Source organism: Anser brachyrhynchus, assembly GCF_964034855.1.
Source record: "Anser brachyrhynchus genome assembly, chromosome: 4".
NCBI classification, from domain to species: Eukaryota; Metazoa; Chordata; class Aves; order Anseriformes; family Anatidae; genus Anser; species Anser brachyrhynchus.
This window is the reverse complement of record NC_137698.1, coordinates 14,576,236-15,151,280: the sequence shown is the minus strand read 5'-3', so window position 1 is coordinate 15,151,280 and position 575,045 is coordinate 14,576,236. Positions and strand designations below refer to the sequence as shown.

At 45.5% G+C, this 575,045-nt stretch overlaps 5 protein-coding genes and 5 long non-coding RNA genes across 46 annotated transcripts; 4 read left to right on the top strand and 6 right to left on the bottom strand.

Moving 5' to 3' along the window:
• The first annotated feature begins 11,310 nt into the window (after nucleotides 1–11,310).
• Nucleotides 11,311–68,545, top strand: LOC308193895. Of its 2 annotated transcripts, XR_013950038.1 has the most exons (11): nucleotides 11,311–11,754; nucleotides 11,909–12,118; nucleotides 12,257–12,381; nucleotides 22,978–23,277; nucleotides 38,256–38,363; nucleotides 39,058–39,220; nucleotides 42,643–42,715; nucleotides 51,961–52,087; nucleotides 63,540–63,684; nucleotides 65,222–65,425; nucleotides 66,943–68,545. It is a non-coding gene; the product is annotated as an uncharacterized lncRNA (long non-coding RNA). The 2 variants fall into 2 exon arrangements; XR_013950039.1 differs by lacking the exons at nucleotides 11,311–11,754; nucleotides 11,909–12,118; nucleotides 12,257–12,381; ... (3 more) ...; nucleotides 42,643–42,715; nucleotides 51,961–52,087 and adding an exon at nucleotides 56,163–57,364.
• A 33,053-nt stretch (nucleotides 68,546–101,598) lies between these two features.
• On the top strand, nucleotides 101,599–144,262 carry LOC308194128. 4 transcript variants are annotated; one of them, XR_013950307.1, is made up of 4 exons: nucleotides 101,599–101,903; nucleotides 108,313–108,450; nucleotides 132,152–132,230; nucleotides 134,623–144,262. It is a non-coding gene; the product is annotated as an uncharacterized lncRNA (long non-coding RNA). The 4 variants fall into 4 exon arrangements; XR_013950308.1 differs by having other exon boundaries at nucleotides 132,152–144,262; XR_013950309.1 differs by lacking the exons at nucleotides 101,599–101,903; nucleotides 108,313–108,450 and adding an exon at nucleotides 128,771–130,006.
• LOC308194127 lies at nucleotides 139,910–295,670 on the bottom strand. 15 transcript variants are annotated; one of them, XR_013950294.1, is made up of 10 exons: nucleotides 280,248–295,666; nucleotides 236,912–237,020; nucleotides 231,232–231,329; nucleotides 227,109–227,246; nucleotides 212,077–212,132; nucleotides 208,458–210,997; nucleotides 152,270–152,324; nucleotides 148,857–148,954; nucleotides 147,686–147,821; nucleotides 139,910–147,181 (listed from the first exon to the last, which is right to left on the bottom strand). It is a non-coding gene; the product is annotated as an uncharacterized lncRNA (long non-coding RNA). The 15 variants fall into 15 exon arrangements; XR_013950293.1 differs by having other exon boundaries at nucleotides 208,458–212,132; nucleotides 280,248–295,669; XR_013950296.1 differs by lacking the exons at nucleotides 208,458–210,997; nucleotides 212,077–212,132; nucleotides 227,109–227,246 and adding exons at nucleotides 156,264–156,374; nucleotides 157,295–157,396 and having other exon boundaries at nucleotides 280,248–292,246.
• A 6,406-nt stretch (nucleotides 295,671–302,076) lies between these two features.
• Nucleotides 302,077–312,473, top strand: LOC308194129. The gene is made up of 3 exons (XR_013950311.1): nucleotides 302,077–302,197; nucleotides 311,167–311,297; nucleotides 311,372–312,473. It is a non-coding gene; the product is annotated as an uncharacterized lncRNA (long non-coding RNA).
• Nucleotides 312,474–313,482: 1,009 nt separating this feature from the next.
• EPHA5 (EPH receptor A5) lies at nucleotides 313,483–513,540 on the top strand. Of its 17 annotated transcripts, none has more exons than XM_080589550.1 (18): nucleotides 313,483–313,769; nucleotides 328,376–328,440; nucleotides 353,567–354,230; nucleotides 418,084–418,239; nucleotides 424,414–424,749; nucleotides 457,947–458,071; nucleotides 461,614–461,773; nucleotides 465,994–466,096; nucleotides 475,362–475,427; nucleotides 481,933–482,000; nucleotides 483,683–483,808; nucleotides 484,962–485,147; nucleotides 490,688–490,749; nucleotides 491,559–491,768; nucleotides 493,625–493,774; nucleotides 498,517–498,710; nucleotides 501,764–501,919; nucleotides 510,544–513,540. In XM_080589550.1, the coding sequence occupies exons 1-18, from the start codon at nucleotides 313,652–313,654 to the stop codon at nucleotides 510,647–510,649; spliced, it is 3,051 nt and encodes a 1,016-aa protein (XP_080445676.1). In that variant the 5' UTR covers nucleotides 313,483–313,651; the 3' UTR covers nucleotides 510,650–513,540. The 17 variants fall into 17 exon arrangements, with proteins under 17 accessions (XP_080445676.1, XP_080445675.1, XP_080445672.1 ...); XM_080589549.1 differs by having other exon boundaries at nucleotides 465,991–466,096; XM_080589546.1 differs by lacking the exon at nucleotides 510,544–513,540 and adding an exon at nucleotides 505,840–506,837.
• Nucleotides 513,541–531,493: 17,953 nt separating this feature from the next.
• Nucleotides 531,494–534,679, bottom strand: LOC308195021 (protein maestro-like). The gene is made up of 8 exons (XM_080591734.1): nucleotides 534,506–534,679; nucleotides 534,220–534,331; nucleotides 533,942–534,088; nucleotides 533,451–533,633; nucleotides 532,917–533,072; nucleotides 532,690–532,812; nucleotides 532,425–532,518; nucleotides 531,494–532,275 (listed from the first exon to the last, which is right to left on the bottom strand). The coding sequence occupies exons 1-7, from the start codon at nucleotides 534,544–534,546 to the stop codon at nucleotides 532,456–532,458; spliced, it is 825 nt and encodes a 274-aa protein (XP_080447860.1). The 5' UTR covers nucleotides 534,547–534,679; the 3' UTR covers nucleotides 531,494–532,275; nucleotides 532,425–532,455.
• A 364-nt stretch (nucleotides 534,680–535,043) lies between these two features.
• Nucleotides 535,044–537,355, bottom strand: LOC308195020 (maestro heat-like repeat-containing protein family member 2B). Of its 2 annotated transcripts, XM_080591733.1 has the most exons (5): nucleotides 537,096–537,355; nucleotides 536,680–536,832; nucleotides 535,913–536,067; nucleotides 535,519–535,660; nucleotides 535,044–535,313 (listed from the first exon to the last, which is right to left on the bottom strand). In XM_080591733.1, the coding sequence occupies exons 1-5, from the start codon at nucleotides 537,207–537,209 to the stop codon at nucleotides 535,113–535,115; spliced, it is 765 nt and encodes a 254-aa protein (XP_080447859.1). In that variant the 5' UTR covers nucleotides 537,210–537,355; the 3' UTR covers nucleotides 535,044–535,112. The 2 variants fall into 2 exon arrangements, with proteins under 2 accessions (XP_080447859.1, XP_080447858.1); XM_080591732.1 differs by having other exon boundaries at nucleotides 535,088–535,313; nucleotides 536,680–537,128.
• A 16,540-nt stretch (nucleotides 537,356–553,895) lies between these two features.
• LOC308194241 (maestro heat-like repeat-containing protein family member 2B) lies at nucleotides 553,896–559,250 on the bottom strand. Its single transcript, XM_080589902.1, has 12 exons — nucleotides 558,859–559,250; nucleotides 558,443–558,595; nucleotides 557,676–557,830; nucleotides 557,281–557,422; nucleotides 556,879–557,075; nucleotides 556,268–556,405; nucleotides 555,982–556,093; nucleotides 555,704–555,850; nucleotides 555,213–555,395; nucleotides 554,679–554,834; nucleotides 554,187–554,574; nucleotides 553,896–554,037 (listed from the first exon to the last, which is right to left on the bottom strand). The coding sequence occupies exons 1-11, from the start codon at nucleotides 558,970–558,972 to the stop codon at nucleotides 554,218–554,220; spliced, it is 1,854 nt and encodes a 617-aa protein (XP_080446028.1). The 5' UTR covers nucleotides 558,973–559,250; the 3' UTR covers nucleotides 553,896–554,037; nucleotides 554,187–554,217.
• Nucleotides 559,251–562,321: 3,071 nt separating this feature from the next.
• On the bottom strand, nucleotides 562,322–567,893 carry LOC308194122 (maestro heat-like repeat-containing protein family member 2B). Of its 2 annotated transcripts, XM_080589536.1 has the most exons (14): nucleotides 567,822–567,893; nucleotides 567,319–567,473; nucleotides 566,869–567,012; nucleotides 566,126–566,579; nucleotides 565,903–566,016; nucleotides 565,568–565,641; nucleotides 565,225–565,344; nucleotides 564,865–564,957; nucleotides 564,529–564,682; nucleotides 564,286–564,326; nucleotides 563,888–564,026; nucleotides 563,147–563,199; nucleotides 562,913–563,023; nucleotides 562,323–562,645 (listed from the first exon to the last, which is right to left on the bottom strand). In XM_080589536.1, exons 1-14 carry the CDS (start codon nucleotides 567,868–567,870, stop codon nucleotides 562,403–562,405), a joined length of 1,944 nt encoding a protein of 647 aa, XP_080445662.1. In that variant the 5' UTR covers nucleotides 567,871–567,893; the 3' UTR covers nucleotides 562,323–562,402. The 2 variants fall into 2 exon arrangements, with proteins under 2 accessions (XP_080445661.1, XP_080445662.1); XM_080589535.1 differs by having other exon boundaries at nucleotides 562,322–562,645; nucleotides 564,865–565,344.
• A 5-nt stretch (nucleotides 567,894–567,898) lies between these two features.
• Nucleotides 567,899–570,023, bottom strand: LOC308194123. The gene is made up of 3 exons (XR_013950290.1): nucleotides 569,455–570,023; nucleotides 568,911–569,033; nucleotides 567,899–568,410 (listed from the first exon to the last, which is right to left on the bottom strand). It is a non-coding gene; the product is annotated as an uncharacterized lncRNA (long non-coding RNA).
• Nucleotides 570,024–575,045: the final 5,022 nt, after the last annotated feature.

Genomic DNA, 575,045 nt, shown 5'->3' with positions numbered 1-575,045 from the left:
ATGAAACAGGAGGCTTTTCCTTGGAGGAGCTGGATATTATATTGAAACCATTATTTTTTCCCTAGTAAAGAAAAGTCTCTGGGCCTGATGACTGGGGCTGGGAGCTGTGGGTTGCTTTGCATCTGCTTTCTCCCGTGGGTGCTGGTGGGTACAAGGGCAGCCAGCAGCTCATAGAGGGTTGGGATTGTGGTGCTGTAGTTTGCAGAGCAGAGAGAGATGATCTGTCCTGAGGACTCTGCTGAGGGTAATATCCAGGTCTGTGTGTATATCTGTGTGTATCTATTATATATATTTATGTATATCCACATATATAAGAAAAACATACCCATCAGCTCTCACAGGTGATGATGGATGGTGTTAATGATGATAACAGCTATGCATCATCTACTTTTTTTGTGTTTTTCCTCACTTATTGCAGTGAAATGGACATAAAACAGTTCCAGCCTGTAACTCTCTCCTTACCCACAGCTAGGAGGAAACACTCTATTTTAGTCACTTTTGAGCAAAATAGTAGTGAATTAGAGGGTTAAGATTTCAAAACAGAGATGAAATGAAGTGATGCTTTAAAGTGAGTGGAGCTTTTTGTATTGTGCATGTTAATGTTTTTAATTGTCTTTGGTCTCTTCTTCTTAGTGTTGCTATCTATTTGCCTACCAGCGTAGCAGGGAGGGGGCAATGTGGGCACACTGAGCATACCAGGAAGTTCTTGCTTGCTTTATCATTAAAAAGCACTTCAGCAGCCTTCAACAATTCTTGTTTCTCTAAGTACCTTAAAACCAGTGCAAGCCAGTCCTTGGCTGTGGAAAACTGCAGGAAGGCAAACACCTGGGGACAAAGGTTTTGCTTCATTTTTTTGGTGTTGACATGCTAGCTTTGTTTTTCCAAATATTGATGTGATGTTCTTTTTTCCTGTCTTCAACAGTTTTTCCTCTGTACACATACTGGGACACATACAGAGATAACCATTAAATTTTTTTGGTCTGTGTTAATCCCCTTCTTGTGTTTGCGTGAGCTGTCCTGACTTTGCAGGATGATTCAAGATGGAGAGCTGGGGAATAACTGGCATTTGTGGTGAAGGGAGAATGCCCAGCTTCTTGCTTTTAGTGTGATTAATCATCCTGTAAAAGATACTGCTGTGTAAATATGATGGCCTTTTTAAAGAGGTAGGGCCGGGAGGATAAGGTTTGTGTTGAGCCCCATGAAGCTGCCCCTGGAATAACATCTTGCATTTTCCATGATTGCCCTTCAAAATGAAAGATGTGGGAGCTGCCCAGAAGCTCTGCCCGTTTAGCTTTACAAAGAGCAAACTGAAAAGTGATTTGATCAAAGACTGAATATAGCCATGTTTTCTTTAGCTAAAGAGCTCTTCAGTGGAGCACACACGGGTGCAATGAGCTTTGAAGGCTGAAAGCTGAAGGCTACAAAACAAAGGGTCAGATTTTAACAACGAGGGAATTAACTGTTAAAAGAGTTCCTCGGGAGATGTGGTGCATCTCCTTTTGCCTTAAGACTTAAGAGCAAAACTGTATGCCTCTTTCTCAACTGTGTTATGACTCAGACAAAAAGTTTCTAGCGCAGCTGCAGCGTAGCTGGGTACTAAGTTCTCTACTTGCTGTTCATAGACTTCTGACCCTCAAATTTTTTCAAGCTGAGCTTCAGTTTAGAATACATATGAGGAGGAAATGCAAAATTGCCTTTCAAACAAATATCACAAAATACTTTCATAAGTCTTTTGCAGTCTATTTACTAATTATTTTCATGTAGTTTCTGATGGTTTCTCTCAATGATCTGAGTGGTCTCAAGCTGACTGAGGTCTGGTGCCCCATTTTTTTGGGCACCAGAGCCAAAACTGAGCTATGCTGAACTTAGCAACTCCTGTTCTGTCTCTGGATTTGCTTCCCCTTACATTTATTGATTGTCAGTTGATAGCAGATACCTGAAATATTCTTATTTTATTCACTTATAAATTAACCCTCCATTTTTTTTCTAACCAAGCTCATCAGACACATTTAACATCCAAGCTGAAATTTGCTTTTGATAGTGATGATGCTGTACAGCTAATTTTCATGTCACTTAGGTTTGCTTAGCTATCATAAACTTTTGATTTTTTTTTTTTACAAACTCTCAAAGATATTTACTGGTTAATTAAAGTTATTTGGAGGCTTGAGGACAGAAATACCTTGGCGTAGCTGAGACAGTCCAATGAGGAATAGCAACTGTGATGAAACTGCAGTTGGAGCACTTGGTAGGGTGGAGAGAGGACCAACAGTATCTGTGTGATGAGGCCTGGGAAGGGAGAGAACAAAAACTTCCCTGTTTCCATCTGGAATTGCATTGCCACAGGGGAAGCACCAAAATGAAGGGAAACTGGGCATGAAGTGCATTTACAGCAGGGGAGCACTTGACTTAATTTAGCAGGCAGCATAGGGATAAGATGAAATTGCAAGCTCCAGCAAGTGTCAGATTTTAAGATGTGTTTAGGTGCTTACAGACGCTTCCTTGGATGCCTATGGCACCTCCAGTTACAACATACCTTTCATAACCTATGGCCAACATGATTTAGGAACAAAAATTCATGTTCCTGTAAGAATTATCATGCTTGGCTGCTTGCAGAGGACAGGAGGGTTGAAATTTCTGCCAAGGCATCAAAGAGGGTGTCAGAGGCCACCCTTAATGAAACCAGCATCAACAGCTGCCTCTGGGCAATAGCAGCAAAGAGGTTGAGCCTTAGGGATCATAGCTTTGTGAGAAAGTTATTTGCAACTGTGATTTATAACACTGCTTGCTACAGGGGTCATAATGATGTCTCTTCTCACTCTGCGTTGGACTTGCAAGTCCAGGGTATCACCCAGAGAGAGGCTGGCAATTGGCAAATGATTTAATGCTGTTGTTTGATAGAAAGAGAGATTAAAATGTGCGTTGTGGCGAGCTGATGCTGAAGTCCAGAAAACATGTCTCTTCTTCCCATCCTTTTGACTGCCCAGCAATAAATCTATTGGCCTGAGATGCCCACCCAATAATAACAAAAATACATTCTTTGTCATCTGAACTATTTATTGCATTTATAGATCATAGAGCTGGGCAACGTCATGATTGATTGAGCAATTCTCCATCTCCCCTGATTGCCCAGGACTTGCAGCCTAAACAAGGTCACTGACCTGACCCCAATTACAGTGGATCAAAACAAAAAGGGGAATTTAGCACTGTCTTTTCCTGCTCATCTTAGATAGGAGGAGAGACAACTCCTGAACTGCTGAGAAGAGTAATGATTTATTTCGTAACTTCTATCTAACATCATGCTGTAGGATGCTGAGTGCCCAGCTGGTGTAAATCAAAGGGAGTCCTTTGGGAGCTGCTCAGTTTCTAGGGACCGTTCCCAGTTCGCACCAGTTGAGGCACTGGTATCACATATGGTCCCTTCTTCTGAGCGAGCCTACTCCCTGGTTGAGGAAAAAATGGTCCTGGTGGAAACCCTTACCTTCCTCAATAGAACAGGGGCAGAAAAGATGACAAAAAAGCTCATGGGTTGAGATAAAGACAGGGAGATCACTTACAAGTTACCATCACTGGCAAAACTGATAGGGGAAAATTAATTCATTGCCAATTAAATTAGACTTGGATAGTGAGAAACAACGAGAACATTCAAACACCTTTCCTCCACCATCTGCTCAGCTTCACTTCTTCATTTCTGACTCCTCTACCCCCTGACTGGAGTGGTGCAGAGGGATGGGGACTGGGGGTTGTGGTCATTCTGTAACCAACACCTCTCTGCCGCTCCTTCCTCTTCACACTTTATCCCTGATCCACTGTGGGTCTTCTCCACAGGTTGACATTGCTTCAGGAGATAAGCCTCAGCTCTGGTGTGGGGCCTTGGTGGGCTACAGGATGGATCTCTGCTCTGGCAGGAGCAGAGGATCTACAGGATCTCTGTTCTGGCACCAGGGGCACTTCCTCACCCTCCTCCTTACTGCATCACCTTGATGCTGGCAGGGCTTTATCTCCTTTTTTTAAAAAAATTTTTCCCCCCTCAGTGCTGCCAGTATGGCTGACAGGCTGTACTCTGTGGAGAGGCTGTTGAGGAACCTTCTGGAACCTTCCAGAACTGTCCTCTCCTCAAAGAGGCCACACATAGAATAGAATAATAGAATCATTAAGGCTGGAAAAGACCTCCAAGATCATCTGGTCCAACTATCACCCTACTACCAATGTCACCCACTAAACCATGTCCCTAAGCACCATGTCCAACCTTTGCTTAAACACCCTCAGGGACGGTGACTCCACCACCTCCCTGGGCAACCCGTCCCAACGCCTGACTGCTCTTCCTGAGAAGAAATGTCTCCTCATTTCCAACCTGAACCTCCCCCGGCGCAACTTGAGGCCATTCCCTCGTGTCCTATCACTGGTTCCCTGTGAGAAGAGGCCGACCCCCAGCTCCCCACACCTTCCTTTCACGCCTATAAGATGGCGGCACAAGAGTTGACGAGTTCAGCTCTCTCAGCAGTTTGGCCAAAGGCATCCTCCAGGTACTGAGCTTCTCTTCCAGGAGCTGAGCTTCTCCTTATTGTTCTGCCTTATTTCAGCTCACTTGACCCCAGTGCTGCGTGCAGCCATCTTGTGAAGGCTGCAGAGCAGGTTGGTGTGAGGCGGTGTCTGGCTTCAGAGGAGGGAAGTGTTTGCTGATCTCTCTTGCCAAAGTCAGACTTCAGACTCAAAGTTATTTTTAATTAATAATAATACAAAAATAATCTGCAGCTTTTTCAGCTGTTGATTTATTTTTAACTAAACTTTTCCTCACGAGGTCAAAAGGGTGGTTTAAAAATAAAGGATTCCAGTGTCCAATCCCCAAGGACAGATTGGGGTTTATTTAAGGTGTGTAACATTGGGCTGGCATGTCCCTTCAGCTCATTTTACTAGTTTTATAACTGCAGTTCAGGCATCCCCTACAAAAAGTATCACTAGAAGCAACATGCTGTTAGATTTTATTTTTATTTCTCTGATTGCTAGTTAGGCCCCCCTTAGCAGCTTGATGCTTCCGTACCTTCTCAGTTTGCTATTGAGGAAAAAAAATAAATGTACAGATACTGGAAAAAAAAGTCATATTATGATGTATTTTCCCCTGTGACAGAAGAATTAGCACCATGTCCTGTCCCTACTGGTGAGTGGGTCTTTTTTTTGTCTCTGGATGCTCTTCTGTATGAAGAACTGTAAGAAGGTAACTTCTGTTTTCCCTTTCTGTGTGCCTGTGTTTTCCATATGTTTCTATATGGGCCGGGAGAAATCTTACTAGACAAGGGGGAGTGATTCTACCCTGCAAAATTATTTGCTCAGTTAGAGGCTTTTAATAATGCATGGAAGAATTAGAATCGCCCTGCTGTTGCATGTGGCAGAAGGAAGGGAAGCTGCCCTGCGGGTACATTCAGTAGGCTATCAGAGCTGGGGACTGCTCAGAGATGTTGGAATAGCCATCTGACCAACAAAAACAAACAAAAACCCAAACAGTAATTGACTTGCCCTGCCTCTTTTTATCCAGTGAATGAACGGCAGCCACTGAAACAAATACTCAGTAGAAGCGCAGTGGGTGACTGTCTTTTTTCTGATCTGCGTTGTGAGGGGCCCAGGAACTGAGAGTTTTGCCACAAGCATGGGATTTCAGCTGAACAAAAGAAAGTTGCAGAGAAAGTAGGAAGTAGGGCGGTTGAAATCACTTTGTCACTCGCAAGGAGATGTTCACCCCATGTTTTGCCACCTGATGGCATGGTCTGTGTATGGGAGGGAGCCATACATGATCCACCCAGCCCCTTGTGTGTCTACCATTTATCGTGGTCCATGCATATGTGTTAAATACACACATTCCCCAAATGCATCTGGTTTGTATAGCTGCAATATGGCTTTGATTTCCCACAGGAATCCCTCATCTCTAATTTGTCTATGCATTTATGTTTTCATAGTAAGCATTTATGCCATGGCTTTACAGTAAGCTAAGTCCATATGTCCATGTATTGTGCCTGTGTAGCATCCAATACAGCAAGGCTATGTGAGAGTCATCCATTTAAAACTGTGCTTCCTAGCTTTGAGGTCTTTGAAGATTTTCAGCACTGAGAATCTCTCAAAGTTACCTTCATTTTCAGACAAAATTCTTACTGAAATTGGTGAAGAAAGCCAGGGTGGTTATTTAGGTGCCTGAATATGAAGTCAGTTTTAAGTACTGAGGTTTGCCACTGTTGGCTCTCATACACATTGAGCTGCACCCACTGCTAATTGCATAATAAATCAGTGCAAATTGCAGTGTTATGGTGCTCCGCAGTGGCCTTAGCAAACCTAAGTCCTCTGCTTGGCAAGCAGCAGCTGCCCTGGATGAACCCACCATTCTGCTGCTCCTGGGTGCACCAGCTAAAATCAGTTATAAGCAGATAGGAAGAAACTAGTAGAAAAAGTATGCAGTGTTGGACTGATGAAGCAAGGATCCCCAGGATTTAAGAGCATCAATCCTCTTGATATCAGTAACAATGATGCTTTTTAATTGTTTAATGATCTTTTAAATATCCCCCTAAGGAAAAAGCTAGTTTTCCACCATGTGAGGTTTGCTGTCTACCTTGGAATAGATGAAGCTTTTGGAAACTAGAGGTAAGGACTAGACTAGAGCTTAAGTAAAATTGTCCAGCATATTGCACCAGCACCTCTGCCTCTTACTGTGGTTGGCAAAACCTCTAGCAAGTGGTGAAATGCATTTGTACAAAAGTGGAAGCTGCAGCTCTTTACAGTTTCAGGGCAGTGTGTGCCAACGTCATCCTGTACCAAGAGCTGTTGCTGGGATGGGGGTGATGGTGTGTTGCAGTACGCACACAATTAGGTTTCATTTGTAAATAATTTAGCAAGGATATTTTGATTTTCCTAATTTATTCTGAAGGGTAGATCTTCCCTGCTGGGTTGTCAATCAGCAGGCATCTAGTGGCATCTCCATGTTTTGGTGGTGATCAGATGAAAAAAGGAAAGAAGGGTTGCAGCAACGGTTGTGTGTCAGTCCTTGGGGATACATCCTTGGTGTGTGAAGTACAGAGGCCTTTTTATATGATAAATCACTGCAGGGACTAAGCATGTCCATCACGGACAGATTTGTACTGCATGAGGTGCTGAACAAAGAGGAGGCAAAAACCTGGCTGTTGTCCCAGCCAGGTCACTGGGAGGGTGCATATGTAACCTGAAGTCCGTGCGTGATGCTCCTAGCACCGGAGCCCAACTCTGTAAGGTTTTCCCACACCATAAGGATTTTCAGCATTTCAAAGGATTTCCCAAACTGACCCAAGTTCTGTCCTGAGACTCTACAAAAGTAGAAAGGGAACTTTATTTTAAATCAAATCAATTTAAATACTTTTTTTTTGACAAACTTTCTGTTGAAAAGCTGTTTCAGTAGAAGATCTGCAGACAGCACTGGCAATAGTCAGTAGTGAAGACTCCTATCTTATGTAAGTTAAACACTGTTAGTGGATCAGGGACTTGAAGCTGCTCAGGTGCTCAGATTCATTTTATGATTCAAAATGATGAAAATCCCAAACTGTAAAAGGTATTTTAACTTTATCTGCACAAGACTCTGCATTGTTCATTCCTTCTATTAATGAATATTTATGTGTGTGTGTTTAGGGCTTCATATATGTGGACAAGAAACAAATATTTTTGAGGGTGAATTATAAGCAAGCATGCTGGAGAGATACTGTTTCTTCAATAGTTTCAAACCCAGGCATAACCTGATTTATTACAGTTTGTCCTTATTTGTAACAAATGTTTTTCTATTGCCCCTATTAGTTGGTGACACGGTTTCTGTGGTAAATGAATGACATGTGGAGGTAATGATGACAAGGGGCTGATATTGGATGGCAAGGGGAAAGGGGGGCTTGGTGCAACAACATGCCCTGCTGAGGTTGATCCAAGGACACTTATCAATCAAAATGGTGACAGCAGCCAGGGAAATTTAATTGGAGATTCATTGAACCCTTAATGATGTGACAAAGAAAAAATAAGGAGGCTAAAAAAGGCTTCTGGGCTTTTCTTCCCCCCTTGTTCTGCCAGTTCTTAGAAGGAGAAGGGGACCGTGGGATTGCCAAAGGCGCCTCTTGTCATTGCATCTGTAAGAGGTAATCATTGCGCTTTGAAAGGGAGCAAAGTGTTCGGAGAGGTGTGTGTATATATATTTCACTGCCTCAGTACAAAAAGGGGGTTGACAAAGACCTTTTCTTTTACTCATGTGGCGGGCCTACCTGCCTCTTGATCATAATTGGAAGTATTAAAAGAAATGCTAACAAGGTACACGTGCCTTGCATGAAAATGGGGTAAAGCTGTATAGTGGCTTGGGCAGTGTTCCCCACAGAAAGGTTTATTCAAACCCTTCTTTCTCCTAATCTTGTTTTATCACCAACAAACATGATGAGTTACATTTGGGAGCCTGCAATCTGTTGTAACTCAAGAGCTGAGCTACATGGCTTCTAAGTGACGGGATAGATAAAATGCTACCTTTTTATTTTTTTTTCCTGAGCTGCCTTTTAAAATCAGCACGGGTGCTTAGGGCATATGGATAGCTTCTGTTATTTAGTTTTTGCATACATTTCCATAAATAATACCTTAATAAAATGTTGTGGCAATGCCCACCATGTGGAGGGTGCTCTTTGCAGATGCAAGGAATCTGTTCGTTTTTGTCCACCTACAATTCTTTCTCTTTGAATGTGGCATGTAAGAGCTTGCTCTCTGGTTTGGGAGGACGCTGCTGGGAAAAACATTTACTGTGCTTGTGATCTTACTCATCTTTTCCATTGATTAGAAAATCCCCCCTCCTTGTTTTGCATCAGCTTGCTTATTTCACTGTTCAGACTGGGGAAAAAGGCAGCAAAATGGGACTAAGCCATGTACCGGTAAGATGACTTGTCTCTGTTAAATTCCTGAAGTACAGCAGCTCCATATCTATATATTTAGGTATTTAAAGAGTTGATAAATACGTTAATAAATATATATAAAGAGCTATATATCTAAATATTGTTGTGGCCACAAGCCAAGCCCTGTGCGTACGCATGCTTTAATGTGATAAGTTGCTTTGGCCAAATTTGTGAGGTTGGGGGCAAAATTAAAATGCAAAGGGGAGCCCACCCCCAGTTTGCCTCCCCCCTCCGTCCTCACTGCAATTTTCTGACAAAGGCTGATAGGAACTGATCTGGAGGTAGCACACACACCATGAGATGGGATTCAGTAATCCTCACCTTATCTCTTCTGATTTCTCAAGCTGGCGATGTGCGTCGATAATTAAAGTGAATGGCAAGCTGCAGTGCCACCCTGACCTCTGGGGTACCAATTGCCATTAATAATAATGCAGCCAGACAATACAAGGTTTTAGCACCACATTAATACAGACAGGGCGAGAAAAAGCGGATAAAGCCAAAGGGATAAGGCAAACCCCTCAGTGTCATCTGGGTATCCTTTCATGCTGATCTCTCCCTTCATGCTCTTTGATTCCAATTATTCTCTTCTTTTTACAGGCAGGAATATTTGTTTAATTATGCCGTGGGATGGGAGGGGAAAGGACGTAGGACAGATTTGGATCTAGTTACTTTTTTTTTTTTGACTCTTTGGTAGTTGTATCTGCTCAAAACTGTATTTGTATCAGTTCTCACAGTGACAAAAACTGCATTTGGAGACCTTGTATGTCTGACCAGACCCACACATCAGTTCCCTGTAGCTTTAGTCACAACCTGAAGAGCCTGTGCTGGAAAATGCAGGCACAATTGCTGTGTTGCCAGCTGAGAGAGCAGCTCACTGCACCTTTGAGGTTATGCCAAAGCTTGCAAGAAAGAGCAGTCCCCTGGTATGCTGCTACCTCTGTACTTGGGTAGCTGAAAAATTAGCCTGACTTTGTCACTGTGCAGGACTTTCCTGAGGTAAAGTGGGAGTATCTGCAATTCCTAGCCTTCCTTCTATTGTCCTAAAGCACACGGACACCTGTGAGGTGTAATACCAGGCAAATCTACGTTAGAGTTTAGATGTTATTCCTAGGCATAGAAATGATGGATGGAGGGATTTCCAAAAGCCTTTAATGTCACCCAAGCTCTGCTCTTAAGTCAAGTGAAGCTTTGCCACCAATTTTGGTGACTGCTTGGCTTAGTGAGATCCCAATGTCACTCTTATGCCTATATCCTCTGTTGTCCTTCTGTGTTCCCCAGTTCAACAAAAACCCATGAACCTCTCACATTGTGTGAGTAGAAATGGAAATTTTCTGTCAGGTAATAATGTGTGTGTATCAGAAACTGCTGTCAGGACTGGAGCTAGGGATTTCTTTGTCCTGCCCTGGAAAGGGTTTCGCAGCACTCCTTCATGAGCACAGCCCACTTGGAGAGGCCTTCCGTGGTGTTTCACTTTGCTAGGACCCCCTGTGCCTAACCAATGGGACTGAGCAAGCTGTCATCTTCTGGCTATCCAAATAGCCCTGCCATCCTTGCATTGCCTAACTGGCTTCTGGAAAATGTATTCATGGTCATTTTTACGTCATAAAGGTTTAGTCACGCTCCCCTTCTCTGTATTTTCATGAAGGTATAGCAGTGCCCCTTCCATTTGACTTCCAACCTATCTGTGCTCTTTTTGAAATTGTTTTCCTCCTCTCCTTGTGTTCCCAGTTTGGCAGGGCTTTCTGATTTTTTCCCTTTTTTTTTTCTTTTTTCTAAAGGACATTTGCCCTGGCTCCTTCAGTGTTCATGTAGCTTTGCCCTTTGAGGTGGCACAGTTTACACGGTATTTTTGTTCACGGTTGGTCTTAGTGCCATAGTCTAGTTGTTCACTGCTGGCACTGCAGCTGGTCTCGTGTGTTATTTACCCCCTGTATCCACACTGCAGGAAAAATGTGCACAAAGAAGGAGCAATTTTTGGAGATCACGTGGCTGGGAATGATAGCCCCAAGCACGTTTATTTCAGAAATGGCTTTGCCCCGAAGCTCCGTGTCCCAACAGTCCTGCAAACTTTGCAGGATCAGGGGTCCTCTTCCCTTCTTTGCCATTTCGCCCAATCTCTAGTTAATTTGATCTCTATCTGAGTGCACCAGGGAGAGAACATCTATTAAACAATAAAATAGACCGATTGTGATGTATTTTCAAACGCTTTGGGGGAATTCTACAAAATTAAGTATCAGAATTGTTTTTCTTATTGGCAACTATTGATCTCTGGCTGTGCCAGTTTCTCTCATTAACACTTTTATTACCTTGTCAATCACAGCACAACCTGCGCTAACCAGAGGCTAAAAGGATTTACCGTTATTAACAAAACTGTCTGGTGCCTCAGAGCAATAAAAACAGCTGAAACCACTGGGGAAGGGAGAAGTCTGCAGAGATTTTGGTAGCATTTTAGTCTGGAGACTGTGATTCAGAGGAAAAAAAAATCCATAAAATAGGAGCCAGTTTCTCAGCTGATGCAAATGGTCGAATCATGTTAGAAGCATCGGAGCCACAGGGACATCTGTCTGCAAGTAAATGTCCGGCCAGGAATTCAGGATCATATCTAAAAATACAGAGTTTGCGGGCCAGAAGCCCAGTAGGCAAGGCGGTCTGTGAACACTGAGTCACGCCTGCTCAAGCCAAGGTGGTCCAAGGGCTGCAACTGGCTTTTGTGACCCAAGAGCCCAGTTTAGGGAACTCTCTAACTTTGTAAATCAGTCCCTGGAGGTGAGCGTGTCCTTACAGGTTGAAAAAGGATCTTTTAGGCTTTTGCAAGTCTCGAAAACGGGTTGCTGTGAGTAACTGGGGGAATGACTGTCGACAGGGGTTGGCTGTGCATTGTAATGAAGTCAGGGGCATCTGGTGTGCGCATGATAACACTGTGATAGCAGGCTTACTGCATGTGCCTTTCAATAGGAAGAATAAAAAAATCCTTTTCTTTTCAAAAGCATCCTGAAGTTGGTGTTGTGACAGTGTGGCAGAAGCAGAATTCTTCTCCTTCAGGGCAGGGTGTCAGAACACCCTGGGAGCTGACCCTAAAAACGCAGCGGAACATGGTGACCCTGTCAGCTCTGACCTTCATCACAAGTGTAGGAAATGAACCTGAATTGGCCCTCCCGTGATAACCTCTGGGGCAGGGTACTCACTAACAGCTTCTGGTAAGAAAGGACATGTTCCTTTCAGTACCTAGGTCTTTCAGTCTTGAACACCTTTAAATTTGCTGTGGTTAAAAATCACTGTTTGTAGTCAGCTGTGCTGTAACATTTATAAACAGAAGTCTGCACCCTTATTCTCAGTTTCCAGGTGACAAAGTAGAAATGTTGAGTTCTGGCGTGACTTGGAGAGCTGACCCTCGAGCTTGACGCAAGAAGATGCTGTTTGTGCTGGCAGTGGGAGAGCTCTGTGTCACAGGAATGTGAAGGTGATTGGAACAGAGGGTCCCATCCCGATTATTTAGCATCCTTCAATATCTGAGTGCTCTGCTTGCTTGCTTGTTTACTTAGGGTAACATTTCTAGTGGCATTTATATTAAGGAGTCAAAGTGCTGGTACACCTATGAGCATTTGATTTCTCAGGATGTCCCTTCCTCTTGCTGTTGCTGCTAAACAGGCAAAGGTCCAAGGCATTATTATTTTTTAAAAATGGTAGATAAGGCCCTCTGTCACTATTTCCTTTTGACAGTGTCATTGGAACCTGGTTTTCAATGTTTGTTTTCTACCATAGTCCAGAATTTTTGTCACTCCTGCTAACCTCCAAGGTCACCTAGACGCTTCAGGGATGCAAGGCTGCTCACCGGAGTAAGGAAGCAATTGAAAAAAGGCACAAGATGGCTGAAGACAGCCATTAAAATCCTGCTCTGGCTCTAAATATAGCAACCTTTCCATGCCAGTCTCCTGTAATTTGCATGTTGAATTAGCATCTCATTAATATCTTATTAGGGACACTGGAAACCTAATGACAAAAACAAACGCAGCATGTGCAAAGAAGAATAATAGGAGGAATGAAGTGAATAAAAGAGCTTTTTTTTTTTTTAAGCTGCAGTCTGTCAGCTTACTTGTGGTTTCTGACCACCCTGGTGTCAGGAGGCTGGAGGTGCCCTCCTCACACAGACAAGGCCAAAGGATAAAACCCCAAAGGATGGCAGCAGACCCTTAGCGGGCTGGTGCACCTGACAGTTGGACTATTCACATGCAACATGCATTTTGGTGGAGGGTTCCCAGCCCCTGCCAGCTTCCCAGGGTTCTGAGAAGTAAGGCATTGGGATCAAAGGTCTTGAATTGTGGGTTTCAGAACCACATTTCCCCCAAAAGGTGAGGAATAAGGGGGGAAATTAATTGGGTCTTTCTGATTTTCCAAGCTTTGTTGAGGAATTTCTGCCTTTCTGAGCTTAGTTCTATCTAATTTTCGGAGTTCACAGCAATGAGCCCAGACACCACAGCTCATATCAACTCTCCCCAAATGACCGAGCACTTCAGCGTGCACATTCCTGTCACTGAGTTTGCTGTTAAAGTGCTCCAGTAATAAGGTACCAATTAGATTATCTCCCCCTTAGAAGCATAGTGCAGCTGCAAAATGGATATCATATCATTAGCACCTTTCCCTGGCATTGTCCCAGGGGATGGAAACACCAGACTGTGGGAGCAACTTAGAGCTGACAGCCCCTCGCAGTTTTGGTGGAGCAGAGTGGATAACAGAAGAGGAGTGGGGCTAAAAGGGTGCTGCTGGCCATGCTTTCTGCAGACTGCAGTAGGGCAGTTCTGCTGGTACCTAAAAGGCCAGCTCTGGCGAGCCTGAAATCAGAAACCTCCGATTTCCTAAAGAAAAAGGACTGTGGAAAATGCGAAACTCAAAAGCAGAAGCTAGGATATTTAAGGAGAGATGTGGTAGGAGAACTGAGTGTGCAGCAACATAAAGCATAGGGTTCCATGAACCTCAAGGGGGTTTTGCTCTAAAAAGGCAGGATCAGGCCCCAGAGCAGGCGAGGGAAGGGTGCTCACCCCCCCTGGTCAGTGCCAGCAGTGCCTGGCTCGTGGGCTGAAACTTGGGTGTGGGTAAGCTACAGTCAGAAATCCAGCACATGAAAGTGAAATTAGACACTCGTAAATCAGGGACCACATGAAAACAATCCTTTGGGGACTGTGGTGAGCTATTTCCTCATCAGATTTGGCTGTAATGTATTAGATTACATTAAAAAACAAAACAAAACAAAAATGGTAATGCAAGCCATGCAGAGCATGGAAATGCTTTTCAGTTCCTCTTTATAAGCATGTTACCAGAAATAATTTGGGTCTGCGTTTATCTGGCCTGTTGAGTTCCAGGGTGCTGGCGCTGTGCAACCAGGAATCGGTTAGTTTAGAGCTGTTTTGCTGAATGAAACACAAGAAATTGTGGTCCGCGCAGCCTCTGACCAGATGTCTGTCATGCATGGAGGCCCAGGTAGTGGTTATGCTCTCTTTGTGTCCCCCAGCCATCACGAAGGTCCAGTCACAGTCCTTGCTGTTCCGGAAAGCCTTCCAGTTGTTGTTTGACAGAGAAGAGCTGGCAAAAAAAGAGGTGTGTGGTAGAGTGCACAAGGGTTTGCCGCCCCGCTGTGTTGTGCTGCTTGGCAGCCTCCTTGCACGCCGGCTGGTGGAGCTAGGCATCAGCACTCGATCTCAACCTCTGCCTCCAAAGCACTGGACCAAGGATGATTTGGCAGTGGGTGATGCGCTGGTGCTGTGGAGGGGTTTTCACCTTCTCTGCACCTTGCCACCACTGCGGTAAGACCGATAGGGTGGCCACTCCTCACTGCTCCCACTGAGCAACCTTGCTAAAACAGGGCTGCTCCTAATTTTCAAGCATCTGACCTTGGAGAGGAAGCCCTCGCTGGCGCCTCTTACAAAGACAATGCAAATCTAATCGTACTACTCTAAACATCTTATTAATTTCTCCATACTGTGGCCTCTAGCTGTTGGGTCTTTAAGACGTGGCACGTGCAGGCCGTTCTGCTTCCTCGCTGCGGTGATACGATGATGAGCCAGGCTGAAGTAACAGGAAGTTCCGCTTCATTACAGCAGTATTTGTCACCATTAACGCTCAGCAGGGAAAAAAAACAATGTATGTGCCACCTAACTTTCAGAAGGGTGCATTCGTGTCTTCCTCTTGAGCAAAAACACGGTAGGGAGACGGAAGGAGCTTGCTAACCGGCACAGGGCCAGGCAGCGTGCAGAGGAAGAAGTGACCGTGTTCTTTTAGCCAGTGTGTCCCTGCCTCCTGCTGGGCAAAATGCTCGTTCTTCTTTTCTCCAAGCGCTTGAACCCTCGGTGAGCAGATGCGTGGCTGGAGCTGAGGAGTCTTTCCCAGGCATCAATATCAAGCTCCTTGGACTTGAAATGATAGCGGAGGTGTTGGCACGGGCTCCTGTCTGGCACTCGCTCCCACCAGCATTAAATCGACTGCTGAGAGAAAATGATTGCTCGGTTCCCAAGTAAATGTCAGTAAATCTTAGAAATGAAAAGGAGCATCATGATGGGAATAATTCTCTTTTTCCTCCGAAAGCCTGTGCATGAGAGGGGAAAAAGGAACAAAAACATTTCTCCAGCCACACTTGCTGCAGTTAATAGCAATGCCGTCTTGCCAGGAACATCAAATGGAGGAACAAAACTACTGGGTTTTGACAGCAAGAGAAAACACGTGGGCAGCTCTGGGCTTGTCCCAGGGCCAGGAGCCCAGAGGGAGCCTGAAGGAGCACAGCACTGCATTTTTGGCACTCTCCTGCTAGTTTAGCAGCTGCTAAAGAGACAGAAACAGGCACATGCCTCATTGAAAAGAGGTGCCTTGACAAAGAAAAAAGAGCTCTCGCCTGACCCAAAAACCTCTGACCCTGGCGATTAGTTCCCTGGGTTCTGGCACTGGAGCAGGCGAATGGAGAGGAGATGCTCTGCTCTTCCCTTAGATCAGTCTGTTTATGCCCAGCTAAGCACAGGTCAGAAGAGGCTTCAAATGTAGATGCCTGCATTTGCATTCCTCCTCATCATTCAGGTTTGTGTTGAGGGATGAAGACTAATGTGTTACGACATGCCTTTGGGGAAGGAGATGCTCCTGCTCGGTGAAAGCACAGCAAGTGCTTCTCTGCAATATATGGGAGAGCCTGAATCTTCTGAGGTGCTTAAAGAGCATCGTGAGAGGTGATCGTGCTTGTCTTTGGCAAAGAGGTCAGTTTAAGAAATTCCCTTTCCCACTCTTCCTCCCTGGTGCGCTGCTGTTTGCCAGCCCTTTGACCCAGGTGGTGCAACTGACCCTGCTACTGAAGCCAGCCACGTAATTACTTTCTTGAAGTCCAGAAAAGGTAGCAACGTTCAGTGGAAGTTCTTAAAAACCCTGGTATAATTGCATCAGCCTTTTCTGCAGGAAGCCTCCCCCTGGATGGCGTGCCCCGCTTACAGGCGGCGTGCTGTGGGCTGCCTGGGTTTGGAGCACAAAGCAGCCAGCCCCGGCACAGCACCCCAGGGTGCTTCTGGTGGGGGATATTTAGGTTCCTCGCTTCCTCTGGATCACCTTGTAGGCAAGGGCTCTCTGCAGAGGCTCTAAAGCCTAGAGAGACAAGGCTCCTCCACCGAAGGCTCACCCCTGTCTACCCACCCCAGCACTGGAAAGCCGCATGCTTAAAACTGTGACGCCCATGCAGTAGAAAAGCAGAACGCTGGAGGATGCTAGTGCCCCTTTGCTGTTCTTGAGCTGGGCAGCTCCATTATTTCATTTGATCAGTAATCCAGCCATAAATCTTGATCTCTTCTGTCCAGATTTTCAAGGCAGCATGACCCAAACCCCAAAGAGGTCCTGCTGTCACTCACAGCCCTGCCTGCCCCCATGCTGACAAACTCCAAAACACATCAGCAGGTTGGCTGCTGGCATATGTCTCTCCACGACTCGTCTTTCCAAAGGCAAAGTGATTGATCCTTTAAGCAGGGGTTCACTAATCAAATTCATTTATTCAGGCACTGCCCTGCTGCATGCTCTGAAAGAGCAGAGATGCCTTTCCAAACATATTTTTCAAAGCTCCTTAACAACTTAAGAGCAGCGGTCTGCAGGAGAGAGAGGGAAAGCATATCATTTAGAAACAGAGGGAAGAGGGTGCAGTGATTTTTTGTTGCTGATGTGGCATCGTATGGGGTCAGGGCTAGATGGATGAGCTCCAAATGCTATCTTGGTGCATTGAGTATGCAGCCACTTTGCCAGAGGTGACATAATGTTGGACATTTGGTCTCAGTCCAAAGTGATATTGACGTGCCACAATGACAGACAACTTGGTGAAATGTCCTCCACGCCAAGCGGGGCTGTGGTTTTCCAGTGCGCAGGGCGCTTATTGAAGGAAAAAGCCCCAACTAATGCACAGCACCTCTGCTTCACTGCAATCTCCCATGAGGCTGGCGTTGCTTATAGCAAGATGGATGAGCTTGAAGAACACGCATAGCTCCTTTCTCTACCGAAAAATGAAGACAGCCCCTCATTTATGCTCCATAGGATCTCTGTCAGTGTTGGGTACTGTGCCTCTGTCATCACCCTTACATTGAGCTGCAAGGACTGGCTGGAGCTGCTTGAATCACTCTTCCCAACTGCATTGTAAAGGCACCTTTAATAAGAAGGAGACTTGATCCTGAGGTGCTAGTTACTTATCTCGGCCTAGCTGAAAACCCTTTGGGCTGGTTTTTGCCATCAGCTGACCTTGGATGGCGACTAGCATTTAGTCTTTGAGTCTGTCTTTTCCTGCATGATAAGATAATCATAACAGAGCCAGAGCTGACAAGTGGTGTTTTGATGTAAGCAATGAGTAAACAGACAGATCAATAAGTGCTGAGCAAGGCACGCTTCACCTCATATCGTATCGACTTACTGCAAAAATAATGGGGCAACAAAATGAAAATGTGTTGTGTTCTATCTGAGTTATGGGCAGTGGTTATATATAATAAAACACAATATATTAACTCAGATGGGACTGGCTGTTGAAGAAAATACAAATGGGCAGACACGGAATGTACTGTCTCTAGATGTGCACAGCAACACATCGAGATTAATTACACAGAATAGGGGAGGAAACGAAAGCAACAATAATTCTATTATTATGGCCATAGAAAAAAACGTGAGAGAGATTTATGGCACTAAGAGCAAAATTTGTGTGTCCTGTTAGTCTGACTGTCTAATGTGTGAAAGATTTATGAGTCCAGTGAGTAATGATCAAAAGTATTTACAAAAGTTTACCATTTGTTAGCTTTTATTTTTGCTCTCATGGAGATTGTTTACAAGCAGCGGAAGGATGACATTGGGCTGACTGGCTGTCTGTGGGGCTTCTGCTGCAGGTTGCTTATAAACATTTTGATTTCAGCAGCTCTGATCCCCCAAAGCCAGGCGACAGCCCAGGCAGAAAGAGGCACAAGACTACGCTGAAGCAGTCTTGATGTGTTCAGAGGAAGCTTGGCTCGTGGAGGTGTAAGTTGAGGTGCACTGAGATGGGAGGCACTTTCGTGTCCTAGAGCTGCTTTTTATGCACCAGAAACTTCTGCTTTGCCTTCCCTTACCTCTGCTGATTGGTCATGATGGGGACCTGTGGGAGATTACATCTGGAAGCTGGTGCATGATGCCTATGCTTGGAGAAATGATGGACAGAGGAGGAAAGCAGAATGCCTGTGATAATCAGGTTGTAGAGAGAGAAAGGTTATAGAAAACAGCCGAATGGGTACGCTGTTGGCCATTTACCGCCTTCGAAATGGATCGAGGGTAGCTAAACAATAGGACATTTCTCACGGCTGCGTGGGCACCTATCTCATCTCCCAGCTGCAAACAGCAAACTGCCTACTCAGGGCCCCAGCGAGACGTAAGGTGATTATGGCTGCTTGGTTAATTGAGATGTGATATGACAGAGAATATAATTTACTTTGATAATAATTATCACTGACCCAGGTAGTTTTGCAAAGCTCAGGCAGAGTGCAGAGGTCTGCTCTGATGGATCATCTCCTTCCAGGAAAGACTTCTGCAGCTCTGCAGCTTCGCGGGCACTCCTGGGTGTGCTGGAGAATACATTAAAAAGAAAGCAAACCCAGGATAATATTCTCACAAATACCCTGAAAAATAAGTCTGTAAATCTGGAATGCATTTGCAGTGTGTTATGGGGCAGTAAATCCCACAGATACTCACAGAATCAAGTACGAATTTGGGTCACAATATCGAATCCCAGTGTTCACTCTTTAAGGACTTACTGGGGTCTCTGTCCTCTTGGCATCTTTTTCTCATGAAGCTGGGAAAATCTCATGTTTCGTTTTTGTTAAGTAGGTAACACAATAAGACTTATAAACATGGCCTGAGGAGGGAGGTATTTCAAAGCAGGGTATAGCATTTCAAGTAGTTAAGTAGATTGTCTCCAGTTGTGGTCCAAATTTTCCAGGAAATCGTGAGATTTTGAATAAGCTTTTTTTTTAATTATTATTATTTTTTTTCTGCTGATGTGCGCAATTGATTATTTTTATCACCAGGAGGGGTTATGAAAACACTTCTGAGCAGCCAAAAGCCCAAGACACTGCAAATATGGCAGCGATGCAGGCCATTAAAACAACAACAACAACAAACTCTACAGTTTTTTTTTTAAATTTAATTGCTGAAGACAAACCCAGTTTTACAGAATATATATGCTGAAAAATGCTTCAATAGCTCTTATTCAAAAAGATTAGCTGTACAACTCTAAACTTATCGAGATAAATGAGGTGAGTCCATTATTTCAAGTTACTCCGGGTAGAAATGAGAGCGGAATTTGGTATAGGGAATAGGTTCTGAGTATAAAAATGAGAATATTCAGGCAATTTATCATGATGGCTGAATTAAAAGAAAAACTGCAGAGCTCCCAGCAGCAACTGCTGCTGTTAAAAGGAAGGCCTTTTATTGAGACGTGCAACTTCTTTGAAGCTCCTATTACTGACAACTTTTGCCTTAAAAAGTGTTAAGTGTACGTGCGTTAGGGAAGTGTGACTGCACTTTTGGACTTTTCCATTGGTATTATTGTATTATGGTAGCAGGTCGTGGCCCAAAGGGGGAAGGGGACAGGGATTTGTCACTGGGGAAGGGAGCAGTGTCGCAGGGATGCGCTTTTCTTTTCCTGGGGTTCAAGGATGGGAGGCCTTCGACCTTCAGCTTTGCTTTGTCTCAAGTGCTTGCCCTGCCTAAACGTGCTGGAAACGAAAGAGAAAACAGAGGGAAGAGAGAAGGGAATGGGAGTAATTTGAAACGTGGAACATCTGCATGCTCATTATTAAAGGAAAAATAAAACAAATCCTTAAAAAGTCAAAGAGGTCCCTGGGGAGGCATTGCTCAGCAGGTGATGAGCTAGGCAGGCATCTCCAGGCAGAGATTTATTTTTCCTGGTTTCTCATCAGCCCTCACTGGCTGGAATCTCAGCCCGCAGCCGTCTGAGCCCTGGCTGAAGCTGCACCACTGTTTGCTGTCTACCAGGTCAGGGCTGGGGAGGAAAAGGAGCTCCAAAAGGAGCCAGGGAGTGAGCTCTGGTGATGATTAGGAGGTAGAAAAAGCATTTGAATAAATATTTGTTGGCACCTGCAATGGGTAGAATACACCTGACATCTGGGTTTTCTTCCCGGTGCTCTGATAAAAAATAAAAGCTAGCTGGGGAATAGGGCAAGGGGGTGGTCATGATTTAACTCCCCCGACTGCATACAACTCCACTGTACTTACCTCCTTTTGTGGCTGTCAAACTCCATCTTAAAACTCGTGGGCCAGTCACCGTGGGTCTCACACAAAGCTTAGAGGCACCCAGCTTTGCCAGCACCATTTGCCAGCATCCCTGTCCCTGCTGTCAAGGCTCTAATGTGAGCAATCTCCATCGCATGTAGCCGAAAAACACCAGAAGAAAATGTTTTTGTCCTCATCGTATCGAATCCAGACCTGATTAGAGACAGAATTTTCTAGAGGGACTATTGATTTTTGCCTCGCTGACTGTACCCAGCAATTTGCAAGTTGCTCAGCCATCGTTTATTTCTGGAGTTCGGCAGCAAGCCTCTGTAAATAGACTGATGCGTTAACCATTGGCTTGGTGATGGATCACATTAATAAGAGCCTCAAATTCACCCCAGCCAAATCCTGAGCATCTGTCCCAAGGATCCGTGCAAGTTGCTAGCACCTTCCTCAGTTCGGAAGAAAGCCAAGATAGGAGGTCTTGATTTCTTCTCCGGGATTCAAAATAAGGAAGGCTGCTTTCTTCTGAAGGAGTGCCTTTCCCAGGTTTCTTTGCCAATCTTACCGAAAATCTGTGAGTTTAATAGTCTTATGAATGTGTGTGTCCTTCAGCCTGGTGGTGTGTATCATCCATCGGGACAGAGATCTGCTTGCCTTAGGAGGAGAGGGGAGATGTGATGGGCTTGCAGTCTCCTGTCTAGCTCCTTTTCTTGTGGTTTTGTGACCTCAGTGAGCATTTATAAAGACCTAATCACACTGAGACATCTAGGTGGGCATCGTGGTTGCTTAAAAACATAGGACCCATTTTGGATGTGGAAAGCAGTCGTTTGGGAAAATGTGTTCTTTTTTTTAAACTTCGAGTGTTGTTTAGAAAGTGTTTATTTTTCAAGGAAAACAACCACTGAAACCCAAGCCCGTAACCCCTAAAGAATGGAAAAGATACAGATTGGGAAAATAAATAAATAAAAAGTCTGAACACGTGAGCACACGGCCATCTCCTATATTTTTAAAAGCCAAAGCACTGTCACACACCAAGCTCAGCAGCATCACCGCAGCTGGTAGCTACAAACCCAGCTGGCATTTCTCATCCAGTGGGGCACAAATGGGAGAGCGAGGAGGAGGTGGGCTCCCGACCTGAAGCTGGGTGGGTTTCTCATCCCCAGGGAGAGGTTGGTGGCTTTCTCCTAGAGCCGCCCTGTGAGACTGGAGGTTCAAGTGCTGTGCGTGGGGCTGTGAGGCACTTCAAAGTGATAAAACTTGCAGAAATGACATAAAAATTGTTTTCCGTCCTCCTCTGAGACTTGTGCAGGTGGCTTCTGCTGAATGATCTGAGAGTCTTGGGGACCGACCCGCTCTGATAATAACAGCAATAAATATATCAGACTTTTTCTCTATCAAAACAGCGTTGTTCCAAAGCCACACAGCCCTTCAAGCCACAAAAACCAGTGTCAGGAGGCTTTGAAATGTGCCTGGTGTGGGTTGGGTGAAAGCAGCCGGTGCTGAGGCACATCCCTGCTGCGTGCAGGGCTCCTGTGCCCCAGGGCAGTGCAAATGATTGAACCCTGCATGGATTCAACAGAGGGGACCCAAAAAACCTGCTTTTTCCCCGGCACGCGAGGCAGGAGAGGGGCATCTGGCGAGGCTTCTCCCAAAGTCTTCTAGCTCTCTGCTAGCTCTAACCCACTGCCGGCCTCCCATGGAGAAGCGCTGCAGCCCTCTTTGCATGCAAATTGTGAATGCATTGTACATGAGGGCCCTAATTAATACTCGGCTGCAGATAACGATTTTACATTATGGCTATTAACCTTGGCGTATCTGAAACCAAATGCCAGCGTGTCGGGGAGGATTTTGCGTACGTTGCGTAGTGAAAGAATGAATTTCGGTTTTGCATACTTTATAGATTGATTTTCTTTATAAGTTGTGAGACTAATATTGGGGAGGAGGCCGGCAGTAGCCTGTTGGCTACTCCAGTGTTTAGGGCATTAGCCAGGGATTTTGGAGCCTCGGGTTGAGTTTTTTGCTCTGTGCTGGCTGCCCACAGGCCATTTAACCACATGTGTGCAATGGAGATACGAGTGTTTCTGTCCACACAGGGATGGATTCATAACACTATTTCTGTGCCCAAATATTCCTTTTCCAAAGCTTTTGTGAGAAAAGCTCCTTGATTCCTAGCTCAGATGTGTGTCTACCTGCAGTGATCTGATTCCTGGGTTAAGTTTATGAACTGTGTATTGGAATTGACGTTTTTTTTTTTTTTTAAAGAGTTCTTTCTAAGATTCATTTCATTTATTCCTAATAACAGGCCAGAAGCGGCTACACGCAGAGATGATGTTGAAAGCCTGGCCTGGTGGGGTTTGTCTAAGGGACACGGTCTGATCTGCACGAAGATCTGCTTCAGCCTGGGGACAGCGACACTTGGAGGCCGCATGCCTTAGCTGCTGGGCACTGGCGCCCGTGGTGGGTTAAGGGGTTTGTGCCTCTGGTTCCCCATCCTGTCACCTTCCCAGGGATGCTAGAGGGAGCATCTCCCGTTGCTGCTTCTGCCAAAAGAGAAGAGCAGACTCGTGTCTGAGGTCCCCTGCATCCAGTCAGTGCTGCCAGGGTAAGTGCAATGCCGGGCTCATGGGTACAATCTGCATTTCCTGCTGTGGGGAGACTGTCCAAGGGATTTCCAGTCCTTTCCAGCTCACCCACTGTCCTACACGTGCTCCTCGAGCAGTGTTTGAAAGCAGAATACCCCAAAGTGCTGAACTCTGGAAACCTGGCCCTCATTTACCCAGCAGTTGCCGTGATGTGTAATGGAAAAAGGATGCTTACAAGGCCACTTTCTTTAGGAAGAATTTTGTTTCTGATCCAACTGGCAATAAGTCTAACTCTGTGTAAACTATTTTATGGATCTGTATAGTCAACAGATCAATTTTATTATACTTGGCCACTGCAGAAAAACTGTAAACTCCTGCTGTTAGCTGATGTCTGGGAAATATGTTTACAACTTTATTCCTTTCCTTTGGTGGCACCAAATTATTTATTTATTTGTTTTTAAAAAAAAAGCTGTGCTGTGCTCTCTCCCATGCTATTCTGTCATGCAGAACTTTTCCACATGGCCAGCTCCAGCACAACATATTGTGCTAATGAGAAAGCATTCGCAATTCTAATTAATGACAGGTCTTTTGATTTTCCTGAGCTGGTAAAGGCTCAATTCTCCTTTGTCTTTCCACCATTAGGTTTTACTGATTTTAAAGATATTTTATGTGGTGTTCTTGCTAACATCAGTTTTCAGTGAAGCCCCCAAAGTGACTAAGAAAGCGAGATTTGTCTCAAAACCCTTTTAAAATGATAGGGAGTGAAATAAAAGGAAGAGTAGTGGGTTGCTGGTATCTGCAGCCATGGCGGCTGGCACTCTAGAGTGACTCCCTTTGGTGACTGTGCTTCAACCCACGGCAGAGTTAGGTCTAGTAGCTCCCCCCAGACACATCCCTCCTGCTATTTAGCTGTACGAATCTTGGTTTAGCAACAGTTTTGGATTATGCAGGGAAGTGGGCTGTGGCAATGGGCTACGCAGGGACCTGAACGCTGCTTGGCTGAGAGCAAGGGCTTCTCTATGGGACATCAAACTGCTAGCTTTCTGCAAGCTGGCACTGCCTGTCTGGTAGCTTATATTTGAAGGGGATGCTGGATCAGTTTGCTTTAAAAGTCCCTTTAAAAATAAGCAAGTTTGGGAACATGTTTTTGTGTGATCTAAGCTTCATCTAACCCAGTATCCCATCTGTGACAAGCATCAGCGCCAGATGTTTCTAAATAAGATATGAAAATCCCACAGTAATAGATGGGGGATGATTTGCCCTAAGCAAAGGTCTCACCCCAACCTCGCATAGTTCCAGAGCAGTGTCGAAGCAGGTGTTTTACTATGAGTACCTGGGACAGGGGGGAAAGCTCATGAAACGCTCATTATTTACTGGATTATATTAAAATGTACAGCTTCCTCACACATCTCAGCTATGCTGTCTTTTGAGGCATGCTAACCTGGCATTTTCTTTTTCAGAAGAGCTGACCGCAGAGTCACGGGCTGGGTGTGGTGGGAAGGGACCTCTCGAGTGAGCTCCGGACATGGGCTGCCTTTGGGAGCTCTTAAATCAGCAATAGGGGAAAACCACAAAAATTCCTTCTTTCACTCAATCGGGAATCAGTGGAGAGCACTCCAGTGGGCCTCGGATTTGCAAAGTTGCTTTTTGGAGTGGATTTGCACCTCGGCTATTGCTATGAGGTCTAGGTAACTCTATTATTTCATATTTTCTCCCGGTTCCTATGCAATTTGCACATTCAGGGTCAAGCCTTCGCTAATGACAGCTCCTTGCGTTTCAAGGTGGCCGAATCAGCAGGATGTATGGCACGTATCCACAGAGCTTTAAAAATATCTCTCTGCATGACATATGCTGTTTGTCCCTGAACACTGGATAGGTTAATTGTTAAAGAAACATTAATAACATTAACTGATGGTATGGCTTCCCACTGCCTCTGCCCTGGCAATCTCACACTGGCAAATGGATTAATAATCCTATCGGAAATGAATGTCGTTGCTATGCGAGTAACTCTAAACTAGATAATTCAGGAATAGTTTGGATGATTACTAATTAGATCCACCGACACAGGGGAATTTGAATTATTCATGACTGGCTGAAAACAGCGGGTAATTCATTTGTGCACTTCTCTGCAACTAATGTGAAAGTTGTTTATTTCCCCTCCACCCCACCCCACCCAGATGATCTGCTAGAAACGATCCCACATTTCAGTGCTGATCATTTCACCACAGAGGAACATCAGGGTTGCAAAGGTAGGAGAAAAAGCCTTGAAAAGTTAGTTGGAGAAACGCGTGGACAAGGTGCACTTTGAGACAGGAACTTTATTCTTTATTCGCTGAGTTTCAGCAGACCAAGCCAACATCTGAACTTGCGAAGAAATACCCAAATTAAGATGCTGATGTGCTGCTGGGGCAGGTGAGGAAGTATCATGTGGTGGCACCTGCACCCCCACACGCATGCTTTTTTGCAGAGGTGCAAGGGGCTGGCTGGGAAAGGCTGGGTGCACCTTCACAGCCCTCTTGCTTCCCCCAGACTCACCCAGTGCCGCCCATCTCCCTGTGGCGGAGCCATCAAGTCTCACCTGGGGGAACACCCTGAGGAGCTTCCTCCTCCGTACAGACGCGCGCACCATTTTGAATCCAACTCCCCCAAATCCAAAGCATGCCATTTTTAATGAAAAAAGGCATCCTTAGCAGCTCTGCAGATACCTACTGCTGGACATAGCTAAAGTGATCTGGATAACTCAAGTTGAGGACACATAGGAGTTAGCAAAGAGGGTTCTTCACCTGGTCTCTGATTATGCTTAATGGCATGCAGATGACTTCAAAATAATGTGCAAAAGCTTTCTGGGCTGTCTGATAGCTCCTTCTGTCCCAGCACTGAGCTGAGAGCTGTAGCCAGCAGTGACGCCTGAGCAAACCCATTTTAGGGCTCCTTGTTTTTACTTCATTCCTTGAAATGGCTCTCAGTAGTTTGAATAGGAGAAAAAAAAGAGGTGACACTGGAACAGGAGGATAAATAACCTCACACATGAAATTAGCCAGCTCATTCAATACCAGGCTCTGCAGACACTATTGCCTTTATTCATTTATGAGCTTTATTATCTTGATTTTTCATTAAAATACAGTAGGTTGGTCTAACTCATAAAATAGATAAAGAGAAGCACATCAGTTCATTTACCATTTGTCCACGTATGTAACTCACACAAGAAGACAGCTACTGCTGTCACCCATGAAGCCCTACCGAACTCAAAAACGCTACAAAACTGGGAGTAGGTAAAGCAGGCAGCTGTGCCTAGGCTTTCCTCCCTGGCTCACCTGCACCTCACTTGCTCTTATTTTTGCTACCATTTTCCAGCACAGCAGCACTAGCTCGTTTTCAGTGTCTCAGATGTATCTGACCCTTCGCCGGATGGGTGGCAGAGACATGTACCTTGCCTGAGACCACAGGCTGGAGCTGAACTTGGTCTTGTCAATCAGGAAAAAAGAAATTGAAAAAAAAAAAAAAAGGCTTGAAAGCTGGTCTTGAGGGGATTAGAAGACACGTGAAGTGCGCCATGTGTTGGTGAACCCATTTGAAGTGGGTATTTGCGTCTTATTTTTGGTGAAATACCAGACTGAGGCATTTCTTCCATCCTAAACCAGCCAGTGCTTCAGCATGGGGATCTGTTTTCCTCCACCTGGGTGCGCACCACGTATATCCATGGCTGGATAGAAGTGAGAAAAATGCTTGCACGCAGATTCACGTATATATGCACTTCTTAGCGTTTGCCTTTAGAAAGCAGAGATGCTTCATCCACATGTAGCCCCTGGAGGAGCGATATTAGTAGTGCAGCAAAGCCACGCCTGAAATGCTGCTGTTTCTACAGTTCTTGCTCTCTTGCTGTGGTTTTCACCAGCTCCCCAGCCCTCGGCAGTCCCCAGAAGTCCCAGTGGCCCCACGTCCCCCTCCTGGCTTTACCCGCGTGGTGCCACAGCTCAACCCTGGCAGCCTGCAGCTTGGATAGGGCATCCTCAGCATGGGTGGCAATGGCACTTGGGGGCAACAGGCAGCAAGAAAACACAAGGAAAATATCACCGCGTGGCTTGTGCTTAATGCGTATTTTTATTTCCTTCTCCTGGCACGGTGGGGGAAGCTTAATTGGGTATTTCGTACTGCTGTCCCTTTCTCCTTGACCCCAGACCTCGGTTTCTGGCGTCTCTCCACAAATGACATTAAAATACCTGATGTGGCAAGTGGGTGCTTTATGAAGAGTGACGTGGCATCAATCATAATTAACCCACGTGTCGCTGTCACAGGCTGGGGCAGGCCCCATCACATCTGGTTTCCTGTTCGAAAATACTTGGGTTTATGTAGGTTTAGCTGAAAACAACCAAGAAAGTGATCTCTAGGCAATGGGAGCTGGTGAAAGATGAATTGTCTGTCACTCAGAAAGATGCCCTGGCTGTGGAAACCATCAAGCACGTTCGTGGGGTTTGATTAGTCCTGTTTTCCCCTCTCCCCGTGCTTAGCATGTTTGCTTTTCAGATCGGTTAGCAGCCCAGTATCTGCTCTCTGAGCCTTTTGGAAAACACTCAAGGATGCGAAGCACCTGAGTCCTGCAAGCGGATGATTTTAGAGCTGTCTGTAAAAGCGGGATCATTCTCTTTGTTTCTTGAGTTAAATGCCACACGTTGAGCATTTCAGACTCGGCATCTGCATATCTGTCTATCTGTAGGTGCACTGTAGACCGATGCACCTTGCCAAACAGCGCACCGTGCACTGACACACTGAGCTGGCACAAGAGGTGCCGTGGGTTTTGTATCACTGGGCTGTAAAGTGCTGGAGACTTGTGGTGCTGATTTTTCATCCCAAAGGCAGAAAGCGCCTTGCAGAGCCACTGGGCAACAGCAATTGAGACTGTCCTTCGTGCTACCTTGCCAGTGCTGGGTGCTTTTGGCTTCCCTTGCTCCCTCTTTCCTATTGCTCCCTCTTTCCCTTGCTCCCTCTTTCCTATTACAGCAGCTCCTACTGGTGAGGGAGCTCAGGATCCGTGGGCATTGCATTGTGCAAGCCATGCTATCAGACACAACTCTTCTGGTTAACTCTTGTGGCGAACAGCTGGTGACTGGTGGCAGCCAGGGAAACTTGGGTCTGTCGGTGTTGCGTTTTCCTGCTTTTGCTCCCTTAAGCATTAAATTGGCTCCTTCACCTCCTAATCTTCAGCTACAGCCTGTTGTTTAATTCTTTTTTTTTTTTTTTTACCAGCCTTGTCCCTTACAGAATCCCAGTGTTACTATGGTGATGCAAGGACCTGTCACAGCATTCACCGATGCTGTAAGGTATACTAAAAGGGTACCGTGGGACACTGTGCTTAAAAATGTGCAAACCAGCAAGGTATTATTGGAAACCCTTTGTTTCCTCCTCCCTAGCTCTCGAGATGGATGCGGTGGCAAGCTGTGATGGTGAGCAGAATGTGCTTCTGGATATTATGTGTTACTACACAAATGATAACAGTGAAATGTGTGGAAGTGGTGGAGTAAGGTACTGCTCAGCGAGAGTTATAGGTATTGGGCTCGGGACCTGCAGCATTTAAAACACAGCACAGCTAAGGAGATGCAGTGCACTTTAGGGATTTAAATCACATTAAATTCAGAGCCCAAGCAATTTTTGAAAACAGTGTGCATCTCCAAATCTCCAAATACGGGCCCCAAACAGTTTTGCTTGCTTTGAGGTGGGAGCTGTAACATTATTCTGTTCTCTGGATGTTAACCTCGCTATGCAAAATGGTATGCAGGTCTCTAACTGGAATGATATTTTCTAGTCTTGTATCTCCCTCCAAACCATCGAGATAATTGCATTCTCTTAATGTGCCTTACCAGCTTGGCTCAGTCAGAGTTGTTAACATATTTTAACAAAATTCCTGCCCACTTCAATTGTGTGCTCTCTCTCCTCCTCCCTCCGAACTGCGCCTTGGCTGCATTAAGAGTTAAACTGGTAGCTCTCCTGGACTTGACATGATAATAAATCTAATAACGTCCTGCTAACAGAGCTAAATACCTCATTTGAGGAAAAATGAAGCAACGTTTTTCCCTGAGCTGTAAAATATGTTGAGTGATTTCATTTCCTTCATACGGAACATTAGGGCTTGGCATAATCCTTGCTCGCTCCGAAAGAGCATGAAAGTTGTCTCCTGCGTGCTAGCTCCAGTTGCCTCGCTGCCAGTTACCTGCCGCACGCTTGGCGCCGCTTGGCCTCCTTCCAGCAAGAGCATGTGTGGTTTTCCCTCTTACTAAAGAGAAAAGAAAACAGGTCTGTTCTGGCATTCGGTCGCAGGCTGTAAAGCGGAAATTAGCATTCAAGACACAGCCACCTCTACCTACAAAGGCCACCTGCACCACTGGTGCTCCGCTTTCAGGCATGTCCCTCAGTCTGCCAGAGTCCGAGTGTGAGACGCGTTATCTGGCCGAGTCAAAAAAATGAGGGATGAATGAAATCTGAGTAGGGACTACAAGGTGCCAAAAGATCAGTTTTAAAAAATCTAGCTGGCTTTCCTTACGTCTCTGTCTGGGAGTCTTTGCTTTTGATGTAGATAAGCTTTCGGTGTGAAGAAGAGAGTCCGTATTTAGGAAGGTTCTCAGGTATTTCGCGACTGTTGTGTCTGAAGTCCCAGAAAAGGAAAGGTTTTTTATGAGCCGATGGGGAAGGACGCTAGTGGAATTTTGCGTGCCTCAAATATTGTCGCCTCTGTCATTTAATTTGTCATCTTCAAACAGCAGAGCAATTAGGAGAGTTTTAGGGTTTAGCTTTTTAGGATTCACTGCACAGAACAGCCCAAATGAAGTTTGGCACTCATTTCTGCTCCCCACAACTCTGTTAGTTACATTGAGTAAACTGACCATGAGCTTTTTACATTGTTTATATAGATACACAGATACAGAAATAGAGAATATAATGTGTTATAATATAGACATAAAAATATCTGTATTATTTCACCTTTCTGTTCGTGGTTTGAAGTCTTTCATTCGTGTAACAAACCCTCTTTATCTGTTTGCTGGCTGCTTTGCAGCATACGGAGACCCGTTTATGGTTCTAGTCCATAGTTTGGAAGCTTTTCATCTAATTCCTGCAAATCAATTACAGTTTCATGGGCTGGAGTGCATTCTTTTACTTCTATTGCAAATAAATACAAGCGTAAACATGCCCAGACCCTCACGTCTGTATGTACGCGTGCGCATCTGTCCAAGTTCTCCTGAACTGCCTTTTGCAGTCCATCCTACACACTCCAAATACAACTAAATCTTGGAGTCAAGCCACCTTTATTCTTCCTGGATGTAATTTACTCAGTTATTTGCTATATATCACAAGCTTCCTTTTCGTATTACCAAGATGAAAACAAATGCATAGCTCTTTGTGTATCTCTAAGTCTTTTATATTGATTATATACGGATCGTTTTGATGCGTTAGATCTGGAGGGACCTAAAATAACGATGCTTTAAGCCATGCTTGGCTTTGGCACTGAATACCTGCTACCTGGCCACGAGCAGGTGGACAGTAAGACGTGCCAAAGGAGGCAGGAGGTTACTTTTGGAGCCGTGTTACTGAGAGAGGTAGCATGCCTTGCAGGTTTCGGTAGAAAAGGTGGGGCTGAGTGGCAGGAAGGAAAGCTTCCAATTTGTGTTGATTATAGCAATTGATAATAATAATAAATTGGTTCTAATTAGCATGGATGCAATCATTTCCCACCTGTAATGACAGAAGATGCCTAGTTCCTCAGAAACACATACTGGAAGCCAAGTGGAGGAGCTGTTTGGTTTACAACTTCACGTCTCGCTGCCTGAAGCAAGGATGTCTGGAAGGTGCTGACTGGTGGCTGAATATGTTAGGAGCTCTTTGCAATCACTCTGCACCCAAATGTCTATGGAAAAATACATCCCTTTGAAGCACAGGGTTTCAAATTTATGGTTCCCCTAGAAAGAAAAATTAGTAACATTTTGCTTTTTAAAAATTGGAATAGTTTCCGTAATTGAGAAAGAAATCCACTATATTTTTCCTTATCTCTTAGCATTATTTACAGCTCTGTGATACCATTTTTATCACTTTACCATGATTAAACCATTTAATTCAGAGTAATTCCACAGAACGTGCTGCAGCAAATATAAAAGCATAGTTATGTAAAATTTTTGGAAGAAAAAGCATGTATGTCTCAAAAAGCTTTGTAGGTATTTTTAATTTCCCCAAAGCACAGGATAAATAATTATACACTTGATAGGTTTTTTTTGAAAGATGGATTTCAATAATACCCCCCCACTTAGTACTTGACAGAAATGCGTGTATTGGTACGATTATCCCAAATGCCCAGGATGCCTTATTTCCAGCAGGAATTAAAGTCAGAGAAACATATATTGAAATTTTGGAGTTTGCACAAGGCTTAGCTCCATACCAGCTCTCCAGCTTCCTGCTTCTCTTGATGGTCCTCCTTAGGGAGTAGGTCCTCTCCTGTCCCACGTGGGACACTCCATCCTCTCTTCCCCTGCTTGCCTTGCTGGGCCCTTTGTGGTTTCTCAGCACTGAGTTTGTCCCTTGCGCAGTGTGTGCCTTTGGGAAGGCAATGCCAAACTCCAACCCCCTGCTTTTCTCTAGGACGTGACTAGGGCTGTTGGGCTGTCCTGGGCGACGAGGGCAGCATGGCAATGGGTACAGGAGGGACCAGTCTGCTCGAAGGTGTTCCTCCAGTTAGTTCCCTGCTCCACTTGTGTTTGAGCCTCTCACTCTGCCATGTTTAGGGATCCCTAATTCCTGTTTGAAATTACTTGGGAGTTAGATCGAGGCCAAAGCAATTTTCCCCCCAAATGTGTGGCAAACCAGGGAGCTGTAAATTCCTATAATTCCACTAGAGGAGACTCTGGCCTTCCGTGAATATCGCCACTTGCTCCTCAGCTGCAGGCTTGAAGAGCAGGGGTCTGCAGATCCGAAGAGCCGGGAGGTCGCTCACTTTTGCATCTGGACGCAGAGTTGTGCTGAAGGGAGCAGGCTCCAATTTTCAGTGAGTTTTCATATTGTACAAAAAGAGTCTTGAATCATAGAATCAGGGAATGTCCTGAGTTGGAAGGGACCCACCAGGATCATCGAGTCCAGCTCCTGGATCCGCACAGGACCACCCAAAACCAAACCACATGTCTGAGAGTGTTGTCCAAATGCTTCTTGAGCTCTGACTGGCTCAGTGCTGGGACCACTTTCCTGGGGAGCCTGTCCCAGTGCCCAACCACCCTCTGGGTGAAGAACCTTTTCCTAACACCCAGCCTGACTCTCCCCTGTCCCAGCTCCACGCTGTTAAGGGATTCTTCTCTCAGAATGAGGAGCTGAGAAAGTATAGAAAAACCCTGCAACCACCAAACCGAGATCTTTTTTTTTTCTCTCCCTATTTCTAAACTCACAGGTGTCATTCATTTAACATTTTCAAATATGACTTTGCCATTATGAGCACTGGCAATTTAAAAGCAAACTGGCTCTCTGCTGTGAGTCCGTATTTTTATATAATTGCGTATCTCAGCGAGCAAAGAGTATAAGGCTTGTCGTGTGGCACTGCACAATCCTTTTCCCCTTGTGTCCCCTCCGAAGGCTGCAAAGCTCGGCTGGACTGAGTGTGCCTAAGTCCTGCCGTGATGCTAGCAGCATTCATTAGAAACCCCAGTGCTGATACACCTTATCATTTATGTTCTTTCTGGGCAGATCACTAAACTGAGGCCCATTGATTTTGACTCAAAGGGTGCAGTGCACCACCTACTTCCCGATATTAAACCATCTTGGCTATATCCCACTGCCGTAGGTTGCTACAATGTCTTTTCTTGTCTTAGGGTTTTTGCTTCTGTTGACAGGCTGTAATTTCTGTTGGCATGCCATAATTCCATTGCTGAGTCCTTTGGTGACAAAGTTATTTTTAAGAGTAGTAAGAGTCTTTACAAAATATCGCAGGAAAGGGATTTATAGAATTTTCATTGCTGTGTTCTCAAGATCTTGCCCCTTCCTGTCCATTCTGCTAAATTTGTTTGGACTTTAGCTTCTTGACCAACTGATGAACTTGGGAGGCACTGGGTTGCCTTCGTAACGATGTACTTGCAGTGCAGACCTCAAATGGTCAGAAGTAGACTGAAAAATGATAGGTTTGTCCTAACAACCTTGGTTTCTTTTTCAAAATAATGGTTCTCTATCTTTGGATCTTATTTTATTTTGTACTTGTGTTTGAATTTTGGTGATATTTGTTTTCACATTTTGTTCCAGAATCCTAAGAAACTTTTTTTTTTTTTTAACAATAGCTGAGATTCTGATATCTGTTTGCTGGGCCATTAAAGAAATCCACAACATTTGCTTGTAGGAAAATCAAAGGTTGACAGCATATCTGCTCCACTGATGTTTCCACAGCTCATATTCCAACGTTCTCTTTTAATGTAGCCCGTGGATGATACACTGCTTTAAATTATTTATATTGCACACTTCATTCCCCAACACTTTTTAGTTCACTTTGAGGTAGAGTCCAGTGAAAGGTCTGGAGAGCCTTTCTGAAAAATCAATAGCTCTGCGATCCAAGCCGTAATAATTAAGCAAGGGTAATTAAACGATCAAGCAGCTAACTTAGTCCGTCTTGACAAAGTGCCCTTTTGTCTTGTAAAGGTGAGGCTGTTAATGCATGCGGGGATGAAGAGTTGCAGCGAGGTGGCCCTTCCTGGAAAGCGTCCCTCCCAGCTGCCGGTGGTGGGGTACCTGCAGACATCCCCATGCAACACGTGGGCTTGCTTAATCTGGATTTGGGCCAGCGGGCAGGTTTGGGTAATGCATTGCCAGCTGAGACAGCGACAGCACTGCAAAATGTGTTTGCAGGCTGCGGTGCAGGATCCGGCCCTGGTGAGGGGCTTGTTGCCGGCTTCAGCTGCTCTCTCTAATTGGGATCACACTGATGGGTTGCAGAAATGATGCTCCCAATAGGCCGGAACGAGCTTTCCTAAGAAAAGCTGGAATCACGTCTCTCAGCATGGTAGTCTGGCTGATGCGAAATAAAAGGTATGTTTGTCAGTTTTGTGTCACGCTTCCTCCCTCGCCTCCCGCTGGGGAGCAGGGCTGATATGATTAGAAGCAGCTCAGGCATGCCTTTTGGATTACCTGCAGCAGTGCTAGCAGTTTTTTTGGTTTCCATTTTTAAAGCTGGGCTTGGTTCCTTCCAGTTCTCCACTTCCATCACTCTTCTGAAGGTTGCTCAGCCTGCTGAATGCACACAGCTCTTGGAGAAATGCTTAAAATAACCCCAGGTTTCTGACTCTGGTCACAAACCGAGGAGCGAAAATATTTAGCGAGAAGTATCTTGGATGTTTAAGCAGCAGACAGCAGTGTTTGCAAATAATCCTAAAAAAATATAAGCAAGGATTGATCTGGAAAGTCAGAATAAGGGTTTCTGTGGGTTGGGAGCCTGGAGAAGTGGAGGAATGGCTGTGATTATTATGATGGCCAGGAGGGGTGCAAGCTGGAGGGGTGAAAATCACAATGATGTTTGCAAATGTGACACAGCACCTTGGCGTTCGTGCACACCGTATATGCTGTGCATGCCTTCAGTATATGGCACGAGAAGTGGGAGAAACGACTCAACAAGTCCCAGGTAGGTGATGTTGCAGTCTGTGGGAAACATACAGGATCCCAAGGCAGGCAAAAGGCCAAATATCTCCATCCCCAAACGCCTCCTCAGGGCCTGGTGGAAGTGGGACTCGAGGGCTCTGCTTTTCTGGTTTCCTTCTGGGGATGTGTTTTCCATGAAGCACTGTGCTCTTTTCTTTTTGCTGCTTCTGAGATGAGAAATCAGAGCTTTTCACTGAAAACAGACCCGTGTGTGTGTGCATGTGAGCATCTGATTAGCTGCGAGGCTGATTTTTTCTCAAGTAAGAGCTTGTAAGGAAATTTTCAACCACCTCTCCACAGCCTAATTTGGGAAACCCGAGCTCTCAGCTCTACAATTTCTCCGACAGTGAGCGCTGCACTTACTCTTTTATGAAAGCCTTGGCTGGGAAACGCATCTTGGATCCAACTTCCCCCAAGTGTGTGTGATCGCCACTGGATGGTACCGCAAGCACTTTGCCAGGTGGCAGCCAAATTCTTTGTGTACCACCTGCCTTTGCCACCGGGGCCACATTCAGGCTTCCCCTTAATTTGTTAAAATGGCTTTGTTAGGGCTTTGTCCTTTGGAAATCCCAGCAGCGTCTGGACCTCCGTTAGCTTTCTTTAGCAGGGTTTGTGGCCCAGAGGGAGGTGTTGGGTGCCTTATTTCCCTTCACAAGCCCTCGTCTGTGCAGCGTGCCGGTTGTCTTTGGCCTGCAATAAAGGAGCTTGTGGTGCAGTGGGCATCTAGTTTAACGCTGCTGGGATTATGATAAATGTTGTGTGATGCTAAATTAGGTCTGCCAAGGATTGATACGACTTTTATCCCGTTTTTTAAATACATATTAAAGTGTCTCTGCTGTAGAGCTGCTTCCTTTGACAGATTTATGGGTGCATTTGGGAATAATGGTGCCGTATGATGATTATAAAACTATATAAAGCGTTCTTTATTGTTCATTACCATTGCTCTGTATTAACTCGTGATTATCTCCTGATGCATTGCAGTTGCAAAATCCAGGCCACGCCATACGAGAGCCTGAACAATCTGATCTCATTTGGAGATGAGGCGGTTTGGGGAGGAATACGCTATCGCTTGGTTTTATGCAGAGGCAACGGGCTGTCTTCTTCCAGCAGCTTCCACAAACACTAGGAACGAGTGCTGGGAGGTTTTTCTATGGGCTGTGGGCGACTCCCGTGCAATGCAAGTTGCAGATATGTGGAGGTGTCCCAGACTCGTTGACAGGGCAGTGGGATTCCTCAGCCTGCTTGGCTCAAAACCCCTTCAGGGACCTGAGCAGTTGTTATAGCCAAAGAAAATGCCCCTCCTACAAGGAGGTGGCGTCAGTGGCACTTCTAAACCTAGCAGGCTTCAGTGACAAACACAATTGCCTTTGTCAGCTCTTATCGTGCTGTATTTTGATATAAAGGTACTTGAAAAAATATGTTAGAACTGCGTTAGGTGGAGCTGAGCTCTTTTGGATGCCTAGCTTCACTGACGAGAATTAAACAGCCAAAACCTCTTGTCCTGAGCACCTCAAAACCTGCAGTTCCTGGCATGAGGCGAATCCCAGAGACGCACATGAAAATAACTTCCGTTGCCTTCAGAAGTCTTGGGATAATGCCATCAGCACCCCAGCTGCTCTTCCTCCCGCTGGTGAACACACATACGTGGAAATTGCCTCCTGATTTTCTGAACATCAAACTCGCATCAATTAAATACCACAGCGTGCTGGGATCACTCTTTCGCTGCTCATGGCTTTTGTTTTTGTGTCAGACATCTGGCTCTGAATGCAGCACCAGTTTGATTTTTTAGCTGCTCGTGTCTTTCTGAGTGACATAACCCCTGTCTCAGATGCCGTCCCCTGAAGTCAGGAGTGCACGTCTGATCCTCGTGGCCATGCGTGCAATGGCAGTCCGATTGCATTTCGTGTGGCTAGTCGATGATAACATTTTATTGAATTGGTGCATAGATTAAATCCCCTCAGCCATGACAATTAAATAGGAAAAAATGTGTATGCCATTTATAGGGATAATATTTAATCAGAAATAGACAAGAACATGAGTCACCAGCTCAGAAACAAACCCAGTCCTGATATAAATTCAATTGAACTTGTTCCAGCTGTTTGCAGCAAAAAAAAGTAGCATTTTTCACAGATGCGACAACAGCAAATGAGCCTGGTTTAATTTGTTCAAAAGCCGAACTTTTAGGGCATTTAAGGACCCCGTGTCACCATTTATTGAAGGTGGCTGGGGAAAACAAATAGGCAGCAGCAAAGGCCAGTCACTTGCTGGGAAGGTGCTGAGCAATGTAGGGCTTGTGGATATGGCACCCAGTGTCCGTGGAGCTGAAACCGCTGCCGGAGGCGTGTGCTTCATGCAGGTGGGGGCCAGGCTGAACTCATTGCACCAAAAGCAGGAGGGAGTTTCTCATTGCATCTTTGCTCCTGTCTTCAGGGTAGCTAAGAATTGCAAGTGAGCATGTGCTAGGACCCCACTAGCAGCATCCCCCAATCCCCAAGATGCCCCCCAAAATCACGGATCATCAATTAATTCCTTTTAAATCTGCTCACTGTGCTCTGCCGCTTCCAAACTTCAGTGATTAAAGTGCCTTGTGGTCCCAAGTACAAAAGTGTAAGTAGGAGCCAATCTTTGTGTCAGCGACCTTAGGACTTTTCCAAAATTAGTATTACGTTAACTTGACAGGGTCTTTTGCCCTCATAAACCCATGTTAAGTGAGGTTAATTATCCCGTCCTTTCATTCTTTACTAACCCATTTCCTCTCACCTGCCCGAACTGATTTTGGCTGACAGGCCTTTGTGTGTCATTCCACTTAACCACTTTAAGACTGGGTCCTGTATTCGTTTTACTCTGGCCCCATGAGACCTGGCTGTATTCCAGGCAGTGCTGAAAAATCAATGCTGATTTTGCTGAGTGCCCCTTGGCCACCTCTTTTTAAAATTCTTGGCTATAAAGTAAGTAAAATTCTGCTCTTAATATGTCTGGCTTGAGTAAATGAACTGGTCCGTCCTGGCTGGGAAAGAGAAACATTAGTTTCACCTGCCTAGACATTTACCTCAACGAATGGCTCAAGGAAGTTCCAGCGTGGATCAGCTAATGACACCAAAATCAGCCACTTTGCTAAAAAGACAGGAAAATGAATTTACGTCCTCAAGGAGACCTTGTGCATCCGCGTACGCCTCAGTAAAGAAGGTACACACACATTTACTCGAAGGAAACACTCAATCACCATGTTCTACAAGCCAGAGCATGAATGGCAATGTATAAAGAAGTGACACGTGGGAGCGCATTGGATACAGCATCACCGCTCCCGGGGCAGTGGCAGTGTGCTGTTATTTACCAGTCCTCTTGGTTTTCTCTGCAGAGATGCATTTCCAAAAAGTGCAAGACGAAAAGATCTAGAGCTATTTAATTTGCTGTTGCCTCAAAGATGGGGAATAAAAAGCCCTAAGTGTTCTTCTGCGAGGGGAAGGTAAGAAAAATCAGCATCCAGCAAGTGGGGAGGGATGTCAGCTGATTCCCTCTCCGGAGAGATATCTGCACCCCAAGATGGGAATGCAGTTTGGGTAGACATGCCTGAGATCCTTTTACACGTGTAGTTTGAGCACTGGTGGTCCCGATGCTGGAGCTGCATAGAGTGCAGTGCTAAGTAACCTGTTAAATAATAGTATTTAAGGCCGTGGGGTTTCTTAGCCTTGCTGCGAATATTATAGTTTGAAAGAATAAAACCTGGATATATGATTTATTTGCAACATTTAGCATGTGCGTCAAAAAAAGAAATGGTCCTTTTTCAGCTTGGGCTCTTTGCATGCCAGCTAAGCTTGTCTCCTGACCTTGAAACCCAAGGAAAATGGGTTTCTGTGGTCATCAATCATTCTTCTGCAAATGAACAGGCCCTCCCGAGTGCTAGGACAGCAGCAGGACGGGCAATATTCTCCGGGCTGTAAGACTGGCACGTTTATTGTGTGAGAGGGAAATAAAAGGTAGGCCGGCAGCCGAATGATGCCTGCAATAAGCGAAATAAAACAGAGAAGATTTTGGTGGGGCTGGCTCTGGCGAAGCCAGAGTTAGGAAGTGCCCTGGTAAGCAATTGTGCAGCAGTGAGCTGCCAGTGCTGTTCGTCTTCATTCAGTTCAGTTCATCCTGTTCCTTCACCTTTCCCACAGCACAATGCAGGTGTTTCAGTGATGAGATCTGCTCGGCATCGCCTTGCCTCCTCCGCATCCTCCCCACTGGACCACGGGGCGCTCAGAGTGACAGCAGGCTGGAAGGTGACGTGCAGGGGAAAGCCAACCACACTCATCTTTCTTGGCCAAGAAGTCCACTAAGGTGTGCCTTTTCCTAATGACTTTTCTTACGACTTTGTCGTTATCCCAAAAGTCAGCAGAGTCTCATCTAAACGTAATGCTAGGGGAAAACTGTAGCAAATCAGGTCCCTTCTACAGCAGTTTTGTGACGAGCTCAGTTATAGCCAAGCTACAGCTTTGCAGCAGGTGCTCAAAATACTATAGGTGTAGCTGTTGTGAAAGAACAGGCCTCAGCTGACGGTGAACAATACATTATTTTCTCCTGTAATGCTAGCAGCAGATTTCAGAGAGCGGGGCTGCTCTCTCTAGAAAAAAAAGGGAAAAGGCAACACAAAGCCAAGCAGCAGACAGGGCAATGTCGGTTCCCGGCTGAGGGCACGTAGGTCGCGTTTAAGACGTCAAGGGGAACTTGGGAGATTTATGTTCAAGCCTCTCCACAAGCCACTTTCTGCGTGTCCATGAACAGGTCCTTTAACCTTCCTGTGTTTCAGTGACCTGTTTGTAAACTGTGGATATTTTTGCTTAATTGGAGCTCGCTGATGCCAACAGATTTCTTTGCTGTGACCTCAGCAGGCATTGCTCATATCCTCAGGCTGTGGGCTCTTCAGGAAGGATTATATATATACATATATTTGACTTACATGTACCCTGTATGTTTTTGTACAGCATCTTGCACAGCACTGTCACAGTGCTACCACGTGGGCTCTTTATGTGCTACCAGAGAACACCTTCCAGTGTGTAAAATACAAAGATATCACTTTTCCTCTATTCTCTCTCTGTCGTTTACTTTTACTGGGAAACTGAAGAGTGAATTGGTTCGTAGCATGTGTGTCTGCACATGTGCATGCACATGGAGCATCACGGTCAGAAATTGGGGAGCCCTTAAGTTCCCTCTGTTAGCAGGACAGACATTAGGAGACACAGAAATGTTTGTGCTGGGCAGGCATTCCCTCACAGCCTGTGCTAAATCCCAGGCAAGGGAATGATAATGTGTGCTTGCTTGAAAAGTCCGTGCATGCTTATGAAATGAACTGTTAGAATGGTCTTTTATCCCTGTCTGGAAGATAAAAGCTTTGCTCTTGTTGTTGGAGAAGGCCTGATTGGAAATGAGGTAGGAGCTTTTCTTTTTTCTCTTCCTTCTGCCTCTGTGTGTGTGTGTGAGAGTTGCTATGGTGAACAAAGGGTAGGAAGAACTCTGATTTTCCCCCACAAAATTGTAATCTCTTTCCTCTCGACACTGCCTATTTTCTGAGATACATATATGCATGTATATATATTTATCTGAAATAAATATATGCATGCTGACACTCAGACACACGAGTGTTTCCAGTGTTTCCAATTTAAGCAAAGCAATCTTGGGAGGACTGAATGAATCAGAAAAGACTTTGGGCGTGTAGGCATTTTAATAGCAAAATGAAAATACATCCCCCCTCTGGCAGCAAGGTGCACGTGGAGGTGCAGCAGAAAGGTGTATGAAGGGGTGTAGGGAAGGTGTTGTAGGAAACATTGCATCTTCGGCCACTGCAAGCATAAAAATGAGCAGGGATGCCTCTTCTATTTACAAAGCCACATTCGTTTGCTTGCTGTTAAAATAGACACAGAACGGTATGATCTCAATGCAGGAGGTTATAGTAAGGACAAAAGCAGGTTTTGGCCTCAAGTAAACATTGCCACAGCCAAATTTCTTTTGGGGTTTAAGCCGTGGACTGTGGCACGTTCTTCCCTATGCGGTGAGCTTGGGGAAACATCTCACCCAGCAGCAGGGTTGGGGAGATGCTTCACAAACTAAACTCATAAATGGAGCTGCCGAGAAGTTTTTGCAGCTGCAGGTGGTTTCCACTGGAGGCTGAAAAGGGGAAGGTGAAGCATTGCAGTGGCATTTCAAAATTGCCTTTTGAAATGACTTTCTGGCTCAGTCTGCATCTTTTCAAACAGCATGATTTGACTGTATCGAGTCAGAGCTGACATAATGTCATTATGAATAAATTGCCACCAGATATACCAGATAAATATGGTTAATATAAGGAACCCCTGCACACTTCTCTCCAGTGCTTGGCTTATTCTCTTTCTGGATAGGGTACACGTCCAATCACCCCATTTCTTTTCAGGAGTCAAGACTTCAGGAAGCGTATTAAAAACCAAAACATTGGAGTGCCTGGCACTTTTGAGTGAAGTATTCAAACATGGGTATGTCTGGTTCAAAATATGTCAGGCACTTGCTAAAAAACTAATGTTCTCCAGCACTTTCAGACATAGTTGACCCTGCTCTGTATGGAGAGTCTGGTCGGCAAAGTCCTTTGGTCCGTATTATCCTAGTATGTCTTAATCATGAAACACAACAAGGGTAACTGCTCCCAGTGGTAGTTAAATGTTACTGCTATGATCTTTGTTCTATGGCTCTGTGGCTTTATTATTTTACAAAGGTCAGAGTTAGTTCAGCAATTTTCTTGCCTTTATTCCAGTAAAAACCTTACCATATCTGTTTGGTCCTTGCAGTTTATTATTTGGAGCCTGGTGTCTGCTGTTGAAAGCTTAATGGAAATCCTGAGAAATATTGTTTCCCACCTATCTGTCTGAGTTTACTACTTAAAACAGTTTTGAGTAATTTCTTAGCCTGCTCTGTCCCTAATTACAGCTTTACCCAAGTATAACTTGGAGTCAAACTAAACCCTGAGGAGCTCTGCTGGTGCCCAGCTTCCTTTTGCATTTAAAGTTAAGCACAACAGGGGTAGGAGCCTCCCTTGGTTCTGCAACCATCTCAAATCATATTTTCTCAAATCGTATTTGGTTCATTCAGCCCGGGGCTTTGGAAAGGTGCTGGGACTAATCTTGTCTCAGTCATAGCCTCAGCATCCTGGGAGCAAATGGCTGACTCTGCCAGGCGCTGAGGTCTGCACCTGGCAAGGACACAACCCTTTTGTAAAGGCTGCCGTGGGATAATTGCCGCTGTCGAATGCAGCCTACTGAAATCTGTGGTGACAGAGACCTGAGAAGTGCTCGGGTGCCGAAGCAGCTCTCTCTTCCCCTCTTCGCTATGCCAGGCTATGCTTTGCCACCCTGAGTCTTAGCAGCGTTTTCAAAATTAGCTTTCACCTTCTGGGTGCCTTGCTTCCATCTAATGAGCATGGCAGCTTCTTCATCGAACATCAGTGCCGGGTGCCTACTCAGCTAATTTGATTGCATTTTATGCATTAATCAAAACCCTCCATTATCTGACCTTGCCTAGGGCATAATGAAGTTGAGCGCTGGTCTCTGCTTCTCTTCTGACGACAAGGTGGGACGTTCCCATGAAGGTCACAGTCCCACATTCCCTGTGGCCCTGCCTGTGACCTATATTGCTTGGGATTCGTTTGCCCTCCATGCTATTCACAAAAGCACTGTGGCTTTTCCTTTTCACCCGCAGGGATCAGGCTCTGATATTTTGTTTCTCACCCCTTCTTTTAGGTCATCAGGTGAAACTCAAACCCTGTGGAAAGCAAACATCCGTTGGAAACTGAGAGAGTACATTTATTCAAAGGTAGGCTTGCTTCCTCATTTGTGAAATTAAAAATGCTGGAAAGTGGGCTGCAAGTTGTTATCTAGCTTCTAGTAAGGCAGCTAGATAACCTTTGTAAGATGCAAACTCCAGAAAGTACTTTGGAAAATGATGACAGACAGCAATTAATTGAACAATTAGTAAGGTATCGATTCACAATGTCTTAAAATTTCCGTTGCCATTGAACCAGCCAATTACTTCTCTTGGCAGAAGTAATGTTTGGTTCAACGTTTCCATTAAGCATACAGCCTTCACCCTGTTCTATCAATCACCCAAGCTTGGCCCTCAACCATCTCTTGCCTGACAAAAAATACACAAGCGCAGTCCTTCAGCCTTTCCACATTCATCCCTCTGCCATACAGGGTTTCGGTGGCTTTATCATGGCAGCAGTCAACATGGACAGAGGCGGTACCTTTATATAAGACCTCACCAAGGGCAGAGACCACCAGAAGCGTAAGGATGCTGTGTGGACAACTGTGTGTTAATCACATAAAAAATCCACCATTAAAAGTGCTGTTGTGAAAGAAGTTCCATATCCACATCTGCATCCACACATACACCTAGAAAATGCTTTTCTAACCTCTCCTTCTGCTTGTGCCTGGATGATCTTGCCTTAACCTAGGTGTCCAAAATAGTTGAGATGAATTATGTCCTGAAGGCAGCTGCTTTGGGTTCCTTGGCTATGAAAGGAGGTTCCTGTAGCACATCCATCGCTGCTGGCACCATGGATCTTTGAAGTTAGTTGAAATTCCCTCTGTGCCTGTCTGTTTGTCTCGTGTTTTCACCCATGACAGTCAACGGTAGGTTTTGGGGTCCCAAGATTCCCATAATTGTCCATTTTTGTAATTCCTAGCTGGGAGGGCAAGGGTAAGTTCAGTGACCTGCCTAAAGCCACGTCATGGCTGAAACCTGAACTGTGCCCACCTTCCCGGTCTGTGTAAATAAGGCTGGGCTTGGCAAAGGCTGGGGAAACCTCAGTGGACTTGGGGAAAGCTTTGACCTTGGGGAAAGCTTTGATCTTGGGCAGCTGGATTTGGAGTCCCAAAAGCTCCCCACTCAAGTCAGGGAAAACTGCTTCGTTCACACGTTTGGCTCTGAGCTGATGAATCACTGGGTGCAAATCCTTTCTGTAACCTGTTTGTGTCCCCCTCCTCTTGGTCTTAGTCTTTCTGTCTGACTAGAGAGGAGCAGATCCTTTTCACGCTAACACTATAGGGCCTTGTGTGTCTGTTGGAGCTGCTACTGAAATGTAAATATTAATTATGTAAAGAACGCATTAAAAATGCTATTAAAGCTGCAGATGGGGCAGAGTGAAGGACAAACAGTGCAGCTTTTGAACGTCTCTGGGATGGAGACAAAACTTTTGAATGCCTTTGAGAAAAGAGATTGTGTCAAAGTGTCCTTTCTCCTTTTTAAACAAAACAGATTCTTCTTTAATTCCCTTTGCTTTCTGTTTCTATTTCTGGAGCAGGCAGGTGGCCCTGCCCCCGGATAATTTCACCAAAAAGGAATCATTGTTTGTTGAGGTGGATGACATCTGATGCAATTCCAGCTTTGGCAAAATGTGGTATTTGGGGCTTTTCTTTTTTTTTCCCAAGGCAAAGTGAACCCTGGTGGTTTTGTCCAATCCCCTCCAATATGAAAGCTGTAAAAGCAAAGCCATGTCCCAGATCCCTCCTTCAGACAGCCCTGTCATACATCGTATGACATGTACAAGCTGTGGTAGCCTTACTGTGGCCATACCAATGTCTCATCTGCTGTGTCTGTCTGTCCTGGCTTTTGCCAAACACACCAACCTCCCTCTCTCTCTGCTGCCCCAATCTGTCCATTCCTACCTCCTAAATTTCCCAAGTGTTCAAGGCTCGCAGCTGTCCAGACAGCACATCATATTGTAAGGTCATGCTGCCTGGCTCCTTATACTCAGGCAAGGGCCCCACAATTTGCTTCTGGCCTTTGCTTCCATCCCATTTTCTCCTCATCCCGCAGGCAGAAGCCTTTGCTCCCTCCTCTGCTCCCAAAGGGGCCCTAACAGCTCAGGAACTATAGCAGAATAAGGGCAGCGGAAATTCCGCGGTGTGCAATGGCACAGCTGGCTTGATAGGCCGAGGACAGCTATTGATCTTTGAGAGCTCACCCTGTAGCACCGCCGAGATCGTCAGCACCTCTGCAATTAGCTGCTGATCGGGGTGAGCAAAGACTGGCAGAATGAAACCCGTGATTTCTTCTGTGCAGATAAGCCACAGGTGGTTTCTTTTTCTTTTCTTTTCTTTCTTTTTTTTTCTTTCAGTTCCATAATCTCCTTTCCAGCAGCGTAATTCTGTGCTGCCTTTGAAGGTCTGCGTGTTTTTCAGTCAGTTTTTTCTTTTCTGGTTCCTGGTTGGCACTTTGCAGTTGAGCAGTGTTCCCAGGGGACAAATTTTAAGAGGGTTTGTGAGAGGGAGAAATAGAGATGTCTGAAAACTGACAGCATCCTGGCACAGATGGAATTAAAATATTTCCCTTTCGTGGGAATGCAAGATGTCAATGCAAGACTGACATCCAAGCATAACCTGGAAATTGAGACCTTATTAGCACTTCTCTGAATAGGTGTGATGGGGTGTATCCCTCTCAAGCACAGACGTATTTATTCATCTGTGTGGCTCTAGGTGGTTTGTGTGTGCCACTGACTGGTTCAAATCCAGGTCCATCTCGTTACCTACACACAGGACCCCATGTGATGTCATATCGTGATTGCTACTTCACCAAGGAACATCTTCCCCACTGTTTTACACTTCCCTGCTTGAATTCAATCTCAGAATGGATTCCTATTTTGACCCCTTGAAGAAAGAAGTGAGATTTCTATACAATAATGAAAGCAAAAAAAAAAAAAAAAAAAAAAAAAAACAAACAACCCGGCCTGTTTGTTCACAGGAAAAGAAAAATTAAACATCCCCTTTCACTATTTGAATTTGTTTATTTTTCTGATAATTCTTTATGTTTCTTCTGACTTTAAAAAAATATTCCACAGGCTTAATGTATCTGGTCCAAGGCCTAGGCTAGGGGAAAGGCAAGCTGCAGGGCTGAAAACAGAGAGCAGTTAGTGATGCTTTTCGACGTAATAAGGACAAATAATGTGGGTATTTTGCACACAGACAAGTCGTGGAAAAATGGATTGAGGTTCCTCACATGAAAAGAGAAGAGTTGTCATGCCGAGGGACTGACGCATGCTACATCTGAGGCAGGATGCCCTCACTTTGCTGGTTTGTACAATTTTCTGCTGGGATCCTGCTTGTTGGCTCCCATCTACCTTGAGCTTCCTCCGCTGTTGCCTGTCTTGTCGAGCACAAAGCAGTTCCATCGTGTGCCCTTCAGCAAAAGGTGGATCCTCCTCTGAGGGATTTTAGCATCTTCAATCAGCAGAAGCTTGGAGGAGAAGAGGCACAGGGAGGCAGTGCCGTGTCAGCCAGCAGGTCAGCAATGCAGCCAGGCACGCCGTTCAGGTCTCATCTCCCCTCCCGTGCTGTCTTCACAGGGCAGCAGGGCCACTGATAAAACCAATTTGGGAAATTAAGCTGTTAAATATAAATGTGATTTGGCTTTAACGGCAGTGGGAAGCTGGGGAACGGGTCAGGTCTGAGAGGACTGTGTGCAGCTACGTTTGGAAATAAATTGTTTCTATGTAACGGAAATGATGGGAGATTGCAAATAGGAAAAAAAAAAACAAACACTAAACCCACCAAAAATATTACAGCAAAACTCTGTATGAGCGCACACAGAGCCTGCTGGTTTGCCTTTTCATGCAGACTGTGCTTTATGCAAATAAAATTTAAAAAAAAAAGCAGCAAATCACCTTGGAGAGAATGAGCAACTAATGCACATTGAATATAAAAATCCACATGAGTTTTTTTTCGGTTTCAGAAGTTAGCAAAGGTCATTGAATCCTTTTAAAATTAATTCCCTTTTTAAAAATCCCAATTCTCCTGGATGCCATCGAAGTGATTCTTCCCAATGACCACAGATACAATCTGGGAGCCAAATGCTGTACCGTGCATCTGTCTGAGCTGCAAGTCGCTGGCTGAGGAGCTTGTTCTTGCTCCCTCCCTGCACTTACTGCTTGTGTTTCGTGGGGCTGGCTCCTTCCCCATTATCTTTGGTAAGAACGGCTCTGAGTGAATAGCACAGGTCCCGTCCCCAGCTTAATTGCTGAGCAAAACGTATCTTTCTTAAATATGGGGTGGAAACTAGATTTTTGTTCCCCTTCCAAAGAAATGCCTGTAAATGCAACTTCTCCTCCCACTGACACTGTCTTTGGACTAAGTGGTTCGTTTGGCTGCAGGTTTCTCTGTACTGCAGGATGAGCCCTTTCTGCATAAAGCGAAGCCAGGGTCTCTTGCTATCGGCTGGCAATGCAGCCTGCCCCCTCCACACATCTCCGTCCCCTTGCTGGGCAAACTGCCCCACAGTTCTTCTCGTAACCCGGACAGGGGGTAGCGGCAAGGGCAGAGTATATCTGAGGGTTTAAAAGTACATCCCCCCCCCCCCCCCCCCCCCCCAAGTCAGGTGGTTTCTTTTTCTGCTGACTTTTGTTCCCTTTGAGTGCGCTGATTTTCAAGCTTCTCTGCATAGCCCAGAGGACTGATTGCATTTGGGATTCTTGTGTGATCAGGTGAGTCCAGGAGCTGGTGTTTTAAGGAAGACAACAAATATTGCGAGAGTCATGAGAGCAGGGGCAGGAGTTGGTTTAGATCTCTTCCCAGCAAAATTGATACAAATTTCCATATGAAAAGAGAGAAGCCACTGCTGAGAGCTTTGTGGGGTGTACGAGATACTGGATTATGCATCTTGTTTCATTTAGCATTGTCACTTACAGGGTAAGTAAATTCTGGTCCTGTTCTAGCCTTGATAAAACTAAATTTCTTCATTTATGTCTTTCACTCGGTGATAAGAAAGGATTCCTGTGGAGCAAAATCAACGGCCAAAAGAACGGAAAGGTCTGTGCATCAAAAAAAGCCACCATCCACTCTAAAAGAGGGTGAAGCCGCTATCACCATCTGCAGGTGTGCTCCAAAGGAGAGCCACCTCTCTGTTAAAAACACTGCATCTCTTATTTTATTCCAGAAACGGCCAGCTTCGGCTACCTCAGCCTCAACTTGGAGCATTTTACAAAGTGCTTGGCCTGTTTATAAGTCCCTCAAGTTCAGTCCACGAAGATGAAAAGACCTAAACATGCCAGTCACTTTGAAATATTAGGCCAATTTACACAGTCAGGAACTTAACAGTAAAATGAGGGAGTGTGTGCTCACTCTGTTTCTCTTCCTGCCAAATTTTATTTCTTCTTGGTTGTGGCTTTTAAAAATAATTCCATCACCCCTGTAAATTGTATTCATTCTGTGTCCTTAACCGTGTTCTCTAGCTTTTCCTCACTCTTAGATAGCAGGCTGATGATGTGACCTGCATATTTGACATAACATCAATGAAGAAATAATGAATTGAGACCTTCTTCAGTGATAAAGCCCATTTTTTAGGATGGACAATTGGAACGTGTCGGCTCTGATTGCTACATCAGGCAATAGCAGGTGCTTTGTCATCTCTCACTTTTATTTTCAGTAGCATTCTCCTCTGTCTTACGTGATTGTTTGTCTTGTGTTGGTAAATTCCCATCTGCACCCAAAATGAGTTTTCATCGCTGTATCGATGGATGGATACAGTCAGTCTCTGTCCACTTAGTCTTTGTCTATGTCTGCTCCCATGTTTTTTTGTGTTGCAAATTTAGGAAGGGCTCTGTTTACAAAAAATGCCTTTGTCATCATGTTCATGCATGTCATTTTGTCAATATTTTTTACTTCTAGAGTGATGTTACATTTACCAAAATAGAAAAGATTTTCATCAGAATAAGGAAGGTGTTCTTAAGTAATCTCAGGATTTCTACAGTGTCGTGGGTCTCTTCAGCCCATTTTATGTATTTTAAGAAAGATGTTAGTAAGAACATTTTGATGCAAAACCAATTGGATTTCCCTGAAAGTCAGTCTTTTCAAGTTGTTGTGTTAAAATGATGCAGCATCATTGGGCCTGATTCTTCACGTATAAAAGCAGTGAGATCCTCACAAGCTTTGTGGATGCTTTTGGTCCCTCGGTCCAAATCCATATAGCTACCTATGTAGTGTTTCATGATACCGAGCTCCCTGCGAGGAGACGGAATCAGCAGTTACCCATGTCTTTTCATTCCTTTTCAGGCAGAAAGAGCCCGTGAGAGTACTTAGCAGGGAACAGCCCTTGTGCACTCAAATGACTGTGCAAGGATGCAATTGCCGGAGGACGTCTGGCACAGCTCCCGGGCTTGTGCATGATTACATAGCTGTCCGTCATGGAGCCTGAGAGATCCCTGCCTGATGGTGGGTGTTCTGATCCTGCTAAGTTTTACTTATATAACCTCTTCCAAAATAGCTTTCACCTTGAAGACACTGCATAGCAGGGCTGAAATGCAAGAGGGGAGTATGAGAAAGAAAAATAAATGATATCTATCTCCCCAGGAAAAGCACAGTAGTTTAACTTTTAGTCTATAACACGCACCACAAGCAAATGCCATTTCAGTATATCAGAGGCAGATTTGCCTTTTGCTCAGTTTTATCACTTTTGGAAAACTTTGCTTTCCGCTAGCCTTTCAAAACACCATGTTTTAACAGCATTATTGTAGGGAGCACTACTAGTCGCAGAACTTGAGAGGTGCGTGTGTATATACCTCTTATCTCCATGCCACAAATCCAGACCCTTTATCCACAGGCTACTTTAAGCCACTGTCAGGACTAACTCCCCCAAACGTTTTCAAGTTCTTTGGCTTCACTGTGTGTAAGTGTCTTCCATGACCTCTGCTCCCCTAATACTGTTCATGTCTGTGCAACTCCTCTCTGCAAGGGTCCAATCCAGACTACCGTTCCCATTCACCTACCTTTCTAATGTAGGAAACTTTATTTTTTTTTTTCTAACCAGTTGATAATAAACCATAGAAAGAGTGATTTCTTCCCTCTGGTATCTGGTTACTAACTCTCTAGTAACTACTAAGTGCTGTGATATTAAGTGACCGTTCTTTAGGATGTTTAATTATCCCCCAAAAGGCCCCAAAGTGTTCCTAATGGATCCTCTGGCTCGTGACACACATTACTGTTAGTCCCCTTCGCTTCTGGTTTTCATTCCAGTAACATCAGAAAACGGCACAGGTCCTGCAAACAGGGGAGTTTCTCGCGGCATGTTCTCAGCCTTCTGTTCCCAATCCCAAAGATTTTTGTAGGTCACTGGCAGCGAGTCATTGTGAACAGGTCTCTTCTGGGGCTTGCTTTGCAGTACACTGAAACCGCAGGTGCCTTTCCCTTCTCCTGTGCCATGGGAAATTGGGTTATTGTTTCAAAGCCCTTTTTGCCTGTGTCTGTTTCAGGTGGTTTGACTATTTACCCAAGTCCATGCACATTTTACTGCCCTGCCTGCCTCTGCAGCGAAGGAGCAAGTCCATGTCAATGACACGCTACTGACAAAGACTTTTCTCCTTGGAGCAGCCCAGTCTCTTGAGCAGGCATGTCCTTTGGTCTCATAAAAAAAATACAGAGAAAAGACTGATTTAAATGCAGCAGCAAGCAGGTGTCAGGGAAAGTTGCTCACGAAAGCCACGTGCCTTTTCCGAACAGCCTTGGGTGAAGACGGTCGCTTGTCTTGAAGCTGTTTGATTTCAATTTCATTTTTACATCTGTATGAATTTTAATTGCTGTAGCTTGAAATACATCTATTCTGATTCCAGGTTACACATTGTGTCTGGTGAAAAATGGGGACGGTAACTTCCCAGGGAACGGCCAGTGTTTCAGACCAACTGCTCTGCTGAAGCCTTGGCTGCCAGCTGTATTTCAGAGCTGCACTGTTGCTTTTTATAAGCCATGGAATACAGTTTGTAAGAGCAATCATCATCCCAAATTGGTCATTACCAAAGTTAATGACCTGTTTATTAGAACATCAACCTTGGCTTTGCCTCATGCTGTTAATTAACAAATCTGTCATTAACTGCTGGTAGCCATGAAGTTGTGCATGTGTGTGTTGTGGGGGAAGAGGATGGGGATGCTTCACTAGCTGTGGCACATTTAAGGTGGTATCACTGCAAGTTCACATTCCTACATGGTTCTTGCGCCCTGCGTTATTCCACTATGGTTGTTTGTGAATTTGGTAGATCCCTTTTGGGACCTGCTTTGTTCTCTGGTTTAAACAGATTCTGCACCACTTTCTGCAGGTTCTCATGTACTCCCTAGTCTCCATATACTGAGCTCAGTGAATGGCAGCACTGAACCGAGTTTATCCCCATCTTAGGATCTTGCCACCTTTGCTCATATCCCTCTGAGCTTTCTCTTCTCCATGCTGAAGAAGTCCAGGGTTTTCGTTCCTCTGGCTAAAATCTTGCTCCGGTCCTGCTCCATCCCACTTACACCCTCATTGTCCTTACTTCGCGCCTCTCTGTTGCTTGTTCCTGCTCTTCCCTGGCAGCGACTGGGCTCTGCATGTGCCATTTCTACCCTCACTATTGAAATTGCTCCTCCTGAACCCAACCCAAACCCGATCCCTAATCTGCGTTCAGGGCCAGGGAGGAGGAATGGAGGAACCTGGGGGGGGGGGGGGGGGGGGGGGCGGGATGAGTGCATCCAGAGTGCAAATGAGCCTTGGTGGTTGTCCCTGATATACAGGTGTGGATGGCAGTGCCTCTTCCCCATACACAGTAGGCTTTCATGGAGCATGTCTCAGTAGTACACTCCTGAGAAGGATCAAAGGGTTTTGGTATTTTCTGGGTGTGATTTGTACTCAGCGTGTATTGGGAAGTGCGCTCGGAGGGGTGAAGGGCGAACCTCAGAACAAAGAAATTGTTTATGATCAAATCATCTCCCTGCAACAAATTGTCTGCTTTGTAGGAGGTGCCCATAACTAATTAGCTATTTGTTATTTTCAAGAAAAACGTGATCTATAATAGTGAGGTCTGGCATAACATCTGTCTCCTTAGATAGGGTTTTGAAAACCATAATTCAGGTGAGAATTACAGGTTTTATCTGGCTCTGTTGGGGATAAATGTATTTTGCCACTCCTCTCAGCCTCTAGTGCTAATTACGCTGTCATAAAATGCCCTGGATTGATGAGGTTTCAAAACATCCACACCCATTTTGAGCCCTTCCTTGGCTCTGCAGCAAGCTGTTCCTCCTCTGAGTGATCCTTGTTTGCACCACCAGGTATGTGGAGGCACCAGCCAGGAGCAACCTAACCATCAAGAGGCCCTTTGGGTCATGCTTGACACGAGTGGATAGAAGAAAGAAACCGTTCAAAGGCGTCGACAGTCCAGGGGCAATGTTCGGTGAGGTGAGTGAGCTGGTCTCATAAAACCATGTGCCCAACAGAGAGGTCATCACCCTCTTCCCTCTGTCCACCCCAGCTCCCCACCCATCCTGGCGCTGATTGCACCCTCCACTGATCCACCACACTGACCCACCACAAAAATAGCTGTATTTTCCGCTGTTGTTTTTTGCACAAAGATGCTAAATGGCATCGATTGACTGAGGGCATCTAGCAGATGACTGCTCTGGGTGGAAGGGGGGGTGGTGGTGGTGGTGGGTAGATGCCAGGGTGGCTCGAGCCTTTGGGCGACCCTACCTTGTCCCCCACGAAGGCATTTTGTGCATTAGCAGCAGCCTGTAGCAAATAACAAAGGACTCCCTGAAAAAAATAATGAACTCAGAAAAAGTAGCTTCTTGGGCAGCTGCCCAATTCTAAACCTGTGAGGGATCTGTTTGACTCTTAACAAGGCCATTTGCGTACCTCGGACTCAGCTTTCTGTAAGCAGCAAGGCGGTTTGGTGTCTAGATCCCTCTGCATTCATACGAAAATGGAGTGCTCCTGAGTACAATTAAGAATCCCCACCTCAGAGCTCTGCTGACTGAGGGTAGATGGCCTTTCCAAGGTCAGAGGGAAAGGCAGGAGATAAACTTTCCCCAGTGCTGCTCTGAGCAGGGCATCCCACCTGTCTGGAGGAGATGAAGGGAGGTGACACCGAGGTTACCACACAGGTTGCTGCTATTTACAGACTCTGCCTGTAAGGTTTGTCAGCATTTGGAGCATAACATTTTCTACCGAGAACCACCGAGCAGTCATTTTCCTTCATTAGGTCTTTTCACCTTGCGCTGGATTAGCCAGGAGTTAAACTGTTTGCTCCCTCACACCAATTCTCCCCCCAGGACCTGCAGACTTTCCTTTTCTTCTTTTTTTTTTTCTTGGGGTTTGGACTGTTTTAAAATACTTTGTCTATATTTGATCAGTGAACAAGGAAGGGAGAAGAGGAATGGCCTGCTGAGCCCAGGGTGTTTCTTCCTACATGGACTGATGCAAGGCACAATAAAATGTCAAGTTTAAGAGTCATGCAGGCGAAACCTTGATCCCAGAGCTCACTCAGGTGGCAAAAGATAGGCCCTTTGCTCTCCATCAACTCATGCCTCAGTCTCAGCTCATGTCTAAAAAAGCAAAATAAATGCGACATTTCAGAGCAGGTGCTTCAAAGCTATTTTTACCTTTGAAATGTACCACTGAAAAAAACATCTTTAAAATAAAAACAACAAAGCACAAAATACTCTATTCACCAAATCATCAAGGAAGAAACATTGTGAAAAACTCCAATTTTGGAAGGCAAGACCAGTTCTAGGGTAAAAAAAATAAAATCCATTTTTTTGGGGGTGATATTGGGCAGCAGTTGTCTTTGTGGGTGTGAAGTCAGGGGTACTTTGTAGGCTTCTGGCTGCTCTGCCACCTAACAGAGCCATGGTCTCCTTGGTACTCTCGTGTGACACCTCATATGACTAGCTACATTAGAGAAGCCATCAAAACTTTTGCCATCACAGCTTTTGCTGGCTGCTGGAGCCTCCATATAAATGGGAGGAAAATAAATGGCGAATAAGCAAATGATTCTTCCGTTTGTGGCAAAAATCCTACCTTTCACATTTGGTGTCTGATGTGTTGATTATAATCAGGTTGTGTACTGAACTCGCTCAGAGCAAGAAGGGGGGCAGAATGGAGCTGGAAGCGTCGTGTTTTCAGTAAATCATTTCTTTAAAACAGCAGTCTCCTCACTAGCTAAAGACCTTCTCATCTTAAGTGCATCTGGCATTGTCAACAAATCCTGCGTCTTTTCACCTGATTGATCATGGACTTTAAAGAAGTGGTTATTTTCCTGATAAATGAGATATCATATGCATTCATCTATTGCAGAACTGCTGCAGACAATTAATCACTGCCATCAGCTCATTACGGCTCTTAAGGGTACGTGTGAATATTCTCCACGTTAACAAAAACTCAGGTGAAGGTCAATAGTACTTTTGAGATCAAAGTGACATTGCGGAGCAGGTCGGCCACTGGCTTTTGGATTTGGTACCTGCATCGCTGGATTTCTTGTGAGATCCCATACTGACGGGCCAGGCATTACCCACCCAGCGGGATGTCAAGCAGTTGTCACTCTGCTAGATACCACCCACGTGTTCGCATGGTTTTCTCCCAAAGGGTTGGCTTTAAAATCAACAGCGTAAGATCAGCTCTGGCTTGCTGAGCTGTTGGTGAAGATTACGAAGAAATTTTCTCTCTAGCACAGGACCCCATTGGGTAAGCTGAAATCTCTCACCTGCATGTGTGCATCTCCCTGGGAAGTCACGGACCTCACACCTCACTAACTTGTGCCATTCATCTTGATATATTACCTCCTACTGAATTTCTCTCTTTCAAAGCCTTTGGGGGAAAAAAAAGCAGGTAAGTGGTGAAAGATTTGTTTTCTTTACCCACGCAGTTCACTTATTGGTTAGTGCAAGTGTCTGAAGGGTGTCTTGAGTCAGGTTAGGCTTCTGTTCACGCAGAAAACCAGGAGAAACAGACAAATATGTTTACAAAGAGAATTTTTCATAACCAACTTAAAAGTTTTAAGAGGCTTTGCTTGCAGGGTCCGTTCAAGATGTGATAGTAATAAATGCAATAGAAAAAGAAGCAGCGACATAAAACATTCAGGAAAGTGTTCTAGGAGGATCGCTTTCAAAAAAGGACTTGTTTTCCCTGTTTCCCTGGATGTGTGAGTAGGAGCAGCCCAGTGTGTGTGGACAGCAGGACTCTCTGGAGGGTAAAAGTTTTGGAGGTGAAGTAGATTTTTAGAATTGTACTCCCAAGTTGTAACAATGATCAAAACCATCACATGTTGAAGACAGAGTGCTCAAGTTTTTGGTTTCAGGTTGTCTCAGCAGAAGGAACAAAAATGTTCCAGGCTGGGGGAAAAAAGTCATTATCCCCCCAGTCTTTTCAGCAGAGACTTTGTTGAAATGTGTGGTTTTAGGAATAGGCAAGGTGAGTGATGGAAGAGGGCAGAAGATTACGGGAATAGCAAGGTGGTGACATCGGAACAAGCAGGACATTTGGGATAACTTCTCATTTAAATTACCAGACAAATTCTCTCCTCCTGGTTGTCTCTGTCAATGCTGATAACCCTTCTGCTGGTGAGATACAGGAGAGCTCTGCCAGGGACTTCCAGTTGTAGCTGCTCCTCAGGAGAGCCCAGTGCAGGCAGCTTAGGCCTCGACCAAGTGAAGGTCCTTAATTTGACAGTAATGAATAATCACATCTTCAAACAAGAGCACTTTGCTTAAGTCTACCCTGCGAGATGGTCTTAAAGTGCTGAATGTCCTTTCTTTGACCTTGTTAAAAAATTCAGACCCGTATATTGTCACCGAGAGCCTGTTCATGGAGCAGAGAGGGCACCTGGAAACCATGAGGGAACAAATAAGATTTTGGCATCGCTGCGGACAAAGCCAGAGGAGCACTGCTCAGCGCTAAGAGGAAGGAGAAGAAAGGTAGTCAGCTCTGCTGGCCGATGATGTGCTAAAAGCCCCGAAGACTCGGATTTGTCTGAAGGCTGCTGAAGAATATGAACCCGTACACTTGAAAGGAGCTGCCTTTCACACACAAAACAAAACCCAGCCAGCCCTGTGAAAGGAAGGAATAAAAGCAGCTGGATGTGTTCTGGTGGTGAAATTAAAAAGCAGACAAGTGTAGAAGCCAGTAAGCAAACTGTGCAAGTCAGAAAGATGATGTTCTCCGTGTTCTTTTAATAGTTTATTACTTAGCAGATTACACAATATTTGACACTGATGCTTGAAAAGCCTCCTGCCGTTTAACAGTGCTCTGCAATAAAACGCTATAATCTGGTAGAGCACCACACCGCCGCTATAACCCAGAATTTGTAGGGGAGTATTTCCCTTCCCTTCAGTCTGCCTGTCATTTTGTTTAAAGAAAGAGAAGAAACTGCAACTTCTCTCCACCCTCTCTTTCCTGATTACAATCCCCCGGCCCTGATTGCTGCTCCCTGAGAGCTTTCTTCCCGGCTGGGTGTTCCTCGCACTTAGCCTTCCCCGTGTCGCTCAGAGACTGCAGAGGGGATGGCAAGAACACGCAGAAAATTGCAGCAGAGGCACTAAGGCAGCGGTAGGCGGAGGAAAAGTTAATATTTTCTGCTGTCAGGGAGCGAAGCTGTGCTGCAGTAGTGGGTGAAGGGCCGTATGGGCAGGGGAAAGGCTCTTCTGTGTGGGATTAGGGGTCCAGCTGCAGGGGAAGCGGTGTACTTGGAACAACGGGTTGGAAAGCAGAGCCTTGGCGATGGGGTGAGTTGGCAAAAGGCATGCGGGGCAGCTCCAGGAAAAGTGTAAACGATGAACTTGCCAGGTAGAGGAGAAAGGTTGGATCTTAGACATGTTAGAGATCTTAGAGCCAGTAAAAGTCCAAGATCTGGACATGGCTTAGGCTGGAGAGAAGGCCACGTGAAAAAGTGAGGGTGAAACGAAGGTGGAAACTTCAGTGGCTTTTGCTAAACACATGACCTGGCACCCAAAGTGCAACCGTGGCAGCATGGATGCTTGGGCTCCGGTGCTCCAAGCAGCACGCTTGTTTTCCAGCACAGCAATGCTATAAGCAATCCCTGACAATGCATTTCTTTAATACTTCAATAGTTATACCAGTAGCTGTTGGAATTAATTATGATTAGTTTAATTATAGGTATAAACCAGGTCTTTTTCAAAGTGAATTATAGTTTCCTTCAATGGTATGTGGTGGTTAAGCGCTGGTAATTAAGGGTTTGAATGAGGGCTTGACAGTGCGTTTTCCCATAATTGAAATTCTACTGCAAAAACCATACTGCTTGCAATCCAGCACACAGCCATAAGCTTTCTCTGCTTTATTTATTTATTTATTTTATTTTTTAATTTAATTTTATTTTTTGGTGGCAATATAGATGTAAGGTCAGTTATCATGAAAGGCTGCTTTATATCAGCCTACTGCTGAATCTCTAAGGTGTCTGATCATTCATTAACGTGTTCATCTGGATAGTTCAGTGTTAATAAGGCACTTAGGGAGATGATGGTGCTGTGGGTCCAAAACCCAAGTGTCGGTCCCATTAACATGGGAAGGGCAGAGGATTCACATTTAGCCCTAAGTCTGTGGCTGAAAATATTGAGGAAGCACTGATCTTTCACGTTTCTGGCTGAAGTGAACCTCTACTTCCACAGCTTCTGAGACCTCAGGTGCCAATAATGCGGTATCAGCTGCGTCTTCAGAGTACAAGTGGTGAGTCCTGGGTGCTGTTTTTTGGGGTGAGGGCTTCTGCCCAACCGGGCTGCTCTGCCACTTTGGCCTGGCCACATGATGGCTTTAATGAGCTATTAGCTATTTAATCCCATTAAAAAAAAAAAAAAAAAAGTGCTGCAGTCAATCACTAGCACTCCCCGTGGTTTCCACTTGGAGAAATAATAATTTGTTGGAATGCTTTCAGAGTAAACAGAAATAATTTGTCCCACACCGCGGCAATTCGAAAGCACAAACCCATCTCGGGAATGTGATGGGGGAGTGCCAGGGGCTGGTGGTCACGGGCAGTGCCAGCTTCTGGGGAATACCTGTGCTTCTGGGGCTGGCTGTGGGTATGTGCATCCATCTGGATGGGCTTCTGTGGCTTTTAAATCCTATGGGATAATGAGCAGCCTAAGCCAGCTGTTTAAGGAGCCATTAGTTTGCTCAGCGTGAGGTTACCTACAAATTGCAGGTGTCTCCTGTTGCAGGCTTAAGGATAAACTTCCAAGCTAGGTTCAGGCTCTGTTTGCAGTAAAAGGAGCGTTTTGAGGGTTGTGACAGCAGCTGGGTATCAGTGGGAGCTTCAGGGGTTTGGTTTCCTCCCATTTCTGTGCAACAACTGGCTGAACACACCAGCAGCTCAGTAACCCACAAAACCAGGGGAGGTTTGTGCGCCCCACTCCTTTGGCTTGGTACCAGGCTGAGCAATCTGTTGTGTGAAAATACAAATACGCTCCCTGCTACGGGATGAAAGGACGCCGCTAGAAGTGGCTGCCAAGGAGGAGGGCTGCAGTTCAGCTCGGCACAGAGGTGGTGTCATCCAGGTAGGGACTGAAAGGTGGTGTGTGGTCGCAGGTGGGGCAGCAAATGCCGGTCCCTTCTCCGGTGTTCTCCAGGCTTTCCTCCCAGCCGCAGAGGGAAGCAAAGTTTTCACGTTGAATTTGCAGTCTTTTGTCAGGTTGTCACAACCTTAACATTATTTAAATGTAATTTTTTAGTCTATGAATTTGAATTATCCATGGATTCGATTCATTACCAACACATGCCTAGTAGCCAGTTTCTAAATTATGTTGCTGCTGACTTGAATTATTATAAATAAGACTGTGCCAAATGTCGATTGATTATTCAGGAGTAATCAATATAGAGAGAGAAAAGACAGCTTTGGTTGACTAACAGCAAAAGATTTTTATTCCACAGTCCTGGAATTTAGAGTAAGGCAGTAAGTCAGGCTGTACTCCAATCCCCCCAGAACAGATGCAAAAGAAAAGCAGTGCTGGCCTCCTTACAAATAAGAAGCAGCAAGCCTGCGGTGATCTCTCTGCCAGTGGGGGCACAAGCACAAATGTCCCTGGAAAAGTGTTGCAACTGGTAAATCTCCAGGTTTGCCTCTGACTTGTTCTTAGACTGGTCTAGAGGAGAGATTGTCCTTGCCACCTACACCCAAAAAACCTGGCCGTGAGCCTAGGAAGTAAAAGGATACACATGGGTGGAAAAGCCAAAGCCTTTGCTGCAAATCGGACGTGGTTGTGGCTGGAGGGACCCAAAGCCACGTGCAGCCTCCCCAGGCGGCGCCAGGCTTTGTCCTTTGGGTGACGGCAAAGCCCAGCTGTGGTTGCGCTGTGCTCCGTTGGAAGCTGTGACACATGGTGGTGGCAAACCGAAAGGAGCTGCAAGAGCTGGAGAAACTTACCGGTGCTGGACAAAAACGGGTGAAAAGTTTTGCTCGGGTGCTCACTCTTGCTCACTCTCCCCCTCCTTGCCATCCACTTTTGACCAGCGCCAGCATCGCTATGGCTGAGATTTAAACATCATGGTTGGAGAAGAAGATGTGAAAGAGAATGGGGGACCGTTAGCAAGACATCAACTGAATGGGGGAACAAAAGTCTGAGAAGTATGTCAGCATAATTCAAAGGAAGCTTTGCTGCCAGACTTTGCTCGTCTTTGCAGAAGGCTTCCTCCTCACCCACACAGAAGGCCACCCTCTTTCAACCTTCACAGCATGAAAATCTGAACCCCAAAGGGCAAGCAAGTAGGAATGTGTTTGGTGTAACTGGGAGGAAGGCTGCAGTAGTTGTCATGCCTTTTTCATGCAGTTGCCAGAGGGGTTGCATACCCATGTCCTAGGTGACACGTCGAGGTGAAGAGATGCATTTTCCAGTGCTGGAAGCAGAGATGGGGGCTTTCTGGTGGAGGATCGAGGCTCGGGAGCAGGTTTCACTCTGCTCCTGGAGGTACGTGGGGTTGTCTCCAGCACGGGCGTCTGTGGTGCTGGAGACAACCCAAACTCCCCAGAGGTAATCCCTCATGATCCCCAGCAATGCTCGAGGTTACGACCCAAATCAGGACAAATCAAGCAGCACTGTCCTGCTCCCTAATGGCTGTAGCTGTACTGAGCTCAAGGGGCTTCCTTGCTCCTAAAGCATGAGGAAAAGAGCAGCAGTCCTGCCCAAAGACATGGCCGTGTGTCTCCCGAGAGCTAAATCTGTAGGCTTATTTCTAACGAACAGATTAAAACACGATGAGTAGAAATTCATCCTTCGTGTAACTTCATGAATTTCATTTCAGTCACGGGGGAAAATCTGTTAGCACTGTGACAGATCTGCCGTGTTACCAGCTCTCAGTCTCACGGCATTTGCTGCTTTCCCGAAGGTCTGCTGGAGTCCTGCAGCTGCAGGGTTCCCTGTACTTGTACAGCACGCAAAGTAAGCAAATAAATGAAATACTCATTTCTAGATACTGTGGCTGCAAATGAAAGCTTAAAAAATGGAAATGAAAAGGGAAATTTAAGAGAAACCTTGATGAACTCTTAAAAAAAAAGATAATATTTTTTTATTTTTTAAAAAGCTTCCCTACTGGGGGAATGCTGGAGGTTTTTTAGATACTTAGCAGGACAACATGGAAATCACGGTCTGAAGAACCACTGCCAGTCCTGAGATTTTAACACCATATACATTGCCTGTCTTAAATCGTATCATTGCCTTGAAGTCACAGTTAAAAAGGTCAGTTTTGTGCTTTTTGGCTTGGGGGCTGGTTTGTAAGACTTCAGCCTGGGGCCACTTCAGGCTTCTCAGCCCAGTGCTGTGTGCAGAGGCTGTAAAATCGCAGTGTCAGGTGGAAGAGGTGCTGGGGCATCAGCTCTGTCTGCATGCCACCATGGCTTTCGGCTTTACCTCTGAGCACGAAATTGTGACTCAAGCAGTCCTGGGTGACTGGTGAGGTCTTTGTGCTGGTGGATTGGTGACTGGCGGTTTGGTTTCTTGCTGTGTTGCTGTTAACTAGGCACCTGGAGCATGGTAAATGGCCTTGGGGAAAGGCTGCCTGCTAAAAACTAACCTGTTTTTCTCTGGGTTACCTCCACATACAAAGCGCTTACGTGGCAGGTGAATAGGATGTGCCTCCTACCTGCTGACAGGCTCCTCACGCTAGGCATCCAGATGCCACCAGGGTGACAAAATGTTCCAGACATGTCCCGTGTACATGTCCTTGTGCTGGAAAGGCCGCCCATATCAGAGCAGGTCAACCTCTGAAATACATGGGAATAGGGGTGCTCATCATCTAAGAGACTCATTTCTGTAGTGCTGTATATAGCTCCAGAAACTTCCTATGCACTAGTAGGTTATTAAAAAAACAAGAATTAATTGCTCGGCTCAAAGTGTGATGGAATAACTCAAGAGAACCAGGCTTTTAAACGTGACATAAATCAATGGGAGCCCTAAGTTGGGATTTTCTGCAAGCAAGAAACAATCGATGCACTTGGGATGTTTGTTTTCAAATAGCCCCTTTCTTTAGACCCTTACAGTAGTACCCATGGGAAAACTAATAGTTTGGACTTGCTGTTGTTTTTCTTTTAAAAAACTATGTGTTGTTTTTTTTTTTTTAATCTTGCTCTTTCTCCCATGCTGTCACTGAAGGTCTGTGGTGTGGGTGTTTCCAGGATGACTACCTAGTGATTATTCTGTTTTGATGCTTTGGGTCACAGAGTGTAGGTTTGAAGCAGCAAATTGTTACCAAATTAACTCTGGCTCGCAGGGAAAAATGGCAGCTCTCTGTTCCTTGATTGCCAGTCCTGCAGCACGAGCGGTGATTTCATTTCAGATGGGTCAGCTGGCTGGGAACATGGTCCCGGAGGCTCCTGCAGCCATAAGGGATTCCCGGCCGCCACCCCAGCGCCCTACTGCTGGCAGTGCAGGTCTGCATTTCTGCAGCACGGCCTAGCAGAGCCTGAGGCAGCCTGGGGCATTGCTGAGGCTGGAGCTACGGTTACCAAACTCCGCAAGTGGTTGGTGAAATATAACTGTGTCAGGGAGTGCAGGGACCTCCACTGAGAGGATCGTTTTGAGGTGTATCTGGGTGCAGTTCGGCAGCACGAACCTCTTCTTGCACCTCGATGGCTGCTTGGGAAGGCTTGGGGTGACTGAGGCCTCTAAAGGCATCAGATCCCATCCCATATCTTACAGAGAGGCCACAAATACACTTCTCCTCTGCCTGCTCTGCTTTCCAGCTACAGCTTTTACCCTTCAAGGCATCTTGGTGTTGTAAGGGAGTGCTGTGTGTAAGCAAGGCTGGCAAGCCCCCATTTTCCCTGCATATGTGCAGCCTGGTTGAATGCTTCCTCCAGCAAGGAACTGAAGGTCTCCACTTCCAGGATGCTTTTCCCCCTTTGCCTCAACTTGTAGTGAATGTGGGGAGCACCGGCAATCAAAGTAGATGCCGTCTGCTTCGATCAGCCCAGGAAAATCCTATGTGCAAGGGATACAATTAAAACTCTGCTGTCCTGGCCGCTTGCTGGGCAGTAACAGTGGGGAATTTGCCACAGCATCCGTCCCGTGCAGTCTGCCAGTGTTTACAGGTCGTCATTACCCGTATCGGGAAGCTGGGCTGCCCGGCATTACAGCAATTTGTAAATGGCTTCATCGAGATGTCACCAGTGAACTAATTTATGGGAGCTGTAATTAGCGATGATGGGACTGCAGGTGGAAAGCAGTAAGTGGTGGCATTACTTAGTGACTTCAGGAGGGATTTTGAGTGTCCAGCAGCCGGCTGCTGTCTGTAAGGGGAGAACGACAGCAAATGAGGGGGAAAAACACAAACAAATGTAGCACAGGCATACACACAACCCCCTGCCCTGAAAAAAAAAAAAAAAAAAAAAAAGGAAACCCACAAAACTGGGAAGACAGATGGAAAACGAGGACCTTCTGAGCAACAGGTGACCTGATTTTAGGTTGCCGTTTTCTGAGCAGAGAGGAGTGACATCAGTTGCCCAAAGTGGCGTTCTGGGCTGCTTGTGGGATTTGGTTCATCGTGCCTGTTGTTGAGTAACAAGGTAAGTACCTGTGAGTTGGGCTGCTGCCCACGCATCGTGGGGCAGAAAAAAACAAAACGTGAACATAAAAGTAACTTTTTTGCAGCTCCAAAGTCTGAGAAGCACATCCACTGCCTCCCACCGCTGGGTTGGTCTGTTGGAATGTGATTCCTAAGCCAGCCCTGCAGTCGCAAGCTCGGTAATTTCCCTTTTCCTGCATGTTAATTCAGCAGTTTTTTTTTTTTTTTCACAAAGTTCCCCGTTCCCTGGACTCGTGTCATTAAGACAGAAATTGCTTTTTCTCTTCAATTAAAGAAATACCTTTTAAATAAAAATGGTAGGAAGAATGGAATGAAATGACTATGTCAGTCTTTTCAGGTTAATTAGGGGAAATTTCTGAGCTACCCCTGATGTTCAAAATCATATGAATGTGGGAAATTCTATTTCAGCACCTCTTTTGTCCTAATTGCAGAGGGAAAATAATTAAATATTTTTCAATTAAATATTGAAATGAAACTCTCTGATTCTTTAAATCGAATTTCATACTTAGTTTTCTTACACAAGTATGAAAAGCCACATCTTTGATCAGTTAAAAATGTAATCAGCATCTGCCTATAATGCAGCTTCACCACACAAGTCAAAGCAAGAAACCACATTTGTCTGCAGATTTTCCAGAGTAAAAGTCTTTTTCCTCTTATCTTTCAGAAATAGTTCAGTGATCTTAAGAGAAGTCCTCAGCCGGTCCTACTGTTGTTAGTACCTGTGATTCAAGGCTGGGTGTGGGCATCTAACGTTGCAAAAAGCCCCCAAACCTGATTTAAATCATGCTTAGCAAGGGGTTGATATATTTAATAACATGTTTACTGATAACAGGTCGCTACGTGTGGCTGTCCTCGTGGTCTACGAGCTGCAGTCTTAAAAATCAAGCAGTGCATGGAGCCACACAATGGAGCAAAGCCCGAAGCCCTTAGTGAAGAAGCAACACCGACCTCTTGCAAGAAGCCATCCTTGGAGGAAGGTGAGCGGGAGGGGGATTTGCAAACTGGCCTTGCTGTGTCTGCTTCCTGTCAGAGAGCGAGAGCGAGCACAGCACAGGCGTAATCGGTTTAGTATTCCCCTTGGGTTGTTATAAACAAAATCGATACGTACTAATGACTGCAGCAATAAATTTCGTCATACTTCATACGGTAACGCTCCGCACTTCCCCAGTTGTTGGCTTGACAGAGAGTAATAGAGTTTACCCTTTTAAAGTTGTAAATTACTATGAAAATGTTGAGCCTCATGGTAAAATACATTCGTGGATGATTTTAAGCTTGGGAAATATTGGTAATACTTTCGCTAAGCATACTATTAAAATAAATAAATAGTATTTATTGCTTGGTTTCCCAGCTATAGCTGGGCGAAGAAACGTAGCGAGCGTGTTTATCATGCTACTTGTGGTTTCATAATATTTATCTAAAATTGATTCTCAAAGAAGCTGTCTGAGAAGCTTATTTTTTCACATATCTGTTCACAAACAATCTTCCTCCAGAATAGATTTCTAGTGAGTAAAATCTTGATTTTTAGTGCTGGTTAGTTTAGGAGCTCCTCTTCTGTTCAGAGATTTCCTTTTACATTTTTTTTTTTTTGTTTTAGTTTGCTGGGAGATAAACATTTTGAAGGTGGATTAAGTTAGATTAAGATTTCAGTTAGCCCCAAATAAAACATTTGAGACTTTTTGGTCATACTGTATTCCAAACTTGAACATTCACCACTTCCGTCTGAATTGAAATGAAATGCTGGAATTACAGGAGTCTCCCAAAATGTGGAAATACACATTTTTCTACATCTTTGCTTCCCAGTCTTTTTCTCTCTTAAACTTTGGAGCCCACAAGGAGACAGAAAATGCAGGTGGTTTCAATTATACCCTTGTTATTACAGTCCATCCACTTGAGATAACCCCCTGAGGAGCCAGTTTTGGGTAGCTCTTCATTCTCTTGCAATCGTTTGCAGAAATTTCCCTAAGCTGTGCATACTGTGGGTCATCTAAAGGGGCTCTCAGGCCACAGGTGTGTAAAATGGCTCCAGAAAGGCTCTTGGTAATGCATGGGAGAACGAAAGAAAGTTGTGAAACTCGGCCCTTTTGCTCCTCGTACAGCCTGGAGAGAGTTGTCCACGTGTAAGTAATGTGGGCTTCCTGTGCCTGAGAGCAAAGGAGATCCGCTCCCCAGGTCTGCTTCTCTGCAATAATAATTTCCCATTGATCTGGAAGTAAAGCAAGCTGCCAGAAGCCACGGTCCGAGTGTGTATTATAGCTGGGAATAAATCAAACCTGTCATGGTATTGGCAAAGATCAAACCTGCCCTGCTGACTTGAGTTCTGTGCAGTATGGCAGCACAGCATTTGGTCAAGGAAGGCAAAACCAAGCACAGATAAATTTTTTGGCAGCTGCTTCATTGTATAGGGAAGGGGGAAGTCCTGACTTGTTGCTCTGCTTCCTGGCCAGCCCCGTGCTGGAGTTTGACTCTGCAAAGCCAGACCTGTGCTACCTGACCGCTGCTGGTTTGCTGTTGCAGAGGGGTCCTTTCTGCTCTTCCTCCCCGTACATGATAAAAGGAGAGATCCATCTGGCACCTCACACCACTCTGCTGATGTCCCACACAGCGAGGACCTCTGTGGTGCTCAGTGGTGGAGCCTTTTGGATTTGAGTCCGGCTCGTCCTCAAGGTGAGCAGTGACGAGGCTGCAGCAGAGTGGAGCCAGCAGCATCGTACCGAGCAGGTACTGTCAGCACTGCCAGCAGCTGAAGGCTGATGTTTGGGTTGTAGTACGTTGCTGTGAGTTTTTCAAGTTAGGTTCACTGGTATGGAGAAGACTAAATAGACACATGAGTTTAAAGCCATTTTGTCTTGTCTTGACTCTGAAATAATTCATAACTTAGGGGTTGTGCTCTGGGTATGCAGAAGAGAAGCAGTTGCCTGTACCACCCCTTCTGCCCTCCTCCTGCTCCTCATTTCTTTGTTGTGCTCTATACGTGGGACTGCTGGAGAGGAGCTGCTGCTCCTAGTCTGTTTCCAGCTACTAGCTGGTGGCACTTACGAGAAGGCATTGGTTTTTTTCCCCTTCCCTCTCTGCATCACTATGTCAGACAGCAGGTCCCACATCAGATGCATGCCCTGTGCTGAGGGCTGCACTGCAATGAGAAGTGTCTGCAAATGAGCTGAGGTGTACCAGTAATGATAGGCTAGGTCTTTTCTTTGAGCTAGAGCTGTAGGTCTGTTGTTTATTTTCTGGGGGTGGGAGGATTGTCGTACAGCAATGTATGCCATGTAACACACATGTAATGCATGCTGATACCTTGGCATTGCTGTGTCCGTGCCCATTAGCTGGGCTTTGCTGTGCCACACACGAATGCAAAAGCCTTGAGTGTAGCAAGACGGTGACTTTTCACTGCTGTCTACCGGCAAGTAGTTGCTTTTCACGTGAGCTGAGGCTTGGGCATATGTGGAGAGTCAAATGCTGCTCAGTGTGGTGGCAGGGAAACATCCCTTATGGGATCAGGCTGACTGTCCTGGTCAGACTGGCACAGCCAGGGTGCTTGGGCAGAGCATGATGATCCTTTGTGTTTGCTGGTCAGCAGCTGAGGGATTTCCAGAGCCACAGGTAGTGCTCCTGTCTTTCCTAATCCGGGAAGGATTTTTCTCCCATTAATTTTTCGAATTCCCACAAAGGTTTTGACATCCGTAGCATCCTGTAGCTCAGCCATGCATCTCATGAAGAAGCACCTCTTTTGGTCTCTTCTTGAACTTAGTGCTTTTTGGCGTCATTTGGTGGCCTTGAGTTTTTGCATTTGAAATTGATGATCTGTCATTCCCTACACTCTTTCTTCTCCATGCAGCTCACAATTTTACAGATCTCTACCGTACCGTACTTTCCAGACTGAAGCCCTTTTCTGTTTAAATCTCTCTACACAGAAGCCGTTTCACTTCTCTAATTATTCTTGCTGCTGTTTATACCTTCTCCAGCTCTGCTTTAATTTTTTGGCATGTGAGACCAGCTCTGCTTGTGTTATTCAAGGCACCACAGATTTGTATGGTAATACCAGGATGTTTGCTGTTATTTTCTCCAGTGCTGTCCAGCAGGGAGGACTGTGGGATTAAATAAAATGGTGCTTCTGCTCATCCCTATTTCTTTCCCATCCGAATTTGCCTAACAGCTGCAGGGTGTCACTGGGCTGGCCCTACCCCTAGGCTGCTGTTTCAGTGTCCCCTGCTCCAAGGTATGTTTTCTTGTCGCAGCATCCAGATGTTTTGGGGTACCCAGCCATGGGGTAGACTTGTCAGCGAGCCCAGCAGATTTCTTGACATCGTGCTTTGGGATCAGCAAAAACATTCTGCAACTTTTCACGTGGAAGGAGCCATTTCCTACTACACCAGTGGACTGAGTGGAGAAACGAGATGGTAACTGTGAGTGCAGCTGTACAAGTGTATAAGACTTGTGGTTTGTCCCGCCACTGTTTGTCCCTGCTGCAAGGACCGGAGCAGCGCTTCCCCAGACTCACTGCCCTGCAGTTGCATTGAAGAAAAAAAAGCAAATTCATTTTCCATCTACAGTTTCCTCAATGTAAAGGCAAGTTCCCATCTTCCACCCTGCTTTGTCAGCTAAAAATGTCCTCTGCTGGTCCTGTGTCAGTGCTGCTACACCTCATGCTGAGCAGCTGCACTGAGAAGAGACACGATCAGGCAGCACATTGCATTTCTAGTTTGTCAACTGTCTCAAGGCTGCCTGCAAAAATTAGTGTAATATCATAACTTGCCTGTATATGTGTATGGCATTACATCCCACAAAACAATAAATTGCATTTGCGTTAGGATATGAAGCTGCTAGCAATGCCTATGTTAATTTTCCACGGCTTATTAAGAAAATCATAACAATGCGTGCTATTTATGCAGGATGTATTCAGAGATTTATCTCCTTAGTAATGTATTAAATTAGAATGGTGACATTAGAGACATAGATTAATGTATTAGCATTTCTCCTGTAGCTTAGAGTCAGGATTATATCACAAAAGGAATTAGTTTTGTGGTCTCTTCATAGATCCATTTTCAGTGCTGTCCTTCACCAGCTCATTGTCAATCACAGTCACCCGGATAGATTCATGCCTGTGTCACTTTCCTTCTTCTTACGCTCTTCTCTATAAAAAATGAGATACTGGGAATTTGAATGCAGGGTCTGAAAAAGTAACTCGTTCTACTATTTTAGGCTTTGTTTCAAGGAGTTGCATTGGCAACAGTTCATGTTCCTTCCACATCTTCCATGGTAATTTGACAGTGAAACTGTAGGATATTGCAGAGGCCACATCCTCCAACTATGACCGGTTCACTGAATGCACGTGGGAGGAAAAGCCTTAGTTTTGGAATGAAGATTGGAGCAACTGACTCATATTTGAATGCTTACATTACCTGGGATATCAGCAATTCAGTAAATGAAGTGAACTTTCAAAGGGTGTCTGCTGGTGTAAAACGAAGCTGGGAGGAACTTGCCTCGTGTGCCTTTTGGACTAGTCAAAAGTGACTTTGCAATGTAAATAACTTGAGGTTTATTTTTATTTTTTTGATTTGTTGGTAGAAAACCCAGAGACGTTTCCCACAGCATCGGTCCCAATTCATTTTGCAGTTTTGATGTTAGGAATAAGGTGCTGGAAGCTTTTGGGATTGCTCCGTGTGGGTCCCGTTTCTGGGCGGAGGTTTCGGTCTGCCTTGACGTGCCGGGGCTGCAGGGGAAATTCAGTCCTCCTGTGAGCCCTCTCCAGTCCCCCTCTGAGAATAGGTAGCAGCCTCCAAAAATTAGTCAGAGATCAGAGAAACCTCTACAGCTGTGGTTCACTTGGTTAAGTACAAATTTTTCGTACTTTCAGATTTTTTTTGCCATTTCAGCCTCCTTTTTTTTTCTTTTTTTCTTCTTCACATAATAAAATGCTGCCAGTGTGAAAGGATCTGATGGGAGTAAGGAGATGAATGATTTGCCTTTAAAGCTCTGTGGCATTTTTTTTTCCTATTCTGTAATTTCAATGCAATTTTGAATGTTTAAATTACAGGAGAAATGAATGAATATCTAAGAGATGACCAGGATTTTTCTTTCCTCCATCTATTTTCTAGCCAAGTGCAATTAAACTCTGCTGATAGCACAGAAAATTTCAGAATCCCGTCTTCATAAATGGAAATGTCTACTAAGAAAAGGTCCTTGATCATCTGGTATATTGTGTTACAAGTCAATTAATATTCCAGCAATGTTTCACCCGCCACAAACTTTTACTTTCAGTGGAATTCTATAGGAATATGAACAATTAGCAAGTAATTAGCAGATATAACTGTGTGTACTGAAAATGATTAGTATGTGCCTTAGATTTCAAGATGGAGCTCCTCTCTGCTTTCTTTTTTTTTTAAGAAGGAAAACGAGGAGTTAAAAATGTTAATTCCCAGGTTGACTTTCTTCAGTTTTGCAAAGTATGTGTACAAATTGTTCATGTGTCTATATAATTTCAGCATCTGTCATTTCTAAAACAGCCACATTTAGAAAAAATCAACAAAAAAGTCCTCCAACAGCTCACGATTTCCTGGAATTTTTCAGTCTTGCAGAGCTGTCAGCCTCATTTCCATAGTAATGCAGTTTAGGGGTTGCAAAATAACAACGCAGAGAGCAAGTTGCGTGCTTGCTCATGCAAGCTCTTGTTCCCAGGTCTCAAGAAAGCCCCTCACTGCACCACCACGAGCTGCATCTCCTCCAGCAAATACACAAACCTGCTGCTGGTGGGGCTGTCAGCCTCGGGTGTCTGGGTATTGTGTGCTTTGGTCAGTCAAGTGAGACCTGTTCGCCACTTGCACAGGGGCAATCTGCGCCTGGCACAAGCAAAATATAGCAGCACGTGCTGGTTTTTAGGGTTTTGAGCTCCGTTTCCCTGAGGTCTCTGCCCCTGCAGTGCCCACAGAAGCTTCCAGGAGGCCTCTGGGCTCACCTGTGCTGCACTTTGTTCTCTGCTGCTGTGGAGAAGTGCCATTTTTCTGGATGTGGATGGGCACTGGTGGCACACAAAGAGATGGAGAGAAGAAAATGCAACCTTCAGACCTTCAGAGGGCTTGTCCCGGGTACCGGGGCTGTGGTGAGGAAGGGTACACATCGCTGCAGTAATTTTGGCAGTGCTGTAAGGCATTACTTATAATAGCATTTGGCATTGCAGGAGACTTTGAACTGGGAGCAGGTATTTAGAGCTTTCCTGTGGTGCTGCAGTGTTCAGCCTTTGCTCTCTGCCTCAGGCTAATGCTTTGGAAAAGTTGGAGCTGAAAATTATTCAACCATTTCTAGAAGCAAAGCAAAGGAAAATAGGAAATTTATTTTTTTCCCCTTTTATTTTTCCCTTTCTAGGTGAGCCCAACAATATCATGGGAATATTCTTTTTATTTTTCTTAAAGAATCAGAGAAAACTTTGAACTGTCACTTACGTGCCTGTCACATCGTCTCCCTTTGGTAAGATGAGATGGCCTTAAGGTGAGCGCAAATGTTCCTTATAGTCATCCTGTGTTTCTTCTCACAGTGAGCGGTGCCAGGCTCCGTGTAAGGGAGTTTTGAACTCAGGGCCTCCAGTTTCAAACGAAGATGCTGAAAATGAGCAGGTGGCAACGTGGAAGGACCCATCGTTGGTACAGCAATGGGCAGTGGCAGCAGTATGTGCCCAAGAAGTGGCAGCTGGGTGTAAGCTCTGTTCTTCTCCCCACGTATCAGTGCCGTGGGACCTTTCACACCTGGTTACTAACCTTTTGACATCACTCACCCTCATCTGCATGCTCCGTGATGTGTTTCTGAACACCCAGTGACCACCCAGGTGCTTTCTCCAGCCTCGGTAGGCAGCAAAGCTGCAGTCGGAAACACGCACAGAGCCATGTGCTTCACACCTGGAGTAAGCCAAGTAAGTACCTTGCCAGCTGCACAAGCTATTAGGTTTGTTCGTAGGTTAACTCGTGGCTTCAGAGGATCATTTCTTCTTGGGTTTGTCTGTAACCACACAACTTGCCAAGGAGGTGCCTCCTGCTGACCTACGGGCTGGGCTGCACCATGTCAGGCTGCGTCCTGCTGTCTCTGGGACAGCATGAGCATCCTGCCCAGGCTGTGCCCTTCCCTGTAATCGGATGAGATGACAGCCAGAAGCCAAGCAGCACATGTTTATTATCTTTTATTTTCCTTTTTTTTTTTTCATTGATGCTTTTCCTGTTTGCCTTGAGAAATACATGGCCCCATTCCCATATGCCTGGGAGTGCTCTAACATGATCGAGACGTTCTTTTGGAAGACTCATCAACCTTGCATCTCCACAAACTACTGCTGGTTTCGTTGCTTATCTATTTTGGCTAAGTTTCTCACATTTTTCAAAGGTACATGCTTGACTAGAGTCGGTTTGCAATTTAAATGGTACTTGCTTTAATTTAAATATCAGTAAGCTCATGTGGGTTTATTTAGTGCGTGTGAAATGATGATCAAGCTGACACATCAAGTGGCTCGATCCAGACAGTCAGTGCTCCCTGCTGAGGGTTTATCTGATCTGTGTCGGTTCAAGTTTGTGTTTTATTTCTTTTGTGTCTGAGAAGTTTGTTGATCAAAATCGCTGATTCATCTTTTTCCTCATTCCTCCTTATGCTTCAGGAAGGTTGAATGTAAATGGGGTTTTTATCTTAGCTGGAGAGAACCAGGGAAAACTATGGCTTGATTTATCCCTGGATAGTGCTGGTAACAAAAGCCTGGGTTTTTAATGTTAACTCCTGATCTTTGTAGTACATGCCCCCAGGTTGGAGGTCTGCGTTTGTATTGTGCTGCCTTATTCACCTCTTTCCCCAGCTGTCTGCTGTCCGTGAGGCTGCTGAGATTGTCCTTCTGAGCAGCGGGCCAGGGGCAACACACGACACCCCAGGAAAGAAAAGCCTTGCCCTAAGGAGCAGGGCTATTAAAGTCTGATGCCTAATAAGTTAATCACAGAATCAGGGAATATCCTGAGCTGGAAAGGACCCACAAGGATCACTGAGTCCAACTCCTGGATCTGCACAAAACTACCCCCAAGTCAGTCCATATGTCTGAGAGCATTGCCCAAATACTTTGTAAACTCTGACAGGCTCGGTGCCCTGATCACTGCCCTGGGGAGCTTGTCCCAGTGCCCAACCACCCTCTGGGTGCAGAACCTTCTTCTGACACCCAGTCTGAGCCTCCTGAACCACAATCTGGTTTAGGGAGCAATCTTTTGTTTTCTTGCCTATCCAGAAGTAGACTGAGCTTCCTATGCATTGTACGTCTTTATTTCTCTTCAGGTAACAAATGCTGACCTACGGTGCCACACAGTTTAAGGATGCAAGCATGGGTCTTGCTCATGAGGCAGGGCAAGGAGGCAAAGCAGATTGATTGACTCTGTTGGCTGCTTGTGTGATCTTCTGAATGTGAAGTTGTTGTCTCTCTGAACCCTTGGATGGCATAAGATCATAAAAACCTCAGCCGTAGAGTTTATTTAGAATGAGTCTCTGATACAGACATAAACAACCTGTGGATCACACAAGTCAAATACGTACAGGTTTGTCTTCCTGAAGAGACTGATGATGAGCTCAGATAATGTCAGGGCTCTTGTGTGTCATGTGCATGAGGGGTGTGATTAAAACAACAGAGAAGGCTGGGAGAGCTTAGATCTGAAGCGGCAGATCTGTAGCAGCAAGCAGGGGACCCGGTGCGAAATTCTCCAGCTTGGCAGCCACAAGATACATAGCAAGTTTACTGTGCCTAAGAGACCTATGAACATAATGTTTATTTTTGAGGCATCAGCAGTGCCTGGTGCTCATCAGTAGGAAAACTTCACTCTTAAAATGAGGAAACTCTTTCAGGCTGCTGGTTCTGACCTTTCGAGTTAGCATGAATAAAAGCCAGGTTAATGAAATGCGTTGCTCCGCTTGCAAGTCAGGAAACAACTTGTCTGCCGCTCGGAAAAAACAGCAAATGCCACCAAGATTTATGCAGAGCTCTGGGGTAACTCCAGTCGTGTGAGCCCTCGGTATGTAAGACACTGCATTTCTGTGGGAAAAGAAGTCATCTCCTAGCTTCAGCGATACCCCCAGCCCCCGATGTCTCTTGGTGACAGATAGCATTAGTCATAACGATTGTGACTTGCTTGCTAAGAGACACAGTCCGTTCAGCGTTCTTGCCCCTACTGCTTGCTGGCTTGAGAGCTGCAATCCTAAAGTGCAATCAGGAAAATTGCATTTGCCACAGCATGCTGAGGAACGGCATAAATCCTGCCATATGAGGCGCTCACACGTGTTTGGCTGGCCACTAGTCACCCAGCTGCTGGAGAGCACCCAGAAGAGTTGGCTGTTAATGAAAACACCTTGGAGCTGGCACGGAATCGATAAGACACTCGGGTGTCTCTTGGCATTTCCTAGGATCATGCAAGTGTTCATGCTTTAGCAGCCCAAACTCTTGCAAGCAGTGATTTTTAAACTCAAAATATTCATGTAAAGCGGGTATAAAATTTACGAGCATTTCGACACCAGCGACCACAGCCCTGTGCTAATCTGGGGGTTTGGGAGGGCTTTTATTTTTTTGCAACTTAAACCCCTTCGCTCTTCCTGTTGCTTGTAGGACTGAAATCCCTTGGAGGAGTTAATACCGTGGCAGTGGTGGGACACCAGCTACCTTCCAGGAGACGCAGTGGGCTCCTGCCCTCAGTGCCTTGCAAGGTGTCCCAGTACTTTAAGATCAGGTCGTTTGTGGCTGGGAGCTGGCAATGAAAAGATCTTCCTTGCCAAGCTTTAGGTCCAGAGAGGCACTCTCCAACCCAGAAATGAAAAGTGGCTCACAATCACTAAATGTGCCGCTATGTGGGATGGAAGGAAGAATTCATGAGGGAATTTAAGGCTTCTTTCAGTGTGTCAATTCCCATTGCCCTCCTAAACACAGGGAAAAGAAATGCCATGGTAAGACCCTTTATAAAGGCAAATCTGATTATTTTCTTTCTAACCTCACTTTCCCTGGAGTAAACCAAAAGACATTTCTTAGACTCAGTTCAGTTTAAAGCAGGCCTCTAGAGCCATTAGAGATGCCCTTGGGCATCCCTTCTGGTCCTCTAGCTGCCATCCAGAAAAACAAAGTTCTGCCACGGCTTCTTTGTTGCCTCTCTTGGCCCCACATGAAAGTCTCAGCACTGCTAACAGCGCCTTGAATGACACTGGGTGCCCAGGCAACCGCACTGAAGCTAACCCTGTGTCTCCATCCAGCTCCAGCTGCTTGAAAAAATCCCGGCAATGAATAAAACACTGGAGATAAAATTTCATACTGGATGACTCCTTCTCGGGGCCATTAGTGAGACTGAAAAATCAGACTTTATAATACAAAGCAATCTTCCACCTGAACTGCAGGACAGCTACTCTAGCTCCACAATATGTTATTTAAAGCCTGTTTTATAATAGAATTTGGTATTGCAGTATGTATAATTTATAATATATTAAAACCCATTTCATAATATATTTTAATCTCCAATGATGAATAGCTGGGACAGTTTTGCAGGTTCTGTAATATCACTATGGCAACATCCTTTAAAAAAAAAAAAGTAGGACAATTGAGAGATATCAAGGACTGGTCAAGAAAAGAATAATGACACTTGTCAATTTGCATTCTTTCTGATAGTTTATTTTCTTCTTGGAAATGGCATCTATTCTGATACTTTTGCATGTGTTTTCAGGGAATCACTTGCGACATTACTGAAATGTTGCATCTCCTTTAACCTTTGAGGCCTCAACTTTGAAAAGATTTGGTTTTCATTGCAGAGCTAAATGACTTAGCCTATCTGCAAAGACGATTAGAACTCAGCAGCTATTGGTGGACTGGAAATATAGCTTCCATCAGGTTTCCAATGTTTTCGAAAATAAAAATATTGTTTTAAGTGCCCAACCTAACATGCTTTATTTAGAAAAATGGGGCTTGTCTGTCGTACTAAATGTACATTTTTGAAAATAGGGATGCTTGTTTTGAAACCTACATTTAGACTAAGCCTCTAAATGGCAGTTATTCTTTTCCTAAATGGTAGGCAGCAAAACATCCTCATCATTCACAAAGAAGAAATCTCATTTTGCCATCCATTCCAAGTGGTGCCGGGGGGGTCTCTACAGTGGCACTACAGTAACTCTGAGTTGTTCTGATCATAAAGCCTCAAGGTCTGTTGATCACAGAATCACAGAATCGTCTAGGTTGGAAGAGACCTCCAAGATCACCTAGTCCAACCTCTGAGAAGGCTCCAGGTCTGAAGACCAAACACCAGCAGTACACCAGCTTCCCTGCTGAAATACATTCCTGTGCGTTATTCCCAGTCTCATGCTTTCAAGTGTTGGGAGAACAGTTTTTGAGGGTAAAAGTTTATGGCTGTAATGGTTTGTTTTCTAATGTATATTGCTCAGTCACTGAGGGACTCTTCTGTCAAATATATAGGAGCTCCAGTCATGAATTCCCAGTCAATGAGGAAGACAGTGCTAAAAACTGAGCTGTGTGGGAATTCGCTTACCTCTGTGCTTCCTGCTTGGTTTTCTTGAATACCTCCGGCCTCTGCCATTCCAGTCCATTCAACAAACAACCCTCTGCTCTCTTTTAGCATGGCTTCTGTTTTGTGATCCTCGGTGCAACTGATTCCCTTCAGTCTCGAGCTTCTTCAGTTCCGGCTGGTCCTACCCCTTGCCATCAGAGGTTTAATGCTCACTGCCCTGCTGTGCTTTTTATGGAGCAGACTCACTGTTTGTCAGCTCCTTCTCCTCTGTGAGCTAAAGCTTCTCCAGTGCATCAAGCTGTGCTTCAGCCAGTGGCAGGTCACACAAATGAAGATTGCTGGTAGATGTGGCAGCTGATATGAGGTAGGACTGAAGGTAAGAATACACCTGAAATGTCTGTAAGCTGGGGACACGTGGGCGTTTGGCTTTTTTTCCCTTGTTTGTCCCAAAGCAGAACACAGGTGTTGACCTTTACCTTATGAAACCCTCTGCTTACTCAGGCTTTTGCTTGAGGGGTGATGGCAACTGAATTTCTGCCTATAGGGTAAATTCCAGGATGTATCCATTACCGTGCCATTGACATTTGCCAGCTGATTCTTGTGTTTTCAAAGTAATTTTGTTCATGTGCCCAGGGAAATTAACAGTGAACTGTTAGCAGGGTTTAAAAAGCATTTCTGGAATAAAATTTCTTTTAACTCTTCCTATTTAAATCATTGCTTGCATGGAACTACTGATTACAGAAGAGCAGGAATCCTCCTGAGAAATAGGAGTGGTGAACTTGATGAGTTCCTATTATGTTTTTTTCATGTTCTCTGGTTATAGGAAGCCTAGTGCCATGGGCACCTCATCCATGACATCGGATCATGGTCTGCTAATAACGTTAGGATTTCATTTTCCAAATTACATTGTACTTGCAACATAGTTTTTTAAATGTGGAGCCCAAATCCCATTATCTGTGTAGAAGTGTAAACAGCAAGGAAACAGACATAGTCATCTTCCAGTGAAGGAAAAAGTCTTGCAGCAAAGGGAGTGGTGACGTATAAATCCAGCTGTACCGGGTCTGGTGCTCACACTGCAGCTGTAGGCCATTGTTTGTAAGAAAAGACAATTTTATCTTGAAAGTGTTTGAAAATGGACGTATCATGTCTCTTGGCCAGCAAGCTGATGCACGTCGGCATCTCTCTCTTTTGGATCCCAAAGTGTCGGAGCTGATGGGTTTTCTTAAATGGGTTTTCCCTCTTCTCACACATACCTACGTCTGAGAATTAAAACCAGCTGAGAGCAGCAGCACGTAAAGCTATTTTCATGTTCTTTATGGAAGACAAGTACTTTCTTATTCCAGGACCACTGGACCCATTCATAACTGCAACCTTTAAAGTTTATGAACTGTGAAATTGGGTGACTAATAGACAGGTGAATCATTAGGCAGAATGCCACAAAGGCCGCCTTCAAAGGCCTACTTCTTCCCATTTCTTGCATCTCCCTGTAGATAAACTCACTTATTTCAACACAGAGGAAGAAAAACAGCTTCAAAAATTGCATGGCGCTGAGATCCCACTTAATTGCAGGGGAATGGTATTTTGGTGTTTCCTGGGATGTGGTGGATGCCTACTGTGTCTGTCCAGTTACCTGCTCAGTGTGTTGTCCCTTGTGCCTCACTGAGGTTCATCCAGGGACATGAAGGAGTTTTTACTGTTTTTTTTGTTTGTTTTTTTTGGGGGGGAGAAAACCTCTGCAGCCTCCATCTCTATCTGCTGGAGATCTTTTTTGCTATTTCAGACTGTGTCCTGTGCAAAGGGGTCAAAGCAAGCGGCGAGCAAGGAACTGATAATTTTCAGATCTTCCTGCCACAGGGGTACTGCGATAATAAAATCCTCCTAGGTGTTTTGAAAAGATTGAGCATTTTCTTTCAGGGGGATTTGCTTTGAACAACACTGAGCACTATATGAACAACACTGTTGCCTGGCTTGCTTGTGTTTTGGCAATCCCATCAAAACATTGACTTCCTCCACCCCTATGTAGGATGGAAGGTCTGATACAGTCCTGGGGGAGAAAAAAAACAAACAACAAAAGACACTCAAGCCAGTCCAATTGATAGCACTTCATTTACTTACTGGAGTGAAAACTCCATGAGTGATTTTGGAATGAAGACCCAGGGGACTCCTCTTTCCAGTTCTGTACTGAAGTGGTCCTCATCTTTATCAGAACTCCTCTCCAGCTTATGGTTTCACCAGTTATTTATTGTCACGTGTGGAATAGGAGCTATGGCCAGGCTATATATCTTGGTTAATTAAAAGGAACATCTGCTTAGTGTAATATAAAGCATAGTATAAAGGGTATTTCCTTTGTATACTAGGCTGAATAAAATGATGTATTGTCTATTGACCTAAGTTCCTGTGTGCCTATCGAATAACCATCAAAGAGCAGGCTTCTTGACATCATACACATCCCCTTGAGGCAACATAAAAAATAAATATTGTAAGCTTGTATAGAGGCAGGTGAACCCGAAAGAGCAGAAGGGAATCTATACATTCCCGGAGTACAAACTCTGAATGGTAACAGATGAATCCAGAGCACGATTATGCAGTCCACAGCTGGTTCAAAAGCTGCTCAGGCCATAGGGTTTGGGTGCAAAACTGTCTCAGCTATGCTTGTTTTCCCATGCTTACAGTAAAGATAACTTCAGTTCTTCGTAGAGTTAAGGGTGGATGGGTGAATAAGTACTGATGTTGTCAAGTTGTCTAAATGCCTAATAGGACTAAAATCAAAAAACACACTCAACCAGTGAAACCACGAGTGAATTAGGTAGGTTCTTGCAGCTTCAGGCAGTCAGCACATTCTTGTCAGGCTGTCATATACTCTGTTAATCCTGTTTGCATAACAAATATTTTAGTTTTTTCTTACAGAGCCTCAATTTAATGTCGCAGCAAGGAGGGTTGGACTCCCAGCCAGTAATCCAGGGGATTCTGGCTGTTACGTTGCGCTCTTCTTGGTGGAGGTTACTGGTGGAGATGCTGCATGTCTGGGTAGACCCTGGGGGCAGGAGGTCTGCTGTACCTTGCTACCCTGATGCATGGCTTGCAAGCTGAGAAAAAAATGTTCTGCAGTGCTCCAGCTCCTGGTACTTTGACTCCAGTCTGTTAGGCGTGGAAACAAGATAGGATCCCACCTTATTATTATTATTCTTAAATTTGGCAGGGCTTGTTGATAGACTTGTTACTGAAGATGCGACAGAGCTTTATGTGGCATGTGCACACATGGAGGCCTGCACCAGACCTCCTGTTGCTGCATCTGACCCATTACCTTCATACAGACATTTGTGAGATTTTTAACCCTGCAGACTGCTGCAGCCACCTCACGATACCAAGTGGTGAGGTTTATTCAGTTAAAACCCTCCCTTCTCGGCCTCCGCCAGCTTTGAACTAGGACTCTGGTCTCCTGGAGCTCCCACGTGATGTTCTGGTGGTCTTGAAATTTTTTCAAGACTGTGAGGCAGTCTGTGGCCTTCTGGAGCAGGGAGAAGGGCCTGGGAGCTGCTGTTGTGTGTATGTAGAAGATCAGGGGTCAGAGGCTTAGCAGCAAAACAGAGAGAGGCCAGGGATAAGCAGGGAGCAGGGTCTTGAGCAAACCATGCTGACAGCGTAAAAACTTTTGGAGTGACCAGCAGAGGTCAGGACTACAGAGGAGTTTATTTGGAAGCCTCTATGTCTAGATGGTTCATAACGTTATTTTCTGCGCTTATCCTGCTTTACTCAGTGCATGGCTGAGAAGAATACCAAAACTGTTTTAGACAATTTGATGCCTGGAACATAGTAGTGCAGGGTGCTCCCCCGGTAGGCTGTGCTGTATTTGCTCTTCTGATGCTGGACACTATCATCTTTGCTCTCGAAACAAAACGTTTCTAACTGCCTGGCTTTGGGGTTCCACTTTAATCCTACGTGCTAATGTGCTGGTTTACCGTATTAATGCAGATTAGCTGAAAATAACTTGGCACATCAGGATTTTCCACTCTTCTTAGGCATTATAATCTCTTTGCTTTGGATGATGTTTATTACATACTGAGATAATAGGTTTAGTGCTTTTATGACCTCTGTAACATGTTCTTTTTGTGCTTCCACTCAGAACTGCTCTTGCTTAGCTAACCTTTCAGCCAGTAATCAGTACGGCACAATTACCCTGGGCACACTGGCAGCCATTTCAAGGACTCTCTTGGGTTGAGTCCCGCTTCAGATCTGCTACAAACAAAACAGACATTTGAGCTTATTAATTTTGGCTTATTCATTTCTTTCCTCACAACCGCAACAAACGCGAGAGCCTTTACCCCAGCTGCTTTGTTTAGGGTGCAGCACATCAGATATTTGGGTCTTTCTAGCTGATACTGACAGAGACCCTTCATGGCTTCTGACGTGCAGAAGGAACATTATGCCCCCATGGAGGGCTGCCGGAGGAACTCAGCCAACACGGGCCACATGTGGAGGATGGCCTGGCCTTATCTCAGTGGCTAATAAACTGTCTTTACAGCATCCGCACATGCGGCTGCTGAGTTCCGCGTAGCTCAGTAATCCCTTAAATCTGCTAGCCAGATGTCCCCAGGGGCACCGGAAGCTGGAGGTGGTAAACTTCAGAGGTCTACGCAGAGTCAGCTCATCTAAATGCAGCGCGTTCACAGATTCCTCGAGCCTTTCTTCTGGTCGCCGTCTGCAGCCTTTGCAGCCCAGTGAGTCTGTTAATGCTGCTGTTAGCTGTGGTGGTTGTTTTCCTCCCTCAGCTCCCACCATTCTGTACTTACCAAGGATGTTTCTTGCTGCATGTCTTGCCTCCTCCTCATCTGCACCGGGCACCTGAAGTCACACCGCCACAGCCAGCGCTTTTGTTGGGTTTTGGCAGGTTTGTCTGCCCTGTGCTGGGGGCGGCAGGCGCGTGGTGGAAGGCCTGCTAGGCAGCTGGGGATGGTGAGCAGTGCTGCTGTGCCCTGCACTGGGGCTGACTGTGCTTTAGGCCCCTTTTCCCTGAAGGGGAGATTCCCTCATCTCCTTGCAGAAGTGCTTTTGGATGGGAAGCTCGGCATGTGTCTTTGACACAGAGCAGGAGCGGAGAGGAGGGAATCAGTCTTTCTTAGGGCAATTAACTCTGCTGCTGACAGCGAGCCCGTGTGCTCCTTGTTCTAACTTTCTCTTCTCTGAAGATGACTTTTGCAAATGGATGGGGACTGTCAAAGCCTGTAACTCCAGATCCTGTGCCACCTTTAACATCACAGTGAGAGGAGTTTCCTCCAGCTGTCATCACTAGGAAAATGGCAGCATTACCATCACCTTGTCTTCACACGATCAAAACATGCATCAGATGCAGTCTACATCTTCCCTCTGGTATTAACGCAAGGATTTTTCCCCCATTGCAGTTTGCTTCTGTTTGGGAAATAATGAGGGCTTCTGTCTTCCACGTGCCTTTTATCAAGGAACAGCGCTCTTCAGCAGACTCATTAAACTAATGGATGGCCTCAGATGGTTAATTATGTCTGAAACTTTCTTGCTGTCCAGCAGGAAGAAAGCTTTCTGACATGAGACATGGATAGCAGCATAATCTTACAGTGACAGTCCTTTTGTATCCTTTAAGACGTCAGACAGAGAAAAGGCACGGTGATGCCACCAAACCCAGCTGAGCGATCTGTTTCGTTTATCTGGGTGGCACACTCGGTTTGGCTGATGGAAGTGGATGGGTTTTGGACTGGGAGGATGACAGCAATTCACTGGGAGCTCGGGAGTCACTACAGAGTTGATGAGGCACGTTGCCAATGGGCTGGATGTGAACATGGATAAGGGAGGAGAGAAGAAATCTCTCATGTAGGCCAGTGTGATTGAGGGGAAAAGAACTTGGGCTCATCAAGCCCTTCAAGCTATGCTGTCAAAGAAATGTATGTTCTGGTTAATCCATCACTTCTGATGACAGGTTGCATATGGTGAGCTGCTTGAAACGTGCTTCCTTTGTCCAAATTCTCATTCCTTAAAGGCTGGCTTTGAAAACTGTTTTATCAATAGGGGAGGCTGCTTCTGCTGTTGAAAAATGTATAAAACACAAGTATGTGAAATATGTGTGTCTAGCTTAATGGAGTTCAGCTTTCTTCATATAATCTGGGTTGGAAATGAGGACAAATCTGGTGGTTCTGATTGGGTCTGGCCTCATGGGAGCTCAGCTCTCAGTTAGGTGCAGACCAGATATTAGGAGCTGCCGCATACTCGATCCTTTGGACATCCCTGGGGCTTCACTGCTGCTGAGTGCCTGCAGAAGCACAGCTTTTGTGTTACCTTATCAAACAAATGCCCACTCAGGCAAGAAGTATGCTGTGGTTGGCACTCAGATACATTATGTGAGATCTGGTGAAATTAAAATCATTTGTTTTCAGAGAAGCATTAGTAGTAGAGAGCCACAGCCAGATGACACAGTAGGATGAGTGTGAACCCGGTGCTTTGGGAAATTCTACATAAGGCCTTGAAGGTGTCTTGAAGGCTCTTCAGTTCCCATGACTGTTTCAAGTAGCATTGGATATAAGGTCCTTTGAACTTGTTTAGGGTGGATGAGCCTGTGATATGTGAGACAAAGTCCATTTTGCTGTGGGAACTGAAGAGAAAACCTTAGAGCTCACAGCTCTTGGAGACCGATCCATTTTTCTGTGTGTGTGCAGGTGCCTCATGCATGCCTTAGTACTGCTGAGCCATGATCCCTGCCTGCAATCTGTGGATGCTGCTTGAATGCAAATAACAACAGGTGCTTCTTTACAGGTTTTATTTTAAGTAGCTGAAATTACTCACACGGGTAACGTTAGAGATGAAAGCTGTAAGCAAGAGTGTATATGACCAGGGACTTAATGTTAGACGGGTGCTTAAGAGCTGTAAGGAACATCTGCTCCTAGTGGGTAGCAATTTCTCTTCTATATCACATACTGAAGTGGGTTAGCATGCTGTGGAATGGTTTTCCTTCTTCCTTTCATCTCCTTGGCATTTTTCCTTCCTGTTCGCATTTCATATGGATTGAACAGTCGTGATGAAAGAGTGGTAGGCAAACGTGTGCAGAAACAGTTTAGTTTTGTATAGTGTCAGATGCCATTATGAGAAACAAAGTTGTGCAGCTTTCTACTTAAAATCATAACTAAAGAGCTCTGACGTGCCAAGTCTGGGCACGTGCTGACAAGGTGCCGTGTCAGGATGTCAGTCAGCTCTCCTACCAGCCACCCAGCTTGATGTACTGGCGTGGCCAGTGTGAAAAACTCAAATTCGTCAGAACCGAGCCTTGTCTCTTTGTTTATTGTCAAGACAAAAAAGTTCCTGGGCACGCTGTGCCTTTCAGACAGGGTCTGAGAGTAAAGGATGTCTCTCAGAGCAAGCCCCCTCCTCTGCTTGCTGGAGGGCCCACAGCTACTGACTGGACTTTAAACTGAATTTACAAATCAGCAATATTTGTATTCCTGACTCAGAGCAGCGTTAGTGCTAATTGTATATTTTTTGGTTAGGAAAGCTGGGTATGCTGGGGCCTTGGCGGCCCTGTGACCCCCATGCTGTCACCCCCGTGCAGCAGCCCCAGGGAAGCCAGGCCTTCTCCTCCCCTCGCCGCCAGGGCTCTGTGCAGAAGAGATACCAACTGCAGGCCCCGGGGTGAGGGGGAGGCTGGTGCATGACGGAGAAGGGCTCAGACAACACCTAAAGCTCCATAATTATTCTGCTCATGGCTGGAAAACATTCCGGCCTGCTGCGCTGACCCCCCCACTGTGTGTCCCACCACCTTTGGAGGAGCTGGAGTTGGGTCAGCCTCCACAGGTTCATCTTCTGGAGGGTCCACCTCCAGCAGCTCCTCATCTTCTGCATGCCAGCCAGCGAGGTGTGGCAAACCAATGAGTTTCTAGACATCCTCTTCATAACTTGCACCCCCTCCAGCCCCACACCACTGCATTTGACACATTCTTCTGAGCTGAGTGCACCACTTGCACCCTCCCTGTACCAGGCCTGCTCCAAGGCTCCTTGGCACGCCAAGACGTGGTTAGTTTGGGGCCAGCATGCAAAAAATGTGAGAGGAGATGAGGCAGATGACACACTCTTGGGTTTTGTGCAACTGGTTCTCTCTCTATCTAGTAATTAAGGATCAAGTGTAGGCAAAGCCTGCCTCTGTGGCCCTAACATTGTCCCCAGCAAAAGTGACTGCAAGACAGGGAGGACTGCAAAACACTGAAAGGATTTTCGGGGAAATACCCAACTGCTCTGCCAGAAGAGAGGGTGTGAGGGACAGAGCAAAGCAAGGAGCACGAAGCGCTTACTCTGACAACTGCATTTAGTTCCCATCCTGCACAGTCCCATGTGCAAAGCACTACAAACTGCCGTCTTTCGAGACATTACCGACAGCTCTTGCCAGGAAGAGCTGGATTGACTTTTTACTGGCACCTTAGCATTTTTGATCAATAGCTTCACAAATGGAAGGGAGTTAATATTCTGCCAACTACGTCTTTGTCTGTGTGTTTGTGTGTGCTTTATTTTAATCAATTATTTTTGTCGTATAAAAAAAGGTAGTATAAATGCGTGAGGATTAAAGTAACTTTCTCAGCCTAACAATGTGGATTTATGTCACTTCAAAAGCAGTTCCTTTTGAGGAACAGGAACACTGGATTAAAGCTTTATTCCAGACTGGTAATTAAAAAGCTAAATCCCATATATATACAGCATTACAACTCTAACATGACTGGAAGAGGATTGCTCGTTAGATCCCATCGGGATTTCTGCTGTGGCTTTGGGAACTGATAGCCACCCATCTCGTCATGAATCCTATTATAGCAGACACTGAACTGCACGGCATCGTGCCACAGCTCTCCACTGGCATGATTTTGAGTAGCCATTGCTTTGCACAGAGGAACTATGGACAAACAGTCGTGTGGATGGACCTGCATAAGCACAAAAGACATTCCCATCTGCTGCAGAGCCTTTACTCCTACCCGTAGATCAGGTTCATCACGTACATTTAGTGGAGGAAAACCATGCCACTGTTCATTATGGCTGGCCGAGCAGGGTTGGATTACCCATCTCCTTATTTTCCAGCACAAGCCAGCAAGGAAAGCAAACTACTGATGGGCTCTTGCCTGTGGCTAGTGCTTAGCAGGCAAGAAGCTGCTCCTCCTCCATTTGCTTGCTTAAGCATCTTGGGGGGTTTCACTGAGTGTAGTTGGTGAGGCTGGGTCTCCTGTTGGCTGTGTAAATAGGGCTTTGTCTTTGTTTTAGGTGGCAAGCTGGGTTTTTAATCTGAAGCTGGATTAGAAACAGCTTTCTGTTCCCAAGGGAGCTTTTCAAAAATGCTTAGGACAGAGTGCCCTAAAACTTGGAGCCAACCAAAATACAAGACCAAATCTAGTAAAAGATGTAATCTCCATATTTAAAGAATCTTAGTGTTTTTTGTTACTGTTTGTTTGTTTGTTTAAATCCAAAAGGAAAGGCATTAAAGATTGGAAAATTATATATTTTTTATTATTATTTTAAGGTGGAAGATGTCGGTTTCAGGAAGTCCTTTTTTCTTTTTCTTGCTTCTTTTTTAAAATCAATGGTTATTTATCAGTAACTCTCTTTTCTCAGAAAGGACTTTACTCCCAATAAACAACCTGACAAGGAAAGCAGACATTTGCACAAAATTTCCAGCCAAGAGCTGTCCAAGAGGAGTTTTTGACAGCAGCAGCCAGTAGGTACCAGAGGATCTTCCATCTCCAGCTTTTAATACCCAGAATAAAACAATAGAGGGATAAGCACATATTGTATTTGCCTCAATATTGATGAATCCACCAGCAACAACTCTTTTATCACGCAAGGTTTGCTTTCAGGGCACAGATACAACTTGGCCTCAAGTCTGGGACCAGCTGGGATGCTTTATAGCACATTCGCCTAAGCTGGAGAGGCACCTTTGCATCTAAGAAAAAAAAAATAAAAAATCAGGGAAACAGAAAAATAGACAGCAAAAGCGTTGCAAGCTTAGGTAAATGCATCCTACCACCACATCACCATCCCTTCGAGCACAGCAAACTGTTTTTATCTGTTCTCTTCTGAGCGGACTCGGGTCCTGACCCTTCCTACCTTGTCCTGCCAGAATAATTGCAGCTATTCCCCATCTGCCTCCCTGGGCTAATTGTCAGGAAAGGCCAACTGGCTTTCCCTCAGGGGCAGCAGGGCCAGGCTTTGCCTGTACTTCATTCTTATAAACAAAAGTAATTAGTTGCACAAAACACCGGAGCATGTCATCTACTGATCCAAAGCAACTTGTTAAAAATCAAAATGTGCTTTGACCGATGATGTTGGTGCTGTGTGTTGCACTCTGTGTGAGCGTGGCTGTTCTCAAATGGATTCTTCTGTTTAAAGCCTAGGTTCGTCAGCATCAGTGTTGAGAGCTCTGTGGTTTTGCTGTGTCCATAGGCATTAGATTTTCAAGGAAGCTTGACCTCAGTGATGGTATTTGACCATATTTTCAAAGAACGTGAATAATCTTTTTACAGCAGGTACAGTCACCTTGCTTGAACAGCTGTTTTGAATCCAATAAAATTGGTCATTTGAGAAAATCTCACCAGTTTTCATATTTTCCACAGTACTTAGAGTAATTAGGCATCCAGGCATTTTCTATAAGACCTTTAGACCCTCTCGAGTCAGGATTTCTCCATCGGAGAGCTGCTCTGCATCAGCTTGAACTGCTTCAGATTGGACTCTGTCCTGCAGAAGGACAGAGGGCTCCGGTCTGGCAAGGCTGAAAAGGGGTAGCATTGTGTGTCTGTGTGTCTGGATGCATCTGTGCAGGTTGTGAGTGGCCTCGGGATGCAGCTATTTGAGGCTATTCTGCTCTCTGCTTTTCATGTTTTTAGGCTGGCTAGTCGGTGAGCTTGTAATAAAAGCCAAACCTGAGCACTCTCATATATAAAAGTCCATCATATAAAAAAAAAAAAAGGCCCAATCTCCTCTCTATTTCAGTGTTATTTATTGCTCCTTGTGCCCTCAATTCCCTGAGATACTAAGTATAGCTCGTGCACAAAATGATAGCACTACATAAGCTTACAAAAATGGAAATGCACTGTATTGTAAGCAAGTACATTCCTGTGGCAGGTGAAGAGGAAGCTTAAGGAATGAAAGTCTGGGTCAAAGCTGCCTTAATGTACTGAGCTTATTGCTAATTTGAGATTTAATGGAGTAAATTGCTGAAATTTCGAAGTCGTAATGCTATGAAGGGTTTGAAATATTTGCAGCAATCAGGGCAGCTTCTGTCCCGAGCAATTACAGCTCTAGTCATGGTTGTCTTGCACGTGTTGTGCCGTGCAGGTGTCGCTAGGTGTGTGGTTCACCAGTGGCGAGGCAGAGGAGCTGCCTTCGGGCTTGCCACGTGTTGCCCCCAGCCGAGCAGCATGTGCCAGCAGGAGCCCCATGTCTGGCTTGGCTTTCGAACACGGAAAGTGACTTTTCAGCACCGGTCATCTCAGGTCTAAAAATGTCCTTGGTAACTCGCCACATGAAATGACTGTAGCAAAAGGTCACAACAGAATAACCAAGTGACTCACTCTCTTCCTCCTGTCTTCCTCCTGTGTTTATCAGGTCATTTGAAGCCATCTGTCTACTTAGTTGTCACTGTATTGACTCGTTGCTATTAAGGACCATTAATATTGTAAGAGCCATACGCTCTCTCTGTAGCCTAGATAATTATAAGAGACAAAACAGGTGCCTTGCAAAAGTCATACACTTTTGGGGGAATAAACCCCGATGGCTTGTGTTGATGCAGTAATTTAAAGTCAACCAGAGGAGGCTGAAGTAGCAAAGTGTAAGCATGACTGTTGTGGATACAATCTGCTAAATCACCCTTTTTACCAAAGTAAAACTACCACACGATCGGATTTGATTCTGATTCTCTTAAAACTTCTTTGTACCTTTTTGGAGGTAGAGATGGTCCTGGGAGTGAGGTCTGATTGCAGCTATACCCCTTCTTGCACCCCCAAAGAATTAAGAGGGACTGGGTCCCACTGAAGGTATGGGAACTTACTGGCTGCCAGCTCCTGCTGGGTACGCAGTCCCAGCCCAAAGGGATTCTCTGGGGTTGAAGTAACTCTGCGGTGTCCCGAAGGTGGCTGGCAGGAGTCACCATGGTCCATCTGGCTTCCAAGAAGCTGGATCTGCCCTTCAGGCGGGAAGTCAAGGACTGCGGGAAGTGTTGACTGTTTGGTCTGTAATTAAAAGAAAGGTACTTACAAGAACCTATTCATATCCTTTATGATCTCCCTTAGGATCATTTAACTGACTAATTTGGACAGCCCAGACAACAAATGAGGACTTGGTCTCCTCTCTCTCTACAGCTCTGTAAACATAATCCCTGATTGATTGGCCTCTAATACATCAGACCTAAATGAAAAATTAATTAGATTGGCTACAACCCCAAAGTGAGCACTTTACCACTTTGTTGTTTTGTCCATTTGATCCTTTCTTCTTTGATTTATGGGCAAAGGAGAAAGGGGAGAGGAAAAAAAGGAGGAAAAAGAGGTTTGTACTGGATGTCACATGAAGCCAGTCAGGTTTATTGGAAGCAGAATGAGTGGGCAGCAGCAACTCCCCAGAGCCTGCTGTAGAGGTGGGAAAGTTCAGAGGGGGCGGCTCCTTTCCCCCAAAAGTATGTCCAAAGTGAAGACCCCGTTTTGATTTTGGCAGTCTGGATTTCCCCTGTTCTTACTAAGCTTGCGACCTAGGGATAAGGTGGGGGTTTTCTGCCCTTGCTTGCAAGGAGGCCCCAGGGACGTGAGAGGAGGGCTTACATGTATCTGCCCTCCGCTGCGAGACCCAGGTGGGGGCTGAGAGAAAACAGAAAACGGGACCAAGATTTGTTTTTAACCACCCCCTAGTGCCGATGGGTAAATTAATTCATTTTCTGGGGGGCTCTCCTCATCTTCCTGCTCGGATTTTTCTGTTGCAGCCAAGCCACTGGTCAGGGAGCTCAGGGGGTCAGCTGCCCAACAGCACCGCAGCATCTTGGTGGTGCCCATGGCTTCAGTCTCCTGGCTTGCAAACCCCTTCCCTTTGATTCATTTTTCTCTGAAATTACAGGGCTGGTGATACTGATCTGCTTTTGAAAAAGGCCAATAAATATGTGTGGCAAGAAGTCACAAGAAAAGTTCGAGGCTGTGAGAGCAGGCCAATATGATTTCAGCTTGCCTTGGAAAAATCTTATGAGTTTGTTGAATTCTGTGTTGTTTGAACACTAGCCAAACGCACGATAGCCACCGTGCTTAATAATCTCAGAGGGTGAAGAGTACCTCAAGGTGAAAAATAAACGAAGTGCTTCCTAGGTTTGTAAAGTATTGTAGCATTCAGAGCAGAGTTAGATGATTTGAAAAAATAAAAAAGCTAACACAGTGAAGACTGGAAACAAAAAATCGGAGCTCGATACATCCAAGGGTGGAGGGCAAGTGAGCAGCACATTGTTAATCACAGCTGAATTTTGCCAAAGCCCGAGGCCCAGAAAGGCAGTTGAAAAGTAGCAGTATATTAAAAACAAAAGTCTTAAGGCCAAGAGGAAATAATGGGACTCTAAAGTGAGGCACAGTTGAAATGAGAAACTTCTTCTGTTATCTAAAGAGTTATTAAAAGCAAGGGCAGAAATTAAACTGAATTCCAGGGAGCAGTTATATGGGTGTGTATATAAGTGGATGCCACAGTGTGTTATCTTGAAAAAGAAAACGTTCAAGCCAGGTTAAAAAGATGTTTGTGGTTTGTTGTTGTTGTTTTTAAATCCAAGGGAAAATCCCCATCTGAAAGAAGTGACTTTGATATAAACAACGATGGCCTATTTCAGGAAAGCTTTTAATTGCAAAACTAAAATGCTTATGATGTTTTGAGGCTCTGCCCCTTCCAGAATGCAGTTCCTCAGCTGTGTGGACACAGGAGACTAGTAGCACACTTGGGCTGGATTCTTGGTTTCCTGCTCAGAAAATGCTTTCTTTACAAGCCATCCTTTCGTCTGTCTTCTCCTCTCTCTTTTCCATGTTCTTAAGTTAGATTTCAAAAATGGCTTGTTTATTCTGAGTTCACCTGACTTGAGAGGGATGAAATGGGGGGAAATTCAGATTTTTTTCCATTTCCAGGTCAAAACCTGCAGGGATAAACAAGGCAGAGCAAGGACTTGTGCCAAAATTTCCACCACCCTTACACTGATTAATTAGGAGGCTGCTGCCAGCTCAGGGAGCTCTACCTCGCATCTTGTAATGAAAGCTCTCAAAAAGACTCTCTCCTTTTATTTTTTCCTGCCACAAAAGCAAATTTCCCAACCGCGGTGTTTTTTCCCTAAGTAAAGCTGCAGGTTTTTCACCAGCTGGAGCACTGCACGTGCCAGCCTCACTCACAAGACAAGCTGGAAAATACTCAACAAACCTCAAGCGGCGCTAACGTGTGCAGGGCAGGTCTGTGTGCCCACGGGAAGGGGGGCTGCTTTAACATACCTAGGCTGAGCTGTGTGCATCCAGTAGCTTGCTTTCCATGTTTCCCTGTGAGTTCCCAATTTGATTGCTAGATTTGAATGGGAATGGCTCATGGTATGATTTGGAGGGTAAAGCGTGAGATTTCCAGCCCTAAGAGGTGATTTCCTGGCTTGGGTTCAGGCACGCGGGGCTGTGGTTCGTGACTCCACGGTAATCCCCCCAGGATGTAGGCTTACCTGTATTGCAGGCAGTTTCCTTATTGGATCTGTTCCTGTCACCCTCGTGCCTTCTTCCTCCTGCTTGTGATGGAAATGGCATGGCTCAGTCAGGCTCCTCGTGCAGCTTCTCACCTGGGAATTTCTGCCACACGATGACCAGGGAGAATTCTACTGGGACCATTAGAGGCTTCCTATGGGCTCCCCTATTTTGTTATCCTGATGGCAATGTTTGCGACACTGGAGTGGGGAAAGAGGGATGTTCTGCCAGAACTTATTAAACACCATTAAGGTATACGGCAAAGCCCTTTGTCCTCTCTGCAGTTAAGCTGAAATTTGCCTGGCTCACAAGCAAGCGTTTCTGTTTAAGAGGGTGTAAATAAGCCATTATGTTTTCCTCCCTTTGTATCTCTGATCACCTTTCCTCTTAAAATCCTCATCAGTTGGTGGGTGGCTTAACTAGTTATATCGTTTTATGTTTAACTCAGTCCTTTTTTTGTTTGTTTTGTTTTTTGTTTTTCTACAAAAATAGCATGGGTGATTCTATTTAGGAGCAGTACAGAGCCCAGCCAGCAGTGGGATAGTTCCTACTCACATAGGGCAGACATTTTTACAGCTGCATTGCTGTAAAAATAGCAAAAGCAAATAGTTGAACACTTTTAATTCTCAGTGAAAACCATCAACATCTTAATCTTCCTCAAATTCTTGCTTTCTTTAAACTTTCGTTTTCTGCAGATTGTTTTTTTGGGGGGAAATGTTTTTCATCATCTCTTTTCTTGGTTTTGGGTGCTTGAGCCTATCTCTGGAGCCAGGTATGGGTAGGGAGGAGAAATTGTGGTGCAACTCTTAAATGCCTTTAAGAATCTACCTCTGTGACTTCTTTTATAAGTTTTTGGATGTTATCAAATGAAGCCATTAGCTTCTGAAACAGATTAAAATGAAAAATCTTTGGAGTTAGAAAATTGTCTTGGCAAGATACCCTCATGAAAATGGAATTCTTTATTCTATTTTTTTTCCTTTTTACAAACAGGAAAACGACACATTGAAACTTTAACTTGATCAGATCAATATCTGAGAACTCAGGGTGAAATATTATCCCTCTTAAAGTCAATGGCAAAGTCCCCACTGATTTCAGCAGAGTTATGATAAATCCTTGTGGAGAATGACACATTGCATTAAAGTATTCTCAACTTTCTTTCTTTCTTTTTTTTAAAAAGTAATATATCTCATGAGCCACATATGCCGTGCTTCCTGTCTTCTCACAAAATAACACTTTTCTTGAGAAAACCAAATCTGGCAATCCTTTATGCGTTGTGTAGCTGCAGGCTTTGGAGGTATTGCACGGGGAGCCATAGGCCTAGTCAGATGCTGCAAAAGAAGTATATTTTGGGGTAACTTAAGGGGTGCCTGGGACCACACAGTTATATGAACCCCTCAGTCTTGCAAGTATTTCTGTAATTTTTAGTGCAACCACTAAACAGTACGAGATGCAGGAACAATTTCTTCACTGCCATCCCAGAAATAGGTTGGCGTCTGGAGTCCGTGTTCAAATAATACTAATAAAAGAGCTGGTTATTCAGCTGGTGTTCCTGTTAATGTTATTAAACCCATTTTTGAGCTGATGGCATGTTGCTCACTGGTTGGAGCGAATGAAGTGGCTGCGTCAGCCTTAGAAAGTCCAAAGCTTTGGGTTAGGAGCACAGACGAAGACAGGGTTGCGCTAGAGGGGACAACCTTCACCTGGAACATTTTTCTTTCCTATGAGCTCCAGTGCAGCCAAATATATATGGCTGCCTGCCTGCTGCGTGGGGCGATACTGTACCTGAGGGATGGAGGGGTGGTTTTTGCTGTGGAAAATGTTCACAGACTGCCATTTCAGGCCCCTTGGGGTCTTCAGAAGTGCTCAGTGTCGAGCAGCTGCCACGCCAAGCACCAGGAGCCACAAGGGCACAGTACCGAGCCCATAGGGTAATCTTGTCGTTTCATACGTTAGCCTCAAATGGGGACGGAGCTCATTTAGGAACCTCTTGCTGACTCTGGTGCGGAGCTGGTTTTGAAATCTGTGCCTTTAACTGGAAAACTTTCCGACTTACACGTTGATCTGATTATTGCAAGCCTGTAAATAGCTTTTACGGTGCAGCTCGGTCACATTACTGATTCCAGGTTTCCATCTCACTTCTATCTTAGTTTATTTTATTACAGGGAATGATACAGCCCAGAGGGTTTTTCTTCATATCAAAGTGGCCAATACTTTTCTCGTAAAATGTAGTCTATATCTGATGGAAATGGGTTCAGCCTACAAAGGAAATATTCCGAAGGCAGTATCAGCATTACGAATCTTTCATTGGCCTAGAATTGGGTAGGACCCAATCCTGCAAACATCCTCGTGAGTAGTTTACCTCAGGTTACAAAAATCCTCTCAATGTCAACGAAGCTGCTTTAATGTAGCGTGCCTGAGAGTTTTCAGGATGGGATTTAAGGCTTTAATTCAGCATAACACTTGAGCGTATGCTTAAAATTAGGAACAGGCTCCTGCTCAAAGGGAAGCACGTGCTTTTCGTTGCCAAACCAGGACGATTTTAGTCCCTGTCCTGTGTCAGGGGCCCTGTCCCCTGTTCAGGCCACGTGCCTGGGCCCTTCTTCCTGCCTGGAGCCTGCCTGAATTTAATGATGCTGCTTGCAAGTGGGTCTTTCAGCTCAAATCGCAAAAATCGGAGTCACAGCTCGTAATTTGCAATTAACAACTGATGACAGTTACGACAGCAGAGCAAATAATGAGTGCATTAACTTATTAATAGTTCATTTCATGAGTTTCAGGTCACTTTGTGCAGCAGTGCTGTGGGCTGGCTTTGGCGAGCCACGTTTCTGGTCAGTACTTGACCTATCTGCTGCTTTAAAATGGATCATGGCTTTCTGTTCCCTTGTTCCTCGCTCTGGTAGGAGATTTGGGAGTCTTGTACCATGCTGCTCGGGACAATTTCGTGAAAGCTCAAGGAATGGAAGACTTGAGTTGACAGGCTGGCATGCCAGTCAGATATCCCCCACTCTCAGGCCTGTGCACTCTTAGCTCTCGTTACCTTTACTTAAAAATAAGAAGTTGGGGGTGACAGTTTTGTAAAATGAAGCAATTTTGCCTTCTAAAGAAGCCAGTAATGAGGGGAGGTAAAGCAATCACCGAGGGTCTGTGAGGGTTTAATCTGCAAAACGTTCTACTTCATTTTGATATTTTTACCTGTTTTTAAGATGGTTAAATAATATCCCAAGTCAATTTCTGTCAGGACTTTTAAAGTTTTTCAAGAAGTCAATTGCCTTGACCTACCGTTCCTGTTGTTCATTGCGTGCAGTTCTTGCAGGAATCTCACCTGGACCATTTTTGAAATTGTTGCCAGCATGCCAACAAGTGAATACATTGCTGAGTTTTTTCATGTCCTCATCACTCGTTCTGGTAACTTCTGTTCCTGGTTCGGAGCAACTGTCTCGCATTACATTTGAAAAAATCTGATTTTTGTTTCTGGACAGGAAATGTCTTTGGGGTGTAAATCCGTTGCCCAGGGTTTGCAGCAGTAGGAGAGCAGACATGGGCAGCGCTTCCTTGAGGGAAGGCTGGTGGTGGTTTCTCTCCGTCTCTGCCTGTATGCAGAACCTCAAACCTGACAGAAATGTGATGCCATCAGTAATACTTGCCTCGTCCCGTCACCCATTTTGACTGCGACGTGCCCCAGGCTGCCATCATCAGATGATGCTCAGCGTGCCCCCAGCCTTGATCCTCACTTAAGCTTGGATTAAAGCACCGTAGCCACTTCACTCATTCTGGTCCCAGATCTTTGTCCCATGTGATGGCCAGCAAAAAGCATGTGGGGAGGGGATGGCAGCCCCTGCCCTGCTTGCTGAGCATGCTGGCACAGCAGGCAGGCTGGGGCCGCTTTTTGGCACGTCTCTGCTGAGACCTGCTGTCTGCTGAGCTCAGCCCATGCCTGCAGGAGGATGAGTCGGCACATCGGGGTGCTCAGACTGCAAGTGGGGGGAAAAGCAGCCAGTGTGAGCTGGGTGCCAGCTTACTGACTTACCTGGAAGGGCTAACATCAAGACAGATGCAAATCCTGACAGTGATCGCTGACCTAAGATGTAATGCTTGCTTAGTGAAAAGGAAGAAGAGAATATAGTACTAGCAACAACTGCGATACAGTCATTGAGTACTTCAGCTTGAGAGATTTTTCCAGTGGTAATTAACATATTTAACTTATTTCTAAAGATTTACAAACATGAAATGCCACTAAGCATTCCATGCCATGAATGTCAAAGAAGCTGATATAACTTTGGAAGCATATATTTCATCCATCATAACACTCTTGTCACTTAAATGGCACTCAATCCACTTAAAATTACAGCGATTATGGAAGGAACATCAAGTTTCATCAGCAGTGATTACGCTGTGATTATCACACACGCACTTCTCAGGGCTTCTTTTGCTCTTATGCAACTGCCAGTTTGCAAATATATGTTGGGGAATAGCATTTGGGGCTCAGTAGATAAACCTGGCGTTTCCATCCCATCAGAGTCGGTCTTTTCAGCATTTAATTTGTACTTTGGGCAGAGAAAGTTAACTCTTAAGAGTGATTTGGAGCGGGAAGGAAATTAAAATGACAGCAAAGACCTCCTCCGCATATGCAGAGGATCACGGGAGTTAAATGAAGAGGAGGGGGACTTTGGTCAGCCACTTTGGGGGCTTTTCCTGACTTTTCCTTGTCGATCCACTGAGACTGGCTAGCGGTAGTGAACCACCTTTTGTAGGCAAAGGGATGGAGATCTACCTAGGTCTCCTCCTGGTGGAAAAGAGAGAGGGGAAATCTGTTTGTTTCCTTGATAGCACCCTTGCTTATATGCCTGGCTGAACTGAAAATGTAAGGCTCTGTATTTCCCTGGGAAGGTAGTAGCAGAGAGCTGAAAATGGAAAGCCTCATCCTGACTCAAGTTGCCATCAAGGGAAAAATTCCTACCAGTGCCATAGACCTTTAGATGGCAAGAGAGAGTAGGAATTGGGAAAAAAATAAATTAAAAAGGTACAAAATTGGTCTAAATATGTTTCCCATGAAATGGTTAATAATACGGAAGCACACAAGAAAATGCACATATTTTTATTTTATTTTATTTTTATTATTGTGGCTTCATTAGACACATTTCCAAGAGGACTCTGCTCCCTGCAATTCCTCCTGAGAAGAGCAGCTGACCTCTTTTGGAAGTGTGAACTTCAATCAGTGCCCCCATTGGACAAATGTTACCTTGCCTTCATGTCCGTTCTCAGGCCCGTTGGGTTTGCTTGCTGAGCCCTCCTCATTTTTCCCTTTTTTTTTGGAAAGTAACTTCTCACTCAACTCTTTCCAGTCATGCAATCTGCATCATGGTTGCCCTAAGGGTTGTACTGGTGGCAGGGTGGGTGAGGGACTTGCTTTGCCACTCCATCCAGCTTTTCGGGGGGCAGGAGTCCATGTTATCTGTCCAATAAGAGAAGTTACAACATTGCAAACCGTGTTCAATAAGCACCGACTGCTTAGTTTGATGCTTGGTTATCCTTGCTTTGATTTTTCTCTCTTTTTTTTGCTATCCAATATCTCCAGCTGCTTGCAAACAACCTATGCTCCCAGACTGGACTAAGAAAAGTTTTTTGAAATTTAAATATATGTACATTTACATGATAAACGTAAGAAAAGCAGGCTAAATTTTCTAGAAAAAGCTACTTTGGGGGAAAATGTTTACTTCCTCGGTGGAAAGAAGAAAAACTCCACTCTGAGTGCCAGATTTTCCAATACACACTCTAATGACTGCAGATTTATGCACTGAGGCAGGTAGTAAATCCCTCTTAGTATTGATCCAGGTTTAACTGGTGGATGACTGAGTGGTTCTAACCTGGCAAAACAGCATGCCCAGAAATGTCGTGTCACAAAATTCCAGGCTGTGCCTTGGAGAAAAAACAGATTTCTTCAGGTCGTCCACAGGAACTAGCACTGGAAGGTCTCTCTGCCCTGTATATGGCCGTATCGTCCAGGTATGAACTTTGAGGATGCATGCCGGGTTGTAGTTAATAATTAAGCCAGGACATGGGGACTGTGTTGTAACTTCACAGCCACATCTTCTGTTGCACTCTTAGGTGCATCTCTTAAATGTGTGTGTGCAGAAGGGGAAGGAGAAGTAGAGGAGCTGGTGTTTTCCTTCTCCCCAGACATCCCGTTCTTGTTACCTTCTGTGTCCTTTCATTTTGGAGATGATCACCCTCCTAAATTTAGTGAAATTTTAGACGTCCGTATGTGACTTTGTTTTGCTGCTTTTTACCTTTTTCCAGCCTTTTCAATACTTACCCAATGTTGGAAAATGGATAGTGTAATAAGTGGGATCCATTTAATTAAGTGCCTTCATAAGGGTTGATAGTGGAAATTTCAGAGTGTTACAAGTTACTGATAATTATTTTTCCTCCTCTGACTTCTATCAAGATCAGCTTGAAACCCATTGTGAGAGAGGGAGGGGAGTTGGTCTGTGCTTCCCCTTCTCCTCTTGGCCTCCTGCGATTTGGTCCAGACACAGATGTGTAGAAGGAAAACAACCCCTATTTTCTATTCTTCAGTTTTCAAAGACAGAAAGTCCCCAGAATCTGTTTGCAAGCATTTTTGAGTTAATCAATCGAAAAACTGAACATCCTGTCAAAAGTGACATTTTCTTGGATGGAAATCGATTTATTTATTTTCTTTGAAACTTCACATTTCACGAGGATGACTTGAGTCAGAACATTTTTACCAGCTCCTCTGAAGACTTGGTCATGAGGAAACCATCAAAATGTATGGGAGGAAATTTCATAAATAACAAGAAATGAAGCAACGCCTATGCAACGAAGCAGGAAATGAATGCTGGCATCTGAAGCTTTGGTGGTGCTTTACACATCCAAGGAGGGTTATTACTCTGTTTTATTACTGCAGGTTGAAAGCAACCCAAACCTTTCCCGAGAGGTGAAGTTCAAACCACTACATTTGATTTTTTTTTTTAGCTGTCTCACTTTTTATTGGTTTATTTTAAACTCAGTGTATGCGTACAGCATTGGAGGATTTACTCTGTAATGGGAGGAAGCAGTTTTTGTTGTAAAAGCGTGTCTGAACTACTGGAAATCTGGTGGTTGGAACCTCAAAACATTTCCCCTGGGCATTTGGGCATTTTTTGATAAATGAGGAAACTCCAACCATCTTTGTCTGGAGGACTGTGGCTTTTTCAATTTGCACACCCCAAGTTATCGCCTTCTGCAGTCTGAAAGTCTTCTTGGAAATGCTGTCTGATGGCCAAAGGATGCTGGCAACTAAGGACACCTTTCGTTAAGCTGTCTAATGTATTTGAAAAAAAAAATTAGGATGGTTTTGGGTGCAAAAGCCCTTCTTGAAGTTAGATTTCGAAGCTGAGGACATTTGCTGACAGTTCAGTTGGATGTGTACCTGTTAGAGTATCTCTGAAAGAAAATAATATGCTATAAGCTGGTGCCTGTAGCATAGTGGGAGCGTTGGCAAAGGGAGAGCTGGTGATAAGCGTCTTGGCCTGTGAAGGAGAACAAGAGCCAGGTCCTTTATAGCTTGTGAAACACGGCAAGGTTAGTGAGGGGCTGAGATTATATTGTTCCATGAGACTAATATCTTTATTGAGTTTTATGTTTTCTGGTTCCCAGTACAGCTATCAGTCTTGTTCTCACGTTCGCTGTTGGACAGTGTTTTGCAGGGCTCCTGGAGTAGCTCAGGACCGAGAGATCAGCAAGGGAGCGACGGTTTTGTCAGAGTTTTTCCCCCTTTAGCAGCATGTTCTTCATCTTCGAGTAGTCGTTTGAGCAATTGCTGGTGCAAGTCTTAAATACAGGAGAAAAGCTTTCTCAGTCTTCAGAAGCGTGAGTTCAAAACAATCAATAATTTCTGTGTTTAAAAATGTTTGGAGAAAGTCATGATTTCACTGCGTTTCAGAATTCAGAGGCAGGTCGGGTTCCACAGCTTAAGAAGAATGATATGCTGCAGTGGGGAAGAGAAGTGCCGTCCTTGCTTTCCCCATCTGCATCTGTTCCATCCCCATTTATTCCTACTGCAGGGGTCTGAAGACATCAGCACCTTTCCTGTTAGAAACCATCATGCTTTCAGGTTAAATTTATTTATAGGGGAGATAGATCCAGCCATGCTTATGTGAATGCTGGTTTAATGAGCCACCTCTGGCTTTTTCTGTGAGGTAAGTATGTGGAGAAGCTGTGGACTCTCTCAACTGTTGTTTTGCTACACAAACACAGCAAGTTATTTCAGTTTCTTCTCCTCAGCTGGACTGGCCACTACTAGCCTTCAAGTAGCCCTAGTCCATACCGTTCCCCCCTGCCCTGGCTTTGTGCAGTGCCCACCCTATGGCAATCCCATCCGTCATTTGCCGTCAGCTGCACACATTTGGCTTTTTCACAACACCTTCAGACTGCTGCTTGGTAATTTCACAATCCTTCTATCCTCCAGAGCCTTCTTCAGCCATCGTTTCAAGCATCAAGTGATTTTTTTGTCAGCAGTTCCAAATTACCACCATGGACACTGCTCAGCTCCATCCCAAGGCATACCCCATTAATTTTGGCTGCAAAATGTTCCAGCTTTGCTATGGGATGGCAGTTCTTATCATCAGCAAATCGGATCGGCACGCTCCAAGAGTCACGCAGAGGCTATTAATTTAAATAATACAGAAAATGATTCCCCATACTGTTTTTTACCTTCCAGACTGGTTCATTCCTTTCCAGTGCAATCTGTTGCTGTCCCTCCTTTGAGCTGATTTCTTAGCTGCTTTCAATTCCTCTGTTAATCCCCATTCTCTCCATTTTCAGTATTTCCCTTGTGGCATTATAACCAACACTTTATTGAAGTTTGAATAGACTCCATTCTTGCATGTCCTTTATCTAAGAAATGAGTTATCTTTCTAGAGAAAGCTACCAACTAATTCTTGTATGATCTCTCTTTGGTAAGCTCATGCTACGCTTTTTCTTCTTTTTGTGTTTGTCAGCCTTTTATTGTTCTTTCCTTCAAAAGTTGTTCCTCTGCTGTCAAATTAACATTTTGTAATTGCCTCCAATTCACCCTTCTTCCTCACTTTCATGCTCTGTAGATTGATATTTTTCACACTTATGACACTACTGTGAGTTGCTAGATTTAATAAAAATCCTCTCTGTTAGCACAGTGATCTCCTGAGATTTGTATAAAAAAATAAAAAGGCTCGCAAAGCGAGCTCCTAGTGGCAAAGGAATTAGAGCCAAAAGAGATCAAGAAAGTGGATTTCCACTCCTAGAGCTTAGAAACAAATCTCTACCCTTTCCATCAACCACTGGATAATGTCCTTCTTGCTCTTTGCACTTGGAAGTCTGTAGGTGAGGCTCAGTTAATTCAAGCTCTTTACCTTTTGGGGTCTGGAAGGACTCAAGTGCACTGGGAATAGATACAAGGTTCTTGCTTTGGGAGGGAAAAAACAGGATTTCTCCTGGGAAAGACCAAGATGTCTTTGTGGCATGGTGGGCACAGCTCCCCATGGGAAGGTTCGGGGATGGCAGGCTTCTAAGTTGGCAGGTAGTTGTTGGTCTTGAGGAGTACACTGTGCTCGAAAACAGTGCTTTTACAAGCAATCCTGGGCTTTTTCTTCAGTTATTGATGCTTTTGGGAGGGGCTGTGGGACACCGCGCTGATTTTTTTTTTTTTTTTTACCATCGTTTATAATTATGTTCCACCATTGTCTAAAGCGGGCAGTATGCCACTGTGCTCAGTGCTGTACCAGCATGCTGATGATGCCTGCTCTGAGGGATTTCTGGTCTAAGGTGAGATGGGGTTTCTGGCTATTGCATGGCAATGGGGAGCAGAGAGTACCTTGTGTAAGGTGGCCCTGCAACCCTGCATGGGGCATGAGTGAAAACTGAGCCAGTAACCATGACTCCCAGTTCAGTACCTTCATTTAGCTATAGCAGAGCTTGTACTTTAATTCTGTATCCTTTTATCCTTTTTCTTTTTCCCGTTCATGATTTTATATCTCCATAAATTAACTTACGTCAGTAAAAATTAATGTGACTTAATTTTCTTCCCTGCTTTTGCAAATTGAGTTTGGCCCTTGTGAGCATCTTTAAATGATCACATACCGCCTCTCTGACTTGTTCTGGGAGAAACCAATGTCCAGTGATGCAGAGTCACGTCCAGAAATGATAATAGGCTCCTAATGCGGGGAAGGGTTTTGAAAATCCATCCTGCAGAAAATGAGTGCTTGGGAAGCAGCAAAATTCAAGTGTGTCTTGGTTAATGGCTTACTTATTCCAGTGTGTGAGAGATGAAAGTCTCAGAACGTGAGTTTGAGATACATTGGTAAAGACTGCCAAATCAGGTAATATTTCATGGGGATTCTAGTGCCTGATTCCCTAATGATTTTTAGGAAATCCCCGTATCAGTAGGTCATACAAGTACAGAAAAATTGCATTTGGGTTGATTATATTTACTGCAAATAGGAAACAAAATTTAGTCAAGATGTTGTGTGTCTGAGAGCCTGAGAGCACAAGGGGTGTGGACGAAAGAGAACTGTGAAAAGCAATGCTGTGCAGAAGTGCCAGGCTTAATGATGGACAGAGGTACTCATCAAATGCATGTGTTGTTCTGTTTCTTTTTTCCTGCAGGATTACCAGAATGCGATCTGGATTTCTTGGCTGGAGCTTGCAGAACAAGTGGGTATCACTAAGCTTCCAAATCCATGTTTGGACACCTTAATACATGGCATCCTGCACCATCCTAAAGGATTTGACAGCGCTTGTAGACATCGCTGCCCACTCATTAAAGCCCATAAATCAGACTATTGCAGACTGGAAAGCACAGAGGTGCTGAATTCTCCAGGCGATTTCTTGGTTTTCATTTTTCTTCTTTGGACAATGCCTAACACTCTGTCAGCTCTGTGATGATCGCTGCAAAACCACATTGCATCTTCTCCATCAGCTGATGAGCAATGCCCCTCAGACAACCCAGGAAACAGCATTAATTTGGCAATAAATAATTTCAGGATGTTTTTGTATTTCCTTCACCTTTTTTTCAAAAACAAAAACATGTCTTTGCCTTGGCAAATGTGAATTGTATACTAATATATGTAAAGGAATGTTTTTACCAGGCTTGATTGGAAGAGAAAAAGTATAATATCAAACTTTTTTTTTTTTTTAATTTAACTGTCTTTAAGTGTTGAGTAGCTGACTATTGCTAATCATGTTTAGATAAGAGCTGTTTGGGAAACTTTTCCGAATGGTGGTATTTTTTCACTGCAAAGTAGTGATTTGTCAAAACAACTTTTTTTTTGATGAAATGTATTGGTTTGATACAATGTTCACTGTAAAGATTCCTCCAGGATGGATGGATGTCAGATGAAATGAAAACCTGTGACCCCCATTACACCCCAGAGCAGTCAACAGCCCTGCGTTTGGAGCACGTGGAGTTCAGACTGCCTGACTGTGTGTGCTAAAAAAAGTCTTTCCTAGGTTTAGTCTGCCTCTCACTTTCTCCTCTCTACACTGACACTTTTTGGTTTTCTCTGTTTTGTCCCTTCCCCTAACCTTGTCCCCCACATCCCATAGCTCAGGGTGGGCTAGGACATTGGCCTGGGCTCTTCTCTGAAAAATCCCTTTTCCAAATCCTCCTGTGTCCTCTTCTCTTTTAAATGGAAGCATGGCTCCAAGACAAGCCATCTCTCCTGGTGGAGAAAGAAGGCAGCTGGCATCTGGTCATTCTTACTGGAAGGTCCTATTGGCAAAAGTCAGTAGTGCTCTTCATAAATCTCCTTTGGTGAGGTGCTCCAGGAGTGCCAGGGATTGAAGCCAGTCAAGAGAAAGCTGAAAGGCAGTATGATACTGGGGTGTATGTACTTTATATACACGTCACTGGAAGAGAAGCTACCAGATACTAAAAGTTTTTTTAATTGGCAGGAACTATGTAACACCAGCCAGCAGCTGCAAGCTGAAGCTAGAGGAGTTCAACATGGAGCCAAGGTATGCTTTTTTATTTATTTATTCTTTTTAACAAGGATACATTAATCATCAGAGCAGTTTCCCAGAAGATGCAACAGATCTTTATGGACTTCAAATGTTAAATACAGACAACCTGTTACTTTAAAAATAGTTGATCTAGGTCTGTACAAGCTTTTAGGCAAAATGGGAGAACTGCTGGTGTGTTCCTCTGCCTGTGATGGGAATGAAATGAAGAGTTTCTTAGTGACACAGTAGCCCTAAACTGTAAGTCCCTCAATCTATTGTTAGGTTTAACTACTACTAATGAAACTTTATGGATGTCTTTTTTACTTGATTGAGTGTACGTTTATTTTGTGTGCTGTGCTAAAGAGTCTAAGCTGGCCTTTCTGTCCATATCCATAAAATCTGCAAAATGCATTCCCACAAGTAAAGGTGTTTTGCCTGGTCAGTTTGCCTTTATTTGTTTTTTATTTATTTGTTTGTTTGCTTGCTTTTGTTTTGCTTGGATCCAGCGTAAGTGCCAGATGTTACAGCTGTGATTGGAACATTTTGTTCTCATGTTTAGACGTGTGTGCTGTAACACAGCCAGGCTCTGCTGTTGCCTGTATCTCCTTCTTACAGAGATGTAGTGCTCTTTCTCGTGTTGTGCCATGCGACACAAAACACACCTGTGCTGTGGTAACCCCTTGCCTTGACTATGGGAAGGGAACAGCCAGGGTCTCTCCCCCAACTCAAGGGAAACAGGTGCCCTTGTCTTTGCAAGACAAAGCCATTGAATTTTGACTGCCACACTGGGGCCCAGGTGGAAGATGCTATGAGCTGGATGTGAGCAGCTGGGAGTGCATGAGGGTCGAATTCCCTTGCTGGTTGCGGAGCTGTAACTTGGCACAGTGGTGCCACCAGTTCAGTCTCTTGCACCCTCCTTGCTGCATGGGAGATGCCCCTTTGGGGAAAGCAGAATCAGATCCCAAGCTTCCTGAAAGGCTGTCTTTTTATTACCTTTACTGCCCTGCAGATCAGCCTCTGACAAAACATCTTTCCCATTTGTCTGTTGTCCCCGTGAAGCTGCCTGCCCCTGTCATCCACCTTCCTCAGACAAGACAGCTATTTCTGACCAACCTGTCCCATGCTGCATATCCGTCCCGAATGCTTAGCTTTTCTCACCAGGGAAGGCTTTGCTCCATTCCTGATGAGTTAGCATTCATGTTCCCATGCAGCACCCAGTCTCCCTTTGCTTCCCCAGCACACGAACCATCATGCTAAGTCTCAGTTCATCCAGATGGCAGGTGGGCTTTAAAGATGAAGCTAAGCATAATTACTGGAGATATCTGCATAAAAGGGAGGAGGGCTTGCAAGGAGTTACACTTATCTTCCTTAAATAGGAGCTTGTGTTAGCAGCAGTAGGAAAGGATTTACAGATTTATTTTGTTTGGGTCCTCTTTGTATCTAGCAGGGAGCCATCCGTGCCATAAACGAGGAGAAAAGATAACTTTAAAAGACTGAGCAAAAATTGCATCTGTGAGCTGCTTAAGGGAACGCAAATTTGTGTGTCATGTACTTTTGTTGTTTTCCTGTCAAAAATGTAAGGTGAAGTTAGCATAATGATGCAGTCAGATTCGTGGAGGACTTGCAAGTTCCCCCCCTCTGCCCCCAGGGTTGAAAAGGAGTTTTATTTCTACCTCTGTTTAATGAGCAAACCAGCACCAGGGAGATGCAAAGAGACACCGTGGAGCTTTGCCCATAACTTATGTCGTGGCACCAAGTAACCTGATGTGAGCCCTGGCTCTCCCCTGAGCGTGGACTTTGTGCCTCATTCATTTGCGACGTGCCTCCTCCTCACTCAGGGCAACGTAGTCACCCAGGACAATGAGCTCCTCGGCCTGTGCATGCCTTATGGACTGTAAATCTCAGAAGGAGAGGCAGCTTGACTCAGCCCCAGCGGCGTTACAAAAGCTGGTGGTGAATGTCCTGCTGTCATGGGACAATAGCACCCCTGCTTCTTGGCACTCATCCAGCCTCCCTCTCCATCTCCCACTTGCTCTCCTGGCCTTGACCCGAGTGCAACAAATGCACGTCCCCAGCTGCTCTTTAAGTTGGTGACATCCTAAAAGAAAAGTGGGGCAAGAGCAGGCTCAGCACAAGCCCAGACCTAGTAATAGCAGTAGCAACCTTTGATGGTTGGACTAGATGATCTTGTAGGTCCTTTCCAACCTTGTGTTTCTACGATTTTCTGTGATTCAGTAGGTGTAGCAGGTGATCAGACGTGGCATTGTGCAGTTTCAACAGGGGTTTGGAGACCCTCAAGGTCATAGGAAATCACAGTTACAGGGGTCCATTCCAATAGTGGAAAGCAGCAAATGAGAGCAGTCAAAGGAGAGGAGATCGTGTATCTAAAACAGGAGGATCAGTGATGGCCACAGAGCAGTCTATGCAGCAAGTTCTCATAAATCTGAAATTCTGAGTTTCTTGAAAGGTCACAACTTTGGAAGAAATAGCTTTAAGTAATTACTATGAGATAATTAAGGCTGCCAACCATATGAATTCCCTTCTGCAGAAAGAAAATACTAGGTTTTGCTTGTTTGTATCCAAAATTAATTGGTGATGTCTGGGTTTTTAAATGGAGTTACTCGAAACTAACTTAAAACACTCTGCTGTAAGGGCTGCAGCTGAATTCAGTGAGAGCAATCTGGTAATCTGTGCCTTTGAATGTTAAACCAAACCATTGAGATGAGACAAATTGGGGATTAGGTGTGTAATATCAGTAAACTGACTTGAGTAGTTTGTCCTGTCTGCATGATGTATAGCTTGTTGTTAATTTTAATCACACAATTTATAAGAATTTATTATATGGTGGCGCAGCATGACTTGATACCATGGTCCAGATTAAGTGTTCGGCTGAGCTGTGTTAAGTATGTAAGATAGGGTTGGAACAAGATTTTTCCCTAGTACGTTTTTATTAATAACTTCTGATGGAAGGATAAGTTCAGACAATGCAGTTAAGAATAAAGAGGGAAAGAAGAGCAATAACAGTATTGTTTACACCAGCTATTGCAGGGCACCTTGCATCAGGGAAGCCAGGATAGAGAGGAACTGGTTGAAGAGAGGTCCAGTGGTACACTGGAGGGAACTTTTATCCATTGTGCTGAGTCAGTGGTCCTTTAGTTTCACTTGTATAGGTGTCAGAAACCTTTATTAGTTAAATGCAAAGAGAAAATACATTTTCTCATTTCTCTGTAGCTTGAACTGGTTATTTTGGTATTGCTTTTGATGCTTCTGACAGTGTGCTTCTTTGAATGGAATCAGTGCTTCTACTTACATTTTATTTTGGTCTAAAAATACCACAAGTTCTGAAGACAAGCCAGCTCTTTGCATCACAAGGAACCCAGTCTGCAAACTTCTCATTTATTCAATTTACGTGCTTCATGGTTCTGCCACGTACCCGCAAGGGTCTCAGTCACTACTAGTCTGTGCTCAGCCAAGCTTTACTTCAGCCTGCCTGCTTAGTATCTGCTTTCTTGAATTTTGTCCAGAATTTCTTTCAGAAGCAATCAAGTGATTGGATGAGAGATTGTTTGGAGGCCGTTGAATAACCAGAAATATTGACTGGGGCAGGAAATCCCTTTGGCTGAAGGTAGAGGCACAGAGGCTACTTGGGGAAGGGTTCTTCTATGCTTGTTTTATGACTCTTTCCTTACGGCCACCGTGAGAGACCGGGTACAGGGTCAGAAGGACCCTTAGTTAACGTTATGTTCCTAATAATTAAGCATGTACATCACAAGAGTCTTTGTAGGGCTGTCCTTTAGGCATATCTGCCTTCCACCAGCTGTAGCCATCCATTGCAGAACAGTGACATTTACTTGACTCGATGAGGTTGCTGGATGGTGAGGAGGAGACAGGTACCCTTGAGCATGGTGTGCATCATCCCCACAGACCTTGGGGCAGGATGGAGTGGGGCAGGATTTGATCCTGAAGGGACAGCCACTGTCAGCTTTGGGCACTGGTGACTGGGAGTGCTGGTTTAATGAGCATCTCCTGGACTCTGCTCAAGACATTTGGGTCTGAAATTTTATTTTCTGCATAGAAAAATAGGGATATTTGAATATTCAGATGGCACAATTTGCTGTATAAGACAGTTGGCAAGTGTATGTGCTAAACACCATTTAAATTTGATTTTAATATTAAAATGTCTGTTAAGTTACTGCTATTGTACAAAAAAGAGAACAGTTTTTGCTAACTGCAGTGTTCCTAAATGTCTGTGTTCAGAGAGGGAGAAACAGTTATTTTGTCCAGAAAATCAGGATTTAGAGAATGCATTTGTCACTTCTATGCTGCTACAGGTTGCTAGACTATTGCATTCTTTCCAATTATCTTTCAAAGCCCTCAGGTCTTTGAAAACAAATAAGATTTCAGAATTTGCTGTCTCCATCAGAAAAGTTTGGCCATTTACAGTTTTAACTATCAAATAAGCACCTTAATCTTAGATGGCATTTAAGCTGCAGTTGTTGTTTTGGAGTCAGTAGTGCCATTAAAATCATCTTTCTGATCTGCAGTGTTACTATCTAGATTACAGTTCATGATATTTCATTCTTCTAGTATTTGTACTTTGAACATATGTTTTGCACAAAGCTCCCCAGGCTTCTGCACAGGCTTCTGTTGTGTGAAACCCCAAATCTTCCCAATGAGTTGTTTTCTTTCTTGTGAAATGTATTTCGTTTTCTGTCTTTCTTTTCTTCCTATGTGAAAACTCACATGTTGTAAGGAGGTTTTAAATTAGAACCAGCCACTCCTAATTTTATCAGGAAATAAGAGAGAAATCAAATCAGAATGGCTGTTGTGAACAGGTCCAGGACAGAAATGGCCTTGGCACATCTGCGTTAGTACCATCACTGTGGTGCTCTATGTTGGCTCCAAAATTGTTTGCACTTTTTCATGGTTATTCACGGTAATTTTTTTATATTTCCTTATAATACCACGATTCTTTTTTTTTTTTTCTTTCTAAATCTTAGATGGACTTTTGGATTGTATGAGAGAGAGATTTTCACAAGGTATCTGATTTCCTCTGATTATGTGAGCCCAGTGTCATACCATACATTTTCCTTCCCAATCTATCAATGGCAAACATTGATTCCAACTGCGAGGGCATGTGCTGCTTATACAAATGTCTGACACTGGATGCAAGCCACCTTTTTACCATGTTAATTGAAGATGGATAGCGAGGACTTGAGATCAACAAATGGGTCTGTTTGTCATGTTGTTAAAACTCAATCTGTCTGATACTAGAAATGTTTTTCAGCTCCTTAAAATGAAAGGGAAACTGTCAGCTTGAAAATCGCATGTCTAACAGAGCTGTCGTCTTTTCCTTTTCACAATACTCCCCAAATAAGAGTTCAAACACTGTAGCTGAAAAAAGAAAAGGCTAGAAAATGCAATATCACCTTTTATGGATATGTGGAAAACGTCGTCCAGGTCAGAATGGTGGTGGGACACATCCATGAGTGCTGGCCACAGTGTCTCTACACCAGGGTAGGGAGGTCCCAATGTCATGACAGTGCCAGCACGGCACTTCCTTAGGGAAGGGCAAAGGCTGGATTTTGGGGGTGAGAGAGACAAGTGTGGACAGGGCAGCTTTCTCCGGCCATGGGCATTATACCTCCAGAAGTCTCAGAAAAACATCTCCACTTTGATTAGCGCCATTGGCTAATGTTTCATGCGTATCTTTCGTTAGTGATGGATGCTCCCAGGCATGACCACTTCTCAACCTGAAAACTTTTTTGTTTCAGATACTATATGAGCATCTAAGAAGCAAAAGCTCCTTTTCTTTACAGGGCAGCTGCTGCATTTACTGCTGAATTAAGACATGGTATCAGGGTTGTTGATCTCTTGTTTGTCTGCTCTAACAAGCAGCCCATTTTTTTGTGTGTCTGTGTGTTAATAAGTCACCACTAGGTTGCTTCTCCTCACAACGCTACAGAGAAATCTCTACCATGAGTAGCCCAAAGAGATGCAGGCTCATTGGTCACTTGTAGCCACCAGTGAGCTATGAAGATTCAGCAAATATTTGGAGAACAGTTTGGAAAACACTGACCTGTACTCCCCCCCCACCCCTATTTCCATGGGTGCCAGTGGTGGAAATTCCCCTGTGCGATAAATGCTGAGGAACAGATTTGTGCACTGTGTCTGTCTGCTCTCGGGTACTTTTGCTTGGTCATTATCTCCCTTGAGAGGGCATACGAGCCCTTCACAGGCACAACTCTGTGTGCCTCTTGGGGTAAGGGTTCGTTTATATTTTGATAGGCAAAAATAGGCTTATTTCTCCTAAGATTATCCATCCCTTTCAAGCAGTGTTTCTTTAAATCAAATGAACACATTTAGAAATATCTTGAGCTGTGGTATTTTAACGTGTGTATTCATTACTTTTAACACCACTCAGTAAACTTCGAAGGCGTTCCCAGTTCCCACCAGTGCTACCTTCCGCCTGTGTCACGCAGACATGAAGCCTGGAAGAGGAGACGCCAAGGGATGTGTCTGAGCCTGTGTGAGTTGCTGGAGGCCTGCTGACTTGGAGAAGGTACGCTGATTTACACCAGGCATTGGTCTGCCCTCGCCTCCCATTTAGGTTAATGGGATTTGTGCATCCGGCTTCCCCAATGTACCATGAGGAAAATTGGCTGTATAAAGATTAACACTAGCGCGATGATAATATCCACTGGTTGTTACAATAGATCTGTTTATCAATACACTCTAGACACATTCAATATTGTTGCGTTTCATAAAGAATTACTCTAAGTTGCCATTCTGTTTTATTCCCTTATTGCATTTTCACAGCGCATTATAAGAATGATAAAAATCCATGAGCCATAACTCCTGATGGCATAGATGATCAATTTGACTTCTAATTTGGAAGTAAAAGCACATACATGGTATACACTTTGCCCTAGTTTAGAAGAATAGTCCCGGTTGCCTTTGTGGCAACAATGGGACATTAGTGGTAATGATTAACAATAATGGCTTTTAACAATAATTTATTTCTAGGTATGTAAATGCATCTGATTCATTGGTCTCACAGCTGTTGCCAACAATGTCATATAGGCATGTAAGAATGTGCATCTTTCAATGCATCTACAATTCAGAGCATCCCTGAGATCTTTTTAAAACATAGGAAGTGAGTTGCAGACAAAAAGGTGAACTTGCTGTGGTCTGGTCTACTGCTATTGGGTGAACTGTGGCAGCCCATGTGATGGCTACCTGCAGAAAATTTGTGGACTTCAAGTTCAAAGTTGAGCTTCACTTTTTGTGAGGCTGCCTGCGCTGCTCATGGCATTGTCATAGCCTTGGATCAATGGGAGGGACTTTTGGTTTCTCCATCTTACTTAAAATTTTCATTGAAAAGCTGTTGGAAGGCTGACAGGCCACTGGTGTGCTGGAACCTCTCTGGAGCAAAAGAAGTAGGGTTTGTCTGGTTTCCTTTCCGCCGACAAACCGAGGCAGATGGTACAAAGCATGCTCAGGCCTTCTAGCAACTCCTCAATTGCACTTAAAAGTAAATCTACCATTTGCAATCTATTGTCTATTCAAATCTATTTAATTTACAATTAACAAGACACCTCTTGCTCTCTCAACTTAATTAAAGAGCTAGTGACTCTTAGAAGAATTGAAATGCAATAAATAAGATAACCTAGTTAGGGTATAATTAAGGGAATTTACATAACTAATAAACATGGTATTGCTGCCTTCTATTAAAAATACTCTGAACTTGTGCTCATTTTAAAAAAAAACTTATATTAAAATAAGTGTTCAGACATTTAATTAGCATAAAACAAGATAGCTATCATGAGTTAATTGTATGTAATTTCCTTTAAGTAACCACTGAAAGCATAACACACCAAATGGCTTTTGTCTGATCTGTCAGCAAGCCAGGTTTTAACCTCTGCGTCTTGGATTAACCTCTTTCTGGGCTGCTGCTGCTTTCAATTAAATCCTGCAGGTGCCTACTCGATGTTCTCCAGAGTTCTAAGGTGATTAAAATTATAAAATAAAAACAATCTCCTTGTTTAAGGATTTGCTTGACCTTGGGTCAAAAACAAAGTGTTAATTTTCACAGATTTTGCCTGGAGCAGGAAATAAGGGAAAAACAATTGCTCTGCGGTGATGGCAGGTGCTTATTTGGTCCTGAATTTTGTCCTGAAGTGTAGCTGCATGAGTTTATACTAAAATAGATTATATTCTTTTTTATTAATAGGATTTCATGCCAGCTGTAGCAGGTGTGACTTCCATTTGTGTTAATACATTGTCTACAGGGCACTGAATTTTTGTTGTTGTTGTTGTTGAAGAGGGAGAAAGAGTCCAGGCATCAACAGGGGAACGCTTGGTGTAGGGGTGAGTCTGCAAGGTGTCTGTCAGTGAGTCCTTATGGGCTTTTCGTTATGGCTCGTCAGGCACAAATCCCTAGTGCCCCATGGCTGGATTTCTTGTAGCTCAGCTTCTCTTCATGCTAGTGGGTTTCCAACTGGCTGCTTGGTCAGCAGTGTATGAAAGTATGCTCCTGAAGCTCCTTCACCACCACAAATGGTAATTCACTCCTAAATCGCATGCATGCTTTGCTGGTTGTAGAGTGTGCTCCATTTGTTGTGCATAGGGACAGCTGAGATAAAGATATTTCTGAGTGAAATAAGTGTTTCCGAAGGGCAGGCTGTTGGGGTACATCGCTGCTGTAAAGGACAGGATTGTATTGTCTGAGCTTAAAACATGCGTCTTTCTTGTGTGTACCTTAGGGACATACCTTGGAGATCTTTTCCTTTCTGGAAAAAGAAATGGGATCACTGTTAAACAACTTCTGAATACGCCTATAATATACAAGATGACTGTCAGGTCTGTCTAGTACCACCTTAGCAAACCAGACATTTTTTGGACACATGGGGCTTGATATTGCCCAAGTCGTGAGGCTGACCAAATGTATTGGTGCTTTCTCTTCAATTTTCCACCTTCAACAATAAAATTGTCCTTCCTGTATTTGTTTTCAAAGGAATGAATTTCTACCTGTCTAGCTGAGGAGTTTGAAGCAGTGGCAAGTGTATCCTAACGCCACTCCTGTGGTTCTCACACCGTTAGGTTGGGGATGGAGGTAGCCCAGCCACACATCTGAACAATGTGATCACAGCAGCTAGGGCTGCAGCATTAGTGACAGAACAGCAGACGCTTTCTGATGAAAAACAAAACAAAAAAGCCTCCCCCACAAATTGCATTAAGCCCTTCTTTGCATTTTGAAAGGCAATATGTGCTTTTTCACCTGCCACGACTGTCATCTGGTGTGTGCCGTCTCTAAGCAAGACGACATCTGCAAATTCATGATCTGTGCCTCTGCTTCCACACAGAACCTTGCAGCCTGCAAAACCTTTTCCTTTCTCCAAAAAGCTCCTGCCTTGGTTGCTGACCATATTGCACCTGGGTCCAGCCTTCAGGGGAAATCAATTCTTTCCCAGGAAGATTCTTACTCTGCGTTTACTAATAGTGATTTCAGAGATGCCCAGCGTTAGAGTTACTTCATTTTTAAAGGAAGCTGTTGTTGTTACTTAATTTTGAACTAAATGCCTAATGTTTCTATTTCTATTCTAAACTCCAGTCAGGTGATAATTCATCTGTTTTTGTGCATGTCACCTAAAAAACTGAAGAAAAATGCTTCATTGCTGTACTCAAGCTAATCACCTTGGCTGGCCATCCCGTTTTAACTGGAGGCTGAAGTGCCTTTGAATTGAAATAGATATTTAGAAACCATCAAAACCAAGGTGCCAAGGCTTCTGCCAGTGCTCTGACATTGTTTTGCTGGATGTGGGACTTGGAATATATTTACATGCCTCGTAGCGATGTAACGAAAGATGACAGATTAATTAAATATTGGAGTTAGGCCAAGCAGAGGACATGGTGGCCCAGCAGGTGCCCCGTTCCCCATGTGATAGATCGTGTTTGTTCATGCACTCACAAACTCATTAGGCTCAACCTGAGTTGTTTGGTACGAAGTGTTATCTGAGTTATTGCCTTCGAGTTGTTTGGGTGAGCTCGTGTACGGAAGACGTTTGCAGGGGGTGGTGTTGGGGGTCTGGCAGGCTGGAGGTGGCAAAAGTTGTTTGGCTGAAGGGGTTAATCCTACTGGGAGCATAACAGCGACAAAACCCAACGAGAGGTGTCCTTGGCTTGTGTGTCCCTGTAAAGCTGTTCCCCTTTGGTTCAGAGGTGCCACCTCCAAGGAGACATGAGGACTTTTCCTCCGTGCCCCAGCATGGTTTTTTTCAGAAACGTTTCAGACAAAAGTTTTGTTTCAGAAAAGGATAAGAGGTGCTGCTTGGATGCTCTTTCCCCTCTCTGCCATGCTCCTGGAGGATTTTGGTATCTCATACTTGGGCTCTTTTCTGCCTGCTCCAACTTTGTCATGGAGACCTCCCACTGTGATGGGTGGTGTCACCAGGAGACGTTCTCTGAGGGAAGGAGAATAATTTATTTATAAAAAATAATAAGAAGAGAGAACATTGTTCCTCCAGTCTTTGATGTTTATTTAGTGGCTGCGTATCAATTATCTGTTTGAACAGGTTTCATTACAGAAAGTGCAAAACCCCTGAGCACGTTTTAAAATATGCTAATCCTTACTTAGGCAGGAAATGGAAAAGGCTCATTTACAGTTTAATTTCTAATCCATGTGGCTTGACATGTTGTGTGCCGGGACATAAATAGAAAAGCTGAAGTGGAGAGGACAGCTTGCTCACAATAAACAGGTGCTGCAGCTTTGTGTTTCTGCTTACCCACTCCGATCATATGTCAAAGCACGAGCCGCAAAATGTCGAGCACAAACGCCGCCGAAATCGTTCATTCTGTGCTTTTCCATTTGAGGGATAACATACAGCCAAGAGCTTGTAAATCAACACTGATGAGGAGGGAATGAGAAAAGCAATGAGGAGCTGAACCGGTTATTTTCTGATGTGGTGAGCACCCTCACAAAGAGCTGTTGCAGCCCATTTTTTGGGCTGCAGATACCAGGGGAGGAAAGAGCAGCTGCTCTTGGGCCTAGGGTGGCTTTCGATACCCCTGTCCTCATTTTGGCACACATGGAAATCTGGGGATGTATCTGAGGCACTGAAGAGCTCAGCTCCCAGAAAAAGGAGATGCATTGCTCTTGCCCAAGGGCAGCACTAATTGAACTGGACCAGTGGGGAGGCCAACAAAACACCTGAAAAAAGGCAAATAACACATTCCCTACTCAGGTCCCTTCTGCAGCCGCAAACGTTTTGGGATTAAAAAAAAAGTTAAGTGTTGATTTGCACAAATCAGTCCTCCCACCCCCAACTTTTCCCCTTTAGTTTGTTATGTTTGTAGCTCTAATGGGACCAACTAATCCCTCTAATGAAACACTTACTGGGGAGAGATTACTAGTTTTGCTCTCAGGCCTCCTGTCTCAGTGTGTAATCGGTTGCCTGGTGCTGTTGTTTTCAGGATGAAACAAATAATGACCCCCACAGATTCAGACCTGGACTGCAGGCTCTTCCCCTTTGAGGTAGCTGGAAAGAAGGTGGAGTTGACAAATTTGGAAAACTTTACAAAACTGCAAGTATGGATTTCCCTTGAAATACCTGGCTCTGAAAACAGCTGCAAATCCAGAGGGGAAGATGTGTTGGGAGCCCAGGAGGGGAAGTCTGGCTGTGGCAGCGGCCACAGTGGTGGCTCTGGGTCCAAAGGATGCCCAAAAAGGAGCATTGTTTTTGCAGGACTGGTGGCAGCATATCCCTAGCTGGGTGGCAAGGATATTTGAGGGAGTGGGGACATGGTGTGTTTGATGTAGAGCAGCAGAGTTTAATTATGGACAGGAACCAAATTGATATTCATAGGGTGATAAATAAATAATGTGTATGCACTTGCAGGGGAAGAACGAGAACATTTTTCTGAAGCGAAAGAAATAAAATCAGCAAAACAGAAATTAAAAACGGATCTATTTAGCAGAGCTTCTGGTTACGTGACAAATGCATCAGTTGGTGGGCTCGATCCTTCCATTTCTCAAGGAATCATTTGTGTCTGGCCTGAAAGGGTGTGAAACAGGACAGGATCACTTTTCCCATTCTCTGATTTCTGCTCTGAGATTTCCAACTAAATTTGCTCTCCTCGGGGGGTGAATTGAGCCTTGGGAGGCTCAGCAGCAGCCAAGAGCTAAAAGGACAAGAGGGAAACCCCAGAAGCGGATTTGATGGTGATGGAGATAGAAAGTGGAGAGGGATTTTCCCTGGTCGGCTAAACGAGGGGGGAAAGCAAGCAGACAGCTATTCAGCAGGAGGCACTTTGATACGGGCTAGCTTTTAGTCAGACCTTCCCAAAGAAAGCCGTCTGAGAGCAGCTTACGTAGGAGGATCACTGCAGCTGTACAGTAACTGCTTTTTCACTTTCCTAATTTTGGCACATCTCCTAAGCAGTTGGTGCTTCCAACGAAGCTCCTCTCCGAAACGTGCATCTTTCTTCAGGAGAAGTGTCAACTTGCACGTGTAAACCGATGTTTCTTGTGCACACAGCTGCAGGCGTGAGCTTGAAAATGGGAAAGAAGTTATTCAAAATTGGAAAATAAACAAGAACACGTGCACGTCACACTTTCAGTGAAACACTTTTAAGTTTTACTTGTGGATTTGGGGGGTTTTCTCACAAATTTTTTAATGCATGGTGCTATCAATGTTGTGTTAAAATACAGAGAGAGCTGGCAAAGACTGACAGAAAACAGCAGCTGGGATGCGTCAGGGACTCAGGTGACTTGTTTTTGTCCCTTGTCTCAAAACTGCTTATTCTCAGCAGTGTCTGTGACAGTGCTCAAACCAGAACACGTGCCCAGGCAGCATATATTTCTAGAAATAAGACCTGAGGGAGGCTTCCCCAGAAACTCTACATATGTAAATAAATCCAAGGGAGTCTTATGACAGTGGTGGGTGGCAGGGGGTGACTGCAGGGCCAGGCTTGTTGTAGCTGCAGCCCAACAAGGCAAGGCAGCTCCTGGGTTTTCTTCCACTTCCCTTCGCCCCTGTGCTCAGCCGTGGGCTGCCCAGCGACTGGGGGAGGCCTGAAAAATGCTGCCTCGGCAGAGGAGAGCTTGACGAGCATGGAAAATATCACTTTCAATTAATTTTCTTCTTGTGTAGAGGAAACAGAGAATGTAGCGTGGAAGAACAAGATCTGAAACAAATTGCTAACTGTAGCACTAATATTTTTTCTCCTCATTATAAGCTTTTTTTTTAACCTTGGTTTCTGTATCTACACAAATGTCCTTTAGCAAGAATTGCAAGAACAGACAAAAGCTTGATAGAGGCATCTTTTTATTTTCAGGGATCTAGGAGGTTTCTCAGTTTTCCAGGAGGTGTCACCAGTACTTCCTTCATTTTCTGTGATGGAGATTTCCACAGAAGACATTCCTCTGATATAAATAAAAGGAAGACCACAATGCCAAGGTGATAGGAAACGCCGTGTCCTGTCTGCCTCCCTTGGGAGGTGGCTCATCACAGGCGGCTCGGGCTGGGTTTGCAAGCCTTTGGGCACTGCATGTTTTGGCAGGGTTTTGGCTGGTGGGCTACACTGGTGCTATTTCCCTCCCTGTACTGTTGGTGTTAGCCTTGTGGCTGGCTCTGGAGATCTTCTTTCAAGCCATGGGACTTAGCAAACTCCAAGCCCTCCAGAACCCCAGCTTCCGTGACCAAATTTTTGCCCAGGTCCTCAGAAAAAAAGCTTTAAAATTATGACACAGTGTGAATAAATCAAAAGACAATTTAAAAGGTTTGAAATATATATATATATATTTCATTAAAAATCTTCTGGTGGTGTGTTTTCAGGATTGGAAATTCTGCTTTATGGCTTAGGGCAGAAATAGCTCCATTTATACTTCTGTTTCATACCCCATACTTGGCTTTTTTGAGGAGCTGTAAGGATAATCTGGCCCAAGTCCTTGGCTGGCACAAGCTGGCAGAGCTCGGTGGGCTTTACAGAGGCTATGCCAAGTTACACTGCTGTAGAGGCCAGGGAAATAATCATACCCACATATAGAGCGCTTTCCACCTGGGGATCAAAAAGCAAACAGGGAAGCCCATTGAATCATCATGGAACATGTCTGCAAGGGAGAGCATCACTGAAGGTGGCAGTTAGTTTCGGTTTCATGTGTCTTCTTGCAATAACAAAAGGAAAAAGGGGGATGTGCAGGCCTAATATGGCACAACTGGGAGCAGAAAATGCTGTCCTTTACACCCTGCTGCTAGCGAAAGCAGCAGTGCTAGCGAAAGATGCAGGCGGCGGTACGGGTGACATTGCCAGTCCAGGGTATTTTCAGTCTGTTTTTACATGGCTAATTGGTAAAGATAGAGGATAATCGGTGGAATAAAAGCTTGAAAACATCTCATTTTGGAGCTCACTGTGAGAAGGCCATAAAGGCAGGCATAGGCATTGCAAGGAGATGAAGCTTTTCTCTTTCAAAATCCAGCAGAGTCCAATAACAATCAAGCAGACTGACAGGCACAAAGAATTAGTGTCAATTTACTTCTGAAAATGAGTACTATTGGGTTGTGATGGTGGGCAGATTGGCTCACTAATGTCTGCTTTGGGGCTCTTGGATCTAACTCTTCTATGTACTTGTAGATACCATCTTCAAGCACTGAAAATACTGGTGCATGATTTTTCACCTTGCTATAATTAAATGCTGGGACACTTGATAAGTGCTAGGGAGAGCCCAGAGTGATGCACAGCAAGTACTGAGCTGAGAAAGCCACGCCGCTCTAACATATGTTTTTTCAACCTTTTGTGCTTTGTTCTGGCAGGGCATTTTATTAAATGATATTTCAAGTAGGTCAGTAGGGTAAATATAATCAAGAAATCTGCTCTGAGTTAGATCAGCTTAAATAAAGCACAGCATATTCATGACTGGAGCGAGCTCGGAGATGGCAAAGAGGACAAATCTGTTACACAGGACTGTGTGGGACGCTGCAGCGTCTCTGTCCTGAGTCTTTCCCTATGCTCGCAGATTACTCAACTGTGGTTTAGAAGTCTGATCTTAACTGTTTTTTCCGTTTTCATTTTAAACACTACACACATATGTTGATATGATTATGTCTACTTAGGAAGCTGCTCTGCAGAGCGACTTGATCTTTTTGCTTGCCAGTATAACATCAGGCAGCATCATTTGCTGGACCAAGTTGTACTACTGAACTAAGAAACCCAGTGTAGGGGAGAAAGCTTGGTGTTTAAAAATGGTCCCTGGTGTAATGGATCTGGAGAAATAGGCACTGGGTTTGGACAAACAAGTTGTGTTGGCACCAAACTAGTGGAGCCCAGTAAAGTTGAGTCCAGCTCTCCCCACTGTTGTATCGAATAAGGGGTGAGTGCTTTTGACAGCTTTCCCTCAGCGCTGATAAGGGCTCTCTTTCCTTGCAACAGTGGTTTGCAGAAAACTTGTAGGATATGGAGAACAGAAGGGACAAACTGCTTGAAGTCAGGCAATGGGCTCAAAACTTCGTCACCACGCCTGCATGAGCTCTGTTTCCTAAAAATTCATGTTTGTGAGCTCTCAGCCTCTCAGCTAAGATGGTACCTGAAAGAAGGAGGAGAAGAAGGAGGATAAAACTCAGCATTAAGAGGTACATTAAAAGGTTCATAAGGGCAAGCAGAGTAGCTGTGAGAGCAGGGGAGCAACAGGGTTTTGGGGAGCATGGCAGGAGGAGATCCAGCTTCCTTTCTGGCGCCTACTGCTCATCCCTGGCAGGTTTAATCCTGCTTGGCAGCTGAGCCTTGCCCCTTGGCTGGGGAGTCAGAGAAGAAAAGGGGTGCTTTTTTTTCTTCTTTTATTTTTTTTTCTCCTTGATGAGTATCCTTTCTGGATACTTGGCTGCAGCACGCATGCGTGCCGCGATGCCCTGAGCCGTGCTTAATGCATCCCCGAGAAACCCGGCCCCGTGCCCTCTGGGACTGAATTTCAAGGCATATCCCTATTAGCTTATTTTGATGTTTTTATCTTTCCGTGATCGGGAACCATTCTCTGCAGCCAAAACAGACACTTTCCCAACGGCGTCAAGTGAATTTTTAGCTCTCCTCTGAGGAGCAGGCTTCAATAAAAGATGAGGCCGCTCGCCTCGATGACTGACTGCAGCGCTGTAACGTCTCCGGCAGCTCAGGCCTTTCGCTGCAAGTTTACACTCATATGAACATCAGCTTGGCCGCCCCGTGTTGCTGTAAGTGAAGGTTTGCACGCAAACATGGCCTCCACAAAAGCCACCTCAGGCAAAAGCACTTCCCACGCCAGCAAAACGCCGCCCTACACGGGGTCCCCGGTGGGTAACTGTGGCTGTGGCTCATGTTTTAGTCATGAGGGGTGGGGATCCCTTCCCTTCCGCCTCCCCCCTGGCCGGGGGTCTGCTGAAAGGCAGCGGCAGCAGATTGCTGGTTCGTTGGGGTTTTGATCCCTGCAAACCGTGCCCTTTGCAGAAATACCACAAAAAAGCAGAGGTAAAACAGCAAAATTGCATGAAGTTGATGGAACCACACTCCTGAGTTATTTCAGTACTGACGCATCCAAACCCCGAGTAATTAAATTTATGCATCTCTTGGTTTTTCTTTTTCTACATCTGCTTTCTGTGAGTTTCAGAAACGGGCTGAGGTTTTGACATGCTGGAGTAGGTCACCAAAGGAGAAACGCAGGAAGTTTTTGGAAGCTGAGACCTGGAGAGTTTTAGGAGGCTACAGGAGCCACAGGAGGGGAGGGAGATGCCCACAACAAAGAGGAAGAAACTATTTAGCTAAGAGGAGATGATTAGTTTTGCACTATATTTGCAGGAGGACTGACTTCTAAAGCATTTTCTCAGCCAAATATTTCATTTCTCTTTAGCGGCTTATCCTTTCGCGGCTGTCTGCACTGCAGCAAAGCACATGGGAAAATGCTGCCGCTGAAAATGGGAGTCAGTAGAGGGGAAACTTTTCAAAAGGCAGCAGCTCCTTGGGGTCCTGGGACCCACCGAGTTTCAGGGAAGCTCATTCAGTCACTCGGAAGCTTTTGAAAAAAATTATCGAAATTCTCTCCCCTCTCATTATGGCAGGCTCCCCAGCAGGTAGCTCAGACTTCTGTAATCCGTAAATCAAATATGACAGCTTCTCTCCTGTGTTGGGTTTCATTTTCACACTGACTTCGGGGTGGGTATTTCTTTTCCTCCTCGTTACCAGGGGACCGACGATAATCATTTTAAAAGGAACGGCAAATATTGTCCGTCGTTGTACGTTGGCGTGCCAGTTAACGCCGATCACTGCAGCTTTGGGTAATTCGGTTGATTAAAACGATAGTGCTTTGAGGGGAAAAGCCAGTAGTAGTAGGTACTAAATGCAGCGGTGTTATTTATTTTTGCTTTCTGTTTTCAAAAATGTTCTCCATAATGTCAACATTTGGCATTAAAAACCATCTTAAGATATCAGACTGAAGAGTGTAAGGAAAAAGAAGTAATTTCCAGCAGTGCATTTTCATTAACCTGGAACTAAAAATGTACACTGCAAAATAGTGGAGTGTTTCCTTGAAATTTTTTTTTTTTTAACCTTTCTGTAAACATTTTCTCGAGTGGTTTAATCAGGCAAAAGCTTACTTTATCATTTGACTTTTTTTTGATTCTTACTCTGATTCCTGACGTTTGGGGAAATAGCTCATTTAAAGTGTTGTAAAGAAAGTGGTGTCAGTTATTTGTCAGGTTTTATGCCGTGATTCGGGAAAACTGCCCTTGATTTACTTGTGCCATTAGAGACTTCATCAAAGGAATGAATGAGCATTTTTCGATAGAGCACCTGCGTGAAAAGAGCAAAGCCTTTCAGTCACTTTTCCCAGTAAGCATACTTGAAGAAGTAGGCAAAAATATTAATTGGATTGTTAATTATATTGATCCAGGGCTATTTTAAATGCCGTAGCCAGGTTAGTTAACATTTGCTCGTGAACACGGATGTTTAAAAAGAGTTTACGTGCACTACTTTTATCCCACATAGTGCCCTCCAAACCACGTAGCTGGCAATAGGAGCCGAGATGTCACGGGAGCCTGGTGCTCTGGCCAGAGGTGTGGCAGGGGAAAACATGAAAGGGCAATTATTTCGTTTTCAAACCTTTGTTTAAATAAACTGTCCCTATGGGAAGCTCTGCAGGACACGGTGAGAATCAGCATTTAGGGTCTGGGAGGGCGAGCACTGCCGCCAGATATTTCTTTGCACCGTTAATCCCTTTGGGAATTCTCCTGTGCTTAAAAAACTAGGTGCTTGCTTGAGTACCTTCCCCTGTCAGAGCCACAGTCAAGGCATAATAATGATGTTGATAGCAAATGCAGCAGGAAATAAGCCGAAGATCGGGAGTGTTTGGCACCCCGTGGCTACTCGTGTTACTGGCATTTGCACGTAATTTTTAAGACTTTCTCCTGCTCCCCACAACCCCCATCTCCATTAAAGCTTTGGGTTTGAATGTAGAGCCTTTCCTTTTTCATTCCAACATACGGAGTGATTTTTAAAAGGAGGAAAAAATGTTTAAATATATCTATCTAGCATCCACTTCTCCATCACGCTCGCTGATTAGGAACTGGAGAAACTCAAGAGGTGCTCACAAAGGGCTGATTAAAAAGTCAGGGAAAATGAACGATTCCTCAAACGGGGATTCTCGTCTGCTGCTGTTTGTGCTGCCATGGTTTTCCTGCAGCTCCTGACCTCGCCCATAATAGCTTTGCACATTTTTTTTTTTTTCTGAAGAACCTATTGAACTCACTTCTTATTCCGGGAAGCTCCTTTGAGAGGGTGGAGGCATTTTTTAAGAGTCGGTCCAGTTCCTCCATTTTTAATGCAAACAAATATTTTAGAGCTCTGCTTTGACAGCTGTAAATAAATACAACGCTGATGTCATTGCATAGAAAGGATCTGGATGTTGCAGCAGTAGAATAAAATAAGTTTTTTTTTTCTTATTTTTTTTTCCCCTAGATGTTTACAACCACTACCCTCTGTAAGCAAAACCTTTTTGTTTTTTTCTATTTTAAAGAGTTTACTTCTTACATTGTGTGTGGACTGAGGTAAAATGTATGCTTGCTGTAATCTGTGGGAATTTTAATGTAACTTTTTCTGAGAGTCCTGGCTGTGGACCATAAGCAAAGCAGAACAAAAGCAGCAAACACTTCAAACTCACGTACTTTCAACTTTCCTAAGGCTTTCCCTTTAGAATGAACACTTATCTGTATGGGCAGATGACTAGGCTGTGTTTTGCCATAGAAAAAGGTAACGAGGGCTGTTCTCATTCAGGCAAAAAGAGGTTAAAAAGTACCAGATTGTGGTGTAATTACCAAATTACGACATCTAATTTGTAGGTTTAACTTGCTAATTATGTGTGATACATGGGTGGCTAAGGGTGCATACCAAGCACTAGAAGCCTTCCTTTTGTCTTTGGAAATGTTTTGATTGGGGGGAGGAAGAGGGGAAAATCTGGCTTCGCCACATGCGACTGCGCCTCATTCTCTTGTGCCAGGCAGAATAAAAAGGAAATGCGCGGAGTAGTGAGCGATTTGTTCTTTTTAATAGAAACAGAGGGCGTGATAGGCTTGTGCACTTAGGGAGCCTTAGCTGCCTCTATCGTACATACATTCACTTTTTCAAAAAAATAGTCTGGCAGTGAAGACGAGCACCCTGAAGTTTTCATTTACGAGGGCTGTCAGGAGTGCTGGCATTGATATTTAAGATGAGTTTGTGTGTACGTGCCAGCCGTGTCTGCTCACAGTCGCTCTGCATTTTCTTCTCCCCTTTATAAATAACTGTCAGTATTCGATAGTCAATATTAAGCAAGATTATTTACCTTGTCAAAAAGGGATGCTTTTAAATTAATCTGGAAGTAGGGAATATACTGTTCTCCCTCGCCCATGATAGGCAGTGTTAATATTCTCGCAGCTGAAGATCTGGGGACTGGAGCAAAATGCAAATGGCCACAGAAGAGATGGCTTGGGGAAACGGCTGCCTGTGGACTTGACAGTAAGAGAAGCAAGGAGGAACAAAATGACCTATATTTTGCTAAAGCAAAGCTGGTCATTAATGAAAGACAAGAGCAAACTAATTTGTACCTTTGTACGTGTGCGTTCATTGTGTCTCTGCTTGTAGCAAAACCAATAATCTACCTTGAAATCATTCGGGGGTATTAAATAGCTTTATAGAAAATCTGCTTCACTCATACAGCAGATGTATTTGAGCTGAATTTTCTAGGATTGCAGCACTGGACATGAAAAATTCAGCCAATATTGGCAAAAAATGAGGCACTGTTTTTTCTGCTCAGGCAAATGTAAACATTTTAGCTTTTAAAGGAGATGTTTCTCTGCAGCTCGTAGCTGTGTTTTAGTTTCAAACAAAACCAAAACAAAACAAAAAAACAAACCAACCAAAATCTGGCAACTATTTTCGTTTGTATTTCAATTTTAAGAACTTGCAGCCATTCGAGGGGGGTTGCAACATATGCTGATTAATCATTAGCAATAATACAATGCACTCAGACAAAACCCTCTTCAAATCAATAGCAATCCTGATGCAAGACGGATTTAAAGGGCTGTACATTTCACCAGAGAACTGTATTTTACCATCCAGATAAGGGAAAGTGCTACACTAAGCTCAGTTGCATTAATAAGAATAATTACATATTGAGTTAAATACATCCTACCCCACATAAGATATATTGCAGCAGCAACGCATTCATTAATACCTAGAAAAGTGTTGTTTGGAAGAATGAAAACTGAATGGAGGTTGCAGAGTCAGTATTTTGTTTGTTGGGCTGATGGCACTCTTATTTTTCCTCCTGTAAATACAAACAATTAGGGGAAGCTGGTTAGGACTGTATTTATTGTTCTTGCGAAGAAGAGCTACTGGCCTTGTTGTTGTACCTTGGAAATTAAAGCAGCTCATGGTTTAGAGTACACGTGGGAGGACTGATATAGCAATTAAGGGACATTTCAGTCATTCAGGGCAATCTTTATTTCAGGGAACTGTATCTGTTCTCACAAGCTTGATAAATAAATATGTATAGTTTTAGAGAATGCGTGGCAAATGTGCGTTCTGAAACAGAGGAAAAGCTTAAATTAAAATGTCATAACTAGACAAGCAAATACAGGGTTTCTAGCATTCTCTTGTAATTGTAGATGTGCGCTCGTAATGGCAGATGTACATTTTTTTCAGTTTTGCTTATTTTCTGCTTGTTCTGGTGCTTGGAGTTTGAAATACCTTGGCTCACTTATATCCTCATTTTCGTAAGACCCCTCTGGCTGGCGACGCCTTGAAGGAGGTTTTCTTTCACAACACAGGGTATAGAACAAATATTTAAGAAAAAGGAGAAGCACAGAGCCCAGGAAGGCCATGCTGCAAGCAAATAGTCTGCTGCAATATCAGGGAGCAAGTCAGGTATCCCGCACAATTCCTGCCTCCCATTTTAGTTACAAGATGCAGATTTCGGTTGTGTGAATTGCCCTGGCTGTGCTCTTTCATTCGTTCACTTATGTGCAATATTATCACAGTAGGGAAAGTGGGCTGTAAATGCTCCCAATATCCTTATAATAATTATAAATAAAATAACAATAATAAAAAATTGCAGGGACAGGTTCCACCGCCCTGGCCCGCTGGCTGCCTTTGGGTATTTCAGTTTGTGGCCCTTTGTAGGTCAGACATTAAGAAACAGAGGGTTGTCAGGATTATTTTTCTTCTTTCTCTGTGCACACATGCCCAGAGCCTCTCAGGCCACCCTGGCATATATACCATTTCACTGTGGGTTTCATACAGGGCTTGCACCTATGGAAAATGCTGCCCAGGGTTTTTGTTTTCCCTGGGATTTTTCCGATACCTGTCACATAGGACCAGAATGAGAGATACGTGATGGTGTCTGAGTTGCATTTGTGTGTACTCCCAGTTTTCCCTGGCTAATGCTGATTTACCAGTGCAAGCCGTGGTTGCACGAGGTGTGAACACCTTTCAGAGACACCCCTTGTGTCCTGCAAGGAGCAATGAGATCGATCTCCCAAACATCGTTACTTAAGTAAAGGGAAAAGCTGCACTTTCAACATATGTCATCGTTTATTTTTTCCCCAAATTTACCTTGAATGGCTCAGCGTGAGTGGGACATGTTTGATTCGATCCTATTTTTTTTTTCTATTTTTTAAATCTCAGATGTTGAGGCAATTTACATTAATTAAACTTCAGTTGGCTTTAAAATTGTCATGTATCAATTTTAGCAGCGTTTATAGAGAACAAGATAGATGATTTAAATTATACGCCATATGGGGCAATGCTAGGGACATTTGCTATCGTGTTAATTGCTTAAAGCTACATTTTCTATCCCCCTTCAGAGCGAAAGACGCTCTCATGCTTACTGAATTAGGCAAAAGGATTTCCTGCTCAAACAGAGTATGTACAGATTTCCACCCGCTCCTGCTGGCTTTTGCTCTGCTGCAAGGGTTGGCATCGCAGGGGTGCTCTGCTGCCCCTGTCACCGGTGTCCCTGCTGCCTTGTGCAAGATGCAGAGGCAAAGGTGTATGAGGGATCCCCGGCCAAGACACCAGGATCTCCCCAAATCCTCTGGAGGACTAAGCCTGGGGGAAGCAGGGTGTGTTTTGTGCAAATAAGCAGCCGTCTTCATTGCCACGGTAGAGCAAGGCATGCTTTGTTGTGGCCCAAAATGAGTCTGGGTTTTCTAGAGCCCAGACCTGAGAGCTGTCACTTGGCATCAGGGTTGTGTCCTGAGTGTGTTGGCTCAACAGGGACCAGCCCCACGAGTGGTTCCCATCCTGCTGCTGCCACGAGTGCTTTGATTTTTGCAAACAGCAAGTTGCTAATTGGCAGTTCTGCACCGAGCATTGTGGCACACAAATGGGGAAAGGGATTGAGCAGAAACCAGCAGGCTCTTACAGGTGAATTCGTACAAAAAAGGGAGGTGGGTGCTCCAGCCGGTCTGGGCAGAGAGGGCTTTCCATGGTGAGCTGCAAGGCAACAGAGGGTCACCTAAAGTTTGTGAGCCGTGTTTTTCAGTGAGGCTGCTGATTTTGTGTGCAGTGGATTTGGGGGGAAATCAGATTTAAATGCATTACCAGCACAAGGAGCACGGACTGGTGAGTAGCATCGTCTAGAGAGATTTGGGAGTAGGGATGAAACATCTCACTTTTCCCTGTCTAAAAAGGTCCATCTACTTCTCAAGGTAAGAGGCAGAGAAGGGTCAGAGGCAGAGAGGGCAAATATTCAGCGTGGTCAGCAAAGCTTTCCTGCTTGGAGACCTCTACAAGCGAGCACTCAGAAATTGAAGAGGCTGAAACCAGAGGTCTCGGTCTCATTCTGAACCTATGCCAGGCAGAAGCTGTTGCAAAAAATCCCTTCAAATATCAGCACAAATCAATTTGCCTTGCCAGACTGGAAAGTGCTCGAAGATTTCCCCTCAGCTGGCTTCAGAAAAGTGGGGAAATAAAACCCAGAAAGATGTCAGCAAGGTGTTGCACAGCCACGTAGACCTGTTTGCAATAAATTTCTGCTCCTGTCTGGTGCTTCTCGCTTGGCAATATTGTGATGGGATTCTCCCATATTAATATTTTAAATGAATAAATAAATATCTGATGAGATACTGTGCATTTCTGCTATCTTTTCATAAATTCTGCAGAGGGTAAAAAGAGAATTAAAGATAAGATTAAAACTGCCTGGGTGATGTATTTCTGTGGCGTGTGGTAAACTCTCTAGGAGTTTATGCTGTGCTGTCTATGTTACAAGTTACATCTATTTTAAAAAGCACATGTATGTGTGTGTTTATGTCTGTGTAAATATAGACGTATCCATAAAGGCCACGCAGGCTCTCTGTCATCAGGGAGGGTCCTGATTTCTGCTGTATATCTGTTGTGATGCTAATAATGATAGGCTATAGCAGCACACTGTTTTTAAAGCATCCATGTGTCATACAAGCTATAGAAGCATGTTTTCTCTTCATTTTGCTCTGAATCTGCTTTAGGAAATAACCCAGATGTATGGGGGTTGGAAGTCTTCTTTTGTTATGTTTTGGGGGAAATTGAATGCTTTTTCTTTTTTTTCCCTCTGGCTCTGCATTGCAGAGCCCAGTTCTGGCAAGAGAGAATGCTGAGCCCTTGTTCACAGCTAGCGAGAAACACTGGGCAATGAGAGATTAGGGAGAGAAACTGCCTGATCTCCATTAATACAAGTGGAATCCCCAAGAGCCTGTCAGAAATGGTGCTGCACTCCAGTGCAAATATTAATATTACTCGCAGCATTACAACTACATTGTTCTGCTGTTAGTACGGATCATGCCTGCTGCACTGACTTTGTTCCTAGAATAAAGCCCCCAGCTTCTGCAGGACTGCACCGGGGTTCCCCCCACTGGCACAACTCCTCCTAAATCAGGGAAAAATCTCGCATCCTCCTTGCAGGTCCCCTTCCCTGCCCTCTGGGCACACTGGAAACAGAGGCTTTGGGCTTAAATTCTGTTCCATCCAGGCTGTGAATGTCTCTGGAGGACCAGGGCACTATGCCTGGTTCCTCTGAGGAGGCGAGGAGGATCCAGACTTTTGTGGGCAACCTCTGTGTGTCCAGGGTTTTCCCAAGTCAAGTCGGGTGTGAATGAATGAAACCTTGTTCCACGCGAAAATGAAACATAAAAAGTACGTGTTTTTCTGTTTTCTCTGCAGGAGAAATACATAGGTCGTTCCCAGTTTGTTCTGGTTTCAGTTATGATAGAGTTAATTTTCCTCCTAGTAGCTGGTAGGGTGCTATGTTTTGGAGTAGGATGAGAAGAGCGCTGATAACATGCTGATGCTTTAATTGTTGCAGAGCAGTGCTTACACCAAGCCAAGGACTTTTCAGCTTCCCGTTCTGTCCTGCCAGCAGGCAGGCTGGGGGTGCAGCAGGAGCTGGGAGGGGACAGACCCAGGACAGCTGACCCAAACTGGCCAAAGGGGTATTCCATACCATCTGGCGTCATGCTAAACAATATATAGGGGTGGCTGGCCGGGGTGGGGGGCCGGCTGCTCGGGGATTGGCAGGGCATCAGTCAGCGGGTGGTGAGCAATTGCATTGTGCATCACTTGTTCCGTACACATTATTATTATTGATACTATTATTATTATTAATAATTCCTGTGTTAATAAACTGTCTTTATGTCAACCCACAGGCTTAACTTTCCCGTTTCTCTCCCCCATCCCAGAGAGGGAGGGGGGAGGGTGAGCGAATGGCTGTGTGGTGCTTAGCTGCCGGCTGGATTAAACCACAACACACAGAATCACAGAATCAATCACAGAATCTACCACAGAATCACAGAATCTATCACAGAATCATAGAATCTATCATAGAATCATAGAATCATTCATAGAATCAGTCATAGAATCAATCATAGAATCTATCAAAGAATCAATCGTAGAATCATAGAATCAACCATAGAATCATAGAATCAATCATAGAATCATAGAATCTATCACAGAATCTGTCATAGATTCATAGAATCTATCACAGAATCTGTAATAAAATCATAGAACCAATCATAGCATCTATCATAGAATCATAGAAACAGTCATAGAATCTGTCATGGAATCTGTCATGGAATCATAGATTCTGTCATAAAATCTGTCACAGAATCATAGAATCTATCATAGAATCTGTCGTAGAATCATAGAATCTATCAGAATCTGTCACAGAATGATAGAATCTATCAATGAATCTATCACAGAATCTCTCCTAGTATCACAGAATCTATCATAGAATCTATTATAGAATTTGTCATAGAATCGGTCATGGAATCTTAGAATCTGTTGTAGAATCATAGACTCTGTCATAGACTCTGTCATAGAATTTCTCATAGAATCTTAGAATCTGTCATAGAATCGGTCTTAAAATCATAGAATCTATCACAGAATCTGTCACGGAATCATAAAATCTATCATGGAATCATAGAATCTATTATAGAATCTGTCATAGAATCGGTCATAGAATCTATCATAGAATCATAGAATCAGTCAAAGAATCAGTCATAGAATCTGTCATAGATTCATAGAATCTGTCATAGAAACTATCATGGAGTCATAGAATCTGTCATGGAATCTGCCGTGGAATCATAGATTCTGTCATAGAATCTATCATAGAATCATCGAATCTATCACAGAATCTGTCATAGAATTTGTCACAGAATCTGTCATAGAATCTCTCATAGAATCTCTCAAAGAATGTTAGAATCTGTCAGAGAACGTGTCATAGAATCATTTATAGAATCACAGTATCTGTCATAGAATAATAGAATCTGTCATAGAAGCTGTCATAGAATCTGTCATAGAATCATAGAATCTGTCATAGAATCTTAGAATCGATCATAGAATCTATCATAGAATCAATCATCGAATCATAGAATCTATCATAGAATCACAGAATCATATAATCTATCATAGAATCTACCACAGAATCTATCACAGAATCATGGAATCTATCATATAATCTATCACAGTGTCCTGGTTTCAGTTAGTATAATTTTCCTCCTGGTATCTGGTAGGGTGCTATGTTTTGGATTAGGATGAGAGGAGTGTTGATAACGTGCTGATGTTTTAATTGTTGCAGAGCAGTGTTTACACCAGGCCAAGGACTTTTCGGCTTCTCGCTCTGTCCTGCCAGCGAGCAGGCTGGGGGTGCAGCAGGAGCTGGGAGGGGACAGACCCAGGACAGCTGACCCAAACTGGCCAAAGGGGTATTCCATACCATCTGACGTCATGCTAAACAATATATAGGGGTGGCTGGCCGGGGTGGGGGGCCGGCTGCTCGGGGATAGGCTGGGCATCGGTCAGCGGGTGGTGAGCAATTGCATTGTGCATCACTTGTTTTCTTACACATTATTATTATTATTATTATTATTGTTATTATTATTATTATTATTATTATTGATACTATTATTATTGATACTATTATTATTAATAATAATTCCTGTGTTAATAAACTGTCTTTATCTCAACCCACAGGCTTAACTTTCCCGTTTCTCTCCCCCATCCCAGAGAGGGAGGGGGGAGGGTGAGCGAAGGGCTGTGTGGTGCTTAGCTGCCAGCCGGGTTAAACCACAACACAGTTGTAGTGCACCCCATGAGTTTGTGGAAGATTGTTGAGGATTGATAGCTGAAGACCACGTAACCCTCTTAAATTTGTATACTTAGAGGTATTTCTGTCATGTCAGCTGAGATTTCTTTTAGTAACTGTATTTACACATGTTATTTGTGACATGCATCTAGGATGGAGCTTTGTTCAATATTTCTGAATGGTGAACATTTTTCCTGATGGGTAACATACAGTCAGAAAACAAACTGCTATCAGGAACAGCAGCATTATTTTCACCTGGAAAGCTCTTATTAAGAATCAGCTGTGACATTTGATCATTTTTCAAAATGTTTCTCTCTGAAACTTTATTAACTTCTGCTGGGTATCGTAAGTCATTTCTCAGCACAAACCAAGAAGCTTCCTATCAGGTAGCTCTGTTTTACGGGCAGGTGGAAAATTCTCGCCATGTTTTGGCCAAGTTCTGCCCTTGACCTTCAGATTCATGCAACGGGAAGGCTCCTGGCTAAGCTGTGGAGTCACCCAGCCCCTGAAACCAGCAGCTCCCACACAGCAGTTGCAAAGCCACGGGAGGAGATAATTGCATTGTAGTTTCTGAAACATTTTTCTTCTGTCTGCTCCTGTATTTGTGCACCGTGTTCCTGGCTACCTGCATTCATCAACTTCACTGTTGTAATAGGCTATTGCCTGCACGCTAATAGCCCCCTGTTCTTTAATGTTCTCTTTCTATTTAATTAATCTATTTATGATAATAGTATGTCTCATTTTGTGCTTTCACTCTAGAGGGTGTGTTTGTATTATCCTTCTGTATAGTGTTGACTGGCCCTATTATCATTTATCATTAAAGGCAGCAGCAACACTCTGGCCTGGCCTGCCAATAATTTTTCAATTAATTGCTTAGTGGTTGCTTTTTCTTTGCTTTTGGTCTTTGCCAGTGACTATGAGGTCTTTAAGCTTTCTGATTTTTTTTTCTTTAACTTAGCATCTGTGCTTGCTGTACACCAGGGCATCTACAGCAACCTGCGGTGTTACGGGGGTAAGTGGACGGCTGTGAGCCAGCAGCGCTCTGGTCTGTGCCTGGGTTTGCTCCTTGTGGCAACTGGAGGCCACAAGGGTCAATGTGGTGTGGCGGGGCCAGGTCAAAGCAGCCTGAGCTGGCTCAGGCCTTGGGACAAGAGAAAGCATAAGTGCTGGGGGACGGCATTAGCCTTTAATAGTGTAATGTCTGAGAAAGGGACTGCTGAATTCGACTGAATTTATAGGCTCCTGATGCCCAAATGGGTCCCCCTTGCGATGGGGAAGCTGTTTGCACCTAGGGTTCCTGTAAACGTTGGCACCACAGAGGTTGTTTCCATTGCCTGCACCCATCGTGGATTATTGCAGTGTTAAACAAGGGCATGACACCCTAACCACAGCACGTAGCTCCCAACTTCCATTTTGCAACCACGGCACACGTGCTGGAAGGATGACAGCTCTCATCTCACGCATCTGTGCCCACTCTGGTCAGGCTGCTTGTGTTTGCCTACATTTCAGCCCTCCGGAGCAGGTGGATTTAGAAAACAGAATAGCAACAGACCACTAAGTGTGTATATTGAGGGGGTGAAACACCCAGAGCTGATGTTTTCTAGGAACGTTCAGGTTTTCTTTGTTTACAAATACTTCTGTATAGGCTTGACCTCCTTACCTTGAATTATTTTTTTTTCCAGCCACATGGCTACTTGTTTCCTTCCAGATTCTCCCAAGTGTTTTATTTTTAAGCAGATGCTCTTCTGGATCGTATTCATGCCAAGTTTTGTCTTATGTTCTTTATCAGTACAACAACATGAAATATTTAATAAGAAGTTATCGCTGTGGCCAATATGAAAGATTAAATAGGTCTGTCGGCCTCAGTCCTTGAGGAGGAAACCTGGTATTCAGAAAGTCAGAATAAACAGCATCAAATACACAGATGCAAAAGCAGATCAAAACACAAGAAGATCTGCTTCGTGCTCAGCAGCTTCTCCATTCTTCATGCCAAATGCAGGGGAAAGGAAGGGAGCTGCATTTGGATCTAAATTTGCTGTGTTTTAATTTAAATCAGCGTTCCCCTGCAAAAGAGGGAGCAGACAGCGAGTGCTTGGGTGTAGGAGCCCTGTTTGTAGGACCGGCTTGCCACCCAGTTGGCCTTTCTCTGCTTTTATCCTGCCTCCTGCATGCCCTCGGCCTTTCCTTCTGCCCGTGAAACCAGCCTGCTTTTACCCCACGCTCCCGTGGGTCATTGCACGTGTGATTTAAATCTTCTTGGTTTCCTGCAGCAAGGACTTGCTGAAGCCACCTCCTTGCTGAAAGCAGCGTGCGCAGCGGCTCCCGGCACGTCTGCTGGAAGCCCCTCGGGGCTGGTGGGCAGGAGATGGCTGGGGCAGCCTCGCACAGGCACAGCGATGGCTTGTCTAGACAGGAGACATGCTGAAATAACCTTCCCGGCAGCAGTGCTGGTGCCAGGTACCGGCGTGCCTGACCCCGCCAGATGCCAAAGCCCATTTTCCTGGGGGTCACGCTCTCTGGGGCACACGTCTGCCTTTCCCGGTGGCTCATTTCAGCCAGGAAGGGGCTTCTGTGCTGGCCGCCCCACTCAGGAGAGCTGTTTCTTCCCAATATAGCTGAAGACGATGCACTTGGCGTGTACTGGTAACAGCGGTCATTTCCAGCATGTGAAACAAGCAGATAAAGGATGGGACGGCTGTAAGAAGCTACCAAACAGTATCAGTGCTCTGTGGCTATAATAGTGTTTTAATTCCTGTAAAAATGTGTACGTGACAGGCAGAGGTGGTCTCAGAGGGGACTGATAATCCCTGCAGTGTGATAAGGCATGTGTATTTTTCTTCTCATTTTGCTATCCGTATGATTCATAGAAAGACCAAAAAAACATATTTCATTTCTCATACACGCACTTCAGCGTACAGTTTTTACTGTGAAGACACTTTGATCATCCACTTAGCTGCTACTTGCTTGCTAACATCTTCATAGTTTTCCTTTGTGTGCTAATAAAAGCTGAAATTTACTATTGACATCATTACATTAAAAAAAAAAAGCATTAAACAAGCAAGCAGTGCTATAAAGCTACAACGATTTAAAATTGCTGTCGTGCAAATTGATCTTGTATGTGCACGAAATTAATTTAACGTGCTTTTGTTTTATTTAGGTCAGTGTGTCGTTGTGAAAGTGTGTCCATGTCAGATCGCTGAAGGATGCCCCAGTGTATGGAGTGCCCTGTATATGAGGTGTGTATAGGACATAGAGTGGATAGGGTATGTGGTGAGCCCAGCTGGTACGTGCCGGACATGCAGGGTTATCTCGTGTCTTCTGTTAGCCGGTATTTGGAAAGAAGTGGCCGTGCTTATGGGCACAGACAGCTGCTGTTGTGTGCTCTAGAGCAGGTGGAGCAGACTCCAAAGCTAAGTGAAAGTTGGGCTCTGCAAGCCATGAAGCATCTCTGAAATAAAAATGAGCTGCTACCAACAGTGCAGAGGAGACATGAGCAAAGCAAAGACATAACGAAGTATTCTGGAAGCATGGTGGCGTTGTCAAACACAAAACAGGCTTCTCACAGCCTGCGACAGGCAGTCTCCTGCATTTAGCAGTGGCTGAGAGCAGACTTCTGAAACCGGAGGCAGCACAAAGACACAGCGGTGACGCTTGCCTCCCCTCTGTGGTTACGTAGGAAGGCACACAGGTCTCACCTGTTTCCAAGAGGAAGGTTTTTCCTTCGCAGCAATTCCAGGCTGGAGCAGGGGGTGTTGGTAGTTAGAAATAGGAGCAAGAGAGTATCCATACAGTTTATACCAGGTACCAGAGCCTGATGAAAAAAATTATCTGAAAATGGCAAGAATGGATGTTGCTGCATATTCTTTCTGGTTTTACCTCCTTCTAGTGGTACGTGCAGCATTGTCTGCCTTCCTGTCACCCCATCTGCTTGCAGAGAAGGAGCAGGAGATAATGAAGGTTTGTCCCTGCTAGTTGGAGGTTTATGGAGTGAAGGATGGGGAGGAAACATTACTGCCAACGTGGCTTTTTGCAACAAGAAACTGAGGCTAAAGCAAGGCTGCTCCAAGTCTACAGGGGACAGGTGCCAAGAAACAAGGCAGCTGAGCCCAGGCCTACTGCCCCCTCCCAGTGCAGGCATTTTGGGTTTCTTCAGCTCCTTTTGGTCAGGAAATTACAGTTCCTGCCGGTGAGCAAAGGCCCTGGCACTAATCAGCAGTGGCCAGCCCTGCCTGAAGTTCTGTCATTGCCCTGAAATACTGCGAGCAATAGAGACCCCGCAATTATGTCTTCTGCCTTCCAGAGCTGCGAAGTCTCTCAGCAGATAAGAAGCTAAATTCATTGAGTAAATTATTCCACTGTAAATTATTCTCTCAACTCTACTGATTAGTTCTTACCTTGGAGCCCACTTCCTGCCTGCCTGCCTGAAGAAAAGATAAAATATTGAATTATACAGTTCACTTCACAGCACTATGCATTCCTAATCTTATAGGGATATACGGGCAGATCTTCAGATGATGCAAATCAATATGAATAGACAAAATCAAGTCCTCTCCTGAGCAAAGCTTCACTTCTAAACTCCTTGGACCTGAGTTGCTTTATGCTAGCTCAGGGGCTAGCCCATTATTCTCATAGCGGAGACTCGGTTTGCTTTTTCTTTTTCTGCTGTTGTAGAATTTTCGGTAATTACATTGATTTTACAAAGCAAAAGTACACCGTCCTCTCTAGTGACCTCCAGGTAGAGTTTATTTATTTTCAAAGGGTGAATAAACATTAACTCCTTTTAAAAAGTTTTGTCTGTCCCTAGGAATATCAGATCCTGCTAAAGGTGATACTCTGCTGGGTTTGATCTGATTTAATAATGCAAAACTTGAATAGCAGCAACAAATGTTATTAGATCCTAGCTCGTGCTATCTGTCCATCAAAATATTATGAAGTCCTGAAATTATTAATAATGTTATTATAATACCCAGGAAGCCACGGCTGTGAGCAGCTGCTGTTTCTGGATGGTTATTTAACTCTCCGTGACCACGCTGCCAGTGTTGTTTTTTCATTTGCCCGTAGTGGTTGCATCCTGCAAGCTCTCTTCCCATTCTCCGACCGCAGCTTTTTCTCCCTGTCTGAACTCATGGTCGCGTGCGTCTATCAAAAATACGCGCTCCCCACTTCCTTACATGTGGATGCAAAGTGGTGGCCCTCCAGTGGATCCATCCCCCAGGGAACACTGGCAGCACAAAATGCTCTGGCTTTTACTCTCGTGGGGCATCGTAGTGGGACTGCAGGACTGAAATACTACTGGTTTGGGCTGCAATGCCTCAGTGTTTCCAGTTTTGCTGAATAAGCAGGTTTCCATTAGGAGAAACGTTGTGAATCAGCCATATTTCAGGTGCATTTTCACGTGCAGTCATCTTCAATGGAGGCTAATAAATCCCAGGGAGAGCATTTGCAGTAATTGCAGTTGGTGGCTTCATTGCTTGGCTTGTCCCTCTGCTTCCCTCTGTGTGGAGGGATGGGTGCCACAAACTTGCTGCCAGCGACATGCAGGCACAGAGCAAGCTTTTGCATTTCTGTGGGGAAAGGCTGCCATGAGTAGCTTCAATGATGAGTTGTTTTCTTTCTTTTTTCCCCAAGTGCTGTTTTTACAGTCAGACAAGTGACCTTGGCCGGAGCAGTGTGTGTGCATCACAAATGGGAGGCTGGCAGCTTTTGTCTGGTAAGCAAATACTGATGGAAAACGGCAGTGGTCAACAGCTTGCACCGGTGGGCAAATCCAATAGGCTTTTTGAGGGGGCAGGAAAAAGATTACTGGAATTGACCCCAGCACTGCACTTCATCAAAGCTCAATATCTGCCTCATTCTGCAGAGGCCTTTGGGCTCTTTCAATAAAAGGTCCCACTTCCCCCACACTCATGGTAATAGAGTCCTCTCGGACTAAAACCCAGGAGAAAATTAGAAGGTCTTTTGGAGTCAGTCCCAACCTTTTTTTTCCTTTTTTCCTCTGTATGATGAGCATTTGGTTTGAGGGGGGGACACTGGATGAGACAAATACTGCTGCTACTACAGTCTCAAAGATGATTCTGTATGCGACGTGCTAAAGCCTCTCATCTACTGGCTGTGAGTGTGCAGCAGCTGAAGCACCACGAATAACCTCAGAAACAGGACGACAGTGGCAGATAGAGAAGCATTTTTCATTATTTGAACACTTTTCTTTGTTTCCCAGGACTGCTGCTTCTACCCTGTGCACCAGGCTTAGTTTCAGGTGTTCTCAAGTCAGGGCCCATGAGCGCAGGAAGCAGAGTGAGCCAATTTTTGCAGTGCATACACACGGGCGCGCAGGTTCAGAAACTGTTTTCAGCATTCGCATGTCCCTCAGGACTTTGCACACTTGGACCTGGTGGGCCCAGGGCTTTTCAGCCACATGACCCCTGTCTGGTGTAGCTGTTGTACGCTGCTCTTCTAACAGGCCCGCCTTCCATAGCCATTTTTCCTGAAACAAGGTGGTTTGCTGTTTTTTTTTTTAAATCATCTGGCTTTCTTCAGCACACACAGCTGCAGTGCTTAGTATTTGTATGGGCCGTGTGGGCTGCAGTCATGCCACAAAGTCCCACTCTAGACCAGGACCCTGAGCATTTGGTAATCCTCTTAACAAAGTTAATATCCCCTGTGCTTCTATGATAAGCAAGAGTGAATAGAAATTCTCAGTCTGTTCTATATCTTAAAGTTCAGGAGAGAAATTAACATACGTGTATAATGAGCTATATTTAAATAACAGCATTGTTTTTAACTAGAGAAATTTTTGTGCTATTTTTCTTCCATAATGGTATCTCCATTTACCTCCGCTTTTCAAACTTTCCATGGAGTCAGACATCCTTTGATGCTAATTCACAAACGCTCTGTAAATTCCCATCGCTCCTAATCCCTTCGCCTCTCATTCTTTATAAAATGTCTTAATGCCTTCAGCTAGGCCCATTAATGCTGGAAACATGGGTCTCATTGGCCCCTGGCTGTATTAAAAGGAAGCAAGCGAGGGCCTATTTATAGGATAATCTCGCCAGCCATCTAATCCTCTTTCATTTGGGTTTATTTCCTGTTGGTTTTGTTTTACCTCTTAAATCAGTGCATTCTGGCACTAGCCATTCAGAGCACATTTCCATGACTTGGCCCCGACACCTGTGATGCTGACCCCATTACACAGCTCAGGCTTTCTGATCAGACGTCCCTCACCGCTGCTGTTCTTCACGGGGGCAGAAGCAGCGCGTCTCCGAAGCGAGCGGGAAGGCTGCTCATCCAAAGAGCTTGCCTCCAACGTAAACGCAGCCTTTCTTTCCACTTCTTTCTGTGCTTTCTGATTGCTTTACATTTGTACAGTGGATTTTTAATTGTCAAGGGTTTGCATTATGTGTGGTTTATGAGCAGCTCTTGTTCTGGAAGGTGCAATAAAATGATGCAGTGTAAACGTTTCTCATCTGAACAAATGAAAAATCAGCGTTGACACCAATTTAGACGCCACCGGTTGAAAATGAGTGGTTTCAAATTAACTTTAAGAAGTCAAAGCTGTTCTATAAAAATCAGCCTTCCCTTCCAGATGTAAAGCAAACAACAACAACAAAAAACCAGACTTCTACACTATGTGCTAAGCACATAGTTTTTATTTTTGTAAAATATCATTATGCTCAGTCAAGACAGCAATTTGTAAGTGCTTACAGGTTGCAGTTATGGACCCTCTTAAACGTCTAGCCTGGTGCTGATTAGTTAGCACTGATTGCTTCTTCTTCTTCTAAGGAAAACAACCCTCCCCTGCACACCGAAACGCCTTGATTTCAGGAGCAGAACAGACAATTGACTTGCTTTTCCTGTTCTGTAAATGGACTGTTGTTTTTTTCTGATTTGTTACTTCTGTGAAGTGGTTAATTTTTCTTAATTAAAAAAGATCTCTATTTTCTAAACAGATATTCTGTGACTTCAGCATCCAGATGTTTCATATCATGTATTTCTTTACTGGTACTGAGTTCTCTTGGAGATTCTTATGAAGCAAAGACACAGTCCTCTTCCCGTTCCTGTTTCAGAAGACTCTGCAGGACATCCATTGTACCATAATAATGTGACAGTCATTATAAACGCAGCTGGTATCATGTAAGTTTTATTGGGTTTCTCCTGTTAGAAAAGCTTTGCTTTAGCACAAGTTAGAATAAGCACAACAAAGCTGGCAGTTTAAAGGACTAATTGTGGTCAATAACCCACTGGCTGGTCATTGCTGAATCCCAGTGTCATGCAGCCACACTCTGCTTCATTAGTGATCATGTTTACATTGTATATGGTGGCTGTGGGGTGGAGGAGAATGGCATGAATCTGGTAATAAGACCATGAATTTAACACCCTCGTAGGGTTTTCAGCCTGGATTCATCCTCCTTTAAGTGAGCATGAGCTACATTCTTCCTGCACCACAAAATGGGACTAGGTGCCTTTGGAGCGGCTTATCCAGCACCCTGGGGAGGCAGCGCTCCCTCTCCATGCCCGTCTTCTGAAACCTTGGCCTCTAAAGTTGGTAGAAGAAATCCTGGTCCCAAGGCTGTGTCTTGTGGCAGTGGGATTTATGATCCAACTGGATTTTTAATCTGTGCATCTAATTCCAGGAGTTTTAGTTGATCACAAAGTCAGAAGGCTGCCAGGCTTGCTGAAACAGCAGCAATGCTCTGTTTTGATGTGTTTGAATGGAATATGGAGGGGTTTGTGTCTGGACACCTCCAGAAGGACACCTCCAGAAGGACAATTTAGCCTGCTCAGGTAAAATGGATTAGGGCAAGATTCAACTTGTGCTGAATTCCTTTGAACATCTAAAGCTCCTGTTGACAGTGGTGTGCTTTGTACATGAATTTGGCTCAGCAAGATGGGGATTCTGTGCTGCCATTTCCAGATCTCGTGCTGCCCGAAGGATGAAATGAAGCTGTCACTGAAGGAGCCCACCAGGTTAGGTGAGCACATATCCTCTCTCCTGAAGTGTGACACAATTTTTAATCAAAGCTGATACTTTTGTAGGGTTCTGAATTTTGCCAACTCTGTAAGGCTGCAGACAGCTAACATTTTCACCTTTGTCAAACTAGATTTAATGTGTCTGGGAAAACAGGCAATCTGATAATGCATTGCTACTATTGACTTAGAGGATGGAGCAGGAGGCTTGCTCCGCTCACGTGGATCTCCCAGGGAACTCAATATTTGACTACAAAAGCTGTGAGCTCTTTCATCCAGGCACACTTGATTTTAGAGGTGATATGCAGAGCACCAGCCTTGCTTTGCAGCTCGACTTCAGTGAATTGTATATGGCTGTTGCTCATTTCTTTGCTCTGCCATGTGAGACTGGTCACTGCTTGAACTAGGCATCAGTAGCTGTGGACTAAACCACCAGGACACCAAATTTCTGTCCTGTCCGCAGAAGCGTCCCCTCTGCACTATCACAAAGGTACACATGTTCCTGCCAGTGCCTTGAACAACAGCTCCCAGGCTGCCGGGGCTTCCTTGTACGACAGACACTTAAATACCAAGGGGTGGCAACTTCTTTGGCTTCCTCTGGGGCTCAGGAATCACCCATAAGATTCAGAAAATAAATAGTGGGCTGACATGAAATTCAATGACAAAAAGTATTAGGCTAAAACTGAAGTGATCTGAGCCTGCAAGCGTTCTCTGGGTATCTTTTTTTTTTTTTTTTTAACCAGAATACAATGCTGCTGCTCCTTGTCATGAAGCACTAACATGCATCAAGGGCTCTGTCAGTACACTGCAAGGCCTTTGTAAAGCGTTTCCCTGAGAGCTGTTTTCTGAGGAAAAAGTCTGAGCCTGCATGAATAAATGATGCGCTGCTAAGTTTGTCCAGCAATACCTGCTCTGCAGTACAGCAACCCTCGGTGATCAGCTGGAAGCCAGCGGTCCCTCCAGAGGCTGTTGATGCCCAGGGCAGAGTAGCAATTGTTTCTTCCCCTCTGCTCCTGGAGGTGCACGATGCTAAAAGCAACGCTAAGAATGAGATGCAGGCTGAAGAGCAGAAACGTGTCAGGTGTGCCCGTTCCTCTTTCAGATCCTACCACCCACCTGTAGTGGTGGTAGTATCCCATCACTCCAGGACAATTCCCTGGACCTTGAGGCTCATAGCAAAGCTACTAATAAAGCACAAGTCCATCAGACTGCTTTGGACATCAGCTTTGCTTCTTCTTTCTGAAGTGCAGCCAGGGGATCCCATTGGCTGATTCTTCCAAATTACTTCCTAACACAATGCAGTAGTGGAGCACATTTCCAATTAAATGCAGCTACTTTATAAAACAACGTTCAAGTTGCTGGCCTAAATTACTCCTTAATTAGGTCATTTTTTCCTAATTGATTAAAAATAGGATTTCAAATTAAAACAGAAAGATTGAGTAACATCACACAAATGATATTATTCAAATTTAAAGGAAAAAAAATCATCAAAAAGAAAGAATCATTATATTGAATTGCAGATCAGCTGTAGATAAGACATTTGGGATTGTTCTCCAGAAAATCTATTATTTTCCAGCTTTGAAATTAGGGCAAGGATGCAATCAAATAAAAAAAGTTTAAAGCCCAGAAGAAAAAAAGCCATTAGAATGCAGCTGATCACATACAAAATTATTATTACATATCATTTGTAGTATGGTAGTATCTAGAGACCCAGACTAAGACTGTGGCCCAACAGTCACTGTACAAATGAGCCCTGCCCCGGAGAACTTGCAATTAAAGTCAACAAACCAGATGATGGGACAAAAATTAGAGAGCAAGAGTTAACTTTCAAAGCCTGCAGGAAAGCTGAAGGTAGCTCTAAAAATAAGGCCAACAGGTCCATTGGCCTCTTCTGTTTCTGAAAAGCCACAGCTGCATGCTGTTGTGGCTGCCAAAGGCAGCTCTAGCACAGAAATTTGGTGATGGAAACACTCTGAAATGAAATGTGTAAAAAAAAAAATACATTTTACTCTCGTCTCCACTAACTTTTAATTCCTGCCAGGATCATAAACTAGAGCAACAAAGCTCAAATTTCTCAAATTTCTATTTAGAGACCATTTGCAGGGTAGATTGTTTTTGTGTGTTTGGTTTTTTTTGGGGGGGTAGTAGTGGAATTTTTGAAAGACAACAAACCTAGGCAGACTGACTGCAACACCTAAAACCAAACACAGGTAAAATGATGTCTGTAACACTAGACAATTTAGGGACATCAGTGTTAAAGGATATTGACTTCAGTGAAGGTCTGTCAAATACCTGATTCTCTGGCTTTACGACTGCCACCCTGATTATCTGAGTTGGGAAACTAGTCCTGGGTTGAAGTCCAGTTCTATCTGTAGATAATGTTTCACTGAATATTTTCTTTAGGAGAGAAGTGCAGACTATGTGCTCCTGTTTTCCTTCTCTTCCAAACAGTTCTCTCTCCCAGCTCTGTCTTCGGTTTGTATCCAACACAGCACCTGTGTAGGTGTTTGTTTTCATGTCCGGATTAACACTGCATCTCTGCTGTACTTGTGCTTTGCCTGCATTCTCAAACTGTATCAAAAACGGGTGTCCATCTGTTCCTGTCCCCTTCAACATACTATTTTTTCTGTTAGGCTTGGCTTCTTAGTCTCCTTTTTCACCCGAAATGATGTGTGGCACCATACTGCACAGCTTTCTGCCACCGATCTTGTTATGTCTCTCTCTTAAGAAAGTTTAACCTATTTAGAGTGTGCAGCTACTGTTATTTAATTCTATGTGATTGACTTCTCATTTGTTGAATTTAAACTTCATCTTCCATTTTATCTGTCAGTTTCTGGCAGATCCAACTATTTACAATCAACTTTTAGCTTTAAAACCTTGAATAATTTAGGAACGTAGGCAAACTGTGTTACCTTGTTATGCACAACCTCCTACCACAAGCTGAACAGGTTGGACCCAAAACAGCTCTGGAAGAAGACTAGCACTAGCCTGCCTCTATTCATTCCTGCTTCTTCTCTCTATCAATTACTTTAATCAGTGATCTATGAGAAGACCTTTTGTTTATTACCATGCCTGCTCAATTTTCTGAGCTGTCAGTGAAAAGCTTTGTCAGTAACCCTTTGCCTACCCAAGGAGAATGCACCAATGACCGCTCCTACCCACATGCTCACCGATGCCTTCAAATTGTGAGGCATGAGAGTCCTTCTCACTTCCAGGTCTGGGCACACAGACCAGCTTCCCCCGAGGCTCAGAGCTGGATATACTGCCTTTCCCATAACCAGGCCTGAGGTCAGAAATGAGCGATGTTGTTCAGTAGCCGCTTGATGCTAGCTGGGCATGTGCCAGGGAGAGGACTTCTGCTGCTGGGACATAGCTCGATCTGTCCGAGTGTCCTGACTTCCTTCAGCAAAAACGGTGTCACCACTTCCTTCCTTCCGTGGATCATTGACTTATATTTCCATAGCCTCTCATAGTTTTCTCAAAGCTTGCAAGTCTTAAATATCTGCATTCCCTTTGTCTCGCAGGCAGCAACTGAACATTGATCAGACAGAGGGAGTACAAAGTTCTTGTACTGCAAACTGTTCCATAATCCTTCAACAATAATGTTAACATCTTAAGATCTTTGATTATTGCAAGTGTCTCTGTCAATTTCTATTTTCTTTTGAATTTAACTCTCCCTGTAAGCTGTCTTTGCTGACAATTTCTAGTCCAGCTATGAAATGTGAGGAAGAACATTGTAATAGGAAAGGCTGTGGATGTGGTCTGCCTAGACTTCAGTAAGGCTTTTGACACCGTTTCCCACAGCATTCTCTTAAAGAAACTGGCTGCTCTTGGCTTGGACTGACATACACTTTGTTGGGTTAGAAACTGGTTGGATAGCCGGGCCCAAAGAGTCGTGGTGAATGGAGTTAAATCCAGATGGACGCCAGTCACTAGTGGAGTCCCCCAGGGCTGAGTACTGGGGCCAGTTCCCTTCAATATCTTTATCGATGATCTGGATGAGGGGATTGAGTGCACCCTCAGTAAGTTTGCAGGCGACACCAAGTTGGGTGCATGTGTTGATCTGCTCGAGGGCAGGAAGGCTCTGCAGGAGGATCTGAATAGGCTGAACCGATGGGCTGAGGCCAACCGTATGAAGTTCAACAAGGCCAAGTGCCGGGTCCTGCACCTGGGGCACAACAACCCCAAGCAGCGCTACAGGCTGGGAGATGAGTGGTTGGAAAGCTGCCTGGCAGGGAAGGACCTGGGAGTATTGGTTGATGGTTGGCTGAATATGAACCAGCAGTGCGCTCAGGTAGCCAAGAAGGCCAACAGCATCCTGGCTTGTATCAGAGATAGCGTGGCCAGCAGGGCCAGGGAGGTGATTGTCCCCCTGTACTCGGCTTGGTGAGGCGGCACCTCGAGCACAGTGTTCAGGTTTGGGCCCCTCACTACAAGAAAGACATCGAGGTGCTTGAGCATGTCCAGAGAAGGGCAATGAAGCTGGTGAAGGGCCTGGAACACAAGTCCTGTGAGGAGCAGCTGAGGGAGCTGGGGTTGTTTAGTCTGGAGAAGAGAATGCTCAGGGGAGACCTTATTGCTCTCTACAACAATCTCAAAGGATTCTGTAGCAAGGTGGGGATTGGGCTCTTCTCCCAAGCACCACATGATAAGACAAGGAGAAATGGCCTCGAGTTGCAGCAGGGGAGGTTTACGTTAGATATTAGGCAGAAATTTCTTTACTGAAGGGGTTGTGCAGCATTGGAATAGGCTGCCCAGGGAAGTGGTTGAGTCACCATCCCTGGAGGTCTTCAAGAAATGCATAGATATAGAATTTAGTAGCATGGTTTATTGGTGGACTTCAGTACTACGGTAAAGGTTGGACTAGATGATCTTACAGATCTCTTCCAACCCGAATCATTCTATGATTCTATGGTAATAATTTGGGGTGCCTCATAGTCTGTTAACAGCCAAGAAGGGAGAGGATGGAGAATAGAAATGTGAATTTGCTTGCTGCTGGAGGGGTAAAAAAATAGTTTAATTCGGAAACGCAGAGGATCACCCGACTCCTGTTATCTTTTCATTTTTTCTCTATGGCAGTTCATGACTTCTGGGAGCACATCCGTGCAGCCTGAAAGTATGTGCAGAAAGTTGCCAGTTTCCCAGGCAGGAATTTGCTAGGACTATAACTCAGTGAATGTGGTATCTCAAAAGGAGAAAAGCACACCTCTTGTGCTGCAGTTTTGAACACGAACTCCCATATGCTGAGTTCTACAAACTTTGTTATGTATTTACAGTGCTATCATCTATGTGTTTGCTGTAAAGCTGTTACAGAAGCTGTTTTATAGCAGGATGATACCCTTTTCTTAGTCATTTCTGTTCAGCATGAATCACACTCTTGTACCAGCAACCGGCCCTCCTTTTCTGCTGCTGCCCAGACTTCTTTCATCGACACCTTTCATTTATTTCCACTGCTCCATCCTACGGTAAATGTGTGTCATTGCTTTCTCTTTTGGTAGGTGGGTATCATGCTCTACAGCACTGACCCCTTCCCTGGCAAAACCATATCTGCTACCTGGTCCCAGCTGGCTGATACAACAGTAGACTGAAAAAAATCCAAGGACGTGGATTGGACTGGATCTTCTCTGCCTTTTTTCCAGAGATAAAATTAATTCTGCAGAACATTTTGACTAGCCCCAAAAATCATGCCGTTTAGAAAACTGTTTGAATAAGACTGTCATGATTTAATTTTTCAAGCCACTCCAAAAATAATTGATTTATATTTTCAACACAAAGGATTTCATGTGCTTTTTAGAAGATATTTCCATTCAAGCCACTGCTGAAATGCAACCTCTGTTTAACAGCTATATTAGTTTACAGTATGAGGCAGGAAAAAAAGCTTCCCTGAAATGCAGCCATTTTCACTCAAAATTATCCCTTTTAGGAATCAAAAAAAACAAAACAAAACAAAAACCATGAAAATCTGCATGATTCTGGTGCATGAAATTGGGCCAATTATATGACATTTAGGGGGAATATTAACATTTCTCATCCAGAGCTATAAGTACTGTTCAAATGTCTCCTGTGACATCTTTAATTCATCCTCTCGTCCTGAGATTTCTGTCACCTGAAATGTATTTTTACTGTATTTGTTGTAGCTATTCAGGAAGTTTTACGCTGACTTATAAGGAGCTTTCTTTATAGCATCAGAAGCCTCTGGGCTGTGGGTAAATGTGAACTTAGTAGTACAGATCAGGCTTTGTTAAATTCTCTAGTGCTGAATACTGTGTCTGGATCCAAGTATGTTTAATAAAATTGAGTTTCAGTAGAGTTGAAGTATTCCTATCTGATTGTCATTTTCTTATGGGGTGGACTGGGAATGAAATTATTAGTAACAATTAGGATTATTCATTGTATGTATAGGTCTTTATGTCCACTCATGCTCAAAGTAAACTCAAAGCATGCACGACTTTTGCTGCTCGTGCAAAATATTGTCACAAAAACATTTATGACAGTGATTCTGAGGGTGCTGACTTACATGATGTCCTCATTTCTATTTTAACAACCTGATGGGACTGCAAATGAGGGCAGAATCTGGCCTACTGAATCATGTACATTGGCTTTTATTTAGCGCTGGCTATCCCTCCAAATCTTTTCCTACCTGCTTGATAATTGGATTTAAATTATCTTTAATTACATTGTCTGGGGCTTTGTTAATATCAGCCTCTAACTAATTGTACTGTATTTTTGGGTGCCCACTTAAGATTCCATGAGGTGAGCAGGGCTGAAGGGCAAACTCCAGAAAGCTGCATCACTGCAGTCTCAGAGTCATTAATTTTGTGCAATGATAACTTTGTACTCAGAGAGCAATATTCATTATAGGCAAGAGGGGAAGCATGCGAGTCCTTAATTAACAGTAGGATATCATCAGCATAAAGTAATAGTTTAATGTTCTACAGAATCAGTGTTATAGCCTTTTAGACTGTTGGTTTTTCCATTTCAGACAAGGCCAACATAAGATTGTAATTGTCTGGATGCCATTACCCAGCTCTCATTACTCTCCAGGCACTGGCACATCACCCCATTTCTTGTGAGTGACCCACACCTTCCATTCAAGCGCCCAGATAACTGCCCAGGTTTCCAAGAGACCTCCATTTCCAACAGGTACATCAACAGCAACAGTTTTTTTCCCCAAATCCAACCCAACCTGCTGCCTGGCCTCTGTTGCTGACTGGGGGAATATCTATGCCAATGGATAGATTGCAACAGGGTTTGTGAAATGAATGTGTGTATTTTATTTTCTTTGTAGGACTTGCGGCACCATGGAAGCATTATCAGAAAGCTCTCTGGAGAGCTTGGACTTGCATCCAGCCCCGGTTTCCGCCCAGGAGCACGCAGCAGCTGCAAAAGAGCAGCCTCCTCTCCACTGCCACTGCACGGCTAAGAAGCTGAATTTCTGTCCCTGCCTGTCCCCAAGGAAAAGAAGGTAAAGCAGCAGCTGTTGTCATGGCTCCTTTGGGGGGATGTAGCTTCCAGAGACCACAGTCCTGCTACAGTTTGATGGCTGAGTTCTTCCCGACAGCAAAAAGGTTCTGCCTGGACCAGGCAGCAAGGATGGGTTTTGACCTGTGTTATGTTGACGCCTATGTTAGTCAGGAGCAGCATCTCTAGAAGGACACAGCTTCCTCACTGAGGCCAACCCTGGTGGTGGCCTCCAATACCCAGCAGGCAAGGAGTCTCTTTGCCAGCACTGAAAATAGCTAAAGGATTCACTTTTGGGGAGACTTCTCAGGGAGACTGACCACTCTGGATGTTCCTGTGCAGCTGAGGCTGTGCATTAGTCAGCCTTGGTGGAATTACTCTATGAAAGCAAGACGCTATCACCACTGTCTCCTCAGCCTCACAGATGAGGGCTAGAACTCCAAGGCTAATTTTCACCGAGGCATAGGAAAGACAAAAAGATGTTTCAAGGTTAAAATATTTGCTGTGCGTGCCAGTGAGGAAGGGAGGAAAATAATTCCCAGAAGACTAATTCTGTGTGAAGGGAAGCACTAATTTTGGAAATGGCATACCTTTGCTCCGTGGGGGGTAACTAGTACTCACAGTTCTTCAGGTGAGCTCCATACTGTGCTTCAGGAAGAGAAATGACATTGAATCCTTCCTTCCCCTTCAGTCTCAAGAAACTAGTGCCTTCAACAGAGCACTTCATTTTCACTAATGCCAAAGCTCCTGTGAGCACAAGTTATCAGTATTAAATCATATATTTCTTCTTGCATTTGGGGAGGATTTAGAGTAGGGAAAGCAAATGTCTCAGACAAGACTAAACATGCCTCTTCTGCTTCTATGGATGCCTCTTCAGGTAAACTAAATGAGTCTTTTTTTTTTTTTCCTAGGCTGCGAGGTCTCTTAAGGAATCTGCTCCTATGTATTTAGCCAACGTGTGGCACTTATCTCTTCACTGAGGCAGACTTAAGGTAACACTTGCTCTGAAAACACATGCTCTTTAATAACAAAAGCCAGACACTAAAGAAATTAGAACAGGTAGTCTCTCTGTGTCATTTATTAGACTAGACCATTGGGAATTGCATAAATAGAGCTTTTGTTCCTCATTTAAGTCGATTTAGTCTATTATCAAGCCACTGTAGTTCATACATGCATTTGTGAATGCTTTGATTCAGGTACTTTTTTCTGAGACTACTCTTTCTTAAGTAAATCCTGTTCATTTTTTTTTCTGAAACAAACCACCAGAGCATATTGACATAATGCAGTATTGCTTTCACTCCTCCATGAGCTCTGCTATAAAGAAAGCATGTTAGGATTAGAAAGCATATTTATACTTGACTCTGCCCAAATGGTTTCCTTACACACTTGTGTAATGAGAAGAGGACAGAAAAACTAAACATCTGACCTAAAATTAAAATTCTAGGTAGCATTTATCCCAGCTCTTCGAAAGGACAACTTCAAATAAATTGCGAGTTAAATAAAATTGCTGGGGCAGTATGGAGCAACTTACACCTAGCACCTCCGGCAGTGAAGCAGAATACCCTTGTGGGGAAGGCTCTTCTGAAAATGCAGTTACCTGAGTACAGAACCAAACATGAGCCAACAAGTAGAACTGCTTTTACCTGTGACAGGCTTCCTGGAGATCCCTCATAGATAACTGGATGGAGTAGCAGTGACAAGTGTTCTGTGTCCAGCAGTAATTAATCTGTTTAGTGATGTGCTCTGGGTCAATGGCTTTGTCCTGCAAGAAAAGGTAAGGGCTAACTTATGCAGGAATAACCGCAAAACTTAATGAAATGATGAAAAAAAAAAATCCATTTTCTCCAGCAGAGTCTGGTTAGGCCTGTAGTGAACTTGCATCTCACACAGAGCTCACACTGCAGGGTGCAGTTAGCTTTGTCCAAGACTTCACTGCCAACTTGGCTCACTTATTTTTGTTTTCAAACCAGACTAGAATTCTTATGAAGCTTTGACTGCAGTACTGCTTCTTCAGTTCTTTCACCACCTCGTTCTAAGCCCATTCTGTTTTTCTGGATTGTTTTGAAATGTTTCATCTGCCTAACCCCAGATAGCTGGTAAGCACTTTGCTCAAGTTCACTTTAACCTGAGGAGTTTATGACACTCAACTGACTTGGCATTTATGCTGTGCTCACTGCAGTTCAGTGTGCACTGAAAGTGAAACCAGCGACAAAATCCCTGAACTGCGGCTTGACAATTCATTTTAAAAATTTCTCTTTAAACCTACCTTACAGCAGTCCCTATTGCAGAACAGGTTCACCACCATCAGAGGGTTGTTTTATTTTTTCATATTCTGGACAGTTAATGAATACATCTGTTTTTTAGAATTCAGATGTTCACAGATATGGGAGATGGATTTACATCTGCAAAAAAGAACCAGCTTTAGAAAACACTGAAACCACCTTGCATGATTCTTGCTGTTTGTAAACACCCAAACATACACCACTTATTTGAACAAAGGCAATATCCAAATGCAAATTGAATGAATTGTACTGTTTCTTTTTAGGAAAAGAATGTATTTATTCCCCATGTGAAATGGAGTTTTTCTCTCTGTCTAGTCATGAAACATCAATTTAAATTTGTATAATGCATTCTAACATTCACATATTTACATACAGAGCCTCAGACTTCTTTCAGACACCTGTGTTGTTTGAATAAACGTGCCTCCTTGCTGACATGGCTGTTTGTGGGCTGCAATGCAGGCCAGAGGAGACAGGTTAAGAATGCTGCTAAGAAAAGCAGTAGAGGCAGAAGGAGCTGCAGCACTGGCAAACTATAGTCCCAAGCTGAGAATCTGACAACTTTACAAACAATGCTGCATCTAAGCCACGTGGGGGATGACAGACCACTTATGCCATCCCACAGTCACTCTATCAGCCTAGAGGAATATTCGTTCTTTCAAAAATTCACTGGGAAAGAATCCAAGAGTCTGAACCTTGTGACCACTTCCTACAAACGGTCCTGGATGATGGCAGCATCCCTACAGCCACCCAAACACAGGCTGTACAACATGCCCGTTCACAGTGGACACGTGCAGTGGGTGGTAAGCTGTGTTCTGAAAGGTCTCCATCCACAGCTCACAGCTACCTAGCTTCATAAGTCACTGGCACAACATATTCATGTTCAAAATGCTCCGAGGTATCAGTGAATGAGTGAATTAAAAGACGTTCTCAGGAAAAGCAGTAAGTATACACACACAGTCATAGTGGAAGTTTGATCATGGCCAGTACAGCAGTGTATCTGAATCAAAGGGGAGATATTTTCTTTTTGAAAGGGCTCCATTTCTTAACAAAGCAACAACATCACAGGTGTTTTGTGAATATTCTTACAACAACTGTGATTAATATATCCTGCTGGATGTTAGCGGGGTACTAGGTTAGAAATCAGGGGGCTCTCACCTGGGTTCCTCTGACATGGCCCTGAGACATATCCAGGATTTTCCAAGAGCAACTAACACTGGATAGCCAGCTTGCAAAATAGTGCCTGATCCTGAGTTCTGGCAGGAAGAGAAAACAGCTCTGTGTGAGATGAGATGCCAAGCTACAGCTACCCCAAACCATGGGTCAGTTTGGCATACTTAAGGTTTACCAGCTTATATCCTGATTTCCTGAACTGTAACAACAATTCCTTGTAAAGAATTCTGAGGCTGCAACATGGAAATAGCTATTAAAGAGGCTTTTTTCTTTCTTTTTTTTTTTTTTTTGACATTTTCTATTTCTGCTGCTCTGGTGTTTGATTACATTTGAGACATGGGAATATACAAAAGCACATGCTTATTGTGGTGCGTTGTTTACAAGGTCATTCTCATGCATGCCTGCTCCCTCGCTCCCACATAGAGCCACGCTCCCATTACTGTTAACATTTCTAAGGCAAGGAGATGTGCTGGTTTATGGACCATCTGTCAAGCAGTGCTGGGGCACCGTATATTGATGCCATGTTTGTAGCTATCTCTTATTTGAAACAAAGTTCAGTTCAAAGCATTTCCAAGTACAGAAAGGGGAGAAAAAAGATGTTAATGTGTTTAGATTACATTAAAGTTTTAAGATTAACTAAAAGAAAGGGAGAAAAAAAGTCTGCTAATGGGTAGAGCTCAGTGGAGAGGCATTATTATATTACTTCTAATGCACATAAAGCATCTCCTATTAAAAAGGGATGGCAGTTTTACATCCTATTAAATATATCAAAGCTGTACTTCAATTACAAATCCTTTCATATGCATGTTTTAACAAATATGTCTTTGATAATAGAGTGCAGCAGTAGCTTTTTAAATGCTAAACAAGATCCTTACAATACAGCTCAAAGATAGAAAAGTACCAGAAGAAGGAAGGCCTATTTGGCAGGGAAGGGAAGGGATGTATTTCAATATTTTCATTTCCTTTGTAGCTCACAAGACAGAGTTTACAAACCATTCCAGTGTGTGTAGTAGGACGCAGATAATATAGCACAACCTGCAGACTGTATACTGAAGGAGTTTGGCAGGATGCTATTGTTTTTTCCACATCATTATCTTTGAAAACAAGCTGTGTGCTAATAATGCTAGGAACAACAGAAATAAAAGCAAGCTATGCTTGGTTGAGACCTGCCTCGGAAAACGTGCAATCTCAACCAGGCTCCCCCAAAAGTAACTTCCCTAAAGAGAGGAGAATCTGTGTGCCCAGAAGAGGCCACGAGGTGATGATGCACATGGTCCTGGCCAACGAACAACTCTTCTGCAAGCCACCAAATCCTGATGCTGCCCTAAGAAAACCCAGCAAGTGAAACAGTGCTCTGCTTGAGGCAGCATGGCATTGTCTGACCCAGGGGGAATCGCAGCATTAGAAGGATCAAAGCAAACCAAAGAGGGACCTAACATGACCCTGAATTCAAGTGAACAAGCCCCTTCTGTCCCTACAAACAGTTACGAGGGCTGGGCAGTGCACTCCAGAGCTCCTCCTAGGTTTTCTTTTTTTAAGCAGCCTGCCTCTGTCATCACTTTCCTATATCTGGACCCCTGGTAGCAGAGGGTTAGCACTGCAGAACTGAGCCTTCAAGACACTGGAGTTCAGCTCCCTGTTTCTAATCCTGCCTACCCCCAGTCTTACAATTATGCAAAACCCAAGCTCCCTTCTTGCTCAGGGTGGACCGGAGTCACAACATTAATTAGATCAGGCAGCAGGCTGCCACAAGCCAAGCTCCATTTGCACGGATCAGATATTATTGACATCTGGTAAGGGAATGAGCCCCTGCCTATGGAAATGCATATGAACCCACAATTAGCTTTTTCAGTTTCCTGATGAATTAATTAAATAGAGGTTCATAAATCTTAAAAAGAAGGCAAAAGATTTGATAATAATAAAGAGCAATAATAAATTCTGCTTAGCCTTTTGTCCCCATGCTGGTTTTTTTTGGTTTTTTTTTTTTGGTTATGGAGATATGGAAAGCTGTAGGGATTTAGTAAATTAAGTCACTTAGCTAGGAAATAATGATGAGCAGTACCACTGTAGTGCCGTAACTCTGATGTTGGCAGTCCCAAGCACCAGGGCTGTCACAGCACTCAACGCTGCCAGGCCTTGCTTTGCCTGTCCCCCGCTGCCCTTGCTGGGCAGGAGCTGTAGTGTCCAGCTCTGCTGGGGCTCTGAAGAGCGAGGGAGGTATCATGCATGGTCTGGTTCCTCTTCAGCAGAAGGGAAAGCTGGGTCCAGCCTCCTTCCTTCCCTTTCCCAGAGTAGCACTAAAGCATCCACAGGGAGCATGACAAAACCCACTGGCACTGCACGTGCCCTACACACCGCTTCTCGGGCAAGCAAGGTTCACAGGACAGCTACCGTCCACCTCGGCCTGCAGGAAAGATGTCACCCAAAGGAAATGCTGCCTCCCTTTGTCTCTGGGCCAAATCCTCTGGGTGCTATAGATCAGTATCACACCATGGAAGTCAATATTACAGATTCCAGCTGGTTAAATTGGCTTCAATCCACTCAGTCAATGAATCAGATGCTCAGCAGGTGATATACAGTGTTTGACTTGCCTAAGCAATCATTATGTCCGGAGACTCAGAGATCTATTCTGGAGTCTAAGCAAACAAGATAAAATGTGTTCCTCTCTTGGCCTCATATATATCATTTCACATTACAAAGATTTCTTGGGTTGGACGCATCAGCATTACTTCCAGCAGCTCCTGGTGCTGAAAACTGACAGTACTTAATAGTTGTGTTTATTTGTGCTGATTTTTTTTTCCAGCTGCCTCTATTAGCACAATGGCTAAATGAAAATTCAAATCACTATGGTGATTAGCTACAAATATTGCTTTTTGCAATGGGTTTGGTGTCCCAAGCAAACAAAGGACCATTCTTCAGTGCACTGCAGACAGCACGACTGTGTACCTCACAGATGTTTTAGTTCAATCAGCTTTTCATTACTGGACTAAACATAACTTGTGCTACAGCTGAGAGAAACGAGTGACCTGGGACAGGAAACAAAGGTTTCCTTACCTGGCACACCGTATTTCCTCTCCTGCAGACATTGATTACCGAGGGGCTGGTTACTGAATGAGGTCCTGCTTAGCATGAGTGTGGCTGGAACAAGTCCCGTATAATTAAAGAAAGGAACAAATGATCTGTCCAAAAATTTAGTTACTATCCCATAACATTGTAATTCACAGCCAGGTGCTCCTTCTGCAGCTTTTGTGCAAAGATAGGGAAAAAAAAACCAGCTGAAAGCTTTCAAATTATGCACAAAAGGAAGGAGTTGTTTCTAGAGCTAAGGAGACACTGGGAAAACACTGCTGTCTCCTGAAGCAGGAGCTAAGGCATCTTCCATCAGGTGTGAAACCTACCTCTAGGACAACAGCAGCTGGGGAAGGCACAGGCTCCTCAAGAACTGGAACACGTCTGCGGAAGAGAAGACGCAGAGCTGACCACGTAACAGTTTGCAGGTTTGCAAAAGGTTCTTGTGGAGAGGAACGGCAGAGCCCATTCCCTGTGTGCACAATGAGCAGGGCAAGTAGTCATGGCTGAGGGAAATTTGGATTAGACACATTCTAAACATCAGAGAATAATTGCTGCAGTTCTTCTATAGCTTATTTCTGAGGCTTGACAAATGCATCGGACAAGGCAAAGGTGGAGCTGATGTTGCTTTGAGGACCAAGACATCAGGTGAACTCTTAAAGGTACCCTCCTGTCCAATTTTCTATGTTAGCTTTGATTGTAATCTAGTAATTCATTGGTAGGGCCTTGGCCCTAGGAAATCCCAAACCTTGCATCCAGAAAGAATGGAAATCACTAGTAAGCAAGCATCTGGACCACTTCTCTGTTGGTTTTCTCATGAAGCACAGTATTTGTTCAAAGTACGGAAGAAAGGGGCAAAAAGCAAGCACTTAAGAGCATCCTTAATTGTATCAATTGAAATCTGTGGTGCTCGAGCACATCCTTATGTGCTTTGCTAGGCTGGAGATGTAATTTTTAAGGCATGAAGCTGGAATACTGGAAGTAGAGAGGCAACCCTGCACGGAGAACAGGACCATTGCAGGGCTTCGAGATAACCCAAGAAGAAGAACAGCAAATTAAAAGCAACGAAGTATTTTAAAAACCAAACTAATAGTAAGGAGAGTTTTAAATACATAGCCCTTGACTGCAACACTATGGGAGAGGAGAAAAGGACTTTCCCAGGATTATTTCCCATGAAAAACCAAGAAAGATACGGTCTATTCCCAGTTTTGTCAGTAGCTTGCTGTGATGCTGTGCAAATCATTGCCTCTTTTTTTGCCTGTTTCCCCACTGTCTGTCTATATTGACTGTGCAAAGAAGAGCATGATCAAATCAATAAATGAAGTATCTGAACTACCTGGGAGGGCACAGCACAGGGCAGCAGCCCAGCCTAGACCTGGTCCACGGGAGTATTATGAGGGTCCCACCCATAATAAGATTTCTTAATAAAAATTCTGGCAACACAACCGATGTTTCAGTATCAAGAGAAAACCGTGGCTACAGTAAAGACCTTCTCAATGCTTCAAGGTCTAAGCAGTCTCAAATACCTTTTTCTAACTCCCCCTTGTCTCATAGCCCGTAACAGTAAGGAAGTGAAAAGGAAAAGACATGATCAATAATTAAAAGGCTGGAAATGAACAAATGGAATGAATTGCTCCAAAAAGGGTGAGGAAAGAAACCTGAGAAATATCATCTATCTTTATCTCTCAGTCTGGCAGAAGATTTGCAAACCATCTTTAAAAAGAGAGATTCTGAGGTTACATATTCACTGGTTCAGGTTTCTGAGAAATGCAGGGTTTTTTGTTGTTGTTTTTTTTTTTTCTTTTTACATTATGCTTTCTCATTTTATGACACTTCTCAGACTTGAATCACTCACAGCAGATGGCTCCATGAATACTGGATATTTCCATAAATAATGACAGATTTCCCTTCAGTCTCCCCACCCTCCTCCACTCCACATGCCCAAGTCTTTTGTGTGCTATCTACAGATCCACATTCAAATTCCGGTCAGCAAACAAGCCCATCTAGTACCATTGTCATTCCTGCAAGCCCAGTAGAATCGGTAAAACAATGAACTCATCATCACATCTGATTCAAGAGCGTTTTTTCCAAGCAGTCCTTAGATAGAAGGGAAAAGCTACATGGCATTTAATGGAATTGAATGCTTTGACGAATAACACTGGAGAGCCACTGCAGACAGCATCCTGGTGCTGTGCGGCACTGGGGGATAACAGGAGATCACCGGTGAGCCAGGTTACCTGCGCACTGACTTTCTGCTCGGTGGTGGCAAGGACACATACTCCAGTCGTCTCAATAGCTTTGCCACCAAGGAAGCTCTGAGAGGTCACAGCAGGTGAGGAACTGGCCCTGCATTTAGCTCTCTTTGCACAGGAGGGATGGCCAACAAAACAAGGAGCCTCAGGAGTAAAAAAGGAGTGTGAAAATCCTCGATGCTGGGGCATGGTTTTTGTTTGATCTACCTGCGATAAATGATGTGCGGTGCTACTGTCTTCCAGAGATAAAAGCAAGGTGGCTTTTAATTCAGGACATGAAGAGGAAAATATTAAAAGATTCTTATCAGAGCAATAATTTATGGTTAACTTATTGCTTCAAGTGCTCATAATCTGCCATCTATATACATTTCTATCAAATGACCCTGTAAATAATTGATAGATCTAATTCTGCCAGTGTTGCCAGGGCAGGTTTCCCTGTAGAAGGTTAATGCTATGATTTAATTCTTTATTTATGTGATTAGCAGCCCCAATCAGGCTGTTTTAATGAGGTCGCAGGCAGCGGATCGTCTCAGCTGCCTTGCCTGGCAGGAGCCCCTGAGCCCCCCATGCCTGAAGGATCCTCAGCTCCGCCGTGCTGCCTGTGCAGGTGCCTCATGCCTCATGCTGGCTGGTACGGGGGAGCAGATTTGGGCCCCCAGCAGAGCGATGAAGGCGCTCTGTCCCTTTCCCGGTGGTCTAACCCGTATTGGACAGCTGCAGCAGTCCGGGTGAAACACGGAGACATAGGAACTGCTGCAGCACATCAGCCCCGAGGTGCATCTCTGCCACTGTCTTTTTTCAGAGCATCCAGAAAAGGCGAGACAGGAATAGTGCTATAAGGAGACGCAGGATAATATGTCACTACAGCAGTGCCTTAGGCTCATCTGTAATACTTAGAGGTTGGATCAAATCCAAGTGACGATCCTCCCCGCGTCAACAGGAGAACCTAGTGGTTATTAGATTCTTCGTGCTCAACGCCAGGGAAGGAATTGATACAAGTGCTGCATTTTCAAGATCTCATAAATCTGCATTTCTATGTACACAAAAGCTCGAAGCTCACAAAGAAAGCAGAACCGGAGTGCATTTCTTTCATTCCCTCGGTCATTTTTTTTTCCATGTTTATCCCAAACCCAGAGAAAAGAAGGCCTATCTCTGTGCTGCTTAAGGATTTAAGGGCCAAATTCCAACACTCATTTTCGGAAGGACACCTGAGGCCAGAGCATTCACCCTGCCCTCTAACCTCCCACCTAACCAGTGGCCTCGCTCCTGGCGAGGAGGGCTGTCAACTGACCCGCTGCCATGGGCCGCTCTGACTGTAGTGGGGTGGGCAGTAATAAGGGAGCACGGAAAAAGCATGACCCACCTGTGTAGGACATGGCAAGATCTCTAGTTTGTTATTCACAACCTCCGTTCACGCTGGTTGAGAAGAGCTTGGACATTACTTTTCCTTCTTTTCCTTTTCCTCTCACAAAGGTGTCTTTCTCTCTCTCTGCTGACCTGCTTTTTTGTTGTTTTTCTGCATATTTTTGTTGTTGTTGATTTTGTTTTTAATTATTGTGTCTTGTTTCCCCAGCCAAACTGCCTTCAGCTTCCTGTTCTGTTTATTATACTCGGCACAGAAAGGGATGAAAAGGAACGAATCTTGGAAGAGAAACAAAAGCCTGCAATAAGCTGTATTCTCGATTACCCTGTAGCATGCTGACTGGGAACAAGAAGAGTTGCCATGCTGACATATACGGCTGAAAATTGGGTTTGCCACGTACAGCGATGTTAAAGGAAGCTTTTCACTGCTTCCCTCGCAGGCTGCCACTGTGCTGTGCCCTTCGTGAGCAGTCTGCCACTTATCGGCACAGGTATAAAAATGTCCTTTGGACAAGAGACAGCGCAGGTAAGCTCTGGAGAAATCAAAGCAGGAAAAGCAGATAAAAGGCTAGCAATATTTCTGTCGCTAACTCACAGACAGGTTTATTCTAACAATTTCCACCTTGGCAAGCTCCAGGTCGCTAAAACAGCATCCAGAACAACAAGCTAAAGTTAGTGAAAAAGATGACACAAAATTCGGTGTTCTCACAGAAATTCACAAACTTCCTCCGCTTCCGTGCATTGGTTAACCCCAGGCCTCCATCAGGCCGAGCGCTCTTTTGCTTCACTAACACTTGCTCAGTTTCAGTGTTAAATCCTGCTGGAAAAAAAAAAAATAAATGGAAATGCACAGTGTGTAAGATAAAGCAATCTGGGTAACGCAAGGCTGCTCTTTCGATGCGTGACTGTTCCCCCTTACCCTGGCAGGGAACATTTGCCATTTGTTTCAATACATTCCTGCTTGCCATCATTTTAAAAGGAGCCGTGGAGGTAAGTGCAATGTTCTCCCCGAAGAGGCAAATAAAAGCGAGGGACGTGCTGAGCCCACCAGCACTGCCCGCCCAGGCTGTGCGTTATCGCGGGGCTCGGGGGAATAGCTGGGGAGAGCTCTCCTAAAGACCCCGCTGAGGCGGTGTCACATCCAGAGGAACATCCTCGTTATTCTCCTGCAGCAGCAGCAGCTGCGGGGGACCCGGGGGACGGACAGGGAGGGAGGGAGCAGAGCATCCAGCAGCCTCCCGTACATCTTCACCTACGGCAGCGGGCAGGAGGCCGACGTTACCTGCTCCGTTTGTGCCGGGTGGTTTGCTGGGGGATGTTTTTTTTTTCATTTATTTTTATTTTTTTTTCAGGAAATGTGTATCTTCTGACACTTTTCTCCTTGTTTTATTTACAAACAAAACCTCTCTGCTGAAGATTTCTTGCCCCCAGGAGATCTCTTTGTGTTTTTTTGCTAGGAGAAAAATTAATGCAGAAAGTGGAGACGGATGAGACTTCCTTTTCCCATATCTGCCACTAATTCATAGGGCACATTCCCCTTACCCTGTCATATTTTTACAAGCATTGTTTGCAAAGTGCTGTTCTCTCTGATAATACGTCTTAAAACATCTGTTTTTATCCCCTGAAGTTTCCCCCTTCAATTTTGCATCCCGATTCTCTTAAAAAACACAGCCTTGTCTGCAGCCAGCTCCAACTGCCAACTCTTCACACTTCTGCATCTCCTTTCGGTAAGGTGCTCACCTTTGTGCCTGCCTTCAGATTGGGAGAGAGACGTCTCTGTGCAGCGCAGGACACTCTGGAGGACAAAGCAAACCCAGCTCTTGGATCTGTGCCCGGGCTAACCTGCAGCACAAGGTGGGAGAGCTGCATTTTATTTAGGGGAAACCCTGCTTCTCACACGACCCTGGGTTCTGTGGCACTACAAACATTTCACAGAGGAGCCACCAGAAAAAGGGAGACCACAGAAAGGTTGGTTTACCAGTGCTGGGCACACGAGTCGTGCTTTGACCTGTAAGTGATTTGGTTTTAACACAATACCAGGCAACCAAAGGCTCGTGATGAACCAAAGGTTCAGGTTCAGCAGCTCGTGGGGCTGAGCTGGACAGAGCAACCAGCACCTTCCTGGCCTGGGAGCCGAATGAGCTCCAAGTCACGGGGAGAAGATGGGCAAAGGCAGGGCAGGACTCTGGTCACAGTGCCCAAAGGGACGGGGCCAGACCAGCGGGAAGCTCTCTAGGCACCCTCTCACCTCTCTAAATGTCGTTCTAGCATGCAGTCCCTCCTCCCACGTGAAGCAACATGCTTTTCTTAGCTATAGCCCAGATTTTAGGAGCTAGGGAGGAGAAAAAAGGCTCACACTGCACTTTTTTTCTTCTATATCCATCTGATTTACCCATCCTTTAGGGCAGTAGTGATGGCTTGCTGTCTTAGGGAACGCACAGCCCACATACTTTACATAAATAATGGATGGTGCGTTATTAGTACTTAATATTTAAGTACATAAAGAAGTAAAAGAAAATTGAATCAAAATATCATTATGGGACTGACTTGTTTAAATACTGCAGAAGGTAAGGACTACTTCAGCTTTCTTCTACTTCCAATTTGTCCACAGATCCCAAACGAAAACCCCGAGGTGTTTTCCCAGCCACACTTCTACTGCTGCGTAGAACAAGAGCTCTGCCTACTCCAGCACTCTGCCTCCCTCTGCACAGCGAGCAGCCCAGCTGCCTGGGGGACAGGACAAGCTTGTGGAAGGATATTCTTCCAGGCTGTTTTTCAGCCTGGGAACTTACAGACCTAAAGGTGACATCTTTGTATTTTAATCATCTTTAACGGATTCTTTTTTTCATCCTTGAATTTTCCAGCTACTTTTGGAAGCTAACTACTGCTATAACGTAACGTACCATGCTTCCTGTGACAAGGAAGTCCCCATCTTGGTTATATTTCATTTATTTATTTATTTAGTTGCTTTTGATGCCTCTTGGATTTTGACTGCAGAGCAGTCTGCAGAAGTTTTTTTTTTGTTTTTTTTTCAGAGTTGCTTTCTCCAGGTTGCATATGATTTTATAGACTTCTATCAAACCTCTTCCTTTCAGTTATCTCTTTTCCGGGGTGACAAGTCCTAATCTACACAGGTGTTCTTATCACAAAAGCCACCGCACACCCTAGATCATCCTGGTCATCCTTCTCTGTGTCCTTCCTGAGATGAGGAGGGCAGGGCACCACGTGCTATTCAAGATGAACATGCTGCACAGCTTTAGGAAGTAGCATAATTACGGTTTCCATTTACTCTATCCTGTTCCTGGCATTCAATTGGAGTTTTTTTGACCACTGCTGAAAACACTGAGCTGACAGTTTCATGGAATTCTGTATCACTACCCCCAAAATCCTGTTCCTGAGTGATAAAAATATGTGATAGTTTCTTCCTATTTACATTGTTTTACATTTATCTATACTGAATTTCACCTGCACTTTCCTTACCCGGCTCTCAATTTGAGATCACTTTCTAGCTGCCCCTCACTCTCACTTCCCTGAAAATCTGAGGTCACCAGAGTTTACCATCTGACTGCACTCCCCGTTCTCCACACTGTTTATGAGCATATTGAACCCTGTGGGCCTGAGCACCGATCCCTACAGAACCAGACTTGTGACCCTCTTCCACTGTGAAAACTTCAGTCTTTCATTTCTACCTTCTGCTTCCCAATTTTAATCATTTTTTTTGAAGCACTTCATTGCTATTGCATGGCACATGCACTTCTTAACTGCCTTTGATGCTTTTTATCTCACCATGTATGTTATATCATAGGTCTGGCCCATCCACTCCTCCAGGGCTACCCGACAGATTAGTATGCCATGATTTTCACTGCAAAACCCTGGCTGGCTCTTTGTCACTGATATTTATCGATGCTCCCACACATTCTTTATTATTACAGATTTTGTCAATTTATTTATTGTAGATAACAGGTTTACCACTTTTGAGCTCTGGGAGTCTTTCAGGAAACACTTTAAAATGCTGTTACACTGGCCCTTTTCCTCTGGTACCAGTGCATAATCTGGGGGATGCACACTGGAGTCACCACTTCACCGAGTTCATCCTTAATCTGCCAGGAGAGGCATTCCACTGTGGGAACCTCCCCATGTTCTCCCATGGCAAGCGTCATGAAACATTTCATTTTTCTGAACACTCCTTCTGCATATTTATTGTTTATTGGTCCTACAGACTCTGGCAAGCTTCCTGCTTCTCATGTATCTGAAATGGGATTTAATAGGGATTTTTTTTTCTTTCTGTAGGTTTCTCCAGTTCTTCTGAACTTCCTTATTGCATTTTTCTGTATAACCTGCCTGGGTTTATGAGACTTTCTACTTTTCTCATTCATCAGACCCAAGCTATTTGAAGGATGCCTTCCTGCTTTTAGTAATATGTTTTTCCTGCTGCTTAGCTATCTAACTTCCTTCTGTGTTTTTGTTTTGTTTTGTTTTGTTTTTCCTCAAGGTGATCTTTTTCGATAAATGGGGTGCATTTGCTCTGGGATTCCATCACTGTCTTTAAATAGTCTTTATGTTACCTCTTAGGACTTAACTCTTCTAGCCTCTTCTAACTTCTCCTTTTTGGAATTAAGTGTGACAGCAGTGGATGTTAGCTTTTCTTGCATCTGCAAGAATGCTTAGTCTAAACGGGTTGTGGTCCCTGTGGCAGAGCAGGCCTTTGACAAGAACATGATGAACTATGCACACTCTGCTGGCCCGAATTTCGGGGGCTGCTTCAGCTCTGTGGCTTCCATGCACCGTTCCATGACGTGGTCACTGATGGTCTCAAAGGACAGACTTGGCATTGTACCCTGGCAGGACGCTTACCCAAGCTACAAAGGGGTCATGGAAACTGTTCATCTTGACTGTGTTTTCTGCCCTCCAAAGCACTCAGAATGTCACAGTCACCATCACCATCATGGTCAGTCCATGGATAATTTGGGCCTAGTGCAGTATTTTTCCTATTTAAGCCTAAAACTTAAATTTGAGTTGCTGGCAGGGCTATTCTATTGATCTGATTTGATACCAAGCTTTCTTTAGCACAAAGCACCACTATCCCAGCACTTCTTGACTCTGTCTTTCATGAACTTTGTGTTCCTCAGTCTTACAGTGCTCCATGACTCTCCCTCTTCCCTCTCTGAAGCTTTCAGTAGGCTTGGCAATTCAATACTGTGGCTTATAGCTATTTCTCAGGCATTTATACAGAAACACACGATCTATCACTCTGGTTCCATACTTCTCTGTGGCTTGCTTAAACAACGTATTATTGGTGCCAACTGTTGATTACCTGTCTTGATTGATTGTTGCCTATTTCTTCCCTGACCTTTAATTTAAGGACACAGAATTGTTACGATTTCATCTCTAGGCAAATGTAACATCTCAGAGTTCACCTATGTTCTAGAAGGAACGAGTTTTGACTTAGCTCCCCATGCTACTGTGATGTTTTCTGTATTCTGTAGGCTCAAATTCTGACAAAACTCTGTGTAATAATTCCTGGGGACATCAGCGATAGTTGCATCTTGTACATGCATTACGAGTACAGATCACATCTTAAAATCTTCCCTTATCTCCTCTTCAACAAGAAAAGGGCAAAGAGAAGAGCTCTAACCAAACCACTTTGTTCCTATCAAAGACCACTATATACACATATATTCTCACGCGCCCACTGATAATAAACTTGTATCACACAGCCAGCTCTAAAAGAGCGCTATGAAGTGACATTTAGGCTGGGAAGCCTTAATTTAGGCACCACAATGATTAGAGTGTTTTAATATCATAATAACTGATAAATAGACTATGTGTCAGACATTTCATTCCCTTTTAATCAAAACTCCTAGTCTGCTAAATTAATCACCCCCTTGGGGTACAGTAGCAGATTTCCAATTTAGTCATAGAGCATCATTAATAATGAAAAGTTCTGGAGGCAAATTCTTCTATTCATGCTCTTTTGTATGATCCAGCAGGTTTAAAGAGACAAGATGGAGAACACAGAAGACATCAACACCTTCCAGCGATCCAAATAAATAAACATCATTTTTGATGTCAATCCTGTAACGACTCTCTTCCTTGAATATTAAGAATATCACAAAACCTAGCAAGACAGTGAGAAGAGTTTTGATTTTACTAAATGGTATTTACAAAATTAAAGCTAAAAATGCATGAGAAATGGAGAGTAATGTTGCATTTTGAATAGCTCCTCTATTGTGGCACTGTAAATTTGGTTTCATTAGGCTGACTAATTTCAGAATAAAACTGCATGTGCACAAGCATTCCTTATCTGGTAAGTATTCTTTTTTTTTTCACTAAAAAAATTGTAAAAACATTTTTTTCTGTTCTGCTGAATTTTAAACAAACTTCTGCGTGAAGAAGAAATTATGCCGCACCCACTAGCGGATGTGTTTCGTTTTCTGCTCAAGTGATCTCTAACTACATATATAAGTTCTTGACTTGTTTGATGATTATGGTATTTGGGGAGAGTGAGTGGCATCAACTATATGCAGAGCTAAGGGCAACACTAATTTTGCTTCATTTTAGGGAAGCTTGTTCCCTTACCATCTCCATTTGCATCTTCTTATGTATGCAGAACGGCGGGCTGACACTGAGACAGTGAGATCTCCTATGGACACGGGTCAAACTACATTTTTAACTGTGCATGCAGTTCTCCCTGTCTACTCTGGTACAAGCCGCAGTGGCACAGGGACTTAGGAGTAAGTCCAAGTAGCCCTCTTTTGCCACTCCCACAGTTCCCCACACCGTTATCTTTCGGCACTCTTGCCAGAATCAACACAGTGAAGGCACTTCTAGGTAGCCACCAGCTGCCTAGGATTTACGAGCTGACAATCTGCAAACACTCCATTGTTTGCAGCGTATATTGGGCTATCACGCTCAGTATGCCAAAAAAGCAACACACATTCACCTCGCTTGTGCTGGGATGACGACCAAAGTAAATACATTGCTTATGCAGACAGACAGAGCTACAACTGTTAACACAGCAAGTTTCCCCTTATATCTGTCTCTGCATCTCTGTTCAGAGATCATCTCTTCCTAATGCACTGCTTAACTTTACGCCCCACGAGCCATAGGCAGGCCTGTGCTCCCTGAGCAGGAGAGCTCTAGCTCGGAGCAAAGAGCTGATCAGAAGATTTCTCTCTGTTCCTGGGGCTTGGAGGAGTTTCTCCAGGTGCGTGAAGCTATCAAGTAAAACCCTTCGGCAAATCACTCTGGTGCGCTGACAGCCCACACCACTCCTATCCCTCCTCCACTGGAAGAGCCGTAAACGTCCAAGGCCAGAGAGTGCTGCTGAAGCAACAAGCAGGAAGGATTTACGGCCGACAGTAACACCTGACCTCATCAAACTCCACTCCGGGCCATTTATCACTCCTCTGTAGGAAAGCCAAAGCATTAGAACTGGGGAGGGATCAGGAGAGAAAGAAGGAAGGGAGAGGGAATCACGGACACTTTAGCTCCGCTAAAAGGTACAGAAAAAAAACCACCAGCAATTCAGACAAGTGCCTAAATGCCCTTGAAAGCCAGTGTCTGAGGAAAAATAAAACAAACCTGGGCATTAAGTGAAATGGATTTAAAACAAAAAGCTGAAATTTATCAAATAGCCGAGTAACCCCTTGTCTCTAAAGCTCTATGGCAAAGAAAAAGGATCTGTCTGGGACAAGAAGCCGGAATATCACCCATAACAGGCGAGAGAACGCAGAAGAGATGTTAAAAAGCCCTTCTGTTGAGTGGCAGTCCCAGGGAAGTTGTCAAACATGCCTTTGTCCCGGGGGACAGAGCCAGCAGAGCCTTGCGCAGGGAGTCATATGGGACGGAGTCTCACAGCTGCCAGGCTTTGCCGCCTTGCCACGGTGGTGTAAAAACCCAGCAGACACACAGGTGAGGGGACAGCTGGAACTATATGGTTCCACGTGGAACAGAAGGATCTTGAAATGACAGCTTGGGGGAACTTGAGCACTCTGATCACCCGGGCCTTTTGCTCGAACAAATGTTGCTCCAGAGGAACATTTTTTTCTTCACATTTGGCTCACCACTGATATGCACCCTGGTTTCTCTCCCTCCGCTCTGTATTTCTGAAAAACATACACAAAGGTAGGTGATGAAAGGTTCCTTCAGAGCAGGAGCAGAAAATCTCTGAGTACAGGGAGTAATGACGGAGAATGAAGACTTCATAGGAAACGTGTGTGATTTGTTTCAGTCTGCCCTTCCAAATCTCAGGCCACCCAGGGATGCATTTCAACAGGTGCCTAAGAAGAAAAGTATTCCAAACCCTTCTGAAAAGCCCGACTTCATCAAAACAACCTGAAGCTGAGATGCACCTTCGTTTTCCCTGGCAGGAACAGTGCTGAGAAGAGAATCGCAAGAGCACTTATCAGCCTTCCAAACCACGCACATCTGCCTAATTAAGGCAGCTGGGACTACCGCGGCCAGTGACACTACCAGGAGATAGAGGGCTGTTCTGCATCGTAGCCCCTGTCTCTTCATACCGGTGATTTCTGGTGAACCAACGTCTGATGTCACAGCACGAACATGGAAATCTCCACTGAAAACAGGCTCAAGGATGGGTACTCTACTCAAGGTACTGGATGCCTCTTCTATTGTCTTACATTTTATATTGCTACAGATTTATTTTTTTTATGAACAGTCTTATAAAAGCTATTTCTGCTGACTTTCTGCCTCTGGAAAACCTAACACATTTCTTGCACTCCCAGTATTTTTTGCTCTGTTACTTCTGCTTGACTTAACAAACTCAGCTGACTCATCTTCATCAAGCTACTACTTACTATTTCTACCTATTCTGTTGCTGACAGATGCTGTACACCATCTCCTGTCTTATCCTCGGCATTACTTTGAAGCTGTTTCTCTAAAATCAAAGAGCATATATGAGTGGAAAGAAAAAAAAAAAAGGGGGGTTATTTTTCTGTGAGAGAAGTTTGTCTGGGGTATGAAAAGCAAGTGGTAAAGAATTGGGCCCTAGAACTGAAAGCTGCCCGGTTGGAAACAGCCCCTTGGGAAATGCAGTTTGTCTCTGTCACTTGCTGATTCTTGCCCGTGGATTTGGTGAGACCACGTCCTCCGTGCCCAACACAGCCCTGACTTGAAGGGAGAAAAACACAGAGCAAGGCAGGGTCTGGGGGTGCAGCACAGCAGGCACAGCCCCACTTCTCGGCTAGTACTTAGACTGTAAGGAAGAATGAGATTAAGGCTACAGAGCTGCGGCTTCCAGCAAGCACCCTCATTAACCAAAATTTCTGAAAAGCGCACTCTCCTCCTGAAATGTGTTATTTATTAAAAAACCAACAAGATATTTTCCATCAAAAGACAGCATTGGCTGACTTTTCAGTAATCCTAGCACCAGACAAATTACAACATTCCTCAACCACAGCTTTCCAACCCAGTAATCCTACAAAGAACTGCACAATCAGAATTTTAAATGCCCTGGGAACTGAGTTAATACCAGATGGTATCCAGCTATATTCATCATTATAATTTCCTAATATTATATTAACATTTACTAGTTTAGCACTTGAATCATCCAGCACGACACTGCTAAAATGTATGTCCTGAACTCCATACTGAGCAGAACAGTTTTGACTCTCTCTCCTTGGCTGTCATGTCTTCAAGTTTTTAATAATCTTGATCTTTTAACATTTTATGTCCTTATGAAAAGTGCAGGCTTCCACATATAATATTATTTTGTCCTTTCAGTTACAATCACAGCATTAGATCAATCTATAGGCACTTCTGCCTTTTTAATAGCTTCTAGGTTTTTAATAATATCAGGATGAAAATGTTACTTTCTTTTAGATTGAGTAAAATATGGTTCATGAACAGACCAGGCAATTTCTACATGGGTGAATGATCAGAGCTGCCAATTTGCTTACGTTGTTATCCTTCCTGACAGCACAATTGCAAACAATGTTGGAAATTTCTTCTTATCCAACTTCACAATAAGGCTGTTTTCTAGTACCAATGCAGTAAAAGTTATACTTGGTTGCAGAGATCTACAATGGTTATTTTTATGGTGTTGTTTTTTTAATGCATAACATATGTTTTCAAACTTTGTTGGTGCACATTTACCTTGGAAGAATTCTGCATTTTGTTTAGTGTTCGGCAGTAAAAAGCAGTTTCCTCTCCCAGTCTTCCCACTTTGTGCCTCTCGTGTGGGAAATATAATTGACTGACCAGCTGACCTAATCCCTGCTCTCCCAAGAAATGAGCCCTTTTCCAAAGAAGAAAAGAAACAGCTCACCAAGCAGCGTTTTCTTGGCTTTCCAGTGAGTATTTTGAACAGTGAAACTCTTTCTCTTTTCACTATGATATTAAATAAATAACTCATGAAGAAACATTATCTTGGTGGCCTGTCTTTGCCTTCACACTTTATTCTGGGCACTCTATTCTTATACGGCAACCTCCCCAGTCAGTGGAATTGAAGGTATATCACATAAGTCTGTCCCTAACATGATTCCTCATAAGATGAGACATTTACCTGCATACCAAAGCTATCCAAAACCAACATCTCCATCAGAAAACACTTTGGAACAGCTATTAAACCTTGTGCTCTAGGGCGTAAGTTGTTCCTAATAGAGGTCAGCAAGTCTTACCTGGGGATGGATGATCACCATTAGCATCTGTTTACAGCACAGGTCTTAATCCCACCACTGGTACTGCTGGTTCTGCCCATTGCTGGAAACTAGCTGGGCTTTGGGTCCATCCAGTCTGACGGTTACTGGGAGGCTATGTATTTAGGTAAACTGTGAGCCAGCTCTGTCAGCCCCAGTCAGGCCTTAACAGGCCTTCTTTTCCTGTCAGAAACACCGTTGTTCTTTCTCCGGTTATCCTTCTGCCTTCCTTTTTGCCTTTCTTCGCTCCCTGCACCAAGTGAAGAGGAATACATGGCCCCTCTGTGGCAAAAACTGGCACATAAAGAAACGGTGGTCTCTGCCAGTCTGATAACCCACAGGTCAGATCCCTGCTAGCGATGCTGGATGACCTAGTGGATGGCATCCCTCCATAACGCTATCTAAAAGGAGACGCACACTTTAACCCCACCAAGGTGACATTAAGGCTGGAAGATACTTCTGTGATCACCCAGTCCTATGTCTTATGGATAGAATTTCACTCTCTGGTTCTTAGATCACGAGGAAGCAATGTACAGAAGATGGCTTTGAAAGCATGCAGCAGTTTCTAAAACACCATTCTCAAAAACACCATTAATTAAAAAGAAAATTGACAAAAGTGCATGACATCAAATTTTTTTTTTTTCTCTGAAATGGGTTTATCAATAATGTATCATTTGTTTTAAAGGAATGGATGCAAAAGTACACAGGTAAATGGCTACAGTAATTTACTGTGGTTCCTTATTGCAAGGCAGGCTAAATATACTTCTCGAGATGTTTTTTTTCTGCAAGCAAGCATCTTTGTTATTGTGCCTACTATCCATCATATCAGCGAGTTTGGCTCCATCCCCCATGACACAAACAAGTGACCAACCTGCAGTAAGCACCCTGCAATATTCAGGAGGACTTTTGCTGTTCTCTGTTGTAGTCATGAAACGTGAATGGCAACGTTCTCGGTGTGCCCATGCAACTTAGGAGCTTAGCTACCATTTTCAAAGTGGAACTGGGTATTTGGGTGTCAAAAAATCAAAAGGATTCAATTGCAAGAGTGCTGTCTAGTTCAATTCTCACTGGAAACAGCAACATTTAGACATTCAATAATGTCTAAAGGATCCTAATGCCTCAGTGTGTGCCGAGTCCCATGCAAATGAGGTGTCTATAACGATCTAAACCCACAGTAACTCTAAAATATCACACCTAGGGTGCAAAACTACTTGGTAATTGCAGAAAATATATTTCAGAAACTGTTACAATTCAGGACTAAAACCATTTCAGTCTCTAGCCTCCCTACCATGGACAGCAAGTGGCAGCAGCTGGGGCCTGATGCCTTGTCAGTATTTTACTTCCTTTTTCCACGCAATATATTTTTGGTGTGGTAGAATGAACAAAGAATTCACCAATACAAAAGGGCAGCATTATGAAGACAAACTGTTTACATTAACCATAATAACCGTGATCTTAGTTTGCCTACCCAATGCCTTCTGCATCTACAATTTAACGTCCAAGAGCCTCCTGAAATTCTCTACTTCTGTACTGGGTGGGCATCCTCTGCATGGTGGTGGAAGATGACCACCGCTACTCAGTCAGACACATGCAGGCTTTCTTTTGGACAACATTTGGCCATGTTCACTGTTATTCTAGGTCCCCAGATTCTGCCTGGTCAAATGTAAAATGTTATGGTTTGCTAAACATCAGAAGAATAAAAGGAAACGTTGTGGAAGCTGGTAGCAGATTTGCCCTGACAGGGGTAATAAAAAATTTCAAATCAAGTCCCTGCACTGTGAGTCTGTCCTGGGCTTCCCCTGCGTGGCAGGTACCAGCTACTACAGAGAAAGTTCCTTCCCATTTTTCCTGCAGTCATCCGCTAACATAAAAATATATATTAAAAAAAAAAATCACAACACAAGCACCAATTTATCTGGAGGGCAACAGAAAATCTGACTGGATAACCCACTCTTGATGATGTTCATTGATACATGAGACCAAGGCTTCAGTCCCTATTCTCCCCCACACCTGGTGAGTAACTTGAAGAGATCAGATAAGAATAGAGGGGTTAATTAAGAAGCAGCAATTTGTATTATATGCCAGCATGATCAACAGTCCACTGAAATCAATGGAAAGGATCCCTGTAGTTAATTCAAATTAATTAACCCAACTAAGATTGACTCTTGAGTGCGGTATGCAGCAAGCTAGAAATCAGAGGCAGAATTATATTGTGTATAACTTTATGTAAGAGATTAAAAGCAAATATATAGTCAGGATAAATGAAAAATTATTTTCTACATATCCTTAGAGTCACATGTATCCCTTTGCACGTTGAATTTCAGCTGAAATACCCCAAAGAATTACTATAAGCCATTGTGTTTTGCAAATGAAACAATAATAATAATTTTTAAAAATCAAAACACACGCTTCCTTTCTTTTAGACATGAAGAAAAGAATAATCATTAAAAACAAAATTCTCGTCAAAGAAAATCTCGTGCAACAGGAATAGGAAAGCAGAAGTGGAACTTGCCATTCTGAAAAATATTTTTTTCAGAAAAAATGGGCTGAAAAAATAGGCTGCTCCTGGCCCCTGGCCTCGCACAGCACAGGTGCTTCTGGTGACAGCTACTCATTGCCCATTTTAACCCCTAGGTCCTTCCCTCCTAGGCAACCCAAACATTATTCTCCCAAGAAAAATCAGTGCTGAAGAGAACACAAAATATACCTTTGCATCCAATGAGTTGGTGTATGAAATCAGATGTTCTAGTTCAGAACAGCCGAGAACATTTCCTTAAGCTTGGGCACTGGTCAGAATTATCCCCTGGATTATCCAGCTGGTCAGAGGCTCGATGCGTGCCAGGCTGGGGACAAGCCACGCTCATGCTGTAACTGTCAACGCCAGCAGTCCCACACCCAACTTCTTACCCTATGTTAAGGTTTGCAGATTGGCAAGTGGATTTTCCAAAGTGTCAAATGACCAGCAACTTAAAGAGGCTTATCTTTAAGCATCCAGACTGTGCAACTGAAGTTAACTTTTAAGGGGAAGACAGACAACAATCCGTATTAGCTGGGTATTTCCCCAAATCATATCTTTTAACAGAAAGACAGTTTTCATGTACTCAGCCTAACAAACAAAGTTCCACGCAAACTGCCTCAATGCTCTGCAACTTGTCAGGCTGTCTACTACTGAAATCAGTACTGCAGGGTGCACAGCTCACGAGTCTTTCTCTCCCAGGAAGCTCCCCACAATAAGGAAATTCAAAGGCTCTGGGAGTTTCCAAAGGGCTATGCAACCAATAAACATTTTGCATCTCTATAAAACCCCTTATGTCTTTTGGATGAGATCGTGGAACAGGTTCATTTTTCTATTTTTCCCTTTAACAAATATCACACAATGGGTAAAACAATATGGAAGCTTTAAATCCAAATCAATGAGCCGTTATTACCTCCCCAAGGTCACTCCGACAGTTTTATTATCAAAGACACAGGAGCAAATGTTGCAGAAGCAATGTGGCAAAAGCACCTATGTATTACACCTCTGTGCATAGTCTGAAGCTAAATTACTTCAGATATTGCATTGGTGATAGTTCTGGTAATATGTTTTCAGACCAGGTCATGTCATGTCCACGGATTATGTATGGAACTGTCAAAATTTCCAGAAAACCTTCACTGCTTTGTCATGCATCTGTGCACTGGTAGCCAATTCTGCAATATCACTTATAAAGTGCCAACAAGTGTAAACGTGGGAAAGCAGCTAGGATTTAGTCTTGCACGTAATGAATAGCAACACACATTGACTTCTAACTGATCGTGACCAAAAAAGTATCTATGTTACATCTTCAAAAACACTAGAAAATTGAAGGAAAAAATACAAGAATATGAATATAATCCAATTCATAGAGAAGTGATGCAAAGATCCTCCCATCTTTCCAGTGAACAACACCATGAAGGCCTGAGAAGTTTTCTCACTGCAGATCACAAAATCCATCACTAGTCGGAGGGAGACAGCCGGCCCCCCGCCACCACCTGGTATTCCTGCTGGCGATGGCGTGTGTTTCGCTGTCTGACTTAGATGCATGCACACATATACACACGTGCACACACAGCACCTACACTTGCAAACACACCAACACCGAGCAAAAAAGCTTTACACGGTTTTCTTTTGAGAGACGTGCCCAAGCCAGATGGAAATATGCCCAAATGCACGGAAGGAGCTCAATGGAAACATGCTGGTGGAGCTCAGCTGGGTTTATCTACGCTGTTGAAGGCAGTATCGGACAGTTTTTCTCCTCCTAGCAAGTCCCAGGGAGGCCTGAAGCACAGGTGGGAAATCCTGGTCTGGGAGCAACTGAAAAACACAGACTTTCCTCCGTTTCTTGCCTGTGTAAAACTTCCTCCGCTCTCCGGTTTCTCCAAGGAACTTCTTATGTTATGATTCTCCAGCTATTCTCTAATGCCAAAGAGGGCAGCAAGCAACTAGGTGGTTGCTTTTAGCACACAGAAAAACATAAGCTTTGACAACTCTAGTCTTGGAAAACAATAGCTCCCTTCCTCTCCAAATTAATTTTAATAACTGTGGCTAGTTTGCTGTGAGTTGTTTTGCATGAACACACACAATTAAATTAATATGCAAATGTTCCCGTTCCTCTGAGAGTACTAAGAGGCATTCTTTGCAGCATGTGAGACAAGGAGGAGGGAGAAGAAAAAAATCCAGCAGCTCCCAAAAGAGGCTTGTTTAGCAGGGTGGGACTTGTCTGTGTTTGGCTAAGCCACTGAAAGGGGATTCGAGCCTCACTGAAACAATGCTTGCTGATGAAGCAGAAATAAAGGAGGAAGAGGAGCCTTTGGAGATAAAGGAAAGAGGAAAAGACCGAAGCATCCCAAGTTGTTAAAAACTGACCCCAGCAAGTCTAAATCTTCACAAAGGTGGCATTTACTGTGTCAGGCCTCACAAAGGTTCCCATTCTTCCCTTGCCTGCGGGGACTCCCTCTTTCTCCATCCATGTTTGAGCAAGGGCCTCAGACAATTAGCACAGCCTCTGGCCCTTCACCCTCCACCTGTCAATCAGCTTCCCAAGCAGATAGGCCGCAGGACAAGAAAAGACGGTTTCCAAGCCGCTTCGCCCTTCGGCTCATATCTATGCGCCGGGGGGGGCCGGGAATGGCGGCCTGGCTGGGAAGGCGTCGGAGGGCCTGGCGGCAGACACCTCCACTGCCCGGGGCACCGCGGCACGCAGGCAGGGCCCTTTGTAGGGCTGGGGCATGAGAGCGGGAGCATGGATGGGCTTCCCAGGAGCCTCCGTCCTCAGCCACAAAGGAGCCTGTGGGAGCTGAGAGGCAGGAATGACTTAGCAGCCGCCAAAAGTTATTGTGGAAAGAGCGACCCTTTCACTTGGGCCCTTGCTTGCTGGCTTTGTGGGCTTAGACAAAAACAGCCGCTTCCCAGACAGCAGATATATCACAGGAGAGAGCGTCTGTGTGACAGAAAGATTAGAAAAGAGCGGGTGCATGGAGGCAAACAGACGTAGATGTGGGTCTCCAGGGAGGGGAGAGGAGGAGACGGGACACAAAGGTGCTCCTGTACTGCTGCTGTTCTCAGCACGGTGCCTTTCTCTGACCACCTGCACCAGACTGAGGGGAACCAAGAGCACCGACTGCAGCAGGAAGGCATGCAAAGAGGGGCCAGGGGGGCAGGAGGGAGGGCACAGCTCCCCATTCCTCTCACAGAATCACAGAATATTAGGGATTGGAAGGGACCTTGAAAGATCATCTGACTAGATGACACCTAAATCGCCTCTCCTGCTATAGCCTGCTCCAGCCTGGGAGCAAGGAGTGTGGGGCTCTGTGGAGTGAGCAGAACCACACAAGCAGCAGCACAAATGCAGCCCAGAGGGCAGGAAAACACGCAGCCCTCGTCTGACCAGCCATGGAGAAGCAGGTGAAGGAAGAAAAGCCTATTCAGAGCTAGGATGAGCCAGTGCAGGTCTGACCGCGGAACAGCTCTGATCTGAAACAATAAACCCGCTACAGATGAGTGGTCAGTGGGTCCCAGAAGACAATTAGGATAATTCTGCTCACCTGCCTTTACTGGGGAGGGAGATAAAGAGGCTGGAAAGCACCCATCACCAACTGCCAGGCATACAGGCATCCTCAGTTTTTTGTAAGATGAGTGCCCTGCGACCAGTGCATGCATGTGGTGAGAAGGAACCAGTGGGGCTACGTGTCCTTCACCCACCCAGCACAGCTTAGGCAGCACGACACAGCAAGGATGTTATGCTGTTCCAGCGACAGCTGTGACATCTAACAAGTTTTCGCTCTCCTTTACTTCTTACACTGTCCTTACTTCAGTCATGAGAGTGCTGTGAAGGAAAGGAACTGAAATTCATCCAGAAGAATCTGAAGGTCCTATTATTAGTTACACAAGCATGTGTTTTGCTAGAAACTGTGCCCATTGCTTAAATTCTCATAAACACAACTGTAGGGAGAGGATGCAAGTTATTAACGCCGTCTTCTGTTGTTGATGTGAGCCTGCCATCCCTCAGTCAGAGAAGCCCAGCGCTTCTGAGAATGAAAATAAACAACTTCTCTCTCCCCCTAAATTCCAAATACTGATTAAAATCTCCATGAGATTTTAATAAAAAGGATCCAGTTTGGTTTTTGTTTACCTTCTGGTTTCAAGTCTTTAAGAAACAATTTGCTGTGCAGCTTTGATGGCTAAAATAAATAAATCATTAAACAAATCAATCAATCAATAAAGTGAACAAAAAATAAATAAATCATACCTAAAAAAAAATAATACAACTGACATTTTCACAGTCCCCAGTTCCCAGGAGCTGGCATAGTAAGGAGTGCACCAGATTGTGCCATGCTCTGAGAAACACTAGAAAATTTTATTAATAGTTTTATGCATTATTGTTGCCTTCCTGCTATTATTACTGAGCCTATGCTGTGTTTCTCTTTCCTTTCCCTGCATGCAACGTCTGCTACTGAGTCTCTGAAAAAGGAAAACAGGGAAAGGGCATTAGTATTTGTAGTCACAGGCTAAGACTGCAGCATGTGATCTACTGTACAAACTGGAAAGGTAAAGACTGTCTGTGCCCTAAAAGGATCAGCCATCAGATAAGTGGTGGGTGGGAGAACACGCAGAAGCAGCAAAACCATCGCTGGGCCTCGGGGGTCTAGGCCTTGATGGCAGAGGTGATGCCCTTAATTTTAATCTCCTTGAGGAGCACAAAGAGAAGAAGGATTTATGATACAAATAAAGAAATTACTATGAATAAAATGTCTGTCTGGGCTACAGTGAAAAATGTTTGGGCCAGAGTTTTATTGTGTTTTTGTTTAACCTCCTCACACAAGGCAAAAGAAGGAACTGAAGAGAACTGGCTCGCGGCACAGGGGAAACCTCAGCCAACACCTTTGTACAGACAGCAGAAGGCAAACACAGGCCACAAACGTTAGCTCGGTTCTCATTTTGAGTGGGCTTTGGAGTCCCAAAGGGATCTGCAGACACAAATACAAGTTTTTTAATATGAATTTGCAGGTACTAACAATATTACTTCATGGGCACCAAGGTCCCTTCTGCCCTAAACCAAATACTCCACCAAGCCACTGAGACTGAAGTAAATTGCTAGGAAATACTCTATTTTCTTCCTCATCTCAAACTCTAGTTTCTGGGGAGCTCTAGGCCAAGAGCTGAAAAACAGGAATCTAATTTAAGTATAACTCCCCTTTCTTGAAGAGAAACTGCCTGGGGATGCAACAGAGGTGCAACTGCAAGCTCGGGCTGCTCACACAGGCAGAGCATGCAGGCTGTGCGCTGTGCCCTGCTCTCCAGCCACTATCCAGACAGCATTTCTCTGCAGCATGTGCCTACAGCTAGCCCCACACTTCAGTGCTGAACGACCTAAAGTGGGAGCTCCTGCTATCATTTAAATAAGCTTTACAGTTCAGCCCCCATTCGCTTCCTTTTATGACCGTTGCCTGTTTCTCCCTGGATACCCTCTCGTTTTAGATGGCTGTGTCTATATATTGATCACCTGCTGAGGAGCAGTTAGTCAATTTTGAAACTTCAGACCTTTGTAGTTCAGCCTGTTACTGAGCAGCATTTTTTTTTTTTACTCTGAAAATGTGAGTATCTTAGAAATTAAAAGGTGTGACCTGAGTCAGGTAAACTAGCAGAGAAATAAAACCTGTAATAGCAGACAGACTGCGAGATCCCCTAGAATGGCTTTCTGAAAGCAAATTCTTCCTGCGAGGGCACAGGTAACAGACTGTGGTGGATAAAAGCACTTCATTATTAGACAAAGCGTGTCTACTTATGAAAAATCACAAAGAGCAGATGAGGAGGAAGCCAGTCAATTCAGAACCGTTTGCATTTATACAACCTACAGGTAGGTAAATCTTGACTTCGCACTGGCCTGAGGTGGCTGCTCATTCACCTCTGCAAAGGAGATGAACAATCAGACCGTGATAAAATGAGAGGACAGAAGGGTAATGTATTCTCGTGACCACGTGGGATAGCAGAGAACGTAATAAAGATACTACGTAGAGAATAACCAAGGTAAGTTAATTCAACAATATGGGGGAATTAGACCTGAATTTTCAGCAGCCTGAGGGAAATTAAACACACAGCTTCTAATGTGTTGGCAGGGGAAGTGGGCTGTGCTTGATACCTCATTCTCCTGTGTTTGTTACAAAATCATGTCCTTTCATGGTGGGTAGAGGCACTGAAAAGACAGATACATTCCAGATCTGCCAGGAGCTCCATATTCTCATTTCCTGACACCCAGAAAACGGAAAACACCAAAAACCTCGTAATACTTGAGACAACAACCTTTGTAAGAGGAGACAGAGTCACTGTGCTTGGAGCTTGCATGGCAAAGGGCACAAACACAAGAGTACAGAAGCATGACAGACACTGTATGGTCTTGGCCAACGCACACAAGGCAGGTGACTAGAGAGAGGAAGAAATCTTTCCTCTTACCTTTCCTTGCCAATGCTGGCTATGGCTGTACCAACGAAGGTAGGAGCCAGCTTCCAGGCCTCTCATTCCCATCCCAACAGCTTGGCCAGCTCTTGGACAGCATGGTTTCTTCCCCATGCAGCAATGATGTCTGTGACTCGGATAGGAAAGGCATATTTGGATCTTTATAGTAAGGCAACCTTGTTGATGGCTTAGCCTGTGATCAGGGACAACCACACAACAGTAACATTTCAGGTTGTGTTGGTCTGTTGCTTCCCCCAACCCACAAAGCTAGAAACAGTTGTTGGAATTAAAAACCTTCTGTGATGACTGTGTAGAAATCATGAAGTTCCACAGTGAGCAACTTGAAAAAGAAACATGACAAACTGTGGAAAGTCCTCTTTGAACATGCGTTTTGGCTCTTTTTTTTTTTTTTTTTTTAAGAAAAAAGACAGTTCTGTTGTTCTACAGAACAGACTATGGTTTGCTACAGAATGGTTGCATTAATTAAAGGCAGTTTTGAACTTCACAGATCAGACATGAAAAGCAAGCCAACTCGAGATGTACCTTAAAGGCAGTGCTGTCTACAGAAACAAAATCATGGTCCTCAGAAAACAACTTCCAATGTATTTGCAAATATCTAAGCCAGGCTCTTTCCAACCTCCCCCTGAGGGACCACTGATGTCCAGCTGTGGTACCACATACATCCAGGGCTGCCCTCCCAACACCAAATCTAGGCCTCCTCATTTCTGTCCTTCCCTCAACCAGTCACTCCAGCAGCATCCAGGAAGAGGAGGCAGTGGAGACCACCTTGCTGCCTACGCATCCTCACACTCTTCCAACCAGAAGCAAACCCTGCCCGGAGTGCCTGGACCCCCACGCATACCCAATACTTTCGGTCAAGGTCGCAGCATCCAACTTCCCCCCAGCCCTGCTGCCAGAGGGACACAGATGCTCCAGAAGACCAGGAGTTTTTGATGGAAGGAGATTTTGTCCTAGATGTGTTAGTACTGCAGGATATCACACATAGCAGAGTGAAGCAGAACACAGGCCAAAAGGAGGAAGATTGATTTATTGATTATTATGCAAAAGAGCAGTCAGGCATTGGGACGGGTTGCCCAGGGAGGTGGTGGAGTCACCATCCCTGGGGGTGTTTAGGGAAAGGTTGGACGTGGTGCTTAGGGGCACGGTTTAGTGGTGACATTGGTGGTAGGGTGATGGCTGGACCAGATGATCTTGGAGGTCTTTCCAACATTTATGATTCTATGACTCTGTGAAATACATATTTGTGACCATCCCTTCTCACCCATATAGGATCAAAGTTGGATCCTTAATTCTATGATAATGACCTGGCAGAGCAGAAACCCTCAAAGCAGAAAATGCACTGATCCCTTCTTCCTGAGCAGAGATCCTGAGCATGACGATCTTGAAAGTCTTTTCCAATCTAGATGATCCTACATGTGGCATTTAATCTGGATGGAATTCCTACCTAGATTTCAGCTGAATTCACATGCTTTATCTTTTTGTCCCATATTTTGTACAGAATCAAAGGGAAACATGAGACAGAAAGAGCAGCTGTAAATAAAATAACTCTTTGTCCACGTGGTGAAGTGCTAACATTACTGAAACAGGAATAGGTACCTTTCAAGCAATTTAAATAGAGTAGTTCTAAAAACAGGTGTTTATGTAATAGCAAAATAATGTTTTTCCAAAGCAAGTTTCAACTCAAAGTGCCCCTTATTAGATTTGATTGGCTGCTACGTAAGAAATCACCATGATCAATCTTTTAGTTAATCTCCCTCGTCCTTCAAGCGTCACAGTGACATGGCTGGGACGTGCCAGCAGTCGCAGATGCTTCATTAAGTAGTTAATCGGCAATAGCTGTAGGGGTAATTCAACATTTTCTGAAGAGTTCAAATAGCACTTTAGGGTAAAATGTGCACCTCCACTGATATCTTTCTGGGTTGTTGTGATTACACATAATTAGGGTTCACCATCTCTCTTCCGAATAATAACAACACATTGGAGACTTGTGAATGCCAGGGAGTATCTAGCACATCGAAGCCATATTTTTAACAATAGATGTACGGGGGTGTGTAGTCTCCACCAGAGGAATTTAGCAAGAGTGCTCTGGTGGTGTATGAGAAAATTTTCCGTACTGAAGAGCCCCACAGTGAATATGGTCTGTGTAAATTTCAGTTGTAGGATGTGAAAGCAAATAGTGATTTACTGAGCAAACTAAAAGTTGCCATGCAGTAATGTTCTTGGCTCAGATCAAATGCTTGTCTAGGTGAGGATCCCTTTATTAACAGCAACATAAACTTCTAGCAGCTAGTGAACATTTGGATGGTTAGGCCTGCAAAAAGCATAGTTAAAGGCTATTAGAAGCAGTGAGCTTCCAGCAAACTACATATATACAATTGTCTGAGTATTATTAACATCCCCACCAGCTACCACACTCTCCTCTCCCTCAAGCTGTCAGTAGGGCCTGTCAACCATCTATCACACATCCAGCCATGAAACAGCAGAGTTTGCAAAACAATCCTCGGCTCTTGGACCATGCTTATCCAGCACAAGCCCATTTTTCAAAACCAAGTTTCAGACCATGACGTGCGTTCCCACTCTTTGATGTTCAAGAAACACAAATGTTCACTAGTGTAAATAATTACATGATTAATATTAGAGTAATGGTGTCTCCGAGCTGTGTTCTTGGACCACCCCGTGGTCAGTGCACAGAAAGATGGCCTGCATCCCCACCATGCAGGTAACATTAGCATCACACTCATTTCTGAACCTCACTTAAAATTGCTGGGAAGGCTCAGTTAAAGAAACAGCAAGTTTCAAACATCTTTGGGTGAATATCCTTCAGTGTGATGTTTTTTTGCTCTCGATTCAAGCAGCTTTTGGCCTTGACAACTGGTTTCATTAAAGTGGTACCCACTGCCTCTCAGAACATTTGAAAATGAGAGAGCTCTGCAGAGACATCCAAACAAACCCAGCATTTCCATTTGTCAGAGACTTCAGTCAACACGAATTATGTGCCAAAGATGTCGTGCTGACCAAGTTGAGTGGCACTTAAGGGCTGCTGGAGATGCCAGCACTGGTGTGTGCGTTTACAGCCATGCAGAAAGAGGACAGCATTCAGCCCTCTTGGAAGATGCAGCTAGTGGAAAATATAGCACTGTTCCATCACTCCTGTGCTTTCCTGCTAAATCGAGCCGCTGCCATTACTAGCAATGCTCTCTTTGCACTTTTCCCTCCACAGAACGAACAGCTTGATACACACATTCATTAAATAAATAAAAAATGCTGGTGATGGCACTGGGCTGTGTTTAAGAGGAGAGAAGAAGAGTTCACCCTAACATAATGATCAATGAGGCTGGAGGCTGGTGAGAAAAACATGCACATTAAAATAATTATGACCAAAGCACAAAGGAGAATAGGCTTTTGTGTTGTAAATCTTCCAAGAAGATAAACTACAAAGAAAAAACAAAGCTATGAAATAGAAAACTTGTGTGTAAAACTACCTACACATATTTGAATGCTTTCTGTGAGAAGGCTTTTTGCTCGTTACAGTCATCACAACTTGCACAGCTTACTTTTCCAAAGGAGGAGGGAATGCCTATGCCTCTTCCTGTACTGTAACCATCTGAGTGCAAGCACAGATCTGCCATTAGCAGCATAACGTTCATGGTTTTGTACCAACACTTCCATTCCTAGGCATAAATGCAGAGGTTCAAACAGGAGTGCTTGCAAAGGGAAAGCTCAGGCCTGTGACACTTTTGCTCATGTTGTGCACTGGGATTCCCCTGCAAAAGTTCCTCCTGGACTTACAAAGCACCTGTGCAGCAGTAGGCAACATACACTTTCGAAACATGCTTGTAAGCAAGAACGCATCCTGTGAATCTTTCAGAAAAGTACTCTAAACTAGACTTGGTCTGGACTCCCAGAGCACCTTCCCAATGCACCCGTTCTCAGTCTACCTACATTTTCTTAGGTGTTTTTCTCAGCCCAGTTATAAGGCTGTGGGGCACAACAATACGAGGTTGCTCACAACTGAGCTGACTTCTGTTCACATATACTGCTCTATCCTCTCTGAAAGTACAGGTCATCAATTTCAGCTGGATTTTGTGGCCACTTAAAGCTAAGCATGCACTTAAATATTTGGTGATTCAGATCGTTAGTGTACAATTGCCTGCTCTCTGCATGTAAAAAGAACATAAATCTGTTACTGTGGATCAGAAAACAGCACTCTAGCTCAGTAACTGCATCTAATAAACATCTTGACCATAATAAAGTTTGTTCATTTGAGTGATCTCTGCATGTACATATATCCTGGCTTGATGATCCAACCTGACACTTCCAACTTTGGGTGCTGTTTTCAGAATATAGACCAACCCTTGTTCCCTCCAAGGTATTTGGCAAGACTTTACTGCAAGCGCTGAATTCATCCTTTACATTTAATTAAAGCTTGAAGCACTCTCTGTTTTCCAAATACTAGAATCGTGAGAGAGTTTTCCTGTTTTCTGTTTGCTTGCACTTTAAGCAGGTCTTTAGAGTTTCCCATATTTTTATTCAAGCACAGATGCTTTCCTATTGACAGAATTATGGGGAATATATTTGTCCTGGTTCCAGTTAGGACAGAGTTAATTTTTCCTCATAGTAGCTGGTAGGGTGCTATGTTTTGGATTAGGATGAGAAGAGCGCTGATAACATGCTGATGTTTTAATTGTTGCAGAGCAGTGTTTACACCAGGCCAAGGACTTTTCGGCTTCTCGCTCTGTCCTGCCAGCGAGCAGGCTGGGGGTGCAGCAGGAGCTGGGAGGGGACAGACCCAGGACAGCTGACCCGAACTGGCCCAAGGGGTATTCCATACCATCTGGCGTCATGCTAAACAATATATAGGGGTGGCTGGCCGGGGTGGGGGGCCGGCTGCTCGGGGATAGGCTGGGCATCGGTCAGCGGGTGGTGAGCAATTGCATTGTGCATCACTTGTTTTCTTACACATTATTATTATTAATACTATTATCATTATCACTATTATTATTATTATTGTTATTATTATATTCCTGTCTTAATAAACTGTCTTTATCTCAACTCACCGGCTTCACTTTCCCGTTTCTCTCCCCCATCCCAGAGAGGGAGGGGGGAGGGTGAGCGAACGGCTGTGTGGTGTTTAGCTGCCAGCCGGGTTAAACCACAACAGTCCTTTTGGCGCCCAACGTGGTGCTCAAAGGGTTGAGATATCGACAAATTTGACCAGAGTGTGTTAAACTAAAATTGGTATAAGTATTGGACCTGCTTAATAGTTGCTAGTCACGATGTTGATTGCCTTAATCTCCAGTCTGCTGTGCCTGTATTCCAAATTGAGTTTTATAGCGCGTTACTTTCTGTATGTGCTCCCTGTTGCACTGTTTATCCTTTCCGGGCCCTGCTTTAAGATTGTTATGGTACTGTGCGGTGTAACAATGGCTTATGAAATGATGAAATATCTGGTCACGACTTTAACCTGGTATTTGTACTCAGCACTGACGTCGACTCTATACTTTGGAACCCATATCTCGGAAACTATTAGCAATTACACCTATTGCCTGTTTTCGTTAGGGAGCCAATCTGTGAAGGGGACAGGGGAAGACATGTTTCCCTACCTGTTCACTCTCCCTTTCTCCTTCACCACCCTCTTATCCCCCGAGCTAGTTACGGTGGTTCTCCGAGATGTTGAATATCCTTGGGATACTCAGACCAGCCTGCTCTTGTTGTTATGTCTCCTGAATGCGCTTCAGGTTTTGTTGAGGGTTAAACAACTACTTAGGAATCTCATCCGGAGATCTGTCTTGAGGCGGGATAGTTGCGAGTGGCAGGGAGTGTGGGAGGATATGGGCAGGTTTCTAGAGCAGTGGTCACCTCCAGTGTTTTGGACATTCACCCCTGAACAACTGCAAAATCCTAAAAAGCTGGCGGAATGCTTGAAAAAAAGGTGTCATGACTCTGGCAGTTCCAAAGTGACACAAATCACTGTAGCGTGCTGGGGTCTGGCTTGTGCCTATCGAGCTGCAATTGATGCTACTAGCAACCTAGCTCCAGCTCCTGCAGCCGCTCCAGCTCCAGCTCCCGCAGCCACTCCAGCCCCTGCAGCAGCTCCAGCTCCTGCAGCTGCTCCCACTCCTGTGTCTGGGTCAGAGAAACGAGCTGTAGCAGTGCAAGTTGACCCCGCAGAGGGTATTCCAACCCCTGTGGCAGACCCTGTGTCTGGGTCAGAGAAACGAGCTGTAGCAGTGCAAGTTGACCCCGCAGAGGGTATTCCAACCCCTGTGGCAGACCCTGTGTCTGGGTCAGCGAAACGAGCTGTAGCAGTGCAAGTTGACCCCGCAGAGGGTATTCCAACCCCTGTGGCAGACCCTGTGGCTGGGTCAGAGAAACGAGCTGTAGCAGTGCAAGTTGCCCCTGTAGACAAGGTGAAAAAATGGTATAGAGGCTCAGGTCGTTTAGAACGCAGACAGTCTTCTGCTAAGTCTGGGCATAGTGAAGACGAGGCTGGGCCATCAAAGGTGCAGGAGACTGAAGATGAGGATGGGGATGTCGAAAAATCAACAGTAACTACCCGGACTCTATACCAGCATAAGCTACGAGATGTGCGAAAAGATTTTGGTCGCTGTATAGGTGAGCAGCTTGTCACCTGGCTGCTCCGGTGCTGGGACACCGGAGCCAATTATGTGGAATTAGAGGGCAAGGAAGCCAGGCGGCTGGGATCCCTTGCTACGGACGCATGCATTGACAAAGCAATTGGAGATGGAGCACGATCTCGCAGCCTCTGGAGGCGTCTCCTGTCAGCTGTGCAGGAAAGGTATCCCTTCAAGGAAGAACTTGTATGTCTACCAGGCAAATGGACCACCATGGAGAAGGGAATTCAGTATCTGAGGGAACTGGCCTTACGGGAAGTAATTTATAAGGACCTAGACGACGCACAAACATCCGCAGATCCAGATGCAGTCCGGTGTACACCACCCATGTGGCGGAAGTTTGTACGGAGTGCACCATCATCATATGCCAGCTCATTGGCAATACTAACCTGGAAAGCGGAGGAGAATCCCCCAGTGAATGAAGTGACTAAATTACTCCGGCAGTACGAAGGAAATCTCTCCTCTTCCCTACAGGCCTGTGTCTCGGCTGTGGAGAAACTCTCTGAAGAGGTCCACCAACTTAAAGAGAATTTATCTTCCCCTCCACCTGAACGAACCAGTGTCCACCAGCTAAAAGAGAATGCTTTGGAGAAACTTTCTGAAAAGATCCACCAACTTGAACAAAGATTATCTTCCCCTCCACCTGAACGAACCAGTGTCCACCAGCTAAAAGAGAATACTTTGGAGAAACTTTCTGAAAAGATCCACCAACTTGAAGAGAGATTATTTTCCTCCCCACCTGTACAAACCACTGTCTCAGCTATTAGGGGTAAACGTTCATCTATGCAAGGAAGACAATATGGTGGGCACACACACTGCGCCACCCTGTGGTTTTACCTACGTGACCATGGAGAGGACATGAAAAAATGGGATGGAAAATCTACTGCGACCCTAGAGGCATGGGTACGTGAATTGCAAAAGAAAACAATTGGGAAAAAGGGGTTCTCTGAAAAGTTTGCTGCTCCAACTTCCAGCAGGCAGTCCTTTAAACACAGAAACGAAGATTCTGACCAGGACTATAGGGGCCCTGCCTCCAGCCAGGGGGAGGAAAGGGACAATTGAGTTTATTGGACTGTGTGGATTCGATGGCCTGGCACATCAGACGCACAGAAGTATAAGGCTTTGGTAGACACCGGTGCACAATGTACTCTAATGCCATCAAGCTATAAAGGGCCAGAGCCCATCTGTATTTATGGTGTGACGGGGGGATCCCAGCAGTTAACTGTATTGGAGGCTGAAGTGAGTCTAACCGGTAATGAGTGGCAAAAGCATCGTATTGTGACTGGCCCAGATGCTCCATGCATCCTTGGCATAGACTATCTTAGAAGAGGATATTTCAAGGACCCAAAAGGCTTCCGCTGGGCTTTTGGCATAGCTGCCTTGGAGACAGAGGACATTAAACAGTTGTCTACCTTGCCTGGTCTCTCAGAGGACCCTTCTGTTGTGGGGTTGCTGAGGGTTGAAGAACAGCAAGTGCCGATCGCTACCACAACTGTGCACCGGCGGCAATATCGCACCAACCGAGACTCCCTGAGTCCCATCCATAAGCTAATTCGTCAACTGGAGAGCCAAGGAGTGATCAGCAAGACTCATTCACCTTTTAATAGTCCCATATGGCCAGTGCGAAAGTCTAATGGTGAGTGGAGACTAACAGTGGACTATCGTGGCCTGAACGAAGTCACGCCACCACTGAGTGCTGCAGTGCCGGACATGCTAGAACTCCAGTATGAACTGGAATCAAAGGCAGCCAAGTGGTATGCCACAATTGATATCGCTAATGCATTTTTCTCCATCCCTCTAGCAGCACAGTGCAGGCCACAGTTTGCTTTCACTTGGAGGGGAGTCCAATATACTTGGAATCGGCTGCCCCAGGGGTGGAAACACAGCCCTACCATTTGCCATGGACTGATCCAGTCTGCGCTGGAGCAGGGGGAAGCTCCGGAACATCTGCAGTACATCGATGACATCATTGTGTGGGGTGACACTGCAGAAGAAGTTTTCGAGAAAGGGAAGAAAATAGTCCAAATCCTTCTGAAGGCCGGTTTTTCCATAAAACAGAATAAAGTTAAAGGACCTGCACGAGAGATCCAGTTTTTAGGAATAAAATGGCAAGATGGACGTCGTCAAATCCCAATGGATGTGATCAACAAAATAACAGCTACGTCTCCACCGACTAGCAAAACAGAAACACAAACTTTCCTAGGTGTCGTGGGGTTTTGGAGAATGCATATTCCAAATTACAGTCTGATTGTAAACCCGCTCTACCAAGTAACCCGCAAGAAGAATGCTTTTGAATGGGGCCCTGAGCAACGACAAGCCTTTGAACAAATTAAGCAGGAAATAGTTCATGCAGTAGCCCTCGGGCCAGTCCGAACAGGACCAGATGTAAAGAATGTGCTCTACACCGCAGCCGGGGAGAATGGTCCCACCTGGAGCCTCTGGCAGAAAGAACCTGGGGAAACTCGAGGTCGACCCCTGGGGTTTTGGAGTCGGGGATACAGAGGATCTGAAGCCCGCTATACTCCAACTGAAAAGGAGATATTGGCAGCATACGAAGGAGTTCGATCTGCTTCGGAAGTGGTCGGTACTGAAGCACAGCTCCTCCTGGCACCCCGACTGCCGGTACTAGGCTGGATGTTCAAAGGAAGGGTCCCCTCTACACATCATGCAACTGATGCTACATGGAGCAAGTGGGTTGCACTGATTACTCAGCGGGCTCGAATAGGAAACCCCAGTCGCCCAGGAATCTTGGAGGTGATTATGGACTGGCCAGAAGGCAAATACTTTGGGATATCATCAGAGGAGGAGGTGGTTCGTGCTGAAGAAGCCCCACTGTACAACAAGCTACCGGAAAATGAGAAGAAATATGCCTTGTTCACTGACGGGTCCTGTCGTATTGTGGGAAAGCATCGGAGATGGAAAGCTGCTGTATGGAGTCCTACATGACGAGTTGCAGAAGCTGCTGAGGGAGAAGGTGAATCGAGTCAGTTTGCAGAAGTGAAAGCCATTCAGCTGGCTTTAGATATTGCTGAACGAGAAAAGTGGCCAGTTCTCTATCTCTATACTGATTCATGGATGGTAGCAAATGCCCTGTGGGGGTGGTTACAGCAATGGAAGCAGAACAACTGGCAGCGCAGGGGCAAGCCCATCTGGGCTGCGGCATTGTGGTAAGATATTGCTGCCCGGGTAGAGAACCTGGTTGTAAAGGTACGCCATGTAGATGCTCATGTGCCCAAGAATCGGGCTACTGAAGAACATCAAAACAACCAGCAGGTGGATCAGGCTGCTAAGATTGAAGTGGCTCAGGTGGACCTGGACTGGCAACATAAAGGTGAATTATTTATAGCCCGATGGGCCCATGACACCTCAGGCCATCAAGGTAGAGATGCAACATACAGATGGGCTCGTGATCGAGGGGTGGATCTGACCATGGACACTATAGCACAGGCTATTCATGACTGTGAAACATGTGCTGCAATCAAGCACGCCAAACAGTCAAAACCTCTTTGGTATGGAGGACGATGGCTGAAATATAAATATGGAGAGGCCTGGCAGATTGATTACATCACACTCCCTCAAACCCGCAACGGCAAGCGCCACGTACTTACAATGGTGGAAGCAACCACCGGATGGCTGGAAACATATCCTGTGCCCCATGCCACCGCCCGGAATACTATCCTGGGCCTTGAAAAGCAAGTCTTATGGCGACATGGCACCCCAGAGAGAATTGAGTCAGACAACGGGACTCATTTCCGAAACAACCTTATAGACACTTGGGCCAAAGAACATGGTATTGAGTGGGTGTATCACATCCCCTATCATGCACCAGCCTCTGGAAAAGTTGAACGATACAATGGACTGTTGAAGACTACACTGAAAGCAATGGGTGCTGGAACATTCAAAAACTGGGATGCACATTTGGCAAAGGCCACCTGGTTAGTCAATACTAGGGGATCTGCCAACCGAGCTGGACCTGCCCAATCAAACCTGTTACGCACTGTAGAAGGGGATAAAGTTCCTGTAGTGCACGTAAGAAACATGCTGGGTAAAACAGTCTGGGCTACTCCTGTCTCAGGAAAAGGCAAACCCGTTCGTGGAATTGCTTTTGCTCAGGGACCTGGATGCACTTGGTGGGTAATGCAAAAGAATGGGGAGGTCCGGTGTGTACCTCAAGGGGATTTGATACTGGGTGAGAATAGCCCATGAGTTGAATTGTAGTATGTTAATTATTATATAATACTGTATGTCATCACTACCATGATTGCTATATATCATAGATGAAAATGGTGATTAATTAGAATGTACTGGAAAGAGTGTAACCTGAGCATGACATAAATGGTATGGAATAAGGGGTGGATATCTGTCCTGGTTCCAGTTAGGACAGAGTTAATTTTCCCTCCTAGTAGCTGGTAGGGTGCTATGTTTTGGATTAGGATGAGAAGAGCGCTGATAACATGCTGATGTTTTAATTGTTGCAGAGCAGTGTTTACACCAGGCCAAGGACTTTTCGGCTTCTTGCTCTGTCCTGCCAGCGAGCAGGCTGGGGGTGCAGCAGGAGCTGGGAGGGGACAGACCCAGGACAGCTGACCCAAACTGGCCAAAGGGGTATTCCATACCATCTGACGTCATGCTAAACAATATATAGGGGTGGCTGGCCGGGGTGGGGGGCCGGCTGCTCGGGGATAGGCTGGGCATCGGTCAGCGGGTGGTGAGCAATTGCATTGTGCATCACTTGTTTTCTTACACATTATTATTATTAATACTATTATCATTATCACTATTATTATTATTATTGTTATTATTATATTCCTGTCTTAATAAACTGCCTTTATCTCAACTCACCGGCTTCACTTTCCCGTTTCTCTCCCCCATCCCAGAGAGGGAGGGTGAGCAAACGGCTGTGTGGTGTTTAGCTGCCAGCCGGGTTAAACCACAACAATATTTTTCCTCATCTTCCTTTACAGCTTTTTCCCCTCCTACCACTTTGAGAATATACTCCAAGATTGCTGATGTATAACTCTAATTTCACGTTACATCAACATCATTTTCTATGTTACAGAACACATACACCACATTATTTACATTGAACTACTACTGGAATCAAATGAAATGAAGATTAGCATTGTATGAAGTATTGTACAAGTATTACCTCTGTAAAGATCCTGCTCTGTCCACCAAAATCTGACACAAGTGGCATCTTATTTCATAAGCAGATGCTAGTAAAGAAAGACATTACTGAGAAAAAGGAAGGCTCTCACTCTCTAAAATTTGGTAATAGTTTCACTGGGGTCAATGAGTTCTCACAGATGTGGGCCCTTCACACTCTTTGCCACTGACAGACACCCAAAAGGACACCAGAAAGAAATATATCCCAACTACACACCCACTAAATACTGCAAAATACATGCAAATTACCTTAAATGATGATACGACAGAGGGTTTTCAGTGAGATTGATTACTAAGAGCTGCACCATAATATTCTTCCACTGTGCTTTGCTCCTTATACAGTCATGTCCACAGTGATCAGGCAAGTCACCATCTTGCTGTCCTGGAAGGATGCTGGCAGTATCAGTCAAAACACGTATGGAAAGCAAGGCTTTCACATCACCTGCTGGCTTTGCAACCAGTTACACCAGCTTAGCCTACTGCAACTGGAAGATCTTACTGCAAAATTCAGCAAAACTACTGAAAATGCTAAAATAACATCAAGCATGCTGTGAACCTGCTGTAATTACTCTGGTACCTTCTGAAGTGTGGATGCAGCTTTACTGGTGTCTCATGTTACCAGAACACCCTCTGTGCCCGTTCAACTAACAGGCTTGCACCAATCAAACCATCTTTAACTTCTGTTTCACTCTCCCCAGCCTCTGATTTTGTCTGTCTTGCCTGCAGTGCGCCCACGGAGAGAAGAGCAATACAGGAGACAATTCAAAGGGGACTGCTGAATTGAACATGTTGCCTCTAAGGAGAGGCTTTGAAAACAAGTTTACTTCTGAAGCTAGGAGAGAAAAGCATAAAACTTGATGCAATAATCACAGGATAAAATTCAATAGTCTGTACCACCTGAGAGGTCAGGCCCAATGATCGCAATGCCTTGAAAGGATAAAAACGGAGAGCTGCTTTAAGATTCGTGGACAGGTCAATAAAATTTACACCGTTTATGAAGTGCTCCTGGTAGACATAAAATTAACTCTCTGTAGCTTCTTGCTCATTTCTGCCCTTTGTCATCTCTTTCCCAATCCACTATCCCTCTGCTAGTGGTTTGTTGCCACGCCTGCCAACCACGCCTCCATTTCTTCTCAAGATGCCCTTCACCCTGCTCTGCTCCCTCACCCATTTGTTTACTCTCCCATCACCCCACATAACAGCAAACATATATCTCACTCTGACATCCAGCTGTTCCATGAAAACATACTCTCTACGTTTCATCATTGTCAGCCTCCTCTTTATTTTCTGCCCCGAGGGAGACACATCTGAGCAAAGGTCTCTGGAGGACTGGTGGGGATGGATTGACAGGGACTGTGGCACACAGCCACTGGATACCAGCGCATTCAAAACGTGGGCTAAATAGCTTCTGAAGCTTTGTTCTCATTTTTGATTATTGGATGTTTCCAAATTGGTGAATATAGGCAGGAAAGCCTTATCAGACCTTGAGCATCGTATTACTCAGTCAGGTAGTTTTCATTTGAATTGCAGTTTCTGAAATAAATTTGACAAAAAGTTTGTCAAATATTGGCAATTTGGGAATGAAAACAAAATTTTGGGAACATTATACTAGAGATACTTCTGAGGTCATCTCGCAGTCATCCCACATTTGGAAGAAACTGTGAAAAGATGCTAAACCCCAAACACCCCATGCTACATTTGCCTCCCATACACAGCAGCAACCACAAAACACTCCGCTAACGCACAGCAAACCGAACACACACAGCACAGGAGACCAAAATCTACAGCACTATAAACAAAACAAATATGAGCACAGCACGATAATTCCTAACTCCAGCTGAGGAATGCATTAGGTGATAACTTGTCACACAGCCTCTCCTCAAGCATGTGTATTCCAGCACAGAAAAAGCGTGGTATTATTTTCATGAGCCAGAGGCTCCAAAAGATGTTATTTCACAGTCAAACGATTATGTCCTGGGAGCACTCAGGAAACCACAAAGGGCAGGAACTCCCCTGGGGAACACACTTACGGGGGGACAGCTGTGAGACTTCTGGTGTGTAAGCCAGGACTACTCAGGATTCCCCCTCGGTGACAGGACGAGGGGGAATGGGCTAAAGTTGCGCCAGGGGAGGTTTGGGTTGGATATTAGGAAGAATTTCTTTACAGAAAGGATTGTTAGGCATTGGAATGGGCTGCCCAGGGAAGTGGTTGAGTCACCATCCCTGGAGGTCTTTAAAAGATGTTTAGATGTAGAGTTTAGTGATATGGTTTAGTGGAGGACTGGTTAGTGTTAGGTCAGAGGTTGGACTAGGTGATCTTGGAGGTCTCTTCCAACCTAGATGATTCTGTGATTCTAAAAGGATCTGGCCCTATAGACTACCTTACCGTGCTACTCTGCTGGTTGAAGAAAAGCCAGTTTTTCAGCTTGTTAACTCCGTCCACCACCAGCCAGACACATCTAGCCAGCTTGCCCAGAAGTTTTGGGTACTCTAGACTTGAGGAAACGCAAAGAGATGCAAACAAAAGAAGAGTGGGATGTGGTCCAGCCCTTTCAGCAAGTTGTGAACACTTACAAGCTGGAGATCCTGGGGTGGTGGCTCTATAATACAAGCAGTGAAGCTATGGCTTCAGCAAAGGGACTGCAGTAGACCAGCATGTTCTGGACCTGTAAAACATCTCCAGCCCCGTAGAGGTGACACCATTCCAGGCATGATGCTTGGGTTGACACCAGAAGCATTCTAGGGCCACATTTTACATTAGGCATGGATCTGGGATGGTTTTCTAAGGACCATGAAACACCCAAAGGGTGCTCATGGCATGTCATGTCCTCTGTGACACTGAAAACTTCCCCTGATGTGTTTTAGTTCAGAGAGGAACTGAACGGGAATTGGAGCAAGACAGTGGACTGCTCTGATCAATCCAGAGTGACGGATTTTAGTTGGAAGCCATCGCTTATTTATTTTTTCTTGAACTGTTTGCTTGTGATAAGACTTTTCAAGGCTCCCAACAGAAACTGCATCAAATTACTGTATAATTTAGTGTTTCAAACACTTTTCCTGTGGCTTTATACGTCTGGTCCACTCCTGCAGTAAGTATTAAATTGAGAGAATTAGTTCTCTGGCTGACAAGAACAAAACCGAAACACCCGTGGTCAACAGAAACCAATTCCCTTTCCCTCTGGTTCTCCTCCTCTCACTTTGAGGGAAGTATAATGCACTCTTGATTTGTCAAAGTATTTCAGTCCGATGAAAACAAAAGCCTGTCATCTATGGGAGATCTTTTTTTTCCCTTTAAAAATTAGAAATTAACTTAAGTGAAATGTTATTTAGATAAGAGAAGCTGAAATATTTCAAGCTTTCCCAAATTCTAATCAACCTTATCCTCTTTCAGCTAAAAGATTTGACTCAAATTCATAAATGCTCTTGCTAACACGAACAGGTTCTTACTGTCAGGGAAAAAAAGAAAAAGAAAAAAAAGATAAAAAAGAAGTTTTGTTTGAATGCTTCCCTAATTTTAGCCAGAGGCAAAACTGCCACCGTGTTCACTGGGAGGAAGGCTGGATTCCTTTGTCCTCTAACTCTCTTCTGAGGTTAGTAATTCACACTCATTTTTCCTCCTGTGCTGGGGAACAAAATGCTTAGTTTTATTTCATTCTTGTTTTTTCTCCACTAAAGGCGGAGGTGGACAATTTTAAACATTCATCCTCAAAACACATGAAAAGCTTTTCTAATACAAGTATTTTGGATAGGGATGCTGAGAATTCACAAACCAGCAAGCAGATAAATACATGGACAGTGCCGTGCACTGTCACACGTCTGTGTTAGGACACACGTCTGTGTTAGAGAGAGAAAGGAAGGGAATAAACCCGCTAAAGGTAGCACTTGCATTAATGACATTCAGGGAGGAAGCTGCTGTATGCAATACTACAGTGCTCAAATCAACAAAGACATAAAAGGAAGTTGGTGAAAACAGGTAAGAAGCTTCTTCAACATTTCACTTCGGAAAAGTGAAAAATTACTTTTTTTTTGTTTTTTAAATCTGATCCTTTGTTTCAGTAACACTGCTTTGTGGAACACGCGGAAGGAAAGACAGTGTCCTCAACACATTTTCAGGGGACAATATCAATGGGGTGAGAAAGTCCTACCGTAAGGGGGCAATCAAGCTCCGACCCATTTTCTGGTTGCCCAAAAGGGCAACTGATTTCCCTTCAAGTTCAATAGACAGACAAGGGCCCAAAAAGAGAGCAAGTCTTTTGGGTTAAGCATTCCCATTAGAAATGCACTGTTAAGCTTTTGCAAGCTAGTCCTCTGGGGGATGCTGTTAGGAAAGACAAGTTGCTAAAAAATGATGTGTCCAGGAAAACATTCATGTCCAGGTTCCTCCAAGTGCCTTCACCTGCAACAAGAATGTAAGAGTTGCTGTTTCTCCTCATCAGGTCTTGATTCTATAAAAATTCCTCCATTTTCAGTGACTACAAATCTAAAAGTGATTCAAATTTCCTATGGGAAATAACAAATGCCTTTCATTTAAGGAAATTCATAACTTTTATTTAGAAATTATCATTTTGATTTGTACCTTTAATAGAATGGAATACTGTAAATGGATTTGCATATTAGATTGTAATTATGAAAGTAAAATTAATTACATTTAATACTGTCTGTGTAGACACTTAATGAAGGAACTAGAAATTCAAATTTGTCAGTTGGAGCCCAGCATTTTTTCAAAGATACGAGCTGTACCTGGGAGTGCATTTGGTAGCAATTGTGTTTTGAAAATCTGGCTCCTCACTGCTTCCTGTGCCTCCGTGTTTGGTTTCTAAATGACTGTATTTTGGGAAGTTCGGGGGTCCTAACACTGCCACGACCACCCTTCTCCGTTTAGCTGCCACGCTGTGTAACTGCCAGATTTTCCTGTACCCAAAGCTAGTTCTCAGAGATGCAACAATTTACACGTTTCTGACAAAAGGAAAGGATCTTCAAAGCACAAAGAACTTGGAAATCTGTCCCCAGCTGAAGAAGGAATTGGAGCTCAATTCTGTTAACAATCCAGCCATATAAATCCTGGCTCATGCACATGTTGGATTTAGTTTTTGTTTTACCATTGTAACTGAAAAACTGCAATACAATTCCCTGCGGGATGTTTAAAGCCTGGGTAGTATAGGCCCTTCAGAAAATTCAAATGCCTGATTCTCACCCAGGAGCAAACTTTTATGACAGTTTTTAAAGCTTCTGAAAAACAGTTGGTTGCAATGATTGAAGCTGAAGTGAGATTCACATCCATTTTCAAATGCCTTAAAAATAACAACAGGAATAATGGCCCTTGCACAATAGAGTTGTAAAAAATTAGAGGTTTCACCAAAAGAGTTATTTAGATGAGAAAATTATAGCTGCACGTTTGCACATCTGCACCTTGACAATCATATCCATGAGAATGTTGTAATTGCCATGAATTATGCAAAATGCTAATTAAGAAGTCTAATTCACTAATCATCTCACGGGGTCATAACTGGAGCTGAATTTTACTAAGGACATACAATTCTGTGAAGTGAATTTCTGCACTATACATCTATTTCCAGAGGAAAGAAGGGAGGGCATGCAGTCTTTGTGGTTTATTTGGAAGGAAGGGATTCAGCAGGAAGCCTTCAGGGCAGCCCAGCCACTGTCATCCATTATGTCTTATGAACAGTTTTGTGGCTCAGTTTCCCTCTGAATAAGACCAGGAGACTACTTTCTTGGACTCCCCAGGGATGCGTGAGGCTTACTGTGCTCATGTTCGTAGCCCATCACCTGTGTGATGTTGCATAGCCTTTCAGAAAGCTACTTACTTTTCTGAGCTTGCTGATGCCTCTGTCAAAAAAAAGAACAGTAAAGAAGAATTTCCTACTAATATGCAACTGGTGTATCTTATGAAAGTCCAAGGCAGAGGGAAAAAAAAAAAAAAAAAAGCAGTGATTATCCTGAAGCCAGGAAAGAAGAAACACACTTTGGCTCAGGTTACTATTTTGCTACGAAACAGGGATCATCACATGGAAAGACCACTCTAATTTGATACGGTGTATTTGCAAAATGTCACTGACCCAGAAATGACAGAGCTAACCTTCAGAGATTCTCCTGAGGCAACGTTTAACACTATAAAACTACACGACTCCATCAGCTTAAGGAAATTGCACCCATGTGTACAGACACAGCGAGGCGAATCCTCAGAGGGAAACGCTGACGTTAGATGAAACCCGCAGGAATTCTAAAAAAGATCTTGGTACCCCTTTCCCATTAAAGTTGCTGGCGATGGAGGCTTTTGGATCCATTAGCTGGTGGTAAAGATCTCGGTTACAGAGGCTGGATATCACATCTTGGAAATACAGCAGGCAGGCAGGCAGATGATAGATACAGACAAAGGCAATAAAGCCAGCTCCCCTCTCCAGTCCTTGGGCTATCAAGTTTCTCAGCTGTCCTCCAGTTACACACGGTGCATGCGTGCTGAGAAGCATGGGACTGCTAATACGATTATATCAATGTCTGCACCAACCTTACTAGCAGAGACAGATCTTTCCCTGCCACACTGATCAAGGCTTCCAAACATACATTTGACCTAACGAGAAATTCACACCAAAGTGTTTTGGCAGACTACAGAAACACACCTCCGATTGAAGATGGCATAAAACATTCGCTGCAAAGCAAGCTGCTTTATGTCATCCATCTCATGGATAAAGCAGACATGGAGATCTACCTTTGCCGAGGGAACACATCAGCCCTGTTACACCAGTAACAGGAGCTGACACCAATTTCACAGCTACCAGGGGAGATTTCAAAATTGGTGACAGTCAAACATCCATTCCTCTCTTTTCGAGGTCTGTCTGCTTCTGCAATGTCTATTCAAAATCATGACAAATTTACAGCCAGAATGCAAAAGGATTAAAAAAAGTCTCAGGACTCGTCACAACTTTGTCCACCGGCAGCATGCAGGCTCCAAGGGAGACCCTGCTGGATGCTGCAGGAGATACCAATAGGGCAAATACAGCAACCAGGGCTGACTCTCACCCGCTCAGCATCTTCCTCCCCCTAACCAGGAGAAAATAAGAGGAAAAAGATCTCACAAAGGAAGATCAGGCCACCAGAAGAAAAGGAAAATGTGAACAGGCAACCCTTGCCGGAAGACTTGCAGGGAAAGTGTTTTCTCAGCAGGATCCAGCCACCAGGGCTCGCTAGCTACAGCCTGGCAGGCCTTTCTGGAGAATTAGAGGCTTGCAGAAACACACCACTATTAGTGGGGACAGAGGGAGTTATGTGGTTATAGGCCAAATCCTGACCTGGTGTAAAGCAAAATCCACTAGATAGAGAGGATCTAGCATGATATTTTCTGGGATGAACGTATCCACTTTTCAGCACTGGACAAAGAGGAAGGAAATAAATGATAAGTGCAAAAAGTAAATCCAATTAAGAAAAAAATAGCTAATGTTTTCTTTTCATCTTTTCTAATTTGCATCTCTTTGTTTAATAAATTAAATTAAATTAAACTAATTTCAAAATATAATCAAATACTAAGGGCAGTCTTGCAGCATCTACCAACAAAATAGCTGGAGGATGCTCCATGAAGAGAGCAGAACAAGTAATTTTTCTCGAACTGACTGCTCCAGTATTACTGTCAATTAGCAGGAGGACGACCAGGGAACTCAACGCTGGCAGTGTTGTAAACACAACTCATAACATTTTGCAATTCTGCTGGCTTGGCTAAAATTATTAGTCTTCATTCTCATGCTCCTGTGCTGACAGGAGCGGCCAGGTGAGCCTGTGGGTCATAGGATGAAACTGACAACCAAGAAATGCAGATTCATTGCATGGATCTGCCCATGGACCTGCTGCAGGAGCCAAGGGAAAGTTATTTAATCATCAGGCTGTGAATCTAGGATATCATCTGTGTTTTTTCCACCCTTGTGCTCCAGTTTGTTGAGCTGCAAGCAGACTGACAAGCTCCCACTGTGTGTCTGTATTCCACGTAGCGTAAAGCATCTCCAGCTTAGGAAAAAGCCTCTAGGATAGCACGAGCCCTTCAGATGATAAAGACTCATTAACCACTTGGTTTTACATCCAAAAGATGAGCTTCTGGTATTCTCAGAAAGGTGTCATGACTGTCAATTGCTAAATACTTCTACTGTGCATTCAGTTTAGTTCATGATCATTGTCAGCCATAGGAGGAGTGTGGATATATGATAACACATAGCAGAGAGACACCATATAGATGCAAGCTGGAAAATGAGCAGCGCAGGTTGCAGACAGGGCACGTGCTGCTTTTGCACAGTGTCTCATTCCAGGGCAACTGCTTTCTAAAAGGGAGAAAGAGGAGAGGGAGTCAAAGCTATCTAAAGGAACTGGACCGTAAATTACCACCACGTTGTCCCTGCAACAGCTGTCCCATAGCTGTTACCGCTGGGGCTCTGACAGTGCTGAGAACTGATCAGCGTGAAAGGAAGCTGAGAATGAAACACATCCCTGTCCAGTGCTCAACTTGGTGATGTATTAAAAACACAAACAAAAAAAAACCCACATTTTTCCTTAGAGAAGCAGATGGGCATCCCACCAGTGGAGAAACTTCAGAAAATATCGGCTTTGTCCTATTCCAGAGCAAGCACTGTCCTAACAAGATGTGCTGCACGGCACCTTCTTCAGGTGAAAAATCCAGTCCTTGCAAAAAGGCCCAGAGAAGATTTCTAAAACATTAGATACTTAGCTCTCTGCTCCTTTTGTTTGTCCTACCCCATCGGATTCTTCTCAGACTCTTACCTGTAATCTATGCCCATGATGTCTGGCTAAATATGACCTAAAATATTCTTCAGGATACGTCGCCATCGCTGGGGGCTGCCTAAAGCCAATACCCACTCAGGGTCTCCTGCTCTGTGGCAGGAGTTCCCCAGGCAGCCCTGGCCCCGTGCCATGCACACACTGATAATTCAGGGATGAGAAGGTTGAACACATCAAGAACTGCCAGGTAACACCTGGGGATTCTCCTTGTCCTAATCAAAGGAAAAGGGAACGGCTTCTATTTCTTAAAATAAAAGTGGCGAACAGCACAAAAAAAGGGATGGGGAAAAGGGAGGAGACGTGCCTGCTGACCCTTGGTGTGACCACTGGTACCTTCGGGTGCCCATCGGTTCGAGAAACCGTGCCCTGATCTTTAGGTGTGGGCACTGCTGAGCTAAGGCTTCCCCTGGTGGGAAAATGCAATATTGAAAGTGCTACACTCCTGCAGCATTTGCAGCGGAGCTGAATGAAGGAAGCAATCAGTTTGTTCTTTAGGAGGAATAATCACAAAGCAGCAAATGGCTAGAAGTCAATATTTATTAAACTGCAAGCCAGTTGCATTTTACGAGCGCCAAAAGTGAGAACATTATTATAAGATCTGATAAATCAAAGCACTGAGAGTAAACACACTGTGTAAGCTACAATTATATGCCTCTGCAAGATCAATAATTCAAGAGGTTTCATCCACATTATGCATGATGGCCTATGGGAAGTTGGCCTCTTGAGAGTGCTTGCTTGGACTGAGAACAGATGCAGGGGCTTTTGAAGAATTCCTGTCTCCAAATTTCAAGCGGTCGGCTATTATACTTGCAGAGACGCGGGAGCAATACAATTAACTGCAGTGGGTAGGAGGGCAGCTACTTCTCCTGTGCTCACACGAGGAGCAGAAGGCTCCACAGGGGACGTGGCGCGCACACACACACACAGGCCTTACAGGCAGCACCTACCTCCTTGGGGAATGCTATGCCTTTAGGATCTGCTTCGTGCTAATTAAAAACCAACACGGTGTGCTAAGGACCCCCTCTCTGTACTGAAGTATCCACTCCAGCAAAAGGAGCTCAGGAGAAGTGCTCCCTTCGCTCCTCCTATGGCCTATTCTCAGCACAGCCTCTGGTGAATGTATACATTAAGCAAACAAGCACGCTGTTGTTTCTGTCACTGAATATGAGCAGAGCCAGCGTACTAAGCATGGAGCAGAGCAGGAAGAAGGAAAACTGCCCTGCTTTCCCTTCTGGTCCCACCACCCGCAGGGGTAATGGCGCTCCTACAAGGCCCCAGCCCGCCAGCCCCAGAGCAGGCCGCAGAGAAACAACACTGTGACGAACCCCAGAGACCGCTCCTCAGTTCTCCCGCTGTTCAGCCAAATTGTTCCCCTCTTCACATCAGCAGCAAAACTCCAGGATTTTAAGTGAGTTACTCTGCTGCCTGTATGTTTTTGGATAGTCCCCCAAAAGCCCTACAAACTGCTCTCTTGCGCTGGGTGTAATCAATACCATTCCTCCTTGCCCTCCCTGAAATACCACTCGCATTTCTCCAAAGAATGCTCTCAAATACAAAGACTGCTTGACCTTTACTGCATATCCAGGGCCTGTTTATTTCTTAGTCTTCTTGTTTAGGAGGGTACCTGCCTTGCTGTGACTCACTTACAGACTGCTGGAGTAGCCTCCATGCTGAGTCTACTGATTAGCCAAAGATTCATTTATCAGCAGATGAGGTTATGAGGTTGTCTTAGCTACACTCCCCAGCAACCTGCTTGATACTGATTTCATTTGCAGTAATAGTACCATAAAGTAAACAGCCTTGCCTCTGTTATTTGCTTTAAAGTAATCAATGCAGTGTGCAACTCATTCACTCTGTGGCTTAATCAAATTAACTATATTTGTTCCTCACTTATTGCTATGGATTTCAGTCCTAATTAAGCTCCTAATCCATGAAGTTGTTTTCTTCCTGGGATACTATGGGAAAGGCTGTTCCCACCTCCTCCTCCCTCCCTCTCACAAGGTTATGTCAATTGGAAAGCTGTTTCCTTAAAGAAGATGCACTTACTTCTGCTATCAAGTTGCCAAAACTCAATGCCATCGAGCTTCTAATTAAAAATCTAAATAATTTGAAAAGGGCTAAATAAATAACTCCAGAAGGGTAGACAGTTAGGCGAGCTCATCAAAAATACATTGGCATATGCCAACGCAGAATCTCGTTTTCTAAGGATGGCTTAGTTTTTAGGCGAACTTCACGTGGTGTAGTTCTAAAACCAGACTGCTTTAGGAATATCGTGCTTTCCTAACAAAACCGGAGGAGTGCTGTCCTTGCTTCCTCCCAGTGTCCCAACTTCTGGTACTTCCTGGGGCCTCAGCCCTGCAGGGAGCTGGTCTCCTTCAGGGACGGTCGAAAGCTTTCTCTGCTGAAGTTGTTTTAATGTTGGATTCTCAAAACAGTAAAATAGAGTTCTATGGATTTTCCTCTGGTTCCTCTGGATCAAACAGTTTGACTTGCTGTGACTTAAAAATTTTGGTGATCTGCATGTTTTATCTGAAAGAAACTGCCTACAATAGGTAGGTAAGTTAAGTTTGTTCTAAGGGCAGTAATTAATGTTTAAAACAATGCCAACTACCGCCCATGACCACAGCTACGAGACAAGCCAGGGACAGCAGCAGTGACAACAGCTTGTGAAAACCCATTGCTCCTGAGAAACCGTAGCCCTCAACACCTCACAAAATCTCATCATGCCAAACCTGCCCACGTAACTGCAAAAGCCCACATTTTTCAGGTTAATCTCTCAGGGTTGTTCAGCTAAGTGTAACCCTTATTAGCCGTGTTTTGGCATTTAGCCTAGGAAAAGTATATTATGATGCTTTAAATAAAATAACAGAAAATTAGGAGGAATACTAACTGGGGATTTTTTTCTCTAATCTCTTTTTTTTTTTTCCTGGCCATGTTTTTTGAAAACCAAAATAACAGCAACGCAAGGACATTGTTCACTGTCACTTGCAAAATACAAAAAACAAAAAACTAAAAATTATTTAGGTATTTTGACTCCTACCCAGGAAATTCCAGTTAACATATATTATGTGTTTCTATATTAGACTACATTTTATATAGTAATTCTGGCCAATTACAAATGCTAGAGGAGGAGGTCTGAATGCATTTGCAGTCACTGAAGCATCAAGAGTGTAACTAAGAACTTGGTAGCCGTGCTACTTGGAGGCTTTTCGGCTTGCAATTTAAATAGGATTAAAATATAATGGACTGTTGTTCTCAAAACTCATGCAAGCAAATACATACATCCATGCTTTCATTTTTATGAGAACTGTGGAGCTGATGAGAGAAACTCCAGAGTGCACTCACTGAATATGTCTGGTTAAGCCTATGTCTAAAAGCTTTCCCATATAGTGATGGCACTGCACAAAGCTGGCCATGTATTGAAGAGCAGGACGATGGCTGTGACTCAACAACCCTACTCGCCATAAAAGTAATTGCAACTGCTTTTCCCCAGATGTAGTGGCATTGCAGAGGCATCTGTGATTTCCATGTACAAACACACCAGTCAGAACAGCCAGCTACATTGCTGTCACAGCTCAAGCTATGGTTATTACTTTCTGTTCTGATTACAGCTGAATAACATATGCACTCTTTGTATGCAGATGGACAATGCTGTCTTCTAGCTGGCAGCTACCATCCTGCCTGCAGAGCAGAGGGATGGATCCTGATTGATTTTAAGCACTTCTGAGTATCCGTACGAAACATTACTACCCCAAGTCTAATGTTTTAAAACTTGGATGCTTTAAATTAAGCCATTAAATCCATACTTACTCAATGCATAAGTGTCCTGAATTCCTGAATAGCTCTCTAAATCAAATCTACCCAGATCAATCAATCATATCAGGACTTTTCTTTCTTTTTTTTTTTTTTTTTTTTTAACCTCTCAGCAGGTGCCATGTTGGGGAAACCTGTGGAGCCACAGGGCTTAAATTGCCACTGGGTTTATGGAGAACCCCTCCTCAGTGACCCCAGGGTGAACAGTGCTGCTGTGTTCCCACTTGCAAAGCCCCTGGCAGCAGAGCACTCCCCGGGCACCCCATGCAGCCTTCACTTCATGGCAGACACAGCGCTCTGCTGCTTTGCGATGAACGTCATAAAGAAAGAGTTACGATATTTTCCTCTTCTGTGCCCTGATCATCACACGCAGCCTGACAGCATTTCACAGTGGTTCAGGAACGAAATGGAGCGTATTTCTGTGAAATGCTCCATTAAGCAACAGCAGAAAATTAACAGGTGCCACAAAGTGATCAGAAGTGACTCGCTGTCTCCTCTTGGCTAGAAAAAAACTAGGTTTGGAGGGAAAAAAGAGGAGAGGAATCATGATGCAGGAACAATAACCGTGGAAGACCCCAGACAAAGAAAAGACTGCAAGGAATTCCTCAGGCTCCATACAAAACCAGGCAATGTGATGGCAAATCTTGTTAGGAAAGACAGAAAATACATTTTGTCTTGAAGTAAAAAAATCCCCCCTGTTCATTTGTCCCAACCTAAGTTTATCTCCCCAAAGGCCTGAATATTGCCTCTTGCACCTTGTTACCCATGTTCTCCTTCTCCCCCTCGGCATCAGAGGTGACACCCCAGTGAAGCCATCTCCAGTTCATCCACAGTCCCCCCACCCCAGCTGCAAATACCCACTGTTATATTCCTTTCAGTGAAGGCAATCAGAGGGCTACTGACAGAGTAGGGTTGGCATCAGCATAGCCAGATTTCCTCTTAGAAGTGGGCAGCCCTGGACATACTCCACATGCTGCGAATGAGAAGGCACAGTAACGGACAGCACAACATCATCAGGATCAAAGAAACCTCTCCAAACCACTGCAGCAACACTTCCCAAACCTGACCAGGGTAAATATGGCCCAGAAGGGGAGAGACAAAGATCAGCTCTGTAAAACCAGCCGGAAAAGAGCTTTCAGATGCGAGCATCCCTCTAAGCCAGCCTTGCTCTGTCACAGCCCTGCTCGGAGAGTCCCAGCCCCGCTACGCAGACAGCAGTCAGAAAGCTGTTGACTAAAGCAGCACGCAGCTTATCGGCAAGGCACAGCCAGGGCACCCGCTCTGGGTTGCCACTGCCCCAAATACTCCGCGTCAAGGTTTCATAGCACCTGCCTGGAAACTATTAATTTCTACCCAGGAAACGTTCTCAGTAATACCAGCTCCACGCGTTTTCAGGCACTCCAGGCACAAAACTACAGCCTGCTCCAGCACAACAGCGACTTGCCACGCCAACACTCACCTACTGCGATGGGCCTGCTAGCATTAAAGCCATACCAATCTTTGCCACCTCCTGAAGCTCATCCCTGCCCCCATGGCTCTGTCACAGCGTCGGAGGGAACGTGGAGCAGGAGCACGACGGGACGGGTTTGAGTTGAAATTGCTGCTGTCTATCACCGCTCAGCATCTGCACGCGCACAATTGCATGGACTCGCTGCCTTCCTGCACTTTTTTCTCCCTTTTTTTCGTATCTGTCAGCTAAACCAAAGATCCGAATGCAAAATGCAGCACTTGGGAAAATTATGTGGGTTTGTGGCACTCCCTGGAGGACTCTGGGTCCATGAAGCAATGAATGGATTATAATGAGACATAAATATAGTACTTTCATCTGTGACAGGATCCTATTCTGCTATTCATATAATGTAAAGGCAAACTGCCCATTTTCTCTGGACCAGTAATCTGAAATCTCAAAGAGGGAAAGAAAAATAAAGAGAAAGCATCTCCAGGCACAAATTAAGCAGACAAATATGCAAGACAACATATTTAGCAGCAGCTTTGGGAACTCTGAATGAGAAAAATAGGTGCAATTGTCTTTTAATTATTATGAAACATAATACTGGAACAGCTAGATCAGAACAGAAATACCATATTCAGGGGAGGAAATGGGCATGCAGTTGTACGTATGATTACACTTCATTTTTGTGACCCCTTTGAACCTCTTTTGCTTTAAGGCACTCAAACTCCATTGCAGGTTTTACAAATTAGAGGTATTTACCAAAATCACTGTCCGTCTAGAAGAGGTGATGCTTTCTTCTTGCATGTATCACCTCACATTACAAACAGTTTGCTGAAATCTGGCTTACCTGCTCAGCTACAACATTCCCACTGCCTACTTGCCTGCCGCTGCTAGCACTACCAGCTACTCTTACTTTGATAGCATGCTTAATATTGATATTTTTTGTATCCAGGCTGGGAAGTAACCAGCTTCCAGGCAGCCTGCTGCATGCCGGGTTTGAAAAACCTGTCAATCATCCTCCTTCAAAGCAGCATTTGGATGAACCAGATGGACTACCCCTGCTCTGCAATCACACCCGCTGAAAGGATCCATTGCACATGGCAAGTTTGCATGGGTTAAACTGAGTGACAGCAGACAGATTGCTGATTGCCAGTAATTACAGGGGGCATCTTCCTGAGCTTTTCTGCTTGAAACGGGAACACCCTTTTCGTACTTGAGGCTGAGAAAAATCCCAACGTGGTTGCCCTCACTGTAGCCCTACTTCAGTGGTAACTCCCCAATACCTGCACACCCAGCTGATGTTAAAAGCAAATAAAGAGCAGGGTATCCCATGCTTGCTTGCCTATCTGTTTGCAAAATACTGTTTGCAACAGCTCCCCAAAAAGGCCAGAAGACTTCTTCCCTGCCTAGACCACATGCAGGCAGCAGGCATTCGCAATAAAAGCACAAAGACATTCTGGACCAGTTCGATTCCTCTACAAGAGGCACACAGCACAGGGATTTGGGGACTGTGAAGGAAGAGAGTGTAAGTAACAACATGCAGAGGTCAGCAAGGACTAAATCTCCTGAACTTTGGATCAGTACTGCAGCATGCACCTCTGGAGACTTCTGCCTAAAATAACAACAAAACATGCATATATATTGAACCGGTGCGGTTTGCCTGCTCCAAGAGCCCTAATAAGCACACAGCTCAAGCAGAGTGCTGAGCAGAGATGCGAATGCCAACATGTTTCCAAGGCTGACAAAAAAAAAAGATTCCTTCTTGATGTTCTTCCCAGCTGTTGCTAAGAAGCTTTTCTTTTTCTTTTTTTTTTTTTTCTTTTTTTTTCCCCCCTGCATTTGCCAAGAGACCTTTCTAGAGAATTTGCATATGGATATTACCCACTTAAAATGGAAGAGAAATCATGGCTCAAGTAAGATGATTCTCTGGTATTGACATAACTGGAAGAAAACAAGTGGCATCAATGAAAAGCAATGGCTGAGGTTTTCAAAAGCAGGAGGCTGCAGTAGCTTGTTTTCACTGTAATGGGGACTGCTTAGAGCAGCGTTGAAAATCAGGCTACTTATTTTGCTATTTCAGTCCATCCAAATAGAAACTTAGCACTGACCCAATTAAGAAATAAAAAAGTTTTCATATGCACTTTGTACTTCAGAATCCCCCCTACGCAGCACTGTCCATTATAAAATGTTTACACTCACATTAGAATAGCAAAACTAGAATTTATATTCAGCTGTATTGTCTTCGTTCCCCATTAAAGAAAGTTTCCCTTTCCAAACTAGCTTAGGACTCTTTCCTCCCCGTTCTACAATTTCCGCTTTTTTTTTTTTTTTAATAAATAAATGCTCGTTTGCAATTTTAGACTGCAATTTCAACAATAACCCCCTGCTTTCTTAGCAATGACTTTCAAAAGAACCTAAAAGGAATTAGGGAGCCAACTCCCCGGCATATAACTTGTTAAAGCATCATTTGAAAGTCCCAGCCCATATGGAGAGCAAAAACAGCTCTGCAGAAGCAGACTTTTGATCAATGAGGAAGACAGTTTTCCATTATTCGCGGCCATCAGTGGCTCCCGGTACTGTAACTAACCCCACATGCGAGCAGTCCCATCGACTCCAAGGGGATTGCTCATAGCTGAAATTTCACAATAATTATGCAGATCCTACGGAGCATTTGCTCTCTCTCAATCTTGGAGAGATTTTATTAAGGTCAGTACTTTTATTCCCATTGTATAGATGAGGAAATGGAGGTGATGTGACTGGCCGACCTGAATGTCAGAGCCAGGACAAATACCATGATGAATAAAGGGTACCAGTTATTACCACACTTCCAAAGTATTTAATTACTAGAGTCTCACAAGAAAATTTATGAAATAGAATCCATTTCCCTGTTCTCCCTCTTTCCTGAGCACTGATTCCAGCTAATCATCATTCAGCCTTTGTGCTATCACATGAAAGGTAACTACAGAGAGAATAAAAACAGTATTTATATGGCTAAGGAAGGATTTACATAGCTGGTTCCTTAGGAGCTTTTACCATGTACTGGATCAAAAATCAATTTTTTAAAATTGCCTAAATAAATATGTATTTGCCTTACAGACTGTGATAGCTCATTCAGAGCCCTGATAGTGCAGTGAGAAAACAAACTTCACTCTCGGACGTTAATACAGGGAATTCCTACTTCTCTGGAGGTGCACAGGACCACTCGCCTACACCACCACTACACATTTCCCAGTGCAGAGGCTTTGCTTCTCATCCAAGGGTGAGTTTCTTGCGGCCTGCCCTGCAAGTATGTCCAACATTCAGAATCCAGCTTTCTTTTCTGTGGCAGAATGGCAATATTTATCTTAAATTTAGCTCATCTTCCACTTTCACATGACAAGATTTAGTGTAACATTAAACATGATGTTGTTTCAGGCCTTCATGCCTCTGGGCACTGAGAAGCAAGTAGGTAGAGCTGTGAATATGTAATCTTGGCAAGACTTTCACTTTCCATTTCCTTTACTGGCCACTAGTGGGATATTAAAAATATAGTCCTGGCAGAACCAATTCTGTAAGACATTTCTATCTCCTTTTGCCTAATTATTGCTTGGCCGGGACTTTTTGCTTATTATCTTTAAATTAATTGGGGGGGGGGGGGGGGGGGGGCAGATTTCTTTGGGTCCTTTGGTCTCCTAAGTATTGGAAATACTTTTTTTTAATTTGTCTCCGGCAAACATATCCAAAATGCCCGTGAGACATTTTACTAAAGTTTCCAACAAAATCTTCTGTTCTTTGATGGTTTATGGACCTCCATGTCTTCGTTCTCCTCTGGTTCCCACACCAGAGTCAAGACTTTTTGTCACTCTACACAAAGCATAGTGTTTCTTCCAAAGCCCACATCAGATACATATACCAGAAAGACAATAACCTTCAGGTTCAGGTACCAGCACAACGCTCAGCACTCTGCGGTAATGCTTCCCAGCGTTATGAATTCATGTAACCCAGCCTTTGTTTTCTCCTTTAAGTAAACTACCAGCTACCCTGGGGTGGCTGTTTTCTGCAGCCATTCCCCGATGGTTTTCATTTAAACCAACTATAAATGGAGTCACTTTTCACTTCTAGCTTTTATTTGCTTGCCTGAGGTGAGAGTGTTTTTTTTGCTCTTGGTTTGTTTTGTTCAACAGCTTTTTTTCATGGACAACTTTCTGATACCTTATAGCCTCCAATGGTCTGTGACTACCTTTTGGTAAATGCTGCTTGTGGAGAATCGGAGAATCTGGCACCTAATTTCCTAAACCTAGGCAATCTGTGTGTAAAAATGACTCCAAAACTCATTTAGCTATTACATCAGTCAGAGTATTGCACAGCCTCTTTTTGTTCTCTGTTGACTACAGATGGTGCTGGATAACCCGAATTAAGGGTTTATGCAATCTAAAATATGAGGTATGCATTAAAACATTTACAGTAACAAATACAGACACCAAATGCAAATAAACAGGGTTCTCCACAGGTCTCTCCTCTCTTGCTGCCCAGTATTTCCTAACTAAAACATTATTTTTAGTATTGTATCTGTGTGATGCAATAAGCCTTGCACAAATTGCCACAGAAAGTCGTGGAAACACACATTCAGGCTATAATATGCAGTTACACAACTGGTGTTTTGGGAACCATCTCATAAAAATGTAGTTAGCACTCTTGGGGCTTAGTTTATAGTGGGATTCAAGCTGCATTTTATCTGGTTAGAATCAAGTTTCTGCCCTGGTTTTTAAGCTTGCTGTCTTGGCTTGGGTGTCTCTCACTAAGCAGTTTGCACAGATCAATATTTAGTAGGGCAGCTTTCTCTCTATGAAACAGTTGCACTTCCAAACAGCTTAAGAAGGCTTAATAAGCAATTAGCAGATTGTAACACTGTAAAACCACTAGTAATTTGTTGTACAAGAAAAACATGAAAAGAAAACATCCTAAGCAGTGACTTCATAAGATCTTTCCTTCATGTTTTACCACACGTTTTTCCCAAGTTATGACTAACTTTGTTCATCTTTCTCCCTTGTGAATTTCTTTTCTTTCCTATTCTTTTTTCCTAGAGGCACTAAAATTTTCACAGATGATTCATGACAACATAGAGATTTTACATCAGCAGGATTCCAATAACTATTACAGGGGCCTCAATACATCCAAACCAGAACGCCTCTCATGTTAGAAAGGCCTTTTGATGCTCCATGTTCCGCTGCAACGTCAGGAAGGACTAACAGCTTCTATATACAGACATGGAGGTAAAGTCTGGCCACCCAGGCACACACAAGCCCAATTCGCCTCCTTTGTTCAAGTTAAATCATTTATAACAATTTAAAAGGTGGAGGTGAAGGGCAGGCAGCTTTGGGAATTACAGGAACGTAAATACAGCAAGACACGTCACCTGGCCCGCCACCTCCAGAATGCCCTTGTCATGCTCCTCTCACTATAAGTCTGGTCCCCAAAACCTCTAATGGCCATGCTGCCTAGCGCTTATGACTTTCAGCCTAGGGACACCCTCCACTGGTCTGTGCTATTTGTGCAGTTAGCATGCATGCCAGCATTTGCTCAGGTAGAGAGAGAGAAGGAAATAAGCTAAGAGCAGCAAGCTAGGCTTGCTATTGATTTAGTTGGCATTAATCCTTGGAAAATGCTTGCATAAAGTTCATTACTTAGTTTCTCTGACAAAAGATCTGTCTACTAAAGAACAGTGTCACGGTTCCAGGAGTGCTGCAGTAAATGCAGATTATCAAAGGACGCTCTCAGCGCACTGAGACCACCCCTGCAGTCCCAGGAATGGCCCCTGCAGGAGAGGAAACCCCGGCAGTACTAACCCAAAGCTTTGATTTGGATGTTCACCTGCAGCATGAGGGCAGATGTCTCAACTAGTGATAGGACTAGAGGGAATGGCCTCAAGTTGTGTCAGGGGAGGTTCAGGTTGGAAATGAGGAGACATTTCTTCTCAGAAAGAGCAGTCAGGCATTGGGACGGGTTGCCCAGGGAGGTGGTGGCATCACCGTCCCTGGGGGTGCTGAAGGAAAGGTTGGACGTGGTGCTTAGGGACATGGGTTAGTGGTGGCATTGGTGGTAGGGTGATGGTTGGACCAGATGATCTTGGAGGTCTCTTCCAACCTTAACAATTCTATGATTCTGTGAAAAACAAAGCCTCTGAGCCACTCATTGGCTGCATTCAGATACCAAGGCCATTCAATGGGATTTTACAATAATTCCACCCATTAAGCAGAATATTCGTGCACAGCAGATGAGCACTCTTTTGAGGTTTATCATCTGGTGTCCTATCTGTTAAGTAGTTCTCTATGAGCAAAACTTCGGAAACCACAGGCTCAGCGGATCTGTATGATATGAGACAAGTAGTTGGTAGGAAAATGGTTTAAGTGAACACTGCAAGCAATTAAGGACCTTAGGTCTGAGACCTTTTTCCTCATTTCTTTTCTGCCCTTCTCCTACCTCACTGTTTTTGTAGTAGGTTCACACAAAACTGAGTAGAAGAACACTTGAACAAGTTTTGATGTCAGTGCTCAGTCACAGCAATTTTTCAGCAAATTATTCCATATTCCCTCTCAAAGGTACTTCCTGCAAACCACAATCAATCTACATTGCCCTGAATGCTTATAGAAGCAACATCATTTTAAATGCCTGCATGACAGACCCACGCGATCACCTGTCCAAGGAGAAGCTGCTGGACTACGTAACACTGTTGAGCAAGGTCCCAAACTGAGCTTGTCCCAGCTCCAAGAGAAGGGATAGGGGGAAAAGAAAAAAGAGAATCAGCACAAAAAAAATTATCACACACATTTGAGTAAGTAATCCAAGAGTGGAGATTTTTTGCAAGCAGAAAAAGACTTGATTCCCTGAATAAATAATTAATTGCAAATTATTCACTCAAATCCAATAAGGAGAAATAGCCTCTCTCTGCATTTTCTGGGAAAAAGAAAATAATCCATAATATTACACAAAAGCAAAAAGGGGAAATATTAGAGGTATTATTTACACTCAAGCAGAATGGATTATTCACAGGGTGCTGAAAGCAATCTTTTCCACCAAGTGATGAATCGCACTGTCAAGAAGCCAAATTCAGAAGGGCTCAGCACCCAGCAACTCCTGCTGAAAGCAGTACTGTAGAGAAAACCCAGCCACTTCATGGCCGTGCCTAAGTAAGAGCTGGCAGTTTTGGAAACCTGCCCCTGGCTTCCCTACTTGCATACTGTGCACCGTACCTTACACACACCAGGCCAGGCAGCTGCACGCTCTCCCTTGAATGTCATTTATCTGCAGAGTGACAAAGACAACCTGTGGCACCTCCAGATGCAGCTGCGGAGAGTATAAAGAGAAATCCCTGTATCCATCCTTCCTCCCCTTCCATTTTTTTCCCCAAACTCACCGGATGGGGCAATGCAGCTCTCTCTAGACAGGCTGAATGCTGGCAAGGTGGAAGCAGTAAGACCAGAAGAACTCACTGTAGTTTTAATAAAGCTGTCAGGGCTGACATATAGTATCTGCTGCTTTTCAGTTCTCCTCCATCTCAAGCAGGATGGAGGGATTATGCAGATGAGCCACTGCATTGTGCCTGGCTCAGAAACATTGTCCTGTATGCTTGGCATAGCCTGAATTCATTTCTATACCCCTGAATGCCCACAGCTATGAACTGTCTTGGTGGGATAAACACCTTAACAAAGCTGTTTAGCGGATTCACTAAATGGCTCTGGCAGGCAAAAATGTTTCTAGTGGATAGCAGAATGTGCTCTCATCCCCTTCCCTCACTCTCAAACCTTTGAAGTTTTATTTATGATGTATGTAAAAAAAATAAGGCTCTTAATCAGGGTGTATGGGCTGTTAAAGCCACACCGATGCTTTCACTCAAGTGCAGAGACATCATCCCAGCCGTAAAACCTTTTCCACTTTCCCAGCCACAAGGCAAGTCGTCACAAGTCTTTTGCTGCTCGTTCAGCTCTGTGTATGTTCACACTTCAGGAGGGGCAAAAAAAAAAGGAGGGAAGCTTTCGACAAAGCAATTCAGCAGCACACAAGGTGCAGCCCTTCGTTCTCCTCTCACGTGCTATATGCTCAGGAAAGACAGCTTTGTTCGACTGTCATTACGGCAGGTGAACACAAACCCTCAGCCTCCTCAAGAGGTGGAGTCCTGAAACCATGGAGTTTGTATGGGCAGTGCAAGACTTGAATCCTAGTATCATCACTACAGCTGGGAGCAAGTCCTGTCACTGTTTGCACTGTGATTTCCCCTTCTGCAAAACTTCAGGCCCCAGAAGGTATTTTTCTTGGATAGATTTCTAAGCAGTCCCAGTCCTCCAGCCACCTACAGCCACTGCAGCTTTCTCACCCAGCCTTTCCATCTGGGTTTCTTTTCCGCTATCACAACGTGTGGTCAGGACAAACACTGTGCATGGTCTGACCTTACCCAAGGCTCCTCTGCAGACACACACAATCAACAATAATGCGGAAGGCCATAATTACATGTTCTCTATCATTTATTCCTTTGCTGATTATGCTGATATATTCTTCCTAAGTCTCTGAAATTACATGCATAATAACAAATCCGTAACTTAACTGACCGTCTCTCTGAGGAAAAGCTGCACTAAAAAAGATTACACAAATTAACCCACTATAGCACCACTATGAAACCGAACGACTATGAAATTGCAGCCGTGAGAATGCATCCCCAGCTGATCTTTATGTCTTTATAAAAGTTACATACTACTGCAACCTGAAGTATTTATGAAGCAAAAGCTTGGGCCAGATCAAGCTTTGATACAGCAGACTTCCTTTATCTCAAGTTATCTCAATTCCTGTCCCGCACTGGGAGTACCTGGGTTGATTACAACAAATCATGACTGCACGGACTGCTAAAAAGTAGTCATTGTCATTTGATTGTTGATCTGGTAGCTATTCTTTCTCTTTTGTGTGTCTCACAGGGAGAAGAATAAGGAGTAATAACACATCAAAACAAAGAAAGCTTAAGTACCAGGCTAAACACATCACCTTGTCTTCCATGTTTTGTCAGTATTTTAAGACTGAATTGGCAAATTTGACAAGACAGGTATTGAAAGAATTAGAAAAAAAAAACGCCAACACTATAGGATCTAATCAAGACAGACTGTACAGCCAGTTTCTGCAGATAAAAGGGCTATGTGTAGGTGGGCTGCATACTAAAACTCAGAAGGGCAGGCAGTCACTTGAGGCTTTTTCCCTGATTTTAGGGAAACAGATCGATGTTGCGAATCTCCATTTAAAAAAATGTGGAAAAAAAGCTGCAGCTCCCATCTTACCTTTCCATGCTAGACAACCCGCCCGGTTTTTCTCTCTGCTACAACTTGATTAGCGCCATTTTGGTTGGCAAAAAATGGCAGTTTCTTCACAGCACATTGCCTCGAGAGGCTAGGTCCACACAGAGTCTCATCCACGATCACTTTTAATTTAACTGCTATTTCTGACTACTTGGCTTAATAAATTAATTAAGTTTACCGTGCAAACAAAACCACCAGTCTAGGAAGATGAACAGATTCCTAATCCATAAGATGGTTTCCAGAGAGGATGCCTTCGACCACAAGCCGAACAAGAAACTCTAGTGATTTGGCCTACCACAATTTCACTATCTCCTTGCTTCTGCTGAAGTCTAGGCTTTTTCTTTACTCCTTTATTTGCTGAGTGAGAGAAAGGTGACAAATAAACAGTAAATAGACTTAATAGTAGACAGAGTTAGCAAATAGAGATAGATTAATGGTAAATAGAGAGAGATTAATAGTAAATAGTGATAAATCCAGTTGTCTTACTCTTTCACAGCAGCAGAACTCTGAATCAAGAAGGCATTTGGGCACATTTAAGTACTCTCTCTTCATATTTCCGTATTTTATTAGCTGGTTTCCTTACAGGCTCTGTAACAATATGGTCCTACACGCTGCCCATCTGGGGAAAAGGAGGTTGTCTCAGGCTATTTTACCCTCAGCAAGAGAGGTTCAGCACCTCTCCTCTTCCCTGGGACACTCTCTCTACAACAGCCACACATTCAGATTCACCTCTTCCTCTTCAGTATCTCTGCCCAGGCCACCCTTTTCCAACCAACCTTCCTGGTCTGAAACCCCTCTCACAGCTTTCTCCCCAGCTTTTTTAGAGCCTGCTGGCTCTTTTTAGAGCCCTGCGCCTGCTAACCAGGAGAAGACTTCACAGTAGCCCCTTTCATTGGATGCTCAACGTGTAGAGACAGCAGAAGAGCTGAGGAGGGCAATCAGGGTTTTTGGATGAAACCACCAGGAGAACTGGGCAACAGCAGGGTCACACATATCAGATGCACTCCCCTCCCATAACTGTGCCTGAGCAAAGACTATGAGTGAAATATCTCCTGTGTTGTGCTCCAGAAGGAGCCCAGCCAAAGACCCTTGTACCCATGACATTAAGAGCAAGTCACAGAAGTGGAGAAGCTAAAGAAAATACTAAACTCTTTGGTCTCCTACCACACATCTGAGCATCGGTCAAAAGCAGAGTTTTAACCCATCTCCCCCTCACTCTCCCACTAATAAAACCATTTTTAACCGTTCACATAAAACTGGCCACATCACTGCTCAAACTCCCTTCCCTGGAGCCCTCCATTTCACCTGCACTTAGGTGCAACAAGATCAAGTCCAACAGGGCATACACACTGTTGGGTTTTGGTGTTCCTGTTTGTTTTGTTTCTTTTTTTTTTAGTTTTATTTATTTATTTATTTTATTTCTTTTAAGTGTTACTTTATTTCTCCCCAAAGAGAATTAAAATTCAATATGATTCCTCTGAAATTGTATGTCTGTTAGTTTAACTGATATATACTTCAGTATAACCTTGAAGAAGTAGGGGACTTTATTTCAGTGTCTTTGCTGTATGAGGGACCGAAGCAGTTCCTAAAGCTTTTCAACTCTTCATCTGCTTCAGAAGAATCCACTGTTTACCATACAATCAACATTGCTTCCATGCTGGAAGACCTCTCCATGCATTCTTCTAGGGACAGACTTACACACATTCCCTTGGCTTTCCACTTCTCTCCCCAACATGCTTCGGTTATTTCTGCACCTGTAGCATGGGAATTCAAAGCGAAGTCAGAAGTACTTCTCCCAGAGTCCCCATTGCTCTATCTGAGTTACTTCCCTGATCTCCACACAAATGTTGCATCCCTCTCTTTGATTTCAATAAAATCCCTTAGGAACCTTCTTTTGTGCAATCACCTCTTCAGACACTCTACGTTCACACTGTCCAGGAAAGAGTCTAAACACCAGAGGCTGAAGAGAGCAGATCCCCTTTTGTCTATAAGCAATTGTATTTAAACAGTTTTCAAGCGCTCTCAGCAATTTGCATTCCTTTTTGCAAAACAGGACAAATCCACCTGACATGTGCTATGTTCCAAAGAGTAGTGAGTTTTCCAAAATCAAAAGGAAAAAAGAAAAACTGAACGGAGGGATTTGGAGAAGCAGAAGAAAACACTATTACATTTCAAAACCTCTATACGCAGGAATCTATAGTAGCAAGTGAGAACTTTCATCTCATTTCTTCTTTGAAGAACTGATAAATGTTTCTATTTATTGTTGGCACCCACTTCATTTTAGCACCTTTAGTACTGCTTAGTGGGGACATGTCTATAATAAATTAACTACAATAGCTTTATACATCAGAGACACAAGCCATGGCTGATGAAATTTTGCTCAGCCTGCCAAAATTGAAAAGTTTAGCGGAGTTTCTTCAGGCTTGATACTACTATAATCAAAACCTGGTGTGAGAACAATTTCTTACTGCACCCCCGCATTCAGCTGTAGTATTTTTGTACCAGTATCCATTTGCCATGTAGAAATCCAGATACTGATCCTCACTTCTCTGTTTTACATCTGCCATACTAATTTATGCCTGTGCAATGCCAGGTTTATCGCACTAACAAATCAAAGTAGTTATTTTATCCTGGTTTAAACGAACCGAAGAAGCTTGTGGTAATGAAATATTAGGCTTCCTGCATTTCAGTATGAGTGCCTAAGCTGTAACCTCTAAATTTGACCTTACAGCAGCTGAGGAGAGAGAATTAGCATAGCTCACTTTCCATCCATATTCCAAAGAAATCATCCTTTTCAACCAACATAAGAAATTAGGATTGCAGCTGCAATTCAGAAGAGTCATTTGCAAAAGTAAATTTGTATATTTTATTATTTGTTTTATCTGCATAGCTAACATTTGTATACTATGACTGACTGTAGCAATATTTGTTGAAACACTGGCACTGAAACCTGAGTGACGTATACAGACCACATCTTTTCTGAAATGATTTCAGGATCTGACCCTAGAGTTGATGGGTCCTGAGGAAAGCTGCCTCAAATATTTTTGGCTAAAGAAAACAGTTTTCCAGAAACTCATTTCAAAAATCACGTTGTGCTCAAGAGACCCCCACAGAAGTATTTCTTTCAACTAGAAAGACTATTGATGTCCAGGGCATCGCTTTCTCTTCTTATTAGGAATAAATCTCTCTAAGTTTAAGGCACAGGTGTTGGTACTATGTAATGCCACAAAAACATTCAAACATACCAGTTTTCAAAACAAGCACAATTCTGGGCCATGTTTCAAAGCTCTGAAAGTTGTTGTGAAACCACTCTGCTCAACTGCAGAGATCTTTTCAAAATCTTGAGCAAGTCTTCTATTTTCATGTACATTCACAATTGTAAAGGGGATGGAGGACAGAAACGTACAACAGTACCTCAACGTTCTCCTACCCAGAACTAAGAACCAAATTAATTTAATTCTGAATTTTTCTACTAAAAAAATTAAATGTTGCTCCTACTCCCCCTCAGAATATCGCTGGCAAATCTGTGTTCTCAAGATTTTTTTTTAAACTATCACTGACGTATAAAGTAGTTTTACAATGTTGGGTGCTAAATGCAGGAAAGAGTCTGAGTACCTGTTCCAGGAATATCTCTCAATTCAATAATTTAATTCAATATTTAATGTCTGCGAACTTTGAGAGTCCTTTGCGGCGAATTAGAGAAACTTTCATCCCTCAGTGGTAAAGCATACAGCCAAAACTCAGACTGAGGTTGATAATTGCTCTGTCCCCCCTTATACTCTTTTATTGTCCAACAGAGATACCGGAACGTGCAGTAGTTTTTTATTTTCCATATTAAGCCATTTCTGGTCTGAGGCTAGTCCAGAAATCTGGCAAATAAATTCATTGAGCATTTGCAGAATATAAAGCAAGCCTGGCAATTGGAGCTGGCAGAGTGAAAGCACAGACCCACTGAGAGCATGTGGCAAAGCTCCCACTGGTGCAAGCAGGGGCAGAGCACACCCACACTACCTGCAGAATCGATGTGATGCAGAAAGCAACTTTTAAGACGGGATTTTTGACAGGATGCAAGGTGTCAGGCACCCTGCTACCACTGTAATTCAGCTCGTTGGAAAGTTCCAGCTGTTTCCCAACAGCTTGGTCCCAAAGTTTCCGTTACGGCTTTATGATTTGTTCCAGCAGAGCTCTAAACTTTCTTCAACACTGGCTGGAGCTCACGTTGCACTGTATAACTGCAGCGGTACTAACAAATATTTGCTCATACTTGCCAATATTTGCTCCTACTGCTTTGTTAGCCTCCTTACTCTAAGCATCCATTTTCGATTATTGCTGCCACGCTTCCCTGATCCCATTGGGCTCATGATTGAAATTAACAATCTGCCCGTCATCACCAAGCTTCACGTAGATCTTGCAGAAAGCGCAGAGGCAAAGGCGAAGTTGTTCCAAGCTTATCTGGAAAAAATTGCGGGCATTATCACTTAGTTTAAAGAGACCTGTCACTGCAAAATGCCAGCTACAAACTGCCACCTTTAATTTCCACGTCCTTTCTTTCTGATGAATAGGCAGTGATTTGGGTTTGTTCCATTTGTTTGTCCCTCAAACCAGCAAATAACATTTCTCCTTGCCAGTCAGTGTCCTTTTTCCCACTTGGCAAACACGGATTTGCTCCCTGCTGCATCGCCTTCTGCGCAAGAAGCTGGCTCTGCAACTGTTTGTTTTTGATTACTTCCTTATTACTATTAGCATAGCCTACAGCAGCTCAGTTTTGGGAGCCTGGCTAAAGTCCTTCCAGTAGCCTTGTCCTTCTGACAGCTCACTTGTCCAGCAGTAGAATAAATATTTTCCCGTACACAGGGTATTTTTAAAATGCCCATTTGTTGGAAGGTGGGTGTAACTGCGCATGGGCCAAACATCCTGGTGGTAATCCAAGGCAGTAACATTTTGGTTCAGAGGAAGCAACCTAGCAATCGAGAAGTCCATTTTTGGCTACCATACCACAACACCCTACAGCAGCGCAGGTGTTCCCTTGTGATGCTCTCGCCCGCAGCCCCAGCAGCATGCTGACTGGGCTATAGCTTCCATGGAGGAATGAGTTTGGTAGGTGGAAGTAAATCACATCTGCTCCAGTACAATCAGGGACTGAACCCCAGTCCTTAGCTTCCAAGAGCAGCCTTTGCTGTTGAATGCAACAAAGAAGAGAAATAGACTCTACTCTCATATCTTCTTCAAATCCCAAAGGATTATGTCAGAAACAGCAGGTGATCTCTTCCAGTCCTGCTCTATCCTCTGCACAGAAAGAACAGTACTTCAAAGAAACTGAAATTTCCTCCTTATCCTTTTTTTTTTTTTTTACTTTCCACTGTTTTTCAGTTCTTAAAAAATGTGAATTGAAATAAGATGGAAACGTGTATCCACCAAGTTACAAAAACATGAAAATAGGGAGAGGGTTTGGCTTTAAAAGAAAACAAAAAAAGAAAGCAGAATTTGCGATCGAGAAACAATTTTTGGGTCTCAGCTATTTTCTGATTGCGTTCATGAGATAAAATCACCGGAACAGCTTGCCCATAGCAGTCAGGAATATGTCCTTGGGCTGACAAAAGCCCTGAGCCACCTAGGCTGTATGTGCTGTGCCAGGGCAGGCAGCTAGACTGAATGACCTCCTGAGTACATCTGGTACCTCTGTAACATGGCCACTGCCGTTGCACATTGCATCATCTATTTAGGCAAGCTACTTACCACATTCATTCATTTTTTTTTCAACCCTTTTTAAGCAAGCATATCGCTAATGTAAAGTAGCATCTCAAAGCAAATCCTGAACTTCTCCAGGTTTGACCTCCACATCATTCCGAGCTGATGAGGGGCCTCCGCAGGGAGCTGCATTACAGATATGCCCATAGCACTTTAGCCACAGCATCTTATCTGGGTTGGACAACTCTTAATTCCTCACAGTGTAAATCACTCACCAAGCTAACAGGCTAGACAAATTATAGTGGGAGAATGCTATTACCTTGCAGGTTCTAAGATATTACCCGTTAAGATATCCAAGCAACAGAAGCCTCTGATTTATCTATTCAGAAACTGCCTGCACAAATGCTTAGCTAAAAGAAGTGTTTATTCATATGAATTTCGGGCTTCATGTTTACACTAGGGAGGAAAAACACTGAGATGCCTTGCAAAGAGACGTCAATATATCACTCCAGACAACAAGTAAACCTAGACTGCAGTCTCCATCTCTCTGCCTCACATTCAGTCAATGAATAGGATAGCCAGACACTGCAGACAGACCGTGCCAGTAAAGCAGCTGACAAATCCTCCAAAAGCCATACAAATCTCCTTTGTTAAGCCAGAACATTACGTTGCTACTAAATCCAGCACCAGACAGGGTGTTCTGCCCCCTCTGCATGCATATGGGTCTCTGCACCCTTGCATTTGGAGAAACATCACCCTTTCCACGGGCCAGGTTCCCAGGTCTATGTCCACCATCCCACTTCAGGTCATGGGCAATTTCCTTTCTACCTTTGCCTGAAGTCCTTAATTCAAAGAACATTCCCATCCATCAGCTTGTCTGCTACAGTCTTTTTTCCCTTTTCTTAAGTGCAGGAGGAAGAGCCCTGAGAACTACCTCTCCAGCCATCACCAGATCTCTGTTCTGCTCTCAGGCCTATGTAAAATGCCATCAGAGAAAAGCAACCATGAATTCAGGAAATTGCTGTTTGCCATGCAAGTCTCTTTTAGTTCCCCGTTACCTTATACTTTACCTCTATTTAATCACTACACTGCTACCTGTGTTCCCATGTTAAAATTAACTTTCTCGAGCCTTCTTATTCCTGGCTTCTGAAAATCTCTCAGCAATCACAGCCAGGATTTCAAAAAAAGTGTATTTCTCCTTTAACCGTATATATGAAAAGATGAAGTTTTTGGACATGCCCAGAATAGCAAACAGATCTCAGCAGAAGATATTAGAGGCAGAAATATATTTCAGCATCAGTGGCTAACCAGGAACTGCAGGAGCAGACCTCTGAAAAAAAGATTTCTTTTATACACCATCCATGTTTAAATGGCAATATTGACACAAGTGTCTTGCTCTCCACTGTAATTGAGCGTTCCATTTATGGTCCTTTATTACCAGTTTCAAGAATAATCTTCTGCCTCATGGGGCAGAGGGAAGAGGGCAGGCAGAAATCAACATTTCTATTGAATGGGAAATTCTAGTAATTCAATTTTTTTTCCTTCTGTGTAGGAGAAGATAGAAGTGCTTACAAGAAAGCATTAACTCTTTTTCTAGAATGAAAGAGTTCAGAAAAAAAGCTGCTTCATTTTTATTGAACAGTTTCTCAATTGAAATGATTTATTCTGCCTTCCTTCATGAAGAAGTCACACTCCATTTTGTTGAGCCAAGCGAACAGGTTGTGTTAATCCTGCTACCTGTTCCACCAGGCCTGCCCAAGGTACAGCCGTCTCACTTGGAAATGTCACATGCCGCTTGAGATCCTGCAGCACTGGGATGATGTCGCATCCCCTCATATGCTGCTCAGCTCTTGCTACAGAAAATTCTAACTGACAAGGGAGGAAACAGCTCCACAAGTGCATTAGTCTTCTTAGTAAGCACCAGAATCCCTTCATTTAAACAAAATTGAATATTGCAACTTCCATTTAACTCAGTCTCCCAATTTATTTAATCTGATTAATACGTCACAACATTAACTGTTGGAAAATTACTCGTGTCCTAGCTTTGTTGTAAAAGCAGATATGATATCAAACTTAGGTCCACATCTCATATATGTTGGATGTCAACTGGGATTACCACACGGCCGACACAAGCAGGTCCAGGAGGTTCCTAAAGCACCTCAATGATAACTTCTTGGTGCAGCTGCTAAGGGAGCCAACTAGGAAAGGTGCTCTCCTAGATCTGTTGCTGGAGAAGAGAGAGGGTCTTGTGGAGGATGTGGCAGTTGGCGGCCGTCTTGGTCATAGTGACCATGAAACAGTAGAGAAAACATAGGTCTGCTACTTGATGGGGAAGGTCACCTCACTGGCATGGACATAGGCAAAGCAGAGAAGTTTAATGCCTTCTTTGCCTCTGTCTTCAGTGCTGATGATGGGCTTCGGGATCGTGGGTGCCCTGAGCTGGAAGACCGTGACGGTAGGAATGATAAACTCCCAACCGATCCTGAACGTGTGCAGGATTTGCTGCTCCACCTAGATCCATACAAGTCCATGGGTCCAGATGGGATTCATCCCAGGGTGCTCAGAGAGCTGGCTGATGTCATCATGGGACCTCTCTCAATTATTTTTCAACGGTCTTGAGAATCTGGAGAGGTCCCAGTAGGCTGGAAGCAGGTAAATGTTGTACCAATTTTCAAGAAGGGCAAGAAAGAAGATCCTGGCAGTGACAGGCCTGTCAGTCTCACATCAGTGCCTGGTATAATTATGGAGAAGGTTATCCTTGAAGTTATTGAATTGGTCCCAGCCAACATGGGTTCACAAGGGGAAGGTCCTGTTTGACAAAAAGGACGTGAAACTGTTGGAAAGTGTCCAGAGAAGGGCTACAAAGATGGTGAAGGGCCTAGAGGGGAAGACGTACGAGGAGTGGCTGAGGTCACTTGGCCTGTTCAGCCTGGAAAAGAGGAGGCTGAGGGGAGACCTCATGGCGGCCTACAGCTTCCTCACGAGGGGCAGTGGAGGGGCAGGCACCGATCTGTCCTCTTTAGTGACCAGTGACAGGACCCGAGGGAATGGTGTCAGGCTGTGACAGGGGAGGTTCAGGCTGGATATCAGGAAGAGGTTCTTCACTGAGAGGGCTGTCGCGCACTGGAACAGGCTCCCCAGGGACGCAGTCACGGCACCAAGCCTGTCAGAGTTTAAGAAGCGTTTGGACTGTGTTCTTAGTCATAGGTCTGAATTTTTGTGTAGACCTGTGTGGAGCCAGGCGTTGGACTCAATGATCCTTGTGGGTCCCTTCCAACTCGGGATATTCTATGATTTTATGATCTCCAAACCACAGTTAGACCTGATTCCCCAAATAGTGAGTCTCAGTAGAGCTGAACCTTAGCTGACATTCCCTTGGGAGTCCACAATCCCAAGCCCATCTTCTGCCTTGCCACACAGTAAAAATGTCAAATCACTCAGGTCCTTGTAAAGCACTACATCACACAGCTCCCAGCACCCTGAATTGGATTTACTTTCCTTCTCAGGGTTGTAAGCCTCCCCACTCCATCAGTTTATAGTGGAAGCATCTCCCACTGCAAAACAAAACAAGTGGCCATTTCTGTGGAAACGTGCCCCCTAAGGAAAAAAAAAAAAGCCAAAATACATCTGTTTTCTTTATGTTTAATTTCCTGTTACCAAACATTTTAGACAAAACCTGAGAGTGCATTGCATCTTCCGCAGTTTAACAAAAACAATCTATTTTTGTTACCAGAATACCCAGCTGTTGTGGCATTGTTTTGCTTTTTGTTGAGAAATTAGTTTTGCTGTGAAAGAAGCAATGCAATTGCTTCCTACGTTCATCATGCTATGCCATGAAGCAGCTGCCAGCATTACCAACCCACAGGTCTGCAGAGTAGCCATTCCCCCACTGAGGCAGACACAAAGGAAGGTGTTGCTCTTTCTCTTCGCATCACCAGGACTGCAGAGCTGATTTAGAAAAGGATGCAGCCTCCCAGTCTGGAGAAACCCTCAAGCTTCTGAAAGCTGAGATGGGAAATGAGAAAGAAATAAGGAGGAATTTGTTCTTCTCAGAGTCATGACACTTGCTCAATACTTCTCTGTTTAGGGCTGGAGATAACAGAATGAACAGAGTCCCATGAGAAGGGTGTTCTATTTTGCACTCCTGTCCACTAGCTTTTCTGTGAGCACACATAGCAAGAAACCCAGAAAGCTTTTTTTCCTTTCCTGAGATGAACATTTTTTGGCATAGCATTCCATCTCTTCAAACGCTTTTCAAGACCCATCTCCAGCCTGACTTCACAATTAGTGTTGTTAGTACTATAATATTGCCAAAACACAAAATTTGCAGCACTTTAATCATAGATATTGTGTTTTGCATCACCTTACAACTTCTATTAAATCTTTCCCAGGATTCATTTCCCTGACTCTGGGTAACCACAAACTACACTATTTAAGTTGCAAATTACAGCCTTTTACAGTATTTGAAAGCCCAAATCCTGCACACACCACATTATTTCCACCTAATTGCTAAAGAGATTAAGTATTTAAAAATAAATTTTCTCTCAAACCTTTCCCATTAGGATTAGCTGGAAATGAGCTAGCGTCAAGTGAAAAGGTTTCCTCTATCATTAAAATGTGAGATCAATAAATGGAAATGAATATCACTAATGTTGAGTCACCTTTTTTGTGTCTCCCTGTTAAGCTATTCTGAACACAAAATGCAAACGTTTTCATTGCTTGCTACGTAGGCCTCAACAACGAGAAGTCTCCCTGAATGCAGTATGCAAAATTCATGTGAATATAGTACCACTTCCTACCTCTGTAAGACAGACTTTGTAATCTCCCTTACCTGTGTAAGACAGACTGACCCAGGAAAGGTGAATAAATTGGGCAAAATAGGAAAAAAGTTATAACACCAGATAAGACTATGCTTAAGAGTAAGGAAATAAAACTCATTTTCTCCTTTCCTTTTTGGCAAACTAGGAATTCTTATTGCACTTTTTAAATTAACAAAAACAACAACAACGAAAAAAGTATAGGGAGCAAGGAACAGGAAGCTGACAGACCAAGAAAGATAGCATGTATTTTTCTCCTTTTGCATTCTGAAGTTTGGGGAGTAAAACAAAAGTTTAATTTTTTTTCCAGCTCTTGCTTGTTAGAAATTAGCCTATGACTTGACTTATTTTCACATGCTCTCTGACAAACATAGCAAGAAGAAATTGTCAAACAATTGCAGAAGGTTTACTGAAGCCACAGAGACAGGCACTGTTCAAAAAAGGAGACACAGTCCCATGAAAACGCGTGCAGGAGGCAAGCACAACAGCACATGGCCAAAGGCTGAGTTCCAGGATTTTCCCAGATGTCCTAGACATCCTGGCTAGAGATGAGCTGGTGCAAAGGAAGGAGTTACCTGGTTTTGGAACACACGGCAGAAAGTGTTTTCCTGCAGAGTGCAAGAGCATGGTTGCCTCACAAGCCCTGAAGCAGTCCAGCTCTGCCTACCACTTGAGACTGGGGGGAGCACAGCTAAGCACTATCTGGGGTATCTACCACCGCACACGTCCAGAGGAAAAGACTTCAGACATACTACTCAGACCCCATCTGCCCTGAAGCAAGCATAAGTCTTTGATCTCTTTTCCTATTTTGAAATCATTCATTACCAGAGAGCGGTATGGAAAAAGTCAGTGGTTCCCCAAATAAAACAGCTGATTGCTTTGCTTTTTGGAAATTTGTAGCAGGTTCTTAAAAGATAAACCATGGGAGGCAAGACAGGAGCAAACAGTTTCTTCTATAAAAGCTTATTAAAAACAGGGAACACATAAAGAAAATTCACTCTCTAAATACCAACTGTGCACTTCCAAATTGATTTCATGAATCTATCACCTTTTCTCACCTTTCTCTCCACTCGCATGAGGTCACAACTGTGAATTTCCAGCTGAGATCCCAACACATGGTGAAAAATCTAAGGGAAATCCATTCAAGTAGCTGTAGTTTGGCACAAAGGCCTTCTATTAATGAATCGACACTAGAAACATAGAGCTTTCATCTCCTGCGGGGTCACTGCTAGAAAATACTTATGTGTTCTCAAAATGCTTTTTTTTTTTTTTTTTCTTTTTTAAGAAATGTGGTCTTAACTGAGCTGCCAGACCACTGGGAAAACAGATTTCTGAGGAACTCAAATGGAATGAGTAACAAGTGAATCCCAGGAACTCAAAAGCCAGGTTGGTGGGTTCCTTCTGATCATAATGCCTAGGTCAGCAGAGTTCAAGCTGTGCCTACCATGCTCACCTATGCTGGGATGACAGCTAACTTCAGCAGCTTATACCATGGATATATGACAACACCTCATGCTTATACAACCCTTTGTAGGCAGGAAGATCAGCTTGCTTTCTAGAACAGATCACACACATGGAAGCAAGACTAGCAAAGAGGAACCTAAGGCACAACAGATGTATGTTATTCATGGCAAGCTTATAGCAGTGATGAGAAAACACAAGGGGCTGCCCTCTCACTCTGAATGTTGAAAAAAATAGGATATGTCCTCTCGCATTTTTTCACTGTTGGTCTGATAATTAGGTCTAACCTATTCAGACTCAAGACAGAAAGTACTAGCACTAAATGGACATCCAGTAAAGGTTTTCTCCAGACCACACTTTTCTCTGCATTGATGTTTGCTGCTGAGTTTTAACTACCTGTGAGGAAAACCCACCTTCCTGTATGGCACTACTGCAAACTTGAACCCCAAATACTTGCTAACATGAGTCAAGCCAGTGCATGCCCTTCTTCATAGCAGCACAAGTTGCAGGTATATTACCTTTGATCAGGATTGGAATAATTAATCACACTGATGTAAATTTCTTATGTCTAATCAAGCTTGACAGGTCCATGATGTGGCAGTCCTGATGTTTGGACCATTATCTCTTTTACCATGTAAATGAAATGAAATTCTTTGCTGTTGCCATGGGCCATGAAATCAAATTAGACTTGTATCTATATCCCAGCCCCAACCTAAAAATAAAAAATCAGCACTCAGCTTACACTACCAGCGTGATGTGTGCCAGTGATTTTTGCTTGCAGAAATCATGCAGTAACAAGCTGATGTGGAAGCTAAAGGTCTGGCCTCACCCAAGTTTCTCCACAGTCTCACCCAGCTCCTTCCTTATTCTAGGTCTAACTGTTTAATCACAACCTCAAGCACTATCTCTAGGGAAATCAGAGGGACCTCAGACAAAAATGATTCCCTGGAGCACTAACTGCAATAACTGGTTACAATGGCCCAAAGGACTAATTGCCTCTAGCTCCAAACTTTCATGTTAACAATGGTCCTTTGGGGGTTTTCCACTTGCTTTAGTGTGTGGGCTGGGTAGGAGGTGGGATCGGGGATTGCTTGTTTAAATGCAGGCAATTGCAACAACATGAGACTTCCAGTCACACGGTTTTTATGTAATAGAACTGTGCTATGAAATTCAGTACAACGTGCTCCATAACCAAAGTTAACTAGAATATAATACATGTTATTTGCACGAGGGAATGCTTTTCATCTCTCTTACTGCCATCTGCCCCTATGTTCTATCAAGGTTTTTTCAAAAACATTCTGCTTTCTTTTTTCATAACATCTCAGATTTCAGTGATTGTACCATCATTTTAAAAGCACCCACCTTGGGAGAAACGCTACCAGCATTAGAAACGCAGAGAGGAGGTTCAGCAGATACGATTTCTAATTCCTTGCCACTGCTTTACAGTACAAGCAAGTCATTGAGACATGCTTGAAAAATTATTTCCCCACTGAACACTGATAAAAATTTAAAAGAAATATTCTCTCTCCTCGGTTGGAGGTCTTCAAAAGCATTTTTTTTCCAACTGACACATTGGTTCCATATTTAAAAACACAGTAGTCTGGGGGGTGCCACACGAAATAAAGCAGGACCACAATTTTAATCCAGAGTTTCCAAATGGAAAAGTGTGAAAATTTCATCAAAACTACTCTTTGAGGTAAAGAGGAAAAAATAAAAATGAAAATAAAATAAACTTTTGCTTCTAAAAATTCTATTTTCCATCTGAAAAAGGTTCTTCAATACCCCATATAGGTGATTGAGAAGATACGACTAAAAGTTGCTGCAGTAAGTACCATCTTCATGCTGTAACAAACTTCTATTTGTTGAGCTTGTTGATAAATGAAGAAAAGGAGGTAAGGCTGTGGCTGAACACTTCACACTGAGCACTTGATATTAAGTTGATAGATTATTATGATCTAAATATATTAAAGTCCCATTACTTAATGCTAATGACAATGTGAGGGCAAGTTTGCTAAACAGTCTTTCTGTCTTCTTAGACATCAGTACTTATGAGATTACAAGAATGACATTTCAACAATCACTCATATTTTTCTGCTAGGTTTCAGTAACATGCTATGCTTATGCAACAAAAAAAGGCAACAACAGTTCGATTCAGCCAGGTCTCAATACTCTCCTAACAGCTGTGCAATAGGCTTATCTGGGCTCACAAAGTGGGCCTTTTTCATGTCTGTTCAATTAGAGATAATAGTTGGAGGCATTAATCACATATTTCCAACAAAATTTTCCTCTGCTAAAGCCAACATGCAAATGATGTGGTGCAATGCACACCCACCTATTTATGTTGCTATGGCTTTGCTAATCCTTGCTCTGAAAGAAAGATACAATCAGAACTTAAACAATAAATTGATTTTGACATTTAATGGGGTGGGCTTTCAGCCTGGCACAGCAATTCAGTGGCAATGACACTCTCCCGACTTCCATTTTTCCTTACTGCTGGAGGGGTGTGGGGAGATCAGCTTCACAAAGCCTTGGAGCATGCCCACTGCTAAAATTAAAAATGTAATCACCACAAATTGCAGTAAGTTGTTTTAAGTGACGTTGTATTCTCTCATCCTAACAATTTAACCCCAACACCAGGGAACATATATTGTCATTATATCAGAAACTTAAAGTTGAGGTAGTCAGCAATGCCTAAATGACTACCACTGCCCAACATTGTTGAGTGAAGGTCAAGGAAAGTTTTAGCTTGAAGGTCTACCTCTAGACAACAGAACTGGGGCACAAGAACCTCACGTCATTTCAAAAGCAGTCTAAGAAGGTGAGACAACAGAATTTAAATGGCTTCAAGAAATGTCCAACTCCCTTGAGTTTCTTGTAAATAAGGGCTGGAACACAAGAACTGTTGTGTTCCCAGTGGTCTAATGATGGAAGAACAACACTTTCAGGAAGGGCCCTTACAAATAATCTTTTCCTTAGTTCTCTCTCTTTTTTCTTTTTTTTTTCTTTTGAACCACCATTGTTAAAATAGACTCCAAGTTTTCCCCATGTTGCAGAACCTCACACTGAGAGCAGACAAATTCAGATCTGAGGTTCTCCACTGCTTCCATTTATCTGCTGTACAAATGACACCGGTGTGATACCACTTTACTTTTCAGCCCTCTAAGAGCAGCAAGTCACAGGTGCAGGGCAGAAGGCCAAGTCAGAGTCACTGCAACTGAAGGTGAATAAATATTTTGATTTCAATAAGCCTTTGCTCTCCGCCTTTATCTGCAGAGGAACTGACAAACAATGTGCTCTCAAACACTGCTATTGTCACAGCACTGCTCTTAATATTTGTACTTCTCTCTAGGAACAACATAATACCTCCAGCTAGAGCAAGTGAGAAGGCCTTCTTCAATGGACGAGGAGTAAAAGGAGGGCAATTCATCATATTAAGAACATTCCATGGAAATTGCTGGTGTTAGGAGAGATGAAATACAGTCAGAGCTTGCATAGGGCCTCACTGATCTCCAGCAGGCTGCTTGCTCAGACGCTAAGGAACCTGAAAGGCCATATAGAGAGCTGCAAAACACTGAGACTATTTGGGTCCTTGTCTCTAGGCCACTGGCCTCCTGAAGTGGCTGCCAAAGGATTGGCATGGAGGGTGAGCCTTGCCACTGTTTGTGGGTGGAGAGGAAACAGGAGACCCAATGACCAAAGCACCAATGGCCCTGTGTTTCTTGCCACATATATGGGAGCCATCATAGAATCATAGAATTGTTAAGGTTGGAAAAGACCTCCAAGATCATCTGGTCCAACCATCACCCTACTACCAATGTCACCCACTAAACCATGTCCCTAAGCACCATGTCCAACCTTTCCTTAAACACCCCCAGAGACAGTGACTCCACCACTTCCCTGGGCAACCCGTCCCAATGCCTGACTGCTCTTTCTGAGAAGAAATGTCTCCTAACTTCCAACCTGAACCTCCCCTGACACAACTTGAGGCCATTCCCTCTAGTCCTATCACTAGTTATCTGGGAGAAGAGGCCGATCCCCAGCTCCCCACACCTTCCTTTCAGGTAGCTGTAGAGAGCAATGAGGTCTCCCCTGAGCTTCCTCTTCTCCAGACTAAACACCCTCAGCCGCTCCTCACACGACTTGTGTTCCAGGCCCTTCACCAGCTTTGTAGCCCTTCTCTGGACACACTCATCATGCCCACAGTGTATGGCCCATGTTTTTACCCTCACCCAATGCCCTATGTTCCTGATCTCCTCCTCATTTCCAAAACCAGATTTTACTATGAAGCACAGGAAAAGTAGCCAGCTCTCCCCAACCCCATGATTTCATAGAACCCTACAGGAAATAAAGTTATTTATTACTGCACGAGATGCTCAGAATGCATAGTGCAGACTCAGTAGGAGAAAGGGGGCATGCAAAGATGGCAGGTTTTTTTCCTTCGTTACCTCTGCACATGCTACACCAAGCTTCGTATCAAGGAGTGGCTGTACCCCTTCCACAACCACACCACACTGCCCGGAGCTCTGCACTGTCAGATACACCAAGCAGACAGGAGAGAGCCTCATCTGCTGCTGGTAGGCTGCACGAAAGACACCTGTTAGCAACAGGGGGCTCTCACAGCACAACATATATTAGCCCCCAGCTCTGCCTTGTGAAAGGTTCTCTGAAACTGTTTTTAACTGCTGCGGAGATAATCAGTTATGTCTCTGGTAATAACGTATTTTACAGCTCCATTTACCACAGAATAGAAAGAAAAGGTCTTACGCATAAGCTCTTTCTTCAGAGGCTAGGGAAAGTCAGTGGAATCTCTCCTTTGTGCTGTTTTTTCAGGACAAAGCTGTTTTGTTTAGTGCTGAACAGCAGCCAAGGTGAGTTCATGTTAGGTAATGAGCGGAAATCATCCTGAGGAAAAAGCAGCAAAAAGAAGCAGGTGGGAGAGAAGCCCATGCAACTTGGGTTGAAAACGTTGGTAACATCCTGAAGTTTCTCAGCAGGGAGATGAGATCTGACAGAGCCTCAGAGAAACTGACCTTTATTCAGATCTGTCACAAGCTGTCACCTATTACAAAGAAGTTATATGCACTGTACCAAACAGAAACATTGGCCGGGTTCACAACAAGTGCGCATCACAGAATCACAGCATTGTAGGGGTTAGAAGGGACCTCCACAGATCATTGGGTCCAACCCCCCTGCCAAAGCAGGTTCCCTAGAGCAGGTTGCCCAGGTAGGCATCCAGACGGGCCTTGAATATCTCCAGAGAAGGAAACTCCACAACCTCCCTGGGCAGCCTGTTCCAGTGCTCCGTCACCCTCACCATGAAGAGGTTCTTTCGCATGTTGGTGTGGGACTTCCTGTGCTCCATTTTGTGGCCATTGCCCCTTGTCCTGTCCCCACAGATCACTGAAAAGAGGTTGGCCAAATCCCTCTGTCTCCCACACTTAAGATATTTGTAAACACTAGTTAGATCCCCTCTCAGTCTTCTCTTCTCAAGAGTGAACAGACCCAGGTCTCTCAGTCTTTCCTCATAGGGAAGATGCTCAAGGCCCCGTATCATCTTTGTAGCTCTCCGCTGGACTCTTTCCAGGAGATCCCCGTCTTTTTTTGTACCGGGGAGCCTAGAACTGGACACAGCACTCCAGGTGAGGCCTGACCAGGGCAGACTAGAGGGGGAGAATCACGTCCCTCGACCGGCTGGCCACGCTCCTTTTAATGCACGCCAGGATCCTGTTGGCCTTCTTGGCCACCAGGGCACACTGCTGGCTCATGGCCAACCGGTCATCCACCAGGAATGTGCACAGCATGTGCAGTTGTGACCCATACACCATCCCCATCACTAGGTGAGAGACTTGTGAGTTACAGGAAAGTCTCCCTTTCCCCTGTGGCAGGTCCACACTGAAGTATGTCCATGTGGCAAAAACATGTTCTATTATCACATATTTTGAAAAATTATTACAAGTTTGATTGAGATTCTTACAATGCTTTGTGTTTTTCTTAAATCACCCAAACCTGGACTCCTGTGATTCTGTGAAAAACATTCCATTTTGTGCAGCTTTAAAAAATGGGACTCGGGGACAGTGAAAACATACTTCTCCTATTAATAAAAAATCCACGCTCTTGCAGCTTCCTCCTGAATATGTATAGACAGGGAACAGCTGAGGTGTGAACACTGCCATGTGGCAAGGGAAAAGAACCCAGCTCTGAGACAGCACCATCACAAATGGCTTATGTAGACAAAGGTAAGTAAACTCTTTACTGTGAAGCCAGTTTCACAGCTGAGGTACACAGGAAGATAAAAGATCTCTCCCCCCTAGATTACAAGGCATGCAATGAAATCATCTAGGAATTTTTGAAAATCGTTACATCTAAGTCTGACTAAGGAAACCCGAGAGAAAAATCAAGCTAATGAGCATAACATACATCCAAAATCATTCTAAGCACTGCTTTACTTGCAACCTGGTGAATAATATTTGCTACTTGTTTTTCCTGTCTCTTTCCTCATCTTTTGTTGATTTGATATTTGCTAGTTCTCATCCCGTGCAGATATGTCTTTGTGGATGGCACAAAAGTAGAACTACTTCTTGTCTGTGCTGTGACTCAGGATGGCTACAGCTACGAGGAAGGCTGCTTCCCAAGCAGACGCAGCCACACAGCTTGGGAGTGCAGTCTGGCTAGCTTTGGCCAGAAAGGAACATCCATTGTGACTTCCATGAGCTTAACAACCTAAAAGGAAGGTTTGCCTGGATGGCTAGGCTCTTTCCCTAGGACCAGGTTAGTTCTGAACTGATACTTTCTCTTCACATCTTCTTAGCAATACCAGTCACAGGATTCAGCTAAAAAGAAGCAGGGTCCCTGGACGGACTTCCAGTATGGCAATTTCCATTCCCCTAAAGCACAGTGACTTTGTAGGCTTGTGGAAGGTGCAGAAATAGATTCAATATTGTCTCCAGTACTACTGGCAACAGAGATAGCTAGATAAAGCTGAGCTTCACATATGTTTTATGGACAGCAAGTGCAATGCAGAGAACAGGTTTTAATTGGCTCCAACTTATGGCAAAGCCATAGAGGGACTGGAATCAAGATAGAGGATAAGAAAAAAAATGTCTTCTAACTACTTTTCAGCAGACTCTTCCACCAGAGCCCTTTTAGTCCTAACTGACTGAGTTTAATGTAGGTTTTGGCACACTAAGAGGTGTAGCATAAAGTTGTTAGAAGATAGATCTGTCAGAATGGAGGCAATTTATCTATGGACTTTCTTGTATTCGCAACAGCTAGACAGAAAGCAGAAATCACAAGGACTAAGAACTGAATAATAGAGTTGAGTTAAAATAAAAAAAAAGTTTTCTTCCAGACTTAGGGCAAGTGTTGACATTTTTCTCAGGAGAACTGAACAAAATTTTATTTTGGTGGTGGCAAAATATTAAAGCCACTTTGACATTAAACTACATTTGCCTGTAAACTAAGTCACATCTTGATCTCAGTCTTTTCTAGATCAGAGTCTCAGGGAAAACAAGACTCAGCACACTCCTAGAGATGGTTTTCCTCAAACACAGTTCAGTGTTACTGAAGGCAATGCAGTGTTCAGCAGAAAAAAAAAACGGACTTCTGCAGAAGAGAGAACACACATGGCCCTTGAGGCACTATAACCCCATTAAACATATGAAGTCACTGAAAAAATAAGCCAAGATAACAGCATTAGGTTATGTGATAAAAGCTTGCCCGCACATACACAAAGAAACACAGATGCACAATGGCAGGGTGGGTGGGAGCCCCAGTAACATGCTGGGAACCCCAGTAACACACTGCCCACCCATCACAGGAGCCGTCAGCCCATCAGGGGCCCATCTCCTAGCAGAGAGGAAGAGAGGCACAAAGGCAGGAGGGGGACCCAACAGACAGGAAGTGATAGTCTGTCCCCACGGGAGCTGTCAGCCCCAAGGTGCAGGGGGAGTCAACGGAGCTGCTCTCCGCAGCACCTTTTGGACTGAGATGGGTGTTACTGCCTCCGGGTAGGAGATGTATTGCAGGATGCAGGGGAAGAGCATTTGGGGATTGCACAGCAGTCCGAGCATTTGGGGACTTACTGTGGATGTTCAGGGAAAGAACCAAAAGAAGAGCAATGGGTAGACCTAGGTTATTTGGGGAAGAACAACTTTGGGAAAATACAGGGATAAGGGGATATAAAGGATCCATCACCTGTTAACAGGGCTGGTCTGTACATTTATCTGGCGATACCCTGCACCAGATCAGCAATCTGCTCTATTTTCTTACAAGATTTCATTTCTACCTTGTTTGCTGCGTGAGGGATCCTCTTGCTGTGTGCATGTGTATGTATGGAGGTTTGCGGTGCCAGCAACTGGAAAGACTGGAGTGAGTGAACCGCCTTTTGCTTTTATTGAAAAATAACTGAAATGGAGTGGCACCTTGAGTCACGGAGCTCATGAGTCTGGAGTCCGAGGACCTCGAGTGACTGAGGGTCTGACTTTCTGCTAATTTCAACAGGCACCTTAATACTGTCTGAAGACAAACACTACCTTTGATTTCACAGTATTGTCATAAGATTATTTGGACCTACCTACAGGATATGCAAGGGAGTTGTACTTCTTCATTTGTGTTTTGTTTTATTAGAGGCTTGAACTACTTTATTACTTTAAGGGAAACTGAAGATTCAGATCCTGAAGGCAGCTTTCACATCACAGTCTTTCTCACAGAGATACACTATGAATCTTAGAACTTGAAATCGTATGTTGTCAGTTACTCAATGTGTCTCCATTGAAAAGAATATATACAGCTTCCAAAATTTGACCCTTTGTGTGGGAAAAAAAATATATATAGCTAACTGATATTATGAAATAGTCAAACTTAATATGAAATATTGAAATTTCCCTACCTTCTTCACATCAGGAGAGAATCCAATCTGGATAGTGGAAGTCTCCTGAATAAGAGCTCCTTCATTTCAGAGAGATGCATTGACCTCTGACACACCAACTAGAAAAGGAAAACCAATTAACACACCTATATGGAGAATATAGCAATTTGCTTTTTCACTTTAATTAAAGAATAACTGAAATGTAATATCTTATTCACACAAAATGAAACCGGTTTTCTATTTGGATAGGGAAGGGGGAGAAAACTCTACACGTGATCCATTCTAAGCCATTTTTTATTATTATTGTTACTGTTAGTTTGGCAGCTGAACCTAAAAATCAATTATTTGTATAGCCTTGGACGACAGTTGAAAAAGCAGTTTCTAATCTAGTGTCAGTAAAGGCTGTTGCCATGAGCAGCAAGATCCTTTGACTGACATGTAAACCAGTGGCTTTCAGAATAATTTGACAGCTATTTCTCATTAGGGTTTTTGTTTTTTTGTTTTTCCCTTTTTTTGTTTTTTAAACAGGGAAGTCTCTTATTATCATTTACACACAGCAGTTCCTCTCTGCAGTACATTAGCTGAAAATCCACTTGTTTAATTAAGCTTTAGGCTGTGAGCCTTCTGTTCTTTCACTTTAATAGACTTAAACATGGAAGCATGGTCTCTGCTGGTTTTACCTTGTGTATCATCAGGTTGCTGACTTCTTAACCAGATTATTAGATAGAAGGCATTTTAGCAAGGCCTTGCTAATTCAAGTCAAGGGGGAGAAGTCACAGCCAGCCTGCCTCTGGATAATACAGTTGACAACATTATTCTGCTAATAAGTGAAAGAAAGCTCGGCACAGTGCTTTTACGTTCTGGAATGCACACACCACCAGCTATGCAAACACATAGCAAAAATCACTCATGACCTCAAGAAGAAGTTGACAAGACAGACAATGTAGGGCTAGATACCCTTGCCTACAGCTAGCCAGCAGGTCAGTGAGCCCAAATTAGAGCCAACACACCACTCACTGGGCTCACACCACCTTTCCAGAGAACATATCTCACATACCACTATCCTTCTGCCCTTCCCAGTTACATGATGGCAGAGCTACAGTGAAGATTTGGGATTACCCTAGTTAGTGCGATCAAATAAATCGAGGCAAGGTGCTGAGAATATTGTTGGGGAGGGCTTGTTTTGTGTGAATGTGTGCAATTTTTTTTTTATTTATTTTTTTAAGGTTAGGACTCTTCAAAAAAGCCAGGAATCTGCCAGCAGGGGAGGAAAAGCAGAGGGTAAGAGAGGACTGTAGCACAGCCTCTCCTCATTAGCACTGCCCAGTTAGAATCATAGAGTCATCAAGGTTGGAAAAGACCTCCAAGATCATCTGGTCCAACCATCACCCTACCACCAATGTCACCCGCTAAACCATGTATCATGACGTTAGCGCAGTTGCATTCCTCTCCTCAAAGCCCCTTTCTCTACCTGACGAGCAGGAGCAGCTGCCTATGGCTGGAAGCAGGAGCATGCTAAATTGTTCTCTGTTCAAGGCTTAGTTCTCAGGAGTTTGTCTAATATCTGAAGCAGTTCTCTTGACAAAGGGCAATGGTGCAGAAGAAACCCCATAAATACTGTGCAGCTTGCAGTTTTGAGAGAAATAAGGCAAAGGAAAGGAAAACCTTCTCCATCCCTTCATAATTTGAATCCTTTCCCCTTTTTAGCAGTTTTCCTTCCTTAATTCAAACTCTTTGTTTTCTTTTACCAACTCAGATTTAAAACAAACACAATTATTATGAGTGCATTTTCATTCAGTACACTGCACATTATAAGTGTACTTCCTTCACCCTCAATAAATCTCATTTTGAGTGAGCAGACATGTTAGGAATTTTCGTTGAAATCTGAGCTATAACAAAATTATATTCAACAAATCATAATGGACAAGATAGTCAAACAGATAAGAGCACACAGCAGACCAGTCAACATTGATTGTAAGGTTTGCCAAATACGTTTGCAGAAGATGGCAAAATAGAGCACAAGAATAAGTTGTCTTAGCTGAAGCATTTTATGCTCTTTCATAATCTTAAAAATAGGTAATGTGGGAGCAATATGTTAGCATGCCACGCATGCCTGCATCTGAACATACAGAATATATATTTGGTGTGCTGGAAATGCACGGCTGGAGACCAAGGCACTGATATGCCTTAAAAACACAATCCAGCATAGAGATGGCAGAAATGTAAAGTGCTGCTTGCACAGCACTGGAGCACTGGGAATCTCAATCCCAGTCTGTAAAGAAAAGTGACCCTTGGCACCTTGGCATCCTTGGCACCAATGGCATCCTTGAGGCCAACAGCCAAAGGCTGCTGCAAGAGCCTGTCGTAAAGCAATTATTTACCTTCCCTTTTTGGAAGGGAAGAGATGGAGCCTTGGGAAGCAGCAAGAATACGCTCTTGCAACGATCTCCTTGATCTCACCTGCCCTCATTTCTTACTATCCAGACTACATTTTGCACCTCATGGCCAAAGAAGCATTAGGGTACTCAGCTTGCAGGATATGGCAATTGACCATCCCTGCTCTAATCTTTTCTCCAGGCAATTTTAAGAAACCTGAAATTGAAACGATAGGAAGTGGTAAATAAATATCTGGTGGCAATTAAGAGAAAAAAAACTCTATTCCTTTTCCTTCAATAACTTCCTAAGTATTCATATGCTAATTAAAAAAGCCAAGAAAGGTAATCAAAGGTTACAGAATAGCTTCTATGCAAGGAATGCTCTATTAGAGTAGGCGTCTTCAGGCTGGCAAAGGGGATGGGAGAGTGGAGGAGAACAATAAGAGGTTTAAAGAAAGCCATCAAAAATAAATAAGGAACAAAAGTTTGTTCCATCTCTCCCAATGAAGACACTAGGGGGCGTCAAGGGAAACCCAGAGGTGCCAAATGAAAAACAAATAATGACGCAGCTATACAGCTGTGCATAGCACAGCCATGGAACTTGCCATTACCTTGTATTTGCACTCCACGAAGCAGCTGCTGTCCACAGTCAGAGACTTGGTGCTACGCTAGACAAGCTGCCCATACTTTTGGTCTCAAATACTTCTTATGATGGGAAAAGCAATCCAAATACAAGCCTAACAAGTCACCCACTGTTGTCTCCAAAGTTCCCCTGGTATGAAACCCTGCTAACAAGGGCTTTAGGGAATCTGTAGAGGGCAGATCAACTGTTAGCTGATGCTGGAAAGTTGATTTTCACATCACTGAGGTTACTGGCCAGATGCTTGACAGCAGAAAAGCAGTGTCCTACGGTGGCAGGCAGAAACTGAGACAATCTCACCTCCTTGTCACACAGAACAGACCTGATGATTAAGAATAACCTGTCCCCGTGGCAAGTTCTTTTACAAATGACTTGGAAACACACACACACACCATCAGTCGCTGTGTATGTAATGATGCTTCTACATGTCCAAATAACAGCACAATCATGTTACCATGGCTGGCCATATCACACTCCAGCTCCCTACTCTGCTTTGGTCAGAGGACAGACATTTCCTCAAACATTTCTGCTACTTACATTTTTCCTCCAACAAAGTCTATGTTCGTGACAAACTCATCATGCTTTTCACGTTATGTCTTTCCCCCTAGACACAGACTAGATTTTTAGGCTCAGTTTTCTCTCTTCATTTCTAATCCCACTCATTCACCTCTGCATTGTTTTGTACTCATTCTCAGTCCTTCAGAACAGAGCAGCATCTGGGAAACAGTCATGTTTTGTTTACTTCCTCTCATGGGTCATTAATGAAAGCTGAGCAACACCTCTCCCCTCAGCAACCTCTATTTCTCCTCCCTTCATCAGACATTAAAAATACATTGCTCTTTATCATTTATGGTCTTTCTGACAGTCTTCAGTCTGCCTGACCCCGGTCCAAATTTATCTGAATTCATTTATCTTGTAGCATTTGGGAGAAACTCAGTAACAAATGCTTCAGTCACTTCTACATGTATGACAGCATAGCTGGCACCATTGCTAAAAAGGTAAAACGAAGAAAATTAGAACAATTTCAACTATCTTTTCCTCTTCTACTGGCATCTTCCTTTAAAACAAACAAAGAAAAACAAATCATGCACATATGAAAGACCATACTCATCCTCATCATATTGTCCCTGTTCACTGTTCTAAGTAGGTTTTTGTTTGGATTTTTGGGGGGTAGAGGGGAAGGAAGACAGGGGAGTCCTTTCTGTTCTTTTTATTTATTTGTGGCATCCTTTCATTGGATGGGATGGGTTAGAATAACAGGTCCATAAGGAGGAAGATAGGCATTAACACATTTGAGCGTATCAGTTGTGCGGATAGCCTGCCTTCATTCAATGTGTGTTAGTAATGCCTTCCTAAATGCTTCGCACCTCCCTATAAAAATCCAGGCAATATCCTGGCAACTCCTAGGCTGATAAGCTTGACATTGATTTAAACGTAGAAGAAACTGGTATGAAAAAGTCAGTGAGATAAAGATACAGTCATACTGGTGATATTTTTCTACAGACAGCAAGGAGTCGAAAATATTTGATTAAGACTCACATGACAATACAGAAAAATACATACTTTTGCAACTCACTCTCAGAAAGCTGGTAACTACTTCAGCAGAAGAGCACAGAAAATTTTAAAGTGGAAAACATTCAACAACACAGGATCGTTTTCCTTCAGGTCATTATTAAATCCTTGCAAGTAAGTTTCAAATGGTACCAAAACTGGAAGACTCATTAATAATAATGACAACAGGTCTGTTACACAGACGAACTTGATCTTAGTGTAAGACAATTCATTTGAGCGGTAGGGATTTTGAGCGACAAAATATCTTGGATGTAAAGCTCTGCTTGTAAGATAGGGGAAGAACGTGAAATCCTGAAATACAGTGCCACTGAGTGACTGACTAAGGGCTAAGACAGAAAAGGGAACACAAATTCCCCATAGTTAAGGCTGAGGACCAATATAACCCTTGGATCTTCAAGCAGAAGAACACGAGGCAGGATCAGGAAAGCATGAGAGCTGCCTGAAATGCTCTAGGTAGTCCAGGTGTTCTCAGTCAAGGAGAAGGGAGAGACAAAGAGCACCAAATCAGAAATATATATATATACATTTAATATTCACAAATATACTGAGATTGACAAAAAAGCAGGAAGGAAATAAGAAAGTCTCTCATAAATGTGTGTAAGAAGATAATTCTGATTAGAGAAATACTTAATGAAGGAACAAAGATCTAGTGGACAAATTCTGAAGTTGCACCTTAGCCCAAAAGAGAAAGCACAAGCAGGATTAAGAGCTCCATAATGACACATAAAACACTTGGTTCCACAAAAGGACGGCAGAATTTTTAGGACCCATTTTCAGTAAAATTAGGTTTAAAAAAGGAAATTACTCCATCCCTCATAAACCTGAAACTAAGACAATGTACTGTTTTCATTTATGTTAATTCATTTCATTTAAGCCTAGCCCCTCCCTGCTGGCAGCCTTGCACAACAGAGCTGTCACCATAGCCATCGATCACGACGTTTAAAACAGAGGTCTCTGCTAAGTTGGCACTCCAGTGAAAGCTACAATGTGGGCATTGAAGGCTCTCCAAGTTAGATGCTGGAAGGAATCTACTGTGGAAGGGAAAGTCCCATATATCACTACTGAAGCCAAGTGATCAAGATAAATGGTCAAAAAATTATAAAGATGATCTCACTTTTTATTGTGCTCAGTTGCAGCTGAGGCAACCCAACCTTGAAAGGCTCAGCAGGGGTATTAAAGATGGGAATCTGAAGTCCCTGAAGGCTCTTCTGAGTCAATCCACCCTATGATAAAAAACAGAAAATAAAAATTGTATTTAAGCTTCCCAAGCTTCTCAAAACCATATTTTTTCCTTTTGCCTCAGGTGAACGCAGTGAAACCCATCAGCTTCAATGCCCAAACCCTCTCCATGTCAGGCCCTCACTGCAGTCTCTGAGTTTCGGCTCCCCTGGCTCCTCCTTGCTGGGAGAGCCAAGTCCACTACCACAGTTGCCAAAGAAAGTATCTGATAGAAGGGGACGCCATCCCTCAAACAGGGGAAAATAAAAATGACATGAAAATACTACTGCCCTTCTAGCTTTACTTCACTGACTGATTTTGATCTTTCAAGTTAAATATGTGCTTGCTTTGCCTCTGAGAGACTGCATCCATGTGCGAAGAACACTAGCTGTGGAAAACCAGGCTAAAATAATCCCATGGCAGGGATTTTCACTGGCACTGTATACATTGGGTAGAGTTACATAGACGTTTTGAACATGACCACATGAAAAGATCCACATTTGCAGAAATGGGAAACTAGAGTTTCTCAAAAGAAAACCGCTTGGAATTTATTTATATTGCAACCTATCCCAAACATCTCCTTTGGATCTGCTTCTCCCCTAAGGAGGGAACACTCTTCATTCTTCAAAAACATTCTTCAAAAACACAACAACTACAGAAAAGATTGTTCAGTTATCTTGACTACATTTCAACACCAAATGTTCCCTCTGAGTGTTTTATTTTCACCTCTGTTGCATTACACATTAATGTCTGATATTGAAAAATATGATGAGCAAACTACACCATGCTGCCAATTTTTATTTTGCATTCCCATTTTTGAAGACTGTTTTTGAAGTTTTATCTTCATACCTCAACTGAAGACATATTTCTTAACTGGGAACATACAAATTCAATCCTAAATTTAGTTGAATTAAGAAAAAAACGCGACCGTGCATTTCTTAAGCATTCTCACTCATACAAATGTGAACCATAAGACTTATTTCCTGGCACTGTTAAAGTCTCCATGCAACACTGAACACTGATTATACACCAAGGTAAGAAGGAGCAAATGGGTTTAGCAATCAATCCTCTTTAGGAAAAGGTGTAGTGAAGTTTTGAAAAATCTTCATTGAATGAAGATTTCCCAACTTTGAAAGTTGGGAAGTCTGACTCAGAAAATTCAGAACCTACTTTTAATATATTAGCTGTACCTGAGAACATGCAGAAGCCTTATTTATTTTTCAAATATTCCAAGAGTTTGGGGTCTAATTCCCACAGAGCTCCCTTTGGTAATTTTGCAATTGTCAGGCAGATCATAAGATTCTGAAGCAGGAATTGTTTGTGGCAGGTGCTATTGCAAAACAAAGTCGCAGTCCTGTGATATATCCCGTAACAGTGATAGCGAATGGGAAACCACGCTTGTGTTTAGCTAGCTCAACAATCTGTCTTACAAAGGATGCTAATGCTGCTTATGCATGTTCGCATTTCCCAGCAAGAACAAAATTCAAGGTTCCCGATGTGGCAGGCTAGCTCAGCAACAAAAGAATTGGTGTAAATCCCATGGAGAGGCCTTTCAGTCATTTTAACAGAAGCTCTCAGGGATCTAGAAAGTAGCATCAGGGGCATTCACCATAAGCTAGTTACAGTGGGCTCAGTAAGAGCTTTCAAAATAGCTCCTCAGAAATCACAAAAAGAATATCGTCTTTCCCCACCCAGCCGCAGAACAGTCATTCTCTTCACATTCACCACCGAAAGACTGTTCAACACAGTTACCTTGGCTTTGGACATCCCAGTCCAACCAACACAGTCCTTCCTAGAGCTCCCCATTCAACAGAATCAGGACACGGCTGAGGCACAACCTGCCAAAACTCGAAGCAAACCAGCGCCGCTTTCTTTAGGGCATCAGAAATGTTGGCAAATAACTCATTTTTTGTTACCTCCTGCACTGTTTTACACAACATTTCTTAGAAGGGGAGTGCCCAGGAAGACTGCTGCAGCATCTCAGTAGCAAAATCCCATCCCTGCAGCTCAGCACCTGACTGCAGCTTCCACAACAGGCTTGGGAATATCATGAGAAATGCCCTCTTCCAGTGCAACAACCAAGGTGCAATGTCCTTTTTTTAGCTTGTGTATGCCGCTGGGGATTGGCAAGTTCTTGTGACTTCGCATGCTAAATGGGCACGGCACAGAGCAGCACGACACAGGGCAGACCTGCAGACCCAAGGCAGAGCTGTGTCACCTTGCCTGAGCCCAGCACCTGGCTTGGGAGTCAACTCTCGTACTGCCAGCGGACGCCAACAGGGATCAGAGTTAGCTCCGGAGCTGGGAGTCACAGTTAAAGTACCACAGCTCTACTTAAAGCTGCAATTTAACCTCTTAGCCTGTCCAAAAGAAATCACACGGTGCTAGGTGTCAACTACAGGCAGTTTTTAAAATGTTCTTGTTACCAGTTTCCATTGAAAGTGTCCTGTCACCCATACTGAAGAGAACTAAATGAACATTTCAGTTTCCTTTAGCTCTGTAGGGTGGAAAAAACCAATGGTCTGAAAGTTGTTTTTGACTTTAAAACAATTGTAAAAAGGAAGCAAGTATCACCTTCCAAATCACAGGCAGAGGCCACTATTTCAGCTGCAGGCATCGGATCAAATTCCTAGGGTGTACTTGGCTTAGCAAAGGGCGTATATAAACAATAATGTATGGGAGGTCTAATTGCACACAGCAAGGAAATTAAAACATTCCCTTGAATGAGGCTCCGAAAACATGCATAGATGTATACATAAAACACGCAAACAGCTAGAGGAATTAGAAAATCTTTTGTGTGGAACTAAACGCAACAGTTTTTCAAAAGAGGTACACGGTAATCTAAGGAGTTAGGATTTATCTCACTGTTTATAGCTTATTTTGCTGCAGAAATATTGGCATTTTTTGCTTCCCTGAAGGCTGTCTTGCTCACTTTTCCAATACAGACTGAAGAGGATCACTTCCGCACCATGCTTCATCCTGCTTCCCTCCTATCTGAACCTCTGCCGTCACCTCCATACAACAAATTGGATTACAGGTTTCCTCTCTCTCTCAGGGATATGGTACTTACACTTTTTGATTTGTGCGAGCACAGCATGGGTCTGTTCCACTCTAGTAGCTGACCCATGCAAACTCGTTTAGAAGACAGGTACTGCCACTCCACGGTGCCTTTGTTGAAAAAGAAGAAGTTGTGTCTCTCAGTGCAGCAGGGATGCAAGCCTGGGATGTGATGCAGCCCACTAAGCAGTTTGTGAGCTCTGCTCACGCTCTCCCGTAGGCAAGCCAGTTCAAGGTAAGTGCACGACTGCATTTAGACAGGCCTCTCTAATTACAATCGGATCACCTCTGCGGTGAGAACAAGTGCTGGGAAGGTATCAGAACCGAGCTGAGGACACGCTCCAGTACCTCAGGGGGGAACTCTGTGGTGGAGTTAGCATCTCAGGGAACAGAAATGAGAACTATTTCTGGTAAGTTTTTATGAGCACAAGGTCCCCATCCTGCTTTTCTACTCGCCAGAAGAGAGGTTGTTTGCAGTCCCCTCTTCTCCTGCAACTGTACCTGCACGAGACATGTTTTGTAAGCAGCAATTTATTTATCGTGCTTAACAGATTCTCTTAACTGCAACGTGAATTTTTAGGCTCGTCAGTGATATTGAAGATATGGAGGAAAACACGTTTCCCTTTTCTGAGGGAAACAGCAGTATGTAGGTAGAAAACTTGAAGGGAAGCACTGTTGCACTACTATTGATTAGCTATGCAGCACCAGGGTTAACAGTCTGCCCTCCGGCTCCAGAGGAGAGCATGAACTATTAGTGTCCTGCTCTAACACAGCCTTCTGGTGAAACACTTTGATAGATGAATTATGTGGGAAGCTGTATAAGATATGAGTACCATGTTTTCTGAAAGGTTTAAAGCCCCAGCAGTACCCTCCGTAACTCCGGCAGAGGTATTTAAAGCAATCATGAAAGAAGGGCAGCAGCTGCCAAGTTCACACTTCCTTCTGTTTTCTGGGCTGAGGTCATGGTTTTGATTTTGAAAGTTTTGCTTTACACACGTTCTTTGCTGTGTTGGACCCATGACAACTACCCCTTTCTCTACCCATAGCAATTAGCACCGCTAACGCCAGTGGGGCATTGTTGCCCATGGTATGGTGGAACCAATTATCTTCAGCTATGAAACGGGTTTGCACAAACATACCATTGTATGTCCTCTGTCACCTGCCCAAAACGGGATGTCAGTTGCTTTTTAAGACATCCCAGTCCTTTTTTTTTTCAGAGCTATCAAGCACCGCATGGACACATTTGATTTTGTTCAACCCTTTGTTAGCCCTTGCACGCTCAGAAAGCTTAGTTTCACACCTTCCTGTTCATTGATATCGCCTGAAGTGATGCATCACAAGGGTTTTCATGCAAGAGAAGCAGTTTTATGCTGAAGAGGTCTATTTTAATCACGCAGCAGTGTCTTTTATAAATTAAAAAAATCCCCACACATTCTAATTTAAACCATTAGCATGGCCTGTGGTTAGATGACATTATGTTGCTAATGGACCCACTGTGGAATATGACACCAGTCGTGCTGTCCACTGGGACATACAGGCATATAATACACATGTTTATTTCAACTCTAAAAGGCTGTACTAATGGCTTCAGCACTTTTGTGTTAAGTAATCGACATTCTCCCCCCTTGGCAGGGAATGCATATGTAATGCAATCCGTGTTTTCCTGGGTTAATTGGTCTTTCTTTCCTCAATCAGAGGTACGATGAAATTCCAGACTAGATGTGTGTTAGAGACAAGTTAGGTTTGCCTGTAGGCCATCCCACGCTTTCTTTGGTTTTCTATCTTTTAAAAGTCTTCTAGGCATTTTCAAAGTGGTTGCACTTTCTACCGTGCCTCTCTTCCCTTCCTACTGTTTCACTTCAGGCTTGCGTTTATCTGGGCTGAAATGGAAACTACTGCACTATGATTTTTGTGACAATGCCTCTGCATTAATTAATTAACTAGACAGAGGGTGCTTGTCACCAAACCAGATCCTATCACATCAAAAAGAGCTAACACACAAGGGAAAGCAAGAGGAGGGAGACTTCCAGACCACGTTCAGTCTTAGGCAGACTGATGAATAGCACACACCATGGTCAGAGTTTGAGTGTGCAACAATTGATCAGTTTGAGATACGTGAGAGAAAATCACGTATTTTCTTACTGGTTATATTTACTGCATTAAAGGTATGCAATGCTGTGATTGCTGGAGTGGCTTCCACGTGGTTTTGGCCCTGCTGTGTAGAACCATGGCACATTCCCACCTCATCTGCAAAGCTACCTGAATGATAGAACCCCAAAGGATACATCTGAGTCTGAAACAGACCCATGGAGAGCTATAGGCTTACTCCAAGCAGCCGGCTAAAACAAGTGGGTCATTAACCAAACCTCTAACATGTAGCAGCCAACGAAAGGGGCAGGTTCCAGAGAAAAACTCCTCTTTGCTCTTCACTTTTTCCTTTGTAAACTCTTCCAGGTGGATCATGGTTCTGTCTGAATCACATGCAACACTGAGATGATAAAGAACTTTGCTGTGCTGTGCTGTTACCCTTCATTAATACCCCAAATCTACACACTCCTGAAATCTACCCATGGATTTGGGCACCAGATTTGCAGTGAAATCCAAACACATCACAGTTTGTCTGATTGGATGGAGAAGATCTTTACAAAAACGTTCAGTCACCTGTGTTGAAAACAGTCTGGAAGGTCTGAAGCTTTGTAAGAGGGCTCCAGTTATCAGAAAACTAAGTCAAATGCTCACCTTCCCATTTCTTTCCCTATACCCCATGAGTTTAGGTTGACCAGCTCTTTGGTAAAGAGCTTGATGGCCAGTGTGCACCATTTCAGACATATGCTAAAATTCAGAGGGAGAGAGAGTGAAATTCTGACCTTCAATTAAATAGTTGTTTTATTACAGCTGACTGTGAAAAAAAAAAACTGACTGACTTCCACTGTGTTTCTGAAACAAATCATCAACAGAGCTAAACTCAGGAAGAAAATATCTAGCTTCAGCTGAGCAATAATAGATGCTATACTAAAGGAAAACCATTCCTTATTCTGCCTAAGGAACGTAAGATGACGTAGCAAAGCATAATCCTGCAAACATATGGAGCGGCATATATTTCAGAAGGATCTGGAAAAAAATAAAAAGGGGGAAAAATAAATCAGCTGTCTCCAGCTTACATGCATGCCACATGCAGGGAGTTAAAGCAAAGACTGAAATTGTAGAGGAGCACTCTTCCCCAGGGCACACAGATATTCCACTGGGGGGAAGGAAAAAAGAAAAAAAAAAAAGGAAAGGAAAATGCTCTTTCAAATGCTTCTTTGTGCAAGAGGAACTTACAGCAAAGAGCTGAACGTCACATTAAACAACATATTGCTGGGATTTGCATATTCCTAGGTCTGTCACGGTAGCATGTATGCCTACCAGGCAGCTAGTGTCTGAAAATCACCAAGTGACTATTAAATTTCACAAAGGAGGTAAGACTGCAATGCTATACTACTATTAATTAGATTTCAACCAAGATAACGATTACCAGGGATTTGTCAGATTTGTAAAATTGTAACTAGTATAATTTCAGTGTTATCGAGGGACCAGAGAGAGACATCTCACTTTACATTCAAGTTAACTAAACATAATTTATAAAAAGGTAAATCCTCAGTCAAAAAAAAAAAAAGAAAGAATTTCAATCAAAACGAGACAATCTGATCAAATACATGGGGAGGTTGCTTCTTCTATCCTGCATTTAATGAGAGAGTTCTCATTTGCATAGCTTTTTAGTAGGGGATGATGTGTCCAATTTATAGTTCTCACATTTTATTTTCTCCTTCAAGTACAAAGACACTGCCACCTGCTTTGGAAACATCCAGCTGGCCAATCTGTGTGGACAGCATCATTATTAAATTGTCTTCTGTCTCTCGTTGGCACTGGACCTTACCCACTACAGCGCGCATTACTCCCTCAAAGAGGCTCAGCAAGCAGAGCACCCACGCTGGACAGACAAGTGTAAAATGGCATCACTTCACAGACTTAAGCTACAGCCATTCGTTAGCTAGCCCAACAGCTGGAAACAATATTCCCAGTCCTCTTTGGATCAGGTACATGCTGACAAGGAGACATTATAAAAATACAACACCTATAATCCACAACCTTGCCACAAAAACCTGTCTGATGTCCAGAGTTGTCCAGCAATTCACAAGAGCAATGAAAGCAGAATGTAAATGATTCTCAACTTTTGCTTGAATTAAGATGTATCTATGAATGTACGTGTGCTTTTCGAGATTTCACCGACTGGGAATGGTGATGCAAGACCAAAAAAAGTACCATCAACTTGACAGCACAACTATTTTAATGGTATAGTTAATAGAAGCCTGAGATCTTTATATTTTCTACTTAGCTGTTAGCACAGCAGCAACAAAACATGATTTATCCTTAGACATCTCAACAGTAGCTCCCACACCATGCAATTTATACTATTGTCTACTATCCATACATACATGCACCTATTATAACACACATTGCTTCTAAGCCCACACATGCGTGTCGCTTTCCTAACACATTTCAGTTGCTATATACAAGAATCATGGTGAGAGAAAGCTAGTATGCAGGATTTTTTGCTGTTTTTACTATTGTTACTGCTATTATTATTTCAGTTTTCAAAGCAAGGGAAATAACCAGCATTACAGGATTACATAGTTTTAATCAAAGCCATTCAAGAAAAAGGTGAAAGATTCTAATACTGAGAAGCATGTGCCAGCTGTTGGAAAGGCACATGGAAAAAAATGCAGACTACATTCATAATGAGGATGGAGAAAATAAATCTGTTGAGGGTTATTTGCTGCATATTCATGCTCTAATAAATTGATGTAATGGGCTAAAAGAATGAGGAGGCAACCAAGAATGAATATGTTGTGCTGAGTATGCACGGTTTAAGAATAGCAATAAAAACTCTATTCTGGTAGAAATCCACACCTACCCAAACAACTTTTTTTTCCCCACTCTGTGTATTCAAACAGAATCACAGCAGACAGGACTAAGGAACTGTGTCTGAAAGACAAAATTATTTTGCAACATGGTTGTCTATTAAGATGTCCATGACAATTTTTCCCCTTTACATCATTCTTTCTCATTAATATCCACCCTTAAAACAAATAAATAAAAGACCCAAATCCCATTTTCTCCTAGAGGCATGCCTATGTAGGCTGCTGTGGAAACAGACAAGGGATGTTTGCAAATACAAGTATAAGTATCAAAAAAAAAAAAAAAGTCCAAGGAAGTGATTCATTATCGCACAAAGCCCTACCAATGGAGAGGGCCTTGGGCCACCTAAAAATGTAAGAACCCAAGTATTATATGTACACCTACAAATTGGATACATTACTTTGCAGCTTTTCTTATAAAGGTTGCCAGGAGGAGAGTCAATGCTCTCTGCAAATGCATAAAAAGGGAGATGAGGATCTTGGAGACGCAAGGACATTTGATGTTCCCACTTTTAGGTGTCCATCTGCTTCCATGACGTAAGAGCTAAATATCTAGCAAATTTACATTCCCTTAATGGTTTTAGGTTAAACTGTAGCCCTTACCCTTCCACGCTGCTGGTTAGGAACATCCACTTAAGGGAATAACAACCTCATTATTTGAGCATGATGCATCCACATATTACTTTAGAGAACTGTATTTGCTTCTTGACTTGATAGAAATTAGAACTAGTTTTCTTAGCCTGATCAGATTATAGTTCTCAATTTGCCCTTCTACTTCATGGGCAAACAATACTTGCAATGAGAGCAGCAGTCCTGAGTTAAGAGTAGACCATGAGGCACATGGAAGGAGGGGATAAGGAACAACAAGAGAGAAAGCTGATCCTTTATTCAGGTCCTAGTCCAGGGGATTTCCCTTCCTCCTTTTAATTACAGACTTCACTAACAAGTCACGTGCATCTCTGAGCACTTGTTGATGAATTCAGATTAGACAGGGACATGGCCATTTCCCTTTGGTGTTGTAGTGAATAGTGAAGTAACAAGCTAGCCCAAGAATCAATTTTCACCCAAACTTCCTTCTAATTACCATTCTCATTTAAAAACAATAAAAGGTGATTTCCCCTGATAAATGAAACAGTTTGTTGATATCCCTTTGAAGATCAATTCAAATTAAATTCACCATATAATTCTAAATAACCCATCTACACACACACACATAATTTACTTAACCATCAGAGTCAAGAAGCTTGCACTCTGTCTCCTTATTATTGCAGTTCAAAGTAGTGCTTTCATTCGTTCCCCAGGAGGACACACAGCTACTAGCAGCCAGAAGTTCTCCCTTCCCTTCACTCTTCCTCCTACTAATTTTGCAGATACCTGGAAAGCAGTCCTGACCCCACTGGAAGAAAAGAAATAAACAAACAAAAAAAAACCCTACCCATTACCATGGCTTTACATGTTTTTACACCCCAGGCTCTCCACAGGCTGCTACATGCTCCTCTGGAAGGATGGGCTGTGAACAGGAGAGGTCATATGGTGATCAAAACACTCCATGGGGACAGAACAGACCCGGCTCTTCCATCACCAGCAGGATCACTGACAAAAATAATCTGCAAATATTATCTGTTTGTTTTCTCTGCCAGCTAAACTTCTAGATCTAGCTTGCTTTAGTTCTGTCAGTCAGTTATACTGATGCCACAAACTAGCTCTCAGACTGCATCAGGGTTCCCCACTAGGACCTCATTTAACATTTGGATTAAAAATCTGGAGAAGGCTTCTGGAAAGGAAGAGACCAACTCTGCAAAAGCTGTGAACTTTCTTTGAGTGTAATCAGAACCAAGAAAAAGCTGCAAACAGCCTAAGAGAACAGCACTTGTAATACAAACAGAATTATGCACAAGGCAGAGATCGTAGGCCTCATAGGCACCCAGGCTTTGAAAACACTCTACTGATTCCCACTAAAGACTGCAATAGGATGGATTTGAAACTGTCCAGCCTGGCCTTGAGCACCTCCAGGGATGGGGCATCCGCAGCTTCTCTGGGCAGCCTGTGCCGGTGCCTCACCGCCCTCAGAGTAAAGAAATTTTTCCCTATACCTAACCTAAATCTACCCTTTTTTAGTTTAATGCCATTCCCCTTTGTCCTATCACTACACTCCCTGACAGAGTCCAGAGGTTTGCTTGTAATACCTCATTTCAGCAAGCCAAGCACTCTTGCCAATGCCTTTGCCTCCCCATTTCCCTTTAACCAAGCACTATCAGGTAACCATTTCTATAGGTGTTGGGATAGAATTTGAAAAATAAAATATAAATCCATAGCTCAGACAAGCAAAGTAAACACTACATTCACTCAGAGATTTTAATCTACTGACATCACTGGAAACCCAGAAATAGCAATTCTGAACTCACATGGTTTGGGTCATCATCTACCAAACACACTGTACAGCGCAATGCTCCTCTAAACAAAGAAACTGAATCTTCCTTGAAATCTGTTACAAGGAGCAAATAACAGTGTATCTGAAATTATGACCTAAATAGGCATGTTATATTTAAAGAAAGAAAAAGTTACCGTCCCTAGAGTCTCAATATTACATCTGGAAATAATTTCAGTATTTTACAATATAATTAAATTCATCGCTTGCGTAGGTTTTAAATGCTGGCCTGGGAAAAAGTGTGAACATGGATAATGAAATGTGTGTAGTTGTTATTGAACTTGGAGGATTTCTGGTCCTAGCCAAATTTGCAGAACTCACAGTCAAATAAAAGGGAATGAAAACAGGCAGTCTGAATATTAAAGAGGATATGTACAATGTCCTTGAAAACACGAGAAGAGCCAGGAACCTGGCTCTGAACATTGTACCACATCAATCAGTATTACCCTGGCAGAGAAGAGCCTATCACATTTCCTTGTGCCACAACTCCCTTTGTGCCTTCGGTGACAGGGAACTACAGAACACCAGCAACCAGTTCTGCTATTACACCTGAATCACCACAGAGAAAAAAATTATCTTTAATGGAAGAATCAACAGGCATTGAATTTCCCACATGCACACCCCAGTGAAAAAGTCCAAAGAATGAGAATTCACAAATTTGCATTTTCATAGAAGGCTCGTCTTTAGTTTGCAAGATATGTACGTGTGTTTTGGCTACCAAACCTTAGTGGATAGGAAGACATAAAAGAGGTAGCCCTATAATGCAGCCTCAGCAATAAAACTGACTTTAAATCATACAATTTTTCTTTATTTTAAATAAATTTGAAGTTGAAAATCCAATAAACTGTCACAGCATAGTTTTAATCTGTCCTATTATTATATCCTCCCTGAAAAAGTGAGATTTTCTCCCTTCAGACTTAAAAATCAGCAGAACTTGCAGGGTGCCCCCTCATCCTCTTTCAAGGCAAAACAAACAAACCCAGACCTTTGAATTTCTCTGTGCTACCTGGAAGAAACCTGTTGGAGAAGGTAGACATACAAAGATGTGTGCCAGGCAGCAGACGGGAACTGAAACACCTCTCTCAAACCCAGTGTCTCAGTTTCTCACCTACCAGAGAGAGCTTTGAGGGACTCCAGAGCACAGAAGCTTTAAAAGAGCTCAGCTCCCAGCCAGCCATCACTATGCAGTGCAGCACAGACCACCTAACAGGCTGGCCCACCCCATGGAGGTGTCCATTATAAGGAGAATCAGATGCCCTTCAGCCGTGAGGTAGGCAATGTGTTGAGGAGCACTCTCTGCAAGCCAAAGATCTTGCTTCAGAGCCCTTTCTTGCGTTCGTACACTGCTTTTTGCAGAGGTGGCCCAGGGTAACCTCTTAGGGAGTAGAGAAAAAAAAAAAATAATCCAAAAATTTAATTAGGAGCCAGCTGACTACGTCCCAATGGACACACAAATTTGGATGCAATTATTTCTTCACAGGGCACAATCAGTTTTGGCTAAAATGCTGGTTGAGACCAGAGAGCCAAAGACATGAGCGCCTGGCCTTATGGAGTCAAAAGGGTACAGATGCTGACCAGATGCTTGTATTTTTACACCCTGAAATCAACAGCTAAAGGTTGCAAAGTCTCTTACGAGTTATCTCAACGCTCTGCTTTTGTACTCCACACCAGGCAGTGAACAGGCTCCCGCTGAAGACAAATCTTTGCTCTCACTGGGTCTGGCTGTTTCTCAATTAATGGTCTCTTCACCACTGTCCAAGCTCTTAAGAAAGCCATTAATGTGCCCAGAGATTTGCTAACAGTCAAATTCACAGAAAAAAAAGAAAAGGCTTGAGAACTTGACACCATCCTGTTCAAAAACCTAGCAGTTGTCACTAATTCTACAGGTTTCTTGAAGTGACTTTTGATTCTGAGTAAAACCAGTAGGACACAGAGCTTTTGAGCCCAGAAATAAGAAAAAGTAAGAGTAAATTTACACTCCCCTCTTTCTCCTCACTTGGATGTGTCTCAAAGGACGTTAATTACACTCTCCAAATATTCACAAGATTGGAGAGTTTGCTGGCAAGGCGTATTTTCCCAGCACCTCACTGCTATAGATTAAAGCAAAGCATGAAGAGAAGTACAAACACAGGATACTGAATCTCTGATGTTTTACAGTTGGTAATGTATGATATAACCTTCTCATCCTGCCCAACACACAAATGCTGAAAACACTTAGAAATGGTACCATGCAGCTGTCAGTGTTTCACATACACAAATTCAACATTTGCCATAACATAACATGCAGTTACCATGGATATTTCCCTGTCTTTAGCAGACTAGGAAGAGAGAAGGAAAAAGAAAAGAAAAAAAAAAGAAAAAAAATGAAAAAAAAAAGAGAAAAAATCTCCTTTGTGCTTACATAGTAACCCTGAGCAAATGTTGACTCTGTGGTGACAGCCACCATACTGCCTAACACGAAGGCACACATTAGTTTGCCCAGATTATCGCAAATGAATAATCTACGCTCTGTTTAAGACCAAGATTGCTTTGCTATGTGCCATGCAAGAACCGCCACAGGACAGTCAATATCCAGAGGACCTTGTGAGCCACTAATATGCAGTGCAGAGTGAAAGTTGGCTCGCGACCAAGACCCTTCCTGACAGCAGAAATTCAGCATCAGTGTTCGGTGTAGAGTATGTTAACGAAAAGAAGAGGTGCAAAGCAGGACTGCTGACATAAAGGAAGGAGCTATGGGAGGAGGGGTGGTTAAAATGAAGAATCTCTCTGCAAAGACAGAACCAAACATGTCACGGCTTCCTTAGCTTGCCATCACGAGAACATCCTGGGGAGAGAAAGGATATTAAATCCAAACAAATGATGGTCCAAAACCAAGCACGTACTAGATCAGATGTGAATTAGCAGATACTGGAGATGACAAAAAGTTCCTAAAAGACAAGCAGGGAAGTTGTGGAGCATTCCAGTTGGACCAGTGGATAAAAGAGGGAGCTAACATTTCTTATGTCAGACAGCCTGGCAAATTTGCATCTGGGCTTGTACAAAATTGCTTTTGATTATTGTAAGAGATATACTCCGTGCTCTGGTTAAGCAAAGACGGCTCTAGGCACTAATGTCTTCTCGTAAACTGAGCCAGAAGACTTCAAGCTAGATTACTGTTCAAAGACTTCATTGCTTTTTATTCAAACAAACAAACAAACAAAAAAAAAAAACCAACCACCCTTTCCAAAAACTAATTTGCATCGAATTCGCTTAGTAGAAGAGAGTTTCTGGTCAACTGAAACCACATTTTCAAATGAGCAAGCTATTAACCAAAAAAAATAAATAGATCAGAAAATGTACCATGTGTGTGTGTTTTGGACTGAAGATGGGGTTAGCAGAGAATAAAATAAACCCAGTTTAACTCATTTGGCTGGAGGTAAATGCAATGGCCCAGCATTTCTCAATTTCTCACCTGCCTTTCTATCCCTAAGGATTCAAACTACAACTGCAGAGCACATTTTCCACCACAGCCACCCACCCACAGCTCTACCTAGAAGACAGCCAAGTTCTCCAGAGAATCTTAAGTGGGTTTTGCATTTACATATGAGCAAATGCCAGTTAAGTCGTGTAACGTAACCCTGCAGTGGTCACCCTGAGTGTCACTGCTCTGCATTATGCTGCAATGCTCTGCCCTGCTGAAATGCTTTGAGTCCACAGGCGATTCTCCATGGGATAGAGACCTCCTGTGGCCTGCCAAAGGTGTCGAAGTAACACTCAAAATCTCTCTGTTTTTAAATTAAAGTGAAAACTTGACATCAGAATATGATATTAAAACAAAACCAGATCTATATTTAACCAAAAACAATTCTGAAAGAAGTTCTTGGTGGCACTTTTCTTCTACACTATTAAACAAAAAATAGGCAAAAATGGTGTTGAATCATTAGAATGGCTGTTGCTTTGGAAACACAAACTGTGAACCAGTTGTACTCGTGACTTGGTGGAAAAATTACATGTTGTTTAAAATATTTTTCTCACACTGTCTGTTCTGAAAAAGATACAGTCTGAGTTTTCTGTTGCTTTCCAGTCTTGGCCAAATCAGACATCTCTGAAATGAAATACCATTTTTTTGGAGAAAGACTCCCACTGGTGACAGACTCTGCCTTTGTGATATCAAAGCTAACAATAGCTTCATAATGGAAATGCCCTAGCAGCAAGCTCTGGACTTATTCTAAAATACATAGAGCATATCCACCCACACAGTCTCCTGCTGTAATTACTCCTATCAGGCTAGATAAGTATCGAGTGAACTATAGGACAGAAAAATTTGGGGACATGATCCATCTCACAGAAGCCTACGGTAGAAGAGGAAATCATCTCTTGCCTTCTGAGCTAACACTCTAGCACTGCACCACCCTTCCCCTTCCCTCTCCCTGGCCGTTTTCAAAACAGAGTTTTATTAAAAAAAAAAAAAAGGAAAAAAAAAAAAAGAAAGATGAAATTTGAGGGCATCTATATACATCTTTCACACCAAGCAGCAGATAAACATAACTTTTAACACGAATCCAAACTGCTGCCTTGGCGGTGCTTGCCGTAACACCAAGCAGAATTAAGCAATGCAAATCCCTGAGACAGCGGCGTGGCAGGACCAAGACCCCGTGCGGAACAGGACACCCTGCCTTCCCTAGTTTTCTCTCCAAATTCATCAGGGTCTCTGGGGTGTACTGATTGCTACTCATCCACATCCTGCGTATTCCACAAGCATAATTATTCCCACTAGATCCAGCCTGTTTCTCAAACAAAGCCTCAACGCTAAATTCTGTAAGGAAGTTCCACGTTACTACTCTTTTTTACCCTCGTGAGACGTACTACTAAGGTATATTCACTAGTTCATCACAATGACACGTTGTCATAAATTATTTAAACAATAATTGTCAAAGTAAATGAGCAAGGTACTGCTTATTTCTGAATGTACATTTGCTTGTTTTCTAATTGGTAATAATTAGTCTCACACAGAAAGAATCACGTGAGCTAGTGTACATTATATATTGGTTTGTTTTACCACGTCCCTGATAAATACAATAAACACATAAAATACATTAGGGAAAAAAAGAAAGGAAAAGAAAAAAAAATGGTTTGGAGGTTTGGTCAGCAGCCCCTGCCATTAGAGGGTGAAAAGAATCAATTCCCTGGAGCTGTGAACAACTAGTCAAAGCAGGGGCTTTCGTGGACTAATTGGGAAAGTGCATTAAAGGTACTAATGGTCAGAGCCGCCTGGAGTTCATGAGAGCTTTCCGAATACAAAATGTGTGATATTACATTGTATTGCTCAGACATTATTGTGTAATATTAGACAAGCCTGTACCCACACCCTTCAGGCGATACCATTCAGAAGTTGCCAGCTGCTGCAGAATTACTGAAAGCCTCTTACACACCAGCAAAGATGAAATGCCTTCGAGAACACAAGGGTGTTACATTCACGAAGACAGCAGTGTTGGTATGCCCCAACTGTTCCCTCATTTTTTGTTTATTAAGCATAACAACTCGTAAGAATAAACAGTGATGTAAATCCAGTTTTCCCACATCCCAGGAGACTGTATCATCATTAAACCTCAGTGTACCTCAAGGCATATGAGGATGTGAGAGAAAGCTCTCATTCTTTGTTCCCGAAGCTGTGCTGTTTCACATGGCATAATATACACCCAATTATCAACTAAAACAAACAGTATACCTGCATTCCTGGTAGCAATTCCTGGAGCAAAGTGCATTCCAGATCCTGTCCCCAAAGAATCTTGAAATATGAAAAAATATAAATAATCCATGCAGCAGCACAGCTAAAAAGCCAAGTTTCACCTGTCTTAGGTGGTATTCTGAAAGACAATCCTGTGCTTACTTGCCCCCCAGTGAATACTGACTCATTCACAAGCGGAAGAGCTTCAGCAAAAACTAGCAAGACCATCCTAGAATACCCTATAAACAGCCAAGTAGCTGTAATTGTGGGAAATAGTTGCTTTCAAAATCTCTCAGACAGATGTGGGATTTGGATGTGTCTCACATGCTGGAGAAACAGAAAGACAAAAGATGCTAACCACCGAGCTAGTAAACAAACACTTAGCCACAGCATCATACAGGAACCTTACCTATCTAGCAGTCAAAAGTTAGTTACCTTAGCACTCAGTGTCATAACTAACATGGAAACATTCTGCGTCCAGCTGAGGTGACAAAAAAAATAAATGTTTTTAATAAAAAAATAAAAATCCAGTTCCTCATGCATAACTTTAAAGAACACCTCATGTATACCTATAAAGATAATTAAGTCCCATTTTAAGCAGCATCTTGGACAGTGAAAGCCACATTTGGAACCTAAGTTTAATACTGAATTTGTTGGGTTTTCCAAAGATAACTACAGTAGCCTCTGCAATGTACTTGTTTTTGAAACACCTGCCCCTATTTCCCAACCTCTGCCTCTTGTCTATTTATACTTTTAAGTCTAAAGCAAGGGACTGCAGCTGACTGGAGTGGGGTCCTGAATTTGGCCGGGCCCGCAGGCATTCCTTTGATGTAGCTCGTAATATGCTTATACAAAGGAAAAAGGCTATTTTCTTTAGTAGCTAGACTAAGTTTGAATAAGTAGCCACCTATTTCTGGCAGTTAATACACAAGAGGACAAACAACCCTGTCTTTGATCTGCACTCACCTAACAAAGAGGGACTGTTTTGACAGGTAATTCTTAATCAAGAGGATAATCTGGACAGTGCATTGTAGATAACTCTGGTGAACAACATTTTATTAAATTCATATACTGGTGAATTGTCAGCACTTATTTTAGCCTGTGTGTAGTGCAGCTTTCAGCACTATTGATCATTAAATTTTAATATAATGCTTGGAAACGTTCACTGGTATTTCAAGAACACCATCAGATTGATTTAGAACTTAGCTGCTCCCCAGAGACAAGTCCTCATTGTCTGGTACCCTCCTCTCCCTTTGTAGCTCAGCAGGTTACTGAAAGCAAAAAAAGAAAAAAAAAGTTGCTTGAAATTGAGGTTTACTCAGAATCCATAGGACATGCTGGCCTTTATACTATTGCCCATTACCAAAATTCTGCATTTTTCAACAGCTTGCTATTGCTCTGTAGATTTATTTCACTTTTACTTCATTTGATGTTGTTATGCTGGGCTCCCTTTTCCCCAGCTCCATCCGACGGTGAAAACTCAAATGTAATCAAGTTTTCTTACAAGTAAATGCACTCAAACCTGAAATTATGATACCCTGTCACCCCACTGCCCTTATAATAGCTGACTTCCATTTGCTTTCAACAGAGACAACTTTGGGATAAAACCTTGCCTTTTCAAGATCAGTTTGGACTGCAACTCACCCTGCGAATTAAATTCAGAACTTGAAGGATATTAAAAACAAACAAACAAACAAACAAACAAAAAAGAAAGAAAACCACAATTTCTCCCCCCAACCCTTCCCCCAGCCCATTCTCCATCTCCTGCGTATTGTCTGACTTTGCTGACATTTGTTTCCCAAGACCGAAGTTCTGTCTTGCCCATTGATTTCCCCCCAACCCCCAGCCACTCGATTATTGCAATTCCTGTTAGTTTGCCTCCCTCCAGCTAGTACATCAAACCGCAGCGGGGACAGAGCCCGCTTGCACAGCCTGGCAGGAGACACCCAGCTGCATCTGGCATTGCTCACTTGGTGCCAAGCCAACAGACAGCCTGAAATCACCCCAAAATAAATGCAAGCCCAATCCCAGTTACTTGAAATAAGATGCAACTCTGGAGGCTCTGGGGGCCAGTTTCATCCTAGGAAATTTGAGACATTTAACTCCTACACCTTAGGAAACCTGAAGACAGCACGAAAACGAGGCACATTCTCAGGGCAGCACAACACTACCAGAGCCATAGTCTTCCTAGGAGCTCCAAAGATTCTAAATGACTAAGCACAGCCATTATTTAATAAAAATATAATCCCCTTTTTACATGGCTTAACTTAAAAAAAAAAAGTTTACAAAGCTTAGGGGATGGGTAGGTACCCCCCTAGCAGGTGGGTGCCTTGATCTCTGAAGAGGAAGAGCTCCTCAGAGAGGGCTTCTGTTGACTCGTTCCTTGAAAACTTGTTCCCACGTGGCTAGCAGAGCCGTGACATGTTTATCTGCAGTGTGGCTGCCTAAGCCAGGAGCAGGCAAGCCCCTCTGCCAGGGATAGCAGCCTCTGGATTTCAGGGGAGATAACTGCACCCTGCTGTGTCAGATGCAAAAAAAAACCCTGAGTGATGCTCGTGCTTGGCATGTGCCCTCACCCTTGCTCTGGAGGACTAGAAGGGAGAGCCAAGAGGCAAGGAGAGGCTGTTTTCCCAGCGAAGCAGGGGGATGTGCAGAAATAGCTGTGGTTTGCAGAACACCAGATCTCGTTTATTGTCCCTCTGTCTCCTTCCAAAACATTATATTATTCAGCAGTGATTTCTCAACTGTGATGATTATCAGCAATCATGGGCTATTATGGGCTTAAATCTAAGAGAAGCAATACAAATAAGATCTAAGCACAAGATAGACTGTATTCAGAATTAATGGTTATTCTCATAGCCCTGTCATTACCTTGATTTCCCGCTGTCCATGCTATCATAGATACTCTAGGATCACATACAGCTGGAGATGAAGCAAAAATGTAGACTCGATGGGGTAGTAGAGAAATCAAGCAAGAGACATGAGCAGGCAATATCTACCGACCCCAGATCAAGCTTCCTGCCTTGCAAAACAGGGCAGGGGCTGCTCTCAGCAATCCCCCTTTTGCCATAAAGATTTCTGGGACTGAAAACACCAGCAGTGCTAAGTCCCAGTAGCGAGATCACGTTTCCTCTGGTCACTCCATCTGAGGAAACACATCCGTACAGTACTGATAGCTCCAGTCTGGGCCACTGTGAAATCCCTCGGGGGAAATTCAAATATACATGCATATACCTCTCTTGACACGTCAGTTTTATAGGCCTTAAACGTAGGCTTGGATTCCGAGCTCATCTTTCACTCAGAAATTTGGGAAGCATGCTAGCAAATAAACTTGATGGAAACCAATTGCTCTTGCTTCCAGTCAACAATTCATGGAATGTAATTACTTTGTGTATGGGCTTGTTATTTCTCCTGCACCAAGACAGGACAAAACTTTGGGTTAAAATGTAGAATATACAACAATAAATTCCACTCTACACAAAAGAAAGTAGGCAGAGCCCCATGCATTTCCGTGGAGCTCAGTCAGTATCAGCTGAGTTACTGGGCTCAGTACTGAAGTATATTGCCTGTAAGCAGAGGGACGTATGTCCCCAAAGCTCACTTCTTCATAAAAGGGTTGCAGGTGCACCCTCCTAGGAGGACAGACCTCTTGACTGCCAAGTGAGAATGTCAGCCAACTAACGGTAGTCTTCATCCTCCCCCTAAAGTTATGACATTACTGTAAAAAGTATAAAATTAAAGGGGGACAAGTCAGAGGCTTATAAAACTGTAAGACATAAAACTATAGGACAACTGGGAAGGTTGCCAGATACCTAGTGAGACTTCTACAGGAGCTGGTGAGCACTGGTTTATGGCTCCAAGCTGGCAGCACTACTTCTGCAGACGTAGCATGGGCTGAAATACCAGCCACAACGACCAGAGTTGACACAGGGCCTGATCTTTAAAAGTGTGTTTGGAGCAGAAGTTCCTCTCGGAGCTGCTAGGAATGCCTCGCCATCTTCCCTGCGCAGAAGCTTCTCCAGAAGAATTAATTCCGTTGTCATTCCACTTGCACAAACCCACATGGTCATTATGGAAGTGGAATTGAAGTGTCATTCCCAAAGATTCTCAGGTGACTAAGCTAGCATGGCTAATGACTTTTTAATATCTTTTTTTTACGCCTTCAAGAAAAGTGATACAAGTAATGCAGTATTTTGTTTTCTAGTTCTATAAATCCATTTGTTTTTGTCTCATTTCAGAGTCCCTCTGGAGTAGCTCTCCAATTGGGCTTATTTTGTATTTGTTGAAATTTATATCCATCTATTGTCCTAGTAACAGGGTTGAAAGCCAGGAAGCATAATATTCATTCACTATTTCTGAGAAGTTATTTCTTTCTGGCTAACCTGGTCTCTCTGACCCAGAAGAAATTGTATCATCATTGAATTAATTTTCCTCCAAAAAAAAGAGCCTAAAATGAAATAAGCTACAGGGAACTGTGTGGAATAGGAATAAAAGCAGACTGATATGTTCATTTTATGTAACTACTTCTGCTCTTTTATGGGCCAAGTAAATTATTCTATTCTTCCAGTTCTTGTGGCTTGTTAAACATTAGTGGTGTTATTATAGCTGCAGCTAGAAGAATCTTATTCCAGGACTATTTAAACCTGCTTGTTTTCTTTCTTTTTTTTTTTTTTTTTTAAGGAACATATCTGTGCTTAGATAGAGTTACTGTTAAGTATAAAATAAAACCAGCCAAATATAAACTACAAAAGAATTAGAGTTAAATGAATTGCAGGAGGTAAATGTGTCTCATAGAAAGTCATACAAGCCCTGTCGTTCAGGCTAGTGACTACTTTAGAGGAATTAGAGACAGATTACTGCTCATTAGGATTTTATACCTAGACTTTTATAAACATTTAAGCAGGTCTGTCCACAGCATTAAAATATCCTCCTTAGACCAGTTCAGAAAGTAAATACTAGGACACTCAATTATCCAAAAGGCTTTATTTTCAAGCCTACGTTACAGCTGCCTTGCAACTTACTTCTGAAGGAATCAAGATGAAAATTAGTACGGTATTAGCTAACATTGACTGCTAAGAATTTTCATAATTTATGTCTGAATATTTTACCATCTAATCAGAACAAATTTGTGGCTGAATTTTCCACAACTGGACAGGATGTGTTTTCCTTACCCCTGTGATACAGCAGACCAACCTTCCTCAGGCACGGTGATAACGCACCCTGGTGTGAGACAGCACAACGCCGCGCATGCACCTGGAGGATGCTGAATTTCTGATTTCTCTTTGAAGAGAAATCTTCTACCCACTGCCACAAATTGGCACCAGCATATCCCTCTCTGGCACAGCCACAAGGATAATCCATCGGGCTGCTGACATTCTCCATGCTGGGAGTTTCCCACATAATTAATAACCTTTAGTCGTAAAAACGTCAGGCCCACTCTCTATTCTTAGACTTTGTGCTGCCATATACCAAATCACCTCTCCCTGTCTTTTCAAATACACGCCTTTTTTTTTTTTCTTTTGTGGGAGGGTGACTTTTCCCAGCTTAGACTCCAGCTGCTGATCTGCCCTTCTTTCCGAGAAGCGGAGGCGAGCCTGGCTCCACGAGGTTCCCATCAAGCGTTTCCGCACTGCACATGGCCCACCCAGAGCCCAGGTCGTGCCAGCTGAAGGAACAGAAAATAGCTCCTGTCTCGGCTCCGTTTTTCAAGCAGCCTGTTCCTTCCTCTGTGTGAACATGCCCTGACAGCCTGTCTCTCTCTCTGTCTCAGCCTCAGCATCCCAAAGAGGGGTGTTGGACTGCCAGCAGCGACTGCCTGCTGATAGCTCAGGCTTTTAGTGACGATGTGGATGAGGTGGCATTACTGATACCCGGACAGTGATAGTTCACACATCTCCTCCATCAGTTTCACATCTACAGTAGCATCCTCCGTCCCACTCCTCTTCCAAAAAATTACCTGCCAGGCTGCGGACAGCAAATCTCAAAATCCAGCTGACTGCTATTTGAACAAAATAGATTACCCCTGTTTCAAGTCTCACCCTCAAGAAGTGAATGCTTACAGCTCTCCTACAACCTTAGAGTTTCTCAGTGGTCATTCACACCAGGAGGAAACGATGGCCTTCCCCTCTCCCTGCTGTGCTAACTGGTCCTCTCAAGCTGAAAATGGTCTGCTAAATGCCCTTCAAGAACCATCCAAAGTGGAATAATCCAATTCCTCCTGCTTGCTCTCTACGCACTTCTGGTTATTGGGAGCTTGATGATGGGACAGCAGGGGGTCACATATGTCACACAGGAAAGTCCATTCAGCCCTCCCCTTCTTTTAAGATCCTGTATGAGAATTGGTGTAGTTTGCAGGCTAAATTTTTATCTGCCATTTTTTTGTTGGAAAAACTCAGCTTGTGTACAACGCTGCTTGCCAGCCATCCTGCCAAAGCAGCTTTCTATTCCACTGCAGGCTTTCCGGACAGCCAAAGCAGCATTCCCATGAATTCCTGGCAGAGGCCAGGAATATTTTTTTTTCTTATTGTGACAAGTCAGAAAGCTTTATACCAGAGGATTTATAAGGCAGGTGAGCCTTAATTGGCCCCGTATCTTTCACTGGCTTTAACGCTCATGCTAAATAGGTGTAAAAGCTGTTGCATCAGCAGTTCTTTGTTATATTCCCTTTGTAAACCATCAGACGCAGGAGACAAATTAAGGCAATGTCAGATTCATGTTCCGGAAACTTGTACTTCCCATTGTAAAGTTGGAAGGCAACAACACCCTTGATTGTTGTAGAAAATAACGTCAAATGTAAGCAATATTAAATTGTTTTGCATTTAAGATGTTTCACTTCAAGTGCACAGAAGATAGTTATCGGTTCCATTTGCTTCAATGAATTTTCTGAGTAAGTACCCACGCTGTGGTTGTGCCACAGCTCTCTCCCATTTGACTCCAGACCTTGTTTTTATGATGTGGTTGGCTCCTAAGTACACTTACGCTTAAACATGTTAGAGAAGGAAAGATCGATATGAATTAGATCGTTCTTTATTAAGATAACCCCTCCCCAAACAATCCCATATATTCTGATTTTGTGATTCAGTGTAATTATGTAATGCTTGTTCAAGGAAGAATACGCTGATAGGTTGACATTAAGGACACGTTTGAGCTATTCTAGTCTGTAGAGTAATGGTCACAGACCCAGTAATAAAATTAACATGGCCTCTTGGAGCTCTGCCCTCAAACTCCTAGAGCTCCTCAGACCACCATCCTCAAGAAATGCCTGAAGAGGAGGAGAAGAGGCTCTGGCGTTCCCACAAAAGTTGTGTTTTGCTCTCGTATGCCCTTTCTTCTTTCAGAATACTTCCATCTGCCTCCTGCAGAGCTTGCTACAGCATCTCTGTGTGTAAATAGCATGCTCCTCTATAATTAGCTTCCTCCTCTGTGACTTAATCAGTGATATTGTAAACCAGACACTGTGATAATTTGATCAGCTCAGTGGTGGTGAATTGTAGCATGACTAAAAAGTCCAGGCTGGGTGTAACTATAGGAGAAGCATCTGCTTGAGGGCAACGGTGATCCAGTGGTTAGGGTCAGAGCATGTGATTACATTGAAATCCTATAGCTAATCTCAGTTCCTACTCCTCGGGGAACGTCCCACTCCTTAGAGTGTAGAGGCATGCTCACTGCAGTCACGTGAGCTTTCTTTCCCTGTGATATCCAGGGAATCTCAGCTATTAAATGCACTGCTTATGCAGAGGGGCAGGGATTGCTCCATCTTCTCCATGAGAGATCATAGCGCCAAGATTGCATTCCCTCCAATGAGGCGACAATTTGGGTTTCGGGGCTCTCAGGAGAGGAGGAGACAAAGTCCCACATCTCCCCACTGAGTGGATGAGAAGGTATCAAGAGAAGTATTTCTCCACCTGGCCTAGAAAATCAGAAAAAAGAAAAAAAAAAAGTAGAGTAGTAGTGCCACTGGATTTTGTGCAGTGCAAGAGCTGCAAGTTGCACCCACACATGGCACTCGGGTCAAGGTAGGCAAAGGGGTGCCTTAGCTGTAAGCCCAGCAGCCAGCAGCACAGCCTGCAAGTGTCATTGGGAACATACGTGGTGAAGTGGATTTGTTTGGTCCTCCTCCCTTCTGAAAAGCTCCGGCAGGTTTCTGTGTCACATTAGGTGGCTGTGTGCTTTCTGGCTCGGAGCCATCCATGGTAAGATATCACCGAACCTCAAAGTTTCCTTCTGCAGTGTCGTTTTCTCTAGGCTGCTTGGGTAGCTGTCGGCTGCATCAGTGCATTTAAATTGCACTCTACGATCTGCTAATGAGTTCTCAAGCTGGATTGTGCACTTAAATAGCTGAAAGTTGCTTACATAATTTGCCCTTTTTTTTTTCAGTAAGCCTGGTTTCAGAAGCACACAGATTGTGCATGCCATTTGGAGCAATTTGCTCTGCATCAACAAGGTGCCATTGTTTCTATGTGTGTGTTAACTCTGGATTTGCAGGTGTACGCTTGCATGGAGGTAGCATGAGAAAGCTTGCTTGCCTCATGCTGGTAATTACTTCACAGCATGCGGTGCCAAAACTCTCAATCAATGCTCTCACTCAATAGCAGAGATCACTCTTTCCCGTATGTCACCTGGGTGTGAATTTCAGAGTATATGATATGAGTGAAGAAGAAAAATCTGTGCATTTCTTTCCAAGGAATTTTGCAGAGTATATTCAGCAGCAAAGTACCTGGACAGTTCTGGGAGCAGCAAAGGATGAGATGGGCAAGAGGAAATGACCACACCCTGCAAAGAAAATGCACGAACAGATAAGGAGCCAAGCCATGAGGGGAAGTCAGTGCAGATTCCCTGGATGCAGTCAGGGAAGAAATAGCCATAGATTCCTAATGTGAGTGACACAGTGCTTTCCCAGCACAGAGGAGAGGCATTCTGGGCTGTGTTCACTGATCACCTAGTAGAAGGGAGTGGTGGGTGTGTGAAACACTTCCCCTTCGGAGGTCAAACTCTGCCTCCCGTGAGCCTATATGATGCAGCTTCTGGCTTGTCCTATCAACCATCTGAACTGAAAACGCATCGTGCCCATTCCCAAAGGGGACCATTTTGTTCAGTGATTTGTCTTTTCCACCCGGCATGAAAACAAACAACACAGGTTCGATTCAGGCCATGGGATCTGCCATTGACAAAGTAATGGGGTAAACAGACTGCTCCCAGTGGACTAGGACCAGCAGAGGTGTTCACAACCTGCTTTAGAGGCTTGGAAGAACAAAACGAGTGGCAGTAAACATTGTTTGCCTGTGTATGCGTAAGCATGCAGGGACATGAATGCAGAAACGTGCAGAGACCTTAAATGATGATGTAAGATGCTGTTACAAGGATGCAGGGCCGGTCTGTTTCTCCCAGAAGGGGCTCTTCCCAGGGATCCCATTCTGTGGCTCTGATGCACAACCCAAACCTGGCTCCCAGAGATGCTGCCAAACAGACAGCAGCAGCGGAAAGTTGTGGAGGCTCAGTCTCAGCAAGCAGTGCTGCAGCATGACACGCAGTCCCCTGGGGCTTGCAAAGCAGGCTAGGGAAATCAGAAGCTTTTCAAAACCCAGAGCATCTCCAGGAACAGGCACCTTGCCCAGTGTGACAGAAGTATTTGTCTTTACTTGATACTGTCCTGAAAACCTCTCCTAATTTCTGTGCTTGTTTTGTACAATGACAAGATGGTCAATTCCGTCTTCCTTTCAGTGGAGTCAGTTCGCTCCTGTGCCACGATGGGAGTGTGCTGCTGCAAAGCTCTGAAAAAGCACTGAAAGAAGTTAGAAGCACAAGTGCCCCTGAAAAATGGTCTGTCTGGCACTTCTAAATCCTTTGGCGGCCACTGGGAAAACTGCCCAGCATTAATACAGACCTTAAATGCTCAAAAGACTGTGTCACTTGGAGAAGCGTATCTGCAGTGGGAAGTCACGTCGGTGCATCCCTGATGTATAAATTATTAGCCAACATGACAGCCTAGCCCAGCCCACTGAGGGAAAGGAAGGGATTCTTGCCAAACTTCAAAAGAACTAAATGAGGCCTGAAAGTTACAATACAATTCTGATACAGGGATGAATCTTGGAAGGGTATGAAGCAAGAGCACACCTTCAGAGCAGTTGTGTCTTTTTGTCTGTTGTTAACTTCCCTTGGAAGACACTCCGAGTTAGATCTTACATTCATCTGCATCCCTTGCTTCTCACCCACTTCCTAAGAAACCTCTCCAAATCTCTCCAATGCACCCACATTTTAGAGCCTTTAACAACGTATAAAACTCAGCCTGAGCAAAATGGTCTCTTCCCGGCCTCTCTCATTTTAGCAACCAAATGAGAGCCTATGTGGCACAGTCTGTGTGTTGGCATTTTATCCTGGTAAGTCGGTCGCAACCACAGCACCCAAACAGTGAGCTTGCAGATGGGCCAAGTGCTGCTCCAAGCAAGTACTTCTACTTAAGGGATGTTTTGTGGGAGCACTTAGGAGCTGTCACCAGTGGGAGGATCCAATTTTGGGTCCTTAAAGGATTCTTGAAATGTGTTTTACATATGCTATGCCTTAAACTACTTGCCATAAAGCTGTCGCATGGCTCTGCCTCTTGCTGTTTAAGAACAGTGTTTGCTAGGACATGTCTGACACCATGGCTAAGACGGCACACATGTCCAGTTTGTCCTTGTCTGAGAAGATGCTGGAAAGTTGGAGAGGAGGCAGAATTTTGCCGCGAATGTAGTTTGAAGAAGGAGAAAAAGCCCTTGCATCAACAGGTTTAATTAGTGCACTCTGCTTAAATTACCAAAACAAAGATTAAAAGGTGACTTAGGAATGGAATACGAAGAGCTTAATGCAAAGTTCAAAGGTGCGTTTTCCTTTTATCTAATGGAGAAAGATGTAACGAGGCAGCAACCAAGAGCGGAAGAGGGACAGATTCAAATGGCAGAGGGCGCAGCTTTTAACACTGAAGAAGCTTAATTATTGCAATCAAGTATCGGGACAGAGGTAGGGTCTCATCAGTAAATAAGATCTAAACAAACCTGCGCGTCTTTCTGAAGAAATGCTGCTGTTACCTAGGGATTGCTGTTCCCATATGGGAGGACTACATGTTGGTTTAACGCCGTGACACTGGGGGGCAGACCACACGATCTCTCCACGTGTTCTGACACCAAAACGTCTGCACTGGGGATCCTTGCTAGACTCAAGACCTCCAGATCCCATGACCTAAGTATCCCTCAAATATTTCTTTTTTATTGACTAACAGCTCATACCTCTCCTTCCATCACGCAGCCAGCGTGAGTGCCCCTTAGAAAGGGCTGAGTTTCTCTAAGAGGATGCTTCCAACCCACCTAAATGAAAATAACCCAGCTCTGGCAGTACGCTTACTGCAGTCACACCTCTACAAGGTAGGTGGCTGGTGTTCTGCTGAAATGATTGCTTTGTTTCTCTTGGGACAATACCTTATATCATGGCTTTGCTAAAGGCGTCGAGGACTGCAAGTAAGAACCCTTCTTGAATTTAGAGACGCATGTTTTGGTATCTGACTCAAACACCAGCCTGAATGACAGGAGCCCATTGACCAGGCAGGTCCCACAGCAAGCCCTTACCCTGAAACTGGTCCTCCTGGCAGGCAGGTTACCCTTTGGTGTCACCTCATTCTGTACTGCCAACCATCTGCTGCGTGCGGGACCTTAAAGTGCTTAAAGACAGTTAATTTTGGCAGGCATCCATTGCTGTAGTCTCGTATCCTCTCTAAATTCCAACGTGGGATGGCTTAAATGTGAGACGAACATAATTGCACCACATTATCAATTCACCACGTTCAGTTAAGTAATACATTCATACAGTGTGGGATGCAAGCACGTTACGTATTACAACAGATTTTTATCACACACCGCTCAGTCTAATCCAGTATCAGCAAAACAAACCATTTGCAATATTTTCCCCTGTATCCAGTGTTTAGATGTTGAATTCGGACAAATGGTAGGGTTTCCATAAAGATGATCTCTAAATGATTGCAGCAGAAAGCATAATTAGATTCCTCTTTTGGAATAGCATAAAATCATCTGCATGTGCTTAAGAGTTCAGCAAGGCTTAAATACTTTGCTGAATGAAGATTGATGGATATGTCAGATCTGCAAGGAATTTTTATTTTTTATTTTTTGGGTTGCTGCATTCTCAGCACACCAGCACTCTGATCCCAGTCTGAGCATTACTGGCTGTGTTCAAGTGCTAGATTCCTTTTCCCACTGCCTGGATGGATTTCAGTAAAATGGGAGCTGCTGTGTAGTTTTACCACGAACTGAAATGCCTGAAAGGAGTTTGGCACCGAGGTTTTCTAAAAAATTCTCCTGGAGGCTGATTTGCAGCAGCCTGATAGGTATCCAAGACGTTTCCTAATAATGAGTAGCATAAGAAGAAGACTCGTGCATCAGCCCAATTAATGGATTATGCAGACGTGAATGAAGTGTGTCTCTATTAAACATATCAAGAAAAAGCAAAACAGCCACCCCACAGCCAAGCCACGTGAAAAATATTAACCTTCCTCCGTGCTGCCTGCTCTGAAAGATACAGCAAATGTGTTCTATCTTACTTTCTCCCCTACAGGCTTGCTACAATAAAGCAAAGCAAACCTTATCCTATGATCATAGAAAAGCTCAGTTTGGATGGGACCTCAGGAGACCATTTATTCCTCTAATTTTCTTGCTCTAATGCGATTCCCCTGTTACTGGAATTTCATCAGAGTAGCACAGATGCATGGTCTATTTGCAAGAGCAAACCTAGGCTCAAATCTTGGTTTTACTGTGAGCTCCAAGAACAGCCTTGAGTTGGGTACCAGGAGACTGATGCTTTGAGATTCAACACTGCTACTGTGCAGCTTTGTGCAACCCTGTCTTATCCCTTTTGTTGCTTAAATGCAGAGGAAGAGACTCCTTCTTCCAGGATATTTGTATTGTGTGTCGCATGATGTAACCCTGATTTCAGTCGGGGGTTGGAGGCAGAATGATGATAAAACTTAGTGTGACAGTGAAGTGACAGAAGCATTTCACAGAACCTACAGCTACTGGAAGCTGAAATCTGATTCCCCTAAATTTAGTCTACTCTTAATTTCATCTTGTCCTGTGAAATTTGCCCACTTCTATCAAAATACTAAGATTCCCACAAGAGTTCATTCATTACTCAAGCTCTCTTTATGAGACCTCATAGCACTCACAGCAGGTGCCTGAGGTGACTGAATTATTTAAACATCCTGGTTATTATTTTTCCTAATTCTTCATTTCTTCTTGGCTTTATCACAAAGTTGAAAGGCATCTATTTAAGTCTCTGCGATGAACCACTCCAGATTATATCTTTGAAGCACCATCTCACAACAGGACTCGTCTGACTGTGTTTTTTAGATATATATTTAAGATGCTGCAGCAGATGAATGATTTACTGAGTTATTTAGCAAAAGCCCCATTGATTTGACAAGGCAGTGAGCTCTCCAGCTTTTGCTGGCTTTTCTACCGAGTGTGTCATCCGAACATGTAAAGCTGTGAGCCAGAGCCTGTGTATGTCCTCTGACACCTTGGATCAGATATTCACCTGGTTCACAACACGACAGGTCCCAGAGAACTCCACCCAGAGCAGCTTTTAGTGGAGTCAGATTAGCTGTCTTGCAAAAAAATCTTTTTATTATGCTAATGGCCAGCCTGTCTCATCCCAGGGAGAACATTGGTTACTTAGCCCAGAGAAATGAGTATCAGATTAAATGACAATTATTGTGCAGTTCATTATAAATCCTGGGACATATGATTTCACTTACTTTGAAATTTAAAAAAAAGTGTAGTTTATTGTGCGGACACAAGCCAGGTCTCTCCTCAAACAGAAAGGAAATTTAGACTACCATACTGTGGTATAATTTAGTGGCTTAAATTGCTATGTATTTTTCCACTTATTCTGTTAGTCGTACTCAGGACAGGTGTGGGGGAAGACAGCTAAATACAGTAATTATGCTATTACTCCAAAAGTAACTGCATTTTTTTTCCCAATACATTTGGACGTTCAGTTTGAAAAGTTGTTTCAGTCGCCAGTAAACCCAAGAAAAACTACGGGAGCAAACCGTCATGGTCTGCTAATATACTACATATTTCTGCTAACCATCTGGCTGCTTTCAGTGCTTTTGCCACTGAGGAAGAATGTCATTCACTATCAATTTCAACAAATATCATATGCATTATATTGGGAAACAAATTATAGTTCCACGTTGTATGTTGTAAAGGAGTTTCAAGTTCACCTGGCTTCTCAAGAGCTGTTTTCTACCTACTGAAGGTTCATTGATAAAGGCAACGACCCCTTAACACTATACACATTAAGGTTCGTCCCACAAGTATTCAGAGATTTAGGTGTGAGGGGAGGATCTTTATAGCTACTCAGGATTTTAAGGAACAAGTATTTAGGTTTTGGTAAGCATTTACGGGTTTATTTCGGTTAGCTAAGTAGAGATCTTTCTAATGAAAACCTGAAGGAGAAAGCTTTGGAAAAAAAAAAAAAAGAATTTCATTAATCTTTTCGTGTGTTTGAAATAGTTCAGATAGTAAATATTTTAACAGTGCTTCTAATTAGTGAACATACAGTCATCTAGTCTTGAAAATAGAATGTACGGAAAATTTCTACTGAAGTTGAGTGTTAACAGATGGGACTTTACAAGCAGTCAGCATTTATCTAATCCTTCTTCTATTTGACTAAATTGGAGTTTTACTACTTGCTTCGGGAGGAACAGGCTTGGGCCAATTTTAAAATTCCCATGTTATTAAATACATAACTAGCAGCTTTGGACACAGTTTTAGTCTCATTTTCAAGACAGCAAGACAAGCATTGGTAATTTTTAACATAAATTGCATTCATTCCGTCCCAGTATTTTATAAACAGACATTAATCAGGACTGAATTGCTATTCAAGACACTAAGAGGTCTCACAATGTGATCTTTTGAACTCCAGCTCAACAGCAACGTGAATGATACAGAAGGAATACACAGAATGAGTTAGAATACTTAGATATCCGGCTTAACTCTTAAGCTGCCCTGGAACCAGGAGCTAGACTTGATGATCCTCGTGGGTCCCTTCCAGCTCTGGATACTCCGTGATTTTGATTCCACCTAATCTGACTGCTCATCCTTTAGAACACAAATGCAGATTCCCTTGTGAAAGCATACTGCCTTTGCAAGTAAACAGCAAAACACTATTAGCTTGGCTTCAGGTATGGTAGCAATCCCATTCTTTCGGCATGTTTTGGAGCCTTATACGTTGGCAAAATGTGTCGTAGCAACTGAAAAAGCATTTTCTGACAAGACATACAAATCACTTTCACAATCAAAAGACCTTGTACGCAGGAACTCCCATAACCTGATATTCCTCAGCATTCAGAAAAAGAGATGTACACTAATTTATACTAACTAGGGAATTGATTCCCCTGCCCTGCTCATGAGCAACGGAGTTGGCAAGTTACAAATGGCACATTATCTGTGAATTTAATTTTTCATGGAGGGCTGTAATCAGGACTCCCCTTACCGTGCTGTTATTTCAATGGAAAGTGCTCCAGCACGGTTAGGAATTTTGTCTCCAGACAGCACTACAGGAGGGATAAGCCTGATACTGCTCCTACAGTGCCCTCAGATTAACTATTAGCTGCATCTCACACATGCTGCCAGCCAGAAATATAAATTCATTACAAAAATAAAGCAGTCCAAAAGAGCCATACATTTATTCGACCAATGTTTCATATGCTGTGCCCTAGACAGGGTAGTCGGGGCTAGATGCAGTTCTTTTCAGTGAAATATGTAAAGCATCAGGAACTTCTGCAGGACAAAAGTGACCTTTCTACAGAGGAAGTAGCCTCCGCAGAAGCCTGTCCTGGAACATTTAGCACCAATCTGAAAAAGCTCTGGACAAAACATGGGAACAATAGCTGTCCCCTCCACACGGAGCACACAGATATTTTCAGAGATTAAGCAAAACCTGGGTACCAGCTTTAGTTCTGGTTCCCAAGACCCTTACAGAGACTTGTTCTTTCTAGTGCTTCTTCTGAAAGCAAAGTCCCATTTCACAAGGCTTGTGACTGCTGCCAGCACTTCAGTGGGCTAAGTGTCTTTTCCAGAAATCAGCCTTGTGACTGCTTCAGCTTTCTCCTCAGCTTCCCGGAGAGACGTGGCCAGCACCCCACAAAACTGACTGCAGAGCTTCCAGCAACTGCTCAGTGCCTTGGATGGCAGAAATGTGCAGCTGCAGGTTAGATGAGCCTACTTCGAGTGTGTCTCCTTCCAGATTCATAGATCTCAGCCATTATTTGGGTCAGACCTTCCAGGAGCCCAGGACTCTCCAATCCCTGCACCTTCCCTTCCTCATTAAAGCTTTTATCAATTCTTTCCTCTTGTAAGCCACTTGCCCTCTCCCTAACTTAGGTGCATTAAGACATGGGTCTATTTTTTCACCCTCTAGGAATGCATACACCATTTGATTTTTTTTGTGTGTGTCCTATTGACTGTCAAACGCAAACCAGTCTTACGGATTTCCTAGTCTATTCTCCACGTGAAGCCCAGATGACCTTTTCCTGAGGAATGCTTTTTGGCCTTGATGTGCATTTCATCCTTATGTTGCCACGTGGATCCATCCACCTTCCATCCCAAACATGCCTGCCAGCCAACAGGCAGCTGTTACAAGAACACCCCTTGCCTGCACACGTACAAGTTTGCAGTTTGTGGACAGGACTCCAGGATAGACAGCATCGCCTGGGAGTCCTGGTTGCTGCCACCAGCTTCCTTTGTACAATTCCTTAGCATAGTGCCTTATTTCGTAGCATTTTCACTAGAAAAGCTTCTTATTGCACAACACTCAATAAGCTATGGTTGCTTATCCATATCACCTACTGGCAGAAATGCTCAATTCTTTTCTAACTAATTCAGTGATTTCTAATGAAAACAAAAATAAGGGCCAGTTTAGTGGAAGCACAATAATAAATTAAGCTCTGTTGGTAAATAGATATCACACTGAAATATGTGGGGCATAGAAATGAAAACTAACACGACCCATACCATCTATCAGCAGTGTAGCCTGCAGAGAGTCTTCGCAGTTTTCAGACACCTTGGAAGTAGGTTCTACTGAACAGGTAAATGCCAGGCATGCAGAGAAAATACTGCCGTTGCACAGCCACAGGTTGGCTCATAGAGCATGCTGCTGTTGATGCTTTGTGTTTCACAGTGCTGAGTCCATAGTGGAACTTTTCATAGGTTGCTTACCACCACTTCATACGAGCCACCCAGTAAATACAAGTTCAGAAGTCTACAGCTGCATCTCAACTCCTGTAACCTCATTACAGCCCCCGAAGGTGGGTCACTGCAGCATTCAACTTCTCTTTATGACCAGAAGTATCAGTAACAACTTAATAGTGGAGCACTTATAAGGTATTTTCAGTTTAAAGCCAGTTTTGTGGGAGGTTTTGGTAGTCCGAATGATGAACTGCAATATCAGTAATCTCATCCACCTGTGAATGGCAGCTGCTAAGCTGGAACAAGAGCTGCCTTCCATTCTCTGCAGAGGAAATTAAGAACAGTGAGGGCCCGCACGGAGCACCTACGGTACTGCATGGTTTCTGAAATTAAAGACTATCTTCCGTCTTTGGAGTCTGAACTGAGTGCAGTTTCCAGAGTTCTTGGCTGTACTACATAGTTTTAAAAGATAATGTCATTTCCAAATAAGTGTTCGTACAAAACCCCAACAAAAACCCCAGAGATTTGATAAACACGAAGTTAAAAAATACACCCAAGAAAGATTAGAAATAACATTAGAAATGTTATTTGTTATGAGAAATTTCAACTATACAAAATCGTGATATCTGTAAACAGCTAGAGAATAATTCTGTAAACCAGCTGCTCCAAGATTTATTGTTCACGTTCTGAATAAGATTTGGGACATGTGTGAAAGTAAAAAAATGCTAGATAAAGAAGCGATAAAGTGCTCTCTCCACCACTAATCTGCAGAACTCTACCACAAGATGCCAGTGGAAGATACCTTAGAAGCATTCAAAACAGCAGTATTTGTTTCAACATACAGAAAGAATACTATCGGTGTTAAGAAAAAAGATTCAGTAAAGTTACTTTGGGAGTTGGATCAACCTCTAACTATTTAGACGTGGAAGGAAACTTTATTCTTAGACAATCTGTCGCACTGCAGGATGCTTACAGCTGCCCGATGCATTTGGTACAGGCCACCATGTTAGACAGACATCAGTGGTATGTGGATTTGATGCAGTCCAGCAAAGCTGATGTTCCTGGAATTGTATGCAGCTTCTGGATTCAGGAAAATGGTCAGAATTCGTTAGATGCCTCACTTGTAGCAAATAATTCAAGAACCAAATTCAGGCATTTAAAATAAACCATCTCAGAGTCACTATTTATAAACATCACCTTTGTTTTATGCATCTATGCCTGTCCTTGATTGATAGCTTTATGTACAAAGCTCTCAAGATTAGACATCTTCTTTTTGCCCTTCTTCACAAAAGCAGCACGTAGTAACCAACTGGGTCTCATACAAAACACATATTGAGACAGATTTAATTAAAAAAAAAAATCATGTAGCTGCTGCTCAAGATGACACAAAGCAGCAGCCCAAATTTTGAGTGAGAAGCAGACACCAGAGTTGAACAATTTTTGAAAACACACCATGCTTGAAATCCAGAAAGCTTCCTGCTTGTGGCTGTGTTTCCAGCTGCAAAAGCCCTGGCAGGGAGACCCAGCTAGAGCTGAGCTTCAAGCAACTTGGCAGGGGATGCTGGACACATTAAATAGGGCAGACACAAGGCATGCAAGCAGGTGGCCCTGGCCTGAATTCCAGTTTTCAAGACCCACACACAAGTGAAGGGGATGGGGGACAGCCCCTACAATGAGACACCAGGGGCAAGCCCTGCCACCTCTTGGGGTACCAGACACGCATTTGCAGCCCTCAGGAGACTCCCCATAGGACCACTGCAACAATCAAAACAGCATGGTCCGATTGCTCCTCATTCCCAGGGCAGCACCAGTGCTCCTGACCTCAGGAGGATGCTGCTCATCCTCTAATCCACTCCTCCACAACCAATGGAAGGAATAGAGTCTCCCTTGAAGATACAAGACAACTGGATGAAAGCAAACCATTTTGTCCATTTGCACAAAATCTGTGTTCCTGACTCTGAAGAAGCTTCCCCTCCTACCACGTTTCAAATTCTGAAAAAAAACACAGATATGGTCTTTTTTTTTCAGCTGTTAAATAGGGGCTCGAAATACCAAGCTGAATTACAGACGCAAGCTTTCTTCTGAGGAAGGAACTGCTGCAGGTTGTTCTTTGTGCTGTACTTCCTTCACTATACTGGACCTATCAGCACCCTCTTTCACTCCCATTCCTTCTTTCACCTGGTCTCAGTGCTTCTGCTTTGCTACTTGTCTGAGAATGAAAAAAGCAAATAGAGTCAAAAAAAAAAAAACAAAAAAAAAGAAAAAAAAACTTTTCTCCTTGGTCCTTCTGTGTCATGCCTACAAGTTAGCTGACTCCTTTGCCCTCCTCCCTCACTAGTTTATCAGAAAAGCAGACTCCGCTTTCTGTAGCCTTTAGAAAAGATGAAGAAATATTTCACACAACCCCAGTTCAACGTGTTGAAGAGTTTCAGTGAGCAAAGACAAAGCCCTTAAGAGGAAGTCCTTTCAAGAAGTTAAAACTCCTCTCCCAAGTTTGCAGAGTGGAAGGATGTCACTTACCAGGGTTTGCTAATGAGTAAACAAAAAAGGGGAGAAAAAAGCAGAAGAAAGCAAAAAGGACCTTCTGCAGAATTTAACAGCCAAATGTCTAGTTTGCAGCTATCATCTTCCCCACTCTCTACAAGATCATCCTGGCTCGGAATCAAGCTAACCAGTTTGCAAACCTCATTTGAATTCTTAAACACAAGCCTAATTTATCATGTTCCTTTCTAAGGTCAAATCTATTCTGCATTCTTTTTTCAAAGTTTTCCGGCATAAGTACTGTAGCTGCATAATAAAGGGAAATGGTTATTTTATGGAAAACTTCATTGAAAAAGAAAATAACTCCGCATTGCTGTAGCTATTATGAGCTGCAGCTTTTATAATGCACATTGGTACGCTCACAGGTTTTCACAGGAGCCTTGTACTCCTTGCAACTGTCATTGTCTTATATGTATATATACACTTACACATATATATGCACCTAATGCTCAGAAAAGATGAATCAAATCAAAAGATGTCAGAGTGCAGCAAGCTTGGGAATTGTGTCTTCTCAATACCAGCGCTTTGCTAAACCTTGGGGCTGAGTAGAACAGTCGTTGACAGACTTCGTAGGACCAGCGAATAGCTTAGGCATCTTAATTGCTAAATATCTGTATTAGCTTGAAGTATGGCTGCTACACGGGTAAATGACAAATTGGAAGGCCCCCAAAATGCGAGAAATAATGCAAGATGAGCATAATACATTTGGCTACACAAAGGAAGCACAAATTTCAAAGCACATCTCTGGTTCTTTTCTCTTAGGATGATCTAAGCTCACAAGGGATACAAAAGATTCCCCACAAAGATCTCCTATGCTGTGCAACAGTGTCATGTCTCAGAATTCGGCTGTAATTTTCAGAAAAGCCTGAGTGAGTCAGTGCTAAATACTGCTGAAATTAAATGCATACAGATAATTTGATTTTCTTGAATAAGCACTTGTGCAGAGCTACTAATAATTCAGATCACCAGTTCGGTACTGCTAAAACCTTGACACCATATTGCTCCACTGCAGAATAAACACTTGTTTTTATTGAGAAGTTACTTCTATTCTTTTCATTTGTCCTTTTTTAAAACAACTTTTGACATAACATAGGGCTCTCAGGACCATCAAACCAGCCTTACAAGGACTCAAAAAAGGGATGCTGGAGGAGTAACAACTGTGGTTGGTTTTAGTGGAACGTGACAGGAGTTGCTTCCCAGTGGCAGAGGGTTTCTACTGCTATCTCTAAGCATTTGGGATATCACCATAGTTCCTGCACCAGGACTCTACTTTGCCCACTCAAAGTCTTAGACCAGAGATGATTTCCAGTGAAATTACAGATTAGAGCTTGGTGACTGGATGTAAGTAGCACGGCAAGACGTATCAGGCAAAGGGTTACTCTTCGAATTGCTTTTATCTTGCAGTATTTAAAGCTGTTTGCAATGCTAGACTGAATCCTGAGGGAGGCAGGCTAATAGGGAGAGCACAGGAGAAATGTTTAAATGTATAGAATACTGAAGCTCACCACATAAACAGTCTCAGCTGTATCCAATATATCACAAGCATTGACAGAGCTGGGTCCATGACAGATGGGTATACAGCATGCATTTGTAGTTTAAAAAATAGGGTGCAACCATCTAGCTCAGATAAGTATAGACTAAGAAGTCTGTACGTGTTCACAAACCTGGACAGTTTCAGTCAAAGATCTGACCACGGAAGTCCCAATTTGATGGGCTGACAACTGACTTCAAAATTTCTATCTCTAGGTGCTTCTGAAAATCTGAAGTTGATTATTCTGAGGTGTTGGGCAACTTCAGAGCAGGCAAGCTGAGAGTCTGTGTCAAATGCACAACTAGACTTTTGCTTTCTGTGGTGCCCCACGGACAATTCAGTCCAGAGGTCCCAACAATTTCCTGTCTCCATGGTCATTTCCCATCCCCATGAATTCTAACTGCAGCAATGATTTTCAGGGGAAAGTGATTTCTGACGGGGAAGGGATGAGCCAGTGCCACTGGCACCTTCAAGGAGGCCCTCAGTTCACGGCCAAGATCCCAGGCTGCCAAGTCCCAGCCTGGCTTTCCAGGCTGAGCTCCCAGGCTGGCAGGCGTTTTCTCCTGTCAGGGTGGAGCAGCCGTGGAATGTCAGCCAGGTTACCTGAAGAACGATGCCATCACCATCCCAACAATTTCCTATCCCAATGATGGTTTCCCATCCCAATACAGTACCTGGAGTGCTGAGATCTCCAGCACAAGGCCATGGACCTGATGGAGTGAGTCCAGAGGAGGCCACGAGGATGCTCAGAGGGCTGGAGCACCTCTCCTATGAAGACAGGCTGAGGGAGCTGGGGTTGTTCAGCCTGGAGAAGAGAAGGCTCCGGGGAGACCTTACAGTGGCCTTCCAGTGCCTAAAGGGGGCCTGCAGGAAAGCTGGGGAGGGACTCTTTGTCAGGGGGTGCAGTGATAGGAGAAGGGGTAACAGCTTTAAACTAAAAGAGGGTAGGTTTTGATTAGATATAACAAGAAATTCTTTACTCTGAGGGTGGCGAGGCACTGGAACAGGTTGTCCGGGGAAGCTGTGGGTGCCCCATCCCTGGAAATGCTCGAGGCCAGGCTGGACGGGGCTTTGAGCAACCTGGTCTGGTGGAAGGATTGGAACTGGATGATCTTCAAGGTCGCTTCCAACCCAAACCATTCAATGATTCCATGATGCACAGCTTTAAAGAAGCCTGTGCCAGTTTTTATACCAGCTCTCAGGCTCTTAAATTCAGTAAGCCTTTATAGTTATGATTTTTCCCCACCTTTAAAAGTTGGGAGTATTTCAAAATTCTTCTGCAGTGAAATGTAGTGCTCAAGGAAAACAAATCCAGCTGCAGTTCTCTAACAGCGTGCAAGGGACATGCTGAAAGCCCTCCAGGCATTGTACCCACACTAACTCCCAGAGCTCAACCGCTGAAATTCAGGCTAGCTCACAAAAACAGGTTTCCCAGTTGGCAAACAAAAAGCCAAGCAAAGGGGAACAGTTTCCTAGCCAACAGTGTTCACTAAGCCAATGTTTACCTGGAGTCTTTTCTGACTCTTTAGGACAGTGCCATGCTCCGATCCAAATGCAATCAAGCTCTATTCTCTTCAGGATTTTGCCCAGTTTATTCATTATTCCCAAGCCAACATACTTTAACAAGATGGAAACAGACCCAAACTGACCCACCCAGGAGAAACTACCAGGGAGGCCTTGAGTTAGGAAAGCATTTCTGTTAGCACTTACATTGCTCCTTGCTCAGGGGAGTATGGACATTCAAATGCTTTCCTGAAGAGTGATTTCTCTGAGTCTTACCCTGCTTCTCTCCTCATTAGTATCTCACTTTTTAGTTTTGTCCTATTCCCAAACATTGACTGCTTGAACAGCAGAAGAGACAGCAGAAGAGACAATCCCCCCCCCAGCTGGATAAAGTCAGGGTTTCCTTACAACAAGGCTCCAACCTCACTGCAAAAAAGCATACAAATGACTGAAATTCAGAACAGAGTCTCAGACCATTTTGGAGATGACATTGAACAAGAGATTCTTGTTCCCTCCCCCCGTATCAAAATTGATGATTTATCTAAGCAAATTGTGAATCCCTGAAATCTTTGTTATACCAGCATATAATTTCCCCAAGCAGCTCCCTGCATCTGTTCTTGGACATTTGGACACATTTTGACACTTCTGAAGGCAAGTAGACACGGAGAGGTGACATAAGCCTGCCCAATAACATACTGCCTTTCACAATAGTCACGACAAGGGAATTACAGGCTGTTATTCTATTCTTGTCGGCTGGAATGTCTTTTAACTACTTATTGTTTATTTAAAAACAATAATTCTCCATTTTAAAGATTCACAGAGCAAATAAGATGACTTGTTTTTCTGAAAAGAAAATTGCCCTGCAGACGTGGATGGTCATGCAACCAGTCTGGGGTGACAGCTGGTATTTAAATGGAAAATTAATTCTTCTCAGTCTGTCAAAGCAGGGACCTCATCTTCCAAAAGAAGTGTGAGATTGCTTAAGCCCCTGCATATCATAAAGCCACTGACAGGAAGAAACGAGTAAGGTGAAACTAGAAATCATCTTTTCCCAAAGAAAGCTGCAGCTCCCTTGCAAACCCTGCTCCCACATCCCACGGGGGTTTCAGTAGGGTAGCAGAGGCTAACAATCATCGAACAATGGTGGCAATCCAACAAATCCTAGGGAGATAGTGTGCAACTATGATAAAGGCTCACACTTAGCTCCTGCTCACGCTCACCCCGGAGTGTATTTTTATAGTCTGCTTTTAAGTGCCGAGACACATCAGCAAAGACGAAAGAATGGGGCTGCTCAGAGCCACAATTGCTCCTCACTGTGGGATGCCACCAGTAACTTATTTCACTCTACAGAGCTGCTTATCCTCTGCCGTATGCCTCCAACCTGCTTTCAGGACAGGCTGCCCCAGTGAGTGCTCCCTGTTGGGTGCCTAGGAAAATCTTTGTGTGCACTGTGCTGTGCACGCTATTTTCAGCTTCACTGCCTTTCCCTGCCTGCTCCCTCCCAGCAAGGACTACCTTATGCACAGCCACTGCACAGCACAGCAGTGGAGCCCAGGAATAAAATCCTCAGCAGCTTTCAGGGAGGTCCTTCATGCTGTACGTACAAAAGATACTCTAAATTGAATTTTTGAAATTCTTGGCCTGTGTGCATTTGTGATACTATATTCAGATCCTCTTTGATGAGTGTCTTGATGGCTGAAGCAAAACAAAGACTGGTAATGTAGATATTATACAGTTTCTTTTCAGAAAAAAACTCAAAGCAGAAGTATTCTAAAAGATGTATTGCGACAGCCTTTAGCTGAAGTACATCCATTTAGTTCCAGGTACTTCCAGGCAGTGACTCCTATGTATTTGAAGATCTGCCTGAATATGATTATAATTATCTTCAAATCATAGCTTTTATGTTTCTATTGTACAGTTAAACCTCTACTGCTATTGTAGTTGCTGTTGTCTCCATCCTCCCACAGCCCTGTAGCATAGCGAAGTGCTACCAAATTGGAGATGAACATGAAGCCCAGAGAAAATTAGGGCAAGCTCACAGACTAGTCTTCAGGAAGAGCTTGACAGAAGTGGCACGAGACACCTAGCAGAGCTGGGAACCAAGTCAGCAGTAGGCATGCATAAGCTGAGGCTTATGTATGCTAGCTCACAGAAGCCTTCATTCAGTAAAACGCTCGGCTCAGTTTATCTTGAGGCTGTGATGTTTTGCCATTGTGGGTCCTTCCACCAGGAAAGGAGACTACATGCGTCCATACACACACGTAGGCTGCAAGTGAACACCCTTGATTTTACAAACCCCCATGGTCAGCACATGGCTTGAGCTTGTGAAAGACCTGCCACGTACCGTGTCACATGCTCCTGCCAAACTGATGATCTGGATGCAGATCATTGGTTCTGACTGCAGATGTTAGGAGTGCACCATTCCTAACAGATGCATAATCTGATTAAATATGAAATGCAATGATATTGTCAAAACCCATTAATCACTTTCAAGACACATTAATGTAGGCTTTACTGACAGCTGTGATGATTACACTGTCTCTGCAGGTAACATTGCTCAAAGTTACCCATTGGGTCTCAAAGAGGAAAAGGTGTACAGTATGCAGAATATACTTAAGTGCACTGTACAGATACTTCTGTCATGGAAAGTTTGTATTACTTATATTCCTGCAGCTTTCTTTAGGTAATTTAATACCTGGTTAACTTTACGTGTCAGTGCATTGTTCAAAGACAAAGTGATGACTTGCCAAAACTACATGGATTCAGAAAACAACTGCATGCATGACAGGTCTATGTATTAAAACAACTCCGAAGAGGTATTCTATAGGTGAAACCTATGGGCATCTGAAACAGAAGAATGCTTGCAAATTGCTTGATTTAGCACACCAGAACCCTGCACCCACAGAATATATTGCACAGGAAGGCCTCCCCACGATTAGGGCATAAATATCATAGGCCAAGAAATCAATGTTTACGTCCAAGCCCCATGGTTTAGGTAACCAAGACCTGATTTTCCAAGATCGTGCAAGCATTTGTTGACCTCCATGGCAAATGCTGCTACCTGGATCTTCTCAAAAATCACTCAATGCAGAACATGAGCTACATTCTTACCACGGCAGAGCACTGGCTTCTTGTGCTTTAGTCTACCCATGTTGCTCTAGGACAATGAGCTTTCCACAGGTCCTATCCTCTTCTCCTACCACATCCGCTATTTTCAAAGCCACCCCTTTGCCTCAGTGCAAACAGCTACAATTCTTGCATGGAAATACTAGGATAGCAACTTAGTAAACACCATCTGCTTGCATCCCTTTCCTACTCTACCACTGTTTGGGATTGACCCAGGTACCTCTGTTAGCAGGGCACAGCTCCCCAAGCTGTGGTTGCTCATGTCTGGGATGCAGGGAAGAGGAGCACAGCAGGCAGAAGAATTCACAGGACTGCTATGTCAATTGAAATGGCCTCTCCTTTAACAGACACCCAAACACCTGGCTTCTTGCCCTGCGAATTAAGTTCGCACGCACTCCCTTGAGCTATGGCAGTGGGTCTGAAGGAGCCACACTATTAATCAGTCTTACACAGTCATGCAAGCCTCCTTTGTTCTGCGGCCTCCTGTGCTCTTAATGAATCTATTACGTTTAACCATCCCTTCCCAATGTTATCTCCACATTTGTACATAACTGGAATTTATTTCAACATCTACTTGTAGCCTTTTCTGAGCTTCATTATTTGACTCCAGCCTCATATGACCTCCAAGACTTTTGAATTAGTTAACTATTTTGGCCTGAGTTTAAGACAAACAGCTGCTCCTAAGGCCAGTAGACATTAAGGAGACCAACAAGAGGCAGTCATTGGTAATATTTGGGAGTGAATAAATTCAATTGTTTGACACAACAGGGACATGCCTGTTTTATTAGTCAAGACTTTGACCATGACAGGCTACCCAAGAAAAAACAATGACTTGTCTATAGAAATGACCAACCACAGTGTTGGGGAATGGTAAAGGCCAGTGCATATTCACCAGGGAAAAAACAAAACAAAACTATCTTGTCAAGGTGTACAGTAATGAAGTCTAGTGGCTACCAGTAAGCTACCATACCAGACTTTCTCCAGGAAGATGCTAAATAAAAAAGCATAAATAAAAGTCCACTCACACTTTCAGCACATATAAGTTTTTAGCGTCTGCAGTATCCTACCACAAGCACATCAGCAGCATAATTTCCTGTTACGTGCCAGATCACCTCCTTTCATTTGTTCTGAACACTTAGCCACCTACCACGTTTCCATGATGTCTCCCAGCTCTTGTGTTTGAAGAGGCAACATCCTACCCCTGTTTCCATTCACTCGCTGAGGCGATCGGCTCCGCGGTAGGGGCGTTTTGCAGCGGAGCGGGGGATGGCGGCGGGCAGGGCTTTTTTTTTTTTTTCTTTTTCTTCTTTTTTAGGACTTTTTTCCTGCCCCGAGGCCCCTCGCGAGGGCGGCTGAGGAGGCGCGGGCGGAGCCAGCAGCACCCTCTGCCCGGGCCTACACAGCCGGGCCCTGGGGAGGCGGGGATCTCACCGCTGGTTTCCGCCGGTGTTTGTAACCTGCTCGTGAGGAGCCCAGGATGTAGGATGCCATGATTCCTCCCTAGGTGCAGGACCCTGCATTTGCCTCTGTTGAGCTTCGTGAGGTTCCTCTCTGCCCTGCTCTCCAGCCTGTCCAGGTCTCTCTGAACGGCAGCACAGCCTTGCGGTGGATCAGCCGCTCCTCCCAGTTTTGTGCCACCAGCAGCCTTGCTGCAGGACTGGAAGCAGGGCACGTGTGTGCAGAGTTAAGAAGCCAGTAGTGCCAGCACGCTGCTATGCCACCGCTGCTCAGGGCGCTCGGCTGGTATCTCTGCGTGGCACGTGGCTACACTGCGCACGCACAGCAGGTTGTTCCAAACCAGCCATCATCAAGCAGGTGCACCAAGCACGGCATTGCTAGTCGGTCGAGGGAAGGGATTGTCACGCTCTGCTCTGCGCTGGTGCAGTCTCACCTCGAGCACTGTGTGCAGTTCTGGGCACCGCAGTACAAAAAGGACGTGAAACTGCTGCAGAGTGTCCAGAGAAGGGCTGCAAAGATGGTGAAGGGCCTAGAGGGGAAGACGTATGAGGAGTGGCTGAGGTCACTGGGCCTGTTCAGCCTGGAAAAGAGGAGGCTGAGGGGAGACCTCATGGCGGCCTACAGCTTCCTCATGAGGGACAGCGGAGGGGCAGGCGCCGATCTGTTCTCTGTAGTGACCAGTGACAGGACCCGAGGGAATGGTGTCAGGCTGTGACAGGGGAGGTTCAGCCTGGATATCAGGAAGAGGTTCTTCACTGAGAGGGCTGTCGCGCACTGGAACAGGCTCCCCAGGGATGCAGTCACGGCACCAAGCCTGTCAGAGTTTAAGAAGCATTTGGACTGTGTTCTTAGTCATAGGTCTGAATTTGTGTGTAGATCTGTGTGGAGCCAGGAGTTGGACTCGAAGATCCTCATGGGTCCCTTCCAACTCGGAATATTCTATGATTCTATGACCATATCACTCATGACCATAAACTGGATCTTTACAGCCACTTTTCCATGATTTACTCATTATTTAGAAATTACATCATTTTTGTTGCCTTTATTTCCACAGTGTTTTAATTCTTCCTCCCACCTCAGCCATCTTGTCAATCTAAGGACTTCATTCTGCAATTTACAGGATCAAATAGAGGATAAATGAGAAACCTGACAGCTTCAGAACAGACCAAGATTAGCACAGCAGTCCAGTGTGTATTGTTGATCAAAGGAACAGGGTTTGTATTGTAAACTCATCAAAGCAGGGACTTTTACTATGCATTTGCACAGTATTTGCCTCAGTGGGGCTTCATCTTATCTATGTCTCTTGGGTGTTACTTAAATTAATAAATAGCAAAACGATGTTAGAAACAGGCATTTACAGAGAAGAATAAGAAACACTTGTAGTTGCAGGTCTATGAAGGTGCTAAAATGAGCATTAGAAGCATTAAGATGAGGTCTGGTGAAGGGAGGGGAAAAATTTATTTTGTAAAGTGACATGGAGAGGGTTTTTGGCATTGAGAGATGTCTCAGGTCAAAAACAACAGTACCTGCACATAAATACATATGCATATAACTGCCATACAACTATATCAGCACATAGTTGCCTATGAAGAGTAGCATTTTGTATCATGTAGTTGGGAGAAAGTTATTACAAGGAAACTACCTTTCTTCACTGCCTCTTGACATGAGACCTTGAAAGCTTGAAGGGTGCAGCATTGCACAGTAGTGTCAGAAGCAGACATAGGCCTTTCTTAGCTGGACACTGATGCATAGACAAGTTAATAGGACAAATGTTAGCCCCGTTAGCCCTATGGATTCATGAGATAATCACTGATGTGAAAACTAGAAACCTTGCTGCACAAAAAGCTAGCAGTGTTCATGTTGTACTGAACTTTTATTTTACTCAGCCTCTGATTGCCTTCGTGATCAGAAGGCATTCACGACTGTGGTTCAAAATCTCTATAGTAACTGTTACCTGACACTACAGCCTGAGGAATTCCTAACGTGATCTCCTTGGTAAATGTCTCTAATGGTGCCCCATAAAAGCAGACAAATCCATTGCAACAGAGCAACTAGAGGTATAATAAAATCATTGGGTATGAAGAAATTGTAACTGAAACATAGCATGTTAGAAAAAAATGGAGATCTGTTTTCTCTCAGATAGGATCAATTTTTCCTTTGGGGAATATTGATAGATATCTTCCACTCTAGGCCAGAATCTGAGCTATGACCAGACTTCATGGGAACTATATTTGTAGGTTTTTCATGGTCCCTTCCCTGTCTTGCTTCATCACCAGACATCTCTCCTATTAGGTTTGCTGCTGCATCACCTACATGCTCAGTTGTTAGTAACGCAGAGGAATTAGGTGAAGCCAGGCTCTAGCTTCCACACCAAATTTATTATACATAAAATGCAGAACATCCCATATCACTGGAAAGGGAGTCTCGTCATCTTCCCAGCAGCATGCAAAGTGAAATGGGCTCTACAGCCTAGACTTCTGTTAAGAAAAACATGTTATGAATAATTTTGCAAAGGCAAAGCCTGTGGAAAAAAAGCTTGCACAATAAAAAAGACAGTAGAAAGTAGAGCTTCAGAATCAATAAAGCAGATCCTAAAAGCTGAAATACCTCAAACAAAAAAGTCAGTGGATAGGCTCAAATAAGTATTTCTTATCAACGTTTTTAAATGGCTGGGAATTTAAGCAAAGGTGTCAGCATCTTGCAGCAAAAATAGTAATGGCACAGTTCTTTATAGGGAGGTGTAGAGCTGACCAACAGTGCATACAGTTTTCACAGGCACCCATCAGCAAGGGGAAACCATCCCCCTTGAAATTCAGGTCTTCCTCCTTGTTTAGTGCCAGAGAGGATTTCTGCTCCCTGTAGCATTTGGATGGTGCTGCCTCTGTGTGAAATACCTCCTGCTGTATTTTCAGCATTGCTCTGGAGCAACATCGGCAGCTCATAGCATCACTCAAGACAGAGCTCAAACCCAGGCTCTCTAAAGGCATTCACTGAAAGCCCCCTTTCAGCAAATGGCTGGCCCCGGAACAGGGGGGCTAGTCTAGAAGTTATCTGCTTTTAGCTATCCATCCAGAAAGCCCAAGAGTACTGGAAGAGAAAAACATGTATTCCATATTGACCTACTGGAAATTATTATTATTTTTTTTTTGTAAAAATCATATTCGTCAGCATCCAAGCACTTGAACTCCTCCATATGTACCACACAGACAATCTGAAATAAACCTAAGCAATCACAACTACAGTCAGTTCTACATGTTAAAAATTTTTAGACCAAATCCCCATTTATACTAAGGCTGTCATTTAGCACAGTTGCAGTATGAGACAACCACTCTCCCATGCGAGCACCCGGGAATCAGTGACTCACTGCTGCATAGGGAGTCATACTCGTGTTTTCAAACACATTCTTGTCTTCTAATAAAAACATGAATTTCATAAATCTTTATTACACCAGCATGAAAAATACAAGCTTCCCTGCCAACTGTCACTCACCTATTTATTGCCACAAGTCTACACCCAAATCCCTTTTGCTCATATCAGCTGATTGCCACTCCTAAATGGTGCTGCAGAGACAGTTCAGTCCCTTCTTGCTTGAGGAGCTACTGGCTGTTAGAAAACACATGCAGGGCTGGTTAGGCAAGCAGTGAGCTCTCCCCTGCTTCTCCAGGGGAGAAGGAAGGAACAGCAGACACGTGCAACCCTGGAGACTGCAGGACTAACAACCAAGACTGATTCATAATGTACCGCACAAACCAGTAATGCTCAGAGAGGCGTAAGGGCTTCTCATCATGACCACACACTTTCTGCTTGGATTTCTCCCTTCAAAGTTTACTTCCACTGCCACCATCAGAAGCAGCCACAAAATAGCTCACCTGGAAGCAGCACCCTCTGAGCATGGAACAGGTCTCCCAAAATATTGCTCTGGTGCCTCGAATTTGGCCAAAGGAGTGCCTACTGGGGGCAGTGGAAGACAGGTTTAGACTTGCAGTGAGCCTACCTGGATCAATCTGGTCAAGCAAACCACTTCAGAGCAATATCCATACCCCAAGACAATGCAGGAGAGTAAATGGAAAATCATCTTTCCAAAGGAAGAAAGAGAATTTGCTGTCTTTAGCTAGAAGAGACAGAGTACTGAACTGTGCGTGTATACTGTTTCATACCAGGAAACTATTCAAGTTTATTAAACAAAACAAATAGCACATTATAGTGGGCAATTAGCAGCACAAATGCATGTCACCCTGCAGAGACATGAGATTGTTTTCAATATATTGATATCTAATGGTACATTTTACCTTTTTCTAAGAAACAAAAGAGCAGTTGTCCTGGAGTTGGCTCCTTTCAGGCACATACATAGCCTAGTTTAAGCCCTCAACAGTCACCTGGAGGAATTCAATATTGAAATGTCTGTGTAGACAGTTGGCTAGATAGGAAATTTTAGTACAGTTCTGCATTTCACATAGAAACAATATAAAAATGTAAGCAAGTACCAGCCATTTGTTGCACTCTGAAAAGTTAGAGGAATTTGTTCTCTGAACCAAGCCCAAAGTCAATAAAAATTGTAATGGTAGAAGACCAGCCCTCAGACCAAACAATTTACATGGTCATTTATAAGGCATTTTTGGTGAATGCTTTAATATCAAAAAACCTCAAGTGCATGTATGCTCCCTCTTTATTCTCACCTTTCAAAGAGCACAAAGCCCCTCCCAGTACAGAAGGTAGAGACACATCCCTGTGATACTGGAATATTTCCTTTCTCCTCCATCAGGCCACCACTGTCTTGCAAGACAGAAGATACATCTATACCCATGAGCCCTCTTGGCTTGCTGCTACCTCTGTGCAGAGATCACCAAAAATATTATTTTACTGCAAAATGAAGTGTAACGCTAACATGGCTCAAGATAACGCATTTGAATAGCAAGCACAGCTTGAGTAAGCCAAAGCAGACTCAGGGCTTACCAGCCTTTTCTCAAGCACCCTTAGCAGCTCAGATATCTGAAATAAGGTCATGGTAAAGAATATAGGGAAAAACAGTGATAACACTTTCCTATTCTTCCTTATGTGATGGAAGTTTTATGAAATTTGCATCTTCTGAGTTCTCTAAAAAAGAGCACTTCTCCCCATGTCTTCAGTTTCCATGCCAGACATTTCATGTACTTAAGAGGCACCCAGTTGCGCACGCTGGCATATAACCATACCTTTTTCCACATGGAGATAATAAGTCTGATAACGGATAATATTCCCAGTGTCTTTTGGGAAAACACCCAAAAAGTTCAGCCTATGAAATGCAACAGAAGTGCTCTGGGCAAGGTCCATTTCCTTGTGGACCGATAGCCAGCACCCTGCTGAGGGATGACTCAAGGATGCTCTGGGGGTGACTCACCTGGATACGAGGTGACTCGTTCCAGGAGGGCAGAGCAATACAGCTCCCCCACGGATCTCAGACTACAAAGCGAGCATTAGCAGCTGCATCCAGTGTGAGCAAATCTCAAGCTAAAAAAAATAATCAGCTCAGAGCTTGCCAGCCACTACTCAAACAAAGGTCAAGGAATCCAAAGCATACAGCAATTACCCTGATCATTTCTTATGAAGATAGCAAGTTTCCATATAAAAACAGAAACCTCATGGAGGTGAAAATTTCTTTGCGCTTACTAACATTTATTGTGCCCTAGCACAGGATAAAAGGCTGGCAGAGGAGCAGACAGCAGTGTTACAGCTAACAGATCTATTCTGGCTTGCACCCCTGCAAAAAGCCTCCTCCACAGCAGGAGGGTGCTGCAACCTCCAGCAAGTTCAGAGAGCTACGAGAGCAAGGTGATATTTTCTTCCCACCCAAAGAAATGATGACAGAATCAAGCAAAGAATTCTGCAAATCCCTGCATCTCAGAGGGGAGAACAAGAAAATCCAGAAATAGTTTAAGCTAACCTGCTTAAATAGCAAATCCCACTGGAAACATTCTTCTGATCATTTTAAATAAGATCTGCCCTTGGAACAACTTGCAACAAGCTGAGGAGGAAGAAAGGTGCTGCCATAATGGTCTGGGCACAGAACAGCAGAGAACTGCTATTTCTCCATCATACCTTACCCAACCATGTATGGGATTCCACTTTCAGGCTGTGATTTAGACTGGCTTTTATGAAGGCATTTTACTGGCTGGATTTGCACATATTTAAATAAAACATTTCAGGGAGCCTGTGTAAACCATACTGATGCACAGCACAAGAAAATCATTCCGTTATTATTCACCCCATATCAAGATGAATGCAAGTAAGGTTTATAACAGGAGCTATCTTTCAAATATCAAAGTCAACACAGACCTGTCACAGAAAAACAAATATCCCACACACCATAATCTCCCATGTGTGATAGTTAAAATCTGCTTAAAAGCAGGGCAAGAGTTGGAGCAAAACCTGTGCCAAGTGTTGGCATTGGCAGAGTACAGTTCCTGGAATAACATCACATAAGCAGGAGAATTACTCATAGAAGATAACATGGTCTGAATTTTTATTATTCTGGAATTTGCCGAAACACAGCTTGGAGAGGAGAAGCCAGGCTGTTGATGTGTGTGACAATAGTGGTGAATGTTGTCTGTATTTCACAGACAACACGCTGTCCCTTTCAATAGCATCACCTCTGTATCTCCGTGTAATCAGTTCGGTTTAAATTTAGAACAGGAGCCCGTGGCCAGAGAGCATTAACACTTCTGCAGCACTTAAACAGTCAACATTTGGGGGGGAAAAATGATCAGGTGGTCCATAGTGCATGCACTTTGCTAGCTGTCAGGAGGTTAATGGTGTGCCTCAAGCACAAGGCTAAATTAGGATGTGAACACCTTAATCTACAGTTGCAAATGCTGACAGCAATGGCACTTCATCAACTATTTTTGCAGTCTTATTTGCTGCATATCTCCCTGATTTCTCAAGCCCGTGCCACCAGCCCTCCCTCATCTCCACATAAATTAGCTAAATGACCTCTTGTAGCCTGCTTGAAATGAAAATTGTCATCTGAAGGAGAAAATAGCTGTTCTAAATGTTTGCAGGGAATGGAGAGGGTGTTGAGGATTGCAAGCTTTTCTGCAATACAAAAACCTCAAATCCATGTGTCAGAAATTAGTCTTATCTGATATTCAGAGCCAAGAAATGAATAATCTTCCCTAGAAAAAGCAGATCCCTTCTTCATATTTGCATTTAACATTTTTAGGCCTGTAACGCATTAACAATCTATGGATCTTGTTCACGAAAAACGTCGCTGTAGCAGAGCTGGAATTTGTCCCTTTGTTATGTGCGTTGTATAACACAGGTCCTCTGCCACGCTTCTCAGGAAAACTGATGGATGGAGGTGTCTGAGCGGCCACCACAGATTCACTGATATTATGCTGTTGAAAGCTTTATTGCAAGGATTCATTAAAGCTGAGCAGTAGAGACAGCTTTAACCTTACACTGGCGGTGTTTGAGGGAACAGGAGATACCCAAATTAGGAAACAGAAATTAAAATATTGGCCACAAGTGCAATAAACCAGCAGTTCTCCAGTTTGTTACATGCACCCCTGAAAGGATTAATCTCAGGACTGCAACAGAAATAAGTCAGTGGATTGACCCAGGAGTGAATTACTTCCTCCAGGGTAAGTACCTTCAAAAACACATCTCACAGCCATCACGAAGCAGTTTTAATGGAAGCTCCTGATAACTTCATCACAGGTTCCATGGTCCATCCTGTGGGGAAGAAGGGCCATCACCTCTTCTACCTGCTGCCTGCACTTTTATTCAGGATGCCGGTGGTCTCCCCCATGGCCAGGGCACAGGAGTGGCTCACTCCTAGTTCCTTGAGGCCGGGGACCTGAGGCTGTTTCTGTCTGAGTTGCCCTGAGTGGTCAGTAACAGCCCGTGTCACTGCCAGGGACTTGTCCTCCACTGGGCAGGACTTGGCATCTGTCCTTGTTGAATTACAGAAGGTCCCACCGCACCCTGCCTAAGCCTTCAAGTCTCTGGTAGACAAGCTGTTTGGAAATGGAGGAAATGCCACTTCTCCCACCTCTGACAGCTGCTGAGAATACGCCAGCGATGCTGAGAACCCTGTTACTCATTGCAGTAGTAGACTGACATTTCACCTTCACCTGTGCGGACCAAAACTCAGTAAACACGTCTTATGATCTTACTAATACCAACACAAAGTGTCCATATGTGTGGAAAACTAAAAAGAGACAGAAAAGGGATAGTGGCAAAGTGCCTAGCTGTGCATTCATCCCCACAACTAAGATACCTATCACCCACACACAAAACCTGTGACCATGTTATCAAGAGGTCTAATAATACTATCCCCAACTTACATGGAAACTCAAGAAATTTTAAGATGCTTTAGCCAATACGTCTTTTAAGATGGCAGAAATGCATCTTCAGGCAATAGCATGATGTGGGGGGATTTTCTCCAGAAAAATGTCCTCACGAAGAACACAGAAGAGTTGGAGAATCTAACATGCCCATTATTTCAGGACAAACCACTTCGGCATTCTCCAGGCTCTGGGAGCTAAATAAGCCTCTGAGTCTAAGATCTGACCCTTTAAAGGGGTGCGTGACAGAATTAAGGCAGAATAGCTAGACTGCAGTTTGTTCATTTGTGAGAAAGCCTAATGAGAAGGCTAGGACAGCAAGGTATTTGCACATCCCAGTGTAAAAGGACACTTCTAGCACACACCATGCACCTGAGCAGCACGACGAAGGCCCAGCTGCCACACCTGTGCCTTTGATGCTCACTTTGCCAGTTGACTTACAAGCAAGATTACTGGATGCATTACTGCAGCAGCGGAAACTCATCTAAGGAGCACCCTGGGTGAACACCATGGAGAAACGCCATGTTAGATGCATAAGAATTACTCAGAGAAGAAAGTGGACTAAGAGGTGAGTGAGGACACCCACAGGTTCCTCAATAACCACCAAATTTTTGGAAATCAAGTAAATTGCAAAAAACATTTGCTTCAGCAAGTCACAGCTCTGCCTGCTTATTTATTTCTGCTTTCTCAAGAGTAAGGGAAGCTACAAAGCAGGCTGCATGGACACTGGGTTTCTCTCCATACAAAAAGATGGAGATCATCTCTATATAGAAATAAATGAGCATGATTAGCTTGAATATCCTGGGAGAAGACACCCTACACACTGGCAAACCATGCAAATTGTCCAGGCTGATCCCAAAGCCTGTTCTCCGTCCTCTTCGGCAGAGAGGCTTCTGCAGCCATTACACAGGGATAAAGACACAGCCTCAAAATTACCACACCAGTAAATCCTGAAGAAAGGAGCTGCAGCATTTATGGGGCTTGGAGAATTCTCTGCTATATTACACACAGCATATAACCATCCACATATTTTGTGTTTGTTGTCAAGTTCCCCTGAATCCCTTTATACAATATTACCAAGCTGTATTAAGAAAGCTTCATCACTAGCTGAGAATCAGAGACACTGTAAAAAGGAAAATACACATGTGTTTGTGGCCACCTTTCTTCAGAAAGGCCATTAATACAAGGCTGTTAAACAAGTACGTAAAATCATGCCTGAAGTTTCTCTACAAAAACCAACACTTTTCTAGGTTGGGATGAAATCAAGTGAAATCAGTATTCTTCTTGCCTTGAGATCCTAAGCATAGCGTTGCCCACCAAAGATTAAAAACTCTTACGAGGAATAGCTTCTAGAGCAAATATAGAGGACTTGTGCAAATATAGAGAACTTTTTCCCCAAATAATCCAGTGTTAAGATGCTCTTCCTTTGCACACACTTGCCACAGGGCTATTGCTAAGGGCCTTTTTCAGCACTGAGATATTCTGACTCACAGCAACTCTGTTCAGATGTCCCTGGCTTCAGCTTTCGTTTGTTTTCAGCAAGGCTTCCCAAGTCCCATATTCCTTGGTGGCTTCTGAAGGGAAGGTTTTGCATGCCCAATTCTGTCCTCTAATTACAGCCCATGCTTCAGAGGGACCCGTGTCCTGTGAAAGGCTACAGACAATGAATCTGACAATCCCATCATCGCCCTAGAGTGCCTCAAAGTCTGACCAAAACCTCATTAGTCTCACACAGGTACAGCAAAAGGGTAGAGTTTCAGAGAAGTAAAAGACTGAAGTCTGACTAAGCAGCAAGGAGTGCTATATGCATTACTTCCCAATGTAATGGTGAAAGGTTTATTTACATTTGCTATTCAGAGTGCAAACTCCTGGCAAACACCCCACAGCAGGTTTGCTGAGTGTTTTAACTGCAGGAGAAATTCTTATCTCTTTGGTGATTCCAGACCAGCAAGCAGAAGATGTAAAAAGATAACTTTCATTACCACAACAGAATGTTTTTTTCATAGCAGTTGTTACCCCATTTGGAAAATACTGCTTGATATCCTGTAATCCCTATGCATCTGTCATTTCAGTTTATTAGTTCCCTGAGTATATTCAAAGCTGTAAATGGAGAAACTGAGCTGTCTGGGTTTCAAATTGAAGATGGGAGCCAACTGACAAAATACCATGTAGCTGTTTCAGTTTAATAATCCCACGTGGACAGATGATGCATCTACTGTTCCTTCAGAAGCTGATTTCCCAAACTCAGTTATCATGCAGATGGTAAAACCTATTCTTTGAGGGTCAGGATTAAAGCCAATGGAAAGTGCCATGTAATTCATTGAGGCTAAATAGCTATTACTGCTACCTGGAAGGTAAAACCTATTTCCAATAGGAAATGCTACTTTTTATGACAGCTAACATTTTCCAAAACCTTTCTAAGCACCCAAACTTTAAAAATAATCTCATGTCAGACACTGCACAGAAGCAGGCACAGTTCAATATAACAACAGATGCTTTCCTGGCCATGTAATCCAAGCCAGTAAATGCCCCACGGGAAAAGCATTCTCTCTCCTTCAAATCCCAAGCGGCTTAGGCACCCAGTCTGCCAAAGCCCAAAAGGGATTGAGCTGCTTCTACAGATGCCAAAGCATCCCCAGCACTAGAAACCAAACACCTTTCCCTTGCAGCCTTAAGAAGGATGCAGCATAGGTGGAGTAATGCCTTGGTCCTGTGAAGGGTCCTGGCATCCTTGCTATAGCCTGAGAGGTGGACACATCCCCCAGGGCTTGCTGATGTGCAGTATAAATCAAGTGATGACATTGATTTAACAGCTGTACTGGAAAAAACATAGGCACCTCTATGCCATCTCTAGCACACCAAATACAGCATATGTAAAACTTGGCTAATGGTCCAAAACCAGAAAAATATTATCCCAGTGTCTTAGAATAAGTTGATAATATTTATTACTTTGGGAATTACTAATTCATGCAGCTCGTGCACTTTATTTTTACTGGAAAGAAAAGGAGTTTAATTTAACCCTGGCATTAAAATATACTTGCTAAATGTAGTAGTGCATTGTTGAAGACAAATTAATTTAAACGTGAGGCTGACTCTATAAAACATCAGAATCACCCTTCCAAGGCAAAACCACTTTAAGAACATTTAGGTCTTTAAAAACAAAATTGGTCAGTGACTTAAAACATCTTCTCTTGGTCACAATGAAATGCAGTTCTCCAGCTCAGCTGCATTTCACTCTTTTTATGCCTGCAAAACAGGCACTGGCCAAAGTTCCACTTTTTTGTATTCTAAGATCTTCCCCTCATCTACAGAACTGACTAACTGACTAACACTCAGTTTTACCTGGAGGCATTTGCAGTCTTATTAAGGGGCATAGTGAGCTAAAAAAGGTATGACCTGCTCGTGGAAACAAACTGTGATTATCAAAGAGAAAGCCACAGGGCATTCATCATTAAAAACTGAATTAACAAGGCATTCTGTATTTCCTCTGTAGAATTTTCTTTGACAGAGGATTTAAAGGATGCTCTGGATTCAGGAGCTCAATAAATATATAAAATGTCATGGCAAGCCTTCTAACGTACCTCCTGACCCACGCTGGCATGGTACCACACCAAGGCTGGCACATCATGTTTGCCAACAAGGAACAGTAGAATGCAAGACCAGACTTTTAAGTCTTCCTCAAAACTTGGACCTTGGTCAGGGAATCCAGATAGACTAAATCCAGGAGCTCCTCCGTAGCAGCTACCAAAAGGCATACTTGTTTTCTACATCGCTGCAAGGACCTCTGTTTGGCCAGTACTTAGCCAGGTCCCAGCAGACAGAGGTGGAAGGCATTAATGGGGGTTTTTCCTTGTATTACAGCATCCATCTGAACACTTTCTCTGCCAGGGGTTGTTTAGAGTCTGCCTGCTTTTTTTTGTGGATTCTCATACAATTCTTTTCCTCAAGTTAATGCACTCCACACAGACCTTTTTGACTAGAAGGTATTGTGTTTTTAATCTAAGTTCTCTGTAGAGGGACACATGCTATCAATATCTTTGAGCAACTCCCCACTGCAGTCAGCAGGGAATTCTGCTCAAAAAAATCGATGGCACAACAAAGCCTACGGTTGTTGGGGTTCTTTTATATATTGTGTTATAGCTTTCAAATGAATCCTGGCATTGATCCTTTAAAAAATATTAATGAAGAATTAAATGAAAAGGGGAAAATTGACAAAATACTCGCTGCAGTCAAAAGGCTAGTAAGGGCAAAGACAGTAACATGCTGCTAGAATATTAGATGGAGAATCCTGATAATGTCATACAATAACTTTGCTGTAAGCCCAGCAGGTATTTGTGGGGATGTCTGTATCATTTGATTATTTATTACAGAAGTAGCCAAAAAAAGCAGAGTAGAGCTACCACTATCAGAAGTGAAGGACTACAAAAAACTGGCCCAAAGGAGGATGTTCAACAGTATGTGAAAACCTTCAAGCACATCTTTACCACTAAAAGGAAAAGGATGAGCTCTCCTAAATCCTTTAGGCTGACAACCATAACTATTAGGTGCAAAAAACTAGCCTAGTGCAGCAGCTTTGCCAACATGTACCAGCCCCTGTAACTACAAGAGATTCATTTTTACTAGCTAAGGAGCCTCCTCCATCCCTCTGAGCTTTAATGGAGTTGTGATTAATTGCACCAAAGTGGATCTGGCCCAGTCTTTTCAATGCAACACTATTGATTTACTCCCATAGCACAAGTAGTCCACCAGATTTTGACATTGAAATATGATCTTCTTTAATGACACCCTCTCTTAGTAATATCTCCCAGCTTTCTCTGTTATTCATTCTGGGATTTAGATTTAATTTGGGTGTTGTTATGTTGCATATACTTTTATTGTGCTCTGTTTACAAAATGATTCTTGCAATTAATTACAGTAATGAGATTATGGCTAAAAGACTTAGAGAATGCTGATTAGATAATTAATGATTGGTTGTTGTTTGTAGCATTTTATTGGAAATACACTGTGGGTTGGTCTCTCCCCTCTCCTTTTTTGGTCTTCCTTGCCCGAGTTCTAATAGGTAATTGAATAAATGATTAGTGAGAAAGTAGATTACATGAATCATATTTAACCCCTCAGCACTTAGACAGGAATCCAGAGTAATATAATGTGAGGAATATAAGAAATCAATTTCTTTGGTATTTTCATTGTAGTAATTACAGGCTGAAAATAGTTTTAAATCAGACATTAGTACAAAATTGGCAAATAGGCTGGACCTGAAATAAGGAGACTCTGTGCAGGAGCAAGTGATGTTGGAGTAGCTGCCTGCCAGCAAGTCCAGGACCGATCAACATGCAGAGGGGCTTACTAGGACAAAGAAGAGCTTGACCACGTGTGGCCACATCTAGAGTCAAACGGTTGACCTGGAGAAAACATCTCCTTTCAATGCCTGGAGCTGAAATGAGATATCAGGTCAGCCTTCCTCTGCTGTCAGCAAGCTCCTGGGCAACCCTTCAGCCAAGCTGAAGCCCCATCTCTCTTCAGGGCCAGGCTGTACCACAGGTTACAGCATACGACCACCAAGAGCTAGATGAGAAACTGGTGCAGCCACAAGAAATTCCTCCAGCTTAACCAAAGGCCACACACATCAAAACGCCATTAAGGCCATCTGGTGCGCTTTCGGAAAACTTGAAAAATATATAGAACCACAAAGGCAAACATATATGCACATATAACAGTCGGATTAAGAGAACTCCTGTTGACTTCAGTCTCAGCTCCAAAAATTCAGCGCTTCTGAGAGCCAGACTCCTCAGGTCTCCAGCAGACATTCATTAAATGAGGAAGCTGTGTTCAGGCCACTGAATACAGGTCCTGAAGCAAAGGCCCTTCCAGCTGTCTTCACTTGACAGAGCCCTCACAGAAAGTCCATTCTGTATCATAACACAGGTAGGGACCTCGTGGCAAAAACCAGCCAGTATTTAAATAAGTGATCATACTCCATGTGCAGAACTGGCCAAATGAAAGTTGCTGGGCAGCCTTAACTTCTGCCTTCCTGGAAAAGCAGAGCACTTCCCCAGGTATTTGGCTTGTTTTTTTTTTTCCTAAGTCTGACAGGTCTTGTTCAAAATTTTAATTAATTAATTTATTTTGAGCTTGCTGAAGTGTTTGGGTGTTCTTAATTAGCAGAAAAGAATCAGCAAGGAAAGCTAGAAGTCTACTTTCAGCTTCTTATGTTGCTCACCGGGTGCTGATCTCTTCTCTGGTGACCAGCAGTAGGACCTGAGAGAAGGGCATGAAGCTGTGTTGGGGAAGTTCAAGTTGGATATTAGGAGAAGGTTCTTCACTGGGAGGGTGGTTGGGCACTGGGACAGGCTCTCCAGGGAAGTGGTCACAGCACCGAGCCTGCCGGAGTTCAAGACGCATTTAGACAACACTCAGAAATGCAGTTAATTTTTCACTCAGATACAAAGTTACATTGTCAGAGAAGGAATTATGGTCATTTCCTACCATTCTGTAGAAAAATCAACCCATGAACAATTTAGAACTGGCCTGAAATGACTCCTCCATACGATTTTTGCCAAGATAACTGAGAATCCCCAGTAAAACAATGCCCAGGACCAGATGCAACATTTGAGTCTGGTTCTACAAGACAACTTTGAGGCAGTTTCAACATTGTCATGTGTCATGTTGAAGAGGCATCTTGTCCTGTGAAGAGATGTGATTTTCCTGTCCCTAAGCCTGGAATAGGTCCATCTCAGACCTGAAAATGCAGGATTTCCTCCCAGGGTTTTGGCCTAAAAACAGCCATGTCACCATCCAGCAAATGAAGAGAACAAGACATCACTGTCACCCTTCTTTCCAACCTTAAACAGTCCTTATATCTGTTTTTCTATAATAAGCTAGAGTTCAAGTATTTAAAAAAAATATTTCCTCCCTTATGACCTGTGCAATTGGGTCCAAAGGCTTTCCTAAATCCCTCTAAAGGGTAGAGAACATGCTCGTATTGAGCCTTTTGGGAAAATCCAGGCTTCACATACCTTAGCAGGCAAAAGCTTTTGAAAGACACCTCAGGCACAGGCGCTGGGTAGTAGACCATCTTGCTCACAGTAGTTCAAACGTCAGTCTCCACAAGTAAGGTGGAAACAAGGATAAGCTTCAAAAGGATGTAAAAACAGACTTCAGTGTGCCTTTGACACAAGTCACTATTTTACCACTCCTGTGACAGATTGCCAAATTCACTGAGTTAAATTGCACACGCTAACATCAGAGCCTGGCTGCACTGTGATCAACATTATTCCACCATGAGACAAACCACCCCGAGTACAACAGATGACATGCCAGCCTATTCTGAATACATTCTCACATTGATTTAATGAATGAAGATGAATTATCTTGCCTCAATCTACTACCAAAGATAGTAGATAAATATAAAATCCTGCAAGACAGACCTATTCACTCATGAAAGAGCAAATTAAGCTATTATATGCCCAAGGCACATAACTTTCTCATCCACCTGTATTTCTTCAACTGTCAGTTCAGTATTTTTTCTAATGAAACAGACATGTCAAGATCCATTTTTAGGAGATAAAGGAAACTAGTGGGGAGATGCATAGGCAAGATTTCTCTCCACCGACAAACAACAACAAAAAACATTGCCATCCAACTACAGTGTAGCCATACACTTGAGGGAAATTACATATTGGGTGTAATTTTCCTCTACACAGCATGATCACAGATAATTAATATACATGATTGCGAAGAACACAATTAAAAGCCCCTGGCTAGAACCTGACTTTGCAAGAATCACATTCAAATTGGGAGGGTCACAATCTGTTCTGATTATATCATATGTTATCCATACCACCAATATGTTTAAGACAAGGAACAGCATTGCTACTAACGCAACACGAGCTTTTTCATAAGCTTCAGAAGCCAGTTGTCTTGGAGTAAGACCAAGTATAGCAGTGCTGCTTGTTTGTGTGATCGCAGTTAACAAGGAAGTTGCTTAAAATGCATTTTTTTTCCACGCATGTACAGCACCAAACACCTGATCAGTTATTGCCTTAAGATCTTAAGCACCTCATTTTATTAACAAGCGTGTCCTGCAGTTGCACTCGCACACCAGGCTGTGGCAGCCCTCATGCTGCTGGCAGCTTGCCTGCGCTGTTAACAGCCATTCATCTTGTACTACTTGCAAAACAGTTTTTTTTTTTTCCGAAGGAAAGAAGAACTTCTACAGTCCTCCACCAAGAGCTAGACCCCTGAAGCTTACATCACCTCCTATGACCGAGGTCTGTATGAACTGCACAGCAAGACAGGAAGTCAGTTTAAGTTTAATTTTGGAGTTTCTAGCTATTCCTCATCTTCTGCAGTATCTGCTTGCAGGCTACAAGGGAAATAACTGCTGCTTTGCAAAAGAGAGCACAAAGATTGAGTGTTGTAGCGCACTATCTCTGGCCTCTCATCCATACAACCAAGAGAGCCTTTCTGAAAAATACATCTTCCTTAAATTTCACAGCATGGACACCACATTCATAAATACACCGGTGCCATAAAGCATACTTGAGCTGCAGGTAGCCCAAGTGCTGTTGTACCCTCCCAATGGAACCAAGGAGCTCAGCATCTCCAAAAAGCAGTGCTTTCAATCCACACTCCTTCCCAAACACTGAACAGGTCAACTCAGCAGGTACCACCAGTTATTTTCCATCAAGTCCATAACTCACAAAATAAAGTTCAAGCACCGATAGTTTGAGGCAACCATTAGAACTTACTACATTAACAGTGCAGAGACAATAGGATTTTGTATATTTTAAACACATTATGATACTTCAGAATAGTAAGGAAACAAACCATCAGTTTTCTGTTAGCATTAACCACCATGCGAGAGGACGCACATCCTTCATTGCTCCAGGGAGCAAACAAGATGGGTCAGAAGAGAAACTGACAGCTGAGCTCTTGCTGAAGGTCCCAGAGGAAAAGGTGGAACTCAAGGTGCTGCACTTGACTCCCTCCCTAGCCTTAACTTTGCAAAGTAAGCACTTTGGAAAATCTGAAACTTGTCCAAATAGAGGTACAGACAGGTTAGGAATGCTGGACAGCACAAGCAAGTGGAATATATCAAATAATTGCACCTTCTACATCAACCTTCAGTCCGCTCCCACTTCTTGGGGTCAAGAACCCCAGATAATGTTCATTCAGTAGTTGCCAGAGTCAAGCTTGTCATACTAATTCACAGCACAGTCCAATATGAATGAGAACGTCTAACTTCTGAGCTGGAGTTATTTTTCTGTACTCCATGGGAAGCCAGCAACCCTTGAATAGTATCATGATGTTTCACTCAAGTGTTGTCAGACGTGTAGTCACTTGTTGTAGATATGAACCCAGTTCCTTCACACTCTGGATAAGTCCCTGGACTGCTGGCAACAGCACACGTATGGTCCACATTTGCTGTTGCAGGTGAGGCTCAAAATATGTTTTAACATATATCCAGAATTCCCTAAAGACAAAACCAAGTGAATTTAAATTCATCTGGAGAAGACAACTTAACTGCTGGGTAAGTCAAATATTTCACTCCAAGCTGTTTCATTCTACCTCCATTTTGGAGAAGAGCATGGATGTTTTGGTTAGCCACTGAACAATTAGATTAAGAGTGTCAGTCCAATAAAATCAACATTTCCCTCAGGCAAACCTCTTAAGCCAAGGCCAACCTCTTCTCACTTTGCAGAGAAGTATACTATGCAGTTACACCAAGCTCAACAATTTACTTCAGGTTGGAGAATCTAGTTTTGGGAAAACCCACGAGCATCCGCGCCATCTGAAATGCAAGTTACCAAATATTTTGCCCTGAAGCCAGACCGCAAAGTGCTGTAAAAGCAAGAGGAAATCAGAGGCTTAATTTGAGGAAATACTTACTAGTTCTTTTATAAAGGACCCTGTACAGCACAAGCAACATGAGAGCAACTTCTGTTTTTCTTGGTTTCAAAGCAAGGAACCCAGTACTACCCAAATACCAATCCCACTTCCAGAAAGCTGGGAAAACACCTTTGTCATATATACATATATATATATATATATCAATATCAATCATACCATGACTCAACTACCTAATCTCTTCTGAGTTGGCCCCATGCTAGTTTGGTCTTTTGATGGACATTTAAATATAATATTGACAGGTAAGTAGAGCCAGACAGTTACATTAAACAGAGAAGCAGGACTTCAGCTAGAGGAAACATTCTCTGTCTACATGTTGCACAGTTTACTTAAAAATAAAAATCAGGTGATAATTGTCATTGCTGGTCATCTGGAGAGACAGGAATAATACTCTTTTCTCATGTCTCTTATGTGCCCAGGTCTAAATAGAGGTGTTGAAGGAAGGAGTTGGTGGCTATCTGCTACAAGCCTGAGACTTCACACTCATATGCAACAAGCCATTTTTCTGAGTCTGTGCCATGTATGGTATGTGAGAAGCTAACTCCGTATTTCTTATTTTAAAAATGATATAAGTCAGATCTTAACAGTGTGCTACAAGAATTAAATGCATATTTTTAATAATTTGCCTGTTGGTAGAACACAGTTACTATCAGATACAGCACAACTACGTGGAAGAAAAATGTCTAAGATGGTGAGACCATAAAAATCAACTGGCCATTACAGTTTGTTAAAGGAAAATTAGCCAGTCAATAGCTTTTTCCCATTAGAGTAGCTTCCATAAATTAGCGTGTGAAATAATTGTTTTGAAAGAAAAACTGGAAATAATACCAGCAAAGAATGTGACATTGCCAAAGACAGAAGTTACTTTAGTTTCTTGAAGTTAAACCTGTGAAGATGTTCAGTTTTCCAGCATGAACAAGCACTTACAGTGAAATGAAGATTTCCTCAGATGCTGCACACTACATGGCTAAAGGTACCAAAAATCACGTTTGGTCAGTCTTTCATAGCTCTTACATGTTGTCTTTTTAAATCCTTCAGATATACATCTGTAGTACAGAATTTTGCAAGCTTCACACTAATTCCCATTTGGATAGTTTCATCTCTAAGCTCAACAGTTAACAAGAAATTAACTTTTCATAAAAGGTGCTTTTTGTGCCCATCACTTCCATTGAACGTTGACATAGTTAAGGAGACAAGTCCATCCCTACTGTAGTACCACCCCCGTACATCCTACTGTACCACCAAGAGAGATGAGTAGCTTCGGAAAATCTGTGTTTTGTCAAGAAAGATTTTTCCATAATGGGGAACTATGAGCACTCAAGAAATAGGAAGACTATGAGTAAAGATGGACTGCCCCATCATTCCCATGTATATACCCCTCAGCCTTCTCCCAGGAGCGTACAACTCATGGAGCAGTAAAAGCACCTTACAACTATTGTTAGTATGGTACATGTCCTCAGGGAACCCAGTAAGGAAGTACCTTATATTGCATAAAAAGAGTAAGGAATCAATCTCTAGAGGCTTCAGAAGCCAAACACCACCATGCACACCTAGATGGAGAACTTGACATACGCGGATTAAGAAGAAAATGTGGAATGAAAGGGTTAAGCATTATTTCAAAATATTTCAGATTTCAAAAATAGCATACTAGCACCAAGAGTAAAGCTGCTCAGTTCTATGCAACTGTGGTAGAAGTGGTTTACACTCTTATTTAGGAAAGACCATATATGAAGACTGGTTGGCAGTCCTTGTTTAATACATGAGAATCTTCACCAGGAAAGGGATAGTTAACACGAAGCCCATCAAGGATGTAAATAATGCATTCAGGCTCCTAAGTATAAGCACAAGCACCTTGAGAGACTCCTTGGTACTGCACTCAAGCACCAGTTCACAGGTGGAGCATGACTGAGGTCCCTGGGCCCATACCAGAGTATGGGGAAACAGGCTGAATCACTGCCCTGTTAAGTTCATAGCAGTAAGACTGCACATCATGTAGATTCATCACATCAGGTGTTGCAGAGACCATTTTTCTGCACTTGCTGTAAAAGTAAGTCGTTTTTCTGCAGTTCCTTGCACATGCCTAACTTTAGGCACCTGAAGCAGCTTCAAACACATCAGCAAAATTAGCCAGAGCATAAAGCTCAGCATATGCTTAAGCAGAGAAACAAAACTTGTCCAGTACATTCGCAGCTGTGCACAGAAGCAGCCTGCACTGAACCAGGCAGATAACTTTCACCTGTACCCAGCAGGCAAATCTTAACTAAGCCAGCTGAGACGATCAGGTTTTGGTCTCCCTAGGGAAGACCTCAAGTTATAACTAATTTTAGCTACTTCTCTGAAACAGAAGTTATCACAGGGAGAAACATCAAAAGTCCACCTCTTTACAAGTCCCAGTTCCCTGTTTATATACCTGGAGCCTGCTGGAGTTCAAGAAGCATTTGTACAACACTCAGAAATAGGGTTCATTTTTAGGGTGGTGCTGTGTGGAACCAGGAGTAGCACTCGGTGACCCTTGTGGGTCCCTTCCAACTCGGGATGATCTGTGATTCTACGCCAAGCCCAGTAGCCTTCCTCTACCTGCTCAATGTCCCAGAGAAAGAAAACTATTATTCATAAGAAATATATAAGTAGGTTAAAGAGTGGCTCAGAAAGAAAAAGTTACAATATTATTTCTCAAGGATAAACAGAGAAAATAGAAAAGACAAGTTCTTACTATAGAAGGAAAAAAGCTTTCTTAGCTCCTGAAGCCTAGAACCATTGTTCTCCACATCCTGTATTAAACATGCTCTAGTAACAGAGAATCAGAGCTCTCCTGCATACCCAAGAAGCCCCAAGCTAACTCTGAATAAGAGCTCATTAGGAAAAAAACATAAATAGAATCATACATAGTTTACAAGAAAAGAAACTCAAGAGCTTACTAACACAACTGCCACAAAGCAAAGACCTTTCATAAAGGTTTCCACACAGCTGAAAACTTCCACTTTAACAATAAAATACAGTCACAACTCAAAGATGTCTTCGTGGGCTTTCAGACCCGGAGCTCACCATAACTTCACCCTTTATCATTAATGATATATATATAAATTTCTTAGCAAAAGCCTTGAACTAATGAGAACACACCTCCATTTTCCAGAAGAAATGACAGCTCCTACAACACAACTCTCTCTCACCCCCACCAAACCAGCAAAAGATTCTTCCACATGCAACCTTTCCAGCACTAGTGTCTGATGACTGCTTGGACACAGCTGGGGAAAGTCTCAGAAACTATTTATTGCTTGGGTGCCAAGCTGAACCTTTTGCTTGTTCCTTGTAAGAAAAGCGTGAAGGAGAAGACAGTTTGTTGCTATTTTTACATTGGCGGTTGGCATAGGTTATGTTTATTAGCTTTTTCAGCGTATTGAGGAAAACGGTAGTTTCTTTTAAAGTCTCTAAAATTTGCTTCATTAAGTTCACTGGCAACATGTTTTCAGTCCTCTAATTCTGTTCGTTTTGTTTCGTTTATTATAGGTTGCTTTATAATACAAAAGACCAAAGCTATTTGGCATTTAAGGAAAAAGTGTTGTGGTTTCATAGATACATTGCAATGGTGTAATATGTTATTAGTTTATAATAGTCTCTAACTATAGAGGGCAGCAGGTTATTTTTAATTATAACATTTGTGATGCTTCAATTGTTTTACTTATGTTCATTTTTAACTTGTTGCCTCTAAGAAGCTTACAGAAGCTATTGATAGCTTATTAACATTTATAAAATGAGTGTTTTGTTAGAGGGTTGAACTATGGTTGTGTGTTTCCTTAGAATAAAAGTAATAATTGATCATTTGGTTCTGGAACTTAATCTTTGAAACTTATCAATTTCTGTAATGCTTCACTTTCTAATTCTAGTTTCCCAGTTGAGAATGCTATAGAAATTGTTAACTGAGATTTAAATGGAGGGTGATATTTTCCAACCAAGGGAAATCAAGAGATGGGCAAATATGTTTCAAAACCTTTGCTCAGCTGGCACAATGCAAGTGGATTGTATTGACTATAGCTGTAGTTATGCTTAAACATACATTTTTTGATCCTTTTGTTGAAGGATTTCAATTCCTTTAGACCAGTTGCTGGTACTAATGATATCCTGAACAATTCACTCCTAATGATAATTAACGGGGGAAATTTCAATGCTATTTTAGCCTTCTTAAATAACCCCTTCTGAACATTTCCACATCTATGTAGGCAAGCTGCATACAGCAACTTGCTACAAAATCAGAATTTTTTTATTACATTTGTGATTGAAAAAAGTAATGGACGTGGTTTAAGTTGAAGTGACAGCTTCCTGCTTTGTAGAAACATGGCTCAATTTCTAGTTTGATCAGAGCAGTACAACAAAAAATGTTTTAAGTAGTTAATGACATGGTTTCATACTTACATTACTTCTGGTTCTTTGTCTTCGTTATTCTATATTTTAACACTGGAGTCCTTTTGGAAGGTAAAGCAAGAAGGGCTGAGACTGTTGAGCAGCTCTTGGTTGATTCTCTTCTACTCAGCTGTGTATCCCACTTCTTATAGCCTAAAAATTACGATCCTCTGCCAAATGCTGTATCTCTAACCTGGCATGTCAGTGCAATGTGATTTCCAGTTTGCTGGCAGCCCATCTTGCTCAGAGTAGTTGTAAACAGTGATGCTGGTATTTTTATTGGCTAATTTTACAAGCTGGCATCTGCTGTCAGCGGCTTCATGTAAACACACTCCTGCCACAGCATCTGTTCTGCTGCATATTGCCCTTACCCTAGTGTTCAAATGGAGCTGGGGAGGGAGTGATCAAGCTCTCTACATTGAAAACTGGGAGCTGAAGATGGGGCTCAGACCTCCTGGAACTAGATCTTTGGAAATACACTATCTGAGTCAATTCAAGAACACTTTTCTGAATGGCTTTGAATTCTCCACTACTCAGTGTCCAACCCTGCTCACTGCTTGAGCAAACATTTTCTTAATGTGAACTCAGGAAATGTGTGAAGGTGGCCAGAACAGCAGACTTCTATATCAATGGAAGATGAATGTTTTTGTGAACAAAATTTGAGATGACAGGACTGAGTTGTTAGCCAGATGCAATGAAGTTAGACTGATCTTGTGGAAGCCACATACAAAATAGATGGATACGAGCACCAGGAAAGAACAGCCCCCAGTCAAAGTGGAGACAGCTGTGCAAAGAGGTTGGTATATATGTAGAGACAAAATTTTGGTCTCAGTGGAGAAATTAAAAGGCAATTATGATATGCAGTTTGACAATGGATTATCAAGCTATGTAAATACAGGGGACTTGACTAATACCAGAGCAAGTCAGTGGCAGTGCAGCAAAGTCCAGCTTGCCTTGATGTCAGACCAAAGAAAGAACAGACCTAGTCAAAAAATTAATAATTGTATTAAATGTAGTATGTTATGAGCTAGTATCACATTTAAGTGACCCTATGCATCTCCTAACACATGTATCATAAGCATAGTTGCTTTGTTTCAGCACCTAGTGTATGCAGGATTTTATCCTGTGCTTGTCACCACTAGATTTCCTTCCAGAAGAGAGGTGGAAGACAAAGCAATGACAGAAGTTTGCCTTGTAGTTTTACTGAGGGGTGTTCATATTTCTTGCTTCTAGAAGTTCATGTAAATTCTTGGATTAATCCTAAAGAAAAAAAAAGTTGATTGCAGACTGGGGAGAGCTGCATAGTTTTATAAATATGGTCTAGGAAGCAGCAGTGTTGCACGTTCAGCAGTGCTTGAGTGAGACTTCATGGCTGGTGTAGCTCTCCTGTCAAAATTAGGATTTTTTTTTTTCCCTGCTCAGTATGTTTCTCTGCCTCCATTGGAAGGGAAAATATTGAGAAAGTTCCTAATATAAAAATTAAGCATGTTCTGCTTTCCTGGAGACATAGGCAGACCTGCACCAGCCTCTTCTCTATCTCTAAAATGATTGTGAATGTCTTCCCATCTTCCAAATTAGGGCCTAACTCATACCCAGAGGAGCCACCTAATTTGTAGGTGCCCAGATCCAAGCGTGGTGATTGTGAAGAGTGTTGATAGGCCAATTTGCTGCAAATGAAATAGGGAGAGCTTGATGCGGAAGAAATGGATTCACAACACCTGCCAGCAACAAGCAGCAGAAAAATACCAACCAAACAAAACCCAGAAGTGTTCACTGCTACCCTGTGCAATGATCAGCCCATTTGCTCAGAATTTTAGTAAACATTTATCCTTGGTGCAGATATTTATGCTGGACAGGTATACCTGGTGTGAATCCAGGTCTTTCCTGGACACTGATCTGCATCTCTGAGATGAGCTCTGCTTATTTTCTGTATAATCCCCTTTTGCTTAGGGGACTTGTCCAGAAAGGAGGGATTGTGGATTCAATGCTTCCCTCAAAGCACACAGGGCTTGGCTTGGAATAGTTGCATCTTAGTTGGGCCAGAAAGAATGTGCAAATGTGCAAATGGCTGGTCAACTATCTGGGTGATTTTCGGCAAGACAGAGGTAGGTTTGCATCTCCTTCTGACCTGATTCTTCCTTCCTTTGCAAAAGCCTTTTTAAATCTTTTATTACTATGTGGTCAGAGCCATGTTTGTCACTTTCAATACAACAAGTAAGTTGGCTTGTTGTGTTGGAATGATTCTGAGCATGTGCAGAAATGATGTGTAGCCCCACAAAAATGTTGTTTGAGAAGGGTTTGGATATTGTGAACAAGAAATGGGAGAGGAAAGATGCTTGATTTAAACATACTGCTTGGCGTAGTATGATGCATGTCTAAGATGGGGTGTGTTTTGAGATGGTTATTGTCCGGTGACTAGTTTCTGGACCCCAACAATACGTTGACCAGAAGCTGTACTGAGGTTGAACATTGAGTTAAACTTTATGTAAATGGCCTGATAATGACTTCAGTCCACTTTGCTCATTTCATTATTTGCTGCTGTGTGTAGTTTCACTGTATAAAGGAGCTACGCAATCAGTGCATCTGTAATGGTTTTATTAAAGTTTAAATGTTTATACCAGGCTCAGTATTTCCTGCAGTAAATGTCTTAGGGTGGCTATTGCACTCTGGGTAAAATGTCTATTATGTGCCCTAGACCAGAGACCCATTACAAGTTCACATTACAAAGTATTCTGCTCTAGGCTACAGCTGTAATCTGATTGCCACTCCTTTTTCTACTTGCTGTGCATGTGCCCCCATCTCTTTCACCTCCTGATTGAATGAAATTGTAATCACCTACTCTTCTGTTTAGCTGGGGGCAGAATTAAAGGCAGAAAACAGAGGCAGCCAGAAGTGTCTGGGAGTGTGCACGTGGGAAGGCAGAATCTACAGGAGGATGAATTAAGTGGGGATTAAGCAAAGGTGCCAGAGCCAAGATGATCTCAGAAAAGACAGAAAGGGGAATGAAGTTTAGAGAATGAGGAGAAGCTATAAAAGGAGAACTAATAGGTAATGAGCTGCCAGGTCTTATTCATAGCCAACTCACGATGCAGATGGTGTGCTTACACTCCAGTACTGTCCAGTATACTGCTAATATTTCAGTGGAAACTGGGAGGAACACGGAGACACTGCCTCCTTGTACAGGGATGAGGTTAGAAAAGCCAAAGTCCAACTAGAATTCAATCTGTCAAGGGATGTCAAAGACAACAAGAATGACTTTTATAAGGAGACAGGTGACAAAAGGAAGACTAGGGAAAATGTGGACCTGCTGCTGAATGAGTGGTGACATGGAGAAGGCTGAGGTTCTGCATGCCTTCTTTGCCTCTCTCTTTACTACTAAGACTGGTTTTCAGGAATCCCAGGTCCTAGAGACTGGGGGAAAGTATGGGACAAGGAGGATGTGCCCTTGGTGGAAAAGGATCAGGTCAGGGAATACTTAAACTGGACTTATGTAAATTCATGAGATGTACCCATGAGTGCTGAGGGAACTGGTAGATGTCAGTGCAAGGCCACTCAAATTTTGGTTTCATTCATTAATGACTTAGATGATGGGGCAGGGTGTACCCTCAATGAGTTTCAGCCTCATCCAGGCATAATGCTGACCCTTTAAAGCACATCTTTGTTAGCAGGATTTTACTTGCACCTGAAGGGGATATTGTCAGCTAAGAAAATAGCTTCCTGGGGATCACTCAGGGTACCTGTGTCAGAAGTAAGACATTATCAATGCACCTGAGTCCTGTAGCTTGGTTGCAAAGCTACTTTAAGTGTTCCACCTGTTCTGGTATGGAAGGAGTAGCTTTTCCTAGTAACAAACAGAAGTGTCTGAAAGGCTTGTGTCTTTATGGCAGCTGGACCTTCAAATTGCATAGAAGTTGCATATTAAAGGCTGATGCTTAGGGTTTTTTTAACCTTTTCTTCCTTTTTTTTTTTTCTAAAATAGAAGAACTAACACAGTTAAGCTTTTCAGTAAGGTATTTTGTTTGCAACTTTTGGATGGGGTAAGGGAATAAATTAACAGAAAGTTGAGTGGCAATGCATATGTATGCATTCTATGTCACCAGGTGATATTTGTGCCAGAATTTGTCACGTGAGGCAGTCTGTTGCAAAAAGCTGGTCCCAATTCCACCTTGTTCCTCTGTTATTCAAAACTATTAAATAATGCACGTGAAGATATACATATATATTTACACTCGATAAAGCGTTTCTCCATGAGGAGATGCTAGAGTTCTGCAAGCTAAGTATTTATGAGTTTGGAACACAGGGTTTACCTAATGGCACAACTTGACACTGCAAAGAAAGGAGAGAAATAAATATGCTCCTGCGTTTTAAAAACAGTTGCAATTAGCTGATGGAAGGGACTCAAAGACTATAGCTGTGATCCAGATGCCATCTCACAAGAACTTAAATGAATGTGTTGGCAGCTGAAATTGCTAAGCATTTCCAAGTGTTTGAGATATGAAGTGACTGACAATGATGTGATTTATTTAGGGAATCATTAGGAGTAGGTTGAAATAGAGAAGTTAGTATCAAATGGCTCTGCTTGGAGGAGGGAGTGAGGTGAGATGAAATGGATTTGCTTTCCTCAAATGACTGAAGAATAGATGCAGTTAGTTGGCCTTAGTGTGGAATACAGGGCAGTAGCTTGAGTTAACAAAACTGGTCTGCCTATGATCAAAGGAATTCAGGGTAGCCATCCAGATTACCCTTAGAGATTAAAGAAGGTATTAATGACCTTATGAAACATAGTTCAGAAAGGAACCAAGTTCTGGATAGCACTGTATGTAGGAGATTAATGTACTGAACTATTAAATGATACATTAATATAGTGACTTTCATCATTATATCCATTATTGTGTTTGTACCTTGAACAAATGTGCATTTAATGAGTGAAGTGCTGAATGTGAACCCTTGAACTACAGTAATGTCCGTATTTGCTAGCATAGATCCTGATCCAAAATGACATGCTGGAAAAGGAAAAGTGAGAATGAAGAGCAAATGGATGCTTTAATGGCTTTTGAGCTCAGTTCAGGTCTGCCACACACCTTCTGTGTGACCTTGAGTGAGTTACTCAAGGGCTGGGTATTCACAAAGCACTCTAGTGCTTGAAGATGTATCCAAGTCACTTGCCCAAGTTTATGCAGTGCCTACTAAAGCTCCTGTCTGTCTTGAGGAGATAAGCCAGTTCCTCTTCAGATCTGCTGATTCTTATTGATACAAGACTAAGATCATTTCATTAATATTTTAAGGACATTGTCCCTGATCTAGAAGAGGCATAATCAATTCAGTAATCTTTATCTGCATCTTTAACATCTCTTCTGCTTCTGCCTATCTGTACAGGAGTGGTAACACTGCTTTTCCTCACAGGGGTGGGTTGGAAAGACGGATTCAAGAGCATGAGGTGCTGAGCTATTGCAGTTAGTGGATGCACACAAATAGCTTACGATGAGAAATGTTGAAGTGAGTCCGTTATTAAATTTATACTGGGCTAACAATGTAATCATATTAGCCTTTGCACTTTCTCCTGTGCTCCACTTTCTACATTAGAATATCTCCATAAATCTATTCAAAGCCATTTCATTTATTCCCTTTAATGTGTGATGCAAAGAAACACCTCAATGCTTGATAAGTAGTGGGTGGGCTGCAAGTGCTGCCAGCTCTATCTGCTGCTATGCTCGGTCCTCACGAGCGTGTGCTTCTGTGTCTGGCATGGATTATTTTGCTGATCAATCTAATCTAGATTATTAGCCTGTGGAATGATATATGTTGAGCACCCTGGGCATTTGCTCACCGATGGACAGTGATTTTAACACCTAGGATCTGGCTCTGTGGGGTCACCACAGTGCAGCGATAGAAGGGAGTAGTGACACAGGATTTGCAAACAGCAGTGTGTGCTGCCAGGTCGAGGGCATTTTATCAGGACCAAAGGCTGCTGCTGAAGCGCTCCGAAATAAAATGCCAGGCTGAAATGTCAGGCTTTCTCTAAGCCTTTTATGTCTGAGACAAATATTCACATGTTTTTCCCATGGATTTTCACGGCTTTGGATGTAATTTCAGGCTGTAAATGAAATGAACAGATTTTCCTAAGTGCTCAGTTGCCAGTAGCTCCTGTATTTTGTGGGGGTGGGAAGAGAGAAACTGGTGCTGACACCATACAAGTGACTGAGTTTTGAACTTGCACAGCCAATTCTTTATTTACCACTTGTTCATTTTCCTTCACACAACACTGGCGTGCTGGTTAACATCTTTCTCTGCACCAAGGTATGAAGATTACAGCAGTGACCAAGGGGCACAATCACTGAGATACCTCATCTGGCCAAGGGGTGGCCCACCTGCACTTGATGTTCAACTTCACTGTCCCCACTACAGATTTTTCGATTGTCTGCTGGGGCTAACTATTGCTTTCTGCAGTCCAACGTAGGCTGCTGTGGTGTTTCTTGAACACAGCCATTTTGTGTTAAAACTGTAGTTGCAGTCGTGGTACAAATCCAAATATATCTGTCTGCTATGCAAAGCTGCTTTCTGCTCCCAGATTGCTTTTGCTTTTAACAAGCATTTATTTTTTTGAAGAGAAGGTAGGTCTTCTGTTTCAAGGGGCTTGTGGGGGGAAAAAAATGTGATGACTGAATTTCATGAGGGTATTCCTGAAAGGTGTCATCTTCTTTGATTTGTTTAGAAAAAAGACTTTTCAAAGGAATACGAAAATGATTATATTACAGACTAATTAAACAATTTGTTGCAATAGACTGGGGCTTCTATTCTATTAATGCAATGAAGACATGGCTTCAGTGGGACTGTTTATACTGAAAGTATGAAATTGAGTCTTTTCTCAGACAATGGCTCTACTGAATATGTAAGTATTTTACCACTACACTTTAGCAAAGGATAATGATACAGGGAACGTATTTGGTTGGCAGATGTGGGTTCCTGAAATAATCTGAAGGATAAACTTGTTTATTGTTTCAGAGTATCCTGTTGATGATAGGATAAACGGTACACCAATGAAACGAATTGGCAATGCAGAATTAGAAGCTGGTCAGAACACAGAGAAGATGCGAAAGCAACTACATATGTGGTAGAGAAATGAAATTGAACATGGAAAAACGAGCTTTAGCATATCTGAGGGAAACAATCAGAAATGCACTAATGCAAAAGATGTCTGGCTTAAAAAAATAGTTTAAAATATGTGTAATAGCTGACAGGAAATTAGGTATGAAGTGGCAAGGTACGTGGGGCAAAGCTGTCATTTTCAGACATCATACACAAAACCATTTTAGAGCTAGTTGCTTATTATGGCTTTAATATGATTGCACTTTTGGGCAAACTGTTATGAGAGATGTTGGGAAAACTGGAGGGAATTTGGAGTATAACAGTATTACTAACACTCTATAGAAATGACTCATGAGAAAAATATAAAGGATGAAATACAGACCTTAGCTAAGCAATGATTAAGAGGGTACGCTGTTTTCAAAAGTGAAAAGGCAGAAATGTTGGGGGCAGAAATGGATTAATGAGATGTAGGAAGAGCAACTTGAAATTAATACAAAATATAGGCTGGATGTGGGGAGAAATGGCATGAGCCTGAAATGGATTAGTTTTGGGAATAGTTTGAGATCCATACCTTGTGATTCTTATAGTGATTTTATTCAAAGAAATAAAAGGTGTACCCTTTGGTGGAAGATAGTGAGGGATCCTATGCCCAGCTCCTTTCTGATTACCTATCTCTTCTGATGCATGAACTCCGAGGAACACTGGACCACTTCCCTCTGGTGGGGAACTGCTGAGGAAGATGCTTAGAAACTAGAAACATGCAGCATTTCAGCCTCTCACCACTTGGCTGTTGTGGCTGAGCTAGTAGGATGGAGTGTGCACTCAGTGTAGGATGCTGACAGAAGGCTACCAGGAATGCTGCAGTGCTTTGCTAAAATCTGTCCTCTCTTTCAGGACCTACTGATGCATTGAAAGGGCAAAAGGCAGGAGAGGATTGCCTGCTGCAGATGACAAAGAAGATTCATGGAAAAAATGAAAGGACGTTTGTGGAAGACTGAGCCCCACCAAACACGATCCACTAGATAGTATGTAAAGTTGCAAAAGACTCCACTAGGGGATGAGACAATCACTTTATAATGCTGTATTTTTTTTTTTTTAGCAGTACTCAATGACAACCTGGGAAATGAGGCTGAGACACTCTTCCTGTGCCACTGGAAGGATGGAAAACAAACCAAATATCTTGGAATAAGAGCTGGTTTCCTGCAGAATAATAATAAAAAAAGGCAGCTATGCTGAAACCTAGAACATGGTGGCTGTTCTTAAATAGGTTATGAATCATATGAAGCTCATCTCAGTGCTTCCTAGAAAATTAAAATGTCACATATAATCTGAAATGCCCCCGAATTATAAGCCTGCTAGTCCAAACAGCAGATAACAACTGTCAAACAGCAGCTGAAAATGGGGAGCAAACGAGTTTGCCACCTGAGATTGTGATAAAAAACTTGTCTTGCCCCTCAACTGGCAGAAGCTCCCATCAAGCTTGGCTTTTTTTTTTTTCTTTGCCATCTGATTCTTTTGAATATGCTAGCAAGATGCTGTTTCTGAGGACGTTTTCCTCCTTTTTCTTGATTTCTGGGTGTGGTGTGAGGGTAAAACTTACCAGTGCTTCTTCATGCCCTAGACATGAGTATTCCACACAGAGCTATTCCCATCCTAAATCTGATGCAGGGCTGGGGTCAGATGTTCCCTGTCATGGCAATTTATCCCAGCTGAGGATCTGGCCATGCAGCTTTTGCCATCAGACCATTCCCAGCATTACCTTCATCCCTTTTGAACTACAGATTAGTGGAATATTTGAATAGTGAAGATCTGATTCACTGCTGTAAACAGATGCATGCCATGCGTTTTCGTTTGGCTGGCAACTTCAGCTACGCACTTTATGTTGTAAAGCAAAGCCCCTTCCTTGTCCTCCTGGTGGCAGTAAAAATGTTGAATAACTTGTGATGTACAGAATCCTCTTGCATCAGGTGCAAATGCTGTAGAAAATAACATGCATGATACAGTCCAGGACTATGTTTATATTTTGGCAATAGCTGAGGTTTGTATATGGTGCTAGGGCCAAGAGGAAAAAGTGAGCATTGCCAACGTAGAGAGCTCTGTGTGACTGGAAGTTCCTGGTTAAAGACAGTACATGGAAAACTGGGCATTTAGGTCTCCTTTTAATGCTGCCTTTGTTTAGAGGTTTCATAATGTAATTTGCATTTTTTTTTTCCTTCAGTCCTGAACCTGAAACTTGCTTTGTGGGGGGAAGCCTTGCTCAGAATACCTTTGCAGGTACTCAGTCTTCACTTACCGCCTTTCTAATATGAACAAAATCTTGGTGCTGGGGAAATGAAAGAGAAAAGTCTCTAACTTTGATAGGGCCAGCATGGACTTTTAAATGCTGCGATTTGGACAACGCTGGCCTAGTTGAAATGTGGGAGCTGAGACAGGGCAGTGGTGGAGGTATTTTGACAAGCTTACCTACCCACAGCACAGTGAAATGGAGGAGGTGCTGCAAAGTCACCCCTTAACTTTGCTGCTTGTGTAGCTACCAGGCTCAATTTTGTCTTTATTCACTTACCTGGAGGCAGTCTCCTCGAGGGCTCTTGGCTCCAGTGAGGAACTGAATATACCTCCAGCAATTAATTTCTGATTTTTTTTTTAAATTTTTTTCAGGAAGATGAAGTGAGAGTGACAACTAGGGCTCTGCTGAGCAAAACTCAGTGACCACTTTCCCAAAAACACCTGTCAACGCGGGATTCAAAGCTGTGCTCTGGTGGCAGCCTCCCAAAGGCAGAATACACCTGCGCATCACCTTTTGCCTGTCAGATACGTACCGGTTTCACTACAAAGTTTGCGGTGTTTGTGTTTTCCTGGATGGGGACAACCACGCGCTGGGGACTGGTACAGATGGGGACAACGTTGTGTCTGCCCTTAAATCGCAGGTTCCCCGGTTTGCGACCCCCCGGTGTGACTGGGGCCGGCTGCACCCCCCGAGGCTGCGGGGGGGGAACACAACAACCCCACGGCCCCCTCGGGCAGCCCGGGAAGGGGGTACGGGAGAGGCGTGCGGGTGCCCCCGCGGGGCCGCCATTTCAGGGCCCCCCTCAGGCCGGCGGGCTCCGGTCCCGCGCGGGGAAGGCGGCGGCGGGTCCGCCCCGTCAGGGGCGTCTCCATGGCGGCGGCTCGGGGCCGCCTCCCCCGTCCCCGCCCCCGGTTCCCCAGTCGCGCCGGCGGCTGGACGGCAGCGGAGCGGAGGCGAGCCGCGCTGCCAGCCCGCCCCGTCCCATCCCGTCCCGAGCCCGCCCGACCCGAGCGGGGCAGCGCCGGGGAGGGAGGGGAAGGGGTCGGGGGGGGGGAAAAACATCCGCGGCCCCATGCGCTGAGGGGCGGCGGGATGGGGCTGCGGGGCGGTGGCGGCTGGGCCGGCCGTGCCGGGGCGCCGGCTCCCGCCTGGACGTGCCTGCTGCTGTGCGCAGCGCTCCGGAGCCTGCTGGCCAGCCCCGGCAGCGAGGGTGAGCGGGGCCGGGCCGTCGGGGGTGGGGGGCGATGGTGGTGCCGAGCCGGGGGAAGGGCTGGCACGGGCGGCTTCGCACAGGTGCATGGAGCCGGGGGGCGTTTTGTAGGGTTGCAGCTGCTGGTTTTTTTTTTTTTATGTGGGGGGGGGGCTTGCACGGATGTCTCGGCGTGGCTCCGTGGGCTGGGGTGGGAGGGAGTGCGCTCCCTCGGTGCCTTCAAACCAGGTGCCGGTGGTGGGGACCCAGCGCCGTGGCGGTGCTGAGCCACCAGCCAAAAACGTGTGTTCAGCTTTCTTGCCTGGCGCGGGCTCTTCCAGGCTTTCAAATCGGACTTTTCTTTTTACCCCCTCTACCTGTTTTGGGCACTGCCTGAATCTTTGTAATGTATATATTTTGCATTTATGGCAGGCCGTAAGGTGGAAGCAGTGGATGGGGAAGTTGAGCATCCTGAAGGGATGCTGCTTGCTCGTAGCAGGCTGTGGTTTTTTTTTTTTTTTTGCGATACACTGTAATTATTTGTGAAACTCCTTCAGAGGGAGGACGTACGCAGGAAAACGGTAGCCAGAATCTCAGAGATGTGGCCTGAGGTGACCAGCGAGCTGCAATTTGTTTCGGAGAGCGCAAATGATGCGGGTCGTGGCTTAAAAAAAGTAAAGGGAGGGGAAAATGCTGCTCTTCTGGGTGCGGAGATGCCGAGCGTTCGGGAAACGCACTGATTCGGGCAGGAATGGGAATGGCTTTGGCTTCGCCTCGGGGTGAGATAGAGGTGGGCCCAATCCTTCTGCCCCCGTGCGGTTTCGGGTGATTTCACCCGTGGGAGCGATGGCCGGGGAGGCTGCTTGTGGCAGGCTCTTCCCATCGCTCACCTGCCTCTTCGCCGTCCTGCACCTTCTTCTGCTCCCCGACACCGTGCCGAGAGGCTGAGGGATGCTCGGAGCCCCGTCTCGGGCACCCTTTCCAGTTTTTTTGGAAAATCCGGATGATACTGCCCAAGTCAACGGGACCGTTCCCCGAGTGTAGAGGTGCCTCTGCGCTAGCGGGCAGGCGGCATACATAGGAAGCAAGGCTGGAAACAATTAATGAAACTGCTGAGCAAACTGGTTTAGTGGCATCTTTACAGGGAGGTTGCAGGGGAATATTACAGTGATGATTAGCAGCGTGAGCGTTTGCTTCACGGTCTCTCTCCTCCTGTTTTTCTGACTGCCGCTCTCTAATTTCTGTCTCTTCAGTAAATGCAAAGCTAAAAACCCTGCTGGTGTGGGGGGGGTCTGACTGTGGACCTGAACTTGCTCGATAACTGCTGTCCTTTGCTGCTAGGAGATTTATTTGTAAACAAGCATTATTTGACAAGTGCTTCTCGCAGCATGTCTCCTTTGCCAATTACTACCGAGCGGCTCTGCTTCTGGGAACGGCTCACCCTGCAGTATGTGAATACGACTGCATGAGAAAGAAACCTCAGACGCTGAAGTCAGCCCGCCTCGCCGTATGCCACTGATGCTTGTCACTGATTTGGGTTTGAAAAGTTCAAACCCAGGCTGCTTTTAGGTCCATAGAGAGAGATCCTCCCCTGGGGTCAGTTGTCACATTCAGCTGGTCGGAAACTTTACTTGTGCTTGGATGGAGGTAGCCATCTCAAAACTGTGAATATTTTTAAAAGTTGTTTGTCTTGGTTTTCCTGGGTCTTGTTGTGAGCCCTCATCTTATTCGCCATGGTTAGAAAACACCTAGCTGATAACTTGTGCTGTATTGGTACGTAACACATATAGTTGCATAGAGGATGGTAAATTCTTATAATTACTATTTTCTTATGCTCTGTGTCACATTTATTTCTCTAAATCTTACTGTAATACACAGTGACATTGTAGGATAAGATATGTACAGTTAACAATTCACAGTGCCTGAATTTCTGTTTTACCCTCTAGTGGAGAGAGACTTAGGGGAAAGCACTCTAAAAAATCTAGGTTAAGATTTGGAGGGGAGAAAAGTAGATTTGGAGGGGAGAAAAGTAAATTCAGTGTTTGGGTTCCGTAGCATGGAAATAGCTTTTGGAAAGCACAGCTGAGTTTCAGAAGCTTCTGCCATTTTTATGGGGAAGTATCGAATTCCTAGCCTATATTGTAAATGGTAGATATCTCCAGTTATAGATTTTAGAATATACATTGGGGAAACTGAATTGAATTTCTGCCACGTTTCTCTATGAAAGGGAAATAAAAGCAATTTTTATTTCAGTTGCCGTTTCTCAGACTATGTATCAAAAGCAAAATGTGCCTTGAAGGATGAATGCTCAGTGCTGTTTCATGTTCCAGGTATTGTTTAGCCATTATTTGTAACTCTTCAGCAGAGTTCATTCATTAGAATGAGAGTTTTCCTTCTTCCCTTTGACTGTTTTTTTTTTTTTTTTACAAATTCAGAAATTTGTCACCGTGAAAATATTCCAAAATGTGCTATGAAAATATTGCAGAATTTTGAAATGCCAGAATTTCACGAGGGGTTTATTACTTTCAAATGCATCACCTATGAAAATGTGCAGGGAACTGCTGCCCTCCAGTTACCATCGCGTTTGATCAAACATTTCCTTGAGCAGAAATAAATTGCGTTTGGGTGTTGTGATAACAATGAGAAATACATTGCTTCAGACGGGGAGGGGGGAAACACTGTTGATACTGCAATTACCTAAGCTGTATATTTATGGGAGCTTTGTAATTTTGAAGTGACAGCATGTAAACCCAAATAGATTTCCTGTGTGGGCTGTATCTCTTTTTTTTTTTTTTTTTTTTCTCCTGCTGGCAGCAACTTCTGACCTGTCACAGGCACAAGAGACAGCCCTGGAGTATCCGAATGGGTTTCCTACACCTCCTTTGGTTTAAAAATGCATGTTTTAAATCATTCTGTTGGAAGTGCCAGGGCTTGGGAAGTGGCTTTTGTAAATTATTTAGGTAAAACACAGAATGAACGAAGGACTTGTCTAAAGACCCCTAGCACCAGCCCCAACTTCAGCATGATTTGTTACACGTCACCCGTGGGTTTGGATTGGTTTGCAGCTCCTGTTTGGAAATCACCCAGATGACCTTAGAAAGTGTCATGTGGGCAAATTTTTAAAACAAATGGAGTACATTTTTAAAAGAATGGGGGACATTACATCTTCTGATTTCTTGTAACAGAGTAACTCAACAACATGCGAGCATAATTGTCATTAAATAAAAAGGAATATTTAATTTCAGGGCTTTTGAGGAGGCAGCGCTGTTACAACAGGGTATGTTATGAAAGCAGATGAAAAGAAATACAGTTTCAAATAATGGCTGTGACTTAGACAAAGGTGAGGAAGGCAAAGCAAATGTGACTTTGTAATATGTGTTGCATTTGTTTCAGGGACTTGAGCTGAAGAATAGCCTTCTGCTCTTAAGCTCCTGCATTCAATCCTCCTCCTATGAATTCTTGTGGGAATTTTTGAAGCTTGGTTTGTCTTAATGTATCATTTTAAATTTGAATAAATGAATACAATTAAAGGGGTGGGTCTGGTACAGGGAAACACAGAGGAAGGTTATAATTTGCAGATTATTCATGGCAGAGCATGGAACGAGCCTACATGTTTTAAGTATGTTGACTCAAGCGTGTTTTGTTTTGTGGCAATGTATCATTTCTGTCATGGAACACCACACATGCCTATTTAGGTACAACAATGTTTATTGTTAGTCAGCGAATGAAGTCCCTTTTCAAGGAGTATTTCACGTGTTTAGTAGATGTAGGTGTGAAGATACTCCTCATTTTCCTGTCAGTCTATTTCAATTAGCCTAATGCTTTGGGTAGAAATAAATATGAGACATTTTCAGTGTTTCTCCTACTGGCTTGACTTCATGTGCTTCAACTATTGTATTTTTTGTGATTCTGTAGGTCCTGAGTACTGCTAGCATGCAGTTGAGTATGCAGAATTGTTCATCTTGGACGCATTTCAGCCCGTCAGCAGTGTTTTATAAGGACTTTTTGAGGAGGGATTTGTTCTTTTTGTGTATTGGAACCATCCCTTATACACTTACCGTAACGTTAGTGTGTAGCCTTGGTGCTGTACACCTATTTTACTCATAGGAGTAATCCCATTAACTTTTAAATTTACTGCAGTGGAATTACTGGAATGAGGAGGGACAGCTCATGTCTAATGGTCTTTTTGGGATCAGGATGATGTGATGTATGGCTTTTCAAGAGGTTCAGAATGGCTCTGTCATGATTTTATAATGGAAACTGCTATCATTTTGACAGTAAAAACAGCATTTGAAACGCAGCACTTTCTAGTACATGACTAAAAGCATTGCTGCCTAATGACACATGTTGAAAAAAAGGGAAATAAACAATAGCAAAAATTGACTTCAATATAGTACCTATTTCTTTTTGAGGCATATTTTAAAAATTGTAATAAATAGTGGAAAACAAGCAAGCTGTCTTAAACGGAGCCACTGACAGAGCGTCAGCTTATAGCATGGCAAATGTTTGACACCATAATTTGATGTATAAAGCAGCTATTTGCAAATCAATTTACAGATGGATAAACTGACAGGTACCATGGGGGAAGGAGAACAGCTAGTGGGCTTGTCTGACAGCTTCTTCCCCCTCCTCTGTGATCTCTCCCACAGTTACCTAACGTTTTTGGCTCCAACGCGCCGTCCATCTCCACGTCTGCTCTTCTGTTGCTGTGAAATAAGAAAGCAAAACCTCACCCGTAACAAAACGTTTGTTTGCAGTAAATACACAGTGCTTTTTGTAGCAAGCCATGAGAGGGAAGGTAGGAGCAGGATTTCGTAAAATCTTCCAGAAATTGCAAAGCCAGGACAGTTCGTTATATGGTGCCTTGCTCTCTGATCTAGCTGCTTTTACGCTTTATTGTCCTGAGGATTTCCATGTTGCTTCTGCAGAAATCCTTGTTTCCATCATGTGCTGAGCTATGGCGGAGTCCCCAGCCTGAGAAAGAGCAGCAGGAATCACTCAGCTGAGCAGTGGTGCTGGGCGCTGTTGTATTTGGGGTCTGGAATGGAAGCGGGGCTGTTGGACCCCCAGGCTTCCTGGCTTGGAGTTGAAAGCAAGCTTTTAGTGAGTGCTCCATTGTTTTGGTGAATAGAGGTGAGCTTTAGCCATGGCTGAGGGATGTCAGAGAACTAAGACTCTGCCTCGAAAGAAGAAAGCAATTTTTTTTTCAAGGGCAGAATGGCATGTTAAAAAAAAAAAAAAGGTACAAACTTCATTTTTGTGGAAGTAGTGAATTTCTGTTACCAAGTGCTCACTTCTGTGGAAGAAAACATTTCATGCAGCTTTTCAGTGGGTGCTCAGACTGCTATCCGTTAAAAAGGCTTAAAAAAGAAGTAGAAAAAACCTTTGTGCTTATAGTAAAACATCTTTTTCTGTCATAAGGATGCCTTCCTCACAGACCATAAGGATTAGTGAGCTGTGGGGCCTGATTTCAGCCTGGGTGAGCTGGCACTGGGAATATTTCTTTACTCAGTATTGATAAATATAGAAAAAAATAATGTTAAAAAGTTAATGACTGGGCTGGAATGAGCAATTTTTACTAACTATTTTTTGCAAAACTCATTTTCTTTGATCGCTTTAGTAAAATTGCTGTGTATTTTAAATTAGCATTCTTTTTTCCTTTGAAAATGTTTTGTACTTGAGATGTCTCTTTTTTTTTTTTTTTGGCACAAACAGAGCTGAGAGATGAATTGCCCTCTGCTCTCGTCGTGCATGTCCCTCACCTCCTCTCTGGCTGGCAGGACACGGAGGTGACAGGTTTTGTTGAAGTGCAGTCCTTTGGTGCCCCAGTAGCTTTTCCAGCCAGCTGTATCGGCAGACTCGAGCACCGGCTCTCAGCAGCTTAGGTCCGTAGGGATTTGTTACCCTTTTAGTTGTCTTTTTGACCTATTATTCTCTTTTACAGTCTCAGCTCTGGTATTTGCTGTGGCTTTGGCTGGTGCAGTATCTGAGTCTCTCCGAAGGCTTAATGCGCTTATCCTGGTGGAGGTAGGAAGCAATTATCCCTCTCTCCTGCAAGGAAGCTGGTCAGGAGGGGACAGGAGCATGGCCTTGCAGCACTCGACTTCTGGGTTCAGGAGGGGTCATGGGGTGGCTGCTTGCAGAGGTCTGATGGCATGTTGCCTGCTGTGGGTGAGGGTGCTGTGCTGCGCGTGTGAGCACAGCCGTCCTGCCTCTGCTCTTTGGAAATAGGACTAAATGTGCTTTGGGACAGAAAAAGCATGCTGGGGCTTCAGCACATCCTGTGGCAGTCTTGCTGGGGATGCAGTAACGGTATTTGAGTTGTGCAGGAGGTCTGCGAGGAGGACTTTGGCCAGGCAGAGCTGCTCAGGTGGCCATGAGCTGGATGGATGGGAGAGCTCTCCTGGAGGAGGTGAGGTAGCACGTAGTGTCATGGGGAACACCTCTGTGAGCAGGTCTGGCAGCTCTGAGGGTTACGGGGTAATTCCTGTCCCTTTTCTTCCCTCCCTCAAGCTCCTGAGCATCATCAGGGTTGAGGTTGCGTGCTCCTGGGCAGAGCAAGCTGTGCCTGGGGGTGTGCGTGGAGAGGAAACAGGCTTACTCAGGGAGGTTAAGAGCTAGGTTTAGGAGGCCAAGCAGGTATTTTCAGATGTGCAGTGTGAAATTCAGGCATGTAAATCCCTTGGGATTTACCCTAGGTCACCCAGGGAGCCTGTAAAAGAGAAAGCAGGACCCTGGGGTTGCAGGCTTTTGTGCCAGCTACTACATTGAGGTGTGATGGGCAGCACCAAAGTGTTTTGTGAAATGTTAACTCCTAGGTTCTCTAATTCAGATCCCTTATTGTAAGGAGGAATTCAGAACAACAAGTTTGAACTTCATAGCTCCCTGAGGGGGTAGAGAAACATTTGGGAGTAAATTAATTATTCAGGATCAGTAGTGTGCATTTCATGATGTTTCTGGGTGGACTTCTGTCAGTTTCTGACTGCTTTGCACTTGCCAAAACAGTGAAACTACTTGAAATTATCTGCATATTTGCCTTTAAGTTAATTTCTCCAGAATCTAGTCATTTTGGTTAACCCATCTTTGCTCTGCTAATGTTCAAACGCAATTTCTTCCTAAAATGTGTTGGCAGTGTGCTCTTCCCACTAGCAGCCTCTACCCTTTTCTGAAACAGAAGGGATAAACTGTCAGCCCCCTGAAAAGCCAATAGATCATCTTAAACATTTTTTTGCTCCCGAATGCTATCTAAGCGTTATGTCAGTTCCTTTTTTTCTACTTGAGCGAACTCAGTGGCAGCAGAGTAGTCATTATTGTCAACAGGAAGGCTTTATTGGTGCCGGACAGTGAGGTCTTGCAAGTCCACTGGTAGTGAAAGCTGACAGCCTTGACAACTCTGGATGTGCCTGGTGAGTTTCTTTCCCTTTGCTGAGTTTAGTTATAAGTGTAACAGGATTGATGCCCGTGCCTTGGAGGACCCCTTTTGAGGACAGAGCTCAGATTGCCTTTAGCTGGTGGTGTGCTGATTTAGGGAAGAACACGAGGGCGCGTTTCAGCGCTGCCAGCAGGTGGTTTGACTGCATTGGGAATCTGTTGGGATTTTAGGCCTTCATTTGTGTGCTTAATAAGGTGCTTGCTTTAAAAGGAGGGTCTCAGGGAAACAGGTTGTGTCCTTCAGCCACTTACAGATACCTTGGTAGTGGCTGGAGACCCGGGGTCTGCAGGCAGCACTGGTATTTTCTTGCTCCAGAGAGCTACCAGTGTGTCTGTACAGTGTTGTTTCCAGGGGATTTCACGAGTGGGGCTAGGAAAACTTCACTGACTCTCTCTTTCTTCACACTGAATAATTCCTTTTCAATTAAAAATAGGTGGGAATAGAAGAGTTTGCCATTTAAAAAAAGGCAAACCATACTGGAAGTTTCCAGGTGCTTTGGAGTCAAATAAATAATCTTTCTGACCACTTCTGTTAAGTATGGTGGGAGGAATAAATGACTGCCTCTTGTCTTGAGAGCAAATCCTCATAAGGGGAAAAAAATGGTACTTTTCTGTTTGTTTTACTGGGTCCAGTTATGAAGTGAGCCTCTGGTCCCACACCCAGGTGCTATGGCCACTGTTGAGCCTGTGGAAAAAATGCAGCCAACCCAAAGAGCTTTGACCAAGGGCAATATTGCCCCCCTTCTAAACAGTATGCACAAACAGAAATTACAGACGTGATGCAAAAAACACTGGGTAAAATTTCCTGGCCAGTGTTGTGATTGCAGTTGTCCATCTGGCCTTAAAAACCTATGAATCTGCGATGCAGATTCTAGCATTTTGGCACTTGCTATAAAAGGGAATCATGAGAAAACTAAAAGCAGAACGAAGCCAACATAATAAAATATAAATCTGCAGTTAATATTAGTTTGCGAGTTCATTAAGTAGTGTATTTTTTCTTCCTCCAGTGGGCTATAAATAATAGGTACTGCTACAGCTTGCACTCCACTCTAGCTTGGTTTCCACTGATGGAAATGTTTCCGAGGCTCTTGCCTGCTTATTTTTTGTCTCAACTCAGTGTAGCTAATTAATACAAAACATCTGCTTCCTGATAGCTTTGATTTCTTTCAGGAGTTTTATTTCTTCATTTGTTTTTGCTTTCTTGGATTATTTTTGACTGTCACTTGTTGGAGTGCCTTGGATTTATACTTTTTGAAGAAATACTTGGCACAACAGGGAAAACAGTTGGGAAACGAACGGCAACAATACCGCGATAAAAGCGGCGAAGATTGATGAAGCAGAAAAACTTTGACTCATGATGATGGAGAGTCCTTTGCAGTTGGTGTGTCTTGGTAGTGCTGTGAACTCCAGGAGCACGGGAGGAAGGACGGGGAGGTACGCAGCAGCAGGAGAAAGCAGCTCAGGTAGAGGTGACGTTTGGCAGCTGTGCCCCTGCCTTGGGCCCAGGGAGACGAGAGAGCAGAGGCAGCAGGCTGGGTGAGAAGGCTGCGATGCCTGGAGGGCTGTGCAGAGGAGGCCAGGAGCTGCAGGATGTAGGAGCCTTGAGGATGCAGGAGCACTCACTCGATTCGCACCTTTTTTCATGCAGGAGTTCAGACCCAGGTTACTGAAAACAGTGCTTGGATTCCTGTTGAATTAATAACAAATGTATTAAAGCGGTGTTTTGTTTCAGTTTCTTATAACCAAAACATTTTCATTCAAGTGTTTTTCTTTAAGAATGTGCTAGTTATGAAATCATGTGATGTTTTGAAATATTTATTCAAGCTCTAAGTGAAGGTTTCTTTACTCCCGTTCATGTTGTGATAGGGTATCGATTTGGTCAAAGATACTTTTTTCTTCTTACTTTAGTTTTATTTCAGTGAAATAATAATAATAATAAAATTCATATGACTTTATGGCTTCAAGATGTAAAATCTATCAGTTCATGCTATCTTGACCATTCTGCCTGTTCTAGGATGATTTGGCATGAATAACTTCACTAGGGTATGCCTCGTGGATAACTTTTGCTTGCAAGTGGTGCTGATGTATAAGGATTTATTGGAAATCAGCTCAAAGACTGTTGCAGCCCAGAAGGATTGAGTCTTTGGTATGCCTGCGGAGACTTTTCCCCAGGTTGAGCCACGAACGCTTTCCTGGTGGATCCTTGGATGCCAACACGGCATGAGGATGTGTGGCTGGCAGGATCGCGAGCACTCAGTGTTTTATCCTGGCGGTTGGGGGATTTTTCTTTTTCAGGTTGTTTTCTTTCCCTGCTTGAAACTGGAGCAGAGGAATTGAAGCTGCTTCGGCTGATCCAGAGCCAGAGGAGCCCTTCCACTTAGGTGCTGTGACCAGAAGTCCATGAACTGGTGGCTTCAACTCCAGCCGCGGTGCTGTCGTGGTAGACCTGCCCTGCTTTCAGCTGTGCAATCTGGTGCTGCCACGTGGCTCCGTGTCTTAGGTGGCAGCATCAGCTGGGATGCTGCGCCGTGTGGGCAGATGCGTTGGCTTAGGTCAGCGTTGAATGCTGTCGGCTCTGGCATTTCTTGTGCTTCCTTCCAGACACAACCCTAGTGTCGTCATGGTGAAGCTGCTAAATGCCTGTGGTATGAGTGCGACGAGGACATGTGAGTAAAAAGTCAGATCCAATCGCCTGTTAGGGATCCATGAGTGAAAAAAACACTGTTAATTCACCAGCTACAGTTCAGGGCAAAGGTTTAGCTCACTTCTGGTTTTATTCCAAGTTGATTGCTCACCCGTAGTAAGCAGCCTGTCTGAGAACAAGAGTGTATGCAAATTCCCCTGGCTATTATTCTGTATTAAAAAAAAAAAAAAAAAAAAAAAGGAAGAAGAAAAAAAGGCTGTGGTATGACTTTAGACTTAATCATCATTTATCCTACCCTGAAGGCATGGAAGTTAATGATGATATAGATCTGTGCGGTTTTGTGTTCCCCTTGACTGAGCATTAGAAATAATTAGGGCTTGTGGGATGGATGCACTGCCGGTAGAGATGAGCAAAAAACATTTTTTGAATGTATGCATGTGGCTTCTGCAAGCGCTCTGGCAGAGATACAGGTGCTAAGTGTGCTTATGGGCTCTGAGGTTTCTCGCTCGTTGAGACACGTCTAGCTGATGCCAAGGAGAAAGGAAGTGGGAATAAATGAGTTCTGTTATTCTGGAGGTTTTTAAGGTTATGGGGCAGACAGAGTCACTAGCAGTTTCTGGAGAGACTTCTTCAGTGGGATGAGCTTGCCTGCATCCCCAGGGCTGCTGAGAACAGGTTTGGGTTATGCTTGTGGGGTATCTGTAGCACTGGGGCTGGCCCAGGGCTCCTGAGCTGTGCAGGAGCTGGCGTTGGACCTCCTAAAATAAGTAAACCTTAAGCATGTAGCTGGAGGTTTTCCTGAGCTACCACCTCCTGTGGTCAGCTATTAGACAGCCGTGGCCAAGTGTGTGCTGCTAGTTGTCTCGGGTTTGATGGGGAAGAACTGCTTCCGCTGCTCCTGAGACCCCTAGTCTTTTTTTTCCCCTTTTTGTGGGTAAAACTGGAGAGATTCAGCTTTTTTATTCCAGTGCAGAACAGCTTCCCGGGCAGCCATATGGTAAGCGGTGCAAGCATCTCGTGGTGATGGCAGCAGCTCTTCTATAAATCCTCTGCTAAAACAGTGCCTTCCACGTGGTAGCTATGTGCTTAGCTACCATTTGCCTGCTGTTTCTCTCCCAGCCTGGCCAATCTGCAGTTTTTAAAGGAAAACCAGTCCAGCAGCAGCAAGGTTTCCAGCAGCGCTGTACCCCTGTGCGCGGAGCTGCCGCAGCATCGCAGCAGGGTCACCAGGGCTCCGGCCTGGTGCCCCTCCGAATTAGGGTGGATTTGGGAGGTGGCAGTACTGCGAGTGAATCGAGGATTTGCCAGAGATGGCTGGGTGGGGTGCTGATGGGGAAAAGGCAGCTGCCTCGTACCTGGATGGAGCAGTGGTGATTTCTGTTTGTTCATACGGGAATTTGGGGGATTCTGAAAGCAAAACGTTTCCATCTTTGCTGACGATTTTGCATAACTACTAGCTAAATAAGCTCCTCAGCAGATCGATACGGTGCAGTATTTTAGAAGATATGCTGTGAAGGCAACTCTGGGCAGAAGCCTATGGGGCAGCGAGGGAGTCTGCTGTGACTGCAACAGCCCCTCGGAGCCATCTGAATTATCCTGGGAGCCTTGCAGGTCTCCAGACACAGGGAGAGCTCCAAGTCACTGGCGGCTTTTGTTTTCCTGGCATGTGAATTTGGGCTCCTGTGCTGTGCCCGTCAAAAGGTGTATCTCATCCCTTCCTATTTGTCTTGCTCTATTTAGGATCCTATTGGGAAAAAAAGAGAGGAAATGCCTCTTTCCTAACTGGAGATTTAGTATTCAGCGCCGTCGGCTGACTCACCGACAGAAGAATTTCCACTGACTGGAGTTAGAGCTGAATGGGTTGTGTTATCTTTTCATATGCAGAAAATTATTTTGAAATTGAAGTTAATAACAGCGATTTAAAAATTGTCATTGATAGAAAGATAATTCAATATTTAGTTTTCTCATGTTCTTTTTATGATCTGATGTTTGAATAAAAGCACTTTTTCTGCTGCTTTTCTTAATTAGCATGTCATGAAGAACTTTGTGGCGTCAAACGTACCATCTAATTACATTCATTAGCAGCATCTTCGGGACAAGTTTTAATTAAGTTGTACAATGTAGATCAATACTTGTTTTGCATCCATTGCAACTTAGGACAGGAATATACTGCTCTGCATGGTTTAATTACAGTGACTGTAATAGAAGGAATTTGGGTATCCTGCCATTTTGTTGGCAGCAGCAGTCCTTCCCCCTCCTTTTTGAAATGGTATACATGTATATTATGGGACATGTTGTTTGTGTCCTGCTTTAAAGAATATTTTAAGATCGCCCCTGTTATCCCATTAAAAAGGAGAAAGCACAGTATGATTTAGGAGCAGCTGGGTATTGATGTTTGACTTCAGCTGGAGCAGGAGAAATTAATGAACCTGAACCTTCAGGAGGGGAAGAGCTGGCTGTTACGGGGTGACATCTGTAATGGGAGATGATAGCAATACTTCTACATCGCTTAGACTGCGGGGTGGAAAGCCACCTGATTTTGTTTCCTTATTTTGAACAGACTTCAGTAAAATCCCCGAGTGTTGTTTCAACTGGATGTCCTCTAATTTGGTAGCATTGTGAGCCCCCAGCTGTGTTTTCTGTTTTAGAAGCAGTACCAGACATGGCAGAACATCTACATGCCCTGTGATAGCATGATGTATTCATAATTGCATCCACTGCAAATATCTAGATAAACAAATATTTTACAAGTGTTTGATGCCAGGGCTGAGGACTAATTTTTCTGCCTCAGTGCTGCCTTCTGGGCTGGTTTTGCATACAATGGGCACAGAGTTGTCAGCTTTCTGTGTAATACAGTGATTAAGACCAACTTGATTCTGATAACTTTGTTTTTTCAGGCTAGATCTGTTGTCCAATCATTTTTTTTATCTTTTTTTTTAATTCTCCTTAACATTTGAAAGGAGCATGCTTTTTATTTTGGTATAATGTACTTCATGTTTTATTACTCTTGCCCCTACGTATATAATATGGTTTGCTATTAAATCCTTATGCTTCTGTACATTTAGGTCTTTGACTCATCAGGGGAAAAAGGCACTTTGAAGCAGAATGCTAATTACAGGAACTCAATCGGTGTGTTTGTATTATAGCGAGCAGGTACCCCGCAAATAGTGTAATTATGATGTCTGAAGAACTCAGTGGGCAACATTTTAATGTTGTCTATGGTGATTGCAGCAGGATGACCTGGGCTGGTGTGAGGGTCTGTATGCCTGGCGTTTGCACCGGTGTGTGTTTGGCTGTGCAGAGACAGCCAGTAAACCTTGTAAGAGTTCCAGGGAAGAGGATTGATATTCCCATTCTTTATAGCTGTACAGACATACCGTTTCTCTACCAATTTTCTAGTACCTACATAAATGGTTTAATTTCTAAAGGAGCGTGTGACATCCTCTACTCATTTCAAGCTTATTCTCGGGCTAGCTCATCACAGGCTTGAAGGTCTTGAAAGTCTGATTTTGAAAACCTCTGGTGGGATTTTTAAAGAATACGTACAGTGGAGACCATGAACTGAAGAGTTGGGGAAATTGGTTCCTTTTCAGGAGGGACATGGGTTCAAAATGTGAGTTTGTGTTATGCAGACAACTATGCTGTTGGAAGCATGTGTTGTAGTTCAGAGAAGGAATTTGTGTGCTTTTATAGTAGAAAGTTCCTCCTAGATTGAGGTTCTGTGTAACAGCTGTGGATTCAGTCTGTTTTTTAACTTGGAGATTTAAAGCCCTGGGTACAAGAGATGACGCTGGGAAGTTCATCACCAAAAGCTGCTATAGTTTTCCTAAGCTGAATTGTGTATGGATTTATTTTTTAATTATTTGACACTTTGTACTCAAGTACTGAGTATTTCAGGCAATATGAGGGAAAATATTGTAAACTCGGGAATAATTTATTGCTCTTTAATGTAACTTGTTTGCTGATTGCTTACCTGACTTAACAGAGCCACACTGCATTTTTGGGTGGAAAAGATGGTGATCCCTTGGATATGTTATAATGAAGTTGTCAAGACTTAGAAAAATTTGCAAGGGAACGAAAATAGTGTACTATTGCCACAGAAAATACTCTGAAAGTTGAATCCACAATAGCTAGGATGCCCTGCACATTGTTTCTCGTTTTGTTTTTGTCTTAAAGGCCTCGTTATGTTAAAGACTCTACCGCCTTAAAAGAAGAAATGTGTGTGTATAAGCCTTGATGTATGAATTTGTGTGTACCTGTATACTGTAGGTCTTGTATATAGTTGTTCCCCTCCCCAAAAGACCAGATCACAAGAACTTAAATCTGGATCTTGCAGAAGTTCAGAGCGTGTGCAGCTTTGTTTCACGGGTAGATCTCAAAGGGTATGACTTCATTGTTAGAGGAGTTATTGTCTTGTTGTTCTGCTTCACAAAAAATCCAACTTCCGTGGTTAATTATAAACAGCCTGTTTACCATAGCCACCCAAATCTTGAAATGTTTACTGAAATTCGTAACCCATACATCTTCCTTAACATTTTTTTCTTATTTACAGTGAATTTACTGGACTCACGCACAGTGATGGGGGATCTAGGATGGATAGCCTACCCAAAAAATGGGGTAAGTCTGTTGTTTACTTTTTCACCCAAATTATACTAATCGTTTCCATTCGGAAAGTATACTACTGGGCTTCAAAATTCCCTGGAGTGATTTGTTGGCAATGGAAAGAAAAAAAAAACAACAAAACACATATGACAACACACTGTGACTGGAAAAATGGAGCTGTGTGGCTGGGGGATTGATATATTTATGCAGTAGAGCCAGTCACAAGTATTAAAATAAATCATGAGTGAGCGCCCTCGCTCCTCCCCTCACCAAAAAAGCCATGAGGTTATTTACATTTTTTTAAGTGATAAATTCTGATTCTTGAGCTTTCGGGGTGCAACAGTTTTCTGCAAGTTTTCTTCTGAAACAGAGTCTGGAGCATTACTGTTCTCTTCAAACAAAGAGAGCTGTTCAGAAATACTTCTAAGGCTCCGGATAAAGTTCTGGCAGCTGACAGCACTGGAACAGGAGGTGAGCTTTAAGCGCCTTGAAGAGCCTGTGTCCCTTCCTTTAATTGTACTGCAGGCTGAAGGAACCTGGCGTCCTAATTTGATACCTGAAATAAATACAGAGCTCAGGTGTGTTAATACTCTTGGCCTGACTGAATCGTGTGAGCAGTTGCTGCTGTGAATTTTGGCCTTGGTTTGACTGGGGCATCCTTGAGGCTCTGATGTATCGGAGAGCTTTGATAGCCTTGCAAGGTTGGTTTCTGCAAAATGTGGAGTGTTCCTGTCAATTTCTAGGAGCCATGAGCACTGTGATGTGAGAAAGCATCCTGAGATAGAAATGCTGCACAGCTGTGCCCTCCAACAAAGCAGCTTTCAGGAATGTGGTATTGTAAGATTTTAGACACCGGCTGAAATGGGCTGCAGAATTGTCTTGCACTCCACTTTGGTTGTCATAAAAATGGTGGCAGTGTTTATATAAAGCACAGTCAACCCCATGCATTTATACTACAGAGCAAATTCAAATCTGGCTTTGATTTTTTTTATCTACAAATAAAATAAGTAGATAAGTGTAGATAAGAGTAGAAATGGCAGCCTCACTCAGACAAGCTGCATGCTTGCAGGCCCTGGTTATGCCAGGAATGTAAAAGCACGTGGGGAGCTTAGTTCATCCTGAACTCGGTTCAAGATGTAAGCCTGTTGCGGTTGGAGTCTTTAGCGATATTTTTTTCTCTTGATTTAAAGATGAGAACTAAACTTGCTCCCCTTGCATGTGTGAGCATCGGAATAACCAGCTCCAGATGTGCTGGCAGAGCAGTATGTTGGCATCTTATCACGCTGCAAAGATCCTGATGTCCACTTCTTAATGTCTGCGTTCTCCCTTTTGAATACTTACCTCAGTATTTTTCCTAGGGTGTAAAGCAGTTGCTGCCTCCAAGTGTCCTTACAGGGATATCAGTAGAGAAATATCTTCTGAACACTTCAGGACTGGTTATCTGGGTCTGTGTGTGTAGATGAGTAAATGAAAAGCTAAATATCTTATCTACAAGCCTCAGTTGTTTTTTCATTATTTAGAGAAACTTTTCTTTATTTACAAGCTCAGTTTCCAAACAGCACCTGGAAGTATACTCATGAATGCCAAATTAATGGTTACTGACTCAATAGGGAGGATTTTTTTCCTTAATTTAACTTCCACAAATACAAAGTGAATCAGGCAGTTGGTTTTTGAGTTTCCAGAAATCTCCTCTTAATCTTCCTTGTTTTCATGGGACGTCATAAAAATCCATGAGCTTAGCCCAGTTGTTTCTTTTGGCCTAATATATTTGCAGTATTTTACAAGTACTGAAAAAGACTTTCCAGGCCTAATTCTTTAACCCCCTTATCTGCTCTGCAGTCAGCTGTTCTGCAGCCATACTGTTGTGCGCTTGATAATTTTAAGATCTACCTTGTGTAAATACTTAACTGTTACTTCACTATTTGAATTAGGAAAGGAGAGGGGAGCTTTGGGATTAGAGATAATGTAGGCTGTTTTTCGAAGTATTCTCAAACAAACTTATCTCAGGACATCTTACAGAAATGTTGGAAGGTCTGTCTGTCTGCACTGTTCCCTATGAAGGAACGGAGCAGAAATCTTGTAGTGTGTAATGCTTTGCAGTACTCCTAGGTGTGGAAACACAGACCACGTACAGATGTGTGGTATTTTGTATTTCCTGTAGAGTCTATTCACATATATTCAAATAGTATTTGGTAGCAATTTCAATAATAATATCGCTCCAGCTGGAGATACATTAGCTTTTGAAGCAGCTTTCACCTCTGTTGCTACTTTTCCACTTGTTTTTTATTATGAATATTGAGGAAATTTAGTCTTTGTCCTAGAACCACATCTGTTAGGAGATTGCATGAGGAGCTCAGCTTCATTAGCTGAGTAAGCTTAGTAAGCTTAGTAAGCATTTAGACTTGGTAGTTTTGTGGAAATGCCTGGGAGAGATTTTCAGTACATCACAGAGGCTCAAGGGGGAAAGTTTTGAGAATAATTTCCCTATTTATTCTTAAAAAAAAAAAAAAAAGGTAAACAGTTGGGTGAGGAGGTCCAGCCATACCAAATGAAGTTGTTTTTGGCAGATCCTTTGTAGTAGGTGTCATATTCTAAATTTGTTGTAGCTGTATGCCATGGTAGTTCATGTGTAGTGAAGCTGTAAGTCATTCCATGCTCCAGAGAGATCCAGCTGCACTCATTTAGCCCGTTGTTCACCTCGTATTTGCTGAACACAAGGAGAAAAATGCGCTCTCTACCTTAGGAAATGAAAGTAGTGGTAGGAGAAGGAGACCAATGCTCCAGCCTGGATACAAATTAGGCTTTAGAGGTATGCCTGTTTCATAGCTCTAATTCCAAATAAAGCACCTCAGCTGCTTTAGTCCCTACGAGATGAGACCTTGGTCTGCCATAAAACAGGCTGTACCAGCTTATCTTTGGGATAATGGGTTTTAGGGGAAAGGATAGAAGCACTTCAGGGTTGTCTCTGCAGAGCTTTGCCTAGCTAGATGCTTATTTGGTATAGATTTTGGCAGTATCCAATATTCTTTCAGCCTTGCTGTGTTTCATTTTTCCTATACTCGTGGAAGGTAAGAAAAATCTCTCTTTATACAGATGGAGCATTGAGAGGCCAGTGGAAATGAAATATGCAGTGGCCAAGCAGGGGTAGAAATGAAGCCTCCTGGAGTGAGGATCCAGATGTTGCTGCAGGCAAAGGTGCTTCTTTCTGCTGGTTCGCCCCAAAGAATTAATGAATCCTGGTAGTTTGTTTTTCTTGTTACCCCAGGATGGCTTTCCTGGCAGTGTGCAGTTCAGCAGTCATGTGTGGCTCTTAAACCTGCTGTTATATCTGTTAAAGCTCGAGTGAAGTCCTCGTAAGGTCAGTGCAGCAGTGGAACTCAGAAAAGGGACCTTCTCCCTGCCAGCTGGACGTGATCGGTGTGGAAATGCCACCCCTTTCACAGCTTGTGAGTAGGGAATCTATCCGAAGGGACAGCTCCCACTTGGCTCTGCAGCTGGAGTAAGTTTGCTTTAATCTGAAGGTGGTTATTGGAATTACCACGGGTTCTATCAGAAAAGCCTGGCCTCCTCTTTATTAAAACCCCTGCCTGTACGGAAGGCCTGCAGAGCCTCTGTTACCTCCAGACTAATTCCTGAAGTGCTGCATAGTGTTATCAACGTTGGGCATACTAGAGGTTTGCATGCATTATGTGCGGCTGGGACAAAAAAGTCTGTTCCCTGCAGAAACTGCTTGTATTTGCCTGTGCCAAATGTATTTTTTATCATAGGGAGACTCATAGAAGTAGGAGGTGCTGTGAGAGAAATAGTTGGGTCAGATCAGACAGCGTTTGCAGGCTGAATTGCTGCGTTACCTCCCTTGATTTGGCAGGAGGCTCTGCGTGATGCATTTGGGCTCCCCGCAAAGCCATAGCAGGGGTGGAAGCTACAAAGAGCTCTGTGTAAACCTGTGCTCTTCCGTCTCCCTCTGACCAGGTAGAAGCACAGCCACTTTTAACAATAACCGGATAATTGCAAAAGTTGCTGATTAAAATAAATGCTGTTTTCACTGGCTTGATTTAGCAATTATGTCTGATGTGTTTCAGTGGCCATGGTAGTGCTGATTTACTTGTTCCAGACCCTGGCTCCTTTCAGGGTTTATTTTTCAAAATTATTTCTTCACAACCTTGGAGCACTATTTTCTTTCCAAATTGGAGCACCTCATACCTGCTTTACTTCTGTACTTTATTCCCATCTCTTCCACCTCACGTTGATTTTCTCGAACTTCCTGTGGCACAGAGCAGGAAAGCCTCCATGCTCCTTGGAGCATTGGCTGTGTGCTGTGGCTCACTGCACAGCTCCACGTTCTGGGATTTTTTAGGCTCAGACACGAAAATAAACATGCGCTGAGGAATCTTGTCCTGCGGAGATGTTAGAGGATGATGGGATCACTCAATTCTTTATTCATTGCAGAAGATGAGAGCGCTAGCTGACTTGCTGCATGTGAATTGCAAGAGGGAAAGCGATTGCCCCCGCTTTTGGTGCTCAGTAAGGACAAATCCTGGAAGCAGGGGGAGTGAATTCAAACGGTTTGATTCTCCAAGTTGTTGTTTTTTTCTGCAGGACTTCAGTAGGTTTGGTTCTTTATTTATTTTGGCGAGGGGTGGGTAGGGGTGAGCAGGGGTGAGCATTTCTGGCTCGTCCTTTTGAGGACGGGTACCCTAGGGTGCCTCTTTGAAGTTAAAAGTAACGGCGCTTTAGATTACTCAGCATGGCTTGCGAATAGATTCATGTTTTTTCTCTGTCGATCTTGGTTCAGATAGAGATTTTAGGCAGGAATCCTGGATTGGAGGCAGTGTTTGCCCTCGGGGTTAGAAATAAAATAAAGGGGGAGGGATAGGGGGAACGGGAGGAGAAGGATTCTTGGCACCATTGAGCTGTGTCGTGTAGCTATGATTATAATTGGCATTTTCAGGGCAGTACTTCTGGCAGCCCGTGTTTTCTCCTGCAAATGCCGCCGCTCGGCTGTGACCAGTGTGGAAGAGGAAGCAGAGGGATATGCTCACATGGCAAGAATACATTTCATACTGCAGCAGGGAGCATACTAGATATAAAAGTAGGACTTAAGTAGGTGAAAAGATACAAAACCCTGCAACTTGGCTATTTATTTGCACATACTTTTGAGCATACACAGATTAGTGAGAAACATGGTCTGCATCTGTGAATTATTTGAAGCAAACTGGGTAATCCAGCTAAGCTGATTCAAGTGAAATTTGATGAAAAGTACTTCGTACTGGTCCAGCTTTGGGGCAAATGTGGGGTTTCCTTCCCGGGAGGTCTCTAATAGCAGGTCAGACTGTCATTTCTCATACTCTGGACATGCAGAGTTGATCTCTTCTGGAGGAGCGAGGAGCAGACCAGATAATCTGTTTTGCCCTCTTCTAGCCCTGCATGCAAACTGCTGTAGATTGGAATCCTCTCCTAACTCTATCTGGGGTAAGGTCTCCTTTTGCAATTCTGATCTCTTGATTTTTTTTTTTCTTGCCCTGCTTACAAACATTGCCATTGTACTCATCCAACACCCTGTATTTAAGACCAGCTTTTCTGATGCCTATAAGAGATCACCTATGGTATGTAGCTTCTTTTAAGGTAGAGTACCTCGTGCTGTAGAACAGTTTTCATTGAACATCCTCACAATTTTATTTTTGTCCTTTCCCTTATCTTTCCCATCTGAAGTTAAATCTTCTCACTCCATTTGAGCGTGTTCTTAAATTTGTTGTCCTGGACTCTTGTCTACCTGCCCTTTGGTTTGTACACTGTTAACATCAATCAAGCCTTCATTTGGTAGCAGCATCTGGCAAGGCATAGGTCTTATTAAAGGAGCTCTAAAATGCCTGGAATACTCCGAAGTACTGTAAAATAAATTAATACTTACAAGATTAAGAATAAAGCAAATCTTTATCTCTGTTAGAACTGTATTACTAGAATTATACATTACTATCCTGGTCTTGAAAACCTACCACAGAAGAAATGAAGGCTGATCCTTCAGTGTATCTTTTTGTAAATACAGTTGTCTGCGTTAGGCTCATCCGGCAAACAATAATCTCCTTTCATGCTAAAAAGTCTTTTTTTATTTCTCCAGTGTCTAAGAATTACATTTGGGGATGAGAGCTTTGAAGAGCTTTATCTTCTAATACCATTGTTTTCTGTGTTACTTTTTTGCCAGTTCCAGAAATATTGGTATCCAACAGCTAGGAACCATACAATTAAAATGTATAAACATAGTGCTGTCATGAAGAATCTGAAATTTTGTAGAATAAAATACTGTCATTACAGAACACATGTGCCACAGCCCAGGGTTTATAAAACATGCATTAGGATTTTATAGCTTATGTTGATGAATTTGTGCTATGTTACTTATGCTACTTACTACTTCATATCCTAAATATATATTTATATATAAATCACTGGAGTACTTACAGTGTAATCACATAATCTGTTTATATGACTTAAAATGCAGTGGCCTTGGTCTTGTCCCCTTTGACTGCATATATTTTTATTTAGATTAATGGCTTTTTTTTGGGAAATAAATTCAGGACCGCAATCTTGTATTTTATTTAGTGTTCTTTTTATAATGGAGGAAAGTTACTTTTCTTTTCATGTTGCTCATTCAGGAAAGCCAGCTCAAAAAGCATGAAATAGAATGAATGCTGACTTCAGGGGAAAAAAAAAAAAAAGCATGGTAAATTTTAGTCTAGAAGGTGAACATTTTAGAGTGCAGAATTCCTGAAAATAGTGTGTTAAAATGGGAGATGCTATTTTGTCTTCATGGCTAGTGGTTGCCTTGTGTATTGGACAGTGAAAGATGACAATAAAAATTAGAGGGCTTTTTGAAGGCCAATCAGCTACCTTAAAACAAAGGAAACTTCAGGATAGCTTTTTGATTGACTTCTGTATAACTACAAACTCCTGGTGTGTGGCTGTTCAAGAAACAGTTCAGCAGCCAAACATGTAAGACTGTTCAAGCAAACTTACTTCTATTTTCAAGCTATTTAATGGGAATGGCCAGGAGTTTCAGAGATTGAAAATGGCAGCTATCGTGCGTGTTGTTTGCTTGACCTGGTTGCAGAAATGGATGTTCTTAAGTTTCTGTAGCCTATGCACACGCATACAAAAGAGGAGGGTGGGACTGGGTTTTTAGCCAGCAAGAGAAAATGCTGGTATTTTAGTTGGAAGCTCTTTTTACCTCAAAATATTTTGGTTTCATACTGTCTTAATTTATCTTAGACTTCTTGATTTTGGGGGAAAAAAAGCATGCTGAGCTATATTATCTAGTGTGTTTCACTAAAGCAGTCAGTAATCATGAGGCCTGTTGGTTTTAATGTTGAAAGTACTGTGGTAAAATCACTGTTCCTTATTTTTATTTCAAGGTAGCTTACTGCAACCACGTCAGTGACGTAGAAAAGTGTTGGGAGTGAACGAGACTTGCATCTTGCAGGGTTTCATCTTCACCTTTTCAGACCTACTCCTGGATGATCTTCATGACTTGTAAGCGGTAATGCAGGGACAAGTTGCCAGATAGCTGCAGGCGGTCAGAATCAGTCCTGGGGCTGGGTAGGCAGCAGGCATTCCCAGTTGTTTCAGCATGCCTCTGCAGAGGGAGGATGAGGAATTGCCTGCTGAGCAGGGCAGCTCCCAGAAGAGGGGCAGCAGTGGGGACGTGTAGAGGTTGCTGATGGCTTTCTAAAAACTGCAGCTGCCAGACCAGGCTGAAACACCCCCAGTGGAGCACTTGATTCACCTCCTTTCGATGCTTTCCAAGAAAGCAAGCAGCAGTAGATAGCTGGCTTTTGCCACAATGCTTTGTGCATTTGACGTGTCTGTTCTTGCTTATGTCTATGCTGCGTTGATTATTCCAGCAAGTGCCAGGGCACTGCTTTGATTATATTAAATTCTTGATTTAATAAAATTTCACTGGTAGAGAAAATCAAGTTGTTCTTTGTATTATGGAAGAGATGTTTAAATTGTTAGAGAAATTACCAATTTTTAAAGCTTGGCTTCACTTCAGGAGTGTGCATCTTATTGACTATGAACTACCTATATGTTGAAACACAGTAAATAGTGTCCTGTAGGTTTGTTACTGTGCTCAAGTAAGAAAAGCCAGGAGCTTGTGAAGCTGTGTGCTTTCTATGGATAATTACCCTCCTTGGGATGCTTTTTTTCTGTAGTATCAAAGGTGAGAATTCTTGGCTTTGAAGCAGGGGCAGGATTGAGTCCTTGTGCTGCAAAAGTTCTCGATAGACTTAAGCAAAAATGTTTTGGGGCCAGTGAACTGGCTCTCATCCTTGAAGGTCTTCCAGTAATATTATTTACCCGTAATGTTGACAGGCCCGTAATGCTGTGCAGCAGATCCAGCTGGCAGGAGACAGCACAGAGTATGTCTTAATGTGATTTGAGATGTTGGTGGGCACTTAATCTATTTGCAGTCCTGTTCCGCTTGCGAGGAAGAGCTGCAGGCTCGATGTTACTCAGCTTAGCTCTTCTCCTGCCTCTCCTTGGGCTGCGAGCTAGTCGAATGATCTGTGAGTGAGGGTTTGAGAATGGGGAGTGGGAGAGGAGGTGTTAACAGGACTTCGGTGTAACTTAAATATCGATTTATTGAAAGCAGTCTTACAGAATTCATTGATTTGTAGGTGTTTGATTTTCTCTGATACATGAAGTGCATGGGCTGCTCTTCAGGAGCAGTCCTGCTACGATGATGAAATCCCATAGCCGCATCCGTACCCATCAGATACCAAGCGGGGTGGGAAAATTGCCTCCTTCTGGAAAGAGGGAGTTAAGCTAGTTATGTCTTCTTCCAGCTTCAGAAGAACTAGCACTTTTTCCTGTGCTGGCAGCCTTTTTCAGTGGGACCTTTGGTTTTTTTGTTAGCTGTTTTTGTGGGTTGTCTTTGCATAGTCAGTCTCCAAACTCCTGGTGCTGACACTGTGGTGCTCCAGGTTTCTTGCTGGAGCCTGGGAGTTATTCCTGAAGTTAATCGCTTGAAGTTTAGAGGACCATCAAAGCGCTGCTGTGTATGGCATCCAGCATTGCTTGCATGTCCTTCGGCTGACAGTAAAGGACAGCAAAAGCGTGGCCCTTGGTCTTCTGTTCAGAAACCTTGGGGGTGTTCAATTTTGTTTCATCACCTTTATTTTCCTCAAAAAGTGGGAAGGTGCACGCTTAAGAGTTCTTTGCCTTGTTTTCAAACCTCCAAACTGTTTGTGACTGGGCAGCTGTTGGAGCTCTGTGCAAAACGTAATTTTAAGTGCTGTTACGAATTGTAGGGCATGCACTGACTGTTTTAGTTGATTGCAATGCAAATGTATAGTAAGCCTGTAAATCGTAGCCGGTGTTGTGATTACAAATCATTACAATAATGCGAGATTATTCAGTTTATTGCAAATCCTTCTAGACTACACAATTAAAGTCATAACCACAAGTATAATCCTGTGAGATAAAGTCACTTCATTATACAGTCTCCTTCTGGTTTACTGTTTGCTTTATTTTGATGCCAGATTGAATAACTGTAGTTAACTTTAGTGGCAGCATCTCTCTTTTTTTGGCTCTGCTAAGTCTGGAGTTTATTGTACATCATTAAAACAAGCTTATTAATATTACATATTTTATATATTATGAATATTATATACTAATGTACATTACATATAATATGAATAGTATATAATAATGCTGTATGTTAATATACAATAACAATATACAAATAATATTAATATTAAATACAGTACTTGGGCAAAGCCCTGATGATTTCAGTTCTAGTACTGAGAAAATCAACCTAAAATGATATAAGTAGTTTTAGAAAAGAATTGCTGATGATCATGCCTATCTCAATAGATGTTTTGTCAGATGATCAGAAAATACAAGACTTGTAGTCACTGGTACCCAGTTGTAGATGGCAGGGTGGGTGACTGAGACCAGGTCAGTAGCTGCAGCCAGCCTGCTGCAGAGATGTAGTGTGGCAGAGTTTATAAAGCCACTGAGCAGGAACAGAGCGAATAGTTAATTCGGAAATGGATTTCAGGCCAGATCAAACCTTGTTGCACAGCTTCAGATACTCATCTCCTTTCTTATACAGTACTTTTTCCCCCCAGCACATTACAGTTCTTGTTTCCAGTGTAAAGAAAACCCAAGTGGGCTAAGGGGTTGCTTTGCCAGCCAGCCAGAGCTTGGTGACTCCCTGTGTTGGAGTGATTCTGATAAATACCCAGATTGAGATAATCAAAACCTATCAGGGGATTTGGTTGTTGCCCTACGTATTAATTTTAATGATAATTGAATATCTGGGCACATTACACAGGCTGTACAGCTCAGCTCCAGGCTTCCCAATCCCTGTGTATTCAATTTTAAAATGTTGCTTATTCAGAGCCTGATATATTTAATTTAGAGGGGTGGTCGTGATGCAGACGAGCTGTACAGATAGACGGGATCTATTGTGTCCTTTGGAGTCGCAGTAACTAAGCCTGGCAGAGCCTGTTTCTCAGAGCTCTATGTGTGTATTGAACTGGCAAATGTCTTTAGCCCCCAGGGGATTTGGTTATGATGCTGCCTGTATAATGTTTGTAAAAGGCTTCTGCTGTGAGGGTTTGTAGAGAAAGCAGGGAAGCCTAAGCAGCCCATGCTTGGTGTTTGCAAAGCTGTTTTGTCTGCCACTTGCCTGCTCCTCTCTTCCGTGCCCCTTTTGAGCACAGGAGCACCCCTGAGCTCTCCTGCTTGTGGGCTTAGCTCTTCCTGGACTAACCTGGGGCACCTTTCCAGGCTAGCAGGGGCCGACCTCCCTGAAGCTGTGTGCGCAGAAGTCCCTGTGCATCTCTCCAGGTGTCACGGGGTCTTCAGCAGAGGCCAAAATCTTTGTGCCAAGCTCTTGGAACGAGAAGCTTTTCCTAGAAGCATCGCCCAGTGCATCTGTCCCTGCTGTAAGAACCCTAAGTGTCCCTGTTGATCAAGAGTAAAGCAAATAACTGAGACCCAAACTGGGTGCTTGTGCCATAGGTTTCTTGTGTTTTCTTGAACGGGAACTAAGCTAGCAGAGACTTGAAGGTTACTTTTTTAAAAAGCAAACAAAGCAGGCAGATGGTCCCTTTCTTTTTTATAATCTTTGTTTTGCCTGTTCAAAAATAAAAGCAGCAAACAGAAAATAATGAAAACAAATCTTTTTCCACACACAATGCTGTGACCAAAACTATTGCTTGGCAATTTTCCTTTCTGTGCTGTGCACACAGATTTAAATCAGATCTGAACTTTCTTCCATATTAGTCTAAATACACAAGTAATCAAAATGAAAATAGGAAAGAAAGTTAGGCGACTCCCTGCTGTTCAAATATGTTAATTGCAAATCATTGGCATTCTAGGCATGCTGTTTCTCACTGAGTTATAGCTTCCTTGCTTGTGGAGTAAAACAATCAATTAAAACCACTATCATAGTATTTGCAAGTTCTCATTTAGAAATAAGAACAGATTTATGAATGGGTGAGCTGAAGGTAATGGTGACTTCATGGGATTTAAGGCCACTGGGGCTATTATGGTCATGTAGTTTGGTCTCCTGTGGCATGCAGGGTGTAGAAACTTGTACAGGGGTCCTTGCAACAGGTCTCAAACTTTGCTTTGACCTACTTTGTATCTTTTGGACAGGGATTTCTTCCTTAAGTCTTCCGATTATGGGGAATCCACGGTATCCCTTTGTATCTTGTGGCAACAACAAGCTGTCTTTAATACAAGACAAACTGATCTTTCTAGTCTGAACTGGTAAAATTTCAGTTCTCAATGCCTTCTCTTGCTAATTTTACAGATACCTACCCATTATCTTTCTACTTCTCTTCCCTCTGCCCCTTTTAAGCAATTAATGGCCACAAGCAAGTTAGCCACATCCCAGCCTTCTCTTCAAATGTGTGTTTTTTTTTTTTTAACAGATTTTTTTCCTGCTGTAAAGCAGGTTTTTGATCTCTTGAGCAGTTGTGGACTTTTTCTGGGCTCTTCACAATTCGTTGACATCCTTGTTGAAGTGTTGCCATTTGAAATGAAAGTGGCTTTCTGGCAGTGGCCTTAGTGAAGTGTTGCATTATCTTTTTGTTTGCCTCTGTGAAGGAAGGGCAAAAGAAAAAAAACCCTTGCACTGGAAGCCAAGTAGAAGTGAAGAGGGAATTTTAGTGGCTGTTCAAGTGGATGCTGTGACAGAGGAGCTGAGGTGTGGTGCTAGATATATCTATGACCTGAAACTGCATGCAGGAGCTGACCTGTGTGCTTGGTTATTTGTGAAGAGGGGTGCAAGGGAGATCTATGGGGGACACCTCCCACTAGACCAGGTTGCTCAAAGTCCCATCCAGCCTGGCTTTCAATGTAATCCTGCTGCCTCCTAAAACCCTAAAAAAAAAAACAGGTAGGGTTCAGCCCTTGGCTCAGCATCAGCTTTTGTTCAGGTAAAGGTTTCATGCCTGCAAAGCCAAATCCCATACAGCATCTCAGGACTTTGCATTCCTGAGCAAAACACATTTGTGTGGCCCACAGCTGTGCTTGTGTGTGAGGGTGTACATGCCACACACTGCAGAGGGAGGGATGATAGCTTTAAAACGTGTATGATAAGGAGGTGGTTTGGGAGAAAACAGGGAGAAAGGGTAAAGATACAACAGCAGGTTTTGTGTCTGCCTTCTGAATGGTTCATTCTTTTATTTAATGTAAAATTTCTTCCACAGCTTAGTGCTTTAAGGTTTTTTTTGTGAACAGTAACATATAGATGAGAGCACATATTATTAGAAAGCTTTAGGTATTGTACGCTATGGGGGCATCTTTTCAACATTCCTTTAGCGTTCTAACTTTCTGTAGATGTGTGTTTTGGTACGAAGAATGATGTAAATTCACCACATAACCCGTAGAAGTGTTGTTTCTTATGCTAACTAGTTTTTCATATGAGAATTACAATTTTTATTTATTTTCAAAGTGCCTCATCCCTTTCCTTTCAAATTTCAATGCTTTGTGAAACACATCCAGTTTCAGCCAGAGGAAAGTCTAAAGTCGAGGAGACAAAGATTGAAAGGGGGTTGATTTCATGGTTTAACTGCTAAATAATAATGAAATTGAGTTTGTAATTTCATGTTTGTGTGAAGTGGTCGATCAGTTCATTTTGCAGAGTGATGGTAAGCTGTAGAATAGGGATAAATAATCATCTTTAGTCTCTGTGCTGAGTACTGCCTTTCTTCCAGGGTACTTCTGAAGATTATTTAAAACTATTTGTTTCACCAGAAATTCAAGCTTGAGATGAGGTTTATCTTGCCTGGCAGTAAAATGCTGGCTGTAAAGTGCACAAAACCGAGAGCAGCTTGCCTTCAGTGAGGGACCGGCTGTGCAGGTGTCTCACGCGAGCTGCTTACGGTTTTCTGACAGGCCCTCGGTGGAAACCCTGAAATGAAACAGCAGAGTCTTACTCTACCACTCCAACTTGTAACGTGCTGTTAATCCAAGTGTACCCTGGTGTGGTGGTTTTACTCAGGTGGACAGCCAAGCTCCACCACGGTCGCTCTCTCACTCCCCCTTTCCCTTTGAGGGACCACAGCCTTAAGCTGCGAGGCCCTTATCCAACATGGGGCAGCTTCTGGATTCTTCTTATGGAAGCCACCCCTACAGCCTCCCCACTACCAGAACCTTGCCATGTAAACCCACTACACCTGGATGGAAAAAAAAAAAAAAGGTAACATGAGCTCGTTGCTAACTTGAGCAAGCAAGGACTTTGCAGTAGTCCGAATGGTTCGTTTTCTGTTCTGGCTTTCTTGATAGCTTCTTCTCTGAGGTGTATGTCTACCCGTACGTGCTCAGCATTTGTCTTCTTCCCCTCTGTGCCTCAGGGCCGCAGGCCTGCAACAGGCCCTGGCCATAACCTGGTGAGAGGAACATGTGCAGGCCTTGAATGCTGCATACTCTTACGCTCGGTCTCTGTTCCAGCATGTTGGTGGCTGCTTTAAATCCCTCACTGAGTCAGTGGATGCACAGGGCTGACCATGGGCTGGGCTTCCTGAGCAGATACTTTCTGCTGAAACTCATCCAGAGCCCTCTTGAAGGTTTCAAATGATGGAGGTGCAGCTCCCATGGCAAGTTCTCCCTGTGGCTGGCTATCCTCACCACTTCAAATAACTAACCTGGACCTTACCTTTTCTTCAAAAGTCTTTAACTTTGATTTTCAGTTCCTGGATCTTCTAGTTAGGTGAAAAGAACAATCTAATAACAAAAATATTCTTTTTGTGTAGGTGTCGCAGTATCAACTGCAGTTGATCAAGCAAAGGGTTGTATACCTGATGGTTAGGTAAATTTCTTGCAGTTACTTCTTGTAAAGCAGCTTTCCCAGACTTTGCAATATCACAGCTGTTTGCTGAAACAGCATTTATTTTTGAACTGCAGACATCTCAACTCAAAATTTAGCAAGTGCTTGTATTTGCTTTTTCTAGCCGTGGCATGTTGATGTTCAATTGGTTTTTCAGAGGTTGTCAGAGACTCGGAAAGAGCACGTGGAGTAGTGGCTGCAGGTCAGGAAAAATAATTGACAACATAGAGAACCTCTTCAGAAATGCATCTTCTGAGATAGGCAGGGCTTAGGATATCCATCATTTAACAATTCTCCCCTCAAACAAAAAAAAACGTCAGCAACACCTCCATATTTCTTCAGTTCCAGATTTAAAGATTCATTGAGGGCCAGTTTGCGTCTCAGTCTCATGCTTCCCTGCAATTCCAGTGCTATATTTTAAAAGTAACATAAGACTGATGCAGTGGGAATTAAATCCCACTGAATAAAAAGTAACTAAAAGTTACATTATGTTGTAGAATAAGCATGACAAGCAACCACATGTATAATTTATTACCTATAGTGGGTAAGTACTTAACAACAGTCATAATAAACTCATTCTGTTCATTCATTTTTAGATCTTAGCATACTGATTCAGACCTTAACTGAAAGTGAATATACAATCAATGTGAGTCTTTTTATGCTGGTTTAATAATGTAGGACTGTTGAGGATCTTTAATTAAATAATTATTCTTTGTTCAATCAGGATAGATTGCCTCACTATAGGGATTGCAGGAAAGAACATGCAAAATCCACCCTAAACTGATCACGGTTTAGCTACTTACACTGGATTACAGTAAGTGATGGTCTTTGTTGCACAAAGTAAGAGCAATGCAAAAGCCAGGAAAAATTGTCAGATATTAAAAATGTAATGCCCAATTCCGATGTGATCAAAGGAAAGCACACTAAGACCCAATTCGATGGTGTGGTGAACAAAGTTACAGCTGTTTGACAAATGGGAAAAGTGCATTTTCTACAGGGTTCAGGTTCCAACAGTTTTCTTTGGTTTTGGTAACAGTTGTAAGGTGCTCAGCACTTAGGAAGTAGAGCTTGCCTCCTTTAGCTGCCTACCTAGGAAATGGCCCTTCAGAAAACCTGGCTTTCGTTTTTTAACTAGTAACCTCACGTATTAAAGAGGTGGCAAATGGAGCTGTTAGGAGGAGGTACAATAAATTGCCTGGTGTATATGCCTGCTGTGCAGAGCGATTCCCAGAAGAGGATCTGCACAGGCAGACCAGCCTTCACATTTCTTCTGTCTGGGTGAGTTGGAAACGCAAAATCTGCCTGGCATGGGGGCTGCTGCTCGTAGCAGCACACAAGGCTGACTTCAGATGGCCCCTGCCGCCGTGGCATGTCATTAACGCAGCTCACGGTGACTGGACTGAGAGGACTTCAGTGTTTATTAGGGGAATATAATCATTTAAGCCTGAATAAGCTTCAAAGCACTAATGTGGCTGTTTGGCCAACATAAATGAGATGTAAATTTGTGCTGAATAGCCGCTGATTACAGAAAGATGATTAATGCAAAATTTGAAATTGATTTATGGGTGCAGTTGTCAGGGCCTAAGCCATGAATGTAATATTATCTTGATGAAAAGCTTTGGGTAAATTAGAATCCAGGGAGCAGGGGTAAAACAATGCATTTGCTGGAGGGCCTGATATGGTGTAAGGGTTGTCTGTAATCTAGTCAAATTTGGGGTATGCCTGAGAGGTTAGGCTTTTCCTGCGTAGCACATGGATAATTATATCACTTCTCCTGAAACATTAGGAAAAAGAGGAGTTTAATCTGTTTTATTTTCATTAAATGGACTTTTTAGTCAAGTAATTTTTTTCTTTTACTGGAAAATCTTTAAAAATAAGTGTTCTCACTTTCAGGACATTCTAGGTTGCTGATGACAATGATGAAGATTAATGATTTAGCGTAGTTTTTGCAAGAAGCATGTTCCATCTCATCCCTCACCAATTTCCACTAGTGCATGCAGGAATAGGCCAAATGGTTTGTATTACTCCAATTGTAGGCAATTAGAAGCCCCAAATTAGTTTTTATGTTAAGACATACAGTAGTTTTAATGTTAGGACATACAGTAAAAAGGAAGACTTCCTTTCTTGCTTGCTGCTTTTGAAAATGGTTCTGTGAACCTGTTGGTATCATCAGATGACGAGTTACACAAAGACTATCCCAAAAACTCCGACAATCCAAGCATTTGGTTATAAATCTAAAATGTGTGTCATATTGTGCTGAGTCCTTCTGAAAATCTGCCTCCGTCAGTCTTCTGGTGTTGAACTGCGTGTTGTCAACATTGCTTTTTACAGCATTTGTTAAATTGTTCTGCAATGACTGTTACATTAAACAGGGAAAAATGATTTAATGGTATTGTGTTTCTCCATTGCCACTTTCATGCTCATATTCATTGTTGCTGTGTCGATTGCTGGACAGCAGTGTGAAATGTATGCTTAATTCAGATGCAGGAAGAATTTCAAACCTTAAAAGAAAAAAAAAAAAGGAGGAGGGGGGTGCGAGTACCACAGTGCTTTGTTCTGGGAACAGGTCAGAGCAGCCTCTGATTAGGCATGCTGGAGAGGGGCTGATGCTCCTTTTTATTTCAGTTGCTGTAACCTCCAGCTGGGTTCTCCTTCCAGTTGGATTTCAGTCCTGACATCGTTCATTGATCATGCAAATGATCAAAGTCTGAGCAAAACTTCTGTCCCATTTTCATTTTCCTATTACATCTTGGAGCACAGCACTGAAGTCTAGGTGACTTTGTCCTCACGTTACTTCACTTTCAGCAACTTTATTTGTGCAGCTCTCCAAGCGGATAATATATTTCATCGTAAGCATGTTCTGCAGATATTTTTTAATGATTTAATTGCTCTTCTTTCTTGCAGGCTTCTAGGGTGGGATTTGCTTTAGCAAATTACTGCTTATGTTTTAAGATGCTATCTCAGCTTTACAGACATCTGCGTTCATAGTCATCTTGTCAGTAGTGTGGAGTAAGCCAGGAATTACCAAACCAGTGTGCTGTATTACAGTAGGAAGTCTCTTGCAGTACCTACTGCAGAAATGAAAGAGAAAGGTGTGGCACCAAACTTTGCATGTGCATTACAGATATAAGAAAATATGTAGGGATCATTCGGGTAGCAAATTCAACGGTTTAAATCATAGGAGTTGATGATTATGAAGTTCTCCATACAGCTTCAGGTAACTTCTGCTGCTTCTGCTGTCTTCTCATTTAGCACATCTTGAAAGGAGCAGTCTTGCTTAGTCTTATGCTCATTTCAGCATGGGTCTTCCTATTCGGTGTTTTTCCTTAGCTTTCTGAGTAACTTGTGTGCAAACTTTAATTTACATTGCTTTGGGAGGGACGGGGACTTCTAGCAGTCATGACTGTGCACATGGGACCTTGAAAGCTTAACCCAGGTGAAGTTATGAAGATTCAAAACACCACAAAAGACAAGAGAGTACACTCAAATGCTTAGATTCTTATGTCTAAAACTTGCAGTTTCTTAAGCAGATTGCTGCTGGTGAGTTGTCTTCTGAGTGTTGGAGTGAGAGATTGGCAGCACTGGAGCTGGGATATGGACCATGATGGTGTTTAACAGTCACCCAATTCCTTTCCAGCCTAGGTCTGTTTTGTAGTGGAAAAGTGACATTATAACCCACCATCTTTATTAATTTCCATCCTGACATCGGTTGCAGAGCAAGCAGAACATAAAGCCTTGGTGTCTAGTGAAACTGAGCCTTAGTAAATCTGGATGCAGTGGCAAATAGCCTCTAATATGGGTTAACGCCTGTTTTTCTGCTCTTAACACCTTTGCTGTCCACCTGTTGGAAATAATCTTTCAGGTCACGTCTGGTTGTACTTTTAAAGCTGCTGCAGTGAAACTTTGCATTTAAGTTTGGGGAGTGAGGGTGGTGGAAGCACGTATTAAAGTCTGTCACTTGTGGAATAGGGAATACGTGTGTTCACTGGTTAATAAAAAGATAAAGGAAAAAAGTTTGCTAGTCAAATGGGGCATGTCTGAAAGCCATTTTGTACTTCCAGTTCCTACCTTCCCCCTCTTGGCAATTTACAATTTACTCTCTCCCTTACTTCTGTTCTAGTTTATGAAAAATGCTTCTTTACTGGTGGCTAGAAAATTTACTGGAATAAGTGGGGAAGCTCACATTTACCTCAGGTAATTTAGAACTTGGTCCCAAGATATTTGAAAGATGTGGTAACCAGACTGTTCAGCTTGGGGACCAGAGTAGAGCAGCGCTGTGAGAAACAGACAACTGCAATCCAGTAGGAAAACATGAGAAATGTAGCCCCAAAGTTGTGGTATTCTTGTTTGTACGTATGTATTTATTTTCCTAGTTGGACAAATTGAGAGGTATGTGCCAAACCACCAGAAAACGCTCAGTTCCTTCTCTGGAAACTTTGCTTTTTGGATCTATTTCTTCAGACCAAATTTTTGGTTCAGATTAATCGGATCCTTTTCTACCCTCTGTCTGGTCTCTATTAAGTTTTTTGCTTGACTAGTAGCTGTTGTCAGTAGGAATATCCATCTATATGAATGCCTTGGTTGTAAAATTGCCCATCCCTCTGAGGTTTGAGCCCTGGGAGGGGAAGGGGAGGATCATATTTAGGGAAATGGCAGGATCCCCAGTGATTACGATTGCTCCTGGTATTTAAGGTTTGAATAAACACCAGGCCAAATACTATTTTCATTGAACTCGCTGCAGTTCTCTTTTGATGTTGGCTCCTGCCCTTAAAATGAACTCCAGAAATGAGGAAATAGAAGCTGTGTAGGAATCTCTGCACCTTTCATCATAAAAGTGGTGTTGCAAAATAAAAGTCTATCTGTACAAACAATCTCTTTTATTTTGGAAGGTGAAATTTAAAAAGTGTATTTGAGTTTGAAAGAAATAGTTTGGGATATTCTACAACAGTTTATACTTCTTTTTTTTCTAACCTCTATTTTTTCTCATATAAATTCAGGAAGAGAAGATGCCAAATACCTGTTTGAAGAGGCTATCAAAATCGCTTGTTTTCCCCTTTGCTGATTTTTATCCTGTTCCCTCCTTTCCTAATTTGATCTGAGCTCATGAATGGTTTCAGCCTCCTTTGTTGCTTTGAACTTGTAATTCACTGGAAGGAGTCACCTGGCTGGGGTTGGTGTCCTCCTGCTGTCCGAGTGGTGCAGGAGTGGCAGCAGGGCAGTGCAGCGAGCAAGGACCCTGGTTGAGGGTGGTGTCCCAGCGCAGCGTTTGGACTTCAGACTTCCAGAACTGAAGATCTAAGTGATGTGGTGCATTGTAGGGCTTGTTATAAAACTGGTGGTACTGGTGGCAGGCTTGGAAGCAGTTGAAATTTGGGGCCAGTGCGTCTAAGTGGTGTTTTGTAGCAGACAAGATGGGGGACATGAGCACTGTTATTGTACAGCTGACGCAGCCCTAAAAAACCTTCTGCACTACAGAAAAGGATGCGTGGTGCTCTGCCTGGCTTCCACTAGGGACTTAGCCTTATGTTACCTCACCGAAGTCAATGAAATCACACAGAGGAGAGCCTGCTCAGATGCTCTTCTTATTTGCTTTATCTTAGTAAAATGATAGCAGGTAGAAAGCTGGCAGGCAGCTAAAAAAAATAAACCTGAAGTTTTTGGGTTTTGTGATGGGGAGAGCAGTGAAAGGAGAGAAGGTGCAGGCTGCTGGAGGAAGTCGAGCAGCGGGTGGAAATGTGTGTGTGGCAGCTGAGCTGGGGGCTATTGATCAGCAGCCAGGTCTTAAGATCAGCTGCCTGAAAAGCAGTTGAATAGGCTGCCCAAATACTACAGGAATGAATTGCACAAAGCTGAGTGTGCTGGCCTGCCCTTCTGGAAAGGCACCAGGCTTCCCCGTATAAAACTTGCCACAGGAGCTGAATTTCCCCCCACCACGCCACTAGTGTGCTCATGCTCAGCAGGACCTTGGGGCAAAATCACCCTTCTCTGTGGGCAGAATTGTGTGGGGCATCATGGATGCTTTCCCGTGTTGAAAGCCTGCAGTGTGACATCTATGTCAGGCTTGCAGGGTCCAGGTTTAGCGTGGGTGCTGCTGTGGGGACCCTTCCAGCACGGCTGGTGAGCTGCAGGGAGTGGAGTGTGACAGAAGGGACAGCTTACACCCTTGGGTTGTTTTGCCGTGTCCAAGCAGCTAGTTATGAAACTCGCCCTTCTTTTTCGAGGTTCGAGGCCTTCCCTCGAGGAAGGGAGAGCTGTGTGAGGCTGTCTCAGCTGGGTTAGCACGTGTTGGACCCGTGCACTAGTCCTGCAAGTTGTCTGGGAGATTCATCTGCCTCGACAACTTGGTTAAAGAGTGCTGCAAGCCGATGCTTGTTAATCGAGCAGCATGCCATTAGTTTCTGAAGGGGAGTCTGTGAACTGGCCCATATGTTGCCAGAAGGCTGAGAACGTTGTTTTGATGCATTTTCACTGAATTTTACAGTTAGAGGTATGTGGAGCTCTAGCTCTTTGCCCAATAGAAAAGAAAAGGCTAGGAAAAGCAAAACTCCATTCAGGGTATGGAGCTGGTGGGCAAGTGCAGGGGAAAGAGGCCAGAGCCACTACTGAAGCTTGATATTGAGAGACAAGAGGCAGAGAATTGGGTATCTCACAGAGAAGGACCAAGTGTAACAGGGAAAAAAAGGCACAGGGCAGGATGATGTGCAGAAGGAAACATAATAATTTTTCTGCAGAGGCAAAAGAATGAAAATATCTAAATCCTCTTCCAGTTTTACATCTTGGTGTCAGCAGACAGCTGAATTACCACACGTATGTTGTACGGTTCCATGCAGTGGGGTAAGGAGTGGGAGAAGGTGAGCCTTGTGCCAGAGAGCCTGTGAAATGGGTAGTGAGAGCACAAGTAGCTTAGACAATCCTTAGGGGGATGGAGGGAGGGAGGGAATCCTGCTGGAAAGCTTTCTGGGAAGTCCTGGGAACCACTTTTAACGCTCCTAGGCTTCCTTTTGCTCTTACTCTTAGGATTTAGTTAAATGTCTAACTTCTTTTAGCAGCTTTAAAATGTGCAGAATTAAGAAAGGCTTAAAATTTGCACACCAGCTTTGGTGGCTACTTCAGATGGAGGCCTGTAACAAAACTAATCTTAAAAAAAAAAAGCCAAACAACAGCAAACAAAAGCTTTGAAATCTTCATCTCCAGCGTCAGAACTTGTTTTTGGGGCGGCAGCCTGGTGCTGTGCTGTGGTAGCACATTGCAGTCCTGGAATCCCAGAGCTTAGAAACAAGCCTGAGCGGCAGGCAGCTGGTGAATGAGTTTTTAAATTGTCCATTTAACCCAAGGCTGCTCCACTGACTGCTTTTTTAGCTTTTATATATGTATTCGTTAGATGTGTGATATCTTTGGCCTTTCCACGGGCAGACAGCCTGCATGAATTGCATGCTTGCTATTGATGGAGCTGAGTGCAGTCTTTAGCTTCTGTTAACTCGCTAGCAGTGGTGTACTGGAAGTTTCTGATTCAGAAATAGGTCTTCTATAAATGATTTAACATCAGGCCATTGAAATGCGTTTGTTTTCCTTCTTACAGCTATTAAAGACTTAGAGAAAACATTTAGCACCAAATTAATGTTGCATTTTTGTTTTAATCCTGCAGATGGGGTTGATTTATATTTCAAAAATATGTGCTGCAGAGAGGAATTAAAACGTTACACATTTTTTCAGTTGTACTTATTATTTTTTAACACAAATATTTTCAGCTAGATGCTGTCATTTTAATGCGTTGAGTTTTCTTTTTCATTAACTATTATGGAGCAGCATTTCATCCTGCAGAGGTTCTAGCTAGTTTTTCTTCCTTCGTTGTTCAAGGTGGCTGTCTGAGGTCTGCAATAACTGGGAAGCTGGGACTAGGCAGAAGGTGCAGGTTCTCTTTTCCCCTATCTCCCTCTCATGGAGGGATGTGAAAGCAGAACGGCGGTCTCGGGGGTGAGGCAAACCCAGCTGCACTAATTGGAAGAGAAAGACGTGGTGCACTCCTACATGCAGATAGGAAAGCAGAAGATGGGATTAAATGGCAGAGCAGAGGTTTTATGCAATAGAGGCTGCTCCGATATGATCTACTTGATCCTCCCGTGAGGACTACACGGAGATAAGCAGCCCTAACTCATTAGCACCTCCCTTTCCTCTTGCTCTCGGATTGCTTTAGGTTTGATGGCAGGTGGTGATGGAAGGACTTCTTTGAGCTGGGGTTCACTGCTGGAAACGCAGCACATCCTGAGGTCTGAGATGTTAAGTGACGTTTGTTACACCTGAAATTACACCTCAGCTCAGTGTGTTTATGCTTGGACCTTCCTATTCAACGTCGTGCTGTCAGTGGGTGAAAGCAACCATGAGAGCCACTGGATTTCCTTTCTGAACAACCGAGCTTTCCTCCACTAATACAGCTCTTGGAGCAGCTACAGAAAGGAGCTTAATTTGTGACTCTGGAGAGCATTATAGTTGTCCGTGTAAATCTAAATTAAAATAAGTATTTTTTCTGAGTTTTTTTGGTATACCTTCAAGATAGATCGCTAAAGATCCGATTGCAACATTATGGTCCCTGCAGACATCAGTTTTCGGAAAGAAATGTACATCAGATACCCTATAAATGTCATATGGAGTTGCATTGTGCATTCTGTGGCCATCTGTACCCATCCCCACTCACTGAAACTGTTTGGTCTCAGCTATTTCCAGCTCTTGGACGCTTTTCACCACCTCCTGTCAGAGGCAAATACCTCCAGTATCTGCTGGTCGATGTGCTGGTTCGAGCGATCCTCTGACCTTCGCCAGAAAGAGCAAAGGTTTGCAGTCATTCAGGTCATCACAGTCTTTTCTGGGCTCGCCTGGCAGAGGCAGCAGGGACTTCTGCATCAGCTGGCAGGGGTGTGGAAGGACACCCTCCTCCTCCTCCAGCAGAATCACTGGTGTGAGAACAGACCTTGTGCTTATATAGTCTCATGTTAAATGAGGTGGCGTGGTATGGATGGCGTGCTGAACACGTAAATGCACTAGTGCAGAGTGGTATTTTTCTGTTTTTTTCATATCATGTCTGCAAACCCACCCTATATTCTGGGACTTGGAGAAGCTATTGGCAGATTTGTGCTGTCCTCTACACTCTTTTTCTGTGGCACTCTGCGTAATTGTTGACTGCTTCTCCCCAAAGTTAGACACAAATCCTGCACAGGTCTGCCCAGCTTTAGCCTTAGGCATCTCCAGCAAAGTCTGCGGCGCTGTCAAGGGGGATAAAGCGACAGTAGAATGGTGGCCTGTTTAAGCCCAGGGTTGTATGGAAGATTTTGAAATGAAAATGCTGCATAGCATGAGAAAAAAATCCTGAATTTAGGTTCCTTGCTCAGAAGAGTGGTGATGCATGTGGACTCTGCACGTCGTAGCAGTCACATCTTCTGCTAAAATTGCAGAAGTCTGCACTTTTACCTCCCAGGTCAGGGAGGAAGAGTATGTGGAAGAGAGGAAATGTTTTTCTGCTGATGGTATTTATAACTCATTTTAGACTGTAGCATTATGTTATGTTTTTTATGCCACTCGTTGCCGCCATATTCACATAAAATTTAAGAAAAGCGTATCCCTGAAAAAATGTCATTATTATGTTGACTTTGAGGGTGTTCCCTGTCAGCTCTGCAGTAATGATATCTGGGTTGAGAAGGCTCTCGACTTCATCTCAGGTGGTATTTCCAATAAAATATTGGCCTTTGGCCTTAGAAAATATTCAGCTTGTATTAGCTTGTATCGAAGTACCTTTAAATTATGTTCTGTGCGCTTGCTTTGAGCTCTGTCCACAGCTAAGATTAGAAGCAGGCAGCAACACTGAGCAGAGGCACTGGGAGGATGGAAGAGGCTTTGGGAATTCAGCCCTAGCAGATGAGCAGGTCAAAACTAGGAGAGAGGAACAAAGTTGAAATCATCGCTGGTTCTCCTGAGTTCTTGACTGTATGTGGGTTAATCTAATCTCTTAATGCGGTACCACAGTTGTCAAAAGCAGACAGGAGACATTAATGTTGCTTGTTTCTATTGGAGGCCCTGTTGTAGTGCTGGACCAGGAGAAAACATTTCTTCCAAGGGATTCACTTTTGTGCGTGACCAAATTAAAGCGAAAAAGCAGTTGTTACAATTGCCATAAACAGCTGGGAGAAATTATCTGGAGCTCTTTAAAAACCCGCATAGCATGCTCAGAGCAGCTCAAGTCTTGCAGATCCTGTAACCACCTCTATTGAAAGTATTCTGCTGTTTCACGAGCAGAAACTCCTCTGATTAGCACTCGTGGGGAGCAAAGGCCCATTTATTTCATGCACAACTGCTGATTTTCCAGCAAGCTGTTCAGTGGGAGAGAGAACAGCCTGGAGAAATGTGGTCGTCTTCACTGTGCTGCGCAGTGATTTGAGGAAGTAGCAGGAAGGAGCCTGGGGATGCAGAGACAGACGGACTGTAAATAGCTTTTTCACCTATGTGGCTGCATTGGAAAAGGCCAGCTCATGGCCCCATCTGCTTTTGTTTTGTCACTTAAAGTACCAGTGGACAGACCCAGCAGTTTTATTTTCCCGCTTCTGAAAAGCCTCTAACAAGCTTTTTTTTAACTAGCATCCATTTATATTTCTAAAGGATCTTTTATCTGATACGTTTATTATCAAGCCAAAATGTTTTGCCCCCTAAACATCCCATCGTAAACCTCTGAATCCTCAGGCGATCTTCCATGGGAAAGCTCAGATTTTGTGGGAGTTGTTACTTCTTTTAAAAGTAATACTTCTTCTTTTTACGCAGTGGGAAGAAATTGGTGAGGTGGATGAAAACTATGCTCCGATACACACATACCAAGTATGCAAGGTAATGGAACAGAATCAGAACAACTGGCTTCTGACCAGCTGGATCTCTAACGAAGGGGCATCCCGCATTTTCATCGAGCTCAAATTCACCTTGAGGGACTGCAACAGCCTTCCAGGAGGACTTGGGACTTGCAAAGAGACTTTTAACATGTACTACTTTGAATCGGATGACGAAGATGGGAGGAACATCAGAGAGAATCAGTATATCAAGATCGATACCATTGCTGCTGATGAGAGCTTCACAGAGTTAGACCTTGGCGACAGAGTTATGAAGCTAAACACAGAGGTGAGAGATGTTGGGCCCCTGACCAAAAAGGGATTTTACCTTGCTTTCCAGGACGTGGGTGCCTGCATTGCCCTGGTCTCTGTGCGCGTGTACTACAAGAAATGCCCATCAGTGGTCCGCAACCTGGCACGCTTTCCAGACACCATCACGGGAGCAGATTCCTCACAGCTGCTAGAAGTGTCAGGCGTCTGCGTCAACCACTCGGTGACCGACGAGGCGCCGAAGATGCACTGCAGTGCTGAGGGAGAATGGCTGGTGCCCATCGGGAAGTGCTTGTGCAAGGCAGGCTACGAGGAGAAGAACAACACCTGCCAAGGTAAGGGTCTGCAGGGGGGCTGCTGTGCCAGGGTGATGTGCTGTCTTGGCTCTCTTCTCTTCCACATCCTTTTCTCGTGCCTGGTTGACAACGGTAGGTTGGCTTCTCGCTTCCTCTGAGGTCTGCTGAATGGCTGTGGGAGGATGAAGAGGCCTTGGCTGGGTGTTGTGGGACTTGACACCAATGTACAGTTCCCTCCCCTGCTCACTGTGTGCAGCGAGACTCCAGCACCCCGCTGTTACCTTGGGAGCAGTGCACCGTCGGGTCCATGAGGGAATTGCAGTCTGATCAGTTATTTAAAGCTTTGCATCGGATGTACTCAATACTGAGGTTTTCTCTTCATTTTTAGAAGCTTGATTTCTTTTTTCTGGGCTGTTGCAGGGAACATTTGAAGTTAATTTCCCTGTACAAGGCATGTTTTGTGTTTTTGTATTTAAATAAATATGCTTTTCTCCCTCTCTGTGAGGTGGGGGAGGAAGGGGAGGAGGGAGAATTCGATATTTTCCTCTCTGGTAAATAGTTTAATACAAAGCTGCTCAGCTGTTCTGAGTTAAATGTAAAGCTTCACTGATTAAAAAATGCTTCCATATGTGATGAAGTTTACATACAAGTAGCTGGCTGAGGTTTCTGGGTTGCTCTTTAGTATAGGTCTACTGAATCAAGGGCCTCAAGCAAGTGATCTAGGGTGTCTGAAGCTAAAACCTAAGAAGAATACTTCTTAAAAAAAAAAAAAAAACACATAAAATGAGGTTGTACAGACTGTGGCTTTTTGCATTACATATTTGTACATAAAATTTGCCCTTCTGCTGTAAAAGTGTAACAGGTAGCTTAAAAGAAAACTTATTTGGGCAAAAAAGAGAAAAGGGGAAAAAAAACTTCAGTGCAAGCTTGGTTTTTGCAAAACTAATTTGTTCACCTTCCATCTTACTGCCTTCTGCTTGGGGCCACTTAGTGAGAGGCAACCTGTGGAGAAGGCAGATGGATTCTGTTCCAGCTGAAGTCGGTGTAGCATTTTCTTTTCACCTCACCCCAGACTGTTGTTGGCATTTGTACTGTTGGTGCATAGGATGGATCCCTGCATATCCCAAGTAAACTGGGGCCTTGATCCTTTAGTCCTCAGTTACGCTCTGTGCCCCTGAAGATTTTATAGTTCAAATCTCTTCAAGGGTTGACTTGGAAATAGGTTGTAGGTATGCTTATTTTTGGATAAACCTCAGGTGAACAGGATATAGACTCGGGGGTTAGTGCTTTTTTTGACTAGGAGATTCTGCTTTTTCTGCAGATACAGTCAACATTGAAAAATCTGTTCTTTTTCGTTCCTATGTCAATAGAGATACTTATCCCACATGTGGGTGAAGAAATTTGACTTGCAGTTTGATACTGCACGAGGGGAACAAAGATTGACGTTAATCCTAGCTGATGAAATCTAGACTGTTGCAAGTGAGGGACAAGGGCCAGCAGATATTCGAGCGAGAGTCTGCCTCATTGTGGCTAAAAATACTGTGTCCTGAAATAACATGCACTGGTTGAGTCCAACGTCTAGACACTGTCTTGAGTAACCTGCAAGAACTGTTGGAGAAAGGGAGTACATCCATTAGTTCCTTCCAAAACTTGCCCTCAAAGTAATCTTAAAGAACTCAAAACAAAGACAAGCAAAAAGCCACCACAATAACAAAAAAACACACCCAAAACAAAAGAAAAAAAAGCACTACTGGCTTAAACCAGACACTTAAGTTGGTAAAGATCTTCAAGTTTATCAAGTCTGGAGCAGCTACATCTCTGGTAATTCTGAGACTGCCATCTGGAGTATGCTTTGAGGAGACCTTAGTGATTTCAGATGCTGCTTTACGTTTGGGGGTGTGAGTGGGATTTTTTGTTTCCATGGACTTTTCTAAGTCACTTTGGGGTACAGTGTTTGGTCATAACTTATGACTGCGTTGGGTAGGAGTGTGGGCATAGTTTGCAAGTGTACAGATGCCTCATGGTGATGTGCCCTTGTCCTTCTGTGAGGCATACCCCCAGAAATTGCTTTTCTACTCCAACCACAGCCTGCACCCTCAGCAAAAGGCTATCACTTGAACTACTCTGGAGCTGTTGAAGTCTGTAATTCTCATTTGTAGGAAAGCCCTAAATTTCGTCACCAAATCAATGGCACGTCGGGATCGAAGCGCCTATGGCAAAGTCTGTTTGAGGGCCCCGTTTGGATGTCCTGTGTTTAACCCAGGTCACTGTGCCGAGTGTTTCCTGCTGGTTGGTGCTCAGAGATGCTCAGTCGATAGGATACGTTAGCCTTAGGCTGCTCAGGATGTCTGCGGTCAGTGGATCATATGGAGTTCGTGCTGATGTCTTTGGTGAGCAGAATGCTTTCTGGTTGGGATGTTGTTGCATTCACAAGGCTGTGCTTCTTTTTATAGGATAGTGAAGTGAACTGCAGCCCATAAGGAGAGTAACTTGCACCGAGGAAGGTGTTATGTGAATTTTGTGTTGATGTGGGTGGCTTTTTCACAGCCTGACTTGTGTTTAGGAGGTGCGCTCTGTGCTCCTGGCTGACATAATGGTCGTCTTGGCAGTCCGTGGTGTAGCTCAGACAAACACCTAAATAACTTCTGACCTTTGGTTTGCAAATCATTTAAGCGCATCTTGCAAGCAGTCTCCCCGCTTGCCTTCTCTTACTGTTAAGCAGGTTATTACTGACTGTGCTTTGGGAAGCGTTTTCAACCCCGAAGAGCCTGGCTTTGTTTATTAAAATTTCTCCTGCAAAGCTGACATTTTCCAAGCTCCAGTGTCACGTCTGGACAAAGCAGACTACGCTGTTATTAGAGACGATGTAAATCCCAGTCACCCTCACAGACATATGGGAACTATTGAAATCCCTTCTGCCTACAAATCATTAATTGGCAACGATGTTCTGAATTCATCATCTTGTCAGCGGGGTTCCTGTTTGAAGAAGGCACTGACAGTAACAGCTGAGCAATTTCTCTCGCTGGGGACACTGGGGTTGTAAATATGACATGGTCTAATCTCCTTATATAATGTGCTCACTCTCCCAATTAATATAGGCAGCTAGGCAGTATTTACTGTAAAGAACCCAAACTACTTATATTTTACTCCTCCTTTGGCAGCATGGCCCATTTATCAGCGACTACTCTGAGACAACTAGAGGTAAATTGTGACTGTTTTGGGACATGCTTTTAAATGACCAGAGTTAAGGCTCGTTATTCACAAGAATAAATTGCCATACTAGTTAATAAGAAAAAAAACAAAGCAGTTGCTCTGAATTTCTATGCTGTTTTCTAGAGCAATGATTTGGTGTTACTAAAGGACTCATGGTCCTTTAGTAACACCAAATGGTCATAATTTTGTAACTTCAGTTCTAGTTGCTTACTGCGTACTGCTCACCTTTCGGGGTTTGCACAGGAAGCAAAGTCACTGTGGAAAGGTCACCTCCTGGCACTTCTCTGTTGGTATTCAGCCTCACCTTCAGCCTGACGTGTTCTTAGTGGGAAGCGAGAAATCCTTATTTTTATCCCTCTAAAGTCTCCAGAGCCCATCCTACTGGAAGGAAGGGGATGTTGGCACATTAATCTAGTGAGCCTGAAACACGTGCAGCAGTGAGGTCCTGCTGGTGACCATGGGTTTGCAGAGCTGTGGCTGTGGATGCAATTGATTTGCGGAGCCTAATATTTTTTTCAACTGCTTTTCAGAACTGAATCACAAATTAATTAAATATTTGAGTTTAAAAACAAAAACAAACAAACAAACAAAAACAACAACAAAAAAAAACACCAGCAAAACTGCACTGTGTGTGAGCCAAGCTGAAAAAGCAAGTAATGAGTTCACGAGGTTACCAGGCTCTCCTTTCCAAGAATCAGTGCACACTGCTACTTGAAGAGCAATCAAAGGGAGTACAGGCACTTTTAGCCAGCTACGAGATATGGACACGATTACAGATGTAACAGAGCTGGACAAAATAATGGAGGAAAACTTGGGTGGAATTTTTCTTCACCCTTGCTGCTTTCTGAGGGGAGAAGTTGGAAACTGAGGGCAGGGCAGAGGATGGGTTGGGGTATGAATTTCTTTCCTCTGGCAGCAGTACCATTCTAGAAATATTTGGATTATTTTTGTAAAGCAGCTCTAGAAGGTCCAAGACCTTCTGCTCTCTTAAATACTGCTGTTTCTTGCTTGATTATTCTTCTCTCAATCAACCTTGCTGAACCTATCTCTCTGCATTTACAACCAATATGTATTTTTGATGATTGTTCATTCCTTGTATTGCAATTCAGCCCAGCTCTTGCCAAGAGATATAATTCCTTACAGGAAACAAAGGCTGCAGAAATGAACGTTGTTGGCAGATATCTTTAATTTTGGGTATAACTAAATCAATTGACAAAGGTTGCTAGCTTATGTAAATCAGAAGTTTACTCTTCTTCCTCTGAGAGCAGTGCAATCAGCACAGGCGTTTGAAGGAACTTGCCCGGAGTGGTGATTGCCCCACTGTTGATCAGTTATGGGAAGGATATTGAGACAACTGTGGGTTTTTTTTTTGCTTCTGTGCAGGAGCAGGCAGGCAGAGTCAGTGCCCTTGCGCTGGTGGGAAGCAGAAGGCGCTGTACTGTCCCTTGTTCCTAGGAAGTGGAAATGTGTGGCTGCACAGTGGCACCAAAACTTGGTTTTGGAGTTTGGGCCTTGGCTCTGAAGCAACAAGGTTTTTTTTTTGTTTTTTCATCTGATGTAGCTGCAGGAGGGAGCAAGCTTTTTCTACCCGCTCCACAGCTTGCCTCTCTGCCTTGGGTTGGCTGAATTCTCCCTTCAAACTCCTTGTTGTGGATGCTGTAGAAAGACAATGTGTTGCTAAATCCTGCCTGTCTTCTGGGACATTTTCCAGCTGGGACTCAGGTGAATAAGGCAAAAGTACTTTTACCCTTGTGGTAGAGTGGAAAGCAAGCAAAGTCCAGAAATAAAAAAAAAAAAAAAAAAGAAAAAAATTCTCCTCTTAATTGTTCTACTGGGAGGTGATTACATGGAAGAAAAACGTTGGTGGAAATGTTCAGTATATGGAAAATACTGAATTTGGAAATACTGCCACCCCTCCAGGGAGTTCTTTGCCCATCATTCATACTTCTTGTGCGTTTTTCTGATTAAAACCAAATTGGATGGGAGTATAGCATAGTAGGTGTTTATATAATTATGAGCTGAAGTGTTGAGTTAATTTTAATTAGGCACAAAACCAACCGGCGTCAGAATAGCAGAATTTTTGGCTGCACAGTTTGTATTATCTTTTGAAATGTAAAGAAAATCACTTGAATGCTACATTTCAGCAAAAGGCAGTTGTCACTGGAGGGGGAATGGTTTTATTATGCGTGTGTATATTTAGGTGGTTTTGTTCCACAGCTGACATACTTAAGAGCAGGGGAATGTTTTCCAGAAATGAAAACTGTATTGCAACAGGACTGATTAAATATTACTACTTGTTTTATTTTGCACATCCTTGCCTTCATTAAGGGAGGCACGGTCTGTGTATGTGCAATATATTGTACTCTGCTAATGAGTTTTAACCTTCTGTGTAACCCTTGGTGACTCTGAAGACCTTTCCTCATCCTGCAATGATGTTTTTAGGTTGTTACTTTGCCTAATATAACCTTGTCGTTCCTGGCAGTGGGACTGCTCTGCAGTCATCTTCCAGAAGGACAATTAAAGAGTACTTTTTTCCCCATGTAAAATTTAGATTGAGCAGTATAAATAAAATCGCGCTTGGAGCCAGCTCTGAACGCTTCAGTCTTGAAGGTCATGTTTGCTTCTTAGCCAAAAAGTACTTTGGGGAAGGTTTCAGGGTATACTTTTGCATCTGAGCCTAGATAACTAAATGGTATTTAGTTAAATACTCATTTTGTTTGATTTTAGCATTCTTGAATATCCAGCTTAAGATACTTCTAAAATTATGGAGGTGTTGCAGAGGTGCACGTTAGCCATGGTGCTGTTTGGTTCCTTTGGTTGTCACCTTTGACTTTGAGTTGCTTAGAAACAGCTTGCTTATTAATTGTTGTTTTTAGAAACAAATAAGGACACTGGAGAGATGCTAAGCATAAAGTGCATGAATAGTGGTTTGACAATGCAGTGGATTTAATTGCTCTGATATAAGACAGAGCTGTCCCCAGCTGCCTGTTGTGTCCCACTGCTGGAAGTTGCTGCCAGCACTGCAGAACTGGACAGTCTGCATGCCAGCTGATGTGACCAGCGGCTTTGTCTTAATGCCCTGGACAGGGGCAGATAAGACATGGGCACTATCCCTGGGTGGTAATCTTTAGCAGAAGGGTGGCTGCAACCTCTCAAACTGCCGTAGGTCTGCCACCGCTCATCTGTCAGAACCCACATTCCACAAAATGTATGCTGAGTGTTAAAATGAAGTTGTACTGTTGCATATTTCCATGGTTTTCATGTTTTCCTGCAGGTTTTCAGTTTTGTGCTTCTCATTTAGAATCACTTAGCAGTAGTTAATGATGTGTTGACATTTCAATTACAAGCTTTTCTCTGTGCATGCTTTGTATGTTGACCATTTTAACTTGCTTTGGGTTAATATTGAGGTTGAAATCCAGGCTCCAGAAAAGGAGGGTGCGATTTCACCTTGTTTGAACACGGTTGCAGTTTACCTTTTCTTTCATTTTTTTTAAAGCTGAATAAAATTGTCCTGCATAAGGTAAGCAGAATGCAAAGACTGCAACACAGATGTCTGCACAAAGAGGTGAATCTGTTTTTCATGTAAATAGGGATGACCATTTATTTTTCTGGAAGCTTGCTCATTTTTATCATTGAAGTTAATCTAGTTACAGACGCTGTGGTGCTCACAGACAACACGTGGTTAAGGTTGCGTTGAACTTGGTACTGATGGGCCTCCATTTTTTATTTCCCTCAGGATGGTGGTGAAATTTTTAATACTGGAATGAACTCAGAGAGCAAGGCTAGGTGTTTTATAAAGCCCAAACCGTATACCCAAAACAGATTAAAGAAAGAAAAGACAAAAGAGAAGATGCCTGGTCTGTGGATATCCCTTATTGCTTTCATATACTTGTCCTACTTTTATAAACCTAAGTCATTTAAAAACAGTTGAAGTTTGAAGAATTGGGGTTTCAGCTGACAACTTTGTTCTCACTGTAAATGACAATGAATCAGATTAAGACCAAGGAAGACTTGTTGCCCTGAAAATCTAAGCTCTAAAAGCTGCAGCTCAAATCCACTGGCTGGGGCTGAAACAAGGCTGTCCCTGGGAGCGTGCTTCCCTGCTCTGCCTCAGTTTATGTCCTTGGAAGCAGAACTGGTGGGAGAGGATACATACCCGCTGCTCTGCTGCCTTGCTTTTTAGCTCGGCATCCTAAGTAGTTCAGTGCCAGCCAGAGACTGGAGTCTGAACCGGGGCTTCAGGTGTCTGTGCTGCGCTTGATCCCATGTGCTTTTTTTATGATCTTAGAATAATATAACCCTTGTCAGGTCATTCTTCTCAAGGTGAATTCATTGGGAAGTACTGGACAGCAACACAAGCTTACTCTTCTAAAGCTGGGGTTGGAACAGAATTTGTCTTTGCAAAAGATTTTCCAAGCTTTGGAAGTCGTTTTTGCTAAATACATGGTGTGTTGGTTTTTTTTTTTTTAATTTTCCATTGAAAACATCTGCTTAAAATTAGGTTATTTAAATCATTACTTTGGGCCCTTGGAAACTCTTTTCAGAAGCGTCAGGCACTCATTAGCATTTGCTGAAGTCAGTGGATGCTCAGCAGTTCTGAACGCTAACTAGGCTGTTTGCTTTTGTACCTCAAAATTAGATGCTTCCCTTCAGAAAATGTTTGGCCTGGAGGTACGTATTCTGAAGAAGAATCTGAAGCTTCTGCCTGGCGTGGAAGCTGTGCCAAGGAGTCCATATCTGTGTGAAGGTCCCTTTTGCTGCCAAAGCTGCTGTTACTGAGTACCAGACCTATCTATAGATTAAAAAAAAAGCATCAGTGGACTCTTCTTTCCCTCTACACGTGTGACTGCTGGTGTTACTTGAATCAAGTGAGCATGGCTGGAGAACCAGCATCATCCTTATTAAACTCTAGAGTCACAGCTACTGTCCACCGAGTGAAATGGCTGCCTCCTGCCTGGTTCATAAGAGTTGCTTTGCTTACAGTACTGGTTCCCCAAACACTGTGTTAGATGCCTTGCACGTAGCTGGGCAGCCTGTCGTCCCGATACGACAGTGACGGAGGTCTCAGCTTTGCCTTGGAAAGCTGTCTGAAAAAGGAAGCTTTTTAATTACTGCAGAGCAAAAGGAGAAGCTGCTCCCTGAGAGCGTGGGGAATGCGCTGATTTGGTATTCAGCGGAAGCAGCCTGCGGGTTGCAGCTTCCCAGCTCCGAGCCGTTCTGCAGATAGCCTGCTACCCAGGCGGCAGCAGAGCCAGGACCGGGGGCTTCATTACTGCCGGGTTCGAGAAATGCCAGCAATGCCGGCATCTTGGGACAGGGGCCATCCTTGTGTTAGTGTAAATCCAAGGCAATTGGCTGCGTTAATTACTGGGAAGCTCAGATAAAAGCTTTTCTCCCCTTCCTATAGGCAAAGCCGAACGGTATTACCCATTTATTTTTAAAGATGTTTTCTAGGAGAGCTTTTACATTATTTTTCTTTGCTCTCACAGTTCAAGCATGATTTAATATGTCAAAACTAGTTTGCTTAGCTGGCCTTGATTGTCTTGCATACTTCCACTAAAACAGGGCAGTCATCTTTCCAGGCAAGCTGCTGCCCAGACAAATGAAGTGTCACAGCAGTTAGGACTTGCTCTTGTATTGTGACAGCAGTAGCTTCCTCTGACAAAGCTGGCAGTGGGGAATTTAGACAGTGGTAATGCCTGCAGACACCTCTTGGGTCAGAGCAGCATGGGCCCACACACACAGATGCGGAGACAAGCTTATGCTTGAGAGATTTAATCGATCATTCACGTGAAAAGGAATTTTGGTCCAGATTGAGAGTCTAGCTAGCACCAGAGAAAGAAAGAAAACTATCCTGTTGATGCTCGTGCTTGTGTATGTAGCTTTGGAGAAATAGCACTCAGTCTTTATTCCAGAGCAATGCCACCAAACTAAAACACGTGGGTGCAGGTCATCTGGCAGGAGGGAATTACTGCGTGGCGCTGTACCTTCTGCGGTCAGTGGGAGTTCTGCCACTGACAGTGTTGGGATGGAGATGATAATCCCTTACAACACATTCTTAACTAAAATGATTTCTTGGCTTAGGTCTTACTGTGTGTTGCACTGACCACCAGCAGAGCACAGCTTACACGATAGAAATTCAGCTCGTAATAATTGACACAACTGAGATCAGACCTATTTCTCAGGTACTGATGTGATCCTGATCTCCTCCAAACCTCCTAAATATCAGAGAGACGCTGTTTCTTTGTGGCGGTCTTTTCTCATCTTGTGCAGGGAGACACAGGCCTGAGATCATCCCCGTGCATCTCTGCACTGTGCTCAGTTTAAAGGATTAGGTAAGAAGCTTTGAGTCACTCCTCACTTTTAGTTCACTTTAAAATGGCACATCAGCTCTTCAGGCCTGCTTGCAGGACTTGGGGTGTGGTAGAAAGCCTTTCCACAGCTGTGCTGTGGGCTTATCTTTCCGCTCTGCACGTGGCACCCTCGCTGTTGACACCCTTGGCTCGTGCCCCCTGGATGTATTGGTAATACGTACTCAGCATTCAGGTCAGGCACCTCCCGGTGCTTTTTCGCTGGTGTGCTGGGTGGTGGGGGAGGAATTCACTCTCTGGTGTGTGGGATGGCTGCCAGATGGAAGTCCGGTGCTTGGGGACAAGCAAAAGGGTTGTATGATTCTGTTATCGACGGAGCACTGAGCATGGCTAATGGCATCGACGAGAGCTGTGTCATCCTGACGGTGAAGGCGGCTAGTCACGTGCTGACTCCAATGTGGTGCGTTAAATGCACTGGTAGAAAGGGGGGCCGGTGCCCCCGGCAGACCCTGCCCTCACAAAATACTGTAGGGTACTGCTCAGCTTGGTGACCTCCCAGTGATTCCTGGGGCAGGAAGGTTCTTGGAGAGAGCCAGAAGTCTGTGTTTTTTGGTGTTTTGCCCAGAAGACAAAGCTAGGTCAGACCTTGGCACATGAAGCAGTTGGCCAGCGTTGTCTGAAAACTTGATCCCCCTGACTGAAACCTTATGGCTGACTGTGCTGTTACACAAGGCATTTACTAAGGAATCCCGAATGGGAATCTGCTGAAGTCTTCCCGTGAGTATGGCCTAGCTCAGGTCTTGGTCATGCCTGTGCGAGTCCTTGGTCGTGCTTTGTACAACTGAGAGCATGCTGGTTCTTAAGCCATGTTTGTGTTTAATAACATGTATAGCTTTGTGTTAACAGGATCACGAGTACTTTCCAAGAAAAGCAAGACCAGCTGAAACCGAAGTTGGTATTTTCAGCTGGAGGCCTTTGCTTCGGTCAGAAGTATAAATGCCTTAGCTTAAAGTTAGTGTTTATTCCCAGTATAAGCATTTTGCTGCTCTTATCAGGGAGGAAGCCAGGCCATACAACAGCCGTGCTGCAGATACACCAATAGTACATCTGAGCCTGCAGCGGTGTTGGGGGATTTAGCTGAATGTGCACTGTCACCACCTCGGCGCCACTGACAGACGTGAGGCCTGGGGAAAGCCAAGCCAGGCCCTTTCTGGTCCCTTTGTGTTGTGCGTGGTGTACAGGCGTGCAAACAATGTGGGCTGCAAATGCATGGAGAAACTAAAACTCTGAGTTTGTTTATTGAGCAAAGGCGTTTGGTTTAACAAATTCATATTTTACACGTTCCAAAGGCTGATTTCCAGATGCCATTGGGAAAAGTGTCAGGCCACATTCAAATTAGCCTTATTGTTCAGTAATATCTTACTGGAGTACAAGGTTAATTAGTACTATAGGCAATATGCATTATTCATTGCAGCAATCGGGCTTTTCTTCTGTTGGGCTGTTGTGTGCCGCAAATTGTTTCCATTCCAATAACAAATCTGTGATATATTATTTTCATATTTAATCGTGCCAAATCATATTTGTGATATATAAATTATGTGGGCACTCTGATGCTGACAGAAAACATTTCAGGTGTCAAAAAGGGCTATAATTTTCATGTTTTACTCCTGGATTGCGTGGCTGGTTTGGGCAAAGACCTCCAGGACAATGGGAAATAGATGGTGATTTTTATGAATGCTTGTCTTCAGTCTGGCCCAAACGGGTATAGTATCAGTGATGTCAGCAGTGCTGTGCTGTTTTAGATCAGAAATGTTTTTGTTGCTAATGATCAGCTGTATCTCATTGCAGGCTTGAACTGCTGGAATCGTGTTGCTCTTCCAGCAATGTGGCTGCCTGCAGTACCCCAGCACAGACCTCTGAAGTGTCTTCCTTCCCTGCCTGGGGGTTGTAGCTGGGGAGAGTCCTTTTGAGCAGGGCCCCTTCGAGCACGAGGGAGAAATGTGAGTTCTCCTCAGCTACCAGCCAGCGCCAGGGGCTCAGCCCTGCTCCAGCATCCCGTGCAGGCTGCAGCTGCAAGCAGGGGAAATGCTGGCAGACGGGTTTGCAGGAGGGCTAGCAAGCAGTGGCTTTTACTTGCACAGCTTGCTTATTTCGCAGTGGGTTTGTCTGCCTGTCTTTCTCAGTTCGGGGGCCAAGAATCCAGCATTACCTCATCTGCAGCCAGTAATGAGTCCACCGGAGAAAAGGCATCTAGTAGCAGTAGTTACGCAGTGCTGTGATTAATCTGATTCTTCCTTTCCCTAAAGGCAAGATACTTTCACCCCTGAGATCCTGCTGCCTTCACTTGTCCAGTGTTCAGGAGGCTGCATCCCTCCTGTACCCTGAGGTTATGGTGCTGCAGGTGTCGGGTGCATACACCTTTTTGGGCAGCACTTGAAAACCCCAGTGAGCTGCAGCCATCCCTCTCTGCCAGTGTTTACTCAAATAATATTGTTCGTTAAGTATCTTGGGGAGATCTTTCACTGCTGCTTTCTGTGTCTGACATTTCACTCAGGCTGCCTTCTCGAGTTTTCCAGCTGCAGCCTTCTCGGTCAGCTGTACACATATACTGAGGTGTGTAGATGGATATTAGGATGCTGGCTTGTTGGAATTGCTGCTCATGCTAGAGGTCACTGAACCCCCCAGATAAGATCAGTTTGTGCTACTTATCCTCACAGAGAAACTGCCTCTCCCACCAGGGAGTTTATATTTTCAGTAAGCAGGGTGAGAGAGAAACAGAGGCGCAGGAGGCTGAGTGAGTTGCTGAAGGTCCTGCAAACCACTTGTGATGGAGTCGGGAGGCTCTACCGTCCTGGCTTCAAGACCGTTACCAATTCCTCTCATCCCTTGCTCTCCTGAGAAGGATGTAGGTATGCACTTGCTTTCCAGCCTGGTGTGGTACAGCCTACTTGCATGGGCAGGCATGCCTTACAAAAAGCCATGCAGTGCTGCCAGGGCCCAGGAGGGTTACTTGCACAGACATTGCTGCAAGGATACATAGAGCAGAGTTTTGCTTCCAGTAGCTCCTGACGGTGAATCCAACAGCTCATGCCAGGCTTGCTAAAGTGCTGGTGATGAATGCTTAAGATTCCTTTGTGTTAGAAATGCAAGTAAATATTTTCCAGCAAATCTGACTCACTTCCTTTCTACCCTTCTTGTTTTGTACGTGCATTGTTTTCCCCTCCTGAGCGTTTCCCTTTAACAGAAATAGGGCAGTCAGCTTAGGTGACTGCTCTGCTTCTTGCCTCCTCTTGGCTGGGGCAAAGAGGAGTTTCAAGGGCGTGATTTTTGTAGCCTGGTGCAGAACGTGATGGTTTTTGTGTGTCAGATAGCAGAAAATGAAACACGCACATTGAAAGTGAGTAGCCTGATACATCCAGGGACGTTCCTGTGTGGTTTGGGAACAGATTCTTAGCAACAACACGGGTGGGTAAACCTACATATTACACTTGTGCATGAAACAAGTAGCAAACGTCTCTGGGCCTTTGATTTAGGTGCTATTATGATATAAACAAATGAATAGACACAGAAATGAAGAGGTGGTGATCAGTAATACTCTTCCCCCTGATTATTACCTAGTGCTTCAAACATGCAGTTGAGATGCCTTTCAGCAGACCGGTGCCTCCAGCGTTGCACAGAACTGCATTTGTGAATTCATTTGGATTGCTTCAGGTTAAAACATAAGGGTGTGCACATAGTGTTTGCTTAAAAGTTGATTATAGGCAGCAGACTAATAAGTAAATTGTACCTAAATTATAATTATGTAAATCACCAAAAGTGGAATGGCTTTGTCAGCTTAGTCTTTAAGAGTTTCATCAATAACTTATGAGGTTCAGTAAATGCACAGTGCTCATATGCTACTTTGTTGCACAGGATTATGACATACAGGCAAAGGAATTTTATTTTATTTTTTTTTTTAAGTATTCCTGGGGACAAAATAAAAAAGCTCACAGCAATCAGCGGCATGTAAATTTAGTGCTGTGTTGTAGATCAGCATGGTTGAAAGTATTAATGAGAGAATCTTCTGCAGATGCTGTGTCCATAGATCTCTGAAATAGCTCGTGGGGGCAAAATCTAGACTGTGTGGCTGATAAATAATAGAATAGCTTTACTCCCTCTCCTCCCCCTTTTCTTAGTTTTACATGACATGAAGCACTACTTGGAAAAAGTAGTGTGTTTTTCAGTCTGTACCAGAATACAACAAACACCATTGTTGTTCTGGAGGAAAGCTTCGTTTCTGCTGTCATGTTTAGATTTTGAAGTAGTCAGCTTATAGATCTGTTGAGTCTGAAGGAGACTAAAACCTATTATATGTGCCTTTTTGTGCCTGCTTCTGAAATAGCACAAGGAGGAGCCTTGTGGTGCCAGCATGCGTGGAGAGCAGGGTCTGATGCTCCGGTCCTGCACCATCAAGACTTTGCGCGTGAGTGGCTGGCATCACAAATGGAGAAAGAGCGAAGAAATCAGAGGGTATGTGTAAGCAAAATATGAATACAAGTGGTGCATATGTCTGATGGCCCTACTCGAGAAGTGGAAAGTCTCCCCATTACCTGGCACAAGTGAACTTTTGAAGTGTGCTGGAGGGTTCTCCTGGCTGGGACATCTGTCCCAGGAGCAGCTGCTTGGAAAAAGACAGAATTGGGGCACAGCGTGCAAGGCAAAACACCGATGAGACGTTTGGTATGCATCATGGGGACTCTGGTAGCCTTTCCTGATGCATTTATTTCATAAACGTTTCAGGTATACTTTATAAAGAATGATATAGTGCTAGATATGTGTGGAACTTACCTGTGATTTCCTGAAGCTCCATAAGCTCTGGTGTACCTTGTTTTTTTTTTCTTTTTTTGCTAATTTTGAACTCCATCTATTTATTTATTTATTTTCCTGTGGCAGCAGGAGATCAAAATCACCTAGATGTTTCAAAAATCACCATTTTCTATAAATGTTCCAGGTCTTTATTTCTTGGTGAAAAAAGAATCAGCTCTTGCTTTAAATAGCTTGTTTAGGTATTATTAAAAAAAAATAAAGGAAATATATAATTTCCTGGGCTTTAACACAGCAACAACAAAAAGTTAATATCAGTAACATAGCTAACATGGCCTTTTCAAAGCCACAGGAGTTTTTCAGTGATGATAAAGAGTCTGAGCGCTTGGCCTCAGCTACTTCTGTATACTTTTTACACAGGTATTCCCAGGGCTTTTGTCATATGATAGTGTTTTACACCTTATTTTGGTGATAAGGAAATGCAGCAAAGAGAGGAGTTGCCAAAATCACATCCTGCACAGTGGAAGCTCAGACTTCTCAGGTTTGTACTCTAGCTCACTAAGCTGCATGTCCACGGAGATGCAGTGACTGGTACCACCCTCATTAGTGAGCATAGACATGTATCTGCTATGTCTTAGCTGATCTTAAGTGACTTGCTGTCCTGACAGTAGTTAGCTTCTGTGAAGCAATGTGTGGTTTACAGTTGAGGGCTTTTTTTTTTTTTTTCCATTTACCTGGGCCAGGATTTCAACTGTAACTCAGGCAGACATTTTATTACTGCACATTCTCCCAGCCTACGGGATATTTTCAGTTCGGTTAGGAAAACTAGAGACAGGAGAACAACATAAATTTATTGTGTGAATATTTCATTTCTAATGTCTTAAGCTATTGGGGAAATAGGAGATACTTAACGTTTCATATAAATTCCCCTATAAAGTACATGGTGTTACTAAACTATCTGTATCTTCAACTTCTAGGAAAGAATGGATTAAATATCTCACTCTGTGCTGACTTATTAAAAAGGATGATTTTCAGCCTCTTTTGCTGAAGCACCAGGCTCTAAATATGTTGCAACACTTGCTTTAAAAAAGTGAATGGTGTTTCTACATATTTAATTATCTCTTTAAAAAGCGTGAGGGTGGATCAGTGCCTTACAAAGCAATATGCTTCTGTTTTACATCCTGTGGCAACGTGACTAGAACTCTTCCTCTCACGTGAAAATGAAAACAATAGCTTTGTCTCTTAGTGTCTTCATTCAAAATTGGCTATTAGCTGTTCAGACAAAATCCCTCAGACTTGCAGCTTCTGCGGTCAAAAGATTAGCAAGCCAAAACATAGCACAAGTACAAAGTTACCAATAAATAATGATTAGCTAGTGTTCAGAACGAAGCCTGCTGTGAGCTTTCAGTACTTTCAGTTGAACCTTTTTATAACGTAATGCTACCAGGATATTTCATTGTACATGTAAAGGCAAGGGAATAATAAAGTGTATGTGCTAGAATTCCCATGTGCTGGTGAATTCCTTGAATTTATCAAGCTTGCTGGTGTGCCTCCAGAAATTTTCTTCAAAATGATGACTAGTTCTTTAATTACACTTAGAGCTGTGGTGGTGTTGTTTGAAACTGCAGATTGAATTTAGTAATGTAAGTGTCATTAATCTGGTGAAATAAAAATGTCTAGTTTTTTAATAAGGTCTCAATTTAATGTTTTTAAATACTCTGAAGAGATTTAATGCTAAAACAGCTGATATAAATCTGCTCCACTCCTCTGTAATTGTCTCTCTCAAGCGTGTACCTCTTTCCAAGGGAACTTGGCTCATACTAATTTCAAAGCTGTTTACTGCCCGCGTGAATTTGATGGCCTATCACTTTTATTGTTAAAAGTTGTTAACATCAGAGGTGACCAGGAAGCTGAAGTGGTAGAGTCTGTATATAGTATTAATTGTCCTATATTTTTCCATAAAGTACCACAGGCCCTGGTCAGGAGTTATGTTCCAGGTGCCATACTGAAGGAGAGCCTGTCCGAAAGATTTCGCAGGCTTGAATCTTACTGCATTTTTAAGCTTTGCAGGTGAGTTGCTTTCTCTAGCCCCCATTTTGCTTTTTCATCTTGTCGACTGAGGTAGGTGAGTGCCACTGCGTGATCTTGCTGGTTGCAAGGCATTGAGAGCTGGAGCTTTGTCAAGCTCTGTAGCTGCCTCAGCCTGGCACGTTGAGGTCTCATGCAGTGCTAAATAGAGTAGAAATATGTTGTTGTTTCCTTGATTACATTTGCGATAGTTTATTCCTAAATAAGCTCCAGTTCTAGTCCTGTGGCATTTTATTTTCTCCTTTTTTAACCAAACACACTTTTCATAAGTCATTTTGCACGAGGATTGGAGTGCATTACATGAGTTGTGTTTTTATTTAGAGATACAAAACAGACACTGGATCGGCATTCCTTCCTATGGAAATCTTTGTGGCTTTTTCATTAAGCTTATATTCATTCAAGCAAATTTCTCACTTCTGAGGACCTTGTCTTCGTTTATCCCAGTGAGTGCAAATTAACTCCCTTCCACACAGTTTCCTTGTACGAGGCAAGGAAGAGCTGAGAAAACCGTGCCCTGCAGGTCAGAATGGAGCTGCCTGCATAGCAGTGAGTGTATTTAGCCATCCTAATAGTAAATATTGCAGTTGAGAGGCAGTGGTATTCACAGGGGAGCTGAATCACTGCAGTCACTTCAGAGCAACAAAGAGCGGAAACTGTACTAGCCTTAAAGATGAATCGGTGCTGCAGTGATTAAAAGGATATACGTTTCCCATGTTCCACGTAGGAGTCAGCATTGTTTTCCCTGGGGATTTTGTCAGTCTGTAAATAAAGATGCCTCTCGTTTCCTTGGGGAGCAGCTTAAGGTCTGAGAACATCATTTGCCATCAGATATTCCTCATTAGGCAGCGGCTGGCACAGGGGAAGGAGGGAAGGGTGCTGAGCTCTGGTGCTTTTCCTTTCCCTGGCTGAGTCACCCCTTCCCTTTTTGGGGCTTGGCATCCCACCATCTAGCTGCGGAAAATACCTGTCGATCAAGCATTTGTGGAGGGGGAAAAAAAGTTTCTTGTGGGCTCGATGCTGTGTGAGGCTAAGAGTGTCTCCGTTGCTGCGGGGCAGGGAGCCTGCGTGTTTTCCAGCGCAGGGCTGGCAGGGCCCGATGCTCCTGGGCACCACTGTGCAATTAATGAGCACTGCTGCTCTGCTCTTGTCGACGTGTGAGCGGCTTGGCAAGCAGGCCAGGGAGGACAAGGGGCAGCTCGTGAGCCCAGTCGCTGTCCTGCTCTTTAATTATTACTGTTTCCAAATCCCTTTCAGTATTCACAGCTCAATTTAAGTGCTAATTGGTCCTTTTAATAATCAAAAGATAGGGACGACAAAGGTAGGGGGATGGGGGTGTTCTGCCAGCGGTGCCACTGTGTAGCTGTGATAAATTATCTGTGGCAAGTGCTTTGTTGCCTCGTGGCACTCGGCTTCTATCAACTGGCATGGTTTCTGCTGGGCCTGGTGGCCTCTAAAATGGAAAACTGATCCAGGAAGGAAAAAGGGTAAGGAGAGAGCAGCTATAGAGTGCCATGGCCCTGCTGGGCAGGGGGATGCTGAAGCACGGACATAGGTGCTGCTGTGGGCTGCAGCACACAGGGTTTGTCTCCTGGGGATGGTGATGGAGGAGTGGAGGCCACATGCAGCTCCTCGCCCAGGCAGCCAGTGAGGAGCTCAGTGTCAAATACACGTTGAGTTGATTAGTCCCCGCTCCTCCTAAGGCACAAAATTAGGTTTCCTGGTGTTTCCTGCCTCCCTTGGCTTTCTGTGTCAGCCTCGTACTCCTGGCCCTGATGAGATCCGAGATAGAGCAGGGCCCTGCTTTCTCAGTGTCTGGCTCCTCTCTCTGCTGTAGCATACGCCAAGACATTTTGCTGGAGCTGCTTGAAATGCAGCTATAATTATCGAGTACATATCTGCTCTCATCCCCTCCCACTCACCCTCTGGTACCTCGCGCTGGGCCCCGCTTTCCCTGTGAACTGCCTCTCTTGTTCCTGGCGCTTCCTGCTCTCCTCTGCCTCCTGCCTGCTGCTCCCAGGCGTGGGAGAGCATGCTCCTGCATCCCGCAGCCCTGCTCGTGCTTCCCCGAGCCCTCCTGAAAGCCTCTGCTGGCAAGGGAAGCTTTTCTGTGGTGTCTCTGTGAGGAAAGGGCAACATGTTGGCCTGTAGGGTGTCTTGTGCTCTCCCGAGCCCTCCTGAAAGCCTCTGCTTGCAAGGGAAGCTTTTCTGTGGTGTCTCTATGAGGAAAGGGCAGCGTGTTGGCCTGTAGGGTGTCTTCTGCCTGTTGTGACTGACTTGTGGTGTCACTAGGGTTTGTTTTTGGGGGAGGATGGGCTGTTCTGCTCTGTGTGCACAGGAAGAAAGTAAATAACACCCTTCCTGCCACCAGCAGCATCCCAGGCATCTCGGGCGGATGGAGCAGCAGCACCCAGTGTCTGGGCTCCCCTTACCAGCTCGTGGCTGGAGAAAATACCAGTGTATTGGCCTCTGGAGACAGTGTATGTAGCAGGATGAACTTGAGGGAGTGACATAGTAGAAGAGAGCTCTGGCGGCTCTGGTGGATGAGAGAGAAAAGAGAGAGTTGTCTTTTCCAGAGCTGCCTCAAAGCTGCGTGTGAGGGCGAGGAGTATGGGTACAGTCCAGGCCCTTGGGATATGCACTGTCCTCAACTTAACAAAAAGATCACAGAATCACAGAATCGTCTAGGTTGGAAGAGACCTCCAAGATCATCTAGTCCAACCTCAGCCCTAACACTAACAAGTCCTACACTAAACCGTATCACTAAGGGCTACATCTAAACGTCTTTTAAAGACCTCCAGGGATGGTGACTCAACCACCTCCCTGGGCAGTCCATTCCAGTGCCTAACAACCCTTTCAGTAAAGAAATTCTTCCTAACATCCAACCTAAACCTCCCCTGGCGCAACTTTAGCCCATTCCCCCTCGTCCTGTCACCAGGCACGTGGGAGAACAGACCAACCCCCACCTCGCTACAGCCTCCTTTAAGGTACCTATAGAGAGCGATGAGGTCTCCCCTGAGCCTCCTCTTCTCGAGGCTAAACAACTCCAGCTCCCTCAGCCGCTCCTCGTAAGACTTGTTCTCCAGACCCCTCACCAGCTTCGTTGCCCTTCTCTGGACTCTCTCGAGCACCTCGATGTCCGTCTTGTAGTGAGGGGCCCAAAACTGAACACAGTACTCAAGGTGCGGCCTCCCCAGAGCCGAGTACAGGGGGACAATCACCTCCCTAGCCCTGCTGGCCACACTGCTTCTTATGCAAGCCAGGATGCTGTTGGCCTTCTTGGCCACCTGAGCACACTGCTGGCTCATATTCAGCTGACTATCAACCAGTACTCCCAGGTCCTCCTCTGCCAGGCAGCTTTCCAGCCACTCATCTCCCAGCCTGTAGCTCTGCTTGGGGTTGTTACGCCCCAGGTGCAGGACCCAGCACTTGGCCTTGTTGAACTTCATACGGTTGGCCTCAGCCCATCGGTCCAGCCTATCCAGATCCTCCTGCAGAGCCTTCCTTCCCTCGAGCAGATCGACACACGCACCTAACTTGGTGTCGCCTGCAAACTTACTGAGGGTGCACTCAATCCCCTCATCCAGGTCATCGATAAAGATATTAAAGAGGACCGGCCCCAGCACTGAGCCCTGGGGAATTGCACTTACAAACTGGTAACCAGGAAAAATCTAAACTGCTTATTTATCGTTTCAGGCCATTTGTGCACAGAGGTTGTAAGATTTCTTCTGTGGAGGCTTTTAATGACATTTGGTCTGCCTGTCTGGACCCAAGAAGTATCTGTTTGTATCTTTGGAAAAGTCCATGAAATTTTGGAGGAAACTATTTTTGGTGCCTTAGCTTCAGGAAAGATTGTTTGTGAAGACAATCAGGCATTGCTTGTGAAAACGTTTTCCCTCCTGGGCATTTTGACCAGATACCTGGTCAGTCTGAGCCCAGCCTTTTTGGAGAGAAAGCAGACGTACTGTGCATTCGTTTCTTTTAATCAGTTTTTTTGCATCATTGGCAAGAAAGATTCACCACAGAAGAAATACGCGAATCTTCTTTTCACTCCATACTGTAATAGAATTGGTAAAAGAGCCTTGAAGTAGAAACGGTTTTCTTAATTTCTGGGTAAGGTTGTGGAAAGTGAAGGGGAGATTATTTGATTTGTTAACAGGCCTTGGAAAACTCACTTGGGAGATTATGCTATCCATTATGGTTGCATGTGTGTGCAGAAATAAGAGTCTAGCAAAAATAACCAAATGTGCCTAGTACATTGAAAACAATCATGATACTGTTTTGAATAATACACTACTGAGGGATCTTGCTGGAGGTGAAATAAGATATAACATGGGAGAATCAAGATTGATGTGTGAGTGTTGAAAAATGGGAGGTAACAAGGTGTAATGCATAATTGCTCACAAATATCTTTTAGTTTATCTTCTCTGGAGGCTTCTGTGGATCAGAATTTTCTGGTCTTTTTCTAAAAGAAGTAATTTTCTTTTCCCTTTGTTTGCATGGGAAGTAATGAACTGAACACAAGCTGATTTGTTTCAAGAAAGCTTCTACCCTGTTAACTAGAGACATAAAGAATTTATGCTGAAAATGTTATGAGCCAGAGTTGCATATAGCTCGTGTTTTTTGTATTAACCCATCCTTTGACTTATCCCTTATTTCTGGTGGAGTGGGTGTTAGTGGGAGGGGAAGATGTCAGCATCCCTAAAAGTACGTAATGTGCTTTGGAGAACAAAAACAAACCATTGTTTGAAAGCAGGATTTGTCAAAAGCAGTTGGTAAGTGTTGGGTGCGTTCTCCTAGCTCTGCCTGCTGAAGGCGGGCGGGAGTAGTGGGTGTCTAGGAAAGATCTGGGATATGGGTTGAGCAGCCCAAAGGGTGATGCTTTAGCAACATTCAAGCTTGGGCGAATGTAACTCCGGTGTACCGCTATCATAAAAGTACATTGGCGTAGGCCTAATGTTGGTAATGTAGGCACATTTTGGAAAAGAGTAAGCTTCAGACTATACATATTACTTCGTTTTTCAGGAAAGAACGAGGAAGAAGCCCTGGGATTTAGCAACCTGTGAGGTTTTCTCTGACTTAACCTTTTTGTTTGTTTCACAGAATGCAATTTATGAAACTGGAGGGTTTTAGGGGATTGGTATTCATTTCCAATTGATAGGTCCCAGTTTGTCTCAAGCCAAGAGTGACCAGATGGAATTACCATATGGTGGCTATATAAAAATAGTTATGGGAGTGTGGGAAAAGAGGGAGAGGAGAGGAAATGGGTATTGGCTGAGTGTTTTTCCTTCTTGCAGTTGTCAATATCACAGTATTACAAATGTATGCATGCAGAAATTGTGCAGTTTGCTTGAAAATCATGAATTTTAAATCCTACTTATTTGTTGAATTCTTCGATTTGCCTCACAGATTTTGTGTGTAGTCTTCCTTTTCAAGCTTTTCTTGGCAAATGTGAAGCCTATAAACCTAATTAGAAAAAGGATGGAGGTTGTGATTTGAACAGGTCACTTAATATAAAATACCAAATACAATGAAAATAAAGGGACCTGGCAAGAGTGACAACAAAGCGCAAACGCTGTGCAGCAGATAACCAGTAGCTCGAGTCTCAGTTGAAGGGGCTTGCTCCAAGAATAACTGGGATAGGTTTTCTGGCCTGAATTTACTCATAGAGGAGACTAGATTAGCATAATAAAATCCATTGGGCTTTAACATTTCAGTGCTTTGCAACTAATGACTTCTTTTATCAGAGAGGCAAACAACTGTACAACTGATCTGAAGACCAACCTCGCCATCCACATCAATAACAGTCTCTAAGAGGACTTGAAATAATAGAGGTGAGTTTTGGGAATGTGTAGTGCTATTACCTGAGCTATATGAATTCTCCACTGAACAGAATGCTAGTCCTCAGTGCTGCCATTCTGTCACTTTTCTTTCCCAGCAAATTAAGATATTATCCATGGTCTAGTAAATTATTTAAGATCAATACACTTGGCAAGTTCTTATCTTGTCCAGTACGCTTAAGATGAAATATTATACAACATGTTTCCAAATGAAGTGTTGCGTACATCATAAATAGTCATTAAATTGTGCCTCACAGATGACATCATACCTAATAATACATTAGTGGGTGTTTGTAGCTATGCAGCTCCCAGGAGTCAATTATTTTGTCAGCCAGTGCTGCCTCATGAAAACAGCAGTTTTTTCACAGGGGCCAGGCAGCTAGCCATAAAGGAGAAGCCGAAGTGGATATTTCAGTGTGAAATGGGGGATTGCAAGGCCAGCGAAGGCAAAGTTAATACTGAAGATGTAGAGAGCTGTGAGGCTGATGCTTTTTTCTCTTGTCCATCTTGTTCACAGTATCAAATGGCCAAAGTGCAGAAGCAAGAATTCGGCTTTAAACACAGTGGGGAGAAAGAGAAATTTAATAAACAGGGACACGTGCCTCCTTCAAGATGAGCACATGCTTAATGCTTTGTGGGGAGGGGTCTGCTTGTGTATTGACATGCCTAGAAGGAAGATTTTGGCTGCTTTGCTTTCTATTTATTAGCTACCAGTTACTCACTGTGTCTACGTGAGATGCGAACTTGGTGCAAGTTAGAAGCTGCTCATGAAAAACTGAAGACTGCCTCCCGGTTGTAATACTATTACCTACACTTTGAGTTACATTTCATATATTTTGTAGGTACTGTTGGCATTAATCTGCAAGCAATGTACCTGTTTGTATTGTAATGTGGCATACGTCATACATGCCTTAGCTGGTTTAGCCTTGTTTTAAGTGTTTTTCTGTTTCCTACAAAGGATAGTGGTGAACCTCTCATTATTTTGGGGAGCGATGAGCACGTGCAAATTATAATGATATTGCATGGCCTTTCTTTGCAGCACTAGCAGATAGCATAAGTCTTGCCATAGCCAGAATTTTGTCATTGCAGCTCCTCCTTTAGCGATAAAGTTTTATTAAAATTTCAGCACTTTTTCTCCTTTCTTAAAAAAAATGCAGCTTTAAGGCTTTATACTGGGACCTTTCACTGGGATTGAGATGGTCTCTGATCCCCCTCGTAAAGGGAAGGGAAAACCACAGCTTACCTAGCACAAACCTTGAGGTACAGACTGTGCAGGATGGCTGTGGCACAGTTTCTTCCCACACCATTAGGCACCCCATTAGTTAGGAATCCTGTCCCGTACCACACTATTTCCCTCAATGATGATAGTTTATAAATTTTCATCGAAAAATTGCCCCAAGGTAGTTTCTGCCTTTCGTGTTATCCTGAATGCAGGTGTAAGGCATTTGTATCTATTGTAAACTGTGAGAATGATGCTCTTATATTTAAAAAGGCTCACAGCCTGCTTGAAATCCCGAGGATGCTGATGCAGGATGTATCTAGGATTAATCTGGTGAAGGGGAGAGGAATAAGAACTCGAAGCAAAGGTTTTGACATTCTCATGCCCTGGTGAATCCTCACTTTGCTGCCATAACAATCTGTTCATGTGTCCAAAAACCTTTGAGGCATTAAAAATTATCCCAGGGTGGAGCATGGTCAGACAATGTCTGCGTAAAGAACGCTTTCAAAAGGGAGTTTCCTATGACAAAGAGACACTTGTCCTGAGTAAAGTGAGAATGCTTGCTGAAAATGTGACCTCAATAATGTGACCTTCATCTCTGGAGCATGTGTGCTGTGTAGTGCCTGTGTGCGTTTCAGTTGCCTAAATTCTTTACATCATTCACAAAGATGGCTGCTGGGTGCCCCCATAGCCCTCGGAGACTACCCAAATCAGTCTCAGACCATTTTGAGACTTGTTGCAGTCTGACCCGGAGAGGTGCCCTGCGGTAGGTTATCCTTCTACTAGGAACCCGGCAGGTTTTGTTGAAGCATCCCGGTGGGACGAAGGAGGCGAAATGCGGAGAGCGCGGGGCTTGGTGCTGTGCAGAAGCACCACAAGGTCTTGCCGAGTTGTGCTGGTTCTCGGTGCCAGCCAGCTTGCAGTGAGCCCTGCAGGCAGCGCTGGGGGAGCCCTGCTCGTGGCACGGGCAGCGCAGGGGCTGCAGTGCTCGCAGGAGCAGGCATGGCTAACCAGCAGGTGCTCCTGACCGCCTCTGTGCCACAGGCTTCCCTCTCTGCTCCTCCACTGCTGTGAATTAATTTGGAGCAATGCTGGGCTGTCTGTCATGATTTTGCTCAGAAGGAGGAGCTGGTAATTGCATTAAATCGATCCTGCAAACAGTGGGGAGCTGTGGTCATTGTTTTCCACTTTCCCACCCTCACAGCCTTAGGGCCAGTGTTTCCGTGGCACAGCCTCCCCCATGTAAGGTTTTACTAAGTGCTATCACCCCAAATACCCGAGTGGATCTGGGAATTAAGGGTTTAACAGTTTAGCATGCCTTTCCATAGTAGCATTTCCTCTTTGTTGGCTCTGCTGTGGGCTGCTCTGTTCCCAGTGGGCCCCTTGTTTTGAGTGATACAGTCACCCAAGGAGATGATTTGCTTTTGGATTTATTTTTTTTTTTTCCTGTGGGGCTGCAGGGGAGTTGGAGGCCTTCCAGGGAAGGCCTCCATCTCTGAGACCCTCCCCAGCCTCTCCCCCCGCATAGATACTTAAAGCTTGTCTTTACGTGAGACTAATTGGGTGTTGGGGTGTTAGAAGAAGATTGTGGTTATGACCCTGGCAATCAGTGGCCACCTCATTCATTTGCCCTGGACTCACTTAATGTCTGTGAACGTGAAAGCTGATCTGTTGGGCCTTCCTTGCTTCAGCTGAGATGTCTGATTCAGTCATCCCTACGAAACACCATCAGTCTTGATTGCAGCAATGTGCTTTTGCTTTTTCTCAGGGCTTTTTACCCTCTGAGTGTTTTTAAACAGGAAAAAAGGGCGAAAAGAAGAGGGCAAAGAGTGTGGGAGCAGAGGCAGAGGCATGATGGAGAGCCAAACAGGAAGAACGTAGGCCTCTGGAGGTCATCTGCTCTAACCCCCCTGCTCAGGCAGGGACACCTAGAGCAGCTTGCCCAGGACCATGTCCAGGAAGTTTTTGAAGGAGGAGACTCCACAACCTCTCTGGACAACCTGTGCCAGTGCTCCGTCACCCACACAGCACAGAGATGCTGCCTGAACACAGCAGGTTCCCTCCGAACATCCATTTTGTGTCCAATGCCTCATGTTCTGGCACTGAGCACCACTGAAAAGATCCTGTCTCTGTCATTTTTACCCCCTTGCTTCAGGTATTTATACACAGTGATAGGGTACCCCCCTGAGCCTCCTTTTGTCCAGTCTGAGCAGTCTCGTCTCTTTCAGCCTCTCCTCACAGGAAAAGTGCTCCAGTCCCTTGATTGTCCTGGTGGCCCTTCTTTGGACTCCTTCCATGATGTCCAGGTCTCTCTTGTACTGGGGGAGGGGAGGGGGGCAGAACTGGCCACTACTCCAGGTGCAGCCTCACCAGTGCTGAGCAGAGGGGAAGGATCACCTTTCTTGACCTGCTGGCGATGCTTTGCCTAATGCGGCCAAGAATACCGTTAGCTGCCTTAGCAGTGAGGGCACATCGCTGCCTCATGTTCAACTGGGTGTCCCCCAGGACTCCTAGGTCCTTTCCTGCAGAGCCGCTTTCCACCTCGGTGCCTAGGGTTGTTCCTCCCCAGGTGCAGGACTCTGCACCTTTTCTTGTTGAACTTCATGAGATCCTTGCCAGCCTGTCAAGGTCCCTCTGAACAGCAGCACAGCCCTCGGGTGAGTCAGCTCCTTCCCCCGACTTTCCTGTTGTCCTTGAATTTACTGAGGGTGCACTATGCCCTGTTATCCAGATCATCTATGAAGATGTTAAACAGGACTTGGACCCAGTATTGCCCCTTGAAGTGCTCTGCTCATTACTGGCCTCCAAGTAGACTTTGTAGCACTGACTGGTGGCACCTATGGGTCCAGCCGTTCAGCCAGTTTCCAGTCCAGCTCACTGTCTGCACATCCAGCCCATACCTCAACAGCTTCCCTATGAGGATCTTACAGGGGACACCATCAAAGGCCTTACTGAAGTCCAGGAAGACAATATACATTGCTCCCCCCTCATCCGTCAGGCTGGTGATATTACTACAGAAGCGCATCAGGACTTCTTGGTGAATCCAAACTGACTCCTGATGATTTTCTCCTTCCTGTGCCTGGAAATGGTTTCCAACATGAGCAGTTCCATCACCCTTCACAGGGACAGAGGTGAGGCTGACCTGCCTGTAGTTCCCTGGGTCCTTCTCCTTGCCCGTCTTGAAGACAGGAGTGATGTTTGCTTTCCTCCAGTCTTTGGGCACTTCTTCCAGTTGCCACGATTGAGCAAAGATTTTGGGGAGTAGCTTTGCAATTACATCTGCCAGCTCCCTGAGCACTCATGGGTGCATCCCATTAGGGGCCGTGGGCTTATGAATGTTCTGTGACAATTCCTAAGAATAAAGCTAGAATACTGTTTTACCTGTTAAAACATTTTATTTCATTTGATTACGCATGGCTGAATTCAGTTCACTGCGGTAATGTTTTTAAGCAAATACGAATGCAGCCTCCTAGGATTGTTACAGCTATTACCCAGCTGAGGTGGGAAGCCTACTTTCTGGCAGTATTGTTGACAGTAACGAAAACAACAGTGTTTTCACCATGCTTAAAAACATGTTAAAATAAATAAATGCTTATTCTAGGTAAGTATAGAAATTGTTTGCGTTACTTCTGAAATAACAATACAAATGAATTTTCTGTTCAGAAAACATGGTCTTGAAATATCCTTAGTTTTGCCCACTTTTTGCATGTTCGGTGTTCTACTAATCTTTTTTCCCCAAACCCTCTTTTAGGGAAACGATATATAAGACTTAGGGAGCAATCGTAAATCTCTCCATATGGTTCTGCTCCCTTTGTGCTTATTCTGTTGCCACACTCAGAGCATGTTAGGTTATTATATTATTTGTCATGTTATAATCAGCTTATTTTTGTGATTTTTCTTCTCTTATGTACAGTAGACTTCAACATGTTTTAGTTCTGAAACTTCAGTGTTTACACTTTTGGGTGTTTTGAGTGTGAGCTGGAGCCTTATACGAAGGTGATTTCACTGTTTTTCATACATTTGCTGAGCTTCAAGCACTGGGATTTAAGGGATGTCACTGCTGACCTGAATTTTCAAGAGATTGTTAGGATCCCAGCTGGAGAAGGTTTCAAAGTGACCAATCTCTGAGCAAAATCTGAACCCTCTTAATCAGAAAATGAGGAATGCTTGCAGGTACTCATGTTGATGTTTAAAGGCTGTGGTTACTAGCTCTTGCAAATCTTATCCCTTCTTTCAATTCAGCCCACAAAATCCATATTCATGTCCAAAATTCAGCCCATGTGTGAAAAAGAAATGTTTTTTTCACATACTCTTTTCTGACTAGAAATTACCTATGCAGGACTGAGAGCAGAAAGTCATTCCCTCTCCCTGCACCTATGGGAAGGCAAGAAGGGAAGATGTTTCCATGTCAGAAGCCAGGTCTTAAAACCTTTCAGCAGCTTGTGATGCTATAGAGGTGGAGAGCTTGTTCTGGCACGTGCGTCGGGCATTTGAAGATCAGCCTAACTGCATCGTGTTGCTCAGCTCTTTGAATACCTAGCCAGAGGTTCATCTTGACGGTGTTAGGAAACTGTGTGGCTCCTCTTGCTGTGCTTGGATGGCGTCTCTGAATGGCTAATGCCGCTGCTGGGGTAAGCAGAGAGCCTTGTCTCCCCCACCAAATACAGTTAAAATGCGGGGTGTTCTCCCTTTTCAGAAAAAGGGAACTTAAGCCACCTCGTTCCCTGCCAGGTGATTAGAGAATAGGGGAAGATTAGGGCAATACAGGGAGGGAAGGGAGGAAGCTCTGCTCTTTCTGTAGTTCCTTGCACAGTGTTTCCGTATGCACAGCCAGCATTCAAAGAAAAATGAAGTAATGCTGCTTCCAAAAATTCTCATCTTTTCTCACCATCGTGACAAGCAACTGGGGAAATAGTTGAAGTATTCAGAAGAAACCTAAATGCAAGATGAGGACAAAAAATAAGTCCTCTGAGTCACTTATATCCATGTTTGGGCTCCTATGCAATTATCATTGAGGTGGGTAGAAGTTGCTAGAGTACCAAGGGCTTGTTCTAATTAGGTGGTTTACATACCCAAGTAAGAATTGAGAAGACTAATTTCAAGCAAGCCTTTTTAAAAAGGCAGTTTGGGGGGCAAGATTTTATTTTCCCTCCTAAAGTTTGGATGTTCAAGACTTATAGCTTGCTGTGTTACGAAAGTGCATATTTAGGCAGATGTGCAGCCTGATAACTGAGGACTGAATAGGAGGGTCAGGAAATTGGTCTGAATCTGGGGAAGGCATTGCAGTGCGCTGTGAGTGCATCCATCTCTCTGCAAAGAGCGGAGCCTGGGATATTTAAAGCAGTGCTTCTGACCTTGGGCAAGTCTCTCTTTCTGGCTGTTTCCTGTCTTTTGTCAGCTTATACCGTCTTTTGGGGGCAAAGTACATCCAATGGCACAGATTTCCTAACCTTATAACAGGGTGTATTGGTACTACTATATTACACCTAACACAGTGTGCTTGGCACTTGATTTCTGCATACCCATCTGTTTGCCCTCATTACCGCTAGCTATCAGCTGAGACTCCACGAGCATTTCTGCCTTATCCTGGACATTTGCATCCATTAAGGTATTAATGCTAAGAGGTGGCGAGCAGTTGGAAAACGAGCTATTTGTGATTAGCAGTAGGCGAATTCCACCAAGCCTGGAATTTGCTGAGGCTCTTGGGGGACGGGCAGATCAGCTTTGGCTCTCATGCATGCGCTCACCACGAAGGCAAGCACCAGGGTGCAGCCCAGGCAGCCCGGGCGGCTAATATTTATTGAAAATGAACAGCCTGTGAAATCGCTGTGAAAACACTGCATTGTGGAAAGGCTGCGGAGAGACCTGAGGGCAGCTGTTGGGACGAGACATCACAGATGCTTCTTTGGAAACGAGCGCTTTGCTGCCGAAGAGCAGCCGGCTCGTTTGCGGAGTGTGCCCTCAGCGTTACCCAAACAGAAAAATCCACTGTGCTTGCTGCCTGCGTTACAGCAGGATTCAGCTGACAAGTTAAGTGCTTCCCTTGGAGTTTTTACAATAGGACTTTCGCATGCTTCCCAACAATGCCAAATTGGTGAGTTGATAGCACTGCTTGCTGCATTACAGAAAGCCACATTACTGGGCATTTATTCACTGCCTGTCTGGCCTGGATCCTGAATTTTGCTTTATTTATAGATCAAACCTGGGGGAGGAGGAAGGAAGGATTTGAACTTTTTAAAATGAATGCAGTCCCGAAACTTGCCCTGGTTCAATAACTTAAATTTTAAAAGATATGCAGACATAACAAAAGTATTACTTTGCAGTGGGGTATTTTGCCTCCAATAAGGCCTGAGCTGGGAATCTAAGACCTTTAAAGCAGTTATCCTCTTGGGATGCTCAAATCTGAGAGCCCATGCCATTGGGCTCTCTGCAGGCTGGCCTCAGGGGCACAAGGTATTTTCTTCAAGGTTTGTGCACCAAAGTTTGGTGCTGGAGCAGGTGTTCACGCTGACCTGAGCTGTGGCTGCACTGCCAGCCTGTGGTGTTAGGAGTATTCTGGAGTTTGCTGGTGGATTAAGATCAAACCTAAAACTGGATTTTTGCATCTAAAAAGCAAGGCAGGTGGCCTTCTGGGGCTGAATTCCCAAATCCCTTCCCCGCGTGCTCTCCCTGCAGTAGTGTCATACTCTGGAGTCGCCAGACCTCTAACTCAGACTGAAAAAATCCAGGGCCCCTGGAGTTATTTCTGCACAGAGCAATGGATGTGCCACACCTGGGTGCTGCAGAGACAGACTGCTCGAGCAGTGCCAAAGTTATCTGACTATGATGAGGCTCCTCGTATAAAAACAGGAATGTGGTTTTGCTGCCCAGGTTCCTAGAAATCTTCCTGGTACCTGGAGGAGACAACGATGCCTCTTACTGGGAGAACAGGAGTGCTGCTTTGGGGCAGGATTGAGGGAATTTGCATTCTCTAATTGTGTCTCTCTTGCTTAATGTCTCAAGGTTTCTTACCTGTTTAAACTGGATTGGTTGTGTTACATTTGCTCCTTAAATCCTCCCTCTCCTGTACTGTTGCACTTGAGTTACATGGCAAGTCACTCCAAATCGTGGGTGTGTGGCAATTGCTAGAATTGGGGATGGTTTTAGTACCTTTTAAAGCAGGTCTGCTATACCAATCTTAACTTTCTCTTTGCTGGTAATTTTGATGTGGGAGTTTTTTTTCTGGAAATGCATTTGGCTGTTTTGACTGTCTTGAAACCCTGCTGGAGGCATCAAACCTATTTCCTTGATTTTTGCCTGTCTGTGGAAAAAGTCTACATTGGTAAAACTCATTCTAAGTAGCTAATACTTTTGGTTATTTGCGGCTCAGTGAGTGCCATAGAAAATCTACAGCTGAGCTGTAGGACAGAGCAAGACCACCCTTTATTTCAAGGTAGTTTTTACCTTTGACAAAGCTCTCCCTGTTTGTCATTTATTTAGGTCATCGGTTTGCAGGGGGAGCGGGTGGCTCCTACTACCCCTGCTATCTAATTTGTGCTTTATTTGCAACTTAAATATCATGCTGGCATCACACAGGACATTTACAGTTCTGAGCTGAGACGCCTCACTCACTGCTTGCTGGTAATGCCCTATCAACTCCAAATGGCAATTAATGCTGCTTCCCCAAAATGACTTCTGCAAAAACTAACGTGTAATTGGAAAGTAGTTGCCCATTACAGTGATTTATCTTGTCGCTGACTGATTTGTTATTTAACTCTAAAACGCTTTATTGATGTCTTTGGAAAGTGACTACGTGACCCAAGTGAAAATGTTAAACTTATTAATCATGGTAAGTTTTCTCTGCTGGGTTTATCATATGCATGAATTATGTAGCTTGTAAAATGGGTTGTTTATTGTTCTGAGAAAATACAGTGCTGTACTACAGGCAGCATATCAGTTTGTTTCTAATTTTATTAATGCTAAGGGTAAGATATTCAATAGATAAAAAGGGTAAATGCAACTTGGGTCATTTTTTTTTTAAGAGTCCCTTTGAAGATTAAGATGGTGTGTCCACAGTGAGTAGTCTTGTTATTAATTTGCAAAATCATACATTCTTAAGTTGCAACTGAGAGGAGAATCACTTCTTTCCCCTGAAAACCCCCAGGGTGATGGATGGCAACAATTTAGGCCTATCTGAGCCTATAGATTCCAAAATTTTTACAAATTTATTAACTTCAATGTTAGAAAATAGCCTTTATCATCTATCGGATTCCTTTACGTTTCTGCTGGAAAGCAATATGACTAGTAAAGCTAGCGTCCCTGCTTGCTGTGAGAGTAATAGCTTTGGAAGTTGGTTTGAAAGCCTAAATGCCAGCCTTGGTAAGACAGTGGAGTTCCTCACAGAACAGGGAGACCTGAAGAGGATCTGCAACATTGCTGTAGAAAACAATTAAAAAAAAAAAAAAGAGGAGGGGGAAAGAAAAGGAGGGCAGCTCTGCTCATGATGAATTGCTTGATGTTCCAAAACTGAGCAAAATGACATTGCAGATCTCAGGAGAAAGAGTGGCCTCGTTGTAGAGGAGGAGCTGAAGAACAGGGTCTTCCTCGTCTCTGCTCTCCAGGATGGTGTGTGTTTCCCAGAGGAGGGTGTTGCGGTGTGTGCAGAGAGAAATAAAATCAATTTTCCTTTCCGTCGAAGAGTTTTCTGGGACTAATGGGGAAAGATGAGCTTGAACAAATTCGTTTTGTAGACAGCGGTGCTTCATTTGATTCTCTCCTTTTGCGATTTGTCCTCCTCGTGAGGAGTAAGTGCTAGCGATAAGAACAGATGAGGGTTGTGCTATCGGTATTGCAAGCGGGGCTGTCTCAGGACAGCCCCCCAGATCTATCCGAGGGACAAAAGTCCAAACACAGATGGTGAGAGCATCAGTCTTCTCCCCTTCAACCAAGCAACCTGGGAACAGAGGACTTGGTAAATCACCAAACCCAGTTAGACAGGAGCATGTGTTTTTAGCAGAACCCTGTTATAGCAATATGAGAGCACAGGTCTTGATGCTGGCTAAAAACCAACCCCCCTAGCTACAAAATCACCGTGTTTTCCATGCAGCAAAGCCTGTTCCAAGTGTTGTTCTTGCTGCTTTGCAAGGGAAATGAACATCCTGCCATACCAAGGTGACGTTTCTTTGATTTCCATGCCAGATGACTGTATTTGAAAATCTTGTGATTGGTTTTGCAGGGTCCTTTGGAGCAAGATCTCTCTGGTTTGTGGGGTGTTGCAGCATTTCACGCTGCTGTGGGCCAGCAGTAACTGTGTGTCTCAGTAGCAGTACCCGTTCTGCTTTCCATCTGGGTGTGGATCTCTGCAAAGTGAGATGAGAACAGGCAAAAACTGGCATAATCAAATTTGTATCTATTACTTACCTGTTTTTGTGCTTCATCACTGGAGGATCTGAGCAATTTATTTACAAGCCCATCCACATCCTCCTTTTTCTTGCCAGTCCCTGTGTCGTTGCAAGTGATAAAAAGATGCTCTGATTTGGGACTTGAAGACGTGTGTGTGTTAATATCCTGTTGAATAAAAATGCAGCTCTATAGATCTTTTTGTAATTTCCTTCTATCTGTAATGCCCAAGACATTCATTATACAATCTCATTTTATTTTATTACCTTGCTCTTTTTAATTTTTATTTTATTCATAACAAAAACATAGAACGAGCGAAAAGATGAGGATCAAATACAAGACTGGTGACAGATAAAGACCTTGTAACACGAAAAAGGAAATTTCACACTGTTAATATTCAATCACGCTGGAAGCAGGTAGGGGGAGTTTTTTTTGGCAAGGGTGAGAGGGAAATAAAGATGTGGGAAAAGTGCTGGATTTGGAGGGACTATTCTACCTAAGTAGAGCCTGGATCACGCTTTTTTTCAAAGCAGCGACACAGCTAGGAGTGAGGAACTTTACCAACATTTATCTTCACAGTGGAAGTCATGTATCCTGTTCGTGAAGCGGGATAACAGATGAATAAGCCTTTTGCTTCTGAAGAAACATGCTTGAGGAATTTGGCCTCTTGGCACCCTGTCCCGCTGCAGATCCGGGGGAGCAGGGTTATCCCTGAACAAGGTTCACAAACTGCCGCGTCTCACCCCTCGCCCGTAAATATTGTCCAGACCATGGCCGAAGAAGTCTCATTCTGTTTCTCTGCCTGCCCATAATGTGTCTGTGGACTTCTGCCCCATCGGGGGCTGGCCGAAACCACTGCTGGGTGCTGCTCCTGGCAATTACCGTGTCAGCAGTGCGTGGTCCTGTCCTGGTCTTGGTCAGGCAGCCCGGGCAAGGCTGACATCCAGGTGGGTGTTTTTCATGGACCGTCTCCCTGTGTTGCTTGACATGCTGTAATCCGCTTTGGTACTTTACTAGCTCATTTCATTAGCTTGGCACTCCCTGTCTAAATATAAAAATGCACGGTGAAAAATCGATTACTGTCACTCGTCTGTGTGCTTCATTTACCCTGCCTCATAAATGCCTGGGGATAATTGGCAACAACGGAAAAGTTCGCAGCCTGCCCGTGCCGGCAAGGTTGTTGAAGTGCAAAATGGGGTCTCCTACCATCACGTTGGCAGACCAGCTTTAAGTACATGTAGAGTTTTGAAGTTTATTCTGGAGAGGTGGTGTCTGTTGCATCCTCGTTCTTGCTCAGCAAAGCCTCCCTTCTCTTAACTCATCTCTGGGACAGCCCATACCTTTTTGCCAGCTCCGCAAACCTCTCTGTGAAAGGCTCTTCAAAGGGCTGGAAGTGCTGCTCAGGGAGTAAGCTTTCTTGGGGCTTGTAGCTGTGAAATAAGTTCATGAGTAAAAATTTTGAACTTGGCTCTTCAGCTTGCACTTGTGTTGAAACTTGGGAGTCCCTTGGGATCCAACGCATAAGTTTTCCAAAGGGGAATAAGCCCTGGGTGTACTTTGGCTGTACTGCTGCCTTTGTAGCCAGAGGTACAGCTTCAAGAATAATGTCAGGCAGATTATAAGATCTCTAGGGCTCCTTGTATTTTAGCCCTCCTAATCCGTAATATTCTCAGGTTCTTCATATTGATTAATTCTCTTTTTTTATTGTTAATGTTTAAAGGGAGCAAGGAAAAATATAATTACCAACATGAAAACCGTAGTGCTGGGCATCTCTGGTGCTTTGATATGTTTTGTATTCCTGGTTAATCAGCAGTGAGTCTCAGGGCATCGGTGGGTGGTCCTCCACACTACCCGCTAGCACAGCTCTGCGGACCCAGCCTTGACGTCTTGCAATTTAGAGCCCATTACTTAATGGGGCAGCTGAGGTTTTGCCCTGTCATTTTGAATGATCTTCCACAATATTATTTAATGCGATGTTAACTTTCAACAAGGGCATGACTAAACACTAGAAATTAAATTTTTTGACATTTGTCTGTTGTTCATTATGGCTGATGCGCAGTTTGGCAGCCTTTTAAAGTAACACTGCATCCAGCACGGGTAACATGCTTGGAACATAATGAGCTGTCGAAAGATTATAGCAATGGAAAGGTCAAATAATCACTTAAACATGGATAAAAAATTATTCTTGAAAACCCCGTTTGGCTGCTTCTTCGTTGGACTTAGTTGAAATGTTTAAAAAACAAACTCCTGTCGTCCTGTTTTCTGAAGATAAGTGCAACAAAAATAGACAACAACATAGAGGAAGAACCCTTAAGTTTTATCATTGTTTTAGAGAAATAAAACTAAACGCTCTGACTTGACGGGGAGACACTTGCTGAACGTTTTGCAAGCGTCTCTCGGTGCAAATTAATTACTAATTGCCTGTTATGTGATGTGTTGAAATTAGCTCTTTCTTCCTCATCATAGCTTGAGACATCTTTGCCTCCCACTTCTTAAGGAGGTCAGGGCTTTGGCCTCCGCTGGAATCCCAAATGAGGTTTGTCAGTCAAGCGTAGCAAAATCTAATCTCATCCAGAGAAAAAGAAGAAAACAGACCAGAAAATGATCTGATTTTCCGATTTCATGGCCAAGGTTATCCTGGGAAGTGCTGAAAGTGGCATTTAAAGCCTGTAACTAAGGTGGCATGCCAAACTAAGCACTAATAACAGAGCAACCGTGTGGAAAGATATCGCTTTAACAATTTTACAGTTGCTAAGTGTGAAAATTGTAGTGTGGGCAAGCTCCTGGAATCTGTGGCAATTGGTTCAAAGGGCTGGAATTGCTCAGTGAGAAAACACTCTCGGCCCCTGTAACTCTTAAGCACCGATGAGGTCGGCTCCTGCTTTTGCTGTTCAAACATAAGGCTGAACAGCTTCATTAAAGAGCCTTTTTTTTTTTTCCTCTGAGAGAAAAAAAAAAAAGCAACAACACTGCATAGAATAGGGTTGGTGGCTTGATAGGGTGGTGTTATCAGTGTCATCTTGTGCCATAGGGATCTAATGAGAAAAAAGAATAAATGAACACTTTTAAAAGATGTGGGTTTGGTAAGTGCTCCGTGCGTGCATGCTCCCCTCCCTCGTGTTCAAGTTACGCCTGTGTGCAGCTTTACTCGCTGAACATACCTCTCTGGTGCAAAATGTCAGGTGTGATGCCTTCGTTTGGGAAGGGGGACCGCTGGGTTGTATGCAGCAGGAAGGTGCTGAAGGAGCAGCCCCAAAGCAGCACGCGTTTGCGTCTCTAAGTCCGTCCGCAGGCTGATTTGTGCTAGAGGTGATAGACTACTTGGAAGAGTAATCTGTCAGGTGAGCTCTTTGGTGAGCTGGTACATCAAAGGGGTGGCTACTTGTCTAGCCAGCTATTAAACAAGCCAGCCCAATGCCACTAAAAGTCTTCTCCATCCCGGAGGAGAGGTGGCTGCAGATGCCAAGGAAGGCAGACGCCTGGACCTGATGATGATGGTAGCCCTTTGTGTGAACATGCGAGACCTTAGAGAGCATGCCTCCTCGTGGCTGACCTGGTACCGGTGTATTTGCAGCTCTGAGGTTGTTTGAGCCCCTAAATAAGGCTGCAGGGATCAAGCTTTAGGTAGCTGTTAGTTAAGGTTATGGCTGTTGATCAGCTGGCATTAAAGTGAGCCTCGGGAAATTACCCCTGTTGCTCTCAGGCTCGGGGTGGGAATTTAGCCTCATCGATTTGTCAGCGTATTTATAGCCTGCTGTTGGAAAGTCTGTCCTGGCCCCTGTGGAGCACAGCTGGGAAACTCCTCGTGGGCAGTGTAATTTTGATGTGAAGATTTTTTTTTGTCTTGAATTTTTTTGCTCCATTATCACTACCACTGTAAACTTTGCAGACTTTCTCCATGTGCCTTTTTATCCTGGAGTTTTAACTCTCACTTTTTAGAAACGACTCGTGTGTGATAGCACCAGGGAGGCAAAATGTGTCAGCTGTTGGTCAGGCTGCGGTAAGCTATTTCTGCACTGATTTCTTCTCTCACCTCACATTGATGTCAGTGCTGGATTTTCAGAGCCACGAGGCCAAAGCAGCTTATATTTAGCTCTGCCCAGTGAGAGGCTGGAGCCCTAACGCAATAACAAGCGCTTGTGTTTCAAAAAGGACGGAAGCAGACGTCTCCAGAGCCTGTGCCCTGGCCTGCCTTGTGCCACAGGCTGCCTGGTGCAGGTGTGAGGAGCATCTGGGCAGGCGAAACCCCTGCTTTGGTCACTGGGAGCGAAAGGATGGTTCAGCACAGCCTCCTGTGGTCACTGCTTGGCCTGGCAGCAAGCGCTCAGAGCTGGCTGACTTGGGCTAGAGATCCTGAGTTACTATTTCTGTTCCGTTTTTAGGGAGGAAAAAGAGAAAAGCTTAGAAAGCATCACAAGATGAAGAGCAGAGAGGACTTCTGCTGTTCTTCTGCTAGTTGAATTGTATAATCCTGCCTGTTAACTCATTCATTTGCGTTTTTACTGTACCACCTGCCCCAAATCAGGTAGAGGCTAGGTCTGGTTTATCCTCATATGGCACCAAAGCGTAATCCTAGACTTCCTCCATGCAAAGGGTTCCTGATGAAATGAAAGAAAACCAAACACAATGCTGATTGAATTCCCCCCATAGATCCCTGTCACACCAGCCTTTCCATCTGGGAAGCATTATGGACCAGGTGTCGCCCCTCCCTGCGTGTTGAGAAGCAGAAGACCTGCACAGAGACATCCCTCATGGAGGGCTTCTGCCTCTGCTCTCCACGGCTGTGCCACCAGTTTGAAACGGAAGAATAAAGCAGTCCCCAGTACGTGTTTGCAGCCCATCCCTGCCAGCTCCTTCAGGCACACTGAGGCTCTGGGAAAGCTGGGAGCAACCAAAAAAAGCCTTTTCTCAGGGAGCTGCCTGAGCAGCTCCTGATGGTGGGAGCAGCAGCATCCTGCTGCCAGCAGCTCTGATGTAGGAAGCCGTCGGGCCCTGGCTGCTTTTTTGTCTTTTTTTTTTTTTCTCCTACCACAAGCGAATTGAATGTATTTGCAATCAGGCTGTATTGTAGTTGTAATCTATGGCAATTGTGGACACAGATTTGTCAGATCTCCACGTTTCTCTTTCTAAACAAGAAATTTGTCTAGAGCTGGCTCAGCCTAAAGATGGGAGAGAGGCTGTTGTTGTTTCAATGGGTTTGGCTTCAGAAATATGATGGGCTTATGTGGGTACTTAAAACCACATCCACTGGCATGCACTGCAAACATTTTTCTGATGCCCAGAGTATACAATTACATATTTACCTACATAATTCTGTTGTTATAACGCATTTTACAGACTTTAACCCTTTTTTCCCTTACGGACTGCATTGCCTGTGTTTCTTGCAGCCAGAGGTAGCTGGGACCCGTGTCTTTCTGCCTCCTACATGAGCTGACGTGACCTCATCGATTTCGAGTGGCATGTGGGAAGTATTTCTGGGCATATCAGTAACTGAGCTAGGATCGCTTCCCCTTCCACCCAACCTTTTTGGGTGGTGGGGAGGAGTTGGGGTCGGCTGTCACCGTGTTCAGTGACGGAGGCTGTCACAGGGCTGAGCCTGAGATGTCACCGCTGGTATCTCTGTGGGTGGCAGCAGCGGCTGTTAAAGGCTAATGTGTGTTAACCTGTGTTTTTATCTCTCTCTCTACCTTCTGAACCCTAGGGGAGGGTGAAACAGGGAGCAGATGTCTGGAGCAGGCTGAGGGCTTGCTGGGGAGCCTCGGAAGAGGGCACAGTGCTTTGGGTTCAGTCCCTACCTGGGCTGGAGATGGGTGGGGAAAAATGTTCTGGTGAGACATTATTTTTCTTTTTTTTTTCTTTTTTTTTTTTCTGATAGATGCTTTGAAAAAAGGAAGGAGCCTGGGCTGACCGCTTCCTGCTTTTGCCTTCTGTTGCATCCCCCAGCAGCCGTGTGTTGAAGTGGTGAATTTGTGCACCCCTTCTCCCCTGGGGAAGTACAGTAACTCTTGAATAACATGCCAGGCTCACTTCTCCAAGGCGTAAGCGTGCCTTGCATGCCTCGAATGTGTTTCATTGAGCTGCCCAAAGTTAACGTAGAACAGCTGTGCTCCAGGCCTCTTATAGGACACAAGAGGTGCGATAGAGGTTTGGATGGCGAAGCTGTTTATTTTTCCTTCTTGGATAGGGACCTGTGTGGTTTCTCTTCTGCCTACAGATTCCCATTGAGAACTTGTAAGGAATCCCTTTAGGAACAGGGAGCTACTGCTGCAAAGTGCCCAGCGCTGCTGTAGTTTTGGCCCCATAGCAGCCTGGTCCCAGTGCTGGGTCCCTATACCACCATCAGTAGGGGCACTGCCTGCAGAAGAGGGTGCAGGTACAGGCACAAGGCAAAGGAGGAATTTGTGAGCCTGCAAGGGGTGCTTTTGGGGTGATGCATCTGTCCTGAAGCGTCAGTCGTCCTTGGCATGATGCTGCTGGACACAGAAGTGGCGGCTGTCCCCAACAAGGAGAGCTGGTGTGCTGCCTGGGCTGACACGGAGTTTTATCAGATTGCTCGAAATGTAGTAAAACACAGATTGCTTGGTATTGCTGCCTGCTGCCCGGGTTTCATTCTGCATTAAGCACAGCTCCTTCCACATCTCTGGACTTTGGTTTACAGCCAGGCAAGTTAGTTCCTCCAGGTTGTCTCCACTTCTGAACAGGTGGCTAATCCACTAAATAATGAGCCTCTTGTTTTTTTTTAAACCTTCAAATGATGAAGCATTTGCTCCTAAACCACCTAGGGAAGCAGCATCTGGTCTGTCTATTAAGCCATATGCACTCAAATTCAATATAGCAACAGAAGAAGACAGGGTGAACATTAATTAAGAAGTCCACCGATAATAAGAACCGACTCCTCTATGGAAATGATCTGTACTAGAAATAGTTTGATTTAAAAAGAAAAGAAGACCCAGTTGGCAAAAGATGAACTTTGAGTATTCTAAAAACAAGGGCATTTTAAGGGGCAGCTTATCTATTTCTAGACAAATAGTGGGAGGCGTTCCTTCAAGTGTGCATTGTCAGCTTTCAGCTCACGACCTGGTACCCAGATATTCATTCCCTCCTGAAAGTTTTGTTGGAGTAGCAGTTTGCCTTGGGTTTGGAATAGTCCCTGAGCATCCTCTTGGTAGGTTAGCAAGAGCACTGCATGCTCATATCTGAATTTCTCAGATAGATGGAGCAACCAGGCACCAGACTGTTTTAAAACAAAACAAAAAGCTTTTTAAAAAAAATATTTTGGGGGGTTTGCAGATTGGATTTGTGTTTAGGGGTATGTGTATACGAAGCTATCTAATACACATTTAAGAGATGACATTTGAATGATCTTTCATAACCAGGAAAACACGATTTTGGTCCCTTTGGCTAGCAAAGGGGGATGCATTTAATCACCAAATGTTAGGAAGCTTGTGCAGAAATAAGCAATTCAATTTTTCCTGGTATTGTTGCTGCAATTTGCTGTCTCATTGCACCAGCGTCAACCGGAGGGTGCTGTGTTGTTTGTGATGAAAAAGGTTTATTTATCCACTCTAAGCTATGCTTATGGTTTGGCTTTCTTTTGGTCCTTACCCCACTCTCTCTTATGATCTGTTCCCTGGGGGATTTTTGCCCAGGAACCCCAGCCGCTGCTATAAATTAACCTAAATGAGCAGCCTATGGTGCTGCATGGGAAGAATGCAGCTTGGTATTTTGCGGGAGCACGAAGTACGTGCATCATCAGGAAGGCTCATTGCTATGGACGTTGCTACTGGAGGGGGTACCAAGTGTTTGCCATGAATGTTTCTGACTGTAAAAAAACAAAACAAAACAAACTACAAAAATTCTTCCTGTAACTTTGACTAAGAAAACCTTTTGTGGAGCGAAAGTATCTGGGTTTTGGACAACCAATGGGAATTGTTTAAATACATTAATTATCCAGCAATTCTTAGAGGAAGGATCGTTTAGAAAAAGTTTCCAATGAAAAGTTTTGAGCAACCATAATTATAGGCGCGTCTCAATACTTTGCTCAGAAGGAATCCAGATGATGGGTAACTGGAGTGTGTCTGAGTTCCCACAGTGCCCATTGCTATTCTTTGTGACTTCAACTCACGGGTTCTGGTCATCTTTTTAATAAACACCTAGCAACTTTTCGGATTCATTGGAGACCTTTTATGCCTGCCTTTTGCCCCCTGGGAGGGCCCTGCTGTGTTAATGCACATACACCTCTATGTAGACTTGCAAACGTGTGTGGGGATTTTGATTTTAAAGGGAGGAGTCCTGAAGGTGAAATGAACATGGGAGATGAATAGAACTGTGATTTTTTTATTCTCCTTCGGGACTAGCTGAGTCTCAGCCGATGTAAATCCACATGATGAGGCCAGAAGTCTGAAAGTGATGCTTTTGCTTTGTGGAGTCAAAGCAATGGTGCTTAACAGTAATATCTGAAATCTCAAGTGACACCTGACTCCTATATTCCAAAAACTTAAATAAAAAAAATAAAAAAGGCAGAAAATAGAAATCTCTTCTGTAATCTCCATGTGGAAATGCTTCGGCAGCTCTCCTTTAGGATGCACACTTCTGGCGTTACAAAGGAAGCAGTTTTTCCAGTCCACGGCAGAGCAATCGCTGCTTTCATTCCTTATTCATGTTCATTGGGGCAGTAGCTAACCTCTTCCAAGATACGAGCAGCATCGAAGGAGCCTCTGGGTTATGGCGGTAAATGGAATATTAGTCCTGAGGCTGGGAGATGTGCAGGATGCAGGCAAGCTCCAGCTTGCCCTGAGACTCGGGCGTGTTTGCGTGCTCCTGAATGGTAAATGTGTTTATCTGGAAGGCAGAGCTGTATTTTAGAGTACTGTGCTGTAACAGCCAGGAGGCTCAACATCCTCGGTAGGACGCAGCTCCGTGTGTACGTGGTACAGAAATGGGCTGGAGGTCGGCTTTCAGCCTGGGAGCTGAGCTGCATAGGCTCAAGGGTTCAGTCAGACCTTCTTGGTGCATGGGAGCCAGCCAAGCACAGAAATCCCTGTTCTTTCCTTCCTGCTGTTTCTCTGCTCTCATCTCTCCCTGCTGATTAGCACAGGCCTTCCAGGCCCTGTCACAGGGAAGTCAGCAGGGATCTGCAGGTGATGCTTCACACCTGCTGTTACTGGTAGCAGCAAAACCATACAATGAACCCCAAATGGCTTGGGGTCAGCTGTCATGGGCAGTGGCTGCTGGCTTGCCAGAGTTTGTAGCATCTCCAAAGGTTGTGAGCTGCCGAGAGAGTGCTCATCACCACAGTCGCCCTTACTAATCTCTCACATTTGGGGATTTCCATTTCCATGACCGTTCCCTTTTCACTCCCCAGAAATGAGCAGAACAGAAACTTCAGGAAGAGTTTTCACTTCCCTTCCAGCGCCAGGCTTGGATGTGGTAGAGTGAAAGTAGTCTTCCAGTATTGCAGAGAAATACATCCAGAGCCATGTGCCAGAGTCGCCGGGGATAAATCACTGAACAACTCGCCCCAGCCTGGGAGGCTTGCCTGTTAGTCAGGTAGGTGGATTTGCCTTGAAAACATCCAGCAAATTCAGCTGTTGGTGGTTTTAAAATCCAATAAGCAAATCTGTGAATCTACCAGAGGGCTTTGCTGCTTAGCTCACCTAGAAGCAAGGTTGAAAGTTATTAAAAAGGGTCAGCAATACATTTGACATTTGTCGCACAAACACACGCAAATCTTGGACTTGAGGGAGGGAGGGCCTCCGCGTAATGGGATTTAGGAAGTTTCTCTCCTCTTTAGGACCTTGTTAGGTGATGTGATTGCTTTGCCACCTAGAAGCAGGCCAATATGAGAGACTTTTGATGGCTGTCACTCGGCAAGGGAAGTGAATGAAGTTAGATGATGGTGATAAATTGCTTGCCATGTTGGCTGCAGAAGGGGTTAGGACAGGGCAATTGTCTGCCTGAAGCAATGTGGAGCAGGTGCACCTGCACCTCTGCGCAGTAATGGGAAGTGCATTGTATTACACTTAATCTGCGCGTGCATGTGGGAGTGAGTGCTGCAAGGTATTGTGGGTTTATTATCGGACCATAAAATCCTTATAAAGCATGGAAAAAACAGGCAAAACAACAACAAAAAAAAGGTATTTCTCTGGCAAGGTCAGTACAGTTCCATAGAGAGCAACACTGTTGTATTAATCGGCACCACGGAGTTTCTGGTCCTTCATTTCTTCTTCTCCCCTTAAGTCTCTTTCCCTGGTTTTCTCCATACAAACTTTTTTTGCCCACCCTTTCCATCTCGACTTTCATTCTCTCGTGAATTTTATGCTTGCTTTCTCTGCCTGGCTTGTGAGACAGCACCAAAGCTGACTTTTGCCCTGGTCGCCTCGAGGGAGGTGATGCTGGGCAGTGTTGCTGAGGCCGAGGTGCTGCTGCAGGGGAAACCAGCTGGGAAAGAGGATGCCTGCAGGAGTGCAAAGAGCTCGACAGGGAGGGTCCAGAAAAATGATGCAACTGTGTATAGGAAATAATACAATTCGGAAAGGTCCGGGTGCGTTCTTGGGTCTGGAGTTGGAAGATGAGCTGAACGTCTTGCTGACTGGGTCAATGGTTGGAGGATTTTGTTTGCTTCTCTGCTTTCCTTGCTGGACGAGGCCGGGAGAACACACTTCCTCAGGTCCCCGGGCACCAAGGTGCAGTAAGCGGGGTCTTAGAGCACAGTACAGGTGTAGCTCAAGATGAGCTGGGCAGACACTGTCCCTGCTTGGGGTGGTGTCTGTAAAGCCAAGAATGTGAAGGCTGGCTTGTTGTCAGGTCAGTTTTGAGCAGAGTTAATCACGGGTCAAACAAAATTACAGTGCAATTTCTAAGCCAGAAAATTCTCTTCCGGGCTTCCATACTGAGTTCTTAGAAACACCCATTCAAATGTGTGCGTTGGCACATAGCTACCCAAGTCCGGCAAATTTTGGTTTCCTTACCAAGTCCTTGTTCATTGTCTCAATTTTTAGAGTGAGATTTCCAGGAGAAACTAAATTTAGCTTTCTAAACCTGAATGCAGACACGTAATTGAAAGGCATGGAGTAAAACCTGTGTCCCATTGCAGCTAATGGTGAAACTTGAGCCACTCCTGATTTTTCAGGAGGGTTTATTTAAGTCACTAGAAGTGTCTTTGCATTGACAGTTTAAAAAATAAAATCTCATTTCTTATGCAAGTGTAGGACTTTTCAAAGCAGCCAGTATTACTGAAAGTGATTTGATCTTGGCTTGCCAAATCAATCAAGGTTGGGTTTTTAAATGCATTCATGTATTTCATGGTATGCAGAACTTCTGAAAATCCGATTGCTTTGAAGGTTTTCCCACAAAACTTGCTCTTAGAGTAAATGAATGTCTGTAAAGGGTGTTAAGTATTGTTAAATTGGTGTCTTTTGGTTATTAGAGGCCAAACATTGCTATGTTAACTCTTCAGAAGGAGTGAGCTCTGGTAGCAGCTCAGAAGCCTCCTTTTGCTGGATCCAAAGTCACCCAGAGAAATGTGTTGGACTTGGTTATGGAAAAAATAAAAGTCTGCTGAAGCAGTAGCCTTTATTAACTTTGAATTTGTAGCATGGGATGAAAAATGTCTCTTCATAAGGGATCAGCTTGTAATTATCAATTCTCTGTGATAGTGGTTGATGTAGCTTTTAGGTGGAGTGTGCGCTTGGGAATTCATCTCGGGCACAGGCGCAGGGATGGGTGTCGTGGCCAGCAGCAGCCATTTCCCTTGGCTCTCCTACAAAATTGTCGCAGCAACCTTTACCAGCGTTCATACCTCAGCAGCAAGCACTCGCACGGAAAGGAGATGACAAATACGATCCTCCCCCCAGGTTATTCATCTCTTCAGAAATATTAATCGCTTGTAAAACTAATGAAGACAGTGAAAACAGAACGGGGAGGTCAGGAGGGAGCCTGTGATCCAAATACCTGCACAGCAGGGGGATCAGCTGAAAGTGCTACCAGATCAAAAATAATCACACTGAGATGAAAAACATATGTAAACACCTTGTGTCCTGAGAACAAATGTCACTGCAGTCATATGTGAAAAGGGATTTCTGTACGTATGTGCCCCAGGAGCCTTGCTCGGACCCTCTCTTACCTGTGGCCCCCTCATTTCTCCTCAGTTGCTCTCAGAGCCCGTGGGCCTGATCCTGCCCTTGGGTCTCACCCGGGAGCTGGGCTGCAGGGACAAAGGCATTGCTGGTGACTGTGGGCATGTAGGCCTGTTCTGCAGCTCCTGTTGCATGTCTCCAAATGCACCTTGCCAATAATCAGTTGATCAAGTAACACAATCCAACTGTCAAGGTTTACAAATACTGTGTTTCTGAATGACAAATAGCAGCGATTTTTTTAGGAGGTGTTACAAAGTGAGAATATCAGGCTGCAGTGACAGCACAAAGTCTTCCAGTGCATGTAGACCAGCCCAGTTTCCCATGTATATGGATGAAAAGAGAGCAACTATTTGTATTTTCCCCAATAGGCTCTACCGATGTCTGACATATTACCGCAGGTCTTCCAGCAGAATAACAAAGAAAACAATAGTTTTCCTCCGTGGTCTCATCGACTCTCTCTAAGAGTTCTGGCTTGGTATTAACAAGTAAACAACGTTTGCTTCTCCTAGATTGCCTTATGCTACAGAGACAAAATAAAATTACCGGGAAGAGAAGGTTTTATAAACGAGTTACTGTTGTGGTTTTTTTCCTTTCTGAAAACAAACTGAACCAAATGCTGCCAACTGAAAGGAACAGGGGGAGAAGTCACTGAAGGAGGAGGTGATTGGATATATATTTATTGCATTTGTAGGAGTACATTATTGCTGATTCAATGAAATAAGAAAATTGTTTAGGCTTGCCTGAATGAGCATTACTTTATCTAATCAACCTTTTCTAAATTGGTCTTAATGTACTTCTATAAATACATTATTTCCAAACTCCAGGTTGTGTGGGCAGCATCAATTCTGCTCTGCCATGGCACCAAGACGTGCCCACCCTTTTGTTCTATGCTCGAAAAGCATTATAGTCTTTTCTTCTTCTTCCAGAAGCGGGGTAAGAAATTAATTGGGAGGAAAATGCTTTGTGCATGGTCCGAGAGTACAGTGGGCTATGCAGCTGCTATTTGGTTGTCTGGAGTCGGATGCCGACTTCTCTGTGGGCGGGCAGCTGAGCAGAGGTTTGGGCTGCCACGTGCGTAGGGCTGCTCTCAGTGACCCTCTGGGACCATGTTGTGTCCCTCAGACCTAAAGGATTCAGCATCCTCGTGTCTGTGGGGTGAGTCACTCTTCTGGAGGTACAGAAGCCAAACTGCTTTTGCATTTAAATACTGAGAAAACTCTGTGTCTTGGGGCATTACACGCTGCTGCCTGGCTTGATTGTTGTTTTTTAATTAAGAGGACCTCACAGTTTCAAAGAGAAAAAACTTGAGATATGCAAGGAGAAAGGAGATTCTAGGAGATTCTAATTCACACCTTGTGCTAGCTTTTATTCAGGGCTCTAACAGCAGCTCGTTAGAGCTGGGGTTTATGGAGAAGAGATTGTAGCTCTTGGAAGATAACCTCCAAATTGCAACCTAGAGGGCTGATTTCACTCCATCCGAACAAGCAAGCTGTGCTGCTGGAGCTCCGTAACCTCAGGCACTGCGAGCTGTGGTGGTATTGATCCGGGTGCAGGCAAGGAAAGAGCCACATCCGAACTTGGAAAGGAGACCCATGGGCTGTGCCATGAGAAGCTTGGATTGGAGCTAAGCCCTCCTCTTCGTGCTGGTGCGCAAGGCAATTTCAGGATAAGCAAATAAATGAGGGCTTGAGCGCAGGCTGATTGTTTACGCCTTGCTAGCAGAGCATGCAGCTTCTCCTTGCTCCTTCTGGAAATGAAGCTAGGTCTGTTCCCTTAAACCCATTAAGTGGTTGTAATTGTGTTGTTATTAAGCTGAAATGATATATCTAAAGGTCTTCATGCATGGATCATGAAGAAGCTAAGTAGCATTACAGGGCTGGGAAACAGTAAGCCCATGGATTCACATGGAAAAAAAAATCTGTCAGTTTTGTCTTTGATAAGCAGTTAATTTAGCTCAGAATTGGCAGAATTCCCTGTAGTTTGTGTAGGGAATTTCTAGGTTATGCTGCAAACGTCAGAGTAATATGTGGTTATCTGAGACAACTGACAAGTGTTCAAGCGTGACAGCTATTGGGAAAGCAAATTCCAAAGGCAGGTTGAATCTGAATATATTAGAGCGTATGGGCTGCTGTGTGCGTGTATTGTGACAGAACGAAAAGCAGTAGCAGGATTGTTTTAGTTCACTTAATGATGGCAGAGGCTCTGTCTGTTAGCAGCTGAGGTGATGGCACTGGGGGTGGATCCATGGGGTGAAGCAGCTGTGCGTCTTGCAAGACCTCTGCTCTGGCCTGGCCCCATGGAAAACCCCAGAGTTGTTGAGCATGGTAGGTGCGGTGCGCTCCCGGGGTACATCTTTGTGTTGCTTCATCTCCCCCAGACCTGTATTGTATGACCAGTATTGTGATCATGGGACTGGCATGTCGGTGACATGGGCAGTGGGATCGAGGGCACCCTCAGCACGTTTGCCGATGCCACCAAGCTGTGTGGTGTGGCTGACGTGCTGGAGGGAAGGGATGCCATCCTGAGGGACCCCACCTGGAGCCCTGTGTTCAGCACCCAGCACAAGGCCATGGACCTGATGGAGTGAGCCCAGAGGAGGCCACGAGGATGCTCAGAGGGCTGGAGCACCTCTCCTATGAAGACAGCCTGAGGGAGTTGGGGTTGTTCAGCCTGGAGAAGAGAAGAAGGCTCCGGGGAGACCTTATAGCGGCCTGCCAGTGCCTAAAGGCCTACAGGAAAGCTGGGAAGGGACTCTTTGTCAGGGGGTGCGGTGATAGGACAAGGAGTAATGGCTTTAAACTAAAAGAGGGTAGGTTTAGATTAGATATTGGGAAGAAATTCTTTACTCAGAGTCTGGTGAGCCACCGGCACAGGCTTCCCAGAGAAGCTGTGGATGTCCCATCCCTGGAGGTGCTCAAGGCCAGGCTGGATGGGGCTTTGGGCAACCTGGTCTGGTGGGAGGTGTCCCTGCCCATGGCAGAAGGATTGGAATTGGATGATCTTTAAGGTCCCTTCCAACCCAAACCAATTTGTGATTATGTTTCTCTCACCTGAGAAGGGTTTAGGATTCCTTTATCCTAATATCCTTTATCCATCCTCCTGATGTTAATGTGCAGATAAAGATGTCAACATGGACAAACTTGGTTGAAATGAAGTTTTCTGGGGGAAAGGAGGACTGCAAACAAGAGATGAGGTGAGGCATGCAGCTTTTTGGACTAAGGTGGGTTTTTTTTGATGATACCAAGGATTTTGGTTCACCCCACTATAAGAGCTCAACAGGTTGTGTACTAGGGTGTGCAAGCATTGTATGTGATGTGCAACAGTTAGAGAGCAGCCCCAGATATGACTGTAGGTTGCAAAGTATGTTAGCACACAAAAGCTCACACCAACTGGAGAACTGAGTCACGAGAAACCCCAAGTTAACACAAAATTAAATCTGTAACTTAGAAACTGCAGCAGAGGAGCTCATGACTATTCATTTTAGGTGTTAAAATGTCTGCGGGGTTGGGGATTAGAAGGTGAGATGCTCGCAAGGATTGCAAGGTAAGGGCTCTTGGGGGCAAACCTGCATGTAGGGAGGTAATAGCTATTACATTTGGGGGCCTTGCAGAAGAGCAGGTTCAAGAAATCTGACAACAAACAGGTTGTATTTGATCCCTGCAAGGAGATATGAGAAGTTTAATGCATAGCCTTCTGCAAAAGCGAAAACGTCATCGTTTATAACCTTTTAAGCAGCAATCTCATTGAAGGGAAATAACAGATAGCAATCTGGTTATTTATTTATTTGACATACTTTAAAAAAGATGAGAGCTAGTTTCTACATTTGTTCATCTTCAGAATGACATACAGCTCTGAGAGTAAGCCACACATAAGTTTCATAGACCGTGGTGGTATATTTTGCCTTTTAAGAGCTATCGGGTAAATCCAGAGACTACCAGATAATATACTCAGCTTGAAAATGATAAGCACGGAGATATGAAAGCCATTCCTTTTCCTGCTGTTGAAATGGGAAGATTAGTGGAAATGTCATGGCTTAGAATTCATGAAGCAATGTTTCCCTAATCAGCCATCACACTAAATTGCCTGAATACAGTATATTTTTATTTATTTCTTTTATATAAGTAGACTATACACATGTGAAGGCAGGCTGAAACAGGCATTATAAATAGAAATCCTTATGCATCATGCTCTGTATTACCAGGGTTGTGTACTAATTGTGTTAGGTCTATGATTAGCTACTATGAAATAGGTCAGCATACAACTTCATAAACGCCACAAAACGCTCCGCAGGATGAGCCTACAGGTTAGAAAGAGCCACAGATGGGTTCAGCTTTTCCGAAGCTGTGGGCCAAACTCCCACATGCTTATCAAAGTGCAGTACTGCTCGCTGAGGATATGACCCACGTGTCTGGTTGCTGCCTGCTTTCACTCTGGAGCAGGTAGGACATAAAAGTTGGCTTTGCATCGGAAGAGATTTTGGCAATGCGTGAGTAATTTGCAGCTTTCAGGCTCAAGTGGTGACAGCTGGAGGGATATGTCCATAATATTGCCTCTGTCATTCTCAGGAGACATATGTGTCAGAAAATGCCTGATTTACAAAAACAGAACTTGCATGAGTGTGTACTATGCATATAAATGTATGTATATATACACCAAGCATATACCCAGCCTGTGATGCTTTGAATGAGTGCTTAATACAACATGGTGGCAATGTTTGTGGAGGATGTACATTCATACAACCTTTTTGCTCTAGGATGTTTTTGGAGGCTTTTCTCCAGTGATGTCACACAGGTTTCAATTGTTTAAATTAATGAGCTTGCTTTGCTGAAGCAGGTTAGGGCAAGGGAGCTCAAACTGTTCTGCTGGTGGTTTTTGGGGGGCAGTAACTTCTAGCAGCTGGGGACAAATCAACTTTTCCCATTAGAGCTAGGTACAGGAAAGAAAACACGTGCCCTTGGCTCTTCCTGAGACTCGGCTGTCCTTCCACCTTCCCTGCTCATTAAAGAGTGAAAAAATTACTGGAACGTAATTCTGTGTACTCATAAAGGTGCAGTGTGAACAGAGAAAGAATGTTCCCTGGTAAAGAGAGCTTACGAGGTAAGCAGATGATGAGGGGCGTAAAGTGGAAAAGCACAAAAAATGATGGGATGCCATAAGGTACCTTCTCAGTTAGTGACTTTGTAATGGGAACCCCATGGGCCCAATAAACTTGCCAAAAAATACTGCATGCTATTTTGAGGTAAGATTACCTTTTTTTTTTTTAATCCAACACAGACAAAATTCATGTTCTCTAGTCTGGGCTGAGATTTATGGCAGTGCAGGATATTAGTACTTTTCCGATTACAGCACTGTGGCAGTAGGAGACTGAGATGCATGCCTCTTGCTGCTAGAAAGCTGACAGCATGTGCTTATGTCTGCATGTGTATTAGCAAGGGTTATTAATTTCTTTTGGATGCAAAACTAAAATTAGTGTCCCTTGGCTTTTTCCTAACTGAAAATGGCTTTTTAAATATGTAAGAATCAGAAATCATTTTCCTGATACCTGGGCCCTTTCCTGAGCCTATCATTCACATGATCATTTGTCATTAGGCACAGTGGGCAGGAGGTTAATTGTAATTGTGCAGTCACCTGGACTATTGTGTGATTTGAAACGGAGTTTCTCTGCTGTGTCAGGTCCAACAGTATATTATTTGAATGCGTTAGTGCCAGGCTGATCTTTAAATCTGCCAGAGAACTGAGGAAGAAGTGATTTAAGCGTTCGATTTAGTGCTCTCTTCTTGCTGTCCGCTTCAGGCCACTTTACTAGCGATAGCAGAATGTGAGTGGAATTAAAATACAGATGTGTCAGTTTTTAAAAAAAATAAAATCAAATCAAAAGTAGCAACCAAGAACGTGGAACCCTTCATCTTAGTAACTTAATGCTGTATATCTTTGTTGACAACTCTATATGTAAATCACTAATTATTCTAAACTATTCAGTTCCCCTCCAGGAAATACAGACTTCAACATTAAAGGCTAGCTATAACGAATGAAAGCCTTACACTGATTCCCCACAGGTTTTATTAAGCTGCAGAGAAAACCCAAGGTTTTTGCATCATGAATAACTGTGATAGAGGGGTCAGCAATTTACCTACATCAGTGGAGATTACTGGGTTTGGGGCAGTAATTGTAAGCACTTTAAGGCTTTGGTAATGCGTACTTTGTACTTTGCTGAAACGGTGAGGGAAAGAGGGCATGACTGCCTGGTAGGCTGAGGTCTCGTATCACTGCTTTATACCATAGCTGGACTCGAGGAGTGTGATATACATGCACAACTGATCCAGTATGTCAGTCTTCGAGTTTTTTTATATTTTTTTCCACGCAGACTTTTTCCCAGTTTTCCCAGCCTTTGCTTGTTTGGCCTGGCAACTCATTTGCAGACCTACACTGAGCTGTAGGTTGCTTGGTCTGCATATATGACAATGCCTCTTGTGTAGCTGTGGGAGGGCTGGTTCTTGTTCATCGGTGCCCTGGATGGCACCTTGATTGTCCCATGCGATCTACAGGGACACTGGATGCAAGGAGAGGGCCGTGGTCTCTCCTCTCATCTGCTTTGTGCTGTGCAAACTGCATTTTGGTCTGCATGACCTTTGAGAAGAGAGGGCAGGAAGAAGATGAAGCCTGGTGTAGACGTGAGAGCTGTGGGGAGACAAGCAAGTGTTGTGCATCCCAGAGGAGGTGAAAGCAAGCCTTTGTTTTTCCTGGTCGTATTGCCTGTAGGCAGCACTGTTGGGACCAGTTCTGCATGAAGGCCCTGTGGTTCCTTTAGCATGTGCTGAAAGGTGAGATCAGGTTAAAACTCCGTATAACTTGAGTTATGTATCTACTTCTGTTCTTAAACCCGTCTTTGGCACACTCTCGCAGGGATGCAGGAATTATTCAGACTTTCAGAGTTCGTTTGTTACCTTTATTCACCAGCCAGTTGTCATAAATCTCTAAACTCTTATTACTGTCTTAAATGCTATATTCATTTTCTGTTGTTTCATTTCTGCTCATTCTTAATGTATTTCATTGTAGCTCAAGTGCTTCTGATCCAAAACAGGTTCTTTGCAGTGGGGAGACAAGCTGAAGGTTTCTAAATTTGGGACTCCCTAAGTAGAGCATCTTCCTGCATTATAGCCTGATGAGACAGCTTCATTGCCTTCTGATCCTTTCGTCAGGCTAGAGAAGGGCAGACCTGGAAAGCAAAATTCCTATTTGGATTTCATTTTAAATCCAATTTCTCAAGAGCAAAGGAGAGCTTTCTTTTTTCCTCTCCTCTTCAAAAAAAAAAAAAAAAAAAAAAGAGAGAAAAGAAAGAAGACCAGCCAAAATATCTTCCTGTGGATGAGCGCACAGTGCTCTTGATGTCTTCTCCAGTGTTGGCCTTTTGCCTTCTCTCCCCTCTACCTTCTATTTATTATTATTCTTGGCCACCTTTCTTGAAGGAGCTATTGATTAAAGGATGCAAGCTGCGTCAGATCCTGCATATCAAGCTGCTCTTTTTTTTCAAGTTACTCAGTATGTGAAGAGCATCTATTTCTGCACTGCAGTGCAGCTTTACCCAGGTGTACCTGGTCTCTCCAGCAATCTTTTTTTTTTCCCTTTGCCCTCCCATCCTGCTAAATGGACATCCTGTCAAATACTGTTTGCACAGACTGACAGCTATAGAGGTCTTGGAGAAAAAGCCAGATCCGTGCACATACTATAACAAACAGAATCAAAATGTCAAGACACAAGTGAAATATATCACTATGCTTCCCTGTCAGATTTTGCTAATATCACCTGGATAAATTGACAGAGGAACACCTGCAGCAAGTTAACCTATTTTTATTAGTGCTTGTTTCACATATTTATATTTGGTGAGAAATATAAGGACTGCTGGGGAGAAAGCTTTCCGGTATTTCATGGCAGGGTGGAGTGCCCACTGTTCTTCACGCAGAAAGACGATCACGGCAGTGAAGTCACTTTCAAATAACACAGCAATTAATAAAGAAAGAAAAAATAATTTCACAGTCTGTTGTTAAATTAGCAATTCTTCAGAGTGTCGGGAGATCCTAGCAGAATTAATATGCACTCTGAAGCCTTGGGCAGTCTTGGTGCATATCATTTACCCAGCAGCTGCAAGAGCAAAATGCTGAGGAGAGGTCCTCCATTGCAAGGGAAATCGTGGAATTACCTATCTAGCAATCATTCAGCAGCCTATTCGCAAGTAATCAATAAGAAAAGAAACAGTTGGATTTGGATTGTGTCCCTCATTCTTTCAAGACAGAAGTAGCAGAAACAATGGCTGGAAAATGATGTGTTAAGTAACACAGGGGTAAAAAAAATAGGTAGGGAGCACCATACATTTGAGCTGGGAGAGGAAAGTATACAATAAGAGGGCGATAAATTTCCCTCGTGTTGAAGGGGAATATTTTGTAGCAGCTTTTTGCAAATTAAATGCATCTACATAAATAATGTAGCAACACATTTAATTGCAACTATTTATTTTTAAATGTGCCTGGATGACAGGAGAATTTCTGTGCAGAGTAATGAACCCAGTTTTTCTGCCACTTGTGCAACTTCTATTTAAAAAACAAAAAAGGGTGAATAGTATTTCGGCCAAGTGTCAGAGCCTCAGAAGTTTTTAGCTGCTCTCTAGTGCATCTGAAAAGAAAAAAAAAAAAAAACAAAACACCAGAAGTGGGTACCATGTGTGTAATCATGGCTGGGTATTGGGGAGGTCAAGATATGACAGGGATAAAAAGTATTACCAGTCCCTGCTTAGGTCAGGAAACCCCCCATTTAGTCTGGCAGTGCCAAGTGTACCTCTTCAAATAAAGGAGGCACACCGGGCTCTTTGTTTGCCTTCTGCTGGTTGAGCTGTTGGTGTTTGTTTTCAGGCTTTCTTCTCACAAAGACTAGAAACCTCTTTTCTCTCTTTTTGCATGACGAGACAGATTCTTGGTGCGTGCTCTACGTTTCAGGGCTGCTGAGAGGACGCAGAGCATCCTCCCATGCCACCCTCACCCACTGGTTATCACAGGATAGGTACCTTCACGTGTGACGAAGCTTTGAAAAAAAGTCTTGCAAGATGACCTGTAGGACGGAAAGCTGTTGGGGCTGGTCTTGTATGGCACATGATGAGCAGGTTGTGGTCTTTTCTTGTAAGGTATAGGTATGCCAAGCCTCCAGCATGGCAAATCCAGGGCACAATGCCCTCGTGCCAATGCCAGTTGCTCCCCCTTTTTTCCTCTTGTCGTTTTCTAGTCTTTCATGAACAAAATGAATGTGAATGATTTCTGCAAAGCAGACTCCTTGCTTTTTGCCTAACCGGTCTTTGGAAGACTGCTTAAGTTGATGCAATGCAAGGGCGCAGGAACACAGCAGAAATTACAAATACAGTGCTGGATTTCCAGGGCAGACAGGATTATGTAGGCACTGCTTATTCTCTGGATATAGCTAGAGAGCCAATTAAACAACAGTATCCCCTTACAATAATTTCAGAATGAAATCTCCGTAAATCAAGCCTTGGAAGCTCGAAATTGGGCTATGAGAATGACCAGCATCGCTGCTGCAAAGTTTGCTTCAGGCTTCTGTTTCATGGGATGTTGTAGGTACGGAGAAATGGATTTGTTGAGGAGGGGCTTATGGTGAGGGTACGTGTAGCAAGAGAGAAGGTAATGTTTGCTTTACTTCTGCTTCACATATGAATTTCTGGCACAGCTGCATATGTCAGATGGTCTTTTTGCAGGAAGACCGTGGGAAGAGAATTTTGCTGAGGCCATGGGTAGGGATGCTCTCAGGACATCCCCTTCCCAACAGTCAAATGCTTTTATGTAGATGCTTTTCTCTCTGAAAAATGCGGTTCGTAGTCTGACAAAGAAAATACCTTCTTGGGGATAAAACTGCCTATTATTTGTCTCAGGGGTTTTGGTGCTTTTCTGTGTGGGCTGGATTCACAGCAGTACGAGCTAGTTCACGGCAAGGATGGTCCAACTCCAGCATCCAAAAGCCATCAGGCAGCCCACCCAAATGGTGTTGTGACTGGCTGCAAAACCAGGACATTTGAAGCATCAAGTCATATTGATTTATCTTGGTTATGAGCAGTTTTTCCTCCAGAAATGGGGGAGCTCTTAGTGAACTAAGCAATTCTCTTGCTGCTGCAGGATTGGAGCTCAAAGAAATGCTTCAAAGGTTGGCGTGACACAAGTTAGCGATGCCCCACTGCCCTTCATTGAGCTTGCTCCTAAAGATGGGCCATTCGGTGCAGCTATTTGGCGAGGCAGATGAACTGTGAAGTTTTGCAGCGTTCATCTGACCCAGAGGAGTAGTTGAGTCAACTTAACAAATAACTTCAGTATTTTGGTGTTGTCTTAATTAAACTGGAGTCATGAAGTGCTGTACTTGAATGTGATGGGAAAGCTGCTTGATGTTTCCATACTGACTTTGTTGTGTGCGTGTGGAAAGAAGTGTTTTGCTCAGCTCTCCTGGTTAAGTTTCTCTGGGTATTAATACTTGCCACGTTCTCCTTGCATCCCCTCTTTGATTTGTTGCAGTCCAACCAAACCACCTCACGGTGCATGTATCTGGGCGGAATTTAGCTTGCTGCCACCTGCATCTCTTTAACTCCGTTCATCATCCTATCACCCAAAAACCCACCAACTGCTGAGGAAGGAAGCACGGCTGAAGGGAAGCATTCCCCAGGAGAGAATCGCGTTTCCTTCTGTGCGACTGGGCCTCCTGCCCCTCTGACAGCACTGCCCACATGCTGCAGAATTGGCCAGTATCGCCTGTATCTTAGATTTGCAAATACGCTTCCCAGGAGTCGTTTTTATGTGCATGAACCCATTTAGCACACTTAGTCCAGACAACTCTGGATAAATCCTTCCTATCTTTTGGCAGAAGGACTGTAAAAGATCCATCTACGTCGCCCTCTGATGGAATTTGAATAGATGTGTCTGGAGTGACATATGCTCAGCCATAAATTACAGAGAAACAATTTTAAAATAAATTGTCTACAGCCAGTCCTACCAAATTTACCTCCCGAAACAGATGATCATAAAGCTAGAAGCAAACAAGCCCTTAAACATTTGAGGCAGGCTTTGAGAGGATGCTTTCGCTGAGGTGTTGGCAGCACCTGCCAATCTATAGTGATGCTTAGTTTGGACCAAAGCATGAAAAGAGGACGATGAAAGAAATGCTAATTTTTATACCACCTGAAAATCTTGTCCATACAAATGAAGCTGTACAAGGTGGAGTCAACCAGAAGGAGATACTTTTAGCATTTTAGTTCTCCTTACTGCCAGTGTGCGTACACTATTAGTTGAGGCTAAAACCTTGAAATGTTGGTAGAGTAAACACACATGACATAAATCATCAAAATAAATCCTCCCAAATGTCATATTTCTTAACCATAATTGGTTGCAATTGTCCTAACCACAGCGTAATTAGAGAATCTTTCTTTCTCTGGCCAGGCTCCAGATCTGTATGGCCAACTGAATCTGAAGACTGAAAACCTCTTTGCAGTATTGTGCCAGCAACCATGTGGCTTGGAAGAACCCTGTTTTCCAGGAGATTTTACTGACTGGTCTTTGCATCGTGTAATATGTGTACACGCGTGCATGGGGAGGTTTGGGCTGGATCATTTTCAAGTTTGATCCTGTCCCCCTGTTGCCATTAAGGATGATGCTTGTTATTGCTATTCAGTCAGCACCGCTATTGAACTCCGGGGAGTTCTGCAGCTTGTCCATCAACCTGCCCCTTGCTCAGCACACAGCGCAGTCTGAATGTTTAAGCTACCATTCACGTAGCAAAGGACACACCAGGCTGCGTGTTTTTGTGCAGAAGCCCCCAAAACAGCGTCTGGTGCCTCTTGGATTACTCGTGGAGCTAGGCGTCTCGAGTTATGTTTACAAGTGTGCAGGAACAAATCTGTCTGCCTTCCTCTGTATCTTAAACTGTATTTTTCCCCTAGGTGCAGCATTGTAAATCATCACTTCCTCTGTTTAAGGGAGTAAAATGATTTCAGTTTGTCTTCATTATAAAAGAGAGACAGTAATTTAAGCATAATTTAAGCGCATCTTAGTCTTACACCTCAGAGAACAAAGAAAAGATGCACAGATTTTTATAGATGTGGAGATTTATGGAGATAGATATTTTTATAGCTATCAGAGAGGCTGCAGTGAGAGGATGTGGACTGCCTATTCTTGCTATAAGCTAGCTAGTTGGAGCTCGGCGAGACTGTCCTGGGTTGCATTTTGTAACCAAACAGGTGTGAGAACTGCAGATGCAATCCGGGCTGCCCAGGGGGCACCACCACGGCTAAGGGCAGGAGCACAGCACAGGTGGAGCAGTGGCTCAGAGCTTTCTCCTGGGCATGGGAGCACCCAAGGTGAGCCAGCTGGCAGCACCAGCCCAGGGGCCGAGGAGATGGAGTCGTACAAGGGAACAAGGGGAAACTGCAAATGTTAGAGAGGCCGTGTCTTTAAACATTGTATGCAGTCGTCTGGACCTGATGTCGCAGTCACACACACTTCCAGCTCTATCAAAAATGTAAACAGAGGACAGAAGTGAGGTAAAAGGTGTCGCATATAAAATCATCTTCTGAGAGTTAACAAGTCCTCCTGCAGATGGATAGCTTGCAAGAACATGCAGTTGCTGTCTAAGGAAAGACAAACATAGTTTCTTCTTATTTTGGGGCAAAACCCAAACAATAGCACTGTTTTTGCACATATCCCAGAATAAATCTCCTTTCCTGCTCCTCCATCACACTGCTGAGAGTTTAGGCTTGACTCAGGTTTTGCCTCTCTGATCACTTCCAAATCTTCTTTGGAGCAAAGTCAGAACATGCAGAAATATGGCCCATTACAGCCTTAATGTAATCACAAGCAGTTTCAAATGTATTGTGTTCAAGTTAACTTTATGGCTTGCAAATGTAGCTGACTTGGGAGTTTGATGAATTTTTCAGAGCGGTGCCACGTGAGGAAGTTTTACACCATTTAGAAGAAACGCATTAATGTTGTTAGTGGCAGTTAATTCTTTGCTTTCCAGCAACTACGCTCATGTCATAAATTGCTGTGTGACAATTTAGCGAGTCACGTGGCACAAAAGGTGATATTTCAAGGGGAAGAAGCGAAAGTACTAATTGATTTATGTTCTAGTTTTCAAGGTTGTTTTGGTATTCAGAGCTGGAGTTCATTCCAATGCAGAGCAGAGGTAACTCAGCCTCAGAATACAAACAGTGGACAAAACAGCATCAGAAGACACTATATTGTCCTAGGAAAAATAAAAAATAATTTTTTATCCCGCTTGAGGTGCAGGCTTTGCTTCAAGGTAAGGTCCCGAGACTTTCTTCAAGGTGCCAAGCCATCTGATGACCCATTTATTCAGCAAGCTCCAGGAACCTGTTTCAAAGGACTTCTAGGAAGTCTTGTGCTGCGGTGGCAGAGCTGCCGAAGGATGCTGGCAAGCCTGCAAGATTCAGGCAAACTGGCAGCTCTGAGTTACAGTGTTTTATTAGTGGGTATTTATTTAATTCCCTTCAAATCCCTAAGGCGTGCTGCAGGAAGCAACGTAGCGCTATTGCAGACTGAGAGACCAACCCTAAAGGAGATATAATCTCCTTAATAAAGGAGATATAATCAGGGCATTTTACACATTTTCTATAGCTTTATAGCTTTGGCAGCAATTTTGGTGTCAGCCTGCAGTTCAAGGAGAGCTGTTAGGAAGGGCAGGATTAGCACTTGGGAACCTGCTTGTAAATTCTGCAGGAAAAGGCTCGATTGGCGGCTCTTTCTTTTTTCCCCCCTGTGTAATTCCTGAATACTTTCAGGAGAGTGCAGAGATCATCTGTTTATATTCGCCGGGAAACATGAAGACAGTCTGCTGTGTTTTTGTTTTGTTTTGTCGTGTAAGTAAAAGAGCATGTCAGGAGCACAGGCTGAGGCTCGGAGCCACTCAGCAGTTTAACTGATTCCACATTGTAAGGAACGTACCTCGCTAAACCCTTTTTCTTCAGGTTTTGGACACATCTAAGAGGCAGCAGGCCCCTCTTCTTGGTGCAGACGCTTCAAGGCACGGCAGCTCCAGAGACTAGAGCAGGGCTTGGTTTATTTGTAGCTTGTTTTTGCTCAAATCCTTCAACTCTCAAGGCATATTCCCTGCGCTGGAGTGATGTGCTAATGAAGGCAGAGTTGATGAGCTACAGAGCCGCTCTCCTTTCTGCTGAACACGCATAACATGTCCTCCTGGTGTTTCAGGCCTGGATTGCAGAGCTCGGTTTTATCTGTGGGGCAGAGTTTTCTGTGTGTTCATGCTGTGGTCACTTCTAAAAGCCATGGTAATTTAAGCTCTGCTCCACTTCCACGTACATGCGGGGATGGTCCCAGCCCATGGGAGTTTGCAGTTTGAAAAGGCAAATCGGTCTAAAGCTTGGGAGGGAGAAACTGGAGGAGTTTGTGGTTTGCTCCTGGGCAAGAGGTAGTTTGGGAAGGAAACAGGTTTTAGATAACGTGTGCTCTGTTTAGACCAGACGTTCTTATCCTCATTAATTTTTGTTAGATTTCATTCTTTAGCTTTATGGATTAGTGGCACTGCTTTATGAGTTATATTGGTGGTTTCTGATTACCTCAGAGACTTATTTGGTACTCTGCAAGGGAGAAGGGGTAAGTCCTATTTGAGCTTTATTTTCTGGGATATACGAAAGGTCACTTTGCTGATCTGAAGCATTTAAGCACTGCAAGCTTATCCTTCCAGAATTACAGGAGTGCAAAGGGAGTAATAGGTTGGACCTTTCTCATCTCTCCTGGGATTTCAAGGCTTTATGGGGTTGTTTCTTAGCTTTTCTCTCTGCAGGGAACAAGGCCTAAGTTCAGTATAATGCTAATTTGATGTTGTGATAGCTGAGAGCTCCTTGCATTAAAGATGATGCTTCTTACGGATGTGGCCACGTATGTGTTAAGTTCCTGGGCACACAGAGATGCTCGGAGGTGGTGTCCTTGCTTCCAGTGCTTGCTGGGTACCACCACCTAGGGCCAGTGTGCCCCAAAGGCATGGGGCAGCCAGAGAGGAAGAAAGCCCTGCACGTTGCTTGTAGCCTTCAGCTGCAGCTCAGGGATGATTACAGAGCTGCAGCTGCAAATCATTTGATGTTAAGGCTTGCAGAAGATAATCTCTGTTAAGTAGTACCAGCTGTTTGATGTTACTGGCTGCTTCTGCCTACTTTTTTCCACTTGCAGGTACTTGCAGTCTCTAGTACTGATGGAGCACATAAAAGTTAACCGTCTTGTTTGAAGAGGGCAGCTTGTCTTGTCAGAGTCCCAGTGATTCCTCTCCTTTCCACACACGTTATAAGACCCAGTTTCTGACAGTTCGAGGAATCAGCTCGTGCTGTTGCTGTCCCAAGAAGCTCCTGCTGCTGTCCTTGCCTGCAGTGATCTCTTGCTGGCTTGTCCTGGAGTGTGCCAGCAGCCAGAGGCTGCACGGCTGTTAAAGCTCTCTGCCTGCAAGTTTTTGTGGTTGCTACTAAAAATAAAAAGTGAAATGAATTTGCTGATAATGGATGCGCTACTAACAGAAACACATCCCACCTAACACCAGCAGGTTGTTTATGGCATGTTTGCTGCATCTAAAAATATTCTTTTTTTTCCAGCAAACAATTTCATTTAGAGACTATTTTCACACGTCGGCGGCTGTTAATCAGTTAAGGAGTTATCAGTTTTAATATTAGAAAGAAAGAAGCAGATGTCATTAACAACCTGAAACTATTTCATTTCTTGTCAGCTGGCTTCCAGCAGATTATGGGGAAATTTAGGCTTGTCTTATTTCTCCTCCTTTTCTCAACCCCTTGAGAAGAGAGAGAACGCTATTAAATGAATGGCCGTACTGTGCTAGTTCTGTGTATCCTTTGAAGAACCATTGAATTAGAAATAGTGAGATAAAAATATAAGACTAAAATAAGATTTAATTAGAAATTAAACCCCAGACACCCATGTAATTTTAAATAAAATCATGTATACTTCACGAGGAGACTTTAAGGTTGACTGTCAGAAGTGGAATGATAACGGATCAAAACCCAAGGTATGTGCATGGAAGGCACGGGCTGTTGGTGTCCCCGAATCCAGGCTATTTTGCTCCAAATCCAGTTTACAAAATATCTGACCCATGGGAGCCTTCAGATTACATAAAATCACAGAATCACAGAATAGCCAGTGTTGGAAGGGACCCAACAGGATCACCGAGTCCAGCTCCTGGCTCCACAAAGGACCATCCAAAAATCAAAACACACGTCTAAGAGCGTTGTCCAAAAGCTTCCTGAGCTCTGGCAGGCTCGGTGCTGTGACCACTGCCCTGGGGAGCCTGTCCCAGTGCCCGACCACCCTCTGGGTGCAGAACCTTTCCCTAACACCCAGCCTGACCCTCCCCTGTCCCAGCTCCGTGCCGTCACCAAGGCCACCGTGAGGTCTCCCCTCAGTCTTCTTGAGGTCTAGTTCACTTTGTTCCACATCCCTCATGAAAACATAGGTTATTGGTGTTGTAAATCAGTTGGCGTATACTTCTTCATGAAAACAAAGCATTCCCTGCAAGCTGAGCTATGTACCACACCACCATTAACAAACTGCACCTTGTTGAAAAGCTGTCGAGGAAAACTGACTTGCTCTGCAGGTGCTGCTTTGCACACAATACAAGCGCAGGAAACTCTTGTGCCATAATGATTTAGTGATTTTCTGTCTGTCTTGATGGGACATAATGAGATAAATTCAAGTCCTTTTTTGAAGGCTAATTACATCGAGTACACACGAGACGTGGGCTGCCCTCGTTATGTATTGCATGTTTTTGTGCTTTCATTTCCCTGCGTCTATTGTCTGTGTGTGCGAGTTTTGATTTGGCTTTGATTTACAAATTGCAGGCCAAAGAGGGGCTGTTTGGTGGTCTCCTCTCCCAGAAGATTCTCCAGAGAGCACAGAACAATTCCTGCTGCGTAGGTAGGGCAGCATCTGAAGATAGCCATGAAGCTAATATGTAAGTGAACTCGTGTAAGAAACTGAGGAACGTGCCATAAAACACGAGGGCAGCTTGCAGCAAGTCCTTTAACAATCATCTGCAATAAATTTAGCCATCTGTGGCCTGCAGAGCTTACGGTCTGGATGTGGAGCAATGGTTGGCTGCTGAGCCATTTTGGAGATTTGTTTTTTGAAACCTTTGGATTCACCAATTTCCCTTACGTTTTCTCTGCGTGTCTTGTGGGTAGAGAAGGAGACTGGGGAACAGTGCAGGAGGGTGGGCTGTTGGAGGTGCTGGAGCTGGAGCATCCCCTGGAGCAGGGATGGAGTGGCAGCAGATGCATGACTGAGACCTTGCAGCCTGTGGTGAGCCGGGAAACTGCTTCAGGCCAGGCAAAACTGGAGGTGGGGTCTGGGGAGGTTTATTGGGTGCTCCTGGATCGCACCCCTTTTGCTACGCGAGTGGTTTTCATCAGCAGAGACTTGCTGGTTGATTCCAAGGGATTTTTTCCCCGTGCTGTAGGGAGCTGAAATCAGAATAGCTTTAGTGTCAAACAAAACACTGCATGGTTTCGTTACGAGTTGAGGTGCTAGAGTCTGTCTTCACCTCTTGGTGAAGAAGCTAGTGGTGCGAAAGGGGAGATGTCAAGAGAGAGTCTCGGGTACTGCAGGAAGTACAGCCAAGTTCAGCATCTTACTTGGTCCTTCGAGGAAAAGGGATTAATAGTAAAAATCTGCACTTTATAGGGAAGATGAACTCTCCTCGTGTCTTCTGGCTGCATTTTAACACATGACGTTGCTGTGACTGCCTGGGGCGTTGTTAGTGGGACAGTACTAATTTGTTTGCTGTGAGCACTTTTCCTTTGCCACTAGGCAAGTCTGAATGCAGATGGGAAGACTGATTTCCAGGGAACTTTAGTACATCCAAATAGCCAGCCATGGATATATCCATACTTCGTTTTTCTTCCTGGTAGCTGCGGGTTTGTAATTATGCATCCAACTGCATGATTACAGGTCTGTTTGGCTTTTTTCTAAAGCCAAGGTGAATAAATGCAAACCTCTGACTGTCACCGCTTGTAGCTGTGTGCACACACCGGTGAGTAAGTGCAGTGATCTTCGCTTAGGTGAAAGAGTGCTTGTTCCAAGAGGCTGGAAAAAAGATATTACTGCATTCAGTTCAAATTATCAAAATAAATAATAATAAAAAAATCCTAAGCTACCCTTAGCCAATATATTGCTTTTGTAAGAACATGAATATCTCTTGTATAAACTCTTTGAACCTCATTATGCATATATATTGGAGCTGAAAGGAATGTCTTGAACGGCGAGCACGCTTCCCAGGCTGTACCCAGAGCAATCTGTCTTATATAAAGTACTTTAAAATTCATCACAGGTTTTCAGGGGAAAAAACCCTAGGGAAGTAGCCTTATCACAATGTCTTAAAACTGTCAATCTCGAGATTCCCTCAACCACTGTATTGTTATTTGTTTGCTGAGACATTGATTTCTGGGTATAGAACATTTTAAACAAAAACCACAGGATGTATTTTACCTGTTTTTCTAAGCCTGAATGGAAAAAAAAAACCAACACGCAAACACAATAATGTTTTCTAAAGCAGAGCCAAAAGATATTACCTCTCATGCATTTAACAGAGGAAATAAATATCCAGCAAAGGCAGATGCTAGGGGAGAGGCAGTCAACAGATTCTTGTTCTTTTTTTCATGCAGATATTTAAGCATGCCTTGTTTATTAGTGGGGTAGACTTGTTTTAAAATATTCAAACCAAATAGTTCGCGAGTGTTTGTCTGTTTTCTTTCTAGCTGAAGACATGTTTTTTAAAGGAAATGTGAAGAGACTAATTTTTATGATGGGAGAGCTTAGCCTGTGGTTCTTCTTTTCACAGTATGCAGACCTGGGTTCTTCAAAGCTTCACCCCACAGTCCATCCTGCAGCAAATGTCCCCCTCACAGCTACACGCTTGATGAAGCATCCACATCTTGCCTGTGTGAAGAGCACTATTTTAGGAGGGAATCAGACCCACCTACAATGGCCTGTACAAGTAAGCATGTGCTTAGAGGGTTGTTTTTAATCCTTTTGAGCTGTTCCTTTTACTGTGACTAGACGTTATGATCTTAATGTGCTTTTACAGGCTCTGGGCTTCAGTTGGAGTTAGTCTGACACACTTGTAACGTCACTGGCTTTGTCCACCATACCCCCAGTTACAAGAACAGACTCAGGCCTTTTGGTTCAAAAGCCGGCGTTAAACGCAGGAAGCATTTAAGTAACAAGTAGATGATGCTCCATCTCTCACAGTCTGCTCTACCATCACACCGGGGGCGTTCCCAGCCAGCAGCACTGCGCTCAGACCCGTGCATCGGTGCATGCACGGGTACCGGTGTCCCACACGCATGTGGAAGAAACTACGGCAGTGCTTGTGTACTGTAGCTGTAGATAGAGTAGATATGGTCCTGCTTAGCATCATCTCGTTGCTCATTTTCAGTAGACTAGCAGGGAGAGAGCCCTACCTTTCCAAGCTGCCTGGAGGAGGTTATTCTTCACGGCAGCCTTAAAGCTTCGCAGGGTAAAATGCTTCTCCAAACCAGCAGCAAAAATGTAGAGCTTATCCCCTGGTGTAGGGGATGGAGGGTACAAAAACCAAGCTGGGGAACTGGGAGTTTAAGGTAGAACTGGAAACGCTAGCATTGCCCTTTTCCTGCCATCTGTGAGCTATCCTTTCAACTGTACTTGAAGGCTGGTTGTTCTGTTTGCTTTATATTTCAAATACTCAGGGCTTCAGTTTGTAGACCCCCAGCTAGTCCTGCTGAGTGTATTCCCAGTGAATACAGCTGTCCTTCCTAGCTACTCAGGTTTGCACTTCAGAAAAGGGAAAGAAAAAGTCTGTTCCTGCTGGAGAGTCACTTTGCAGAGGAACCTGCCCTCAGCAGGTCTCTGCTGCTCTGGAAGGGACTCTTGGCACAGAAGACATAGGATAGTTGGGGCCCTTGAACTCAGGGCTTACTCTTTGTCAGCCAGAGGAACTTGAAGCACGTGGCTGGTGAAGGTGTGCTGCAGGGAAGGAGAAGGCAGTGCGGCAGTAGCTAGTGCTGTATGATCAAAGCGGTATTGGTGGGGGGCGAGTCGTGCAAGCACTCCTCAGCTTATTAAGTACATGTACCAGTATCTCACAGAGTGGTGACTGGGGTGGGCTACAGCTCGAAAAACTGTGACAACAGTGCTTCCTGATGTCTGTTTTGCCTCGTGGCAAGACTTTAAAGCACATAGATAAATGAGAAAGATGTCTAGTCAGTGTGGGTACTGAGAAATGGGAAGGGAGGGGAACTCTGAAAAACCACCCCAAATCCGCTTTTTTGCCTAGGCAGAACCAAAGCCAGGGGTTATGCCGAACCGTCCTGCTGGTGAGTTAGCACAGAGGAGAAGCTGCCACCCCTGAGGAAGAGGTTTATGCTTACTTGTCTGTGACCTGAGCATAGGGTGGGATTTTCAGAGGGGTACAACCATGCTTGATGACAAGCACATAATAAAACACCAAGGAATATGAGTGCCCTTCTCCCACATGTTCCTGGCACAGTCTGAATCCTCTAAGTAAAGACTGTAATTTATGATGCCACAAATATAGTGAGGTTGATTTTTGTTGTTGTTGTTTGCTTGGTTTTTATTTTATTTTTTTTTAAGTTTTTGTTTGGGGGTTTTAATGTTTGATTTTTGTTTGTTTTGAAAGCTTACTGTAAGCTTGTTTAAAGTCCAGGCATGGTGTGTGAAGCTGTGTTAGGATGTGGCATGGCAGGACACCGAGTGCTTCTGAGGCAGATGAAAGGTTTAATGCTGACCCAGGCACTGCTCTGCTTCTGTCACCCACTGTTTCAGAGCATGCTGCTATGTCACATACAGAGCAAGCTGGTACAGCAGTTTAGGTTACTGAAGCATCTCTGCTGGCGTTCCTGCTCGCTACCCCGAAAGCAAGGTGGATCATTTGAGCCCTCTCCATGTGTTTCAGTGCTAAGTCACTCTCACTTGTCTTAAACATCCTTTTTTGGGATTTTGTCCTCATTTAGCTGTATTTCTGCTGCAGGTGGTGAGGAGAGCCTGCGTGCTACCCCATTTCAGCTGCAGGCATAGTACATTTCAGCAGGGACAGTGAATAGTAGGTAGCAACACTAACATTTTAAAACCAACACAACAAGAGTTGCAAGGGAACATCTTGTCATGAACTGAAACACAAGCAAGACAGGCTTGAGTCATGACTGGTAGGAAAATACTGAAAGTTTTGTGAATGTTTTCATTATTTATTACAGCAGAAGTTAATAATATTCATAGGGTTCCCTCAACTTGAAATCTAGTTAATTTTAGAGAACACATCAGTGTTTGTTTTCAGCTCTATACCTGCAAAGTCTCCGTGCAGTTGGTGCAACTATAAAATCACAATTTCCTAATTTCAGGAGAATGCTTATCAGTCCCAAGCTGCAATGATCTCACCACCATCACCAGCATTGCTAAATAAAACTGCTAAACCACTGTCAACTGCACAGATGAGCACAGTGGGGGAAAAAGACAAATATATTTTTATTTAATTTTTCCTAGTTCCTTAAGCATGTTTTATAAGTAATGCTTGGCAGTTTCTAAATTAATAGTGCTGTAATGCAGTCCAAATAAACTATTGCCATCAGACAAAAAATGTTTGGTCCTGTCAGGCATTTGAGAATTCTCTTAGTATTGTTATGCATCTCCCAGGAAATAATTGAGCTTGATTTCTTCTTAATTAAGTCGTCCTAGCTTCAGTTCTTGCAAAATATCAATTTAAAATGAAAACATCAAAGTTACACCTTTTCCCCCCCTCTCATCTCGGACGAAGAATCCTGTTGCAGTTCAGAGCATACAGGGGACATATGAGTAAAACGGAATGGCACAAAGAGCATAGAGGGAATAGGACAAGGTGGGACTCACTGATGTTTTTGTAGTGTTTGGTATAATATTCTCTTCTCAAAGGTTATGATTAACTTTAGTGTTTGTGTGTGCGTGTGCAAATATGTATTAGTATCTCAGGGGAACTTTCTCAGGTTATTTTTTTACACGTGCATGTCAGCCAACAACAGGTTTGCTGGCCATCAAGAAAAACACCAATATCTTTATCTTCAGAAATGATTTGCTTTTGGTCAGTGGATTGTGCTGCAGAAATGTTGAATCTGCCTTCTTAGGCCATAAAGTAGCAAATTAAAAAAAAAAATCAGTGAACTAATATATTCGTCCTTGACAAAGGGAGTTTTGGCAATGAAAACAGACCTTCTTAGCAGATAAAGGGCCCCTCCTCTTCGGGAGCTAAAACACCATTTTCTTCTCCCAGCTGTGATTTTTCAAAGTTTTACCCATATGCAGTTTCAGGATTCTTCAAGTAGGTCTTGTTAGATATCTGCAGACTGCTAAAGTCTGCTAAAGACCTTTCTCAGAGCCCCTTTGAGAATGCTAATTTTATAGGTTATGAAGTCCCACTAGCTTCAAAGCATTTCCACTGAAGTTGATGTTTTTAAACCTTCAAGAAGAGCAGCTGTACAAAGCAAGTAAAAACCTCTGGTGACTTTGCAAAAGTAATAATTTATCCTCTGTTAAAGACACGTTGTCCAATAAGTGTTTTTTTGTGCCTGAGTTCTTTATTTTTCTCTTAGAGTACTGGTAGCAGTAAAAGTGCATTCATCCAGTGGAAGAAAAAATCGGGCAATTTAACCAGTAAAAAAAACACCTGAGTGCAACGTATATAACTCCACACAGCTCCCGTGATGAATTTCATAGTTTCCATTATAACAGAGTGAGTATGGCAGGACAGAAAATAGTTCTGCCTTCTGCTGTACTGTGGTGTCATTAGCTGAAGAGTGCTGGACCCCTGCGGTGCAGATTGCGAGAGGCGGGCTTGTGGAAACACTCAGCCTGGTGGCACAGCCCTCTCCGCCCCGAGGACGTGTCAGCTCCTTCCACTGTCTTGTGCCTGGTGAATGCTTGTTCCCCATTTATAGTGCTGTGAAGCCATTATGTGGAGGATAATTGTAGTCCTCGTCCCAAAGAACATCCTGGCTCAGTTAGGAGTTGCTGGCACGGATGCAGTTGAGCACCTGGTCCTCCAACCTGCAGAGACCTGAGCCCGTGCTTCGTTTTATGGATGGCAGCAAGTAGGCTGTCAACTTTAAATCAGCATGTGTGCGCAGATAGCTGGCAGCCAGAGCATTTCCTGAACCTCTTCTCTGTATCCACCTCGCTGGGAGGCAAATGGGCATGCAGGGACCCCCTTCCAGCCCTATCTACAGGGGCTAAACTCCACAACATGCCTCGTTTCCGCATTAGCAAAGTTTTCATTCATAGATGACAGAACAAAATGTGCCTCCGACAAGGCTGATCTGCTGCTTCCTAAACTAACCTAGCTTTTGTCTTTGACTGCTTTTCCCTGACCAAAATATATATATCAGGATTATTTATTTCCCTCTGGCAGTGAGCTTCTCATTGAATCAGAACAGCTTGAGTTGAAATCATCGCAGTGTTTCATAACCATTACCAATTTTATAGACTTAAAAAGGGGAGTAGGAAAGGGAAATAGGGAAAAATGCTCCTGGTTTATAAGGTAGCTTCAGTTTTGCAACACTGCCCATTTTAAGTAACAAATGGAGTTAAATTATCACAACAAAACTAGAAGATGACGGTCTAAGACAGGCTGTTAAATTTGTAGGGGTTTCTAGCTGATGAAGCTAGCTGACGGGCACATATCAAGAAGCTACTCATGGGTTTTGACGGCTTCATTCGAACTGGATGGCAGTATGTTGCCTTCACTCCTCTACTTTCTTTGGAAAAATCCCAGTCTTTGCTGTATAGCTTCTGGTGATGCTGTGACTAAAATCCATCCCAGTTTTCTGTGATAAATTTCCCCATGTGAGTCTCCTGCATGAGATCCTTGCTGTCCTTCCACGTCATCTTTAGGGTGTATCTACAGCCAGCCCTTCATCTCCAAGACAAGTCTAATAAAACAAAGAGCTTCTTAAAACATCTTCGGGGCAGTATTTCCCTTTCCCTGCCCAAACGGTCAGATTTTTCTAACACAAAGCCATCGAGTGAGATACGAGCAGTTCAGGTGTGCAGAGAGGATGTCCTGCAGGAGGCCACCATGGAGGAGTGCCAGCAGCTGCAGAAGCACCTGGTGATGTGGCACACTGTCAGGTGTCTCTGGCTCGAGGCATCCAAGGAAGGGCCTGGCTTTTGGAAAGGTGCATGTCAAAAAATAAGCAAATAAGTGGTCTTGAGGGTATGTATCTCCAGGTGGGCAGCACAGCCAGCTGCTGAACTGGGAATCACTTTTGGAAACCGCGGCCTCAGTGTGTAGTGTGGTTTTTCTTGCCCAGCCATGGCCTCTCCCAGCAGGGTGAAGGAAAGCAGGCCGCATCTGCGGGAGCTCTGATACCTCTGCAGCAGCTGTTCCTCCTCAGATAGCTTTGCCAGCGCCGTGCTGACATACTGAGCGGGGAGGCTTGGCAAAATACGTGAACATGGTGCGGCTAACTAACCGTGCTGGTGCTCGGAGCTTGGCAGGGACCAAGAAGGCTGCAGTGGAGTAGCCAGATACGGCTGTGCTTCCAGTGGCCCGTGTAGATCACCATCTGTTTTGGGCTCCATCGAGTGTCTCGCTTAGGTGTGATTTGGATGCCCATGCTTAGGTTTTGCTGTTGCCAAAGAGCTAATAGGGAGAAGCAGGTGGATGGAGGGAAGGATTCAGTGTTGGAATTGAGTACCAAAGTCGTGGGGATACATCGGTGTGTGTCTTTTTTTAAGGATTCAGAACTAGTGATATAGGAGCAGTGGGGCAAGGAGCGGGAATGTTGCCCCCGGTTAAGCCAACGTGACTTGGGCAGAGCAAAGATTTGCAGCTCGCTTAGCAAGCAGAACAAGGAGGGCACCAGAGGCAATGCCCTGGTGTGAAACATGCTGCTCCTGCTGGTTTTAAGCCAGCCCTATGTCTCATCCTCCCCTGCAGATGACTGTGCCCCAACACAGACCCTTTAAGGTAAGGTGGGAATGCTCAAATCCCCATCTTCCCGTTTTTTTGGTTGCTGCTGAAAATTTTCCCCGCGTGCTTTTTGGCACTTGAGTAACATGGCAGCTCTGTGCAACCTAGAGAGTAGTAGAGAGCAGGATGACTGACAATACTGTTTTTACCATGTGTTTTTCTCACTTTACAAACCAGGACCCCCCTCTGCTCCTCGGAGTGCCATCTCAAATGTTAACGAGACTAGTGTCTTTCTGGAATGGATTCCCCCTGCTGATACTGGTGGAAGGAAAGATGTGTCTTATTATATTGCATGCAAGAAGTGCAACTCACACTCAGGTCTGTGCGAGGCGTGTGGCGGTCATGTCAGGTACCTCCCCCAGCAAACCGGCCTGAAAAACACCTCTGTCATGATGGTGGATCTGCTTGCTCATACAAACTATACCTTTGAAATTGAGGCAGTGAATGGAGTGTCCGACCAGAACCCAGGAGCCCGGCAGTTTGTTTCTGTAAATGTAACCACAAACCAGGCAGGTAAGTGGATCTTCAACCCGGGGAAATGTCTGGGGGGGGGAGCCCAAGCCAGTCAGACCCGGTGCGGGCCTCCCGTTGAAATGGGTGGAAGTCCCCAGCGTGGAGGGCTGGACTGTGGCCTCTTCAAATATAAATGTGTTGGGTGGAGGGGGGAGGTTGTGTCTCACAGGATATAATCACTGCAGTCTTCAACATGTTTCCTTCCAGCAGGACACACTTAGCATTTGTGGCTTTTTCCTTTTTCTTTTACATTAAGCTATGTGGAGATCCCACTTCTTTGCATTTCAGTGTATCTACCCACTAAACCAGAAGGAATACAATTACCTCTCCTATTGGGAAAGGGCAATCCCTAGGAGTTAATTTGGATTCCAAATGCCAGGGGTTTAAAATGTCCTAACTTTGCAGTTCCCCTGAGAAAATTGGTTTGAGTGACTTCAGGAAATTCAGTTCCTCTTCTTCACTGTGGTGCTGGACTCAGGCTGGTGACATACGGTACAGCATCACTGCTTCTCTAACAAGGTAGGGCTGAGATGTCATCGCATACCGTGTCGTTGGGTTTGGACAGACAGATCACGTGTACGTGCTCGTTCCTTTGTCCAGGGCTCGGATCTGCCTGCCATCCATTTGGAAGCCCAGAGGGAGAAAAGAGTTGTTGCCTTGGGGTCAGGCAGCTGGGGCACTGCAAAGCCCTGTGCCTTGGACAGAGGCAGGCGAGGAGCTGCCACTATCCTCTGTCACTTGGAAGTGTGATGGGAGAAAAAGAACATGGTTACTACTCCTTCTGTGCACATCAACGCACCGGGCACATCACACAGCCTCTCTAAGATCCAGAAACCACGCCCCACCTATGTTTCCTTTCTCTCCTTGTCCCTCATATGCTCTGTGTTTCGGGTTCTCTCCCTTTGCCTACCTGGCTTGCTTCCTGACATTTAATTTAGGGCCTCCAGTGGTACTTGTCTGCTGTGGAGCCCTTCCAGGAATAGAAACCAGTGGCATTTGGGACCACAAGGTCTGTGCTGCCAGATCACTGGAGCCAGTACTTGCCTTCTCCTTCCAGACCAGACTTAGCCAGGAAATCTGGTGTGATGTGCAGAGTAACAGCCAGATGGAGACTGGCAGATCATCGCTGCAAAGCAGAAAAATGCTAGATGGAGCAGGGCTCTGTTTGGTTCTTGCTACCCAGGTGTATGTGCACAGGCTTGGCAGCCAGCAGTGAGAGTGTGATTGCATTGCACTTCATCAGATACCTGTCCTGGTAATTAGACTGGGTTGTTGAAGTGTTAAACAAATTGCTCAGATATATCTCAAGGTGAAGAAATAAAGGCGTGCTGGGGTTGCTGCTCGCTGCTGATGGATGTGGCAGGAAATCTTCAGGAGGAGAATCAGTGGATGGCAGTACGACACCTGTTGAAGGCACCTGTTTAATACAGATCAGTGGGTGTTGTGGTCCTAATGCTGTTTACTGTTGTTGCACTGCAAAGGCTGCTGCCAGTAACTCCACTGCTGGAAGAAGGAGATTTTCCTGTTAGTAGGTTTGCATTGGCATTTCATTGCTGGCACTACATTTTCCCTGATATGCAGTTAAATCCACATAAACCTCCATAAATGTAGCTGCATGAGAGAAGATGATACATCGCTGATCACTCCAGTCTGTGAGGAAATGGTCCTGTTCCGTGAGTTATGTGCCAAATTCCCAATAGTTGCAGCCGGATTTATCTGCGGAGCTGGCTTCCTGTGCCTCAAGCCAAGAATGTCTCCTTTGCACAATTATTACCTATGGCTGTGTGTTGAAAGGTCTGTGGTAGGAAATGGCAGCAGACCTGTGGGTTTCGTGTGACAAATGCAACTCCTGGTAAGGCTAGTGGGTAAGTTCAGTTGGTAGAAGTGTGATGCAGTCAGGGGGAGTTGTGGTGGATCAAGCCAGGAGTGTTTAATGCACCGTGTAGTACTGAAATGGCATCTGTGTATGCTCTCGTGTTTGATTCAATAGGAGGTGTTTGCAAAATCTGATCATCATCCAGAGGGGTGGTGCAAGGCTCTGTCCAAAGCAAGGAGTGGTGTATTTTGTTGTCTCTGTGGCTTGTCCCCTCCGCCCCCCAAGTTCCTACAAAAGGAGAACCAGGCCTGTTTGCTCGCTGTACAACCCGTGCATCAGACATGCTTCCCAGTAACACAGCTTGCCCTCTGCTCTCTGGGCACTCCCAGGGATGGTGATCAGTTTGTCCATGCCAGAAATAAAGCAGCTATAGACAGAGACTCTGCAAATTATGCTAGCTGCCAGGCAGGGAGACTTGGATATCTGTTTTCTTTAGGTTCCTCTGAAAAATGCCCTTTGGGGCTAGTAATAGAAGTGTGCAGCAGAGTGGTTCATGGCTGGCCTTACCCAGCAATGCTGGATCTCTCTGAAGGAGCCTCACCTTCAGCTGTCCTCTCAAATGAGAGCAGGCAGAAGGCGTGGGGCCTCGGGGGGGCTCAGCCCACTCATCTCCCCATGAGATCAGCACTAAGACACGCTGCTCTGGGGCCTTGTCCTTTGTCTCACACAGGTTTTCAGCTAGTATGATTATGTTTCCGTGAAGGCTGGTGTAATTAGGTAGAGTCACTAAAAGCCTGGTAGTGATTCAAGGCCAACTGTGGCAATAGGAGAAAGTCTGCTACAAGAACTGCTTGCTGTGGAAAATGAAAAAAATTGCATGCCATGGGATGGGTCTGGCTGTTTGAGTCCCGCTGGCTGGTATTCACTAACCCAGCGCTGCAGAGAAATGCCGGGGTTTATTTTGTTGTTTTGGCTTTGTCAGCCCCGAAAAGACCATGCTAATTTCAGGACTGTGGAGAACGCGCAAGCAGCAGGATGTTGGCTGCACCACGTCTTCTACACATGGGAGCTTTTGGCAGCAGAAACTGTGTCTGGTTTGGGTTCTTGAAGGGATTGCTTCCTGACAAAAATGTGTTTCTTTCCAAACTAATTTGTTCCCCTTCCTTCTCTCCCCAATTTAAAATAATAAAAAAGAACTTGCACTGGCGATCAGCCTGGCATTTTCAGACTAATTTCAGACTATTTTCCTCTGAACTTTTGAAATCAAGTTTGGAAATACAGCAAGAAAACAGTAGTGGTTGCACACAAGATGCGGTGGATCGGCTAATCTCAGCTGGGGACCCCAGCACACTTCTGCTCTGTCAGTCCCGAGGGAGGTGATGGTACTCAGGATGGGACCAGTCCATGTTGGATGCCGTGCCCTTAGGCTCAGGACTGGTTCCCTGTCACATTCTGCTCTCCCGCTAAATTTCTGTTGTTTCTGTGGGATTTTGCAGATGTTTTCTGCTGGGTACTTTCATGTATCAAGAAAGGTTGAACAATGCTGCCAGCCAGGAGAGGTGGAAAGTAGAAGTCTCCATCATGACTAGTCCTATGAAGAAAGACTGAGAGAGCTGGGGATGTTCGGCCTGAAGAAGAGAAGGCTCTGGGGAGACCTCACTGCAGCCTTTCAGTGCTTAAAGAGAGCTTATAAAAAAGATGGAGAGCAACTTTTTACTCGGGCAGATAATGATAGGACAAGGGGGAATGGTTTTTAACTTAAAGAGGGGAGATTTAGATTAGATGTTAGGAGGAAATTCTTCGCTCAGAGGGTGGTGGGGCACTGGAACAGGTTACCCAGAGAGGCTGTGGATGCCCCATCCCTGGAGGTGTTCGAGGCCAGGTTGGGTGAGGCCCTGAGCAACCTGATCTAGTGGGTGGCGTCCTTGCCTATGGCAGGGGTTGGGACGAGGTGACCTTTGAGGTCCCTTCCAACCCAAACCATTTTGTGATGATTCTTTGGTTCTATGACATTTTAGAGCTGCTGCAGGCAGCTTACTCCTTTCATCTCTTTCTTCACCTTTTCCAACTACTCCCAAATATCTGGTGCAGCTTCCTCCCCAGGTGTACGTCCTCTGCCCCTGTCAGAGCATGGCTAGACAAGCTGTTGCTGATAGTGCAGCTACCTTTGTCACAGTAGGGGTAGTTCTGGGATTTGAGGGCCAAGAGACCTTGTGTAGGCACACAGGTTGGCCACAGCATGGTTGTCCCTGGTGGGACAGCTGTAAAATAAACACCCAAGGGACCTCTCAACACAGATGGCAAGGAGATTAAGTCAGCCATCCTTTTTTTCAAGTTTTTGTCTTTCTGAAACTGCCACATAACGCCTCTTTCTATACCATTTCTAGAGAGTAGTCTGCCCGTGCCACTAATACTGAAGTTGGCTTTTCATGAGGCAACCTCATGGCATTTTTTCTTAGGGATTTCACCAAGCTGGGTGATTAAGTAACACTGTCACTCCAGACAAAGATGTGCATCTCCCACGAGGTGTTCCATCTTACCTGCCCCGTGTACAGAAGGCATCTGCCATGAAGTCTTGCTCAGGGCTGGGTGTCTTGTAGTGGGCCTGTAGGGAGCAAGTGGTTGTGATCTGTGGCTGCCTGCGTGCCCGTTGTATCACCAGAGGAGCACACACGTGCAGGGTGGGAAGACACAGTGTTAAAAGCCTTTCTAGGCTTAAAGCCCACCAGAGTATTTAATTGTAGCCAGCCTGAACAGCCGAGGAGTTTTCTTTGCCTTTAGCCTCCAGCATCTTCTGTGCTGGGAATGGGTGCAGGCATGGAACTGGCCTAGGGGTCTAGGAGTGGGGCAGTTCCCCTGCTTATTTCCTTAATTCCTTATTTCCTTAAAGCCCTCCTCTGTGTGTTTTCAGGTAAGCCCCTTGCCTGTTTTCTGTTTGAAAAGCTAGAAACCAGTGTTCAATCCAGCTCCGTGACCTGTATGATATTTTCAAGCCTTTTGGGGAAGAGGGCAAGAAAGATCTGGATGTGCTCACTAACAGAGGAGGAATTAGTGTGTCTAACGCCTCGAGGAGCCTGCATGCCTGAGGCCAAAACAGAGGTACAAGATGTGTCCTGTGGTGCAGCACTGATATTTGAGCAAAGATGTTGGAGGACAGGACATGGCAACCCACACTGCTTCCTGGGAAGCAGGGCCAGGTTCTTCCTTGACCAAAAAAAAAACAACACTAAGCTCTTGGAGCAGCTAGAGAGCTGTCAGGAGCAGGGAGGTGTGCTGAGGGCCATGACCCTCACTCTGACTGTGCAGGCTTTGACACTGAAGTTGCAGGGATCAAAGGAGAAGGGGTGTTCCTTAGCACTCAGGATGTACCAGCCTTTGAAAAGCAGCCGAGTGTAGTTTGGAAAGGGAAGCCTGCGATGTAAATCTTCTTGTAATCTTACGTTAACAGCCATGTGCTCTTGAAACTCAGGGACTGCAAACTTCTAAGAGAACACCAGGAAGCAAGGTGAGAAGATGACAGCATTCGCTGTGCTGGGAATCATCGTTTCTGAGAATCGCCTTTGGGAAAGGTCCAGTTCAAGACCTGTAAGGGTCAGGGTCTGATTCTTACAAATTTCACATCTTGCAGGCTTGTTTGGTTTGTCCTGGGGAGGGGGGCAGCTTGCTTATATTCTTACATTCACAACTATTTGACCAGAACTGCTAGCCTAGGACCTGTGAAAGCTTAAACAGATCCTTATTTTTGTAAAACTCCTTTTCCAAAGCCAAGGTGGTGAGCAGGGCTTGCCTGTAAATGGCAGTGGTAATAGTGCTTGATCCCCTGAGCTGCATCGTCTTCCTGGCAGTGGTCAGGAGTGGGTACCATAGAAAGGGCAAGAGCACAAGGCAAACGCGTGCTGATGTTCCCTTAGTGTGCTCTCCAACCTCTCAGGAGCACCCCTTGGTACTTTACAGCCCTTAATGGATTTTTCTTCCACAAATTTGTCTAAGCATTTTATGAACTCCTAGAAAAATTTAGCAGCTGCAGCCAATTCTATATGAATTCAGTACGTCTGATAGTTTAAGCCATGCTTTAGATTCATGTTGGTCAGAGAGGAGCTATTAGTGGCATAAATAGAGGGTTTAAGACTTGCAATTGCATATCTGTTTGGAAAGTGCCGTCATTTAGAGATACCGCGCTAGTTTCCAGCGCATTACCGCAGGTATCAGGAACTCACCATTTAACCTGAACGAGGTACTCTGGAAAGCAAAGCGTAGTCTTACCAGTATGGGCTGATACAAGGATACTTTAATAAGTGTAATTGGTGCTGCTTTGGAGACTTCTGCCTCATTATGAGGGCTCCTGTGTTGGAAAGGAGGTTTTCAGGTTTCTTCCCTAGGAGAGGGAGGATCTTTCATCCTTTTATATAGTAGCGTAGTCTGTGGAGGGGTTTTGAATGGTTCCCAGCCCAGGCCTTGCTTCATCTCTTGAAGTTGCTGGGGTTTTTCCCCCTGATTGCAGAAGAGATGGCATCAAAAGCTGAAAGTTTTTGAGAAGTCCGCTTTGAACTTTTCTGCTGTCAGGCTTTTTGACTCCAGCTGAAGCCCGAGCCCACTGGGGAGCTTTGCTGGCGTACCATGTATTGAGTTTGCAGTGTGTGTTCAGGCAGAAAGGGAGAATAATTTCATTTGTGGATCTTCGTCCGTTTCCTGAAGTTAACTACCAGCATGTATTTTAGGTAGGTATAAGCCTAAAGAATCTAACGAGGTCTGTACTGGTGACACCAGCAGGAGTGTGTACGTATGGGTGACCAGAGGGAAGTCAGTGGTATCTCTGTCACAGCATTAGGCCACGCTCTCCTTCATGGCTTTCACTTTATTTTTGCAGCATAGTTGCGTGTAGTTAAAGCAATTGTAAATAGTTAGAAAACAGAGAAAAGTAAAACCTGAAAGCCAGCGATGCACAAAGGGTTTTTTATTTGATTTTTTTTGTGTGGTGGCTGCATTCATTCTGAATGCAAAGTCTTCTTCAGACACCAACCTATTCCAGAGTTGCAAGTTCACCCCAGCCCAGATGGCTGGGTGTCTGTTACCGAATGAATTATGGATCAGTTGAATATTTTATAGTTTTATTTATAACTCCCCAGTTGGTAGTTGCCACTTTCTCATAGTTTGGTATAAGCATTTTTGTTGCACGTAGAATATCAGAAATAAATACTTGAACATTGAAAGAATTGTTTGAAATTAAAAAAAATAATAACAATCCTCAAGTTCAGTCATTTCATAGGTCATCTTTATTCTTAAAACGTGAGACAAACCTGCTGATATATGAGGACATTACCAGATGAAATAAACGTTTTCCTGCATCTGCAGACAGACATTTCAGTTTTGACATTAAATTAAAATGTCTCATTTACAGCTGAAAATAAAAATAATAAGTAATAGCCATCCCCACCCAGCCTCCCCCTAAAAGAGGGCGAGAGAAAGGCACTGGAGCTCTCACTCCCCCAGTTTCCCAACTGATGACATCCGTCGCGTGGTGTGTGGTGTGGTGCAGGCTTCATTTGTCTTGCTTCTTTATAGTAAAGCCATTAGTTTCCTTCACAGCGTGTCACTTGTGAGACAGACACATGAGCCATGAAAAGCGAATGCCTGGTTACACTGGAGGAAATTTCACCTGTGGGCTGCACCCAGCTGGTGCCACGCAGCCTTTCCCCCATTATATCCCATAGCCACCAGCAATGGAGCCTCACACCTGTAGCAGAGGAAGGGCAGCCCAAGTCTGGAGTTTTAGACGTGTATAAAGAGCGAATATTGGGATTTTGGAAAGAGCACGGAGCAGGCCGTGCTGAAATCAGATGCTCTGTTCCCATGCTAAACGCTAGGCGTGTGGTGAGAACTTCCCAAGGTCAGAGCTGTAGGAAAGTCGTGTATTTGCAGAGCACCCTTGATGTTATATTGCAAGAGTGATAATGCTGTTTTAAAATTTTATTTCCCATTTTGCTGGCACACTTCTAAAGAATTGCCAAGTAATCTTATATTAATCTAATTCTAATCACCTTAAAATGCAGTCTTTGGGGCCAAGGAGTTCTTTGTGTTGTGCCGAGCGCAGTACTTGGCAGAGAGCAAAAGTTAAAGCATCTAAAATGGTTTCGCTGCCCAGATGACATCAATGTATAGATTTTTTTGAATGCAGCTTTGGAATTTTACTGCTAATAAAATGCCATTCAGCTCTTTAGTCTCCATCTGCAAGCCGATAATTCCTTTGTGTGATGTGTTATTTCTCTGATTTTAGCACTGAAAGTAATTTTATGTTTTTAACAGTCTGCATAGTCAATGCTTCTGAAAGTGCTCTTAAGATACAAGAACTCAAAAATAGCCAAAAAAAAAAAAAAAAAAAGAGAAGACTGTAAAAATATTTTCAGTGCTGCCAGATAAATAGCAGGGGACTAGTAGGCATTAATAAATGTATAAATGTCCCACTTGCTCTCTGGCTGCAGCTTCTTTAACGTACCAAGTAAGCTCTTTACAGTAATCTCCCTCAAAAGTTAAATATGATAGTGCAGGAGCCAGAGTCGCTGGAAACGCTTGTGTTTCAGTAATTGTGCACTGTGAGCTGCAGCACAGAAATGCTGCTCAGGGTACGGCGACTTCGCAGTGCACTTCTACTTTCCCATGAAACTATCACGCTGGTAGGAATTGGGATGAATGGGAAGCTGTAAGAAAGAACCGAGCAGCGTGGATGTGTTTGTGTGCACACAGACACACAGAAGTGTGTATTCAGACACCGTGCAGACGACAGAGGTCACCCTCCTGTGGTTTATGGGGGGTCTGCATGGCAGCTTCTATTTATTTGTCATTTAACAAGGATTTTTCCCTTTGGTTGTTTCCTCTTCTTGCTGATTCACCCGATGTCTGCATCCCTGGAGCAGGGTGGCTTATGCGTCTCAGGAAGGGTCTTACTGTATCCAAACTGAGCTCCAGCTTGCAATGTGTGTGAATTACAGGCTCCTGCTTAGTATTTTACAGTAGCGGACAGGTCAAAATGCTTTTCTACCCTGGGTTGCTTGTTATTTGAGAAGCGTAATTCAGCAAGGCTGGAAAGGTTTTTGCAGATCTTCTGCTGTGGTTGTTAGTACAGTAAACTTCAATAGCGAATAACCCCTTGCTGGTTTTTGGAAAGACACCTGAAATGATACTTAAGGGCCTTAAATTCCTTACAAAGGGCTAATGTAATAGCAGACTCTGGGCTGGCTAGTGCTTTATCCCAACCTGCTGCTCCTCCCTCGGGGGCTGCAGAACTCCACCTGGAGAGCTGAGAGCGATGCCAAGGTGACAGACAGCTGGGCAATAAACCATATTTCTCTCACAGCAGCTGGGCCAAAGTTCGGATACATGCAAATGCTACAGAAAGCCCAGAGTTTGAAGGCTTTAATTAAAGTGCACTTCAGATGTACTCATTTGCTCGCGTGGTAGAATGCTTTCTGCATCACCCGATCCTGGAGGAATAATCCTGATCAAAGCAAGTAACTAATAGGATTTCTGGCTAGATCAGTACAATAGAAATCACCAGAAGGAAAGCAGCATTATTTATTTATTTGCCTGCTTCTTCCGGGTTGATAATTTTACAAATAGCAGGTCTGATCAAAAGACCCTGTCCAAATTGTTGCAGGACACCCACTGCTTCCAGTGGCACTGGCCCAGGCTTGCAGCAAGCAGACACCAGCCGAGAGTTTTTATAGAATCACAGAATCATAGAAGGGTTTGGGTTAGAAGGGACCTTGAAGATCATCTAGTTCCACCACCCTTCCACAGGCAGGGACACCTCCCCCCAGACCAGGTTGCTCAAAGCCCCAGCCAGCCTGGCCTTGAGCACCTCCAGGGATGGGACATCTGCAGCTTCTCTGGGCAACGTGCTGCAGTGCAACAAGCCAGGGTGCTGGGTGGGCGAGGGGCTCTGTGCTCTTGCCATGGAAATCCCACTGCAGCCTCTTTTCCCAACGCACCTGAACCCCAGCAGCTCAGATGCAAGCCACAGGAGTATGCACAAAGCAGGCTGTGTTATAATTCCTGCACAGTGCTCTGCACTGCAGGGCATTTGGCAGGGAGAACCACAGATACCTCGAAAGCAGCGTTGCAGAATTAGTTGGGAAATGCCTATGGAGGGCACTTGCACCCTCTCACTGCCTTCCAGGGAGTATGCATAGCAAGCATCCACTGTGTTTTTGCACCTCACTGCACAAAACTTTGGGGTTTGTGCTTTTTTTTGTTGTCGCTGGCTTTGTTTGACATGCAGTCACCTAAGTCCTTGTGACGGTACTCTTGAAAAAAATAATCATTGGAGTTACGTCTGCTCTTAAACTAGTTTTGGTAGCTGAAGCAGGATGTGCTACTTTGGTTTGTGTCCCTAATGAATCAGATAAAAGCAATAAAATTGGGTTTGTGCTCTGTCTTTCAGTTTGCCAGGGTTTGCAGCACCCTTGCAGCATGCATCTGAGGGTGTTCATAGCTTCTTCCCATCTCCTCTGCAGTCTGCCTCGAGCCCTGGAGAGAAACCGGTGCTCAGCTGACTAGATTACTAATTGCACTACTCCCCGAGTTGTCTTTCACACAGTTCTGCATTAGTGTGGCTTATTACAGAGGACAGGCCTGTACCGCACTGTTATCCTGTCACCTCCGGGGCTCTGCCTTCCTTGCAGCGGGTTCCTGCCTTGAATCATTAAAATGTGCAGCTCCATGGCTCTGCCTCGTTCCGGCGAGGCTAGCACTGAGCATGAAATCACTCGCTGACCTTGCCAGAGACTTATGGTGTGAGTCTCTAAATGTTTGGCTATGCAAGGGCAGTTTCCACAACGAGGTGCTCTCACCCAGTTCAGAAAACTGGAAGAGCATAGCTGCAGAAATTACCAGGTTATTTAATTTATGGCGTATCTCTTTGTACCAGGTGCGGCTCAGTCCCTGCAAGGAGGTTTAGAGGAGCAGGAGGATGGCTGGGCAGGATGCACATGAGGGCACAGACCCAGCTCCACCTTTCCCAAAACTGCACACAGCAACCAGCAAAGCTGGGTGTGCGTGAAGGACGAAATGCCCCGTGCTTCCCGCGGAGGTGATGCCCCAAACTCTCTGCTACGCGATGGCTGAGGCTTCAGGGGGAGCTTCTGTCAGTCAGATAGCCTTGCAGTGCTATTCACAACCTCTGCAGAACATCTCTACACAACAAAAAGTCCCCATAAAGTAGTAAAATATTAGTCAATAAGTATTTCTTGTACTCAAATAACGACTCTTCATCCATAGGGGCCTCACACTGATTGTGTCCTCTGAGAGTAGTGAGCCACGGACGGCTGCTACTTTTAGTTCTGCTCGTGCAGTGTCCGGTTCTTTTAGGACAAAATATGGAAGGGAAATACGCGGTCATTATGCAAATGAATGCAGTAAATAAATTCAAGTTGGCTCAGCTTTCTTGTATCCAGACCTGATCCACACAGCGTGTGCCATTTCTACCAGGGGCCAGGGGAGGTTTAACACAGTAGGTCTGGCCTGGTGACAGAGTTTGCGGAATGGCAGATTCAGATGTATCTTTTTGGCGTGTCTGTCCATGCCATGTACTCGTTCTGTGTGAGAAGGGGTGTCTCGTGGCAGCAAATTGGCTACAACTTGTGCATTGCCTTCCATCAGGGAGGGTTTTCAGGCATTGGTTTTGCTGATGGAGAAGCAGAGACACAGAGGTGTGGCACAGCCAGACTGGGACACAGCTGGAGCCCTAAGCTGCACTGAAGATGCTTCCTAGCCAGTTTGCCAGACTGACTTCAAGAGCAGTTAAGAGATGCAAGGTACACTTGACTTGTAGCTTATTTGAAAATGGGCCAGGTATTGTTTTATTTTGTTTTGTTTTTTGAGTTGGTTGGGAGGTTTTTGTTCATTTGTCTGTTTTCTGATTTGTTTTCCATATCACTGTGGTTTCAGTAGCACTGCAGCATGAGAAATGAGAACCTCGTACCGTTAAAATTGCAGCAAGGAGCTGGCACCGTGGGAGTTAAGTGAAGGGGGCTTATTTTCAGCCAGCCACAGGCAGCTGTGCTGCCTCTGCCAAGTCTCTTCTCCCCAAGACTATCACGTTTGGTTCCTTTGTGACAGCACTTTAATTTCTGTTACCTCTGTGCAACACCAAGGCTTCAAACTTCGTTGAGGCTTCTGTCTGTATCTGCAAAAGAATATGCAACAGTATTTTTGTGTGAAGCTTTTGGTGAGCTAATGGTGCTGAAGAGCACAGGGGGAAGTGTGGTATGGGGTGGGTTTGCTCCCATCTCTATTGCACTAGTTACATTTCCCTTCTTCCTTATTTTAGACCATCAGCCAGGAAAGACAGTCTTTGATCCAAGTCCAGCTGCCCTTCCTAACTGAGTGCAAGGTATTGACTGCAAGACATTTGGGTGGTGAACTGTGCTTTGTCTGCTAAACACGGAACCATTAATAATATGACTGTATTCATTGCAAGTGGTTGCAAATTCCAGTGCCCTGGCGATTAAACGTAACTAAAATCCTGATCCATTTGACTTTCTATCCAAGGGGAGAGCAATTGCTACTTCTTCAGTAAATACATTCGGTTTTATTTGGCCTTTGGCAGTAATAGTATGTAGAGTGTCTTGGCAACTGTTCACTGATGAGGGTCCAAAAAAAGCACTTAACAAAATCAAGTGATAGCAGTAATGAAGTGCTAAAGACGCTGACACTTTGTTTATCCTCTTGAGAGCTTAGGGAAGGTTTCAGCAGCTCCTCCTGTTTTTGCTGCCTCTTAACTTTTGAACCCGGCTCTCGAGATGGTCTCTGCCAAGGGTGGCCTCCAGCTGGGGACATCTCTGCACAGGGAGATGTCGTGTCCTTGGCTGGGATGCTGTGGTCTGGGCTCCCCAGACCCCATGGCTGAGCCCCAGGCATGTGCTCGAGGGGTTTACACTGGTTTAACAGGAGAACATCCGCATATCTGAACTATGGGGCTGTCAGGTCTTCTGCCTACATCTGCTCTAGCTGCTCTGCCTCATGAAAGTAGTGCTGTACTCACAGGGATGGGGTGCACCATGTCACTCCTAAGCCATCGACCCTGGAAGGTCAGTCCCATGGTTGTCACCTCTGCCCTTTTCCACGGAAGGGAAGATTTTAGTGCTACGTCTTCTGGAGGAGTGCTACGGCACGTGCAGCAGCTGCCTTCTCCCTTTGCCAGGTGAGTGCTTGAAAACCTCAGAGGTGCCTCAAGTCAGACGTTTTTATAGCTGCCATTTGGCCGAGTCGGGAGTGTTTTCCTCTCCAGGAGAAGCAGCAGCTATTTTTCACAGAGCAAATGAAACCACCTGTTTGGTTAACCGGGCTTCATTCAGTCCCCTGGCAGCCCCACACAACCTTTAGGGCCCAAAGGAGTCTTTGAAGTACCATTGAATTTCATTGTTAGCGTCTCAGTCATTTACCTTGAATGGAAGAGGGTATTTTTTCACTTGAAGGCATGAATAAACTCTCTAGATTGCAGGAAATAATCCCCTTAAAGGAGAGTTAAAAGCACCTTCTTTTAATATGGGATGGGAGGAGGCAAGAGAAAGGAAGCCTCCTGCGAGCTCTGCCTAGGACCACATCAGCTCTTTTTGAAAGGGCTGAATTTTGTTCAGTGATTAGAAAGTGAATAAATCAGATGAAAGGAAGGAGCCGATGACAGGGTGATACATGTGTTGGAGAAGGGGGGGGAGTGGCAAAGGAAAAGCGTAATGTGGGTGACTTTAATTATGTGGAAGGTGGGAAGATTGACTTCCCGATCCTGAATGGTGTGTGAGAAGATATATTAGTCTATATTCTGCGAGGGGCTGATGAGGTCTTCTTGAAGATGTTGGTAGTTACTTGGAAGAAAAAGGTGCACTCGCTGGCAGTATTTATGAGTGCTTTAATTACATTTCACAGACTGAGTTGCAATTAGAAGGGAAGGAAAAAAAAAGAAAAGAAAAGATGTACAGCTTGTGTTAAGAGCAAGGTGATAAATCTGTGGCTAAGGATAATGGTAAACAAGGTAGCTGTACATCATAGCATCACTTGCACACTTCTATTTTTAGGTGTTTATTCCTCCTCCCTTCCTCCTCCCACCACAAGCAAAATGCTCATAAAAGGGTCAAACACAGGCTTCCGTTATTCATCTTCAAAGATGCAAGAGAAAGATCATTTGCAATAGCTGCACTACAAGGCTATTACTTTTTGCCAAATCATTAACTGTGTCATAAAACAGCACTCCAGAAAAGGCAGACAGAGACAGATCGCAACATTTGTCTCTGTACTCGCATGAACAGTGTAAAAATATTGCTATCATTACTGCATCCTTTCACGTTGTGTTTAGTGCTACAAATTCCCACACTTTCAGATTACCAGTGTTATAATCTCCCCCAGTTGGCTTCTTACCCAGGTGACCACGATGTCTGGTTATTTTAACGTCAGGAAGTAACGCTGAAAGGAGATCTCTAAAATTGCTCAGCGCTGGCTTTGTTCTCTTCCCACTTTAGTCAGCAAGGGGCTTTGCTGTTTAGTTTGTTGGAAAGTAATACCTCCAAGTTTGAGCGGCTTTGACACATCCCGTCTTAGGATATCCCTGTCGCATGCCTTGGAAATAAGCTTTTCTGTACTTTTTACTCGTAGATGCAAGGTGTTTGCCAGTATGTTGTCAACACCCATTGTAGGTACGAGGTTCATTTTATCTCATGATGTCAGTGCTAGGTACAGGGAATACCTTGGATAGTGCAGTATTGCTAATTAAAGTAAGACTGCAAGCAGTTCATGACACGCTGAAATTCTAGCTGGAGAGCAGCAGGAATTAGCTAGTGAGATTGCTTTTACTTAGATAACATCAGTCCTCCCTCAGATTAATAGAAGGACCAACAACAGTTCTTAGGAGTGATGAAATAGCTGCGGTGAATCCCTGGCAGTGCTTCCGGGTGGGTAGGAATTGTTGCTCTTCACTTCTTTAATTCCACGATCACACTCAAAGTTAAGCAGATCAGAGAAACTTCCTTTTCTTTGTTCCTGTCAAAACCATAATCCTTGTTTATTTAAAAGCAGCTATGTCAGGAATAAGGTATGATGGACTGTAATTGCAAAGTTCTTATTTGGTAATTAGTATCTTGGAGCCATCCTAATGCTATTAAGAAACAGGCATAATTGCATGTAGGATGTGTATATTTATCATGGGAGCTGGCACTGCAAACCGTTAGGAGGCATCTATAGCTTTGCTGCATGCTGCACGTAGATTAATCTAGTTTAGGATACTTAAGAGCCTGTCAGAGAGATGTTCCCGTCACCGTGCAGTTGTACAGTCGAGTGGTAGGAGAGAGCTCAGAAAGGCAGCAGATGTTTCCCATAGCCCAGGTACAACAACATTGCGGACCCTGGTATTTATCCTTTTCAAGAGGTTTCCTTATTGCTGGCTGCAGCATTCACTGCTGCTTGTTTTGTGCATGCAAACAAAAGGGAAGAATTGGTGAGGGACAGGAGAGAGCAGCATTCATTTCAGCGTGAGCTCTGGCTGTTGAGCAGGGTGTTTGTGTGTGCCAGCATCAGTGGAGAGAAACCTGGGCTCCCGGGAGCAACCTGGAAGAGGCATACCCACGATATAATTCCAGCCACACGTGACAAGCACAGGACTCTGCCACATTAAGCGAGAAAATTGTTGTTAGGGATTAAGCATGTTTTCTGGTCAGCCCACCAAAGTATAGGTAGACTCAGCTTGTTACAGAAATAAGAGTGGAAATCACAGCTAGGAAGAAGACAGAAGCAACTTGCCAGGAAAGGAGGCTTTTCAATAAAAGATCATCATTAGCAGCTTAGCAGCACCGTGGGCTTTTTAATTAAATGTGTTTGGGAAGGAATGGACAAGGAGGGTCTCAGGATGGTCTGTTTCGGCCACAGGCCTACAGCTGCTGCCAAAGATGAGGTTGGATGTGCTTTAGTAGAATATGCTCATCGTGAACCTCACCGTGCTCTGCAAGGAATGTGAATGTCCTTCCCGCATGCTTTACAGGTAGGGAGAGAGAAAGCAAAGCAATTTGCCCAAGGTCGTGCAGCAGTTCAGCAGCAGGGCTGGGAAAAGATCAGAAGTCAACAGGATCTGGTGGCACCGCGTTTCACTGGAGTTGGGGTTAGGCTGTGAACTTGACATCATTCGGTTGTGTCCTCTCCTCCTTCCCTCCATGGTTCCTGCCTACTTTTTAGTTCTCAACACACGAATACAGCGTTGCTGATTGAATGTCAGCATACAGCCAAGTCCTTCCCGATGAAGGCTGCCCCATGGTATAAGACCATCCGTGTGATCTCTTCCAAAACAGAAGGATGATTTTTTGCAGCTGACCGTAGGTTTGGGTGGCCTTTGGGGGAATGTTTCATTCAGTGCTTTGGCTAGTACAGCACCTGGGGGGCTATATTATATTACGTTTCCCCATTCCTTAGTGGATCAAATTCTTGTCTTAGTTGCATAGAAGCTACTTCTGAAGATGTTCGAGGTATAATCGATATGAGATTTAGTCGAGATGTGATTTAGTAGCTTAGTGGGTAGTATTGATGATAGGAGGACAGTTGGACTAAATGATCTTGTAGGTCCTTTCCAACCCTGTATTTCTATAATTCTACGTTGATGAGTAAAAGTCTTTTATGCAGAGGAATGCAAGGTACAGCTTGACGTCTTGGGTACATTTGAATCTTTCTGCTTGTTCCTCTAAATGTGTACACAACTGCAGCTTGCATTTCTGTTTGGGGCCGTCCTTGAAATTTTGGCTCTCAACATATATAGTTTTTTTTCCCCCCCCCTCCAGTGTGTTGAGAAAGCAAGCTACTGTGGTGCATGAAAGTATAATGATTTTTATATTCTTTTAACAATGTAATGTCTTGCAAAGTTTTGCAACTATTTTCTGAGAATTCTTTTTCCAAGTCATTCAGTATGTAGTCTTAGTATATGATTTGACATATGAAGTGGAGAGGTTGATTATTGGGTCAGTGACTGAGATATTTTTGGGTTCCCAGAGCTTATCATAGTGACCATCCTGACTCTTGTCAGTAAAGAGATAATCTTAAGAATTAGATCACTGAGATAATAATATACTGCTGTTAGACAAGATTCATGGTCGAGAGAGGACGTGGGCACTTAATGGCCCTTTTAAATGTCACATCCAGGCTTTAAAGGCAATACTCAGAATAAACAATAGGATGGCAGCTAGCTCCAGCTGCTTTAGAAGGAAAGCTGCACCCAGATGATGCAGGTAGGAACTTAAAGTTCATATTTCTGCAGCAGATGCAACACTAAGTGGCCACTGGAAACCACGCAAAGGGTGATAGCGATATCTTCCTTGACGTACAAGGTAAGGTGTGCCTACACGGTCAGAATGCCTTTCATTTAGCAGGAGAAAGAGGTAAGTAATATGAAGTTCTTATCAGAACAATCCATAAGAGGTTTGAAAGGCATTAACAGCTTGAGTAATTTTGGTTGGAGTACAATACATAAAGTGATCGCGTACTGTATGAAGTAATATACGTCTTTGCGAGCAGTTGCTTGGCAGCTGTACGACTGGATGGGATATTTTTTCCTGGCCAAGTAACATTTTGAATGGATGATAACACTGAGAAAAATGTATTTCTACTTTTCTCTGATACATTCATCACTGGTAGAAAAAGGCCCATGCGAGGATAGTCCATGGAGCTGAGTCCTCTGTACAGCAGAGTTATATAGTATAAAAATGCATGTGGATAGCTCATGCTGATCAGATGCAATAGTTCAGTATCTACAGGCTTTTTAAGATCAGACTGTTTTCAGTTTCATGGACTTATAAATGTTGCCAAATTGCTTGGAAATTCACTGACAGTCTTCAAGGGACATTAAACTTGAAAAAAAAAACCTTGAAACTTACATCCTTAGTTGAGGCTATTCTTGATTTTTGGATGATGACTCATGGAACTGTGCATGTGTGTCATTTTTTAGTTTGTTTTTCAGGTTCCTAGGAAATAAGTGTTGAACTGAAAAGAATCTTTACATTTTTTGTCTTCAGTACTGATTTCTAGAACAGTTATCTCTTAACATGTCCTTTTTTTTAACAAAGGTTATCCCATTTTTCCATATTGTGCCCTTCCTTTGCCCAAGCAGACACTGCTATTAGGAATAAATGTGCATTTCTAATTAATAATGTAGGGCAAGATGGGCAATACCCCGGCAAGTCACAGTGTGGTGAGGTTGGGTAAGCTGCTCCCAGGGATGAATTGTTACTGGTTTAAAGGAAGATGAAAACTCAGTGTTGTTTTGTGGGAGGGCTAAATTATCTCTTCCAGTTTAAAATCTAGGGATGTTATTTAAAACTGATTATCTTGGTTCACCTGCTGCCTATAAGCTTACTAATTCAAGAAAAATGGATGTCAGACATGTTCTGGTTGAGTTCAGCATATTTGTACAGAGTTTTAATTAAACTGTTTTAAATATTGCTACTTTTGTTAAGCCTGCTTAACCGTGTTTAGCTCTCTTAGGGTACTTCTCATTTTGGGGGGCACTTTAACAACATTTGAGTACTTCACTGTAACTGAATCCCAATACAAGGCCAAGTCTTTGTTATTCTGGCATTCATTGCAGTGATTTTGGTAACCCAAATTCTTCACCCTTCCTAATGTTTGGAAGGCAGGCCTGTAAAAACAGGATCAATTACACGCATTGTTAGGATGCAGTTTTCAATACTGCTGAATTAAGAACAGTTAGAGCTAGTTAATGGGCTTTCCCCTTGTATAAAAGAGGGAATAAACAAAGGAGAATAGAAGCTGAATTGTGAGAGAAGTTAATCTCTGTTTTGTTTATGCCATAGATTAAGGATGATCAATTATTGTGTCAGAAAGCAGAAAAGTGAATATACCCCCGTAACTACACTTCGTTATTTAATCATCCTGCCCGATGCATAGCATTCATCATTCACATTTTTAATGCCATTTACTGTTCCCTCACGTTTATACAGGGCACATTTAAGGAGAAGAAAGTCATCCTGATAGGCGATGTCCTGGAATAGAATAGCAACCAAACCTGTACAGCTCTGTTTCTGGCTCTTCTAAGTATCTCCAAGCCCTGACCCTATGTAGACAAACTGTTGTACAGGTTTGATCTTGAGATGACAGCCCTGATCTTGTGTGACAGTCCTAAAGACCTTGTCTGAAGGAAAATCTTAATGAACGTCTACCTGTACCTGGGTGGTAGCCCTCAGTGGTGCTCTGAAATACTTTTTTCCATGAGCTAGCGGGAGCTGACATCATCACAGACCTGTGAAGGAGGCAGGCGAATGCCTCTGAGCAGCTGATATTTGTGCTTTTTGATGCTCTAGCCCACACAATGAATAGGGATGAAGATGAGAGTTGGAAGGAGTGGGCACTTGCTTAGGGCTATCCAAGGCATCCTCTGGTCCAAGTCAGAGAAAGAGCCAAGAAGCTGATCTGAGGGAGGAACCCCCAGTGGCTGATCATGTTGAAATTGCCTTTTCTAGCAATTACAAAGCTGAGAGGAGGTGAGTAATAAGTATAAGCAGTGTAATCTTGCCAAAAACAGATCTACAACCCTATTACAGTGGTCATGAGCAAGCAGAGGAATCTGGATGCAGGGAGACTTGTCTCATCTCCATCTTTCCTTAATGAGTTTGTGGGAATGCTGGATGAGAAGAGGTCATCAAAGCCTCAAGATATATTTGGGAGTGCAGCTTCACAAATGATTACTCTGAAGCAGTAAGTTGCTTGGTTCCTGTAAGCCTCTTTCTAGCCATATCTAGCAATAACGAAGCCAATCCTTGCATTTCGCAGCCAGGAAGTGAATGGATCTGAAATGTGGATTTATGGCTTATTTTTCCCCTTACGCTTTAGAAAGCAGAGCTATCTGAAATGCAAGCCAAAACAGGCATAAAATTCTTGCTGTGCTATCCCATGTGCAGATACCTTGCCTGATATTTGATCAGTCACATCCACAAAGCGGTGAAAAACACTACAGCAGGAGGACACCAGATCAAGGCACCAACTAATACAAATGGCATTAAGCAGTGTGTTGCAGGCAGAAACCTGCTTGTTGACCACAGTTCTGCTGATGCTGGAGGGCTGCTAAAGACATGTCTATTTATGCATCTTATACACAGCTACAATTCAAAACATTTAAAATCTGTTGGGACCATTTGCCTTCATCATGGGAATCCCACAGGTTGGTGCTTGGACTGTTTTACTGTTTCTTCGGCGTTGCCCTGAACTGAGGAATCAGTGGTGACACAACTGAGTAGGAGGGTGGTTAGGATGTAACCTGTCAGCAGTAGGGGTGAAAAATCAGAGCAGAGTCCCTGTACGGTCAGTAAATTGAGTTTTCACATTAGCAGTGTTTTGACTTAAAGCTGTTTCTGGATTATTCTTGAGTTTGTCTCTAAATGCTTTTTAACACCTTCAGAAACCAACCGGACCAAAAAAGCCTGCCATGTTTTGTCGGAAGAGAGCCTGTATTTGTTACGTGTAGGAAGCTATTGCCCTTCAGAGTGGGAGAGCCAGGAGCCTTGCTTCCATACACAGCAGCCCCTATCCCATTCAAAACACCGATGTTCAGCCTGGGCTTTGTGTCGCCTGGTCATGGTCTCTGCAGCTTCGCCTCAGCAAAGCAATTTGCCCAGTGCTCATCTTTAAACGTACAGCTCGTGCTTCTACTTGGAGACACAAGTTGGAGAGAGTTATTAAATTATGAAAATTAAGCCTTTAACGCAAATTTCTCTGTAATTTTACTTTTTGTCACTCGTGTAGGGTTTTTGTTCCACACTTGAGCTCAGCATGGTGTCGCCAAGTTGCTTGTGATTTAAATAGAAGAAGCTGGCTGCCAGGAGTAATGCTTGCAGGTATTCCTTCTTTTCTTTATTTGCCTTACAGCAGTGCCTGCAGGCCAAAGCGAAGATTGTGCTGGCAGCATCTGAATAGCTAGTTCCTGCCCCTCAAGTCAAACTAGATAAAGGAATTATCATTATCTTCATTGCACAGATAACAGCAGCGGAAGATGAAGTGACTTGCCCATGGTCATGCTACGACTCTCTGGCAGAGCCAGAAAGCAGAGTATTATCTCCTCTGGTCTGATGCTTTTATCACAGTGCCATCCTTTTGTATGGCCAGCCACTTTCAACAGTTCAGATTTTCTCCTTACATCTCCTGGCACAAACTTGCAGGCTGGTAAATGGCACAAAATGCATGTCTCCCAAATTTCTGCCTTTCAAAATCCATTTTGTTTTTGTCACTCACCTTATGATGCCCAACTGCCTTTGTAAAGCTGTGTGTCTGGAAGGATCTCAGAACGTGCTCATCTAACCTGCTTACAAACCTCCAAAGACAGATGCCACAAGTTCGCAGTATTTTGTTGTTTTGTCAGTTCTTCATTATTTTTCTCCTTAGAAAGCTTTTCCTAAATTTAATTCTATGCCTGTCTTGCTCCAGAGACAGCAGCCTTTTACTTACTTGGAGACTCATGTTCTCCTTCAGTCCTTTTTCTTCAGGAGCGAGCAGCTCTGCTTCTTTGTCTCTGCTCATAGCTCATGTTTGTTCTTCAGTTCCCCGCTGGATTCTCTCAAAATGAAGCACATTTTTCCTAACACAGAGCATTCAACACGCAGCACAGTAGGTAGCCGCCAACTCCCTTGAGGACTTTGTTTCTCCCTAAGGACCCGATAAATCATTTCTCTGCCTCCTGGGAAGCCCTAGGTTCATGCTGGAGATATTCTTCCTTCCTTCCAAAGGGGCATTGCAAACTTCCCTATTTCACTGGATTTTTCAGAGACTCTGCAACGTGAGGAAATACCTACCCTTGGGCAGCAAGAGCACTGAATAGTTCTTGCAGATCACCAGGTACTGCCATAGGTATAGCTGCTCATTTTGGTGGGGGTGAAGATTGGAAGATTGGATGAACACCTGTAGTGCACTGAATTGAACACCTGATATGCACTGAATTTGTTAGTTAGCTTCATTTCAGTGCTTGGAACATGAGGTTTTAGGGCAGACAGGTGCCTGTGGTCACACTGAAGTGCCAAACAACTGGGCAGAACAGCTGGTATGGCAGGAAGAACGAGATCTGTTGGATTTTATCTCTGACTGCCATTTCCTTTATAAAGAATAAAAGACTGGGCAGCACTTGCCCTGATCCAGAAAGCCACTGTTAGTCTGAAACCAAGCAGGACAGAGACCTGCTGGCAAGAGTGGGGTGGGTGTGGATTTCTAGGTCACAGGTATAAAAACCTTTTAATTTCAGCTCTAGTCACCTTGACTTTTTACTATTTAATTATTCGAGATTTTTGGTCCTATATAACTTATTTCAAGTTTTCTGGGGAGCTTGCTTATGGAGAAGGTCTAGATCGTGGTTTGCAAAGCTGTGACCAGATCAGGGTTCAGTTGAAGGTGATGAGCTTGTGCTTTTCTCCCATGTATAAATGAGGCACAAGAGAAGAGCGAGATAGAGGAGAATGAGTACCGTGAGAAATCCAAAACTAGCTACCCATGGGAGTGAAGGACTTTCCCTCTATTCTTCCCTCTGACCTGCTGCACCTCATCAGTAGCTGTTCTTCAAGTGGAAACATAAGGAATTTATTTGGCTGCCCCAGATTCCGCTGGAGTGCTTAGTAATTTGGCTTTAATATTAGAATTCATCAGCAAGACTGATTGGTGTATCATACAGAGTGGCAGGCTTGGCAGAGAAGGAAATTTCCCACGGAGTTTAAAAATGGTCCTTGCCTTTGGTGAATTTACCGGGTTTAGAGTTTCATAGCAGCAGGGAGAAGGATGCAGCAAGTCTTGTATGAAGGAAGGAGCCAATCTCAGAATTAAGAAGGTGAGTGATGGTAGGGAGCAGGAACACGTACGTTTTATGCATTTTATTCAGGAACTGGGGTTTTGTTTTGTTTTTAATGGCCCATGATTTTTAAAAGGAAGCTTTTGCTTAAATGCAAATAAGATATTAGGCTACTAATGATAGGAGAGGGGCTGTTATGTGTGCTGGAAGCTAACCTGATAAATGCACTCAATAATGAGGATTCTGCTGCAAAATGCTGAGCCCTGTGGCTATGATCCAGCAAAGTGCTGACAGCAGTGTTAGGACTCATGCGCTTAAAGTTAAGCATTTTCCCAAAGCACTTTGATGGATCAGAGCTGGAGTCCTTATCACCTTGCTGGGAGTGAATTTCTAATAAGTGTTGTGAATCAATAGTATTTATTCTAAGGCTTCACAACTAAACCACTAATGGAATATAGGGAAATTACAGCTATTCTGTGGCACGAAGGAATCTGGCTCTGGTCTTAACCATAAAGTGTTCCCCAGCTTTGAGAAAGGCTTAATATCTTAACATCCAGAAGCCCTAGGAAAAAAAAAAAAACAACACACACAAAAAAAACAAAAAGCAAAAAACAAAACCAGAGGTATTGCAATACCCCATGGATCTGCACCCCATAGGTAAATGTTCCCCAAGGGATACCATGACCCAACAGTAGTGTTTCACCATGGTTTAAATGCAGCCTTTCTGTGGGGTAAGTCCACATCATCATATCATGCTCCCATCATGAGCATGTCCTTTAGCCAGAGACAGTTGCAGGCTGTGAAATTCGGGCTTCTTGCCTCTTCCTGGCTCTTGAGGCCCTTTGTCTCGGCTCTGTCTCAGTCCTCACCTGCTAGAGGTAACAGAGACGTTTTCCTGAGCCCTAATGTCTCCCTCTCTCTTCCCAGGATCAGGGGTAAATTACAGCCTGTTTGGGACTGCCTGTGCAGGGCTTACTGCTGATGTTGGTGTAAATACAAGTGAACATATGCTGAGCTTAGCAATTAGAAGTTTTCCAAACAGTAAATTTTGGCCTTGGCCAGTCTTGCTAGGCCTTTTTTTATTATTATTATTATTTTATTTTATTTTATTTTAACTGTATGTAGCTTTATGAAGCGGATTTTGCACAACTCTGCCTATGACTCTGGCTTTGGAGTCCCTGCCAAATATGGGTGGGTGTTTGCAAGCATTCAGGTTTCAAGGGCAAAAAAAAAAACACCTGGGCTGTTGCAGAGCATGGTGCTCCTTGTAGCCTTCATTATAATAGCCAGTAGCCTTCTTTATAATAGCTAGTCCTTAAAATTCTTGTTTTTTTGGGATGAGCTGGTGTTCCTGATAAGGCACTGAACGTATTTGTTGTGTGAAAAAGCTGGAGGCAATACTTGCCCTCCCTCGAGGTCATTGTGCTTAGTGTTGTACAATTGTCTATGATAAGTCATCTTGGAAATCACACGGGAAATGGAAATAGCAGCAGTATGGAGGGTTTCTCTTGACAACTGGAGTGCCAGCACATTCTCACTCCTGTATACCCCAACAGTGTGCATTTCCATGACCATATTTGTTAGCTTGCGCTATCTGGAGATAAGCTACTGCCAACACAGTAAGTAAATTCCCAATTACCATTTTTTTTTTAAGCAGAATTCTCATTTACAATTTGTACGATAGCCAGGGAGTTCCTATCACCTGTGATTCTCTCTCATGGTATCTGGTCATATTTTCCTAAAGCCCCGATCCTGCAAGTTGTGTGAATCAGTGGGTAGCTTTCACTCCTTGTTTAAGAGTACATCTTGCATCTGTAATTTCAGGGGGCTGAAATTTGCTCTGTGCAACTTGGTAAACAGAAGGCAAATGGCAAGAATCCAATTTATTTTTTGAAATCACATGCTTTCTTAAGAGTCCTAAGACTAAGAGACCTAAAACTAAAGATTATTTAGTGTTTGGAGGAGGCTTTGATATATCATAAATTCCATTAAATATGCTGGCTCTGTTATGTACAATGTGGTGTGCACATGAGGAAGGAGAAAGTATTCTTTACCCCAAAGGATCTGTAATTTACTGCTTGGATCCTGTGATACCTGCGAGTAATCCTGTTGCGATTGCAACGTGCCATAGCTGTGCCATGGTTTAGTTTCATTAAGGTAAATGTTTTAGCAGTTATTTGTGTTGTGTTTTTTTTTCTTCATAAAAGCAGTGGTTTTAGAAAGGTTTGTACAGTCAGCAGTGGGGCATGCAGAAAGGAGTGCTGGCAGTTGGTCTACCTGATTTTTCTCTTGAGGCTCCAGTGTGGGCCCTGGGTAAGGAGCGATCTTGGGGCTCTGTAGCGGAGAAGCCGGACTATCCTTTGTATCGCGTAAGGGGCTGGGTAGGAGTGAGCCCACCCCCACAAAGGTAAGCACTTCAGTGACTCTTAGCAACCTTTTGCCTTCCGTTCTGAAATCACAGGCGCCACCAGATGTGTGTGTTGTCTTTGGATATGAATGTAACCAAGGATGCTAGAGTGGGAAGGCTGTTGTTCTGCATGGGTGCAATGCCTGTTACCACTGAGGGTCCCTGAGGGTACCACAATGGCGTCCCTAAGTGCTCCTTTCATGCTGATCAGTTCAGTAAAGTGTTAGCATGGAAAAAGCAGTTGGCCTGTAAGCTCTGCTCTGAATCTGCTCGGTTCCCTCTGATGATACGGGAAAGCTGAACAGCCTGTTACATTGACGTGAACAGCAAAGCTCTCAGTGACTGCACCCGCTGTCCTTTGAAGAGCACCTGTTGAACGCTGCTTTTGTACGGTTAACGCCATCTTTTGATTAAGAGGAAAAGATGTGAGTGTTTTAAAGCTGTGTATGGGAATGATCTAAAGCTGTGAGTGTTTTAAAGCTGCGCATTTTACTGTCCTCACAACCTAAACATCAATAATCAGTAATCAGTTTGGATACACATTTATGGCTATATGTTTATTACTCAGTGAAGGTATTGAGGATTTGAACAGTCATTTTGTACATGCAGTAACGCTGTTGTCTTGCTGGTTCTTTTAATGTTCTTTTAATACAGTTTATGGGACTAACTAAATGTGTCGTGGCCTGCATGTTCATACAAAGATTTGCATCAAGAAGCAAATAGGTCTTTAGGAGTGGATAAGTCGATGTTAGCTAGTAGTTGTTAAACAGAAGTTATTTGGTTTCTGTGGTATTTCTTTTTGCTGCTTCTCTCCTTGCAACCTCCTCCAGGAGATGCTCCGAGAAAAGGCAGCCTTGAATGAGGTAAAGATGTGCTCAGAGAGGAGGAGTGATGCTCTCAGGACCTGAGGTGGTTGGTGACTTAGGAGGTTCTGTCTCAATGCCCGTCTTGCTCCAAGCTTTTTTGGGTGCCCCAGGTCACAGAGGCTGGATCTATGAAGGCATTTCAGTTCCAGCACCCATTGCTCCTGCTTGGAGATAGACACCAAAAGCATCAGTTTGAATCACAGCCTGACACACTTGGACCAGATTTTCAGTAACTGAGGCCAAATTTTCAGCAGTGCAGGATGTGGCAGATGTTCTTCCTTAGCCAACAGCACCCAAGGAGCTGCCGGCCCACCCCAAGACATACCTTTCTTTCTCTCATCTGGATCTTTACTGCACTTACTCATCATCAGTGTCAAAACAGTGGCTTGTGGAGCTGAACTGTAAAACCAATCAGTGTCATAGCTGGATCTATCACTAAAATCAGTCAACGTGGGTGATCTTGAAGGTCTTTTCCAACCTAGATGATTCTATAAAATTCTTATTTTTACAGTTTTATCCTAGTCTGCTTTACTTACCCACATTAGCACATGCATACACACACTCAGTTTGTGCTAGCACAGGGGGAATTACAGAAGAAATAGGGTATTTGGTCCCAGTAAATGCCCAAACTGTAGACTTCACTGGCTCATTGCAACCCCAGTCTCAGCTAGGCGTATATACTGAGCTGTTAACACAGATCAGATGTAAGAGATGAACCATAATCCCCATGCTAATGCAAATTGCAGGCAGATTGCTTCTGTTATCTCTCCAATGTGTGTGAACTGACTTTTTTTTTTCCTCATTTTCTCTACCTTCTAACTCTGAGCACTTTTCTGTAGTGAGGCTGCTTGAAGGCCTCAGGTTATTAGTGTCCACAAAACCACAGCATCCATCCTGCTCTCTCGGCCTTTAACAGAGGTACTTTTCTGTTATTTTAGGTCCAAGGACTAGAAGTCTAGTGAGAAATCACTTGAGGAAAGCTTTGGCAAAGAAACAACATGCTCTCCAAACAGAGTTGGGCAGCAATTTGGCTTTAACCTTGGACAAACCCAACGTTGCAACCAGCTGGGAGGCAGCAGGGAGGTTTGGGAGCACCTCAGCTCCATGACCAGCTTAGGCCCCAAGTCACATTTTGCTGTCGTGTTCAAGGAGCTGCCTTTAATCTTTCCGGGACAGGGGTCGAACCACCTGAAAGATTGCCCCTTTTTGTGTGAGGGAAATCTGGTTGCTGGTTAACCACAGACTCGTGTTACAAAAACGGGGCCCTGCCTTTTGTCAGGGCTGTCAAGGGTTTGAGTTGGGTTTCCCTCCCCATGTGACAGCATGACCCCTGCGATTTTAAGGCATACATCAAGGCGTCTCAGGTTTTCGTGTTCAAAACAGAGACTGTGAATTGTTCTGAGACCTGGCATTTACCTCAGGTGTTCTTCTTGGGAGGTAGAAGATGTGAGTAAATACTCTATATTTCTTGCCAAGGAAATTTGAAGATTGCGTTCTTATTTTGATGTTTGATGTGTGAAAAGAACCTGCACGAATTCTCCATTTAGTCAAGGGATACCTTCAAAAAACATTCAAGAGGAAGATTTCCATACCTGAACTGTGTTTTAAGACTGGTCTTGTGTTTTGCAAGGTGTTCAGATTTAATCCTGTGGCAAAAAATTTACTCCTTGCCCTGTGTAGGGCCTGTGCATCGTTGAAATCCCATGTAAGATCTCGGGCAGAATTGAAATGGCATTAAGGACCTTTAATTTTCAGGACCCGGTTTGCAAAAATACTTACAAGCAGCTGCAAACTGGGGTCTGTCCAGTTCATGTAACTAGCCAGGAGTGTTTCATTACTATTTTTCCTCAGGGGTCAAAGAGTTTTTAAACCCATTATCAGGCAAACTGGGGTTCATCTTGGGATATTAGAAGTATGAAAAAAAAAACCACAAAACTCAAGTTATGATTTAAATGCTAAGTTCTGACCCAAGTGGAATATCTGCAATAAAAGTACTCTTGGGGAGCCATTGGGTTTTGAGCTTTTCTAAAAGCATATTGTTTCTATACAGAGATGCAAAGAGGCAATACAGGGAAGTCTTCCTTTTTGCCACTATTAATTTCAAAACAGAGTTTCTGTTTCTACTACATATAGTGTATGTACCTTGTTTAAAATTAATCTCCTGCTTGAAGCCTTCTGCAGTTTCCCATGCCTGTAGTGTGGTTCTTTGAATAATGCAGGTGGTGCTCCAACCTCTGAAGTCATCAAAGGTCTGAGAAAAAAATCACTAATGTCACTAATTAGAAACTGTGAAAAATTTCAGTAAACCAGGGTTTTGAAGTGGAACCTGAATTACTTGTCTTGTGGCTACTCTTCAGATACATACAGCTTTCATTTTCTTTAGTTAAACCTAGCCTTATGTGTGTGTTAATGATAGCATAACTATTTGTTTAAATGATGACAGGTGAAGGTACTGATTTAATCACCAGCATGAATTTGACTTTTAAATCTCCTGGCATAAACTCAGACTGCAGAAGAAACATGGCATCAGCTGGAGGGAGGAACCCCAAGGTTTATTGAGGGGTCTGAAGCATTAGATCCCAAATGCTTGCACATACGGGAATGTAATCAGGTTAAAAGAAACTGCAAATGCATGTAAAATAGACATGAAAATCCATAGCATAGATGCTTATAAACCACGGTGGCAGCCAGGGTGGAGATGGTAGTGGCAGGGTCCTTCCTCTTTGCTCTTTCCAAAAGAGACGGAGGCATCAGCAAAGACAGAAAGCTGGAGAGCCAAAGGAGAGGTGTCTTTGCTCATGTAAATCCGCATCTCCTCCTGGGCTTCCACAGGTTGCTGCTGGTGAGCATCAGTCCTGGCCCAAGTGGAAGCTGGATTGAAGGTCCTGGACTGGTGGCTTGTTTTTTGCCGCAAGGGTGATGTGAGCTAGTATTTTGTGCTCAGTTTTACCCACTAGTTAATGGAAAAGAACACTGTGGGGGTAAGGGTTAGATGGGGAGCCATTAGCTGTTGTTTATGCCAGAGTGAAAAATACCATGGCAAAAATAATTGGACTGGAGAGAGCATTAGATAGACCATGAGATGTAGAAACTGGATTATTTGTTTTATCTGGGTGCAGTGGTCATTCACCTGATAACATTAGTTTCTCTTAAAATACAATTAACATTTTATTCCCATAAGCATCATTGTTTATTAGATGTTAGTGGGACACACAACAGTATTTTCTAAACACTGTTTTTGGTGCCTGGATGGCTCATTCAGTGCTAATGTTGCTCATTACCAAAGGTTGCAGAGGAAGAATGTCCTAAAAGGTCTATTCCTCATGAAATCATCTCCTGCAGTTATTCAAATGTGACTAATGATGCATCTTCTGCAGAGACTTGAATTTATTTATTTGGTATGGCCACTTATTCTCCTTAAAAAATGATAGAAACAAAATTAAAAAAAAAATAGAATCAGTCTGTCATTTTATTTCCTTCCTGATGAATTTTGGTCTCAGGAAAGCAAAATGTACATTCGCAATTTCACACCTAGTTACATCTTCTGTTTGCTTTCATCACATGCATGGCTGTTTTCATGGATGGCAAACATAAACATAAATGATGTAATATCCCTCTTTGATTTTGAGTGCTTAGAAATTAATGTAAAGTGTGCAGGTTATTTGTAAAGCAACATGTAGACAATTCGCTATGTACATCCACTCTTTGTAGTGTCAGGGCAGGGATTTGAACAAGACTTCTGTCTGCTTGCATAAAACCATAGGAGATTACAGCTTTATATATCTTGACTCTTATGTCAATTTTTTTTTTTATGCATTATACCCCAAATGGAACTTCTCAGTGGCTTGGCTTCTTTCTATTAAAAGGATGCTGCCCTTGCAGAAGCAGTGACCTTTAAAAAGCAAGTTTCAAGTAATCCCTTTATTTTCCTGAGATCATATAGCACAGTATCCACTTGCAGGCTTTTAAGATGGAATGATTGCAGGCTTTGTCTGCTCGCCTGGATTGGATTACATTTTGTTTGACAAAGAAAACTCTAAAATACTTATACCTTCCTTCTTGGGTTCGGAACATTGTAGTCTCCCTGTATTGGGGATGCAGAGTAGTTGCCGTATCATCCCAGCACCACTGGGATTTATTGAATTTACTTAATTGGCCTTTATCTCACGGTTACACTTTAACGCTTCTTTTGAAGGAGATTCAAAAAGGATACAGTTACTCCTTTTCTAATTTACTTTGAGAATTCGGTTGCTCATTTCCTTATCTTCCTTTCTTTTCCCGGTAGAGCAGAATACTCTGCATAGCTGCAGTTGAACATTGGAGGCTTACGTACCCAGAAATTTAACTCCACAAATCTGCTAACTAGCAAAGCGAAGGCCTGTGGCAACACACACTGGTTTTTAAAGAGGAAGCTCTGTTTTAGGGGAGTGTGGAGTCTGAAGGATGCTTTCAGACAGGCAGAGGTGCATTTTGTGATGTGCTGTGCCCATGAAGACGAGAGCTGAACTGCCCCGAGCAGCCCAGGGAAGGGTTTTGCAGAAGCTGAAGCATTCAGGAGCACTTGCGTCATTGTTGTGTTTTTAATGCACTTGTGAGCCTCAGCCCTACAAACACTTCAGGAGATCTCAGTAAAGCAGACAAAAGGTTGGTTATTTGCTCAGGCATTCCTGATGCTGAGGATTGCAGTTTGCACCTTCGTGAGAGGCGTTTGATACAAGAGAGGGCTGGGATCTCCTCAGCCTGATGTCTTCCTTCACTGTACTTGTCAGGTTTGCGTCTCCTAATGGCACTTTGAAGAGGTTTAAAGCTCAGTTTCGACTTTCCCATTGCACCAGACCTCTGCTGCCAGCTAGGCAAGCCTGGGGTAGGTGTTGCAGGTCTGCGGGGTGTCAGAGGACAGTCCCGGAGGGATGCAGGCCCATTTTCCTGGGTTCTTTTGTGGCTCCGTCCCCCTCTGGCATCCAGGTGGCTCACGATAAAAGTGCTCAGTATCTTCTATTTAAATAGAGATGTAGAATTCAGAATTCAGAACTGTCTGTTATTTGGCACCCCCACCCCAAAGTGCAAGTTTTTTTTTTGATGTGTGTGAAAACCACATAGCTTCCCTTGCATTAGGTGGGGAATTCATCCTATTGTAACAAATTCACTACTCGCTGTGTCCTCTCTGGCCTAACACATGTGACAGTACACACATGGCACAACTCAGCTTGCCATGCATGTTCCTGCACGACACTCATGTAGGCTCGTGGACTAATTAATGGAATGTCCTGTTCCAGGTTAGTGGATTGAGTTTTGTGTGGTTTTCTTATTAGCCTTCACACAGTCCAAGAAATTGTGGAGGACATTAGTTTCGAGGGTAAGGTGACTTTTGCGGATGAAAAATTGGTGGTGATCACCATGTGGTGCTTACATAAATAACACAATCATCATTCAAATCAAGGTGGTTTTTACCTGCTCAGCGGAGCAGTTGTGAGCACAGTGGTATATGAACAGCCCAAAAGCTAGCGTGTCCGTGCAGCTGTTGCCAGCTCTCCAGCAGCAAGCAATATGGAAACGACCAACACCTTTCAGGATCCTCCCAGAGCCAAGTGGGTGAGAGATTAGTAAACAGGAGTGAGAAAAGCTGGGAATGAAAAGAGGCTGAAATGCAGAAACTTGGTTAAAACAAGAAAGCTCATTACTAGCCTTCAGGGTTTCCAGGGATAATCATCTGGAGCTGTTCCCTTACTCTTTCTGGCTGAAGATCAGACTTGGCAAATTTAATTTGTTTGTTGTCTTTATTTTACTTAATTGCTTTGGGGCTTTTTTTGAGCATTATGATAATTAGCCAGTCCTGCCTATAGGAGAAGTAAATTTTTTTTTTTGTAATTTCAAGCACATTTGGGGAAATAAAATGGGTTCATTTGCTGCTGATCTTTACGCTCACTTCCCTGTATTCCCACAAAGGCCTTTGCCATCGGTCTCCCCAGCCCTTCTCTAATCCTTGCTGAGACCTGGCCTGTCCAGAGGGTGATTGTAAGGCTCTTGGCCAGGCATGGGCTGCTTTTCCTCTGGGGAAGCTGTTCTTTCTTCCTCTGTAGCTACATAGAGAGCCTGGGCCCAGTAAACTAGGCACGATGAATTTTTTCCTATCCCATTTTCTTTTCACTTGGTGTTGCTTTCCTCATCTCTGGCATGAAATAACTGGGGTGTTGTGGTTGCATTTCCCATAGCAACTTTTACCAGGGAGCTGGCAGGGATGGTAAAAAACAAAACAAAACAAAACAAAACAAAAACTTGAAAAGTCTCTGCAGTATCAGGCTGAAAACAAAGAAGCAAGCCTGTTTCTTATGCACATGTGTGCTGCAAAGGGCAGATAACCTTTGAGGGCTGCATCTTAAAATAATAAGCAGAGCTGTATATAGCTGCTTTCATTCCATGGCCTCCCCAAGTACCCTGCGAACTTCTGTAACACCCCGGTGATATTTATGGAGAGCAATTGAATTATAAAGATTGTAATGGCCTGCTATCCTGTGCAGTGCTCCCAGAAAGAGGGGCTGAAGGATGCCTGGACTTTAGCTAGTGCGCAAACAGAAGCAACAAATAGTTAAGGAGCCCACGTAACCACAGGGCTTCTGTACCCACTAAAACACACACCTTCCAAGCAGCCGAAGGAAAGCAATAGGTAATCGATACGTAATTCTGTTGTGGTAATACTGCTCCGTGACACATGTGAAAAGTTGCTTGAAAAGACAAGGTGTGGGGTTGATGTATTTGAAAAATGCTTGAAAAGACAAGGTCGAGGTGTAAGCGGGTAACATTAGTTCATGTTAGCACTTTGCACGGGTGGGCGATGCTGGTCAGATCCTCAGCTGCTGAAAATCTGTGCGAGTCCACTGCTTTTTCTGGGGTCATGCCACTTTATACCTCTGCCTTGCTTCATTCAGAGCAAGTTCCTCCTCTTCAATCTCATTTCTCCTTGCCATTTGATCAGATGCTGTTTCAAGTTTTAGGTAAATCAACAAACAGTGAAATCCAAAGGTTTCCAGAAACGCCAGCAGTGGCATGAGGCAGCTCCCCGGCATTCATTACAAACCCTTTAAGGGACTCAGCCCTTAATCTGGGGGAAATCATTACTGCTCTAATTCAGACAGTAGGTAGCATGATTATTTATTTTTAAAAATGGGCAAAGACCACCCAGGTGAAAACAGCCCCCACCGATCTGCAGTAGCTAAGGATCAAGTTGTGTTGGGGAGTTTGAATTCAGAAGGGGCAGGCCATCTTACTAACCGTGGTTTTGTCTGTTCTGTTTTTCTCCTTGTCTTGCAGCACCTTCTCCAGTCAGTAGTGTGAAAAAAGGGAAGATAACTAAAAATAGCATCTCCCTTTCCTGGCAGGAGCCAGATCGACCCAACGGCATCATCCTGGAATACGAAATCAAATATTTTGAAAAGGTGTGACGGACTGATTGCTGAGCATCCCAAGTACCTTCTCTTTACTGTCCTCTTCTTTTAGTTATAATTATCTGAGTTGTGGAAGGGAATGGAGCAGTTTTATGCATAAATCAATGTCACATTGATTTTGCAGTAAATGATTAGGAAGAGTTGAAATGAGGGTGTTATTTTCCATTAGTGTGCCACTTCTCTTGAACAAACATGTTAAATCTGTGTGTCAGATTCCTCTCCAGCCTTATCACATTGAGGTAGAGCATGCTTATTTGTTAAAAATAGGAGGGCTTGGGGATTAAGCTTCCCCATCCTCCCGGAAGCATCAGGCTGTCCCTTGCACTTGGTATTTCAGTTCCTAATTTGGTTTTGCGTCCCTGATATGAGGAGAGGAGAAAGATTCACAGACAGATTGTGTCTGTTCTGATGTGAAGAAGGGCATCCTGGCTTTTAAAAGCTTGCCTCGCTTTTCCAACTTGAGCTCTCCACGTAATGAGAAACACTCTCTTCCTGCAAAGCTCGTCTCTCTCTGTCTCTGTTTCAAAGGGTGACCTGTTCTCTTCCTGAAAAAATAATACAGTTTAAAAAAAAATGGAAACAAGTGCATTTTGTCTAAGTAACATCTTGTGAAGGATGTAACTGATCTAAGATTTCCAAAAATGAGGTCTGCAAGATTCGACCGAATAGCAATTTCTGGACTTAACTGGAACCGTAAGGTGTTCTTTTTTTCTTTTGAAACAAACACATTTTCTACCTAGAAAAAAAAAAAGAGAAGGAAATAATGAAATTGAGTCACAATTCTCTTTTTTTTTTTTTTTTCCGAATTTCTATTTTGGAGATCTTCAATTAGGTATGCCTGTTACCTAGGTGAAGTCACTCAGCATACAACCACTCTGGATCCTTGCTCCTCCTTCTCTTCTTTCTTCCTCCCTGGGAGCAACCCAGTCCAGCAGTCCATGCTGACAGGGAAAAGAGATTTAGAAACTTTCTGCATTGAGATAAAATCAACTTTTTTCTTCCTGTAGTCGAGGGAACTTGGGATGGGGCATGAGTGGCTTAAATAGAGCTGAGCTCTCAGCTTTCTGCCCAGAAACCTACAGTGGAGAACCAGCTAGAGTTGCCAGCAGCCCAGATTTTGGGCAAGGCAGAGCTGACTAGCTCAGCCTTTCCTGGGGACCTGCTGTGAGTCCCATGGGGAGATTCGGGGAGAGATGATCTTCATTTTCCAGCTGGTGAGGAAGAGTGGAACCAGGTCCCAGAGCCAGGATTAGAGGAAGAGTGCAGGATCTGTGTGCAGTCTGACGTGGTTGTTGGGATGCACGGGAATGGCACAAAGCTGCACTAGGGGAGCTTCAGACTAAAAATCAGGAAAAATTTGTTCACCATGAGGGTAGTCAGACAGTGGAACAGGCTTCCTAGTGAGATGGATGATGTCTGTCAGGGTTCAAGAGACATTTGGATAACGCCCTCAATGACATGCTGTAATTTTTGGTTAGCCCTGAAGTGGTCAGGCAGTTGGATTCGATGATCTTTGTAGGTCCCTTCCAACTGAACTATTCTGTTCAATATGTTATTTTGGGAAAAAAAAAAAGGTTAATACCATTTCTTGAAATGAAAACATTGCTATTTTGCAATTATATTTGCAAATATATTATATATATAATATATATATTTTTATATATTAATATATATATTTATATATAATATATATATAAATATATTATTTTGCAAATATAATTGCAGAATGGTGGGATTCTAACAAAGCACAAAGAGTCAGTATATGCTTTTGCTGGAGATAATCAATTATGGATTCTTTTATTAACTTCTTTGAATAGCTGTTGTGGTACGCTGAATCCTTCCCTTGGAGTGGTCTGGGAAGATATTAACCTCTAGAAATGTTAATAATGAGAAAATAATTAAAGCAAAAAAAATCCATCTGTTCGTTTGTTTTGCTTAGTTTGTTTTCAAACAAATGACAAGGTTTTCAAATGTTGTATTTGTGGTCCAAAATTATTTTCAAGTAGCTTCACTAAATAGTTCTTAAAGTGCAGGTCATTCATGGGGAGGTTGCTACAGCCAGTCTGAGTTTATGCTGTCTTGATTTCTTTGTTTCAGGCTGATAGCGAAACTTGGTGGTTTCTGTAGGAAAGCTCAAGTGTTAAAGTGTTTGTAAAATCAGCAGTTGTTTGAAAACCAAACTGGGCTGACATACAAGTAAAGATGTGAACTAATATTCACTTACTGCTTTTTAACTATTCATTCTGTTATATTTGGGATGTCATCCTTAATCCTTCTTGTTTGTTGTTACTGTCATTTATATTCTCTTAGGTTTGGGCCCTTTATAACAGTAAATTCACAGTGTTCATTTCCAGGGGATGAGAATGATCGATATTAAATGTTTTGGAAAATTGAGGTTTGTCAGATCACATTCCTTTAAGAGAAATCACTCCTTAACAGGAAAAAAAAGGCAGGTAGAAATAAATGCCTCTGATACAGTCTCGCATAGCTACAAGCTTCAATGAGAAAATCCGTAATCCTACATTTAGAGATTCCCAGGGCCTTAGCCAGGCATACTGCCTATAGAAAGCTGCCCGTTAAATAAGAAAGCAAAAAGAAAAATCAGTTCAGATCCTAATAGCTGTGCAGAAATCTCAGTAAGAAATTGTTAAGAACTCCTGCTTACCTCATAATAATTTAGATCTGAGAGGATATGGTGAATAAAAAACAGTTTCCCAGTTTGTAGCCCTTAATTTATGAGCTCTTGTCAAGATTATGTGTTACAGTAAATAATTCTAAGAGTAATTACCAAGCATTTGAGTGAAATTTTAATCAAAGAACTGAAACTCTTTCGCATTAGAACTGATTTAAATGAAGATTTATTTCAGCAAATTTTCTTCGAGTTCATTGCTTCAGAGTTCACTGCAAAATTAGTTATCTTCCTAGAGTTTTAGTTGACTGTTCCTGGCCAACATCTAATTCGTGTTTCTAGAAACGCCAGCATAAAGTTGTATAATTAATAATATAGTGTTCTCTTTTAGGACTAATTGCATTGCATGGAGGTATTTTAGGTATAAATCAAAATCCCTCTTTGAGTCTATGAAACTATTTTCCATTTTGCTGTACCTTGGGATTGATTTTTAATTGTAGTTTGAACGTTTCCATTGCCCCAGCTATGTCTGTGCCAGCTGTGCTGCCTTTTAAGACAGCAGTGCACATCCAGAGCAATGGAACGCTGTTCCTGCTTCAGGTGCCATTTTCATCCCCGTGTGTTGTCATTTACAGTGGAAAATACCTCCGATCTCTTCCATGCCTTACAGAATCACTGGTTATAAAAGCTGCAGGGCAAGTGAAAATCAATTCTATCATTTCGTACTGTAGAAAGGACCTTCAGAGTGTTTTTTTGGGGGGAAGAGATCTTCAAAAGTGCATATTTCATTCATTCTTGGTAACTTTGGTGTGGGCATTAAGAGTCTCTTCCATGAGAGGCACTATTTGTGTGTTGGTGTGTTTGAACCTTTTTTTTCTGTGTTTTCTGGGGGGTTTGGGAAAAGGACCAGGAGACGAGCTACACCATCATCAAGTCCAAAGAGACGATGATTACAGCAGATGGCTTGAAACCAGGCTCAGCGTACGTCTTCCAGATCCGAGCCCGGACAGCTGCTGGCTACGGTGGCTTCAGCCGAAGATTTGAGTTTGAAACCAGCCCCGTGTGTAAGTCCTTTTAATTACTGTCAGTCCACATCTCTGCAATGGTTACCAGCAAGGAGGCAGTGGATCGATACCTTTGCAGAGAGCTCTGTCACTCTCATGCTCTCTCCCTCCTTCTGGCCTCCTCCCTTGACTTAAGGAACATCAGGCACGTCATGTCTGTATGCTGGACAGGTTAACACATCTGTGCTTGCTTCCTCGTCTCACGTGGTGGGGCAGGAGGTGAAGCACCAGGAGCTGAGGCTCCAGAAATTCACAGCATTCACTGCTTAGAAAAATCCTGTATTTGTGAGAACCGTTAGGGTTGAACAGTTGCTGCTGTCATGCCACTGGGTGAGGGAAGATGAGGATGCCCCCTTTCTTACACCTGTGCAATGCCAGCAAACTGTGCTCCACGTAGGCAAGGGAGGGCATCGGGAGGAGAAGGGTCAGAGGGCAGGAGGAGGGAGAGGATGAGACCTCCTTCACACCTCTACAGGCTGTCTGCAGTCGATGATGAGCTCTCTTAAGTATCTGTTGGGGGAAAAGCCTCTTTCTCCTGGAATGGTGCCCCTTTGTGAGGGGAAGAACTTAACCAACATTTGCATCTTTTGCTTACTGTCAAGTTGAAAGACAGCTTCTGTTGGTTGCCAATGCCACAGCCTTGAGGAACGGAATTTGACTAGTGATCAGAAATGGCAAAAATGTGCACTGCAGGCATAGGACTTCGCTTGGCCTGTTACAAATGTGTGGAGCTTGAGGGGTTTTTTTGTTCTTTTAATGAATGCGATCATCCAGGTCTGCATTCTGGAGCAGATTCTGAGGCTGGGTGAACTCCAGAGAAAAGCAGAGGCCCAGCTGAGCTTTCTCATGGGTTCAGGCACAGCTGTGGGGAAATTCCTTTTGTCCTGATTACCAGATTTTTTTGCTGAGGTCTAAAGATGTCCTTCAAAAATAGTGTACTTGAGATATCTATTTCAGTTTGTACAACTGTAATTTATTAATCTTTTATACTGTTGGGGTAGAAGAGAAACTTTATGGTGGAAATGCTCCGTTTAGTCCTGTGGAAAAGAGCCAATTGGTTCCACATTTTCCTTAGAAATACAAATTCATCAATACTTTGATTACTGTTACTCCAGTCCATTTAAAATCCATCGTCAGCTCTTTGAGAAAAGGATTGCTAGTTGTGATTTCAATGAATGCTACCTTTGAAGCCGTAATAGGTTTTTAAAGGAATCGCTGTATAAGTACAGATGCAACTGTGGAGCCAGTGATTAAACTAATATAGTGCAAATTGCATCATGATGCAAGCATTAATGCAATAAGAATGGTCTATTTAATCTATTTCTTATTGTGTTAAACATTAATCGTGTCCTATAAGTAGCAACAAAATCACATTATACTGAAAATTACTCTATATTATGCTAGGGAAGTTATGCTTGCCATTGGAAAGTTTCTAGTTTAGAGTAATTTGAGTAACAGTGTTCCAGAATATTAACAAAATATATTAAATACATGCACATTTGATCCAGTGCCATCATCACCTACAGCCCTAGTCCAAAAATAATGACACTTCCTCAAAGCCTCTTGTGTAAGTATCTGTGCTAATCGGGGTTTTTCTGAGGGCATCACTTGGTAATATCTTAAAACACTTCACAGCACTAACGTCGTTTAGTTGCACCTGCCTACCAGTCTTTTCAGCCCTTTTGAGACAGAGAAGTAGGTGCTTCTCTGATGGTAAAGAACTGATGTGTAGGCATAGGAGTGCTACCTGGTCCTCAGTTCAGGAGTTGGGAACTGTTCCTCTTTTGGACTAAGTGTGTTGGAATAACACTGTGGCTGAAGGAGCATTTAACCAGATGTTTAAATGCTTGGCAGAACTGAAATGCAGCGTAAGCCTCAGTATCTTCCGCAAATGCTGTTCCATTTGACATTTTAGACCTTTAAAAAAAGTGGGATTTTTGTCCCCCAAGGCCATACGCAAAGTAAATCTTAGTGCCAGGAGAGTGACAGAGTGACCAGCCTCCCAGCTGCGTTCCTGTGTTCCCGCGTCCCAGAGAACCAGGCACACTGAAAGCAAGCACAGATTGAAATCCCAGTGCTGTGTCAGAGTTCAGATCTGAAACTCTCAGAGAGCCAAAGCAAATAATTTTGATTCAGGCACAAACAGAAACCTTTCAGTGACTGGTGTGAGAATCAAGCACTCACCCTCCAAAATTGTTTGGACCAAGCATCATGTTTTGTTTTCAGTTCCTGTAAATTTCTTTTTGATACGCTTGGAGGAAATATCACAATTGCTGAAGGCTGCATGATCTAAGCATTGTACCTGAGAAGTGGAGGGGTGAAAAAAGCTGGGACTTGTTCTGGATTTTTCTCTTTTTTGAAACTTTGGGTTAGTTTTACGTACTGTGCTGTTCAGCAAAGCACTATGATGCAGCCAGATCAGCATTTTTCAAAAGATGTTTTTAGTTGGGTGGGAGCTGTTGTTGGATGTTATCCGCTTGCTGCTGCCCTCCTTTTTAAGAGCCACAGAGCTCATCTCTGACCCTGCCAAAAACTTTTTCTCCTGGATTAGTGAGCTAATCCAGTTGATCACCTGGGACGGAGCTGGAACATGTCACCAAGGCGAGGGACAGTAATGCAAGTTCCCCTCTTCGCACGGCAGCAAGATCCCAGATGGGTTTACAAATTCGTGCTCTTGTGCTGCCATAGATCACGGCAGGATCCATCGTATTTCCCCATCCCTTGAGCTGTGCATAAAACCACCAGAGTAATAGCTTAATGTTCTCCTTTAAATGTTTTTCTTTTTAATTACTTTGTCAAGAAAGTAATAAAACATCATCTTAAGGAGCTTCTATAAATTCGTGAGGCTAATAAAATCTCTGGATGATGGCACGGGTTTGGAGCAGTTAACATTAAATATTTAATGTATTGGGCCAGTCATTCTGAAATCATTTACTGTTCTTGAGCCCATGCTGCTTGCAGTCGAGCACCAGAGAGCTCCTGTATGAAGAGCTACTTGAAACCTATTGTAGATGTAAGTTTAATGTCTCACCTTTCCTTCTTTCTTTTCTTTTAACAATTCATACGGGGCTATATTCAGTTATTTTATAGCCTCTGTAAAGTTAATCCGATGCTAAGGACCCCCTTTACTTCAACTGTTGAGCTAAAGGCCATCTTCAGCACACAATCCATTCCTGCCTCGCCGCTTCCTCGAGTGGCTGAAGTTGCACGTGGGGCCAATGCCAGGGCAGGTGCTCCCGAGCCCCAGCAGGACCTATAATGAGGTTTCTCCCCTACAACAGCAGCACATATGCCCGGGAGCAGGTTTCTGGGAGAGGAAGCTGGATCTGTACTCCAGGGTGGTGGCGTGCAGCTAAATGGCTGGCAGTGGAGGTAGGAGGGTTTGGGTTCTGCTTGGGGAACCGCATGTGCAGAGCCCCAGCGAGAGGTGGGCTCCCTTCCCTTGAAGTGCAAAGCAAATAAGCATGGTACAAGTGCTGTTAGCATCTCAGTTTTTCAGGTTGCAGGAATCTACTCAACTGCTCTTACTAAATATATGGCAAAACCCGGTTCTCGAACAGATTTCCTGGCCTTTCTGCCTGCGTCTTTATCACAGGATTCATCTCAGTATTTTGTCAGAAGGGATCTTTACAAGGCATGAGTAAGCACAGTTATGCTTTCCTTAGCAGATAAAAAGACCAAACAGTGGATGTATCTTAGCAGATTCCTGTTTTACAGCAGGCACTTTCTGGCCACGTGATACGGATGCTACAACGAGTTGGGTTTAAGTTGTTCATAGCTTCTTGAAGTACAGATAGTGCTAATTGTCTCCGATCTTATTCACATCTCCTATTTAGTAACAGCAGCAACAACATTCCAGAAATATTTTCTCTATTTGGTTTTCATCTTTTATCCGTGTGATTTCTAATGTAGCTGACCTGGGAAGGAGAAACTCCAGCCTGCAAACTCAAAAGCTGAGTTCTCTAACACTGAGTTTCTGATTCAGTGATGAGATGGGATTTTGTTTGGTTTTTGGCTTGGTTTTGCATGTGCTTTGGTTTCTTTCCACCCATTTCCATTCCAAAGTAGAAACAGACAGCAAAGGGGGAAAGCACAAACCATAAAAGAAGAAATGAACTGGTAAGACTAAAACTTCATTGGCAGCCTTACAAGAAAGACCCATGCGAGTGCTGACTGTAATTTTAACCTTAATCTCCATTTTCTGTTTCTCATCTCAGCAGTAGCTGCATCCAGCGACCAGAGCCAGATTCCTATAATTGTTGTGTCTGTAACAGTGGGAGTTATTCTGCTGGCTGTTGTTATCGGTTTCCTTCTCAGTGGAAGGTAAGAAAAGAAGCTGTGTATTTACATTTCTCCAACTTTTGTAATAACTTTTATCTGACCAGCTGATTAGCACGATTTAGGCAATAGCAGTGTGTGAACAGAGCTGACAAGCAGTAGTGCTATAAAACAGCACGAAGGTGGGCTGATTGATCTGTTTGGACAGGCAGGAATTGCAAATGTGTGCTCACAGATGTAGTTCACTTCCCAGTGATTTTCATCTCTGTGTAGACCAGTCCTGATTGTTAGACTTGATTCTCACAGGAGTCTTTTCACATTCTTTTAAAAATAAGCAGAACACGTTGTAGGTAAAATATCCTGAAACCTACATATTTGCATTCTGACTTTGTGATGAGCTTTTCTCACAGAGAAGACTTGACTTCAGGAAAACACTTGTAAAGAAAAAGAGAAGAATCCCAGCCGAATGGCCAAACGCCCTAAGTTTGGTGAGGTCTGGATTTCATTTTTCACGTGTAGGATGCTAATGTTTTCCCCACATGCTAGTAAATTATGCAGAGAGATCCCCCCCATAGAGGGAAGCACTCAGCTTCAAACCATCAAGCAATCCCATTGACTTCTCATGTGCTTAAACATAGGCAAGTGATAAAAGCCTGGGCTATACAATCTTTGACAACTCTAATGGAAGTTGATGGAACTTGTTGGTGAACAAGGAATTGTGGTATTGGGGGAAAATCTGGCTTATGTCAGGATCAGTTTGTACGGCGTCTCTAAATTTGTGTAGCAGCCAACACATGCAGCAGTTTTTCATACATTACACGTGTATTCTTCAAAGTCAGTGAAGTACCTGTCAAAGCACAGTACATTTATTTTAATGTCAGCAGTCAAATAGTTCAGTGTCCTTCATGCAAAGTAACGTGAGGTGCCGTGCTAGCACGGCATCTATTGATAATTTGTTTTCAGTGCAAAATAAACATTTATACTTGTAAGTACTTATATTCTCAGCCTTGCTTGCATGGCACAGATCTGTCTTGAGCTTGGGTCTAGCAAGGTGACTATAAATTACAAGATGTCCTAAGTGTTAATTATAGTTACAAGATATTTGCAGAGGAGCTGCACTCATACCGAACGTATCGGCTGAGGGTGTTATTTCACAGAGGAGTTAGAAGTGTTTGTCTGTGAATGCACCGGGGTGAAATCCAGCCAGGCTGAGCAGCTCTGTTCCCAGGCATAAAGCATCCGTAGAAGGACAGTTATTTCCTGTCTTAACAGGTAAGTGGCTGCCAGACTCCACTCAAGGTCAGAGACTGACACGCACGCTTCCAACTCAGCCATGCAAGCTCCTGTTATCTGCTTTGGGAGTCTTGTTGGGCTTAAAAATAGGAAAGTTAATGCTCTCATCTGCGCAAGAAGCATGCAGTGGCATTGGGCGGGGGATGAATGGCGACACACCATTCACACCCATGGCTCTAGGAAAGCTGTAGGCAAAAAAACTTGGCTCCAAACACCGTAGGTTGGAATTCAAGTCTCTCCTTAAAGCCTGGAGGGTTTGGGTCAAATCCCTGCTCCAGCTGAACAGAGGGAGGGATGTGGACCTTGGCCTCCATCAGTCTCAACGCATGCTTGTATCAATGCAAACAGGAGGGAGCACATGTGACTGTAGGAAAGCTGTAGGTGTAGCCTGGCACCTCTGCAAGGAGGAGTCTGTGGATGTGAATTGCAGGTGGAGGGACACACATCCCTCTGTAGCTGTAAGAAATTGCTGTCATGTGGCAGCCAGTAGCTTTGGCTCTTGGCACAGGTTTCAGAAGTGCTCAGGGTCCCTTTGGTGAGGACATGCCCTTGCAAGTGGCCTTTTTGCTCCTACCCGGGCCAGGTCCAAGCAAGCACTTGCAGAGCCTGAGCCATTTGTCAGCAGTGCTAGTTAGTTGTGGCCTTCTGTCCCTTGCCCAAATAGGCTTTCCAGGATGTGCTTCCTCTTGGCTTTTTATCCCTTGATATGTTTATAAAAACCCTGGTCTGCTTTGGCTGGAGTTTTATCCCCTCCTCTTCTGCTGCTTTAATCCTCCTACCTTGTACTCTTACCTTCCTCCATGGACCTGCATGGAGCTGCAGACTCCTGGGAGCTTCCCCATGGTGCCATGCTGGCTGTAGAAGGGGCAGGCGTAGGGACTGGAGGACTTTGCTGGTTCACGTTCGCTCCCTCTGCTATCTGGATGGAGAACTGGCCAAAGCAGGCTTATGGTAGGTCTTCCTGAGGACAAGCCTGATGAAGGAGTGGTTAAGGAAGATAAACCTTCCTTTGGAGCAGCTGCCTTTCCTTCCTACTTTGACATGGGCCTCATGGGTTGTACAGTCTCCAGGGAACAAAGGAGGAGCTGAGCTCGTAGTCCATTTTCACCTTCTCAACCCTTCTCCTAGACTGGGAGGAACCCAGTCCCTCAGCCGGAGGCTGTGGAGGAGCCTCCAGTGCCAAGGTTTGGTCTGTTGTTAGAGAATTAGCTTCGAAACTGCAGGGCTTCTTGGCCACTTGGAGTTCCTGTGAATTTTAAAGCCCATCTCCTGTGTTGAGTGACTCTTCAGAACAGAAAAATACACCTCGGAAAGCTGACAGCCAATCTGAAATTAAACAAAGCAAAACAAAAAAACTGCTCCTGATTGGAAGAAGCAGAAATGCCAGTGAAACGTGTCAGTCATGCTGCTTTGCCTTGGATGTGATTTCAAGACAATTCATGGAGCGACTCTCATGCTGTGACATTGCAGGGATGATAAATGCGTTCCAAGTCGGAGGATAATCCCTTTCTGAGGCTGTTAACCTGTTTCTGTTTCTGGAAGACTTTTCTGTATCTTCGGAAAGGTTGTGTGTTCCAACACGTGGTACTAGGGAGTTAAATTTCCTTTTCTGTTTCTTTCCTGTAATTATTTTAGAAAAACAGACATTTTGAACTCCAGGATTTGCTCCAGCTGGAATCACCACGGCTTTCCATGCCGAGTAAGCTGTGCCAAGTCCAAGCTCTTCTCTCTGAATAATGTAGGAGCACAGGTACTGTCCAGCAGCAAAGCTACACAAGAAACCCTCTCAGGCTGCAGCAGTGAGGGCACAGCCTGGACAGTTCCTGTAAATGGGCACCTCAGCTCTGGCTTCATGCTGCTCCCAGGCACCCTGGGAGTCCCTGGGCACCTCAGAATTAGGATATCGCTCCCTAAGGTGCTGTATGGCATCTCTTTGTGCCTGTTCTCCCGCGTGCTGGGCAAAAGCAAGCATGTCAGGAGGCAGGGCACTGAGAGCACTAGGGAAACTGGAAAAACAGAGCAGGAGCTTGAGCAGCCCTGCAGTGAGGAGGGGGTCCTCCCGATGCTGGCAGCTCAGAAAGTAATTTCTTAGTGTAGGACTCAGGAGTCCGCTGGCTCTGCGGGCTTTTTATTTTCTGCTGAGTCCCTGGAGGCAGAAGTTTCCACACCTCTTCCTTTTCTGCCTTCAAGTATCTCTGCAGTCTCTCGCCTCTTTTGAACGAATGTAAATAACAGCTTGGCATTTCCTGTTGGCAGCTGGCCCCAAACCAAAGGTCAGCTGAACGTTAGTCACAGTGGCATTTCCACCAGCCAGCGTCCATCTGTGGAAACGCGCTTTGTTTCTGAAGCTGGAGGTTCCTGGGAATTCGAAACTGAATGCGCTTTGCCCTAAACAATTAAGCTGCATTTCAGAGCTGATTTACTTGCAGATGCTCAAGAAAACTCTTCCTGTAAATAATGCGTCCTCTGACCAAGATCATAAATGCTGCTAAGCAAAATAGCTGGTAACTGTTAAAGCCTCCTGCTCTCTGCATCAAGGGCATATTAATTATATAACAATCAGGATTACAAATCAAAGAGATTCACTAAATCAGACTATACTTGTCTGAGTGAAAAAGAAAAGTGGATTGCAAATCTATTATTAAACCAGATGCAAGCATTGAATTAAGGAACGTGGAGTTATCATCTTTCTTTTCTTAGGATTATGTGTTCTCAAAAGCACAATGCATTTTACAGATACAGCAAAGCTAAATTTTGCTTTCCTCGCAATGCTTGAATTAGTTGCCACTTGCGTTGTTGTTCCTAATTGAAGTATATATTAATCTAAAGTAATTAGACTTCTGTTTCAAAGTGTCAGACAGCACCACCAGCAAAGATCTGTGCGCTACCTCTTACAAGGGGAAGAAGGTGGCACATCCGTTGTTGTAGTACCAGCCCCTGATTTCTCCAGACTTCAGCAGGAGGCTGGGTGCAGCCCAGCCAAAGCAGGTTTCCATCAGTCTGTGAAGGAGATCCACAGCTCCAGAGCAGTTTTCACTGTGTTATGCTTCAAGCCTTGTTTCCAAAACCGAAGGGGTCTAAAGGTGAATGTTAAGAGACTGCCGTTCCCTGCGGTCCCCCAGGCATTAGAGTTTTGTAGCATTAACCAAAGTAATGGGCTTTTAGAGAGTAAAATGGGAACGCTTTTAGGTCAATGCTAGGCATGTTTGCAAAAGCTGCTCAAAATAACTAAGTATGCTGCGTATCTGCATTTATAGCCAGCTACCCATTATGGGTGACTTTTCAGTCTAAAGTGGTCTTCCAAGGAACCGGACGGAGCTTTTTATAGAACTTCAGGAAAAAATACTTGAAGTAGTGGAAACTGCCCCTCACCCTGTTCTGTGCATCCATAGAAAGTCTCTCCTGGCAAGAAAGCAGCCTTTCAAAAGACAAAGCAAAGACGAATCTTCCCACTGGGGCATTGGCAATTAGAAGCTTCTGCACCAGAGTATCCATCCTTGACCTTAGCTGATTTAGACTTTTAAATGTCAGCCCCTGCGGTGGCAGAGGGCTGGTTTCTGGCCACAAATATGTGCATCTCGTTAAAAAATGACTTTCAGAGAGGTTGAGAGGATTGGGGGTGTGGTGTGGTGTGGAAGGTGTGCTGTCTGTGGTGTGGAAGGTCTAAATTGGAGGAATTTTTCCACAGTCCCTCCCATCTTTTTCCAAGATGTGGCAGGGCTTAAAATAGTTCAGTTTTTCAGTATTTCCGTAGGAAATGGGAGACGGTTCATAGGTAACATTTTTCATAGAGAGAATTTTTCCAGCATGAGTCACAATTTTTGTTAGTTGTGGCTTTTTAAAGGATTGTTATCTCTATATTCCTGCCTGTTCTTCCTTCTTCCTACAGGACATTGTCTCCCATGATCTATAGCCATTTTATTGATACTGCCTGCTGCCAAATATCCCCTGTGATTCACCTGACAACAGGAAGGATTTGGCTGGAGAAGCTAGTGCTCTGCCAAGTCAAGCTTCCCATCCACCAAGAACAGGCAGGGTCTGGTGCTGCCTGTGTTCAGGTCAACATTTTTCCTATCCCCATCGTGTTAACAGGCCCTTTGCTCTTTAGCTGCATGTTTTCCAGGAGAGAGGAGTGTCAGCAGCATTGTTATACAGCATCCATCTCTGAAAAAGAAGCACTCTGGTCCCTTCCCCTTCTCCACAGGGTGATGCCAAAGCTGGTGTGGAGATCTGCCCAGAGTCCCTACATCTTTTATCCTGCCTCCAGGCTACCTAGGTCGGCTCAGCCACTTCACCTGCTCCAGCACCTTTTCTTCTTTTTTATTCTGAACACTTCTGGGGTTAGTACTTTGATACAAACACAGAGCAAGCCAGTTTGAGTTGCTGCAGTTTAGAGGAGGGTTTAGGGACCCAGGCTAATCTGCTTTCCGATGACTTTGGCTTGGACAGGAGGTGAGATTTGACCAAGTCTGTAATTAAGCTCCAAGAATTTCTGAATTATTCCAGCAGCAGCCAAGGGAATGAGACAATTGGGAGCGCTATGAACAGATAACTGGCTGGCATAAGCTTTGTCTGAGCAGGTGAAATGGGGGGAAGAGTACAGCAGTTAGTGACAAAAGCTCCTCATCCTCATGCAGATGATGCATTTGATGGCATTGTGCAAGTTTTTTGTCCACTTGGACAAGAGAACTGGGGTGCCTTTCAAGCTGAAAGTGGGAGTTTGGCTTAAGTGGTAGCAGCTCCAGGCTGCTGCTGAGCACTAGTGTTTTAAAGTGGGGTTTTACGGTGTCTTCTCTTGGCTGTGGAGTGGGTAGAGGATGAAGAAAAGAAAACCAGGCTCTTGTCCCCCTGCGCTTCTGAATATGTGAACATTTCACCCTGCTTCAGATGCTAGAAATAGGAAACATGGCCTCTCCTTGGAGGCATACCATGTTGGGGCACATAACCTGTTTTCCAGATGAGAGGCTGTCTGTACTTCCTCCTGGCTTAGACATAGTGGAGTGCAATGCAAGGGATGCTTCTAGGTGCAGTTTCTTTCCTGGGAAGCATTTGCTCTCCTTCACTATAGTGATTGGATATGTATCGTCTCCTTGGGCTTCTGCCTTCTCAGTTACAGAAGACATATATTCCTAGCAGTTTCTTAAAGTAGAAATATATTCCTAGGAGCTGACGGTATGTACTTCTGCCCCTCTGATGTTTGAAGTAAGCACGCTGAGTCTGGAGGTGCTTGGTGCAGCACTGGCTTTCTGACCTGGAGATGCAGGGAACAATCCTTGTCATCACTCCAGGCTGTGCAAAGGATTAGAAAAATCTTCCCAGAAACCCTCAAGTATTGCAGGCTCTAATCACAAGCCTCTAAAGAACAGCCCATTAGAGCAGCTTATTAAAAGCAACGGATGAGGCTTTCATTTATCATGACTCCAAGTCTTCGACTTACAACTCTTAAAAGCCAAAGCTATACACAGCACAGTCTCGCCGAGATGCATCTAGCTGCTAGAAATTTAGTTTAATTCCAAATGCTGTCTGGGTCATCCGCAGCCCCCTGGTAAATTAATTACGTTGACTGAAGGCGCAGTTGTCAGGGCCCATCAGATATATATATATTTCATTAACCAAGCATATAGTCCGAGGTTTGAAACAGCGCCAAGGGTGTTAAGTACTCCTAGCACAGGTTTATTAAAGTTGGCTCTCCGGACAGTTGGGTTTGCAGGCCCCATAGGCATTGCTGGGGTCACCTTCGTGAGGACTGGAGGTCTGCTAGCTTTGCTTGTCCAAGATAACTGCAAACGGTGCCGTGGTCGAGCCAAAAAGCTCGGCAGCACTGGCAGGCCCAGCTCTCACCACAGAGGTGTGGGACGCCCTGCTGCAGCTCCAGGCCTCCCTGCCTCGTCTCCGACCATCTGCAGCCCTTCCCCTGGAAGCAGGGCTCAGAGCAGAAGTCACACCTCCTTCCAAAGCCGTCCTGGCTTTTGGAGATGCTGCCGCCTCAGAGTCTCGTTCTTTCACAGCCAGGGGGATTTAACTGGAAGCATTCTCCCCGTAATCTCCACCCTTACGTGGAACTGTCATCTGTTCCCCTTCAGCAGATGCGGAGACTCCTGAGCATCTCTAGGAGCTAAGATACAAGCCCTCACAGGCTCACCTCATGTTTTTGCTAGTTGAACCAGTTTAGTTTGTTTCTAACAGCTTTTGATTTTCCCTCACGTTACGCCTTTTGACTATTTTGACCCTAAGTGGTATAGCACAGCGTTAGGTGGCTGGCATGCAGGAGTAAGGCCCTATCAAGCCCTATTTCCCTTGCACTTGAGCATTTTTCCATCCATGTAGAGTGGGATTTCCAGTGCTCTGCGCTCAGTGCTGGGAACAGGTTTTGTTTCAGAGCAGCTCCATTTCTGGTGAGGTGCTCGAATAGTTTTCTTTGTTTCGGAAACTAGTCATCTCTTTTTGCTGTAAGGATGTCTTCGGGTTAATTGAACAGTTGTTTCAAAAACCTTGGCTTTCATGCTGAGCGGTGTGGGCAGGTCTGGTGACAGCAACTGTTTGAAAATACCTGAGGGGGAAAGGGGCTCCTTGCTAAAATGTAAGCTAATTAGGGTGTAGTTATAGTTATCACAGTCCCAGTGATCTTCCAGAGACCTGCCAGTTCCCTGCACTCAAATCTTGTCAGGATGAACCCAAAAAACAGCAGAACTGACTCAAAATAAATTATGCTTAGGTTCAGTTTGGGTGCTTTTGGGTCTTGAATCTTCAGGGTTAAATTGGATCAATGGGGAGATTTAGTGAGAGCTGAGCTTCCCCCATATTAATATGACTCCACAAGCTGGGGCATTATGAAAATACCAAATATTGTCAATTATAGTTAAAAAAAAATAATAAAAATTGGCATCACTGCTTATAAAATGCTTGCAAGTTGTTTTGCTGCTGTGAAAGGAGCTTAGAGAGACATTCTTCACCAGTTCTAATTTAAGTAAGCACATAATCCAGTATATAATTCTGTAAATCATTGCATGCCTGAAGTTATTTTGCATCATAATTTAAGCTGGTGCAGTTGCAGAATGTTAATTTTGTCTAAATGTGCTATTTTAATGCGTTTAGGCGTTGTAGGGTATACTTTAAACAATCTGAATGGCACAATTTTTATTATTGTGTCTTCCAAGAAGATCACACAGTGATTTTAGGAGAAATAATGAGAGATCTTCAGCTGACTTTAACTGGAGTATCTGTCTACATTGTTGGGACCTGGGCATGTAGGACATATTGAAGATCTTCCCGTTTCTTCTGCCCTATGTTCTTTTTATGGATAGATTACTTAGTTGCTTTGCTAACAGAAAAATACCCACGCAAGTTCTCTGACGAGGCTAAAGGGCAATTACCGAGGTACAGCCAGCCTCAGGTGACAGGTTGATGGCAGGTGAAGACGTACTCTGATCGGATAGAGTAAAAGCTCAGCAGCCTCCGAAGCAAGCTGGGGGTGCACACGGTGCCTTTCAGCTCACCACATTTTGGGTTGAATTAGACCGTCTGCTCTCACGCAGCTCGTAAGGCTCTGCTCCTGCAGATGTGTAGTGCACGTGCAAAGCTTCACTGATGGGAGGACTGAGTGAGTACATGTGAAAAGGCCTGCAGAAGCAGGGCTGTGTCATCCAGCTTTTTTTTTTAAAGGTGGCGGTGACAGTACTGCACACATGGCTTGTGGAAAAAGTCACTTTGCCTGCTCCGGGGCAGGTGCTTAAGTTTAAGCACATGGGTGGCCCCGTTAACCCTAACGGTGGCACTTAGTTACGGAAAGCACACAGTTAATTGCTCTGCAGGGCCAGGATGTCTCTAATCTCTCCAAGACATTGTTCCCAACAGTAGTAGCCCATGCCATGAAATTCTTGCAGCCCAGGGTGTTGAGAACCACCTAGTAATTAAAACAAAAGGGAAGAAGTGCATATAAAACTGTTGCAAATGTATTTGCGCATTGCCAGGGCAGTGGGATTATTCCTTATCCTGGGCCTTTTTGTTTGCTTTTCAGTTGCTGCGATCATGGCTGTGGGTGGGCTTCTTCTCTGCGTGCTGTTGCCTATCCGAGCCTAACATGGTCAGTGTTCCCACCTGCGCTGGCTCCTTTTCGTGTCCTCCGTCCGTGTTTTCCGTGCACAGTCTGCATCTCCCTCCCTTTCTTGTACTGCCCTGCAAACCTGACCTCTGCGACCGGCTTGGCTATCTCAACAACTGCAAATAGCCTGACCCCAAGCAGTGTTCTTCCAGTAAGAGCAGGGTTCCCAGAGGAAAAACCCGATACGTTATGCCTCGGTTGTTCCAGACAACACGCTGGAGATGTTACGTGGCATAGCAAAGCTGAACGCCATGTGTGCTGGGCGCTTCATCAAGTTCTGCTTCCTGTCACCAAAAGGGGGGCGTGGGTGGATTTGTCCCCCTAAAAAGGGTGGAGGGCAGGAGGGTGTGTAAAGGTTGTGGCATTTGATGGCATGTAATGTGCATGTCAGTGGAACGAACCGAATGTCATTGCTGCCAATGACATGGTGCTGTTTGCAAGGATATGCTCCAGCAGCGCTGGGCGTATCTTTGCGGGCATCGGGAGCTGGGTGTCTGTGCTGCATGCTGCCACGTCCTGCCAGTGTCTCCTGCCAGGCTGCCTCACCATTTTCTGCTCTTTTGTACTCTCCTCTCCTTGCCAATTAATCGAAGGAAGGATGATTCTAACTTATGTTGGTATGACTGGATGCAGGTTGAGTTGCTTCCCTGGAAGGGAATCTGTTTTAGGTCTCTGAGTCAGCTGTAACCCGTGTAGGCAAAGATCTTTCCAAGCTTGCTGGCAGCCTTGTGAAATCTCCCACATCAAATACCTGCTTGAGACCGTAGGAGCGCCGAGATGTCCCACTCACGTTTTAAACTCTGAAGGGTTTGCAGTGTTGCTGGGTGAGATTCGTGGAGCTCTTCTGCTGCCTTTTTGGGGGGGATGCTGGTCTCTAGCTGCGGAGCACGGCTGTCACCAAGATGGACCATTTATCTGTCCTCTACTGCAGTATTTTGTTTTTGTTTTAAATTGGTTTTCATGAATTCTGAGTGCTTAAGAGCAGCATTAGCAAGCTGGGTTGCTCAGCTTCAAACGTTTGGGTGCAAAATGCTGTTCTGGTATGTGTTTCTGCAAGACACTCGTTTGGCATTGATTCGGCACACAAGCAGCCCCTCTGTGGGATTCGGGCTTCAGATTTCCTGAGGTAGGACCACAAGAAGAGGGTGGCAGCAATGGAAACATTACCAGAGGTGCCAGCTCAGGGGAGCTGAGGGCACACAGAACAGGAATGAACTGAACAGTTACAAAGAGAGAGGTGTGCAAGGAGAAGTTGGCTGACCTGGAAAACGTCCTCCACAAGTTTCCTCCTTGGCTATGGAGAGAATAACGTGACGACAAGCTGCTGTTCTGGGAGGGGAAAAGGGAAAAGGGACTTCAAGGCACAGACGCCATCAACTGTGCTATAGGAAGGCATGACAAGCTCTTTAAAGAGATTTATGGAGATCACTTCAGAGGGAGCTTCCTGCAAGAAGGGGAAGTGGTATCTTGTTTAAATTATTTTTAATTGTTCTGGTGGTGATTTAGGCAAGCAGGGAGTCATTCAGTGCACAGGCAGGGAAAGACGAAAGGCTAAAAATACCGCTGCTGGAATTTTTGAAACTTCCTTTGTAAGGCATCCAAGTTAATCGGAGGTCAGCTGCAGGGTTGCACACCGTGGAGGGGCACGGTGGTGGCTGGAAAAACAGCTGTGAAGGTGGTGAGTCTGCAGCCCTTGGGAAGGGAACCTGCCCTTGTTCCCCTTGGGCCAGGCATCCAGAGTGTCTTTCACCTGAGCCGAAGGTCTTAGCTTGTCACCTTGGGATCCTATCTTCATTTTATAGCAGTCCCTTGAGTATGCCCTGGGTTTGTGGAACTAAATATATTCAAGGATTGCAAGCAGCAAAGGTGAACACAGGATGTGGACCAACATCACTAGAGGAAGGCTTTTGCCTTTGGCTCTCAGCTTCAGCATCATTTATCCCGGGTAAAACTATTTGCTGTACAAGTTGTCGTCTCCACACAGAAGCAGAGAAGACGGGATCTTGGCCAGATGGACAAAGCCTTGTTTGTTTGTTCCTCCAGGCGGAATGCAGTCCTGCCCTGCAACACGTATGCAGCCTTATTGCTTAAACATCTTGGAGTAAATAGCCTGAAGTGAGTGCTAAGCCCTTGTAAACAATAACCCTGTGGTCCTTGCAAAACTCCTGTAAAATGACAGCTTGAGGTTGGGTCAGTTGTACTCCTCAAAGCTGATTTATAGTACGAGATGTGCTTCTGAGTGAAGGTCTGACCCCTGAAAAGCAAGTGGGGGTTTGTTTGCATTTCAGAGAAGTGCACAGAGGTCACTTATCTCATACTTAAGAGATAAGATACATACATAGAGATCTTCGCAGGAAAGGGACAGGAGATTGCTGCTTCAGGGCACAACCTGTTTTATGGTACTGGCTGCGCCTAGCAAGGTGAGGTCCCTTTCCTCGCTGGGGACTTCTGAATGCTGTCCACATGTTTCAGTAATGTTTTGGCCACGTGCTGAAATGCTTTGACATTTTGCTGTAAAAACGTGTATAAACACTCTGCTACATCATTGCCTAGGACTTGGATGTCCACGGTCCAGCCACTTTTAGAGCCAGTCCCCTGAGCGTGTCCTGCATGGGTTGTGAGCAGAGTGTTGGCCCCAGCTAGGGACTTGGAAACTCCTTCCCTTTGGCATTTTGTGGCTTTGGGGGATGCCCCAGGCAGCTGAGGTTCCACACGACACCCAGCAAGGGCGCTCTGAAGCACTGGGTCAGATGCAGATATCTCCAGGGAGAGCAATCATCTTCCTGCCTCGTTTCTTGCTGCTGGAAGGATTTTTCTCCATGAGTTGGCTTCTGCTGTGCGAGGCAGTGGGCACTGGTTTCCCAGCTGGATCCTTCATCTTTCTACCTGTCCACTTTATATTTTATAAAGCTATATAGGAATCATTTTACAAGTTCACTTTTATAATCTGCTCCATAAATATTTTATGAGCTGCCTGTCAATCTGCAAGTAGTTTTTAAATAAGACATGATGCTTTAAGAATATTTAAAGTCTCACGTTTTTCCTCTGATAGTTTTTTTTTTTTGAAAAACACAGAGCTGTGCAAGGAAGACATCTGCTTTCTAGATACAGAAACTGGGACAAATCCACAACAGGAGTAAAGAGTTGAGATTTAGGTGTGCTGCTGAATTACATTAACTCTTTGGCTGAGAGTCTCCAGCTCAGTGAGAGACAAAAAGAGCATCAGGATCTTTATACTTTTGCTATATGCGGTACAGAAATGATAGAGGAAATCTGTTTTGTACAATGACAGTAAATGGGAGAATGAATCTTCCATTAGGAGACTTCATATTTGCAGCTTCTCCAGAAAGCATTAAGAGCAAATGCACGTGCAGAAATGGGTTATTTTACCAAACAACTGGGAGATTTTTCAAAAAGCTGTATTGCAAAACCAGAACATTTAGGTAATTTTATCTGCTGGTTAGATTCACATACTGAATCAGGACTCTCAATGTGAAATAGCAGATTTTTCTGGGATTTAGTTAGGTGAAAAAAATTCTTTTGTTTGTGGTATCTAAAAGAGCTGAAGGCCCAGAATGGAAGTGTGATTTAGCCCCAGCCAGCATGTGCATGGCCTGGTTCTCTGGGTAGCTTAAAAAATTAAGTGTGTAAAGGGCACAAATGACAGTAATGGGCAGGTCGTGCAGAAAGCTTCGTTAGTGACGCCCCATTCTGCCTTCAGTTGTATTCCATCAGCTGCCATTATGCTTTGGTGGATCTTGTTGAGGCTTGTTATAATGATGCTTTGGGGTTCCAGAGCTGGGTTTTGTATGCTAATGTGATGTGCTGCTGTATGTGTTACGCAGCTCTAGAGAGGGCACAGCCGAGGCAACTTGTTTGCATGGGCCTTCTGAGTGCATCCCCGTGCAGTAAAACGCTAACTGCTTGGCATGAAGGTACGCTTAGAGCACTGCATGTCAGTGGTCATGTGTTCTCCGTCTCCCTTTCCTCCCTCTTGATGGTTGAATCATCGGGAGATGCAGTTAGTAAAAAGGGTCATGTTAGAAAAATGCATTTATGGGTGAAGCACTCTAAACCTGAGAAAGAGATAAGGGCATTTGCTTTAAAAGGTGACCAGGAGAAATTTTAACGTGCTTTTGGTAGGACAACGATGAATTGAAACATCTGTGTGTTTTTAAGAGGGAAACTGACTTTTTGAATATACACCTCGAAACCCCTTTCATGCACGCACCCCAATGCAGAAAATGACTTCTGCAGGAAACTGATGGAACTTCTGGCAACTCGCAGAATCAAAAATGGGGGTTGCCAGAAGTGGGAATTAATACTGAGGCTCAGACCTTTAGTTTTTATACTTCCAGGGGGAGATGGTATGATGAAGGAGGAGAATCCATTTTCACCCAAGGATCGTAAATACCAAAATACTCTTTGAAATGACCCTTACTGGGGGGGTCTCTGCATACAGCCACTGCTCAGATGGGAGCTCGTTAGGCAGGACCCCTAGGAGAAGAGCAAGGAGACGAGCCCCGCCGTGAGCACCAAAGTGGGGCTAACCAGGCTGTGTCTCCAGGCTGTTCCTCGCCGCTGTCTCCAGTTTTGCATCCGGAATGCGATGGTCGCTGCTTGGTTGTGGTTCTGTCACTGCCGCTGAAGTCGTGCCCTGCATGGACGGCCTGGCTGTTTTATTGAGCACGATCCATGCGTTGGCCCTGTCATCTTTCTGCCTGTGCCCCTGGATTGCTTGTCAGCCTCCCCCTGTCTTTTCTGCACCTCGTATCGACCCGTTCCCCCATGCTTGCACAATCCCTGCAGTCTGGTTTTTCTCCTCTCACCTTGGCACACACCTCCTCTCCTGTTAGAGGTAAGCTGGCACTAACCCCAGGACCTCGGCCGCGTGGGGTCTGGTCCTGCCAGGGCCAGCTCAGTGGCAGTGCCCACGTCCTGTTGTTGGCCTTTTGGTTTTAATCACGGTCGTTTCGCAAAGCCAGTGCCAAAATCCTATAGCCGAAAGGCTGCTTGGCCCCTTGCAACCAGGCAGACAGCAGTTCGCAGTAATAGGACTTCCCGCTGAGGGCATGTTTCATGCAGATGCCTATTACTGTGTCCTCCTAATTGCAGTTTTGTTTCTGCTAATCGTACGTTCTTCCTTGCTGCGAGTTGTGCTGGAGCACGTGCCTCCCTCTGTCCCAAAATCCTGCGTAATGGAAGAGAAAACTCCCAAGTTTCTCAGCTTTAAATGGTAACCTGGGGCTTTGTGTCAGAGGTGTGACACCCAGCAATGCAGCTGCACACCGACTGCCTTGCGGGCATTGCAGTCAGATTTTTCACTCTTCCAGACAACGTTCCTGTGTCTCACGTCCACGTGGTCTGATTTAAGGATGACTCAGTTCCTCTATCTGGTTATCATATTGGGTCCTTGGAAAGACTGGCAGATATATGTGCATCCTCCATACCTCACCCCATATTTCAAAATATATGTGTGTTTGTGTGTGTGTGTGTGCGCGCGTACGTAGCGGTTATCCTTGCCTGTGCGGTTACCCTGTAGCTTCCTAAGCGGTTATTGGAGTGAAGCAGGTCTCAGAAATGCCACCAAAGCAGCCACTTGGTGCTAATGTGATGCCATTTCCTAAAGACCCAGTGAGAAGGCTGGGGGCTCAGTCAGGGAAGAGCAGCCACAGGCTAACAGGAGGATTCCCTGGCAGAGCTGTGACTCCCACGTGGCTGTGTTTGCAGCTCCATCGTGGGATTCAGCAGTGTCTGTGCACTGCCTGACACTAACGTGGGAGTAAGATAGGTCAGGCAGTGACTGTGTGCTTTCTTCCATCCTTATTGCTGCTGGTCAGAGGGGATTGCATGAAGGGTAGCTCCTGCAGATAAGGCAGGAGACATGCAGGAAACCCAATCAGAGCCAGGAGTAGTATGTAGGAGACCCTTGAAGGCAGTGAGCCAAGAGGTTGTTTTGGTTTTTTTGCACCACCATTTTGCATGTGTATAAGATGCTAGTGTTGGCACAAGGCTGTTTTCACAAATACCTAAATTTGAAGTTCTGTGCAAATGCCCAGTGGGTAAAGGGACCATGCAACACAAACAAGATGGTACCCGCAAAAGCTGGGGTCTTGGCTCTGAGGTCCAGGAGCTCCCACTTCTGCAACTCTAACGTTTCATCCCATTCCCCTTCCATTGTCCTTCCTGTTCTTGCTTTTTTCTTCTTAATAATAGCTAAATTAAATGTATGGTAGAGTGGAGTTTTCAGAAGCATCGGTGGGATTTAGAAGCGCAAGTCCAATTGAAAATCAGTGGGCCTTGGGCCCTGAATCCCGTTAGGGAAATTGCAAGTAGTTTGATGAGCTAAAACTGGGACAGCAGTGATACGGCCACTTGAGAGGTCGGATTCATCGCTGTTCTGGGTTTTTGTGCCTTGCGTGACTGAGGTAATGAGGGGGGCTCTGTTATACCAGAGACAAAAGTGTTCTTCTTTTGTTTTTTCCAGGCGATGTGGTTATAGCAAGGCTAAACAAGATCCAGAAGAAGAAAAGATGCATTTTCATAATGGCCACAGTGAGTAAAGATTGAACGTGTATGTGTGTGAGTTTGATTCTCTCTGGTAATGAGAAATACAAGTGAGAGGTGCTTTTTTTTTTCAGAAACCATTTTCCTGGTAATTCACAAAAGAATTCACTTAATTCTATTATTCAGCAAGTCCCTGTCTGCCCCTGCTCCAAGCCCCACAGAGACCTGAGTGCAGGTGTGTTTGAACAGTCCTTACACCTGCCCAGTTATTCATGCCTGCACATTTTTTTTCCACGATGGAGCAGAGTGGATCCCTGTTTGCAGTGGATCTGCCTAGCGAACAATTTTGTTTTGTTTCACTGTGCTGGGGTATACACTGTGACTCAAGATGCTCTTAATTTTGCCTGGCTGGCATGTAACAGCTTACATACGTGATCTGGATGTGTTTGTCCAGAATACCTGGTTTTTAAACCTTTGGTCCATCACAGCCAGCCATGAGGACCAAGCCCATAGCTACTCTTTGCCCTTGGATGCCTATGCAGAGGTGTGAGGAATTAATACGTATTTCTTGCTCCCAGTAAGCTTTCAGAAATGCCGTGTTAATACCTGTAAGCTGATCTGAATATATAGACCTTTACGGTGATGCTAAATCATACATATCATGGTTACTACCAGTCTTACTGTACATCTGAAGCCAGCCTTTGAAAAGCCTTCCTTCATAAAGTGTTATGGGATCTCTGGATATGTAATAGCAAAGTGCCTTTTGGGGTGGAAAAGGCAAATGCATCTTGAGCAAAAGTCAAATTTCCATTAGTGCTATGTAATGAAGGCAGCAGGAAGCAAATCAATTAAGAGCCACAGTGTAATGTAGCTGTCTTATTAGACTGATGAGCAGTTCTTCATGTGAGTAGCCTTAATGATTGTCAAAACAAACTTATAATACAGATAATGAAAATACTTTTTTCCTCGAGTCCTGGAGAAAATGCCTGGTATTGATTATATTTGTACTGTTACGACCCACAGGCTTTGTACTGCAAATATTTTGTTCATTTAAATCTCAGTAGCTCCATCTGAAATAATGTGCCTGATTGATTAGCTAATATGAGACTGGTAGGGCACAATTTATTGCAGCTCTCCATTAACCACCATCCCTCTGACTTGCTTTGCAAGTTGTTCCTCAGCATTTTGCATTTTGGTACTCCTCTTCCCGGCGTACCCTTTCTGCAGGAGGGTCTCGCTGACAAGGCTCGTCCCAGCGCTGTCAGATACCTCAAAGCCTTTATAAACCTTTGCGGCGGGGAAGAATTACAGATGAGGCACCGCAGCATGCAAAGACAGATCTGCCTGCCCAAGGTCACCCAGGCACTCTCTAACGATTCCCAGCCCTGAAACGAGGTCTCCTGACGCCACCCGTTTGCACCAGGCCCTGGGCCAGCCTGTTATGCAGCACTGAGAGGATTTTTTAGCTGCTTGTCCGTCCAGCTGAGCACTGCCATGTGTTCTTCTAAATACGATGAAGACGTGTCACACACAAGCTAAATGTTATTTTCTGAGAATACTTGCTTGCACGGTGTTCCAGAGCACAGAGCATTCAAAAAGCATTATCTATTCATTTTTTTTTCAGGAGAAATAGATTTCCCTGCTGCCGTGTCTTCCGGCAAGGGACAGGAATAGGCATTATCCTTGTCTGTCACAGCACGTGCTGTTAATGCTGTAATTTGTGTTCACAGTTAAACTGCCTGGAGTAAGAACCTACATTGACCCCCACACCTACGAGGACCCTAATCAAGCCGTCCACGAGTTTGCCAAGGAAATAGAAGCTTCGTGCATAACCATTGAGAGAGTTATTGGAGCTGGTATGGAAATGTGTTTCGTGACCCTTAGCAGCATGGAGGGATGACTTTTCTAATGCTAGAAATCAGAGAAGGGCTGTGAAATATGCGTGCTGTTAGGCACTCGGCGTGTTATGTGGAGCATACCCTTGTTCCAGCAGAAGCCAGGGACAAAGCTATCATTGCCTGCAGTTCTGAAATTCAGTGATAGAACTAAAAATGGCAGAACACTGTCAAGTTTGGCCCACGATGAGTTATTTCTATGGATGCTAAGGAAAATGAGTCACTTAATTTTCAGTTTCTTTTGCACCATTTTAACTTTTTTTCTCCTCCTCTATTAAGGTCAGTATTGAAGCAAAAATTAAGAATGAGAACTCATCTGAGATTTAAAAAAAAAAAAAGTAAGAAAAAATACAATCCAAAGCCCAAAGCACTTAACTTCCTTGGTTATAAGAATCAGTTTCCATTTTCTTTCAAGTGAAGCTGTTTATTTGGTCTCACATCTAACACTAGGAATATTTGGCATCCTCTGACACTGTGTTTTTGGAGATAATTTAATGTTCACCGGGAAAAATATCCATTTAGGCTACTTTAAAAAAAAAAGTAGTTGTAAAATTGGAAAGGGTGTATAGTCTATAAAAATATATGTTGCTGTGAGAGGCTAACAGCATTCCATCTATTTAACTTACCAAAGGAGGGTTAAGAAGCAACTGGTTTGTGTTTTACAGCTATCTGCACAGAGCAGTGATATAGGGTATGACAGGAGTCTTTCATCTAGTAAAGAAAAACATAATGAAATGAGAAAAAGCCCAAAGGAATATAGAGCATAGCTATTTAAATATAGGAAAATTAAATACTGGAATAGCTCGCCTATGGATTTGGGGTAAAATCCATCAGCAGGAGTGTTTCATTCAGTTCTGGTTATCTTTCTAAAAGACCAGGATTTGCAGCTTCCTAGTTTTTTTCTGTTTATGAATTATTTGGCTTGTGGTTTGCTGGCTATTTGAGATGATGATCACTGTGATGTTCTGCTTTCCATATTCATGAATGTGGGACAGGCCTGTGTATTTTTGATTAGCTTTCTATAAAATATGGGCTGTATCCTGTAGACGGGCATGTTCCATGCATTCCTTTGGCATGCTCTGATCCCTTTTTTGCTTGTTTTTTTTTCCCGAAGGTGAATTTGGAGAAGTCTGCAGCGGGCGGCTGAAATTGCAGGGAAAACGCGAATTTCCAGTGGCTATCAAAACCCTGAAGGTGGGCTACACAGAGAAGCAAAGACGAGATTTCCTGGGAGAAGCAAGTATTATGGGGCAGTTCGATCACCCCAATATCATCCACCTGGAAGGCGTTGTCACAAAAAGTAGGTACAGATTGCTGAGGGCTGCTGTCTCTGAACTCTGACTTATGGGAGAGTTGGGAGAGGAAACATTGTGTAGCTCAAATTTTGAGCGTGTGTTTTATCGATTCTCAACCCCAAGCAAACTCCCCTTGCTTGAACTTCCACACTTTGTGAAGGTCCAGGAACAGATAGCCAAACTTAAGGGAGTTTGTACCCAAAGGACTTCAGTGTTCTTCCAGCTAAAAAGGATAGATAATAGCTGAAATGATGAAAAATGTGAAGTCCCCAGGAGTAATATGTATAGTCTAAGAGAAAGTCCCTTTTCAAAGGTCTGAGATTATGCCATGCCTGGCCATGTCCAGAGAGGGGAGTAGGTGATGGAGACAAGAATAAGCTTAGGGCATCTGAGTGCCAATGGAGTGTGCTGCGTGACTTCGGCCTTCCAAAAGTTCAGCAACATCTTTTTCTTGAAATGAGGCCGCTCAGGACCATTCTGAATACAGTGACACAGAGCCATCCCCTCAGCGCTTGCAGCAGCTTCACTTCTTATTTCTGCCTTTATTTCTATACTTTTGAAACTGTGTGAGGCACAATGTGAGCAGAGAAGTGCCATGAAATGGGAAGCAGTTTCCCTGGCAGAAAAGAGAAAAAGGAAAGAAGACCCTGGTGGTTTCTGGCTGTAATATTTCAAGAAACCTCTGAAGCAAAGTGCTGGCCAAGGGGCCCACAGGGAGGGTAGTGATGGGACCCAGTGATTGCTCACAGAGGATGTGAGCAAGGACAGAAGTTAGCTGAAGCTTTGTTTCCCAGAAGCAGGGAAGAAGAAAGGGAGCATAGCTGAAGGGAACAAGACTGTGTAAAGCCATTTTTAAGATGAGCTCCCCTTGGGATCTGCTAGTGATGCCTATAGCAAGAGTTGTCCCTGATGCCAGCATATAGATATGAGAGGGTCAAGGGCCTGGGGAAAATGTGAAATGATTGGGAAAACATCTCAGCACAAGAGTTACTGGGGTCTGGCAGGTCAGTTAGCAAAATGGACTTCAAAAACTTCCCCAGGCCAGTCCTTCTCCAAATTAGTGTATGCACTAAACATGAGGATGGAGGACAGGACAGCATGTCTGAATGTGCTCAGCCCACACCTCTCTGGCTGTCAGCGTGGTGCTGCTGAGGTTGGAGGGCTGCGGGAAACCTACAGAGGTGTCGTTGCTCTTCCATTTGAAAGCCTTAGAGGATTTGGAGGGGCACAAGTGTGCGTGGATGTCCCCCCCACAAACAGACCCACAGGTTCCCTATAGCATTTTTCAGCGTACTTGATGTGAGCCGGATCTTTCCAAGATAGAAATAAGCCCAGCTAAGTTATTTGCACCAAGGATTTTTTGTTGGTAACCCCTTCTTCATTTTAAAATATATTTAAGTGTTTGGGCTAGTCTGAGAAAGGCTAGCCTCACAAGTGTGAATGTCTGTCTCCCCTCTTGCCTTCATGACTGTTAATGTTGGAGCTTAGAAGCTGCAATTTAAGCGCCAGCATTTGGGACTGTGTGGCTGCTATTAGTACCAATTGTCGTTCATCAGAGGCACTTCTCCAGAATCAGCTCTTTTTTAGAGCTGCAATAAAGCAGATACAAAGACACTAGCTATTTGTCCTGTTTGTATCCTTATAAAATACGCAGAATTGAGGCTGGTTGGCAGTCAACAGCCTTTTCTTGTATTTTTCTTTGAAATTACATTTCCTAATAACCAAGACAGGTTTCTACTAAAAATTAATTGCATAAAGGCAGGGGAGAAAAAGCCAAGGTATGGATTTGGATGTCACAGTGTGTGTTTTTTTGTAGAACCCCACAGCCCGTGCAGCAGCTCTGCCCTGGGACTATGTCCCTGCCATGTGTCCTGATCTAAGGGACGTGTCCCCTTGCATGCCCCACCAAGAGCAGTACATTGATTGTCTAACCCAGCACGCAGAGCTGAGTGCATTAAACAAAAAGAAATAAATAACCAGAGAGGTCAGTTTACAGGGTGAGGGATGCACATTAAAGTCTGAAGTTTTTGTTGGCTTCAGGAGAAGATGAGAGGGCACTTGGCTGAGTTCCCATGGGCTCACTGGGGCAGGACTCAGGGAAGGCGGACAATTAAAGTGAATAAACAGCATCACCTTGTGTAGTCCTTTATGCATAAAAGCCTCCCTGTGCCTGTCTGACCTGGACAGAAAGTTCCTATTTCTAGCCGTGAAGGGATGAGGGCTATTGGGCAGGAAGTGAGTGACATTCCTGGATCCATAAAAGCTGCTGCTGACATGGCCTTGAGCCTTTCTGGCTGCCAGGGCCTCAGGGGATCGGTGGGAGTCCGACTTTTGGAGAGGATGTAACTCCCTAGTGAGCTGATTTTTTCTTAAAGCAGCCATCCCTTCTGAAGGGCAAGGAAATGCTGGGGGCTTTGCTGCCCCACTGAAAGCCCTGGATTTGTTCTGGAGACTGGGGTTGGGAATAAATGCCAGAGGGAGGCTGAGGAAAGCAGTAAGCGCAGCCATACGATCTGGCAGTTGCATTGAACACCTCGTGGCTTCGAATTTCAGATGTTTTCCTCAAAGATGAGTCAAAAAATGGTGTACAGGAGGAAGAAGGAATGCCTTGCTTTCCTGAGTTTCCAGAGAGTGGTCAAGGTATCAAAGGTAGCATAGATCCAGGTTTTAGCTCCCTGCAGAGACTTGAGTCCAGCAAGCCAAGGGGATTCTCTGCCTACCGTGCTCTGGGCTCTTCTGGCTGATGCTCCCTAATGGCTGTGTTTCTAGGTGTTTCCTTGGCAAGGATATAATCACAGGACCAGGATGGGTATTTAACAGTCCCCTCTCCATCTGAGATCCTTAGCCCCCCACTTACATACCCAGTAGTTCTCCCTCCATCTGTCCTGTTGGAGCTGTTCCCCTTTAGAAATCACATTTGTTTAATTCAACATTTATTGAGCCAGAGGTGAGGGGATTCAGCAGTTACTCAGCCTGCCTCTTCAGTCCCCATTCCAAAGTAAATTGAATTTTTCCATACAAACCATGGCAGCTTTTGCATGGAGGGGCTGGAAACCCTTTCTCTCCTTGCTGGACCAGAGCCACTTCTAAATTGGACTTGAAGTGACTGGGGTCTGGATGCAGGGGGTGCACGCACCCTGAGCTCCTCGTTAGCTCAGGAAATGCTTGTTTACCACACTTGAGATTTTTTCATCGGACACGCAACCCTCTGGAGCATCTTTTCAGCTTGTTTTCTTTTCTTCTGAATGTACCAAAACAACCGTTATGAATCCTAGACTGTGATGCTATCTCAAACTACTTTTTAACTTTTCTTTCCATTCAGCAATCCAGTCATTGGCCTGTTGTAGGTTCAGATCTTTAGCATAAAATGTCTTTGATACATCATGATTTACTTTGGAAGTAGTTGAAGTTGAATTGAATGAGTCCATTTTTAATTCTGAATGAGAGTATCCATGCAGGGCCTTAATGCCACTTAACTAATCACTTCAAATGCCCACCTTTAGTTAATTTGGGTTAATTGTCTTCATTGTCCCCGTGCAGACAAGCCCTTAGCTTTTTCTGCGTTACAGAGGTAGCAGTCCTGTTTTCATTAGCATCCTGCTCCATTGCTCTGACAATGCGTACGTGGGTAAGAATGACATCTGTGCACATTTTATGGCCCCGTAACACCAGCAGGAGGGAGCCCTGCTGACACAGAGAATCAGACCAGCCTGTTAGAAGGGCCAGTGTTTGCTTTTAATTTACTTTGTTGACAAGTTATTCTATTTGTGCCCTTATTTCCATGCTCTTGGATATGGGGCTAATTTATTCCACAATTACTGTCAACCTGCACCAGTCAGATAATGAAACGTAAGTGCCAGAAGTCTTCTTTTCTTTTCTTGGATGGAAACCCAAGGCAGGAACTCGAAGGAGGTCCCTCAGGGTGGTGTCATAACGAGATGACAGTCATGCTGCAGTGCTGCCTTTAGGTGTTCGAGATAAGGACCCCACGGTACAGTCGGTTTGCAGTCTGGCGTTAGACAGGGCACATCATAAATAGCAGCACTGTCTCTGCAGAGATTTTATGACAGGTGACTTAAGGAACCTGGGTCTTACCTTAAATCACTCATTTACAATGCAGAGAAATGCCTTGCCAATGCACATACAGACTGAAAGCAGTAGCTTCGCCTCATTGCAACTCCAGTGGCTTTTCAGGATTATCATAACGGGAAGCTGCACTGCTGCAGGTGGGGGCAAACTTCTGGTAGAGAAGAGGTGCAATCACCAAACACTTGTTCAGCGTAGAAAGAGGGTACATACATATGTGGGGTCTCCTTCCTTGCATAGTACACAGCATCTCCTCGGCCACGGAGGCTCTTCTGTGTGCTCAGCTCCACGTGGATGTGAGTCTGCCATCCTTGAAGATGGGGCCCGTAATGTCTGGGACACAGGATATTATTCGTGGCCCCAAGGTGCATCTCTCATTTCAAAAATAATACTTCTGGCAAGCTTTGAGTTCAGACAATAGCTGCGGTATTAGCTTAAATAATTGAAGCTGCACAAGTCCCTTTTGCTGCGAAGGTAGTATCTGCACAACAATGAGTGGTTTGATTGACAAGTTCACAATTATCTTTATTATGTAGATAATTAAACAGTAAATTAGGCAAACAGTTAACACAGAGGGAGAGTGGGAAGATTAAGATCAATCTTAGTGGTAAAGTCTGAACTGGTTTTTAGGAGCATTTACCTTCACGTGCATGTTATGACATGTGGCAGCTCTCGTTGATCATTTTTACAAAAGACATTTATAATGCACTTTACAGATAATTGACAGCTCCTCTTTTGTCTGTGCTTCATGCTAGCTAATGCAAATTGATTTAAATAAAAAATAATTTACATGTTCTTATAAGATTTCATTGAATTTACAAGGGCTGGAGCACACCACATTAATTATTGCTATGCCATTGTGGCAAGCTAGCGAGAAATTAGATATAAAAACTGAGCAAAAACTATATATAATTACCATTAAAATGACTCGGGCATGAAAATTAATCAAATGGATTTGGAAAAACATTATTATTCCTGTCAACAATAGGATGCCAGGTCTTTTGTTAAGAACTTTTATTTTATTTTATTTTTTTACTACCTCACTGAATCAGTACAGTCCACATCTTGGGAAGAGATCTTGTTATTATTTAGGGAAGGAAAAAAGGAATCAGCACAGCAAAGAGCTTCCTGAAATTGTAGTTGCAGCAAAGCTGCTTGTGTCTCCCAGCACGCAGTGTTTGGTGCTCACAACCTCTTCCACAAATGTCATCCAGCCCTTCTAGGAGTTGATCCCCTGTCCATAATAGAGCATTTCCCTTTCTTCCCCTCCTCGATTCTTCTCTCTTTCCATACCTGTGGGCAAAAAGTGTGGGCATCCTGCTGGGACAGTAGCGTCTCACTTTCGATTTACTGTTGCGTGGCTGTATATTCACATCAGAAGCATTATGAAAAGACCATATTTTTGTTCATGTTTTTAAGTAAATTACCGCTAATGATCTTGCACTCTTCTTGTTTCCAGGCAAACCAGTAATGATAGTGACAGAATATATGGAGAATGGCTCTCTGGATACATTTTTAAAGGTAACGTTATTACCAGGGGGATCTTGGTTAAAGTTGGTGCTCTTTGCAGAAGGTTAGCATCAGTGAAGATGTTTGCTGGGTGCTCATCCAGCCGTTACTGCTGTCTGGAGGCTGGAGTAACTTGGTTACCTGTTTGGCCTCTATTTATACAGCTGACGATGGGCATGGTTTGTGCACTGATACAAACAGGTAACAAGAAATAGCAGACTGTTGTGTTCATTCTCAAAAGCAGTCTGCTGCATCAAAATGGTCAATTCATCCTGCAAAACTTGTTGATATTTCAAGAGCACATCCATGCTGCATCATGGCAAAACCCAGACATGTCAAAGCTTTTCAGGAAACTTAAGACCTAGAAAAGGGAGGATAGGGGACGTGGTTGGGACTGTAGTATAGTAACAAAGGGAAAGCCCCTACCCCAGATATTCACACATGGACCTCTGCAGGTAAGATTGAGAAGCAACTTGGCACTGTTCAGTCGGCTGACTCAGAGATAGTCCGCCCTTGGTGTTTTTGTGCACAGAGCTACATGTGTTCACTCCCTGTAGCAATCTCTTCATCAGTCACTATTGGAAATAGCTCTCTCCTTGATCTCCAGTTAAAAGAACTACATTTCCTTAGCTTTGTCTCTAGAGATGCTTATCCAAACAATGCAACTTTGAAAAGCTTCATGGTCAGAGCATGAGAGTAATGAATTATTACTTTCCCCGTTTTTCTTCCCTGGAGACTTGCCTTTGCGTTTTTATTTGTGCACATTCGATGCTGAGGGTGCAGAGGCGTTCAGCCGATCCAGTGTCTCCTTGCTTTTGCAGAAGAACGATGGGCAGTTCACGGTCATTCAGCTGGTCGGGATGCTGCGAGGCATCGCTTCAGGAATGAAATACCTGTCTGACATGGGTTACGTGCACAGGGATCTCGCTGCCAGGAATATCCTAATCAACAGCAACTTAGTCTGCAAGGTGTCCGACTTTGGCCTCTCCAGAGTCCTAGAAGATGACCCTGAAGCAGCATACACTACCAGGGTGAGTTATGGGGATAGTGAACAGAGGAAGAAAAATGTATTCCCTGCCTCATTTTGGTATTCAGGCTTTTTGGCCAGGAGGTTTCTACAAATCTAGAGCCCCTAAACTGTGCATGAGGGTTTGGCCAGGTGTTATCAGCTCATTCTTATCAGATCAGTTTTGCAAATGTCTGCACCTTTATAGTGAGGATGGCCAAAGCAAGCAGAACTTAGGGGAACGTGAGTCAAATAGTGAACTCTGCAAAAGAGTCATACTCCCAGCTGTGTTCTGTCACCTCTGGTGAACACTGAAGGTCAGGAAGAGCAAGAGTTGGGTGCTTTACTTAGGTACCTAAATATGGGTATAAATATAGGTATTAGCCACGGTCTCCTGGATAATTTAACCCATTTAAAACATTGGCAAGCACATAATGCCTTTTGTTTATGAGGCACGTTTTCCCTTCCCATTAAGGGTAATTTTCCCCAGCCTGAGGAAGGGCTGCTCCAGCCTCAGTGCTCTGCCCCTTCTCCTGTGGCAGGATCCATCCCTTCTGGGCATCATCTCACCTGTCCCAGCATGAGGCCACGCAGCCCTGGTGCCACGGAGAGGGGCTGCACAGGACCCATCCCCTCCAGCACAGGCTCTGGAGAAAACCTCTGATAGTCGTGGCAGGTTGGCACACCTCAGTGCTGCCTATTAACACATTTTTCCGAGGGTATTGTGATGGGAGCTCTCTGGGTCACATTCCCACTTCCTGCAGAGCTTTTTGCAATCTGGGAAAGATGTTTCAGCTCTTGGCAGTCGCAGCAGCCCCACAACGGGGCTCGGCACGCGGCTGGACCAGAGCTTCCCTGCAGGCTGGAGGGCTCTCATCCAGCCCCGCTGCGTCTGCAACGTGCTGCTGTGTGCTAATTGGCACTGCTGAGAATCTGGCCCTTCACTTAAGGCATGCACTGATAAGCCTGTGAATAAATAATTATTGGAAGACAGGACTTTTCCTAATTTGCTTTTTAAATGTGTTCCAAATTCTACCTTTTTCTAATAACAAACAGAGAGATTTTGCAATATGTAGCTCAGCACTGAGAGGGAAAGACTTCACAGTAAAATACATTTTGATATAAATCAAGGGAGACAACTCTTTAAACCCAATGAGAAAAATATTTCTTAATCCAAACCCTCCCCCCCACCTTCCTTCTCAGAACTGGTCTGAAGTTTGATTTCTGAAATGGCAGAAAGGGGAAAAGGAACTACCAAAGCACATTTGACAGCTCTCGCTATGCCCGAGTAATAGTACTTAGACAATAAATGGTACAAAAGATAAACCATAGTGATCTGGGGGAGGTGGCACTGTTTTCAGTCCCGCAGCCGAGGCCAAGCTGGTCTTCACGCACAAAAATTTCCATGCCCACTGTGCAGATCTCTCTGCAGGCTTGGGACTGCATTGCAAAAAAAAGAAGGAAAAAAAAAAAGGCATTACTTCCGCAGCAATTTGCATGAAGCTCTCATTAGATCAAAGTCTTCCCTGGCTTCAGAGCTGTCTGTTCCTCCCCCGCTCGCTCTTAGAAATGGAGGAACTGTATTCCCCTACCAACCAGTGCAACATAATTGAGATGTTGATCCTATACATGTCCCGGCATTCAAACAGCATTCAAACAACAAACCTTCAGGACAGCCAATTAGTAGGCAGCCTACAAATGCTTATGGGCTGAGATAATGTGGAAAGGGGCCCCATGCTGTCAAACAGATTTACTTTAAAATTCGATGTCTCTTTCCAGAGAGAAAATAACATCCCTCGGTGCTGTAAGAAGTGCTGTTTTGTCCTCTTTTGCATGTTATCTGCCCTCCTCTGCAATCTATTTATTTTCTTTTCGTTCCAGGGAGGGAAGATCCCCATCCGATGGACGGCACCTGAGGCAATCGCCTTCCGGAAATTCACGTCGGCCAGCGATGTCTGGAGCTACGGCATTGTGATGTGGGAGGTGATGTCCTACGGCGAGAGACCTTACTGGGAAATGACAAACCAAGATGTAAGCACGTGCAAGAGCTGCCGCGTGATGGGACTTCTGAGGGCTCAGTGTTCGTTCTGCAGTCAGAGAGACAGGATGGGGATGGAGGACAGCCGCTGTAAAAATGTCTTTGCTCCCCGCGCCAGGCAAAAGCCATCCTCCCGTTTGATGCTCTGTTTTTGCAGCAGCCCAGAGCAGAGGGAAATGTGTCTGCATGGAGGCAAGCCTGGTTCCCCCAGCAGACTGCTGGAGCTTCACTAATGCTGTTAGAGCTGGAGCCTGTCCCTGCTCTGCTTAATGACAAAGGTCTGCCAGGGGATAGATGCTGATAACTGGCAGCATTTCAATTGTGTGTTCATACCCCTGCTGCCACGTAAAGCAGAAACTCGAGAGAGCTATGGTAAGGGCTTGTTTTGCTGCATAAAAGCTGGGTGATTTGATCGAGTGATAGCAGTCCAGACTGGCAGTGCACAGAGTTGAATCTCGGTCATCTTTGCATTGCTGATCTCAAGAGCAGTTTTGCTCCTTTTCCCCCCCATCCTTTGCTTTCTCTGTTGTGAATGTCTTTGAGTCTCTGTTAGTGCCAGCTCTCATTTGTTTGTATAGCACCCTTCCAGGTGTGTTGCCTTGCTCCTGGGCCCCTGTTCCCCCTCAAGGTCACCCGCTGAAGCACCTCCAAACAGTGGCGTGCCTGGGGACACTGTCACCTTCCTTACACTAGCTCTTTTCCCAACCTACCTAAGGATCTCATGTTCCTACTGCAAGACTTCCTCCTACCCTGAGCTCACTATAAGCATCTGTCTTTATCTGATCCTGAAAACAAAATTAAGCCTGGGATTGCCAGATTTTCTGGGGCCTCCCCTTCCTCTTCACATCTCTGAGAAGTGGGGCATGTGGAATTCTCTCAGGACGCCAGCTAGTGCATGGCGTAGGGGGTCGCTGTGTGGCACACAAGGCCCCCAGAGGAGCTCTGTGATGGGGGAAAAAACGCAGCCACTCTGCATATGGAAAACAGAGCCTTTCCTCATCCCTCCTGCTTCGTCTCTGCAGTCCTGCCACCCCTGGAAGCGCCATTCCTGGCTGGGCAAAGCAAGCACGTACTTGCTCTGCTGTGGGCTGCTTTTGTCCCCAGCACAATGCCTGATGTTTCATCCTTTGTTTTTGAACAGCATCCCTGTCCCCTTGACATTCTGCCATTTTGTTGGCAGCGGAGGCTCTGGCTGAGCCTTCTGTTTCTCCTCTGTTTTGTATGTGAGCCTCTGCCATCAGTGGCTGTGACTACCTGTCACACGCAGGAGCTGCTGTCTCATCCCGACTGCTCGCCTTGAGTCCAGGCAAGGAGACGAGCAGTGCCTTTGAGACGGTCACACCACGTTTCTTGCCAGGGAGATGAGTGTGTTGTTTGGCATGAATGCCCCACCGCTCCTGCACCGCTGAGGCTGTCACATTTGTAGGGAGTTTGGTAAAGCAGCACATATCTGCTCAGGGATTTATCTCAATCAAATACGGAGGCTTTCTTCCATACCCTGGGTGGAGAGCGCAGTGATTTGCAGCCAAGCTTTTTCAGTCGCACCGAGCACTGTAACAACCTTCAGTGCCGATGCACCAGCATGGTACAGATGCTGTTCGTAAATGCCAGGCTGAAATCCTGGCTGGTTCCAGTGAGATAACTCTCTGTGGCCAGGAGGGTCCCTTGTCTGGTTAGTAACACTAAACATCTACACTTTGCAGAACTGTTGGGGAAAAAAAAACAACCAACCAACCAAACAAAAAAACCCAAACCACAGATACCACTTTGTCCATTCTGTGGGGCATAGGGTGAATTTCCCACCTGAGAAGAAGAAGAAGATGGGGGAATGCTTTCTTTACAAGCAGAAAGCAAGGAACTGGTGAGATGTTTGTGATCATCAGTTCCTGATCAGGCTTTGCTTAGGTTCTCTCTCTCCCTATAATACGTGCGTGTGGATGGCGGCAGCCAAGGAAACACAATCCAGTGCTGTGGCAAAGAAATGGTTTTCATGAGATTTGTGCCTTCTTCCTTCATCCTCTAAAGGCCTGTTCTTCTCCTTTCCTCCCCTCCTTGCACTGGCGGAAGAACCAGCAGTGTTAGGTGTGGTGTTGGCTTTTCTGTGGAGGTCTACGGAGCTCTGCTCGCATGAATTTCAGACTCCATTGCACAAGAGTTCCTTGTTGTACAGTTTCTAATTAAAGCACGTTGTCAGCAGCGAGCAAAACGATTCTCACCATATTTCAGCCAGATTACTTTCGCCCCTGTTAAAGGAGGTGCAGTGCCAAATGGCAGGCAGCGTTGTAACTTCGAAAGCTACAAACCATGTTTTGAAGTCGTTCTGGTGTCTAGAAGGCTTTCTAAAAATAAGCTTTGCACCACACGGTAAGGTTTTTATGCAGGAATTGAGAGGATTTTTGTGGCCTGTGTTACACAGGTTGGTAAGTTAAATGATCACAGTGGTTGCTTTTTAGTCTTCAGACCGGTGGTTTTATGAAAACAGGGAGCTAAAAGAGTTACTTTGGTTTACTGGAATAGACTGTCTCGGGTCTTCCCTTTCCAAACATCCCCAGTTCAGTCACTTGGATCCATAAGTGAAGGGTGCTTGTCCAGAGAGGGTAAAAGGGGCACAAAATGTCTCCTTTTATATACAAATTTTTGCTCTTCAAGTCTTAAAAAGCAGTGGCACCAATGAACGAAGTGGCAAATGTGCTTTTTTTTTTGTTGTTTTCTAAGTATTGAGTTTGCTTGCAAGGTTGCTACAGGTCTTTATTTGCTTCATTCTTTTGCTCCTGTTACTGCCAGACCCTGAAGGCACCTTCAGAGAGAGGTAGGGAGTATTTCAGCATCCTAGCCCCTTGCAGTGTTTTGATACCATTTGCATTGTATCACCAGAACGAACGACATCCTGTAAATTGAGTTAACGCTATTGATTGTGATGTTACTGCCAGGAATATAAAGCATGCATAACCCCGTTGCAGATGTAGTTCAGATATTCTGAGCTGGTGCCAGCTGGTCTGCTACCCGTCTTGCTGCTATTTTCTTTATGCTACAGCTGGGGGATGATCCGTTATTGTTATAAATACATATGCAGACACAGCAAATAATGTTCTCGTGGCTGTGCCACACTGAGGCTTTTTATAGGGCGGTTGTAAATTTGGGGCCAGGGACCAGCTGAAAAGTGTGATGTGAGGAATAGACAATGCATATAGCATAGTACGGTGGGCCTGTTTTTTTGATGCTGTGAGCAGTCTGCAGATGAAATCGCTTTGTAGACACAGGTTGGGTAGAGAGCGGTGCAACTGCTCCCCCGACAGATGAAATTTTAGATAGGTCTGTGTCAGAGCGCAGAAGGACTGCAGGTGTTGTGGCCAGACCTTCGGATATGCTCAGCACCCTTTGAGAAGATTACGAAGCCTCACGTAGTTTTTTCTCTGCTACATACATCCTCAGGGGATTCCAGTTTCCCACTGCTGCTGCTCAGCCTGCTCATTCCTGGGACTCCTCCACGTGGCAAAAAGCCATGTGGTGGAGGCTGATTTGAAAGTGATGCACGTGGTCTTGAATTTTGGAGCCTTCTGAAAAGCAATGCCATCCTGATGTGGCTCTGACTGATAGAAAGATCAAGAAAACAACTTACACGCTAACCACAGAGCCGTCTTTTTAAACATGGGATGTTTCCAAATCATGAGACAGTGCCCAGCATGAATGGCATTGGAGGCAGTCCTTGGAGCTGAGCAGCGAAGCGCTGTGGCTTTCCACATAGCGTTCCCCATCTGCAATAGCTGTGTCCGCCTCCATTTGGGCAGCGAGGCTTGGGAGTAGAGGCTGTGAAGATAGGCTGCTAGGACCCTCCTGGCATGGACACAGACCTCTGTGGACCGAAACAAGAGCTGCGTTCTTCTCAAAGTGGTTAAGGGTTCAAAACGGGCACTGCTGGGCTTGGAGCCCTGCTGTAAATCTGTCCAAAACTGGGGAAAACAAGTTGTGTTATTCAGTTCTGCCCTCATTTGTTCATTTGTGCCTTTCAGGAGTGCAGGCGGCACATGTGCATACCACTTGTTTTAAATGTAGAACCATAGATGGGTTGTGCTTGAAATCAGTGCAACAACCCTCCCGTTTTTAATTTACATACTCTTAGGCTGACATTTTAAATTCCTGGCAGAAATGTGGATGCAGTAAGAACAGCTAGACCCAGACAGTTTTGAATGATATATGAGATGGTTGTTCTGCCTCTGCATTGAATCCATCCATCAATTAGCATTCAAAGTCTCTTTTGAAATACAGTCAGACTTTTATTACTGTAATACAAATTTGTGGTCTAGCACATGCCTTTTCATTTAAAAAGAAGCCAACATCTGAATAAACAAAATCACTGCGCTCCAAGATGATGCCAGAAAGCCCCATAGGGTGCTGGTGGTGGACCACAGCAGGCTCTGGGAGTTTCCTGGTGTGACCTACAGACCTCACCCGAGATTTGGACAAGTGCAACCTGAGATCTGACCCACTGGTTGCCTTGAATTTCCAGGCTCATTTTGCAGTGACTGAAAATGAGTTATTCGACCCATTCCATAGAAAAATTGAAAGATAACAGAGTTTACTTGGTTTGCATCTTGTATGCAGAAAGGGGGAAGAATTGGTTGTGTGTGAGCGTATTGCTGGACCCCAGTTGTCTATTCAAACCAATTTGCGTTTGGGAAAAAGGTAAGAGAAGGAAGGAATGCAACCTATCAGCCTTGTGTTTTGTCTCCTGCAGGTGATTAAAGCCGTGGAGGAAGGCTATCGCCTGCCAAGTCCCATGGACTGCCCTGCTGCTCTCTACCAGCTAATGCTCGACTGCTGGCAGAAAGACCGCAACAGCAGGCCCAAGTTTGACGAAATTGTCAGCATGTTGGACAAACTCATCCGTAACCCAAGCAGCTTGAAGACGCTGGTTAATGCATCGAGCAGGTACAAAATCAGGCCAGAACCATTTCTCAGAGCAAGATTCTTGTCTGAATACCCACCCCTGGTGTTGAATTACCACTTATTATTTGGCCTGCGCACATCCGCAGGTGGATGTTCCTCCAGCTTCATTATGTCCAGGGGAGTTTTCCCAAATCAACTTTTTACTGTTTAAATTGGCAGGCAGGTCAGCAATTCAGTTACTTTATAAATGTAGTGCTGCTGCCACAAAGAAAATTACTGTGGCCTGCCTTTCAGAAACTGGAGTTTCAGCACTATTTATAGGTCTATGATAAAGCTACCTGTGCTCTACCCCAAGGTTAGAGAGAGCAGGACTGAGTAGACTACTGAAGTAGATAGTAAACACCTCTCAAATTATCTGCCTGTTGACTTTATCTTTGTAATACCAATGAGAGAGTCTCTGGGGGAAACTTAGGATGTGCAAAGCTCCCAGATGTCCAAGTGCATCCTCCCGCAAGTGTTCGCAAGCACGTTAGTTGCCCCCTCCAGTTCTGACAGTCTTTGAAATTGCGAGAGGATCTCTGTGGTTACCAAAGAGCCACACACAAATGATTTGCTAAAACCACATTAAATGAATCAAGCAGCCGGTGTGCAATTCATTTTGAGTTTCACTAGCTACACAGCTACAAAAGGGGAAGTACAGTCAAGAAATTAAACTGTACTTGGAAAAAAAATAATGAAGATATTCATATTTTTAGTGAGTTTTAGCAGTGGTCTCTCCACCACACTGGAGTCTTGGAGAGGCTTTTGTTTTTTCATCATAAGCACACAAGTATAAGTTCTGAGCCATCTGTGCTGCTAATCACTCAGTCCCTCACAAGGTCATGAAGGAGTGATGTATATAAATCATTGCTGCTTCACTAATGGCAGTGGAGTTCCCCTTATTAACACTGGAAGAGAGAGGCCCATCAGAAAAGCTTATTCTCAGAGGATTTAAAAAAAAAAAAAGACATGTTCCCATGCATGACATGTCATACATTAGAAGAAAAGAAACATGAAATCTTCACAATTTCATTTTTAAATACCAAATAGATCTGATTCCTCAGGCTATTTTACATGCATCATTAACCATATGAAGAAGAAAATGAAGAATGTCTCGTATTAGCAATTAGTTGTAACGTTAGTCCCAGCAAACCTGCAGGAAGAGGTTTATGGCAGTACAGAATGGGATGTTTCTTTTTTATTTTCAGTTCAGAACAGTCATTCTTAAGGCCTGTTAAGTAGTGGTATGTACTGTTGTACCAAACTGTTAGGCAGGAAAAGCTGAAAATAGGGAGTAAACCATCTCCTTGAGCTGCTGAGCACTTTGCTGATGTTTTATTCCACTAACAGGTCCGTGCAATTCCAAACCTCTCCTTTTCAAAGGCGCTGTCGGTATATTCAGGGTGGATGGAGTACCTGAACAGCCAGGCTTTGGGGCTGTGTTTCTATAATCACAGATTGCCATGCCCAGACCACAGTAATTGTGAATGAATCATAATTTCAACATACAGCAGCTGTAAAGGATTTTTTTATATATGAAATGTATTCTTTATGGAAATTCTCATTAATGCAAATAAGGGAGGAACTCACTCTCTACATTACAGTGTGTGCGTATCAGTAGGTACCTCCTGACATTAGTGATGAAATTCCACTTCTCATTATGATTGCTTAGGAGTTTTGAATTCCTCATGTGTATAAAACGTTATGGGAAGCCATTATGCTCTTGGTACTGCAAGTGCTCACATTTTATTGGACCCTTCAGCATTGCTATTAAATAAACAAATAATACTAATGTGATCATAAAATATACGAAGATTCCTGAAGTGCTATAACAATATAATATCCTAGCTCGCCTTCCAGTTGAAAATCTCTCCAGTGTAATTCTCTCAGTCAGAGGCTGACCCAGCAAACACTTTTACCTGTGGGTAATAATCTTTATGCAAGGCTTACGTTAGCTGGATGTTGTGGTTTACAAAACGGGGGAAATCTGCTTTCTCTCCTGGCTGACCTTGGACAAGCCCCTTCGCACTCCACGCATCATTAGTAGAGTGGTGGACCAGCACACAACACGGGTCACTCGTGCCAGGTATTGTAGTGGTGTTTCTGCCACGGCGAAGGGTTGTATCTTGCCCGAATCGCTGCTTCCGTGTGCAGCATAACCGAGCAGGTAGCAGTTGCTGCTGTGAGGTCTGAGCAAGGATATGGGAGCAGGAGTCTCCCTCTGCTTCCAGGGCCGAGCAGGAGCCTCACTGGGAGGCTGACGCGTGGTTGGAGCATTGCTGCTCTCTGCAGGGCTTGGTGGATGCTGCCTGCATCCAAAATCCTGGCCTGACTCTGCAGGAGCAGCCCCTGAAGTGTTAACAACAGCCTGCCATTGACGGCTGCTGCTGGGAAATGTAATCTGGGTTTTGGTTTCCAGGCTCTGGGCTGTCTTAAGTTAATTATGAGCTTTAAAGAAAGAGGAGGAAAACAGGGTAGGAATAGTGAGACCGAAGACCTTGAAGGAAGAGTGCCAGGGAGTGTCTCGTAGAAAAGGAGCCTGCTTGTTTGTGAGAAGTAACGGGGACGGACGCTAATCCTCTCCTCTGCTGAGGCCAACTCTTCTGCTTTCAGTCCCTGAAAAGCAGGCGAAGTTGAAGGTGAAGCGATGTATTTGATACATAGTGAAATCTTGCCTAGCTAACCTGTCATAATCATTTAGTTTTATTCCGCTGACTAAGACGGTTGGGAGATTTTGGAAGCTTTTGCACTGGCCTTTCTGAAAACAGTGGTAAAACTGACAACTTTGGGAAATCCCACATGGGGCTCATAAGAGCATGGTTCCCTCCAACTCATTTCAGTTGTGCTGTACTTCCAGGGTAAAGTCAACAACTTTGTATGAGACAGAAAAATCATTGCTCAGCAGGAGCCTGCTGGGAGGATTTGGGCTTCAGCAATCACTGAAAATGCCACAGAAGAGCCATCTTTACTGTATGAGAACATGAGCAATTGTGTCGTGTTGGGTGGATCATGATGCTGACTCTTTTTGCTTCTCTTGTTTCTCCTTTTGTCTTCAGAGTATCAAATCTGTTGGTAGAACACAGTCCGGTGGGGAGCGGTGCCTACAGGTCAGTGGGTGAGTGGCTGGAAGCCATCAAAATGGGCCGGTACACCGAGATTTTCATGGAGAACGGATACAGTTCGATGGACGCCGTGGCTCAGGTGACCCTAGAGTAAGTAGTTTCCAGATCCTTTTCACCTCGTGTGTTGGAGCTGGGGAGGGAAACAAAGTGTTAAAAAACACTAGTGAGGAGGCTGCAGAAAGGAAACCATTCCCCTTTGTTTGCAGTCAGCAGTTTCTCTTTTAGCATCTGTATTGATGATAACAAGCGCAGGCAGGACTAAAACTTACCGTCGCTACATTGGCAGCCAGTACTTTGGCTCCTTCACTCACAGAAATTAATGCCTGAGTTTGAATAATTGACAAGCTGTCCTCTCAACATAGTAGTGGTTTATTGTTCAAGGTTATTGACAAATGAAAAAAACAAACCTACTAGTAATCTTATAGGAGCTACAGGCCCTGCTGAGGTATACTGGATTAGCTGGTTGCAGAGTAGACCCAGGCTTAGCCAAATGGACAGTCAGGCCCACTAAAGTGTGGAAATACTTTTCAAGGTTACTGTAACAGAAATAAGAGTAGATACAAGCCATTGCCAACAGAAGACCATCGGCAAACCCACAGCTCTAGGGGACAGGCTCCCTGGCTGAGACTCTTCCTTGTGAACGTGCCCTTGGTTTTTGCACGGGTGTATGACTGCAGTTGGGGTGACAGTGCTAAAGCAACTTGGTAAATACCTTGGGGCTGCTGGTTATGCTCCATCTTTCATTGCTTGTCTTGCTTGTGTAATTTTCTGTACTTTCTTCCTGCCTCTTACTAAAACTTGCCCCCAAGCCTGCCTTTGCATCTGGGTTTACTTGAGCTTAGGTTATTGCAGACGTTGAGGCAGAATGGGAAAGGTGTTGCTTCATGCTTGGTGCTTTGGAGGAGGTAATGGCTCCTCCAGCCACGTGCCGAAAGCCAGTGTGCATGCAGAATCAGTGCAGAGGATTTGGAATAAAGCAGAAAAAATCCCAGTGCCCCACAGAACTGCAGTGTTTCTCCTGTCTGCCACAGGGCTTGCTGTGTAGTTCAGCCTTCAGGGTAGGAGATCCTTTGCACATGTTGCAGGTTGGTAAGACCCCCATAGAGGTCAATTTTGCATTAACAGGACAAATCATGCACGGAGGGAGTGCAGGCACATCTCTTCTCCCTCTCAGATTTTATTTGCTACATCCACGTGCCCAATATTTATCCCTTACACTTGTATTCATCCAGCCTAACTTCAGGCACTCACGTGAAACCCCCAAGCTGGGGATGAAGTCCTTTCTAGGAAGTGAGGGTGCTTGGATTTCTACCTAAGAGGTCCGTCCCCAGGGTAGGCAGGAAGGACCTAGCCAGGTGATGGGTGAGGAGAATAGAATGAGGCAGGAAAATGAGAGAAAAGCAAAAGGTTGGAGCATTCTCCTCTTCTGTGCCACCTTAATCTTAGAATCAGAGCAAGTTCTGGTAGGAAATGCAGATTGTCTAAAACACATCACAGGCTTGTTGCTGTTTGGCTGAATTAGCTATATCAAAGAACACGGGTTTCACAAGAAATTCCAGTTTGTTCCTGTTTAGAACTTCGTGCAACTTCAAGAGCTCTAAAAGAAATGCTTAGATCAAAAGTGAATTGCTTTGGTTTGGGTCAGAGAAAATGTTGTGTTCAACCCCAAATTAATGAGCATTTTTGCCACTTGTTTAGCTTTATACAGTCTTAGCATGTCTTCTTAGCACACTGACAAAACTATTTCTAACCTCACCTCTTGGAGTGAGGTACGTTTCCCCCATATCACGCAAAGTGCAGTACATTGTGATATGTAAATACTTAAATGTAAATACTTATCTCTATTTACTCTTTGGTATTTCAGAAATTTCAAAACTTTCTCCCCAGATCTTTCCAGGCTGCCCAAAAAGTACTTCAAAATGTTTTTTCAGATTGCCAGTGAGCCAAGATATCCATTGTCTTTTACAGTTCTAGCCAGAAGGGCGAGTTGTTTTAAGTCCTTCAAATAACATTGTAGCTGCCAGAGATGCTCTGAACCTCACCAGCCACAAACCACATCTAAGAACCCCCTCTGCAGAGTCCCAGGATGGTCTCAGTAGCACAAATGTCATTTTACTCTGGTCCTTTACTGGCCCCAATGGAGATGAGATGTCTGAGCTGCTCAGCTTCAGCTTTCTTCCAGGCTTTTACAGCAGCAGAGCAGGGCAGAAGAACTGATGCTTGAGAGCCTTGGGAGCTTTGGGGGATTTTTTTGAAGCTGAAAGGAGATGTTTCATGAATCCATCTTGCATTTCACTGACTTTCTTCTGTTGAAACTGAAAAAGGCAAGAAGTTGAAATGCTCCAACTTCGCGTACTAGGTGAGGGGCTGTGTGAAGGAGAATTGCAGGAAATAAAATTGGCTATGAAGGTGTATCCCACAGGTAGCTCCACTGGCTGTATTCTGGCTAGTTTAATGCTAGCCTCCAGAAGAAAGGTATCATTGCCTCCCTGTGTAGTGTTCAGCTTGGATTTGTTCATCCTCTCAAGGCTGAGAACAAACCCTGAGACAGCCGGTATGGCCATCGCCAGCTCCTATGATGATACCATAAGGAACGTGCATAAACTGCTGATTTGCCTCCTAAAATGTGCTGGGAGGCTCTTTTCATGTGCAGTGATACCATACTTGTACAAAAAATTCATCACTGCACTGCACAAATCCACCAGATTTCCACCTGGCAAGTTTAGATAAGTTTTCTGAGCTGGTTCCTGCTATTTAGTTATCCAGTATTTGCTAGCAAATAAAATCCCCTCCAGCCACCTTGGACAGAGACACTTAGGCAGGCTTGGGTCTTGACCTGCGCAGTCTGTGCTCCTTTGCATTGCAGTTGTGGCTTTGCAAGAGATCTTGACCCCACTTGGGTCTGTTTTGGGGAAAACTGTGGAAGGTTCATTAAGCCAGCCAGCCAGCCGGATCAAGAAATCTGTGGTCTCGCTCAGACTTAGTGAAGAAGGCAGAAGACCAGACTCTCAGCCACTAAAATAGGAGAAACTGCCATAGATTCCAGGGACTTAAGAGGAAAGGTGTCCCAAACTTAAGACCTGAACTGTGTTCTCTGGATGTAAACTGGCAGATTGCCCTTAAAATAACAGAGTAAGGGACAGAAATGTTTACCTGGCTTCTGTGGGGCACAGTTGAGAGTTGTGTGGGTTCTCCAGAGATGCTACAGGGAAGAAATAAACATTGGAACAAGCAAAGTTCTTTAAAGGTTAATATATTTGGGGTTTTGTTTTTCTGGAGATTTCATTTTTCTCCCCGTAAAAGGAAACAACAAAACATTTTGTACTCTGCAAATGAGAATTCAGGTTAAATGTTCCTTGTCTTTTTTCAATAGAGGCAACTGTTCAATATATTCCAGAGCTGGGACTTGGGGGGATCAGGTGAAAAGAAGATCTGAAAATTTGAAAGTAGCTTTCTTTCCCCAAATGACATCAGTAAAATATTCTTTACAATTTAAGAGGTTGCCTTCAAATACCATCCAAAATGATATTCCCCAAATTCAAACTATGCAGGAGACATGTGGAAATTAGGTGGAGAAGGGAGAACTGGATAATCCCTGCCAGAAAATGCAGAAAAAAAATATGATGAATGTAAAATACTTCTAAAATCTCCTGGAAAAAACCTGCTAGTTCTGTAAGAGAGGGGATGGGTGACACTCTCATGGGACTGGTGGCAGTGGGCACCCAGCTTGTGGCCTCTTTATGGGACCTGGTTGACATAGTACATGTTCAGCGTTTTTTGAAAATCCCCCCCCAACATGCCAAGCAAAATCCCATTTACCCCCTTGCTTCTTTCAAAGTAATGGTTTAATGCGTTTATTCCAGAGAAGAGTAGTGCTAGTGACAAATTTTAGGAGAAAAAATATTAAAAAGCTAAAAACGGTGAATATCGCCCCAAGTCCTGAGCTCTGCCTGCTTAAGCAAAGACCTGAAAATGTATGTGTTCAAACAAAGAGTGATTTCTACATTTAGCTCTAATTCTTGCAAAGGGACGAATCACCTTGTGAAAAGTGGAGCCTCACCCTCCACCCCCTCTTTCCAACTGGATATCAGACTTGAAGGAAACCTTTCCAGTGGACCAGACCTGCTCTTTAAACTTGTGGACCACCTAGTGACTTTGAGTGTGTCTGGAGCTCTTTCAATCCACTGCAAGAATAACTTTACCAGGACAATGCTCAAGAATAGATAGATCCATGACATGAGTTTCAGTCTGACACTAGACTGGACCAATTACTAACAAAATGTGGACTGCATACTTACACCTTTTGAAAGATCTGTACTCACTGAATCTCAGGACACCCTGTTGTTTGTTATTAGATGAAGAGCTCTGAATATTTGTAATAATATGTGCTGTGTTGCTTTGCATTGTATTTTTTTCTTATAAAATAAAATTATTTATTAAAAGTTATGCTGGATGAAGAACGTTTAAGAGTTCACCTGCTCTAGATACTTATTCTTCACCTGAAATCTCAGTCCTGGGATTGTGATATCGCATCTGCTTCTGAACAAACCAATTCTTGAGTCATAGTCAAGTAGAATGGGAATAATGAATAAGAGCAGATGAACTCTTAAAAAAATAAGTCCTAATCTCATGCAAAAGTCCCTAGCAAGTGGATTCCTCTCTCTTTAGCTTCTTCTGAAGGTCTTTGAGGTTCTTCTTTCCCCTCATTCAAACTGACAACTAACTAACTCCGTGAGTAGTGCCAGTCTGCATGGGCCATTGTAGATTTACACCACACGAAGAATGGTGAAAACTACTGGAATGGGAGATGAAATGCAAAACAATTTGTGGTAGGTTGATGGCTTCCAGCCATGGAGATCTTTCAGGAACACGTCCCTTTCTCTTGCATGATTAACGGGGTGGTGAGGAGGTTGTATTTTATGTGGCGATCCAGTCCTAGCCTACACTGTGTTTGACAAACTGGGCCATGGTGTATAAGTAGTTCTGTTTGTAAATAAAATGTTTTAAATATATTTCTTACAACGTGGAGACCATGAATTCAACTCCTGCAAAACGGAGGATATTGCAGTTAAGGGGATACTGTGTTGTCCCTGGCACATTGGAGCCGGGCTTTCATGCAAGGACATGGTAAGAGCACAGCATGCGTACAGCTGTATACAGGCTGTTTGGAATGGGCTGACACCAATTTTCCCCTTTATTCACTTGGCTTTTTGGTTAACTGAAGTCGGTCTCTTAGTACTGCGTTAGCACGTGGTTTGAGTTCCTCTGTTTCCATTTTCAACCCTGTGTGAAAAAAAAGTGAAAAGGGGTGGGAGGGCACTTCTCCCTGTAACAGGACTAAAAGTTGTCTTGTTGCTGCAGGTCAAGTATTTTGAAGCAGGGAGACCCCGTGGCACATGGGTGCCCGTATTTTCACAGCCTCGAGGAATGCCTGTGCCGCTGCCACCGCGGCACACACAAACCCAGCGTCTGGGGTAGGGACACTTGCATGGCGAGGTGCAGCCTGGATGCTGACTGCAAGTGTCGTCTGCCCGCTCCTCGGCAGGGTCCCAGATGGGCCTTTTCTTGCAGGGAAGTGCACGTGTCCTGTCACTCTCCCAGACCTTTCCAAAGCCCGTGTAGATACCCCTGTACGTCTCCAGAGCTAGGCCTGGTGGTATTACCCATTGGCTGTGGTGAAATGGGTCAAGCAGCACCGGACTGGATTTTTAGAGCAGCTGTGTTGCAACTCTTTGGCACAGAAGTGGATTTTGTCCCCAGAGTGGCTGTTTTGTGCACCCAATTTTGTTTAAAAACTGCCTCCTGCCTTTTGCTGCTTTAAGTCCAGTGCTTCGGCCCTGGACGCATGGGAGGCTGCAACATGCTGCAAGTCATGCCTGAAAACAGGAATTAAAGCTCCTGCATTCTCGAGGCATTTTGGGGGAAGTTTTGTTGCTGGCTTGGCAAAGCGCAGGGTGGCTTTTGAGTAAAGCCGCTGATTTTATGCTAGGTGAGCATCTGGCTCAGGAGTTGTTGTCTGGGTTAGCCTTCTGGTTGGTCTTTGTGGAGGTAAAAGGCTGCATGGAAGTTTTTCTCCTCTCTGAGGAGTCCCCACACTTTTGGCCAGTGGTTCCACATTTGAGAGGATTCAATATTCAAAAAAATAGTCTAAGTCCCCTGGTGAGCAACTAATGGATTGAAACTAGAAACTCGTTTTTCTTCTCTCTCTTTATGCCTCCCTTAAATCAATGAGGCTTTACTCAAGGATATTGGGTTATGGTGGATGCTATAAGGAAAAAAAAAGCTCTGTAGTGAGTAAAACCTGAAATGGTACATGGATCCTTTTGATCAGGAAGCCTGCTGCAATGCCAGAGAGTAGGGACTTTTCCTTGTTAGATTGACTGAGCGGCGTATGAAATGCAAACACATACATGCCTTGCTGATAGTTCCAGGCCGGCTTTTCTGCATAATGTGCGAGAGCAGAGGGATAATATCAGAAACAGTATATACGTGAAATATGTGGTGTTGGATTTTCAAAAGAGCTCAGCTTGCACTTTAGATACCTGCAAAAATAGCTGAACTTTCAAAAAGTAACACCAGAGCAGCACACAACAGGGGGGAAAGACGGATGTTGGCTCTTTTAAAAATCTGGCCATATACTGTTTTTTCGATCTTTGGTGTGAACTTCCAACTGTGCTGTGTACATAAAATAAATTGCATGTAACAATAGTATTACTACATTTTCCTTCATTATTAAGATTGCTTGCTGAACTAGTTTCACAATTCAGTGGAGGTAGAAATGAAAGCATGTCCCCCTGAGAAGTTAGGCACCTTTGCAGGTGCTGCAGCCTTTTCTTCCGGGTAAGGAATGTGCTGATGTGTCTCGTTGACCTCTGTTGCTCCACACTCATTGCACTGGGATTTCCGGTATGCATCAGAGAGTTGCTTCACTGAAAAAGGGTGTAATAATGAAATGAAGTATTTAGCCTCGAGCAAAAAATCTGGTATTTTCCAAATCAAAAGGCTGAAAGCGTGACAATCCTATGGAGAACAGGTCTAGCTTTTGGCTTCAACTGGCTTTGTGTTAACACGTCAACCTGCACTTGGGATTTCTTTTTGTTAGAAACAATGATTTTGAAGAGTTCATCTATGTAATTTTTGGATCTGGATGGTTGTATTCACACAGGAGTTTCTGTCCAGAATGTAGATCTGCTGAGAGAGGTGCACCTTGATGGGTAGCTCACGTGCATTATGCAAAAGCATTCGGTGGTCACTGTACACGTTCACCTGCAGTCCAGCATGTAGCTCTGCTATGGATCATGTCTCCAGTATGACCAGGTGGCAGCTGGGCTCCTGGGAGCAGCAACTGGGGCTTTGGGTGTCGCTGGCAATCCTGGCTCTTGCATGCATCAGTCCTGCTAGTGTCATTTCCAAAAAGCACTTATGTCCCGCTGGCTTTCGGTGGAAAGCCTTCTCCTGTAAGTGGCTTGCTTGTTTTTGGGTGTCGTCCACAAGCTGGTGCCAGCAGTGCTGTGATTCACACCTGTACTGGCAAAACCGTAGAGCTTAACTTTGAAAACATCTTTTATTCAGTCCAGCTCAGAGGTAGAAAGCAAGGGGCTTATATTTCTGTAATGGAAGTCTTCAAACAAAACATCACATCTCCTGTAAGTCAAACTGCTTCTCTAATGGTCTATGTCTTATGTTGGAAACAGGGATGCACCTGTCTTGATCCTTCTTCCAAACCTATTCCTTCAATTTCTTTGCTAACACTTTTCCCTCTTTAAAGAAATCAGTAAAATTACACTGCCATAACTCATGGTGTGGGAGTCACCTCATCTGGCTTTAGATGTCATTAAATCTAATCACCCAAGCTCCTAGCATAATATCTGCAGGGAACAACTCATCCCACTCCTGTCTTTGGATGGGATAAATTGTCCCCCGGAGGTGCCTCTCAGGCAGTATTTGCTGCGAACCGTGGTGATTAGCTTCATCTAGATGCCTAGGTTTTAGAGAGTCAAACTTCCGAGAAGACAACCGTTCCTCCTAATCTTATGTTACAGCTTTCCTTTAATGGCACCCCTGGCAGACTCAACACAAATGCCTTTATCACGTAGAATTCACAGAAAAATAATAATCAAGCATGGGTTTACAGAAAGATTTACAAAAGCCCAGAGGGGAGCTGTGTTGCCAATTCCTGCTGACTTTAGGAGGCCATCGGGGCGGTAGCAGTGCTCGAGGCCTTTGCCATTCAGCTCTCTCTAGGAGCTGGCTGTAGGGTTGTGGTTTGTGTACCTTTGGCTTTGCCTCACCCGAAGAGGAAGGAAGCGTGGATTGACCTTACTCCTTGCTGCTCGTATCCAAGATCAAATATCAGCCTCTCTCAGGAGAAGAGGAAATTGCAACACACGTTTTCTTACACAGCTTTTCTCTTGGAACAGGACTGCTCGTGCATAGCGGAGTCCTTTGCTTGAAGCCGATGTTGACATTTTGCTGTCGAGCTTTTCCCCTTAGCCGCTGAGGTGATCTTGGTGAAATCATGTCACCTCTCTGAGACACCATCAGCCATTTAAAAAAAAAGGGGGGGGAATATTAAACTTGCCTCCCTTTATAAAGGGCTTCAGGAGCCACAAATGGTAAGAGGTAGGCAGCAGCATCGGTGTGTGCGGTGCGTAGTGTGTGTGTCGGCGTGTGCCTGAGCCGTCCCTGGAACCAACGTCTGCTTTCTCCCACAGGGATTTGAGGCGGCTGGGAGTGACACTTGTTGGTCACCAGAAGAAGATAATGAACAGCCTTCAAGAGATGAAAGTCCAGTTGGTGAATGGGATGGTGCCGTTGTAACTTGGTTTTAAAGTCACTTCCTCGAGTGGTTGGTCCTGCACTTTGTATACTAGCCCTGAGATTTATTTTGACTAAAGAAAAAAGGGAAATTCAGTGGTTTCTATAACTGAAGGACGTTGGCCTCTGCCACAGCGTTTATAAAGTAGTGTTTGACTCAAGTTTTCATTTTCTTCCTATTTGTGTCCTCATTTTCATGAAGTAAATGTAACATGCATGGAACATGGAAATGGATCTACTGTACATGAGGTTAACCGATTTCTTACGCTTCAGCGATGACAACAGCAAGGCTTCCCACCACATGTTGTCTGTACATGGGATATATATATATATAGCACCTTTATATACTGAATTACAGCAGCACATGTTAATACTTCCAAGGACTTACTTGAATGGAGAAGTTTTGCAGCTGTTTGTGGGCTCACAAAAGCTGCGCTTCACTGAAGTTTACTTCGAGTCTTACTTGTCTACAGAAGTGTATTGAAGAGCAATATGATTAGATTATTTCTGGATAGATATTTTGTTTTGTAAATTTTAAAAAAATGCTGTTACACAGCGTTAAGTTATAGAGACTAGTGTATAAACATGTTGCTTACTCAATGGCAAATACAATACAGGGTGTATATTTTTTTTCTCTCTGTGTTACAAAGTTCTTTTAGTTTGCTCTTCTGTGAGGATAATACATGACGATGTATATACTGTACAGTTTGCTATACATCAGGTACAAGATTGGGGCTTTTTCATCATTTTGTTCTTTTTCCCGTTTGCTTCATTTTGTTTTTTTCTTTTGCGTTACCATTATGCTTTGTATTTTTGCTGCTGTTTGGTTTGAGCAACATGTAAAGCCTTCGGGAGTTTTGATTTGCATATATGAGGTAGAAGGAGTCTGCTTAAATAAAGGATGTCACCCCACTTCTTCTCCACTGTGGGCTGGGGCCATCCAGAAGAAGAGAAGTAAAGTGGGAGTTAAAGCATCCAGCTCTCACCCTGCCTCAGCGGCAGTGTGGCATCTGTGTTCCCTTTGTGTGTCTGATAACCTGCCCCTAGCGTACCCCTTCCTGTGTCCCCATTATCCAGCACAGAGATTTCACGGCATTTCCCCAAAACTGTGGCCAGGCAAGCAGGGGAGGGAATTATCTTGGGATCTGCGCTGTCCCAGGTTGCTTTGTGGGTATTTTCGGCTTAGACACCCTCTGCGTCCCTTGGAAAAGTTAGGCAGGTTGGCCCCAAAACCCTGATCCCTCTTACAGAAATGGGTACAGACCTGGCCACTTTGGTTCAGAGCACAGAGAGGAAGGTGAAGGAGAGCAGCCCAGCCTGGTCACAGCGCTGTCATCCCATGGTCGGTGTCATCTGCCTGAAGCTGACACAGCTTGAGTCAGTACCGGGTTGTAGCCAGCGTTCAGTGTGTACATCAAAGCCTGAAGCTGCTGTTTTCAGGGGGACCTGAGGGCAGCAGAGAGATGCCCAATGCTCTGGAAATCCTATCAAGAAACAGTTTGGGGCCATCCTCCTCTGTTTGCTGTAGATGGGATTAATCGGTGCAGTTATTTTGGTATTCATAGGTTGTTCTGTGAAGACTTTGGTAAAGATAAGGATTAAAAACTGCTCGGCGGATGGCGAGTGTGTACTGTTACTGTAGATGTATTGCTTCCGTAGAGGCGTTGGATAGCATCTCAGAGCGTTATTCCTCAAGGACAACATCGACGTGTTGGCTTAGGGCTTCTTCCTTCATCCCCCAGCGCTGCAGAACAGAGACCAGGCACCCTATCTAAAGCCCAAAGGCAACTGCTTTCCTTCACCGCTCGCAGAAGCACGTGTTGAATGCCACTTCAGCTGGCTTTAAAGGTCTTCAGTTTCCTCAGAGCTCTTTGATGAGATTTGACGCAAGTAGCACTTTCTAAAGAAAAGGGGTAGGGAAAGGTCTAGCAGGAGAGGGCTCGAGGGGGGTTCTTAGCAGCAGGGCTTGCTTTCTTTCCACAGGGCTTCTCGATGCAGAATTCTCCCATTTTGAAATGATATGCACGCTCTGTAACGTCCACTTATCCTCCAAACCACCTTGCCATGAGGCATGGGCAAGGTACGAAAGATCAGGGGGAAGCACCGGCATGCGGGAGGGCAGAAGCCGGCTGCTCGCCTCTCGCACCCCGCTGCCACAGCACGGGAGCGCTGAGCCTGCTGGCAATGCGAGAAACAGGACGGGGACAAGTCGCGCGGTGAGATGCAGCGAGGCAGAAGGGGAAGGCCTGGTGAATCTCGATGGTGTGATTTCTCACCCTGTTGTTTCGTTTTGTCAGCCACCAGGCCACAAAAGGCGGGGGGAGAAGGAATCAAGACATAACAATTTCGGCACATAAAAGAGATTTGTCAAATAATAAATAACATTATTAGAGCTGTCAGCAGAGCTATCTCGGGATTATTTGTGCCTCCCTGCCTGCAGTGCTTTGTAAAATAACCCGTAGGAAGACAGAAGCAACAACTTGTTTCTTTGGGAGGTATCGTTCGGTCGCTGCATGCATCGATCAGCTGCACTGAGAGAGATTTTATTAGCAAATCTCAGCACTTAGCCTTTCTGCCTGTTTTCTTCAGTCGTTCGTTAACTGTTGGCTCTCTGTAAGGATTTGGGTTTGTTCTTTTCCATGGACTTTTACGAGAAAATCCCCTTTCACCATTTGTGGGTTTTTAAAGGCATATGCAGTACTGCTGGGGTGCACCACATTGAGGTGAGCGTGATGTGCTTGATATTCTGTAGTAACTGCCAGATACTGGAGCAACCTTCAGATGAACCAGTGGAAAATGAACTGTTCTTCAGCCAGACTGCATTTGTAAATAGGGCACCTACTCTCAGTTCCTTGAATAAATAAATAAATGACCTTTTATATTTATTTCAAGAACTGTTCTTGCTACAGATCTCTTTATTATAGGCTTTGTCTCTGAACTGAAAATAAAATAAATTGATGTTTTAACAAATAGGGTCCAAAAGTTACAGCTTCTACATCCATGTGCAAATTCCAGAGTACTTACAACAGAAATTTTCAGTTACCAGTGAAGAGAGAACTGCAAGCATGCAGTATTTGGGGCAATCGTACCAATTTTTGGGGCCTTCCACATGGATTTGGGGTTTTAACATAAAGCTCCCTTCTTACCATGGTATCTCCAACGGGCAAGGGGGGTTTCGCAGCAGCTCTTTGAGACTTTGTGCCTACCGTCTTGGCCAGGCTACTGCTGTTTCCACCTGCTGAGCCAGGGCATCATGAAGCACAAGCAGAAAAACTTGCCTTCAGAAGGAGTGGCAAACGAAAATGTACAGGCTGAAGTCAGATGTTGGGAATGGATGGTTGTAAATATTGGCGTGCCGTAGGAGATCACTGATATTTTTCTGGTTATGCTCTTTTTAAGCACAGGGGGAGGTAAGGGTGGTAGTTAGCTGACCTTGCGAGTTGTGTGCTGGACTTTTAAACCACGGAGAAGCACTGTTTCTCATTAATCAGTAAAATTGGAGCTGTAGGAGGATTTCCTGCCTATGGTAAGTCAAAGTAGTTTGTTTTTCAACTTGCTAGTGCTGCTGTTGGTACAACGAATACTTTTTTTCCAGTATGTTTTGCTGTTAATTGTGAGGAAGTACTTCAAAGGGCCGGGGAGGTGAAGAGGCTCCTTTCAAAACAGTTTTTCATCTCAGGAGAAGGAAGTCTCCCCAAGCATGGCTTGTTTAGACTAACCTCCAGTCATTGGATAGCTGTCATTTGGAAAAATTACTTAATCCTAAAAAAAGACTGATTAAAATAATAATAATAATAATAATAATAATAATAATAAAGATTTTTTTTAATTTATAGCTTCTATATCTTAACAACAAGAAGAAAAAAAAAAAGCTGATTTTTTTTGTCTAATTCAGTGTTGAATATAAAAATGTAGAAGCCTGAGTGACCAAGAAATTGCGGATCTTTGGACCGCTGTAGTCTTGAAATTAGTCATTAAGGCGTGTGTGAGATATGTCAGTAGCAGTCTAAGAGTAATGCTTAGTTTCTGATCTTTTAGTAATATGTTTGTGGCAATTCCTTAGGGTAAGTAGGTGGCGAGCTCGTGCATCCAGCGCTGCCAGAGCCTCGGCTCAGATCCTCGCATCAGCGTTTCAGCTTGTAGGAGACTGTAGCATCACTGTATTTACACTCCTCCTGCCCCCTTATTTCCCCTCCTCAGATGTTCTCTGTGCATTTCGTTTGTGTACTTTTTTTTTTTTTCGTAGTGTAAGATATGAAATTTTTATATTTTTTCATAAAAATAAAAATCTTTGAATAACAGCTACATCCAGTTGTGGATCACACACGCAGTTTGTGAGCCTTCCACGCAGCGCCGGGTCCTCCTCCCTCTGCAGCATCCTCCCGAGGGCACCAGTATCTCCTCGCTTACGGTGCCTGTGTGCGTCCCTGCCTTCTGCCAGCCCCTGCAAGAGGAAGCCTACAACGTTCGGGTTCCTGGGGAGGAGGTGCACACGCACCCCCTGAAGGTGCAAAAGCAAACTGGCATGATCAGGGGAACCTCTTCCTTTTATTTTTCTCTCCTAAACGCAGTCTTGTCGCTCATTTTGTGGTCCTGGGTGGAGAGAGGCGGTTCTGGAATGAGAGAGATGTGCAGGGCTCATGTGCAGGCCCTAATTATTCCTGCTTCGTTATATGCTGTTACCTCTCCTCCTCTGTTTTTATTTTAGAGAGAAATCTGCTTTTTAGTCTCATTAGTGCGGCAAGATAGTGCGGCAACAACCACTGGCTGTGGTTCTGTGGGTGCTGAGCCATTCCCTTCAGAAGAATCATTACATTTTACTGATTTTTTTTTTCTTTTTCCACCAAGGGATGATTTTCTTTTTCTCTGATTTTTTTGGTGGGAGGACATGGCAGCCCCCGTGCCCATCAGGAGCACCTACAACCACACGCTGAGGGCAACCTCACACTGCCAAAGGGGCCTTACGGAGAGCTGGGAAAGGCGATGGGTGGGAAAGGTGGTGCTGTGCCACGCCAAGGGGTGAAGATTGGTTTGGGAAAGGTCTAACAGAGGTAGTGGTGGGCTCAAGGAGGGTGTGGAGAAAGGGGCAGCTGGGGTCTTTTCAGGCTCCTGAAAGATAACCGCTGCTGGAGGACACAGGGGAGAGCTGCAGCTGAAGATGCCAGACCTCCTGCCTTCATGGGGAACCGCGGCGGATGACGGGTGATACACGCGTAGCCTGGTGTCTGCGGCCAAGCAAGGCACAGTAGGCTGGGGCGGCAGAGGGATGACGCCCCGTATACTGGCGGGAGCTCCAGGTCAATTGTGTTAACAAACTGATGTTGTCAGCAACTCAGATAAAGATCTCTGGATTGACATGCCGGTCCCATGCGGTATTTTCCTATGTAGGCTGGGGTTGTCTGCTGCTGGACCGGGATGGCAACGGAGTGCAAGATGCTGGCAGTGAGCAGAGCGGCTCTGAGGACAGGGCAAAAATAATACTAACTCACCACACCTCGGCCAAGTCTGCTTAGGCAGCACCTGTGACAGCTTCATGGAGGCAGAGGCTGCTAAGAGGAAAGCACAGGAACAGGAAACTTCTTTAAAGAGGCTGAAAGTGAAATAGCCTTGCAGGTGATGGGGAGGCTCAAGGCGACTTGGGCTCACATGAGGAAAATGGAAAGGTTCCTCATCTCTAGCACTTCAAATGCAAAAAAGTGAAATAAGGGAGGCAAAAGTTTTGAGGGACGAGGGTGCTTTACAAGGCTTCCTTGGAAAGGTGCCTGATTTCTGCTGCCATAGAAATGGGGATGGGGCCCTCATGAAGACACATCTGTGGGAGCAGCTCCCCCCTGTCCCCGTTTCTCAGCCAACGTGAGCGGGCGGGACAAGGGGCGTATCCTGATCAGATGGTGAAGGGCCAAAACTCATTACTGTTACCAGGCCATGTGGGCTTGTAAGGACGAAAGCCAGCTACAAAGTCCTTCTCCAACACTCAGTTCTCACTTAAAACCAAGGAATTAGGTAATTTCTATGAGTCTTTGTCTTATAATTCCTATCCAGTAACCTTAAAGTGGGGACCTAAGGCTCCGAATCCTCCTCCTCCACTGGCCCAGCAGGGTTCGAGCCTGCAGCGCTGGCATCCCCAGAGGGGGCCCCGGCCCCGGGGCAGGAGCGGCAGGGAGGCTGCTCCCCATCGCCCCGGGAAGCTGAGCCGCCGTGCAGAAAGCAATGCAAGATTTATGAGGCCGTGGGGAGAACAAGCGAGGGACTCTTCATGTATTTTTCATGGGCTGAAATGCATAAATAGCATGCAATGCATAAACTGTGACCGGATACTTAAAATAGGGAACGGAGAGCAGGCTGGAACAGGGGAAGAAGTGATGAAAGAATGAGGGAGATTTATTCAAGTCAACAGGGCCTGATGAAAGTCACCCCCGAGTGCATTAAGAAGCAGCCAAAACAGCACGGCCTGAGCCCAGGGTGATTCATCTTTGCCGACACGAGGCTGGAGCTGGACCCCGAGGACCGGAGAAGGGCACACGTAGTACCTGCTTGTTAAAATGGATGGGTAGGAGGGGAGAGGCTGGCTCATCTGCAATTCCTCGGGTGCAGCGTGGTACCTGGAGAGATGCGAGGACAAAGTAGTGCACGGGCAGTTTATCAGGCCACAGCCGAGCCGTGCAGAAAGCAAAATGGCACCAAGGGATGGCAGGAATGAAGTGGCACACACACGGGGGGAAGGTGGGAGGGAAGAGACAGCGACAGAGAAGAGGAAAGGAATTCGCATGTTTTTTTCTGCAGGCTGAGGGGGGATTTGGGGGTTAGAGAGAGCACAATGCCTCCCTCCAATAAGGAAGGGCAGCAATAGCCCAGCAGGCCCGAAGACGTTTCAGTGTCATTTCCGCGGTGTGTGCCACCCTTCCCAGTGCTTCATGCTCCCCAGCACCCATGATGTTCCCCTAATTAGGTGCACGTGTGCTTCCAAGCATGCATTTTTAATAACACATCCACTGCCGGAGGTCAAACCTCATTTACATGAAAATGGGCATGGGGGAAGCAATCTCACACCAATATAAGGAAGGAAGTGTGAGCCAGTGGCACGGCCAGCATAAGGTTTCTGCCCTCGCTTGGCAAAAGCTGCCTGTCACTCTTTTTATATATTAATTTATGTTCTCTTAATTCAGCCATCCCTGTGCAGGTATTTCATGCTGTAGGGGCTCTGAGGGAAGCTGTGGAGAAACTGGTGGCATGATGCTCACTAAAGATCCCCACTTTTTTTAATTGCAGTTTTTCAATGTGGAAGTGCCCCAGTACACACCAAATGGTCAGACTTTTCCAAAGCAATTATTTTTTCCCTTCTTTTAGGCTCATTCTGAAAAGAAGTCTAAACTCCGTGTGCCTTCTCTCACCTCTCTGTTTCTCACTTTCTCACTAACCAATGCTTTGTAGGGCTACAAGAAGTTTTTGTCATGACAAAAATGGGGCCTGGGGTTTGGCTGACCTGGACTGCTCTCCTTTCCCTCCCTAATTTTTGGGCTTTCCTCTTCCCCCTTTCAGTTGAAGCAACAAACCAGAAAATCCCTTCCTTGTCCAGCTCTAACTTTCACAATCGTTGAAATAAAATAAAGTGGAAAAGATGCTTTACGACACCGATGTGCTTCTTTTGTTACCTATTAGCAGAGCTGGATGGGAGTTTGGCCAGAAAATTCCTTTGGCTTCCCCGTGAGCAGGTGCCAGGCATATGTGTGCCCCTGAAGATGACTTATTTCTCTCAAGGCTTATTAACTAAAAAAAAAAAAAGAGAGAGAAAAGAGAGAAAAGAGGAAAGGGGCACATTCCAGGGGTAAACTGGGGTGGTTCCAGGCCAAGTCAAGGATTTATGTCAGCTGACAATGGGGCTGCTGTAGAGATTTTCAGGGTATAAAAGGCAAAAGCCTGCTTTGTGCCTGCTGAAGGAGCCCATACACCGTTAATGCGATAATCAAGCAGAGAGCAGGTGGGAAGTAACTTTTTAATAAGAGCTTGGCTGCTTTCCTGCCCAAAATAATGACAGGTGGAGACTGAGGTTTGTGGCTGGAAAATCACTTCTCTGATGTATCTGTTGCATAAGGGAGTAAATGTGTGGGGAGTAAAGCTGTGAGATGGGATGCTAGCCTTTTTCTTGTTTTGCTACCAATAAAGGCCATATTTATTACAAGAAAATTGAAATCCTATTGATTTTTCTTCTGAGACAATGTGTTCTGAGTTTGACATTTAAACATGAAACTCAGAGCTCCAGAGTTTAATCATTTACTCCTTGAGAAATACAGTGTATGGAGCTGCTGAATGAAAGGGCATGCAAGGTAAAAATGATATTTCCTTACAAAAAAAAAAAGAAGAAGAAGAAAGGGAACAACCTCTCCCATCCATTGGTACTGAAAAATGTCAGCGAAGCAGTGTTCTGCCAGCCCTTTCCATGAGACTTGTAGGAGCTCAATACCAAATTGATGTTGGACCGCATATTGTCGGAGGAGAGGAAAGGATGTGTATATAGGTACGGATTGTACACACACACACAGAAGCACAGCGTGATAAACCCTAATTAAGGCAGGGATTAGGGCACGACTGATATGTGGCAGACACAGCAAGTTGCCCAGCTCAGGCTGAAAAGTGGTGCCAGGGTGGGGAAGGAAAAGATTAGTTCCTGGTACTTGGGTGGGGAAGGAAAAGGTTTCTTGGGCTCGGAAGCTACGTTCAGCAACAAGCAGAGCTCTCAGGCACTGTTCATGCCTCCCTAACGTACGCTGAAAGCAGATGATTTCTTTGACACTCGTATGCAAAATGCAGGGATGGCAATTAGCATTCAGGTGCTGCTGTTAGCATAATTAGAGGGGCAAAAGGCTGACAGTGATAGCAGCAAAGCCGGAGCCCGGGTCAGAAATGTAATGGAGAAATAAATTACGGCGAGAGAGCGCATTCAGAGCCTGAATTTAGACACAGCAGGTACTGGGATGGAAAAGAGCCCTTCCTCCTGCCAGTTCATTTGTCCTCCGCTGATCTCCATGGAAATCACCCCTAAGCTGGGCTGGGTGCAGGCTGGGGCCAACGTTTCACACGCTCAGTCAGGGTCAGGCCCTGCGGCTGGCGAGGGGCACAGGCATTTCTCCTCACCTTTTGACTTGGTATTTCTTACAGCAAATCTTCAGCTCCAAACCCAAAGGGCAACATCCAAAACTACTCGTTCCACAGGGGATTTGTCTCTTAGGGGACGGGTATAACCACATCGATGCTCCTGTCCACAGCCAGCATCAGGGTGCAGTGGTGTTTGGTCTCTCCCAGATTGGTGTGTGCCATCAGGGACCAAGTCTCTGGCATTAGAGGTGGCGTGAGGGAGGCCCAGAGTCACACAGCCAGAAATAGAGGTGTGGACAAGTCAGCAGCAGCTCCCAAAGCATTTCAGCAGTGCCAAACCATCCCTCTCACTGGTGGGGGTGGTTTCAGCCTCGTAGAGCCCAGCCCTGCCTCTCTATAAAGACGGGGAAAGCTCCAGCTCTTTCCCTGCTTTGAATTACAATCAGCAAAATGATGGCACCAATTAAGCAACAGTACTCGGCCGCCTCAATATTAAAAACAAATCATCTGCCTTTTATGCACGAGTGATTTCTTGGGAGCCCTCACGTCCAGCTTGATTTATCCTGCCCGAAGGCTGGGGGGGCCCAAATATACAGTATTTAGGGCATCACTGCGGGTGTTGCCAGCAAAGAGCTGCGTTTGCAATGGGGAGCATTTGAGGGGCTGCGTGAGAGTCCAAGGGTGTTGCAGGCTGCCAACTGGGAATGTGCACACCCCAAACTGCTGGGAAAAAAAATTAAAAAACTGAGCTACCATCCTGGGGACCTCTCAATTCCAGTAAATTTAGGGAGCCTAAGAACAGCAGGGTTTGACGATGGGAAATGTGAGGGTGTGGCTCTTTCCTTGCAGCGATGGAGCTGTAGTGGTAGGTGCTGCAAAGCAGTGCAGCTACCTTTGAAACCAGGGGACAGGACTCTGGCTCCCCTGAGACAAAAAATAAATAATAAATAAATCCACAGAGAGAGAAAGAGAGAAAGAAAGAGAGAAAGAGAGAAAGAAAGAAGGAAGGAAAGAAAGAAAGAAAAGAAAGAAAAAAGTAAGAAAGAAAGGCGAAGGCCCTATTCTTTTTTTTTTTTTGGCAGACAAAAGACCAGGTGCCCTGGCTGCTTCTGCTGGCAGAGGGGAGCAGCGCTGCCACTTGGTGCCCCCACGCACGGTGTCACAGCTGGCTCTCTTTGGGCTTCGTGCTTGAAGCTGAGTGTGTGCCAAGCCGGCATCGAGTTGAAACGTGTCCATCAGAAGCGGCATTGTACAGGCATCTGCTCTCCAGAAATGGCAGGGGATTGTTATCCCAGTGTAATCTCATTTTGCACCGACATTATTCGCCTATTCAAGGCGGGGAGGAGTCACTTTTTCTGAAAGGAGTATGAAAGGGATGGGCTCAGGAGCTGGGCTTCAAGCAGAGCAGCTCCAGGAGGTTGTTTTTGTGCTGTATAAACATCCCACTGGTCAAGTGGCTGGCTTGTACAAGCCGACAAATCCAGAGTCGCATCACAAACAGGTTTGTGCTTACCCTAGACCCGTGTAGACTAGATAGCACCCCAACTCCTGCACGTGGCCAGGCTGGAGGGAAACCTGGGGATGCTCTCCAAAACTCAGCCCTTCCGCAGGGCTCCCTGGGGCCTTCCCCTGTGTCCACAGGAGCTGCAAGGTGTCCCTCACACCACCCTGCAAAAGCTCCCAACATGTCCCATGCTGAAGTGTTTCCCAACCAAAGCCCCCCAGCAGCAGCACGGGGGAGACAAACAGCTCCTTCTGCAGGGGACAGCGGCCCGTGGGAGTCAGCGCGGAGCGAAATCAATCCCAGGGATGCTGCGTGGCTTCGTTTGCTCGCTGCAGCGTGACGAGTGAAATAAACTCACTGCAAAGAAAAACTCATTCCAGGAAACCTCAGGGCATCTGGCTTTATTCACCAACGCGATGGCCCTATGAATCAACTGTAACCGATCTGATATTTAAAAGACAGGGCAGTAAATATTATATATTGAAATGTTATTTTTATAGGGCTGAGTTTGTTCGCTTTTTATATTCTCTGGGAATGTTTGCTGTGCGGCACCAAAGTCTCCCCACCGCAGAAGGAAGGAACAACCGACAGCAGAGAGGCTGTAAACGTACCTAGCAGAAAGGAGATCCTGCTTTGAATCAAAGCTGAAGCTCTGGAAATGTGATCTTGGTCTTCCCTAAGCAACAGAAAGCAACATAATGTTTCCAAGCCTGCCACACTGAGGACTTACATCTGTATATATGTGTGTTTATATGTGTGGGTACAAAGGAGTGAGCACACCAAGAGAATTGTGTGCACAGACATTGCTGCAGAGGATTTCAGGAAACCCTGGCGCTGCTGCTTGCTCATTTTCCTCTTGCCTTTTGTCATGGTGTGGGTCAGAGTGCTGCTGGAAAGCCATGGCCAAATATGTTTTAATTAACTGCCCGTGTGGCTATCAGCAAGAAATGCGATGAAAAATGGCCGAATTTTTGTCTTTCTATAAATGGTGGCAGGGGAGAAGGGAAATTAATCCCTTCTCCATTTAAACTGGCAGGCCTTGTAACGCTTGAACCGCTGCTAAGAAATGCAGAAAGGGATCTGAACTTGCAGTAATAAGCAGATACTCAATATGCCTTGATGAGTGAATGCATTCGCTGTGCAAAGAGCCTGTAGTGAGCTAAGTGTTTGCAGCAGCGAGAATGGGAGATAATTCCCCTTCTGTGAATTTGCCTAAGTACAGAATAAACATCTATTTTGTTTCTACTTGCCTCCTTTTCTAAAGACCAGCTGTCTGGTAATATGTATAATGATGGTCCCGCCAGGGATGAAAGCCTGAATTCCTATTCATATGCAAAATACTAAGTGACAAACTTCAGCTTTGTCCCAAACACTGTTGTGCACGTTCCCAAATGAAGGAAATTCCAGCTTGCCATGTTCTTCCTGCCCAAGTACATGACAGATATCTTAAAGAGTGGGTGCTGGTGGCTGCTGATGTATTTCTCTTGGAGGATGTAATCCCTTCTCCCTGACCCCAACATCATGGGGCAAGGGCACCAAGGGTGAGCAGCACCACATGCAGAAATGCTGGCTGGGAGATAGCTGTCCTTCCTGCGGCACCTTACCGAGGGCAAGAGAAAGGGGGAAAAGGGGCTGAATGTGATGGTAAAGGGCCCAAGGCAACTGGGAAAACTAGGTATTTGTGCAAATCCAGATCCTGGGCTGCTTTTTCAGGCAGACTGCTCAGTGCTTGCAAGCTTGTCACCTCCGGCACTCTGAATCCTGCCAAATCCTGCAACAAGTTCATATGAAAAAAAAGTGGAGGTGCTTTTTTTTCGCATATATATTTTCTGAGGTAGAACCCATCTGCGGGCTTCTAGGCTTCACCAAGCCATTTCACTTTTAAACAAGGCCATCAGGTTTGGTAACAGGGCAGTAGGGACCTGCTTGAGGCAAAGCACTAACGCAGCTGCTGGGGCTCATCCTTGGGTGATGGGAATGGGGAATCTCATTTTGGGGACAAATAGCTAGAAACAGGCAGATTGCTACTGGAAAACCAAAAACCCAGGCTGTTCTTCCTCTGGGGTGTGAGTTAGCTCAGGCATCACCACGGGGCTATTCTGGGGGGCTGCATGGGTTGTGTACCCAGGTGCTGGGCAAGTCATTTTTCAGGCTGGCTACTTGCCTTGGGACCGTGTCCTTCAGAGACAGGAAGTGATTTAAGAGGAAAGCAGGCAAATTTGATGGTTTCTCTTTCCCCAAGGAAGAGGAAGTGCTGGGACAATATTTCTTTCCCACCATCTCAAGATGAATGGGGGCTTCACGGCAATGAGGCAGCCGCGGTCTGTTAAGAGACTTGGGGACTTGGGCTGGCATGGGTTTTATGCTTAGCCTCACAGCTGGTGCAGGTGCATTTCCAGCCATAAGAAGCAATAACATTCCCGGTGGAAACATTCGGCTGCGGTAAAACAGACAGAAATCTATTATCCCCGTGAATGCAATGTCAATGTTTACAGAGGGAGGTCAAAGAAGAGAGCTCTGCTTGGTAAATGTCAGCTTGGAAGGAGGAGGAAGCATTACTGGCATTTGCATTCATGTCAAAGCAATCCCTGCAATGCTCTTGAATATTGAGGAATCTTTGCAGCTCGGAGCCCTCTTCTTGCATCATCGCAATGCCAACTGCGCTGGCTTCAGTCTCCTCCCCGTCGCCTGGCAGTGATGCTGGCCATTTCCACCCCATTTCCCTCCTCACAAGGGATGCAAATGACAGGTTGCATCCAGCCAGCTGCCCCAGGGGGTGCCTCAGGTCCCTTTCCACATGGGGGACACCAGCCAGGGCGGCAGCGCAGACCTGCCCTCGAGGAAGGGGACAGCAGCAGTGCTCAGAGCGATGCAAGGTGTGCCTGACAGCTCGGCATGAGTCACTTGCACCCGGTGTCATGCCAAATGAATTGTGGTGTGGCTTTCAGTGGAGAAGATTAGGATATATTTTCCTTTTTAAGTAGAGGAAATGAGATAATCCCGTACTTAAGTCATTGTACAAGGGTTTCTTGATAGCCCTATGATCTTACAGGAAAGCTTTCCTTATCTGTGGTTAACAGGGTCTTTTACAGAGAGGGAAAGACAAGAGGGTGCAAGAGGGACAGCAAGTGACACGAAGTGACGCGTGCAGGGTCCAGTTTCCAAACAGTCCGTGTGAAGAGCTGGGTCGGTACACAACCGAACGCCGTTGACAGCCCCGCATCAGGTAGGTGACTCCAGAGCAGCGTTCCTGGCTGCAGGGGCTTCCTGAGGGGACATGAGCTGGAAATCCCAAAGGAAACATGTCCAAGCTTTTAGCAAGACCACCTGCTCACTTTGCAAAATACCCCAAAGAGCCAGCCCCGTGCGGCCAGGCAGGAGCTATGCTTTACCCTGACCAGCCGAAGTCCAGGCAATGAATTGCACTGCGCCACTGACTGTGAGATAAAACGTTCAAAAGTCAAGAAATTTTTCATTCACCAGACTCTCATTGCTTTTCCTCTGGAGCGGAGACATGATTATGAGTTTAGCTAAAGGACCTCAGACTATTTTTCTGCAGGGTCTCTGGCTTATTACTCTGGGTTGAAAGTGCTCGATGAATTAAACAGTGTTCAAGATTGGTTCAATCCCCACTGCTCAGCGTTATTAGTAATTACAGCGGGTAGTGCAAGAGGTCCCAAGCCCTCTTAAATGAAGACTGAGGCTGCCTTGTGCGAGGCATGGGGCAAACACATTCCCATGGGTGATCCCTGCTCGGGAGTGGTGACAGTCACAGCAGGGCACAGGCAAGGGCACAGGCTCAGAAACTGCTTTTTGCTGCCTGCAACCCTGCCCATGGAAATGGCACGATCCTCAGGTGATGCTCCCAGGTGTGAGAGGGCAGGGGAATATCACCATCCCGCACAGCAGGCATCCATCCTGAGGATGATGGTGGGTGTTTCCCTCGAGGAACGTTTTTCCATGAGGGAAAGAAGACTGCGTCATCCCTGAAAAGCAGGAAAACTCCCATGTATTTGCCAAGTGGAAGAAATGCCTCTTGCCAAAGAGTGAGTTCCTTCCTCTGTCCTTGGACCGTGTTCCTGTGCTGAATTTTTGCCTGTGAGACTATTTATACTTAATGATAATTTCAGGCTCTGGTGGCCTGCAAGGATGTGGGCTGTGCCAAGCTCTGAATTTCATCAGCACCCACATTAGAGCAGCACCCAGCATTCGATGGTGCACATGCGCAGTCAAACATGGGGGAAAACACACGGTGGGCAATGCAAATAGGCAACAGAATTCCCTTTCTGCTTGTTTGCAGTTGCACCAGCTGCTGTGCCCCACTGGACTGGACCCCAAGACAGCAAATTTTGGGATCTGCTGGGGCTTGCATTGGCCTTCCCTCACATCGCCAGCCATCCTGGCTGTCCCTGAGAAGCTGTGACCCTAATAGAAGTGGGAGCTCTGGCTACTGCATGGGAATAGAAAAAGCGGGTGGCTTGCAGTATGAGACCGTGGGTAAAGAATTGTGGCAGGGCAGAGGGAAGCCACGTTAATGCACAATGAAATCGAGTGATTAATTAGGTGCAGGGCTGGAGCCAAAATAAAATGTGGTGTTCAAGGGGAGGAACCACAAATTGATAAAGACAAAGCTATGCATCCTTTATAAGGAAACCAATAAGCCTTACAATATTAAATGCTGCTGCTCAACTCCACAATGATAAATCCCTGAGCACAAGAAAACACACTGAGCCACTGCTGCAGCTGGACTTGAGCTGGGGGGCTGTTTGCACACAGATGGGGAGGCAGCAAGATGGGGAAGCTTCTCCTGCGTCGGGGTGAAGAAGTGGCCAGGTCCACTCACAGCTCAGCTCTTTCTACACGGCCTCCGGCCAGCAAAGCAATTAAACTGTCCCCATAATTTGGGGTGGGTGGGTAGGGGGGAATTGTCACTCAGCTTTGAGCTACCCATGTTGGTGCTTTGCCCTACGAAGGACTGTAGCCCCACCAGTCATGGATGACAGCAGGAAAACCTCTCCATCAGCTCTGCTTAGCAGGGAGGTCAGGGGCAGCTGACTGGGCTGTCCCACAGCGGCGAAGGGACGGGCCAAGGATAGAGGAGGATGTCTTCCTTCCAAGCCCTGATGATTTTGTGACATCTCTGCTAAACAAGGTGTGTGGGAGAGGTCCCAGGAGTCCCTCTGGGGGCAATGTGGCTGTGTGGGTGCTTTGCCCTGGCCATCGGCTCGACTCGCATCCACACAACTGGGACGTTTGAGGCACCCCTGGGCCTCAACACTGCTGCAAAAATGCAAATACCGCCTTCTTGCAGGTGTCAGCTGTCTCTTTCACATGGTTCTGAAAACATCCCCCAAAACATTTTGATTGCTACCTAAGAAAAAGGGCTGGCATACTTTAAACGCGCCTGTATTGGCAGGTCATTTTACCAGGTGTGCTTACCTGGTGTGGCAAAAGGTACCCCTGCAGTGTGGAGAAAGTCTTCTTGTGTTTTCCCTTTCCTTGTCGATGAAAGCTTTTTCTAGATGGGAGAGGACATTTTGGCACTGTTTCTGTTTCCCTCCTAACAGTTTTATTAATAAAACAAAATTGGTGAAGATCCTTGGCAGGTTTATGAATGCTGTCACTTGACAGTAAAAGCCATGCAATATGGATTTGTTTTGCACAGTATCTTGTGATTTGCTTTGTCTGTGGCGTTAGTCAGCGGTAATTGATTTGATATTAATACTGATTAGTAAAAATAACAATATGTTCCTAACACCTGAGCATGGAGAAAGATATCAGCGTGGATAATTTCTATATGTGTGTAGAGGGATTTGCTGCGGCCAGCAGAATATAAAGCGAGAAAGGGGCTTCTTGGCCATAACGTGCTCATAGGGCAACCCCTGGGGTCTAAAGACAGCAATGTTTTCTGCCTGGAACAACTATTTCTGTTGACAGGACTCCCAGATGATATGGCTCCAGCCATGGCAGAGAGGCAGCCAGGCTCCGCAGAGCCCAGACATCGGTATTATTTCACCTCATCTCAGTTGCTCGGCACTCTCAGAGCAGTCACAGCATTGCTTGGTGTACGGGGCCCCCTTCCCCGTCAGGGCTTTGAGGAGTAAGATGCATTTTCTTGGTTTTACCCCATCTCGTTTTTTTTCTGGGTGGCTCACAAGAAGTCCAGGGAGCTCTTCAGTGGCTCCAGAGATGCAGCATCTTTGTTTTTTCCAGCACCTCTAAGCGGTAAAGCTCTGATCCAGCTGTATTCTGCCTCAGACTTTTTAAAAAGCAGTAACACAATATGAATACCAGGTTATCATTAGCAGTGCCAGATGATGCCCACTTCTCTCAGACAGACCACGCTCACCTCCCAGGGTGGCTGTCACACAGGATGCTGTTACCTCTGATTTTGGGCTTTGCTGTGCGCCAACCACTGGGAGTCTGCAGTACAAGCACAAAAAAGCAATTTCTGCTGTTGGAGACTCCATGGGCTCGGTTTGCAGATGTGTCTGAGGGAAAAAAAATATATATATATATAAAAAGGAGGCAATTGGCATCTCCTGGACTTGCTTCACTATATTACCAGGGGTGGTGGGAGGTGCACCACTAGACCTTCTGTTCACAAACAGAGAAGGACTGGTGGGAGATGTGGTGGTTGGGAGCTGTCTTGGGCAGAGTGACCACGAAACGGTAGAGTTCACTGTCCTTGGCGAAGTCAGGAGTGGGATCAGTAAAACTGCTATCTTGGACTGTCGGAGGGCAGACTTTGAGCTGTTCAGGACACTGGTTGGCAGAGTCCCTTGGGAGGCAGTCCTGAAGGGCAGAGGAGTCCAGGAAGGCTGGGCACTCTTCAAGAAGGAAATCTTAAAGGCTCAGGAGCAGACCGTCCCCACGTGCCCAAAGACGAGCCAGCATGGAAGAAGACCGGCCTGGCTGAACAGAGAGCTCAGGTAGAAAAAGAGGGTTTATGGCCTTTGGAAATGAGGGTGGGCCACTCAGGAGGACGATAAGGCTGTTGCGAGGCTGTGCATGGGCAAAATCAGAAAGGCCAAAGCTCATCTGGATCTCAATCTGGCTACTGTTTTTATAAATACATGAACACAAAAAGGAGGACTAAGGAGAATCTCCATCCTCTACTGGATGCGGGGGGAAACCTAGTGACAAGAGACGAGGAGAAGGCTGAGGTGCTTAATGCCTTCTTTGCCTCAGTCTTTAGCGGCAAGGCCAGTTGTTCTCTTGGGTACCCAGCCCCCTGAGCCGGTGGAAGGGGATGGGGAGCAGAATGTGGCCCTCATAATCCACGAGGAAATGGTTGGCGACCTGCTACAGCACTTAGATGTATGGAAGTCAACGGGGCCAGAGAGGATCCACCCGAGGGTGCTGAGAGAACTAAGTGGTGGAAGTTCTGACCAAGCTGCTTTCCATCACTTATCAGCAGTCCTGGCTATCAGGGGAGGTCCCAGTCGACTGGCGGCTAGCAAATGTGATACCTATTTAGAAGAGGGGCCGGAGGGTGGACCTGGGAAACTATAGGCCTGTCAGTCTGACTTCGGTGCCAGGGAAGCTCATGGAGCAGATTATCTTGAGTGTTATCACGCGGCACTTGCAGGGCAACGAGGCGATCAGGCCCAGTCAGCATGGGTTTATGAAAGGCAGGTCCTGCTTGACGAACCTGATCTCCTTCTATGAAGAAGTGACGCGCTTAGTGGACGAGGGAAAGGCTGTGGAAGTGGTCTACCTTGACTTCAGTAAGGCTTTTGACACCATTTCCCACAGTATTCTCCTCAAGAAACTGGCTGCTCATGGCTTGGACTGGCGTACGCTTTGTTGGGTTAAAAACTGGCTGGATTGCTGGACCCAAAGAGTCGTGCTGAATGCAGTTAAATCCAGTTGGACGCCAGTCACTAGTGGAGTCCCCCCGGGCTGAGTACTAGGGCCAGTTCCCTTCAATATCTTTATCGATGATCTGGATGAGGGGATTGAGTGCACCCTCAGTAAGTTTGCAGGCGACACCAAGTTGGGTGCATGTGTTGATCTGCTCGAGGGCAGGAAGGCTCTGCAGGAGGATCTGAATAGGCTGAACCGATGGGCTGAGGCCAGCCGTATGAAGTTCAACAAGGCCAAGTGCTGGGTCCTGCATTTGGGGCACAACAACCCCAAGCAGTGCTACAGGCTGGGAGATGAGAGGCTGGAACTGCCTGGCAGGGAAGGACCTGGCAGTATTGGTTGATAGTTGGTTGGATATAAGCCAGCAGTGTGCTCAGGTGGCCAAGAAGGCCAACAGCATCCTGGCTTGTATCAGAAACGGCGCGGCCAGCAGGACTAGGGAAGTGATTGTCCCCCTGTACTCGGCTTGGTGAGGCCACACCTGGAGTGCTGTGTTCAGGCTTGGGCCCCTCACTACAAGACGGACATCGAGGTGCTCAAGCGTGTCCAGAGAAGGGCAATGAAGCTGGTGAGGGGTGTGGAGAACAAGTCTTACGAGGAGCGGCTGAGGGAGCCGGAGTTGTTTAGCCTGGAGAAGAGGAGGCTCAAGGGTGACCTTATCGCTCTCTACAGATACCTTAAAGGAGGCTGTAGCGAGGTGGGGATTGCTCTGTTCTCCCACATGCCCAGTGACAGGACGAGGGGGAATGGGCTAAAGTTGCGCCAGGGGTGGTTTGGGTTGGATAGTAGGAAAACTTCTTTACTGAAAGGGTTGGTAGGCATTGGAATGGGCTGTCCAGGGAAGTGGTTGAGTCACCATCCCTGGAGGTCTTTAAAAGACGTTTAATTGTGGAGCTTAGTGGTATGGTTTAGTGGAGGACTGGTTCGTGTTAGGTCAGAGGTTGGACTAGGTGATCTTGGAGGTCTCTTCCAACCTAGATGATTCTGTGACTGTGTGATTAAATTTTGCTTGCTTTGACAAGCCAACGGAACTAACTGCTGAGCCACCTGTGCTATCTATCACTGGGCTGGCAGCACTCAGACCACGGGGAACCTCAACTTTGGGTGTCAGACTCGTTTCTTCTGGTGAAGAATGGCAAAGCTGAGGCAGAAACGGCCATCTAACAGCCCTAACGACCACATAACGACTGTAACGGCCACCTAACAGCCATGGAACGGTCTCCTCAGCAAGGGCGCTGAGGGGCTGCCTCACGCCCGCCAGGCGGCGCTGTGGTAACGGCAGCCGCGCGGCGAGGCCCGGCCCCTGTGCCCGGTTCCCGGCCCCAATTCCCGGCCCCTGTTCCTGGTTCCCGGCCCCTGTTCCCGGTTCCCGGCCCCAATTCCCGGCCCCTGTTCCCGGTTCCCGGCCCCTGTTCCCGGTTCCCAGCCCCTGTTCCCGGTTCCCGGCCCCAATTCCCGGCCCCTGTTCCCGGTTCCCGGCCCCTGTTCCCGGTTCCCGGCCCCAATTCCCGGCCCCTGTTCCCGGTTCCCGGCCCCTGTTCCCGGTTCCCGGCCCCAATTCCCGGCCCCTGTTCCCGGTTCCCGGCCCCCTCCAGTCGCGTTGGAGCCAGCCCGGGCGTAGGCAGGGCTGTAAATGCGTCTCTGTCACGACGGTCGGTCTTCATCTTCGTGCTGTGCTCACATGTTGTGTGAACGCTGACCGGCTGTGTTGTGCGTGTAATTACCTGTCTGCAGGTAATTACAGCTGGTGCTTGTCCCAAAAGCCTGGGCAACTCGATCGCTGTTCTAACTGAAATGTTAATGCCAGACGCCCTATAGTTGTGCACTGTATACATAGTAACTAATACAGTCTGGCCTGGCTGAGGGCTTGGCCCCAAAGCAGCCGGTGGGTTCAGTTTCTGAGCCTGAGTACACTGGCACTGGGCTCGATTCCGAGATCCCAAAACGTGCTGCTTACTCTCCATTTCTGAGCCCCCAGGCTGGACAGATGAGCCTGGCTGGGCCCACAAAACACAGCAGGTAGTCTCCCTTTTCAAGCCGCCCACAGCTGCCCAACGAGCCTCCTATAAAGGCTGGAAACCACAGGACTGCCTGCATTGCTGAGCCTGAAAACCAGCCAAACACGGCTCATTTTGAGCCCCCCAAAGACAGATGATGACTCCATCTTCACATAGGGCCCCAAAGCTAGTGCACAAAGACTGGCGTTGAGCCCCAACGTGCAACATTTCACCTCTGTTTTCGTGCCCCAGCCCAGTTTCCCCAGCTGTGATCCCAGCCGCCATCAGCAGCCCCCCCGTTTTGCTTTCTTTCTGCCCCAGGCCGTGTTTGTGTAGTCCGTAGGTTCGTGCCCGCGCCAACAAGCACACAGAGTCAGAATCCACATGAAGGTCGTTTAATTAAATAATTAATTATATAACTCTGCAGAGTCGGGTGCTTGGCGATCTTTCTCAAAGCAAGCACACCTCTGACTCGAATCACCGTAATTTATACACAGCAAACTTGTGAAAACTCTCTCTTTGGTTACTTTTGATTGGCTGTCATAGCTCACCTAACTTATCTCTACTGAGTGTGCTCATTACAAAGGAACAGTGGTGGAGGGGAGGACACCAAATCCCACATCAGCATACATTAGCATTTTGATGGGCGTGATTTTTAATATGTTAATGACCCTTATTGAGCAAAAGGTAACTATAGTTGGAAAACCAGTCTGGAGCTGGTTTTCTCCTTCTTCTTTTTAACCTTTTATCCCTTATCTTCCTTGCTTCTGCTAGCTCAAGGCTGCCTGTCTCTTTCGTTCAGCTAAAAGACTACACAAGCTGCAGGCCTCCCAATTTTCTTCAAGGTTTTCTTGTTTTTTCCCAGCTTTGGGACTACATTTGGACATGGATGGGGGGATCGGAGCACTGGTGCTTTGGCCCTGACCCTCCCCATCCCACCAGTGCTGAGAGGTTTGCAGGCAGCGCTGCCTGGCCCCAGCTCCCACCAATGCCACCCTGGGAAGGACCCAGTCCACAGCCGCTGTGCTCTCTGGATTTTTATTCTGTGGGTGCTCAGGCCTCTGCAAGCTCGGGGACGTCTTCTGTGTGCCCCGAGAGATCTTCTGCATGCTCTGGGATGTCTTCAGCATGCTTTGGGCTGCCTTCTTTGTGCTCCGGGCTGGCTTCTGTAGCGTGGGGAAGAAGAGGCAGTGTCAAGATACGGCCCCTGGCCGTGCCCTCCTGGGCACCGTAGGGAAGGCGGCTGGGGCAGCGCTTGGCGGCCCCTGGGCCGCCCCGGTGGGAGCGGAGCAGAGAGCTCCGTCCCGGCTCTCACCAAGGACGTGGAGAGTGGCATCTGTGGACCGCTACTCCAGTGGTGGCTTCTGCTGGCGCTTCAGTGTCTTCAGCAGCTCGGGAGCATGTGTCTCCTGGGGGAGAGCAGGGAGGTGTGAATTCTGCTTGGGCCGGAGAGGCCTCGCTGCCGAGCCCTCAGACTCCCGGGGAGCATGCGGCGGGACGGACGGACGCGTCACGCCATGCTCCCCGCTCGGTGCCGGGCCCCGTGGCCCCAGCGTCGCCCCGGGACAGGGCTCACTCACCAGGTAAGAGCAGACCTCGCTCTGCAGCTGTGCTCCACTGCGCCCGATGGCATTCTTGACGACTACCTGCAGCCCCTTTGGCTCGACGAAAGGAGCGCAGACATAGAGGGCTGTCCTGCAAACCTGGAAAAGAGCATTGTGCTCGGTCGTTCCTTCTCCCTTGCCAGGGAGGCAGCTCCTCAGGGAGCCTTTCTGTGGGTTGGCAAATAAGCTCAGGGGGTTCTTACGCTGGATACTGCACAGCTGGGGTCCTGGAGGTGCAGGAAGAGGCTTCCCAATATCTGCTCCACTTCTCCGCTGAAGAACGTGGTGAGATTGTCCTTGGCGCCAGCAGCCAGGGCCGTGTAGAGACTGAAGGCCGCAAAACGAAGGTCCTCTTGCTCCTGCAACCCAGAAAGCCATCTGTGAGCTGGGTCACGAATGCATCGTCTCCCAGCCTCTCTGCAACAACGAAGCATCAGGGACTGACAACTGAGGGCGAGCGAGCACAGCGCTGTTGGCAGTGGCGCTTTGGAAACCAGCTCCAGAACGAGGTCACCTCATCCCGGCCCCTTCCCTGCCATGTGGAAGGTCCCTTCCTCGTCCCACCCCTAAGAAATGGCACCTGAGTGCCGGGGCGCTCGGTGCGTCCCACCCGCAGGAGAGAGAGAGAGAGGGGCCACGGCAGCTGGTTGCCTGGAGGAGCACCTCCACGCAGCACGGGCAGGCCCCTGCCCACCCCACGCCCCTTGGACAAGTGGGAGAAAAGTAGGTTCACTCACGGCATCAAGGAACTTCCTGGTGGAGCGGGCGATGCGTCTGAAGGCCCCGCCCAAGCCCTTCACCGTCTGCTTTGCAAATATTTCTGCCAGGGCCAACATGCTCTCCGCAGCCACCTCTGGATGGTCCACGTTCCTCATTTCACGCTCCAGTGCTGCCACGATGCTCCTCTTGTGCTTTTGAACCTGCAACGCCAAAGATGCGCACAAGCTGCTCGTGGCTCCTGCCTGCAATGCCCACCCTTTCTCCCCACGTCTGTTCGGCAAGGGGGTGCGGCTGCGGCACAACCCCGTGACGAACGGCACTCGCACGGTTCCCCGCTGCCACCGTGCTGAGCTTGGAGAGCAGCCTGGCCGTTGGGAAGCCCCCATCTGCCCGTGCTGCTCTGCCCCAGGCTCCCGAACTGCCCCGCGGCTCTGCTTGGCTCTCACTCAGCCTCTGCCCGGCTCTCTGCTGGGGGGCTGCAGCCAGAGCAGAGGAAAGTGCGCCTCACCTTCTTGGGCAAGCCACTGACAGCACTGCCCAGGCCTCTCGCTGCCATGTGCTGCACAGCACAGCTCGGATGCTGCAGCTTCTCCAGGAAGAGCCGTACCAGGGGCTTCAGGAGATCCTTCCCCTCAGCTGGCGGGTCCTTCATCAGCTACAAGACAGCCAAAGGTCTGTTAGTGCTGGCATGGGACCTCGGCTGGTCTCTTCCATAAAGAGACACCCCAAGCAGCAGTTTCTTCCGAAAAGCCCTCTGAGCCCGCCCCGCCCCACGCGCCGCCTCACCTCAGCGAAGAAAGCCAGCGCCGTGACCTGCAGGTTTGGCAAGGGGGAGTGCAGCCACGGCAGGAAGGTCTGTATGAGCGCACGCGAGACGAGCCGGGCACGGAGCAGCACACTGCACACAGAGCACAAGCAGGTGACGTGGTCAGGTGGGAAGGCCACGGGCCACGGCCCGAAACGTCCCCTGCTGCGACGCAGGCGCTGCCCTGCCTCCCAGGAGAGCTCCCCAGGCACACGGGAAGGGTCCTGCGGCTGCTTCCCGGGGCACAGCCACCCGCTGGGCTCTCACCTGGTCAGCAGCTGCACGCTGTTGCAGTGCCACTGAGGCATGTCCAGGGATGGCCACACTCCATGCCTGCAAAGCACCTGCTGCCACCTCTCGTCCAGGCATCTTCTCAGCACTTGCTCCAGAGCATCACAGTAGAGTCTGGCGAAAGAAAACCCACAGAAATCTCACATCGTGGCACCGGAGGGGAAGTTTTGTCTTGGCTCTGCCGAAACGCCCCGGTCCCAGCGCCCCGAGCTGCCTCACGCCTGGGGTCTCCCCTGTCCCGAGAGCTGCCAGCCCTGCGCAGGGTTTGACGCCCGGTCTCTCCTGGATCGGTCCAGAGAGAGGAAGGACACGCTGTAATCGGGGACGCAGAGGAGACAGGCCGAGAGCAGCCTTCGGTCCCGTCCCGTCTGGGAACATCCCCTGGGGACATCCTGGGAACGATCCCGTCTGGGATCCTTCTCCAGCAGAGGACAGAAGTCAAACGAGCCCCGGCGACCCGTTTCCACACCTGGGAAACAGGGCAGGCTTGGGAAACAGGGCAGCCCTTTGGCTCCCTCAGCACCACGAACAAACGTGCCTGGCTGGGGAACTGAAGCCCCCAGTTCCCTGCCCCTGCTGCTCCTTACCCGCACAACTGCTCCTCTTGTCCCATGTCCTTGAAGAGGAGGAGTCCTCTTGGAGGACTCAGAGGGGGAAACAGCAACTCTACCCCCAGTTCGTTGCTGACCCACTGCAGGAGGACTGGAAGGAGGTGAGGAAGCAGGTCCCGGACTGCCTCCGCGGTCAGCAGAGCAGACACCACCTCAGAGATCGCACAGAGGAGCTGCAGGGAAATGTGACCCACAAGAACCTGTTAAACACCGCCTTTCCCACCAGCCCGCTGGTGCCCCTGTCCCCCTGGGGGACTCTTCCTGCCGGCAGGTCTCACACCTGGGACAGCCTCGGATGACTCCCAACTCCCTCACCCTGATGAGCTAAGTTAGAAAGCAGGTGGGAAGCTGCAGAAATGCTTCTGCCGACGAACATACCTTGAGACGATGCAGCTCTTGATCAGCATCGTTGCACAAAGGTCTGGTTTTAGGTGCCTTGTCCAGCCTCTCTGCTAAGTGCCTCAGGACCTGAGGCCCGAGGTCGCTGCTGCCCAGGCTCCTCCAGAGCTGCACCATGTCTCTGCAAGCAACCAGACGTTCACCCGTGAGCCCCGTCCTCTGGCAGCCCTGGTGCCCTCCCCAGAGGCCAAACGCTCTCCTCGCCAGCAGCGGGCATACGATGCCTGCTTCCCCAGAGGCACGAGCGCACGATCTCGCAGAGCCCAGGCTTCTGGGGGAGGAATGGGACCTGCTGCTTCCCTGGATCTGCCTACCGCAGGCAAGCCTGGGGTTGCTGTTTGGCCACAGCGGGGCAAGGGGGGAGCGCACATACCTCTCTGAGGGCAGTTCTGTCTGGAGGAGGCTGTCCACCACAGGCTGGGGGTGGAAGCCGGCCAGGAGACGGGCTGCCTTGAAGAGCAGGTCCCTGAGGGTGCCCTGCTGCATGGTATACATGGCCTTCCACAGGATGTTCACGACTTCAGGCACCTGCAAGGCAAGGGGCGAGATGGCACACCTCAGCGTATCCTTTGCCTGTGCAGGACCCCAGCACGGTCACTCGGCGCCTGAGCAACGCCTGCCGCCTTGGCACGCTGACAAGCCCTCGTCCCTGAGCCCTGCCTCACGGCTGGGGGCGCGTGTGCTCTCGGCGCTGACGCACACCAACGTGCACACGCGCACACCCCCCTCCGTCGCTGCGTGTGCCTGGGGCCGGCGGTGGCAGCAGCTGAGCGATTTGAGCACACCGAAGGCCTGGGCACGTTTTATGCCCAACAGCCTGGATAATCGCCGGCGCACGGCTGCAGCGATGGGAGATCGCAACCCAGCAGGCTCTGACACCTTGCAGGCAGTGGGGAGGAACGGGAAGGTTGGTGTGTCCCAGCGGTAACTGCCTCGCCCGGGGCAAGGACCTGCGCCGACGGGAGACTTGAGAGTGCAGTGCCTGAGTCCTCGTCAGAGGACCGCACAGAGCAGAACGTGTCAAGCAGCAGCGGTCCCCTCAGCTTCACGCTCGGGCTGCATTTCTTCAGCCCACACGAGGTGCAGCACAACAGCCAACAGAGAGAAGTCAAGGCCGAGGGGAACAAGGGTCTCCCTTACCTCTGGACGTATTTCCTTTCCGCACGCTTCCAGGAATACGATCATCCAGTCGCCAGCTGCCTGTGCACGCTCCTCGTTAGCGCATTCGAAGGTCTTCATGATGGCGTCCATGAAGCTCCTGGCCTGTCCCTGGGGGAAGTACTGGCAAACCCCCTGGAGAGACAGGAGAGACACTGTCACAGCTCTGCTCCGGCTCTTTAGAACAGAAAGGAAACTCCAGGGGCCTCTGAGCTCAGCAGCTCGCTGGTCACTGAGAGGGCACTCAGGGCACACTCCTCTGTGCATACGCTGCTTTTTTGTACTTCCTGCAGCGGAGGGGTTTAGAACCATCTCCTCTCGTCTTGTTTCCCTGCGTGCGAAACGCACCTCCTGACAAATGCACTGGGGCCCCCACCTCACTCTCTGGAGCCAGTTACCTTCGCTATTTTGGCAGGGTCCTCACACAGAGACCCGTCCTCCATGCTCTTCAGCCTCTCACACAGCTCCTTGCAGTCAGGCACTTGGAGCACCGCTCTCCTGGCCTTCGTCATGCCACATGCTGTGAGAGAAGGGAGTCCTGGTTAGGGGAACTGAATCTCTGGCGCCAGACGTGGATAGAGGAGGCTGGGGAGCAAAGGCCAGGGCCCTCCCAACCCTCCCGTGGCAGGATGCCACCAGCCCGGCTCCGTGGCTGACACATCCCGGGCCGCACAGAGCCCTCCTTCCCCTGGAGCTGTTTTGGGGCTGTGGGGTCCCAGCAGCCGCAGGCCTCTGCTCCCAGCTGCTGCGTCCCCAGGTCCTGCACCGGGCACCAGCGTCTCCGGGAGGGAGCAAACCTCCCCGCAAATTCCTCAGCGCAGACGCTGCTCACTGAGGAGGGGGCAGGAGCTCGCTTCCAACCGATTTCTTAGTGGGAACGGTGATTGTGCAGGGCCACAGAGCGCCCCGTCCACTCCCCTCATTCGTCGCGACAGTGTTTCTTGACTGGCTGGGAAGGGACGTAAACAAAAGCCCTCGCTGGGCAGGGAAGGAAGAGAAGATGGGGCTGATGGGGGCCAGGAAGAACCCGCTTTCCTCACCTTGGATCCGGAGGAGGCAGCTGAGGCAGGCCCCTGCCCTCTGCCGGGACGTGGCCTGGGAGTCGCTCAGCAGAGGCCCCAGCACGCCGACCAAGGAGCCAAACTGCGAGCAGGTGCGTTCCCTCTGCGGGGGCGAGAGGCAGGAGGAAGCTCGCAGGCAGCCCAGTGCCTGCTCGCCTCCCCAGGCCATGGCCAGGCGTCGGGGCCGTGGCCAGCAAGGAGAGGGGACGGGGCACGCGGGGCTCCCTACTCACCGAACACTTGAAGAGCTCTTCGTAAGTGCCCAGCAGCTGGGCGCAGACCTGCAGGGCCCTCTCTCGCTCCCATGCTTTCGTTGACGTGAGGTGGCGCAGCAAGATCTGGGGTGGAGCACATGCGTCTCGTGACGGGTGTCCTTCTCTCCCCAGCACCCCTCTCTGCCTCCCTCCTCTTCTGGCCCCTTCCCGCAGGGCCTGCCCTGCGGCTCCGCGTGGCCCCAGCCCCGCCGAGCACCGGCACTGCCACCCCCCTGCCCCGCTCGCTCCACGCACCCCTGCCCTCACCCAGGAGCCGTTTCCCCACCGGCATCTCCCTGTGCCAGCCTGGCACTTGGGAGCCTGGCTCTTGGCTTTGCCTCCCACAGGGCCCGTTCCTTTGCCTGCCCTGGCACTGCGGCAGGGAACGGATCCTCCTCTGGGCATCCCCTAAGGCCCCAACTCTGCCCCACTGCCTCATGGATACTCACGGAGACCACGTCCGCGAAGGCGCTGGAGGTCCCTTCTGCTTTGAGAAGGGCTGACACAAGCTGGCCCAGAGCTTCCTCACACGATGCCTGCAGAGACTGAAAACGGGAAAGGAGGAGTGAGGCTGAGCACCGCGGCAGCTGCCAGGGCACAGGGAGCGCTGAGGTGTGCAGGGAAGGGCTGGCAGGTACCTGCAGCTCTGTCTCCTCAGGAGGGCACGACAGGACTCTCCAGCAGCACACAGCCACCTGGGAGCACCTGTTCTCCCAGTCCATGCAAGGCTTCAGCGTGCTGGATGGAGAAAAGAAGGAGAGAACAGTGAGGGGGTTTACCAGCAATCTCCAGAGTGGCCCAAACGCCGACTGGGTTTGAGCCCCAGACCCGGCCCCCCCAGCCCGTGCTGGTGAGCTCCAGCTCCGGCAGTTCCTGGCAGCTCCCTGGCAGCGGCCAAGCACTCACCCCCAGGGGCAAGGAGACCCCCCCCAGGTGCCCGTTCCTTGCCCTTCCCGTCCCCTGGAGAGCCAGGGCCTTTCTGCCGGCACAGCGCTCATGGCTCGCTGACCATGACAGCCCAGCCCCGTCTCTGTGGATGCGGCCCCCCAGCCCCAACAGCCCCCCGGCCTTCGGAAGTCACCCAGGACGGGGCACGCCGTCCCGGCCCAGAGCCGCGCAGCTCCCTGCCCCGTACTCGAGACCACTGGGGCTGCACCAGCCGGCTGGGCTGGGACGCACAGCGAGCCCCCACAGCCTGGGGCACAGACCTCACCTCAGCTGCTCCAGGAGCTGAAGCATCTTGAGATGCACTTGGGACACAGGGGTGTCGCAGGCATCCTCCTCCATCAAGTCCTGCAAGTCCCAGAGAGACGCACTCAGGGCGGGCAGTGGCACGGAGAGCCTGCCCACCCGCCCCAGGAGCCGGCTCTGCTGACAGGCCTGCGCCCGCACCAGCCCCTTCATCCCCACGGCCACCACAGAGCCACCGTGCTCCCCAGCCACCGAGTGCCAGCTCCCCAGGGCCCAGAAGCTGGGGACAAGGCTTCGGTAGCTCAGGAGCTGGTGGGTGGCCGGGGGAGACCATCGCACCTCCCCTGCGGGCAGCCCCGGCTCCAGGCACTCACCAGCAGGATCTCTAGCACCTCCGGCTTCTTGCAGAGCCTGAAGCTGTGCTTGGTGTCCGCAGCCTGGATGGCACAGGTGACCTCCTTGATGCTGTTCAGCAGGGCGAGCTTGTGCTGCAGTTCCTGAGACCCGAGAGAGAAAAACACCAGTTGAACTGCTTGAAGAGCTGGGAGAGGAACACGGGCGAGGGGTTCTTAGGGGCTGGGGTTGGTCCTGGACATTCAGGACAAACCACTCAGGGGACGTTCAGAAAGAGACCGTCCACCTCGGCACGTGGGGGCCCCCAGCCCTCCCTGCCCCTCTGTGCCCCACGCTCCTACCTTTCTGCAGGCATGGAAGAGCTCCAGGATGTTGGCCAGGATGTCTTCCTCCACGCAGGCCAGCAGTTCTGACTTGGGCGCGTGCAGTGCAACCTTGCCATAGGTAAGCATGGCTGCAGCCCAAGCGGCCTGAGCTCTCTGGTGTCCCTTCTGCGCCTGTGTTGAGTAAGATGCCCCGAGATGTCAGTCCGCTGGCCCTGCTGTGCCCCAGGACTCGACGAATTTGTGGGGCTGGGGAGCGGGGCTGTAAGGGGCTGTGTGGCTCAGCTGTGCAGGGCCGTGGAAAACCATCCGAAGGAGTTTGTCCCATTCCTGCCCTGAGGTGAGCAGCCTGTGCCCGGCAGTGGCGTACTGGCCATGAAAGGCTTGCCCATGGCCCCCAGGTGAGGGGCAGAGCCAGCAAGAGCTCACAGGGTTCCGGCTCCTGGCCCTCAGCTTTCTGGAGGGGGCAGTGCGTCTTAGGTAGCTCTTACGGGAGGGGTAAATGCAATGTGGCTGCCACGACTCGGCCGCCACTGCTCAGGAAGTGAGAACAGGGCAAGAGAAGGCCGAACACTAAAACCCTGCACCCATTACCTTTCGACGTCTGTCGAATGCGATGAGCCACTGGGTGAACTCGCGCATTGCATCCAGGGCCAGGTAGAAGTGGCGCTCAGCAGCATAGGAGACCACTGAAGCTATTCCCTGCAGTGATGGAGAAATGGGAGTGAGCTGTGGCACACGCTGGCCAGTCCTGGCCAGCTACGACGGCAAGGCAGGACATTGCCCGAGGGAAACAGCAGCTACAAGGAAATGAAAAAGGTCCGGAGCAGGGCTGGGACGAGGGGACACCGGGCAGAGCAGGGGCAGGAGAGGAAACCTCACCTGTCTGTCACATGGGCTGGTGGCATCTGTTTCTTTTAAGTATTTCAGCAGCTGCCCTTGGACGTGGGTGAGCTGCCGACAAGAGGCCAGCACCGTGCCGAGAGCCTGGTACAGGAAGTTCTGAAAGAGAAGAGACCGAGACCGAGACGTGGTAACGGCGCGACTTGTCAGGACAGGGCCTGGCCGCGACAGGCCCCAACAGCCCAGGGAGCAGCCGCGGCGCCCGGCTGTAGCCGACCCTGGGCAGCACGGAGGGAAGCATCTTTGGGGCGAGGGCAGGGGGAGCGGTGACGACAGCCCGCACAGGGAACGCGCTCCTTCAGCCCCAGCCCCGGAGCTGGGTGCCCCGGGGCTGTGCTGCCAGGAGGGCGCAGGCAGGGCGCAAACCTTGTCCTCGGCGCTGCTGGAGGGGTTGCTCAGCTGCTGGCTCAGCTCCCGGCTCAGGCACACGACCCATGGCTGGTCCACCAGCATCTCCTCCACCGACTCCGTCAGGAACTGGGGGGGAACACGACAGGAGGCAAATGTTGTCTCGCCCTTTGCCCGGGCCTTTCACGTTCACGTGCCCCAGGAGCTGTCGGGGCACAACTGCCCACAGCCTCACCCCCAGGGATGCTGTACCTTAAGCAGATAGCACTGCCACTCTTCAGAGTCCAGGAAGCCCTCTGTTTTTTCTGGAAAGCAAGAGGAAGCAAAATGCCTCGCTGTCACTTAAGCCAGCACCGGAGAAGAAAGAGTTCAGTGCTCTCCTTCCCTGGGAGCCAAAAACCCCAGAAGTCCCGGGCTTGAAAGGGCCTAAAATTGCCTGCACCAAAGCTCTTGCCAGGCTGCAGACCCCGGCTGGATCCCAGGGACATTGGCCAGAGCCACCGACTCAAGCTGGGGAAGGAAAGATTGACTGGGGCCGATCGCCGCTGCCCGACTGTGATCCCCGCACTACTCGAGCACCGTGCCCCAGCGTGCACAGCCGCACACATTTTCTCCTGACAGACCCAACACTTGCAGCCCATTTAGGGCCTCCTCCCAGGCTACTGCGCTGCCCAGCGTGGGACCGAGCTGCCCAGAACGGCTGCTGCAGACCTGCCCCAGGCACTCGGCCTTCCAGAGCCAGGGGCGCTGGTCCCACCCCTGTCCCAAGCACCGTCCCAGCAGGGGCAGGGGGACACTGCCCAGACCTGCCCTCCACGGGGACATCGATGGCCCCGTCCACCCCTGGGACGAGCTGATCCCAGCAGATCGCTGCCCCCAGCCTCCACGCTGGCTGCCTGGAAGGGGGACGGCAGCGGTTCCCCTACGCCATGCTGGGAGGCTGTTTTTCTGCCCCCTCCAGCTCTCCTGAGCCCGGCCCTCCACACTGGCACCTTACCTTCAAGGTACTGCAGCATGCAGGGGATGGAGATCGGCCACAGTCCCCTCAGGGAGCTGTGGATCCTGCTCTGCAGGGCCTGCAGCAGCTGTAGGGCAGCAACCGCGCATTCTCTGCACTGATCACAAGCCGCCACCACCTAGACGAGGACAGAGAGAGACGGGGTCACTCCTTCCACCAGGGACGTGGCTTCTCTCACGAGGGAGCTCGACTCTGTCTCGGCGCCTCCCCCCACGTGCTTCCAGCCCCAGGGAGGGAGCGGGATCCCCAGCTCGTGGGCTTGGGCACGCTGGGACGCGCTGCCTCCTCCTCGGGGCTGCCAGCAAAAGCATCCCTGCCCCAGCATTTCCCCCTGCCCCTGGCCAGAAAAGCTCTTGCCCCGGGGCCCCGCTACTCACCAACAGCCGAACCAGTAGGGCCTGTGGCGTGGGCTTCTTGGCTGCAAGGAGGAAAAAAGGCAGGGTGAGCCCCTGAGCACCTCTGCACCCAGCCCCTCGCACCTTCGACGCCCCGACGCGGGGCTGAGAGTACCCATGCAGCTGCAGAGCTGGCCTGGGGGCTGCCAGGGTGCAGGGAGGCATGCACCAGGCAGGCCCCTGGCCGAGCCCGGCACAGGTTGCTGGGGCACCTTCTGGTCCCACCTTGCTCCTGGACGTCAGCAGGCTTCTCGGTGTCCTCTTGCCCTTCCGTTTGCTTCTGCCTCTCGATCAGGGCTTGGAGACAACGCAACAGCGGGACCAGCATGCCGCAGTACTGGGCCGGCACCACGTACTGCAGGAGCCGTGGCCACAAGAGCTGCAGAGGAGGAGGAGGAAGTTTGGCACATCAGCATTCCCATCTCGGCTCAGAGGTGAAAAGGATGGCTTGCGCATCCCTTGGAGCCCATTAGGGTCGAGCTCCGGGGGGGCAGGCGAGGGCTGGCAAAAACACCCTGAAGGTGAAAAGTGGCTGCAGCAGCAGGGAGCAGGACCACTTACTTCGGTCATCCCTTCCACAGAGAGATCCAGAGACTCCAGGATACCTATGCACTGGGCCTGAAGGTCTCTTTCCTCTTGGACGTCTTCTACCGCCTGCAAGACAGCGTTGGGAAACCCCCCATTACTCTCAGCTCCCACCTCAGGAGGCTCTGTGGAGGATGAGGACAGCCAGGCCCCACTCAGGGGCCACGTCCCAGCCCCAAGGAAGTGCTGGGCAGCTTGGGAGCAGCGAGCGCTGCACAGGGCTGTCGGGCACACGAGGTTCTGCGGGGCCCAGGCGATGCTGCGAGTGCCACTGAGGGAGCTCTCGGCACAGCCTGGGCACGGGACCGAGCCGCGGGTGTCCCGCTCTGTCCTTACCAGTCTGTCCGAGGCCCGCCTGAACTCGACAAAGATGTGCGCCACCACATCCCATGCCAAGCAGCTCGGGATGCTGACGCTGAGCAGATCCTTGATGAAACCCAGGAGCGCTCTCCTCAACTGCCAAGGAGACAGGGTGGTTACGGTCTGCCCCGCCAGCAGCCAAAGGGAAGCCACCTTTGCCTGGGGGCAGCCCTCGCAGCCCGTGGAGAGGCAACGAGTGCACAGGAGAAGCCTTCGCTGCCAGGGGTCAGGGCTAGGCTTTGTACAGCACAACAACCTGCCCGCTCTGGGGGCTTTCTCTGCCCCACTGGTCTCGCTGTTCCTTCCTAAATGAGCTCACCTGGGTGCCGGACTCAGTGAACAAGGGCTGCACGGCCTCTACAATTAGGGGCAGCTTCTCTCTCACTGCAGGTTCTGCAAGAGACACAGAGAGGTATGCGTTCAGGCAGGGCTCAGATGGCAGAAGGGATCCCTCGAAGCTCCCAGGCTTTTCACAGACGAGCGGGACAGCACAGCAGGGCTGGGCTCTGACTGCAGGGGAAGCACTGGCGTCCCAGAAGGACTTTGTTTCTGCCGCTACTACTGCATTACAGGGCCTGAAAGCTCTGACAGCAAATAGCTTCAGCCCCCTGACTGCCCCAGCCCTGGCTGGCGGCCCTGGCCTGTGGTACTGACCGTCAGAGCGGGCCACAGCTCCCAGCAGAGTCAGCGCTGTCCCGCGGGAGCCCTGGTTCTCGCTGCTCAGCTGGGACAGCAGGAACGTGACCGTCTCCTCCGGGTAGATTCGAGCTGCGGGCAAGAAACCACGTTTTGCATGAATAGTCAGCAAAACCCCATGGCTGAGGTTCACAAGGAAGTTGGGAGAACACGACAGGCATCGTCCCATTCCCTCCCTTACCTTGAAGCACAATGCACTGCCTCAGTTCTTCTTTATGGCCTGCACTGTGCTGCCTGGTCTCGTCCCCAAGCTGTGGGAGAAAGGTCCATTTTAGAGAAAGATCGCAGGCAGAGCAGCGATCAGAGGCTGCCTTTTGGGTCCCGGCACTCCAGAGTCCTCCTGCCAGGTGGCTGAGAGGGAAGTGCTGAAGGAACTGAGCTGCCCCTCGGGCCTGCACAAAACAGCCAGGATCAGGGTGCTCACAGCCTCGAGGCACCTCCAGGAAGGTCCTGGTGGAAGGACGCCCTGCCCTGCCCTGCCCCTCTGTGGCAATCCGGCCTGCAGGACCTGGGCCAGCAGCACAGGCACGGGCTCCCTTTACCTCGCGGTGCACAGCAGCAGCGATGGCACGGAGCTTGTCCTTGGGGGCGACAGCGTGAAGTTCCTCCAAGGTCTTCAGGAAATAATGGAGGCTCTACAAGAGAAGGGAGAGGACGAGTGGGTTAAAGCCACTGAAGCCACGTGGGAAGGAAGAAACCCAGCACGCCTGTGGCATGGGGAACCCCTAACCCCAGCTCCCAGGGAGAACCCCAGAGCTCCTGCCCAGGGCTTCCTGCTCACCTGGGTTGTTCTCTTCCTGCCCGAGCAGCCCAGGAAGCCTCACAGCTCCCCTGCTGCCCCCCTGCCTTCTCGGAGGGCTCCCCGACACCTCGTGGCACTCACACGCACACCACAGCCGCACCAGACCCCGCGCAACGCCTCACCTCTGTCACCCGGGAAGTATCTTGGACCTCCTGGTACTGCTGCAGGAGCCAGACGACCTGCTTCCACACCCGGTCCTGGTGCTGCGCATCATGGAGGACGACAGCCATCATAGCAGTCACTGCTCCGAAGATGGCCTGCTTGTCCTGCAGAGGGAAGAGACGAGATGCTCTGAGGGCTGTCTAGCACTCGGCGTCCCCCAGCACATGCCTGCCTTTGCACAGAGAGGGCTTTCCCTTTCCCTTCTGCCCCACAGAAGGGCTCTCTCCAGAGGACAGCAAGCATTCCCCTGCCAAAGGGCCCTGGGGCCCAAGCACTTGCCAGCTGGGAGCCCCCAGCCCCGGGCACGGCGTCAGCCCGCCCGCTCCCTCCCCTCACCCCTCTGCTCCCACCCAGGGGGCACGGGCAGCCCCAGCCAGGCACAGCCCCGCTGCTGCCCCAGCAGCGCTCACCTCCTCCTTCTTATGGCGGCCCAGCCAGTTTACCACAGCGTGGCAGAACAGGGAGTACACCTGCTCGCAGAGCTGCTTCTCCCCGATGCGAGGGAAGGGGCACTGCTCCCAGGCGTTGAAGTAAGCGTTGATCGCCCTCGACCACTGCTCCAGCACTGCACCAGAAGGAAGGAGCTCGTCAAAGTCTGCAACAGGCAGCGTGCCTGGCTCCCTCACCCACGCCTGCGTGGAGCAGTCCCTGGCTCACCAGGCGTCGGCTTGGGACTGCCAAGTGCTGCGCTCCCGGCATCTGAACTAAAATACGGTGCCCCTTCTCCCCTTCTGCACACCGCACCTCCTCCTCCTCCTCCTCCTCCTCCTCTTCCTCGCAGGCCTCTTCCCCTCCAGCACTTACCATTGCAGCCCCCGCCCTGCCCTTCCCAAAGTTTGCCCCCCAGCGCAGGACCACGCCGCGATCCGAGCGAGGCACCGAGGGCCTGCCCGGCCCCTTCCCCTCTACTCACCACTGCAGATGGTGCGCAGGATCCGGCTGCTCTCCACTTGTCTCAGCATGGCGTGCAGAGCAAGGAGCGTCATTTCGACGAAGGGGATGCACCGCAGGGCTGCAGAGAGAGGACAGGCAGAGGGACAGAGGGAGCCACGGTCAGCCAGAGCCAGAGCAGCACCGCGGGCAGGAGGGCTGGGGCTGCCGGGCTGGGGGACGTGTCAGAGGGACAGGGGAGGTCGCTGCGGGTTCAGTCCCCAGCAGCTTCCACCCTTGCAGCACTGGCATTGGGGTGGTGGGGCGGAAATCCCAGCTCCAGGCGAGGAGGTGCCACAACCCCACAGCCCTCCGGCCCAAAACAGCGTTCAGGGAGGGGCAGGGTCCCTGCTCCTGGCCGTCATGGACCATAACCCAGAGCACGAGGCCAAAGGGGCCATACCATAGCTGCTGGCCAGTTTGCTCAAGGTGGTGAGCACAAACTCCTGGCATGCTCCTCCCCTCATGGTCTTCAGGTGGCCCTGGAGCTCGGACATCACAAATCCAAAGTGGGAACGAGCCAGAGCCACCAGGACGTCACCAGCAGCTGCTGTCACATTGTTCATTGCACCCTGAAAAAGAGCCACAGGTGAAATGCTGCCCAGGAGAAAGGCTGAGGCACCAGGTCAGGCCCTGCTGGCCAGTGAGGACCACGGGGCTTCAGCTCATCGTTTTGCTGTCAGAGCCACTGGCGAGACGACCGCGTCTCCCCCACAGAACACCCCCGGGACAGCTGTGCCCGAGCTGGGACGCGTCCCCAGAGCCTCTGCGTTAAGCAGGAGTCGCGCGAGGCAGGAACTGGGGGACTGCACGGCCCAACTCCGGCCCTGGGAGGTGGCGCACACGTCGCCTGGCGTGGAGGAGCTCACCACGCTCTGCACAGTCTGGAGCAGGGCTGGATACGGCCTTTCCCCTAGCGGGATGCGCTCCCTGGGAGAGGGAGCAGCCACAGGGGCACTGGGGAAGTCCCCAGGCCTGAATCCCAGTGAACCATCTGTGCGCCACTCCATGTCACACCCACAGCTGGGGAGAGGCAGGCTGCTCCGTTCGCCCTTCTAGAGAACAAGCTCACCTGGGCTGCCTTCATGTCTCCAGACACCTCTGCGAGCACTCGGTTCACAACGCCGCTCTGCAGACGGGTATCATCTCCTTGCAAGACATGCTGGAGGCGGCGGTAAGTCTCCGCTCGGTCACCCTAGGGAGAGACCACGACACCACTTGCTTTGCCCTTATTCCCGGGCAGCTGCGAGCTGCTGCCCCTCACTCTAGAGTGAGAGCCCACAAGCAGCACCACCGCGTCCTGTCCCAGCTTGTGTCCAGCTACACAAAGGAGCCGAGGGAGCAGCAGCCCTGGGAACCGACCAAGCACCAGGCACCAGCCTGGGACCATGGTACAGGGCCAGGACAAGGATGGATGCTTGGGCAGCTCCAGGCTGAGCTGCTGCGGGAAAGGAGGCAGCGCAGCAGCGTCAGCCCAGCGTGACCGCAGGATCAGCCTTTGGGGACCGGGCACCAGCAGCAGGACAGAGGGGCCATCAGGCAAGACCCCTCGGTGGCACCCAGGGTGGAGGGGAGCCCTCAACCCCCCACGGCACAGCGGGATGTCCGCAGCTCACCTCTCTGTCTTGCAGCTTCTTTAACAAGGAATTCACGACGGTGGCAGAGATGGCAACAGTCTCAGACCCTGTCTCTCTGCCACCGTCCTCATGACGTGTAGGTCCAGTCCTGACCCCTACACAAGCAAAGGAAGCTGGAAGGAAACAACCAAACAGTTTGCGTCAGCTTGGCTGGCTGTGGGGATTCGCACCAGGTTGGGGCAGGCATCCTCCCAGCCTGGAGAGGAATCCTCCCCAGCACCAACAGCACAGGCTGGGGTCCCCATCTCTGGTCGTGCTGGGAACTCATAGGGATGCAGCCCCCGGCCTCCCCCTGCCCCTCACCAAAAAATCTTCTCAGCCTCCCCATCACAGCAGGATCACCCCAGAATCTCTCTCCAGGTCCTCCTCCTGTGGCCGCCGAGAAGCAATGGGCCACCTGCGCTCACCGCAGCAGCTATGAGGCACCCAGCCATTGTGACCTCCCTGAGGGCTGCCATGGATACGGGGACACATCACAGGGCAGGGCCGGAGGTGGCAGCACCCCCATGGCCCAAACCCACAGCATATCCCCACTCTCCATCGCTCCAGTTCGCTCCGGTCCTTGCGTGGTTTTCAGCAACGGCCTTCCGTGCGCTTCTCTGCCCAGCCCCGGTCCCATCTGGTTCCACTCTCCAGGGGCCCCAGGTCCCTGGAGAAGGGAGAGGACGAGTGGGTTAAAGCCACTGAAGCCACGTGGGAAGGAAGAAACCCAGCACGCCTGTGGCATGGGGAACCCCTAACCCCAGCTCCCAGGGAGAACCCCAAAGCTCCTGCCCAGGGCTTCCTGCTCACCTGGGTTGTTCTCTTCATGCCCGAGCAGCCCAGGAAGCCTCACAGCTCCCCTGCTGCCCCCCTGCCTTCTCGGAGGGCTCCCTGACACCTCGTGGCACTCACACGCACACCACAGCCGCACCAGACCCCGCGCAACGCCTCACCTCTGTCACCCGGGATGACACCAGGCACACGACCCATGGCTGGTCCACCAGCATCTCCTCCACCGACTCCGTCAGGAACTGGGGGGGAACACGACAGGAGGCAAATGTTGTCTCGCCCTTTGCCCGGGCCTTTCACGTTCACGTGCCCCAGGAGCTGTCGGGGCACAACTGCCCACAGCCTCACCCCCAGGGATGCTGTACCTTAAGCAGATAGCACTGCCACTCTTCAGAGTCCAGGGAGCCCTCTGTTTTTTCTGGAAAGCAAGAGGAAGCAAAATGCCTCGCTGTCACTTAAGCCAGCACCGGAGAAGAGTTCAGTGCTCTCCTTCCCTGGGAGCCAAAAACCCCAGAAGTCCCGGGCTTGAAAGGGCCTAAAATTGCCTGCACCAAAGCTCTTGCCAGGCTGCAGACCCGGGCTGGATCCCAGGGACATTGGCCAGAGCCACCGACTCAAGCCGGGGAAGGAAAGACTGATTGGGGCCGATCGCCGCTGCCCGACTGTGATCCCCGCACTACTCGAGCACCGTGCCCCAGCGTGCACAGCCGCACACATTTTCTCCTGACAGACCCAACACTTGCAGCCCATTTAGGGCCTCCTCCCAGGCTACTGCGCTGCCCAGCGTGGGACCGAGCTGCCCAGAACGGCTGCTGCAGACCTGCCCCAGGCACTCGGCCTTCCAGAGCCAGGGGCGCTGGTCCCACCCCTGTCCCAAGCACCGTCCCAGCAGGGGCAGGGGGACACTGCCCAGACCTGCCCTCCACGGGGCACATCGATGGCCCCCTGCAGTACAAGCACAAAAAAGCAATTTCTGCTGTTGGAGACTCCATGGGCTTGGTTTGCAGATGTGTCTGAGGGAAAAAAAAAAAATATATATATATATATATATATATAAGAAAAGGAGGCAATTGGCATCTCCTGGACTTGCTTCACTAGATTACCAGGGGTGGTGGGAGGTGCACCACTAGACCTTCTGTTCACAAACAGAGAAGGACTGGTGGGAGATGTGGTGGTTGGGAGCTGTCTTGGGCAGAGTGACCACGAAACGGTAGAGTTCTCTATCCTTGGCGATGTCAGGAGTGGGATCAGTAAAACTGCTATCTTGGACTGTCGGAGGGCAGACTTTGAGCTGTTCAGGACACTGGTTGGCAGAGTCCCTTGGGAGGCAGTCCTGAAGGGCAGAGGAGTCCAGGAAGGCTGGGCACTCTTCAAGAAGGAAATCTTAAAGGCTCAGGAGCAGACCGTCCCCACGTGCCCAAAGACGAGCCAGCATGGAAGAAGACCGGCCTAGCTGAACAGAGAGCTCAGGAAGAAAAAGAGGGTTTATGGCCTTTGGAAAAGAGGGTGGGCCACTCAGGAGGATGATAAGGCTGTTGCGAGGCTGTGCATGGGCAAAATTAGAAAGGCCAAAGCTCATCTGGATCTCAATCTGGCTACTGTTTTTATAAATACATGAACACAAAAAGGAGGACTAAGGAGAATCTCCATCCTCTACTGGATGCGGGGGGAAACCTAGTGACAAGAGACGAGGAGAAGGCTGAGGTGCTTAATGCCTTCTTTGCCTCAGTCTTTAGCGGCAAGGCCAGTTGTTCTCTTGGGTACCCAGCCCCCTGAGCCGGTGGAAGGGGATGGGGAGCAGAATGTGGCCCTCATAATCCACGAGGAAATGGTTGGCGACCTGCTACAGCACTTAGATGTATGGAAGTCAACGGGGCCAGAGAGGATCCACCCGAGGGTGCTGAGAGAACTAAGTGGTGGAAGTTCTGACCAAGCTGCTTTCCATCACTTATCAGCAGTCCTGGCTATCAGGGGAGGTCCCAGTCGACTGGCGGCTAGCAAATGTGATACCTATTTAGAAGAGGGGCCGGAGGGTGGACCTGGGAAACTATAGGCCTGTCAGTCTGACTTCGGTGCCAGGGAAGCTCATGGAGCAGATTATCTTGAGTGTTATCACGCGGCACTTGCAGGGCAACGAGGCGATCAGGCCCAGTCAGCATGGGTTTATGAAAGGCAGGTCCTGCTTGACAAACCTGATCTCCTTCTATGAAGAAGTGACGCGCTTAGTGGACGAGGGAAAGGCTGTGGAAGTGGTCTACCTTGACTTCAGTAAGGCTTTTGACACCATTTCCCACAGTATTCTCCTCAAGAAACTGGCTGCTCATGGCTTGGACTGGCGTACGCTTTGTTGGGTTAAAAACTGGCTGGATTGCTGGACCCAAAGAGTCGTGCTGAATGCAGTTAAATCCAGTTGGACGCCAGTCACTAGTGGAGTCCCCCAGGGCTGAGTACTAGGGCCAGTTCCCTTCAATATCTTTATCAATGATCTGGATGAGGGGATTGAGTGCACCCTCAGTAAGTTTGCAGGCGACACCAAGTTGGGTGCATGTGTTGATCTGCTCGAGGGTAGGAAGGCTCTGCAGGAGGATCTGAATAGGCTGAACCGATGGGCTGAGGCCAACCGTATGAAGTTCAACAAGGCCAAGTGCTGGGTCCTGCATTTGGGGCACAACAACCCCAAGCAGTGCTACAGGCTGGGAGATGAGAGGCTGGAACTGCCTGGCAGGGAAGGACCTGGCAGTATTGGTTGATAGTCGGTTGGATATAAGCCAGCAGTGTGCTCAGGTGGCCAAGAAGGCCAACAGCATCCTGGCTTGTATCAGAAACGGCGCGGCCAGCAGGACTAGGGAAGTGATTGTCCCCCTGTACTCGGCTTGGTGAGGCCACACCTGGAGTGCTGTGTTCAGGTTTGGGCCCCTCACTACAAGACGGACATCGAGGTGCTCGAGCGTGTCCAGAGAAGGGCAATGAAGCTGGTGAGGGGTGTGGAGAACAAGTCTTACGAGGAGCGGCTGAGGGAGCCGGAGTTGTTTAGCCTGGAGAAGAGGAGGCTCAAGGGCGACCTTATCGCTCTCTACAGATACCTTAAAGGAGGCTGTAGCGAGGTGGGGATTGCTCTGTTCTCCAAAAGGCCCAGTGACAGGACGAGGGGGAATGGGCTAAAGTTGCGCCAGGGGTGGTTTGGGTTGGATAGTAGGAAAAACTTCTTTACTGAAAGGGTTGGTAGGCATTGGAATGGGCTGCCCAGGGAAGTGGTTGAGTCACCATCCCTGGAGGTCTTTAAAAGACGTTTAGATGTGGAGCTTAGTGGTATGGTTTAGTGGAGGACTGGTTCGTGTTAGGTCAGAGGTTGGACTAGGTGATCTTGGAGGTCTCTTCCAACCTAGATGATTCTGTGACTGTGTGATTAAATTTTGCTTGCTTTGACAAGCCAACGGAACTAACTGCTGAGCCACCTGTGCTATCTATCACTGGGCTGGCAGCACTCAGACCACGGGGAACCTCAACTTTGGGTGTCAGACTCGTTTCTTCTGGTGAAGAATGGCAAAGCTGAGGCAGAAACGGCCATCTAACAGCCCTAACGACCACATAACGACTGTAACGGCCACCTAACAGCCATGGAACGGTCTCCTCAGCAAGGGCGCTGAGGGGCTGCCTCACGCCCGCCAGGCGGCGCTGTGGTAACGGCAGCCGCGCGGCGAGGCCCGGCCCCTGTGCCCGGTTCCCGGCCCCAATTCCCGGCCCCTGTTCCCGGTTCCCGGCCCCTGTTCCCGGTTCCCGGCCCCAATTCCCGGCCCCTGTTCCTGGTTCCCAGCCCCTGTTCCCGGTTCCCGGCCCCAATTTCCGGCCCCTGTTCCTGGTTCCCGGCCCCTGTTCCCGGTTCCCGGCCCCAATTCCCGGCCCCTGTTCCCGGTTCCCGGCCCCTGTTCCCGGTTCCCGGCCCCAATTCCCGGCCCCTGTTCCCGGTTCCCGGCCCCCTCCAGTCGCGTTGGAGCCAGCCCGGGCGTAGGCAGGGCTGTAAATGCGTCTCTGTCACGACGGTCGGTCTTCATCTTCGTGCTGTGCTCACATGTTGTGTGAACGCTGACCGGCTGTGTTGTGCGTGTAATTACCTGTCTGCAGGTAATTACAGCCGGTGCTTGTCCCAAAAGCCTGGGCAACTCGATCGCTGTTCTAACTGAAATGTTAATGCCAGACGCCCTATAGTTGTGCACTGTATACATAGTAACTAATACAGTCTGGCCTGGCTGAGGGCTTGGCCCCAAAGCAGCCGGTGGGTTCAGTTTCTGAGCCTGAGTACACTGGCTCTGGGCTCGATTCCGAGATCCCAAAACGTGCTGCTTACTCTCCATTTCTGAGCCCCCAGGCTGGACAGATGAGCCTGGCTGGGCCCACAAAACACAGCAGGTGGTCTCCCTTTTCAAGCCGCCCACAGCTGCCCAACGAGCCTCCTATAAAGGCTGGAAACCACAGGACTGCCTGCATTGCTGAGCCTGAAAACCAGCCAAACAAGGCTCATTTTGAGCCCCCCAAAGACAGATGATGACTCCATCTTCACATAGGGCCCCAAAGCTAGTGCACAAAGACTGGCGTTGAGCCCCAACGTGCAACATTTCACCTCTGTTTTCGTGCCCCAGCCCAGTTTCCCCAGCTGTGATCCCAGCCGCCATCAGCAGCCCCCCCGTTTTGCTTTCTTTCTGCCCCAGGCCGTGTTTGTGTAGTCCGTAGGTTCGTGCCCGCGCCAACAAGCACACAGAGTCAGAATCCACATGAAGGTCGTTTAATTAAATAATTAATTATATAACTCTGCAGAGTCGGGTGCTTGGCGATCTTTCTCAAAGCAAGCACACCTCTGACTCGAATCACCGTAATTTATACACAGCAAACTTGTGAAAACTCTCTCTTTGGTTACTTTTGATTGGCTGTCATAGCTCACCTAACTTATCTCTACTGAGTGTGCTCATTACAAAGGAACAGTGGTGGAGGGGAGGACACCAAATCCCACATCAGCATACATTAGCATTTTGATGGGCGTGATTTTTAATATGTTAATGACCCTTAATGAGCAAAAGGTAACTATAGTTGGAAAACCAGTCTGGAGCTGGTTTTCTCCTTCTTCTTTTTAACCTTTTATCCCTTATCTTCCTTGCTTCTGCTAGCTCAAGGCTACCTGTCTCTTTCCTTCAGCTAAAAGACTACATAAGCTGCAGGCCTCCCAATTTTTTCAAGGTTTTCTTGTTTTTTCCCAGCTTTGGGACTACATTTGGACATGGATGGGGGGATCGGAGCACTGGTGCTTTGGCCCTGACCCTCCCCATCCCACCAGTGCTGAGAGGTTTGCAGGCAGCGCTGCCTGGCCCCAGCTCCCACCAATGCCACCCTGGGAAGGACCCAGTCCACAGCCGCTGTGCTCTCTGGATTTTTATTCTGTGGGTGCTCAGGCCTCTGCAAGCTCGGGGACGTCTTCTGTGTGCCCCGAGAGATCTTCTGCATGCTCTGGGATGTCTTCAGCATGCTTTGGGCTGCCTTCTTTGTGCTCCGGGCTGGCTTCTGTAGCGTGGGGAAGAAGAGGCAGTGTCAAGATACGGCCCCTGGCCGTGCCCTCCTGGGCACCGTAGGGAAGGCGGCTGGGGCAGCGCTTGGCGGCCCCTGGGCCGCCCCGGTGGGAGCGGAGCAGAGAGCTCCGTCCCGGCTCTCACCAAGGACGTGGAGAGTGGCATCTGTGGACCGCTACTCCAGTGGTGGCTTCTGCTGGCGCTTCAGTGTCTTCAGCAGCTCGGGAGCATGTGTCTCCTGGGGGAGAGCAGGGAGGTGTGAATTCTGCTTGGGCCGGAGAGGCCTCGCTGCCGAGCCCTCAGACTCCCGGGGAGCATGCGGCGGGACGGACGGACGCGTCACGCCATGCTCCCCGCTCGGTGCCGGGCCCCGTGGCCCCAGCGTCGCCCCGGGACAGGGCTCACTCACCAGGTAAGAGCAGACCTCGCTCTGCAGCTGTGCTCCACTGCGCCCGATGGCATTCTTGACGACTACCTGCAGCCCCTTTGGCTCGACGAAAGGAGCGCAGACATAGAGGGCTGTCCTGCAAACCTGGAAAAGAGCATTGTGCTCGGTCGTTCCTTCTCCCTTGCCAGGGAGGCAGCTCCTCAGGGAGCCTTTCTGTGGGTTGGCAAATAAGCTCAGGGGGTTCTTACGCTGGATACTGCACAGCTGGGGTCCTGGAGGTGCAGGAAGAGGCTTCCCAATATCTGCTCCACTTCTCCGCTGAAGAACGTGGTGAGATTGTCCTTGGCGCCAGCAGCCAGGGCCGTGTAGAGACTGAAGGCCGCAAAACGAAGGTCCTCTTGCTTCTGCAACCCAGAAAGCCATCTGTGAGCTGGGTCACGAAGGCATCGTCTCCCAGCCTCTCTGCAACAACGAAGCATCAGGGACTGACAACTGAGGGCGAGCGAGCACAGCGCTGTTGGCAGTGGCGCTTTGGAAACCAGCTCCAGAACGAGGTCACCTCATCCCGGCCCCGTCCCTGCCATGTGGAAGGTCCCTTCCTCGTCCCACCCCTAAGAAATGGCACCTGAGTGCCGGGGCGCTCGGTGCGTCCCACCCGCAGGAGAGAGAGAGAGAGGGGCCACGGCAGCTGGTTGCCTGGAGGAGCACCTCCACGCAGCACGGGCAGGCCCCTGCCCACCCCACGCCCCTCGGACAAGTGGGAGAAAAGTAGGTTCACTCACGGCATCAAGGAACTTCCTGGTGGAGCGGGCGATGCGTCTGAAGGCCCCGCCCAAGCCCTTCGCCGTCTGCTTTGCAAGTATTTCTGCCAGGGCCAACATGCTCTCCGCAGCCACCTCTGGATGGTCCACGTTCCTCATTTCACGCTCCAGTGCTGCCACGATGCTCCTCTTGTGCTTTTGAACCTGCAACGCCAAAGATGCGCACAAGCTGCTCGCGGCTCCTGCCTGCAATGCCCACCCTTTCTCCCCACGTCTGTTCGGCAAGGGGGTGCGGCTGCGGCACAACCCCGTGACGAACGGCACTCGCACGGTTCCCCGCTGCCACCGTGCTGAGCTTGGAGAGCAGCCTGGCCGTTGGGAAGCCCCCATCTGCCCGTGCTGCTCTGCCCCAGGCTCCCGAACTGCCCCGCGGCTCTGCTTGGCTCTCACTCAGCCTCTGCCCGGCTCTCTGCTGGGGGGCTGCAGCCAGAGCAGAGGAAAGTGCGCCTCACCTTCTTGGGCAAGCCACTGACAGCACTGCCCAGGCCTCTCGCTGCCATGTGCTGCACAGCACAGCTCGGATGCTGCAGCTTCTCCAGGAAGAGCCGTACCAGGGGCTTCAGGAGATCCTTCCCCTCAGCTGGCGGGTCCTTCATCAGCTACAAGACAGCCAAAGGTCTGTTAGTGCTGGCATGGGACCTCGGCTGGTCTCTTCCATAAAGAGACACCCCAAGCAGCAGTTTCTTCCGAAAAGCCCTCTGAGCCCACCCCGCCCCACGCGCCGCCTCACCTCAGCGAAGAAAGCCAGCGCCGTGACCTGCAGGTTTGGCAAGGGGGAGTGCAGCCACGGCAGGAAGGTCTGTATGAGCGCACGCGAGACGAGCCGGGCACGGAGCAGCACACTGCACACAGAGCACAAGCAGGTGACGTGGTCAGGTGGGAAGGCCATGGGCCGCAGCCTGAAACGTCCCCTGCTGCGACGCAGGCGCTGCCCTGCCTCCCAGGAGAGCTCCCCAGGCACACGGGAAGGGTCCTGCGGCTGCTTCCCGGGGCACAGCCACCCGCTGGGCTCTCACCTGGTCAGCAGCTGCACGCTGTTGCAGTGCCACTGAGGCAAGTCCAGGGATGGCCACACTCCGTGACTGAAGAGCACCTGCTGCCACCTCTCGTCCAGGCATCTTCTCAGCACTTGCTCCAGAGCATCACAGTAGAGTCTGGCGAAAGAAAACCCACAGAAATCTCACATCGTGGCACCGGAGGGGAAGTTTTGTCTTGGCTCTGCCGAAACGCCCCGGTCCCAGCGCCCCGAGCTGCCCCACGCCTGGGGTCTCCCCTGTCCCGAGAGCTGCCAGCCCTGCGCAGGGTTTGACGCCCGGTCTCTCCTGGATCGGTCCAGAGAGAGGAAGGACACGCTGTAATCGGGGACGCAGAGGAGACAGGCCGAGAGCAGCCGTCGGTCCCGTCCCGTCTGGGAACATCCCCTGGGGACATCCTGGGAACGATCCCGTCTGGGATCCTTCTCCAGCAGAGGACAGAAGTCAAACGAGCCCCGGCGACCCGTTTCCACACCTGGGAAACAGGGCAGGCTTGGGAAACAGGGCAGCCCTTTGGCTCCCTCAGCACCACGAACAAACGTGCCTGGCTGGGGAACTGAAGCCCCCCGTTCCCTGCCCCTGCTGCTCCTTACCCGCACAACTGCTCCTCTTGTCCCATGTCCTTGAAGAGGAGGAGTCCTCTTGGAGGACTCAGAGGGGGAAACAGCAACTCTACCCCCAGTTCGTTGCTGACCCACTGCAGGAGGACTGGAAGGAGGTGAGGAAGCAGGTCCCGGACTGCCTCCGCGGTCAGCAGAGCAGACACCACCTCAGAGATCGCACAGAGGAGCTGCAGGGAAATGTGACCCACAAGAACCTGTTAAACACCGCCTTTCCCACCAGCCCGCTGGTGCCCCTGTCCCCCTGGGGGACTCTTCCTGCCGGCAGGTCTCACACCTGGGACAGCCTCGGATGACCCCCAACTCCCTCACCCTGATGAGCTAAGTTAGAAAGCAGGTGGGAAGCTGCAGAAATGCTTCTGCCGACGAACATACCTTGAGACGATGCAGCTCTTGATCAGCATCGTTGCACAAAGGTCTGCTTTTAGGTGCCTTGTCCAGCCTCTCTGCTAAGTGCCTCAGGACCTGAGGCCCGAGGTCGCTGCTGCCCAGGCTCCTCCAGAGCTGCACCATGTCTCTGCAAGCAACCAGACGTTCACCCGTGAGCCCCGTCCTCTGGCAGCCCTGGTGCCCTCCCCAGAGGCCAAACGCTCTCCTTGCCAGCAGCGGGGCATACGATGCCTGCTTCCCCAGAGGCACGAGCGCACGATCTCGCAGAGCCCAGGCTTCTGGGGGAGGAATGGGACCTGCTGCTTCCCTGGATCTGCCTACCGCAGGCAAGCCTGGGGTTGCTGTTTGGCCACAGCGGGGCAAGGGGGGAGCGCACATACCTCTCTGAGGGCAGTTCTGTCTGGAGGAGGCTGTCCACCACAGGCTGGGGGTGGAAGCCGGCCAGGAGACGGGCTGCCTGGAAGAGCAGGTCCCTGAGGGTGCCCTGCTGCATGGTGTACATGGCCTTCCACAGGATGTTCACGACTTCAGGCACCTGCAAGGCAAGGGGCGAGATGGCACACCTCAGCGTATCCTTTGCCTGTGCAGGACCCCAGCACGGTCACTCGGCGCCTGAGCAACGCCTGCCGCCTTGGCACGCTGACAAGCCCTCGTCCCTGAGCCCTGCCTCACGGCTGGGGGCGCGTGTGCTCTCGGCGCTGACGCACACCAACGTGCACACGCGCACACCCCGCTCCGTCGCTGCGTGTGCCTGGGGCCGGCGGTGGCAGCAGCTGAGCGATTTGAGCACACCGAAGGCCTGGGCACGTTTTATGCCCAACAGCCTGGATAATCGCCGGCGCACGGCTGCAGCGATGGGAGATCGCAACCCAGCAGGCTCCGACACCTTGCAGGCAGTGGGGAGGAACGGGAAGGTTGGTGTGTCCCAGCGGTAACTGCCTCGCCCGGGGCAAGGACCTGCGCCGACGGGAGACTTGAGAGTGCAGTGCCTGAGTCCTTGTCAGAGGACCGCACAGAGCAGAACGTGTCAAGCAGCAGCGGTCCCCTCAGCTCCACGCTCAGGCTGCATTTCTTCAGCCCACACGAGGTGCAGCACAACAGCCAACAGAGAGAAGTCAAGGCCGAGGGGAACAAGGGTCTCCCTTACCTCTGGACGTATTTCCTTTCCGCACGCTTCCAGGAATACGATCATCCAGTCGCCAGCTGCCTGTGCACGCTCCTCGTTAGCGCATTCGAAGGTCTTCATGATGGCGTCCATGAAGCTCCTGGCCTGTCCCTGGGGGAAGTACTGGCAAACCCCCTGGAGAGACAGGAGAGACACTGTCACAGCTCTGCTCCGGCTCTTTAGAACAGAAAGGAAACTCCAGGGGCCTCTGAGCTCAGCAGCTCGCTGGTCACTGAGAGGGCACTCAGGGCACACTCCTCTGTGCATACGCTGCTTTTTTGTACTTCCTGCAGCGGAGGGGTTTAGAACCATCTCCTCTCGTCTTGTTTCCCTGCGTGCGAAACGCACCTCCTGACAAATGCACTGGGGCCCCCACCTCACTCTCTGGAGCCAGTTACCTTCGCTATTTTGGCAGGGTCCTCACACAGAGACCCGTCCTCCGTGCTCTTCAGCCTCTCACACAGCTCCTTGCAGTCAGGCACTTGGAGCACCGCTCTCCTGGCCTTCGTCATGCCACATGCTGTGAGAGAAGGGAGTCCTGGTTAGGGGAACTGAATCTCTGGCGCCAGACGTGGATAGAGGAGGCTGGGGAGCAAAGGCCAGGGCCCTCCCAACCCTCCCGTGGCAGGATGCCACCAGCCCGGCTCCGTGGCTGACACATCCCGGGCCGCACAGAGCCCTCCTTCCCCTGGAGCTGTTTTGGGGCTGTGGGGTCCCAGCAGCCGCAGGCCTCTGCTCCCAGCTGCTGCGTCCCCAGGTCCTGCACCGGGCACCAGCGTCTCTGGGAGGGAGCAAACCTCCCCGCAAATTCCTCAGCGCAGACGCTGCTCACTGAGGAGGGGGCAGGAGCTCGCTTCCAACCGATTTCTTAGTGGGAACGGTGATTGTGCAGGGCCACAGAGCGCCCCGTCCACTCCCCTCATTCGTCGCGACAGTGTTTCTTGACTGGCTGGGAAGGGACGTAAACAAAAGCCCTCGCTGGGCAGGGAAGGAAGAGAAGATGGGGCTGATGGGGGCCAGGAAGAACCCGCTTTCCTCACCTTGGATCCGGAGGAGGCAGCTGAGGCAGGCCCCTGCCCTCTGCCGGGACGTGGCCTGGGAGTCGCTCAGCAGAGGCCCCAGCACACCGACCAAGGAGCCAAACTGCGAGCAGGTGCGTTCCCTCTGCGGGGGCGAGAGGCAGGAGGAAGCTCGCAGGCAGCCCAGTGCCTGCTCGCCTCCACAGGCCATGGCCAGGCGTCGGGGCCGTGGCCAGCAAGGAGAGGTGACGGGGCACGCGGGGCTGCCTACTCACCGAACACTTGAAGAGCTCTTCGTAAGTGCCCAGCAGCTGGGCGCAGACCTGCAGGGCCCTCTCTCGCTCCCATGCTTTCGTTGACGTGAGGTGGCGCAGCAAGATCTGGGGTGGAGCACATGCGTCTCGTGACGGGTGTCCTTCTCTCCCCAGCACCCCTCTCTGCCTCCCTCCTCTTCTGGCCCCTTCCCGCAGGGCCTGCCCTGCGGCTCCGCGTGGCCCCAGCCCCGCCGAGCACCGGCACTGCCACCCCCCTGCCCCGCTCGCTCCACGCACCCCTGCCCTCACCCAGGAGCCGTTTCCCCACCGGCATCTCCCTGTGCCAGCCTGGCACTTGGGAGCCTGGCTCTTGGCTTTGCCTCCCGCAGGGCCCGTTCCTTTGCCTGCCCTGGCACTGCGGCAGGGAACGGATCCTCCTCTGGGCATCCCCTAAGGCCCCAACTCTGCCCCACTGCCTCATGGATACTCACGGAGACCACGTCCGCGAAGGCGCTGGAGGTCCCTTCTGCTTTGAGAAGGGCTGACACAAGCTGGCCCAGAGCTTCCTCACACGATGCCTGCAGAGACTGAAAACGGGAAAGGAGGAGTGAGGCTGAGCACCGCGGCAGCTGCCAGGGCACAGGGAGCGCTGAGGTGTGCAGGGAAGGGCTGGCAGGTACCTGCAGCTCTGTCTCCTCAGGAGGGCACGACAGGACTCTCCAGCAGCACACAGCCACCTGGGAGCACCTGTTCTCCCAGTCCATGCAAGGCTTCAGCGTGCTGGATGGAGAAAAAAAGGAGAAAACAGTGAGGGGGTTTACCAGCAATCTCCAGAGTGGCCCAAACGCCGACTGGGTTTGAGCCCCAGACCCGGCCCCCCCAGCCCGTGCTGGTGAGCTCCAGCTCCGGCAGTTCCTGGCAGCTCCCTGGCAGCGGCCAAGCAGTCACCCCCAGGGGCAAGGAGACCCCCCCCAGGTGCCCGTTCCTTGCCCTTCCCGTCCCCTGGAGAGCCAGGGCCTTTCTGCCGGCACAGCGCTCATGGCTCGCTGACCATGACAGCCCAGCCCCGTCTCTGTGGATGCGGCCCCCCAGCCCCAACAGCCCCCCGGCCTTCGGAAGTCACCCAGGACGGGGCACGCCGTCCCGGCCCAGAGCCGCGCAGCTCCCTGCCCTGTACTCGAGACCACTGGGGCTGCACCAGCCGGCTGGGCTGGGACGCACAGCGAGCCCCCACAGCCTGGGGCACAGACCTCACCTCAGCTGCTCCAGGAGCTGAAGCATCTTGAGATGCACTTGGGACACAGGGGTGTCGCAGGCATCCTCCTCCATCAAGTCCTGCAAGTCCCAGAGAGACGCACTCAGGGCGGGCAGTGGCACGGAGAGCCTGCCCACCCGCCCCAGGAGCCGGCTCTGCTGACAGGCCTGCGCCCGCACCAGCCCCTTCATCCCCACGGCCACCACAGAGCCACCGTGCTCTCCAGCCACCGAGTGCCAGCTCCCCAGGGCCCAGAAGCTGGGGACAAGGCTTCGGGAGCTCAGGAGCTGGTGGGTGGCTGGGGGAGACCATCGCGCCTCCCCTGCGGGCAGCCCCGGCTCCAGGCACTCACCAGCAGGGTCTCTAGCACCTCCGGCTTCTTGCAGAGCCTGAAGCTGTGCTTGGTGTCCGCAGCCTGGATGGCACAGGTGACCTCCTTGATGCCGTTCAGCAGGGCGAGCTTGTGCTGCAGTTCCTGAGACCCGAGAGAGAAAAACACCAGTTGAACTGCTTGAAGAGCTGGGAGAGGAACACGGGCAAGGGGTTCTTAGGGGCTGGGGTTGGTCCTGGACATTCAGGACAAACCACTCAGGGGACGTTCAGAAAGAGACCGTCCACCTCGGCACGTGGGGGCCCCCAGCCCTCCCTGCCCCTCTGTGCCCCACGCTCCTACCTTTCTGCAGGCATGGAAGAGCTCCAGGATGTTGGCCAGGATGTCTTCCTCCACGCAGGCCAGCAGTTCTGACTTGGGCGCGTGCAGTGCAACCTTGCCATAGGTAAGCATGGCTGCAGCCCAAGCGGCCTGAGCTCTCTGGTGTCCCTTCTGCGCCTGTGTTGAGTAAGATGCCCCGAGATGTCAGTCCGCTGGCCCTGCTGTGCCCCAGGACTCGACGAATTTGTGGGGCTGGGGAGCGGGGCTGTAAGGGGCTGTGTGGCTCAGCTGTGCAGGGCCGTGGAAAACCATCCGAAGGAGTTTGTCCCATTCCTGCCCTGAGGTGAGCAGCCTGTGCCCGGCAGGGGCGTACTGGCCATGAAAGGCTTGCCCATGGCCCCCAGGTGAGGGGCAGAGCCAGCAAGAGCTCACAGGGCTCCGGCTCCTGGCCCTCAGCTTTCTGGAGGGGGCAGTGCGTCTTAGGTAGCTCTTACGGGAGGCGTAAATGCAATGTGGCTGCCACGACTCGGCCGCCACTGTTCAGGAAGTGAGAACAGGGCAAGAGAAGGCCGAACACTAAAACCCTGCACCCATTACCTTTCGACATCTGTCGAATGCGATGAGCCACTGGGTGAACTCGCGCATTGCATCCAGGGCCAGGTAGAAGTGGCGCTCAGCAGCATAGGAGACCACTGAAGCTATTCCCTGCAGTGATGGAGAAATGGGAGTGAGCTGTGGCACACGCTGGCCAGTCCTGGCCAGCTACGACGGCAAGGCAGGACATTGCCCGAGGGAAACAGCAGCTACAAGGAAATGAAAAAGGTCCGGAGCAGGGCTGGGACGAGGGGACACCGGGCAGAGCAGGGGCAGGAGAGGAAACCTCACCTGTCTGTCACATGGGCTGGTGGCATCTGTTTCTTTTAAGTATTTCAGCAGCTGCTCTTGGACGTGGGTGAGCTGCCGACAAGAGGCCAGCACTGTGCCGAGAGCCTGGTACAGGAAGTTCTGAAAGAGAAGAGACCGAGACAGAGACGTGGTAACGGCGCGACTTGTCAGGACAGGGCCTGGCCGCGACAGGCCCCAACAGCCCAGGGAGCAGCCGCGGCGCCCGGCTGTAGCCGACCCTGGGCAGCACGGAGGGAAGCATCTTTGGGGCGAGGGCAGGGGGAGCGGTGACGACAGCCCGCACGGGGAACGCGCTCCTTCAGCCCCAGCCCCGGAGCTGGGTGCCCCGGGGCTGTGCTGCCAGGAGGGCGCAGGCAGGGCGCAAACCTTGTCCTCGGCGCTGCTGGAGGGGTTGCTCAGCTGCTGGCTCAGCTCCCGGCTCAGGCACACGACCCATGGCTGGTCCACCAGCATCTCCTCCACCGACTCCGTCAGGAACTGGGGGGGAACACGACAGGAGGCAAATGTTGTCTCGCCCTTTGCCCGGGCCTTTCACGTTCACGTGCCCCAGGAGCTGTCGGGGCACAACTGCCCACAGCCTCACCCCCAGGGATGCTGTACCTTAAGCAGATAGCACTGCCACTCTTCAGAGTCCAGGAAGCCCTCTGTTTTTTCTGGAAAGCAAGAGGAAGCAAAATGCCTCGCTGTCACTTAAGCCAGCACCGGAGAAGAGTTCAGTGCTCTCCTTCCCTGGGAGCCAAAAACCCCAGAAGTCCCGGGCTTGAAAGGGCCTAAAATTGCCTGCACCAAAGCTCTTGCCAGGCTGCAGACCCGGGCTGGATCCCAGGGACATTGGCCAGAGCCACCGACTCAAGCCGGGGAAGGAAAGACTGATTGGGGCCGATCGCCGCTGCCCGACTGTGATCCCCGCACTACTCGAGCACCGTGCCCCAGCGTGCACAGCCGCACACATTTTCTCCTGACAGACCCAACACTTGCAGCCCATTTAGGGCCTCCTCCCAGGCTACTGCGCTGCCCAGCGTGGGACCGAGCTGCCCAGAACGGCTGCTGCAGACCTGCCCCAGGCACTCGGCCTTCCAGAGCCAGGGGCGCTGGTCCCACCCCTGTCCCAAGCACCGCCCCAGCAGGGGCAGGGGGACACTGCCCAGACCTGCCCTCCACGGGGACATCGATGGCCCCGTCCACCCCTGGGACGAGCTGATCCCAGCAGATCGCTGCCCCCAGCCTCCACGCTGGCTGCCTGGAAGGGGGACGGCAGCGGTTCCCCTACGCCATGCTGGGAGGCTGTTTTCCTGCCCCCTCCAGCTCTCCTGAGCCCGGCCCTCCACACTGGCACCTTACCTTCAAGGTACTGCAGCATGCGGGGGATGCGGATGGGCCACAGTCCCCTCAGGGAGCTGTGGATCCTGCTCTGCAGGGCCTGCAGCAGCTGTAGGGCAGCAACCGCGCATTCTCTGCACTGATCACAAGCCGCCACCACCTAGACGAGGACAGAGAGAGACGGGGTCACTCCTTCCACCAGGGACGCGGCTTCTCCCACGAGGGAGCTCGACTCTGCCTCGGCGCCTCCCCCCACGTGCTTCCAGCCCCAGGGAGGGAGCGGGATCCCCAGCTCGTGGGCTTGGGCACGCTGGGACGCGCTGCCTCCTCCTCGGGGCTGCCAGCAAAAGCATCCCTGCCCCAGCATCTCCCCCTGCCCCTGGCCAGAAAAGCTCTTGCCCCGGGGCCCCGCTACTCACCAACAGCCGAACCAGTAGGGCCTGTGGCGTGGGCTTCTTGGCTGCAAGGAGGAAAAAAGGCAGGGTGAGCCCCTGAGCACCTCTGCACCCAGCCCCTCGCACCTTCGACGCCCCGACGCGGGGCTGAGAGTACCCATGCAGCTGCAGAGCTGGCCTGGGGGCTGCCAGGGTGCAGGGAGGCATGCACCAGGCAGGCCCCTGGCCGAGCCCGGCACAGGTTGCTGGGGCACCTTCTGGTCCCACCTTGCTCCTGGACGTCAGCAGGCTTCTCGGTGTCCTCTTGCCCTTCCGTTTGCTTCTGCCTCTCGATCAGGGCTTGGAGACAACGCAACAGCGGGACCAGCATGCCGCAGTACTGGGCCGGCACCACGTACTGCAGGAGCCGTGGCCACAAGAGCTGCAGAGGAGGAGGAGGAAGTTTGGCACATCAGCATTCCCATCTCGGCTCAGAGGTGAAAAGGATGGCTTGCGCATCCCTTGGAGCCCATTAGGGTCGAGCTCCGGGGGGGCAGGCGAGGGCTGGCAAAAACACCCTGAAGGTGAAAAGTGGCTGCAGCAGCAGGGAGCAGGACCACTTACTTCGGTCATCCCTTCCACAGAGAGATCCAGAGACTCCAGGATACCTATGCACTGGGCCTGAAGGTCTCTTTCCTCTTGGACGTCTTCTACCGCCTGCAAGACAGCGTTGGGAAACCCCCCATTACTCTCAGCTCCCACCTCAGGAGGCTCTGTGGAGGATGAGGACAGCCAGGCCCCACTCAGGGGCCACGTCCCAGCCCCAAGGAAGTGCTGGGCAGCTTGGGAGCAGCGAGCGCTGCACAGGGCTGTCGGGCACACGAGGTTCTGCGGGGCCCAGGCGATGCTGCGAGTGCCACTGAGGGAGCTCTCGGCACAGCCTGGGCACGGGACCGAGCCGCGGGTGTCCCGCTCTGTCCTTACCAGTCTGTCCGAGGCCCGCCTGAACTCGACAAAGATGTGCGCCACCACATCCCATGCCAAGCAGCTCGGGATGCTGACGCTGAGCAGATCCTTGATGAAACCCAGGAGCGCTCTCCTCAACTGCCAAGGAGACAGGGTGGTTACGGTCTGCCCCGCCAGCAGCCAAAGGGAAGCCACCTTTGCCTGGGGGCAGCCCTCGCAGCCCGTGGAGAGGCAACGAGTGCACAGGAGAAGCCTTCGCTGCCAGGGGTCGGGGCTAGGCTTTGTACAGCACAACAACCTGCCCGCTCTGGGGGCTTTCTCTGCCCCACTGGTCTCGCTGTTCCTTCCTAAATGAGCTCACCTGGGTGCCGGACTCAGTGAACAAGGGCTGCACGGCCTCTACAATTAGGGGCAGCTTCTCTCTCACTGCAGGTTCTGCAAGAGACACAGAGAGGTATGCGTTCAGGCAGGGCTCAGATGGCAGAAGGGATCCCTCGAAGCTCCCAGGCTTTTCACAGACGAGCGGGACAGCACAGCAGGGCTGGGCTCTGACTGCAGGGGAAGCACTGGCGTCCCAGAAGGACTTTGTTTCTGCCGCTACTACTGCATTACAGGGCCTGAAAGCTCTGACAGCAAATAGCTTCAGCCCCCTGACTGCCCCAGCCCTGGCTGGCGGCCCTGGCCTGTGGTACTGACCGTCAGAGCGGGCCACAGCTCCCAGCAGAGTCAGCGCTGTCCCGCGGGAGCCCTGGTTCTCGCTGCTCAGCTGGGACAGCAGGAACGTGACCGTCTCCTCCGGGTAGATTCGAGCTGCGGGCAAGAAACCACGTTTTGCATGAATAGTCAGCAAAACCCCATGGCTGAGGTTCACAAGGAAGTTGGGAGAACACGACAGGCATCGTCCCATTCCCTCCCTTACCTTGAAGCACAATGCACTGCCTCAGTTCTTCTTTATGGCCTGCACTGTGCTGCCTGGTCTCGTCCCCAAGCTGTGGGAGAAAGGTCCATTTTAGAGAAAGATCGCAGGCAGAGCAGCGATCAGAGGCTGCCTTTTGGGTCCCGGCACTCCAGAGTCCTCCTGCCAGGTGGCTGAGAGGGAAGTGCTGAAGGAACTGAGCTGCCCCTCGGGCCTGCACAAAACAGCCAGGATCAGGGTGCTCACAGCCTCGAGGCACCTCCAGGAAGGTCCTGGTGGAAGGACGCCCTGCCCTGCCCTGCCCCTCTGTGGCAATCCGGCCTGCAGGACCTGGGCCAGCAGCACAGGCACGGGCTCCCTTTACCTCGCGGTGCACAGCAGCAGCGATGGCACGGAGCTTGTCCTTGGGGGCGACAGCGTGAAGTTCCTCCAAGGTCTTCAGGAAATAATGGAGGCTCTACAAGAGAAGGGAGAGGACGAGTGGGTTAAAGCCACTGAAGCCACGTGGGAAGGAAGAAACCCAGCACGCCTGTGGCATGGGGAACCCCTAACCCCAGCTCCCAGGGAGAACCCCAGAGCTCCTGCCCAGGGCTTCCTGCTCACCTGGGTTGTTCTCTTCCTGCCCGAGCAGCCCAGGAAGCCTCACAGCTCCCCTGCTGCCCCCCTGCCTTCTCGGAGGGCTCCCCGACACCTCGTGGCACTCACACGCACACCACAGCCGCACCAGACCCCGCGCAACGCCTCACCTCTGTCACCCGGGAAGTATCTTGGACCTCCTGGTACTGCTGCAGGAGCCAGACGACCTGCTTCCACACCCGGTCCTGGTGCTGCGCATCATGGAGGACGACAGCCATCATAGCAGTCACTGCTCCGAAGATGGCCTGCTTGTCCTGCAGAGGGAAGAGACGAGATGCTCTGAGGGCTGTCTAGCACTCGGCGTCCCCCAGCACATGCCTGCCTTTGCACAGAGAGGGCTTTCCCTTTCCCTTCTGCCCCACAGAAGGGCTCTCTCCAGAGGACAGCAAGCATTCCCCTGCCAAAGGGCCCTGGGGCCCAAGCACTTGCCAGCTGGGAGCCCCCAGCCCCGGGCACGGCGTCAGCCCGCCCGCTCCCTCCCCTCACCCCTCTGCTCCCACCCAGGGGGCACGGGCAGCCCCAGCCAGGCACAGCCCCGCTGCTGCCCCAGCAGCGCTCACCTCCTCCTTCTTATGGCGGCCCAGCCAGTTTACCACAGCGTGGCAGAACAGGGAGTACACCTGCTCGCAGAGCTGCTTCTCCCCGATGCGAGGGAAGGGGCACTGCTCCCAGGCGTTGAAGTAAGCGTTGATCGCCCTCGACCACTGCTCCAGCACTGCACCAGAAGGAAGGAGCTCGTCAAAGTCTGCAACAGGCAGCGTGCCTGGCTCCCTCACCCACGCCTGCGTGGAGCAGTCCCTGGCTCACCAGGCGTCGGCTTGGGACTGCCAAGTGCTGCGCTCCCGGCATCTGAACTAAAATACGGTGCCCCTTCTCCCCTTCTGCACACCGCACCTCCTCCTCCTCCTCCTCCTCCTCCTCTTCCTCGCAGGCCTCTTCCCCTCCAGCACTTACCATTGCAGCCCCCGCCCTGCCCTTCCCAAAGTTTGCCCCCCAGCGCAGGACCACGCCGCGATCCGAGCGAGGCACCGAGGGCCTGCCCGGCCCCTTCCCCTCTACTCACCACTGCAGATGGTGCGCAGGATCCGGCTGCTCTCCACTTGTCTCAGCATGGCGTGCAGAGCAAGGAGCGTCATTTTGACGAAGGGGATGCACCGCAGGGCTGCAGAGAGAGGACAGGCAGAGGGACAGAGGGAGCCACGGTCAGCCAGAGCCAGAGCAGCACCGCGGGCAGGAGGGCTGGGGCTGCCGGGCTGGGGGACGTGTCAGAGGGACAGGGGAGGTCGCTGCGGGTTCAGTCCCCAGCAGCTTCCACCCTTGCAGCACTGGCATTGGGGTGGTGGGGCGGAAATCCCAGCTCCAGGCGAGGAGGTGCCACAACCCCACAGCCCTCCGGCCCAAAACAGCGTTCAGGGAGGGGCAGGGTCCCTGCTCCTGGCCGTCATGGACCATAACCCAGAGCACGAGGCCAAAGGGGCCATACCATAGCTGCTGGCCAGTTTGCTCAAGGTGGTGAGCACAAACTCCTGGCATGCTCCTCCCCTCATGGTCTTCAGGTGGCCCTGGAGCTCGGACATCACAAATCCGAAGTGGGAACGAGCCAGAGCCACCAGGACGTCACCAGCAGCTGCTGTCACATTGTTCATTGCACCCTGAAAAAGAGCCACAGGTGAAATGCTGCCCAGGAGAAAGGCTGAGGCACCAGGTCAGGCCCTGCTGGCCAGTGAGGACCACGGGGCTTCAGCTCATCGTTTTGCTGTCAGAGCCACTGGCGAGACGACCGCGTCTCCCCCACAGAACACCCCCGGGACAGCTGTGCCTGAGCTGGGACGCGTCCCCAGAGCCTCTGCGTTAAGCAGGAGTCGCGCGAGGCAGGAACTGGGGGACTGCACGGCCCAACTCCGGCCCTGGGAGGTGGCGCACACGTCGCCTGGCGTGGAGGAGCTCACCACGCTCTGCACAGTCTGGAGCAGGGCTGGATACGGCCTTTCCCCTAGCGGGATGCGCTCCCTGGGAGAGGGAGCAGCCACAGGGGCACTGGGGAAGTCCCCAGGCCTGAATCCCAGTGAACCATCTGTGCGCCACTCCATGTCACACCCACAGCTGGGGAGAGGCAGGCTGCTCCGTTCGCCCTTCTAGAGAACAAGCTCACCTGGGCTGCCTTCATGTCTCCAGACACCTCTGCGAGCACTCGGTTCACAACGCCGCTCTGCAGACGGGTATCATCTCCTTGCAAGACATGCTGGAGGCGGCGGTAAGTCTCCGCTCGGTCACCCTAGGGAGAGACCACGACACCACTTGCTTTGCCCTTATTCCCGGGCAGCTGCGAGCTGCTGCCCCTCACTCTAGAGTGAGAGCCCACAAGCAGCACCACCGCGTCCTGTCCCAGCTTGTGTCCAGCTACACAAAGGAGCTGAGGGAGCAGCAGCCCTGGGAACCGACCAAGCACCAGGCACCAGCCTGGGACCATGGTACAGGGCCAGGACAAGGATGGATGCTTGGGCAGCTCCAGGCTGAGCTGCTGCGGGAAAGGAGGCAGCGCAGCAGCGTCAGCCCAGCGTGACCGCAGGATCAGCCTTTGGGGACCGGGCACCAGCAGCAGGACAGAGGGGCCATCAGGCAAGACCCCTCGGTGGCACCCAGGGTGGAGGGGAGCCCTCAACCCCCCACGGCACAGCGGGATGTCCGCAGCTCACCTCTCTGTCTTGCAGCTTCTTTAACAAGGAATTCACGACGGTGGCAGAGATGGCAACAGTCTCAGACCCTGTCTCTCTGCCACCGTCCTCATGACGTGTAGGTCCAGTCCTGACCCCTACACAAGCAAAGGAAGCTGGAAGGAAACAACCAAACAGTTTGCGTCAGCTTGGCTGGCTGTGGGGATTCGCACCAGGTTGGGGCAGGCATCCTCCCAGCCTGGAGAGGAATCCTCCCCAGCACCAACAGCACAGGCTGGGGTCCCCATCTCTGGTCGTGCTGGGAACTCATAGGGATGCAGCCCCCGGCCTCCCCCTGCCCCTCACCAAAAAATCTTCTCAGCCTCCCCATCACAGCAGGATCACCCCAGAATCTCTCTCCAGGTCCTCCTCCTGTGGCCGCCGAGAAGCAATGGGCCACCTGCGCTCACCGCAGCAGCTATGAGGCACCCAGCCATTGTGACCTCCCTGAGGGCTGCCATGGATACGGGGACACATCACAGGGCAGGGCCGGAGGTGGCAGCACCCCCATGGCCCAAACCCACAGCATATCCCCACTCTCCATCGCTCCAGTTCGCTCCGGTCCTTGCGTGGTTTTCAGCAACGGCCTTCTGTGCGCTTCTCTGCCCAGCCCCGGTCCCATCTGGTTCCACTCTCCAGGGGCCCCAGGTCCCTGGAGAAGGGAGAGGACGAGTGGGTTAAAGCCACTGAAGCCACGTGGGAAGGAAGAAACCCAGCACGCCTGTGGCATGGGGAACCCCTAACCCCAGCTCCCAGGGAGAACCCAAAGCTCCTGCCCAGGGCTTCCTGCTCACCTGGGTTGTTCTCTTCATGCCCGAGCAGCCCAGGAAGCCTCACAGCTCCCCTGCTGCCCCCCTGCCTTCTCGGAGGGCTCCCTGACACCTCGTGGCACTCACACGCACACCACAGCCGCACCAGACCCCGCGCAACGCCTCACCTCTGTCACCCGGGATGACACCAGGCACACGACCCATGGCTGGTCCACCAGCATCTCCTCCACCGACTCCGTCAGGAACTGGGGGGGAACACGACAGGAGGCAAATGTTGTCTCGCCCTTTGCCCGGGCCTTTCACGTTCACGTGCCCCAGGAGCTGTCGGGGCACAACTGCCCACAGCCTCACCCCCAGGGATGCTGTACCTTAAGCAGATAGCACTGCCACTCTTCAGAGTCCAGGGAGCCCTCTGTTTTTTCTGGAAAGCAAGAGGAAGCAAAATGCCTCGCTGTCACTTAAGCCAGCACCGGAGAAGAGTTCAGTGCTCTCCTTCCCTGGGAGCCAAAAACCCCAGAAGTCCCGGGCTTGAAAGGGCCTAAAATTGCCTGCACCAAAGCTCTTGCCAGGCTGCAGACCCGGGCTGGATCCCAGGGACATTGGCCAGAGCCACCGACTCAAGCCGGGGAAGGAAAGACTGATTGGGGCCGATCGCCGCTGCCCGACTGTGATCCCCGCACTACTCGAGCACCGTGCCCCAGCGTGCACAGCCGCACACATTTTCTCCTGACAGACCCAACACTTGCAGCCCATTTAGGGCCTCCTCCCAGGCTACTGCGCTGCCCAGCGTGGGACCGAGCTGCCCAGAACGGCTGCTGCAGACCTGCCCCAGGCACTCGGCCTTCCAGAGCCAGGGGCGCTGGTCCCACCCCTGTCCCAAGCACCGTCCCAGCAGAGGCAGGGGGACACTGCCCAGACCTGCCCTCCACGGGGCACATCGATGGCCCCCTGCAGTACAAGCACAAAAAAGCAATTTCTGCTGTTGGAGACTCCATGGGCTTGGTTTGCAGATGTGTCTGAGGGGAAAAAAAAAAAAATATATATATATATATATATATAAGAAAAGGAGGCAATTGGCATCTCCTGGACTTGCTTCACTAGATTACCAGGGGTGGTGGGAGGTGCACCACTAGACCTTCTGTTCACAAACAGAGAAGGACTGGTGGGAGATGTGGTGGTTGGGAGCTGTCTTGGGCAGAGTGACCACGAAACGGTAGAGTTCTCTATCCTTGGCGATGTCAGGAGTGGGATCAGTAAAACTGCTATCTTGGACTGTCGGAGGGCAGACTTTGAGCTGTTCAGGACACTGGTTGGCAGAGTCCCTTGGGAGGCAGTCCTGAAGGGCAGAGGAGTCCAGGAAGGCTGGGCACTCTTCAAGAAGGAAATCTTAAAGGCTCAGGAGCAGACCGTCCCCACGTGCCCAAAGACGAGCCAGCATGGAAGAAGACCGGCCTAGCTGAACAGAGAGCTCAGGAAGAAAAAGAGGGTTTATGGCCTTTGGAAAAGAGGGTGGGCCACTCAGGAGGATGATAAGGCTGTTGCGAGGCTGTGCATGGGCAAAATTAGAAAGGCCAAAGCTCATCTGGATCTCAATCTGGCTACTGTTTTTATAAATACATGAACACAAAAAGGAGGACTAAGGAGAATCTCCATCCTCTACTGGATGCGGGGGGAAACCTAGTGACAAGAGACGAGGAGAAGGCTGAGGTGCTTAATGCCTTCTTTGCCTCAGTCTTTAGCGGCAAGGCCAGTTGTTCTCTTGGGTACCCAGCCCCCTGAGCCGGTGGAAGGGGATGGGGAGCAGAATGTGGCCCTCATAATCCACGAGGAAATGGTTGGCGACCTGCTACAGCACTTAGATGTATGGAAGTCAACGGGGCCAGAGAGGATCCACCCGAGGGTGCTGAGAGAACTAAGTGGTGGAAGTTCTGACCAAGCTGCTTTCCATCACTTATCAGCAGTCCTGGCTATCAGGGGAGGTCCCAGTCGACTGGCGGCTAGCAAATGTGATACCTATTTAGAAGAGGGGCCGGAGGGTGGACCTGGGAAACTATAGGCCTGTCAGTCTGACTTCGGTGCCAGGGAAGCTCATGGAGCAGATTATCTTGAGTGTTATCACGCGGCACTTGCAGGGCAACGAGGCGATCAGGCCCAGTCAGCATGGGTTTATGAAAGGCAGGTCCTGCTTGACGAACCTGATCTCCTTCTATGAAGAAGTGACGCGCTTAGTGGACGAGGGAAAGGCTGTGGAAGTGGTCTACCTTGACTTCAGTAAGGCTTTTGACACCATTTCCCACAGTATTCTCCTCAAGAAACTGGCTGCTCATGGCTTGGACTGGCGTACGCTTTGTTGGGTTAAAAACTGGCTGGATTGCTGGACCCAAAGAGTCGTGCTGAATGCAGTTAAATCCAGTTGGACGCCAGTCACTAGTGGAGTCCCCCAGGGCTGAGTACTAGGGCCAGTTCCCTTCAATATCTTTATCAATGATCTGGATGAGGGGATTGAGTGCACCCTCAGTAAGTTTGCAGGCGACACCAAGTTGGGTGCATGTGTTGATCTGCTCGAGGGTAGGAAGGCTCTGCAGGAGGATCTGAATAGGCTGAACCGATGGGCTGAGGCCAACCGTATGAAGTTCAACAAGGCCAAGTGCTGGGTCCTGCATTTGGGGCACAACAACCCCAAGCAGTGCTACAGGCTGGGAGATGAGAGCCTGGAACTGCCTGGCAGGGAAGGACCTGGCAGTATTGGTTGATAGTTGGTTGGATATAAGCCAGCAGTGTGCTCAGGTGGCCAAGAAGGCCAACAGCATCCTGGCTTGTATCAGAAACGGCGCGGCCAGCAGGACTAGGGAAGTGATTGTCCCCCTGTACTCGGCTTGGTGAGGCCACACCTGGAGTGCTGTGTTCAGGTTTGGGCCCCTCACTACAAGACGGACATCGAGGTGCTCGAGCGTGTCCAGAGAAGGGCAATGAAGCTGGTGAGGGGTGTGGAGAACAAGTCTTACGAGGAGCGGCTGAGGGAGCCGGAGTTGTTTAGCCTGGAGAAGAGGAGGCTCAAGGGCGACCTTATCGCTCTCTACAGATACCTTAAAGGAGGCTGTAGCGAGGTGGGGATTGCTCTGTTCTCCAAAAGGCCCAGTGACAGGACGAGGGGGAATGGGCTAAAGTTGCGCCAGGGGTGGTTTGGGTTGGATAGTAGGAAAAACTTCTTTACTGAAAGGGTTGGTAGGCATTGGAATGGGCTGCCCAGGGAAGTGGTTGAGTCACCATCCCTGGAGGTCTTTAAAAGACGTTTAGATGTGGAGCTTAGTGATATGGTTTAGTGGAGGACTGGTTCGTGTTAGGTCAGAGGTTGGACTAGGTGATCTTGGAGGTCTCTTCCAACCTAGATGATTCTGTGACTGTGTGATTAAATTTTGCTTGCTTTGACAAGCCAACGGAACTAACTGCTGAGCCACCTGTGCTATCTATCACTGGGCTGGCAGCACTCAGACCACGGGGAACCTCAACTTTGGGTGTCAGACTCGTTTCTTCTGGTGAAGAATGGCAAAGCTGAGGCAGAAACGGCCATCTAACAGCCCTAACGACCACATAACGACTGTAACGGCCACCTAACAGCCATGGAACGGTCTCCTCAGCAAGGGCGCTGAGGGGCTGCCTCACGCCCGCCAGGCGGCGCTGTGGTAACGGCAGCCGCGCGGCGAGGCCCGGCCCCTGTGCCCGGTTCCCGGCCCCAATTCCCGGCCCCTGTTCCCGGTTCCCGGCCCCTGTTCCCGGTTCCCGGCCCCAATTCCCGGCCCCTGTTCCCGGTTCCCGGCCCCTGTTCCCGGTTCCCGGCCCCAATTCCCGGCCCCTGTTCCCGGTTCCCGGCCCCCTCCAGTCGCGTTGGAGCCAGCCCGGGCGTAGGCAGGGCTGTAAATGCGTCTCTGTCACGACGGTCGGTCTTCATCTTCGTGCTGTGCTCACATGTTGTGTGAACGCTGACCGGCTGTGTTGTGCGTGTAATTACCTGTCTGCAGGTAATTACAGCCGGTGCTTGTCCCAAAAGCCTGGGCAACTCGATCGCTGTTCTAACTGAAATGTTAATGCCAGACGCCCTATAGTTGTGCACTGTATACATAGTAACTAATACAGTCTGGCCTGGCTGAGGGCTTGGCCCCAAAGCAGCCGGTGGGTTCAGTTTCTGAGCCTGAGTACACTGGCACTGGGCTCGATTCCGAGATCCCAAAACGTGCTGCTTACTCTCCATTTCTGAGCCCCCAGGCTGGACAGATGAGCCTGGCTGGGCCCACAAAACACAGCAGGTGGTCTCCCTTTTCAAGCCGCCCACAGCTGCCCAACGAGCCTCCTATAAAGGCTGGAAACCACAGGACTGCCTGCATTGCTGAGCCTGAAAACCAGCCAAACACGGCTCATTTTGAGCCCCCCAAAGACAGATGATGACTCCATCTTCACATAGGGCCCCAAAGCTAGTGCACAAAGACTGGCGTTGAGCCCCAACGTGCAACATTTCACCTCTGTTTTCGTGCCCCAGCCCAGTTTCCCCAGCTGTGATCCCAGCCGCCATCAGCAGCCCCCCCGTTTTGCTTTCTTTCTGCCCCAGGCCGTGTTTGTGTAGTCCGTAGGTTCGTGCCCGCGCCAACAAGCACACAGAGTCAGAATCCACATGAAGGTCGTTTAATTAAATAATTAATTATGTAACTCTGCAGAGTCGGGTGCTTGGCGATCTTTCTCAAAGCAAGCACACCTCTGACTCGAATCACCGTAATTTATACACAGCAAACTTGTGAAAACTCTCTCTTT

Coding starts and splice junctions, on each gene's coding strand:
- EPHA5 (XM_080589537.1), top strand. CDS start 313,652: ATGGGGCTGCGGGGCGGTGGCGGCTGGGCCGGCCGTGCCGGGGCGCCG. Junction 313,770..328,375: donor GGCCAGCCCCGGCAGCGAGG/GTGAGCGGGGCC, acceptor TCTTATTTACAG/TGAATTTACTGGACTCACGC. Junction 501,920..505,839: donor GTGGCTCAGGTGACCCTAGA/GTAAGTAGTTTC, acceptor TTCTACATTTAG/CTCTAATTCTTGCAAAGGGA.
- LOC308195020 (XM_080591732.1), bottom strand. CDS start 537,009: ATGGTTCTAAACCCCTCCGCTGCAGGAAGTACAAAAAAGCAGCGTATG. Junction 536,068..536,679: donor GAAAGGAAATACGTCCAGAG/GTAAGGGAGACC, acceptor CTTGCCTTGCAG/GTGCCTGAAGTCGTGAACAT. Junction 535,314..535,518: donor AAGAGCTGCATCGTCTCAAG/GTATGTTCGTCG, acceptor ATTTCCCTGCAG/CTCCTCTGTGCGATCTCTGA.
- LOC308195021 (XM_080591734.1), bottom strand. CDS start 534,546: ATGCCTCAGTGGCACTGCAACAGCGTGCAGCTGCTGACCAG. Junction 534,332..534,505: donor AGCGTGCAGCTGCTGACCAG/GTGAGAGCCCAG, acceptor CTCTGTGTGCAG/TGTGCTGCTCCGTGCCCGGC. Junction 533,073..533,450: donor CCAGGAAGTTCCTTGATGCC/GTGAGTGAACCT, acceptor TCTGGGTTGCAG/GAGCAAGAGGACCTTCGTTT.
- LOC308194241 (XM_080589902.1), bottom strand. CDS start 558,972: ATGACGAAGGCCAGGAGAGCGGTGCTCCAAGTGCCTGACTGCAAGGAG. Junction 555,851..555,981: donor CGCTGGCTTTCTTCGCTGAG/GTGAGGCGGCGC, acceptor GCTGTCTTGTAG/CTGATGAAGGACCCGCCAGC. Junction 555,396..555,703: donor TCAGTGGCTTGCCCAAGAAG/GTGAGGCGCACT, acceptor TTGGCGTTGCAG/GTTCAAAAGCACAAGAGGAG.
- LOC308194122 (XM_080589535.1), bottom strand. CDS start 567,870: ATGCTGAGACAAGTGGAGAGCAGCCGGATCCTGCGCACCATCTGCAGT. Junction 567,013..567,318: donor GCCGCCATAAGAAGGAGGAG/GTGAGCGCTGCT, acceptor TTCCCTCTGCAG/GACAAGCAGGCCATCTTCGG. Junction 562,646..562,912: donor CCAGCAGCGCCGAGGACAAG/GTTTGCGCCCTG, acceptor CTTCTCTTTCAG/AACTTCCTGTACCAGGCTCT.